This window comes from Lissotriton helveticus, chromosome 5_1 (genome assembly GCF_964261635.1).
Source record: "Lissotriton helveticus chromosome 5_1, aLisHel1.1, whole genome shotgun sequence".
Taxonomy (NCBI): Eukaryota; Metazoa; Chordata; class Amphibia; order Caudata; family Salamandridae; genus Lissotriton; species Lissotriton helveticus.
In genome coordinates, this window is record NC_136065.1 from 1,994,891,956 (window position 1) to 1,995,300,329 (window position 408,374).

The 408,374-nt window shown below is 46.8% G+C and overlaps 1 protein-coding gene across 1 annotated transcript; it reads left to right on the top strand.

Moving 5' to 3' along the window:
* The first annotated feature begins 51,554 nt into the window (after positions 1-51,554).
* On the top strand, positions 51,555-277,117 carry LOC144756146 (E3 ubiquitin-protein ligase TRIM39-like). Its single transcript, XM_078645721.1, has 7 exons — positions 51,555-51,969; positions 75,790-75,885; positions 86,640-86,870; positions 120,047-120,069; positions 139,338-139,447; positions 187,036-187,062; positions 275,705-277,117. Exons 1-7 carry the CDS (start codon positions 51,556-51,558, stop codon positions 276,247-276,249), a joined length of 1,446 nt encoding a protein of 481 aa, XP_078501847.1. The 5' UTR covers position 51,555; the 3' UTR covers positions 276,250-277,117.
* The last annotated feature ends 131,257 nt before the right edge of the window (positions 277,118-408,374 follow it).

Below are 408,374 nucleotides of genomic sequence, written 5' to 3' on the forward strand. Positions count from 1 at the left end.
CTAAAAAGAATTCCAGTTCTTGAATATTAAATCACCAAGGACACCGGTAATATATACATTGCCAAAAGTCCATAAGAATACCGAAAATCCCCCCGGAAGGCCCATAGTTTCGGGTTGGGGTTCGGTTCATGAGCCCCCAGGTCATTATGTAGACCATTTTATAAAGGAATTACAGCCTGATTCATCATTCTCCCGTTTTGCGAGCCCCTAATAGCGATTCATAACGAATCGCTATTAAGGACTTGCAAAACGGGATTCATGTAGAAATTGCATAAAGAAATGCGATTCCTACACGTTCCTTATTTGCGATTAGCAAATTGCTATTCGCAAATAAGGAATTATTCTCCCCATTCATTCCTATGGGCCAAAAGGCCCATAGGAATGAATGGGGAGTATTCCTTATTAGCGATTAGCAATTTGCTAATCAGAAATTAGATAGCGATTTAAAGGGTGCCAGGGGTGTCCAACGGACACCCTGTAGCACCCCTTAAATGCAAATTGAAACAGGTGTTGCGCACACACATGTCCAAAGGACATGTGTGTGTGCAACATGCAACTTAGAAAAATGCTTTTAAAAGCATTTTTCTAAGTTTTCGCTATTTACCACGAGGTTTGACCTTGCGGTAAATAGCGGGCCGAAATTGCGAATTCGCAATTTTTAAATGGATGATGAATTGCATTTAAGGAATCTCAAATAGAGATTCCTTAAATGTAATTCCTCGCAAAATAGCGAAATCGCTATTACCGATTCTTGCATTTGGGATGATGAATCCCAAATGCAAAAATAGCGCTCGCAAAGGGCCAGATTCTCAGATTCTGGCCCTTTGCGAGCCGATTTCGGCTTGATGAATCAGGCTGTTAGTACCAAATACCCAATGTTACATAAGGGACAGTATGGGTATGATCAATCTGATCGAAGATTACCCTTATGATCCCACTTCTGAGGTACTGTGTACCTTAGATGTGGAATCTTTATACCCTAATATCCCCCAAATGGATTCCCTTTTGGTCATAGAGAAAATTTTGGACTCCAGACCACGCCCACATGCAGTACCTACTCTGTTTATCTTACAGCTATGAGAGATTTGCCTTACTAAGAATTTTTTCATATTTGATGATCAATTCTATGGTCAAGTCAGAGGGACATCAATGGGAGCAATTTTTGCTCCCAATCTAGTGATCCTATATATGGATCATCTCGAGTGCCACCGTATCCTTTCGCCTACGAATCCCTTCCACAGTGCTATTGCCCTGTTGAGGAGATACATAGACGATATTTTCCTGATTTGGCGTGAATCTATGGATCTCCTCTCACAATTTCATCATTGGCTTAATAATAACTCCAATGGTTTGCAGTTTACTCTATCAACTAACACACAGGAAATATCCTTCCTAGATCTAAACATTTTTCATAGTGAAGGAAGGCTGATTACAAGCCTTTATAGAATGCCCACTGAGCGAAACACGCTGCTCAGTTATCAGAGTAATCACCCTAGGGCTTTATTGACTCTTTGCCTTTTTCGCAGTTTCTTCGGCTGAGAAGAAATTGTTTTCAAAAAGAAGATTACTTTAGAGAAGCTAACACCCTGTCTAGCAAACTCTTAGCAAGAGGTTATCCAAGAAAACTCATCCGACGATCTCTCAAGAGGGCTTGGTATTGCCCACGAGAAACCTTGCTCGAGCCAAAAGAGAAAGTGACACAGAATCGCATTGTATGCGTTACCACTTTCTCACCCATTTCAAATCCTTGAAAAAAAGTGTTAGTAAACATTGGCACACACTCAATGCAGGTGTTCTCAATTTAGAGCGTCCGCTATTTGCTTTTAAGAAATCCAAAAACATTAAAGAGCATCTAGTGAGGGCAGCATTGCCAGTAGTAAATATTGGAAACACACTGGAAGACTTATGGGGGCTGCCACGACTAACAGGCCATTCAAAATGCGGCTCTTGCAGTGTATGTGAAAACACAATTGAAGGAAAGGATTTTTTGTTTCAACAGGTGGTTTTTCATAGACAAAATTTCACAAATTGCAATAGTTCCAATGTAATTTATCCTATTTTTTGTCCATGTGAACTAATATATATAGGACAAACTACACAAAAGGTCCGCCTTCGAATTGGACAACATAAGAGCCGAATTTGGTGCAAGACACCTAATGCACCCCTTGTGGACCATTTTACTGAGAAAAATCACAGTGAATCTGAATTCAAATGGACAATTATTGATGCAGTCAAAAGCCCCCCAAGAGGAGGTGATGTGGGCACCCTGCTCAATAAGGAGGAATTAAAATGGATTCTGAGGACCAAAAGTATCCACACTGGCTTGAATCGCATGGAGGATTGGACCTCACTGCTCTGATGTCTTTGAGACTTTATTGCCTGATATTAAGCTTTACATGAGTCTGTTCTCTAACTCTGCTACCTTCGAACTAGCTCTCAGTTACACTGCTAGTATGTAACTTATATAAAGAATGATGTATTGTTGAAGTAGTATTCATTAGGATTGTTTTTAACTTATTTAAAAGGTTACGCTCACTGACCCACTGTGATTACTGATTTCTGATACAAAAATAAGGTCCATTTGTAAGCACTAGTCCATTATTATCATTGTGTTTTATTTATTTTCCCTCGAGTTGTAAGCCGTTTATTACAATAATAATACTTTTTTGATAACAGTTAAAAAATTGTTTTCCTTATGGAAGTGTTGCGTGTGATTGTGGAACTGTATTCTCAGTTGGCATGTCATTTGGTTTTTATGACCAACTCACCTCTACAAAATGGCCACCGCACTTGGACACACTATGCTCCCTAGTCACTCGACCTTTAAATAAACAACTTTGTTGTTCAAGCAGTTCATTCTTTCACTCATGGCGCGTGCTCATTGTAAACAGTATCTTTACTTCGGAAGTTATTAGTCTTCATGCGCATCCCACCCTTGTAAAATAGCGATTTTATCCGGATGAATTTTGATCGCTAGCTACTCGACTCCTAAATAAACTAAGGTGTCGTTTTTGGCCCGTATATACATATTTTTATCTTTTTCTACGGAGTGACCAATGTGGTTTATACTAGGAGCCCCATTTATTATTTTTCCATGTTATATTAACCTCCCTTTCAAGATGACGCCCAGATATGCTATGGAATCTCTCCCAATCTGGCCATCACATGACTATGATCATGTGACATTGTTTCGGCGTCCACGGCGTTTTTATGGAAGATACACTTTCCGCCCTGGATAGATCGAGTATTGACTCGGGCGCCCGCCACATTCACCATTTATATCCTCCCAATGGTTATTTGGATACTTTGACCATTATCTCGCACGTCGCGCCAGACTCCTTATTTCGGAACCTCTATGAAGGTCTACTGGTAAGACTCCTGCTATAGCCGTTATTTTTCCCATCTGCACAAATTGTTACTGAGCAATTTCTTGTTCTATCATACAGGAACTGACCCAACAGCGATCAGCAATCGTACTCGCTGGTGAGTCCCTCCTTAAATTTTTCATGTTCATTTTCATTCGAATGGACTGCAACAACTAAAACGTACTAAAAGTGACCCTCTTTTTACCTGTAGGTAGTTATTTACCATCATCAGTTTTACCCTTGATGATCCCTAATTAGTATATGGATCTTATTAGTGGTAAGCGTTTTTTCGGATTCTCTACTTTTTTTCAGGTTCGAGCAATGCACTGGCCCAAATGCCCTACCTCTATATATTTTTTCAGATTATTGCATGCACTGGCCACTCTGCCATGCACTAACAGATGATTCTGTTCCATATTGAGGTACGGCGTCTGTAATTTTACTTAAACCACTTGATCACCATCGTTGCACTGATGTTTACATTTATAATAAGTGCCCTAAGACGATCTTATGTGGCATCCTCTTTTTCGCAGTCCTAACAGCTCACCCTTTAGATCACTTAAATACATTGCATGAGCCCCCGCCACAACGCGCTATAAAATATTGGTCCCTGCTCGGTCACAAATTCTGGGTTGTACACACTGAAGTTCACAGGGAGTGCTTTCTTTCGCTTTAGAATTGTGACAAACATACAATTTCACAATGTAATAAACATGTAATTTCTTTTTTCCTCCTTACCCTCTTTTCTTATTTTGTTTTTCATTTCATAATTGTCTTTGTTTTTTATGTAATTTTGGTGTTATGTATTATGTTTGGCAATTTCTCTAAAATAGTAAAGGCATGAATCAATATGTCCTGATGATGATCCCATATTAAAAAGGGATCGAAACGTCGTCGACAGCTTACACTTGATGATTTGAAAATCTTTTTATTGCGAAATCACATAAAGTGTACCTAAATATTAATTGTCTGTTTTAACTGTGAACAATTTACAGACTACTTTCTCTTGCCTTGCATTTGTATGTTTTTCTGTCTGCACTTATGTGGTAGTTGGACACAGGTTTTGTCCCACTTGGAAATTGAGTCACTCAATGCAGGTGTTCTCAATTTAGTGCGTCCGCTATTTGCTTTTAAGAAATCCAAAAACATTAAAGAGCATCTAGTGAGGGCAGCATTGCCAGTAGTAAATATTGGAAAGCGGCAGATAATTATCTAACGAAAAAGGAAAGAACATACGAATATAGTGAGAGAATAGGGCAAGTACTAGCAATAAGAACTAGGCAGAGAACGGCGGCAGCAACAATAAAGGAGATAAGGGATGAACAGGGGAGTGTGGTAATAGATCCTAACTTAATAAGGGAAGTTTTTAGAAGGTTCTACTCAGATCTATATACCCCAGAGGAGATAGCAAGTCCGGCAAATATTGAAAATTATTTCATGAATATTGTACCTCCGAGCTTGCTCAAAGAAGACTGTGAGATTATGGAGGGCCCTTTCCACCTGGAAGAACTAGAGTCTGCCATCGGTAGTTTACCAGCAGGGAAAGCAGCAGGACCAGACCTAATACCAATTGAATTTTACCAAATATTTAGAGAGGTGTTACTTACAGATATGTTTTATACATTGACAGGGGGCGCTAGAGGGCGCACTGCAGAATGGCCGCCTGAGGGTGAGGCTCCTGCAGCCTGGTTCATAATCCTGCACCTATCCTTGCTGTCCGGTGTCCGAGCCTGCTGAAATTGTACACGTTTGTGCAGGATACAATAATCTGCACTCGTTCGAAGTTTCAGGGAAATCGGCCGTCGGGAACTGGTACTTCGGTGCCACTGAAGTTTCCCCGGGACTGGCGCTGGTGAGCTGGCAGTGACCACTGCTGGGTATTGTGGCTGGGAAACACCGCGGCTGCACACGCGGCGGTGGGCCGTGCCACACTGCAATCGACTTGTGGGAAGCGGAGACTGTCGGCGATTGGGGGCTGCCAGGGGCCCCGGAGCAGCGCTCCTAGCTATACACCTATCCGAAGCTGATGCGATGTGTGCGCTGGGTGGAGGGCGCCCTTGATGCCTGCTGAAATACTGGGGAGGACTCGAAGGTGCCTTTTTGATCCTGAAGCGTGGGTGTGAGCTGACGTGCACGGCGCTGAGAGTCGATCCCAATATAAGGCCACCTGTTGTGAGGCACCTCGGAGATCATTGCGGGGAAGCTTGTGCAGCGGAGAGGTACAGGCTGTGCAGTGTAAGACTGGCAATAGAGGTGGTATACTGGTGGATGTGGCGAGCTGGCCGGAGCACCGATACTCTACATGTTTCTGCACTGCTGCGGGGCTGCACTGCTTTCCACTGACTAGGACAAGGAAGTGGATGGCTGGTCCTCCAAGTGGGTGGCATGATGCTGATATTAATGGCTTGATTACACTAAGCTGAGTGCCATAGTGGAATGTGCAGTGGGGTTTGGTCACTGTGGATTGGTGCACACATCCTCCCAGCCTGAGGTGGGTCATGATCAAGGCGCAGTGGTGAAGACTACACTGATTACTGCATGGGCGCACGCTGATCCTTTGCGTATTTACAACCTAGGTGGCAAATTCGACCTGTGTCACGCTGCGCAGAACTGTGGCCCCGGGATTTACAGCAGACTCGTTTTTTTTTTTTTTTCTTCTTCGCTCTTTCTCCCCTACAGTTGAACTTGCTGGCTCTGACATTGGCAGAACGCGAGTAGGGCTTTGCATCGTGCTGCCTGCTAGCCAGTAGGGGTTCTGAGGTGACTATATTGCACGTTCTGCGCTGATTGCACGAAGAGCCCACTGTGTGCCTATTAAGTGTCAGGTTGCAGACATGGGACGTCCGGACTCCCGTCAACCTAAACTCACATTTGATAATTCTAAAAAGGGTTCGACGTCAAGTCAGGAAAATGCACAATCACAGAGGGTTGACCAAGCACCTGATGGGTCCTCGACTGCGGAGCTGAATAACCAGCAGCTCTTACAGGAAATCAGGCAAGGCTTTCCCACGGTAGTGGACAAGGTGGACAGAATGTCCTCCCGAATGGACGCTATAGTGCATAAAATGGACCAGCATGAAGAACGCATTGTCGAGACGGAGCGTCGGATTTCTGAAAATACTGATGTCACTACAGGACACACGACACAGCTACAGAGGATGGAGAACCTACTGCGGGTCATAGCGGCGAAGAACGAGGATTTGGAGGCTCGCAGTAGGCGCAATAATATACGCATAACGGGTGTGCCGGAGTCCACAAATACTGGGCGTATGGAGGAGTATGTGGAGAAACTACTGAAATCTGCGATTGGTGCTGATGTATTCTCTACTCAATTCATAGTGGAACGAGCCCACCGCTCACTAGGACCGGTGCCGAAGCCTGGCGCGCCGCCTAGGCCGATTATTGCACGCTTACTGAACTATAGAGATCAAGATGTGGCGTTACGGGCGGCCCGCTCTAAACAAACACTGAGCTATGATGGAGTGTCCTTTTCTATATACCCAGATTTCACTCAAATGGTCCAGGAGGAACGGCGCAAATTCCTGGAGGTGAAGAGGAAGCTGAGGACTGCGCAAATTGACTATGCTTTGTTATACCCTGCCAAGCTACGGATTACCCATCAAGGTAAACAGAGGTTCTTCAATAATCCGCAACAGGTGGAGGATTATTTGCGGTCTCTGAAGCAGGCGAAGCGTGGGCCTATGGAGCGAGGTGCAGAGGGTCGAGCGCAGCATCCTGAGGACGGTGATGAATGCTGAGATGTTGCTGACTGACCGGGGGTACCCCCCCCCCACCCCCGCGAAGGGGGCACACAGCTGATGGGCAAGGATATGCCTCTGTTGATAAGAGACAGATATTCGGAAGACTATTCCAGCTTGCAGGCTCCGGTTATGCCGGTGGTAATGTAAACCAGGCCCCCACCTTCCCCTCTCTCATAAGACCTGGGAATATACTGGGTTGTAGGGCTTGGAGAGGGGAGGTGGTTGTGTTGCCAACTAGTTCTGTCCCCCATCGGGTGATCCCCATTACTACGATCAGTTGATTGGGAGGTGCTGAACTGTTGTATGGAGTTGTGGTCTGGGGGGGGGATGCAATCTATTGGAAGGTTGGGGTTGACTGAGTGGGGCGGGTGGGGGAGGGGGCAGGGGAGTTTACAGTATGGTGGGCCTCCACTGAGTTGTGGTTTCTGTTGTTTGATGAATGGAAGAGGGTCGGGGACTTTTGGAATGGGGGGGCGGGCACTGGGGGGGGCGCTCTGACAAGGTTGGGGGTTGTCAGTGGGAGGAGGGGGGGGACGGGGTGGGCAGTTACACAGTTGAGTGGGTGGAAGTGCGGATACATGTCTCTATGAAGAAGTTTGATACTGGAAGCGACTATGTGCTAGGACTTAGGCGAATATTTTGCTTTGATACGATCATTAACGATAATGAATGATGAACATGGGGGGAAGGTATCGGTGATGTCCTGGAATGTGCGAGGATTGAATGACGTCAGAAAATGTAGAAATGTGTTGGCATATTTGGACAGGCATAGTGTGCACATAGCCATGCTACAGGAGACGCATTTACACCCACACTCCAGTCCCACTTTCGCAGCTAGATGGGCCTCGATTAGGAGATTCTCCTCATATTCGTCATATGCCAGAGGTACTGTGGTACTCATTAGGAACTCGGTTCGTTTTCAGGCCCTTGGGGATATGGTAGACCCAGATGGTCGTTATGTGGTATTGTGGGGCAGACTTGGCACCGACACGATTACTATTGTTAATTGCTATGCTCCAAATGTGGATACACCTGATTTTTTCACTACACTGTGGGGAAAGGTTGTCAGCATTGGATCAATGCACGTCCTCTGGGGGGGAGATTTTAATGTGGCATTAAAACCGGGCATGGACAGATCGGATGGAAATGCGCACTATAACAAGAATGCCAGGGAGGTGTTGACTGGAATTATAGACGAGGGTGGATTGATAGATGGCTGGCGGTTTGCGGACCCCATGCGCAAAGAAGGCACACATTTTACGACATATGCCAATACCTGGGCACGTCTTGATTATTTTCTACTGTCTCGAGGATTGGTTGTAGATTTGGGTAAAGTTACACATCTGGCTAGGACTTATTCGGATCACTGTCCGGTGCTGCTTCAGGTTGCTGTGCCCGGATATAGTAGAACACGGCCTCAATGGCGGCTTATACCTACGGCACTCCTGGATCAGGTTTTTAAGACTGAGCTTGGTGAGGAAATTGAGGCATTCTTTCCTAGGAACAAGGGATCCGTTGATAGTGTGGAAGTGATTTGGGAGGCTTTTAAGGTCACGGTGAGGGGGTGCTGTATAGCTAAGAGTTGTGGTGTACTGAGAGACATACAAAATACTATCAGAAAGCTGGAGATGGACCTGAAGGGGCTTGAACTACAGATGGCGCAAGGCGCAGATGCTGACTTACATAAAATGTTTAGGGATAAATTGTCACTGTATGAAGAGGAGGCTGCCAGGGAAGCAAAGCATAAGGGAAGAAACTGGACTGAGAGGCAGTATTGTGAGGGGGTAGGCCGGGTAAGGTTTTGGCAACACTCACGAGACACCCACGATGTAGTACACACATTTTGGAAATACACACTGAAGATGGTGGGATATGTCAGGATACTAGAGGGATACAGGATCTTTTTTTGGAGCACTATGGGCAGTTGTATACCACTCAACAAATAGGAGAGGAGACTTACGGGGATTTCTTAGATGACATAGCACTGTGCTGGCTGAGTGATCACCATAGATCATTCCTCGGTGCCCCACTAGAAGTGGATGCGATAAGGGACGCAATAATGTCCTTAAGTAATGGTAAAGCAACCGGACTCGACGGTCTTCCTGTCGAGTTCTACAAATGCTATATTGACATAATGGCGCCAGTATTGAAAGAAGTCTTTGAGGAATCATTAGAGATGGGCGTGCTGCCTCGCTCAATGCGGGAGGTGGTGATAACTTCGCTTTTGAAACCTGGCAAAGACCCTACAGAGTGCGATTCCTATCGTCCGCTTTCGCTTATTAATTGTGATGCTAAGATATTGGCAAAAGTCCTCGCGACGCGCTTAACCCTTATAATGCAGAAAATTGTTTTGCCGGATCAGGCCGGTTTTGTCCCTGGTAGGTCCACCAACCATAACTTACGCACTCTTTTTTCTTGAATCCACACAATAGCTCCAGAGTTGCCGGTAGCTGCAATATTCCTCGACGCTACTAAAGCGTTTGACTCGGTCGAATGGAACTACCTCTTCGCCATATTGCATAGGATGGGATTCCCTAAGATGTTTATAGCATGGATAAAATTGCTTTATACTGAACCTGTGGCGAGGGTGGTTATTAACGGAGAATTATCTAAGCAGATGTCCATCACAAGGGGCACTAGGCAGGGGTGCCCTCTATCCCCCTTGCTTTTTGCGATAGCGATTGAGCCATTGGCGTGTCGCATTCGGCAATTACATAAGGATAGTGCCTTTAAATGTTTTCAACGACAAATAGGAGTGTCACTATATGCGGATGATGTGACCCTGTACGTCGTGAACCCCCAAGCAAACCTTAACCCTATCTTGCGGGAATTCTTGGTGTTTGGACACCTTTCAGGTATACATATTAATTGGAAAAAAATCGCTGTTCTTTCCACTCACGCCAGCGGTTACACGATTTCCGCTGGATTACCCGATTGAGTGGTGTGACTCAGATCTGCGCTACCTAGGAATTATAGTGACTCTGGAGCGTGAGGAGACTCTCAGATTGAACTATGGAACTGCTATTACCAAAATGGCAGATAATATTACACGTTGGGTGACGATGCCGTTGTCTATGGCGGGTAGAGCATCTCTCATCAAGATGGTCATACTGCCACGTTTTTTATATCTATTTCAGAACATTCCTTATTTCCCGGGTGCATATTTCTTTAAAAGATTGCGTTCAGAACTCCTCCGATTGTTTTGGGGTGGCAAACAACCGCGGTTGAGGTGGTCCGTCATCACACAACCGTATAGCAAAGGAGGGTTTGATGTCCCAGACTTTGAGGTATATTATATGAGTGCACAGGCACAATACGCTTATCACTGGATCCACCCGACGCCTTTCATGCCGCAATTAGCGGTCGAAGATTGGATAGCAAAGCCTCTTCCGCTCCATGGCCTGATTCATGGCTCTATAGATGTACTTGAGACACCGTATACTACGGTGACTTGCACCATTGACGCCTGGAGGAGAGTAGCCAGGGTACTAAATGTTGATCTGTTGTATTCGCCACGCATGCCGCTTGCCTATCACCCTCGGATAGCTCTATTGCAGGAAACGGGCTTCCGCTTGCTGTGCAGGCGCCTTAAGATTGCCACCTGGGGAGACCTGTTTTTCAATGGGCAATTTCGTACACAAGAGCATATGTTTAAAGGGATGCACCCTACACCTTTAGAGGTTTTTTATTACATAAGATTAAGGCAAGCACTGAAAGAGATCTTACCGCACTATCCGGATGAGTCGGGAATAGTGATGCCACTTCATACTATGTTAACGCCGACAGGCGGTAGTCATCTAGTTTCTAGACTGTACAATGCTATCAGACTACAACGCACTAGTGTGGAGAACAATGTATGTCAGTTATGGAGCACTGATTTGGGTAGTGAGATCTCGGACGAGCAATGGACCTACTGTTGTGGCATTACTGCCAACATTTCATCTAGTTGTGGACTTAAGATAATTCATTACAAATTCTTGCAGAGGTTTTATTACACGCCTGCCAGGAAGCTACGATTCCGCCTTTCTGATAATGACAGGTGCGAAAGATGCCACGCAGAGGGGGCAGGTTTCTTTCACTTGGCTTGGGAATGTCCAGGGGTATATGAATACTGGACCCAGGTACACGCTGCACTGCAAGTTATGCTTGAGGGGCACTTGGATAAGAACCCCCTCATTATGCTCCTAGGGTACACACAGCATACTCCCCGGCCCACTAGGAAATTTCTAGATATTGTTTTACTACTGGCGAAACGGAAGATTGCATGTAGATGGGGTAGGGGGAGGGCTCCAAAATGTAAGGACTGGTTGAAAGACGTTATTTACTGTCAAGATCAGAATGCGGTCTATGCTGAGCTGCAACCTGTTAGTAGTAGGTCCAAGGATATTTGGGGCCCACTACAGGTTTATTTACAAAAAAGTGCAGAAAAACAAGCAACTGCTGAGCTTAATAACGTTTAGTGGGGGTTACTTATGTAGATCCACATGTATTAGGCCTGACACTTGGAGGCCCCTTCTACTTAATTGTTGTGTCTTATGTCGGGTACAGTGAGGTTGCCCCGGGGGTATGTACTGAGGATTGGACCCATTCGAGACATGATGCTGTGTACGTTACCGTGCTATTGTTTATCATTTCTATAATATACAATGATTGATGGTCTCTGGACTCATGCGCTACCACCCTTGAAGTATTGCACTACATGTATTATTGTAGACCGGAACATGTCGCTTCCTTCCAGGTGGATGTCATTTATGAGACTGTATTGTACATCTGTATTTGACTGCTGAGAAAATGTACTGTTCATGTTTTTTCTTATGTCATAAAAGCAATAAAAAATAAAAAAATAAATAAAAATGTTTTATACATTGACGCAAGCACAATTAGGGGTATCTATTCCGGAATCCTGGGGTGGTGCTAACATTATCGTTATTTAAAAAAAAGGTAAACCACCAGAAGCACCAGGGTCCTACAGACCCATAACATTGATGAACGCAGACGTAAAAATATATTCAAAAATACTGACAAAAAGATTGGCAAAAAATATTGAACAACTGGTAACCTCCACTCAGCACGGGTTTATACCTGGGAAAGGGACAACCCAACACGTTAGGACTGTAGTTACCATCCTTGATGCCGCAGATGTCCTAGGAGACCCTGTCGCAGTGCTTTTTCATGACGCGGAGAAGGCGTTTGACAGGGTCTCTTGGGATTATCTGTGGTTTGTTATGAAGTGGTGCGGGATAGGGGATAGGTTTATAAAAGCTATACAGGCCTTATATATTAACCCCACTGCTAGAATTAGTGTTAACGGAGGGCTCTCAGCTGCAGTTAGTATTGCTAGGGGGACCAGACAAGGGTGTCCTTCCTCGCCCTTACTGTTCGCATTATACCTAGAGCCATTACTGCGGCGCTTTGAATCTAATGTTGATATACAACCAATAAAAGTAAACAATTGCATAGTGAAGACACTAGCATATGCTGACGATGTAGCAATTTTAACATCAAACCCTACTTTAGCGATAAAAGAGGTAGAAGCAGAGGCCCTCATGTTTGGGCAGATATCTGGGTATAGTTTGAATAGAGCCAAAACGCAAATCATAAAGAATGCATACACTAGGTGCGATGACAACAGAGTGGTTAGCTCGGCAGTCTATCTGGGGGTTTCACTATCGGCGGACTTGAGAGTAATAGTTGAGAGTAATATGGCTCCTTTAATTTTGAAGGTAAAGAATGACTTAGAGAGAATGAACAATCTACATTTCTCCCTGATGGGATGCTCTAATGTAATAAAAATGCTGATAATGCCCAAATTTCTTTATTTTTTTAGAACTATCCCTTTGGTTTTTGAAGTTAAATGATTTACTTTGTTAGAGAACGTACTGAACCGATTTATTTGGGCACATGGGAAGACCCGGCGCGCATATCGGTACATGACCCTTCCAAGAGAGAGAGGGGGGTGGGGGGCCCCTGACTTTAGAATGTACCATATGGCAGCAGCATTACAGTACATGCAGGGGCTAATCGGTGGTGGAGGATTGGATGAAAGAGTTACGATCATGTCCACAGAAGTATATTCTGCAGGCTAGGGGCCGAGACAGAAAATTGCTTATTAAACTGTGTAGAATTTGGATACTACAAAAGGACTAGATTTAAGACCGTAGAAGCAGCAGTTAAGGTGTGGAACGCTTTCTTAAAAAAAGCGCACCTAGGAAGATATAACAGGTATATCAGGCTGTACAAGAACAAATCTTTCCCGGTGGAATTCTTCGCTGACTTAATAATGGCTGAATGGGCGCAAAAAGGGATAATACAGATTGGGGATTTAATGGATGAAGATGGGATCGTCCAATTTGAAGTATTAACCCGAAAATATGATGTTGCAAGTAGGGATTTTTTAAATTTCTACAGATAAGGAGTTTTCTCAGCAATAAGCAGGGTGGGGCAGCGGGTTTTAGTCGAAATGAAATATTGGAGAAAATAGTACTAGGAGGGGATTGTACGATAAGATCTTTCTATGTAAGCCTTGTAAAAGGGAAGGTGGATGATTTGGATAAATTTAGCAATAAATGGGCCGAAAAGTTGGGGGGAGAGGATGGAAACTTTGTCGAATCACTTGATCTGGGGCGTACCATCTTATGCTCGGGTCCCCTCCAATCTCAACACTATAAAACTCTGTTTTCGCTGTATCACACACCGGCCAGAATAGCTAAATGGGGAGGGTCGACTGGCACCACCTGCCCCCGCTGCAATGCTGCAGATGCAGATATTGTCCATATGTTTGCCACCTGTCCACAGCTACACACTTTGATTAAAAACATAGAAGAATTTATGGGTAATACTTTAAGAATACGAGTTCAATTGACACCGCTGTTAATATTGTTGGGAAGGGACAGGGGGGAAGATTATACTTATATAGAATTTATGCTTATTGCCACTGCAGTATTAAGACTGTCAATAGCAAGAGCATGGCTGGATAAGACCCCTCCAGTAATGCAAACCTGGCTTTCCAATTTACTAGGCATGTATAACTTGGAAAAGGCAATATACTCACGTAAGGGGAAAAGGGGAAGAAAGTTAGGATTAAAAATTTGGTAGCCAATTGCGAAATGGAAAGAGACCATGGTACTATAGTTATTTATTTTGATTTGAATATGGTTTAGGAAATACAGATATTTGTAAATCACAAGTCTAGGTGGATATTGAGCAATGTAAAAGTACTTTTGTATTATTCATTTGTATTGTATAGTAGGGGATGTTTCATCAAACCAAATGTGGTTAAGTATTAATTTAAAATTATCAACTGACAAATCTATAATGTATGTATAATATATGTGATACAATGTGTAATGAAAGAAAAATAAAAATATATTTAAAATAAAAAAATAAACCACTTGATCACCATCGTTGCACTGATGTTTACATTTATAATAAGTGCCCTAAGACGATCTTATGTGGCATCCTCTTCTTCGCAGTCCTAACAGCTCACCCGTTAGATCACTTAAATACATTGCATGAGCCCCCGCCACAACGCGCTATAAAATATTGGTCCCTGCTCGGTCACAAATTCTGGGCTGTACACACTGAAGTTCACAGGGAGTGCTTTCTTTCGCTTTGGAATTGTGTCAAACATACAATTTCACAATGTAATAAACATGTAATTTCTTTTTTCCTCCTTACCCTCTTTTCTTATTTTGTTTTTCATTTCATAATTGTCTTTGTTTTTTATGTAATTTTGGTGTTATGTATTATGTTTGGCAATTTCTCTAAAATAGTAAAGGCATGAATCAATATGTCCTGATGATGATCCCATATTAAAAAGGGATCGAAACGTCGTCGACAGCTTACACTTGATGATTTGAAAATCTTTTTATTGCGAAATCACATAAAGTGTACCTAAATATTAATTGTCTGTTTTAACTGTGAACAATTTACAGACTGCTTTCTCTTGCCTTGCATTTGTATGTTTTTCTGTCTGTACTTATGTGGTAGTTGGACACAGGCTTTGTCCCACTTGGAAATTGAGTCACTCAATGCAGGTGTTCTCAATTTAGTGCGTCCGCTATTTGCTTTTAAGAAATCCAAAAACATTAAAGAGCATCTAGTGAGGGCAGCATTGCCAGTAGTAAATATTGGAAACACACTGGAAGACTTATGGGGGCTGCCACGACTAACAGGCCATGCAAAATGCGGCTCTTGCAGTGTATGTGAAAACACAATTGAAGGAAAGGATTTTTTGTTTCAACAGGTGGTTTTTCATAGACAACATTTCACAAATTGCAATAGTTCCAATGTAATTTATGCAATTTTTATCCATGTGAACTAAAATATATAGGACAAACTACACAAAAGGTCCGCCTTCGAATTGGACAACATAAGAGCCGAATTCGGTGCAAGACACCTAATGCACCCCTTGTGGACCATTTTACTGAGAAAAATCACAGTGAATCTGAATTCAAATGGACAATTATTGATGCAGTCAAAAGCCCCCCAAGAGGAGGTGATGTGGGCACCCTGCTCAATAAAGAGGAATTAAAATGGATTCTGAGGACCAAAAGTATCCACACTGGCTTGAATCGCATGGAGGATTGGACCTCACTGCTCTGATGTCTATGGGACTTTATTGCCTGATATTAAGCTTTACATGAGTCTGTTCTCTAACTCTGCTACCTTCGAACTATCTCTCAGTTACACTGCTAGTATGTAACTTATGTAATCTAGAGAATGATGTATTGTTGAAGTAGTATTCATTAGGATTGTTTTTAACTTATTTAAAAGGTTACGCTCACTGACCCACTGTGATTACTGATTTCTGATACCAAAATAATGTCCATTTGTAAGCACTAGTCCTTTACTATCATTGTGTTTTATTTATTTTCCCTCGAGTTGTAAGCCGTTTATTACAATAATAATAATTTTTTGATAACAGGTAAAAAATAGTTTTCCTTATGGAAGTGTTGTGTGTGATTGTGGAACTGTATTCTCAGTTGGCATGTCATTTGGTTTTTATGACCAACTCACCTCTACAAAATGGCCACCGCACTTGGACACACTATGCTCCCTAGTCACTTGACCTTTAAATAAACAACTTTGTTGTTCAAGCAGTTCATTCTTTCACTCATGGCGCGTGCTCATTGTAAACAGTATCTTTACTTCGGAAGTTATTGGTCTTCATGCGCATCCCACCCTTGTAAAATAGCGACTTTATCCGGATGAATTTTGATCGCTAGCTACTCGACTCCTAAATAAACTAAGGTGTCGTTTTTGGCCCGTATATACATATTTTTATCTTTTTCTACCGAGTGACCAATGTGGTTTATACTAGGTGCCCCATTTATTATTTTTCCATGTTATATTAACCTCCCTTTCAAGATGGCCCCCAGATATGTTATGGAATCTCTCCCAATCTGGCCATCACATGACTATGATCATGTGACATTGTTTCGGCGTCCACGGCGTTTTTATGGAAGATACACTTTCCGCCCTGGATAGATCGAGTATTGACTCGGGCGCCCGCCACATTCACCATTTATATCCTCCCAGTGGTTATTTTGATTCTACGAGCATTATCTCGCACGTCGCGCCAGACTCCTTATTTCGGAGCCTCTATGAAGGTCTACTGGTAAGACGCCTGCTATAGCCGTTATTTTTCCCATCTGCACAAATTGTTACTGAGCAATTTCTTGTTCTATCATACAGGAACTGACAGAACAGCGATCAGCAAGCGTACTAGCTGGTGAGTCCCTCCTTAAATTTTTCATGTTAATTTTCATTCGAATGGACTGCAACAACTAAAACTTACTAAAAGTGACCCTCTTTTTACCTGTAGGTAGTTCTTTACCATCATCAGTTTTACCCTTGATGATCCCTAATTAGTATATGGATCTTATTAGTGGTAAGCGTTTTTTCGGATTCTCTACTTTTTTCAGGTTCGAGCAATGCACTGGCCCTAATGCCCTACCTCTATATATTTTTTCAGATTATTGCATGCACTGGCCACTCTGCCATGCACTAACAGATGATTCTGTTCCATATTAAGGTACGGCGTCTGTAATTTTACTTAAACCACTTGATCACCATCGTTGCACTGATGTTTACATTTATAATAAGTGCCCTAAGACCATCTTATGTGGCATACTCTTTTTCGCAGTCCTAACAGCTCACCCGTTAGATCACTTAAATATGTTGCATGAGCCCCCGCCACAACGCGCTATAAAATATTGGTCCCTGCTCGGTCACAAATTCTGGGTTGTACACACTGAAGTTCACAGGGAGTGCTTTCTTTCACTTTAGAATTGTGTCAAACATACAATTTCACAATGTAATAAACATGTAATTTATTTTTTCCTCCTTACCCTCTTTTCTAATTTTGTTTTTCATTTCATAATTGTCTTTGTTTTTTATGTAATTTTGGTGTTATGTATTATGTTTGGCAATTTCTCTAAAATAGTAAAGGCATGAATCAATATGTCCTGATGATGATCCCATATTAAAAAGGGATCGAAACGTCGTCGATAGCTCACACTTGATGATTTGAAAATCTTTTTATTGCGAAATCACATAAAGTGTACCTAAATATTAATTGTTGTTTTAATTGTGAACAATTTACAGACTACTTTCTCTTGCCTTGCATTTGTATGTTTTTCTGTCTGTACTCATGTGGTAATTGGACACAGGCTTTGTCCCACTTTGAAATTGTTGAATAACTTTGCCACATCTGACTGTAATAACTATTAAATCTGTCCGGCTGGACAGTTAACATAGATTTCAATTTTGGTCTATATTTATTTTGGTCTTGATACCTGAATTGAAGTTTGGGACCATTGTCTCTTTAATTAGATTTACAGCACCTCTCATACCAATGTAGGTTGGCAGATTACTTTACATCACGCACATTACACAGACACTCATACATGTGTAAATCACTATAAAGGAAATTTTACATAAGAGAAAGGACTACAAGGTGTAGGAGTCACGTGACAACCATACTAGTAGACAAAATATTTTAATAGTGATTGGTCTGGAGAAGCACACACTCAGAATTTAAATCGTAATATCATGGATGGTGGTTCTCTTTAATAACCAAAATTGATTTCTATCCAAATTAACACTTTTTGCAACATTTGGCTAATCAAAGTCTTGGGGAAAAAAACATAACGCTCTAATTTATACCTTGCAGTGTGCATGCAGTTCTTGAATGACAGTTAATAGCCCAGTGTTCTATGTTAGGATTTTAACTTGTAAACTGCAAGTAACAAAAGGATCTCTCTGACAAAAGCAGTAAACCTATTTACATTATGTGCACTTTATGATCTACATGGCATATATTCGTTGCAGCAGGTACATTAACCCTCTGCGCTACCTTTCCATGAGTTAAAACTTCCACTTTACAAATCTCCCATCTCTCTCTCTAGAAAGAACATTAATCACCTGAGTTATCATGACATTTTTATTGTTGCTGAAAAGTGCTGGAGGCCAGGAAGGAGGCAGCAAGTGCTTTTCAAACTATAATATACTTGCAATCACGACTCCCCTAACCGAAGTCAGAGCTCAGTTTGGTCACACCAGTTGCATCTCCCTAGAGCCGGCCCTTCTCAAGGGTCCTGTGGCCTCAGTAACAGAGTCACTTTTGCTCTAGGGTGTGCTGCTACATAGGTCTGCCCGCAACACTGGAGGTCAACTTCAGAATGGATAGGGTCCACCTGCTGGTGCTAAGACACCAGGGTTTCTCAGGTCTTGCAGGCCTTCTTTGATATTTTTGATATTTATGGGGTTTTATAAAGCGCGAACATTCGCTCCCAGGGGAGCATCTTGGCGCTGAGCTAGCGAACAGTAGGTAGATGAAAAATGAAGTAGGTGAAAACGATGAAACTAAATGGCTGCCAGTACAGAGGTATCTGATTGTTGGTACACCCAAGTCTTAAGGAGTTTTCTGAAAAGACCCTCCTTTTCAGTCAGTCTGAGGTTGGCTGGTAGGTTATTCCATGCCTTGGCTGCCAAGACAGTGAAAGTTTTCCCACCCTTGGTTTTGTATTTAAATCTGGGAATCATGATAAGGTTTGTCCCAGATGATCTCAAACATCGCGGAGGATTATAACGCATAAAGCGATTTTTAAGGTAGTGGGGACCTGTGTTTTGCATGGATTTGAAAACGGTGAGAAGCAATTTAAAAAGAATTCTTTTATGCAATGGTAGCCAATGCAGAGCTCTTAATGCTGCTGAAGCTGATGACCTTCTGGGGAGTTGTAAGACCAATCTCGCAGCTGCATGTTGTATACTCTGCAGCTTCTTAAGGGTGGACTTTTTCACTCCAGCCATTAATCCGTTGCAGTAATCAAGTCGGTAAAGTATTAAAGTTACCGCGACTGATTTTCTAGCTGCAATGGGGAGGAAATCAAAGAATTTTTTCAGTGATTTAATGAGACCAAAACAGCGTCCAGCCGTAATCCTGATGTGGTCATCGAAAGAAAGGAGTGAATCAAATTGCACTCCTAGATTCCGTGCTGATGATACTGCACTGGGGGGGGCCTCCGATCCCAAGGGCCACCAGTCTTTCGGACAGAAAGGTAGGTCTTTACCCAGCGGTATAATTTCTGTCTTAGCACTGTTGCATTTTAAATGGTTTTTGTTCAACCATTGGAAAACATCCGAGAGGCAGTTTTTAAAACGAAGATCTGCATCCGGCCACTTTTTATCGATGGTAACGACAAGTTGTGTATCGTCGGCATAAGACGTGACAAGGATCCCATGAGATTCTATCACAGCGAGAAGGGGGGCCATATAGATGTTAAAAAAAAGAGGGCTTAATATGGACCCCTGTGGCACTCCTGATGAGATGGATTTTTCGCTGGATAGATAGGGACCCAAGGACACAGTCTGGGACCTATTGGATAGAAAAGAAATAACCCATGCCAAGGCTGTGTCTGTCACGCCAATCTCTCGCATTCTGTTAATCAGGATGGCATGCGAGATGGTGTCGAATGCCGCTGTCAAGTCAAGCAGGACGAGGACTGTCTGCCTTCCCTCATCCTGCAGGAACTTGACAGAATCAGCTAGTTCGATCAGGGCTGTTTCGGTGAATGGCCGGAACGAAATCCCGACTGCTGAGGATGCAGGATATTGTGGGCCTCTACAAATGTTTTGAGCTCATCATGTACTAACCGTTCCATGATTTTACTTAGAACAGGTAGCAAGGAAATAGGGCGCATATTGCTAAGATCCGTGGGCGATTTATTCTGCTTCTTCATCAGAGGCTTTACAATGGCCTTCTTCCAATCATTCGGCACTAGCCCAGATTCAAAAGATGCATTGATAAGACTATTTATGTATGGGTTTACTGTCTCTATCAGGTGATGTAAGATGATAGAGATCAGTGGGGGCTCCGGATTTACAAGCCAGAATTGCCTTGCTTGTTTGTTGGAGGGAAACCGGTTTAAAAACGGAGAGCAGAGGGTGGTTGTCAACAACCTCTAAGAGGTTGGTCAGAGGAGGAGGAAAGTGCATCTGAATACTGACTATTTTGTCTTCAAAGAAGTCTGCGATTTCATTACACAGGCTCTCAGAAGGAGGAATTTCGGGCATAGAGGCTTTTGGATGAGTAAAAGATTTGACAATTTTGAAAACAGTTTTTTGGTTATGTTGAGCTTCATTTATAATCCTAGTAAAATAGTCCTTTTTAGCTGTTTTAATATTGGCAAGATATAGTTTCCTCTGTTGGACGTACTGTGCTCTTGCAGCCTCATCGTACGATTTTCGCCATTGCCTTTCTAATCTCCGACAGAGGAGATGACTGTCGGATAAAGTGTGGGTGAACCAAGGAGCATTTGGTTTTCTCTTGTAGCATTTTGCATGGTGGCTTCCAGATTCGGTATTGTCCAAAACAATTTGGTCTAGCCAAGTGCGGAAATTGCAAGAATCAACTACAACATCTCTAGTTATTATTGGGGGGTCTGGGAGAGGTTGAGAGTCCTGCTTGATGCGTTCCACCACTTTCTTCCAGTTGACTGTGAAGATAGCGGGGGGTCGGTTTATACTGGATGAGATAGAAGCAGGTAATGCAATATCAAATGGAATAAAACAATGGTCAGTCCAAATTTGGGATAGTGGGAGGGACGTGATCAAGGGTGTAAAATTAGTGCAAATGCCATCAAGAGTATGTCCAGCACGGTGGGTCGCAGCAGTAACACGTTGGGAAAGTCCAAACATGTTTAAAGAATGTTGAAAGGAGATGGTGTGGGGGTCAACAAGAGATTCCAAGTGTAAGTTCATGTCACCTAAAAGTGTAAAATTGGGATACTGTAGCATAAGTGCTCCAAGAACCTCATCTAGAGAGTCTAGAAAAGAAGTGGCATTTCCAGGAGGACGATATAAAAGTCCCCCTGAAAAGGAGGTAGAGGCATTAAGTTTAATCGAAAAGCCCATGCCCTCACTGTCTTTAAGGTGGCCTAGATCAAAAATGTGGCAGGGAAAGACCTTCTTAATGATAAGTGCTATTCCACCACCACGTCCAGTAGGTCTGTCTCGCCTAAAGATGATGAACTCTGGAGGGAGGACAGTGGCCAGGTCGGGATTGGATGAGTCATTTAGCCAAGTTTCAGTAATAAAAAGAGCTTCTAACTCATGATCTAATATAAGGTCATGTATGTCTTGGCCATGACAAGCTACTGACCTGGCATTAATAAGACCTCCCTTAAAGTGAGTGGGATTACTCTTTGAAGGGCAAGTCAGATAAGGAGCATCTAGAAATATTGTGGGGGGTGTCCATTTGCAATGAGGACATAAAAAGGGGCTAATAATAAGGGGATCGATAGGGGGGCAACGCGAGCAAATAATATCAATTTTCGAACGTAAGGCGAGTAAAACAGTGTTGTCATACCTGATAGTGCGCGGTAGACGAGCAGCATGCCCAGCGCCCCGCGCAGCCCGGTCACGGACGGGTGCAGACGGGCTTGGCTTAGGCGCGGCTTCGGCGCGCATCCGGCGCGCCCGCTGCGCCAGCCCGCTGCGCCGTCTGGTCAGCCTACACATGTTATAGGGAGAAAAGGGGGCGGGAGGACGGCGCGACTAGAGCGCTCTCCCCGCCTCCCTCACTCAATATGGCGCCCACCGTCGCCGAATGTCGGCAAAAGCGGCTGGGCCGAGTGGAAGCAGTTAAAAGATGTTAAGGGTGTCAGTGTGCCTCACAGATTCATTCCCCTTAATTCTTTAAAGCCCCCCAGATAAAAGTGCACCAATACAGTAAAATCAAGATCAGGTTTAAAATACGCTCCAAGTGCTGGTGATAGATCAAGTTTACAGTGAAATCACCGCCTTCTAAAATGCCCGCAGCTCGCAGCCCCAGTTCCCCTCACCGGGGAGAGCTTCTGAAGGGCAGCGAGCGCGAAAGAAAAACCGGTTAAATATTCTAAGGGGGCGGGAGGACGGCGCGACTAGAGCGCTCTCCCCGCCTCCCTCACTCAATATGGCGCCCACCGTCGCCGAATGTCGCCAAAAGCGGCTGGGCCGAGTGGAAGCAGTTAAAAGATGTTAAGGGTGTCAGTGTGCCTCACAGATTCATTCCCCTTCTAAGGTCTAGCATAGGAGTGTGCTCCCTCAGGAGAGTGGTCTGGTAGACTGGTCATGAAGGCTTAACCTGGTTCCCTAGTTCCACATTTTGCAGCTCTGACCATAGTGCCACATCCGATCCCCTACTAAACACCATACTGCCCCACTGAGAGAAACTCACACTGCCTTCAGCTATAACCTAATTGTGTCCCACTATAAACACCTGGATGCGAATTCAAATTACAACTACACAAGAGTAATATGCTGCCTAAAAAAAAAAGTAACCACATCCTGGAAAAAGCAAACACTCATAGGGAATGCAAGCATATGAAATGTAAGCAGGAACAACATGGTTGCCTTAACCCCTTTATACACACAATTCAGATATAAGTGAGTGCTTTTGCCTGAAAAGTTAAGGACATGACTACAGGGCCCATTTCAATGTCCATTTCTTACATCCTTACAAAACGTGAGCAATAGGGTTTTAAAAGACCACATCTGAGAACACAGAGCTGCAGTACGCATTTTGTTTTCCAATCCACCCATTAACCAAGTATTGCAGTACCTCCAAGATTGGTGCACTTCACCACCCAAGGAAAACAATGTTTTTCAAAGAAAGACAAGAAAACAAAAGTAGCGCTTTACTGCCAAACTCTGTAAAGTGGCACTAATGTTTAGGTGTGAATAAAAACAATCTGGCCATTTTGCGACCACTATGTCTTGTTTTATTTAGTTATTTCTCACATTTTGAACCTTTTCCCGAGGATGAACTTTGGAATAGAAAAACGTCAGAAAAGATGACATTTTCAGGAAAAGTGTTTTTCTTTTTTGGATCCATTTCACAAGGGAACAAATAAACGAAAGGAGAAAAGAGGGTGAGAACCCTGTTTGTTTAAGTCACGGTTTTCTTTAAGTGAGGAGGAGCTAGGCAGAAATAGAGGAAAGAAGAGGAAGAAAGAGAGAGAGGGGTAGGGACAGCTGACAGCCGCCGAACAGAAGTAGACACTGTCCTTGTCTTCTCTGGGCAAGAAGGAAAAGACAAAGACCTTTTCCTTCTCTGCCCACCCCCGTCCCCGAACGGCCACAAACGCCATGCCTCATCTGTGGGCCTTGGCTATTTATGCCGTCCTGGGACGCATGTTTAAAACAATCATTTACAATGCAATGGTCTCTGCATTATTAAAGGTAGAGCTAATGGCACTGCTCATCAATCATAAATAAATGGCATTGTCATTTACATTGCCAATAGCTTAATCGTTAAATAAATGTCATTGTCATTTACAATGCCAATAGCTTAATCGCTCGCAAATACATGACCGATTGCATTTACACCCACACAGAGCCACACACACAAAGCCACCCACACACACACATACAGAGCCGCCCCACACACACACACACAGAGCCCCACACACACACAGAGCCACACAGAGCCCCACACACACAGAGCCCCACACACACACACAGAGCCCCACACACACACAGAGCCCCACACACACCCAGAGCCACATACACACCCAGAGGCAAATACACACCCTGAGCCACATACACACCCAGAGCCACATACACACCCAGAGCCACATACACACACAGGATAGCAAGCACAGCAAAGGGGGGAAGGAAAGCAAGCACAGCGAGGGGGCAGGGGAGCAAGCACAGCGAGGGGGCGGGGGAGCAAGCACAGCCAGGGGGCAGGGGAGCAAGCACAGCCAGGGGGCAGGGGAGCAAGCATAGCAAGGGGGCAGGGGAGCAAGCACAACAAGGGTGCAGGGAAGCAAGCACAGCGAGTGGGCAGGGAAGCAAGCACAGCGAGGGGGCAGGGGAACCAGGGGACAGGGGAGCAAGCACAGCCAGGGAGCAGGGGAGCAAGCACAGCCAGGGAGCAGGGGAGCAAGCACAGCCAGGGGGCAGGGGAGCAAGCACAGCCAGGGGGCAGGGGAGAAGTGGGAGGTATGTGGGCTTTGCATTGCAATGCTAATATAGTGCTTTCTACTTCTTTGTGGGGCGCTGAGGCACTTGCCTACACGAGCAGCAGTCGCACCTTGCAGGATCTGTGGCTGGAAGTGTCTTCGCTTTGAGTTGGTGTGAGCATTGTATCCATGTCATGCGCGAGAGGCCCTCTTGGGTGCAGCCCTTGTGTTATGGGTTGCAGCGCTTCGAGGTGCAGGTCTTATGTTCACATTCCAGCAGCTGGGTACTCCCTGGTTCTGTTCATTCGGGGATATTTTGTTTTAAAGTTTATGGCCCTGAGCGGACTGAGGTTAACGGGAGAGATGGCACAGAGCTGCTGGGAGGGGCACAGAGCACCCGGGAGGGGCACAGAGCTGCCGGGAGGGGCACAGAGCTGAGGGGCACAGAGCTGCCGGGACGGTCTGAGAGCTGCCAGTAGGGGCGGAGATCTGCCGGGACGGGTACAGAGCGGCTGGGACGGGCGGAGAGCTACCGGGACGGGCAGGGAGCTGCCAGGACTGGCAGGGAGCTGCCGGAACGGGCAGGGAGCTGCTGGGACGGGCTGTGTTAAACCCTCCCCTCTCTGGTTGTGGCCGTGAGGTGTCTGGAAGTGCTCCTAGTACACAGCTGTTTGGGACCCACAGTGGCGTTGCGTGCCTGGTCAGCTTTGTCTGGGACCGTGCAGCGCGCTGGACTTGAGCCTTCTCTCATCTGTGTCGTCTGTAAGTGACACCCGCAAAAGGGACTTATGATGCAGCCTGTGTGAACTACCATGGACTGCCAACCGCTGAGTGTCACAGTGGTAGTATTATTAGCGTGGGCTTGTATTGTAATTACATTATGTGGCACTCACTAACACTGACGGGGACTTGTAGCACTTCACACCGGGCTCTTCTCCGGATCCGGAACAAGATTAGGGGTTCTCTTGAGATTACGCTAAACTAGGAGGGAGGAGGGAGGGTTGCACCCCGCAGGCACTTATCGCCACAATGACTAAGGCAAACATCATCAAGCGCCGAGCACTAAAGAAAAGTGAACATGGAGCTCCAGAGCTTGGCTGCCTGTCCCCGAATCTCGCAGCAAAGTCTGGCGTGCGCCGATGCCACCTGCCAGGGAGAAGGCCACCGAGCAGGCACGGCGGGGGCTGTCACCGAACAATCTGGTGAAGACCCTGACACCCCAGAGGCATGGATTTTCTCGCAAACTTACCTGAATGGCAGCAGGGCTGTTCCTGACCACAACAATGCCCCAAAAAAATGGCTGCCGCTAAGGTCCGAAATTTTCGGAATAGGGGGCGTGTTTTTTGCTGAGTGACGGATGACGTCACAGATAGAAAGAACGCAAAAAATATGCCCCCGAATCCGAAAAAGACGGGGCTTAAAAGGAGTGACGTCCCTCTCCTTCAATGGCTGGCCTCCATTTAGGAAGCCAGCCAATGGAGAAGAGGGGCGGTTCCAGCCCCCTCTAAGAAACAAAAAATCTTCTATTTAATCTATTTAATTAAAGAAGTAGGAGCACTTCTACCACTGGGCAGCTCCCACCTGTTTGGGTCAATTGAAGACTTGCCAGCTGTGCCTCAAAATAGCCTAAACATTCAAGAAGGGGGTGCAGGTACTACCGTAAGATATCGGATATTGTATTGCAGTATTTCTTGATAAAAGGTAAGCCCAAATCAGGGGAAGGGGGGGGGAGTCACCTGCTTTAGTCATTTGCGACTGGGAGTGCAGAAGGCTTCTTTTTTTTACAGTTAACTGTCGGTTCTTGAAGTGACAAAACAGGCATTGAAATGGGTGAGGCTAGAGGGAAATCAATATTATCAACAGTTCTATAGCAGTTAATGCGGTGATTGGTTGACTGCTGCCCCTCACTAGTACCTAAGCCACCCATTTGTGAATTATGTTTAAAAGGTGGATCGCCGGGTACTGGTCTCTGTTCAATAGACAGTTTGCAATCCGTCAGGGCAGTGTTCTGCGTTATCACCTCCCTGCTCTTTGTAACATAATATCAATCGTGGTTACTCTACGCGGTGCACCGATAGATCCTGCCGACTTATGTGTATCCATGATGGATAAAATGCTAACACTCACTTGGGGGAGCACAGGTCATGAAGTGTTCTAATGCAGGCGAAAGAGATGGGCCTGCCCCAGCCAAGCTTCGTCTAAGCTCGGATGGGTGCAGATGGGCCCCCTCCTGGCCCAGGCTTGTCCCACGTCGCAGGTGTGAAGAAAGCGCTCTACGCGCTAAGGCTGTCTACTGTTCCTCCTTGAAGCCCACCGCCATCAGCAACATCAAGGGACTTCTGGGCCTTGCAGTCCTCCTGGTCCTGTAGTCGCGCATCCCACTATTCAGTTAAAAACGGAGGAATACAAATGTGTTAATCCTTTAAAGCCCACTCACCAACTTTTTTAAACACTAATATTTCAAAAACATTTGAACCGATTTATATATTACATTTAAGGATTTAGACTTTGATATTTCGATTTTCGACTTTGTTTTGGGACCTGATAATGGGTATGCCTCCACAGATGTGGTCACTGCCTTTCCACCACAATACAACATAAGAATGGACAGAAAAAATGAATAGAGGAAGAGGCCTACTCATAGCCACTATCCCCAGCGTGAGTATTACCTCTTTAGAAACCATACGTATTGACAAATTGGAATTATATGTCTTTAAAATGGAAGGTCCTTTTGATGATGTATGGAGTGGAGCACTAGTATACAGACCTCCTGCCCCAAAAACGGCTTTCCACACAAGATACTTGAGACAATCGCTCCACACGTATTGGCCTCCGATCTCTTCCTTTTAATAGGAGATTTTAACTATCATGCTGAACTACTACAGGACCCAGACACAGATCAGCTAATCAAAAGTACGAGCACCTTGGGACTAGCCCAATTGGTAACCTACTGTTTACAAATTCTACAGAGGTTAAGGTTGAGCCACCATTACCATTATTGTGGTCTGACCATGACCTACTAAAATGTGTTAACCCAGTCTACACCATCAAAACCGACCACAGGAAATAACTAATCTGGCAAAGATCATAGTGTAAAGTTACTCTACCTCTTTTTACAACCCACTTCAGCCCCACCCAATTTAGCCAAAATGACAACATTGATCAGGTAGCAATTTCCATTGAGAAAACAATAACCAATGCGCTAGACAAAATTGCCCCTCTCACAAGGGTAAAAATGTAATCCGGAGCCGCTCCCTGGTCCACGGAGCAACTAAAGTCGGCAAAGCTCTCCTGTAGGACAGCGGAAATGGAGAAAAACTAAAGATCTAATAGATCCACAATTATAGGGAAAACATCAGACAAACAAAAAAACGATTTCCCCTAAATTGGAATAAAAAGGTAGCAAACTCCAATAAGGAGCTTTATCAAATCTTAAAAGAATTCACAACACCACCTGTTCTGACACAAGCCACTATTTCACAAGACTGGATTGATTCCCTCTCTAAATTTTTAGACGACAAAATCGCAGTAATCCATAACTTCTTTCCCCCACAAGACATCATTAATGTCTTAGGAAATCCTCCCATGACAGCTTCAGACCCCCCCACATTCTGGACAAATGTATCCAGTGTAATTCAGAAGAAGTGACCAAAGTTATGCTAAAAATAAAATCTGGCTCAGCTACAGACCCCTTGCTACCGGGATTTCTTTCAATTATAGCCCCTGCGTTGTTAGATAGCCTTACCGACCCATTTAATAAGTCATTTTCACAATCTGAAGTCCCTAAGATATGGAAAACCCCCAGAGTTAGGCCAATACTAAAACAATCTAGAGCAGATCCTAAACTTCTTTCTAATTACCATCCAATATCACTGCTCCCCTATTTTGGGAAGATGCTTGAGTCGCTGGTGAATCAACAGCTCGTTGTCCATCTTGAGAGCCAGGGATTGCTAGACCTCTCACGATCAGGTTTCAGGGCAGCCATTAGTACTGAAATAGCTCTGCGGGAGGTAACTGATAACATCAGATTGGCATTGGACAGAGGGCAGTCATCTATTAACGTCCTGTTAGATCTATCAGCAGCATTTGACACCATCTCCTACAGCATTCTTGAACGTCGGCTCTGGGAGATTGTTGTCAGGGGGAAGGCCCTACAGTGGCTCAGGAGTTATTTAACTGACCGAGCTACGACAGTACAGGTGGCAAATACGATATTGTGTAGTAGACCAGTCAGAATGGGAGTGCCACAGGGCTCAATTTTGAGCCTGACACTCTTTAACCTATACGTGACCCCACTGGCCAAGGTGATCAGATCTTATGGTCTTGAGGCTGTGTCATATGCCGACGACACTCTGATCTGGATCACTCTTGGCCCAGAGCCAATAAAAACAAAGTCACGCTTCAAAGACTGCATGCCCCACATTGACAAGTGGATGAGCACAAATCACCTGTAATTAAATGGAGGCAAAACTGAGATCAAGCTCTATGGCAAGGCTCTTGAGCATTGGTCACACGATTGGTGGCCCTCAAATCTCGGCCCCTGCACAACTCCAACACAGGTGGTCCGGAACCTAGGTTTCCAAATGGACAATAAATTATCAATGAAAAACCAGATTAATAAGATAATTATCTCCTGCTTTGGCATCATGCGTAATCAACGCAAAGTCTTTAAATGGATTCTGATGGAGGCGAGAAAACCCCTAGTCCAGGGACTGATTATCAGCCGCATGGACTATGGAAATGCCCTTTTGGCGTCAATAAATAAAGACCTTTTTTCAGGGCTGCAGGTTCTGCAGTACACCGCAGCCAGGTTAGTACTCAATCTTCCACCAAGATCCCCGTCAGCACCCAACCTGAAACTCTTACATTGGCTGCCTGTCAGAAAACAAATACGTTTTAAGATTCTATGCTTAACGCACACAAATATGTTGTTGTTGTTGTAAATAGCTTTATTTCGATATAATTGATATCATAAAAAGCAATACATATACATTAAGAACAGTAAAAAACAACGAACATTACAATTACATAAGCTCTGTGCAACTTTACATGTGTAACTGCAATAAAAAGTCTGAAATACTCTCAGACAAGGTAGGAAAGTCTATTAAATCTAATGTGCCATGCCCAGCCTAAAAACTTAGCCAATCCACTAGCAAACAGGGGGCGAGGGTCCGTTTTAAGAATTCTTAAGGCCTCCTTATGTGACCTAGTCCCAAATTCTCTACAGAGTGGCTTCAGCCATCTGCTACGGGGGACTGCGTAGGCCGGGTATTCAAACAATAAATGGGGAACTGTCTCTGATCTGTTCAAACAACAAGGGTAAAAAGGGGAGGTCTGCGCCGGGACCTTCCAATTGGCAGTCACAGTTCCCACTGGAAGAACGCCTACCCTGAATTTGAAATAGAGGGCCCTATCCCAAGGAACTATGATAAAATCCAAATATGGCTCACGGAAGTGCACATCTTTTACCAAGAGAAATTCTACCGTTGACCTACACAAATTAACATTCCTCTTTCTGCCCTCGACCACCCAGGACCAAAATAGTTTTTTCAGAATTGACTTTGGCGGGGCAGATCTGTTGATCCAGTCGACCTCAAGGCCCAGATCTATTAGAAGGCGTTTAACTTCCTTTAGCCACTGATTCTTAGCCCAGCCAGGCAATGCGAGAATCTCTTTTAGGCCATCTGCATAGCTGGACAATTCAGGGGCTCTCCAGATACGAGCCCATAAAAGGAGCGGGCGCAGCCTCACTTGATCACTAATAGGGCGAGTGCCCATATCTAGGAGAAGAGGAAGAGTTGAGGTGCTGTAAGGAAGGGCCATTAGATCTTTGTGGAATTTGTTTTCAGAGCGGGTCAACTGGTCCACGTTCTGCACACCCCATAGTTCTGCCCCATTGAGAGCTGCACTGACGCCTCGTGCCCTATAGATATCAAGAACCGGTGCAATTGGTTTGTAGGAGGAGCCCCGATGTTCCTTGAGAAGGGCACCCGTCACTCTCTTATGGGACAGCAGCATCTTTTGGAGATGGAATTTCCAACTCATGGAGTCGCAGAGACGAATGCCAAGATAGTCGAACTCCTTAACCCTCTCGAGTGGGACTAAATCAAGGGTAGGTGGTTTGACTGATTTCTTCGGGGGGGTTTAAGACCAGGAACTTCGTCTTCCCCGTGTTTATGGCTAGACCTCTTGAATCGCAGAAGATCTTAAAGCTGTTTAAGAGACTCTGCAGGCCCACTGGTGACTTAGAGATCAGGAGGGTATCGTCTGTAAATAGGAGGGTAGGTATTTTCTTGCCCGCCAGGGATGGTGCGTCTGCTGGATGTTGTAGCAGATGCTCCACCACTCCGTTAACATATAATGAGAACAGAGTGGGGGCCAAAACACAGCCCTGGCGGACACCTCTATTTACAGGAATTCGCGATGTTTTTTGTCCCTGGACACCCCACCTGATCTGTGCAAAGTTGTCTGCGTGGAATCTTATCAGCATATCCAGAAGATAAGGGGGAATGCCTAGCGCATCGAGAACGCTCCAGAGCTGATTGCGTGGGACCAGGTCAAAGGCGGTCCTTAGATCTATAAATGAAGGTACAGGCTGCCTTTGCCCAGTACAACCACTTTCCAGTAAAGCATCAGCAGCCGGAATGCTTGCTCGATCGTCCCCGTGCCAGTTCTAAAACCGGCTTGGAGGACTGACAGAATATTGTTCTCTTCGACCCACTGCGTAATTCTTCCTAGGACGAATTTGCCTGCTACCTTCTGCGAGGAATCCAGGAGGCTAATAGGACGGTAATTGGCAGGGTCGTCCCGACTCTCTTTCTTAAAGATAGGGACGACCTCTGCGCCCCTCCATGAATCTGGTAAGGCCGCACCAGCCAAACCAGCATTCATTACGGAGGCAATAAGTCTCCCCCACTTGACTAGGTTGACACGAAGTAGATCCCCTGGAAGGCCGTCGGGGCCCGCCGCCTTGTTGGGGACCAGGCGCTTAATCGCCCCTTCTACTTCTTTACAAGTGAATAGGAAGTCCTCACTGGGCTCTAATTTACCCGGGGCATACTGACCCACCTCGGTAAGCTCGGGCCCTCGGCCGCTGCATAAAGCTTGGAAAAATGGTCAAACCATACTCCCTCAGTTATATTACATGTTATGAGCGAGTCCGTGGGTTTGTCCTTAGTTCTTATTAGGTCCCAGAAGCCTTTGGAGTCCTTCCTAAGACTAGCTGCCAATAGGTCCTGCCAAAACAAGATCTCATGCTCAGCCCTTGCCTTTACTAAGGTCTTTCTATAGTTACGCCTAGCCAAGCTAATCTGGGCCCCATCCTTAGCTTTTACCGCCCTGATCAGGTCCCTTTTGGCAACACTGTAGGCGTATGAGAACCAACCCACGTTGCGCATGGGTCTACCATTTGCGCTGCCCCTTGAACCTGAAAAGTGAACCACAAATAGTTCACCTAACGCAATAGATGTTTCAGAGAACAAGTTAGGAACCTCAAGATCAATGGCTCCTAAGGAGTCTAACCGCATCGCGGTGTTGAACATTATAGATTTGGCACCACGGATCTTATCCTCATTTGCCGCAAAGGTATTCCATTTTAGGCGTCTGCTGCAATTAAAAGGGATTACTTCATGCGTTGATTTCCAGACATGAGGGGTTGGGGCTGAAGACACACCCGTCCAGGGGGAAGACAAGGACAGGAATAGACGATTATGGTCACTGACAGAAGACTGGAGGACCTCCAGGTCAATTAAGTTTGCCCAGAGGCTGTAGTTCAATAGAATGAAGTCAATTCGCGAGGAATGACCCACTCTATTAAACGTATGAGCTCCTGCCTGATCTGAATTAGATCTACCATTAGTGGCCCTAAGGCCGTGTTCCAGACAGAGGGCATTAAGATCGATGGCATTTTGGGACCAGCTTCCGATAGGGGCCAGTGAGAGGGGTGGAATGCCTCTCCTGGCATCATCCTCCCAGGTGCCCAATATATCTTCGCTAGCCAGGGGTTCAAATGTGCAGTTGAAATCCCCTGCTAGTATAACAAGCGCGTCGGACGCACAAGAACTAAGACCCTCCTCAATACCCATAAGAGACAGTGTGGAGGACCCGCCCCTTGCCCCTCTAACATAGATGTTAAAAATTTCAAGCCTCCTCCCCCCATGTGGCCCTCTAACTGAAATTCTCTGTAGGTCATGTGATTTATTGGCAATATGCCTAATAGAAAGACCCAGCGAGATACTAGCCCAAATTAGTAGGCCGCCGGAGGGACGGCCTTTCCCTCCCGGAGATTGTATCGCAGGAACAAAGTAGGTGGTGAAACCCACCTTATGGTATGGTTCCAGGCACCAGGTTTCCTGGAATAGGCACAACCCGAAGGGTTCAACAAATGAGTTCCAATCGGGTATGTCTATATTCCGCGCAAGGCCTGCTATGTTCCAGCGAAGCACCTTCAGTCCTTCGCCACCCATTCCCTCTGGGCCCCGCACCTGGTCGTTTGTGGGAGGGGCAAAGACAATACTAGGGGCAATACTAGAGGCCTCAGCCGGGGTCAGGGATATAATCTCCCTTCCAGAGACCGCCACGGGGGAGCAGGGAAGCTCCCCCCCGTAATCAACGGCGGCGGTAGAATATAGCTGCTGACCTGAAGTTCCTCACCTCGGATGGCCACTTCGGATGGGGGTAGCTCTGGGGAAATCAATCCCTCTAACAGTAGCCTGCCTGTTCCAAACGACTCCCTGAAGAGGAGATTACCCTTGGCATTATGGTGAACTGAGACTGCCTGGCCTAATTTATCGTCAAGGGACTCAGGGACTATTTCAATTAGTCGAGATTCGACAACTCTACCCTCATTGGGCAAAGCCCTATTTTCCGATAAATTGTGATTTTCAAGGATGCATATGGCTAGCACAGAGACAGGGCACAGTGAAGGGGAAGGTGAGTCCTCAGAAGAAGTTGTGCAAGGTACCTTGCCAGTGAGTCAGTCAACATCCTCAAGACAGCCAAATCTATTATAAGTGGGTGCCCCATTCCACCTGCCTTGAGTGCCCTGCCAACAATCTACTGAACCATCATACATGGTTTCTAGCCGAAGGCCAATTCCCCCCGTTTTTGGAGCATGGAAGCGGGGGATAAAAATAGGTTAGGGGTCTAGCTACTATGGTCGAGTTCCCCCCATAATCGTTCCATGTGCATATATGATGTGCTGTATTGGGGTCATCAAAAGAGATAATTATACAATCACCTGCGATTGATTTGTGCGTGGTGCCTATCCATGGTACCCTTCGCACCATAAGAATTTTACTTCTCAGGTGGATGGGTAACGGCCTGTTTTCATTTAGCCAGTGTGTTACCTTGTTTCTCAGTGACCCGAAGTTTTCCTGCTGGTGATATGCAATTTCCGGAAATCCTGTTAGCACCACTACATAGGGCCTAACATCCGGGGGGAGATCGATATAACCCCCACGCTGTTTCTCCTTAGGTTTTACCCCCTGTGTCTTCGGATAATAGATCTTAGGTTCTTTAGCCCTCGAGGCTGCCGTGACTTTCGGGGCTGAAGCAGGTTGTACAGGCAGTTGATTAGGTAACTCCGCGGTAACATTAATGGTATTACTTATGGCAGCCTTGGATCGGGGTTTGGGAATAGGTTTGGTCGCAGGAACCATGGGTGGGATAGCTGTGGTTGTTGCTGTAGGATGAATTACACCAAGTGTGCTATTCGGTTTATTATCAACTATACTAAGAGTTGCTAGGGTTAAGATGCTCTTTTCTGTCTCAAGCAGCTGGTTTTCTATACGCGATAGTCTGACTTCCAGGGGGGTTAGAAGTTTTTTTTGCGTTTCCCAGACAATCGTTAAAAATTCCACATCTCTTCCCTCTATCACACACACAGGAACCCCATCATTCTCACCTTCTATTACTAGATCGTGCTCCCCCACTGAAGCTGCCCGGCTAGTTTCTGCAGCAATGGGGCTGTTATACCCCGTAGGTGGTGGTACTTGGGGGGATAAATCGAGGGGTATGGCGGCCACCCCCCTACTGTAGGATTAGAACCCGTGAAGATCTGGGCCTTTGCAACCTTCGCCTTCTTCCTAGAGAAGGCAGATGTGGTGTTGCGCTTACGTTTTTGGACGGCACCCTCTTTAATTGTGAAGGGATTCCTCCCACCCTCCCCCTTAGGATTAGGGGATATCTCCATTGGGGCCCCCTTTGCCGGCACCACCCCACCCAAGGAAGGACTATGATTGGAGGTTGATGAAAGGGATAGCCCCACCATAGGGGCTGGGAGTGGGGAGACCGATATCTGGTGGACAACTGCCTGCGTCAGAATAGGAACAGGGCTTACCCAACGCTCGGGAGTTTTGGCTGAGGCAAAATGACCTAGGGATGATTTCCTCGCCAAGGACAGCTCCTGGGATATTCTTCTAGCTGCATCAAGTTCCATAGAGACTCTCTGCTGCATTTTATTGATTTCCACATCAATAGCAGTGTTAGTCCTAGTTATAAAATCATCAAGAGTCCCATTCAGCTTCTTCCCTTTAGCTGCCCTGGTTCTACATTCGCGCACGGACATTGTACCTGTACCGTGGGTTCGTCAAGGGCTAATGGGAACAGGACAAGAATTGTAAATACAATAAAGGAGCCAAGGGGGGTGGCCCGGTCCGGTCTCTACCGTTCTCTAACGGCCTCAAACGGCCCGCCCTTGTCCCGGGCTTCTCCCGGGACGCTCCCGCGCAGCGGGCGTACAGCCTTCTAAAATAGCAAGAGAGGGGAGTGATGGGCGGGGGGGCGGGGCCAGCAGGGAGAGCAGCCCAGGTGGAGCAGATTGGGCTCGCAGGGACTCCTGGGTGATTGAGTCCCTGCTATCGTGCTCGCAGCCCTGCCAGCAACAACACGCCCCAAGCCCTAGCACAGGTGACCGCCCCTCTCCCAGCAGCAGCTCCCGCTGTTCTCAGACGCGCTGCGGGACCCGCGGAGTGGGTCCGGCGAGTTGCTGTGGGTTTCTCCCAAGGGCAGAAGTCGTGAAGGGAAGTAGCAGCAGTCTGGTCCAAGCGAAGGACAGGTAAGCGTCCCACCAACAAATCCTGCAGCCTGGTTTTTACTCCGTGGGCGGCGGGGCGGGGCCAGCAGGGAGAGCAGCCCAGGTGGAGCAGATTGGGCTCGCAGGGACTCCTGGGTGATTGAGTCCCTGCTACCGTGCTCGCAGCCCTGCCAGCAACAACACGCCCCAAGCCCTAGCACAGGTGACCGCCCCTCTCCCAGCAGCAGCTCCCGCTGTTCTCAGATGCGCTGCGGGACCCGCGGAGCTGGTCTGGCGAGTTGCTGTGGGTTTCTCCCAAGGGCAGAAGTCGTGAAGGGAAGTAGCAGCAGTCTGGTCCAAACGAAGGGCAGGTAAGCGTCCCACCAACAAGTCCTGCAGCCTGGTTTTTACTCTGTGGGCGGGGGGGCGGGGCCAGCAGGGAGAGCAGCCCAGGTGGAGCAGATTGGGCTCGCAGGGACTCCTGGGTGATTGAGTCCCTGCTACCGTGCTCGCAGCCCTGCCAGCAACAACACGCCCCAAGCCCTAGCACAGGTGACCGCCCCTCTCCCAGCAGCAGCTCCCGCTGTTCTCAGACGCGCTGCGGGACCCGCGGAGCGGGTCCGGCGAGTTGCTGTGGGTTTCTCCCAAGGGCAGAAGTCGTGAAGGGAAGTAGCAGCAGTCTGGTCCAAACGAAGGGCAGGTAAGCGTCCCACCAACAAGTCCTGCAGCCTGGTTTTTACTCCGTGGGCGGGGGGGCGGGGCCAGCAGGGAGAGCAGCCCAGGTGGAGCAGATTGGACTCGCAGGGACTCCTGGGTGATTGAGTCCCTGCTACCGTGCTCGCAGCCCTACAAGCAACAACACGCCCCAAGCCCTAGCACAGGTGACCGCCCCTCTCCCAGCAGCAGCTCCCGCTGTTCTCAGACGCGCTGCGGGACCCGTGGAGCGGGTCCGGCGAGTTGCTGTGGGTTTCTCCCAAGGGCAGAAGTCGTGAAGGGAAGTAGCAGCAGTCTGGTCCAAACGAAGGGCAGGCAAATATGTACGGAAAAGGCCCGGGCTTTTGGGCCAAAAAGTTACGTTGGTACCAACCCGGCAGAACTCTGAACTCTAGTAACCAATCACTTCTCGCACCTCCCAGAATTCGTACTACCACTATCGGAGGGAGATCTTTCTCCTTCCTTGCTCCAGCTTTTTAGAACAAATTGCCCCCACATCTACGCATCATCAATGACCATAACTGCTTCCGCAGGAAGTTAAAGACATGGCTGTTTGACATCTAATTTCATCAAACCAAGCTGATCTTTAGAGTTGTCAGCTAGCGCCATGAGACTTACGAGTGATATGTGCGCTAAATAAATATTGCATGATTTCCAAAGAATATGAACTCTAACACCGAGCTGGACAGTTTTTCAAGTCTTTTGATGTAAAAAAAAATATATTACAATATACTTATGCAAAGCAGCTTTTCAGCCAGCTTTCTCGATCCATTGGGCTGTTGGTGTGTCATTCAGATTTTGCTTCCATCTGCTACAGCATACAGCATGAGGCAGCGGGCCAGCCCATTTTAGCCACTGGATAACTTCACTTTGAGTTACAGCATTTTGCTCTTTTACAAAGAGCGCTTCCACAAACAAACTAGTTCTTTCTGAGGCAATGTGTTTTTAAATGTTTTACTTTGATGTTGCCTTTGTGTTTAGAGTCTGATGTGACAAGCCAAATTCCATGCTTTATGAGTACCTGTCTCCTGCCAATGTTGTTGTAAACTCATTTTGGAGTGCCCTTTGTTTACTTTTTGACTGCTGGTATTTCACAGCACAACAGATTGTGTCCATTTGAAACTGTTCTGTATTAAGCTATCGAAAGCTTCAATATTGTATGTGAATGCATAAGTGAAAAATACTTTAGAATACATTTACTCTGGTCTAAATTTCACCAACTTTATTGTGTTTAATTTGCAGCACTGGTAAAACTTTTTCTTTATTGCCTGCTTTCTTTACTCCTTTCTTTCTTCCTCAAAGGTAAGAGGATGACAGCCAATGGCACAACAATTGGCTTTTTTAGGTCTGTGTTAGACAAGACATTTTGATTTTACTAAAATTATGTGTATGACATAGTTCCTTATAGGGATTTTCAGACACACTTTATCCATTTGTCTGAGGTTATGTCATTCACAACCCACTCGAACATGCATCAAGAGGCAACGTGTCTTCCCATATAAGCCGTTTGCCTATTGCTATGAGTTACGGCATCTTTTGTCAATGTTTTTTTCCAGATTCACAAACTCCTGGCAGTTTTCCAAACAATGAGGTTTAGCAAAAGCATTGACCATAAAAAAGAATTGCCAGAAGGCTGGTCGATGATGCCAGACCTACTGGCTTTGCCGAAGCTTGTTTAAATGTTTGGTGGATGTCAATCCACGGCACCCACAATCCTTTCTTTGTTGGAGGCTATGGTGAGAACCCCAAGGTCCCCGTCGCCCCAAAGAACTCCCCGGCCTTTACCATACTGGGTGTGTTTGCTTATTGGCAAGTTTGGTATGGAATAGAAATTTGGCTTCTGGGTTCGCGGATACTACGCGCCACCTGACTACGGGAGCAGGATCCCGGAAGGACCCTATCTGGCTTATAATATATATATATAGCGTGATCAAGGGCAAAACTTGCCTGAAACGCGTAGCTGATCTCTGTGAATAAACATTCTATGCTGATTCGTTTGTGGTCCGTCTCCCTTGTTTGCTGGTGTGCGAGTCTGTGGCTTGAGACGCCTAGAGAATCGAGGAGGAGCTACATTGATATATATATATATGTATATATATATATATATATATATATACACAGAAATTCTACTCAAGCCACCTCCGACTCACTCAGACCGGCGAAGCTAGTAACAGGAGACGGACCACAGGGTTTGGCCATAAGATGATTTTATTGGCACAGGTAAACAACCATGACGCGTTTCGGGCTTCTCAATATATATATAATACATGTTTAAATAACAAACCAAACTACTTTCACTGGATGATGTCATCAGTGATATCATCAGTGATGTCATTTCAGATGTCATCAGTCATGTCATCAGTGATGTCACTGACCATGTCATGAATGATGTAATATGTGACATCATCAGCAGTGGATTGCGGGCGCGCAAATTATAGTTAGTACAACTAACTATAATGGGGGAATTTCAATGGTTTTATACGAGTGAAATGTGTAGCTAACTATAACACCCCTAAAACCTATGGGTTTTTTTCAGTGAATTTCTAAGGATTTTTTAAATGCTAATTCCTAACTATAACTTATCTGAAACCTATGGTTTTTTCAGTGAATTTCAAAGGTTTTTTAAATGCTCATTCCTAACTATAACATGTCTGAAACCTATGGTTTTTCAGTGAATTTCAAAGATTTTTAAAATGCTAATTTGTAAATATTTGTATTTTTTTTATATTTTCTAACAACATTTTTTAAATCTTTTTATTTTCATTGTATTTTTTAAATTACATTACACATTTTTTGTTATTACATTTTTTTTACAGAATTTTTTTCTCATTATTTTATATTGTTTATAATATACTAAAATTATTTTTATTATTTTTTTCTTTTTTTTGCAGTTGTGCACCCTACGAACACCCTGCTCATTTAATGCGCGAAACGTGTCCGCCATTTTAGAGTCGCTGTCTAGGATCCGCATAGGGTGTGCGACGGGTACAACTTTTCCCACTCGGTGGCTATGCGACTTGTGCGCGACGCCTTGCGCATACGCGAGATGTACGTATAACGCGACGTGACGGACGTGCGGTAGCGAATGATGTCATATACATATCAGACACGGTGTGTGCGCGACTTCCACGATTTTTTCAATGTTGAAAACTTATTTATATATATTTAATATAAATATTAAGACAAGAGATTATCTGAGATTATTATTTTAATAATTTTCTTTAACTTTCTTAAAAAGTACATCACTGTTATCCTATGGGAGGAAATTCACTTAGCAGGTAAATAGTGTTATCGTTAACTTTTCTTACTCAGTGGTGGATACTGGATCCAGCACTGCTGCATCTCCTCTAAACAGTTGAAAGAATGCAAATGACCAAAGAGGCGCTGAAGCCCACATCTTTTAAAAAAACAAATATATCGCTAGAATGCGCGGATCATACACGCACTCCGCGATTTTTTCCCAAAAAAAGAAAAAAAATAGGGGCCCTGGGAGACCATGTGGGACCCCCTGAGGAGACCTAGAGGATAAGGGTGTGTCTACCATCCCCATTTTCACGTTTTTAAACACACATTTCACACGCTTCTTCAGCCTCCCTTGTACCAACACATAAAATGGCTGCCAACAGTTTCTAGTTTTGAATGTTGACAACCACTTGACAGCCAATTAGCCTTCAGCGCGTGATCGGAAGGGTGCGCTTATGTTACGATGACAATAAGCGGAGTATACGTATTCACTTTTTTTATGGGAAGTGGGCCGCGTGGCCCCCCTCCCGTGCCCAATTCCTTGCACCGGGGTCCCCAGCCCCCGGGGCATGGCTAATTATATATTATTATTTTATGGGGGAGGGCTGCAATATAAATCTGCATTGTGATAGTCTTATAGACGGTTCTTTCTGAAACTCATTTCTCATTTAAATGCTCGTTACACGTTTTCAGCCTGTACTTCAGATACAAAGTAAAAATGTTGTTTTAAATATTTTTTTGTTGAAAACTTGGCTTTCAATTTTCCTTGCTAATTACTTCTGAAGTTTTAGATCATTGAAGTCCAAAAAGGGCTCTATCAGTGAATGAAGTGAGTGACCATTCTCGGCCTAACATTTGTATAATGCAATACTATTTCCTATTTTGCTGTCCAACTATAACCTCTGATGATTACTTTTCATCCCCAATCCTATTGAGAACAATTGTTTTTATGAACATTAAAATTAAGCTTGGACATATGTAGAACATATACATTTTTAACTCTTTTTTCATTTACCACAATGTTACATAAGTCAGCAGCAAGTTACCAACATTGAAGAAAGAATATCCTCCTGTTCCAGTTCATTTCACCGATGTCTCAAATATGGCATGAACTAGTTGTATGAAGCCAGAGAGATTCACAAATTTTTAACGGACAACTTTAAGGTAAATACTCACAATACGACTAGTCGACGAAGTTAAAAAGTAACGGATATAAGTACTTGAGGGGTTTTCGGTGGCAGATAATCTCCAATTCACACTTGTACGGATGAGTCTGATATGAGGTGGATCTCTGTATAACTAATGGATGATTAGATATCAGGATGGCATACAAAGCTCCCAACCTTCTTACTTTTTATCTTAAAGGGTTCCAAATTGGGGATGAATATTAGGCTCTGCAATAGAGGTTGACAGTGTTGCTCCACTGGTACTTGGGCCTTCTCATGAAGCAGACGGTGTCTCTCTCAATCTCCTTAACTCTTCCCTTGCAAAGTTGACCGGATTCTTAGTCTGCAACTGCTTCCGCATACTTGCAGTTCCACACCAGTCCTCTTTATTGGGGTCTCCTCTTGAAAGCAGTCTTGCATATGCGAAAAATAACTTTTCTTGCATTCACCTTTTTTAAGACTTGTGAAAATTAATTTCAAAACATTCAATAAATACAGTGTCACTATGCATTGTGTCAAATGCTTTATTAAAAATATGCAGAAAATGTTCCCTTTAATTGTTGTTAAGGTCTTTACAAGAGAATTTGAAAGGAGAAAGTAGGAGATGAATAACAGAGGTAGGATTTGATATCTCAAACTGCAAAAATTGATAAAAAGGGTGGACCAAAGTCTGCATGTACAATACCAGTGTAAGCGTTTCAGGCACACTGCAAAGATTAAAAAATATATAAATATTGTCAAGTGTTACTTTGACTTGTAATGTTTGACCTCATTTAGTCACATCAATCTAATTTTAAACACTAAGGGGTCGATTAGGATGGCGGACGGATTGCCCCCGCCGGGCTGGCGGAAGCCACCGCCGGCCCAGCGGGGGCAATCCGTCCGCCATGCTCACAGAAATTACCCCCGCCACATTAGGATGGCTGGGGGGTCTGCGGCGGACGGGAAGACCGTCCGCCGCGGTCGCCTTGCGACCGTGGCGGAAGAGGGCTAATATGGTGGCGGTGTCTATCAGACACCGCCAGCCATATTAGGATGTGCTTTGGGGAATGCCAAAGGCATATGGTCTTTGCTTTGGGGGCCCGTTGTGGGCCCCCATGGTGAAAGGGGGTGGAGGGTGCACACCCCTGCGTTTCAAAGTACAACATGGCAGGCACCGCGCGGTAGCTGTCATGTTGTGCTTTGAAACGCACAACATGCATTTTTGGCATTGCGGCAGACGGTGCTTTCAGCACCGTCCGCCGCAATGTTAAAAATGCGGGATGCCTCCGCCACTGTGGCGGGTGCATCCTAATTTGAGGCACGGGACCACCGCCCTTATGGCGGACGGTCCCTGCCCACGACAGGATGGCGGACGGACAAAGTCCGTCTGCCATCCTAATGACCCCCTAATTTTCTTTTTTGTTTTGCAGATTAACTACAATACTTTTTTTAGACTCCATACTATATGTTGTTTATTATATTGTTTTGTTAGTTATATTTCTAGTTATTTATTGTATTGTTATCTTTTAGTTATAGTTCCAGTTATTGTTTTACGTTAATAAGAAAAAATACATACGTCTGTTTTTTTTGGGGGGGTAGCAGTCATCAATAGAAATTATATTTATAATTTGAAATACAATTCTGAGGCTATCTCATTAGCAACACAGTGTGGTGAACTTTTAACCTCTGTGCTCACGTAAGTGTTCCATGAACTGTTACTATAGTAACAGGCAGTTAACCGTTTGGGGGTAGGGTTAAAAGTTACTGGCTGTACAAAATAACGTTATATTTACCCAGGATCTTCTACATCACAGAAAACAAAGCAAAGTAAAACAAAACACTGTGTACCAGATTTATAACCCCCTTGCACCACTTTCGCGTCCAACCCACCCGCTACAACATTACAAGTATGTGGGCTTCTATGACCCCCTCAAGCCCCGGGAACCACCACCTCCTGAAATGTGTGTATTACGGGAGGCAAACTGCGTGGCCTATGTTTATATTTATTCACATGCTACCTTGCGTGATGCACCAGTAGGCCTTCAGCCCCAGGAGCCTCAGCGTCAACCTGACCGAGACCCGGGATAAAAGCTGAAAGATCAGAATCAGAGCCTAACTATCCCGAACCCGCTGTTCGGAGCAAAAAACCCGAAACTGCGCCGTGTCCAGAACCGCGCCGATGAAGAGGAGCTTCTGAGAGGGGCACAAGTGCGACTTCGGCACGTTGATAGACAACCCCAGCAGGTGCAAGAGGTCGACCGTAGTCTGGAGGTGGGAGACGACTGTCTGGGGTGAGCCCGCCTTCAAAAACCAGTCGTTAGGGGATAGGGGAAGACTGGAACACCTGATCTGCACACATAAGTGAATAAACATGTGAATAAATCTTTCTACTTTTTTACGAGACTATAGAATATTGTCCATATACCACAACAATCTGCATTTCAATAAGCATGGCATCTATTAAAGAGATAGTGTACATTTTACAGATGAAGGAAACCGAGTCTTCCTCATGAACTTTAGACTCTGCTTACTTGTAATTACTAAAATCTCTCAATAAACGCAAGGGCTCTTTGTAGAACCACCCAACAACTATACAAATAAGCTTGATATATATATATCTAAAAAATACATGCTTCTGGTTTTTTCAGTGACCAAATGCGCGAATCCTATGCGCATCTCGGGACTTTTTTTTGTAAAAAAATGTTCTTACTTTATTTGCCCTACGGGTCCCTTGTCACTCACGAGCAGGCCTAGGGGGTCAGGGTGTCTCTAACCTGCCCCTGTTCACGTTTAGCCAACATATTTCACAGACTTCTTCACCCTTGCTTCTACCGAGGCACAAAATGGCTGGCAACAGTTCCTGGTTTCGAATATTTACAACCGCTTCACAGCCAATTAGAATTCAGCATGTGATCGCACAATCCGCGGATCCTCCTCGCCCATAGATATATAAATGAATTTAACCGTAATTTTAAAAGAAAACTACTGAACAGATTGACACCAGATATGCCAAAGGCACAAGTCGGAACTGAGGACTACCTCTCTGTCAAATTTGGGGTAATTCCGTTCAGCTGTTCGAGCTGTAGCCGTGGCTAAAGGTCCTATGAGAAATTGCATGGGGAAAACACGTTTTGGGACCTCCCTTTTTTCTCGGCCCCCGCTTCACCAATCACCCCCAAACTTTCAGGGAAGGAGCGTGACTGAGCTGGCCAAAAGTTTGGAAAATTTCAAGAAGATCCATCAATTGACGCCAAAGTTATTGGCAATAGAATGTTGCGGTTTTCCTATGGATAATAGGTCCTAACTATAACTATCTACTGGCGACCGCCAGTAGATTATATATATATATATATATATATATATATATATATATATATCAATCCTCAGAAAAGGCTCCTGCCGAGATACTGGGACCCTAGAGGGGTGGCGTACACTCCGGCGGAGCGTGCCTGTCGTCACAAATCAAATTCCTTTACCAAACATCGATAGTACGCTCTCAGGAAATGAGTCTAACAACACGATTCAATGGAACACAGGTTTATTCCACGCAACGCGCTTCGCCTTGCAGCTTGTTCACGTGTCACACTCATTTCCTGAGAGCGTACTATCGATGTTTGGTAAAGGAATTTGATATATATATATATATATATATCCGAGCAGCGGCTTGCGAACACTCTTGCGCACACCGGCCGGCAATGCAGAGAGAAAAACGGGAAACGGACACCGGAGGTTCGTGGTTTAAAGCAGGTTTTAATTTATTCAAGTCTTTAATCAGACGCGTTTCGAATAACTCAGTATTCTTGTTCACTTAGTGGAATCGCAGTCCGCTTACTATTTATATACTCTGTTTTTTTGTGTGTGATGCTTACACCCCAGTCATGTAACAAATAGATATAAAGGAAACACTTATGGCATAAATGCGGTTATTTCCTAGTATATTTGTTTTTGCACCTTTGTTAAATATGTTGTACATACATTTGTAGGAAATATATACGTCTATATTTTAAGCTTATTGTTGAACACAACAGTTTTAACAAGAATTTGCTTGCTTAAATGAAGGTCAAAGTACTGAATATTCTATAGAATATATATACCCTAGGATATGGTATTTTAGATGATGAAATTCATGAAACCTATTGATATATAAATATATAAATATAAATATAATTAATCTGTATAAAAACCTCAAAAACATCATGGATATTGAAATATAAATTGAATACAGTGCATGTGAACGGTATGCTACATTTTGGAATGAGTTCCTGTAGTGTAAAATCCCTCTAATCGTTGTCAATAGAAATCTAGATGTATGTGCAAACTGGCAATGTGCAAACATGCAAAGTGCAAAGAACTATGCCAGACATAGTGTTTCAGAGATAATAGCTGCCTAGTGAATTTGAGAAATAGTGCAATGTGATTGTGCAAAATGCTATGAGTATACATGGGGTGAAGGGAAAAGGGGGTATGCTATAAAAAATATATATATTAAAAAATCAATGTATACATTAAAATAGATATTAAAAACAGATTTATGGGAATAGGGGGAAACATGAGATTTCATTATAGTAAATCGATAAATGAGGTAGATGTAATAATTTCAAGGCTAAAAAACGATTTAAAGAAAATTATGTAGATCCTCCGTATTGTTAAGTCCTTTAGGATGTTTGCTGTCCAGTTCCAGAATAAACTTGGACTCTAATTGCCTCAAAGTTTTTCACGGTTGCCTCCCCTTGGATATTCAGGAACGGCTGCAATTACAAAGTATTGCAGATGTTTGAGGTCATTGCCATGTACAGCTTTGAAGTGTCTGGCACTAGAAAGATTCCGCAGAAGGGGTTACAACACACCCACTCTCAATAAAGCACTAAGTAAAGTCAACACTAGATCTAGAGAATCATTATTGGATCCTCTACCTGCCACTAGTGAACCAGCAAATGACACTGATGGGGAAGAGGAAGAACGTAATACACCCAGACTCATCCTCATGTTCAATAAACAGCATCGTCAAATTCGATCGATCATTAACCAGAATTGGCCGATTGTTTTAACAGATGCAGTCATGGCCCCTGATGAGATCCCAGGTAGTGCGTAGCAACCCTGAAACCACAAAAACTAGTAAAACTACATGGCTAAAACGTCGTCAGAGTTTCTACAAAAGCACATCTTGTAGGGCTTGCAAATTTGGTATCACAACTACCAAATATAAAACACCTTTCAGCCCACATGAGTCCAAAATACAAGGATGTTTTAACTGTAAAACTGAGTATGCCATATACGTTCTGACATGCACCTGTGGCCTCAGATACATAGGCAGTATGAAATTACAAGTGCATGTCAGAATTCTCCAACATCTTCAGGCTATAGTTAATACCGATACGGCATACCCAGTAGCCAGACACTTCAAAGCTGTACATGGCAATGACCTCAAACATTTGCAATACTTTGTAATTGCAGCCGTTCCTGAATATCCAAGGGAGGCAACCGTGAAAAGGCATTTTTTCATTGACTCCTACATAGCATTTAAGGAATCGCAAAATTGCGATTCCTTAAATGCTTGAGCAAAATAAGGAATCGCAATTTTTACGATTCCTTATTTTGCTAATATGCACCTACATATCAAAACTCCGTTGCGATTCGCAAACGCCGAAATTCACCGAATTTCGGCGTTTGCGAATCACAAACGGCTACCTACATATGCCCCCAGATCCTGAGAAATCAGTGCTTCCAGTTCCTCAATTTCCTTCTGGCACTTTTCTTTAACGCTCCACGCAAATTGTATTAAAATTTTCAGCATTCCTCCGAACACATCTGCGGTATATGCTGTCCACTCAGCGAGCAGTTGTGGGTCCGAATTTTCGTAGGCAGGGATGGTGTAGATACGTAAACCGCGTGGGCTACGTTGTACCTCAATATAGTTCTATGAGAGGTGGCTTTCCACCATTTGCGGATTTCACGTTCAAACAGTCGTTCCAATTTGCCAAATTGAGATTTAAGAGTTCCTTGTACACTGGTCGTAGCGGTGCTCTCAGCGCCATGTTGTGCAGTACCTTTCTTGAGGATATCGGCTGCTTCTTCGCGGCGTGCTTCATCGGCATACATTCCTTATTGTTGTATTATGTCTCCGTCAGTGTTAAATAAAGTTTTGCGAACACCTTCAAAAGCGTTCCAGCCAATTATGCAAGATGCACACTATATAGATATTTAACTGTGAAATCACTCTGAGAGAAAGAAATATATATAATATTTTTGCTAAAAAACTAATTTAACTATAAAGTTATTTTAGCCTTTGTTTTTTCAGTGAATATAATATATCCACATACAAATATATAATTTTACTGCAGAAACAAAGGTTAAAGTGACACTAGTTAGTTGAACATTACAGTTAAAAAGTTACAAACACTATTTTAAACTAAAAGAAAAACACACTGAAATTTACCAATTAAAGTTTACAAGCTGAGGACCTGCCATGTACTGCTGATGAATATATTACATTACTCATCACGCTACTGATGACATGTTTGAAGATATCATTGATGGCATCTCGAATGGCATCAAGGATGTAATTGGTTAACGTAAATTAAGATATTACTAGAATTAACTATGACGTCCCTGTAACCTTTTACCTGTGGAATCCTGGATTCCCTAAGGCTGGTAGACCTTTTGGATTGGATTGGAATCGCTAGGGACTCTGCCTAGATGTGGGATGCTATTAATAGAGGGTTTAAAGCAGCAGATATGAGTACCATACACGGAACAGTTGTTATCCTAGCTCTCATGAGCTCTTATCACACACCCCTTCTCAGAATGACAGAATATTAAACAGCTCTAGATTGTTTGAGAGTCGACAATCCATCTGGATCGTTTACTTTTTATATGCACAGGCAAACAATTTGTGCCTTTTAATAAGAAGTTGTATTTTTTTAATTTTATTGCACAATAATGATTCTTTTCAAATGGCTTTCACATCACTGTTTGCAACATAGCATTTGAGATCATTGTAGAACGACTATTTTAAATTATTCAGTTTGGCACATCAATGATTAATTTAGCCCTACTCGGTTGCCTGCTAATTTTGTCAGATATTAAAGACTTAAAAATAATTTACAGGCTTGTAACTTTTTTATGGACTAAAACTCATACGTCTGCTCAATAGTATAATTTGTAAGGAGAAGATTCAAAGTGTGCACGTCAGCGCTCCTACCAGAATCATCACAGCCATTCTCTAACTCACCCTCAATCGCATGTGGCTTTGGAAATATTCAGGAATCGCACCTGATTGTGAAAACTGGCTTCTCCGAGCAGAGCGCTGTTAGTATTCCTCTAGTGACACTGGAAACACAGGACTATGCATGCTTCTTTGGGCATAGTCTCCCAAGATGGCTGCCTCCTGGTGGATTCTGGATCTTGAGGTGTAAACATAGGCATTCTTCCCCAAGAATGTTCAAGGGGGCACCAAGAAGGTAACGCACAGTCAACAACACAATTCAATATCTGAAGCTCTGAATAAGCAAGAACGTACTCCAACTTTACCATTATGGAGAGAGATACATTGGCTCCCTATTAGGAAAAGAGCAGTTTTCAAAATTCTGAGCCTGGTCTTCAAAGCGCTGTTCGGACTAGGACCTAGATACCTTACAAAGAAACTGGAATGGTATACCTCGGTCTGGCAGCTAAGATCCAGTGGCCAAAAGCTCCTTCAAACTCGGAAAATTAAAAAGATCAAGATGGGAGGCCGTGCTTTCTCCTATCTGGCCCCTAAATACTGGAATGCCTTGCCAGAAGACCTGCGGGCCTGTCCTACCTCCACTGTTTTTAAGAAACATCTGAAAACCTGGTTAATTGAAAATTAATAGAGTACTGCATTATGATGCCTGGTTCATGGGTGCCGAGAGATCCCCTGGGGGATGATTCGTGTGCCATATAAAAAAAAAAAGATATATATATAACAAACATGACAACAATAACAGGCTAGAAAACATGAAACATAACTATAAATCACATCAGCGCTAAACAACACAAACACTACCACAATAATAGCACAGTGAACAACACATGACAACACACAAGATCACAAAACACAATAACTATAAAGGTAACACATCACAGAAGCAACACAATAATAAAACAAAACACACAGCCACCTCAACAACAACCCAACAATACAACATACTTAGTCAACAAACAACACAACAAAATAACAAAATAACAGACCAACAAAGCATTCAAAAGAAGACACTACTATGAAAACAGAAAAGTAAAGCATAACATTAACAACCAATAAATAACACAAGAACAGTAGCACACAACTCAACAGATCAGTGTGTGTTGAGTTAGATTGTGTTTTTTTGGTGTTTGGTTTTGTATTGTTATTGTGATGTGTTGCAGTGTACAGGTCTAATATTGCATCAGACTGGGGCTTCAGTTGAAATGTATTGCACATTTTTAACAAGCATAATAATTTAGGAAGGAAGGAAGGAAGTGCCATCCAATTGAATCATTTTTGGATGTTGAGGAAGGAGGAACAATGACAATGGCAATGCTTATGTCTGTCATGGAAAGTTGATGCTATGGTGGTTTGTAATCAGCGTATGTTCTCTGCATACATGTCTAGCTGAATGTGGCAGGTAAGAGGTGTATGGGTTGCCTATGACAGGTGACATCTGGGAATCTATGACATGATGGTGGGCACCCACAGCAAAATGCAGGCCCTGGAATAATAATGGTAGTTATTTGCCTACTGTGGACACCTAAAGCACGACATTACCCACTTCTGGCATAATGCACCCCTAACAACAGGGTGGCAAGTCATGGCGAAAATAAGGGCTATTTTTGGCACAGTGTGGACCTCAACGGCATGCAAGTGGCCACCACAATCATAATGCTGGCAACACTAATAATTCTTGAAAATCTCTGAACACACATGGCATAATGGAGTCCCTACTGTATATTTTGTTGTACCAGCATAATGGTGGTAATCCTTTAGATATTGTGTGAGTTATTAGCACTGTCATGTCTCGCACAGTGTGATAGTAGCACTTTCATAATACTGGTCACTATAAATAGTTTAATTACATTACTTTTGCCAAGAGGTGCTTGTTTTATAAGATTATTATCTACATCCATTGACACATTCAGTCTCTCACTGATTCATCTAGCCATCATCCAAGCACCCTCTTAAACAATTATTCTATGCGTTCACCCATTTAGCTATTCACCAATGCACTCACCCATTAATTAGCTCTGCATTCACTTTTTCATCCAGCTAATGCACCCAATCATCCATCCAAGCGTGTACGCATTCTTACATTCATCCCATCATCCACAAAAATTGCCTCGCTATGGGAATATGCCTGGTGGTCTACAGGCTTTGGACCCACTACCAGCACACAATCAAAAAGCCCCAGGTTCATCATCAGCAGCATGCTGGACATGTCTCCCCAGGTCAATGCCATCGCGACGGCCTACTTCCACACCCTGAGGAGGTTGTAAAAGATTTTCATATGGCTATCTAACAACACCAGAAAAACCTTCACACATGCCCTCATCACTAGCAGATTGGAGTAGAGGAACACCCCCTGCACGGGAATCACCAGCAAACGCACAAAAAGACCCAGACCATTCGGAGGCAGCAGCTAGACTGGTCCTCAATCTCTCACGCCGGCCTCACATCACCCCACACCTTATAGAGCTACACTGGCTCCCTAATCCCTATACATAAACATGCACAGTTCAAGCGCCTTACCATCACATACAGAGCACTACACAATACAGGACATGCCTACCTGAACAGAAGCATGCAATTCCACCAACCCACACGGCACTGCCGTCCTGCTGGACTCTCACTTGCATATATACCATGCATATGTAAAAGAAGAGCAGGAGGTCGTTCTCCCTAGTACATCACTCCTAAAGCATAGACCGACCTTGGGCATCGCATTAGAGCCTCCTCACCACTGCTTGAATTCCGCAAAAAGCTGAAGAGGTAGCTCTTTGAGTAGGGCCCCTTGAGGACAGCATCACACACCTGCTGAGCGCCACAATAATCGCACAGGTGATTAGGCACTATAAAAAACTTCATAACAAACATAACATAACATAACATCCACACAAACTTGTCAACCTATGAAGAATCAGTTTCACTTAGCAATTGTCCAGACTTATTAGCTTTACCAGTGCTTGTCCTCCATTGGTTTCCCATTTCAGAGGGGAAACACTTCCACTTTAAAGGTGCAGACACTGCCAGGTAAGTTGTTGACGTTGCCAGCTCAGAGGTGAACGCCCCCACGTTAACACCAGTGTCAGACACTCTGAACTTAGAGGGAGACACACACAGCTCATGTTGCAGATACTAGTCTCAGCACAATCCCAGACACAACCAACCGCAAAGGCAAGGCTGACACGTGCTTCATGCCGTGCATGACACCTTCAGATCTGTCCTGTATGTTTAGCCTACAGCGCTGTTTCTGGAACTCGTAATTTTGCTTTGGCCATCCAATCCCAGCGTATGAAATGCGGTTCAGAAAACAGCCTAGACGTTGACACTGCTTGTTCTGTAGCAACGACTCCCACCTCTAGATGCAGCACAGCAGAGACTCGGACACTCCCAGAGGCAGACCCCCAGTACAGACCCAAACATTATTTGCTCATCTGCAGACACAGCACATCATCTGAGGACACTCCCAGCTCAGACGCATTCACTCCCTACTCTGGTGCAGAAACTCCCAGCATCGACATATCTGCATGAACGATAACCAATGAAAACGGAATTCTCAAGGAGGATGTATAAGGAAGTAAAGACAGGCCCTCCCACTTCACAAACCGGGAGAAACGAAACTTAACCTCGTGTATATCAGCAGGAATATGGCTGCGTCCAACCAGCTCCGGAGCCTGAAGGAGGAGGCCACGTGCTCCATATGCCTGGAATATTTCACAGACCCGGTGTCTGTGGAGTGTGGACATGCCTTCTGTCAGTCCTGTATCACTCGGTGCTGGGAGGGGCTACAGACAGACTTCCCCTGTCCTGAGTGCAGGAAAACTTCTCAAAGAAAGCGACTCCGACCGAACAAGAGACTGGGAAACATGGTTGAAATCGCCAAACAGCTTCAGGTACCGAGTGCGACCCCCCAGGAGGTGAACCTTTGCCGAAAACACGAAGAGAAACTGAAACTGTTCTGTGCAGATGACCAGGAGACCATCTGTGTGGTCTGCAGCATGTCACGTGATCACAAGCAGCACAGGGTGCTCCCCATTCGAGAGGCTGCCCAGGAGTACAAGGTATGTGTGCTATAGAGCTGGGGGTGGTGATCGGGGTCTAATTAGAGAGGCTGCACAGGAGCACAAGTTGCATCTGCTGGAGGTGTGGATAAGGGGCGGGTCCAGGCTCGCATTGCTATTCACCATTCCAGAGGCTGCTCCGGGCTACCAGGTAAGAGGTACCTATTAGTTATAGTGTTAGCTAAGACATTTTGATTTTACTAAAGTTATATGTATACTGGACTTTCAACTAGCCCTTTTAATTTACTGGTCTGTTCTTGTGTCATTCACATATCCCATCCGCCCACTACAGCATACAGCATGGGCAAGGGGTCAGCCTGATTCAGTAATTGCGGTGGCAATACGAAACTTTAGGGGGGCCTGCAAAGTTCATGGAGGGACCCTCACGCTATGGGCCCAGCCAGGAAGCCTGGCTCACGTACACAGTCCCAGATAGGGCCAAGCACGCACTGCGAGGCATGCAGGGGCTATTGTTACACCACTGAGCCATTGGCTAACTTCAGTGTGAGTTTCGGCATTCTGCTCTTGCACAACATCAACTCACAGAACCAGGGATATTTTTGCTTTTTAGCCAAATGGCTGGAGGACAATCACAGACTTATTGGCTTTGCCAATACTTGTATATTATGTGTCTCATATTCTCCTTTCCGAAGTGTATAGAATTCATCAGCATTATCATGTGATTGTGGGCTTTTTAACAAAGCACTGTGCATTTGACCTTTTTACTTTATGTATTTGTTATGGGACAGAGATATTAATAAGTCACTATAGCAGACAGTTTTTATCTTGCCTTACAAGTCACGAATAGGGCGAGGTTGGCCTCAGTTTGCTGTTGGAGGAAAGGGGCCCCCACATATTAAAGGGTTTTTACCCATTCTGTGGTTGTGGATAAATGCTATGATACACAAGGACCTGGGTCCTTAGACCAAAACATACAATGTGATCCTGAGCTGCCTTAAGCGTTTTCTGTGGCCAGTCATTCCGAGGGCTCTAATAATGGTGCTAACATTTATTTAGGTTTAGCTGCTGTGGTGCATCAGAGACATTCATGCCAATGTTATTTCACTGAAAAAATGTAAGAACCTCCATGAAATGGGAATCACATGCAATCTTTTCTTTAATGTCTTGTTGGTCCTGTGGAAAAGTCAGCCCATAACGCTCCTGATGCCCAGGCTGCTGGCGCAAGACGCCTCTTAGTTCCCATCTTGAACAACTACCAAATAAAGAGACGGGCGCTGGGAGCAGGAAAACAAGAACAGAGTTTTATTTCTCATGAGGAGAGCCTGTCATTTCGGACACTCTCATAGTGTCTTCAGGAGGTGCTCTAACAAGTTTCTCTGAGGCTTCGTCTTTTATACACATGTTTATGGCACACAAACATCCTTCATTACAATCAAGACATTGTGAAGTATGAAGATATTCCAACACGTGGCTACAGTAGGGGCCCTTACCCTTCATACAATAGGAGGGGGCTGTCACGCAGCTGAGTGTTCTGCTGATTCCTTTGGAATGTGTGCGCCTGATCGAATCTCAGGGGGTGGGGAGGTCATGATCAATAGTAGCTCCCTTTGAAGAGGGGCGAGTGCATACAGTAGTGGGCAATAAACTGTATCCTCAGGCTGAGGGATGACCAGCGGTCCGTGCAGACAATCAGGCTCAGAGGAAGGGGTCATCAAAGGAGGGGTATTCATGGAAGAAAAGGAGGTGTTGGTCAGGCGCGGGGTGTTTTTCCCAGAGACACGAGTCATGCGGGAGGGGAGGGTTCATGACTTGTGCATGTGAGAGCGGGGGCGGTCAGGGTGCATGGGGGATGCTTTCAGGGTCAGGGAAGGGCGCTGATGATCGATCGCGAACAGGGAGACCATGGCACCTAAAATGGCTGTTGTATATATGTGCGCATGGGTCTATGCTGGCGGGATAACACAGTCAGTGTTTTGCAATATCCGTTCTGCTTACGACAAGAGGTACAGTGAACACAAATGAACGCCGCTTATGTGCATATACATTGCTATTTTCAACAGTCGCCGCTTTTTAACGTAAGCTAGTTCTTTTGTGTTTACCCTAACTGACGGAGTGTACATATAGCCATGTGTGGCCAATGAAATAACGTTTGTCAATGCTAGCAGATTGAGTATAACCATATGTAGTCACAACGATTGGCGAAATGTGGTACGTATGAATTTACATTTGTTGGGTTATTCATGCAAGTCTAGAGATCGGCATAATACTTTAGTCGGGGTCAATCAAGGAAAAATGTTCAGACACATTATAAAATCAAGTTCTTATTTTCTCTCCAGTGACATCAACATGCAGTAAAAAGGCCTCCGATACCTTCGGTTCTTGTCAGTGCTATATGAGACTTCTGGCAAACTAAATACATGAGTGACCGATGAAACATTTTTGAAAGCAATACAAAAAAATGGTTGAGGGAGGAATTCAGTTCGATACAAGCAATTTAGTCATGGGGTGGGTAGAAAGTTCAGGAAGGGGGGTCTTCTTCACAATGTCTTTTTAACAGCGAGCCATCACTGGTAAGCTCTGGTAGTCCGTCTTCTTTCGTTGGCGCTGTTGAGCACCGGCGGTGGAGCTATAGGTCCAGCTCAGATTCATCCTTACGCGTTGCAGGGTGCGATCAGTCCTCTGCTGTTAGATCACAGTCCTGTTTCCTAACTGATCTTCTTAGGGGTGCCTCATGCTGGGCACCTGCGTGTCTTTCTTCTTCCGTGGCAAAACCTAATCCTATCTAAGTGCTGCTCTTCTTTTCTGAGTCAAAAGTTATGCGAAAAAGGGTGAGTTTGTTGAATAATCGAGGGAAGAGAGGGCGGAGTGGGGCCAGATCTTTGAACACACCAAGGGACCAAGGGAGCAAAGGACAACGAGCAGGCAGGCCCACCAGTCGGACTCAAAAGGGGACAGGGACTTCAGGCACGAGTGGGTCAGCAAGTCGAGGGCTTCAAGGCAGCCCTTCATTCCTTCATCTGCCGAGTTTGAGAGTTGTGCCTCGTCCCGCGTCTCGTTGCTCTGCGGCTCCACCTTTGGTTGTGGTCACATGTGCTTCATGATCTGTGGCCAGGCTGTGCGTCACGTCCAGCTCCTCTCCTCCGGTGATTGTATCTTTGAATGGGTACAAAACAAGTTTTTAGAAAAACTGGCAGGAGAAGACATTTATACATCTCAATTCCGTCCCCAATCCTAAGTAGGTAGGGAATAAGTTCATCGGTCACAGTCAGAGGTCACCACTTATGGAGTATGTAGGAGGATATTTCCACTGAATTCGTACTTTCTATCTGGCGTTCATTCATGACGTACGCGGAGAGAAGTCGGATTCCCATCGACAGTGTATTCTATCAAACTCAAAATCGAGTCCTTAACCCAAGTACTAACGATCTTACATCTCCCTTCGGGGTCGGCTAACTCTCGCAAGCAGGAGGTGTTATCGTCATGTGGGGGGGGGGGGGGGGGGGAAAGACCAAACATGCTTTTCTTGGGGAGTGACGGTTAATCAATGTTATTAATTGTGCTTCGGGGATAGCTGATATGGAGCTGGGGTCAATCGGGAGAAGCGAGGACGCTTTGGACATCCGCACTTAAGTGCAGAGGGGTGGGACAATCTGGGCATTGGGGATCGCATTTCTAACGAACTGAAAAACAGAAGACCATTGACGTTATAGTCCCCCTGTAGAAGGCCAAATTAGGGGACATCAGTCGTCTCACCTGTCCTTTCTTTTATTACCAACTCGGGTTCTATCGTTTTGCAGAAAGGAGAGGTAGTAATATGGCAACTTACAATCGTTTTAGTTCTTGTCAATTTTACCGAACACCTTTGTGTTCGAAGAGGCCCAATTAGGTTTGTGCCGGCGGGACACAACGTTCTTGCACAAGGGAGGGGGGAACAGGGGGACCCTCAGAGAGAGAGAGAGAGTCGCCCGCACTCTAAACGAACCATTTGGTACACGTATGACGTGGAGAGAGAGAGAGAGAGAGAGAGAGAGAGAGAGAGAGAGAGAGAGAGAGAGAGTGTGTACAATAATGGTCCATTCAGTGCGCACACAACACAGAACAGCGGGGGTTAAGCAATACGGAAACACAGGCAGAGGGATGACGTAGATCTATACATCACGTACACAAACTCAGACGGGGGAGACAGTACATGTATTATATACAAAAATCCAAGACAAAACATAGAACAGTTATTGGCCAAAATTATCTTTTCCTGTATGCTGTGCATCCTTAGCATCCTAAGCTCTTTTTACCTTTTTTTTTTTTTTTTTCTTTTTATCATCGGCTGCCCTCACTGGAGGTTGTGGTTGCACACACTTACACCTCTGCCAATTGGTCATGAACTAACCTGGTCGGGCTAATGCTCACGGTGGTATTTTCGAGTCATTTTAGCAAATGTGTTTCCAGGCTGAGACAACAGTTGGTGTCAGTTGGAGAACAATGGGGCAGCTTTGAGTTACATGTCTATGAGGATGCGAAAAAGGAGGTAGTAGGTTTTTAAATATTGGCAATATTCCTAGTCCTCCCGGCGGAGGATACTTGTGTAAACCTTACCTCGGAATATTCCTTAGACTTTCCCTATTTAGTTAAACGTAGGAAGGTATTCATTATTGTACGTCATTTTTGGTTGCATTATTCGGGGTACCAAGCGAAGTCATATTTTGTAGTTTCCGCGTCAGGCTGTCCTCCCAAGCGCTAAGTTCAGGGAGAAAAAATAGTCATGGTTTGCTTGTCGCGGTTAGGTACCATAATCAAACCCTCTTTCCCGTCTCTTCGTCCGCTAGATCACCATTTTCGTACATTAATCGACATTCCGATGTGACCTGCAGAGAGAGGGAAAAAGAAGGGGGCAGGGGCTACATTGATAGACACATTAGCGCGCATAAACCCAGAAAGGCTTTTACTTACTGCATACTCGGCCTATCTCCACGGGATGCAGTCCCTGCCAACTGGGCGTTCAAGCCCAGGTGGACCGAAAGTGTGACTTTTCTTATACAGGTAGGATATAAAGTATAGGCTAAATACCAGGATCTTTAGCGGTTGCTTTTGGCTGTACAAAAAGGGAAAAATACACAACTAAAACTTGGACCCTTCATATCTGCAATATCTCCATGTATTATACCTTTTAACCCTTAACTAATCGAGCTAAGTCATTTCACCTGTATTTTAGTTATATCGGAAATAGTGATCATTTATTCGAAACTTATCAATCTACGCCTGACAACTACGTTTGCTTTTTTCCAAAAATCTTTAATAAGAATGTCGGTGCACAAATACGGGCCTACAACCCCGTGGGCCGGCCACGGAGCAGGCTGGAACTGTAGATGTCATGAGGCGCCAAAACTTAACAACAATTCATTGTCCGAATGTTCAATCAGTACCCATCTGATGTCAATTCACTGTCTGAACACATAATCAGTACCCATCCTATATCAATTCATTGTCCGAACATATAACCAGTACCCATCCCATATCAATTCATTGTCCGAATTGACAGTACACATCCCATATCAATTTACTGTCCGAACATATAATCAGTACACGTCCTATATCAATCCATGTGTTTTTTTTTGGTTTTTTTAAAAAACTGCATACATATCTCATGACACCAGGGCTGAACAATCGGGGTACAACAAGGAGTTGAAAGTTTCATTTGCATCGGCGCCATTTTGGGTGCAGTCAGGCAGATCCAGGCATAGTCTAAATCTCCGCTAACTCGTGGTTGGCCCAGAGTCTCTTTCGGTAGTCCAAAAGTTCCGTTAAAGGGCAAAAGAAAGGATCGGTGGTCTGAACCATCAGTCAAAAGGGGAGGGGAGGCAACAATTTTTCCTACCGGGTCATACTGGGTTTTCACCGGAACTGATCCGAACTGTAGTCTGCAGGATTCTAGTCATTCTAGTCATTCAAACTGGGGCTGGCGCTAGGATGGGAGCGCCGACGTCTCGCGGCTACATTTTCATCGTTTCATCGTTCCGTGGGCAATCATGGCAGTCATTCCCCATCGGGGGTGTCTGAGGGGGTCGGGGACTCCCGCGGCTCCTATAGAATCTTCAAGGTCGAGGAGAACTTTTATGATGGTGGGACTCGTTTCTTAATCAACAAGCAGCCGGGCCATCTCTTCACCCCGGGCCCGCTCCAGCAGGATCGTCCGCCATTTTACGAGTGGGCGAACCCATGTCGGATGAGTGGAGCGTTGGGGTTGCTGCTGGGGGCCTCCACCTGGGGAGGTGGGAGAGGCCCGTTCGCGCCGTCTCTCCCTCCCAGCGCACCCCACGCCGTTTTCCTCGGCGCTAATATACATGATGGCCGGACCAGGCGATGAGAGAGGGGGGGTCGGAGGCATAGGCAAGACATCCCCCCCCAGGTTGTCGTAGCCATTATTGAAGAAGGGGCGCCCAGTACGTTTCGGGCCGGGCCTCCGGTTGATGGCGGCCGGACGCTCTTCGCCACGGCCCCAGGAACGGGTCCCGCGGTTCATCCCGGGAACAGACCTTGGCGCGTGGTGCCGCCTTCGGGCTATTCGCGTAGTGGCCTCTCCACCCCCAGGCCTCTTATGGAAGCCGGCCCAGGCTGTCTAAGAGAGGGGGGGGTCGGGGGCATGGACATTCCCCCCTCCAACTCTCCAGTGTTGTCGCAGACGGCACCGCGGCCGGATCCCGTCGGCCCCGGCCTCTCCTCAGGCCCACCTCATGTGATGACCTCCGGCCGACGGCTGGCAGCAGGACCCGCCCTACATGTGTTGTAGATCTCGTCTTCCGGCTGGGCGTAGCTGCAAACCTGTTGCACTTTGGGAGTTTCCAGAATGGGGGCGGATGTCTGCTGACTTGTATCTTTCCCAGGTTGCCGTTATTGGGGCGTGGCAGGCGGTGGGACAGACATGTTTGGAGCAGTGAGGGGCGATGAAGCCTCGTTGCCTCGTGGCCGTCGCAATGTCAAGCTTGGCTTCTCTTATCATTTTCATGTTTCTTATTACGGGCTTATTTCTAACGTTTCTTGTTTCTAGGACAATCATATGTTTTATCATTAAGTATTGTTATCGTTTCCTTATTCGTTATTTAATAAAAATTTCATCAGTGGCCTACTGATTTCTTTCTAGTTTGTTTCATGCTAAAGTTTCTGTTAACAGGATACAGTGATCACTTCGTTATTATTGCATATGTCCTTTTCACTAGGGGTGCTCTCTGGTCGGGCCAGATGACCTACCTCTAGTAAATGGTCCGGGTGGAACTGGTTTATCAATCAGTGGGGAGTAGATAGGCATGACAGATTACAACGGGGGACAAAGGTCCGCATTACCCACCCTTCACTACTTGCAAAGACTAGACAGAGTATTTCTTTTCTATGTTATTTGCAAACAGAGAATACCTCCAAAAAGAACAAATTCCAAACAGTCAATGTTCGGACAACCAATCAATCAATGAGGACCGAAATAGGCACGACGGGTTACAACGGGGGCAAAAGCCTGCGTTACCTACCCTTCACTATCTGCAAAGGGAGAGAGAATATTCCTATTCTTCCCCGTTTGTAGGCAGAGAAGATCCTTAAGAGAACCAACTTCGAACAATTCAATGTTCGATCAAACAATCAATCAATGGGGGAGAAAAATAGGTATGACGGATTACAATGGGGGACAAAAGTCCGCTTTACCTATCCTTCACTATTTGCAAAGAGAGAGAGACGTTCCTATCTGTCGCTGTTTGCAAACAGAGAATGTCTCCAAGAGAACCAATACTTCAAGTAGCACCCAAGGCTAAATGAACCAATCAATGAACAATACCAGTATCTAAATACCGTTTCCAATATCAATAATCAATCAATCAATCAGATGGATAAAGCCATCCTACCAATTAGACGTAAAGACGTCCTACTTAACCTTACCCGGACCGGACCGTGTGGGCAATTCTTCGCCTTCCTTTCTCCAGCGCCCGATCGTTCTCTTTCTCCATGTTTTTACCGCAGCATTCCTGTGGGATTCCAGTCAGGACAATAGGTCACTTGAGAGAGGTCCGTTCGGAATCGGTGAAGTTCATTCAATCGGCAGCCGGACGAGGGCCCTCTCAAGGCAGGTATACTCCAATCATTTAGATGTTCACCCCATCGTCTGGACCTCTCTTACCGGACCTTATGTCGCTGATGGGCCCCGCGTTGGGCGCCAATTGTGGAAAAGGCAGCCCATAACGCTCCTGATGCCCAGGCTGCTGGCGCAAGACGCCTCTTAGTTCCCATCTTGAACAATTACCAAATAAAGAGACGGGCACTGGGAGCAGGAAAACAAGAACAGAGTTTTATTTCTCATGAGGAGAGCCTGTCATTTCGGACACTCTCATAGTGTCTTCAGGAGGTGCTCTAACAAGTTTCTCTGAGGCTTCGTCTTTTATACACATGTTTATGGCACACAAACATCCTTCATTACAATCAAGACATTGTGAAGTATGAAGATATTCCAACACGTGGCTACAGTAGGGGCCCTTACCCTTCATACAATAGGAGGGGGCTGTCACGCAGCTGAGTGTTCTGCTGATTCCTTTGGAATGTGTGCGCCTGATCGAATCTCAGGGGGTGGGGAGGTCATGATCAATAGTAGCTCCCTTTGAAGAGGGGCGAGTGCATACAGTAGTGGGCAATAAACTGTATCCTCAGGCTGAGGGATGACCAGCGGTCCGTGCAGACAATCAGGCTCAGAGGAAGGGGTCATCAAAGGAGGGGTATTCATGGAAGAAAAGGAGGTGTATTGTGCTCATTCGGAGCACAATGAGCCGAGACGCCGTCTCTCATGAATCTTAACGAGAATTCACTAAGTAAATCCCTCTGTGTAGATTGGTAACGCGACTCGTATCGACCCCCAGGCTGGGGCGAACACTTTTCAAAAACGGATTCTTCCATCACGGATAACATGATGCCCAGACTTTGTCTACACCTCCATTTTTGAAACTCTGACTTTGCAGGATTTTTAAGAAACTTTCGGTCCTGAGGAGAATCCCATAATAAGGGATTCGAAACGCGTCAACCACTTAGGTCTCTCTGTCACTGATTATGGTGTTTTAAAAAATAGCTGTCTAGATAGGATAGGATTCAAACCTTGACGGATTTGTTTCTCCCAATATTCAAATTCAAACGACTAGACAAACATCATTCATGACTGTATATGATTTAACAAGACAGTGACATAGGGACCATTTTCAAATGACTTTAAAGTTTCTTGTTTGGGTTTGAAAGACGTATGCTTGAAGAGCGAAAGTGATATGTATATGTGTTGTTATAGTGTAAATTTGTAAAAATTTCATGTAACTGTAAAAATTATCGTGTTTTGTATTTTCTGTATATAATGTATATATGCACAAAAAAACTGTCTTGCGAAATAGAATGAAAATAACTCAACTAGAGACTCAAATTGATCAAAATAAATTACTGACGTAAGTAATAAACAGTGTGGTATGCTTTATTCGTACCACTACTTGATATAAAGACTAGTGATTGCAGTCCAGCATTGGCATTGGTTTTGTTGTTCATATTGTATTGACTCAACCTTGCTGGGAAAGAGTCAGGACCCTGTGTTGGTGCTCAGGAATTGAGTATCATGGCCTCTCACACTGCGGAGCACCAGAGATCCCCCCCACTGTTCACGCCCACTCTGGTTCCAGAACATCTTTACCTTCAACCCTTTTTGTAGACAATTAATAACTAGAACTGGATTTGTTTCTGGTCTCAGTCGTCATGGTGCCTGTAATCCCTATATGGTAGGTGGGTTTCAACTGCATATGAACTATCCCATCCGAGAGTTGGCCTTGAACCAGATTCAGATAACCTTCTGGGAACTCTGTAGGCCATGCACCCCTCACTGGACTTATACAGTCATTCAGCTATTCTGCCACGTGTGCGTGACAGTCACGTTTTCCACATCCTAGCTGTAAGTGTCTAAAACAAATAAAGAGGGGATGGGACTTGCAATCAAACAGCACGTCAATGGATCAGCCATTACAACCACAGTGGATTCAGGAGGGGTGGATCCATCCTTCCTCTGGAACAAGAAGACTGCCAGCCTTACATCAGTCCAGGGACGTAACGCAGATCCCTGCTGGACAGTGATTGCGAGACCTGGTTCCTGTGGCCATAGGGCAGTCAGAGGTTCCGGGGCTCCAAGTCTTACAAGCGGAGCCGTTCACTACAGTTGTCCTGATCCCAGATAGACCACCAAATGTTATTGGGGCTTGAGCACTAGTGCTGTTGAAAGGCTTTACGATAGGGCCCTATGGCCATTGCTAGACAATGGAGGTGATCAGGCAGATCTAACAGCTAATAGAGCAGAGAAGAACCTCAGGTCTTCACTTGTTTCACTTCACGCAACCATGAGCTACGGTTACTGCACTTCAAAAGGTAAATGTGTCTGAACTCTCAGGAAAGTGCTACTGTTCAAAGTGTCCTTTCAAGGTATTATATTCATCCGCTAAATGTCTTATGAGCTTTTGGTGTCTTTTCCACGAAGCCCTAAGTGATGCCCACAAACTTACTAAAATCTCTGTAAGCCACCCAATCCATGGCAATCTCAAAACACACTTAAAGGGGTGCATGAGTGCATTTCACATATGTCCAGTAACCCCCTCTCTGGTCGTTGTGTGGGGGAGTATAACTGATTCTGGTGCACGCACACCAGAATTACCACGTGTGGAATACTTCAAAGTCTTACGTATAAGAAAACAATGATCACATTGAAATGTTACAGTGCCTGTGGTGCCCTCAGATCCAAGGGCATGCCTCAGACTCCAGCACAAAGTTAAAGAAGCAGGACTTAGGTGTCAAGTGCAGATCATCTCCAGGACCTCTTGATATAATTAGATGTGGTCAAGAGTTCTGGACTCCAGACAACTTCTATCCGCTACCTCTCAAGCTCACCAGGGCAGGTGTTGAAACTATTGTAATCCTCAAGATGTTTTCAGATAATGAAAAGGCACAAATCGCTTTCTCTGCAGCTTGGTTGGGGTCAGGGATGAAGCAGGTTCACCAACAGATGCTGTAAGGCAATTACTCTTTCTTGGGCCTCAGGTGGTGCACGTAGTGTTGCTAGATTACCTCGTGTCCTAGAGTGGTGCAGACATCACATCGACTACCACAGGTCCTGACAGGCAGCTGTACCTTTGGAACGAACTGACAGGCAGACTCTACTCTGTAATGCACAGTCCGGCATCTTCGTTCCATAGGAAATATTGCTATGTCCTTGCAAGGAAGTCCAGCGGTACTTCATTGTTGAGGCCCCCCACGTCTGATAGAAAGATGGCAGCCAGACAAAACTGTATGTCTGTATCACAGTCCTTCCCAACTGCACCAATGTTTAGTTCTGTCCTTGTTTGATCAATTAGTGGTTGAAGTCATCACCAGTTGTCAGGATGAGGGCTAGCCAATCAGCTCTCCTATATCATTTACTTTCTACGGTGCGCCTCCAATCACAGATTGCATGGAGTTTGTGTCTACTTCAGTCTGTTCTGTGCCATAAAAAGTGTACAGGCCTCATGTGAAATCTTGTACATGTTTGTTGGAGTGACAAGCTCCTGGTTCTAGTGCTGTGGAAGCTCTGGGTGGTAGATGTCTACAGTCGACCATCAGAAGTCCTGAGTGCACCTCCTAGAAGACTAGTACCCCCTTATCTGTGTTCGTTTTACCCCCTCTATAATCTTTTTCATAGGGTCACACAGGTGGCTGCTGCAGGCATGGTCAAAGTATGAATAATCTCAATTGAGACCAATAGACAACTAGTAAATGCAAATAAATAGTGCACTTTATAAATCCAATCTAGGGAGCATGTGCACTAGGCATTTATAGAGTTGGAAATGCTCTCATTCGATGTTTGTGACTGTTAAAATGCTTTTTCAGACGGACCAATCCTGTTTAAGGAGACAGGAATGTTTTTCCGATCTCTAAAACGTGATTTCGAATGGATACAGATTTGGTTTCTGTAAGGGGCCGGGAGCCACGCTAAAGATCCGACCTGAAGCACCCCCCCACCTTCTTCTTTCTTCTTCTTCTTCCTTCTCTCTTTCATACTCGCCGCGAGACCGCCAGGGGCCAACAGACCCGCCGGCGATGAAGTACAGCAAGCAAACCAAATGTCATTGTATACAATGTGTACCCCTTTTACCGTCTGTAAGTGCCCGAATAGTTATTGTACTGTATTGTATTATACCTTTTTCAATAAAATATTTTGAAATTAAAAAAAAAAAGTTCTTGAAGAGTGGAGGCAGTGGTCCGGGGAACTACTGCCAAATCTCAAAGAACCAAAAAAAAGGTGAACTTTTCTGTCAAAATGCAACCTGTTTCCTTTAATGAACATGGCCTGCATTTTTAAAAACAAATGGTTGCCTTATTAAAAAGCAATCAGCAGACCCCAGTAGGCCACCAGCCCTGTGATGGCCTCCAATTGCAGTGAGCTGTAATTTGCGACCTACCTTATTAATATTCATAAAGTAGCTCAGATTTAAATGCAATATGATTCAGAATTTTAAGAACTGACCTATTAGTACATAGGTCAGTTCTTGAAATTCTTTTTCCTGCTTGTACATTGTGACCATTGTTTTGCAACTAACACACCTTCCGACTCCCATGGTGTCACGGTGTGTCACATGATGTGGGAAGCTGGATCTTTATGTGGTATGTCAAAAATCTGATATACTGTGTAGAGTCCAGGGGTTCCCTTATAAGTAAACAGGGGCTGGCTATGCAATCCCAAAGTGCTCTGTTATGGGGTAGTGTGGTCGAGCATCTTAGGATTGAAAAAGAGGAGTGCAAGACATTTGCAAATACATACAGTGATTAATAAATGACACACACAACTTAAGAAGGACATCCACACTAATTAATAACAAGCATTTGCAATGCAATAGGTCTCGCATTTGCGAGAGTTTGAGCTATTGGCATTATAAATGACAATGCCTTTTATTTATGTGTTTGAAAACCTGCAAGCTGTGCCTAAACAAGCACTTTGTACTTGTAGTCCTTGCTTATAAGTAGCAAGGCTGGTAGTCTCCTTTACTGCAAGCTTTGCTTCTCGTAAGCAAGGACTATACGTACAAAGTGTGTGTTTATCAAGGTTTTCAAAACAAATGAATAAAAGGCAGTGTCATGTACAATGCCAATAGCTCCAACTCTCGCAAATGCGAGACCTATTGCATTGCAAATGCTTGTTTTATTATACTTTCGGTAACAACCTCTCCTTGCAGCCTTATCGGTGTGTGCAGTGTGAGTGAGGCCTGTGTGCAGTGTGAGTGAGTGCTGTGTGCACTGATTGGGGGCTGCTTGCACTGAGTAACGCCTGTTAGCAGTGTGAGTGATCCCTGTGTGCAGTGCGAGTGAGTGCTGTGTGCAGTGAGTGAGTGCTGTGTGCAGTGAGTGCGTGCTGTGTGCACTGAGTGAGTGCTGTGTGCACTGTGAGTTAGGGCAGTGTGCACTAAGTGTGTGCAGTATGCAATGAGTGTGTACAGTATGCACTGAGTGCGGACTGTATGCAGTGTGATAGAAGGCTGAGTGCACTGAGTGAGGCCTGTGTGGATTGTGAGTGAGTGCTGTGTGCACTGTGAGTGAGGGCTGTGTGCACTGAGTGAGGGCTGCTTGCACTGAGTAACGCCTGTTTGCAGTGTGAGTGAGGCCTGTGTGCAGGGTGAGTGAGAGCTGTGTGCACTGAGTGAGTGCTGTGTGCACTGTGAGTTATATCTGTGTGCACTGAGTGTGTGCAGTATGCACTGATTGCGGACTGTATTAAGATGTGTTGGGAGGGGGGAGTGTTAAAAGTACGCATGGCAAAAAGCAAGCGCAGGGAACAATTGTGTGTGACCCACGAAAAGAGAATTGAGAGAATTAGTGGACATTGCCTATGAGCGAGTAGACTGCGTTTGACAAATTGGGGATGCTGCTCTGAAACCTAGTAAAAAAAAAAAAATGAACTAAAGCTGTATTTGAAGCACACTCCCTTAAAGCACACTTCCATTTCTGAAATGGCATTGCTCCGTGCACACGTTGCTTACTCAAGCTATGGCACCAGAAAGACGCCACTTTTTATTTTGTCTCTTGACACTTGGTAAAAGAAAACACAAATAAAGCCGTATTTGATGCGCACGCTGTTAAAGCAGACTTTCAAGACTTTTATTTCTTGTCTCTTGACACTTGGTAAAAGAAAACACAAATAAAGCCGTATTTGATGCGCACGCTGTTAAAGCAAACTTTCAAGACTTTGTTAGTAAAAAAAACACAAATAAAGCCGTATTTGATGCGCACGCTGTTAAAGCAGACTTTCAAGACTTTGTTAGTAAATGCTTGTTAGTAAAGGGAGCAAGCGAGAAGATGAGTATTTGATGCGCACGCTGTTAAAGCAAACTTTCAAGACTTTGTTAGTAAAAAACCACAAATAAAGCCGTATTTGATGCGCACACTGTTAAAGCAGACTTTCAAGGCTTTGTTAGTAAATGCTTGTTAGTAAAGGGAGCAAGCGAGAAGATGAGCGGCCGGGAGACTGAAAGTACGGCCGGCCAGCCATGAATAATTAGGGGAGGAGAAGCCGCAGAGCGCACGCTGGGAGAAGCCCTTTGATGTGGTGGCGGCCGTGAAAAAATGCAATTAGGAGGAAGGGAGGGAGGCTGATGCGCATGCTTGTTTGGTCACGTGATTCACGTGAACTCGAAGAAAACCGCACCAAAAAACCCTTGGTTTGACGAGTATTTTGAGCACTTGAATTCTCGCTCCGCTCAATGCGCATGCGCATTGATAGGTCGCGAGACCTAAAAATAACAAGTATCTTTATATATGTTTAGGAATCAGAGAAAAATTGTTCAGGTGAGTAAGTTTTTTAATATCAATTCTTTTCACTTTAAAAAGTGGACACTCTGCAATTTTTGAGTTCTGCTATGTTATCCTATGGAAGGAATAACATGTTCTGCTAACAGGTATAGTACAGCGACTTACAAGGCCGGTCTCCAGGAGTTAAGGAGAGTGGTGGGCAAGGTCCAAGATAGAACCAGCAAGTGGGCTCAGGCTTTGTGATACTCAGAGACGGGGAGACACATTTGGTCCTCTTCTCCAAGGCCCAGGGGCGACAGATGCAGAGGCGCCTTAAGTGTTGGGTTTTTCCTTATCGGAATAGTTGCGGTCGAGGGGGCCTGCATGCAGCAGATGCAGGCTACGTTGGGGAGTTCAGGAGGCGTGAAACCACAATGGACTCGAGCTCTAGAGGGCTGGGTGACCTTGTTGACTGGTGGTCCACTACAACTCTGACCGGAGGCAACGGTGCAGTGGTGGCTTTAGCTGTCGGGTTTAGGTGGTTCCGGAGGCCTCACAGTCTTTTCTTTTAGAGTTTCTACAGGATGCAGGGAACAGGTCACTGTTCTTTGGGAGGTCTTGGTCTTTATTGAAGACAGGCAGTCCTCCCAGGTTTTGGAGGCACACAGCTGCAGCTCCAGTAGTCTTTGGCACAGGTTCGACAGAGAATGGCAGACAGGGCAGCAGGGCTGCTGACAAAGTCATGTGCTTTCTTCAGTCTTCTGCTTCTGTTCAATAAAGATTCCCCATTCGGGATCGTCTAATTTGCTCTTCAAACCTGCAATGTTCCAGGACAAAACCCTTGTTACCTCAGTGTGAGATGAATTCCCATTTTGGGGCACAAGTCCCAACTGATTCGGGAGAACGTTTGCTAATCTAATGACATTCGGGAACTTTGGCTCTAGATCCACTATTTGGTCAGAGTTTTCACAGTAGCCAGACCCGGAGAGGAGGCAGTCTAGGCTTCGGGAGCCGCTCATGCTCCCTCTGGCCCATCCGTCTTCAAACTCCGAATCTGTCACAAAAGGGCTGCCCTGTCTCTCTAAATCAGTTGTTAGTGGGGCTATTCCCTCTTCAGTGGTTGGGTTGTGACCCTTCAGCCAGTCTACTCCCTCAAGGGGACTGAACCTATTACCTGTTGGAATAAATCTAAAACTGAGATATAGCTAATGAAGCCTCAATAGTTTTGATAGGCTCATTTACAGCTTTTTAATCCTATCACAGGGGAGCTTAATAAAGTCTATCGCTCTACCTGTAGGTAGTTTTAGATTCACTCACTTATTCAGCACTGCACTATTTCTACACACACCCCACACTCACATAGGGTTTTTAGGACAACCCATGTGCCACAAAATAAAACATCCTTGAGCTCCCTCATCGTAGAGAGGAGGTTGTAGCCCGTGCCGTGACTAGGTCACGAAACGAGGAGGCACCCCTATGATGAAGCATGACACCTTCGGTGTGTGAGGGAAGTTGTCCTTTAAAAGGGATACTCCCACTTGACTTTCATTAGTTGGGTACCGTGGCTCACATTCTTTTTTGACTGTCTCTTTCTGGACCCGTGTTTTTGTTGTTGTTCTGGGTCTCCAAAGAGCAGAGGCTCTCACACTAGGAGGTCAGAACAGTGTCTCGGGTGCAGGCTGTCAGAAACCAGTCCGCAAGTACACCAGAGGCTGGTAGGTTTTTAGGGGTCACCTCTAAGGTGTCCTCTGGGTGCACGTACTGTAAATCCAACACTGGCGTAAGTGTGGGTTTACCAATACGAGATGTTTGATACCAAACATCCCTTTTTTCAGTGAAGCATCATGTAGCTGGGGAACTCGTTTTCACCAGTGTCCAACACGTCTTAAGATGGCTTCCATTGTCACTTGTACTGGTAGTAATAGAACTCACCAGAACAGAGGTATATCTGCTCATGCAGGTATGTCTTCACATATAATATTCAGCACCCTGCCCTAGGGCTGTTGGGCCTGCTCTTGGGGTGACTTCCAAATATTGCATGCAGTGTTAGGGACATGGCACACAGGGATGTGTGACGTGCTTTCAGTTTTGTCTGGATCAAGACACGCAGCCTGCAATGGCAGTCTTGCATGTGCCTGGTGAGGTGGTCCCTTTGGGTAGCACAATTTGTGCTGCAGCCCTTAGGGATCCTCTTTAGTACCTCAGGCCCTAGGTATCTGGATACCATTTACTTGGGACTTACAGAGGGTGCTAAAGGTTTTGCCAATTGGAGAAAAACTGTACAGTTTTGAGAAAGAGCTCTGTCACTGGGGACCTGGTTAGCAGGAACCCAGTGCACGTTTAGTCAAAATCACATAATTTACCAGGAAAAAAGTGGGGGTGAGTATGTAAAAAAGGGGCACTTTCATACACACGATATTGGCTCGCATCACACAGTCACTTGGTAGGGAGCCATTCTCAAAATGAGTGCGCATAGCTACCTGGAAGCCCCCGCAGAGAGCATGTTTCCAGCTAATTATTTAGAGGTTCTGCTCAGTAGATGTCCTTTACCTGGTTTGAAACCTCCTCCGAACATCGGCGGCAACCTCATAAGCTTTGTTTTTGGTTTTTGCGAGGCAGACTTGTAATAGGTTCGGAGGAGGAGCGATTTGAACCTGTGAATTAAAAGTGTTGCAGGCTGTAATCAGCACCAAGCCCCACCTCCTTTGAGGCCCCTCTCCCCCCCTCACACAGTGAAAAAGTTTTACCAGTTGGCAAGTCTGGACCAATTAATAGTACATCTAGCACTAGATTCTTAGTTTACATGTTTAAAAAAATACATACTTTTACCTATGTTACATTCATAAGTACCATATACTAAGGCTAGGCCATTGGTAGGGAGCTGGAAAGCAGACCTGAGGGAATGGGCATTGGCAGAGGAGGGACACATACGAAGCACAAGGAGGGATGCCAAACTCCCGGAGGTATTACTGGCATGGGGGTTAATGATCCAGGAGATTGGGAGTAGCGCCCTGGATTCTACCCAGACGATATCCTCTTCAGTTAGCCACGGGAGGACCGTATCACCCAGGCGGGAGGAGGAACGGGAGGTCACCCCTTTTTGAAATAGTGTTAGAGGATCCTTTGAGTGGAAGGGCCCGGTAGGGGGGGGATGGTACTGGGAGGGTGGGCGGGGTATTAGTCACACTGTTTGTGTGGTTGAGACAGCCAATGGTTGCATTACTTGCTGGTTTAATGTAAGCCACCACTGCAACTCAACTTAGACTACCTGTTGCTGTATGGGGATTGAAAGACCTACTGCTCAGAAGCTTTCTGTACCATAATACTGTCTTATCCTATGCAGTGGTCTGCAAAAACCGCAATAACGATATTTCAAAGGAAAAAAGAATATATACAATAAGAAAAAAATAAAAATAACTGCTTAAGTTGACGCGGCCGGCCCGGAGTGGTTGTGGGCGGCTTGCTGTGTATTTCTATGCTGACAACAATGCTTTCCTTGGTTTGATTCTTACGCTGCCGGCCTGTAAGTGGTTGTAGGCATCATGCCGTGTTCAAAAGTGCATGCCTTTAATAAAGGTTTTTGAAAACTTAAAAAAAAAAAAAAAGTACCACATACTATTTCTGTTAAAGAAAGTTCTCAAGATGCAGTAGGATTCATGTATTATTGCTAAGGAATCAGCAGTCATGCCAACAAAGGTGTTCTGTTTCAATAGTTTGCACACTAATAGAAGCACGTGGACTCGCCTTCGATGAAAAGGTATATATAAACCAGGTCTTAAAAAATAAATCACAGCTAACACAGTCACTGTCTACATCCTCCTCCAATATCAGATGTATTACTTAAATCACTTTAGGCATTAATCCGTTGTACCACGCAATGTAGTGTAGAAGCAGAAAGAAATATGTAAGCTAGTTTGTAAGACATTAAAAATATTTAAAAAGATCTTAAAGTAGGCAAACTATCAGATGGCACCTGCTCAGGATCGCATTTTCATCATATCCCAGATGTATTTATAGAGTTGTATATCTTCATCCTCCAGACTGCTTCACATACCCCACGCAAGCTGGTAGGATGACCTGCTTCCCATATAAGGTAATGTAATTGGCAAATGAGATGGCAAACCTGCATCAGCTATTCTGCCTGTTACTGCGGCTATAACTACCTGCTTACTCTGACACCATGATAGTGTTGGCACGAGTCATCCTGATCAAATCGTGGGCTCTGCATTCTGTAAAAAGACACAATCACCTCATAGACAACTGCAGCCAGGATTAGTAAAATATGGCTCTCTTGGGATGTGGGCTCTCTGGGCAGGGGAACATTCAGCTTCATACATTGGTGGTGCTCTGAGGATGCGGGGATGCAGGAGTGGGAATAAACAATGACATACACTTGCGGGGGTCTGATGATGTGTGAGAGGGTGTGAACCATGGGCGTAGAAGACACTAAATTTCTAGGGGGGACAGGGACAACCTTGAGGATTTTCCAGTGACCCTATACAAATCGCCCATTGTGCGAGACCGTACGCGCGTTAAACGTATACAATCGCATAGTTATGAAGAGAAATATTGAGAAATGCAGGCAAGTAGTCACAGTCTGCAAGTATGCTTTATTTTTATTTACATTCACAATAAAGACCTCTTCTTATATTTAACGAATTGTTTTAAAAAAAAACGCTTTTCTTCTGGGGAAACATTTTTTGAGTGCAACTTGCTTCAAACAAATAATAGAAAGCCGCCTATTGGATAACTTGTGTTATTCTCCAATGAAGCGGCCTTGGGGTTCCGGTGATATTTACAGATGTATGTCATTACCACGCATGCTTTTACAACGCATGCTTTTACCACGCAACTTTTACAACGCAAGTCGTTACAACGACTTGCGTTGGGGGGTGCTGGATAGTGAATAGTTTAATTTACTATTCCAACTCCAGTCCCCGTGGATAGTAGGGAAGGTTTTGGATAGTAAATGAACTATTCCCTATCCTAGAGCGCACCCCAGCGCAAGTCGTTGTAACAACTTTCGCTGTAAAAGTTGCGTGGTAAAGGTACTGCGTTATAAAAGTTGTGTTGTAAACGCTGTTCCACGATATTTACACCCCTCCACATGGCCTCGATGCAACTGTAATGTTGTAACCTATGGGATTGGAGGGAGGGGGTAGAGGTTATGCTTGTGCATGTCAGTGTGTGGATAGAGTCTATTCATCTCTTAAATCAATAGACCAAATTATATGTAAATGGCACCAGAAACTATGAATCGAATTTTATTGCACAACATCCAGCGCCTGGTGTTCAGTATAGCGACCTCAGAAAGATGAAATGCTGAGTCAGCAGTAATATGTACATCAGCACATACATATCTTAGATTACAGCAGTAAGTCTTTTGTCGTTTATTTTAAGCCCATAATACATGAGTGCGCACCCAGTTAAACAGAATTGAGATTGTGACATGATGAGTACATCTAAGCCGACACAGCTCCTCCTTTCAGCAGCGCACTGGTTGCATTGCATCATTGTGTTATGTTGTGTAATGTCATTGCTGGACAGCTCACTGGAGCCTCCCATACGCCCGCGAAGACCCCATTTCCACCTCTCCCCCCACCCACCTGCGCCCGTAATGCCGGCCGTGACTGCATATTTTTCTAAACTGCATCCCAAGGTCTGATTTAACAAGGCTAAAGATATCCTGAACTCTGAAGGTATTGTCTGCACTGAATATTTTGAAAGCAGGAATACTTAAACAGGCTCGGAGTGATTATTGTGAAAATCACGGTGCTGCTGAACCGGAAGAGAGTGTTGAAGCGGCCCGTGCCGCCAACAATATTTCACCAACCCAGGCACGTGACCACAAAGCCTGCACCAGCCTCAGTGCCCCAATGAGAGGTGGCACGCGGAAGGTACTGCAATGTCTGGAATTACCGTCCTTTATTATGGTTGTCATTATTACTAGTGATAGCTGGTAATTCCCCAATCCCCACCCTTCCCTGCTACCCCTCGTCCCACCCACCCCCATCCCTTGCTAAACGTGTGTTGGAGAGGTGCTTGTAATGTGTGGAATAAATTATTGGCCAGGGATGATTACGGGACATTTTACGATTATCACAATTTTGTATTAACTAATAATTTACACTTGTCGGACCACTGATTAATAAAAATGCAATCGGTCCTAGAATGAATACATATGCAAACACATCCTATTGACGTTCGTTTCTGCGTGTATATGCATGTATCTGTGTGTGCATTTATATGTTTCGAAAGGGCTGTCATGGCTGCCCTAAAATTTGGCAGATGGCAAAGGTTTTCGTGAGGCCTATTTGGAATGGGGGGATCTGATGCAAACAGAGCACTTGCCCCTTTTCTGCCGTTAGCAAAATGATTGTAAGGATATTTACAATCATTGACCCTCTGTGAAATTCAAGGTCACAGCTTTTGACCCATAGGTTGGGCACAGATGTGTGCAAACGGATAGGTACTTTTGAGCTACAGAAGGGCCCGAGGGATCCACATCACCGAGAGAAGCGAGGCAGAGCTGAATAGAGAGACGTAGAGGACCAAGAGAAGGATCTTTGTAGATCAAAGGGCAAGCAGAGTTTGGAGACAGAATTCAAGAGGATGGAAAGGAGTGTGGGGTAGCTGCGTTCAGAAAGAGAAATCACAAGGAGGTGTGAAGAGAACACAACTGGGCTCTGAGGTGAAAAAAAGGACTAGCATGCTGGTGAGGGATCAGGCTTGTGGTACTTTGAAGAGAGTGCCATAAATCAATAGTGCGCTTTCCCTGCCAAATCTCTGTTTCACCTACTCTATATGTAAAGGCAGGCCTCATGAATGCGTACTGAAAAGCATTTCTGTGCATCCTACCAAATTATTGCACTCCGGTTATTACATGAAGATAATTGTGTTTTGACTCTATCCAGCATTAAGCACCCTGTGTGGAAAATGAGCAGTTATTTTTGCATGGTAATGTCATATGCACATTTTGTTATTCCCTTCAGCCATTAGCAGGGCAAGTAAGGTTCGCTTGCTGTGCTCGCTCGCCATAGTGCACTCAGTCACAACTTGTACACCCCACACCCCCACCACTTTCAAATGTCACCAGGCGCCACTGGCAATGCAGTGTAACAGCCCTTGCCCCTACTTACAAGTTAACCGAACGTCAGTCACTTCAATGGGATAGGTACTCACGCAGGAGGTACCTCACACTTCGTGGGAGCGTGCTGCTGCCTGCAGCCCTTCCGTCTTCAAGCCGGCAACAGACACAGGGCGAGGAGTCCGAGGACGAGGTCAGGTCAGCCAGCAAATCAACAGGCAGCTGAGGTGAGAACTAAATAATTCCCGGAGCCTCAGGGGTGCTGCGCCACACAAACAGTTCAGAAGGACAGAGGCAGGGAGGCGAGTGGCCTCTGACGTCACCTTATGCTGTGACTATCGGATCATTGGCGGCTCACAGACAGGTAACTGGAGAGGCGCCAGGTCAAGTGCAGGGCCATTAGGTCATGCAGCACCTCTCGCACTTTTTTTCCCGCGCTAATGGCCTGCCAATCTCCGTCTCAGGAGGGAGAAGGGAAATGTGTTTGACCTCTCGTCCCCCCACCCTTGTCCCCTGTGTCCCCCCAACTCCAAAATCTGGGGGGGATATGTCCCCCGCGTCCCCCACAGTTCCTACGCCCATGGTGTGAACCACTCTCAGGCTAGCGGGGGGAAGTGGCCAGACATGGGGGTCCTGTCATGAGGCCATGGACAACACAAAACGTTCAGGGTAACGAGCTTGGGAGTTAGTGAAGCATGTGCAGGCCAGGGTGGGGCAGCAGAGAAGAGTGCTAGATACCTCCCAGTTACAGGGGGTGTACACCGAGTTGCTGCTTGTGGTGGAACAGATAATGCAGAGATTACTCATATAAGATACTTGTTGCATGAGGATACAGATGTATTAGCAATCTTAGCAAATACAATTTCAGGAAGGTGTTACTTTTTACTTAGTCACCAACTGGAAATCTATAGGAAAACTTTAAACATTCGTGAAATGCCTTCTCCGGCTCACAAATCATAATGGACAACGCAGAAAGCTAATACCTGAAGATCACTCGCCCAAACACCCCAAGAGCTAAAAGGAGCTGACCCAAAGCTCCTTGTTGTATGTTTTGTAGTATGCTGTGATTACAGGACATTTGGAAATGTAGCTGAAGCACTCTACAGTCGTCAAAAGCAGTTTATCCCCTTCCTGGTCTGACAAGGATCATGGATGGAGGTTTAGGGATTCTAACGGGCTAGATCTCTGTTCAAGGTCCTGAGCCTTGCTTAAGGCATGTGGCTGAGCCCTTCCTTATCCATTGTTCTATTTCCCCACCCTTTCCCAAAAGTTGTGGTGCACAACCCTGCAGTCTGAGGTGCCCTCGTCTAGTTCCCCATTCTTAACCAAGAACTGGAAGAGGTATCCTGCAGCCTGATGCGTCTCCACCCTACTGCTGACTAACCTTAATTGGGAAAGGGCCAGGGATATTATTTATGTACCCCTCTTTTCAAAACCTCTAACATTCATCATTCTCATCATATATTCACTGATTGCTAACTAGCCACGAGCAGAGTTTCACAACATGCTCACCATGGTAAAAGCTGGCCAGCTAAGGTGGCAAACCTCAAGATCCCTCTGCTAGAAACCATGCACAGTATCCTCTTCTCTGCGCCATCAAACCTGTGCTTTATACCTCCATGGTAACACACCCTTCATCATAACCTCTTCTCTGAGAACACGCCAGTCCTGCCCCAACGCATATACCTGTCTCTAGTAGCATGCCCTCAGAGTTACTGTCCAGATAGCATACCATTGGGGTTAGTGCCCGTGTAGCCTTCCCTGAGATGTATTGCCCTAATAAAATGCCAGTGCGACCTTTATGGACCTTCGTGGACTTTTGACAGTTTTCTGTGGTCAGTAACAGAGGAAAACAATTGTATTACAATTCAATTTAGACTAGGTAGCTCGACCTCTAAAGGATAGTTGTCTATTGTGCTGTGTTACTGTGAAACAATATCTTTATGACTTTTCAAATATAGACTTTCTTCTTTTAGAAAAAGTTTCAAAGTTATCTTGACTATTTGAAGACAAAGCTGGAGGATATCCTCGAACTGCAACGCAAAGAAGAAATTAAAGGAAAACAACTGGAGGTAAGGCAAGAGTAAATGATATACTATTAGTCTCGAGAGAGGACCTCAAATATTGCCTCAATTTTCCATTTTCCAGCATGACCGCATCATTCTTGCCAGGGTGCAGTAGAGCTTTCAAACCATCACCTATGACATGTGGTTCAAACTCTGTTCTTAGCCGCTGGCTCTTCAAAGGGTGGAGACTTATCTTTAACCTTACAACCACCTCGATATTGCCTGCTGGCTACCTCCACTTGTCTCCCTGCTCGTTGGAGGTTATCACCCTCACTGTGTACTGCGTGGTTTGTCTGGTGCAATCAGAACTCAGAGGACTGACCTGTGCCCAGCTATCTAACCAGCACACCCCCGTTCCCTTTATGCTGCTGATCCAGATAAAATAGCACCTTGTGCAAGCCAGCTAGAAACAACTCACTCAATTCAAGGCGTCACACTGACAATTTAAATAAGGGTGTTTTTAATTAAACAGGACTGTAGTGTATGCTAAATTATTATAATCAGCCCATTCTCATTGATGTATGTATGCTTGTAAATGAAAAAGAACATATTTCATGCCTTGAAATCTACTCAGTTTGTTAGTAGACATATTCTATCAGTGATTTCTACCTGTGCTTATTTTGTAATACAAAGAAAGTGCCAATGCCCTTCTCAGGAGCCCACTACAGCGTGTGCCATCCTTTGCCCCTGCAGCCTCTACCAATGACATTACCAGCATAACTACTAACCATCACACTCCTGCGAGTTTGACAATTCAGACTATTCAAAGCCACCCTAAGCTATAAGAATGGCAAGGGTGGCAGGCATTATCCAATTTTAATGTAAATAGCAATATTAACCACTCGTTTTGTGTGCTTATCAAAATTAGACATATAGCGCTACCATGTGGTGGATTGTCGTTAGTGCCGATGTTCAGAATTAACTGCCGGTGCTGATCACTGGAAACTACTGGCTCAAGTTAAGCACTTATTTATATTCTGTTCTTGCTCCCACATATACATTCAGGAAAATGAACCCTCATCCACCTTGGTAGCATGTTTCATCTTAGGGTTCTGCTCCACGCTAGGCAAGTGCAGCAGTGCCTAGCAGGCCCCCCAGTGTGGAGCTCTTTAGTGGACATCTTTTCACTGCCCATGATGTGAGAGTCAGTGTAGGTAGTGGGTGCAATGGAAGAGGGAGTTCTGGGCAGCTAGCATATACATTTTTAATCTTGTCAAAGATTCCTTGATTTCTTTATTAATATTGCTCTCTTAAAGGGATGTCTAGATAATTGTAATTGCATTTTTCAGTCTATATGACCTACAACCTCTCTTCCATTGCACGCAAGACTCCCAAAACTGCCTCCATAAATTAGACATGATGCACATTTGCTCGCATATATGTCTGCTATCTCTAGACCTGTGTCCACATCTCTTACACTGTCTTCTTCTGGAGTGGATGGTAGGTTTAAGGCTCCATGCAGGGGTCTTCAACCTTTTCTATAATATGAGCTACTTATATTTAATAAAAATCACTCTGAGCTACTAATATTAGTAGTAATGTAATAGTGACCAGATCAGGCAGGATTGCCAGCATTAACTTAAAAAAGTGCTTTGTCAGTTTGAAATGCCTATACATGGATAAGACATAACAGGCATAGCTGCAAAGCCCCTGGAATCAGAGTAATAATATTAGTAACAAGTCTCCTAAAACACCACGTGCTTTATCACTCAAAAATCAGCTATAAATATATTTTGTAAATCCAGCAGTTTTTCTCCAGACATCAGCTTACATGTTCTGAAAATATACAGATTTTCATCTCAAATATACACTCTCAATTTTGTTATACATAAATTATTTCAACCAAGAAAAAAACTTCCAATTTAGTAGGCTGAACAGCACACAGAAGAGCCTCTAACAGGTAGTGGTAGAGCTCCCTTTAGCTCACGAGCTACTTGTACGAGAAGCCTGACCCAATGCATCTCTTACTTTTCTGCAAAATCTCCCCTCATTAGATTCTGTCCACCAGACAACCTACTGCACCCTAAGATCCCTGATCCCTGTCTTGCTATAATTAGAAGGCAACTGAGTGTCTTTTAATCGAGCAAACCCACGGCACAGAATAAAGAATAGTAGCTAGTGATGGTTTAGCTAATTTTTTTTTTTTCACAACAAATGTTATTGATTGAATTAGGCAGAGCAGTCAATGTGGCACCCCACAGTCAGGAGAAACCACCAGGCATCTTGATACAGTTACATCACAGGACTGGAGTCCAATCAAGAATCATAGTAAAACATGAACAATAGGAACTGTCCCCCCCCACCCCTACCCCCAACTTCCCACCACTCATGTCCCCATCCCTCCCAGTTACCCCTCCCTAACCCTGTGCACATGCGTAAAAGGAGCATCAGTGTGTGATCTTGGTGTGGTAGATATGACGCATTTCATAGACCCATTCGCAGGCGTATGTCTAGGGATCTTCCTCAGAATCCACCGGGGGATCAAGTGTCAATTCCCTATAGTCTGCCCACCTCTTCCATATTTTAAAGTGCTTGCGGGGACACCCTCGTGCTTCAAATATTGGTAGTTCCAGACCCATACAAAAGTCCAATCCAGCTCTCCATGCACACAGGGGAGGGGCCTTCTCGTCTTTCCAAGCACGTGCCAGATCTCTCTTGGCCAGCATGAGCCCCAGTAGCAATAAGTGGCGTTTATATGCATTCCCCCCAACCCCTTCAAGGATGTGAAGTAGCCCTAAACGATGGGTGCGCGGAAGTTCCCAATCCAGTACTTCAGACAGACAGTCCCATACACCCCTCCAGAAACCAGCTATTCTCGGGCACAACCAGACAGTGTGGAGCAGTGAACCCACGTCCGCCCCACAACGCAAGCAGTCCGGCGACTCAATCAGCCCTGCCTTCCACAGCCGCTCACGGGTGTAGTACGCCCTATGCAGGATTTTGAATTGGATCAACCTGAGCCGTATTGCTATGGCAGTCCCTCGCGGGGACTCCAGGGCCTCCCGCCAATCATCTTCATCCATAGGGCCAATGTCTACCTCCCAGGCCGTCCATAGGGGAAGGAGGGTAGTGGAGCAGTGGGTGACCATCGTTTGGTATATACGGGACACCTTCTTGTCGCCGAGGTCGCCCATGAACACCTTCGCCTCAATCGGGCTAAATTCGGGAAGTGAGTCTAGATTGGCAATGCTGGGCGCCAGTGCATGTCTAAACTGCAGATATCGAAAAAATTGGGTCTGAGGCATGCGGAATTCTGCACTGAGCTCCTGGAACGATTTGAGCGTGACTCCAGACATCACATGTCCCAGCAGCGAGACCCCAATCGCGTCCCAGCCGTCGAATCCTGGTAGTGACACAAGTTCAGGGAGTCGTCCGTTATGCCACAGCGGTGTTTCTGCAGTTACCCTACCCCACCAGCCCATACGGCGTAACGCTTGTCGCCACACAACAAAGACAGTGTTCGTCACTCTAGGCAATGTCCGCTGCAGGCGGGCCGAGTAGAGAAGCGTGTGGAGCGTATTATCGCCCATCAATGCACGCTCTAGAGCATAGGCCGGATCACTACTGTCACTGTACCACCAGTCATTTAGGATGAGCAAGTGGGAAGCTTGGTAGTAGGACAGAAGGTCCGATGTGGCAAGTCCTCCGCAATACGTAGATAAAAAACATGTACGCAGCGCTACCCTGGCAGCCCCCCCAGCCCATAGGAAACGTCCCAGGACAGAGTTTACCCGCCGAAACCATTGGGGTGCGATGGGGTGAGGATAATTCTGTAGTTGATAAAGAAGGCGTGGAAGCGCAACCATCTTAAAAATCGCGGATCGACCAAAAATATTGAGGGGCATCCGGGACCACGCCTTCACATCCGCCTGGACCCGCTCCCAAACAGGCAGTACGGTGTGTTCCCATGTAAGGCTCACCGATTCCGACAGGAACACCCCCAAATATTTCAAACCGCCGGCTGCTATCTGCAGTTCCGATGTCCAGGGGTCCGTCACCTCACCTCCCCCTAGGACCCACAGGGTAGATTTACGTAGGTTGAGGTAGAGGCCCGAAACCTCCCCAAAGACCCGCATTATTTCCAACACCCTCGGCCCTGAGCGTTGCAGGTCAGTTAGAAAGAAGAGGACATCATCTGCGTACAACGCGATCCTATCAGAAAGGCCCCCTGTCCACACAAAGCCTCGCATCTGTGCATCTATGCGCACCCAGGCGGCCAGAGGCTCCATGGCGAGGGCGAACAGGTACGGGGATAAAGGACACCCCTGCCGGGTTCCTCGTCCAATGCGAAAGGTCTCTGACACCGCCCCTGCGACTCGTACTGCCGCTGTGATATCAGTATAGTTATTTACAACAAGGGGTGGTGATGGACAGAGTCTCTGAATTAAGCAGAATACTCTCACCCAGTCAAGAGATCAGGGCTAGATCCAACACCGTTTTTTAGCTCATTGCACTATCCCAGTTTCTTTTTTTTTTTTTTTGTCTGCCCTGTTCCCATGATGCACTGGGCCAGGGACAGACTAATTTGCATATAGCGAGGTTCTGAGCTGGGATGGGGCAGTGAGATAAATAACGGTGATGGATCAAGCCCTGATCTTTGGACTGGGTAAGAGTGGTCTGCTTAATTCAGACACTCTGTTCATCACCACCCCCTTTTCTGAATCGTGATATCAGTATAGAGCAGCTTGACATATGACAGAAAAATCGGGCCGAGATTGAGGCGGGGCAGGAGTGCAAAGAGGTATGTCCAGCTCACCGAGTCAAAGGCTTTATTAATATCAGCTAGTAGCAAAGCCGCCTGCTCACCTGTGGCCCCAATGGCGTCCACCGCGGCCCACGCGCGCCGAATGTTATAACGTGTTGCCCTGCGAGGCATGAAGCCCGCCTGTCCCGGTGAACTAGGTCCGTTATATGAGGGAGCAACCGATTTGCCAGGGCCTTGGCCAGTATTTTGGCCTCCACGTTAAGTAATGAAATGGGGCGATAGGAGTCATGTTTATCTGGGGGCCTACCTGGTTTCGGAAAAACCACTACTTCGGCATGGCGCCAATCCGGGGGCAGCTTGCCCCACGTGCGCGCCGTCTCAAGCGCGCGTCGATAGTGGGATCCTAGTTGTACGTGGAACTTCTTATAAAATTCACATGGGTAGCCGCTCGGCCCGGGGGCCTTACCTACATTGAGCTGACCCAGGGCCTCCCCCAGTTCTTCCGCCGTAAGGGGAGCATCTAAGGCCCTCCTGGTCTCATCTGATACTGCTTTAGGAGGCAAATCATCAATGAATTTAGCTACCTAATCTACCGATAAGCAGTCACTCGGGGCATATTGGGTCGTGAAGTAGCTAGCAAAACTCCCCGCTAATTCATTCGGGTCAGTAATAACCACCCCGTCGTCCGCCGTAAGGCCTGGCAATGTGATGGGTTGTAGGCTGCGTTGACAAAGCCTATGGAGCAGTGTGCATGATTTATCCCCCCACTGGTAAATTCTACTCCGTGTGGCCAGCCACGCCTGTTTGGCCTCGTCCATCAAGACCGACGCATAGGATTGCTGCGCCTGGAGAAGGAGCCGTACTCCAACTTCGTCTCCCCCCCTCGGCTCAGCTGCTCTAAAGTTTCCACCAGCGCGGCCGCTGCCGTGATTGCCTCTCGACGCCCACGACGGGCCGCGGTGCAACATGCAATATCCACCCCTCGCACAGTGGGCTTCAGGGCCTCCCACACCACAACTGCGTCGACATCCTCCACTAGGTTTTCTCGCCAATAGTGATCTATAACTTCTCGAAGATGTTTGACATAGCCGGGCTGCTGGAGATGCCACGAGGACATCCTCCACCTGAAGGGTTGGCGTTTCTAAGGAGTTCCACCCTAACCGACACTGGGGAATGATCAGACAGCCCTCTCGGTAAGATCTCTGCCGCTCGCACCCTGCACATGCATACTCTGGGCACAAACAAATAATCCAATCGCGAGAAGGAACCATGTACAGCAGATACAAATGTGTACTCACGCGCTGTAGGGTGCATATGTCGCCACGTATCCATCCATCCCATCCCTTCACTCATAGCATGTAGTCTAGTAGGGGGGGGGGGGTGGCCCAAGCATCTCCTGACGCCTCTGTCGGTCCATACATACGTCCATCACCTCATTCCAGTCGCCCCCAACCACCGCCAGGGACTCCGGGATGTCCTCCCACACTGTGAACAGCCTCTCTGCCAGGGCCCACTGTAAAGGGGGGGGGCACATACGCTCCCAAAGACCACGGGCTAAGCACCCACCATGCCCTTGACAAAGAGATAGCGACCCTGTGGGTCCACCCACTGCTTCTCATGCACATAGGCTACCCTACGGTGAATTAAAATGGCCACCCCTCTGGATCCCCTGGAAAATCCGGCATGAAAGACCTGGTGATAACCAAACCGCTGCAGACTGAGCACCTTTGATCCCATCATGTGAGTTTCTTGGAGCAAGAGTACATCAGCGACTTCTCTTTTTCCCCAGCGCAAGACTGCCCCACGTTTAACTTTGTCTAGCATCCCCCTAACATTCCATGTAATCACTCGCAGGGACTCCTCCGGGAGTCCATGTAAAGCACTAGCCATAGTCACATGGGATCCACCAAGTAGGTCTTCTGCGCCAACACCACCCACCGCGTACCAAAATCAGCATTGTTGTAAAAAACACGTGCAGTCCCCCCCATCCATCCCAAGACCCAAACACCCCAAGAAAGGCATCATCTGCTCTCACCCCTATCTCCCAAACCCCCTCTCCCTCAACTGTCCCCTTCCCGGCCACCCACTCCCCACCTCCCCCCCCCCCCTATACCTCACAAAACTATGAAGTACCTGTCGCGGCATGGGCAGCCCCAAGCCCAAAACGGCGGACCTAAGACCAACCATGCCAATGGATCCCAACTCCCCGAAACTCAGTTGACACTACCCCCCTCCCCTAACAACCCCTACCTTAGTAGGAGAGTGGCAGCCCTCAATCAGTCGTCCCCGAGCCACACTTCACCACCCCTCAAGTTCAATAACACAGTCTCGAATTGACGCTGAGACATCATGTATGCATCCAGTTCACCGGGCCTAAACCGCGCTGTCACCAGCCCATGGGAACTACACCACTCAACAGGGAGCACAGAGTACCTGAGACCTTCAGTGGTCCTTCCCAGATTGGTCCGAGTCCTCAGTTCTGCCGCTATCTTGTGTGCCGGAGACGGAGACCGACCGCTTCCGCGATTTGGACCTCCGGTTTCTCCTGCTCTTTGTCGGTCGGTCTCCACGTTCCAACGACGACCCCCTTGAAGAGCCCGGGTTCAGTCCCGGCTGGGCATGCGGCCTGAGTGCCACTGTTTCGTCGGTCCACTTAAACAGTTCCTCCGGAGAATCAAAAAACAGCGTTTTGGACTGGAAAATCAACCTCAGACGGGCCGGGTACAGCAGAGAGTACTGGAGATTCAAACCTCGCAGCTTCGCCTTTGCGTTCATGAAGGATTGACGCTGTTGCTGTACGAGTTTAGTATAGTCCGGAAAAATCATGATCTTTCTGTTCTCAAACAGGATAGCATCTCTGGTTCTAGCCTCCTTCAAAATGACATCTCGGTCGTGATAATTCAACAGTCTTGCTATTACTGCCCTGGGCCGTTCACCCTCCGGCGGCCTCTGGGTTAAAGCACGATGTGCGCGTTCAACGACGAAGCAGTTGGACAGAGCCCCGGGGGCAGCCAGCTCATCAGCCACTGAGCAAGAAACTGTTTGTTCCATGTTCCCCTTCTCACATCGTTCCGGAAAACCGATGAAACGGAGGTTGTTACGACGTGCACGACCTTCTGCGTCTTCCGCCCTGAGTGCCAGGTTCTTTTGCACAGATTCCATCACCGCCATTCTCTTTTTCAGGGAGCCCACGTCGTCTTCCACCACCGATATTCTGGATTCCGCTTCTGTAATCCGCGCTACTGCATTCCGCAAATCCTGGCGGAGCAAGGTAACAGCTCCTACCGCACCTATTTTGGCATCCAGCATATCCCTGGATTGGGTGATGGCTGCCATCAGTGCGTCGTTGTCCGGCCCCCCTCCTGGTTGTTGTTGTTGTTGTTGTCCACCTCCCGAGGGTCCGGGGGCCCCATTGGGTCCCGTAAATTTATCTATGGTCTGCTGCTTGGTGAGGCCGCCACCTCCTCCCCATGTCATGGTGGTAGACTACTGGCGGGCCACTGATAGTCAATGCCGTCACGGCAGCACAGGGTCCTCTATTCCGTCTATTCAGCCCAATGGGGATGCACACAGCGGTTCTCCCCCCACCACTGGGCTCGGGCCCCCGTATCACTGACTCAGTGCCGCCACTCGGGCAGGTCAAGGCAGGTCTCGGGATCCACTCCCCCGACGTCGGCGGCCTGCACGTCCCGCACTCCACTGGCCGGACTGCGTCTTACCTCCTCGTGTTGCAGGCCTGGCTGCCGCTCCTGCAAATGTCCAGGGACCCAGGTATGGGCACCCGCTGTTCGCCGTCCGTCACGGGGAAATGCCAGATCCAGGCTGGCCCACAGGCCACCGTCCAGCCACACTCCGGTCCGCCTTTTAGAGAGGAGCAGCAGGGAGGGCTCCCGCTAGAAGCAGTGCTGAGGCACCGCCAAGGTCCAGATGTGGCTGCGGCCCGCAGCGTGCCCCGGGCGGGGATCGTGAAACTCAAGGCCCCGGCTGCGCTTGATCCACAAGGCCACAGTGTCCAGCCGGGCGGGCCCACGGCCTCCCGGACCTCCACGCCTCCAGCCGGACTCTCAGAGGAAAGTGCTGGCCGTCCCTCGTCCCCGAGGGCAGTCTAGGCCCCGGACATTCGGCAGGTCAGCCGAGCCATGTGGGTACCTCCCGGCCGGGAGGCGCCAAAATCGAGGTCCCTGCTTCGTCGCCGTGCGCTAGGCCGCACTCTTCTCACCGCCGTCCAGCTGCGTCCAACGAATCGGGAGCTCCGCGAACCACACCGGAGAACTCCAGGCACCCCCAGCAACAGTCGCCTCGCTCGGGCTGCGGTGTGTAGGCTCGGGCCAGGATAATCAGCCGGATAAAACGCGGGCCAGCGGGAGCTCTAGGAAGCTGCGACCGCCATTACCGCTCGCAAAGCCACCGGTTTAGCTCATTTTTAACATAATAAGGTGGTCCTAATAGCAGTAGGTCTCACGTTGTTTGGGATCAGGAATTAGGCAACAGGGAGACACATCCTATTGCTTATTTTATCAGTCAATAACAACTCACTGACTAGGGATAGTATTTGCTCACCACACCTCCACACTTTATATATATATAATTTTTTTTTTTTGTCTTGACACTTTTCGGTTTGGTATGGAAGTGCTAATGATGAGAACCAGAGTCCACTGGTGGGAACCTATCAGTGGACTCCCATGGGGTTACTTCCGTGAGGCACTCCATACCTTTGTACACTTTTTCTAGTCTTCTTTTCCTGTATTTCACATGTGTTGAATTTTTTCACAATAGTGTAGAATGATCTATGTCACACTACACATTAAGATGAGTACAGTTAGGGGACATAAGGCATAAAAGAGCGGAGACCAATGTTGGCAAACTTTGGACTTTGACAAATTGCCCGTGTAGCACATTAAGACTTACAGGCACATGTATCAAAGTATTTTGCGATCGCAAACGGTGCAAATTGCAAAAATCGGCCGTTTGCGATCGCAAAATCTGCTTTTGGAATGCATGAAGGGTGAAGGCCATCACAATTTGAGAATTTGCAAATATTTTCGAATTCTCAAATTGCGATTGCATTTAAGGAATCGCATTTTGCGATTCCTTAAATGCAATGCATGAAACTTTAAAAAAATTGCGATTTCGCAATTAGGGGGAGCAAATTACCATGAGTTTAAACCTCATGGTAATTTGCGAAAACTTTACAAAATTCACTTTTGTGCATTTTTTAAAGTTTTCATGTTGTGCACACACATGCCCATAGGGCATGTGTGTGCACAACATATGTGCACAGATTGATTTCAGGGGTGCAACAGGGTGTCCTTTGGACACCCCTGCACCCTTGAAATCGCATTCTCAATTTGCGATTCGCTAATTGCTAATCGCAAATTGAGAATGTCTTCCCATTCATTCCTATGTGCCTCTAGGCCCATAGGAATGAATGGGGAGGTATTCCTTAATTGCGACTCGCAATTTTATTAGCGATTTCTTGATGCATTGCATTTTGCGATTCCTTAATTGCGATTCCTTATTTTTCGCAATTAAGGAATCGCAAAAAGCAATATTGATGCATGTGCCTGTAAGTGAATACATACATACATGAGGTCATAAGTAATCTGCTCCATACACAAGGGTCAGGTCACACATATTGTGTAGTATTAAGTGAGTGGGGGGCTTGACCTGATCCTTATTGAACCCCTCAAGCTCTATGTTGAATATGTTGCCAAAGTGAAGCTCAACACAAGTAGTCAGTGCTGTGAAAAAATCTCAATTTATGCATAAGGATTTCTATTAAAGCTCAAAACAAAGTCATTCCCTTCTCTTCTCAGTCAACAAAATACCACCCTTCCTCCACCAAGACTTAATAATAATAGTGTGGGAATGTCCATGTTATGGAAAATAAAATACCTGATCTGATTTCTGCTGCTGAGCACCCCTTTCTCTGGTATGACATATATCCTGGTGACTAATATGAAATCCAGCATCATAATGGGTCTTCCCCAGAGTCCATTGATAATATTTCTGAAGTGCCAGCAATTTGAGTATGGGGTTTATTTTTATCTTGCAGTCACAGTTCAAGAGCCAGAGAGAGCAAATCCATAAGGAGTTTGAGAAGCTCCAGAAGCTTTTGGAGAATGAAAAATCTTGTCACCTCAGCAGCCTTGAGAAGGAAGAGAAGAAGAGCCTGCAGAACATCAAGGAGAACGTGACCAAATATGAAGAACAGCAATCTGTCCTCAGGAGCCTGATTGCAGAGATTGACTCAAAGTGTCAGCAGCAGGATGTGGAGTTTATGAAGGTAAGAAAAAGTATAATTCCATATGAGAATAAGAGCACCAAACATTTCTTAGTGTCAGAAAGTCAATCTTGTAAACAAGATCTAAATGGAGCAATGTATGATTCCACACCTCTCTGAACCCAATGCGAACTATATATGAAATTATATGTTGGTTGGAAGTAGACTCTGCCATCCCCAGGCTGAACGAATCTCACCCATCCTCGAATAAATACCATTACCCAGCCTCTCTATTACTGATCGTCGTGCATTAGACAAGCAACTCACTCTTGAGATTGGCGATGCAATCCCGGAGACAGCCTCTGGGAAAACACCTGGCCCTGATGGATACCTGATGGAGTTTTACTCCAAATACAAAGAGAGAAGAAATTTAAAAAGGAGCTCCATTCCCAGAGAGCTCGACCAGGCCACAATTGTAGTCATACCAAAGACACACCCGCCATCCCTCTCTTGCTCAGATTATGGGCCTATCTCTCTTATTAACAGAGAGGTGTAGGTACTGGTGATGGTATTGGCCATTCGTCTGCGGTCAGTCATTAATCCACCTTGACCAATGTTGCTTCATGGCCACTAGAAGCACGAGACACTGTCTGACACAGCTGCATGATGCACTGGCCCATCCACATAAGTTACCAGCTCTGTTAGCTTTACTGTTAATTGACTTAGAAAAAGCCTTTGATACAGTAGACTGGACCTATCTGGCAAAAGTCCTGGACGAGGCGGGATTTGGGCCCCATTTGGGTAGGTTGGTGCAAATCCTCTAGTCCAACCCAACGGCCCGAGTGCAGATCTATTGGGTGATGTCAGATGAGTTTCCGATTGGTTGGGGAACTAGGCAGGGATGTCCCCTCTGCTTTTGAACCCTTGGCCCACTTTATACAGTGTGAGGTGCAGCTCACTGGTTGGGAATGGGATATGGGACACGAAGTTCGAATTGCACATTTTTCGGATGATGTGCTGCTATACCTTTCAGACCCAATAGATAGCGGCCTCCGAATTCTAAAACTTTTCTCGAAGTCATCGGGTTTGACACTTAACCCAGCTAAATCGCTTTTTGTGCCACTTACACTCTCTAGAGATTGTATAGCCTGACAGACGGACATTCCAATTCGTAGGCTAAGTTTTTGTTTGTGGATATCCATGTGGCGCTAGACCCAACTTTGACTTGGTCCCTCAACATCACCTCCCTCACTCCCAAAATTACAGCGGAACTCAAGAAATGGCAACCCTTACCGTTGAATGTTATGGGGAGAATAGGAATTTACAAGATGATGGTACTTCCCCCACTGTATTTTTTGGCACTGTTTTAGAGAGATGGATTCACAGGCGATTTCATCCTTATGACAAAATTCTAGACCGCGTCTCACCTTCCCAAAATGTCAACGTGCTCCCTATGACCGAGAGCTGGGCATGACCAACCTATTCTTATACTATCTGGCGTCTTGCCTCCTGATTGTCAATGATTGGCCTAATGGAGGATGGTCAGATCCTGCTTTTAGATATGAGCTCATAACATTGGGCTTCCCCCGAATTTACGGATCCGAGACAAGGCTCTGGATTGGACCACTTCCTTCCTCTCCGGCAGAACCCAGAGCGTCCGCCTCCCCCCATTCCGTTCCAAATCTGTGGCGTACCCCAGGGATTCTCCCTCAGCCCAACGCTGTTCAACATTTACATGGCCCCGCTCTCACACGTAGCCCGACCGCATGACCTCAACATAATCTCCTATGCCGACGACACTCAGCTGATCCTCTTCCTCACCAAGGACCCCATCACCGCCAAAGCCAACCTCCACGAAGGAATGAAGGCCGTTGCCGACTGGATGAAGACCAGCCGTCTGAAGCTAAACTCGGACAAGACGGAGGTCCTCATCCTCGGCTCCAACCCTTCAGCCTGAGATGACTCCTGGTGGCCGACGGCACTGGGGGCAGCCCCGACATCCACTCACGCAACCTGGGAATCATCCTAGGCTCAACGCTCTCAATGACCAAGCAAGTCAACGCCGTCTCCTTTTCCTGCTTCAACACCCTCCGCAAGATCTACAGATAAGACCGACAGATACAAGAAAGACAGTCACCCAGGCTCTACGCCCTCTACGCGGGAGCCCCCACCAAGCTCATCAAACGATTACAACGCATCCAAAACGCCTCGGCACGACTGATCCTCGACATACCACACCACGGCCACATCAGCCCCCACCTGAGAAACCTGCACCGACTCCCCGTCAACAAGAGGATATCCTTCAAGCTCCTCACCCACGCACACAAGGCACTCCACAAGACCAGCCCAGCGTACCTCAACAGACAGCTCTCCTTTTCAATCCCCAACCGCCAGCTATGCTCTGCTGACCTGTCCCTCGCCACCGTCCCACACATCCGAAGAACAACCACCGGTGGGAGATCCTTCTCCCACCTCGCCGGCAAGACATGGAACACCCTCCCACTGAGCCTACGACAGACCCAAGACCTACTGACCTTCAGGAGGATACTCAAGACCTGGCTGTTCAATCAGTAGCGCCCCCCTCCCCAGCGCCTTGAGACCCTCGCCGGTATGTAGTGCACTTTACAAATGATTGATTGATTGATGGTTGTGCTGTCTCCCATACGCTCCCTGAGGTGACTCGGCTAGACTTCACTGGGTGGAGGGTGGCCCTGCGGCATACAGAATGCAGAAAACAATTACTCAACAGACTGCCTTGTGGCATGGCAAGTCGTTGGGGGATGTGGAGGCCCTGGAGTGGTTTGTGCGCTAAGACACCATTGGTATTACCCTACCGGGTGACATTTGGACAGTATCCCACATGGGATAATGCATAGGTCTGTTGCAACTCCTTTCAGGAGTTGCAACAGACCTATGCGTTATCTCAGATAAAAGTCTATAAATGTTTACAACTGCGTCATGCTTTAGAGGGCCATGACCTCCGGGCACAAATGTCCTGCATTTAGCCCCATTGAGACCAAATTGATGATAGGAGCCCTGGGTAAGGTGGGTGTCTCCTAGATTTCCTGCACCTTTGATTATCAATACTCCCAACACACTCCATGGTCTGAGAACCCACTTGGAGACCTGGCTGGGACCCTGTGGATGACGAAGATTGTCGAGAAGCTTTGATGGCCCCCAAGGTCCTGACAGTCTCTTCCTGGCTCTGACTGATGCAAACATACTTTCTGCACTGCACTTTTTTCACCCCCAAATGGTTGTCCTGAGTGGGGTTAAGAACCAATTCCGACTGTGACCACTGTTCTCATTCCTCAGCAGATTTCTTTCACATGGTATGGTCTTGTCCCATTATAGCGTGGTACTGGGAGAAAGTAATAGCTGATCTGATGTTTTAGACCTGTCCGTAGAGCATTCTCCCGTTTTGGCTTTACTGGGAGTGGATTATGGGGTGGGTTGCTCACGAGCAGACAAGGCTTTCCTGGGCACTGCCTTGTTCATTGCTAAAAGGGACATTGCTTCCCACTGGAAGGCAACTAAAGCACCAAAGTTGTTGAAATGGAGATCTGGAGTGGATTCATGTACTCAACAAGAAAAGATTGTTTATGAGGCTCGTGGATGCCTGGCCATGTATGCTAACATTTGGGGCAAATGGCCTGGGGGCTTGGGAGGAGGCACTGAATTGTTGTGATTATGCAGTTTGTAGGATCCTTGGTTTCTCATTGTGTACTGTGTTATCTCCTGCATTGTCTCTCATCCTGATTGTATGTGATGTGGTGGGGGTGTTTTTCAAAACTATTACAGAGACTTGTTTTCTTGCGAAAAAATCAATAAAGTTGTTTATAAAAAAAAAAGAAGCAGTTGTGCCTATGACGAGGACCCAGGCAGAAGAGTCTTCTCCGAACTCTGAGTACTGAAAGGTACTCTGAGGCCTGTGCTGGACCAGATGGAAACTGGAAACCCTTGAATTTAGAGCTGAGGCGTTAGAAGTCATTCTGCATCAGCGGGTGCCCCTGAAAGGCACTTTTGACTATTGAAAGGCTGCGAAAAAGATCCACAAAGTGGCTTCCTCTGACCCCAAGTCAAGCGGGGCAAGATGGCTGACGATAGAATGGAGACTGCTTCTGATGCAGGCGTGAACTTCTAGCTGTGCACTGCCCACTACAGAGGACCCAATGTGTGCCTGGTTTAGGCCCCTTGGCCCTGGAGCAAGGCCAGGTAAGCAGTTATTATCATCAAAAGCTGTTAGAGCAGAGATCACAATACCATAGCCTTGGGTGGGGCTGGAATAGACTGCAAAATAAAGACCAGAAGCTCCAAGATTTGGCTGGAGGATGCAGGAGATGCTATATTGAACAGAAGGAAGGCCCTGTGTACAGATTCTGATCTGACTGGGTTTGTTAAATGTTTTGACCATGAATGGTCCCGTTTGTGAGAAATTGGGTTGCAGGGTGAACCACAAACAGTCACTAAATTAACCTGTGCTTATCCCTGGGTAGCTTGGCACATAAAAGCAGTCAGCTTTAACTTGGAAGCAATGTGTAAAATATTTGTTCAGTACACAAACAGTAATAAAGTGAAAACACAAAGCAAGAAAAACCTTGAATCAATTAAAAAAATAGAGTACATTTTAATAAATTATTTGACAACAAAACGACAAGAATCCAATCAGTAGAACCGAGTTCTGAATTTAAAAAGTTTTTTGTGAAAACTAGAGCCTGAAAGATCATAGCGCCTACTGCAGACATATAGTCGCGCAAGACCAGGTCAAAGTCGAAGGTTAAGGCCGACTACCATGGAGTGCGGTTCGGGTACAAGAAGTGGATTGAACCTGGTTAGCGCTTACCTTCGGACTTAGAAAAATCCCTGTAGAAAAATGCCTGCTGCTCTCTACAAGACTGTTCAACAAGGTAAATTTAGGCAGGGCAAGGCTGCAAGAGGTGTGCGAGGATGGAGGTTTATCGTCAGATGGCTTTAGGTCAAAACTGTAGTGAAGATTCCTATATTTGGACTCAGTCGCTGAAATGGAAGTAAAAAAACTCCAGTATGACGAATTAGAGGGCTGTAGCCGAAGACAATTCCATGAGGTTGAATATCCCTTTGGCAAAGGACCGCTGAAACTGATTTGCTGCTGTGGAGAAGAACATACCGGGAGAAGCCACAAATTCCATTCAACTCGTGATGCACCTCAGGCTGATAGGCGAGCAAGTTGGTCCCGGTCTCCTCCCAGTTCTCAGAGTTCTTTTTGGCCAAATTGTGTCTGTCCTCAGTTTTGGAAATCGGCCATTTGGGCAACTTAAGCACCACAACTAAGGGTCCAGGACTGGTGGGTCACCTCTTGGGGGGATTCAGGAATCTAGCAGGCTTGGTCCTGGTGCAGGTTCAAGATGGTGGGAGCCTGTTATTTGTCTGTGGTTCTGAACAGGAAGCCAGCAAACTAGCCATTAGAGACACTTCCAGTAGTCCTGCGTGCAGGTGTAAATGCAGGGCTCAGCAGCATGACAGGCCTCTGAGGGGTCAAGGCAGGCTCCAGGCAGCAAAGCAGTTACCGGATTTCCTTTATTTTATTTACTGTTTCTAATGTTTAAAATCACTGTTAACTATACTATTGGACTATTGGAGGAATACATTGTACACAAGTATAATGCAGATGCGATATGGTGTATTACATGGAATGCTGACCGAAATTCAATGAACAGATGTTTAAAAGAAAATAAACCAGTCATGATCTCTACAAGACAATAAGCTATTTCCCTGTTCCAGCTAGAAGGAGTACAGCACTTAAGGGAAGACTAGCTATGATCAACCGCGACCAACATGGAGGCAACAATAAGCAAAGAATGCTAGACTACGAGAAGCAACAAGATCCTCTGATCGAGACAATTCTGCTTGGATGATAATCCTCAATCAAGGGACCCTTGAAATGTGAGCTGTTAAAGATAAACGCTCATGACCTATGGGGGTTGTCCTTCAAAGGTGCCTCTGGACTCAAACATTGGGTCTTTTTCCCATCTTCTGTTCCAAAGGATCCCTGAGAACCCTGAAAAAATGATGCCTCTGTAACACAGTACCATAGGGTGGCAGGTTACTTGGAGTAGTTGTTGAATGCTACAGATATCCTTTCAAAATAATGTATTGTTGAAAGGGTCTTCTAAATGTAGTTTGTGTGCTGATTTCACATTGTTTTGGTCGCTCATGGCAGGCTCCGCTTCCTGTCTTCAGAGAAACTGGTCCTACTGATGAGGTTTAGAAGATGTCTTCAGTATGCAGTGGCTGTCCCTGACACACACCAAGGCTCTGTGTAGTCTGACAGAAGAAACACATTGAGAAGGCTCTCCATTAGATAGAGTTTTATTGCTTAGTTCTGTTATTGTTTTTAAGTTTGTCTCTTACAGTTGACGACATCACTGAAGAGAAGGTGGAGGGTCTATTGTGGAGCCTCAGAACTACCCTGCGGATGGATGTTGATATGTCTGTGGCTTTCCTTTTACATCTGCGTTGCAGGACAAGGGACCATCCGTGAATGTTTTGGTTTTAAATGTACAGCGTCTCAATTCCCCAGTTAAGAGGAAGCTGCTGCCCCATATGAAAAAGGCAGACATAGTGCTATTACAAAAGATGCACCTCTTACTCAATAGCTTTGAAAGATGTCAGTCACGATACTACCTGCAGCTGTTTCCCTCTAATGCATTGACAAAAACTAAGGGTGTTACAGTTCTAGTAGGGTCTGTGACATCTTTTTCTGTAGACTCGATCCATTGAGGTATGGAGGTAAGAATTAAACTGATTAATCGGACAATTGTGGACAAAACTAGGACAATAGTGTTGGTTTGAGTCCCAAATGAAAGTCAAGTGCAGTTCTCAATTAATCAATCAATCAATCAGGGTTTTTGTAGAGTGCACTACTCGCCCGTTAGTGTCTCAAGGCACTGGGGGGGGGGTTGTGAACAGCTCCGTTGGGGTCATTCAAAGACCCAGGTCTTGAGGTGTTTCCTGAAATGGTTCAGTGTCAGACTTCGCCGGAGGTGAAGGAGATATCAATCCAGGTCTTGGCTGCGAGATAGGAGAAGGACCTTCCACCCGCTCTGGTCCTGTAGAAGCGTGGGACGGCAGCTAAGGAGAGGTCAGCTGAGCTCTGGAAGGAGAGTCGGCTGTTGAGGTACTGAGGTCATGTGTGGTGGAGGGCCTTATAGGCGTGCGTGAGCAGCTTAAAAGTTATTCTTCTTTCAACGGGGAGCCAGTGGCGGTTGCGGAGGTGTTGGGTGATATGGTTGTGCCGTGTGATATCGAGGATTAGTCTGGCTGCCGCGTTCTGGATGGTCTGGAGTTTGCGGAGGAATTCTTTGTTGATTTTGGCGTAGAGGGCTTTGCCGTAGTCCAGTCTGCTGGTGATGAGGGCGTGAGTGACCATTTTCCTGGAGTCAGAGGGTATCCACTTGAATGTTTTACGTAATATGCGGATGGTGTTGAAGCATGTGGAGGAGACTGCGTTGATCTGTTGATTCATACTGAGCGATGAGTCCAGTATGATGTCAAGGTTACGTGCATGGTCTGTTGGGGTGTGTGGGTTTCTGAGGGCGGGGGCCACCAGATGCCGACCCATGCGAGGGGGGGAGCCGAGAATGAGGACTTCTGTTTTCTCTGAGTTGAGTTTCAGGCAGCTGTTCTTCCTCCAGGTTGCAACGGCTTTCATCCCTTCTTAGAAGTTGCGCTTGGTGATGTTGGGCTCCTTGGTGAGGGAGAGGATGAGCTGGGTGTCATCAGCGCAGGAGACCATGTTGAGCCAGTGGTTTCCGGCGATGGTTGTGTGGGGGGACATGTAGATGTTGAAGAGGGTGAGGCCGAGGGAGGATCCTTGGGGTACTCCACATCTGATCTCTGTTGGTTCTGAGTGGGAGGGCGGGAGTCTTATCCTCTGTGTTCTGACGTGTGGAATGAGTGTATCCAGTCTAGGGTCTTCCTTGGATGCCTTACAAAAGGGGGTGGTTCCGATGCTCTGTCCATCACCACCCCCTTTTGTACCCCCTTTTGTACCGCTTCCTTGGATGCCGGCGTCATGGAGGCTGGTGGATGGTGTTGAATGCTGCTGATAGGTCCAGGAGGATGAGGGCTGCCTTTTGGCCTTGATCAAGGAGGGCGCAGATGTCATCTGTGGCAGTGAGGAGGTAGGTCTCAGTGCTGTGGTTTCCGTGGAATCTGATTGAGAGGTGTCTAGGATGTTGTTGGCTTCGATGAAGTGTGCTAGCTGGGTGTTGATGACCTTTTCGAGGACTTTGGCTGTGAAAGGAAGCAGTGAGATGAGCCTGAAGTTCTTGAGGTCCATTAGGTCTGTGGAGGGTTTCTTTAGGAGAGGGTTGACTTCGGCACCCTTTCAGTTGTTGGGGAATGTGGCGGTCTCGAGGAGACAGTTGATGGTTTGATGTAGCTCGGGTGTGATGGCTGTGGTGGCCCTGTGGAAGATGTTCCAGGGGCAGGAGTTTGAAGGAGCTCCAGAGTGGATGCTCTTCATAGTCTTTAGGGTATCTTCTGTCGTGAGTGGGGTACAGGTAAGTAGGGTCTGTTGGGTGGCGTCGCTGGGCGTGGGGGTTTGGGTGGTGCAGAGGTATTGGTCGTCGAAGTTGTCGTACAGTGTCTTGATCTTGAGGTGAAATAAGGAGCTGAGTGTGTTGCAGAGGTCTTTGCTCTTCCCCTATTTACCCCAGTGTTCATTTGACAACTTGATTGTTAGGGGTCACTTTAATGTAGCTCTTGAACCTAGTATAGATTGATCACACTTACCCTGAAATACGTTAAACTCCCCATTTTCCATGGTCATGGGCTTTGATGACGTGAAATTGGTAGACATCTGTTGCACACGGCCAGCTTATAGGAGAAAGGAGTTACACATTTTACTCCAGAGTTCACAGATCATACGCACAATTTGACTTCATTTTTGTTTCCTAGTCTGGTTACATTTGGGTTGGCGCTTCTGGAATAGGCACACAGGTTTTGTCAGCTCATGCACCAGCGATGGTAACTATACTTATTTCCTCCCCCGAGGTGCCACCCTAAAGTACCTAGGATCTGGAAAATGAATTAAATGGCGTTTTGAGATCCTGTCCTTAGAGAGTGTTAGGATTCCCGCGCAGTCCTCTTTCTCTTGCCATGTTCAGGGAACCCATGTGACAGGCCGGGTGGAGATATAAGTCCATTTCCCCCTGCCCTCGGTGCTTGTTATCTAGTCGTGTGGTTCCTGGTCTTTGGCTAGGGGCTATTATTGTACTTTGGGAATTGCTGTTTTTCACGGGCTCGTGATTTTCCCTTCCTAGTTTCTTGGCTCTTAGGAATTCCCTTCCCTCCTTTGGTTTTTTGGTCGAGTATTTTTGTTACCCTCCTAGGTTTGATCGTGACCCTACCTGTCCTGGTGTCTTCATGTTTTGTTGTGCGTCTGTTCGTTGTCTATTTCGTTTGTTTGGTGTTTTTTGGAGTCAATTTTATCCCGGCTGGGAACAAGGAGTGGCTGGGGCTCCGGCGCTTCTTGTGGGAATCGGTGGTCCGGCTGGATTACCTTAGTGATTCCCTGTTGTTTGCCTTCTTTCCCGCCCCCTGTCCCTTGCCACTCTGTTGACCCATGGTAATATCTACGGTGTGGGTCATAGAGGGGCAGGTTCAGAGGAACGGGATTATCGTCGCTCCTGCATTGCACGGGCATAGTTGGGCAGGAACCAACAGAGAGAATATAAAAGTAGTAGTGGAAAACTACTGTAAAGTTAATGAAACAGAGAGGATTATGTGGATGATGATATGGGATGCCGCCAACGCTGTAGTTAGGGGGTGAACTCATCAAATAAACTAGGTTAAAAAAAAGCTGTAGGAAAACACAAAGGGGCATATGTACAAGCAGCACACATGAAAGTGACAGAATGGCATTTCTAAGATTGTTTTTGTGTTGGAAGGGACACCTTCCTACACATAAACAATCCTCCCCTGCATGCAGACACCCTTGCACTCTGGTGCCTGTGTTGGCGCTAAGTTGCTAAACTTAGCACCATCGCAGGGGGAAACTCAAGGCTGCACTACATTCTGGTAAATATGGTGCAGCCTTGCGTTTCAGAAGTGGAGGAGAGAGGCGTTAAGTCAGGAAGGCTAATGACTGTCTCTTCCACTTCCTTGTACATATCTCCCAAAGAGTCTTACGCAGAGCCAGGCGGAAACTGGAGGTGATAGTAACAAAAGATATGTCCCACAAGTTGTTGGAAATGAAGCAGCTGTATTATGATAAAGGGGTCAGAGCGGATAGGTTGTTGGCCCATAAAATACACATGCACAGAACAAGGATTTATGCCCCTCATAGTGGACAGCGAGAGCCAACTACACATAAATGATTTGGGAATTCTAGAATCATTACTACACAGCCGATTATTACACAGCCCAATATGGGAAAGAGCCATGTAGAGCTCAATTGCAGGATAAGTACCTGCCAAGAATCTGATTTGCCAAGACTCAGAACTAAGAGTTGAGTTGGAACAACAGTAGAAGAGGTGACACAGGCCATTAAAACACTCCCTAACAAGAAAGCCCCAGCCCCCAGTGGAGTTTCTAACTCTTTCTATAAGGCCTTCTCGTTACTCTTTTCAATATACCTGACTAAGGTTTACAGCTCCCTCCTTGACACCAGGCAAGTAACCCCATCGATAGTGGAATCTCTCCTTACCCTAATGGCAAAACTGGGTAAAGACCCAGAGGGTTATGGGTCCTATTGCCAGATAGCCCTCCTAAATAGTGATGTGAAGATCTTCACTAAGACCTTAACCACTAGGCTGAAGGAGGTATAGCCCAACATAGTTTCTCCTTATCGATTGGGTTTCATTAGAGACAGGTGAGACCATTATGTTGACCCTCAATATATTTGACAAGGCATCGAGAAACCAGATGCAGGGAAGACATTTGACGGTGTTGACCGGGAACTCTAAATAAAAACACTCTATAGAATGATTTTAGGACTCAGAATGAAATCTTCCATCTTGCCAAATTATACGGGTCTCTCTGCTATACTTCGAATACAATTGCGTCTTTCACATACGATTAGCCCAGGGAACGAGATGTGTGCCTCTTCTTGCCCTCAGCATTTGCTTTGATGGAGCCACTGTTCCAGCATGTGATGGCCAATCCAAAGTGAAAAGGTTTAGAAACAAGGGATGAACAGGTGAAATTACCTTCTTTGTAAATGATGTTTTCTGACCAATCCTTTCACCTTCCTCTTGGCATTGATGATAGAACTAGACCAATTACAACTTGTAGCAGAGTTCAAAGTTAACCACCAAAAGTCCAAAGCAGCAGGGGTGGGAGAAAATCAAGGGAACAGTGAGACAGTTGCATCCAGTTACGGTATCAATCAATCAATCAAGTTTCTTATAAAACACAACTACTCACCTGTAAGATCTCAAGGCGCTGGGAGGGGAGGGGTGAATCTGCGGTATAGTCGAAGAGCTAGGTCTTGTGGTCGTTCCTTAATTGCGGCAGGAATGGTTATTGCCTGAGGTGCAGAGGCAGGCAGAGTTCCAGGTCTTAGCAGCGAGGTACGAGAAGGATCTTCCTCCAGCTGTGGTCTTATGGATCCATGGCATGGTGGCCAGGGCCAGTTGGGGGGAACGGAGATGTCTAGTGGAAGTGTAGAAGGAGAGGCAGTGGTTGAGGTATGCAGTTCTGGCATTGTGGCAGGCTTTGTAGGCATGCGTGAGGAGCTTGAAGGTAATTCTTTTGTTGATATGCAGCCAGTGAAGGTTTCTCAGGTGGCCAGTGATGTGGTTGTGGCGTTGGATGTTCAGGATGAGTCAGGCGGAGGCGCTCGGGATGTTCTGCAGCTTCTTTAGTAGTTTCTGGGTGGTGCTGGCGTGGAGTGCGTTGCCATAGTTTAGTCTGCTGCTGACAAGCACATTGGTGACCATTTTCCTGGACTCGGTGGGGATCCACTTAAAGATGTTATGAAGCAGGCGGAGCGTGTTGAAGCAGAAGGATGAAACTGCGTAGATTTGGCGGTAAATTGAGAGCGAGGAATCCAGGATGATCCTGAGGCAGGGATGCATTTTGGCTCCTCTACTTTATAATTTGTACCTTGCAGACTTGCCGGAGTGGCTGGCCCGTTCTCAAGCTTTCCCCCCAAGAATTGCATCTGTTAAAATCCAGTCAAAACAATATTCAGATGACACGATTCTCCTTGATCAAACCCAGGTGTGCCTTCAACGACTTTTTGATTCCCTGGCATCGTACTGTGAAACAAATGCCTTGGAGATTAATATTTCTAAAACTAAGGTGATGATAGTCTTGAGGTGTCAAGCAAGACAGCGCCCCTGGTACATTGCTGGGAAACCTATAGGGGTAGTTGCCATATACAAATATCTTGGAGTCTGGATAGACCACAGAGGGAGCCTGGGTCCACAAATCACTGCAATGCAAGGTATGGCTCGCAGCCTGGAGGGGGCCTTCTTAAGAACTAAGAAAGCTCTCCATTCTCCAGACTTCACTCCGTTAATCAGAGTGATAGGTGCCAAATTACTACCCACTATAGCTTTTGGCGCCAGTATTTTTAAATATAAAATGTTCACCTAGTTGTATAGAGTGCAATCAGCTTGTTTTCGCAGAGTGTTTCATTTACCCAACTCGACCTCTCATGCCCAAATCCGTATGGAGTTCTGCCTGTCTTCCCAACATTGGATTATGAAAACAAGATTCATTGCCTATTGTGTAAAAACTAAAATGGATTGTGACTCCACACTAAAGAGCTGTATATGGTCGCTGTTAAACAACTCCAGCACTTCCTGGAATACATTTTTAATATTCTGCTTGGACACACTATAAGCTCATGAATTATGGGCAAGCTCGCTGCCCATAGGGGTGGTCGCTAAAGTTTTGACTAAACAAGCAAAGATCCGCTCAGTGGAACACGATGCATCAACTGTGAAAAATCTATCCCATGGTAGCTGGGCGTCAAAACTTTATGACCTTAAAACCTTACCGCATTATCTGTCATCCTCTATGAAGCCATCAGTGAAACATCCGCTAATGAGTTTCGTTTTGGCCTAATCCCCCAGATGGATTATAAGTATGGACGGAAGTATAAGGCAGATACGCCCTCTCAGTGTCGTTTTTGCAGCAATGGGGAAGAAAATGTAATACACGTTTTGTGCATCTGTAGAATCCTACTCCCCTTTCGAATTTTCTGGTTGCGCCCCATCTGGAGAACTCTCAATGTGCGGACATGCCAAGAAGCCCTAGAGGAGTGTATGAAGCGGGACTCAGCTCAGATGGCCGTCCGATTTGTAAAATTCATGATGAACTCAATTTTACCAGTAGATGTCCCCCATGAACCTCCGCTGTGTTAGCTATGAACTTCTCCTTTTTTTTTTTTTTTACATTAACTTTTTAATTGAAAGTGGAAAGTGCTTTTGATGTCCTTTTTGTATGAATTGCAATGATTTTAATTAATTGTCCAAATTTACATATCCAGGTCTTAGCAGCGAGGTAGAAGGATCTTCTTCCAGCTGTGGTCTTATGGATCCATGGGATGGTGGCCAGTGCCAGTTGGGGGGAACGGAGATATCTAGTGGAAGTGTAGAAGGAGAGGCAGTGGTTGAGGTATGCAGGTCTGGCATTGTGGCTGGCTTTGTAGGCATGCGTGAGGAGCTTGAAGGTAAATCTTTTCTTGATAGGTAGCCAGTGAAGGTCTCTCAGCTGGCCGCTGATGTGGCTGTGGCGTTGGATGTTCAGGATGAGTTAGGCGGAGGCGTTCAGGATGTTCTGCAGTTTCTTTAGTAGTTTCTGGGTGGGGCTGGCGTAGAGTGCGTTGCCGTAGTTGAGTCTGCTGCTGACAAGCACATTGGTGACTATTTTCCTGGACTCGGTGGGGATCGACTTGAAGATGTTATGAAGCAGGTGGAGCGTGTTGAAGCAGAAGGATAAAACTGTGTTGATTTGGCGGTAAATTTAGAGCGAGGAATCCAGCATGATCCTGAGGTTTTGTGCGTGTTCCGTGGGTGTGGGGGGTCCTAAGCCGTGCCCCAGAGCAGAACGCGGTTCTGGCCATAAAACATTCTTGGGACTCAGGATTGCAATTCTATGCCATTCCCCTGGTATAACCTGAAAGTAATGCAGTAGTTACAACTGACTACATCTTCCTGCCACGGAGCCCTGCCAAAGAACCTCGCTTGATAAGGTTTACCAATTCTCTGTACCTTTTGCAAGGTTTTCAAGGAAGACTGTGTGGTCGCATTTGAAATGCGATTAATTAAATAAACAAAACCCCAAGGACGTGCTGTAAAAACGCAGATCCTGTATTTATACCACCAGTGTGGTAGCACCATGTGCACACGCGAAAAACACACCTATGTGACATCATTCGGGTGCCCTTGCAGGGCATTCTGTACTTGCGCACTGCCTCCGCTATCGGAGGATGTTTTTCATTTTTCTTGGATCAGGGGCCATCAGATTTTTAAGGACGTTTGTTAGTAGGTGAGTGGACTGTGAGCATGTGGGGCCAACACAAAAAGGTTAAGAGGTCGCACGGGCCATTACCCCAACTCCAGGGAAGAGGCACTTACACAGAACGACTCTCTTATCTTTAGACTCGAGCTTCGGTGCTGCTGACCTCTGTCTAACTACCGCTCGTACCAGACCCAGTTAAGTGCACAGACTTGGTAGTTTTGGAAGACATGATGTTGCATGAGCGTTTATCAGTTGGGTGGGTTTAAGTTTGCTGCTCGTGCGGTGGGTAAACTGTGGCAGGGGTCATTTCCTTTCAGTTGAGGACATCAGTAAGATGCAGTGTTCTCAACAGCTGAAGTGACCAAGTGCATTGGAGCGTTTCACATAGACACCTAGTACATCACATAGGCACTTAGTACATTACACGGGTCAGATCATGCTTATCGTTTGTATTAATTTATATTGCACTTTTGGTGAGTTAACAAGGCTTTTGCGTGTGTATTTTGGTAGCTAAAAGGAACCGCAGGCTGTTCAACTCTGACAGTCTTGGTTGGTCAAATATGCTGTTTTATCTCACTTGTGCTCTCACTCCAGCGCGAAACGTGCTCCTTGAGCCTTCTGGGGGCCTCCGAGTCTTGTGTGAAATATATAAGTTGGTGAAACTGAAATGTCAATAAAGGTTGTCTCACTCCATCTAACTGACGCATGTTTCTAGACCTGCGCTGTCCCTTTTCCATCCCAGTGCATTATGGGTGCTGTAGTCTGGTGTTGATACCAATTTGCAACAGAAAGGCACAGGTCTGAAACACTGTCCTGGCAGATCGAGTCAACTCTTGGGGAGATAGCGGCAGGAAGGCGGGGACCCAGTCAGTCAAGCAAATAATGAGGGAGCGCACATCTTAGCCAGGCGCTCCCCTAGTTACTGCAGTGTAGTGAGCGACCAAAACAAGAGAATGCCCCGGCCTCCCGAAGGGGCCTCCACTCACAGGGGCACACATGAAAAGGTAAGGTGTTGGGTCGGCACCTGCCCTCCTGGGCATACTCGGGCCTAATGCTCAATCACAGAAAAGGTTTGTACTTTTTGCGTCCTTTTGTTAAAAGTTTATTTCCTCATTAGTTTGTGAGTCTCTCGGTGGGCCCCCACTATTCGCACCAGCCCGAGGGCCTTTAGTGTTAGCATTTTGGTGGATTTTCCCGTTTGTACATCTGTTTGGATCTGCCCTACTGTTTCCATTGTTTGCAGTTGAGATTTCATATTTTGTGTGAATCCTTACAATCTTTCCTGAAGCGAACACGCACAATTTGTGTGTTTGCGTGCTCTACAGTTTGAGAACCCCTAGAAAAATGTGCGCATTGAGCCAGAAGGGTACCATTTTGCTCCAAACATACTCTGGGATCCGTGTAAAACTGCAACTCTCAGCTTCAATTTTCCATAGTCTGCTTGATCTTTGAGTCATAAATATTTAACATGCGCGCTTTAAAAGTTTAACAATAACAACAGGTAGAAGCACAACAGGTAATTCACTTAGGGGGATAATGATTTATTTTTATGTCTGTGGAAAAGGTGCTCGCATAGACTGGGCGCATCTGCACATATTGGCTGAGGATGGGAAACTGTAGTTTGGATCTTTTGAATAAATCCAGGAGATAGTTGAGTAGGTTTCTGTATCTTTTATTCTCCAGAAGTATACAGCATCAACCCAACACGCCAGCCTACATCGTAGGTCTTCCAGCAACTGACAAACCTCAAACCATCATACAAATACATTCTAGGGCTATTTAGAACTAAACAGAGTAACCATAGAAATGGAATACAACACATCTTCCCCTCTAACACATAAAACAAAAAAACAAAACAAACAAAATAAAATTGGCCTGCGAAAGAAAACAAACACCCTTATTGCAGCACGTAATCCTTCAGAAAGTAGGGAGCACGTAATCTTCTTTTACTCTCCCTAGAAGAAATTGCTACCCCACAAGGATTATCATCAGTAGTAACCACATCATTGTCCAGTGAAGAATCTGAATTAGCAAGAGTAACATTTGAATCAGAATAATTTTCATTTAAAATATCATGTGAAACCATGGCGTCACCACCGCCCGATTGTTGAATAGGCAACCCATTAGAATGACTATAAAAAGAACAGTCTGGTAGAGATGAACCAGAAAAATTACAAGGGGTTTCTATTACATTATTTTCATGAACATTGTTCTTCACAAGAACCACATTCCTATTACTCCACCATTAGCCATTTTCAACCAAAATTGCATGCTTGGAAATGTTAATAATACGTGTCATAGGATAACCTTTAGACTTAAGAAACTTATTTCCAACTGGTCTTTTAACCTTGATGAGATCACCAACTGCAAATTGTACAACTTTCACTTTCTTGTTGATATCATATACTTATTTCATTTTAGATTGGGCTCTTCCCACAGAATCACGTATCTGTTTGATATCAGGAATCTTGTCAGAACATTTAGTCTGATCTAAAACCCAAATGGGACTAAGTTCAGAAGAACCAAAACCCCCTTTAAGAAGAACAAAAGGAGGAATACTCGTTAAAGAGTGTGGAGTATTATGGTAACTCCATACCCTTTCTTGGACAGCTTCAAGAACAGACTCCCCCTGAACGGAAGCTAACTGAATAGTTTCTTCCAACATCCTATTTCCTCTCTCCACCATGCCATTTTCCTGGGGGCTATAAAGAGCCACAGTCAAGTATTGGTTAAAAAGTTTTGCATAGAATGAGATTTAAATTGGACACCATTATCTGACACCAGATATTTTGGAACTCCTTCTCTACGAAACAAATCATTAAGCATACTTATCATTGCTGAAGTAGTAGATTTATGTAAAAACTTACACTCTACCCACTTGGAGGAATAGTCAACAATGACTAATGCAAATTTCATGTCATTTTTAGGATTATACATTGGACAAATAAAGTCTATCCCTAACTTTTCCCAAGGGCCCTTGGGGAATTCAACAGGATGAAGGGGAGTGATGCGAACCGTCAATGATTTATCGGCCTCAGAACAGCTAACACATCGTCCCACAAAGTTCTCCACATCAACATCCATGCCTAGCCACCAGTAATAGATTTTTGGTGCCGGTCATACCAAGATGACCTTGGTGAGCAATATGTAACAATCTTAGTTTTAACGTTCCAGGAGGAATTAACAGATTTCCCTTCATAACAAAATCATTTTCAATAGTGAGATCATCTTTTACTTTGTAAACCTTCCTCTAAGTTTCTTTCTTCAGGCCAACCATTAATACTATGACTTTTAATTAAATTCTGTAAATCATCACATTTGGCACAATCTAACCATTCAGAGTTGTTGATTGCTCCATCCAACACCACTAAGCCACCAACCAAGCCAATAACACATTCAGGATCATCGTTAGAAGAAGTGTAAGAATCCTCATGTAAAGGGCACCTGGATAAAAAATTGGCTCGAGCATGTTTCCCACCTGGAATGTGTTTGATTAAAAAATTGAATTCAAACATTCTGGAAAGCAGTCTCACCAATCTAGGACTGACCTTATCATGATCTTCTCTGGATAACAAGAAAACAAGAGGCTTATGGTCAGTGACCAAGACCAATCTTCTGCCCCAAAGAAATGTTTCAAAATGCTTGGTGGCCCAAACACAGGCTAATGCCTCCTTTTCTATAGTCCTATAGTGACATTCTGTATGTGAGAGCGATCTAGAGGCAAAATCCACCGTATGGATTAAAGCTTTCTATTAATTGGGAAAGAACAGCACCTAACCCAACTCCACTAGCATCAACCGTGTCAATTGATTGTACATTATCTCTGAAAGGTTGTAGAGCACGAGCTTTAATAATAAGGTTTTTAAATTGCTAAACGCTGCAGATTCAGTCTCCATCCAGGTAAACTGTTCACCCTTCCTAAGAAGTCTCCTTAAAGGTTCCGTTTGAAGGCAAAGCTATCAATGAAACGTGAATAGTATTCACATAGCCGTAGAAAAGATCTTAATTGATCTTTATTCTCTGAGGACTTCCAACAATGGCTTTAACCAGGTCAGATTTAAGTGTGATGCCAGATTCAGAAATGTGATGACCAAGATAGTCAATCTCTTTAACAAAACACTTGTACTTCTCTTTTTTAACTGTAAAGCTTTTTGGCTCTAAAATCTGTAGCACATTAGACAAATTCTCAAGATGCTCTTCATTATTTTTAGAAAACACTAAATTGTCGTCTTGGTAAGCAAGAACATTACTGCAATCCCCAAACAATTTTTACATTAATTTTTGAAAAACAGAAGCCGCCGATGCCAGAACGAATGGCATTCTTAAAAATCTAAAAGCACCAAAAGGGGTATTAAATTCCGTGAGAGAGCGGGAGTCTTCAGTAAGCTCTAACTGATGGTAAGCGGATTTTAAATCCAGACATGAAAAAACGTTGGCACTGCCCAACTGAGCTAACATCTCTTGAATTTTGGGAAATGGAAAGCAGTCAATTAATATGTTCTTGTTCAATGATCTTAAGTCAATGGAAAGTCTGATATCCGTTGTACCCCTTTTCTTTGCGACGACAATCAGAGAAATCCATTCTGATGAATCGATTGGTTCGATTACCTTATCTGCACATAGATTGTCCAAGTGTTGTTTTAATTGATCTCTAATGCATAGTGGAACATTCCTTACTTTATGGATGATAGGAAGAGCATTTTTGTTCAATTTAATTCTATGTTCAAAATTCTGCAAAAGATCCAATTTGTCTTTGAATAATGAATCATGTTTAACAAGTAGATCTTGCAGAGAAGGAATTTCAGGTATATCCACTGAAGAGATGGGACATGAAGTACCTGGTCTTAATACCATGCCCAACTTCCCTTGATCTTTCCATCCTAGGATGTTATAAACTTTTTTCGCCGCATACACTTTAGTGAAAATTACTCGATCTTTGAATTTAACATTATTGAGAAAGAAACCAAGCATATCAATATTGTGACCTCCAAAAGAAATGTTGCGAATATCTGGTGGAGATAATTGTACAGAATTCCAATGCTTGAAAAAATATCACACAGTGACAAACGAATTTTGACATCACCAATGGTAACATTGCACAACTGACCACCATCATTCACATAAGAGTCAAGTGAGAGTACAATCTATTAAAAACTTTTAACAGTGCAAATATTGTCCTCTGAAAGATCCTCAACATTTTCAAGTGTGCTTACTTTGAGAGGATTCTTATTACACATTCGTGTGAAATGACCATGCTTCTTACAATTAATGCAAAGTTTACCAAGAGCAGGACAATTCTTAGCATTAGCTAAATGTGAAGGAGATCCGCATCTGTAACAAGCATTCTGCTTCTTAGTGTCCTTTGATGTGTCTTTTGACTTGTTATAATTAAATTTAGGTTTAGTGCTTAAAGCATTTCCTGATTCAGTTACGGGATCAGTTTTGGCTTTATTTAATTCTTTCTGTGCTACAACTGATCTTTTGATACCTCTAGCTAATTCAAGAGTTTCACTCAAAGAGGGATTTCTACAACAGAGTAGTCTTTCTTGTACTTTTTTGTTATAGCAATTAACAATTAGTTGGTCTCTGAAATAAGAATCAATGTCGTCGTCAAATTCACACGTAGCAATTAAAACTCACAATTCAGCTAAAAAAGTGTCTATGGATTTAAACTCAAATTGACGTCTGCTGTAAAACTTAAACCTTTGCACTACAACACTAGTTTCATCAATAAAATAGTTAGCAAGTTTGCACACTGCCTCTTTGTAAGCATCCCAATCAGTTTCATCAGATTGGGTGGCTACTGGAAGATGATCAAAAATACGCTGCCCCTCAGAACCAAGATTATTATAAAGGAGAGCCAGTTTCCTAACCGGATCATCCAAGGCTATTATATAACTGGCAAAACCCTTAAACCATTGCTTCCATTTAGTTTTAGGAATACCTGGTTCTGGTAAAAAATGTGGAGGACAAGTAACGTTTTGCATTATGACAGTGAAACTATGCTAAATTTGAGTACATATACAGACCCTAAGGATGTGCTTCCGAATGTGCTGAATGAAGAAAATTGTTAAGGAACAGTCAAATATGGTACAACTAAATTAAAAGTAACACACAGTGTACATTAACGAAAAATGCCAGAAGAATAATGAGTTATAAATGCACAATAAATGATGCGCGTATCTTAACAACAGGTGTGCGCAACAGGTGTTTCACGTGAATATAATAATGAATTGCTAAGTGCTCAGGTGTGCGTGTCACCGATTTAAAATGATAAAGGTGTGCGCATCACTAATTACGGAATAATTACAAGGTGCACGCAATTTTGATTTCATATGAAACAAGTGTGCGCATCACTGCCCTTGACGTAATGAAGGAAGGCGTGCCACCGACCTTGAAAAGAAGAAGGAGCACACAAATTTGATTTCAATAGAAATAATGGGTGTGCGCGTCACCGACTTGAAGAAATAAAGGTGCGCGCTAAGTAGCTTACATTGCGCAAGGAATAAAAAAGTTTTAGTACCAGCTGAAAAGGGTGGCACGTTGCATGACCTTGCGTCACCCTTACGCGAGGACGTGACGACGTGAGCCGAGCTGGAACTTGAGAATGAGGAGAATGGCCGGGAAGCAGCAGAAGGGGGGCTGGGGAGGGCGGCCGACCACCGGGAGGCTCCCCCCCGGGCTGTTTGGAAGGGGCTGGGGGGGCGGAGTTCAGGGACCACGGCAGCCATTTTAGGATTTGGGCTGCTTTTTGGCATAGCCCAAAAGCAGCCCAAAGGCAGCCCAGCGCTTAAAGGCGCTGGGCGCCCACTCCCGGTCACCATTTTGTCATTGGTGACCTGGTGGCTGGGAGTGTAGCGCAGTTAGTTTTAATTTTGGTAGTTAGGCCGTTTGTCTGTAGGTCGCTGGGAGGCAGCGTTTTGGCGAGATCAGGGCAGGTGTTTTTTCCGCGGCTCTCGGGCGGATTGGGCAGGTTCGCAGGTTGTTACAGCAGCGTGGTGGGGGAGAATGTCGGAGGACGACGTGAGGGTCCTTGAGGCGATTCGCCTGCTCAGCGTGGCGGGCAGGCTGGACCTAGTGCTGGGGGACTTGCCCGGGCCATCGCGCCCGGCTCGGCAAGCATCGGCCAGAGTAGCCGCCGCAGTGGCGGCTTGTATGTCGCCGAAGCGACCGAAGCTGGTGGCGGCGGTGGAGCGGGGCTGCCCGCGGGGGCGGAAGACGGCCCCCCTGAGGCGTGGTGCGGCGAGTCGTGGGGCGGCGTTCCCGTCGCTAGCGTTTGTGGAGGTGAGTCGGGGGGGAAGGGGTTGGTGGGCGTGGGAAGGGGGGGGCGGGTGGTCGCTTGACACGGCGGACTTGGCGCCTGGCGAGCGGCGGGTGGGCCCCGGGACCGGTGAGCGGCGTGCCGTTTCAGGGCCTGGGGAGGTGGGGAAGGCGGGCGGGTCCCGGGGAGGGAAGCGCTCGGCCCCGGTGGCGCTGCCGTTGGTTTCGGGAGGTCTGGGAGGGGAGCGAGGGGGAGGGCCTGGGTTGCTGCCGGGGGCTCCGGACTGTGAGGCAGATGTTTTGCCAGAGCGGCAGGGCCCGGGGGCGGTGCAAGTGCGGAGCGAGGCGCAGGGGTGGGGGGGCAGTTTTGGGGGCAGAGGCCCCGGCTTGTTTGGGCGTGGAATGGCAGGGGTGGGGCCTGGGGCGGTGATCACGGATAAGGACAGGGAGGTGATTCAGCAAGTGGGCAGGCGGGCGAGTGGGCCCCTGGAGGCACAGGGAGTGGGACTGGGAGGGGGGGGGCGAAGAGTGGGCAGGGGATGTCGGTGCTTGCTTGGAGGGGGGTGGGAGGCCTCTGGTACAGGCGGAGGGGGCGAGGGTGGACAGGATGGTTGAGGAGGCCTTGGAGGGGAGGGGGGAGGCGGTTAGCCCCCTGTTGTTTTCCTCGCCGTCCCCGCACAGGCAGCAGTGGGGGTCCTTGGGGGGCAGTTTCCTGGGGGAAGGGGAGTGGGCGCAGATGGGGAGGCGGGGGAGGTTTCAGTCCCCGGTGAGGGTGCAGAGCCAGGGTGTGTGCGTTTTGCCTGAGGGGGAGCTGGACCCGGCGGGGGGTGGGCAAGCATGGGAGGGCTTGGATGTGTTCCCAGCGTGGGCGGAGGGGGTGCGGGCGGTGGGGGGGAGGGGGTGGGGTGGGCAGACAGGGGGTGCGGGGGGCACGGCTCAGAGTTGGGGGGATGGGGGTGTGCCGGGTCACGGGAGGGGGGGGTTTGGAGAGGGGCGGGGGGCGGTAGGGGGGGCGGTTGGCTGGCCGCTCAGGGCAGGAGGGCGATGAGGATGAGCAGGGAGGGGTCCCCCTCCCTCCATTCCCACCGCAGGGGCGTTTGGTGCATTTTGGGGGGTGCAGAGGAGGGCCAAGGGGGGTTGCAGGGTGTTAGGGGCAGCAGGTCAGCTAGCGGTGGTCGTACTCCCAGCACTCCAGTCCAATGTTTTTCCTTTCAGGATAGGGTCCGGGGGGCGTCAGCAGACTCGGTAGGGCGGTGTACGGCCCAACAGCGCCGAGGAGAAGGGAGGGCGGAGCCTGGAGCGGCACTACCCGTACCGGCGGGGGATCCCGATGCGGCCAGTGCACGAAAGTCTGGCGGGACTTCACTGGCCCCATCAACCGGCACGGCCCGACGGGCGGCTGGCACCGTGGATGTTTCTTTTCCCTTCAGACAGCGCGAAGGGGAGTATCAGCGAGCACAGCTGGCTCCCCCAGTGGCAGGGTTTTCTGCTGGTTGAAGCAATGTTGGGTTGATAAAGGCCCAGAATGTGAATTATGTGCAGGAGCCTCTAGAGTTGGAGGATGTGGTGGTGTTGGATTACGATGAGGACAGCCCCGAGGAAGGGGAGTGGAGGGGGGATGAGGAGGGGGGGGGCCTTCTCATCTGTCTTCTACTGTGTTACAGGCCACGCAGGTCGGTCGGCCGGCGGCGGCGTTGGGCTCCCGGAGAGAATACGGCCCCGCAGCAGGGGCTCCTCGGACTACGGACCCACCCGGACGGTCGGCTTGGAGAATGGCGCCTGGGCGAGCGCCTGTACTTGAGCCAGGTGAGCGGGCTGTTACGAAGGCCAGGCAAAAGGTGGTGGCAAAAAGGTCTGGAGGGGACTTTGCCGGGGAGGAGCTGGGTGGTAGGCTCCATTGGGACACGGGGTGCACGAGACAGGTGAGCATGCGATCCCACGGGCCAGACCAATGATGGTGTCGGTGGGAACTGGGGGTGATTGTGTTGTTGGGGATGAGCTGGGTGGTAAGCTCCACAAGGGAAAGTATGTCAAGGACCAGGCAGTGGGGACGGGGGATCCGGCATTGCCGGGATCGAAAGTGGAAACCGGGGTGAATACGGACCCGGAGGTGGCAGGCAAAGAGCCGTTGCCGAGTAAGGAGTTGAAGTTTAAAAGGCTTCCGTATATGGGGGTGACTAAACCGCTGGGGGCTCACTTGATGCTGGCCATGAAGGAAAGGATTTGGAAGGGGGAGTATGTGGAGATCTTAAAGTTATTGCACAGGGAGGTAAGGTCCAAGGAGGGGTCAAAGGAGGAAGAGTACAAACTGGCGAAAATACCAAAAGTACCGCTTACTATTGAAAACTGGACGGCAGGCTTCTTAATATATGCTAGTGTGTATTGCGAGAAGTTCCCGGAGCGTAGTGTGTCCATATTTAAATATATGGACGTAATCAGGAAAGCGCAGATCACAGGGGGAGGGTATGCCTGGGCCCAGTATGACGAGGAGTTTAGGGCCAGGATGGCTTGGGAAGAGGAAGCAAAGTGGGGTGAGCTGGATGCGGATTTGTGGCAGCATACCATGGGGGCGTCGGCGGGGGGTAAGACGTTATTCACAGCCAGTGGCTTGCCCTTAGTCTATCGGCCCTTTCCAGGGAAGCCCACCCGGGGAGGGGTGGGGTCTGCAGCTGCCACGCCGGGGGGATCGGGTCCTTGCTGGGAGTTCAATAAGGGAGTGTGCACGCGAGAGTATTGTAGATTCCGGCATGAATGCTCGCAGTGCGGGAGGAAGCACCCCCTGGCCAGATGTTGGGGACTCAGGCCGCAGGGAGGACAGCAGTGGCACCCGGCGGGGGTAATGCAGCAGGACCTCCTCAGCAGGCACAGGGACATAGGGGGGGTAAGGGACCTCCAGGGGCTGGGCCGAAAGGCTCCTACGCCAGTTAATCTGGCATCCTTGAGGGCTGCTTTGCGGGACTATGACGATCTGGAAGCGAAGCAGGTATTGTTGGAGGGGTTTGCAGAAGGTTTCCATTTGGGGTACGAGGGGCCTAGGGAGAGGAGATGGGCCAAAAATTTGAAGTCAGCATTGGAGCACACGGCAGTGGTACAGGACAAGTTGGATAGGGAGGTTCGGGAAGGCAGGATGGCGGGCCCATTCCAGGATTGGCCGTTGCAGGACTTGATTGTCTCACCAATTGGGGTGGTGCCCAAGAAGGAAGTTGGTCAGTACAGGCTCATTCAGCACCTATCGTGGCCTGAGGGGTTTTCTGTCAATGATTTTATTGATGGGGAAGCAGCCTCAGTGTCTTATTCCTTGGTTGACGTTGCAATGTCACTAGTGGTGACTGCGGGCGCAACTGCAGAAATGGCGAAATGCAACATTAAATCAGCATTTCGCTTGCTTCCCGTACATCCGGATGACTGGAGTCTGTTGGGCATACAGTTTGAGGGGCAATGGTACGTGGACAAGGCATTACCGATGGGCTGTTCGATGTCTTGTGCGTTGTTTGAGTGTTTCAGCACCTTTTTACAGTGGCATTTTACGCATCAGACTGGTTTGGGACTGATTACACACTACTTGGACGACTTCTTTTTTGTGGGTTCACCGGGCACGGTGGAATGTCAGTGGGCCTTGGACAAATTTCAGGCATTGATGAAGGAGTTGGGGGTGCCTTTGGCTCCGGAGAAGACGATGGGGCCTTGTACTACAATGTCATTCCTGGGGATTGAGCTTGACTCTGTTGGGATGGAGGCGCGCTTGCCGCCGGAGAAGAAAGAGGCCATGCTACTGTTGCTGGGGGTCATGCTAGCTAAGGACAAGGTGACGGTGAGGGACATCCAGGTCTTGCTAGGTCATCTCAATTTTGCTTGCCAGGTGGTTAGAACAGGAAGGACTTTTTGCAGATGTCTGGGGAGGGCGCTGTCAGGTCACCATTTGCCTCACCACCATGTGTGTTTGACGGCGGGTGTGAAGGAAGACATGCGAATGTGGAGCACATTTTTGAGCTCGTTCAATGGGATTCCACTGGTCAGGGAGGAGGAGTTGCCGTGGGATGTTCAGATTTTCTCGGATGCGGCAGGCAGTGATGGTTTTGGAGTCTATTGGCAGGGGAAGTGGTGCGCGCAGAGTTGGCCGGAGGAATGGAAGAATGGTGGACGGAGCATAGCGTTTTTGGAGTTGTTTCCAGTTTTGGTGGCTTTGACTTTGTGGGGCAAGGATCTGGCACATAAGAGAGTGTTGTTTCGGATTGATAACATGGCGGTGGTGCAAATTATCAACAGGCAGTCGGCCAGGGATGAACAGGTGTTGAAGCTGCTGCGGGTGTTTGTGCTTGGTTGTTTGAGGCATGACGTGGCTTTTAAGGCCCTGCATATTCCTGGTGTGGACAATGACATTGCAGATGCCTTGTCTCGTTCACAGTGGGAGAGATTCCGTGGGCTGGCCAAGGAGGTGGACGAGGCACCAACACCAATGCCGGAACATCTGTGGTATGTAGGCAACGTAGGGTTGTACAACTGGTGGTAGGTTCGTTGTCTGCTTCTACTCGCGCGGCGTATGCTTTGGCGTGGGGGGATTTTTTGGCGTCAGGTGCGCGTAGGAGGGTGGAGGAGTGGAGATGCTCGGAGGACGTGGTGCAGTTTCTGCTGGCATTGATGGACAGGGGCCTTTCATAGGTGACGATTGCAGGGAAGTTAGCGGGTATTTCCTTCATGGGTAAGTTGTGGTGGGGTTATGCCCCGTCGGCGGGAGAACTGGGAAGGAGGATGTTGGAAGGATGGGACAGGGAACGGGACAGGGCGGCTCTGGTGCGCAGGCCGGTGTCGTGGCAGTTGTTGGCACGGTTGCTTTCGGTTCTTCCGGCGGTGGGCAAGGACGGTTTCGAAGTTTGCCTGTATTCCACCCTTATGGTTTGGATGTTCTTTGGGGCGTTCCGGGTGTCGGAATTGTTGGGTGCCAGAGCCAAGGCAGGCTTGTTGTGGCAGGATGTTTTCTTAGCAGAGCAGGGGGTTCACATTTGGCTGACAGGTTCGAAAACCGATCAGAGGTGTCGGGGCAAAGGGATTTGGTTGGAGGCAGTTTCTGCAGGATGCACGTGCCCGTTATGGTGGGCGAGGCGTTGGAAGAAGGTATCTGGGGGTACAGGGAGGGTGCGGGTGTTTTTGCACTTGGATGGTAGCAGGGTGACGGATTACCAGCTTCGGATGGTCATGCGGAAAGCTTTGCGGGAGTTGGGGACCAATTTGGGACTCATTTGTTCAGGATTGGGGCGGCGACGGAAGCAAGTCACCGAGGGTGGTCCAGGGGGGAGATTATGCGGCTGGGGTGATGGTCTTCTAACTGTTTCCAGCGCTACGTTAGGAGCACTGCAAATGACGCGCTGGCGACTTCCTCCTCTTCATGATGTTTACATTGTTTTTCTTTTCAGGTTCGGTTGCGGGCCCCCTTTCCCCGGCATTGAACATATGGACAGATGCTGGGTTTCAACGCTCGCTTTTTTAACATTGTGTGGAGGGGGAAAGGGGGCATGTTGTGAAGGGACCTGATTCAGTCCTTGAATACCTGGTTGGTTGGGGGGCAATGCCCTGATGTCTTGCTATTACACCTGGTCGAGAATGACCTGTGTGGGGTGAAGGGGGTGGTGTTGCTGAGAGCCATAAAGAGGGACCTGGCGTTGTTGAAGGAGCAGTGAGCGGGTTGCCATGTCTTGTGGATGGAATTGGTGCCCCGGAGAGTTTGGAGGGGGGCGCACAATCCTAAAACGATTGATCGGGCGCGCAAGAAGGTCAACTTGGAGGTTTCACGTTGTTGCAGGGAGCTGGGTTTTGGTAGGGTTTGTCACAGGGACATCAAATTCGAGGCGGTGGAATTATTCAGGGGCGATGGGGTCCATCTGTCCTGGTTGGGGATGGAGCTTTACTTGCTCGAGTTGAGAGAGGTGCTGTCTCGGTGCTTGGTGGTGCGGGATCACCACAGGGTGGCCTGAGGTGGGGGTACGGTCCGGTTTGCCATCTGTTAGGCGTTTTCGGGTTGTTTCCGGTTTTGGGGGGCAGAAAGAGGGGGTTAGTTACCTCCCCCCTGTCTTTCTGGGTGGCGGAGTTTGGCTGAAGTTTGGCCAGGGTTGGCTAAGAGTTGGATGGGATGGTTAGCAGGGGGTCTTGGACGGGGATTTTGGAGCGGTTTTATGGTTGGGGCAGTTACAGTTTTTGGGGGTTAGTAAATGATGAAAAGGCAGGCAGGGGTGTTTGCGTTAATAAAGATGTTGGTTTTATAAAGCATATGTATTGTGTTGATATGATATTGTATGTTATTAATGTTGTAATGCTGGGGCGGGGCTCAAATGACCAGTTAGGGGCGGGGGAGGGGGAGCGGGGTTAGTACGAAAAAGTTAGTGAGGTTTAGTTTTGTAAGGCATTGCCGAGGTTTATTTATTGTAATGTGCACCTGTTCCGAATAAAGTGGCCTTTTTCACACCTAGAAGTCGTCGGTGGTCTTCTTCCCCCCCCACCCCTCCCTCCCAAGGGGGGATTGGGGGGGGCGGCCGAACACCGGGAGGCTCCCCCCCCCGGGCTGTTTGGGAGGGGCGGGGGGGCGGAGTTCAGGGACCACGGCGGCCATTTTAGGATTTGGGCTGCTTTTTGGCATAGCCCAAAAGCAGCCCAAAGGCAGCCCAGCGCTTAAAGGCGCTGGGCGCCCACTCCCGGTCACCATTTTGTCATTGGTGACCTGGTGGCTGGGAGTGTAGCGCAGTTAGTTTTAATTTTCCCACCCTCCCTCCCCTTTTTTCCCGTTTTGGGTTACCTCCCCCTGCGGGGGGCGGGGGGGGTTTGCCCTGGTCCCCGGTAAGGGGGGGTTATTCATTCCCTCTGGGTTTTTTTCGTTCGTCCCCTTTCCTCAGGGGCCTTTTTTGTTGGTTCTGGTGCACAGGGGAAGTTTTCTGTCTTGTCGCTGGGAGCAGGTGCATCGTTGTTGGGTATGCGGAGTTTGGCGGAAGTTTGGCCAGGGTTGGCAAAGGCATGGATGGGATGGTTAGCAGGGGGTCTTGGACGGGGATTTTGGAGCGGTTTTATGGTTGGGGCAGTTACAGTTTTTGGGGGTTAGTAAATGATGAAAAGGCAGGCAGGGGTGTTTGCGTTAATAAAGATGTTGGTTTTATAAAGCATATGTATTGTGTTGATATGATATTGTATGTTATTAATGTTGTAATGCTGGGGCGGGGCGGGCTCAAATTACCAGTTAGGGGGGGGGCGGGGTTAGTACGAAAAAGTTAGTGAGGTTTAGTTTTGTAAGGCATTGCCGAGGTTTATTTATTGTAATGTGCACCTGTTCCGAATAAAGCGGCCTTTTTCAGACCCAGAAGTCGTCGGTGGTCTTCTTGCCACCCCCCCACCTCTCCCTCCCAATTTCGGAAGACGAGGATTCAAGCTGCGCGTGCAGGTAGGACAAATGCGCTCGTGAGGTGACGGTTGAGTTGAGGTCAGGCCGAGTAGACTTATAAATAATAGAAAAAAAAATAATACGACCTGCCACTAACACGTCAGTCTTGCGCTAGTGTGTCCACTTCATTTCTGCACAGTTCAGGTAGGGAATCTCATGATACCGCAATCCGGTAGAATCAATGAAGTCCAAAGTGGAGTCAGGTAGAGCTGTAAAAATACTGGCGATCCCATCCTCGTCGCCAATTGTAGTGTGGATCTTTTGAATAAATCCAGGGGATAGTTGAGTAGGTTTCTGTATCTTTTATTCTCCAGAAGTATACAGCATCAACCCAACATGCCAGCCTACATCGGAGGTCTTCCAGCAACTGACAAACCTCGAACCATCAGCTGGAACCCTTAATACATTCTAGTGCTATTTAGAATTAAGTAGAGTAACTACAGAAATGGAATACAACAGAAACTTATAATATGGGACACACGCAAATAATTGATTTGCAGGGCAGCTTCTGGCTTAGTAATTTACTCAGCAGGCCACACATAAGTATTTGGAAATGTTCATCGGAAAACAGCCCATAGGAAGTAGGTGTTGTGCACCGCAGGACATTCGCAGGAGGCTGTGCTCTGCACAGCTGGACACCAGCAGGCTTCTTTCTTGCAAAGTAGATTACATGACGTGAGTTGGGTGGTACTGCAGTCATAGCTGACAAAGCAGAGTTTACTAGGCTCCGGGGGAATGCCCTGTACTAGAGTTTGTGCTGTTCCTGGCTGTCTGGTAGTAGCTTTCTTTACTTTACCCGCGTTATAATATTAGCTAAAATCGGAATCCTTTAATAAATCTTAGATTGTTGGAGTAAAAATGCTTTTAATAAAATTGATATATTCTTCGCAACAAAAATTATTTTCTGCTAACACAGGTCTGAGTTCAAGTGTTCTGAAGCATTTGATGAGCATTAAAATCCTCACAGGCACGGTTCACTGTTCAGAAAGGAGTGGTCTGCCTGCTCCTTTACAATGGTTCTGCTATGCCTGCGTGTGCGCTCACCACCGCTCCCCGACGGGTCTCTTAGAACGACGAGTCTCTTAGAACGACGAGCTTGGCGGGCTCTCCAGGCGGAGGGTGGGATGTTTTCTTCCACGAGTGAGAGTGGGCAAGCACAGACATCAGGAGAGGCCGTGGCGCCAGAGAAAAGGAAGGGCACCTATATCTGTAAATAACCAAAACCCCCTTTTACTCTGTAACATGAAGTTTCCCTGTTGCCATGTTTCGGATGGTTGAATAACTCCTTATGCATCGCTCTGTCGCGGCCTTTTGTGGGGTATGCATGAAAACATCACACACATGCTTTAGTTTATCAACTTGGGGTCTTTTCACACCACTAATTGCTGCAAGTGACACCATACCCACATTAAGACTAAACTTCAAAGACCCCATGTTCAGAAGCAGACAGCCCTAGTGCATAGTTTTTTGGTGTAATTCAGACCTGTACAAAGTTAAGTACCAAAGTTGTAGCACAACTCATATTAAACATATAATGTTCAAATATTGACATTATGATGGCTGTCGAAAGCAAAGGAAAGGGTTACATAAATAGACATAAGCATGCAATATTCCATCCTCACCACAGTGGTGCCTATAACATCTGACTGCAGTGCACTGGTTGTACATGTAACATATCAGAGTGCAGTATGCGATGGCACTTATAACACCACTAACTGCAGTGCACTGGTGGTACATGTAATATCTTAAAGTGCAGTGCATTAGTGCTGATTATGGCATTATGTTACAAAAGATTGTTTTTAAAATGCTGAGCTGATACAGTTATCTTCCTCTCCAGCGGAACTACGTGGCTTTCTAATAATAAGCATACTATGCAAACACCTACAAAAATAGACACACAACGCAGTGCTTTCATTTATTAAGGTGGGGAAGGCTTATCCTTACAAACTGCATTAATGTTTAGCAGTTTACATCATGTATTATGTAGTCCTACAAATAGTATTCATAGGACTTTCTGTACGATGGAAAATAGCCCTCAACAACACTCCACATCATTACACTTCAATACATACCACTCTACAACACAAAATACTATTCCACATAATTGCACCCCAAAACACAAAATCTCACTCCACATAATTCCAAAACACTAAATAAAACATAATTACTATCCATATAATTCCATAACACCATGTCACATAATTCCAAAACACAAATCCACGCCACACAACAAAATTCCACTCCACACAATTACACAACTAACTAATCCAATCAAGCACACATAATTCCATAACACACCATATATATTTATACACCCCATAATACATAAGTATGGTGGAGTGGTGTGGCTCACTGGTTAGAGGCGGCAGACCCGTAAGCAGAGAACGGCCCGGGACCAGGGTTCAATTCCCGACGCGGCAGGGTCGTGGACCAGGGTCAAAACGGACTCGATAATTCTCGCCTCGGTGCCTACTCTAACCAGGGAACACACTCGGCAAATCTGGGCATTAAGCTTACCTCATCTCTACAATGGCCCCCCACAGACGCCGGGGATGCCTGGTTTCACCTTGGAGATACCCAGAAAGGGACCATCTCACAGGGAAAATCAGGACGGGTTCCCCAGCGGTCTTCAGCGCCAGGATACTCCATGGAGTCGCGGTGCGCTTTACAAGTACACCCACATTACATTACATTTACATAAGTACAAAACATTGCCATTTACAATGCCAATAGCTCCCACTAATCCAGCACCTACTGCATAAGTACAAAACATTACCATTTACAATGCCAATAGCTCCAGCTCCAACAAATGCGAGACCTATTGCATTTCCAATGCTTGTTTTACCGAAGCCCACCATAAGGGAGAGGAGGGTATTTGCTGTCTCTCTCTTAATACCTAACATTGTTTTTGTTCTTACAGACCAATACAAGAATCGCACCGAGTAGGGTACAGTATTTTGTGCATGTTTTGTGTGATTTAATTCATAAACCTTGACATTCAAGAGTGGTTTAGGGATCTCTCAAGGTCCCGATGAGAAGCCAGGGGGATGGCTTCGAAATATGCCGACTGAGGAGGTATTAGCCCATTATAGCACAGTACCTCCACTCTTTCCCCACTTTTAACCACACCAGCTAATAGGAACATTAAAGTTTATTTTTCCACATAGCCAGGTATTTTTTATTTTTTTCTACTCACTTCACTTCACTATTTGACCCTTCCACTCCCACTCCTACATCACACATAGTATTTAATAATTAGTGCTCCCACGTCGTTGTTGGTTGCAACACGCCCCGTCCCGTAGAGGGGCGGGAAGAACCTGATGATGAAGCATGCCACCCTTTTGGTGGGTGAGGGTTTTTTAACAAAACTTACTGAGGTGTCATTGGCTCTATGTACATAGTGACTATCGCAATTGATCTGTGTTGCATAGCCTTCATGTCTAAAGTTTTGCTTCCCCTGTATTCCCATTGTTATTGGGTTATTCGTCATGGGGCCACAGCACATGGCATTTAATGGTATTGGTACTGACCGCTGCCGCATGAACTTTGTGTAGTGTGGTGGCAGGCCAGTATAAGATTCTACAGCTGATTACCATGAAAGAACTCACCACATCTGTTGTAGGGTTCATGTAGGGTGACAATCACATAGAGATGCTGCAACATGCACCTCCACACAACAAATGGCATCAGACTTCATGCGATACATAAAGATCCGGCCAACCTTGGTGTGGAACAGCGGCGCCGAAGGATTTAGATACCTCATGCATTTATGACCATAACCTGTGCCTGCTCCTGTTCTCAGAGGAAGAGGTGCCTTAATCTAAACTAATCTTATCTTCTGGAAGGACCATTTATCATTTTTGATATAATAGTGTATTTTAGTATAGTTCTAGAGTCCTTTTAATGCATTCATACGTTAATCAAGGAAATCTGTGCTTGATGCTATATCTGTGGATGTCAGTAAAAAAATATGTGTGTTCATTATTAACATATGTATTTATATTTGTATGAAGTTATTTGTAATTCTTGAGCTTGTGAATAACTTTTCTAAGTATAAATTTTACTTTTTTGTATCTTAATATCTTCATGTTTCTCTCCCCAGGATGGGAAGACCGTGTTGAGCAGGTATGATTACCTTCTTTAACAGCTCATTCTACAAACTCGTAATGAGGAGACATCATAGTTACTTTTATCACACTAACTCTTACATACATATTTTTTGCTCTTTGATGCCCGTTGGATGAGCCAATTTTTTGATAACTCGTCATCTTTTTATTTTCTCCATCTTCCTGTTCAATTTAATTCTCTATTCAATTTGTTTTTTAGGTTTCGCCTCGCTTGGGCGGTCTAAGCGAGACATTTTGTTTACATACACTGGGCTTACAGCTCTGCCCATTGCTCCAGCGTCGCTCTCATTTCCTTCACATACATTTGTCATCGCATGTGTGGATCGTGTTTTTTTCTTGTGTTTGTCTCTCCCCTGGAGCATTGACCAAGTTTTGAGTTCAAGCACTGAATATCAGTGCTTGTGTTTTCAGTCTGTTTCCCATTTCCTGTCCATGTTACTTCCATTCCATCACAACCGCACCTTACATGTTTCTTCTTTACCCTCCCACCGCCCTGCCTAACAATGTAAGCAAAATCAGCTCACCTATAACAGCAAATAGTTCTGTTGTTGTGGCACAGAATACGCATATCGTTGTACTGTAAAACATGACTGTCATTCTGTGTGCCTTCCAATTAAATAACGCTGCAACATTATTTCTTGTCCTCCTAATATCATTTAATGAGTAAAACATTTGTTCTGCTGCGTTCTACTCTTTTCAAAGTTGGCTCCCAGAGGACCTCAGGATTGAAAAGGAATTAATTCCCCAACCTAAAACGTGCCACAGGGCGTGTTTGCACACATGTTACCTCAGGCCCGCCCCCTTCCTTTACTATTGAGCAAAATATTCCTGTAAAATCAGCCGAACTACGAATTCCGATTTACTCACCTGTTATCACAAGAGACGTCGGTGCTGCATCTTTGAGCGCACTACTGATCCTGAAAAGTAATTCTAACCATACTCACAGTAACTTGAATTTCCTTCCATAGGCTAACATTGACTGGTTTCACTTGGAAATTTTTCTAAGTGTGGAGTTTTGGAACTTTAAAAAATTTCTCAAAAATCAGCCGAACTACGAATTCCGATTTACTCACCTGTTATCAGCGGTGACCTCAGTGCTGCATCTTTCAGCTCACTACTATTCCTGAAAAGTAAAATTAACTGTACTTACGAGTAACTTCAATTTCCTTCCATAGAATATCATTGCCTGCTATATAAAATATATATAAATTAAAATAATATTAAATAAAACAAATATATATTACAATTTCAATATTTAAAAAAAAAGATTTTTTTCAATGTATTTTAAAAATATGTAATGCTACAGCCAAAAGGATTGTCAAATTTCTTCTCGGTGGAGCGCGCACACCGGGTCCCAGGTAGCAGACCTAGGCCAGGGGCCCCTCCACGTCCAATCCTGGCGCGCATATTCAACTTCAGGGATCGTGATGCAATCCTGCAGGCAGCTCGACAGGCCCCTCCGATCCTCATTGATAACGCTGCAATCACGATTTTTCCAGATTACATTACACGGTGGCGGTCACGAAGCAGCGCAGTGGTTTTTTTGAGATAAAGAAGGCACTTCGGGAACGAGAACTGAAATACTCCATGTTGTACCCAGCTAAATTGAGAGTCGAGGCAGAGGATAAGAGATGGTTCTTCTCCACGCCTGCGGAGGCACAGGACTGGCTTGAGGGATGGCGCAAGGCGGGGAGGTCGATCCGCGGTGGCCGCCGAGACCCACGCAGGGACGAACAACAGGACAAAATGAGCAGGAGTGAATAATCCTTTCCTGGCGATGTCGGAAGATTCAGCCTTGACTACAGCGGTGGCCAGGACGGACTGCCGGACTCTCGCCTCTTTGGAACTGTATCTGATATGGTGTGGGATCTTCAATAGTGATGAGGCGGAAAGCTATTGGGGGAACAATACTTGCTACTCACAGGTACTTTGTGTTTTAGGCGAAGAAACTGACACGATGTGGAGGTAATGAGACGCTTAGTGCATGACTCCTCCTTATTAATACTTCTTACAGACTCTAATGGAGGGCATTAGATTGATAAAGTTTATGTTGCATCGGCCCGGGGTGAAGCAGGGGCACATTTCTCTTCCCCCCCACACGTTGAAGTATTGGGATGGGTATTAAGCACTCTGCTATGTTGGGGAGGCGGGTAGTTCTGAAACCGTCGAGCAGGGAGGCAGGGAGGGGGGTTGGTAGGGCAAAGTGGGTTTCGATTATTGTTTTTGTTGTGTTGTTTTTGTGTTCAGGACAAGGTGTACTGAGGTATGGGCAGAACGTTGTTTTGAGGACATGTGACATAAGGGTCTCAAAGTATTACTACTACACTCATGGCAGCAGAAACGGAATTGCTTGACACTGGGGCGGTTACTGAGGACCCTTCAAAGTCTTTAGTGTCTCCTCTGACACTGATTACATGGAATGTACATGGCCTAGGGGGTCAAATTAAAAGAGGACTGGCACTGCAGTACTTGCGACGTAAGGCACCAGCGGTTGTATTATTACAAGAAACGCACCTGGTGGGTACAGCATGTAAGGCTATGAACCTCTGGGGTTACAAACTAGCAGTGCACTCGGAGTTCACCTAAGGCTCACGAGGGGTAGGAATCCTGATACGCAAGCAGTTCCCTCTGGTAATACATCAGTCCTGGACAGATGACCAGGGGCGGTTTGCAGCAATAACTTGCCAGTGGGAAGGAAAGCGCCTTAATGTTGTGTCAGTGTATATTCCCTTAGCCCTCCAGGCTCTGGCCTTCCCGGCGCTCAGTGCATTTCTATTGAGGTTACCCGAGGGTGAATTGATTTCCGGAGGCGACTTTCATTCATTCATGGATGGTACTAGGGTCCGCTACCCAGGTAAGGCGAGTGGGGGAGGAGGATCTCAGCTGAAGGGATCCGTGGATGCGCTGGGCCTTTCTGACGCCTGGAAATACAGAAATCCTAATGTGCGGAACTACACCTTTCAGTCAGGGGTACACAATAGCCTCTCACAAATAGAATATTTTTTCCTCACAGCTGGTGGGTTGGCACATTTAGAAGAGGCACAGATACATCTGTGTGGGATCTCGGACCACTCCCCAGTTGCGCGTATGGTGAGCGCATATAGATATATAATTTGCTCAAATTCAATTTTCTCAACAACTACTGGAGGGATTTTCACCAAATACAGAAAAGGCACTACTGCATACCTGTCCCTACCATTTTGCCAAGTTTGGTGTAATTCCGTTCAGCCGTTCGGGCTGTAGCCGTGTCTGAAAGTCCCATAGAAAATGCCATTTGAAAAATTTCAACTTCAATTTTCTCAAGAACTACTGGAGGGATTTTCACCAAACATAGCAAAGGCACATCTGCATACCAGGCCCTACCATTTTGCCAAGTTTGGTGTAATTCCATTCAGCCGTTCGGGCTGTAGCCGTGTCTAAAGGTCCCTATGGAAATTAACATGGGGAAAACACGTTTTGGGACCCCCCTTTCGGCCCCCGCTTGACGAATCCCCCCGAAACTTTCAGGGAAGGAGAGGAGCGGAGCTGGCCTAAATCGTCGTCTCTATTGTTTTAAGTTTCCCATGCCCCCCATATTCCCCACACGATCACTGTCCTGATGAAGACCCCGCTTTAAGGTCGCATTGATACCTACCACATCATTTGGGGTCGAAACGTCGACAACTGTCTTCCCCCCAACCAGCTTGCGCCTTCCAAATATAGAACATTGATTGTAGCGCATGTTGCATGGTTTAGGTCTGAATGTGTTTTGAACATTGTTGGTTCTCATAGCATTTGGCTTCTTTGATGCAAAGAAAGGAATTATAGTGGTGATGTTAATGAACATTCTCCTTGTTTACAATTGCGACAATATTGTACATATTTTTTCTTATATTCATTCTCTCACTCCCTTGGGGCACCTCTTGCACTGTATCTGAAAAGTAATGTGTATAATGAAACCCAGTGTGATTAAATAACAGTGTGTTAATTACAATTCTTTTTCTCTCGCTTAATTGGTTATAAGTGTTTAACATATATACGTTGTTTCTCTCACAAACACTTGCTACTGGGACCCCTTTTCTCTGTACTACATATTGTTTGGGGCATGTGCATTCCAGTATGTACACTGCCAAATCTGTCTTGCAGTTGTACTTTTCCTTGATGGTTACTGTTGAATTTCTCAAAGGCGACTGAATGGTTATTAACATTTTTACCATGTTTATAGGCTTTACACCTGACGCATCTCTGAAAACCTATATTGTATGTTAGCCACTCTGACCCACTGCTTTGTTTAGGTGTACTTTGCACCAATTTGTTTCTCATCGATTTGGCTCTTCTGAATGAAATAAGAGGTACACGGGGTATATCTTCCCCTTTTACAGGATCGCTCTTAATCAACCACCAGTGTCTGTACAGGATATTTCGGAGTCTGGCATGATACGTTGAATAAACTGTAATCAGACGAATCTGACTAGAGTCCGTGACTTTAAGCTTTCTCTTATGTCTCCCAAAGAACAGATCTTCTCTTCTCTTTTTTCCAACCTTGTCTCTCGCTGTGTTCAGTATTTCACTCGCATAACCGCGCTTAGGCAGGCGGTTGGACAGATCTATCTGGACCTCCCTCAATGAGTCTTCACTGCTGCAGTTGCGCTTCATGCGCAGGTTCTGCATATGGAATGCTATATTTAAGTTTGGTGGAGTGAAAACTGCTGGCATACAGAATAGAATTGCCAGCAGTTGGTGTTCTGTATGTTTTCGTGTGCAGTCTGTTCTCTTCTACATACACTACGAGATCCAAAAAGTGAACCTCACTCTTGCTAATATCATATGTGAATGATAGATTCAGATTATTCACATTGAGTTTCTGTGCAAATACTTTAGCTGACTCAGGTGAACCCTTCCATAGTAGTTCATCTAGTACATCTAGTACGTGTAGCAGCTGCATGTCACCTACTGCTAGATTGTCCCCAGTTTCTTCGTCTTGATTCACCGTGTGTGGCATGCTGGATTTGCATTTGAAGAACTTGAGGATCTTTAATTTTCTCACGAACTTGAAAAAATCGACCCTCGTCTGTACATAATCAAAATTGGCAGCAATAAAATTCATCACTCAATTTTAAGTTGGAGAGATTCATAACTGTGTTTGGATTGCCACACTTCATCAATATTTATTTCATGTCTCTTTTGGCTTGATTCTTTAACCCTCCCCTCCACCGTCTGTTTTTTCTGCTCCTCTTCCCCTCCCTCTGACCTCTTTGTCTTTTCTTTGAGGCCGGGATTTGAGGTTGAGGGTCCAGTCTAATCATAAAAAACACAACTCTTCCAGTACAGCAGGAACTTCTTTCCTTGCTACCCCCCCCCCACACTTGAGCCTTCATCAGGATCTGTCTCAACTTCTGAGCTCAGCCCCGAGCTCGTTTCTTTATTTTGAGGTTGTGGAGTCTGAAAGCTGCTGGCACCTCATGTTGTCGAACCTTTTCGAAAATGAATAGATTCTACCCATGGTAATCAAATTTGTCTCATTGGAATTTATATATATATATATATTCACTGATAAAACCTCAGGTTCTAGGAACATTATAGTTAGTTGGACATTTCACTCATATAAAACCAGAGAAATATTGCCATTATAGTTAGTAGAGCTAACTATAACTCGTGCCCCCGCAATGCACTGCTGATGACGTCACATATTACACCACGCATGACATGGTCAGTGACATCACTGATGACATCTCAAATGACATCACTGATGACATCATCCAATGACTGAGTGTTTCTGAAAAGTTTAAGAATGTTATCTATATATACGCCAAGGTGTATTGAAGAATGAGTAGGTGTATGAGTGTCTGTATGGATGACCTTGTGGGTGCGGGACTGAATGTATAAGTGAGTGATTGAACGTGTCTTGGTGAATGCATGGGAGATTGACTAATCTGTGTGAATGTCTGTATCAGTCTGTCAGTTGGTGTGCAAGTATCTGCATAGGTTGGTGAGTAGCTACATGAGTGTCTATATGGGTTTATGATTGGTTGTCTGAGTGTCTGTGTGGGTGCCTGAGTGTCTGGGTGGATGGTTGGGGGTGTGACTACCTGTATGGATTTGTGAGTGGGTGATTCACTGGGTGTATGGGTTCATGAGTGCATCTGTGAGGGGCTTTATGGCTGGGTGAGTGTGTGTGTGTGTGTAGACCTATGAATCAGTGAGTGGGTATGTACTAACTGGCATTGTTGTGTCTATGGTTTCGAGAATGTTAATCTGTATTTTTGAGTAAGTGTATGAAACGTTATATTAGGTTGTGAGGAGGTGCATCAGATATTAAGTGGATGATGTCATCAGTGATGTCATTTGAGATGTCATCAGTAATGTCACTGATCATGTCATGAGTGAAGGAATATGTGACATCATCAGCAGTGCATTGCGGGGGCACAAGTTATAGTTATCTCTACTAACTATAAAGACTGAATTTCTGTGGTTTTATATTAGTGAAATTTCCAAATAACTATAACGTTCCCGAAACCTGTGTTTTTTTCAGTGAATTTCTAAGGTTTTTTTAATGCTAATTGCTAACTATAATGTAGTATTCGTGTTAGCAGAGTGGTGCAGAAAGGGGCCTGGGCCTCCACCCAGCGCTCAGCAATTTCGCTGTGTAGGATTTACAGGAGGTACTAGGAGGGCTACTTGACCCCCAAAGTCCCTCAGGAGTAAAGTGGACTTCATCCCCCAACCAGTAGTGTGCCAGGAGGCCCGTTTGCATACTGGTGGAGAAAGGTGAGCGAGGCCTCCGAAGACTTCTTAGCAATCCTACTGTGTGGGACTTACTGGAGGTAACAGGAGTGGTAGTTGGCCTCCAAAGACAACCTTGTGGGCCAACTACCCCTCCTATTACCTCCGGTAAGTCCCAGACAGCACGTTTGGTAAATTCTCATAGCAGGCCACACCCCCTTTCCCCACCACTCTGCAAACACGCTCTCTGGCACGCTGTTGGATGGGGATTAACGTCCCCTTCACTGCTGGTGGTCCCTAGGGGCCAACTAGCCTACCTGGAACCTTTAGTATGCCCCAGATAGTGGGATTGCTGAGAGGTGGAAACAGGACAGGCCCCCTATCTCCCCGACTCTGCAAGATCACCTCCTGGCACGCTCTTGGTTGGGGGATGAAGTCCCCTTGCCTACTGAGGGTCCCTGGGACCCAACTAGCCCACCTGTTAGCTCTAGTAAGCCCCACACAGCTGAATTGCTGAGAGTGGTCTGAGGCCACACCCCCTTTTACACCACTCTGCAAACGTGCCTCCTGGCGCACTGCTGCTTGGGCGATGAAGTCCTCTTTAGTCCTGAGACCCTCAGGACACAAGAGGACCTCATCGCCCCACCAGTAGTGTGCCAAGATGTGTGTTTGCACAGTGGTGTAAAAAGGGGGGTGGCTAGGAACTACCTCTTAGCAATCCCACTGTGTGGGGTTTTCTGGAGGTATCTGGTGGGTTAGTTGGGCACCAGGGACCCTCAGTAGGCAAAGGGGACTTCATCCCCCAATCAAGAGCGTGCCAGGAGGTGTGATTGCAGAGTGGTGGAGAAAGGGGGCCTGTCCTGTTTCCACCTCTCAGCAATCCCACTATCTGGGGCATAGGATTAAAGGGGACTTAATCCCCCAACCCAGAATGGGCCAGCGTTTGCAGAGTGGAGCAGAGAGGGGGCAGGGCATCCGGCCAGATGCCGGCTACTTTTCCCACTTTTGTTTTTGAAAGGGGGGCTGTGTGGCCCCCCTTCTCTTAATTCTTTTCCTAAGTCACTTTAAAAAAAAAAAAAATTAAAGAAACGGGAAGGAGGCTGTGCGCCGCCCCTCCAGAGGCCGATTTTGGACCCGGGGACCCCATCCCCCGGGGCTTTGTCTCTTTTAAAAAAATGTATTTTATATTTAATGGGAGGAGGGCTCCCCTTCCCTGTTCCAATTTTGGCCCCGGAGACCCCATCCCCCGGGGTGTCTGGCCTCGGGTTTTTTTTGTGAGGGGAGCCCCAATGCTCCCGTGGTCCCAGCCGGCTCCCCGCATCCTGCGGGAGCTGGCATAGCTTTTGGACAAGGGGAGCAGCTGACATGCAGATTCCCTTGTCCAAAAGCAATCTGCTTTGCTTAATGGAAGCAAGAGCAGGTTTCCTAATTAAATAAAACCCCGGGGAGGTGGCGTCCCGGGGGCTTGGGAGGCCTGTGAGGCCCCCCACCCATAATTTAGGAAAGCCCCAGGGAGGTGGCGGTCCCTGGGCTGTGTAGGGGCCACGTGCCCCCTGTGGATTATAATAAAGCCCCGGGGAGGTAGAGTCCCAGGGGCTATGGGGGCCCGCCCGGCCTCCACATATTTTTGTATATTGTCCCTGGGACCTGGCCCACCTGGGGGCTTATTAAAACGAACCACAGAACATCGCACTGCCTTTTTTTCCGGCTGGATTCACAAATACATTTTCATAAAAATGCTTTTTTGGGACCCCGCTGAGCAGGCCTAGGGGGTCAGGCTATTTTTACCCTGACCCCTTATCTTGTCACAAGATGGCTGCCAACACTTGTTTGAAGTATTAGCAGCCAATCAGAAACAAGCTCGTGATCGGGAGGGTTCAGCCAATCAGATCTCACAATTCTCAAATATTGATATCTGTAAATCCTTAAATATCTCAAAAACTACTGAATGGATTTACACCATTTAAATAAAAGCGTGTTTTCCAGACCAAGAGCTATCTCTCTGCCAAATTTGGTGTAATTCCGTTCAGGAATGGCCGTGTCGACATGTCCACATGCCCATAGCCTCAACAATCCTGACATGGACGTTGTTGGTTTCCACACCGGCAGTCACTGGAGCATGGGGGCTGAGATACCGAGCACAATGCAAGCTTTAAATCGTCAAACCCAGATTCATTAATTGAAAACATGCTCCTACTGGAACTTTTTCTGCAAACCCTTATGTGCTCCGTAGCTGAAAAAGGCAGCACCTTTGCTAACTATGAATATTAGCCATGGGAAAAAAATACACTTGTCCTGGGAGAGCCTTTCAAAAATAACTCCTCTGAACTCTGTGCGCCTGCTCCCTTAAGGACAATCCACCTACAGGCGATACTGTTCACATGTCTGTGCAGGTCTACACACTCAATCATTTAACAATAGAAAAGGGGACAAAGAATCCCTTGTACCTGCCACCCAAAACACAGCGCAAGCCCACTCACCACCAGATGGGGTACCCTGCCAGCACCCGGGTGCCACTCACCACACACGAGACCAATATGCCCAGCAGCTAATGGGTATCAGTCCTGGGATGAGGGGTTATGGGCAGGGGGAAGAAATTCAGGGAGCCTGGCTTACAAACATCCAGGGAGGAGAAAAACACACCAGAGGCACTGCTTAAACAAGCATTTGCAATGCAATAGGTCTTGCAGTAGGAAAGTTTGAGCTATTGGCAGTGGAGAAGTGTGGCTCACCGGTTAGAGGAGGCAGACCCGGATGCAGAGATCAGACCCGGGACCAGGGTTCAATTCCCGACGCAGCAGGGTCTTGAGCTCATAATGTCCACGGACTCGATAATTCTCGCCTTGGTGCCTACTCGAATCGTGGGTTCACACTCTGCAACTCTGGGCAATAGCTTGCTTAATCTCCACTACGGCCCCACCACGATGGGATGCCTGGTCTTCACCTTGGGGATGCCTAGTAGGGGTAATCTCGCAGGGAAAGACCAGGACAGGTTCCCAAAGCAAGCGCCTTGAGACCTCACGGTGATAAGGCGCTATACAAGAACGTATGATTACGATTGGCATTGTAAATGACAATATTTTTGTATGTGTTGGTTTTGAAAATGGATAAATTAATAGCATTGTTATTTACAATGCCAATAGCTTAAACTTTCGCAAATGTGACACCTATTGCATTTGTAATGCAATATGTGTCGTGTTGAGAGTGGGAGAGCGGGAGAGTGGGAGAGTCAGTGAGTGGGTGGGTGGGAGAGTCAGTGAGTGGGTGGGTGGGAGAGTCAGTGGGTGGGTGGGAGAGTCAGTGAGTGGGTGGGTGGGAGAGTCAGTGAGTGGGTGGGTGGGAGAGTCAGTGAGTGGGTCGGAGAGTCAGTGAGTGGGTGGGAGAGTCAGTGAGTGGGTGGGAGAGTCAGTGAGTGTGTGGGAGAGTCAGTGAGTGGGAGGGAGAGTCAGTGAATGGGAGGGAGAGTCAGTGAATGGGAGGGAGAGTCAGTGAGTGGGTGGGAGAGTCAGTGAGTGGGTAGGAGAGTCAGTGAGTGGGTGGGAGAGTCAGTGAGTGTGTGGGAGAGTCAGTGAGTGTGTGGGAGAGTCAGTGAGTGGGAGGGGGAGTCAGTGAATGGGAGGGAGAGTCAGTGAATGGGAGGGAGAGTCAATGAGTTGTAGGGCTGCATTAAATTCCATGGCTTCCAATTAAAATTACCATCGGACAATGAATCCAGCAAATAAGGACTTTGGCTAAACAGCTCCCCCATTACCTGTTAAGACATTTTTCATCAAGTATCACTTGGACGCTCACGGACTGTGTGCTTGTGGCAGCTGTATGGGGCATTTGTTATTAGCATGCCTAAGCTACTGCTGAAGGTCTTCGAGCAGTTTCCGGTTTTGCTTTATTATGCCTGAACATTAGTATGCAAACTACTAAAGACATTTAAATGTGATTCTCTCAAGGCTCGTTTGTCCCTTATCACATACCCAAATTCTCCTACAGACTTTAACCTAGAGATTACTCTCCAGGTTAAGAGGGAAAAAAAACCTAAACATACACGGCGTTCCTGGCGATCAGAATCAGGGCAGTAATGGTAACTGCTTTTGCTACTCGAAATGCGAGCCTTAGCGATTTTATTTAGGAGTGGCTATAATTAAACACAATGCATTTTATTTTTCTTGACTGCTGTACTGACCTGTGAACTAAAGAAACTAATTCTGACTGCCAGAAGAGAGTATCATAGTTGCATCCCAGAATCATGCAAGGTCAATAGCCACTGCACAGTATGCTTTTTACAGTAAAATAAAAATGAAGGTGGGTGCGTGGCTGCTGCGCTCGGCGCTCTTCTACTGGGGCCCAGGGGGCTGCATTGTTAATGTTAATATACTCGCGATGCCACTTGCCTTGGCTGTTAGCCCGGGTCAGCTGTGGGTGTGTGTGTGGATGATTCGTCGCTGTAAATACGGCGTTTGCCAAAATGAGCTCGGCAGCAACCCTCGTACAGAAATAGAGTAGCTGAAAAAAGTGCATACCTCTCCCCGTTTTCAAGATCCACCCAAGTAACAGAACTATGCATGCATTTTGTTTTTAAAAACAGCTTTATACAATGCCTTGGATATATATAAAATCACTGATCATATTTTATTGTAATTAAGGGGGGGGCTAAATAAGGTCATGAAAATGGTTAGTGGTAATAATAAATAATCTAGACCAGAATAAGTATTGTTGCACGTATAGAGTTAAGGAGAGGTTGTGATCCATGCAATGAGGTGCAGGCAATTTGTAGAAATACATTAAAAGAGATTAACACTGACAGTCATGTGACTTGGCATAGTCTATACCCAAAGACTGAAGGATGGAGGTAAAAAGAATCATTCAAAAGAATGAACAAGCTCTTGGCATTGCTGTGGGGAGGGGGGAAGGGGAGAGGAGAAACGAGAGACACGGCCTGGCAGCCGTGGAAGTGAAAGTACGGCAAAACACCACAGAGCCAGAAAAGGGAGAGGAGGAGGGAGGTGCTTAACAACGACAACGCGGCAGCAGGCAATTAACAACACGGACAGCATGAGGAAGGGAAGGTGCGAAATGAAAGCCTTTGATGCAGCAGGGGGCGGAGCGGATCCCTTTCAAGTGAAGCTGCTGGCGGCAGATGGCTGGCTTTCATGTGCACACGCTTTTAGGTCAATGCGCTTGCGCATTGAGCTTGCTTTTCACGGGCACAGCATGAAATCGGCTGATAGTTAAGCTCTCGTTAAGGCCCTATATTCTCGCAAGCTCAATGCGCAAGCGCATTGACAGGCGAGACCTAAAAACAAAATACCTCCACAAATTTCAGGCGCTGCGAAGTGCAGGAGACAAGCGAGTCCTGTCATGTTGGAGCTCTTACTGTGTCATATTGCTCATCAGCTGCAGGACAGCACACAGCGAGGCAAATTCAAACATACCCCAGAAGTGGCGGAGGTACACCAGCAGGGTCCCGCAGGGGCTGGGGGTCGGTTGATGGATTATTTCCAGGGCACGTCTGCGGGCCAGGTTAAGTAGGATACAGAAAAAGAACATGTTCTGCTGCTGTCGTGACTGACAAGCCAGGGTGGTGGCCGTGGGTGTGGCCTCTCGGGTCATGGAGTACATATAACATGGTGTGTAGTTGCTGTGGAGTACTCAAGTCACTAACCGAGTGCGGCAAGGAGCACGCTAGTGCAGCCAGCATAGACACCTGCAAACACTCACCATGGACCGCAGCTGTCAGGATCTTCCGACTAATTAAGCACTTTCCCTGCAGTGGCGTCACTAGGGGGGTGCGGACCGCACCGGGTGACACCATCACATGGGGTGACACCGTTGGGCTGCAGCCTCACCTCAACTCTGCTCTGCTTTGCTTTATAATGAACCCTGAGCCAAATGAAACGATGTGCCTCTCTGACAAGCACAGAGGCTGCTCTCCCAGTTCCAGGCTCCTTGACATCATCATCACTGAGTATCAGCCACACCCCTCTCTGTTGGTTGCGTTAATTGATGTTGATGATGGGCTCACTCTGAGCGGGAACGGATCAACAGATTAGCGCAGGCGCAGTCAGTTCCTGCAGCCACCAGCGCGCTGTACGCACTGACACAGGGTCCTAGGAAGTTGCCCTGACTAGGCCTCAGATTCGGTGGGCGCTTTATTACCGCCAAATATTTATACAGGAGGCTCAGTGACAATTCATTAACAACGAGCTCTGAAGTGGACATGAAGTGTTATTTAAGGACACGGCTTGCGGCCATGTTAGCCTCTCTCCCAAGGACCCGTCTCTTTCTTTCTCCTGCTGCTGCCATGCCTGGTTTCCTCTTCGCAGCATCCATCCTATTGCTTCCTCCGCGCCGGAGGTCATTGAGCCCGGTGACACCTTTGTGCGTTTGAAGAAGGCCGCTTTGCCTATGTTACATTTCACGAGTGCCGAGTGGATTTCTTCATGTCAGCCCCGTGACGCCTGCCCACCTTGGACCCGGAGCCCCTCTAGCATGCTTGACAGACAACTAATGTCGCCGCAAAACAAGCTGGCCGTTCCTGAGGTGAGAGCCGAGTGAGCAGTAAGGCAAACGCCTTACTCGGAATTATAATGCGAACTAAGTTTGACTTTTAGTTAATAAGCTTCTCCTGTGTTTATATCCACTGCAAGGCGCATGTTTTCTGGTCAGGTTTTCTCCGTAAAACCCCCATTTTAGACGTTTTCTGCCCCCATCCTGGCGAGCCTCCCCCCCTCCCTGCTGTGCTCGAAGGTGAGGGCGTGTGTCTTCTGTGTCTGTTTAAACTTTTACACTCAGTGTTGTGCGCGCGCATTCAAAGCGCATTTCATGAGTTTATTTCAATCACTTTGAGAAGAGCCAAGAACTGTGAGGGAGAAACCATGGGGAGGGGGAGGGGGTGGGAGAAGGCGACGAGGAAAGGGTTAAAAGAGCAGCAGGCGGGCGAGGGGGGGTGCAGGCGGAGGGGGTGGATGGTGCAGGCAGAGAGGGAGATGGTGCAGGCAGAGGGTGAGATGGTGCAGGCAGAGGGTGAGTTGGTGCAGGCAGGGGGTGAGATGGTGCAGGCGGGGGTGAGATGGTGGTGCAGGCGGAGGGGAGATGGTGCAGGCGGAGGGGAAATGGTGCAGGCGGAGGGGAAATGGTGCAGGCAGAGGGAGAGATGGTGCAGGCAGAGGGAGAGATGGTGCAGGCGGAGGGAGAGATGGTGCAGGCGGAGGGGGAGATGATGCAGGCAGAGGGAGAGATGGTGCAGGCGGAGAGGAAATGGTGCGGGCGGAGGGGAGATGGTGCGGGAAGAGGGGAGATGATGCAGGCAGGGGGTGAGTTGGTGCAGGCAGGGGGTGAGATGGTGCAGGCGGAGGGGAGATGGTGCAGGCGTAGGGGAGATGGTGCAGGCGGAGGGGGAGATGGTGCAGGCGGAGGGGGAGATGGTGCAGGCGGAGGGGGAGATGGTGCAGGCAGAAGGAGAGATGGTGCAGGCAGTGCAGGCAGATGGAGAGATGTAGGCGGAGGGAGAGATGGTGCAGGCAGAGGGGGAGATGGTGCAGGCGGAGGGGGAGATGGTGCAGGCAGAGGGAGAGATGGTGCAGGCAGTGCAGGCAGATGGAGAGATGTTGTAGGTGGAGGGAGAGATGGTACAGGCGGAGGGGAGATGGTGCAGGCAGAGGAGAGATGGTGCAGGCAGAGGGAGAGATGGTGCAGGCAGAGGGAGAGATGGTGCAGGCAGGGGGAGAGATGGTGCAGGCAGAGGGAGAGATGGTGCAGGCGGAGGGAAAGATGGTGCAGGCAGAGGGAGAGATGGTGCAGGCAGAGGGAGAGATGGTGCAGGCGGAGGGGGAGATGGCGGAAGGGAGATGGTGCAGGCAGAGGGGAGATGTCGCAGGCAGAGGGAGAGATGGTGCAGGCGGAGGGCAGATGGTGTGGACAGAAGGAGAGATGGTGCAGGCAAAGGGGATATGGTGCAGGCAGAGGGTAGATGGTGCAGGCAGAGGGTGAGATGGTCCATGCGGTAAGTCGTGAGGGGGTGACACCATGAGTTACCCGCACCGGATGACACCAACCCTAGTGACGCCACTGCCTGAGTGTGCTACGGCCAGTCCAGAGTGCACCTAGAAGGTCGGTTTGCGACCAGAAATAGACCCGGGCAGCCCCAAAAAAGTGGCCCACTTATGAGGAGGGCGACCTTTCACAAAGCACTGATTAGTTAGCATCAGGAAGCTCATTTTTGAAGAAATGTGTGGTACATTAAGCATTTTTAAGCTTGAAGGGTCAGTAGCATTGGTGAAGACTGGAAACACTATAGCTATAAAAGCTGAATACTTATTCCAGTCTCAACATCTTGTACAAGTTTGCATTAATCCTGCTGCCAATCAACTAGGCCCAAGACTATGATTATAACAGCAATCAGAAATTAGTACAAATCCTAGGGGCAAAAGGGGTTAGGTTAGGATCCCTGGGAAAAGAACCTAAGATGACAAGTGGAAGAGAGAACGCAGGGTGTTGGGGGCGGTTTGGAGATAAATCAAGGAATGGGTCCCTACTATTTGCAGCAACAAAAAATGTATTTCGTCCTGTCCTCATTACAACAGGAAGATTTACAAATGAGTCACAAAGGTAGGAAAAAACAGGAAACCTGTCTGTGCAAACTTTGTAACCTTTACAGTTTAACAATAACAGTTTGTCTTCAGCGCCTCTGTGACTCCCACATTTTTCATAACTTTACAATATAAATGTACAATTCACCATCCATTAGCATGAAAGTCTGTCCTTTCTTTGGTCTGCGATTGGCCACGCCATGTATATATGAACTGCATAGCTAAGCACTTAAAAGGTACCAAAAGCGAGGCATATTGGCTATGCCAATGCTTGTTTATAATGCAAGTAGTTAATAATAAACTATTATTCACTAGTATAATAAAAAATATGCCCACCTTGCTGGAGCCTGAGGCAGTAAATCATGGCTGGCGAAGACACACAGAGGCACCTGCAACAGTCATCAGCGAGATTGACCAGGACTAGCAAAGTCCTAGCCTTGGACTTTGGATCCTGCCAGGCCTCAAGACCTCCCCATCAGTGACATGCTGTAGTGTCAATGGTACAGGTATCCCTGGGCGCTTTTGTGGTAATCCCTACCGTGCCCAGGGTTACCCATGCTGTCCGCTCATCTTCTCCCATCTCATCACAGGGAGAGGGGTTGGCAAGAGCCTCATTCACCACACCCTACCTTATGACACGATGTGAAGTGGCCTTTGAGCCATTCGCACCTAGTGGTCAGTGACTGAGTGAGTGAGAATGAAGAAAAGTGAAGGCTGTAATTCTTGCTATATGATGTACCTAGGTAAAATTCAGGCACACAAGCTGTAAATCCTGGCATATGGAACAGCCGTGGCAAAATGCTGACATATTGGGCATAATTCTTGGTAGAAAGTCAACCTGCATCAAAATACAGGCACTGGCATATTGGAGGTAATTCTTGGCATATGGGATGCGGCACCCATGGAAAAATGTTGGTGCTGGCACACTAGGGGTAGTTTGTTGTTTGTGTGACACCAGTGGTAAATTGCTGGCACTGACTTACTGGAGATCATTCTTGGCATATGGGACACCTATAGAAAAAACTGGTGCTGCCATACTCAAGATAATTTTGGGTATTATTGAGGACAACCATGGAATATTATTGGGCATGGGATGCAGGCAACCACAACAAAATTCTGGCCTTGGCATTCTAGTGGTAATTTTGACCTTTAGATCAACCATCAGATATATATGCATGCAGTCAATGGCAACATTGTGCCACTAAGATTTTGTATGTAGGTATTGGCATTAAACGAGTGCCCATGGCATATTGGACCCATCCTCACCAAAATAATTGTAGCCCTGACACATGGAGATAATTATTTACATATAGGGGCACCCGCTGCACATTTTGAATTAAATGGGGTCAAACATTTTCATTGACTTGGCATACCTTTAAAATACTTCAGTATTTAGAAAGTGCACTTTGAGAGACAATGGTTTTTGTGCAAGATTATGTGAAAATTCTGCTTTACAATACACTATTTAACCTCCTTTTAAAAAGTTTTTTTAGGGAAAGACACCCCAGGAACCTTCCTTGAAGTTGGGCATGCTCACTTTGCTTGCTCACAGGAATGCAGAGCAAGTATAACTTTCAAAGCAATTATTTGATTTTGTTCAACCCCTGTATGTAAGGGACAGCCATAAATTATTTGCTTATTTGATTTCTATTATAACGCAATGTGTCCCAGTGTAGGGTGACATAGCAATTTACATCATACTCACATATTGTACACAGAAAATGAATTGTACAAGTGTGTAAATCAATTCATAGGAAATGTTAAAAAAGACAATGATGGTTACAAGGTGTAAAAGTAGCGTATCTTACATATTGGTTGGTATAAAATGTTAAGAGTGCTTGGTCGGGTGAAACACAGACAAGAATTAAAACATAATGCAGTGGTTTGGATTGTCTACACTAATGAGACTTTATTACTACCCAAAATAAAGAAAGATAGATTGATTAAAATGGAATACGTTTCTGTGCTTTGCAGTTTTTTGACACCCCGTGTATGCCACTCTTAACGTTACTCCACTCTACGCCACTGCACTCTACTCTATGCCACTGAACCCCACTCGGCTCCACACAATGCCACTTAACTCTATCGCACTTAACTCTATCCCACTTCACCCTACGCCACTTCACTCTACGCCACTCTACTCAATGCCACTCTAGTCCACTCCACACAATTCTACTCTACACCCTGTATGCCATGCCATTCAATTCTTCTCTACTCTGCTCCACTCCACGCCACTCTAAGCTACTCCACACCACTCGAGTCTACCCAACACCACTCTACTCTATGAAACTCTAATCTGCTCTCCGCCACTCTACTCTATGCCAGAGCACTCTAGTCTATGCCACTCCACTCTACAGTATGCCACTCTATTCTACTCCACTCCACTCTAAGCCACTCTATCACTCCCTTCTATACAACTCTATTCTATTTCACTCCACTCTCAAACACTTCACTCTACGCAACTCCAAGCCACTCTACTCAACTCTAGGCCATACCATTCAACTCCACTCCACTCCACTCTACTCTACTCTACTCCAGTCTGCTGTACAACATGGCTAAAAGACATTGGCAAAGTCAACAGCTCTTGCATAGTGAAACCTATGGCCTTTGACAGTGCTTGTTTGTTTAGTCCTGTTGTATGTTTAACATTTGTTTCCTTTTTTTCATTTTTCTTGGTTTCCTTCATTATATTAGTTTTTATTATGTGTGTGCCCCTTTAGGATCTTTCTTTCTCATTTTGCCTTACCTATTTCTATTTTATAATTTTCTCTTATCTTTCTGCCATTTTTTTCTATTGATTTCTTGTTTAATGTTTTTTCGTTATTTACTTCATTCTTTTACTTAATTTGTTAACACTTTACTCCGCTATTTTCCATGTCTCCTTTGTGTGTCTCCTATTATCTTTGTCTTTTGTTTTTTGTTGTTTCGTATTTGATAGTTTGACCTGATCTACATTTTTTGTTTCTCATTTTTTAGTTTTCTTTCTGCATATTATATTTTTTTAAACTTTCCTTCACTAGTTTCCATTCTATTTATGAGGCGTGCACCTTTTTGCTTGTTTATATTGTTTCTCTTTCTGTCTTTTTTCTTAGCTCTTCATTTTTACATCACATTTTTCTTTGATTCCAGTCTATCTTTTGCCTTTTTCTAACCCGTTGTTTATACGTTATCCTTTTTAAATTTATATCTATATCTTGGTTTTTGTTTTTCATCTTAATTTCCACATTTAATTTTATAAAGCAGTATTTTGATGTTCTTTGGAACAGTATGGCTGACTGTGTTGAATGGGTGCTTTTGAACCATGTTGTGTTCTGGAGGTCACAGGCATGACAGGCTTTGGCATCCACCCTTCAGGCACTGATAAATGGAGTACCTTAAACTTGTGTGTTACAGTGGTATGTTGTTTACAGCATTTAGAAGCATTAGAAGTGTGGTATAATGTGCTATATTAAAAATGTGTATTATGAGGCTTATTAGTTATTTTAATGTACTTATTATTTATAGATTTACTATCAGAGCATATTTACATTATTTACTTGCATGATAGTAAATATGAATATTTAAACCATTACCATATTTTTCCTCACAGTACATGGTCCTTGTCTCATTCTAATCTTTGAGCTTTATCTCATTTCTTTATTTGATGGTCTAGATTTCCAGTCAAGTACTTCCCTTTGGAAAATGCCTCCATTTATTTTTCAGCCTTGTGAACTTCTTGTCTGATCCTTTGCACTCGGAGGTTCTTTACTATGAGAAGTCTCTCATTCCTTGGGTGTCTCATGGTGTTGGCTCAGCCTACTCTTTTGTTCAAAGCCCCATGTTACATTCCTCATATTTACAGCGGTAGAAGCTGCCTGCCCTCTCCCTGCCTGTTTACAATTTGTTATATATCACATTTATCTGACAAATACAAATTCCTTAACTACACTTTCCTTCTGAGCAGATAAGAATATGATACCATCCCCACTTATCTCTTTCCAAGGTATGAAAATATGAAAGCTCAGCAAACAACTTCTGACACCATCAAGGAAAAAGAAGAGACGGACAAGGTGAAGGGAGTTGACCTGCAGTTAAAGATAATTGAATCATTGGGTGAGAAAACACACAGTTGTCATTAATAAGACCATACCAAATGCCTAGTAAATTGTAAATGTCTAGATTTATCAGATCACCAAAATATTCAGTTACTTAATTCCCAACTTATCAATGAGCTTCAAGGCATCAAAGCTGATAATAAAATTAGCGCAGCAATACAACTCAACTTCATAAACTTTGAAGTTCTGTAAAATACCTATATATTTAGTCATCCAATGTTATGGTCCGTAGAGAATCAACCTCGTATGGATAATACTCTGAGTGGTCCCGCTGTGATTTGACCAGTGACAAGTTGAACACAGATAGTTCAGCAACTGACCTAATTCTATTTAGTACATGTTATAGCTATAATAAAAGTTACTGTGTGTCATGCCAGCACACTTTCCCTTCTGAGCCCCCAACATTGCAGACATTACATACACTGCTCCTCAGTCCGACGCGCCATAAACTCCATCACCAAACTCTACCAAGCTGCTAGGGCCGAGAAGCTCCCTCCACATATTAGGAGTTTGGAGAAATGGAACACGTATTTGAATCCACAACTAACGCAGCAGGATTGGGAATACTGTTGTTAGTTGACCAGCGCCCTGACATCTAACGGCAATCTGAGAATAATTCCTTTCAAGTACATTGATCAGGCTTATTATACCCCGCATAAGCTATTCAAATATGGGCTTAGAGATACTGATGCATGCAAACATTACAGAACTATGGGTGCTGACTTCTGGCATCTAGCCTGGATATGTCGGGGGATTGCAGCTTTCTGGACTGATGTGATCTGTAGATTGTCCAACATGCTTAACATTGACCTGCAGTGTTCCACACACGTGTGTTTGTTGGGCTTGGTGCCATTCCTAAAGGGTGTGGTAGGCAAATTTGGGAGAGTGGCTCTACTCCTGGCTAAGAGACGAGTGGCGATGACATGGGAGAGCTCGGCTATGCCTTCAACTGCACAATGTCTCAGCCATCTAGTATATTGCTGTGACAATTTAGTAGTATAGGCGGAGGAACTAAATGCCTCCTCTAGACCTAATGATATTTGGGAGCCACTGTTACAATACCTGCGATCTGTGGAGCAGAACAAGTCCCCCGAAAATGTGGAACAGTAAGCCTGGGTTCGAGGCATATGTGCTGCAATTACATTCACCGACTGTATTGTTTCGATCGCGTGCCTTCGACTTGCACCTCGAAAACTTCCACCACTCTTCGATGCCTGCGAACCTCAGCGCGGGCCGTTGGGCCTACCCGCTGATATATAAACGGATAAAACTTTGGTCCCGAAACAAACTGAAAAACCTTCGGCACCGAAGCACATAGAATAGACTTTGGTACCATCAAAACACAAGGCACCGAAAACTTTGGAACCGAGTTAAGCTGTTGTACCGGACAATGTCGCAAAACACCCAAAATCAGTTCCTAAGGACAATTCTTCGACACCAAGCAAGTCTGTGGAGTCCGAAGAGCTTTTTTCTCAGATCCAAAGCAGACTACTATATTTAGCCACCTAAACACTGGTCATATAGTCACCAAGCTACCTGCAAAGAGGAAACCAGAACATTTACCCCAATTTCCAGTTCCTCCAAAGAAAATTCATATATCTACTAACACTTCTCCTCCACCTTCACCTCTACCACCTGCTAACCCTAACTTATTAATTTCACCACCACACTCTCCAGATTTACAGGATAGTGATGATTCACAGGGACATGGAGATTTTGATGAGGATGTAATGCCATTGAGTCCTGTTAATTCACCACAGGAGCCAGGCCCATGGCATGATTATAACACTGATCCTGATCTAACAAATGATCCAGATTTCTACCACTCGAAGCCATCCCCAGCAGATGATAATGTGGGGTTTGCACAGCGTATTAATAGAGCAGCTGCATATCATAAAGTCTTTTTTTTTTTTTAAAGATTTTTATTAAAGTCATTTGCAGTCTTGGAAATCTTAGAAATCAAATACAAAGAAGAAAAAAAGAAATGCATTTTGTCGCAAGTATACATTTGCATTCTTAATATGATAAAATATGAATAGAATTACTCAAAATACTGTCCCCAGATCTTTTCAACCTTTATTATCCCCCCAACTCGTTTTGCATATAATTGTTCGCATTTCCTGACCCTTTCCATTTTGTCAAACCATTCCTGAACCACCGGAACTTGTAATGACCGCCAGTACTGCAATAAAAGTGATCTAGCAACGGCCATTGCGATATAGACAAATTTTGCCAAATATTCTGAGAGTTGGCAATCAGAATCCACCCCAAACAGTAATAATTTAACGTTGCAAACAATTGGAATTGCGTAATTAATTTGAAGAAAATCAACGATTGCATCCCAGAAAGGCTTAATTTTAGGACAATATTCCATAATATGAGACCAATTAGCTGGATCAATCAATCAATCAATCAGGTCATTTATAGAGCGCACTACTCACCCGTAGGGTCTCAAGGCGCTGGGTAGGGGGGGGGGTGCCGTTACTGCTCGAACAGCCAGGTCTTGAGCTTCTTCCTGAAGGAGAGGTGGTCTTGGGTCAGGCGCAGGTCGGTCGGGAGTGAGTTCCAAGTCTTGGCGGCCAGGTAGGAGAAGGACCTTCCTCCTGTTGTCGCTCTTCGGATGCGGGGGACGGCGGCGAGGGCGTGGTTGGTTGATCTGAGGAGGCGCTTGGGAGTGTAGAAGTTGATCCGGTTGTTGAGGTAGCTTGGGCCTTGGTTGTGTAGGGCTTTGTGCGCGTGGGTGAGGAGACGGAAGGTGATTCTCTTGTTGACCGGGAGCCAGTGCAGATCTCTCAGGTGTCCGGAGATGTGGCTGCGTCGGGGGATGTCGAGGATGAGTCTGGCCGAGGCGTTCTGGATCCGCTGGAGTCTCTTCTGGAGCTTGGCGGTGGTTCCGGCGTAGAGGGCGTTGCCGTAGTCCAGTCGGCTGGTGACGAGGGCCTGGGTGACCGTCTGCCTCGTCTCGGTGGGGATCCACCGGAAGATCTTACGTAGCATGCGCAGGATGTTGAAGCAAGACGAGGAGACGGCGTTAACTTGTCTGGTCATGGAGAGGGAGGAGTCCAGGATGAAGCCCAGGTTGCGTGCGTGGTCCGTCGGTTTGGGTGCGGTGCCCAGGGCGGGGGGCCACCAGGAGTCGTCCCAGGCGGAGGGCGAGGAGCCCAGGATGAGGACCTCCGTCTTGTCCGAGTTCAGTTTCAGGCGGCTGGTCGTCATCCATTCGGCTACATCTCTCATCCCTTCGTGCAGGTTGGCTCTGGCGGTGGCGGGGTCGTTGGTCAGGGAGAGGATCAGCTGGGTGTCGTCGGCGTAGGAGATTATGTTGAGGTTGTGTTGGCGTGCGATGGCCGCGAGGGGGCTCATGTAGACGTTGAAGAGGGTGGGGCTCAGTGAGGATCCTTGAGGGACGCCGCAGATGACTTTGGTGGCCTCTGACTTGTACGGTGGTAGGCGGACTCTCTGTGTTCTTCCGTCGAGGAAGGAGGTGATCCATTCCAGTGCCTTGTCCTGGATTCCGATGTTGCCGAGGCGCTGTACTAGGGTGCGGTGGCAGACAGTGTCGAAAGCCGCGGAGAGGTCCAGGAGGATGAGGGCCGCTGTTTCTCCGTTGTCCATCAGAGTTCGAAGGTCATCGGTGGCAGCGATGAGGGCGGTCTCGGTGCTGTGGTTCGCTCGGAAGCCCGACTGTGAGGGGTCGAGGGATCCATTTGTCTCGAGGAAGGCGGCCAGCTGTTTGTTGACGGTCTTCTCGATGACTTTGGCCGGGAACGGGAGGAGCGAGATGGGACGGTAGTTCTTGAGGTCGGTGGGGTCTGCTGTGGGTTTCTTGAGAAGAGCGCTGAGTTCGGCGTGCTTCCAGCTCTCAGGGAAGGTGGCGGTGTCGAAGGAGGTGTTGATGATGTCCCGCAGGTGGGGTGCGATGACAGCGTCGGCCTTGTTGAAGACGTGGTGAGGGCAGGGGTCCGTCGGAGATCCGGAATGGATGGAGTTCATGGTGCGGATGGTGTCTTCGGTGCTGATCAGGGTCCAGGTGCGGAGGGTGGTGGTGGGTGGCGTTGTTGCGGTTGTGGCTTGCGTTGGTTGGTTGTTGAAGCTGTTGTGTATGTCCGTGATCTTGTTGTGGAAGTAGGACGCGAGGGAGTTGCAGAGGTCTTGCGACGGGGTGATGTCGTTGTTTCCGGCGTTGGGGTTGGAGAGCTCTTTCACGATGTTGAAGAGTTCCTTGCAGTTGTGTGCGTTGTTGTCCAGTCGATCCTTGTATGTATTTTTCTTGGTGGCGCGGATCAGTTGGTGGTGTTTCCGGGTGGCGAGCTTGAGGGTGGTCATGTTGTCCGTAGTTGGTTCCCTTCTCCAGACTTTCTCGAGGGCTCGACAGTTCTTCTTGGAGCTCTTGAGTTCGTCGGTGAACCATGGTGTTTTTCTGCTGCAGGGTCTGCTGGGTGGGGTTCTCAGAGGGGCGAGTTCGTCCGCGCAGTTGTTGATCCACTTCGTGAGGTTGTCGGCGGCCTGGCTGGGGTTCGCTGAGCTGGCGGGAGGGTGCTGGCTCAGGGAAGCGGTGAGCTGGTCGGCTGTGATCTTGTTCCAGCTTCTTCGGGCCACCTGTTGCTGGTGATGGTGGATCGTCGTTCTTCTGAAGGTGAAGTGGACGCAGCTGTGGTCCGTCCAGTGGAGTCCTGTTGCGTGGCTGAAGGTGACGTCTTTGCTGGATGAGAAGACGGCGTCGAGTGTGTGTCCGGCGAGGTGGGTGGGGGTGGACACCAGCTGCTTGAGTCTGAGGTTGGCGAGGTTGTCGAGCAGGCTGATGGTGTTGCGGTCGCTGTTGTCACATTGAAAACATCTAAAACAGTTTGCAGACGTATTATCGTACATTTTTGGCAATAACAGCAGGAGTGCGATACAAAAGCCATTTGCTAAAAAATAACATTCTACGCCAATTGGCGCCCCGTAGTGAACTGAAATTAAATTTATTAATAGTTTTCCACGTATCAATGGGAAGCACTAAATGTTCCTAAATATGCCATTTGCGTATTGCTTTAGAGCACAACTCCTCCTCCCGGCTCTGTGCCAGATAATTTTTCCATTCCCCTGGCTTCTTTATTAAAGCATTTATAAAAAGGTTGTCAAACAAAAGTGACGGATTACTAATTTGACTTAGATCTAATAGAGACCAAGTTTTGAAAATCTCAATATATGACCGAATTAACAGAAAATTGTTGGGAATCCGATGTTGCATAACGTCAACAGTTAGCCAGAACTCATTGGCCACAAAATCAGCTAACGTTCTAAACCCGGCACGCTCCCAATTCTTGGCGATTGTGGGTTCGATATTTAAAAAAGAAAAAACACCAAATAAGGGAGTTGATAAATTAAAGAAAGGGAGGGAGTATCTTTTGAGCATGGCATTACGTGTTTAAAAAAACAGTTCAGGGTATTATATCGAACGAATTTTGGTGATTTGGGTACAAGAAGGGGAGATGGGATCTGAATTTCAGAGCATATTAGCCCGAAAAAAATTTTTTCAAACACATTCGCTCCTGAAGATGCATTTTTAAATCGGTCTAAATAATATACAAAGTATGCATAATAGTATTCTCTTAAATTTGGTAGTGAGAGGCCACCATATTCAGTTCTTTCATATAGAGTACGTATATCGATACAAGGGTTTTTTTTTTCCCAGACAAATGCAGAAAACATAGATTCAACTCTAGAAAAAAAAGAACCAGGCAAAAAAATTGGAGTAGTGGAAATTAAAAAATTAAAGAGGGGAAGTATTGACATTTTGATCAGTGCTATTCTGCCAAGAAGAGATAGCGGTAATGGATCCCACCGTGCAAACATTGAGCGAACCTTTTGAATTAAAGGGACAAAATTAAGTGTATATAAATCCTGGATTGTAGGTGAGAGAAAAATTCCCAGGTATCTTTTAGGTTTTGAGTTGATAAAATCATATAAATCCGGATGTAGGACGGGGTCTGCGCCCCCACAGATAAAAATTTCTGTCTTTTTTTATTAATTCGGTAGCCCCCTACAGCCTCAAATTCTTCAAAAAAATTAATAGCCTGTGTTTGTGATCGAAGATCCGGCTTAATTAATAGCATGATGTCATCTGCGTATAGTTTGATCTTGGCCATAGAGATAACCGGGGGAACAATCTGTGCGCAATTCCTAATAGCTACAGCCAGTGGTTCGATAAAGTAAGCAAAAAAGACAGGAGACAAGGGGCATCCTTGTCTAGTTCCCCGCTGAACTAAAATTGAGCCCGCTACCAGTTTATTGATAATTATATTAGCTGTTGCACCAGTGTATAAATTCTGTATTAAGGTGATAATTTGTTGTGGAATCCCAAAATGTTTCAAAATAACAATAAGTGTGTCCCAGACCACCAAATCAAAAGCTTTTTCTGCATCTAATAATAAAACCAAAGCCTGTATTCCCCGTGACTCAAAAAAATCTAACGCCTCAATCAAAAAATGCGTATTTGTGAATAACTGTCTGCCCACAATAAACCCATTTTGATCAGGATGAATTAAATCTGCCGAAATAATATCAAAGCGAAGTGACAGTAATTTGGTGGCAATTTTATAATCCGAATTTAAAAGTGTAAGAAACTAACAACCGTCCTTTCATGGAAAGAGGCGGGAACTTGCCCGCCTTCAAGCATGGAATTTAATAATAACAGAAACAGATCACCAAATGAACTAAAGAAAAATTTGAAAAACTCTGCAGGAAAGCCGTCAGGGCCACAGGCCTTACCCAATGGAAGGTTCTTTATAATCAAATCAACTTCTGCCCGAGAAAATGGGCGTCTCATATTTAGTTGGTCATCTACGGATAGGGTTGGAACTACAGGTCTCCCCAAAAAGTTGGACAGTTTTGGATGGTCAATGGAATGCTGTGTACTATAGATGTTATGATAGTGGGAGAGCATTATGGAGCTTATCTCTGCCTGATTAGATGTCTCAGTATGAGTGACTAGATCTTTCAAAGAATCATATTTGAGGCAGCTTGTGCTTTCACCTGCCAGGCTAGGAATTTTCTGGTAAAGTTACTATCTTCGTACACTTTTTGGGATTGTTTACGAAAAACCTCTTCACTTTGTGAGTAATAATAAGCATTCAGTTCCCGCTTTGCCTCGTTAAGTTGTTCCTGGGCATTACGAGTTGGGTTAACATGTCGTTGTGTTATTAAATCGTGGATTTTCTGTGAAAGAGAGTTCCTAATATTTTTTACGACAAGCCACTCAGCTGCGTCTTTACTTTGATTATGCCCCGAATAAAGGCCTTCAGAGAATCCCAGATAATATGTATAGGAGCTGATCCTAGATTTCGGGTTATAAAATCTGAAATCTCTGATTTAAGTATCGTCACCCAATTTATCTCTTGTAAGTAGACTTTATTAAAAATCCAGCGTTTAGGTATTTTAGTATTGCTGTTGCCCAAAACAAAATTAATAATCAGCATTGCATGATCGGAGAAACCGTTATGACAGATTTTTTGTGAGGAAAAATTAAGCTGTCTGGATGCCAAGAAAAAATCAATTCGAGAAGATGTTTTAAACCTACCCGACCAGCAAGTAAAATCCCTTTTCTGTGGATTTTTCACACGCCAAGGATCGCATAGACCGAATATTGACATATTGTTTAACATAGTCCGAAGAGTTTTAGGTTTAGACTGTTTTTTAGAGGATGAAGTGGAGTCTAAGTTAGGATTCATAAGTATATTAAAATCGCCACCTATGACAATATCCCCTCCTAGCAGTAACAAGGACTGAAACATTGCATCATAAATCTGGGAGTTATCCTCTATAGGGTCGTAGAAACTAACAAAGGTGATAGGTCTTTGTTGGTTTTTAAAGCGGCATGAAGCCCAGCACCAGCGACCTATACCATCCTGATCCGTCTGAATGATTTCAACTTCGAGATTTTTATTCAACAAGAGGGCAACACCTCGTTGTGAGCTAACAGCGCATGAAAGCCCCCGAAACGAAGCCCATGTTTTGAACATCAAGAAATCCTCCTTTTTAGTAGCAGAAAGATGGGTTTCCTGTAACATTATAACGGCCGGATTCTCAGTCCTAATCCATGATTCTATGGCTCGCATTTTTTTCCTATTATTGAGACCATTGACATTGAAGGAAATTAATTTCATCCCCCATTAACAGACATAGTACAATTTGATTACTGTATTAATCATACATTGCAGCAACAAAAATAACAGTATGCCTGAAAAGAACTTTTTCACAAAAACACCATTCAACTGCAAAAAACTTCACCCGTGGCCGTCCTCCTACTACTCTCACCCACGCCTGCCACTGGGTCTTACCCCCTACCATAGAGGTGTCTTGGAATAACACCCCATAACCTCCCAAACCCCCCCTCCCGCTCCTCCGCCCCTCCACCATAACCACCATGTCCATTATATGACCGTCAACAGAAGAAAAGAAGAGAGAGAGAAAAAAAAAAAGCACAAAAGTAACCAAGCATCTAACCAGGCGACATTTTGCTGAACAAATCATTAGCCTCCTCAACATCTGTCAACAGGTAAAATTTGCCTTTAATCAGCACCTTTGGTTTTGACAGTTGCGCTATGGAGGCTTGTGCCCCTTTGCTTTAAACAGGTGCAAGATTTTCACAAATTCCTTTCTGCGCCGAGCAGCGGCAGCAGACATGTCGGAAAAAATCTGACATTTTGTAGTGGCATTGGCTGCAAATTGACCCTGTTTAATGGCCCTAGACAGGATTGTTTCTTTGATACGAATATCGGCAAAATTTAACAGAATAGTACGGGGGAGAGAGGAATTTGGGAATGGCTGGGCAGGCACCCGATGCGTTCGGGTGATTTTCAAATCTCCTTTAAATTCCGGGATGACTTCGTGCAGCAGAAAAGAGGTGACCCATTGGAGCATATTTGACCCCTCGATTTTCTCCGGAACCCCGACTATTCTGAGATTTGATCGACGATTGAAATTCTCCAATTCATCCAGCTTGACTTCCAGAGCCTTTGACGATTTAGAAACATCCTTGACGTCCTTTTTGAGCTTGGGATCTCATCCTCTAAACTTGAGATTCTGGTTTCAGCTTCCTGAAGTCGTGGAGGGAATGTAGAAACAATGTCCTCAATTTTGTCCAAGCGATTTTGGATTCCGACAAGCTCTGCCCTCTGGAACTGTTTGACTTCTCGAATCTCATCTAAAATTAAATTTAGCATGTCTTTGACTGATAATTGCAGCGTACCTGTACCTGTACTAGCTGTCTGAATAGTCTCAGTTTCCAAGGAAAAAATAGGGCTCAATATGTCCATTTGCTCCGTACCCCCAGGCGCTTTGTAGTATGTAGCTGAGTTCACCTGGTTAGCGACTCCTTCGTTTTGATTAGTGACTACTGCTGATGCTGATGCTGATGCCTACGTTCAATGCATATCATAAAGTCAAACTTCATGCAGGCACTGTAGAGGAAGACTTTTTGTTGGAAACTTTTGCACAACCACAAAAATCTACTCATGTCTTATGTATGCTACAAGGCCTTATCAGACATGCTCCTGAGGTGTTTAAAGACCCAGTCGGAGCTAGGGTTCTTAACCCCAGAGTTTATAAAAAATACATAGCAGCTCCTGTGAGAGCGGAAACGGACAGACTAGGGCAAGCTGGGGCTGTTTGCAACAATGGGCTGGGCCCAAATTTAAGACATAATTCCATCATATGTCTTGACACTAACACACCTAAGCAGAAACAACGCCCCAGTAAGCCCTTGCAAATTGACCTACCGCCTCAATCTAGCCCGCATGTGGTGGTCCTAGCCGGGGTCCCTGAGTTGAAGAATGCGAGCGAGGAGTCCCACACTTCACTCAAGAACAAAGTCACAGACTGGCTAAATAATAATAGACCACTCCCGCCATCTGTAACTAGTGAAATTCTACTTGTTCGCAGGGTGGCATGGGTGGGACAAAGGCCAAAGGATATAATGGGTGATTGTGTTCTGATAAATTTCAGAAACACATGGACAGTACACCATATTTGCCAATGGTCCCACCCCTGTCCCGCAGCAACTATCCAGTCGCTTCCCCTGTCATATTTCTATCCCCCTGGTCAACCGCATACTAATCTGGTTCTGGCCAATCATGGACTCGGGCAGGACGCCCAACAGTGGACGGACCCAGCCGTGGTGAGTCTGGTGATCCTGCAGGCCCTGTGGCAATACCCCTACATAATATATTTAGTGGCCTGGATCTGGTGGATTGACTAGGGTGCACCCCGGGGAGAACAAACAGGGATTCGACTGAAAATGACAGGGTCGGGAGGGTACCGGGAGGAAGGAATAGTGAGAGCTTTAGTGGGGCTAGGATGGTGGGAACTAATAGGTTGATTAAAACAACCCCATCCACATTCAGTAATAGCCAACTTTCTGCTGGTAGTTGTAGAGAGCCTGGAACTCCAGTAACATTGGTCGATAACCTACTGTTGCCCACGGTGTGCCTAGTGACCCAGATTGATGCAGGAAATATGGACCCAGTTAGGGATAAGGATGAGGGTCTTGGGCCAGATTCACTTAAAATATTATCATGGAACCTGGCAGGGCTCCTCAATAAAATGAGTTGCCCTGAATGGGGTTCTTTTGTGGACAACAGTGATGTGTGTCTCTTTCAGGAGACGTGGGTCCGAACCGTGCAACACCGGATAGGTTTTGCTACGTTCTATGTGCCGGCTGTCTGGGGAGGGAAAGGCCGCCCTTCTGGGGGTCTGACTATCTGGGTTGGCACCCATCTTGGCTGTACTGCCAAACCCTTAGATACCCACTCCAGAGACATCCAATGGGTAGTTCTTACCTGGCCCAATGCATTTAAACTTGCATTGATCAATGTTTATTCACGACCTGTAAGCCTAAGTAGTGAGTCTATAACCATTGAGGATTTAGCCCTTTTTATTCCCATAATTTCGAGTGATACTCGTCTGTTGGTCGGCGGCGATTTCAACTGTCATTTTGAATCCCTTAAAGGTTTAAATGATGAAGCACTAACTGCAGAGGACGACCATTGGTCGATACCCTTGACCCAGGCTCCATCAACTAAGGCATGGACGCCGTTGGCTATTCAAATCACGGCACTTACTCTAAACAATTCCCTAAGAGCGTGCAATGGCCGAACCCCTTCGGATATTCCAGCCAAATTTACTTACAATAAATTTGGACAAATGTCTCTCCTCGATTACATTCTGGTTGAGATGAGGTTATGGCCATTAGTCATTGATTTTACTGTTTCTATTAGAGCAGATAGTGATCATAACGCACTAATTTTAGAATTGGGCTCACCATACAACAGTAGAAAGGGCGTCCTGGCATCCAGTGCCAATGATGACAATCTTATTGTTTCCAAGGATAGACGTAGAGTTAAATGGCATAAATTAGTGGAACACCCAGAACAATTAGGGAAACTCTACAGTCTCATAATTCCCCTATTCACGGAGGTTGTGACACTAATTAACCAACCACCATCGCTTGAATATTTTACTAAATTGGGAGTCTCTCCACGAGGATTTACTGAGAAATCTGGGTGAGTTTCTTAATCCACGGGTTTCGGGGAGGGCAAAAAAGGCCCCCCCCACTTCAGCATGCAGGAAGGCTGAAACTGAGCTACTGCAGGCCATTAAAGAGAATGATAGACCAGTAATTAAAATCAGGAGGGCATACTATAAATGTTTGACCAACTGTGCCAAGGTAGAGTGGGACCATGAGAAATGGTCCAACCTATCTTTGGCGCTTGCAACCAAAGACCCTCGCAAATTTTGGTCTATAATCAATAATGGGTGCAGTGAACCAAAGGCAGCCATAGAATCGAATATAGCTCCAGAAGTCTGGGAAGGTCATTATCGGGCCCTATATTCCACGGAGGGACTTTCTGAGAACACTGAGGACTCAGTCGCTCTTCCTGCATTGTCTGCGGATACTGATGTGATTGAGTTCACGGTGCCTGAAGTTTGTAATGTCATCTCTAAACTTGCTTCAGGGAAAGGCCCTGGGTTGGACAAACTACCGGGGGATCTCTTTAAACAAGAGCCTAAAATTTGGGGCCCATAGTTTCAGATATTGTTTATTGCGGTCCTGAGTGGCATGTCGGTCGGATGTATGACGTTACAACGCATACTTTTACTCCGCAGACCATTACAACGCGACTTTTACTCCGCATACCGTTACAACGCATAGCGCTTTGGGGCGCTGGATAGTGGTAAGTATAATTTACTATTCTAACTCCAGTCCCCGTGGACCCTAGGGAAGGTGTTGGATAGTAAATTATACTTATTCCCTATCCTAGAGCGCCCCCCAGCGCAATGCGTTGTAATGGTATGCGGAGTAAAAGTCGCGTTGTAATGGTAGTGCGGAGTAAAAGATGCGTTGAAACGGGTGTATACCTGTCGGTCCCATGTACTTGGTTGGGCGCAGAGATAGTGCCCATATTTAAGAAGGGCTCTCCTCTGCTCCCTTCTAATTACCGACCGATCAGTCTCATTGATGTCCCCCAGAAGATCTTTGCAAGACTTATCTTGGACTAAGTATGGGCGAAATTTGCGAATTTGCGAATTTGCGGTCCGCGAATTCGTGCGAAATTGCAAAAAAAGTCAGCGAGTTCGCGAATTATCCCGCGAACCCGGGGATGGCGCTTGGGAAACTCATGGATGCAAAAATACGTTTGGCACAGGACCCCAGAATCCTTCAGATGTACAAGATAGCTCTGCTGCACGTGTTGGTACAAAGCCATTCTGATCCTGCTCAGTGGGTTCAGGCACATGCAGCTACTGCTGCTGGACAATGACCCATCTCATACTAAACTGCCCCGTACAGGCAAATGCTGGCGCTGGGCAATAGGGTGCAGTGGCATGCGGGTGCTCCACGCCTGGTACATGCGCATACCGGTGCCAGGGGGGGCACGTGTTTATTGGTGCTGTGTAGCAAGTTATGACTTTACATTTTGACTGCACCAGACGGTGGTACCACATACACGGATCAGGAGCATCCAGGCACCAGACTTCATGGTGCAAGAGCATTATGGTGCTGTGCGGTACGGGTATATATGTACTGGGGGCAGGGGGACACTTAGCACAATGTGTGCTCACACCCAGAGGGCTCCCAGGCAATTGAGCACGAATGATTTTCACACTGAGAGGGCTCCGGGGCAGTTCAGCAGCACGGGGGCTCACACCCACTGTGCCCCGGGGCAGTTCAGTAGTGCGTGGGCTCACAACCCCTGGGCAGCTCATCAGCGCAGGGGCTCACACCCACAGGGCCAGAGCAGGGTCAGAGAATAGTTGCAAGGAGGCGCCGCTCAGGAAGCACTTACAGGGTTACAGGAGGTGCCCAAGTTGAAGTTAATTTCTTTGTAACCATTTTGTAAATGGTTACAAAGAAATTAGCTTCAACTTGGGCACCTGCTGTAACCCTGTAAGTGCTTCATGTACTTCAGTTTTTGAAAATCCGTCCCGAATGCGATTTCGCGGATGTTTCTGCAATTTCGCGAGATTCGCGGACAGCGAAATTGCAGAAAATCCGCAAATTCCGCGAACGGAACGGATTTTACGCCCATGCTTATCTTGGACCGGTTGCAGGACTGGATTGATGAGTCAGCAATTCTTAGTCCTTACCAGGCAGGGTTTAGAAAGAACACCTCCACCGTGGACCAAATTTTCCGCCTACAATTACTATATTGGAAAACGGTGAGATTAGAGGGTGGTAGCCCCTACATGGTGTTTGTTGACCTCCGTTTCGCTTTTGATCTCGTACCTCGGGGGAAACTCCGGGCTGTTCTCTTCGACCTTGGTATCCCTACTCATCTTCTGACCATTCTGATAAGGCTGCATGAGGTCAATTTTGGCCAAGTCAGATGTGGGAAAAATGGTATGCTCTCATCCAGATTCCCTTTTGGCAGGGGGGTAAGGCAGGGCTGCGTACTTGCGCCGACCCTGTTTTGCCTCTATTTCAACGGGGTAATCAGGCACCTTAATGGAATTCAGAATAACGACGCGCCAAAGCTGGCAGGTAACAGGGTCCCAGCGATTATTTTCGCCGACGACACCCTTTTGCTTTCCAGATCTCCAATGGGTGTTCAGCGAATTTTGGATGGCTTCCAGGAATTCTGCACCGCTAGAGGCTTGGAGAGCAATACTTCAAAAACAAAATGTATGATCTTCAATCCACCAAGAACTTTACGCCCAAATCCAAGCTTAGGGGCAACGATGCTAGAAAGGGTAAACACTTTCGACTATCTGGGGGTCACAATAAATGAAAATCTGACATGGGGACCCCAGCAGATTAAGTCACAACTCAAACTGGCCCAACTCTCAGGTGGAATTCTTAGGCTATCCAACAAGTCCACTATTAAACCTGTGGGACCACCATTGGAGGGGTTCAAAACACAAGCGAGGGGTGCCATCATGTACGGGGGCGAACTCTGGGGCTTCTGCAACAGGTCTGAAATTAGTAAAACTGAGAAAAAATTTCAAAGAGGGCTACTAGCTCTACCGCTCAGTTCCCCACTGCTTCCTTTAAGGCTAGACCTGGGAATCAGACCTATCGATGAAGAGCTAGCTCTAAAACCCCATAGATTCTGGCATAGGCTCTGGGTTACCCCGGAGCTGATACACTATAGAGAGGAACTAAAGGAAATATTGTTTACTACAGGTTCAGGAAACATTCCCTGGCTCGCCTATATAAAAAAAGAATTTATTAGGTTAGAGATCCCTGATTTATGGTTAGACCCAGAGGAGGGCTGCAAACGACTGTCTCACACCCAATTAACGTATATATTTCGTGCAGACAGACTTAATGCCACACTATCTAACCCCCAAACTGGTTCAGTCACTGCTTCCTTCCTGCAAGATAAAGATTGCTATTTATTTGAGCAGTTTCTTGATGATATATACCCCATGTTAGCAAAAAAACTATATGTTCAGTGGAGGCATGGTGTCCTTCCGTTGCGAGCCTTTACTAGCAGGTGGTCAGCCTCTGCCCCGAAAAATTGTCCGGCTTGTGAATGTGATACTGAAAGCGAATTACATGTGTTGTTTTTTTTGCTCAGGGTATCGTAAGGCTAGGAATTACTGGCTTGTTCCACTATGTAAAAATCTAGCCTTTAAACAATGTATGCAGGCATTTAGAATACCTAAAACCGACACAACTGATCCGACCGTATGTGCTGTCTCAAAATTTTTGGCTGCCATGTGGCATTAGCGCAGACTCCTAATTGCCCGAACTTAAGCTGGGTTTGCCTATGGTCACATATTGTCTTTATCTTGTTCTTAAATGCTAATATGAAACTTATTTCTTTTTTTAACTAATGTATGTTGTAAATTGTGTCGAATTTGTATGAATTGACTAAATCTGTCTGTGGTTCAACATGCTGCTACTATTTTTACTATTCTTTAACCGTCATCTATTTGCACTGTTTTTTATGCACTACTGTTGTCTTCTTTTATGGCATTTTGCCGAAATAAAGATTCTTTGAAATGAAAACAAAGCAGCTCCTAGTGACCCTATCTACATTAAGGGCCAACTTCCCTTAGATTCATTAGTAGTAGCCAATGCACGTGAGAAGGCAAACTCCCAGGGATCAGGTGACACACCACCTCCTGACAAAGAATCTAAGTTGTTAGACGCATCAGGTAAACGTATGGCGTCTCAGGCTGCTAATTCATGGAAAATTGCAAACACACAAGCCCTGCTAGCAAGATACGACAGGGTTCACTACGACGAGCTGGAGAAGCTCATTCAACATCTTTCACCAGAGTATAAGGACAAAGCTAATGACCTTGTACAAGAAGGGAAACTAATTACTAATACCTCAATAAAATGTGCACTAGATGCAGCAGACACCGCGTCACGTGCTATAAATACTAGTGTGCTACTACGTAGACACGCATGGCTTAGAGTGTCTGGTTTTAGCAAGAGGTGCAAAATGCAATTATAAATCAACCATTTGATCAAGAGTACCTTTTTGGACCTGCAGTTGATGCATCTTTAGAAAAAAATTAAAAAAGATACAGAAACAGCAAAGTCTATGGGGGCCTTACAGTCACCATCTGCCAGAGGTTCCTTTTGTCGCTCTTTTTACAGGGCAGGTTCCAAAACTAACATATCAGAACACCCTACATCCTCCTATAAAAGTCCCAACCAAGGCTCCTTTTTTAGGGGATACAATAGAGGAGGTTACAGAGGTAACAACAACAAGGGTAGAGGCAGAGGTAACAACACCCGCAACTCCCATAACAATAAACAGTGACTTCCCTACGCTGCCCCCGATCATCCCACTCCTGTCGGGGGACGCATCTCACAGTTCCTACCTGTCTGAAATTCCATCACAATAGACAGGTGGGTAAGACAAATTATCCAGTATGGTTATTGCCTGGAACTCACTTCTACACCCCCCAACATTCCTCCAAGACAGCGTCCAATGTCATTAGACCATTTAACGCTACTCAAAGAAGTCTTGTCAATGTTACAAAAGGATGCAATAGAGCCAGTTCCTCTAATTCATCAAAGGACAGGAGTTTACTCCCTTTACTTCCTTATCCCAAAAAAGGACGGCTCTCTAAGACCAGTACTGGACCTCAGACCACTTTCACATGGTCACTTTACAACAAGTGCTTCCACTACTGCAGCAAGGCGACTTTCTCTCTACAATAGATCTAAAAGACGCCTACTTCCACATTCCAATACATCCCTCTCACAGGAAATATCTCAGATTTGTGGTAGATGGTCAACACTACCTGTTCAAGGTGCTTCTATTCGGAGTCACCACAGCACCCAGGGTCTTTACCAAATGCCTCGCAGTCCTTGCAGCCCAACTCAGAAGACAACAAATTCATGTCTTCCCCGACCTAGACAATTAGCTTATAAAAGCAAACTCCCAACAGTTGGATCACTTGATCTGCACTAATCAGACTTCCAATACAAGGGGCGTTGCTATATTTATCAAAAAACAAGCAAACCCCGTGTGTTGGATTCTCTGGTTGACCCATATGGCAGGTGAGGCATCCTGAAGGCAATGATTTCGGGCTTCTTGCTTACATTGGTGGGTTACTATGGCCCAAACCAGGATGACCCCTCCTCTCTTAAAACTATTTTCTCGAACCTTTTGCACAATCCAGATCCAGTGATCATGGCTGTGGATTTTAATATTGTCTTGGATCCTAAGCTGGATAAGTCGGCAAGTAGTAGAGCTGGGGTCCCCTCCAAGTCCCGGGCATACCTTCAGTCCATGATGGTGCAGGTCGGACTTTGCGAAATTTGGAGAGAAAGATCTGGTTACCAGTTAGGTGTCTCAGGAGGCTGAGATGAAGGTAGTCGAGTTGGCCCTAAATGTGGTGGTTGGTTCAGAGGGACAGCAGGAAAATCTGCTCGAATTAAGTGAACTAAGAGATCAGCTGCATACCATTCTCCAAATCAGGGTATTCAACAGATGGGAGGCAAGCAAGCTTGCTCATTTTGAGTATGGAGGGGGTGCAGATAAACTCTTGGCATGGAAGGCTAAGTCCGATAGGTTGCGCAACCAGATCAAACAAATTGACATTTCAGAGGGGGCTACTGTTCTGTCCACGGATGAAGAGATAGGAGGTGTTTTGTTTATTTCTTCCAGGACTTGTACCAAGTGGATTGTGCTGTGCATAAAGCCAAAGTGATGGAGTGGCTTTGTGGCAGCATGCTCACTCCTTTAAGATCTAGAGCAGGATATTTTGCAGGAAGAGGTGCCTGCAAAGGTGGGAAAGCTGCAGGACCGGATGGGTTGCTAATAGAACTTTATAGATCTTTGGATGATGCGGTAATCCCCATTTTAACCCAGCTTTTCAATGAGATTCTATCTGGTGGCACCCAGTTACCAGCTTCGTGGGGTGAGGCCATGATTACTTTGATCTTGAAAACTGGGAAGAATCCAGCGAGTTGTGGGTCCTATAGGCCCATCTCGCTGTTTAACCCGGATTATAAAATCTTTGCCAGGATCCTGGCGGCTAGATTAGGTTTGGTTGCAGGCGACTTGCTTCATCTTGACCAAAAGGGTTTTGTTAAGGGGAGGAACCTATTTGATCTCACTTACGATCTTATTGGTGCGATTGATCTTGCCACAACCTATTCGCTTCCTCTCGCAGCTATGGCACTCGATGCCACCAAGGCCTTCGACAGGGTCAACTGAGTCTACCTGTCTGCAGTTTTGGAGAAATTTACCTTGGGGAAGAAGTTCTGTTGAGCTATCCAGCTGATCTATCAGGATCCGTCAGCCAGACTCTTGGTTAATGGTAACTTGACTAGACCTTTAAAATTACCAGAGGCACTAGGCAGGGCTGCCCTCTTTCTCCCTTGCTCCTCGACTTCTACATCGAGCCCTTTGCTCAGCGGTTGAGATAGATAGATATATTTATTTGCACAATTAATTTCAAATCATTGCAAATCAGCAGTTCAAAGAGGAGCTTAGATTCTTGCCATTTAAGAATGGGGCCTGGGAGAGGAAGGTGGCCCAGTACGCAGATGATATTTTGATCATCTTAGCTGATCTCGCTTCAACCTTCTCTGCTGTCATAAGGTTGACGCAGAATTTCTGGCGGGTCTCTGGTTATGAGGTTAACGCGGAAAAAACTGAGGTCATGACTTGGAACCTAGCGGGGTGGCAGCATCAGACCAAGTGCATTATAAGGTATCTGGGAGTCAGAATTCTTCAGTACCTTGCAAAGATTGCAGGGACCAATTTGGAAAATGTCGCAAGGGAGTGCCAGAAACTTATGAAATCTTGGGCCCATATCCCTTTGACTCTTCTTGGTAGGATTAATTTGGTTAAGATGGTGGTGCTCCCAAAGATTACTTTCCTTTTTAAAACCATCCCCTTACACTTTGACAAACGGGCTATTGATAAGCTCCAGCAGGCAATCAATTTGTTTGTTTGGGCATACGGGCCACAATTATAGCCTGGAAAAAGCTGAGGTGTAGGAGAGAGAAGGGAGGGCTTGCATTGCCGTATTTGCAATATGCTTGGGCCTTCCAACTATCACACTCTAGGATGCTCTTAAAAACTTCAGTTAGCTCAGGGGTGGGGGCCATGTTTTCTGCAGTGCTGAAGGGCGCTGGTCTTTTTGAGGAGAGTTTTCTGTTCAAATTTGGTGACCTGAAATTTTTCAAAAAGATTAAACTTAAAGTTTTGCAGGGAATGGCTAGAGTATGGGCCAGTCCGAGCGGCTTGTGGGTCTTAACTATTTTTCTAGTTTGGCTCCTGTATGGGATTCCCCAGGCGCATCGGACTGTCTGAAGGACAGGTTGGCATTACCTCTTAGAGCAGCTGGGCTGAAGGTTTGGGGGATCTGGCTCAGGACGGTACTCTTGAATCATGGTCTGAATTAGGTGATATGGTGGAAGGGGGACTTTCCAGGTTTAAATGAATCCAGCTGCAGAGCTGGTCCCAAAACTTGAATATATCCATTGGCACTAGCAACATTTTGGAGGAGCAGTTGGTAGCAAAACCGTTTGGAGGAAGGAGGTCTCCTTTTGGTACTGGACCATCGAGGAGGTTGCCGATGGTGAATTTAATCTGGCTGAAGAATTATAGGGGGGCCTCCTTACTAGATGAACAGTGTGAGCACTTGTGGCTAACTTTGTTTAACACCCTAATTGCCACTGTAAAACTGGCCTGGTTTAGGAGGAATAATTTATTCATGGTCCATAGGGCCTACCTATTTTCGCTATGGTTGTCGAAAATCTCGAAGGGGCCTCCAGTCAGCTGTAATATGGCTGAGATACCCGCCACCCCCTCTCAACACAATCCCCAAGGATGGGAAACCGAAACGGTTCTGAACTTTTGGAAGGCGGGAGGGAGTGACCCTCCCGGCCGTATTTATTAAAATATGAAACAAAATCAAAAACATTAAAATAACAGTTTCATATTATGTACAATTTCATTTCCACATTACGATGTTTGGCTAACCTTCACAGATCTCTAATACAAAGATTCTCCTAGCCGATCCAACATCCTACAAAACATTTGACTTGAAATTGTACATCCTAACGTTAAGGGCCAACGGCAAGGTCGTAACCGGTGTCAGATCCCTAAACCAGAAATACAACCCTCACTTGTGAGAGGACCAACCGCACAGAGGCGTACCTCAAGTGCATCTACCAATTTCCCTTTGACTTGACGGGGGCCCCAATAAACTCGACGCCATTTAACGGTCGTCCGAGGACTCGTGTGAGGTGTCTAAGAGGTAGCGTAAACCCCCTCCCGAACCCCACACAACCAACTTACCCATCTGCCGTCGCAGATGTCCTGGCCCCGGGAAATTCCCCAGGAGGGCCCGTAGCCCCTCCTATCCAGGAAGGGGCCTTGACCACCTTTCCTTTCCTTCCGGCGGCCTATCCTTAGACGGGACCGCCTCCCCGTTGAGGGGCCAATGGCCACCTCCCCCGAGCGCTCCCATCCGTAATGGGTGACGCCCCCACATAGGGATCTTCCAATTACTGCTCACCGATCATGACCTTACCGCCCGACAATAAATACGACAAATCTACCTAAATTACTAAATCACGAAACAATTATAGCCTATTAAAAGCATGATTACTGATCAACACCACTGCAAAATCCTTTATTTGCACCACATCCTGAAAGTGACCATCTTTATTGCATACTCAAAAATTATCACGACAATCGTCACAACCTGTAAGAAAATAGAGTTACCACATCAAAACTTTATTTCAAAACAACTAGCTGTCCTCAGGGGCTGGTGGGTGGGTCAAAATTGGCTCTTCGTTCCGTCTTGAGCTCACGTGCAGCGGGGAGGTGCAGCTTCAGAGCACAGGAACAAGAGGATGTTTTCTTGGCGTGTTGCTTCTTTTATCCGTCTTCAGGGCGGGCGTCAACCCGCCCCCGCCCGCCCCCGGGGGCGTGGCTGAGTGCGTCAGTGTCTAGGACAACCCACTCCAGGGCGGGAAAAAGGCGCGCCCCGGCTACGCCGCTTTGGGCATACCAGCCGAGACTCGCCTCCCGCCCAAGATGGCTTCCCGGGGGGATCGTGGTACTCCACCATATGTTCGGGGGGACCGAGTGGTCGCCCCTTTCCATATGGCTGAGATACCCGCCACCCCCTCTCAACACAATCCCCAAGGATGGGAAACCGAAACGGTTCTGAACTTTTGGAAGGCGGGAGGGAGTGACCCTCCCGGCCGTATTTATTAAAATATGAAACAAAATCAAAAACATTAAAATAACAGTTTCATATTATGTACAATTTCATTTCCACATTACGATGTTTGGCTAACCTTCACAGATCTCTAATACAAAGATTCTCCTAGCCGATCCAACATCCTACAAAACATTTGACTTGAAATTGTACATCCTAACGTTAAGGGCCAACGGCAAGGTCGTAACCGGTGTCAGATCCCTAAACCAGAAATACAACCCTCACTTGTGAGAGGACCAACCGCACAGAGGCGTACCTCAAGTGCATCTACCAATTTCCCTTTGACTTGACGGGGGCCCCAATAAACTCGACGCCATTTAACGGTCGTCCGAGGACTCGTGTGAGGTGTCTAAGAGGTAGCGTAAACCCCCTCCCGAACCCCACACAACCAACTTACCCATCTGCCGTCGCAGATGTCCTGGCCCCGGGAAATTCCCCAGGAGGGCCCGTAGCCCCTCCTATCCAGGAAGGGGCCTTGACCACCTTTCCTTTCCTTCCGGCGGCCTATCCTTAGACGGGACCGCCTCCCCGTTGAGGGGCCAATGGCCACCTCCCCCGAGCGCTCCCATCCGTAATGGGTGACGCCCCCACATAGGGATCTTCCAATTACTGCTCACCGATCATGACCTTACCGCCACAGGCCGGATAGTTGACCGGCTATCCGGACCCCCCAAAAAAAACTCCTGCCTAAAGGTCATGTTATAAACTCCTTAACCAAGCTATGATGTCTCCTATGAGTAACTCATTCCCCACCCGGGACAAATGAACACCGTCCCCCAAATACATACTGTCCCCTCTGATACAACCATGCGACACAGAATGCAGAGTATTTGAACGAAACAATCTACTCACTTTGTTATTTATTTTCCTTACTGAATGATTCAGAGCCGAAACAGAAATCGCCCCCCGCCACACCTTTCGTGGGATCATGTGGGACCATGCAATTGTGCACCCTGGAACTCTCCTTGCCAACCAACTTACTGTGGAAATCATTGCCTCAAGAAGAAGTCGTCTACCAGTGGCCACCAGATCGTTGCCCCCAAGATGGACTATGATTATAGACGGCGGTGACCTTGTCCGCCCTAACAAACCCTCGAAAAAGGATTGAAACTGGTCAATACAGAGCCCGCCCTTTCCGTAGAAGGACACACTGTACCCGTATTCCCCAGCCACGTGAATCATGTCACCTGCTTTGAATACGTCCGCGGCTCGCCTCACGTATGAGTGGCCCACGACCCACACCTCCTTTTTCACAGCCGGTGATGTCTGACCGCTGGTCCACATGTGTCGGGTCGACTGCACAGTCCGCCCCGCCTCGTAGGCTTGCGCAACTGAAAACCAAACAAAACAAGAAGCGTGAGTACATCATTACAGCTTCATAACATGTGCAACCGCACATACCTTTTATAACAGTTCGAGGACCAACGCCCAACGCGTTTTACTTCCTCCACACTCAGACCCCTGGCTGTAGCCTCTGTAGCAGCCCCTATCCGAAAGGAATGGGTCCCAAACTCACCGGGGTTCAAGCCCGCGGCCGAAATTGACATCGCAAGCACCCGCTGGAACTGAAACCTTGTCAGTGGGGTGGTGTCAGCGTGTCTCAAAAAGGTCCCCCCCCATGATGCCACTCTCAGCGCTAAATATTCCTCTACGCAAACCACAGGGCACATGGAGGACCCGGGAATCCTCTGTATGATTATGCAGTCCCTAAACGCACCCTGATCGGTTTTGGACCTGACAAACGAGACAGTCTCCCCCTTGACCTGAACATGCTCTTGGCACAATCCCCCCATCGTATCCCGCTTGTTCCTCGCCACTAGTTCGCTTACCCGCATAGCCCCATGGAATGCTAGCGCAAAAGCGGCTCGGAATAACACTGTCTCATACTGTGATGAACATGTTGCCGGGAGTACGGAAAATAACAGGGCCAACCTAGCCAGACCTATCGGGCGCCTCTCATCTGTTTTGCGACCCTCCTGGCGTTGCCACCCCCGTAGCGCTTTCCGAACTACGAAAGACGCTGTCGGGTCCTGGATCCCATGAGCCTTTGCCATAAAGGAAATGGCGGCCCGATGCCTCTGGGCCGAAGCTACTGATTTGCCTGCCTGATGTAACGACAGTAAAAATTTAACGACAAGCTCCTCCTGGCCCCAAAGCTCCCCCCTAGCAGAACCCAAAAAGGACCAATAGGAACGGAACGCCCCTTCGTATGCCTTCCTTGTCCTGGGCGCTAAACTCTCTCCCACGAGGTTTTGTAGTTCGGGGCACCGAGAGACCAGAGAGCTTCGGGAAAGGGAGCTGCCACCGGGTCCGCTGTGGGCAGAAAACCCCAGAAAGCCTGCATACGGAAACGAGAAAGCGCATCAGCCGCTTGGTTCAATACCCCCGGTACATGTCTTGCCCTAAAGAGCACATTCAACTGCATGCACCATAACACAATTTCTTTAAGCAGTCTCAGCATCCATTTGCAACGTGCTGCCTGGCTATTGATGCATTCTACCACGGTCATGTTGTCAGACCAAAATACCACAGACTGATCCCGGAACCCCTCAGGCCAAGTTTTCAGGGCCACCAAAATAGGGAAAAGTTCTAGAAAAGCAATGTTCCTTGTCAATCCGCACTCATGCCACCATGGCGGCCATTTTTGAGCCGTCCATTGTGTGCCGAATATGGCGCCAAAACCTATACTCCCCGCCGAATCGGTCCACAGCCCCAGCTCCTCAGAGGATACCGCTGGTTTCATCCAGACAATTCGACCATTGAAATCCGCAAGAAATGCCAACCAAATGCGCATATCCTGGCGAACCTCAGCCGAGAGCCTCGTGCGGTGATGACCCTCCTTCAGGCCGACCATGGCTTGTGCAATCGAGCGGGAAAAGGGGCGGGCCATCGGTATTACTCTCAGGGCAAAATTCAACTGGCCCACCACTTGTTGTAATTGATGCAGTTTTACTTTAGTCGCACTGATACATGTTTCGAGGCATGCCCTGAATTTCAAAACCTTTTCTCTTGGTAGTCGAAAACAACCCTCTACCGAGTCGAGCTCGATCCCCAGAAACTCGAGGGAAGTCGAGGGACCCACGGTCTTACCTGGCGCCAACGGCACACCAAATTGGTTCATCAAGACACAAAATTCATTTAAGGCCTGTCCACATTCTGGATCCCCGGCTGCCCCCAAGAACAAGAAGTCATCGAGATAATGCATCACATGTTGAAAACCCGTCTCCTTTGTGAAGACCCATTGCAAAAAACAACTGAACATTACAAAATAGGCACAAGATATAGAACACCCCATTGGCATACATCTATCCATGTAATAGCGACCCTGAAACCTAAAACCAAGGAAACGCTGATCGTCTGGGTGTACCGGGAGCAACCGGAACGCTGACTCGATATCTGATTTTGCCATCAGCGCCCCGGGCCCCAGGCGATGCAACATGGCGACGGCCTCATCGAAAGATGCGTACCGCACCGAACACACTTCCGGGTCTATCGCGTCATTTACGGAAAGACCACGTGGGGCCGACAAGTTATGTATCAGCCGAAACTCACCCGGGTCCTTCTTGGGGACCACCCCTAGAGGGGAACAAACAAAATTATCAACCGGTGGCAAGTCAAATGGACCGGCTACACGACCTCGAGTCACCTCCTTCCCAATCTTTTCCTGTACCACAGCCGAATGCTGTAAGACCGATAGTTGATTCGTACAGTCAGCTACACCCTGAAAATCCCCCACTGGGATGCGGAAACCATATGAAAACCCGTTCCGCAACACCCCAGCGGAAGCATGATCCGGGTATTCACTGAGCCAAGGAATCATTGCCATGGTATCAATTGGAGTAGGTAAAGCCGCCCCTCGGACTATTTCAGACCTGTTTGGCGCTTCCCTTACCACCGTTATCACCCGTTTTGGCTCTGCACATGGACTCAGGATGGGATGGCTGCCCACACCCCCCACATTCATGTCTGAACTTGCATGACCCCTGGGGCCTCGTACATTTACCTCTGTTAAAATTCCAACAGATCCCCCTTTTACCTGCGTTGCCACTCGTCTTCGAGTGGTACTCGCTACCTGCACCCGTCCGAAAGGGTGTCCCAGAGTATTGGCGGGAAGATTCACCCCCGCTATTCCCCGACAATGGTACTTTTAACATTCCAGTACTCTCCATTTTTTGCCATGACACGGAGTCGTAACAATCCCTAGTCAACACTGGGTCATGTTCCTTAGCTTTCCTAAAAACATTGTCATAGCAGAACCACTGATTGCCCCCATACGCCACGGAGTACTCCATGATACGCGCTTGATAAATAGGCAATTCGGTCAGCAACTCGGGCCTGCGCTCACCCATGATGGAGGTAAAAATGCCCCACGCTCTGCCCCAAGTACCAATGTTCTCGTCAACCTTAAAGGCGGCCATTTTTGCGCGCCAAACACTCGGATGCATGAGCTCCTTTTGGCTCTTAACATGCTCCATCTCGTAATGGTCGGTAAGCAAAGAAAAAATATTAACATACTTATTCGCCCAAATCTTTTCTTTAAGTTCCAGTGGAACATGCTGAGCCACCTTCTCCCTTCGTGAAGGTACAGACCCTTCCCCCGCGATCGGCAATGGCCGCTTACCTGAACTAGAAGCTGCATTTGCCGCCGACACTGGGCCCGTTGCATTCTCCGCCGTCGTAACTGGCGGGGTAACAGAAACTGGTGTCTTCCCAGCCTCCCTAGAGTCACGCAGTTGTCTCATTACTGCCCGGGCGTCATCAGCCGTGGTGCCCTCGTTATCTTTTCCCAACCACGCTGCCAATTGTGCCGCTAACTCGGGAGGCATATCTTCCCTGGTCACGGGGGTGACCACCACGGGGATCGGATTCCCCCCCTTCGGCACCGGGGTTGGCTCCTCAAGTGGGGTATCAGGGACCGGGGTTTCCCCCCCAAGCGCCCCCTTTCTGGACCTCTTGCCTCTCCCACCGGGGACCACTCCCGGCAAAGGCCGTTTCGGTCCTCCCTCCCCATTCTTAGCCGCCATCTGCTTTTTCAAATCGGCTACCTCCTTCATGAGCATGCGGAGCATCTGATCGGTACTGACCCGCTTTTCGACTTTCTTAGGCATTCCCAAACGGGATATCTGTAAGACAAAAAGAAAGATTACAACGCTCAAAATTGGCTCTTCGTTCCGTCTTGAGCTCACGTGCAGCGGGGAGGTGCAGCTTCAGAGCACAGGAACAAGAGGATGTTTTCTTGGCGTGTTGCTTCTTTTATCCGTCTTCAGGGCGGGCGTCAACCCGCCCCCGCCCGCCCCCGGGGGCGTGGCTGAGTGCGTCAGTGTCTAGGACAACCCACTCCAGGGCGGGAAAAAGGCGCGCCCCGGCTACGCCGCTTTGGGCATACCAGCCGAGACTCGCCTCCCGCCCAAGATGGCTTCCCGGGGGGATCGTTGTACTCCACCATACGTTCGGGGGGACCGAGTGGTCGCCCCTTTCCAGAAATGTGATTTGGTGAGAACGTCGGATGTACACATGTTCAAGGAGTGCCCAGTTATTGCATATTTTTGGGAAAGAGTATGGAACACTATTGCGGATATGTTAGGCCTTCCTACCCATATTAACTGGTACTGGCATTGATAATTTTCGGGATTTCTAATTAAATCACAGGCCCCGCCAGGTCCTTTGTTTTTTAGGATATGCTGCTAGCCAGAAGACAAATATTCAGAAGATGGGTGGATTCTTCACCCCCCTTGCACTCTCAGTGGCTGGCCTCATTGTTTGAGAATTTCCTGCTAACATGGCCCAATGCTTAGTCTACCTATGTTTATACTGTCCTCCTTATGTCTTCTTTTATCTGACCTACCTAACTACTTATTTAATCATGTAATCTAAACAGTTTCAGAAGGTTTGGTGGGTCCTATGATTATGCCCCTTTGGTACTCTTCTGAGTGTGTTGGGCATTCCCAGCTTCCAGACAGGCCAATGCCAACAGTCGCCAGGTTTTCCTGGCAGATTGGAAGAGCGACCATCCCCTCTAGTTTGGGGCCAGTGTCATCCGAGCCTGTCATGTTACTGGTAGACAGGGTGTCTCCCTCGGTCCCAACTTCATATCCTACGTTTTTCTTCCTAACATTGAGTTGCGGTATGGACGGCTTGTTTGTTCACTATGGTCGGAGGCGATTGAGGTAAAAAAAAAAAGAAACCCCACTGTCTCTATAGGCATGTCCAGCAGGAAGGTTACTTTGGTCAGTTGGTTCTGAGGAACTTTGTGGTCCACTCCCTTTGGGTGGTACTGCTATATTGCGTATTATGCCGGAGAGGAAACTGCTATTAGAAGCATTCATCAGAAGAATAAGTTACTTACCTTCAATATAGCTCTTTCTGGTGGTTACTCTAACTGCAGATTCCTCATTGACCTCCTTCCTCCCTATTCTATGAAGTGGATTCTTTATTAAAGAAATCTGAAGTTATAAGATCAATACACTGTCTCAACCAATTTGTTCCATTCTCTGCATCGGATCCAGTCTGGCGCTTTAGTATATTCTAAAGATGAAGAATATGTGGATAGATAGAATCTTCACCAGAATGATCATTACTGAAGATAAGTAACTTGTTCGATGTGTTGAATACTGCCATCACATATAAAGCAATTATTACCTTTCTTGTGCACATTTCTGATAGATATTTTTGCCTGTATATTCCTCACCCCATGAATCTTTCCCATGCACTAAGCTAGATGCAGAAACTTTGTAACAACTCTCCTCCACTAAAAGGTTGTGCCATGGCTTCAAGTTGACTCCAGTATCTCCCTGGATGCAACATTATGGCAGCACCAGCACTATGACATCCATCCCGTTTTTCATACCCTTTAAAACACATGTAATATGTTCTCTTCTAAAGTTCTTCTTTTTGATGATCCCTGCTGTGCTGTAGATCTATTTCTGGCCTCTCTTCATCTGGCGCCTTCTCCTTTCATGAGTCAAAGTTCTGGAAAGTGCAGGGCCATGGTTGGTTTAGGTATTCGTATTTACAGGCTCTGGCGGTCACCGGGTGTACCCAAAATGGATCTCACAGGGTGAAAACGTTACAGTTGATCTAAATATTTGCCTGTATTCGATGTGGGGTCACCCTCCATTAGATCCTTCACATTTGTGCAGTGGAGAAGGCTTCCTCTTAACTGGCCTAATTCTCAGCCATGTGGCACAGAGTTCTGCGTTTTACTTAGTCCAACCTCAGCTTCAACTTCGGACTTGGCTCCTGCTTAGTTTGATAGAGACCCGGCCCCGTTGCCTGTCTACACACCAGTGCTGTGTCTGGTGCTGCTAGATCCAGTCCTGACTTTGACTCGTTACAGGAGGTTTGCCATTGTTTTAGCTATGGTGCAACTTTCTTTAATCATATATGCCGGCCAACAGATAGCCCTTTCAGGTGCGCCTTGGAGACAATGGCTACCTTGTTTCTGCTACCGGCTGTTGGATTTTATGTGCAGGCTTTACAAGCTCTACTTGCACACTGAAAATGGCTCGAACCTATGAGGTCTGCTGGATGGTTGAGGATCCAGCAACTCGCATGTATTTTCCTTATTGCTGAGTGGGTCACCCTTTGTGACACTTGCTTTCCTGTCTGGCATACTTTATATTTGGACCTTTGTTCGACCAATGATTCAGATTTCTTTTGTCCTTGGATGGTCAAGATGTCCTCTTGTGAATGATGGTTGCTGTCTTCATTAGCATGACAAGGTACCCTCATTGTAAAATATCATGCCTGTTGCAGATGCCGCTCCTCCTCTAGGGCAGAGGAGCATCACCCCACTGCTCTGCAGTTTAAAAAGGAAAACCAAAATGATAATTACCAATGTTAATATCATTTTAGTTTTCCGTTCCTGCTTAGTTGCGGGTTAGGGCTGGGGCTGGGCTGACCAGGGCAGGGGGAGGAGTGGTAAGCGCACTCTAAAGTGCGCATTATTGTTTGGCCGTCCGTCTAGGGCCGGCCCAACATTCATGCGCAGTTCGCATGTTCCCCACCAGCTCTATTGTACAGACTGGATGGAGAACACGCACAGGCTCCCAGTCCCCGTCTGAGTGCTGAACTATGGTGCTCAGACCAATCACAACACTGCTGTCATGGTGACAGCAGCGTCGTGATCGGCTAAGGGAGTCTGGGAGCCTATGTACTTCCTGGTTCCTGCTGTTGACCAATGAGCCGAACAGGATCAATAGGCGGTGACCGGCTGGCCTGCAGGTAAGTGATTTTTTTTATTAATTTACCCCCCAGGCTTTGCCTCCCCCCCCCTTCAATTAAGTAGTGGCCACCACTGGCGTGTTGGTGGTAATTGTGTTTGGATGGCTTATTTTGTCATTGCTCATTTCATTAAAAGGAACGTTAGGAACTGGAAGGTTCTGCCTTCCTTCACTGTCAGTGACTTTTGCTTTGTTGTTGCTTTACTGATATCAACTGCTTATTTTTCTGCTGACCGTTGCTTCTCTGGTATTGGGCATTACTATGTAGGTGTCTGAGACTCTTTTTTGCGCAGGCTTAGTTACTGTCCCGATGTTTGCAAGGGTTATGTTCTACGAGTTAGCCTTCTGGCTTCTTTTGCTGTTTCTGTTGCTGATTCGGTCACTACTAATCTATCATGTGTCTAGTTGTGACTTTTAGGATGTAGTTTATGTCTGCCAGTACCCAGTGTTGGATAGTTGGCCTCCTTGCTTTCCTCTGGCTCTAGGGAGTATTGCTTGGGTATTGATCAATGAAGTGAGTGATCTTCATGTATCCATCAAAAGAGAAATGTACATATTTTTGGAAGCTTGTTCAAAGCTTGTTCGAAGCTTGTTTACTGTAGTGACACATGCTTTGCATACTCCTGCCATCCAGTGGTCTGGATGTTTGCAAGTTGTTTTTCTTCGACAAAGTCTTTTCCAGTCACGAGGTGACTCCTCCTTTTGGTAATAGTGTGCATGGGCATCAACTCCATTGTTAGATTGTTTTCTTTCCTCCAGTGTGTTCGGACGTGTATTGCAGTGCTCCAATTCGAAACCATCAATCGGGGTCCCTTTGGTGCACAGTTCACTCTACCCTTGTTGGTATTGTTTCAATCGCATTTTCCTAAACTTTTTGTGTCAAAGTTCATGAAAACTCAAACTATCTAATTTAAAAAAAATACCCGTGGCTTTCGGGCGTAGCTCCTTGATGGGCTTCTAATTGGAAAGCCAGCGTCCAGCCTTCCGCTGATAGAATGGATGCAATTTCAATTCTGTCCTCTATGCCATTCCATAAATCTGCGCACCGACTAGTCTGTAACTTCTGTCCCTCCCCGGAACACATAGCGGAAAACTGTGACACATGTTGGTCGTTCCGATCCAAAAAGATTTTGCGGGACCGTTGGGCTGGACAAAAAAACATACAGCGACAAAGTATTGAGGACACCCCTGATATCTTCGGTGATGAGATGGAAGCATCAGCAGCGGAAGAAGAAGAGGCCTTCTCCCTCCAGGACTCTGATTCCGAGTTGGAGATTGAACTAAAGTCCCACGACATTTCAGCTGGACAGGGTGCCGTGAGTACCAGAGCCCCTTTACCAGTGGCGGCTCTCAGAGGGAGTGCTGCGGGGGGAGGAAGGCGCAGGGTGGAGGGGGGGGGGGGGGTAGTGGACTTGGACATATGACGGCCAGGAGTAAACTTTACTCCTGGCCCTCGAATGTCCGAATCCTCTATCCCTTCACCCTGCCCCTCCCCCACCCCACTGCCCTGCAGCACTCCCTCTGCGAGCCGCCACTGCCCTTTACCCACCAAACTGGTGCCCATTAAAAAAAAGGCTATTGGGCTACCACTGCCATCAGGCCATGGTAGGCACCAAGGCTCTGATTACCACGCTCTGCCTTCCGGCTCAGCACCGAAACAGCAAGTCAAGCCTTCCAGCTTAGGCCGGTCAAGATGATATCCCTTCGGATCCAAAACAATCCGGATTGAAAGAGAAAAAAGACAGACCCAGGTCGGCACCCAAAATGTTGGCACCAAAACAAAAAGACGCTCCCTTAAAGTCGACGGAGCAGATTTTGGAATTTTGTTTAGAAAAGTTGGATCCCAAACACAAGAAAATTCTTATAAATACTGATACTGGACACATAACAGCTAACCAGTAATACCTTCAAAAAGAAAGGCAGACACTGTATATAGAATCCCTCTCAAAAAGAAAAAGAACATGGCCCATGCCCTATTAACATTCCTCAAACACCTCCACCTTCTTCACCAATGCCCACTGTACCAGATACAGATCATCTACACATTACACCATTAAGTTCTCCTGGCACAAATCCTGATATAGCAGAGGATGACGACAATTATAATCAGCCACCACCTGATCCATGAGATGACTATAATATAGACCCACCTTAAGATACAGACCTTGAGCTATATCCAGCAAAACCTTCCCCTAATGATGACAATACTGCATCGCTGTAATTAATGGCTAATGCAGCCAATTACCACAAAGTGCCTTTACACAAAGAAGCACTAGACGATTTCTTATTCGAAACCTTGGGAAACACACACACAGCAACACAAATGTTGCCTATGCTAAAAGGTATGATGAGGTATACTAATGATATTTTAAAAGACCTAGTTAGAGCATGTATACTAACACCTAGGGTAGACACAAACTATAAACTCCCCCACCATCTGACCAGTTACCTTTGGATTACTTAGTGGTCTCTTATGCCTGTAAGAGGGCAAATTCACAAACATCAGAGGAGGCACCACCTCCAGATAAAGAATCCAAACTAATAGATGCATCAGGGAAGAGAGTAGGTGTTCCATCAGCCAACTATTGGCGTATAGCTAATACGCAAGGTCTGTGGTCCAGATACGATAGAGCTCACTGGGATGAGATTGAAGAATTATTGCAATATCTCCACGAAGAACACAAAAAGAGGGGACAGAAAATAGTGCTGGAAGGAAAACTTATTTCTAATTCCTCTATCGGTTGTATGTCAATACAACGCAGGCTTTTACCCCGCATGCCATTACAACGCGGGGATTACAACGAAAGTTGTTACAATGACTTTCGCTGGAGGGCGCTGGATAGTGGAATAGATTAATTTTCTATTCCAACTCCAGCTCACGTTGACAGTAGGGAAGGTGTTGGATAGAAAATTAAACTATTCCCTATCCAACAGCGCCCTCCAACGAAAGTTGTTGTAACGACTTTCGTTGTAATCCCGCGCGTTGTAATGGCAGTGCGGGGTAATCCCCGCGTTGTTATGGCTGTTCTCCCCTTTATCAGGTGTGCATTAGATGCTGCAGATACTGCAGTTAGAGGAATCAACACTAGCGTTCTGCTTAGGAGACATGCATGGTTCAGAATTTCTGGTTTCAAAATAGAAGTTCAACAAACCATCCTTTGGTTTTTTTTTATATTTGTTATTGTTTTCATTAATAGCACAATATATAAGTCCAATATAAGTTAGCAGTACATTATACATCATTGGAATACATTCAGACACAATCAGCACTTTTGGTTCATACCCTTGCATTGCATCACAGCTGTTATCTAAACCCCTCTCAATTTCCAACCGATCTTTTTTGTTATTCTGTTTCTGAACCCTCATCGTCCTGGTCTGGCGGTGGATCACAGATGTGCCCCCTAAATTTGTTCCAAGCCCCCCAGATTTTACTCTACTTTCGGGGGCACCCTCGATTGATGAACACCGTTCTCTCGGCTATTATGGCCACATCCATGTCCCAAGACCATGAGGTCAGGGATGGTATCTCTGCCGCTCCCCACTTTTGGGCAATGTTTCGTTTAGCGACCATGATCCCTAGCGTGGCCCAGTTCTGAGCCTGATGAGTAAGATCATTGGGCTCCCACACATTTATTAAACACCTCCTGGGCTCCGGTACTAGTGACACTCCCTCCAATTTTGATATTGTCCTCATCACTTGTGTCCAGTATTCCATAATTTTGGGACATTGCCATATGGTGTGAAAAAAGGTACCTTCATTCCCGCAGCCGCGCAGGAAGAAAGGGTGCAGTGTTCTACCTATCCTGTGTAGGGTGCGCCTGGTGTAGTATGATCGGTGTAGAATTTTTAGCAAATCATTCTTAATGCACCCTTTGATAAGGAACGCCTCTTTGGGCCTCAAATAGACCAACCTCTTGAAAAGATGAAAAAGGATATCTATGTGGCAAAATGTTTGGGAGCCCTTCAATCTTCTTCTACCAGAGGTTCCTTTCGTTGCTCCTTTTACAGAGGAGGCTCTAAAACTAACACCAGAGATGTGGCCACATCTTCACAGAAGACACAAACTACCATCCCCCTCTAGAGGATTCTACAAGAGTGGATATAGAGGGAACAATTTTAAAGGGAGAGGTATAGGTACACCAACATGCACCTCCCAGTCCACTAACAGGCAGTGACTTGCTAGTATACCCCCCAGACCATTCATCACCTGTCAGGGAAGATTGCTACAGTTTCTTCTCATTTGGCAATCAATAACATCAGATAAATGGGTTTTGGATATTACCCAATATGGTTATTGCCTGGAGCTTACCACCAATCCTCCCAATATTCCACCTCACGTTCAAAAACTCTCGCTACAACACCAGAAGCTCCTCAAACAAGAAGTACAAACTCTTCTAACAAAAGGAGCTATAGCACCAGTTCAATTACAACACCAAAGATCAGGAGTTTACTCACTTTACTTCCTTATCCTCAAAAAGGACGGCTCTCTAAGACCAATCTTAGATCTCAGAACTTTAAACCTATACATTCTGTCAGAACACTTCCATACGGTTACTTCAGTAAGTGCTTCCACTTCTACAACAAGGCGACTTTATGTCCACACTAGACTTAAAGGATGCATACTTCCATATTCCTATACACCCAGCACATCACAAATATCTCAGATTTGTGATAACAGTAAATCACTATCAATTCAAAGTACTCCCATTTGGAGTGACTACTAAACCCAGAATATTTACAAAATGTCTAGCAGCAGTAGCAGCGCATCTAAGAAGACACAAATCATGTCTTCCCATAACTGGACGATTGGCTCATCAAAGCCAATACACAGAAAATGTGTTTACAATACACTCAAGCTACCTTAAACCTTCTCCATCAATTGGGATTTACAGTCAATGCACAAAAGTCCCATCTTCAACCCTCATAACTGCAACCATCTCTGGGAGCAACACTAAACACTCTTACAGCTCTAGCCTCTCCCATCTAGCCTCTCTCAGTGCAGCCAGAATCAAAATGTTGAAACTTTATTACTGCAGTTTCAAAACAACCAATACCTACCAGTCAAAACGTTCATGCAACTGTTAGAGATAATGGCATTATGCATTGCGATAGTGCCTCACACAAGATTTTACATGCGCCCTCTACAGGAATGCTTAGCATATCAGTGAAATCAATCACAGGGTCAATTAACAGATCTAGTGTTGGTAGACAGTCGCACTCATCAATCTCTGCAGTGGTGGAACACACAAAACCTCTCAAAAGGGCGGCCATTCATCGGCCCAATTCCACTTGTCATACTAACAGCAGATGCATCTCTCACAGGTTGGGGTGCTCATCTCCAGCATCTATCAATTCAGGGTTTATGGGACACCAAACACAAGAGTCAAAACATCTATTACTTGGAGCTTCTAGCGGTCTTTTTAGCACTAAAAGCTTTTCAGCTTCATCTGCTAGGGAAAGTTGTCCTAGTCCGGACGGACAATTTGACAGCTGTGTACTATGTACAAAAACAGGGGGGAACACACTCTCTACAGTTTTCACACCTCCCTCAGACCATTTGGCGTTGGGCAATACCTCACAAAATTAATCTTCTGGCAGAACACCTCCAGGCATGCACAACCAGTTTGCCGAACTTCTCAGCAGGATGCAGCAACATGTCCATGAATTGGAACTTTATCCCCAGCTTCTCTTTCCATACTTCCAAAAATGGGGTTTCCCACAAATACACCTCTTTGCCACAGCAGAGAACTCAAAATGCCCAAACTTCGCCTCCAGGTTCCCACACCATCTATCTAAAGACAATGCCCTATGGAAGAACTTGTATGGATATTTGCTTACACTTTCCCTCCTCTCCCTCTCCTTACATTTCTGGTTCAGAAACTCAGGCAGGCATCACTCACACTGATTCTAGTGGCTCCGACATGGGCTAGCTAACCATGGTTCCCCATGCTAGACCTGTCAGTGGTTCCACACCAAAAGCTGCACCTCACTTCCAACCTTCTCACACAGAACCATGGAGAAATCAGACTTCCAAACCCCATGGAACTAAACCTAGTGATCTGGCTCCTGAAGTCATAGAATTTGGATACCTGAATCTACCACCAGATTGTATGACAATTCTTAAGGAAGCAAGTACACCTACCACCAGAGTATTTTAAGCTGCAAGGTGGGAAAGGTTTGTAATATATTGTAATGATAACACAATTGATCCGGTAGATGCTTCTATACAAAATATTATTTTTTATCTTTTGCACTTAAAGCAAGTTGGTTTAGCCTACACATCCATTCAACTACACCTTGCGTCAGTAGCCACATATCTTCAAAACAGACAATATTTATCCTTATTCAAAGTTCCTCTAATTAAAGTATTTATGGTAGCCTTAAAAAGATAATACCACCCAGGGTCCGACCTGCACCGATCTGGAACCTTAACATTGTTCTCACAAGGCTCATGGGTCGCCTTTCTAATTGCCATCACTTTACTAAGGCGTGTTGGTGAGCTACAGGCATTAACCTTAAAAGAACCTTTCTTTCAACTTCATAAAGATAGAGTGGTTCTTCGTACAAATCCAAAATTCCTTCCAAAAGTAGTTTCTGCTTTTCATATTAATCAATCAGTTGAGTTACCTGTGTTCTTCCCTCAACCTGATTTGGTAGCAGAAAGGGCTCTAAACACACTTGATGTCAAAAGAGCACTATTTTACTATATCGATAGAACAAAGGATTTTCGTAAAACAAAACAACTTTTTGTTGCATTTGCTCCACCTCATAAAGGAGATCCTATCTCTGAATCAGGTATTTCAAGATGGATTGTCAAACGCATTCAAACTCGCAATGTTAAAGCTAAAAGAACTTTAACTATACCTCCTAGAGCACATTCTACTCGCAAAATAAGTGTCTACACCACACACATTTTTAAAACATTATTGTGTGGGTGTATTAGCACATCAACAAGCTAATGAAGGACAAGCAGTGCTAAAAACACTTTTTCAAACAAGTGCAACACCCACTGGTTAGCCACCACTTGGGAGAATACGGCTATACAATCTAAGCAAAGCATGTGTATCTACAGCACACATGCCTTGAATGGATTACGTTACTTACCCTATAAGCATCTGTTCTCGGCATGTAGAGCTGTAGATTCACATGTGCCCACTCTCCTCCCCTGACACCTGTGGTTGTTGCAGTTCTTAATATTCACATTACATATGTATGGAAATCTCTGTACTACACTTACTTACTCCATTCTCACACTCTTGCGGGAAAACAATCTAACAATAGAATCGATGCACATGCATACTATTACTGAAAGGTGGAGTCACCTTACCTTGTGGCTAGAAAAGACTTCTTCCAAACATCCGGACCCAACACTTGATGGCAAGAGTATGCAAAACATGTGATTCTACAGCCAGCTTTACATGCCAAGAACAGATGCTTACAGGGTAAGTAACATAATCCTTCTCGTAGACACACTACCCGCCTGTACATTTCTTATCAAGCCACTTGCCTTTTCACTCTGAAGAGTGGTTACAGTGCGGGCTAAATGAAATTAAAGCTAGTTTTGCACTTCGGTTTATCAGCTTCCCTCCTCCTCTAAGAGCATGAGGAAAAAAAGACAAGAGCTGATATAAAGCACTGTGTGGCGCCGTAAGGAACATTGTGGCATCACGTTCGAGGCATGTGGGCTGCGGGCTGCTAAATTCATATCTATTGCATAGATCGCCGCCTAGTGTTGGGTCCGGATGATTGCACATTGTTGTCCTGGAAGAGTCTTCGAAGTATCACGAGATAGGTGGCTCCTCCCCTGGACTACAGTGCGCATGGGCATCGACTCCATCCCCAGATTGTTTTTTTCCGCCATTGGGTTCGGATGTGGTTTCGACGTCTCCGTGTCGGAACCGAACAACTTTGTTCTTAAGGCCAAAAGGCCTTCGTTACCTGCGTCGGTATTGTTTGTGTACGGTCTCGAGCATCCTCGGACTCTCTGAGCCGGAATTCTGCGGAGTCGAGTAACTCTTCGGACATCGAGACCCTCTCGTCGCAGCAAGACCCCGACGAACTTAACATGGAGCGGAGCCCGTTCAAATTCTGCCCCGTCTGTGGATCCAAATATCCACATATCGACGTGCATCCGGTCTGTAATAAATGCCTCTCGCCGGACCACAACGAGGAAAACTGCATGGCCTGTTCAAAATTCAGGTCAAAGAAGACGCTCAAGCATCGGCGCGCGGCGCGCGGCGCGCCTCGAGGCCCAGCGAGCGGCCCCGGCACCCGAGGACATATTCGACGACCCCGCAGAAGAAGGCGGTAGCCATCATCTTCAGATTTCTCCACCGTCTACGGAGGTCGAGGCGGAGCCCGAAGACCAAGTCGAAGGACAGGCCCTGGACCTTGAATACGTCGAGGAAGTAGGGGACAACGAAGAAGTTTATGGGGCTGGGGAAGATAGCTCAGAGGAAGAGCTATGCCCCGAAAGCTACATGGCTCAGGCTCAGGTCACGGGATCGCCACTCGGCCTTACCCACGACCCAGCACCGCTATCCCCGGCCCCGCCTTCTGGCCCGGCCACGGACACTCACGCGGAGCCGCCATTACACAGTACAATTTCCCAGTTGACAATGACCCTGATGTTCAACTGGACTCATATGGCGATACTGGGGACCAAGGTGGACATCAGGTGGTACAGGATCCACAGGGGTTTGGGGCACGTACATCACCAACAGAGGATTCGGCAGCGTTTAATGCTTTGATAGAGCGGGCAGCGGCAAATCATGATGTGGACATGCATGCTGACCCGGTAGAGGAGGATTTTTTGTTTGACACTTTCTCTGTCTCAGACAGAACAGTTAAAATACTTCCTATGCTCAAAGGTGTCCTTAAACATGCACCCGAAATCTTTAAGGAACCTACCAGGGCGAGAGTGGTGAACCCACATATCGAAAAGAAATACAGGCCAGCACCTGCAGACCCTGCATATATTCGGAGACAGTTGCCTCTGGATTCGTTGGTGGTCGCCAATGCCCGCAAGAGGGCGAACTCCCAAACAACGGGTGAAGCTCCTCCCCCAGACAAGGAGTCGAAAGTGCTTGAGGCATCCGGCAAAAGGGTGGCTGCGCAAGCTGCCAATATCTGGCGTATAGCAAACACACAGGCACTATTGGCACGATACGATAGGGCGCATTACGACACCCCAGAACAGCTCCTTTAACACCTACCTGATCAGTTTAAGGAAGGGGCCGAGATGCTCATACAAGAGGGAAAGCTCATCTCAAACGCAGCAATAAAGTGTGCACTTGATGTGGCTGATACAGCGGCTAGGGGGATTAACACTAGCGTCATGTTAAGGCGACAAGCTTGGCTTCGCATATCTGGATTTACACCCGATATTCAAACTACAATACTCAACCAGCCCGTCAATCCAGACAGACTGTTTGGTCCAGATGTTGACACCACCCTGGAAAAGATTAAAAATGACAATGAGACTGCTAAGTCCATGGGGGCGCTTCAGTCTCAACAATTCAGGGGAAGCACTTTTCGTCGCTCAGGAGCACGTGGTGTTACCAGAGGACAGTTGGGTCAACAAACACAATTCGCAAAAAGTGGTGCACAATCCTCGTACCCCAAGCAGGGTAGAGGGGGTTACAGAGGTAACAGTGCCAAAGGCAGGGGCAGAGGGAACAACAACTCCCGTTCCTCTGCCGCCAACAAACAGTGACTCTCTGTCACTGCCCCCCGACCATCCAACACCTGTCGAGGGGAGACTCCAGCAGTTCCTGCCAGTCTGGACGTCCATCACCACTGACAGGTGGGTGAGAAAACTTATCCAGTACGGTTATTGTTTGGAGTTAACATCCACTCCTCCCAACATTCCCCCAAGACACCGTCCTATGTCGGCAGAGCACTTGCACTTATTGCAGCAAAAAGTTGTGGTGATGCTGCAAAAAGGCGCAATCGAGCTCGTACCGGTGGAAGAGGAAGGAACAGAAGTCTATTCCCTGTACTTCCTCATCCCAAAAAAGGACGGATCCCTCAGACCCATTCTGGATCTACGCCCTCTCAACATGTATATACTGTCGGAACACTTTCACATGCTGACACTGCAGCAAATTCTTCCACTGCTAAACCAAGGGGACTTCCTAGCAACCTTGGACCTCAAGGATGCTTATTTCCACATCCCACTCCATCCATCCCACAGAAAATACCTCAGGTTCACCATTCAAAAAAGGCACTATCAGTTCAAAGTCCTACCCTTCGGGGTGACTACTGACCCCAGAGTGTTTACGAAGTGTCTGGCGACAGTGGTGGCGCACCTCAGACAGCAGAACATACATGTCTACCCGTACCTAGACGACTGGCTTGTTCAAGCAAAGTCGGAACAACAGTGCGCCACAGACATGTCCCACACTATTCACCTCCTTCACAGTCTGGGGTTCTCGCTAAACTACCCAAAGTCGCACCTTCAGCCAGCCCATGTGCGGCAGTATCTGGGCGCGACAATAAACACCCTGACTGCTATGGCTCAGCCAAACCCAGTCAGGATCGACACGATTCAATCGCTGATCCAGAGGTTCAGACCGCAACACTCCCTACCAGCGAGAGTGTTCATGCAGTTGATAGGCATGATGGCCTCCTGCATCTTCATAGTCCCGCACGCGAGGTTGCACATGCGTCCGCTCCAAGAATGCTTGGCAAATCAGTGGACACAGCCTCGGGGACAACTGACAGACCTAGTGTTGGTAACCGGTCGGGCATACAACTCTCTGCATTGGTGGAATCCACACAACCTTTGCAAGGGACGACCGTTCCAAGAGCCAGTGCCACAGATTATCCTAACGACGGACGCATCTCTCCAAGGGTGGGGAGCCCATGTGCTCCACTACACTGTGCAGGGACTGTGGTCCACCCAGCAACAGAAGTTGCACATCAACTACCTAGAATTGATGGCAATCTTCATGGCGCTAAAGTCCTTCAAAGTACATCTGTGCAACAAAGTCGTGTTGATCCGGACGGACAACATGACAGCCATGTACTACATCCAAAAACAGGGAGGCACTCACTCGCCACAGCTGTCTCATCTGGCTCAGGGCATGTGGAAGTGGGCCATTCAGAGGAACATTTTCCTCATGGCGGAACACCTCCCGGGCAAGGACAATCAGATGGCGGATCTGCTCAGCAGATACAGCCATCAAATGCACGAGTGGGAGATACATCCATCAGTACTCCACCCGTACTTCCAGCAGTGGGGTCATCCAGAGATAGACCTGTTTGCCACAAGGGAAAACGCAAAATGCCAAAGCTTTGCCGCCAGGTTCCCTCACCCGGAATCGCAAGGGAATGCGATATGGATGAACTGGTCAGGCAAATTTGCGTACGCTTTTCCCCCAGCGCCTCTCATTCCGCTGGTGGCAAGAAAGCTAAAGCAACACTCGATGACTCTCATCCTGGTTGCTCCAACATGGGCACGCCAACCATGGTACACCACGTTCCTAGAACTTTCCGTGGTACCGCATCAAAGGCTGCATCTCACATCCAGGCTCCTGACGCAGAACCATGGAGACATTCAGCATCCAGATCCGCAACAGCTCAATCTGGCGATCTGGCTCCTGAGGTCTTAGAATTTGGCTACCTCAACCTGCCTCCAGAATGCATGGACATCATCCGGGAGGCAAGAAAGCCCACTACCAGAGCTTGCTATGCAGCAAAGTGGAAGCGGCTTGTCGTTTACTGTACAGACCACAATATCAACCCGCTAGACGCATCCATTCCTAACATCATCTGCTATTTGTTACATCTTTACAAATGCAATCTAGCGTACGCTTCCATTCGGATACACTTATCCGCCATAGCGGCTTATCTCCAGAATAGGCAGCATCTCTCTGTTTTCAGGGTGCCTGCCATTAAAGCCTTCCTGGAGGGACTGAAGCGAGTCATTCCTCCAAGAACACCACCAGCTCCTGTGTGGAACCTCAATGTGGTCCTCACTAGGCTGATGGGTCCACCTTTCGAGCCACTGCACTCCTGCGAAATTCAATTTCTAACATGGAAAGTGGCTTTTCTCATTGCTATTACATCGCTCAGACGTGTTAGTGAGCTGCAAGCGCTCACGATCCAAGAGCCATTCATCCAAATACATTCAAACAGGGTAGTGCTCCGCACTTACCCCAAATTCCTTCCTAAAGTAGTGTCACAGTTTCATATCAACCAAACTATTGACCTACCCGCATTCTTCCAAAACCCACAAACAGTAGCGGAAAGAATGCTTCATACATTGGACGTTAGGAGGGCGTTGATGTACTACATTGACAGAACGCAACACTTTAGGAAAACGCAACAACTTTTTGTTGCCTTCTCAGCGCAGCACAAAGGCAACCCCATTTCCAAAGCAGGAATAGCCAGATGGATTGTTAAGTGCATTCAAATCTGTTATCAAAAGGCTAAGCGTACTTTAACAATACCCCCAAGGGCGCACTCCACACGCAAGTTGGGGGCCTCCATGGCTTTCCTGGGGAACATTCCTTTAGATGACATTTGTAGAGCAGCCACATGGGCTACACCACACACATTTACCAAACATTACTGTGTTGATGTGCATTCCAAACAGCAAGCAGCTGTAGGACAGGCTGTTCTCAAGACACTTTTTCAAGCTTCTGCAGCTGGCACGGGCAACCGCCCTTAATGGAGGGACTGCTGTGCATTCTATGCAATAGATATGAATTTAGCAGCCCACATGCCTCGAACTGAATATGCTACTTACCAATATGCATCTGTTCTTGGCATGTAGGGCTGCTAACATTCATATCGCCCGCCCTCCTCCCCGGTGCCCGTAGCGGCTGCAGATACTCTCTTGCATTCATCATTAGCATGGACATCCTTTACACTATTTCACTCCATCTCTGCCACAATGGCTAAAAACAATCTGGGGATGGAGTCGATGCCCATGCGCACTGTAGTCCAGGGGAGGAGCCACCTATCTCGTGATACTTCGAAGACTCTTCCAGGACAACAATGTGCAATCATCCGGACCCAACACTAGGCGGCGATCTAGGCAATAGATATGAATGTTAGCAGCCCTACATGCCAAGAACAGATGCATACTGGTAAGTAGCATATTCAATCTGGGGGGTTGGATTAGAGCAATGTAGGTGTGGAAGAGCTGTTGCAAATGTTCCAGAGCCATTGTGGCACCTGGAGAAGATTCATGAGGGGAGAAATCTACAGGTAGATAAAGTATCCACCTGAGAAATCATTACAAAAAGTAAGTAACATTTCCCTCAGGCTCTGAGAGGGTTTAAGGAGCCTGAGCTGAGCCTCCAGTGAAGAATAACAACGGGTGAACGAAGGAAGATGGCCAGTGTTCTGGTGTGCCCTAGTGTCTTATGACATTCTTGCCCCCACACCCGGGTGAATTGTTCTAAAACATTCAGACAGGACCAGGACAGTTGGATAATCTGTTAGCCACAATGACCAGGTGGGCTGAGACACTGTGTAGCTTCGCCTGGCCTCTCAAACACTACCTATGAAATACATTTTCATATTCTTTCTTACTTATCTTACCCAGGACATCAAAAGATTGTATAATATGCAACATGTCCCAGAAGTACATAAAAAGGTACCTTGTTTCATGTATGTTTATTTTGTTTGTGTAGTTCACCTTTCTATGTGCTTTTGGGAGAATCAACATGAGGTATTCAATGTTCTCTGTAATGTAATGCAATGTTCATTTATAAAGCGCTGTAGGACTGATTAGGTGTCCTTGTGCTGTCTTTACTAGAAAATAGGAGTGACTCAATTGAGAAGCAACTAGGTCGTTAGTGCATTCCGAAAAGCAAACATGGAGCCATACTTTCTAAGGTACAAGGTCTGTAAGCTCCATAACTTGGCTGCTGCTGCACCAGATAAGCTCGACCTCATGTATGTGTCCGGTAGAGTTTTGGGAGCCACCAGAAGACGAGCTTCAGCAGATCTCAAGCAGCAGCTGGAACATAATGATAGAACTTGTCCTGTGGATACCGAGGACCAGTCTGATAAAATGCCTTAAACACAATGCACATTGCTTTGAAAGTAGAAGGTCCTTAATACTTGTGAAGCAGAAATCATTTAGGTAAATTCAGTGCCAGATGGGCTGCAGTGTTTTAAATCCAGCTGAAGTTAATGAATGAAGACATCAGGAGAGGACAAAAACAAAAAATAACCACAGTCGCGTCGACTCACAATCATTACTCGCACTACCAAGGGCCTAGTCTGAGCGGCAAGCAGAATCTTCTAGAAGAACAATGTTCCCACAATGGCCACAATATTTCAATACTGATATGAATCCTATTCCTAATCAAATACAGGTGACAGAAACACAACAATCCTTTTTAGTTTTTTCGTAAATATATAAAGCTTTTTATTTTCAATTTATCAGTGCTTTAATATTTTTTATATTTTTATACTTCATAAAAGAGACATTTTACTACATATACATTTCATATATATTTTCATAATTCATACAATAGAAAAGACATAATGTAACAATAACTATATACATGAAAAACAATTTGCCCAAATAGTTATACCCCTGGTGACATACAATCAAACACAATCATACCAACACAATCATACTCTCACTTCATTCAAAACCACAGTAACTGAAAAAGGAGAACTGAAGCTTAATTAGCAGGACTACCCCGCCAATTACTAGGTCTCAAAGCGCAGTATGAGACCCCGCACTTGGTCGACGCTTGTTTCGGTGGCACGAGGCCACCTTCCTCAGGACCTCTTTCAGACAATCGAGCCCAAATATCCAGGGGACCTAGAATACATATAAAAAATATATACTGTCACCATGTATACTCTCAAGGAAAGAGAGAAAGCACCACAACATACATCATTAAGTAACATTGCCCAAAATAACACTGCGACTCATCACATGACCAAACACGAGCGAATCCTCAGTAAGTATACATGGACTACAATTTTGAGGGAGACAGACAAAGAACAGTCAAGTACTAGAAACATGATTAATAATATATATATCTGATAGACGTCTATGATTATCTATAGACTTGTCTAACGATAACGCTGTAATTCACATGTCTAGACACAATCTACAAATGATTCTGATAAGAAGCCTATTACAAATTCATATTAGGTACACATCTACTTACGATTAAAACCAGTTTACTACTCTTAATCCATGGAGATTTTATATAAAAAAAAGAATATATATCCACGTATTGGAATCTACACATATGGTTTACCCGAGTAATAGAATCACGGGCTATGCATATAAAGCCGAATATGACCAAAAGTTTCATACATATTATAAGATGGGGGATCCTTTAAAAACGTCTCCCATCGGATACCGGAGTCACGATGCAGGAGAGAAACTAAATTGCTGATATTAAACTATGAATCCTCGTATGCTCACACAGTACACATACCCATTAATATTAACAGCAACGTCTAGGGAGCAGTGAGAAGATGATTATTTAGCATACAAGATGCATTAGAGGACGAGATATCTCAGATAGTCATGAATCGGTGCCCGAGCAGGTAATGGTCAACAGCAAAACAAAATGGCATGACCGTTGATGAACCCATAGCTCAAAAAGTTGGAATAACAGATAATAGCTACGTGTAATAAAAGGGCATCTATTTCGTGACATACCAGGCTATTTCTTCATTGAGGCCATGTTTTACACTATCAAAGTGATAAATCCAAAAAGTCTCACGTTTCTTACGCGTAATCTCATTTGGTTGGCCTAATCTAGGTTGCACTTTTTCTAGGATTGACCATTTGATGTCCTGCTCATTGTGGTTCATATTCAAACAGTGTTGAACTAGCAGTGCCGTCAGTTTTTTTGTCCTTATGGCAGACTTATGTTCGCTGAAGCGAAGGCGGAATTCCCGACCTGTTTCTCCTACATAAGCCAGCCCACAGTCACAAAACAGGATATAAATGATATTACTACTACGACAGTTTGTTAAATGACGTAGTCTGATCTCTCTGTCATTATATTTAATAACCTCAGATATAATTGCTGAATCACAGGCATGGCAAGAGCCACATCTGTGGTTGCCCAGGATGGCAGGTAAACCTGTGATAGAACGTTGGCCATCTAGGGGAGATCTTTTCACCTGACGAATGTGCACCAACATATCTTTAGGGTTTTTGTTTCGTCTGTAGGCTAACAGGGGTAGTGGCATGGGAGGAGCATTATCGTCTGAATTCAAAATTCTCCAGTTTTTATTAATAATGTTCCTAGTTTTGAAATTTAAAGTTGAATGGTTTATCACACACGTAATCTGATTTTGTTTTTGACGCTTCGACCCTTGTAATAGCGCAGCTCTGTCGTAATATTTCTCTCTTTTATAAGCGTGCCGCACAAGTCGATGGGGGTACCCCCGCTTGAGGAGTCTATCTTTTAACACATCTCCATGCGCATGGAAGGCAGCCATGTCCGTACAGTTACGGCGAATTCGTAAGAATTCCCCAAAGGGAATGGATTCCCTTTGACAATTAGGGTGATAACTGTCAAACTTCAAAATGGTGTTCTTGGCTGTAGTTTTCCGAAAGAGACTCACTTTTAATTGTCCGCTGGTACCCTCAATGCTGATGTCCAAAAAATCGACTTTGTAGCTGTTATAATTTACTGTAAATCTGAGATTTGTGTCACTAGCATTAAGCCAGAGAACAAACGCATGCAACATGTCAACTGGTCCACTCCAAATAAAGAAAATGTCATCTCTAAAACGCTTCCAGATAGTGACATTTTCAAAAAACGGGGCCATGTCATTGTAGATGTTGTGTAGTTCCCACTCTCCCATGAAGGCATTTGCCACACTTGGGGCGCAAGATGCCCCCATTGAGGTTCCCTTGATCTGTTTATAGAAAGAGCCGTTATATTCGAAGAAGCAGAATCTTCACCATGCCCTCATTAGGTTAAAGAACCCTGAGGATAACTTATTAACCTGACAATTGGGTCAGATCTTGGTCAGGCTAAAATCCCAGGTCCGGAACATTGGGAACGGGAAAGGAGGGAGCCCCAGTTTGTCTGGCCAGAACTTAGCTTGGAAGGTTCTTGGAGAATTTTCCCATAGATCATGAAGATTTACGTTTTGGCTGAATTTTATTTTAGTCAATGTAGTATGTATACCAATCATCACCGCCAACATTTGCTCTTTGAAGACTATATCATACACAACACCTTAAGAGGTAAAGGCTCGGAATGCCTACAGATATTGGCCCCATAGTATATCTCAGCCAGAAACCTCCAATTAGCACCTATACGTCCTATCCATCAATGATAATTCAAGAGATGAAACATGGGCCCACAGTTTCAGATTGTAGAATGCCTTCTCCCTTTCCTTGAGAGCTGAACCCAACTCAATTCAGGAAGCTCTTAAATGCAGAACCATCCAGACTTAATTTCTATCGGAACTCATCTCAAACCAACCATTTGTATGGAAGAACATCCCATTGGATTTGAGTATCCCTTGTCTTTTTCCTTATCTGTACACTGTCAGCCGCAAAGAATTAGACATTTGTGTTTTAGGCGTTTGAGGTTGTATTGGCCTTACTCTGTTTAGGAGGATCTTTTTCCAAGGTCTAACACCACAGACGTCACTTATACTGATTGGCAGGATACATCTATTAAACATTTCGAATGAGAATCCTTTGTGGTTGGGATGAGCCCAAGAATTTAAAGAAAACATATATATTTTTTGCTCTGCAGCTCATGAAACTTGGGGAAGAGGCATTTTCCAATGGGAGGCTATTTCTCTGTGACAGTGAAGGGTCTGTCTCCTTTGCTCTTGCACCAGATTCTAGAAACCACTTGGAGGTTTGCTCGGACTGACTGGAGAAGGATGGAGGGTTGAGAGTGAAGTGTTTTGTCTTGATAGAATCTGTGTGCTCCTCCTCAGGCATATGATGCACAGCATCTGCAATGCTTAGTGATAGAGTTAGACTAGATTACGTTTACAGTTTAGTGAGGATTAGGGTTTGACTAAAGGATGGTGAACGGTAGGGGTTGAGGTTGGAGTATGGGTCACAGGTAAGGGAAAATCACTCGTTTTCAGAACATTTCCAATTGAACTGTGCCTTTTTATTTGTACACCCTGATTGTAAATACAGATTTTCTGTTTGTGTTTATACTATTTTTTATTTCCTATCTGTTTCTTCTAGACTGGAGATGGGCCCGCAGATTTGCAGGTAACTAGAGACTGTCCTTGTTGATTCGCCACTTATTAATTTTCTTACATTTGTTCCAGTTGCAGGCGTGCTTGTAATACGCTGCCCTTAAAAGTATCTCTGTGCATTTGTTTGATATCATGTATATCTTAATGTATGATGTCAGATGCTCTCTATTCTAAGAGCGATGGACTCTTGTTTTTTCCTGTTCTGGTATTTTTCCTGCTTTTGGCAATAGAGCCCTTCAGGCTATAGAGCAGCTCTCGGGGAGAAAACAGACAATCAGCCCCACTGCTGGTGCCTGTAGTGCTGCTGTGATCTCTGCCAATGCAGGGAGGCTTCACTGCTGGTGGGATCGGTACCACTGCTGCGGTCTGTAGTGCTGCTGTGGTCTCTGCCACTGCTGGGCCTTCACTGCTGGTGGGATCTGTCTCACTGCTGGAGTCTGTAGTGCTGCTGTGGTCTCTGCCACTTCACTGCCACTGGGATCAGTACCACTGGGGTCTGTAGTGTTGCTGTGGTTTCAGCCACTTAACTGCTGGTGGGATCAGTATCACTGCTGGGGCCTTCACTGCTGGTGGGATCAGTACCACTACTGGAGTCTGTAGTGCTGCTGTGGTCTCTGCCACTGCTGGGCCTTCACTGCTGGCGGGATCTGTCTCACTGCTGGAGTCTGTAGTGCTGCTGTGGTCTCTGCCACTTCACTGCTAGTGGGATCAGTACCACTGACGGGGTCTGTAGTGTTGCTGTGGTCTCAGCCACTTAACTGCTGGTGGGATCAGCATCACTGCTGGGGCCTTCACTGCTGGTAGGATCTGTACCACTGCTGTTGTTTGTAGTGCTGCTGTGATCTCTCCCACTGCTGGGACATGTGCTGCTGGTTGGCTCTGTATCAGTGCTGTGGTCTGCAGCGCTGCTGGGTCTGTGTGGTGATGGTCCATGGAGCTCCTTGGAATACAACGTGTCGACACAGCCATTCACTGCCTCTGAAAGCACAGTTTTCCACTCTAGGCACTCCATGTAGAGCCCCTGAGCTGGTTCATAAAGCCATCATGACTAGTGCTATCCCATGTCCTTGATGGTAAGTTACGGCAGTGCTCCGTTGAAACACATTTTCACACTGTATTATGAAAACAGAGCTGTTCAGCTGGGCTCACTTCAGAGACGGCATTTACTATGTGAAACCTCCTCCACTTTACAGGTACAGTTACACTCTGCTCAGCTGTCCCCGTACAGGCAGCCCTGAAGCACTGAACTCTGCCCAGTTCTTTACAATATCTGCCACTTCATGCATATTCCTCCCCCGCACAGTTATGTACACTCCACGTCGATCTCGCTCAGCACAGCTACACTTTACACAGCTTACCACCTCCAGAACGGGTCACATTCCTCCACTCCCAGTACATTCTTTCCTAATGCATCTACCCTTACCAGTTCTCCGCTCCCAGCACAACCACCCTCTCTGGATGCCATCTGAACAGGGCTCCAGTCTCTGCCCACCCACTCGGGAGTGCTGCACTTTGAGCAGCCCCACTTTCCACACTGTCCTACACTCCCAGAAGAGGTCTACTTTATCTGCGTTCCTCTGGGCATACTCTCTGCACAGTTTACCACTCTCAGTTTACCACTCTCTGCTCAGCCCTCCAAGCTTTGCGCACTCGCTACTATCTGCACAGTCCTTCATTCACTTTACAACCCCCAATCTCTTTTCTGCCTCTAAGCTTTGTACACTCGCTACCAAATGCACAGCCCTTCACTCACAGTACAGCCCCCACTATCTGCTCAGTCATCTGAGCTTGGCACACTCGCTGCCACCAGCACAGCCCTTCACTCATATTACAGCCCACGCTCTCTGCTCAGCCCTCCAAGCTTTGCACACTCCCCTTCCATCTGCACAGTACTTCACTCTCTGCTCAATTATCCAAGCTTTGCACACTCGCTTCCATCGCACAGCCCTTTACTCCCAGTACAGACCCCACTCTCTGCTCAGCCCTCCAAGCTTTGCACACTCGCTTCCATCGCACAGCCCTTTACTCCCAGCACAGCCCCCACTCTCTGCTCAGCCCCCCAAGCTTTGCACACTCGCTTCCATCGCACAGCCCTTTACTCCCAGCACAGACCCCACTCTCTGCTCAGCCCTCCAAGCTTTGCACACTCGCTACCATCTGCACAGCCTTTCACTCACAGTACAGACCTCCACTCTCTTCCCATCACCAGTGGCGCTGGAACTAGGGGCGAAGGAGGTGCTGCAGTCCCACTCATATTAAGCAGATTCAGGAAGACGGACCACAGCAACAACGGTGCATATTTCACCGTCGCTGTGCAAAACAACTGACTGGAGTCTGTAAAGCTTTAAAACAACTGTTTTCCAACAACACTACTGCTGTTTTGTGTTGGTGCTGACCTGTGTTTGTGTGTCTGTGAGTAAAATGTGAGAATGTTGTAACCTGAAACTTATAACACCCTGGCACTGCACAGAAGGGGGAAAGCGGAAAAAGAAAGTTCAAAGATTACTTACAGCACACACAGCAAATATATAAGGAGCAATCCCAGAGGAGGTTCTAGAAGGAAAAGTTGTATTGGAATGTAGTGTCTCTGAAGACGTATAGGAGGAATGTCCAACATAGGTCTAGAAGGTTTGATCCATGACTTATGTTCACCATCCCTAACCCCATTTTACTAATATGACCCCCAAAATAACCTTGCTAGGCTGCTCCCTCCTCTTCCCCTTCTTGCATCATCTCATACCTCTTTAACTACTCAGATCTCCCAAACAAGCCTTTTTAAACCGTTACCTCTGATTCTTCCCCCCCTCCACCTCCCCTTTACTCATCCCAAACCTCCTCCTACTACTATGAGCCTACAAAAAACCTTTCTAGACCCTTCCCTCTTCAATCCCTCCCTTATCCTTTTCAATCAAACTAACATACTAACATGTTCACCGCTCAAATTAATTTCATATCTCCCTATACTAATTCCCCACTAATCCTTTTTGGGTTCTGGAGTCGTATGCTACCTGCCGAAAAACGGGTTGACACCTCATCAGGGGTAATAAGTGCTATATAAATGCAAACCCTTCCTTCATCTATCCCTCCACTATCCTTTTTCAATTCAAATAATAAACTCACATGTCCACCGCTCAAATTAATCTCATACCTCCCTATACTAATTCACCACTGTTAGAACTGGGTGTCTCTAGTTGGCAGAGGTAGCTACCTTTGACCAAATAGGGACCCTTGCTTCTAGTCAGGGTAAAGGGGTACACTTCTAAAATAACCCCTGCTCACCCCTTTGGTAGCTTGGCATGAGCAGACAGGCTTATATTAGAGGCAGTGTGTAAAGCATTTGTGAACAAATACAGTAATGCAGTGAAAACACTGCAAATGGACACCACACCAGTTTAGAAAAATAAGTAATCTTTACTAGACCTAACACAAGACCAAACAACAAAAATCCACAATACTGTAATCAAAAATAGGTTTCAAAATGATAGAAAATAGTTCAGTTCAATGTAGATGGTAAATGCGACACTTTACTCTCAAAGTACCTTGGATGCGTCACGCAATACAAACAAAAGGGTCGCAGGGAAGGTGATGCGTGGGTTCCTTGCTTCGGGAGAGGTGATGCGTCGGTTCCATACTGGAGAGAAGGTGATGCATCGGTTTCTTACTGTGATCCGGTGCGATGCGACAAGATGGCTCCTCGATGCGATACGACGATCCGGTGCGATGCGAGAAAATGGCATCTCGATGCGATGCGACAACGCTGGATGTGATGCGTGCACGCCCGACTGCCCTTTGGCGAACTCGGTAACTTCTGAGCCACGACAGGCCCTGCGACACGCTTCTCCGGTGATGCAACGGCGAACTCTGCGGTGGAGGCGCGCTTCTCTGGTGATGCGACACGCTTCGACGATGATGCGATGGATAACAGCTGCAGTGGCGACACGCTTCTTCGGCGATGCGACGGCAACTGCTGTAGTGGCGACACGCTTCTCTTTGTTGCATTGCGCTTCCAGCTCCCAGCGACTCATAGTCACTTCAGAGGGCCCAAGCAACAGCAGGCACCTATCTGCAGGCAGAATTCCACAGCAAGGGAATTCCGGGGAGCTGGTGGTGAAGTCTTGTATCCCTGAGACTTCAGGCAGGAGGCAAGCTCAGTTCAAGCCCTTGGAGATTCCTCTTCAAGATTGCAAAAGTACACACAAAGTTCCTTTTCTCCTTTCCTTGGCAAATAAAGTAACCACTGCAGGCCAACCCCAACAGCACAGCACAGGGACAGTCTCCTCCTTACAGCTTCCTTGGTTCTTCTCCTTGGCAAACGTTTTTCTTGATTCCCAGAAGTGATCTAAAGTTCTGGGGTCTGGGTCCCCTCTTTTATACACCAAAATCCTTTGTCTCTGAAGTCAGAGAGCGTCTGTAATGAAGTCCAAACCAGTTCTGGTCAGTCCTAGAGCACTTTGTTTACAGGACTCCTTCTTTCCTTTGACAGTGTGGGCCAGGGTCCTCAGACACACCACAGGAGGTGGAGACAGCGTTGTGGAAGGCAGGCACAGCCCTATTCAGGCAGCTCCTCCCACCACCACACATACAGATAGGTCTATTCAGCTCTGTGCTGACTCACTCTGTCTCCTGGAGCCCCCAGCCCCTGTCACTCAAAAACCAGACAAGGAATACACAATCTAGCAGAGGCAGGCTTGGATAGTTAGTCAAGAAAATACCTACTTTCTAAAAGTGGTATTTTCAAACACAGAATGTTAAAAACAACTTCACTAAAATATGTATTTTATCATTCTGAGTTCAGGCATACTAAACTGGAATTTCTACCCAGTTCCCTGAGTCAGGATGATAAGATGTTATAATCAAACTGCCCATTCTGGCCTATGGGGAACAGGTAGCCTTGCAATAGTGAAAAACGAAATTGGCTGTAATTTAGTATTAGGACATGCTACACACATCATGGCATGTCCTACCTTTTACATACAATGCACCCTGCCCTATCTTAGGGGTGACTAATATGCAGAAAGGGGAAGGTTCAGGGACTGGCAAGTGGGTGCACTTGCTCAGTCAACATGGCAGTATCAGACTGTATCAAGTAATATATGATAAAGCAAAGCCAACAACGAAACTCAACGGTGGGAATTATTCCTTCTTTGTTCAACCAGACTTTTATCACTACACGGTGGAGAGACGATGGCGCCTTCGCCAGATGATTAAGCCAGTACAAGATCGGGGGGCAAGCATACCCGCTGCACCCAGCTCGTTTAAAAGTGATCAAGGGAGATCAAACTCGATTCTTCACCTCTGAAAGTAAAGTTAAGGAGTATTTGGAGGGCTGGGACCGCAAGTCTTAGACCAACTTTCAGACTAATCTACAGAATACTCGAACTCTACATTCGGGGCCACAGAACATTTCACTTGGATGCTACTTTAAAAATGTTGGTCTTTCTCCTTTTTACTCCTCTTTTGCCGTCTCTGGAAAGGGAAAGGGGGGGGCGAAGTGGGAGGGGAAAGAAGGGGGTGAAGAGAGAAGGGGAAAAAGAGGCTGTTTTTTCTATTTCTGTGTGTTCTAGCTGGCAGGAAACAAAATATTTGGGTCGGGGAGCAGCAACAATCACAACAGACTATCCAGTCTGGATGCCTTTCTACAGGGGCTGAGGTGGGGAAGGGGTTCAAGGGCACTTGGAGGTGGGGATGGTGGGGATGGAGGGGGGCTTGGTGGGTAGTACACAGGGTGGAGGGTGAGCAAAAAGAAAAAATCGGAGAGGTTATAATAAAAAGAAATGACATAGCAAGTATAAATAAGCAAGAGCAATTAGTTCAGTGAAAATTAAATAACTCAAATGGGTAGAATCACTAACTGCTCAGTCAACATTGGCGGTCTTAATGACAAACAAAAACGTATCAGAGTTGGCAAACTATTAAGAGGCCTAAAAGTCGATATAATATGCCAACAAGAAACACACATCCCCTGGGGAAAAGGGATATGTTAGCTATAAAGAGATATAATCTCCTAGCTTGCGCTACCCAAACTTCAACCATAAGGGGAGTCGCGATTCATGTAAAGAACGGTATCGGTCCAGCTAAACGGGTCCTGGAAGATAAGTGGGGGAGCTGGGCTATTGTACAACTCCACATGGGATGATCTAATGAGGATGACCCACAAATTTTCAACGACTTTGAAGTCGAGCTAGCATCGTGGCCAGGCCCATTACTAATCTGTGGGGATTTAAATATTCTCAAACAAAAAACAGAAGAGGTCCCCTGACTAATCCAATGCGGGACTAGGGGTAAGTAGGCATGAAAAGTAAACAGTCCCAAAGGTACAGAAGTACAAAGAGCAATAGGTCTCACTCTAGCACAAGTGAAATACACAAAGCAATAATACCACTGCCATACTGTTCAATACACCACTGTGAGCAACGATATTTTATATGGAATAAAGAATAAAAATGAAAATAAAAATAGAAATGCTTGTTTCCTATGTCGAAGTGTATTTGTTCATTTCATTCAAAAGCAATACATAGACAATCAATATTTGGCACACAAAAAAAATGTTTGCAATAAAAATACATGATTAAAATCTCATAATAAAATACATCACAAAGATATCACAACAATCAAAAACAGATTTCATAATACAAGTTACGATGTTTGAGAAAGTAGTTGTCGACGCAGCGTTTTGGTATTTTTAAAAAATTCTTACACCTTCTTCAGGACAATTTCTAAATAACAGAGAATAAATAATTACTTCACTGATCATTTATATTTTTTTTATATAAGAACAAACAATTTATCACTCGTGGTCAGCAGGCAGGTATTGTAACAAAAGACATCTATTTTATATGTACCATTTGATACAATATAATTTCTTCAGGTCACAACTATAAATTTACAATGGTATATTCTCGATGAATATTAACAAAAAATATTATATGATGTCATTGCCACTCTATAGGTGGTATCAATTTTGTAAATCATAGAGGAAAGCAAATTGTTCTATAATTTATCTCTCTGCTCCCCATCTCTTATCACCTATAGTGAAGGCATTCTGTCACAGTGTCGAATATAACAGTTTCTATATGAATTCTAGTAGATAAATCAGTTTGTCCAATATTCATAACTGTCACATACCTCAGCCGTAGGCTTTAGACAAGATGATCTATAGGATAGACTCCAAAGGTTTTTTTAAAACATGAACCCTTGGTTTAGGTGCAGTTTAATTCTGCTACTAGCATCCGATTGCTTCTGTCCTTAATGGAACAAGAAGATTACAACTATTAAAATATCAATTCAGACATGAAAGTTTCCTTATATATGGTACAGCTGTAGAGTTAAATTACCTCGGAATGGAGTTATGTTTCCCTTAACATCATCCAGAGGGGCCACCGATATTCATGGGTGAGTTCCAATTAAAATCTAAAGAGAGTGATATTGCCCCGTTATAATAGTCAAACGCCCTTATGGAATTTATAACCAAAGGTCTTTGGGTAGTTACTTACCAAATGAACAGGAGAATAGACATATATATGTTTATTATTGTTTCTATCGCCGCAGCTGTATCTGTTAATGTGTTTATTTTGACGGCAGATATCTCTTTAGTTTGGACTTAAAATATGCGATTGGTTTAATTCAATCTGTAGACAAGAAAATACAAAGATAATCATACAATCTTGTATATTCACCATTGTGAGCAAAAATATTGTTAGCTAATTCATCGTTAAAGCTAATCGTTTTCGCTAAATTTAAAATATTACATATCTAGAGACTATGTACATATTATTTGACCTAGCAGCAATTAAGTGCCTAGTCATTTTACTAGCGTTTGTATTCTCTTCTCAACTCACCAACGCTTAGTAGCTACAATAAGTGGTCTGAGTATCAGTAAACTCATGCGGTTAGCCCTAAGCGACCCTGGCCATCTAATTTTATGTAATACTGTAATCTAAAAGGTAAAATAAAAATAACAAATAAAACGGAGATTGCTCCAGGTGGCCACCAGAGGAAGAAACCACTTAATCTTTGCTAATAGGTATCTTATAGGGCTACTCTACCGCCTTTTCTCTACGAACACGCCTGCTTCCAACTAGTTTGCCAGGCGTTCAAGCGGTGGATGTACCCATTTCGTCATACATCAGAAACTCGCTAGGCCCTCTTTGTCATAACATTTACTAGGCCCTCTTCATCATAACGCTTGCCTGTGGTCAAACTCCTCACAAAAGTTCCAATACAAAAGTGCGTACACGTTTACCGTTTCGCAACAATTATTATATATCAAGCGCTACTGCGGAGATAGATATAGATAAATAGCTTATTTGAGCTTCGTTACATCTCACTATTAATTATACATACAATGTATGCTTTTTCCTTAAGGGCTTTCTAAAAGGGCAAAGCATATCACGTCGGGGAAACTTCTTACAGTGAGTTAGTGAAACGGCCTCCCTGCTCCCTCTGGCGTGTGCGTCAGCATTACGTCAGTGGGTGTTTTCGGGCTGTTTAAAAAGCCAAGAGTCCCTAATTGGCTCCTTGCCGATCAAATGATCGGGAGTAACCTTACATCTTATTCGTCGGTGATGTTTGGTAGCCGTATTATTGTTTGGCTCTCTTTTTTTTATTTTCAATAACTTTATCTGTTCACACATTTGGTACACGGTATATAATCACTGGACCGCTCATGTACTATACGGGTCCATAGCTAAGATAGAATTCTAAACTAAAGGTATAAATTTGGGGACCATAACTTATAGAGACAGTGCCAATCGTATATTCGCAGTGTCTTCCAGTTTAAGCATGTTATCAACTCGCGGTATCAGATCAATTATTTATGAAAAATCAGTCTCCTCTGCCTACCCTATATTTTCTTATTTCTCATAGAGCTGCCTCCTAGAGTGTTTAAGGTCATGCTACAGATGATATTTGTAAGAATAATTATAAATATAAACTATCAAAATGAATTGCCTCATCATGAGTATAATCTTAATGCGTTGGGAGATCCTCAGCCATAGACGCATTACTTGGCAAACTTCGTCTATGTGTATTCAGAACATATTGATTCAATTGATTCAGAAGAGATGTTAAATATCATAGGTACTAGCATCATTTACGAAGTTATCTCTGAAACTTGGTTATTCATAATATTTAGGGCAGATGGTATCAGGAATTCATCTTGTATTGAGCTCATCCAGTGTCACTAGAAAAGGTAAAGGTCTAACTGTCATTTGTCTAGATTGAAAAAACGAAATGTCACACAATTCCTTTCCAATCTTCTTTGCTATTAAGGCCATTTCTAACAGTGTTCAGACGTGACATATAATATTGTTCTCGTTTTTTCCTTTTGCTATTTGTGTCTCCGCCCTGGGTATTCATTTCAATTGCTTCTAAGCCGCACCAAGTTATATCTTCACATTTGCGTCCTGCCTCTTTCCAATGTTCTGTGAGGGGAGCACCTTTCTTGTAGTTTCTGATCGCTGACCTATGTTCATTAAGCCTAACACGTACTTCTCTTGAGGTCTCTCCTATATATGCTAAGTTGCACGGACATTTTATTAGATAAATTAAGTTTTTGGTGCGGCAGTTTATAAAGCTCTTAATTTTAGTCGATACCTCGTTATGCATAATATTGTTACCTTTCAAGATATTATTGCAGTTAAGACACCCATTACATGCAAATGTGCCTGTAGGTAATGGTGCAAGATTAATGCATGGTTGGTTGCTAAATTTATCTTCCCTATAGGTATGAACCAAACTGTTTCTTATTGTTCAATTTCTCCTGAATGACATCATTGGTTTGGGTAATCTTTCTTTCTTATTGTTGGTCAATAGATGCCAATTCCTATTTATTATATTTTTTATTTTATTGCTCATAGGAGTGAAATTGGTGACAAAGATTAGTTGTTGCTCTCTTATCTTGGGTACTTTTGGTGTAAAAAGGCTCTCCCTGTTAAAATATTTAGCTCTCTTGTAGGCATGACGGATCATCCGTTTGGGATAACCTCTATCTAGAAATTTCTTTTTCAGATCATTAGCATGTCTATCAAAATCTTTTATGGTGGTACAGTTCCTTTTTAATCGTAAAAATTGTCCAAATGGAATGTTATCCTTTTAGCATGGGGGTGGTTGCTATCATAATGGAGCATGGTGGTTCTATCTGATGGTTTAGTATAGAGTTCAACATTTAGACTCCCACCCACATGTTTGATGACAACATCCAGAAATGTGCATCTGTCTCTATCAATGTAGGATGTGAACTTGAGGTTACAATCCCCTAGGTTCAGCCAATCAATAAATTCTTTTTTCTATGGTACCTGTCCAAATAAAAAAGACATCACCAGGGTCGCTTAGGGCAAACCGCATGAGTTTACTGATACTCAGATCACTTATTGTAGCTACTAAGCGTTGGTGAGTTGAGAAGAGAATACAAACGCTAGTAAAATGACTAGGCACTTAATTCCTGCTAGGTCAAATAATATGTACATAGTCTCTCTTTAGATATGTAATTTTTTTAATTTAGCGAAAACGATTAGCTTTAACGATGAATTAGCTAACAATATTTTTGCTCACAATGGTGAATATACAAGATTTTATGATTATCTTTGTATTTTCTTGCCTACAGATTGAATTAAACCAATCGCATATTTTAAGTCCAAACTAAAGCGATATCTGCCGTCAAAATAAGCACATTAACAGATACAGCTTCGGCGATAGAACCAGTAATAAACATATATATGTCTATTCTCCTGTTCATTTGGTAAGGAACTACCCAAAGACCTTTCGTTATAAATTCCATAAGGGCGTTTGACTATTATAACGGGGCAATATCACTCTCTTTAGATTTTAATTGGAACTCACCCATGAATATCGGTGGCCCCTCTGGATGATGTTAAGGGAAACATAACTCCATTCCGAAGTAATTTAACTCTACTACCGTCCTGCCTAGATCAGAAGCGGTCACTCCTCACGCTGCTCCCTGCTGAATTAAGTGGTATCGTAGCGCTTCTGCCAGATTGATCATTGCCATTAATTCGAATTGCGCACTGCTCGCTCTGCTTACTGTAATTAATTATTGTGCCTGATGATATCGACATCGTAGCGCTATACTGGTAGACTGCTCTGCATTTATTTTGCAACTGTGCACTGCTCGCTTTGCCTGCTTTAACTATTTGTGCCTGATTGTGCCGGTGCCACTGCGCATTTAATAGTGATTTCAGGTGGTGCCCCAATCTCGTCCTGTTTCGCTTTTGGGCTTGCTGCCATTTTGTTGTTTGTTGTTGTGCCTCCCAGCCCGGCTCTCCACCCCGCTCCCGCCTCCCAGCTGCTCCTCCCTCGCCCCTCCCCCCCTCCACTATCCACTTATGACAGATGCTTTTGCGCACAGCGGACGCGCCCCATGCCAAAGGTAAGCCCATCCGCGCCTGGACCGCGCTCAGCGCCAGACCCCCTGGTCCCCGCAAAATCCACTCCACCCGCATAACGTACGACGCCGCAACCCTCGCAGCACTTAACCCCGGCCGACTCCCAAACTGCTACCAAGCCGCCCCAGGTCACACCCATGGACCCTTCACCTGCCGCTCATGCAAGTTCGACTGCATCAGGACCCACACCAAATCCACTAACTCCAATCAGAGCTCCAACACTAACCACCTGAAATGCATTCTGCTCAACACCCGTTCAGTCCACAGACACGCCATTGACCTTTGGAACCTACTCGACACTACATCGCCGGATGTTGCCTTCCTTACAGAAACCTGGATGAACACCTCATCAGCTCCCGACATCACCATAGCCATCCCGGACGGCTACAAGATCATCCGAAAGGACCGCACCAACCAAACAGGAGGAGGCATCGCCATCGTCCATAAGAACACCATCCGCATCACGACCAGTTCAGACGATAACCTCGCTACCGCCGAACACCTTTACTTCCAGATCCACACCGACCCCAAGACCACACTCAGAGGCACCCTCATCTACAGGCCACCAGGACCCCGCACACAATTCAGCGAAGACATCACTGACTTCATCAGCCCACACGCCCTCCCCTCCGAGGACTACATTCTACTGGGAGACCTCAACTTCCACCTGGAAAAGAAAAACGACAGCAACACCACCACCCTTCTGGACAACCTGGCCAACCTCGGACTCAAACAACTTGTTGACACCCCCACCCACTATGCCGGTCACACGCTCGACCCAATCTTCACCTCCAGCAAACACATCTCCTTCAACCACACCACAGCTCTCCATTGGACGGACCACAGCTGCGTTCACTTCAACTACAAAAAGACCACGACCCACAACCTCCCACAACCAATTCCCCGAAGAAACTGGAACAAAATTACCACCGACCAGCTCTTCACATCGCTTCACCAAAACCCTCCTGCCAAACCATCGGACCCAAACGAAGCAGCCACCAACCTCACACAATTGATCACCCACAGCGCCGACGAACTAGCACCCTTGAAAAACCATCAAATCAAGCAAGGTAGCAAAAAAGCCCCCTGGTTCAACCATGACCTTAAGAAATCCAAGAAGTTCTGTCGCACCCTCGAGAAAGCCTGGAGAAAAAACCCTACCACTGACAACCTGACCACCTTCAAGAACGCCACCCGCAAACACCACCAACTGATCCGATCCACCAAGAAATCAGCAACAACGCCCACAACAGCAAGGAACTATTCAACATCGTCAAAGAATTTACCAACCCCACCGCCGGCACCAACGACATCACTCCCTCCCAAGACCTCAGCGACTCCCTAGCCTCATTTTTCCACAACAAAATCGCCGACATACATAACAGCTTTGAAAACCAGTCCAGAGACCAGTCCACTCCACCCACCTCCGAACCAAAACCCCCCTCTAACAACCTTTGCGCCTGGAACGCAATCACCACTGAAGACACCATCCGCCTGATGAACTCCATCCACTCAGGATCGCCAACCGACCCATGTCCCCACCACATTTTCAACAAAGCAGACTCCATTAACGCACCCCATCTCCGAGACGTCATCAACTGCTCCCTCAACTCCGCTACCTTCCCGGAAAGCTGGAAACATGCCGAACTCAGCGCCCTTCTGAAGAAACCCACAGCAGACCCCACTGAACTTAAGAACTACCGCCCCATCTCGCTCCTCCCATTCCCTGCCAAAGTCATTGAGAAAGCCGTCAACAGTCAGCTTGCCGCCTTCCTCGAATCCAACAAATCCCTCGACCCCTCACAGTCCGGCTTCCGAGCCAAACACAGCACCGAAACCGCCCTCATCGCAGCAACAGATGACATTCGAACATTACTGGACAACGGAGAAACAGTTGCCCTCATCCTACTTGACCTCTCCGCAGCCTTCGACACAGTCTGTCATAGCACCCTCATACAACGCCTCAGCAACGTCGGAATACAAGGAAAAGCATTGGACTGGATCATCTCATTCCTCACCGGAAGAACCCAGAGAGTCCGCCTCCCCCCTTTTAGATCAGAGGCCATCGAAGTCATCTGCGGCGTACCACAAGGATCATCACTCTCTTCAACGTGTACATGACTCCCCTCGCATCCATCGCGCGCCAACACAACCTCAACATCATCTCCTACGCAGATGACACCCAGCTGATCCTCTCCCTCACCAGAGACCCAAACACCGCCAAAACCAACTTACACGAAGGAATGAAAGATGTAGCCGTGTGGATGAAAAATAGCCGTTTAAAACTGAACTCGGACAAAACGGAAGTCCTCATCTTAGGCTCATCGCCCTCTGCTTGGGACGACTCATGGTGGCCACCGGCCCTGGGAACCGCACCCATACCAACGGACCACACACGTAACCTAGGCTTCATCCTGGACTCCTCCCTCTCGATGACCAGACAAGTCAACGCCGTCTCATCATCATGCTTCAACATCCTACGCATGCTCAAAAAAATCTTCCGTTGGATCCCCACCGAAACAAGAAAAACGGTCACCCACGCACTGGTCACAAGCAGACTGGATTACGGAAACACCCTTTACGCCGGAACCACAGCCAAACTACAGAAAAAACTCCAACGCATCCAAAACGCCTCAGCCAGACTCATACTAGACATCCCCGCCAAGCTCACATTTCCGGTCACCTGAAAGACCTCCACTGGCTCAACAAGAGAATAACGTTCCGTCTCCTCACCCACGCACACAAAGCCCTCTATGACCTAGGACCCGAATGCCTCAACATGCGCCTGTCCTTTTACACCCCCACCCGCCAACTACGATCGTCCAATCAAGCCCTCGCCGCAATTCCGCGCATCCATAGATCCACCATGGGGGGAAGATCCTTCTCCTACTTAGCGGCCAAAACCTGGAATTCTCTCTCCACCCACCTCCGCCTTACACAGAACCACCTCTCCTTCAGAAAGCAACTAAAAACTTGGATATTCGATAAGTAAAGTACCCCCCCTCCCTCAAGCGCCTTGAGTCCCTCTGGGTGAGTAGCGCGCTATACAAATTTTTGAACTTGAACTTGAATTGATATTTTAATAGTTGTAATCTTCTTGTTCCATTAAGGACAGAAGCAATCGAATGCCAGTAGCAGAATGAAACTGCACACCTAAACCAAGGGTACATGTTTTTAAAAAACCTTTGGAGTCTATCCTAAAGATCATCTTGTCTAAAGCCTACGGCTGAGGTATGTGACGGTTATGAATATTGGACAAACTAATTTATCTACTAGAATTCATATAGAAACTGTTATATTCGACACTGTGACAGAATGCCTTCACTATAGGTGATAAGAGATGGGGAGCAGAGAGATAAATTATAGAACAATTTGCTTTCCTCTATGATTTACAAAATTGATACCACCTATAGAGTGTCAATGACATCATATAAGATTTTTTGTTAATATTCATCAAGAATATACCATTGTAAATTTATAGTTGTGACCTGAAGAAATGATATTGTATCAAATGGTACATATAAAATAGATGTCTTTTGTTACAATACCTGCCTGCTGACCACGAGTGATAAATTGTTTGTTCTTATATAAAAAAATATAATTGATCAGTGAAGATATTATTTGTTCTCTGTTATTTAGAAATTGAAAAGAAGGTGTAAGAATTTTAAAAAATACCGAACGCTGCGTCGACAACTACTTTCTCAAACATCGTAACTTGTATTATGAAATCTGTTTTTTTGATTGTTGTGATATCTTTGTGATGTATTTTATTATGAGATTTTAATCATGTATTTTTATTGCAAAATTTTTTTGGGGTGTGACAAATATGGATTGTCTATGTATAGCTTTTGAATAAAATGAACAAATACACTTCGACATAAGAAACAAACATTTCTATTTTTATTTTCATTTTTATTCTTTATTCCATATAAAATATCGTTGCTCACAGTGGTGTATTGAACAGTATGGCAGTGGTATTATTGTTTTGTGTATTTCACTTGTGCTAGAGTGAGACATTGCTCTTTGTACTTCTGTACCTTTGGGACTGTTTACTTTTTATATTCAAATATTCTCTACAATACTGGGTATGGTAGAATTCAGAAATACCAGGGCAGGAAACCCCATGTTCATCGAGCCCTTTCGGCCCTGTGGGCTACCAATGACCTGAAGGATGTGTGGGGGGTAAAACATCCTGCCGACCCTGGTTATACATACTTTTCAAATCCCCACAAGAAGTATGTTAGGCTGGATTACTTCTTGGTATCACCCTCTTTGAGTACGACCGTAGGGACAAAGAAACTACCCAGATTACTTTCAGACCACATTCCCCTACTTATAGATTTGGCACTTCAGACTGAAGACCGTCCACAGCCAAAGTGGACGTTCAACAGATATTTATTGTCCAACGACCAATATCTTAAAGATATTAAACAATGGGCCATAGAATGTTATGAAATGAACCAATATATTTGTTCGAGAGGTGTAGTTTGGGATAGTTTCAAAGCAGGCCTCCGGGGAGAAACAATAAGCTTTGTGGGGAAGATGATAAAACAAGAGAAGGAGATAAATGATCTGATTACCCTATTGGGGCAAATTGAAGAAGAACATACTAACATAATCAGACAAAACCAAGAAGTGGAAGAATTATCACTGCAACAAAAAATAATGATTACTAAAGCCGAAATAAGTAGTTATTACATCAGGAAGGGGACAGCCATGTATCATGCACACAAAAGCGAGAGATATGAATATAGCGAGGATGTAGGTAAGATACCTGCTTTGCGGACTAACAAAGAGCAGCCAGAAACAACATAACGGGTATTAGAGGCCAAGATGGTAAACATCATACAGAAATAAAAGACATTGTTAAGATCGTTGAAACGTTTTATCAAGATCTGTATCAGCAGGACAATCTTGATCCCATTCTTTCCAACTAAACTGAGTTAACTTTAGGAAATCATCGTAGGCTCAGTGAAGAATTGCGACAAGAGCTTGAATAAGAAATCACGATCGAAGAGGTTCTATTAGCCCTGAAATCAATGGCCTCAGGAAAAGCGGCAGGTCCTGACAGAATCCCACTAGAACTATATAAAGCAATTCAAGAGGAAATAACTCTGATACTCTTAGACCTGTTTCTCGGAATACAACATAGCAGGACTCCCCCTGAGTGTTGGCAAGGGGCATATATAGTGGTCTTTTAAAAAAAAGGAAAGGCCATTGACAACCCTGCATCATAAAGGCCTCATGAACGCTGATGCCAAACTTTACTCAAAAATCCTTGTGACTCGGCTACGGAAGATCATATCCAATCTAGTCTCACCGTGGCAACATGGCTTTATACCTACAAGAGGCACATCAGATCAGATCAGACATGCTATAGCCTTGTTTGGTATAACGGAGATAACCGGTGAGAGGATGGTTATGATCCTCCTAGATGCTGAGAAGACATTCGATCGTGTCTCATGGCAGTGTCTCTGGGCAACTATGGTGCAGAGAGGATTTGGTCCTGGCTTTATGACAGCTATACAGGCAATGTATCACAGGCCATATGGGAGGTTAAATATAATGGGTCAAGAATCAAAACCTATCGACATTGCAAGAGGGACCAGGCAGGGCTGACCCTGTTCTCCAATATTATTTGCCCTTTATATTGATATTTTTATAGAGCAAATATTCCAAGGTCAAATAATTACACCAGTCTAGTGCAATGGATACAATACAAAGACAATGGCTTATGCCGGCGATTTGCCAGTGGTCACTACTGACCCAGTAAAGGCAATTAGCCAAATTCAGAAATAAGCCTATAAATATCGTTGAAAATCCGGCTACCTGTTAAATATGAGGTAATCCATCTTGGCATTAAAATCAGTAGCAATGTAGAAACCATCTGGAAAATAAACATGTTGCCCATGAATAATAAGATCAGTACGGATTTACGTAGCTTAGATAGATTACACTTAACACTTATAGGACAATGTAATATATTTAAGATGGTCATGTTATCTAAAGTCCTGTATATGTTTAGGTCTATGACATTAAAATTGAAGATTCATTTCTAAAGAAATTAGACAGTAGATTTAGTAATTTTGTTTGGAAGTACTACAATTATGCAACTTTCCTACAGCAAATAGCTTTTGTGACCTTAGCTGGTGTTGGTAATAGACAACACGATGTAAACAAGGATCTCCCATCGATTTATGAGTTAGCAATAGGAAGAGATGCACAGGGAGTACTTTTACGACAGTTAGAGTCCAGCTACTATTAAAAACTAAATTTAAGGTGGTAACTGTAGTCTGGAATATATGGAAAAGAATGGTAGAGTTTACTAAGATATCTAAATACAATAGACATACACCACTGTGGCGATCTCTTCTCTTTCCCACATCAATATATGATAATTTGGCTAGGCAATGGGAAGATAAAGGAATATTGAGGGTGGGGGATATCTATTTAATTGAACAAAGGCTGTCGTTCTCTGAGCTACAGCAAAGTTAGGTATAGCGGCTGGAACATATTTTAAATACAGACAGCCTAACAGTTTTTTAAATCAAATTAACGAAGAGGGACTATCTTTATGTAGAAATGTGTTAATAGAGTCTATGTCTTAGCCTCAGACAAAAATTAAGAACATATATAAAATTTGATAGATACGCTTCCCGATGACCTTGAGGTAGTAGAAATTAAATGGGTTATTAAAGTAGGAGATCCTGACATTGATGTGTACAATTCGTTAGCCTTAGCCAAGGGGACATTCCTTGCAGCCAATTTGAAAGCTCAACACTATTATACAGTATATGACCTTTACTTTACTCCCGCAAAATTACATCGGTGGGGGAAAAGAGAGGACGATAAATATCCGCGATGCGACCAAGGGCCAGCAGATATAATTCACATGTTCTACAGTTGTGAGAAACTGAATCTATTGATAAAACAGACAGAGGAATTTTTGTCAGCAGCAATAGACACTTTTGTTAAAACTAATGCTGCTTGGATATGATGAGAAGGCGCAATGCGATTGTCATAAGGACAAGTTTGTTTTTGTCTCAATAGCTGTAATCCGGCTCCTCATCGCTACACATTGGAAAGATGTGGATCCCCCTCAATTTTAAGCCTGGCTGGGTCGCCTGCTAGCTATATATCATCTGGAGAAAACTTTATATTAATGTAAAGGCCATAGTGCAAGAAGGAGAGGCAGGGCAATTTGGGCTCCTATGAACAACCGGATTATAAAGCAAACTGTCATGTAAGGAGATAGGTTGAATCATGATGTACTTATTCCTGGGTTTAGATCTTCTGAAAAGAAAAGGGGGGATAACATTGCTGTGTAATTAACTATCTCTACCTCTCTTTTGGTCCTTGTTTCCTCTTTTCTCTTTTTTTACTTTTGATTTGTCTGTACAGTAAATATCTATGAAATATTGAAGAATTCGCTCTTGCCCTACTTGATCTTAACTATATGTACATATAAAATTGTTCATGAATGTATATTTTTTCTTACTTGGTATACTCTCTCCAAATAAATTTAAAAAAACAGACAAGGAATACACAACCTAGCAGAGGCAGGCTTAGATAGTTAGGCAAGAAAAAAATACCTACTTTCTAAAAGTGGTATTTTCAAACACAGAATGTTAAAACCAACTTCACTAAAAGATGTATTTTATCATTCCGAGTACAGGCTTACTAAACTCGAATGTCTACCTAGTTCCCTGAGTCAGTTAGGATTATAAGATGTTATAATCAAACTGCCCATTCTGGCCTACGGGGAACAGGTAGCCTTGCAATAGTGAAAAATGAAATTGGCTGTAATTCACTATTAGGACATGCTACACACATCAGGGCATGCCCTACCTTTTACATACAATGCACCCTGCCCATGGGCCTACCTTAGGGATGACTAATATGTAGAAAAGGGAAGGTTCAGGGACCGGCAAGTGGGTGCTCTTGCCCAGTCAACATGGCAGTATCAGACTGCATACAGGCTCTCCAATGGCAGGCCTGAGACACACTTTACAAGCTGCTTCTGTGGGTGGCACAACCAGTGCTGCAAGTCCACCAGCAGCATGTGATTTACAGGCCCTGGGCACACATGGTGAACTGTACTAGGGTCTGACAAGTAAATCAAATTAATCAATCATGGAGTCACTAATCCAATACAATACTTTACAATAGGGCGCACTTGCACTGTGGCACTGAATAGCAGTGGCACAGTGCCCAAAACATTAAAAAAACACACGAGGCAACAGCAAAAAATGGAAGGGAGACCCACGCCAATGGTGCCGGGTCTAACAACCTCTAATCAATTCTCTTTGGATTCCAGAGTAGTATGCTACTTTATTCGCTGAAAAAGCGTTTTGATGCCTCTGGCCTGCTATACTTCTCTTTGCATAAGGACACAACGTCCCATGCCCTGGATCAATTCATGAATACATGGGGCACCGGCGGATCTCCATCTACGCACTATATAGCTATGTGGGATCAAGCAGCCCATACCAAATAAAGTGTAATTTGCTCCAAGTCCTCCCCATGTTTCCAGGACACCCAGTACAGCTATTTCCGGTCTGCCCAGTATGGCCGTTAGTGTGCGTTCAAACGGAACCCAGAATTGTGTGACTCTGGGGTGTGTCCAAGTCTCACGAAGGAGGATTCCTTCAGTATGATAATGTGTACAGACTTCATATCGCCATCTCCCATATATTTCCCAATTTGATATGCCAACACAATCTCAGTTGCTAAACTCTAAGACCTTGATGAAAAAGGGCAGCCAATCACCTAACCAAAGTGGAGTTTCTGGTGTGGGTCGTCTAGACGATCCATGTGTTTCAAGGCCATATTCAAAGAGTTGTTTTTGTTATCTCAGTAAGTGGGTTCTTGAGTCTGGCGATGTTCAGGAAGTGTAGGGTGACCTTTTCAAGAAATAAGTTGAGTTCTAGGTGGTATGCGGGGCATCTCTTTCTCCCTTAGAGCCAATCGTTGATCACCATGAACAGACCGTCCAATAGTACAGCTGACTATCTGTTGCGTCAAGGCCAACCTCGTATGCAGAAAGGGTGCATTTTACAAAGAGATCTGGGGTTGTTATCCCACTCATAAAATCTATAAAAGAGGCTCGGAGCTCCTGGAAGACCTGCACTGGAACCTCAAAGGAGAAGTTCGACAGAGTGTTTAGCCATTGGGGTGATCTCATCTTGTATAAAACAGTTCTTCAAAGTATGGACAGCGGGAGCTTTAATAACTTTACCAGATCTTGATTCTGTCTTGTCATCATAGGTAATATATTGGCTTCCCCGGAAAGTTGTGGGGATAGGGAAACATAGGTCTCCAAATATTTACAATTCTTCCTCCAGACTTGAAGTCGGGAGAGTCTCCCAAAGATGACCGCCTCCCCTCTAGATGGGACCAGGAGTGACTCACAATTAACTGACAGACCAGATGTAGAGCCTTAGGTTTCAAGCATTTTCATTAGATGGTCTCCAGTTACCAATGGGTTTTGCAAAAACAAGACAACAGTGTCTGCGTATAGAAAAATGCGGTCTTCTGTTGTGCCTTTCCATCGACGGTCCTGTGTCAACTCACCTCTTCTGATCCATTAGGCCAGTAGTTCGATAATCAGGGCGAACAGCAAAGGGGAGAGGATGCATCCTTGTCTGGTGCCCTGTATATCAGGAATTGGTCACACAATGCACTCTAAGACAGGCCCAAAACTCTGCATAGCGTCTTGACTCCAGCCAGGAAGCAAGACCCAAAGATCATTTTATGCAGGATTTTGAACAGGAACTCTCAGCAAACATTGACTACCTTCTCAAAATCAAGAAGGATAAAGGCAAGAGGTCAGCAAGTTCCTTATTTCTTTCCAGGACAAGCTGTATGTTTCTAATACAATGTCTAGCTCCTCATCCAGGCGTGAAGCCGTTCTGGTCTCTGTGTACCAACGATCGTATAACTCCCCCCAATCAATTTGACAGGAGTTTGGTTAAGACCTTTGTGTCCACATTCGGCAATTACATTGATAGACGTGAGGAGCAGCAACTTGAATCCCTCCTGGGCTCCAGAGTTGTGACTATAGTGTCCCGTCATAGGTCTCATGTCTTCCAACCGTTCTCAATATCTTCAATAAACAGCACAAGTAAATGTGGGGTTATAATTAATGCGCATTACCCGGAGTCCACGGCTATCATCACTGTCCCAGTTTCTTCCAGTGTTGTTGGAAGCTCCAAGGCCTCCCTTTCTGGGTTGTCTAGTGATCTTGTCGGGAGGTCTGTAAATAAAGGGTTACGGTGTTTTATTTCTGGGGTAGGGCGACGGGAATATAGAATCTGGTAATGCACGGCAAAGGATTCCGCGCTCTCTCTCGCTGTTGGACTTGGGCCTTGTGGCAGGTTCACCCCTGAACTTTTTTGCCTTGAAGTGTAGTGATTTCTGGTCTTTGCGCACTTTGACACTGTGGCGCAGTGTAAAGTGCGTGCTCTCCCTGAGTGCGTGTGTGAGATTGGCCTGCCCTCCCATAGGAATGCATGGGGAATGTCTGTGTCCCTGGTAGTTCCTGATGCGTGAGGTGTGCATGGTCAAGTTTGGTATGTGTGAACTCGGGGGAGTGAATGCTGCGAGATGGTGTATGCAGCATGTATGTGTCTAGAAGGGAAGTGCTACTTCTGGACATTGAGATAGGTGTGCAGTGAGGGTGCTGGAGTGTGATTGGCTGGAGCTGGCTGGCATGCCAGGCTCCAGGAAGTCTGGATGGGTCTGCCCGGTGGTGAGTGTGAGATTAGCATGAGTGATGTGTGGGAGGAGTGTACCTGTGTCCTGGATGGGCTGGGTTTTCCCCACACAATGCTGGCTCCGCCCCCCTGTGGTGTGTCTAACGACCCTAGCCTCCCCAGTGAATGAAATGGGTGGTTGGGCCATCCAGAGTGCTCCAGAACCAGCTGCGACTGGTTTTCCCCCCACCCTGCACCTTGAAACAAAGGGTTGCTCTGTATAAAAGAGGGGCTGTGACCCCATGAAAATGTTCTTGTTCCAACTTGAATCTTGCCAGGGGCGTGCTGCTGCTTGGGCCCAGGGGAAGGCTTGCCCTCCCTGGGCCCTGCCCAGCCCCTGGACTGCTGATGACCACCTCCTGAAGGACTTTGTGGCTTTCTGTGTGCCCTAGCGCTGGAGAGCGCTTTATTTCTAGTCCTGGGCAGAGCGCTGTCGTTTTCCCTCGGAGGACGCGCTCCTGCCCTTTATCTGCCAGAGTGCTTTGTGTGCACTCTCATCTTAATTATGGGTGCTACCCCGGTTATTTAATTATTTAGCGAGTGCCCACCTCGCTTCTATGTTTTAAATGCTTCTCGAGGGTGCCACCCCTCTGAAATGCCCCCGAGATTCACCGCCGCGGCCCGAGCGCCGCAAAACAGGAAGTCAGGCACTACGGTGCCTGATGCGGGGCGGGACTTCCGGTTTGCCAGAGGAAGTCCCGCCGCCGCGCTGTGATTGGTCCTCGTCTGCAGGGACTCCCGACGCGTCATCTTGGGGCCGCGCAGGGATTGGCCCGACCTCGAGGGCTTCCCCGCGCGCACCCGGAAGTACAGAGAGCCCGGCAGGGAGCGGACGGGAGGCCACCCCGCGCTCCTGCCCGGCCAGGGAAGCTGTGTCTGTCCCCAGGGCTCCCCCAGCGAGAGGAGAGCCCCGACGCGGAGGAAGGACGATTGAAAGTGCAGGCGGGGCTCCGGTGTTGAAGAGGAGCCCCGCGCTGCCTGAGAGGGAGCCCCGGCCCAGGAGAAGCAGCCGCCGCAGGAAGAGCCGGTGAGTGCATTGAGGGGAGGGGGGTTTTCGGGGCACTTTGCCGGTGCCCACCCCTCCCCTCCAGAGCGAGTCTCGCTGTGTTCAGAGGCCCGTGAGGCCTCCCCTAATGCCGAGTCCCCCGGGAGGGGCTCCGCCTACCGCCCCCATTGTTCTCGAGCCCCGAGAGGCTCTTGGGCCCCACATTGCTTCTGAGCCCTGAGAGGCTCCTGACTCATCCCTGGCCAGATCGAGTCCCCAGAGGGGGGACTCCAGCAAATGCCCCCACCGTGTTCACGAGCCCAGAGAGGCTCCAACGTGTTGGGACATTGTAAACTACTGTAGAGCCTGAGGGCTCAGTTGGGCACAGTCTTTGTCCTGAGGGGCCAGTGAGGGCCCCTGTCGCAGTTCTGTTTCCAGCTGCCCAGCAATTAGTGGGCAGCTGCACCGTTTAGGTTTTGCTTCTAGGGACATGTTCTGGACTTTAGGAGTGAGGCGCACTCCTTCATCCCTGGCCTTTCCCCAGCTGCGCAGCACTTCGTGCCAGCTGCAGCGTTTAGGCCCCCCCTGTCCTGTCCCTCAGCTGCCCAGCAAGTAGTGGGCAGCTGCTACGTTTAGGTCTTGGCGCAGTGGCGCAACCTGGACCCTGGACTTTGATGTAAGTTCATGTTACTGTGATTTCTGCAAAGTGCTCTTTGCTGCACCTCTGAATGTGTTGTTGATACATTATGTGCCCTGTTCCTTACACCGCTGAACGTGTGTTGATGCGTCATGTGTTCCTTACACCGCTGAATGTAGGTTCTGCATCATGTGTTTTGTCCCCAGGTCTATGCCCCTACTTGTATTGTGATACTGAGGTGGTTGTTCTTGCTAGTGCAGGTGGTGCTAGTAAGGTCCTGGTTCCCTGCGTGACCTGTTCCTAGGGTGGTTAGGATTGCGTAGGGGGGACTTACCAGTTACCAGTGGGTACTGGTTTTGTGCTTTATGTCCTATTTTGTGTTACAGTGATCTTCTGTTATAAGTGATCCCAAGGGCTTGATACTAAGCTTGCCCCCTGACCAGAGTCCCAGGACCAGTGGACTCTATGGTGCCTTCCCTGCCAAATTGATGGGACTTGTCTGATCTCCCTGGGCCCCTGGGGCCTCGCTGAAGTGTGCCTCGCTCGTTCCCCTCGGCAGCTCGTGCCGGCAGCCCGTCCAAGCCTCGAGCCGCGCCGCTCTCCCCTGAGCCGCGCCGCTTCGCTGGGTCGCCCGCATCCTGCCTCCCCCCTCCTCTTCTGAGCCGCCCACATTGGTCGCCCCAGAGAAACGCTTGTACTGTGCCGGCAGCCCGTCCAAGCCTCGAGCAGCGCCGCTCTACCCTGAGCCGCGCCGCTTCGCTGGGTCGCCCGCTCAAGCTTACTAAGGAGGTCACTCGCATTATCCCGTGCAACCAGGACGGAAGGTACTGTCTGATAGGCTATGTTCTAAGTTCTAGGCCTACAAGTATGGTATTGTTACTCCTAAAAGTGCTGATTCCTGACAGTGGTCCAGGTGGCCCTGTCTTGTAAATAATCCCTTGTAAATTCTGCCCGTGCCTCTGGCACATTGTAAAGTGTGTTTTATCTAATGTGTTTTGGTGTAATACAAAGGCTATTTTTATATAACCTTGTGTGGAGTTTCCTTTGTGGTGGGCCTTTGGGTGTTGTTGCTGGGGTGCGTGCGCAAATACTTAACTTACATCGCCTCCAAGTTTAGCCTTGCTGCTCGCGCCACGTTACCTAGAGGGTGAGTAGGGGTTATCTTGGCGTGTAACTCCCTTGCCCTGACTTGGGAGTGGTGGTCTCTGACTGACTTTGGCGAAAGCCCTGGCCAGCCAGGGATCCCATTTCCAACACTCGCCTCTACCACTTTTTTATTTTCTGAAGTGCTCAGATTAGGTGTGAGTTTGGAGGCATAATCTCTGGTTGCAGCTAACAGATCAGCCTACCAGACAGATTTGTGTGATGTAAGCCGTGAAGCCATCCAGATGGGCTGTATCCAAGGTGAGGGTAGCCCATGGAGAGCAAAATGGCTCTGCTTTCTGAAAAGGGGTTGGGCCCCCAGCTGTTTTTAGCTGCATGCAGGGGTGTAACACAAGCCCTCGTAGTGCAGGGGGGGTTCAAGCTACCTATAATGGGGGAGGGGGCGGGGCAGGAGGGTCACTCAGCCATTATCTGTCTTGCTGTAATTGCGCAGCCTGAGTGCAGACACAGTGACACTACAGCTGCTCTGCAAAACGTGAAATTGCAATGGAACTGAATCCTTTTTTAGGTCTCGCCTACGCAGCTTGCATGCGCTGATTAGGCAAAAAGACCTTTTCCGATCACTTTGGCTTTTCAGCCAAGAATGTGCACGCGTTCCATTGCCATCAATGGCAACGCTTGCACGTGTGACGATCAACTTGCCGGAGCGCGCGCCGCCATATGGCAGCAATTATTGCTCCCGCAAGTGAATCGCGCAGGCCCTCCACCTCCCCCCTCCTGCCACGTGAGCTTGTTGTGGAGGGCTGCGGATGTAATTATCAGCTTCCGCCTCGTCTCCGAAGACGTGTTCTTCAGTGGCGTTCACTCCCCTCTCTCGGTGAGTTAACCTGTGACTTCCAGTTATCATTTTCCCTCGCCATACTTTCAATTCCGTCATCCCACGCCATTCAGCACTTCCTTTGCCGCACGCCTAAGTCCTTCTCCGGCATTCAGTGGTATTAGTCAGATTTTCAATTGGTAATTTAAACAATTTTTGTAAATTCCTGTGCGTTGGGTAGGAGATTGCTTAAAACTGCATGAAACGGGGGCGTGGCCAAGATGGCGACGGAGTAGGACGTGCTCCTTGTCCCCTCCGGCGCCGGGCCTTACATAGCCTTGTCTAGCGTTGACCCCAGGAGCTCCTCTGGGCTATAGGTCGCTCCGGAGCCTTCAGTGAGCGGTGGCCGGCGGCGGCGTGAGCTCCGATGCTCCTGGTGCCCGAGATCGTGGGATTGGAGCTGGCGGCGGTCCTCGAGGCCTGAGCGGCGCTGAGAGCTGAAGCGCCGGACGGAGCTGCGAGGATCTCTGGTGGTGCCCGGCGAACGGTGGTGATCGGAGGCGCCTAATCTTTGCTGCGGGGCGCTGCAGGGGCCAAGCGGCGGCGAGGACAGACCCTGTTGGAGCCGTGGCCTTAAGCCCCGGGAGGGGGCGGAGCCTATCGCCCGCGGGCGGCGGGCCCTGCGGCGCGGCCGGCGGACTAATTGAGGCCGGGGACTGAGGCCTGGTCCGCGAGTCGGTCTGCGCTGCTTCTGGGGTCCGTCCCTCCGCGCGGCAGCCTGGACAGTGCACGGCAGCTGGGACGACCCCGAGGGGAGACGATTGGCCCCTACAGTAGTGAGCAGAGGCGGTCACGGGGTGGAACGTTCCGAGGCCCCTGCTTGGTCCAGAGTGTGCCTGATCGGCTTGGCACGGCTGCTGGTGGCTGGGAGGAGGCACAGGGCAGTGCGAGCGCTCGGCCCATCAGCGGTGAGCCCTGCTACAGGACAGAGACGGAGAAGGCTGCAAGTACACAGATCGACCGGGGATCCGGTGACGTAACGCTGTGACAGGCTGGTGAGGCTTTGGGGCCCTTTGAGGGTCTCCCTGGTGGCCGGGACTCCTAGAGAAAGGTTGTGCCCAGAGGGCGGCTTTCCCTCGACCGGGCCTAGCGGCAGACCTGCGTCACGTGGAAGGGGCGCTTCGATCGGCTCACACGCCCAGGGGGCCTGGCTGGCACTGAGGCCTCCGGCAGGACTGCTGTTAACACACCTCCACGCGCCTGCCTTCCTGGGGTGCAATTCCTGTGTGCTGGGGCATCGAGGTCTACAGGCTAGAGACGCCTGATCCATCTTTGACATTGGGGCGCCGGGGGACGGCTGGAGATTGTTGGGCGGTGTCTCCGTCTGGTTCTTGCGGCAGGCTCTGGTGAACTCTGCTCCCCTGCGCACCGCTCTTTCGACCTGCCACCGGTGGTGGACTGCGACAGCGATGGCCACCTCCCTACGCAAGGGGAAGCCTGGCAAGGATGGGTCAGCTAAGGGCTCCCAGCCCCCGGCCTCCCCCGGCCCTAGCGCGTCTCCGGGGAGGTCTGACGATGAGGCCCCGGCTACTAAGGCCTTCATGAAGGAACTCTTCGCCTCCATCAAAGATGATATCTCCGAGCTCCGAACCCAGCTGACTTCGGATCTCCGCGAGGTGCGGAGGGATGTCGACGGTCTTGGGGAGAGAGTGGCCACTCTGGAAGACCATGACCTCAGCATGGCCAATGATGTCCACCTGCTACAACAGGATGTGCTCTGGCTCATGGAACAGAACATAGATCTGCAGGCCCACGCTGAGGATCTGGAGAATCGTTCCCGCCGGAATAACATCCGCATTCGAGCGGTCCCTTGGGATGGCGAAGCGGGAGATCTCAGGGGATATGTGCAGGCGCTCTTTCTTCAGATTTTGGACGAGGAAGACATGCAGGACATCAGAATGGATAGAATCCATAGATTGGGGCTGCCCAGGTGGAATGGGGGCCCTCCCCCTGACATACTTGTATGTGTGCACGATTTCCAACTCAAGGAACGAATCCTTAGGAAGGCGCGGGACATTCCCTCCCTGCAATTCCGGGACCATCGTCCTCAGCTTTATCAGGACTTAGCCGCTTCGACGCTCCAGAAGAGGCGCAAGTTTCGACCGGTCACTGCCTATTTGAGAGAGCACAACATCTCCTACTCGTGGGGCCACCCCTTCCGCATAGTCTTCCGTTGGCAGAATAGACTGGCACAGATTCGATCTCTCCGGGAAGCGAAGGAACTCCTGGGGATTAAGGAGGAGACCCCGGCGCCGGAACATCGCAGTCCTTCACCACGGAGACGACACCGTTCCTCGTCTTGGCACAGAGTGGGACCGGAGGCGAGCCGCAGGAGGCCTGACCACACGACTAGCCTGCAGGAGCGTGGGAGTGCAGTGGCGTCAGTGGCCTCTGCCACGCTGGCGTCGTCGCAGCAGAGCTCTGGGGCGGCCTGATCTTCGGGCAGCTCACCTTGGTGCCGGAGGGACACGCACATTCAGGTACCGAGGTTATGTATGTACTTTTCGAGAAGACACCCCGCCCTTCGGCCTTGGGAGATCCGATGTTTGGTCCCCGTCCACACCCCCAGGGGAGTTTCCGTCAGGGTATGTTTCTTTCAGGACTCTGTTTGTTTTTGTCCTGGGTCTTTGGGGAGTTGGGGGGTTGGGGAGGGGAGGGAGGGGGGGTGAAGGGGTGGTCTGACTGGGGTGGGTGTTTTGGCGGGGCTGTTGGTGGTGACGACGGTTGGCTGCTTATTGTCCAGGAGGATTGGTTGCGGGTTGTGTATTGCAGGTTCTGGACGGCATCTGTCATTCCATATTGTGCTCCAGGGAGACCTCTTAGCCTCTCTGTCTGGAGGACTTGGCCGCTGGAATCTTGGAGCTGGGGAGGGTGGTGGTGTGGGAGGGACTTGCCCCGGGGTGAGCTGGGTGAAACGCCTGTCGTGAGAGAGTGTGGGAGATGCGCGAACTGGGGAATGCAGGGAATTGTGGATCTAGCTGCTGCGGAGCGGGGGGGGCCTGACATATCCTTATGCCTCTTAGCATAGGCACCTGGAACGTAAAAGGTCTTAACTCCCCGCAGAAACAACAAAAACTGTGGAAATATCTGCTGGACCATCACTTAGATGTCGTGGGCCTCCAGGAGACCCATCTAGCCTGTAGGGATGAGCTCCGGCTCCGTCATAAACAGTATCTTCTCATCTATAGGTCCTCTGCCTCCACTAAGCACAGGGGGGTGGCTCTGCTGTTTCGGGCCTCCATTCAATTCCAGCCTATGGGAGTGTGTGGTGACAAAGAAGGCAGGTGGTTGATGGTCAAAGGGATGCTTTGTGGCCGACTGTGTACATTTGTGGTTGTCTATGTGCCCAATGCCCAGCAAAATAACTATGTACAGGGTTTATTAGATAGGATGGGGAGCTTTGTTGAGGGCCATCTGGTTGCCATGGGGGACTTTAATATGGTGTGGGACCACGCTCTAGACAGTAGCCGGGCCCAGAGGACGGAATCTGGTATTTTTTCCACCACGACGACTAAAGACAAGGTGGGGGAGTTGGGACTCATAGATGCCTGGCGCGCTGTCCACACACAGACTAGGGACTAACAGCCTGATTCATGTACAGGCCGTTTTGCGTGGCCCTAATAGCGAATCATAGCGACTCGCTATTGAGGACACGCAAAACGGCATTCATGTAGGAATTGCTAATTAAATAGCGATTCCTACATGTTCTTTATTTGCGAGTAGCAATTTGCTACTCGCAAACACTCCCCATTCATTCCTATGGGCCAAGAGTATCCCTTATTTGCGAGTAGCAATTTGCTACTCGCAAATAAGATAGCGATTTTAAGGGTGCCAGGGGTGTCCAAAGGACGCCCTGTAGCACCCCTAAAATGCACATTTGAACAGGTGTTGCGCACACACATGTCCAAAGGACATGTGTGTGTGCAACATGCAACTTAGAAAAATGCTTTTAAAAGCATTTTTCTGAGTTTTTGCTATTTACCGACAGGTCTGACCTCTCGGTAAATAGCGGCCCCAAAAGTGCAAAATCGCAATTTTTTAATGTGTCATGAATAGCATTTGAGGAATCTCTAATAGAGATTCCTTAAATGCTATTCCTCGCATATTTGCTAATTCTTAAATAGCGATTTTTGCATTTGGGATCATGAATACCAAATGCAAAAATCGCACTCGCAAAGGGCCAGATTCTCAGAATCTGGCCCTTTTGCGAGCGCTAATGGCTACATGAATCAGGCTGTATACCTTTTTCTCCCACGTACATCATACATATTCCCGCATAGATTATGTGTTTTTGAGCCAGGCCCTCAGGGGAGATGTCTGCGATTCTAAGATCTTCCCGCTCTCTGTCTCGGATCATAGCCTGTTGGTACTTCTGCTGCAATGGTCACCGAGGGGGGATGGATATCGGAAGTGGTACTTCCCGGCGGCGCTTGTACGGGATGACGCCTCCTGTAGGGAACTCAGAAAGGCCATTCGGGAGTTCTTGGCGCTTAACCCGAGCTCGGACACCTCTGTGTTCAACACTTGGGACGCCTGTAAGGCCTCCCTGAGGGGCACCTGCATAGGTCCTAATGCGGCCCTTAATCGCTTGCGGAGGGTTGAGCGGGAGAAGCTGGAGGCGGAACTCGAGGGTCTGGAACGGGCTCACAAATTGAACCCTTCCCGCGCGACACTTCGCCCGCTTTCGGCTGTCAGGGGGAAGCTGAAGGCACATTACAACAACCGCTCTGAGCTTGCCCTCCTACGACTACGTCGAGGTTCGTACGCTCAAGGGAACAAAGTAGGCCGACACCTGGCACGCCAACTTCGAGAGAAGAGGGAGAGGGAATATATATAGGGGGGATTCAGGATCCGGGAGGCTCGGTGCATCACCGGAATGGAGATAAGGCGGATATCTTTGGCCGGTTCTATGCGGCACTATATGCTGGTGACTCGCTTGACCCTAGTGCGCAGGACGCCTTTTTGTCGGGCCTCTCCTTACCTCAGGTTTCTGTCAGTAGCAACGAACAACTGACGGCTCCCTTCACTAGGGAGGAGGTCCTTGAGGCAATCAAGGCCTTGAAGCCTAATAAGGCTCCCGGGCCGGATGGATACACCGCCTATTTCTACCAGTCGTTTGCCTCTGAGCTAGTTGATTACCTGGTCTCGCTCTTCAACGAAATGGCGGCCACGGGGGAAACCTCTGGCACTATGGCAGAGGCTATGATCTCCGTGATCCCCAAACAGGGGAAGGATCCCTCCAGATGTGCCTCCTACCGCCCCATAGCCCTGTTGAATGTGGACGCTAAATTGTACTCCTCTATCATCGCCCGCCGGTTGCAAGACCTGATGCCGGCCATTATCCACCCGGACCAGTCAGGTTTTATTAAGGATCGGCAAACCCATGACAACTTGCGGAGGGTGATGCATTTGATAGAGAAGGCCTCCAGATTCCGCATTCCAGCCGTGCTAGTGGGTCTAGATGCCGAAAAGGCTTTCGACCGGGTGGACTGGGGGTTTCTGTTCCGCACCCTATCCGCCTTTGGCTTTTCGCACCACTTCCTCACGATGATTCGTGCGAACTATAATCGTCCTACCTCGAGAGTGCTGGTTAACGGTCATCGATCTGCCAGCTTTCCTCATTCCAGAGGTACGAGAAAGTAATGTCCCCTTTCCCCTCTCCTCTTTGCCTTAAGTATTGAACCCCTGGCCCTGGCGATACGGGAGAATGACCGCATCACGGGACTCCCCTTCACAGGGGAACAGCACAAAATTTCCCTCTTTGCGGACGACGTCCTGCTGTCCCTTGGGGATCCACTCCAGTCTTTACCGCCTATTCAAGAGGAGCTCTCCCGGTTTGAAGCGGTGGCGGGCTTCAGAGTCAACTTTGACAAGTCACACATCCTGAACCTGACCCTGTCCTCTGCGGAGGTCGACCGGGTGCGTTTCCTGACGCCCCTGCCATGGGCTTCCACCTCCCTGATATATCTGGGAGTGCGCCTCACACCTACTATGGGGTCCCTCTTTGCGGCCAACTTTCCCCCCCTGCTGGCTTCGATACGATGTGACCTGGATCGCTGGAAGCCAAAATTCCTTTCATGGCTCGGCAGGATCCATGCTCTTAAAATGGTTCTCCTACCTAAATTTTTATACCTTTTTCAGGCCCTCCCTATACCTATTGATCTGGCCTTCTTCCGCAAATTGAGGACGCTGATGCTGAAATTTGTCTGGCAGGGGGGTCGGGCTCGTATTCCCTTTACGACGCTGCGCCGGCCGAGGGGAGAGGGAGGCGTGGGGCTCCCTAACCTGCTCTTATACTATAAGGCCGCGCAGTTGCGGGTGATAGTGGAATGGTCCCCGCAGCTCTAAGAGAAACACTGGCTGCATATGGACAGGGCCGTGGCGGGGAGGTCCATCTGGGTTTGATCTGGAAGCCCAAAGTGGACCGCCCGAGGAATGCTTACATTAGCACTCCCACTAGCACGGTTCTGAAGGTGTGGGACTCGGTCGCTGGCGACGACCGTTGGACCACATTTCCGTCTCCCTTCACACCCATTCACTTTAACCCTGCCTTTCCACCGGCCTCGCAGGAGGGACCCTTTCGGCAGTGGCGAGAGGGGGGATGTAGGGCGCTTACGCATTTGTTTCACGGGAGGGCCCCCTTCACCTTTCACAACTGCATGCGCGACTATGGACTCCCGGTCACTGAGCGCTATCACCATGCCCAGCTTCTCCATTGGGCGACATCGCCAGGAGTCGGCGAGGCCGCTACGCGTCCTCCTTCTCCTTTCGAGTCCTTTTTACTACGCACGTCTACGATGCGGGGGACGATCTCCTTCCTATACGGCCTGCTTCTGACCACCACGGTCGCCCCGCGCCCTCGGTACATGGGACAGTGGGAGGTGCTCTTGGATCGTGACATCACTGATACAGAATGGAAGTACCTCTGGAGGGATATAGCCACGCACAACCACTCCGTGCGCCTTAGGGAAGCCCATTTGAAGACTATGTATGACTGGTATTTATATCCAGTCAAGGTTCACCGTATATTCCCTGCCTCTTCGGATAGATGCTGGAGAGGGTGTGGCCTACTGGGAGATTTCCACCACATTTGGTGGGACTGTCCAATCATTCGGCCCTTCTGGACGGAGATCCTCGCCCACATCAAGGAGATATTGGGGTATCCGATTTCGGATTCGGTGGCCCATGTACTACTGGGTCTCCGAGACCCACTGCTGGAACATCAAACTAAGGCGGACAAGCGCATTCAATGGCTATGCTTAGGAGCGGCTAAGCTTACGCTGGCGGCGGCATGGAAGAAATCACACGCCCCGGCTATATCACTGTGGGAGCTATTGAGCATGGAGAGAATGGCGGACATCTTCCTGGGCGATTTTAAAAACTTCTTATTCCGTTGGGGGCCTCTTGTCCGTTTCTTGTCCTCTGGGCTGCCCTCTGCGGTGTGCCCACCCACGCTACGTGCCTTACACCTGTTTCAAGTATGACCCGACTGCATGACTATCCAGTTTACTAAGATGTGTGAATGTGGCGTCGTCACCACTGGGGGAGGGTGGGGGGTGGGGAGGGTAACAGTTGGGGTCCGTTTGGTGTTACTTGTTGCGACAATGCTCAGCTCTTGGGGATTCCGAGCTTTTGATTCGCTCTGCACCCCGCTTCTACTGCCCACGGACTACTTATGGGCATGCCCTGCGAACTTTCGAATGGACTCTGGACTTGCAGTTGGGCTAGCTGTTGGTCCTTCCAACCTCCTTAGTTGCTCATTGCTTTCTTTCCCAATACACTTTACGGTTTCCCCTGTGTGGGATTTGTGGCGGAATTGTCGCCTATTTATTTCCTTTTTCTTGTCCCCTTTTCTTTCCTTCCCCTCTCCCCTTTCTGAAAAACTTTGAATAAAAACACGTTTTACAAAAAAAACTGCATGAAACTGGTGGCAAACATGCAGGAGGAAGAGACAGGCACGTCAGGAAGAGTGAGGGAGGCGTGAGAGGGAGCCGTGAGATTACCTGCCACCACCTAGAAGACTCGCAGCCGCCGCCAGCAGAATTTACCTCAATCTTCTCTGTGAGATAAAGAAATGAGCTGCCTTTACCTTGGAGATTAAAGACGAGGAAAGGTGTATGAATCACACTCGCAGTAGGCTCGATCAAAGGGATTAACGGCCCATTCAGTGGTCTACGCCAAGGGGGTTAAGCTGCCGATGGGGGCTCAGTAGCATCGAGTCTGACTGGTTGGCGCCGGTAGGACACCCCGAGGATCCTTAGGTTCAGATACTCTGCTAGAAGGTTACTGGCAAGCTCGTTGACTTCACACTTTGCGAAAGTGCACTAAGTTTTTCCACTTCGGTTAAGTTGTAGTTTCAGCTGCCTATCTTTCCTGTGGCTACAACCATCCAAGAAGGGCAGGGCAACCTGTGGCAGGAGGTCATGTTTTTAAACTTCCAAAATAAAAAAAATATGCAGAGTCCATTCACCACTCCTTTTCCAATCACCTCTACGAATTGTGTAACTCCACAACTGGGCACACCACCAGTCACCAGTTACCTGCAATTGCTTTCCTGGAGCCCCGCCCCGTTTTCCACTGACACGCAGTCTGAGTAGTACAATGAACACTGGTGGAAATTCCTCACTACAATATCATGCATTACGTACATCAACTCACATACACAGGAAGTAAGGAGACACAGTATGCAAATCCTACCTTTTTAGGTCTTGCCTGCAACAGTGCATGCGCTGCAAGAGATATTGTATACAACAAGGGGATTTAGAGCCCATCAATTGCTTAACATTTTTTAGCATCATTGTCACTTATTTGCTGCTTTCTAAGTAGCCACAGCATGCTGACTTCACTTCCTCTTCTTTCGTCTGGAGTATAGACCAAGTGCTGATTGCTTCAGCTTGATTGCTGTTTTTCCATTAAACATACTGTGATTGAGAACAATCAAAGGAAAAGGCAGACTTCTCCTGGACTACAGCTGCCACGCCCATAAGCAAGAGAGCCGAGCACAGAGAGGCACGGGTAGTTCTCTTCAGTTCTTGAGTAGTTATGATCCCGGGCAAAGGAAGCCCAACACTTGCACCGTTTCATTGACCTGGCCTTTGTTCTGTCTAAGCAAAACATAGCCATGGCTTGGAAATCTCCTGCTCCTCCATAGAATCAAGGACAGCTTTGCGTGCTGCTGACACGCACCAGAGCTGATGCGCACACTCTGAGAATACTCTGCATTAGGGGGCGATTACCGCACAGGGTGAATGTTGGGAGACGTTTCTGCTTGCAGTTGAAGCCAAAACTGATGAACGGCCACCTAAAACACACAACACAACACACACACTTACCCGTGGTACACGGACAGGTGACACCATGACGATCATACCATCACTCCTCTCTCCACAATGCTCCTTAACCCTCGCGGCACTCTCCTGCATTCCCTACAACGGCCCACCCCCTGCGCTCGACTGCCACACCATACAGCCCATCCCCAGTGACCCAGTCACCCTGCTCTTCTCTCCCTGTGGCATACTTGGCGACTACCAGACCGGCATATTTGCATCTCCACGTAGTGGCACCTATTCTCATTTTCATGATGTACCGGTCTCCGCCGTGAATATGAAGTGAATGTGTACACTCCCTGAATTTCATAATCTGCTAATCACGGACCCCAGTGCTCTCAAATTATTGGCTTTTTGTTCTTCTCTTTCACCTTTTCTCTTTCTTCCCCCATCTTTCTACCCCTCCCCAGTCTCTTCATAGAGTTGAAGGCCGCACAGTGCATTCTGTATTTATCATCACGAATCGTGTGGTATTTGACATGTCATTGCTAAATATGTACCTTGATGCCTTAATGTAAATCTTATGATGAGCGCTTCATTGACATTCGCTACAATCTGCAATTTGTGCTGTACATAAATTATTTACAAAAAATAAGTAGTGCAGCCAGCAAGGCCTTTTGATACCACCAGGCCCCAAGACACACACTGTCCGTGATCCACCGTGCAGGTTGTTATGTTGTGGGCCTTAGGCCCCCATGGTGTACAAAGGACGACACGGACACTTGTGTACTGTACTGGAAACTAGCCCCGAGCACGTGGGCTCTTTTATTTGTGGGGTCATCTGATTGGTGACACCCGTGTTGGATGGGTGAGGGGGTGTATGTGTGAGCCTGTGGGCCAGCCCTCGGGGGAGTGGCTGGCAGAAACACTAGACTGTGTCCAGTAGGACACACATTTCCTCCCAAATTTTATTAAAACGAAAAACAACAAACAAGTGTCCAACCTATGGGAAGGAATGAGAAAAAATAAACTAAAATAAAGCGAGTCTCGCAGTTCAGAGATGTAGCTCGCAGGACAGCGGTGGACAGGTGCAGCTGGGAGCACCCGGACATCTTGGCACATGTCCATACTTTACCAGGTATATCTGGGAACGAACACTGTGCTGAGGAGATCCAGATCTTTCAGCTTAGCTTCAGTTGAGGGATGGTCCACCTACGTGATGTGCATCGGTCCAGCGTACTCTTGCTGTGAGGCAATTAGTGTCTTATTGTTCAACATGGGTGCATCAGGAGCGTATAGATGAGTCCACTGTAACACACCGGACGATTGTGTTGCTTGATCCGTTGACGACATTCTTGGCATTGTGTGATCTGTTCATTCTCTGTTGCAGGGCCTGGCTGCTACCTGGAAGTCATTGGTGGGGCAAAGTAACGTCCATCTCTCATGCTCTGGGAGGCCCCTTAGATGAGTTGCCCTGGGACTGCATATGGGCTCTGACTCTGGAGCCACCGCCTAGTTACCCGTGCAAACTTCAGGGGTGGATGTGTCCTGGTCAGAATTTGCTCTCGCTGCCAGGGTCAGGGTGCGCGCCAGTTGAAACAGATGGTCAGTGTATCTTCAGATCGTCGCTTCGTATGGTAAATGATGCAGGACTCCAGTTATCGTACTTGATGGTAGTGATGCACATGACAGATGATGGAGTGGTTGCCATGAGACGACTCGTACAACAGGTGGTGATGACTGGCAGTAAATAGGGATGACTGGTGAACCTTTGCAGTCATGATACTCGTCAGACACTTGGTGCAGCTCTTCTGATTTGGCATTTGTGTAAGCAGAACATGGATGCCCTTTTCTTTACGCAGCCGGCGACAGGTGGCTGACGGTCACTGAGAAGAATGGCGTCCCCGCACCCCAGTGGCTGGCGTGTATTAGAAGGTGCACTCTGGTGAATGGCGTCCCTTTGTTGACTTTCACTGCGCACCAGTTGTCGTCTGCTTTCTTGTAATAGGACCGTTACCGTCCTATATTTCTCCACTCCGTAGCTTTTCTGAAAATGTGGCGAGAAGGCCATGCAGATTTGCAGGGATCTCCTGCTCACTCCATCGTGTTCTCTGAGCTTTGCATTTGCTCCCGCCATAGACCTCTCACCGGTCCAGTCCTGTCAGATAGGACGGGGCGTCTTCTCAGGTGCCTTCGCTAATTTCAGGGACGGTAGTGGAATTAGGCTTGCTTTCAGAGATCCCTTTGTTCCGCTGGAAGTTCGTATTGTTGTGGGAGGTAAGTATCTCCCTTTTCTTGCATCAGTAGTGGTGATGCGCCACTCGGAGTGCTGGACTCCCCTCCTGCCTGCAACGGACTGTTTCACACCACAGTCTTAAGGCAGTAATGGGGGCACTCCCTGAATAATCTCTGGCCCACTGCTGGGCGATTTTGATGCAGGTGGGGTGATCACGATCTCTCTCCTTCCTGCGTTTGGGCCTCACGGGCCCTCTCTCCCCTCTGAGAATCTCCTTGGTGTTTTGCAGATGGCGGGTAATCTCCCTCTGTCTCTTTTCTTTGCCTTTGCTCTGGCATACTTGCTTTTCTTGCTGTGGTGGTCACTTGCCACAAATAGTGTATATACTGTCTATCTCTTTTCTGAGAAATATCAGCCAGGCTCTCTTTACTGCGACAGGACCATTCACAGCAAGTTGGCGTGCAATGCTCTCTTTCCTCATCATAGCTTGTCACTGTTGCCTGGCTTCTTCTCTCGGTCCACTGCACTTTCAGCTTTCCAGGGTAGATAATTCTCTGGCTGAAGGCATTGGCAGTGGCATCAGGGTACCTCTGTGTATGGCAGCAGGATGTCTCTCTGTGCTTGGCAACAGGGTGTCGCTTGGTGCTTGGCAGCAGGGTGTATTGTTGTATGGCGTTTTAGATTCCGAATGAATTTTCCCGATTTATGCCCTTATATAAGTACAATTCACGTTGCCCTTATATAGGTATAGAAATCAAGCCCTTATTTAGGCATAGCTCATGCTACCCAAATACAGGCATGGCTACTTCCATCCGTTCATCTAACGCCACAACGATTTCTTGTAAAACCAGACTCTTAAGCTGGAGGGACTTCCCCTAGCCTGAATATTGATTTCTCCAAGAAACTCATTATTATGCTTGAACAACTATTCCTTAGGGGTTCATCCATGATGGTCATATGTCCGACTTTACGTCAAAGCTGGCATTCCTAAACACCTTCAAGGTATAAATATACCTTCACTTGCTATGGCAAAGCACGGTTTGGTTCGGTGCAGTTTGACTACCTACTTGCCCGACTCACAGCTCACTACAGCAAGTGCCGAAGGAAGCCAACTCTCCAGCTGACGCACTGACAAGAAGTTGTCCTTCTCTGCCGAGAAATCCAGCTCCAGTGTTTCTGACTCCCCTTGCGGGGTGTTGGGAAATCGAGTCCGAGACACAGATACCAACCTCCTTCATTCTTCATTCTAAGGTATGGAGCTGATTAGAACCTCGAGAAACCTTATAAACCTATACTCGAATACCTGGGTTAGAATAAAACTAGCCAACGGCGATAGAACAACAGGTAAAATCTTCACCCATGTTGGCCTCAAACAGGGCTGTGTATTGGCACCAACGCTCTTTAATATTTTCACAGCGGACCTGGACAAGTGCATTGCGGAAACAGAAAGTGATCCACCAAAGCTAGCCAACCACAAAATCGGGAGCATACAGTACGCAGATGACATCGTACTCTGCAGTCAGACCCCGTTGGGCCTTCAACGTTCCATCACAAAGCTCAACGATTACATCTGTGCACAAGGGCTCCAAATTAATTATAAAAAAACGAAGATTGTCTGTTTTGCCGCTCGGCCAGGGAGGAAATCCTTTAAATGGCAAATTGCAGGCAACACATTAGAGCAGACCTCCACGTACAAATACTTGGGAGTTGTAGTCGATGCTAGGTGGTCGCTGAAAGATCATCAGTCTTACAGAAAGGCACAGGCTATCAAACTACGCTTCGCCCTAAACTTGTTAAAAAGAAAAATGAATTGTCCATCCAATTCGCATTTGTTGGAAGATAATATCTGCAAAATTTCTCCCATCTCTCACGTATAGATCGGAGTTGTACAAGGGAAAAGATGCTAACTTTTTGAACACACAACAATCAGAGTTGTTCAAATACATCTTTCATATTCCGAGGTTCGTATCTCAATCCCAGATCCGCTTGGAATTCGGTCTACTAAACCAGCACCAAATCAGACAAGCAGCCATATTAAAAACATGCTGGAAACTAAGAGCTGCTGAAGAGGACACTCTTATGGGCCATTGTTGGACTGAGATAAATAACCAGAAAAAGACAAAAAACTCATGGAAAATGGTATGGGAGAACGCCGTCTCGAGCCTTAATATGGAAAAGGCATGGAACACAAATCAATCATTTGTGGCGTTTAAAAAAGAGACTAACGCAGCAGCAAAGCAAATATCATGGACAGCAGATAAAGCTGCCACAGCAAATAAAAAACATGGATGGACTGTGTTGGCCACATATGGGAAGCCGGAGCCACAACCATATTTAGTCAACCATATATCCCCAGCTGCTCAAAAAATACTTTTAAAATTACGGCTGGGAACCACCATATTAAAAAATCACACACCTGCATGGAAGCAAACATGGCCGACACCCTTCTGTAGACTATGTGGGGAAATTGAAGAATCCTTGATGCACATATTGTGTATTTGCCCATCTTTAACAAATTTGAGACGTTATTACCTACTTCATGTTTTTCGTCTTTCTCAAATTAGATCATGCCGCCCGGCCGTCATGCTGGCCCTGAACAGCTACAAACTGCAGACAGCTTGTAGGGCTGCTAGATTTTGCCAAAAGGCACTTCAGCTAACCATGAACACTGAGGTAAAGGACGGCAAAGGTCCGAATCCGACTGTGCGAAGTGCAAGTACAACTGCAAAATCACTATGTACACAGACATTTTAGAAAGTTTCTCTATTTTAATGTATCTCTAGTTTGTACACTTTAATTTTAAAGTACAAGTTGCTTTTTTATATGAACAATATTGTAAAGGTTTTAATTAACTATATACAATAAAAAATTTACTTACTTACTTACCTTTTGGCAATTCTTGGCAAAACTAAACTTAGCTGAAAGACAGCACCTACTTCTTCACTCGTACTAGACTTAGGTTAGGTACATTAGGGTAGGCGTATTTTAGAAGCACCAGTTGAGTATTTTAGCCTGTGTTATTTATGTATGTATTTTTATATATGTCATAGCAACAGACAATGCTATTACAGTATTATTTTATATTACTGTTTACGCTGTACGCATTATACTTTGCATTCTGTCTAACGATTGTTGCCGTTCGCCTCTCTTGCACCAGAAAGAAGACTGTTCAATAAACCCCTTTTGTTGAAACGCCCGTCTCTCTATTTTCTCAGCAACTCTGTAGAAACGAAGCATTAACAATTGACTGAGTAAAATAGTTATCTATTTCCACGACTCCAAAGATACTTGTTTCAGTCCTAGGGAAACAAAGTTGTCATGTTTATGCGGTTGTCAGAAACTAATCCCTTCTTGTTTATTCGAGAACGTTTCTAGTGACCTCTGAGCTAGCTGGCACTCACAATTAAGTTTAGTATATTCAATAGAGACATACTGACCTAAGTCCTATGTCATATCTATCGGGTATATTATTCCAATGCACAGAGCCTATTGGGAATATAGGAACTACACTACAGTATTTAAAGTCTGCCAAAATCGATGACACTAATTCATACCCGTTCTGAGCCGAGCTCTGCACGTTTCTGTAATAAGAAGCAGGCAGTTCTTTTTTTAGATGTTTTCTGTGTACATGTGGCCATGTGTTCCATTTTCGAAAATGTTCCAAGTGGCGTGGATATATATCCACATTCAGACAGCATTAAGCACCTCAAGCAGGAAGGTGTGGTGCAGGAGTTGTCTGCCCTGTCCTATGCATGTCTGCAGCCTAAAAGCTATTTAAGTTGGGCCTTGGGAAGTTAAAAAGGTTTTATTCAGGTGAGCAATGGGTGGGTGAGGATAGACGCACGTTATACTTTTTACGCACTATTTGTTGGGTAGTTTCTTCCGTCATGATCACTTCATGTCAACAAGCATACCCAGGGTTGGGATTAGCTCACCTTTAAAAACAAATGTGCTTCAAGACTCATTTCTAACAACCATAACTCAATCAGAGACTTTCAGCACGTTACTCCTTTTTTCTGTGCAAATGTTAATATGAAGAGGGTTATGTTATTTGTATTTGTATAGCGAGCGAATCACCCGTGAAGGTATCCAGGTTATGTTATGTTATGTTATGTTATGTTATCCTTTTTGTAAAGCGCGCAGATGCCCCAGCAAAGGGGCGTCCCGGTGCTGACCACGGGAGGACACAACAACTATGTGGACCGGCCTAACAAGAGAGAGGGCAAGGAAATAACCTAAGGTAGTGGAAACAGGAAGGTTTTAATAGCCTTCCTGAAAGATGAGAGAGTCAATGGCGCGGATATGCACGGGAAGGGAATTCCATAGTTTGGGGCGAGGTACCGGAAAGCACGGCCGCCCGTCCTGGAGAGTCTAATTCTAGGCACCACCGCCAAATGAGACTCTGCCGAACGGAGAGGGCGGGAAGGAACATAGAGGGAGAACAGGGCGGGACTCGTGCACTTCGTGATTTTAAAAGAGAGACAAAGTGTTTTAAAAAGGATGCGTCTCAATGGGAAGCCAGTGTAGCTTACAGATGGTACTAGAAACTGAGCAGAAACGCGCAAGCCCACCAGTGCTCTGGCAGCAGCATTTTTAATGCGCTGCATTCTCAGTATTTCCGCCTTGTTCGCCCCTAGGAGAAGAGAGCTCGAGTAATCGAGGCGTGAGAGGATGGTAGCTTGTACAATGAGTTGGCGAACAGAGGGAGCAAAGTATTTTAAAATGGGTCTCAGACCACGCAAAGTGCCAAAGCACGAGGCGGCTAACTGTTTAGTGTGAGCCTGAAAGGAAAGAGAAGAGTCCATCATTACCCCAAGGTTCTTAACTACATTTTTTGGGGATGGAATTGCTCCTAGGGCTGATGGCCACCACTGCTCATTCCATAGGTTGACGTTCTTACCCACCAACAGAACCTCCGTTTTTCCGGCATTAAACTGTAGACGATTGGCTGCCATCCAATCGGCCACTGCCGTCATGCCGTTTTTGAATCTGGAGGCCGAAGAACCGTCCGCCAAGGTGACTACTAGCTGCGTGTCGTCAGCGTAAGAGACTATCGTAAGGTCCCATAGCTTGGCGACCGCAGCTACAGGCTGGACGTATAAATTAAAGAGCAGTGGACTCAGAGCCGAGCCCTGAGGCACCCCCTGATCAATAGCGTGAGTCTGAGAGGAGTAAGGGGGTACTGATACTCGAAAAGATCTATTTGTCAGGAATGAGCGAAGCCAGTCTAATGCTGAGCCCTCGATCCCTGCTTCCTCAAGCCTCCGGAGTAGAATCTCATGGGACACCGTATCAAAGGCTGCGCTGAGATCAAGCAAGATCAGCGCTGCACTTTGACCTTTGTCCATGAGAGATCGCATTTGCTCGGTAGTGGCCAAAAGAGCAGTCTCCGTACTATGAACCGGTCAGAACCCATTCTGGGAAGGATCCAAGATGTTATTATCATTCACAAACCGGGTTAGTACGTTATTAACGTGGGCTTCAGTGATTTTTGCTACCCAAGGCAAGAGAGAAATTGGGCGGAAATTCTCCGGTTTAGTGGGGTCTGAGTTGGGCTTTTTCAGAATGGGGGACACCCAGACATGCTTCCAAGATGCCGGAACGGTCCCCGATGAAAGGGAGCTATTGATTATGTTACAAAGGGGCTCCCTGAAGATGGAAAAGGATTCCTTAAACTGTGATGGCTGCAAGGGGTCCAAAGGAGAACCCGACCTAATTTTCCCACTAAGCCGGGTAAATTCGGTTTCTGATAGGGATGGGATAGATAGTAAGGAGGCCCTGGATTCCACCCTAGGTCTATCACAGGCCGACAAGGTGCAAGGATCAGGAAATGATAGGTAGATGTTACGTACTTTGTTAACAAAAAAGGTCGCCAATTCATCACACAAAAATGTGGATGGGACAACCGGGGCACTGACTTTCCTGGTCCTGAGATCTTTGAGGATTTTGAAGATACATTTGGTGGGGTTAGGACTGGAGCTAATTTCCATGGCATAAAAGGCTGCGCGTGTTTTACAAACTGCTCTGTGATAGAGTTTGATTTTGGCCAAATAGTGCCCTTTTTTCTCCGGTGCGTAGTCTTTCCTCCACTCGCGTTCAGCCTGTTCTCAGGCTTTACGCAAGATGGTTAAAGAGTTGTTATACCAAGGATTGGTGGTGGAGGACCGACTTTTAACCCATTTGGTCGGAATAAGGGCGTCTAGACCTCGCAAGATCCAGTCGCAAAACTGGTCGTAATCTAAACCATTATCGAGAGGATTAGCCCTAAGATATTGGTGAAAGTCATCAAGCTTCAGTTTGTGCCAGGGGCGTTTAAAGACCAATTTAGGGGTGCCGTCATTGGGGGTTCAGTAAGCGGGACAAACCATTTGACCAGAAAGTGGTCAGTCCAGCCCATGGGTATGGGACGATCCATGGTTACTGACTGAAGATTGGAAAATAGGGGGTCAAGCAGATGTCCAGCTAAATGCGTGGATCCAAGGACTAATTGATCCAGTTGGAGAGCAGCTAGATCTGCTATGAAGGTGGCATTGTCCTGGATACTGTCCAGGTGGAGATTGAGGTCTCCACAAATACAAAAATTTGCAGATCCTGCGGCAAGCTCACTAACGACCTCAGGGACTGCTTCCTTAAACTTGGTAGATGAGCCAGGAGGATGATATATCATTAAACCTGATAGGGAATACTGTGGGCTCACCGCTACCTGAAAGCGCGCCGCTTCACAGTCTACCACCTGAACTTTGTTAAATAGACAGTCGTAATGAGATTTATAGACGACCGCTATGCCCCCTCCTCTGGAGTCCCTATTTAGAGTACTTATGGAGTATCCAAGGGGTAGGGCCAGGTTCACCGTAGCTACGAAGTCGTCTTTAAGCCAGGTTTCAGATAGAAAAAATATATCTGGTCGTTCTTCCGAAATTAAATCGAGTATTTCGGCGTGATGTTTCGCCAGAGATCTGACGTTGAGCTGTGGCAATTTCAGCTGAATCTGGGGCTGAGTTCGGCGAACGCATGCAGGGAGGGTTGGGGTCGTGATGGTAAAGATCCCACAAGCAGGGCAGTTCCAAGAATAGTCCCCTAGAATCGGAGGATTGGCTGTGCAAGGAGCTAGGCCTGTGTTGAGATTCAAAAGTTCGTCTCTACCACAGCATAGAGGGCCTGGCTGACACTGGCCAGGGGTCCTGGCAAGAGGCGACGTACAGGCGCGGACGAGCACAGACGGGCTTGCCTTTGGCGCGCCTTCGGCGTGTCCGCTGCGCGTCGCCCAACACATCGGTAATGAAGGGAAGGAGCGAGATGGCAACTAGACCGCTCCCCCCTTCTGCCGGAAGTATGAGCCAAGGCAGAACAAGTGATAGTAAGGAACTCCCTCCACAACCACGAGAAAAGCTTGGGGTGGAACGGGGAGTGTGAGGCAGGCGCACGTAGTTACCAAGGTCAGTGCAGTTTCTTAAAATCAACACAACACAGTGCGGGCATCCAAAATCATACCCCCTGTGAAATTACTAACACAAATGTTTTTTAAAACTAGCAGCGTCTAGAACAAAGCAGCGCGGTACATAGATCGTACCTCTGGCGTGTAGACCGCTGCGCGAGTAAAGTCCTGCGTTATGTAGGGAAGGAGCGAGATGGCAACTAGACCGCTCCCCCCTTCCGCCGGAATTATGAGGCCAGGCAGAACAAGTGATAGTAAGGAACTCCCTCCACAACCACGAGAAAAGCTCGGGGTGGAACGGGGAGTGTGAGGCAGGCGCACGTAGTTACCAAGGTCAGTGCAGTTTCTTAAAATCAACACAACACAGTGCGGGCATCCAAAATCATACCCCCTGTGAAATTACTAACACAAATGTTTTTTAAAACAAGCAGCGTCTAGAATAAAGCAGCGCGGTACATAGATCGTACCTCTGGCGTGTAGGTGCTTTGCGGGTGAGAATGACAGCTGCCTCCTTGGAGTGATTATTCAAAAAGCCAGATCCTCAGCTTCTTGTGTTACTCGAGAAGTGAAGAGGAGGCACTGATGTGGTGTCGGTGGTCGTTCCATGGCTTGGGGTTGTGTAGGAGAAAGCGTAGCCTCAGTTTATTTTATGAGGAGCCAGTCTAGTTCCCTGAGATGTGGGGTGATTTAGGTGTGGTGAGCCTTGTTGCAGCATTTTGGTTGTTTGGGAGCCTGTTCTGGAGCTTCTTAGGAATTCCTGTGTAGAGTTCATTGCCATAGTCAATTCTGCTGGTAATCACGGCCTGTATATCTGTCTTCCTGGTGTTTACCGCTAGCCATTTGAAGATCTTTCATAACGTCCTCAGGATGTGGAAGTAAGTGGAGATCTCTATGTTTACTTGGCCCATCATGTGGATCTTATTGTCCAGGATGATTCCAATATTTCTGGTGTGGGTGGTGGGGTTGGGTGTGTAGCAGAGGTCTGTTTGCCACCAATTCTTCCAAGCTGAAGCTTTTCTTCCGAAGATCACCTCTTCAGTTGTGTCTGTTTTAAGCTGGAGTCAGTTGGATTTCATCCAAGTGGCTACCGCAGTCATGCAGGTGGCAAACATTTTTTTTGTTGTGGAGGTCTTGTCCAACAAGGAGAGTATCAGTTGGGTATCATCTGCATAGGAGAGTATGTTGTTATTGTGTGATCTGATGAGGTCATGTAGACGTTGTAAATCATCAGGCTGATGAAAGATCCTTGGGGGGATCCACAAATTTGGTTCTTGGCCTACGACGTGTAGAGTGGCACTTTGACTTTTTGGGTTTTTCCTGTGAGGAAGGAGCAGATCCATTTGAGGGTGGGCCTTTGAATGCCTGTTTCATGTAGTTTACTGATCAGGGTGGAATGGAAGATGGTGTTGGAGGCTGCTTAGAGGTCGAATAGTATGAAGGGCACAGTATCTCCACGGTAGAGGATCAGCCTGATGTCGTCTGTGGCTGCGATGAGGGTGGTCTTGGTACTGTGGTTGGGCCGTAAACCAGATTGCAGGGCGTCTTTGGGCTTGTGTGCAATGAGGTAGTGAGCTGCTTGTCAATGGATTTCTCCATGACATTGGCTGGGTAGGGTAGAAGGGAAATTGGACGGTAGTATGCTATTTGAGTGAAGTCTACCAAAGATTTCTTTAGCAGTGCATTGACACTTGCGTGTTTCCAAGCATTTGGGAACGTATCAAAGGGGATAAACTTTATTCAGAAACAAAGTGAAGCTGATAAGGGAGGCACCCAAATTGTAGATGTGGTGGGGGCAAGGGTCCACTGGAGACCCAGAGTGGATGGTCCTCATTATGTTGGCTCTTCTTTTCTCAGTGAGAGCTCCCAGGCAGTTAGGGATTTTTCCACAGATGTTTATGGGTAGGCTTGTGGTGAGGGAGCATGACATAAAGCACTTAAGGTACAACTCCATCTAATGTAGGTCCAACGACATCTTACTAATGGAGGTCACAATCTTCCCTGATTTATGCAGAATCATTGTCATATCTGCTATTAGATGCAGATGTTGAGGGGGGTTGACAAAGTAGGCAATGTAGTCTGTGAAAGCGGCTTGTTATCCTGGTGACCGGTAGACGAGGGTTCTGCTCCATTTGTAGGATGCTGTGATTCGTACTTTGAAGCATAGATGCTAGATGTAGGGGGTGGCGTTCTCAGTGGGTTTTGTGCAGATTAAGGATTCTTTGAATATTATTGCGATTCCTCCTCCTTGTCTATGTTGGTGGTCCTGACATGCAATCCTGTATCCTATTGGGGGGGGGCGTGGCTTAAGCGCCGACCGGGATGGCTGCGTGAGCGAGTTGCTCCGCGCCAAGCCCCGTACTTTCTCCTGTAAACCCGAGCCCCTGCTCGCCTGACGGCGGACATCGAGGTCCTGGAAGGTCACTGACGTGGTGGGCTGCGTCTGAACCCCGACTGGCCACTGGTCGCCGAGTGTGAGCGGACCTGGAGACTGGCCCGGTCTGGCCGGACCAAGACGGCAAGATGGCGGCGCCGACTAAGTGAAAGCGCCGAGTGCTGCGCTGTGAGGAGGCCCGGACTGCAGGGAGGCACCTAGAGGGCTGCGCCGAGGTGAGGCGGTGAGCCGGGAGGCGGACTACTGGTGCGGGCCGGAGCAGTGGCGGAATCCGTAGCGGCGAGCGGAGGTGGGTGGCGCCCCTCCCCCCCCTGATCTCCCGGCCGGCTGCAGAGCTGGACCCCGGCGTGCGCTGGGCGGGCAGGGCGCGGCTGAACGCAGGGCCGCCGGGCCGTCAAGACAGCCACAGCGGAGACAGAAGAGGCGCAGCGGGAGGCAAGGAGTGACGGAGTGCTGCAGTGGGAGCTTCCTGCGGCGCCTGGGCGTCCCGAGGGGCGGATTGACCGAGTGGCGGCTGGCGGTCTGTTCGCTGATGCAGGGCCCGCCCGGGGGCTGGCGGGGGGGCGCTGGACCTGCGCATTGAAATTTCGGCCCCAACGAGAGCTGGAGCAGCGGTGGCCTGCGTTCTGCGGCCCTGGTCTGGACATTGTGAACGGCTCCGAGTGACTCTATGCTGGGATTCTGGGGGTAAGAACGCTACCCGGCGGGGACTGGAAGGATCTGCAGTGGGGCCTGGGGCGAGCTCCCACGATCAACCCAGGGCTTACCAGGGGAGTGCTCTTTGCGCCAACGACTGCCGGTCCCCACTTGAAGAATCTGGGTGGCGCTGCTCGCTGATCGCGGCCGACCCTCTCCAGACGCGGGAGGTGGGCTGAGGCACGCAGGCTCGGAAGGGGCAGTTGGCTGGGCCTGCCCGGTGACACAGGCTTCTGGCTGCCGCCGTCGCGGGAGGGCGAATCTTCCCTGGCCCTGTGGCGCACTGAGAATTGTGGGGCCTGCACTTCTGGACTGGAGGCTACCGGCTGAGAGTGGTGGAGGGGAAGCTGGCCCAGCGTGGTTGTGTTGGTGCAGGACACTGGGGAGTGCCGCTCCTCCGGATATACCGTTGGACGTCACGGGGTGAGCCTCGGATCGAACTGTCCGGAGGGACTACCACCGTAGGCTGTCTTCAGTGGACACTGCTTGCTCAAGATGGCCGCGCAGGGAAATGGCGTGGTGGCGCTGCCTGAGCGTGGAGGCATGGGATCAGAGGACGTGGATGGCAGTGTCGCGGCAGGGCCGTCGCCACAGGAACAACGTCTGAATCTCCGCCTTGATGCTATCTTGGCCGCGATCACGGCCACAAAGGACGAACTACACCAGGACATAGCACAGGTGGCGACAGGGCTTGGCCTACTGAGGGCGGACCACGCTAAGCTCTCGGACAGAGTGAAAATCAACGAGCAACTGCTCCAGGAGCTGAAGCCGGCAGTGGTTACCGCGGAACATAAACTTGAGGACGTTCTCCGTAGATTGGCGACCTTGGAGCGGCGGGCAGAAGACGCGGAAGGACGTAATCGGCGGAACAACGTGCGGGTGGTGGGGCTTCCGGAGAAGATTGAGAAAGGTGACGCAGTGTCCTACATGGAGGACTGGTTCCGAAAGGTGGTGGCGCCGGAGGGCTTGTCCCCCTTTTTCTCGCTGGAACGGGCGCACCGGGTGCCCGCCAAACCGCCCCTGGAGGGCAGACCGCCCCGACCGATGGTGGTCAAACTGCTGCACTATAAAGACCGGGATCTGCTGATCCAGCGGGCGAGGTCCATGGGGCCCTTCCAGGTGGATAACAGTAAGGTGACGATTTTTCCGGATTACACGCAGGAAGTGCAGAGGGGCAGGGCTTCCTTCCTGTCGGTGAAGAAGGAGCTCAGGGAAGAGGGAATCCAATACTCCTTGCTTTTTCCGGCCAAGCTACGGGTGATAGTTGATGACAGGACTCATTTTTTCCAAACGCCCGATGAGGCATGGTCCTGGCTGGAACTGTATCGTGCAGGGACTGATCGTGCACACAGGCCAACGAGGGATCGTCAGCAGCCGGTCAGGGTCAGGAAATCCCAGCGTATCCGCTCCAGGAACAGGCGCCAACGAGCTGAACGGGAGGCACAGATGCTGGCCGATAGACAGAGTGCGTTGGCAGCCACAGCTAGCATTACGGGGTCACAGCAAGAGGACGCTTCCAGAGGCTCGGAATCCGAAGAAGAAGGAGGGAAATCCGGTGACGAGGACTCAGAAGTGGGGGGAGGGCTGGGACCGGAGGTCACCCCACAGACATCGGATGGTATCTTTAATGGCTGATGCTCATTACTGCTGAACACCTCTGGGTGGCCTGAAGGGGCGATTGTTCCTGACTTTTCTTTGCCTACCAGGTATGGGGCTGCACTAGCAGTGTGGGGCGGAGGGCGCGGGGTGGTTGCTCTGTCGTCCTGGTTAGGGGCTCCATAGCCCTCAATAGACCCTTAAGGTCTTCTGTGGTGACGACCACAGGTTAGTGGGATGTGTTGGGTGTTTTTGGTTTGGAACGGGGCTGAAGCTGGGTTACTAGGCCCTGTCCTGGGGAGGGGGTGGGGGGGAGTTGGGGCGTATGTTTTGAAGGGGGTGCGCCATTGCTGCAATGCGGGCCGCACATGTTGGTGTGCGATACTGTTGAGACTGATGTCCTATGGGGACGTTACCTAACCTGAAATGTATCACATGGAATGTCCGGGGTATTCGAACTATGGTGAAGCGCCACAAGGTACACGCCTACCTGGTGAGGCGGGGTGTTCAAATAGCGATGCTACAGGAAACGCATCTGACGCAGCAGGAATGTGGAGCGTTGCAGAAGAGGTGGAGGGGTCAGGTGTTTGGCACGACTTATTCGGCATTCGCCAGAGGGGTATTGATCTGGATTAGGGCGGGCACACCTTTCCAAGTTACGAGCCAGAAAATAGATCCAGAGGGTCGCTATGTGGTAGTGGAGGGGCGGCTGCATGGAAGGGAGGTGGTGCTGTGTAACATCTATGCCCCCAATGCTGATCAGGCCCGTTTCTTCGAGGGTTTATCGCGATCACTAGCGTCTTATTTGGCAGGCCCCGTACTGTTAGCAGGGGATTTTAATTCCATTACTGATGTGCTGATGGACAGATCACACCCGCCCTTGGTCGATTCCCCTGTGCGCCGCCAAGCGTCCCATAGGCGGGACTGGCAGGATAAGTGGGGCCTGGTGGATGTCTGGAGGGCGCAACACCCCGAAACGCGAGACTACTCCTATTTCTCCGCGCTGCATGACCTGCATGTTAGACTGGACTCAGTGCTGTGTAGCGATTCTTTGGCGAGGGTGGTAACGGGCTCTGAGTACTTGACCAGGACCATCTCGGACCATAACCCCCTGTTGCTCTCTATGCAATGGCAGCTGGCGAGATCGGCGGTCCCTACGTGGCGACTGCGTCCGGAGACGCTGGAGGACCCGGTGTTTTGCGACACGGTCCGCCAGGGCATAGATGGTTATTTTGAGGATAATGCTGGCTGGACAGCGACTAGGGCGATTGAATGGGATGCAATGAAAGTGGTGGTGCGAGGGGTGTGCATGGGGCGGTTTCTGACTGTGAGAGGGGCAGTGCTGAATGACCTTGCGAAGGCGGAGGAAGTGTTGAGAGGGATAGAACAGCAGAGGCCCGAGAGGCCGGAGATGCAGGACCGATTGTTGCAGGCCAAGGAAACTGTGGCGACTGAGACGGAGAGATTGCGGTGCTATGATTACAAATTGTATGCGGTGAAAGTGCATGAGGAGCGGGATAAGGTGGGCACGCTCTTGGCGAAGCTGGCTGATCCGAACCCTAGGGGGTGCCCAGTCCTGAGTGTGCGACAGGAGGATGGGGAGGTGGTGTACTCGCAGTCAGCGGTCCTGGGGCGCTTCCAGGCTTACTATACAGGACTGTATGCCAGCCACCTCGAGGCGACGGTCACGGAAATAGGGGAGTACCTGGAACAGATTCCTTTACCGCTAATGGATGAGGAGGACGCCCGGGACCTAGGGGGGCCAGTCACCCTGGCGGAAATCAGAGGGGCAATTGCCCATATGGCACGGAACAAAACCCCTGGGGTAGATGGCCTGCCGGTCGAGTTCTACGCTAAATTTATGGAGGTATTAGCACCCAGGCTGCAGATTGTGTTTGAGGAAGCGAGACGATTGGGGCGGTTGCCCGACTCGATGAGGGAGGCGCTGGTGGTGCCGCTGCTGAAGCCGGGCAAGGATGCATTGGAGGTCTCGTCTTATCGTCCATTGTCTATGCTGACCGTAGATTACAAGATCCTGAGTCGTATCCTAGCTACCAGGCTCCTACCACTGATGACCTCCCTGGTACACGGGGACCAGGCGGGCTTTATCCCGACTAGGAACACGTCGATGAATGTTCGACGGCTGATCGGGGTTATTGATAGTGCAACGGAGGCGGAACAGGGCCCAGTGGTGTTGACGGTTGATATAGAGAAGGCGTTTGACAGCTTGGAATGGGACTTTCTGGAAGGCGTGCTGCTGAAGTTCGGAGTTGGGGAGGGGTTCCGGCGCTGGACAAGAGTACTTTACTCCTCGGCTAGGGCGCGGGTACGGCTGGGGTCCTTGGTATCTCAGGTTTATCCGGTTGGCAGGGGCACGAGGCAGGGTTGCTCGCTTTCCCCGCTGCTCTTTGCCCTGGCTATGGAACCGCTGGCGGCACAGGCTAGATCGGGCGTTCTTTACGAGGGAATAGCACAGGGCCCTGATTTGCACTATATCTCGCTATATGCCGACGACCTGTTGTTGTACTTAGCGGACTCTGGGAGGGCGTTGGAAGGCGCAGTGGACATGCTGAGCAGGTTCGGGAGGCTCTCGGGCCTCAGGGTGAACTGGACTAAGACCTGTGTGTTTCCGTTGCGGAAGACCGCGCTCTGCCCACCGCTCACGAGGCCGGTAGTGTGGGAACCTTCTTGCTTTGTTTATCTCGGAGTGCGCATCTACCATGACACAGTGGACCTCCTTGAGGGGAATGTGGGGCGCTGCATCCGTGCGTTGAGGGGTAGTATGGAATTCTGGGCGTCCCTTCCGCTGTCAGTGTTGGGTCGTGTTGCGCTGCTGAAAATGGTGGCGCTCCCGCGGTTGCTCTATTATTTTAGGACATTGCCGATATGGATCCCGCAGATGGTCTTCAGGGAACTGAGGACGTTGGTGACAGGCTTTCTCTGGGGCCAGGGTCGCCGGAGAGTGGCGCTGACCACATTGATGAGACCCAAATGTGAAGGGGGGATGGCAGTCCCCGACTTTGAGTTATACTATCTGGCGGCGCAGCTCCAGATCCTGACTCAAAATGTGGCGAGGGAATTTAGGGGGCCTGATAGCGGCCGGGGGATCGGAGTTCAGAGGCATGTCTTATCGGCAGTCGTGATGCAACAGAGACTGGCTGATAGGGATCTTACGATGGAGGAGAGGACGCTTAGACTGTGCTGGATTCGGCATCTGAAGAGGGCTGGGGAGCGCCGGCCGTATGCTCCGGAGATCCCGCTGGGAATGCTGACTGCCTTGCCGCATGGCGGTGATTGTTCCCAACTGCTAACGTGGGAAGACCTGGGTTTGCAGATGGTGGGAGACCTCTATGTGGATGGGACGCTGGCCCCATTTCGGACTCTGCAAGAGCAATTTGGCCTGCCGAATGGTACCTTCCTGTTGCATGCGGCGGTTACCGCTGCGATGCAGCGGCATTGGGGAACTGGACTGGTAGAACCGGAGCTAACGATGGCTTGCCAATACGTAGTGATGGCCGCGGGTACCGTCAAGGCGGTGACCTGCCTCCACAACAGAATGTTGAACGAGGGACTGGTGCCTTTGGCTGAGTTGAAATCACGATGGGAGGCCAGCATAGGTAAACCAATCCCAGACACCGTATGGGCCCAGGTGCTGCACAGGACCTGGAAAGGTACGAGGAACGCGAGGTTTCAACAGGTGCATTTTTTTGTTATTCATCGAGCGTATTTGACTCCGGATAGGTTGCGTCGACACTTTCAGGTGCTTGATGCCGAGTGTCCCAGATGCCTAGTGTCTGCGGTGGATCTGGACCACATGCTGTGGGGGTGCCCGAGATTAGGGTCTTACTGGTCTGAGATAGGGACCGTCCTGCAGGCGGTTACGGATAGGGAGGTGGAATTTGACATGGCCGCATGCCTGCTCCTTTGGTTCCCGCACACTAAAAAGACCAAGATAACGAGCAAATTCATTGGGTTGGGTTTAATACTGGCGCAGCGGGAAATTACTTGGCACTGGAAGACTAGAGAGGGGCCGTCTGTGCGGCGCTGGCAGAATGAGTTGCTGAAATGGTCGGGCTGTGAGAGTGTGCTACGGATGCGTCAGGCAACTAGAACTGGTAATGAGAAGTGTTTGGAACTGGCACGGTCCTGGGAGCTGGTGGTACAAGCCTTACGGGACTACTTGACAGGGGGCGAAGAATCTGATTAGATATGGGACGGGATTCCATGGCACTGTTCGAATGTCAGAACTTCCTGGTGGTTGGTACCCTAGAGCAGGAGAGGAAAGTTGGAGCCCGCATTAGCAGCAGTTGGTGGGGAGGGGGGGACGTAGGGAATGGGTCGTGGGAGGGGTGATTGGCCGGCTCCGCAGCAGCCTCCCGGAACCGGGGGCCCTGGGAAGTATTCATGAAGATTGGGAGACGTACTGGTGGAATGACCTAGCGCGGGCTGGAAAGGGGTGAATAGGTTGTTCTGGGATAAAAGCAGTCACGATGTGTTGCATTCGACCTATGGCCCGACCAGGGCGCACATTGAGGTGCCTCCAGTGAACTGATTCATTGATACGCCGCCCGGCCTCCGGGATGTGGGCTTATCGGCTGTGTGTTGTGGTACTAACTTTTGAATGTTGAGGGCCGTCAATGTACAGGTTGGCCTGTTGCTATTGCTTCTTCATGATTCTGCAATAAAAATATATTTAAAAAAAAAAAAAAAAAAATCCTGTATCCTATTGGGATGGCAGCGTCGATATCTGGAGGTCAGCCAAGTTCCCGTAAGGAAGAGGAGGTTCAAGGCCTTTGTGTCTAGGATGGCCAGATATCTGTGGTGTGTTTGCTAATTGATCGGGTATTGAGGAGCAAGCATAACATTTTGTCCTGGGGTGTGTTTGTTGGTGGGTGTACTGTGTGTGGGTGGTGTAGGCATGGTAGATTTTGTGCCGATGCAAAGTGGCAATGGGTGCAGGTGAATGCTCCCTCTGTGTAGGGGGGTGCGGTATGACAGCAGCAAATGGAAGGGCACCCTGCGTTGAGTGACCAGAGAAGCGCTACTGGGTAGTGTAGGAGGACGGAAGGATCTGGCCACATGGGTGCAGATGACACAGTAAACACATGGAGACATGCCATTTGCACCCCCTCTGCACACGCCCACTGTGCATCTGTAATGCGGCCGCCATTACGTAGGTCCTAGGAGGTGGGAGAAGTGCAGATGGATGCTGGGAAATCCAGTGACGACACTGCCCGGGCAGTTGGCCAATGGGGAAAAGAAGTGCACTTGCATGGCTTCTCCTTTTAACGACTGTTTTGTTTAGAAACCTGCCAGGGGAAGATGGGAAATTCAGCGATGTCACTTCTGCACAGATGGATGCTAAGAAATCCAGTGATGTTACATCCTGTGCAGAGGGGCAATGAGAAATCCTCTCATTCTGGATTGTATGGATTTCATTTGGGGAACTTTTTACCTGTACTTTCCACATGGATGAGACTTTGAATTATGGAAACTATTTACATTATCAATATATTAAAAGCCAATGGGAACTAAACAACTTGTCATAGGGCTATATCTGCAGAGATAAATGCACATTTGTATGTGTGATTATTAAATAAGCTTGTACATGCATGTAGATATGAAGACATACACGAGCTGTAGATAGGTTGGGGGGGTACTTTGAGCAGTGCCAGTTGCAGGAAGTTTAGATTATGGCCTGACCGGCAATAGTAGATAATTCAGATTAGGCAGAATGGGTTGTGTGTGTATTGTATAGTGCTGGGTAACCCTACCAAAGCACCAAGTACATGTATGAGTGAATCTATGTATGTGTGGCTATATGTGGTGTTTTTGTGCGTAGTTACGTCTTTGTGTTGAAGGTAGGGTCATTTTCCTTTTATTTTCCACCCATGAGAATGCATACGAGTGTGATCGAAATCTACCAGGACCCATCCACACGTCTTGATCCAGCTAAACAATAGAAGATGTAAAGGCATCTGAGTTAAACAGTAGTTGTCGTGGGGTCAGCAGTTTGTCAGGAACTCATTTTAGAGCACCAGGAGTAAATTGAAGTGCTGACATTCTTTATTTCTCTCACTGCTGTGGCCAAGCAGATGTACTTTTTAAATAAATGCACCAGTGTGTATGACAGTGAATGCAGTGCTACTGTGGAAAATGGCTTATGGCACCAGAGTTGCTTACTGTTAACCAAGTTCTCTTCAGAGACCCACCATACATCGAAATAGAGAGGATGCATCAGGACAACACTCTCATGTCTGCATACTTACTGAATAATCAGGCAGTGATGTAATAGTGGCCTAGGCCTCACCGCCCACTTACCTTGGACTGGCCCTGCGACTAGGCTAAGGCCCTTTTGGATCCAACCGGCTATCTTGAGGACCCGATTCCATGCACTCCTCCTCTCTCCCTCTCAGTCTGCTCCCTCTCACTTTCACCTGTGCTTTGTCTTTTGTCCCCATTTATGTTTTGTGCTTTGGCTTGTGACCAATCCTGTTGCTCTGCCTTTTGTGCCTGTTTTTGTGCTTTTTCTCGTCTTTGACCTGTGCTTTGTGCTGTTTCTCTTCTTTGACCTGCGCATTGTCTTTTGTGCTATACTTTTGTTGCCATGACTTACTGCTATCTGCTTTTTTCCTTCTTTATCCCCCGCTTTCCTCCTCGGTTCTGGGACTCTTGCCTCCTCCCCCGATTTTTCCACCTCCTTCCTAACCGTTCTCATTACCTGTTTTTTTCCGCATCTTCCTTATGCCTTCTCCCGCTGTGGATTCCCAGCACTCCCTAGCCTCACCTATGCTCTCCCCCTCTCCTATGACCTGCTTAATGGCAGCCCCTGCGCGACTGCGCAGCGGGACGCCACTGATGCTCCAAAGGCAAGTCCATCTGCACCTGTCTCCGCCCAGAGCCACAGACCCTGGTCTATCCGACTGGCACCGCTACACTTCATCTGACTTGCTAGCATTCAACACCAGACACCGACACGACTGCTACCCCCGCTGCACACCGCATTGTGTGGTAGGACCCTTCTCTTGCAGCTTCACTTTTACTCCTCCCACCTGCAAACTTAACACCATATCTCTTACATGCTCCCCAACACCAGATCTCCCTGCAACCACACCTGCACGGTCTAGGGCCTCATCGACATGCACTCCTCGGACATCCTCTTTTTCACCAAAACCTGGCTCAACCCGTCATCCACTCCAACCAACGATGCTGAGGCCATACCTCATGGCTACAAAATCATCCACCGGGACAGGCATCACAAACCTGGAGGAGGTCTCTTGATCATCCACAAAGACACCAACACCTGCATAACTGCAACGGACGTACCCACTGCGCTCATGGAACACATGCATTTCCAACTACATATCAGCCACTCCACGACCATCTCGGGCACCATCGCATATTAACCGCCAGGACGTTGCACCACCTTCAGTAACTTCCTCACTGACTTCATCATGCCCATCGCCATCAGATTCAACAGCTTCTTACTGCTCGGCAACCTCAACATTCATCTCTATTCTAAATTTTCATATAACATGAAATTGCACAATGCGTTGTCTATCTATATGCTTTGCACAATGAATGGTAAGACTACTCAGATAATATCACCATACACTTTTGCTGCTCGTTTGCATATTTGCACATTGCAATTTAGATCCTGTATGAATATTTCTATGAACATCTGCTGCTATTATATTATTATTCTATACTGTTATATATTTATATATTACTTATGGGTTATTGTATTGCTGCTGTTGATTGTATATTTGCAAATTTGCTCACTTGCACATTGCTTGAGTGCCTCGCCCAACATCTCGAGTAAGTTCGCTTGCATATTTGCACATTTAGATTCAGATTCCCTATGAATATTTTTATGAATATTTGCTGCTATTTTCTTATTGGTCTATATTGTTATACATAGATATATATTACTTATTGGTTATATTTGTCGTTGCTGTTGACTGTCCACCGGCAAATTTGCACTTTTGCACATTGCCTGAGGGCAACGACCAACATCTCGAACATGTTCGCTTGCATATTTGCATATTAAAATTCAGATTCTTTATGAATATTTCTGTGAATATCTGCTGCTATTATGCTATTGGTTTAGATTGTTATATATATATATATTATTTATATTATTCATTGGTTATATGTGCTGCTGCTGTTGACTGCGTATTAGCAAATTTTCACACTTGCATATTAGCTGAGGGTTACGTCCAACATCTTGAACATCAAATAATATGGTGAAATTTATTTCTTTAAATGCTAATGGTTTGAATAACGTTCGTAAAAGGAATGCTATTGAGTGCTGGTCAGCCACTCCCCCCTGATCCCATCACTACTTAGGATCCGCCTTGCCCTTGCACCAGCGATAGCTAGTAGCCCGGTGGCAGCGGGTTAACGCGCATCTGCTGGAGCGCGAGCATTTTATTTTAATACTTGACTCACCTTGCTGAATACGAGCATCTTAGCTGCATCTTCACTCCCCTTCCGCCCTGCTGATCACGAGCAGCGGTAACTGCTTTTTTTAATCTTTTCAGTGGCCCTGCTGATTACTAGCCGCCACTCGCTTCCCGATAGCCTCCCTAAAGCCAGCAATCCACCGAGGGCTGGCCGCTTAACGGCGACCCCCGGCGACTGCGGGCGCCATTTTGGGTTGGGCAGTTGGCCTTGAACATCTCAGCCACTCCCCCCTGATCCCATCAATACTTAGGATCCGCCTTGCCCTTGCACCAGCGATAGCTAGTAGCCCGGTGGCAGCGGGTTAACGCGCATCTGCTGGAGCGCGAGCATTTTATTTTAATACTTGACTCACCTTGCTGAATACGAGCATCTTAGCTGCATCTTCACTCCCCTTCCGCCCTGCTGATCACGAGCAGCGGTAAGTGCTTTTTTTAATCTTTTCAGTGGCCCTGCTGATTACTAGCCGCCACTCGCTTCCCGATAGCCTCCCTAAAGCCAGCAATCCACCGAGGGCTGGCCGCTTAACGGCGACCCCCGGCGACTGCGGGCGCCATTTTGGGTTGGGCAGTTGGCCTCGAACATCTCAGCCACTCCCCCCTGATCCCATCACTACTTAGGATCCGCCTTGCCCTTGCACCAGCGATAGCTAGTAGCCCGGTGGCAGCGGGTTAACGCGCATCTGCTGGAGCGCGAGCATTTTATTTTAATACTTGACTCACCTTGCTGAATACGAGCATCTTAGCTGCATCTTCACTCCCCTTCCGCCCTGCTGATCACGAGCAGCGGTAACTGCTTTTTTTAATCTTTTCAGTGGCCCTGCTGATTACTAGCCGCCAATCGCTTCCCGATAGCCTCCCTAAAGCCAGCAATCCACCGAGGGCTGGCCGCTTAACGGCGACCCCCGGCGACTGCGGGCGCCATTTTGGGTTGGGCAGTTGGCCTCGAACATCTCAGCCACTCCCCCCTGATCCCATCACTACTTAGGATCCGCCTTGCCCTTGCACCAGCGATAGCTAGTAGCCCGGTGGCAGCGGGTTAACGCGCATCTGCTGGAGCGCGAGCATTTTATTTTAATACTTGACTCACCTTGCTGAATACGAGCATCTTAGCTGCATCTTCACTCCCCTTCCGCCCTGCTGATCACGAGCAGCGGTAACTGCTTTTTTTAATCTTTTCAGTGGCCCTGCTGATTACTAGCCGCCACTCGCTTCCCGATAGCCTCCCTAAAGCCAGCAATCCACCGAGGGCTGGCCGCCTAACGGCGACCCCCGGCAACTGCGGGCGCCATTTTGGGTTGGGCAGTTGGCCTCGAACATCTAAGCCACTCCCCCCTGATCCCTTCACTACTTAGGATCCGCCTTGCCCTTGCACCAGCGATAGCTAGTAGCCCGGTGGCAGCGGGTTAACGCGCATCTGCTGGAGCGCGAGCATTTTATTTTAATACTTGACTCACCTTGCTGAATACGAGCATCTTAGCTGCATCTTCACTCCCCTTCCGCCCTGCTGATCACGAGCAGCGGTAACTGCTTTTTTTAATCTTTTCAGTGGCCCTGCTGATTACTAGCCGCCACTCGCTTCCCGATAGCCTCCCTAAAGCCAGCAATCCACCGAGGGCTGGCCGCTTAACGGCGACCCCCGGCGACTGCGGGCGCCATTTTGGGTTGGGCAGTTGGCCTCGAACATCTCAGCCACTCCCCCCTGATCCCATCACTACTTAGGATCCGCCTTGCCCTTGCACCAGCGATAGCTAGTAGCCCGGTGGCAGCGGGTTAACGCGCATCTGCTGGAGCGTGAGCATTTTATTTTAATACTTGACTCACCTTGCTGAATACGAGCATCTTAGCTGCATCTTCACTCCCCTTCCGCCCTGCTGATCACGAGCAGCGGTAACTGCTTTTTTTAATCTTTTCAGTGGCCCTGCTGATTACTAGCCGCCACTCGCTTCCCGATAGCCTCCCTAAAGCCAGCAATCCACCGAGGGCTGGCCGCTTAACGGCGACCCCCGGCGACTGCGGGCGCCATTTTGGGTTGGGCAGTTGGCCTCGAACATCTCAGCCACTCCCCCCTGATCCCATCACTACTTAGGATCCGCCTTGCCCTTGCACCAGCGATAGCTAGTAGCCCGGTGGCAGCGGGTTAACGCGCATCTGCTGGAGCGCGAGCATTTTATTTTAATACTTGACTCACCTTGCTGAATACGAGCATCTTAGCTGCATCTTCACTCCCCTTCCGCCCTGCTGATCACGAGCAGCGGTAACTGCTTTTTTTAATCTTTTCAGTGGCCCTGCTGATTACTAGCCGCCAATCGCTTCCCGATAGCCTCCCTAAAGCCAGCAATCCACCGAGGGCTGGCCGCTTAACGGTGACCCCCGGCGACTGCGGGCGCCATTTTGGGTTGGGCAGTTGGCCTCGAACATCTCAGCCACTCCCCCCTGATCCCATCACTACTTAGGATCCGCCTTGCCCTTGCACCAGCGATAGCTAGTAGCCCGGTGGCAGCGGGTTAACGCGCATCTGCTGGAGCGCGAGCATTTTATTTTAATACTTGACTCACCTTGCTGAATACGAGCATCTTAGCTGCATCTTCACTCCCCTTCCGCCCTGCTGATCACGAGCAGCGGTAACTGCTTTTTTTAATCTTTTCAGTGGCCCTGCTGATTACTAGCCGCCACTCGCTTCCCGATAGCCTCCCTAAAGCCAGCAATCCACCGAGGGCTGGCCGCTTACCGGTGACCCCCGGCAACTGCGGGCGCCATTTTGGGTTGGGCAGTTGGCCTCGAACATCTCAGCCACTCCCCCCTGATCCCATCACTACTTAGGATCCGCCTTGCCCTTGCACCAGCGATAGCTAGTAGCCCGGTGGCAGCGGGTTAACGCGCATCTGCTGGAGCGCGAGCATTTTATTTTAATACTTGACTCACCTTGCTGAATACGAGCATCTTAGCTGCATCTTCACTCCCCTTCCGCCCTGCTGATCACGAGCAGCGGTAACTGCTTTTTTTAATCTTTTCAGTGGCCCTGCTGATTACTAGCTGCCACTCGCTTCCCGATAGCCTCCCTAAAGCCAGCAATCCACCGAGGGCTGGCCGCTTAACGGCGACCCCCGGCGACTGCGGGCGCCATTTTGGGTTGGGCAGTTGGCCTCGAACATCTCAGCCACTCCCCCCTGATCCCATCACTACTTAGGATCCGCCTTGCCCTTGCACCAGCGATAGCTAGTAGCCCGGTGGCAGCGGGTTAACGCGCATCTGCTGGAGCGCGAGCATTTTATTTTAATACTTGACTCACCTTGCTGAATACGAGCATCTTAGCTGCATCTTCACTCCCCTTCCGCCCTGCTGATCACGAGCAGCGGTAACTGCTTTTTTAAATCTTTTCAGTGGCCCTGCTGATTACTAGCCGCCACTCGCTTCCCGATAGCCTCCCTAAAGCCAGCAATCCACCGAGGGCTGGCCACTTAACGGCGACCCCCGGCGCCATTTTGGGTTGGGCAGTTGGCCTCGAACATCTCAGCCACTCCCCCCTGATCCCATCACTACTTAAATGGCCACCACGCATCAGCGCAGCGGACGAGCGCAGCGGGCGCGACGTAGGCGCGCCGGAGTCGCGCCAGAGTTAAGCCCGTCTGCGCCCGTCCGCGGCTGGCCGGGGCCCGGGCCCGGTCACCATGCCCATTTTCCCATTAGGTACTCTTCGGCGATGCTTCACTCTCTCTGACATCCCCGCCTCCCGCCTACCCCTGCATTGGTACGCATCGCCTCACTTGGCTTACGTAATTCCGACCCTGTTCCCCCGTGCCCCTGCTCCCCTTCCCCACAGCTTTTTCACTCCCCTTCCACCCTCAGTAGCCCGCCATCCGGCCCTGACAACCCTCAATCCGGCACCTCTGCGATCCTCCTCAACACCAGGTCTGCGGTTGGGCATCAACTCGAGCTATTTCATCTGCTCGACTCACGCCAGCCTGACCTGTTATTCCTCACGGAAACATGGTTCAGGGACGATTCGCTACCCAGCCTGTTGTCCATTCTGCCTCCTACTTACTCGGCCATCAGGAGGGACCGCATAGGGGGGAAGACTGGGGGGGGTGTGGCCCTAATCACCCGCACGGACGTCCTCTTTCAAACCCTACCGTCCCCTGTGATCCCGGCTGTGGACTGCTTAGTAGTCCGCTCTATTTCTTTTGGGGTACCTTTAACTTGTTTACTCCTTTACCGTCCGCCTCAGCCCACCCCTGACTTCTTACCTGCTATTGAAGACCTTTTGGCCACTCTTGTGGTGAACAACTCCGCTATTCTATTACTCGGAGATCTGAACTATTGGCCGAACGACCAAGCTGAAGACTTAAGATCCAAGGAGTTTACGGCTTTGCTCACCAGCCTAAACTTCCTCCCTCAGCTCAGTACGGCCACTCACATCAAAGGTCACCAACTTGACCAAATTTGGTCCTTCAACATTCCCATGGATCTCCCAATCATTTCTCCGTGTTCCTGGTCAGACCACTCCCTCATTTCCTTTACCGCCGACCTCGGACGGCCGCCCAAAACCCTCCTGCCCAAAAACATCTGGGCCAGAAAGTGGGATAAGGCGGTCCTCCCCGCGGTCTGCTCCTCTCTTGCGGCAACCAGTCCGGAGCTAAACGACCTTTCCCTGCCCACTCAGCTCTCTGCCATAAACAACTGGCTGCTTAAGGCGTGCAACTCCACCGTCCCCCTTAAGAGAGTGGCCATTAAACGGGCCCATGCGGCCAATCGATGGTTTACCCCTGCCTTAAGGGACAAAAAGCTCGCCACCCGCAGAGCCGAACGCGCTTGGCGTCGTGCCTACTGTCCCCTTCTCAAAGCAAACTATTGTTTGTCTTTGAAAGAGTATAAACATGACATACTAAAAGCCAAAATGGAGTATTTTTCCGGCAGAATCCTGACAGCAGACAACCAACCAAAGGAGATCTTCGCCACTGTTCATGAGCTTGCCGCTTCCGACAGGGCGACCCCTAAAATTCCCCCATCTCAAACCCTTTGTAACTCCCTCAATTCTTATTTTTTCGAGAAGATTGCCCTTATCAAGGCCAATATCCCCCCCCTTACCTCCGACACCTCCCTTTGCCTCCCCTAATCCCCCTACTCCCGCATTCACTCAGTTCCCCCTCCTCACCCGAGATTCCCTACTCCCCCTCCTGGCCCGGATCAAATCGGGCTCCCCTCAGGACATTGGCCCTGCATTCGCTCTAAAAGAGCTCTTCTCCTACTGTCATTCTCCTCCTCTTACTCTCATTAACCACTCCCTCAGCACTGGCACTGTCCCCCTTGCTCATAAGTCGGCAGTCATCATCCCTATCTTGAAAAAGGCAGGGGCGGACCCCTCCCTGCCCTCCAACTGCCGCCCTATCTCCCTTCTCCCTTTCCTCGCGAAGGTCTCAGAGGCTCATGTCACCAGGTCTCTCAGTTCCTTTGTCGAATCTACGGGCTGCCTCTCCGCCCGTCAGGCGGGCTTTCGCCCGCTGCATTCGACCGAGAAGGTAGTGGTGTCGGTGATGGATCAATTAAGGGAGGGGATTGACACCGGCCGACCACAGGCCCTAGTCCTGTTAGATCTGTCCGCCGCGTTCGACACGGTGGACCACGACATCTTGTTAACCCGTGTCCAAGCGGCGGGCATTGGGGGCATGGCCCTCGACTGGCTCCGCTCCTTTCTGACCGACAGGGAGCAGGCTGTACATCTTGCTAACTTCACGGCCCCTCCAAGGAGGGTGACCTGTGGAGTCCCACAAGGCTCCTCCCTATCCCCTTTACTATTTAATTTATAACATCTCACCCCTCATTTTTTCTTTACAGCAGATGGAGGTCTCGGTGTTCAATTACGCCGACGACCTCAACTCATTTTTAACCTTTCATCTTCCCCTGCCTCGTCTTCCAATTTCCAGAAGGTTATGCTTTTTATCCAAGGGTGGATGAACTGCAACCACCTCAAATTAAACCCGGACAAGACCGAACTGGTCCTGACGGGGGGTGGTTGCAGTCCCTGGTCCCCTTCCTTCTGGCCCCATTCACTTGGTCCTCCCCCCCTCCCAGCCTCCAAAGTCAAAACTCTGGGTATTTTCATCAACCCATTGCTCACCCTCCATACTCAGACCAGTTCTGTTGTGTCTACTTGTTTTTTCTCCCTCCGGATTATCCGGAGGGTTTCACGTTTTTTTTCTGCCTCCGCACTCAAACTCATTCTCATGGCCATGGTGCTCTCGCGCCTTGACTATGGGAACGTTATTTTGAACGGTGCACCGGCTTATCTCATCCGCCGACTCCAACTGATTCAAAATCAGGCGGCCCGCCTGATCTTTGGGCTTTCCAGGTTCAATCGTACGACCCCTTTGCTGCAGTCCCTCCATTGGCTTCCTGTGAGGGAGCGGGCGCTCTTCAAGCTGGGATGCATCACCTACCAGGCTAGAGCTGGGACCGCCCCCGCCTTCTTGTGCGAAGCCATCTCCCCTTATCTCCCGTCCAGAGAACTTCGCTCCTCTCATCTGGCCCTCCTGTCAGTTCCACGCTTCAGGAAACACAAGGCCGGGGGAGCGAGATTTGCAGTGCTGGCTCCATCTTTTTGGAACTCACTCCCACTCGCTCTCAGGATGTCTCCCTCTTATTTGGAATTCCGTAAGCAACTGAAGACCTTGCTGTTCTCCAGATCCGTTGTAGTTTAGCCCGCCCTCACTGACCCTCGGCTATCCAGCGCCATGAAACCGACCCGGTATAAGAGCGCTATATAAATATTTTAAAATTCAAATTCAATTCTGGTTGAAAAGTCTTACACCAGACATCATCTATTTGCAAGAAACCCATCATAAAGACCATGCAGAGTCAGCTAAACTCTTCAAAAGCTGGGCGGGCTATAACATATCTGCCCCTGCCGGGATGGCTCAGAGAGGAGTTTCCATATTAATAGGGAAACATGTAGGTTTCAATCTCGAAGGGACTTGCATGGACCCCACAGGTAGATGGGTAGCTGCACATGGTAAATTAAATAACCTTAGTGTTATTTTCGCTACAATATATGCACCAATTTTGGACGACCCTCAAGTTATCATACAGGTAAAGCAGGCATTAACTGGTCTCTCTGTGCCAATAATTTGGGGGGGAGATTTTACTCTATTACAAAACCCTCGATTGGATTCCACTAAGAAAGACCGTCGACAGAATAAACCCCAAGTCGCCTTAGCAGTTCAAAGTTGTAAAATAGATCTTGATATTATTGACCATTGGCGAAAGTTAAATCCTATCAAGCGTGAGTATTCATGCCACTCAGCAAAATACAATTCTGCGTCAAGGCTAGATTTTTTTTGTCATCCCATGATTTAGTATTATATAACTATGCCCATCTACCTAATGCATTCTCAGACAATGCAGCTGTCTGTATGGAGGTCAATTTGGGGAATTATGAAGCAAGACCTAAAAGTAGATGGTTTTTTAATAAACTTAATCTCCTTGACCAACAATGGTGCACAGATATTAACGAAAGGACGGAGCAATTTTTTACACAGAATAGAGGTTCAGCGCCATTAAATATAATCTGGGACGGTTTTAAAGCTACTCTACGTGGAATAATTACATCGAAAGAAATTCCCAAGCTAAGGGGAAAAAGGGAGGAGAAAACTAAACTCCAAACTGAACTTTCACAGGCAACTCAAGAGCACTATATGGTCAGATCTAAGATTTCTGGTCACAAACTCAACGTGGCAAAATACAAAATGAAGGTTTTTTATTATGATTTAGGCGAGACAAATAGCAACCTACACGCACAAAAGATATATGAGGAGAGTGAATATACAGGAAAGCTGCTGGCCTGGCAATCTAAAGAAAAGCAGGTCCGCAATAGAATAGATCAGTTATTAGACCCCACCACTAAAATACAAGCTAAGACCACCACCTCCATCGGTGAGCTGTTTTTAAAACACTATGAGGGAATATATCAAGCATCTGAGGGGGCTACACCTGACTCTATCATGGAATTTCTACAGCCACTTGAAATACCTAAAATAGATCCTGAGGGTAAGAACTATCTTACACAAGATTTCACACTATTGGAACTAGATGAAGTGATAGAGTCCTTCCCCAATGGCAAGGCCAATGGTGAGGATGGCCTTCCCATTGAATTTTTAAAAAAATTTGGGGGAACATTACGCAAGGAACTTCTGAAATTAGTTAATAACTTACTGCAAGGAGGTTCCCCACCGGATTTCTTTCATACTGCGGTGGTGGTCAGTATTTTAAAAAAGGAAAGGACAAGGAAAATATAAATTTATACCGCCCGTTTAGCGTTTTGAATACAGATTATAAAATGTTTACAAAACTTTTAGCAAACCGATTAAATAAAATAGTAGGATCTCTGGTAGCCCATGATCAGTGCGGTTTCATTGCATGCAGGCACCTTCATTTTAACACTAAATTTTTATTGGAGGCACTAGATTATTTTAAAACTAATAAGGTGAAGGCTCAAATTTGGTTTTTAGACGCGGAGAAAGCCTTCAATCTAGTGTCTTGGGATTGCCTGTTTGCAATTTTACGTAGTTTTAATTTCCCGAATGTTTTTATCTCTCTTGTACGACAACTATATATGAATTCTAGGGCACAAATTATCATTAATAATACAAATATTGGGTCTTGTAAAGTCACTAGAGGCACGCGACAAGGATGCCCCCTGTCGCCAATTTTATTCGCATTATTTATTGAACCCCTCGCGATCGCCATCAGGAATATTAAAGTTGACACAGCCCCAATATTAGGAATGACAAATATAAAATTATATGCAGATGACATCGCCCTTTTCATAGACTCTAAACCCTCTAGTCAACGGAAGATTTGAAAAATCTTCTCTGATGTCCAAAAACTAGGGGGTTATAAAATGAATGTAAACAAAACGGAAATTATCCTAGTTAACTGCACTATAGACACTTTAGCTCCAGAATTCAGGCGGATATATAACAGGGATCCCAAAAGATATCTTGGAATATTTGTATCGGATAGCCTAGATGACCTTTTTACACTTAATTTTTTACCTTTATTAAAAAAGGTGGGCTTACTCTTAGATCGTTGGAATTTACTACCCCTGTCTCTTATAGGGCGGGCATCGCTAATTCGGATGTCGGTATTACCCCTTTTTAATTTCCTTTTTAGTGCAATTCCCTGCGCAATTCAGGCCTCTTATTTTAAAAAAGTAGAAGCTTTGATCTCTTCTTTCTTATGGGCAAAAAAATCTCCCAGACTTGCACTGAGCACTTTATATTTATCATCTACACAAGGAGGGTTGTCCCTTCCAAATATCAGAGAATATTATTTTGCGTCTTTTGCACATTATAGTCACAGATTTTCTGTTTTAGATTCCTACGAGTTAGATGATTTTTTTATAAAAAGGATGTTGTTGGAATTGAAAATTTATGACCCAGTCAGAATCACGAAAGATCCAAACAAAGTACGTTATAAATCCCTGCAGTGGATCTTTAAGGTGAAAACTCAGTTTTTTAAATTTTATGACCTACCTAATTTTAGTAATAAGACAAATTTAATGAATTTTAGCTTGGGAGATGCTGGCTGTATGGACAAAAATATATTAACTATTTGGAAGGAGAATGGTTTTGAGAAAATTGAAGACTTCCTATTGGGTAATAGATGGAAATCTTGGGATGAAATTAATAGTCAGTTAATCCACTCACACTCTACGCTGAACTGGTCTTTTATTAAGATAAATCCAAAACTTAGAGAACTCAATATAGGAAATTTATTTAATAAAGAAAATATTTCCACCATCCTTAATAACAAAATACAAAAGAAAATGAGTATTTGGATTAAAATACTAAGAGAAGGTAAAGACCAGGACTTTTACAGCAAGATTACTGAAAGATGGAAAAAGAGGGAAGATATTACAATTAATCAACAGATATGGGATAAAATAAATAAATTTAATAAAACCATTTTTCGAGGAGCAAATTTTAAACGTATGCAATTTTTAAATAAATAGTTAATATATTGAACTCCGTCCTTTTTACATAATATTTTCCCCCAAGTAGCCGACAAATGCTTCCGATGTGAAGGAAAAGGCACTTGGAAACACATTGTTTGGGAATTTCCAAAAATCCATGTATTATCGAAGGAAATAGAAAAATATCTGTCAATTGTCCTTAAAACTAATATTGTATTTGACGAACTAATTCCCCTCCTAGGCTGCTCTTCTATTCATACCCAACATGATGAGTCCCTTTTTATAGCTTCTCTAATAGCTAAATCCCTTATATTACAGTCCTGGAAAACAGATCTTGTCCCATCCTTCCAAGCATGGAAGGCAAAATTACTTCGTATCCAGGATAGGGAAAGAAAATACGCTTTAAGATCAGGAGCTCTCAAAAAATATGATAAATATTGGAGTGGGTTTGATTCTTAAATTTGCCTGGTTACTACTTAACCAGATTTATATTTTTCTGAAAATATTTATTAGCCTATTAAGATTGTTTTGTATATGCACGATACACTTTACAAATCTAGCTATGAAATATTAACTGAGAAAACGTACAGGGTATTTAAAGGTTACGTATTGTTTTAATTCTAACAAAATCTTTTGAATATCAGTGAAAGATGATTGTTGGTCTGCTCTTACACAATTTTGCACTTTATAATTTAAATGCTATAATGACAAATTGTATGGTTGTTCTTAATAATCTTTGCTTTCGTATTGTATCAATTGGATCTCAAATATGCTCTGTTTCTTGTATTGCACTATTATATTTGAACTCTCAATAAAAAAAAATAAAAAAAACATTCATCTCGATGACCCAATGGACTACAATGCCACCCCGCCCTCCTAGAGACCCTCAAAAACATTTGACACCCACAGCTCATACACGGGCCGACTCATATCGCCAGACACACGCTCGACTCAGCCTTCACAGCAAGCAACAAGATCACCTTCAGCCTAATCAACCCACTCACATGGACGGACCACTCCATCGTACACGTCTACATCAACGCGCTCCATTCCAGAAAACCAAAACCATTTATCAACAGCAGTTGCAACTGGAAAAAAAAGCAGAGGTGGACTGGACCCACACCATCAGATCCAACCAGCCTATGCTCACAGGCAACCTCCAGAATGACCTAACCACTGTCAATAACTGGATCTCAGACTGTGCCAACACGTTGGCTCCATGAAGAAAACCAGACATACAAGAACTCCTGCTGTAGCATGGTGCTACATGGAAGAACTAAGAGGTCTCCAACGCTATTGCAAACAACTAGAAAGAAGATCGAGAACTAGCCGAGATAACACCTCTAGATATGCCTACAAATCCACACTCAGAAGGTACCACACCCAGATCAAAGAAGCAAGGTAAGCTACACTTGTGCTAAGACTGGAATTCTGCTTCAACTCTGGCAAAGTAATTTTCAACATTGTCTTAAAATTCATCAATACAATGTCAGCCACCAACACCTCTCTGCAACGCAGCCCCCTGGCGCATACTGGAGGTTCCTGGTGGGCTACTTGGCCCCTAGGGACCCCCAGTATTCAAGGGGAATTACTTCCTCCGTTTGCAGAGTGGTGCAGGGAGGGGACGTGGCCTCCTCCCCATCCCGGTTTTTTGTAAAAAAAAAAATTTAAGAAGGGGGGCTGTGTAGCTCGCCTTCTTTTTCTTTTTTTTGGGCCCTGTGAACCCCATCCCCCAGGGCCTGACCCCCAAATATTATTTGTTTTATTTTTTTAACTGGACCCCCCACCCGTGGCTAATTCCAGGCCTCGGGGACCCCATCCCCCGGGGCATGGCCACATTTTTATATATATTTTTAAGGAGGATGACTGCATAGCCCTCCTCCTCAGGCCTCTTAAGGCCCTATTGACCCCATCCCCCGGGGCCCGCCTGCCTCCGTTTAAAAAAAAAATGTTTTTTAATTATTTGGGGAGGGGGGCCCCCCTCCCGAGCCACTTCTAGCCCCGGTGACCCCATCCCCCGGGGCTGGCTCCCGCCCTACCATAGCAAACTACAGTGTCCCGGGGTAGGCACCGCGGGACACTGCAGGAGCCGACCCTGGGGGGTGGCGGTCCCCAGTGCCACCACAAGGCTCTAAGAGGGGGGTCGCGCGGCCCCCCTCCCATCATTTAAAAGCCCCGGAGGTGGTGGTCCCCGGGGTGGACCCCCCAATTTAAAAATGTAGTGCCCCGGGGAGGTGGCGGCCCCCCTAATTAAAATTAAAGCGCGGGAGCCTGCGCTTTGTTTTTTTGGGGATAATTTTTTTGGGCCTCGGGGGTCCCTATATTACCTACTGGGACTGCCAGTAGGTAATATATATATATATGTGTCCACAAATGGTGGCGAATCACACCGGGCAGGTCTCCCAGTGCCCATAATCCACACAAACGTCTTCTCAAAGAAGGATCCGCACTCAGAAGTTAAACCAGTGTTTAATGATCAGGTTACGCGTTTCATCAGACAAGCGGACTTGTTCACACAAAAGTGATACCGCAAACTGGAGGCATATACATAGCTGCTGACAATTAAAACAGACTAACATTTGGCAAGTAATTGACAAGTGGTGTCAGTAACCACGGTGGCCATTTTGATGTGTACACATTTCACAGTCGTAAGGGTCAAATGCAACCTGAACCAATACATATTACATTACTAATCCATAAATGTAAATAAAAAGAAACACAAATGAGTGCGCATAAATATTGCTGCCGCCCTAAATATCATGCAAGCGCAAATTCAAATTCATGTATATATTGACGGTGCAAATGGTAAAGCGTCATTAGCAAATAAACAGACCCCTTCTGGAACAGGGGAAACCTTTTAAAATTAATGTATAGCGCTAAACAGTACATGCAGACAAAATGATAGTGGCAATCAAATAAAAGTATGTACCATAGTGGTTAAAAGACACACTTAATAATGCAAATTTCTTGTCGGCAATCGACATTTCAAAATTATACAGTCACCGTAGTGGTGCTATTGTCTACACACTTTCAGGTATAATATGTATCATACGACCAGTATAGACTTGTTGGCCAACTAGCGTTACAGCAGGTAAGAGAAGCCTTCTCAGTGAAAAAGAAAGTGCCCAAAGTTTATCAGTGTTTATAGTAAAAAAATGAATAAAAGGTAAGTCCTAGCTCAAGTAGACCCACAGGACGGGGAAGAAAAGGGTAGGGTAACTGGAACGGATGAGACAGTCCGAAGAAATAGAAAAAGTGAACTTAAAACCAGACATGGTCATACTATTGCTTCTTAGTAGTATCCACTTAATAAAACAAAGTAAAGAGCTTGATACATATACAGTAGAAGTTTCAATGACAGGAACATACTATAAGGAAATACCATCACTCACTACGTAAATGTGTGCTTAATTCCTCATCTAAATTATGACCTTTGGGGTACTTCGTTTCCAGTTCTATTATCCACCTGGATTCTCTTTTTCGAATTAGTAAGGTCCTATTACCACCTCTAGAACCAGTGTGGACTTGTTCTAACACAAAGTAGCTCAACAATGAGCTATTGGATAGATGAAAAAGGTCAAAATGCCAGGCAATAGGATAATGGTTGTCCTTTTTATTTATCGCCTGCATGTGTTCGAGCACCCTCTTTTTTGCCATCAGTGTGGTGCTGCCAGCATACCACATTTTACAGGGACATACTAGCACATATACGCAATACGTCGTGCTGCACGTAAGAAATTGGGTAATAGTTTTAGGCGTACCATATCCCAGAACAGCGACTGATTTAGTCATGTAGCTGTTACGGCAGGCTTTACAGTGGCCGCAGGGATAGAAGCCTTTGAGATTGTGTTCATTTTTCGACAAGTTCGGTGTTATATCATTATGGACAAGAATGTCTCTCAAACTAGTGCCCTTTCTATATGTTATTCTTGGTCTACGTTGGAACGTATGACTTATGATAGGATCGCATGTTAGTATGTCCCATTTGTCAGCCAGTATTTTGCGTATTTGTCCTGAATTCCCACTGTAGGTGAGGATAACCCAGTTAGTCTCCTCAGTGATGGTAATGTCTTTGGTGTTGTTCTCAGGTTCAGTAGTTAGAGGAAGGGCACAGTCGATTTTCCCTACTCTGTCAGTGGCTCTGCGGAGGACCCATTCGGGATAGCCTCTATCCTTAAATCTTTTGATCATACTTTCCTTTTCTAGATGGAATGTTGCATCTGTACTACAATTCCTTCTCGCCCTCAGCAGTTCCCCGTACGGGATACTCCATTTAAGGGTATCCGGGTGGCTGCTGAGGGCGTGAAGGAGAGTATTACCCGCAGTTGCTTTGCGGAAGAGCCTAGTCTCTAAGTGACCATCTATATGATGACCTACCAGAGCCCAGAACAATAGGAGAAACAAATGTACCTGAAACTGAAAATCAAGTAACAGAAGCTAGCAGGTCGCATACTGATATTTCCATTTCCACAGTCAGCTCCATATCTGAAAGACAAGCGCAAGCAAGGACGGCAACATTTTTAGACGAGTTCAGGGTCTTGAGAAAAGCTCGACAAATACCGAGATCAACACCACAGTCACTGCCGAGAAGAGGGAGAGCACCAAGAGGCAGAGGACGTGGAAGAGGAAGAGGGAGGCGAGGAGCAAACAAAGACGAAAAAGAAGAAAACTAAAGTAAATCAAAAAACCAACACAGAAGAGCCCATGGGAAACAAGACGTGTGGCTCCAGGAGCAGAAAATAATGGAACTGGACCCGGTAAATAAAACCATCATTAATTTGAGTAACAGAACATTGACTTTTTCAGAGAAGAGTACTCTCTGCCTGGGTCTTAGCTTCTGCCCCACGGAAATTTTTAACTACGCGGATACACGCATTGACTTGTATATATTTGTAAGTAAAGCAAAACTTAAGAAATGGCACTTCCTTTACAAACGGGATCAGGGGAACCAACTATGTGCTGAAGCTAATGCCAGCCATCCGTTATCCAATCTGAATATTGCTGATGTAGAAACTTTACGCAATATGCATGATCTAGCAATAGGGCAAGAACCTACGACAGATATCCCAACGAAGAATGGGAGCCAGGTATTCCCACAGATTCCACAGCTTCTACAAAATTCAAACCCCGCTCTGTGTTTTACCCCAATTTACCACACGACAACATAGATACTTTTCAAGATGTTGTCACACAAGCTCTTCTTAATCTCAAACACCAAACTACAAAACTAAAAACATCTGGTTTAATTTATCTATACAACAAAAAGAATTTCTGCAAACATTGGCAGCAGATACTGACGTTATAATCCACCCAGCAGACAAAGGGGGGAACATTGTCCTCTGGGACAAACAAATGTATATAGCTGAAGCTCACAAAACAATTGAGCGACCAGAAATTCTACATGAAAACCAATATGTACACGTACAATACAAGTATCTTTGACACTTGGGATAAACTGAAGGAATAGGAAGGGAAAGGTTACATTACATGGGAAGAGTATTGTTTTTTAAAGCGTGATTACCCAAAATTATCCATCTTGTACCTTTTACCCAAGGTTCATAAAAACACCACCAGGGAGACCTATAGTATCATCTATAGGTAGTACTTTAGAAAATGTATTGAAAATACGTTGACCATTTCCTTCGGCAGTACCTTACAGGGCTCCCCTCCCATGTCAAAGACAGCAAAGATTTTTTAACCAAACTCAGAAACATCGAATGGGGACCCACTGATCTTATGATAACACTGGACATCAACTCCCTCTATACAATCATAGAACACAAATAAGGTATAGAGGCATGCCACCATTATCTAAAAGGGAGATCCATTGAGTACCTGGAGCATACTAAAATGCTCCTAGAGATGATGCATCTATGCCTTACTAATAACATTTTTCTATTTGATGGCATTATCTATAAACAGACCCTTGGCACAGCTATGGGCACATGTTTTGCCCCAAGTTTTGCCAACTTTTTTCTCGGCAATTGAATCCTGAGGGTCCCTGAGGCCAACTAACCCACCAGGTACCTCCAGTATGCGCCAGGGAGCTGCGTTGCAGAGAGGTGTTCAGAGGCCACGCTTTTTACACCTCTCTGCAACGCAGCTCTGTGGCGCTTACTGGAGGTAGCTGGTGGGCTAGTTGGCCCCCAGGGACCCTCGGGACTCAAGGGGATTTAATCCCCCAATTTACAATGCTCCAGGGGGCGCGTTTGCACAGTGGTGCAGAGAGGGGGCATGTCCTGATGTGACAAATGTGCAAACGCACCCTGTGGCACGTTTTAAGTTGGGGGATTAAGTCCCCTTGAATCCTGAGGGTCCCTGGGGTCCAACTAGCCCACCAGGTATATCCAGTAAGCACCAAAGAGCTGCGTTGCAGTGTGGTGTAAAAAGGAGCGTGGCCTCGGAACACCTCTCTGCAACGCAACTCTGTGGCGCTTGGTGTAGGTACCTGGTGGGCTAGTTGGCGTCCAGGGACCCTCAGGATTCAAGGGGAATTAATCCCCCAAATTAAAACCCACCAGGGGGCACATTTGCACTGTGGTGAAGGGAGGGGGCAGGGCCTGATATTACATGTGTGTACTTATGCAATCACCCTAACACTTACAAATTCACCATGCACTCTCCTTGCAGCACTCTAATCATCCAGTCACTACCGATGCACTCATGCAATGACTCATGCACTAACTCATGCACTTCTACAATACCCTGAGCAGTACCCATGCATTCCAGCCATCACCCGGTCAGTGCCCATGCACTCTCTCAATCACCCAGCCAGCACCATGTACTTATCCAATCACTCCACCAAAACCCAAGCACTTATAAATTCACCATGCAATCTTCTTGCAGTACTCTAATCTTCCAGTCAGTGCCCATGTACTCCTGGAATGACCCAGGCACTAACACATGCACTGCCACAATCCCCTGTGCACTACCCATGCAGACCTTTAACCACCGACACAGTAGTGATTCACTCCTCCAATTATCCAAGTGGTACCCATGCACTCCAGAAATCCCTCTGTCACTACCCATGCACTCCTCAAATCAGCCATCCAGCATCATGTACTTATCCAATCACTCCACCAAAACCTAAGCAGTTATAACATCACCATGCACTGTCCTTGCAGCACTCTAATCATCCAGTCACTACCCATGTACTCATGCAATGACCCAGGTACTATCTCAAGGCAAATACAGAGGAGGTCATGCTAATTACAGGGATACCCCAACACATAGTGTTCCCCTAGTGTATGTAGGTGTTTTTACTGTATTCTAAGTGTCTTTTAGCATAGCACTGGCTCCGGTCCTGGTTAGTCAGAGTCAGTTACTACCAGTTCCCGTCACTAAAACGTTGGGGGCACAGGAGGACTTTCTGCTCCTCTGTTGGTTCTTTCTGCACATCTCTTGCTTCTTCCTGCAGTTTTCTTTACCTTTCTGGACTTCATTTGCCTCTCTCTGCATTTGTCTTGCCTCTTTCTGCGCTTTTCTTCCTCTTTCTTCACATGTCCTAACTTTGTAGGCATAGTTAGAAATTAGCGAGAGACGCTAGGTGGCGTACTTGCAAGCTGGCCTCATGTAAGTGAGGCTCCTGCCGCCCAGTGATCTTAATCCTACAAATATCCTGTTAATGGATTCATCTGCGTTATTTGGCACCGCTGATCGATAGAGCTGACCCGCCTGCTACAATACAGCGAAAACCAGGAGCATCGGCTGTCCCCTGCCCCCGCAAGACGCTACTGAAGTTAGACCAGGGTGAGGCGATAGAGCTGTGGAGAAGCGGACATCGGCTGCGGTGATCACTACACCCCGTGGCTGCACACGAGGCGCACAGGCCGCGCAGAGCACTCTGGCTGGTGAAAGTGGCGGCGAGACCCCTGGCCCCCTCTGAGCTGTGGCTGGAGGCACTAATCCTGTGTCGGCCACTTCGCGGCAGACATCGCGGCAGAGTTAAAAGCGGAGACGGTGAGTGGAGAAGCTTGCACGGGCCTGTCGCTGCGGGGGCCGGCTGACGCTCGTCCTGTGAGCTGAGGCGGAGGGGTGCAGAGCGCTACAGAGAGGCTGTGCAGCAAAGGGGAATAAAGGCAATTGCCCCCCCCACCCCCTGCATGAAATAAGGGAAGACAGGACCTATTGCATGTTTTGCTGCACTGCAAGTGGTGACGGTGGATGGCATGGAGTCACCGGCTACGGAAGCTGCGACTAACAATACTGGAGAGCTGTACATTAAGTGCTGGCAGGAAAATTTGGCACCAGACCGGGAGGTGAAAAGCAACGAACGGTACCTGCAGATGGTAATGAGCACCGTAATGAGGTGGTGGTACCTGTGGAGTGTATAGAAGAGGATACCACTATATGGGGTGAGCTGTCTGGACGCCATCTGAGGGAAACTTGGAAGACTAAGGAAGCGGGGAACCCGGGGTGCCTGCACATGAGCGGCTGCGAAGGGTGCCCTCGTTGCCCAGAAAGCGCACTGAATGGACAGTTAACCCCTCCCCTGGGGGTTGCGTAGCCCGGGTTGCACAACATTGCTAGGATTACAGAGACGCTACTGCGCTACCACAAGACGCGGGTGGTGCCTGGAGGCCCTGTGGGGAGGCAGCATAGCAAGGAATATCGAGATTGCTGCAGTGCCCGGGCTCAGGAAATAGCAAGTACCATCCGAGCATCTTGGAATAACTGAGAACTGCTAACTAGGCGCCACTGATTATAACTGAGCTGAATGCTACTGCACATAAAGAGGGAGCAGCCGCACCGCTGGTCACAAAGAGGGACAGAGGATTCAGAGCGAAGCAATAGTACGCGAGTCTAGAAACAACATGGGCAAGCCAGACACTAGGCAGCCGAAACTAAATTTTGACGCAGCAAAGAGGAGCAACCGATCTGCGCAAGAAGACCAGGAATAGGCTGGTAGAAATGGGACTTAGGAGGTGTCTGCTGGACAGTCCATCGATGTGCAGGACATCCTTCGGGAGGTCCGACAAGAGTTTGCCACCATAGTGGATAAGGTTGATAGAATGTCGTCGCGGATGGATGCCATTGCGTTCAAACTAGACGGCCATGAAGAGAGGATCAAAGAAAAAGGAAAGACGTATTTCCGACTCGGAAGACGCGACCGCCAGACACACGACGCAGCTCACCCGCATGGATAACCTTTTAAGGATCATTGCTGCGAAGAATGAGGACTTGGAAGCTCGCAGTAGGCGCAATAACATTCGCATTTTAGGTATACCAGAGACAACCAACACTGGACGAATGGAAGAAATGCTTCTAACGGCAATTGGCTCAGAAGGTTTTTCCAACCAATTCATTGTAGGGCGAGCCCATAGATCGCTGGGACCTAGGCCCAAACCTGGTGACACCCCAAGGCCCATGATAGCGAGACCTTTGAAATATAGGGACCGAGATGTGGCCCTGCAAGCTGCGAGAAGCAAACAGACCTTATCATACGATGGCAACTCATTCTCCATTTATCCTGATTTCACGCCTGTAGTCCAGGAAGAGCGACGGAAATTCATAGACATCAAAAATAATCTGAGGAAGGCCCAAATTGACTATGCGCTTTTGTATCCGGCATGTCTGAGGGTTACACACCAGGGCAAACAGAGGTTCTTCACAAAACCGCAGCAAGTGGAGGATTTCCTCAAGCAAATTAAAAAAATGAACAGATCTGAAGGTGGCGCAGAGGACCCCCGATGGCAGGGGCGGAGGACGATACGCAGTGACACAATTCCTGAGAGCTGTCAACAAGGTAACAAATTTCTGTGTTTGAGACATGTGGGTTATGTGCTGGCAAGTAGCTCTGTTAGAAGATGTCTGATCTAGTTGAATGATGAACCATAATGTACTAAACAAATGCTCACCGGGCACCCTCTGCCCATTAGGGCCTGCGGCTTCTGCTGCGGAGCGCTCTATGGGCAAAAGGTCATTGTGATGCCACCTGGAGATGGCCCCCGAAGGGAATTACCCCGGGCTTGTCTGCTGCATATGGTTTGCAGGGCCCACACTGTTGTTTTTGTTGGGGGAGGGATGGGGGTGGGTATACAATGCTGGCATGTTGGGGATGCTTCCGTGGGGGTAGTGGGTGGGAGGGGAAGTTGAAAGGGTGTTGCTTAATTTGGGGAGGATCGAAAGTCTTGACATAGAGATCACAGAATTAACAGATAGACCACGAGTAGAAGGTATGACAGGCAACATTACATTATGCACTGTTCACATATGGTTCCAGGGGCGAAGTGCTACAAAGACGTGGCTTGACCATTACAGGATATGGGCATATGACTAACTTAGACATGACACAACTAAATATTATTACGTGGAACGTCAGGGGACTGGGGGACCCGAGGAAAAAACGGCAAGTCCTAGCTTATCCGGACAGGCACCGGACACATATAGCAATGCTACAGGAGACTCACTTCACACCCCAGAGGGCCTCTGCTTTTGCATCTAGGTGGGCAGCACACAGAATATTCTCCTCTTACTCAAACTACGCAAGGGGGACTGCCATACTGGTTAAGAGACAAGTGCCCTTCCACCTGACTGGAACCTCCAGCGATGACCAGGAGAGGTACTGCCTGGCTTGGGGACTCCTCGGTTCAGAGTCGGTAACTCTGGTGTGCTGTTATGGGCCCAAAAAGACGCTCCAGATTTTTTTATCTCGTTGTGGGTGGTGATCAGGGAGATAGGCTCTAATCAAATTATATGGGGAGGAGACTTCAATGTTTCAAATTGAAATCAAAAACTATTTAGGGACACGAAAATACTTATCGGACCTGATTAGCATATACAGAAGACATGCATGTACCATTAATTTATAAAAAGCTATTTTTTTAAATTATTTTTTATGACATTTTATAAATTGATCACATTGAATTTCATACAAAATATCAAATGGCAATAACTCCAATATCAATTATTGCAAAGAGATTATCAGGAATGGTTGTTCCAATGTTATCTTAACCATTGATGCAATACTTTGTTTTCTATCTTTATATTCATCAAACATTCACTGGACTCATTACTATATACATATTGCTACTCAGAATTGGAGCAAGAATGATCATTAAGAGCATGGCTTTTCTATACATAAATTCCTACGCGTGTTTCGGACGAATCCTTCATCAGGATGCCATGTACATCATATAGTTTAAAACCTTGCTTTCTCATGTGCGATTATTGGGCCTCCTCCTTGTGTGTACAAGCGACAGTTATATTCTCTGAATAAGCTTTGATGGATCAAATGTTTGTGTACTCAAATCGCTTATAGGGACGAAGAGGTAAAATAGTTACAAAGCATGTGCAGATTTTATCTACCACCTCTGTCTTTATCTGGATGAAGGAATTCTGATCTTTGCTGGGCAAATGGCTTGTGAGCAAACATGGAGTGCAAATTGCGCTGTTTATGCGCTTATCCCCACCGGGCTGTATTTAGATGAAAGAGGTGTTCGTATACCCAATTACGGTAAATGGATGTTCGTCACCTCACAGTGCGGGTGTCTGCAGCCCGTGTCTATTAATGTGTTTCGTCCGCAGAGGTGTTTTTAATAATTAAGGATTGACGTTCTTTAAGGTCTCGGAAAACACGCGGCGCCTCGACTGCACGCCATTGCTTTCTGGTTTGTCCTGTCCTGACTTCAATGTTACTTACACTCCGGGCCTAGATAGGTCTCATCCTTCCCCCACCATCGCACCAAGGCAAGCATGGTAATGCAGGATATCATTATTGAAAACCAATTGATAGATGCGTAGAGACACACCAATCCCCTAAAACGTGAAGGGACTCATTGCACAGCACAAGCTGCGTCGTGGGCGAAGCTACATTATTGGATTATATCTCGGGGACTGGGACCGGAGATCTGTGAGGTGCAGCACTTAGCTAGGACATACACAGACCACGCAACAGTTAAACTCATTTCTCCTCAGCAGACTTTAATCCCCGCAAAGTGCTTGGCGGCTTAACGCGCACATGCTTTTAGACACGGTGTTCCAAGAAGAACTGCGCGTAGAAATACAGGATTTTTTTTAACGAAATAAGGGTACGGTACAAAGTGTGGAGACCAGCTGGGAGGCATTTAAAGTGACACTTAGAGGGTTTTGCATATCTAAAGGGGCAGGGGTGTTAAAAGATATCACTAACACACTTCGCAGATTGGATATAGAGCTCAAGGCACTAGAAGCATCATTAGCGCTCAGACCGGATGGGGCTACGCAGCGTGAGTTCAGAGCAAAGCTTACAGAATACATGGGTATGGCACACAGGGAAACACATTTCAGAGGTAAACACTGGATGGCCCGCAGGTACGGGGAGGGAGAAAGACCCGGTAAAGTGTTAGCGGACACGATTAGAAGCCACGCTATTCTAATTACGTGGTAGAATTGGAAAGGTCGGATGGAACACATTGTTGGGACACTGCGATCATACTTGAGGCTTTCACACGCCACTACACAGATCTTTATATCACTACCAGAAGGGATGATCTAGATCTGGAGGCATACCTTGGGGATGTCACTCCGAGCTGGCTGAGCAATGTGCCCCTGTGAATTTCTGTGTGCTCCCTTTGAATTGGACGAGGTTCGAGAAGCCATCATGCACATGCAATCGGGAAAGGCCACTGGTACTGATGGCATTCCGATAGAATTTTACAAAACCTATATAGATCTGATGGCCCCAATTCTACGAGAGGTCTACGAGGAGTCATTGGAAATGGGCTCCCTCCCATCGTCTATGAGGGAAACTCTCATTATTTCACTTTTGAAGCCCGAGAAGCCACCCCACCAGTGCGGGTCCTACTGACCGCTCTCCCTTCTCAATTGTGATGCCAAGATTCTGGCAAAGCTCGTTGCTAATCGACTTAGCTCATTGTTAAAACACCTGATTTTTCCAGATCAGTCTGGTTTTGTCCTCGGAAAGGCCACTTCCCATAACCTAAGGACCCTTTTACAATTTTAAACAACTTTTTCCCAGACTTACCCTTGGCGGCAATCTTTCTAGATGCCACAAAGGCTTTTGATTCTATAGAGTGGGATTACATCTTTGGGATAATGCTCCGCATGGGGTTCCCACCACTTTTTCTGTCTTGGATTCGACTGCTGTATCACCGACCAGGGTGCTCATAAATGGGCATGTGTCTCAAACCTTCTCGATTACTAGGGGTACCCGACAGGGATGCCCACTGTCCCCCTTGCTGTATGCCTTGGCAACAGAACAATTGGCGGCAAGGTTGAGACAGCACCATATTGACAAGGCTCTGCGGTGTAACATGAGGCAAATATTGATCTCCATGTATGCCGATGATATCACCTTATATGTGAGAGACCCCCAACATAATCTGAACCCGCTCCTTCGGGAACTCATTGTATTGGGGAAACTTTCGAAGATCCAGATAAACTGGGGGGAAATCCTGACTCTTTCCACTGACGGACTCAGTACTGCGCTTTCCATTAGATTACCCAGTGGAGTGGTGCGATGATGAGCTGAGATACCTGGGTGTTGGCATCACTAGAAATAAGTAGGAACTTATGAGGCTCAACTATGGGGCTGCGCTGAACCGCATAACAGATAGCGTGACCCGCTTGATAACACTGCCGCTCTCCATGGCAGGGCGAGCATCCCTAATTAAAATGGTGGTACTACCGCAATTGCTTTATCTTCTTTTAAATATTCCGTATTACCCAGGAAGGCATTTTTTTTAAATCTCTTAAAACAGAACTGATAAGATTTGTGTGGGGGGTAAGCAACCTAGGCTGCAGTGGGCTGTCCTAACAAGGCCATATTCATCAGGGGGGTTTGGTATTCCAGACTTTGAACTTTATTATGTAAGTGCGCAAGCCCATTATCTATACTTCTGGATAAAGCAACCCAAATGCATGCCACAACTAGCGGAAGAACACTGGCTTGTGCACCTGATCCTGATAGAAGTAGTCCTGTACGCTGCTTTAATTATCCAAGAGCGGACGCAGAACACTGTCTATGCTACGATCGCAGCATGGAGGCGCATTGAGCACCTACTGGCGGCCCCCATGATTTACTCCCTGCTCCTACCACTTGTATATAACCCGAACATACCCCTCCTCCAAGAAACGCTATTTCATAAATTTCAGGATCAAATGGCTATCAGAACCTGGGGTGACTTAGATGAGGATGGACAGTTTCGGAACTCGGAGAGTATATTTCAGGATGTGCGGCACACCCCGTTGGACGCATTTCTGAATATGCAGCTCAAACAGGAGGTCCGATCTCTAACCTCGGATTTTCCGGCTGAACCCCCGTCACTTGCCCCACTGCACTTGATCCTTCAACAAGCAACGCCCAAACGTCTAGTCTCATTGATCTAGTGTACAGTCCACACACAGCGAGAGGTAACAGCTTCACAGTCCCGCACACGATGGGGAGAGGAACTGGGATTCACACTGACGGACGACCAATGGTAATATTGTTGCTCACAAACCGAGCGGGTCTCTTCCAGAAGCAGGCTGCGTATTATACATTATAAATATTTACATAGATTGTATTACACACCAGTTAAGATGCACAGATATCAGGTACGTAACACAGATAGGTGTGATAGATGCCATGCGCCACAAGCTGATTTTTTTGCACTTGGCCTAGGACTGCCCAGGAGTGAGGGAGTGCAGGGGACGTGTATTTGAAGCCCTGACTCTGATGACCAACACGCATATTGAGCCCACGCCACTACTGGCCTTGTTGAGTTACGTTAAAAAAGTGCCTGGAACGCATTTCCATTACATGGCCCTTGCACTGCTAATGGCCAAGAGACAAATAGCCTGTAGATGGGGCATGGGGAGAGCACCCAAATTTAAGAACTGGCTCAATGATATGATTGATTGTCAGGAACAACTCACCAATTATGCCGAATTGTTGGATGTATGACGTTACAACGCATACTTTTACATCGCATGCCTTTACAACGCGGTATTTACAACGAATACCATTACAACGCATAGTGCTTTTGGGTGTTGGATAGTGATTTATTTAATTTACTATTCCAACTCCAGTCCCCGTGGATAGTAGGGAAGGTGTTGGATAGTAAATTAAATATATTCCCTATCCCAGAGCACCCCCCAGCGCAATGCGTTGTAATGGTTTGCGTTGTAAAAGTTGCGTCGTAAAGGCACTGCGTGGTAAAAGTTGCGTTGTAAAGGTTGTACACCCGAATTGTTACCTAGCGCATCCAGACCCAGGGATATCTAATCACCGCTAACATCCTACTTACTGACACGGCCCCGTGGGTCTCCGGAGAAAACGCCGGCAGGTCTGGCACCACAAAACATTCAGCCGGAAGGGTACAGTGTGGAGGGAGTGTAACCACCTATAGAGACCTACATGTAAAGGTATTCTGTACTGGCTGTAGTAACAGATATACACATGGGTACGTGTCATTGATGGGCCTGTTTAGCCAATACCGTTTAAAGTGCACCGGAATGAGAGACGACTAGGTGGGAGACGGTGAACCCTCTGATGGTTAACAAAATTAGTATTGTCATACGTAACGCACTACAATGTAATAAGTGTTGTGTACTCGCTGAAATGTATACATGAGCCGAATGTACCAATGTGATCGACAATAGAGCCTCTCTGGTTGTTTGTATTAATAGTTTAACAAGAAAACAAGTAAATTCAGGGCCAACTGATTCACTTGATGCGGCCGGCCCGAAGCAGTTGTAGGCGACTTGTATATGTATATGTTGCTATTGACAAGCTTTAACTGAATGATTATTACGCTGCCGGTTGTGAACCGGTTGTAGGCAACAAGCCGTGTATAACACTGTTTGCTACTAATAAAGGTCTTGAAAATAAAAATAATAAAAAATAGTTAGAAATTAGCATTTAAAAAACCATTGAAATTCACTGAAAAAACCATAGGTTTCAGGCACGTTATAGTCAAAAATTAACATTTAAAAAACCATTGAAATTCACTGAAAAAAACATAGGTTTCAGGCACGTTATAGTTGGAAGTTAGCATTTAAAAAACCTTAGAAATTTACTGAAAAAACCATAGGTTTCAGGGGCGTTATAGTTAGTTGGATATTTCACTCGTACAAAACCATAGAAATTCGACTGTTATAGTTAGTTCAGCTAACTATAACTCGTGCCCCCGCAATGCACTGCTGATGACGTCACATATTACATCATTCATGACATGGTCAGTGACATCACTGATGGCATCTCAAATTATATCACTGATGACATCATCCACGGGAAAATCTGATGCACCTCCTCACATTCTTATATAACCTTTGATACACCCACTGTAAAATACAGACTACCATTTTCGAAACCATCGACACACCAATACCAGTTACTACATATGCACTCACTGATTCCTAGTTCTACACACACATCTACTCATTCACCCATACAATCACTCAAACATACAGTCACTCATAAATACAACACTATCATATGCACTTATACACCTATACAGACACTCACACAGCACCAATCATTCATGGAGTTACTCACACACCTAGTCAGTCATGCAAAGAATCAATCACACTTCAATTTACTGACCTATAGAGTTATACACACAACAGATCGCTTATTCAAACAAAACAAACACATAATTACTCTCTTATACAATCACTGATACACGTAAACACTCATCTATACAGCCACTCTCACAATCACTGACTCACATATAGTCATTTATATACTCCAACTCTCACGTAAACTGCCTTTTACATATGTAGTTACTTTAACGTCCCTGAAACCTATGTTTTTTTCAGTGAATTTCTAAGGATTTTTAAATGCTAATTTCTAACTATAACGTGCCTGAAACCTATGTTTTTTTCTGTGAAAAATTCATATTAATATTTAATATATATTTTATATGTATATTTAAATCTATATTTTTTACATCCATATTTTTACATCAATATTTTTGAGTCCATATTTTTGTACTTGTTTAGTTATGGGAGTCGATATTTTTGTAGTCTATATTTTTTAATCAATATTTTTAACATCGATATTTGTGTCATTGTTGTTCTATCAGTGAACCCATTTTTAGGTCTTGCCTAGGCAGCGCTTGCGTTGTCTCTGCGAGACATACTGTATTTAGGATATGGGCTTTTAAAGGACTTCCCCGTTACATGTGTTGTTACTCAGAGCTTGTGAGCACTATTTCTTTCTTTAAGATGGAGCACTGGAGAACAGTGCTCATGATTTACCGAGCTCTGTTGTATACAGGGTTGAAATCTTGCTCTTATCTTGCCCATTTGCTGTGCTTTCAAAGACCAAGGTCTGTTTTGACTGCAGCTGCCTCTTCCTCTTCCTCCTCCCTCCTGCTTTTAAAATGCACGGCCTGGCATCCTATGGCTGCTACCGCCTCCATCTCAGAGCTCAACAAGCATTTGGAATGCAATAGGTCTCACATTTGCGAGTTTGAGCTATTGGCATTGTAAATGACAATGCCTTTTACTTATCTGTTTTTAAAACCTGCAAACGGTGCTTAAACACAGTCTTTTTACTTATAGTTGTTGCTTATGAGAAGCAAGACTGGCAGTAACTGCGCCTCTCTTACTGCTAGCCTTGCTTCTCGTAAGCAAGGAATATAAGTACAAAGTGTGTGCTTATGCACTGCTTGCAAGTTTTAGAAACTATTAATAAAAGGCATTATCATTTACAATGCCAATAGCTCAAACTCTCGCAAATGCAAGACCTATTGCATTGCAAATGCTTGTTTAAAATGAATCTCTGGAGAATCATGCTCAGTCCCCTCCTCGAGGAATATGTTTCTGAACACTGTCCATGCAAGCAGTGGATGGTGTCAGTGGTTAAATGTCCAAGCAAGCAGCGTATGGAATCAGAGATGAAAGGCCCAAGCAAACAGGGGATGGCATTATTGGTGAAAGTGGGCTGCATTAGAGGGGGAAGTGAGTGGTGGACTCCTAAGAAATATTTTGGACACCTGCACTTATTTTTTAAATGTATTTTGTTTTTACATATAAACCACCTGGTCTTTCGAGGTACGCTAGGTGGGCTATGTAGGTGGTTCCATGTTTCAATTATGGGCCTCTACCTGCTTCTTACTTGGAGTTTGAATTTACCATGCATGCCTTTACCATGCATATGCCTTTTCCACGCATGCCTTTAGCACATATATGCCTTTACCCACCAGCCCTTATTTTTGGGGTACAACACTTATTTTTCCTCATCAGACTCGACCCAAACCAAGAGAGAAAAACATTAAAGGAGAAAAGAAGGAGTTAGAGTTAGACGGAAGAGTGACAAAGAGCGAAAGCAAGGTTGAAAAAGAACATGCTGAGTGAGATAGGGGCTGGAATGTCTGATGTCGGATAAAAGAGGCATGAGGTGGAATCAAGACTACACAGCCTTAGCATGACACACCCCCTATATTCGATAGCGCCGGTCGTAATCATCTGAGCAAAACTTTGGGCCCCAGCACTTACTATTATACAATTTATCTCTGACTCCAACCTAACTCTGAGCACAGCACAAGTGTTTACTTCAATTTTGCATCATCATTATCACTAAGAGGTCTCTCCACACAAGGGCTGATGAGGGTGAACCTACAGAACTCATGTGTTTGTTGCATCTGTTCCTTCTGTGAGGGAAGCTTGCATTGCTGCTGCCAATGTGCATTGGTTATGGAGCCACCAAGGATACAATATTTATGTGCCTTCTATCATGTAGGCCCTATAAATACAGCCTAACAGGGTAATAGACAGAAATGCTTTGCGCTGCTCTCCCAGACAAACAGTCCTCCACTCAACAACCCACCACCGTACAGAACCAGAACCTCACTTTGCACAACCCTGCACTCTCTGTAAAACCCATACTCTGCCCTGTACTGAAACCTGTGCACACTTCTTCAGTGCACAGACCGCCACAAGCTTCCACTGTACGCAGCTCTCCACTCTCTGCACAGTCCTTTGCTGCCCTCCACTCTTTCGCAGAGCCCTCTCCACTGTGACACGTTCTTTGCTCCCTGCTGATCTCTGCCATCCCTGCACAGCCTCAATCCCTGCACAGCCTCTTACCTGCACAACTTTACATGGCCCTCTTCATTCAACAATGGTCAGCATCCTATATACATTCCCACCTTTTCCTTTACACACCCATCTCAGGAGTGAGCACAGCTCTGTGCAGTACAACACTCTGCTCAGGCTAATTCTCTTAGGGGCTGATTCAGTGGTCCTCATCCAAGGACCATACCCCACCGCTTGGGACAACACCTTGTGGCCCTCCGCCCGACGGACTACGCCCAGATCCTCTGCATCATCCTAGACTCATCCCTCACCATGACTCGCCAGATCAACCCTGTTGCCTCCATCTGCTTCAACTTCCTCTGCATCCTCCGCAAGAACTTCAAGTGGTCCCCCCGAAGCCAGAAAGGCAGTCACCCACCCACTCATAACCAGCAGACTGAACTAGTATAACACCCTCTATGCTGGAATCAACAAATCCCTGCTACACAAACTCCAGACCTTCCAGAACACTGCAGCCATACCCGTACTCAGAACCCCACGACATGAGCACATGACCCAGCACCTGCGAGACCTCCACTGGCTCCCTGTCGAGAAGAGAGTGACCTTCAATCTACTCACCCCCGCCTACAAATCTCTCCGCAACATCGGACCCAAATACCTCAATGAAAGAGTCTCTTTCCACGTACCCAAAAGAAACCTCTGCTGTGCCAACCTTGCCCTAGCAGAGACACTGCGCATCTGCAGAACCAAAGCAGGTGGAAGAGCCATCTCCTACGTCACTGCCAAGGCCTAGAACCAGCTCCCAGTCAATATCAGATGCTCCGCTGCCCTGCACACCTTCAGGAAGAGCCTCAAGAACTGGCTTTTCAGCTGATCAGGAGCTGCAACTGCCCCCCACCCCCAAGCGCCTTGAGTGAGACCCTCACGAGTGAGTAGCATGCTTTAAAAGCAGCTGAATGATTGATTGTACCCCCAGCACCTTCTGGTTTCTTTATTAAGTCTCAGACGGGCCCCACAAACCAGATTTTTTCATCAGCTGCTGTCTGACAATAAAGCACTCCACTGCTCCTTGGCTACTTCAGATGGGGCCTGCTTCCATTTTGGCCCTACAACTATTTCATATTATGTCATATAATGCAATAAAATATACATTTTTAAACTGGAGGCAGTTTGTGACTTTCGCACACAGATTGTGGCCTCTGTTTCTGAAACAACAGCCTGTTTTGCCCTTAAAAGCTGCATCATTGTCCGCAGAGAGTTCAGCTTAAAGGTAAACTAAAGGTGCTTAAGGCCAAGCGCGTGGCTAGGGGAATTACTATTTCATGGGTAAAGAGGGGATATTGGGTGTAATGTTGTTGTGGTGTGAAGACGGGGTAAAGTGGCAGGCGGGTTTGGGGGTGCTGAGGGGTTCCCATGGTTTTTGAACAGTCCTTATAATTTGCTTCCATAAAACCACATATTTAGCGAAATGTCTTTAAATCAGTTATTTATGGTGATTATATTGAAAACTTGTTCATGTGCATTTCGTATTCTGTAAGTCTTGTATACATTTTTTCCCAGCAGTGTTAGCACTGGCAGTCTAGACCCAGGCACTCAGAGCCGGGTATTTCAGACCCCAGCAGTCACAGAGCCTTGCTCTCCAGCGCTGGATTGTGTGTTTACTTTTTCAATTTCTAGGAAATGTTATTTAATCTGGTTATAGGCAGTTGAGGAGCAGAAGTGAAAGTCACTGTGTATAGGATGAAATGCTTTAAGCAGTAGAAATGGAAAGGGTTACAAGGATGAGCTGTTGTGAGTAGCAGGTTGTCATTGGGTGGCTAGTAGTTGGTCTTGTTATTTTCTGGCTTCTGAGTTCTAACCTCTGCTTTTCTGGTTTGCAGCTGCAGTGACCCTGGATCCTAACACTGCTCATCGGAGGCTCATCCTGTCTGAGGATGGAAGGGGCGTGAGGACAGTAAACAGAGCACAGGATCTGCCTGACACACCCCTGAGATACAATCCTGCCGTCATTGTCCTGGGGAGAGAGAGGCTGAGCTCCGGGAGGCATTATTGGGAGGTGGAGGTAGGGGCCAAGACACGCTGGACCCTGGGAGTGTGTGACGAGGCTACAAGGAGGAAGGGAACGATCACAACATCACCTGAGAAAGGATACTGGACAGTGGGGCTCAGAAGTGGTAAATATGAAGCTGACACCTCCCCTGCCACTCTCCTGACCCTCCGTGTGCCCCCCAGGGCTGTGGGTCTCTTCCTGGACTATGAGGTGGGCAGGCTCTCGGTGTACAATGTGGATGACCGGTCTCTGCTCTTCACCTTCTCCGGGGCCTCCTTCCCCCCCATCCTGCGGCCCTTCTTCAGTCCAGGACTCAATGATGGAGGGAAGAATTCGGGAGGTCTGCGGATCCTGCCGGTGACAGGACAGGAGTGAGAGCTACTCAGACTTTTGCAACATCATGTATGAGGTCTGTGTATAACGTACGATACTGTCACTGACCTCAATAAGGGAACCATTTATCTTGTCATTCACAGAGCAGTTATATAAAAATGACCAGCTCCTGCATGCAGGAAGCTGAAAGCTGCCTCCTTTTAGAAGCTGTGAGGGTGGGAAGCAGGCAGCCAACAAAGCACAGTTTATTTGTGCTGCAGGCAGCAGTTTAGGAAGAAAAAACAAACACAGTCCTGTTGCTGGAGCACAGACAGTGTACCAGTGTCCAAGGGTCCCAGTCACATTCCTTTGTGCACATATGTAGTGAGTCTTCAAATCTACCTGCGCGGGCTGATGCAAAACAATCTAGGGCTGTAACTGTATGCCACTTCTGGAGGAAGGAGGAGGTGACCTGGACGTCAATTGGAGGTCGCCACGCAACTGCGACTCCTATGCCACTTGTTACGAACCCTGCCACTTTGCTTGTGACCCCTGGCTCCCATATAACGTTGTACGGACACAGCAGTTCAGTCATTTATCCCCTAGATTAAAAACCGTAATGCATTCTGATTATGTTTCAAACTTGGGCAATTTGTTTTGTTACAATCTAGCTTTCCTTGTTGTTAACAGCATTGTGTGTTTTTACAATTCCAGATTTCCTGTTGTTAACAGCATTGTGTGAGGTGGCAGTGCTGACAACGCGCTGGCAGCATCAGGCGCACATTTCCACTATATATTTGTCTTCTGCGCATTCACTTCTGAACAGGCGTGGCCAGGCGGGGCACTGCATTTAAGTCAGCGAGCGTGCCCGGGCAGTGTTGCCAGATTGGGCTATTTCCCCGCACAAATGGCCAACATTTTTACCATTAGCGGGTGGCTACTTTTTGGGAGTATATTAGCCCGTTGTGCTCAAGTTTTAAGCTGGGGAGGTGCCGATACTTATCATGCACTGACAGGCTTGGATTGCAGACCACCAGGCAGCGTAGCAAGTCAGGTAGCCATGGAGATCAAGATGACGCATTGTGTTGAAGCCTAGCTATCACTCTTTTAGTGCAGGAATGAGCGTGAAGCTCGCTGCATAGCTGGGGCATGCCTGGAGGATTGGACACATGACAGTCAATGACTATTAGTTACACATGCAGCTGAAGCCAGCAGCATGTGTGTGTAACTGAATGCGCTGCTGCTGTACGTGTTGCGACATTAGCATAGTATTGCGTCGGTGTACAGTTTGTTTGGGGATCACAGAGCTGTCCATCCTGTAGCGCGAAAGCGCTACCAATGACAATAATTTTTGACCAGCTCCATGGTGCTCTTTAAAAGCAGTGATGACGTGCCACGTGGGTCTCAGCGAAGGCTTAGTCTGAAATCGAGATTAGTCATGACATCACTACACTCTCGTCATCACTCTACTAGAGATACAGTGAGTGACCACCAGCGCATCGTCTGCGGCAACAAACTTCGAGACTCCTGATTAAGCATGGGCGTAAAATCCGTTCCGCTCGCGGATTTTGCGGATTTTCGGTAAATTCGCAATCCGCGAACTTACCGAAAATTCGTAAATCCGTGCGAAGCGGATTTTTTTGCTTGGTCGCACTTGCCAACTAGAATACTATACAATTTTGCGGGAGTAAACACTTGCGAAAAGGTAGATGCGGCGGGCAGCGACAATCTCGCAATTGCGAGATTGCAAAATGTGCAATTTCGCACAAGAAATCCACCAGCAGGCAGCATAAACCTTGAAAATTATGATTTTTATCAGAATAACTCCTCAGGTTGACATTTGCCTGCACTTTTTTTTTGCAAGGAGTCCATTTTGGGGGGGGGGTGGGAGGAAGGAAGTGCCCCACAGTCTCCAACTTCCTGTTCCTGTCCAGCAGGCTCCTCTCAGTGCTTTCTTCATGTGCTGGTCACTTTGATTTGGATCTTGACCTGGAAGGATTACTTTTTGTGGATGCTGCTGGATATTTGGATTTTTCCAAAACTGAAAGCACTCAGCAGGTGCAAAAGTTCAATCTTATCATTAGTAACCATTCCCTGTAGTGCTTCCTGAGGGGCCCCTTCAGAGTTCATTTGCCTACTTGCAACTATTCTATGACCCTGCTCTGACCCTCACAGCAGGCTCAGAGAATAGCTACAAGTATACAACAAAGGTCCTGTTAAAAAAATTACACTGCAACAGAAAGCAATTACAGACATAACTGAAAGCACTCAGCAGGTGCAAAAATTCAATCTTATCATTAGTAACCATTCCCTGTAGTGCTTCCTGAGGGGCCCCTTCAGAGTTCAGTTGCCTACTTGCAACTATTCTATGACCCTGCTCTGACCCTCACAGCAGGCTCAGAGAAAGCAATTACAGATAAGGAAGCAGGTTCCAGCCAGGAAGTTCAAATTCAGTAACACATTAATCAGCCCCTAATTCATTTATGTCAGTTGAGGCAGGGCAGGTGTGCTTTTCCACCCATAATCTACAGTGATGAACTAGAGGGTGGCATGGGTGAGCCAGAGGGTGGCATGGGTGAGCCAGAGGGTGGCAGTGGTGAAACAGAGGGTGGCAGTGGTGAAACAGAGGGTGCTGTGATGAACCAGATGTAGAAACAACATGTTTGCGACCGTTGCTACCCGAAAAGTAAGTTCGCATTTGCGAACTGGTACAAAATCCTCGCGAACTGGCAGAAATCCTTGGGAACACAAAAAAAAAAATTCGCGAGAGTTCGCGGATTTTGCGGATTGCGAATCCGTAAATACGCAATTTCGCGGATTGCCAATTCGCAAAATCCGCCCATGCTTACTCCTGATCAGGCTATAACTTCACTGTGTCACTCGGAGTCTTGGATAGTCAGACCCTTGTTTGTGGTGGTGTGGCCCTGTGCTGTGGCCGTCGACTTGTGACAAATGTGGGATCTGCCGCGGCAAACTACCTGTACAAGCAAGCACAAATTCAGTAAGTAATTGTTAACATGTAGGGAGCAGGGACCAGTCTGGCACCTAGCAACATTTATGTACAGTGTGCACCACTGGGAAGGAAACACCTGCTGCGCCTGCTAGAAAATTCATTGATCCTGCCTCACTTTCCCAGGAATATTTCCCTCACACAATGCTGCTTCTCTCTCTCTAACAGTGTGAATAAAGAAAAGGTTGTAATGCGGGCATAAATAGAAATTACATAGTGTACCCTATGAGAACATTAATTAATCACTGGCAATTACTGCATGATTCCTGCAAATTTATTTTATATACATAAATAAAAGCAATATATTCGTCACCTCTTACTGTAGATTCCAGGGTTCAGCAAAGATATCAAACAAAAACAAATATACACAAAACTATACCACCATATTTCACATACATTAACCACATCAACAAAACGAATATATAAAAAGAACAATTAATACAAAATCTTTATCTATATATATAAAAACGAAAGTATGTCTGTCTGTATGTTTGTCCTTTATGCATTACTACACCATTCATCCGATCGCCATGAAACTTTGGGAAATTGTTGAGTACACTAGCACAAGGTTTCTGGCATAACATTTCTTTTAAAATCGGCCCCCCAGGGCCCTCATAATCTTTTGAATACTGATGTACGCACCCGACGGAAAAACAACAAATCGTGTATCCACAAGCACTCGAATAAATAAATAGAATTAAAACACCATTCATCCGATCGCCATGAAACTTTGGGAAGTTGTTGAGTACACTCCCGCGAAGGTTTCTGGCATAACATTTTTTTAAATATCGGCCCCCAGGGCCCTCATAATCTTTTGAATACTGAGGTACGCTCAAGACGGAAAAACAAAAAATTGTGTATCCACAAGCACTCGAATAAATAGATAGAATTAAAACACCATTCATCCGATCGCCATGAAACTTTGGGAAGTTGTTGAGTACACTCCCGCGAAGGTTTCTGGCATAGATTTGTTTGTAAAAAATCGGCCACCAGGGCCCTCATAATCTTTCAAATACTGATGTACGCACCAGACGGAAAAACAACAAATCGTGTATCCACAAGCACTCGAATAAATAAATAGAATTAAAACACCATTCATCCGATCGCCATGAAACTTTGGGAAGTTGTTGAGTACACTCCCGCGAAGGTTTCTGGTATACATTTTTTTTAAACATTGGCCCTCCAGGGCCCTCATAATCTTTCGAATACTGATGTACGCACAAGACGGAAAAACAAAAAATCGTGTATCCACAAGCACTCAAATAAATAAATAGAATTAAAACAGCATTCATCCGATCGCCAGGAAACTTCGGGAAGTTGTTGAATACACTCCCGCGAAGGTTTCTGGCATAAACATTTGTTTAAATATCGGCCCCCCAGGGCCCTCATAATCTTTCGAATACTGATATACGCACCAGATGGAAAAACAAAAAATTGTGTATCCACAAGCACTCGAATAAATAAATAGAATTAAAACAACACTTTGAAATGTTTTCCATATTAAAATTAATAAGTTTCAATAAAAATGACACAATGTAAATTGAATGTTATCATAACGAGTTTCCTTGAATTTCCTTTCTTCGGAGATCGCAGCAAGGCGCGACGGGTATGCTAGTACATACATAAAACACATAGAACAAAGCTTCTACCTCTAATGTGCCAACTAAGAATTTATTTTCTTTTTTTCTCTGTCTTCCTATTATTTTATCGATTAAGGCTGTGTAATATATTTTGCACACAGTGAGTGACACTCACGTTGGAGGAGTCTCTATGTATTTGATCAAACCTGGTTATGGACATTTGGTAATGTGTGTACATTCTACAGACTATCTCCATTTTGGACTGTGTGCAAAATATATTAGTTAGGCAAGGCGAGAAGAAGTTACAATCATGTAGCTACAGTCGATAAAGGACACTTCACACAGGAGAAGGCCTGGGAACCAAGAACAAACTGTTGCAACTGAGGTGCATGGTTGACATCGTGGAAAAATACCTTCTGGGCTGACTCCGAGGTGGATGGGGTGATTCGAATTGCATCAATTGAATTAGGGATAGTGTGCCACTTCTTTCCTGCCTTCCGAGTTGGAGCATCCTAGAACAAGCTCTTTCTTTGCCATGGCAGCTTTATGCCACTTGACCCATTGATCGTGGAGAGACTTCTTAGGAAGACTCCAAGCACTTACACCTTTTAATCTTTCCTTTTGAAAAACCTTATGTAGGGATACCACCTTGGTGTTAGAGTAGGGATGGATTTAATGCTTTCCACTCACCAACCCTCGATGCAGGGAGATTTGAACTCATGCTTCCTGATTTTGGGTATCCTACTTCTTGAACTAATTGAGTTGTTTATGCTGCACCATCTAAACTGGATGCACAGATTTGGCTTCATGCTCATTCCTTTGTATTTCTACACCCTCGTTTTGAGGTGTCTTTATGTTCAGTTGTAGTGTGGATGAGGTCTGGATTGCTCACGTTGCTATGTTAACATGGCTTATTAGATGTTAAACGCCATTGACAGTGAGTGCCGAAGCCTTCAAGGTTATCATAACATGGTAGCTGTTTTTCAAACTGCTCGGCTCACGTTTTTAGACACAACACATGGCAGATGCGAGCCAACTGAAATTCTGGCGCCTTTATTATTGCACTGCAGCCATGATTTCACTCACTTGGAATATTTTACGTTTCCAGTGATGCAGAAAGATTTTGCTGATCCTGATGTTATTCACTCTTGATGAGCTGAGAGGTAATGGGGTCCCCGAACAAGCCTAAGAGACCTTCTATAGTTTATTAAACATACTTCCTAAGTAGGGAGGGTGTTATAACTAGCCGCTATACGACCTGTTTTCACCACCATTGTAATATGCTTTCTCCCTTTGTGTTTCATGGAATTGTAACAATGCTAATCATATTATTTCTAATCATATGTCTGCTTATGTTGGCAAAGATACTGCACCTGAGAGCACGTCGTTAAAATAAATATTTTAACCTTACCCGTGTCTCTTTCTTACTCCTGTTGTGGACTGGTATGAGAGTATAACGAAAGAGTGTTCTCATTTCCCACCATTCCTGAGTATATCCTAAGTCACATGTTCTGGGTTGTCTAATCATTAGTTGCTTTGCTATAGGACGAAGAGCTAATGTGAAACTGATGCTAGCTGGTTTGGGTTTTCTAGGTACTAAGGTGAGTTTTTGGTACACCACAATTCACTGAGGTCCTGGTTCTCTGTGCACAGTTCTGTGTGGGAGCAGAATCCTTGCAACACAGATATTTTTGGCTTTGTAATAAATCTAACTAACCTTAAGGGGCGCTCACAGGATTCCACCCGTGCCACGCTTTCGGGGAAACGCTCACCTCGGCCCCCTCGACCTGCGGACCCCTGCTGCCTGCTGTGTCCCCCCTCCCGCAGCCGCAGCACACCATCTTGCGGCCGCTGAGCGGAGGGAGGACTTCAACTCCCGGGATCCTTTGCTGCCAATTCTGCGACCGGAGTCGCATAAGAGTGAGGAGAGCCCCGACGGAGCGGGCGCTCACAGGATTCCACCCGTGCCACGCTTTGGGGGAAACGCTCACCTCGGCCCCCTCGACCTGCGGACCCCTGCTGCCTGCTGTGTCCCCCCTCCCGCCGCCGCAGCACACCATCTTGCGGCCGCTGAGCGGAGGGAGGGCTTCAACTCCCGGGATCCTTAGCGGCCAATTCTGCGACCGGAGTCGCATAAGAGTGAGGAGAGCCCCGACGGAGCCGGCGCTCACAGGATTCCACCCGTGCCACGCTTTGGGGGAAACGCTCACCTCGGCCCCCTCGACCTGCGGACCCCTGCTGCCTGCTGTGTCCCCCTCCCGCTGCCACAGCACACCATCTTGCGGCCGCTGAGCGGAGGGAGGACTTCAACTCCTGGGATTCTTTGCGGCCAATTCTGCGACCGGAGTCGCATAAGAGTGAGGAGAGCCCTGACGGAGCGGGCGCTCACAGGATTCCACCCATGCCACGCTTTGGGGGAAACGCTCACCTCGTCCCCCTCGACCTGCAGACCCCTGCTGCCTGCTGTGTCCCCCCTCCCGCCGCCGCAGCACACCATCTTGCGGCCGCTGAGCAGAGGGAGGACTTCAACTCCCGGGATCCTTTGCGGCCAATTCTGCGACCGGAGTCGCATAAGAGTGAGGAGAGCCCCGACGGAGCGGGCGCTCACAGGATTCCACCCGTTCCACGCTTTAGGGGAAACGCTCATCTCGGCCCCCTCGACCTGCAGACCCCTGCTGCCTGCCGTGTCCCCCCTCCCGCCGCCGCAGCACACCATCTTGCGGCCGCTGAGCGGAGGGAGGACTTCAACTCCCGGGATTCTTTGCGGCCAATTCTGCGACCGGAGTCGCATAAGAGTGAGGAGAGCCCTGACCGAGCGGGCGCTCACAGGATTCCACCAGTGCCACGCTTTGGGGGAAATGCTCACCTCGGCCCCCTCGACCTGCGGACCCCTGCTGCCTGCTGTGTCCCCCTTCCTGCCACCGCAGCACACCATCTTGCGGCCGCTGAGCGGAGGGAGGACTTCAACTCCTGGGATTCTTTGCGGCCAATTCTTCGACCGGAGTCGCATAAGAGTGAGGAGAGCCCTGACGGAGCGGGCACTCACAGGATTCCACCCGTGCCACGCTTTGGGGGAAACGCTCACCTCGGCCCCCTCGACCTGCGGACCCCTGCCGCCTGCTATGTCCCCCCTCCAGCCGCCGCAGCACACCATCTTGCGGCCGCTGAGCGGAGGGAGGACTTCAACTCCCGGGATCCTTTGCGGCCAATTCTCCAACCGGAGTCGCATAAGAGTGAGGAGTGCCCCCGCGTCGCGGGACCGCGCGCGGGCCAAGCCCGGGCAAAGGGCGGGCCGTCTGTTGCCGTCCGGGGCCGGTCGTGGCTGGGCCACCCCCCTTGGCAGGATATATTTTATGAACACATCCTATAGTCACCAGTATATCAGGTTAGTGACAATAACTGGTTTTCGTACTCTATATCCTAGCAGTAATTTGTGATCTGTAGCCTGCTGGGAGCCATTTGCTGCATACATACACATTATGGGGAAAAGAACACCGGCAGTGCCTGGACCAAAGACCAGGCAGAAAATGTCCATAACCACCAATATTACCCCATTGCCAAGCCTAACGGCCATAGATATAATGTTACAGAAGACTATTGACGTCGTGGCAACGGCCATAGAGAACACAGAAAGACGCTTTTCACTCCCCCCAAGAATGCCCCCATTTATGCATCAAGATAATTCATTTGACTCTTTGCTTCATATGCAGGGCTACCCGGAGCTGACCCTAATGAGAACTGTATAATTCAGGACACGGCACCATCAGAACACCTTTTTATGGGAAGTAGGCTTTCATCGACTCCCACTATGCAGACGTCAAACATGAATATGAGCCAAGACTCTTTACCGCTTTCAGTAAATGACTCGGTACAACTAGAGGACATAGAAGTGTGCCCGAACATTGATATGTCAAACACGGATAAGGAAAAGAGCGACAGCACACCAATACGAACCAGGGGGCAAAAGGCTAAGAGCAAATTAAAACATATAGTCATTGAGCCACTAACAAATAAGCAAAGAGGCAAGGGTGGCCGCAAGCAACGACGGCGGGCACTTGGCTCTGCAGGGCAGAGAGGGGACAAGGGGGAGGCTCAGCCTAATGACATAGATACTCAAACCTCAAGGGCCAGCATAGTGTTGGGGAATGAAGGATTTTGGGGGAGGATGGAGACACTGTTTTCTACTTTATTAGGACCCATCAGCCTACAAATCTCTACCATTGAAAAGAGGCTGAGAGTGATAGATGAACATGTAGCAAAATTGGGCATAGGGCTTAATTCAATAAATAAAACCAACTTAGGGACAATTAGTGGAACTAAGGCCAAAAATAATGCAGTTAACACAAAAATTATCGTCCGTAACAAAGCTCCCCCCCCCAATACCAAGCACGAGTAAAAACTCGGTAACTTCTCAACCTCCAGCCAAACGGGTTCCCGATCCTAAGGCGGCAAAGGTAATTAGCCCAGAAGGTACAATCCCATCCATTGACAAAAGTCATTGGTTAAAATAGGATCTGATACTGTTACACTGTGTGTTACTGGTGCCACCTCTCCCACATGTAAGTTAAATAATGAAGTGAGAGGATTATGGTCACTTTCTATACGTCCCGTAACAGCCATATCTTTAAGACAATGCCACAGTTCTATGTTGACTAGCAAATAATCTATACGTCTGGACCTATGGCCATTATCATATGTGCTGGCACCCTGCCTATCGGATGATGTTCGCCCGTTAGCAGCCCTCAGTCGTTTCCCCAGACACAGTCCCTTCAATTGGATGGCTACCGCTGTCCATTTTTTTATGGGTGTTATCTCTAGGTTGGGGATACTCCATCTGTCGTCTTCCTCCTCCGTGAGACTCTGATCTTCTTGCCCTAATGGCTCGAAGGTTGTGTTAAAATCCACCTCTACAAGCGGCAGAATGTTACTAGGCACAGCATCTATCAGATCGTCTAAAGCTGAGATTACCTCTGATTTTTGCCCCCCCGGATGGCCTCTTGCATAAATGTTATATATGTCTATACCACTACCGGAGGGCAAGCCTCTTCTCACTGCAAGGATATCATTATTCGATACACTAAGTTGCTGAACTTTGCAGCTTAGAGCCTACCAAACCCAGATCACTAATCCCCCTGACGGGCGACCTTTGTCTTTCTTTATCGCAGGGACCTGGAAATTAAGATAGCCCAAACGAAAAACAGGGTCCACCGAACATGTCTCCCGGAAGAGACAAATGTTGTGTTTTTCAATGAAATCAGACCAATCGGGCAAAGCTAATTTGGATCCCAATCCCGCTATATTCCAAGATAACATCGATGTATAGCAGTTATTGAGGTAAGAGCCATCAGCATTACCAATCCTATCAGGTAGATATTGCTGCCTATTTTCCTTACATGGCACTGGAGCTAATATTAGATTTGATTCTCCCAGCAATTGGATTGGTGTTATCCCACAGCCCGGAGAATCCGAATCTGATCTCTCTGAATTTGTCTGGGTTCTGTTTAGCAGAGAATCTAGTGCCCCGTTCTGAGTGTTAACCTTGCCAGCAGTTGAATTCCTACTCCCAGCTAACCTGCCATCATTTGGCACTAATACATTTATCCTCTGCCTAGGTTTGGATAATCGTCAATCACAGTCTTCCAGACCAGACAACACATCATATAGGTTGGTCAACCTAATTCCCCCTATGTCACTCCTAATGTCATCTCCCCCTTCTAGTAATGTATTTCTGGGGGCAGTGTGGGTGATGGGGTAGAAATAAGTTAAGGGTAGGGATTGGATTTGCGTGGCTGAACATACCGGGACCCATTCACAGATGTGTTCAGCAGCCCTTCTATCTTTGAAATTTATTATAACACAGTCTCCCTCGATGGACTTTTTCCGTGATCCAACCAAGTCCACTCGCCTGGCGAACAGAATTTCAGCGGATACCATGGTTGGTAGTGGCCTGTTAGAATTGAGCCAGTGAATACATTTATTCTTAAGCTCCATATACGCCTCCCTTTTACCCTGGCTCAGAGCTGAAACCCCCGCAAGGATCACCACATATGGTATAGACTTAGGAGGGAGATTTATACATGGTAGTCCGTTTGTTGGTAAATCACGGGGTGTGTTACTATTCTCTCGGGGTTGTTGGCTTTCAGGCCTACTGCCATCCCCTGTCTCCACCCTCCTGCTCAAAACAGTGTGAATGGTCACTGCAGTATCATTAGGATGGGATGAAAGAGTATTAATAACTACAGCAGGGGAAGATATATCAGCTCCATTGTTCGTAATCGGCGGGGCATGATGATGATCATCTTCATTAATTTGCCCAGTCAATCTCTTTTGCATTTCCGTTGCCCCATTAACCCGGTTACTACCGGCCGAAGCAACCGATTGTTCAAGGCACGCAAGTCTGTTTTCTATCATGTTAAGTCTATCATAAATAGGGAGGCATGTCTTATTAAAGATGTTTTCCAGTTTGGTCCAGAAGTCCAGTCCCTGCTCAGTAGGTGACACGACACAAGGGCTAATTGTAGGTGTGATCACTTGGGTAATAGGCTGGCAAGTAGCAGGGCTATTTGGAGTTGTTGTTGTTATACTCTCCCCTGTTTTGTTGAGTTTCTGGATTTTTGCTTTTCTTCCCTTCAAGGGGGCGCCCTAATCCTACCACTATGGACCTGTTCATGTACATACAACTCCAGCAAAGTGTGAAAGCTGCCACTCCATCATTCCCCTCGGAAACGAGTACCCTACCACCACCACATGCACTTTTGCAGCCTAGACCTCCCAAACATGTCACGTCCCTACTGTATAAACACGTACAGAACTCGCCACCTCACCATATCCCACTTGCTTGGGCGGAATGGGACAAGGATCTAGAGGTGCCCGTAACGGACGAGCAATGGGAATTTAGTTGCATGCAGACAGAAACAGTTACGGCTAGCAGCCGGCTACGACTCATCCACTATAAATTCCTACATCTGCTATACTACACCCCCGCCAAGCTTCATAAATTCCAATTACGGGAAGATGACAGATGTGCAAGATGTGGAGGAGAGGGGGCGGATTTTCTTCATTTAGCATGGCAATGTCCACAAGTACAGGAATATTGGTTGCAGGTGTTTGAAGGTATATCACACATGATAGGGATTCAATTACGGCCGACCCCATTGGTGGCACTCCTGGGCAGCACCCAAGATATAGTTACAGTACATAAAAAGTACCTTGCATTGGGCCTTCTCATTGCGAAACGCCGAGTTGCCTGTAGGTGGGGAAGGGGCTGCGCTACTAAGTTTAAGGACTGGATACAAGACTTGACCTCTTGGCAGGAGCAATTGACCTGCTACGCGAGCTTCTTCCCCTGAAATCAAGACCGAAGGACATATGGGGTCCTCTGACTACATACCTATTAGCGCAAAAGGTGGATATGGATACGGAACAGGAGGAGGAGGTGGGCAGGGTGCCACCTATGGAGATGGTTGTCGGGCCTCCTCACCCCCCTCCGAACGATATTGAAGCCCCTGAACCCTGATGATTGATAGCCACGAAGCAGTGAGAGAATTGGGTTGGGTGGGAAGAGGAACTGTCTGCGCATAAGGAAGATATGCTAACCCTGCCACTCACGGACTATATGTACGGCCTGGTTAACAATTGCAGTCATAACCCTCGGTCCTCAGAGTTTTGTACTGCCATACTCTACATTTCTCCATACTCCTGGTGGTGTTTTTGCTGAAGCTGTGCATGTTTAGGGGCCTGGGCAGGGGAGGGGATAGTGTTAGGGCTTCTTTGTAATGTATTAATTACTGTTTTTTTTTAGATAAAACTGGATGTTGTAACTCGGTAACTCATTGATTGTTAAATGATCCTGCTATGATGTAACATGCAGACATACATTGAAGGTTTTTGAAAACTTAAAAAAAACAAAAAACTTGTTAGGTGAAAATGTTGCACGTCCATATTTCATCACAGTGTCCATCATTATAAGGTTGTGCAAAATGAAATGAAATAGAGATTTATAGAGTGCTCTATTACCCCAAGATGTCTAGGCGCTGTCAACATACAACATTTGAGTGCACAAAAGACTTGTGAATTTAGCATAAAACAAAAAATTCTAATGTTGTGAATTTCGCTAGCATACTTTCAATTTTGCATGAACTGATCTCTGTACTTCTTGAAGGACACTAAGAGTCAGAAGGGAAGAGGGGTGAGGTGGCAGAAAAAAAGCATAAAACCTATTATCTTGTGATGGCTACAGAAATGACATACCAGTTTGTATAGCAAACGCAATGGCCATAAATCTGCCAAGCTTTGTAAGCATGTGTAAAACCATTAATCATGCCAACAATCAAGAATTTTTTTTTAAAGAGATTGGGGGCAAGGGTTGCAGGGGAGAAAGGGGGTAGGAGGAGGAGGAGGCTGGGATGAAAGGAGAAAAATAGAGCGCAGGTACTATGGAGATAAAGCGAAATATGAGTAACATACAAGGAAAATAAAAAGAAAGGAGGACGGTGGGAAGAAATAAAAGGGGGAGTAGGAGAATGATAGAGAAAGAACCACAGTAACAAGGCACGAAAGCTGTGATGAAAGGGTGGGAGGGAGTGAACAGAGAGGACAGGTTCTCGCATGTGCCTACTGCTATAGAGTTTTTTAAGTGAGTGCTTGCAAATAGGCATCGTGCATTCTTTCAGGAGCTCACACAGGCCTTGAAATGCATAGACTGCCCTAGCATGTTCTGTGGTATTAATCAAACTGTTTATGGCGGATGATCAAGGAAAACAGAACTTTTTAAACAGGTCAAATCCAAATATGCAGCCAGTTGTTCTGCTTTCACACGCCCTGCACAATATATAAGAGCGTGGTGGAGATTATGTTGAACCGATCGCTGGCAATATGGCTCAGTGAGTGAAAGCTCAATGTCAACACTTCCTGTGATCTGCAGATCACGGGCTTGAATTCTCAACAAAGCCAAATCGGTCTTTCATAATTACGTGGTGTGTAAGTTGGGAAGCATTACATAGTCTAATATCTACACTTAATGTATTTAGCGCCATAAAAAAGGGAGTGACTCATAGTTGAGGTATTTAAACGTACCTGACTTTTTTAGTAGGGCTTGATGGAGCCACCATTAACTGTGCATGGTGAGCTTGGGTTCTATACTTGCCTACGTGTATGCTTGAAGTCAGCCATGGCCACTCTCTGCTCACAGCAACAGTGTGTCTTACTTACGACATTTCATCGCAGCCAGAGAAGAGTCTCGGACATGCGGTGACGCTAGATAATTTGTTCCAAGGTGTTGAAGGCAAGAATGCAAAAACAGGGCATCAGAGGCCAGAATGTACAAAAAAAGCGTGCTAGCAGGACAAGCTAAATGGTGTTACGAAGCAGTAAACGCTGTGTAGGCTTGAGCAGAAACAATAAACCCTGTGTGTGCAGCAGGCAAATTAATGAAGTTCTACCCATGAAACCGACAAGTGGCACGTGAGAATGAGTACTTGTGCCACGGGAGACTGATAAGAGAAAGATACATGGAACAACAGGAAATAGAATGCCTACAACCAATGAAAAGGTGGAAATGTAAAGTGACAAGCACACGTACTAATAAGAAAGGAAGGCAGGATGCAAGTCCCTAAGGAGATATATTAAATACAATAGCTTTCAAAAGCACAACGCAAGTTCTGTGCGTGAAAACCTAAAAAGAGAGGAAAAGACAAAGAGAAGCATACAAACATGGAGACAGATGTTGACGTAAGAGAAATATGACCAGAAAAAACAGGGGCAGAGAATGAGAGAGAAAGGTGAGAGAAAGTGCAGGAAGCCAGGCATAAAAGACATGCTGAAACACTGTTGCAGGGATTCTGCTCTAGAACAGAACTATGGTTCAGACCATAGAACATCAGTAAGCAGTGACTAAGTCACCATACCACCTCATCAGTGAGCCAGAGTTTGACTACCTATAGTGACACACTTACCCTCCTAACCATACCAGAGAGACCAGTGAATTGGCACCCCCAGAACACAACATTCTTGACCCTCTCATGGATCGCGGTAACAGGATACACCCTTTTGCTCTCTCACTCGTACTTGTCCACAATGAGATAACTAGGAGACACAAAGAAAGTTTAGAATATTTATTCAAATTATAGTGCTCTGAAATGCAGTATATGTGCCAGAATCAGAAAACCAATAAATAGTAAAAATACTGTTAGGATGGTTAATAATCCATTTGCCATGAATAGCGCTGTTATTGTATTTTTCTAAGACAAATTAGCCAAACCCTTCTAATAGGGCGAAATGATTATATGAAAGATCTCTGGGATTACCAGCAGAATCCGTACTTTTGCATACACGGGTAGATGCTCTTCATTTCGGCAGACACTGTGCTCTTGTCTCAGACCTCTTGAGCATGTGTCTGTGTGTGGCTCACGTACTCATCTATATGATTGGACATGTGTGGACGTAAACAACAGCTGTATTCTTGTGTTATGTCTAGGTGCTAGTGCCTGGCCAGAAAAAATAACAAGGGGCATTGCTGTTTGACCTTGGTGGTGCTCGGACTAAATCCCAGGAAAAGAACAGAACGCAAAAACATATGCAGGTTCCGTGTGAATGAGGCCTACAACGTGTATAGTTAGGCTAACATAGGGAAACATACAATAGACCATGCAGGAAACACACAACAATACAGAGAGAGGGAAACAGAAGAAGTGAAGAGCGAGAAAAAAAATAGTTCATTAGTACAAAGCAGGGAGAAAGAGAGTCAGAGCCAGATAAAGTTCATAGGGATGTACAAAGCAAAGAAAGGAAGATAGTAAAGATGGAAACGAATAGAGAAAAAGAGACAACAAATGAAGCTAAGAGAAGTAACTAGATCTATTGGCTTTGTCAATGTTTTTTTAGCCATGTTGCAAATGTCATAGCGCTTTTACCTTTACTTTAAGCCATGTTGCACAGCAACACAGGCTGTTGTACAACATGACTAGAAGTAAAGGAGAAAAGCACTATGACGCAGCCAGTGCTGGCTGTGTCATAGTGATTTTGTTTTTACTTTAGTGCAGTTATGGTTTAGTTCTCCTAGTATAGTTCAAGTGCATATGTTTATATTTGCTTAAATGTTGCAGAAAGCAGTTTCCTGCAAGGTGCCACTGAAACCTGGTCATACAAAATCATTACACTTTTTTATTAATGAACATCAGTAAAAAACGTTCTACCGTCTATTTGACCCAAACGCTGCACACTTTATATAATTGCTTTAAAGTGTTTTCATAAATTTCATCCGGAGATGACATTGTAAATTATCTAGGTGAGAAATGCAAATGGATATTGTGATTATTACGTTTTATCTGTAGCATTTCTGTTATAATTGATCTATGTCTCTTTTCCCTAGCTGGGATTTCCCTGTGGCTCAGATGGTGTGACTGCTGGAATGCTTGGTGACATCGTGGAATGTTGGGAGCCTGGCCTGTGTGTGGAGTGGCAGTTGATGGCAGGCAGGCTAAGCGACAGGGAGGTCACTCCTGGTGGGGTTTTACATTTCTATGTAACTTATCTTGAAGAACTTAACATGGCGCTTAACTTAATAAACCTATCCTGTTTATACACCTGGCTCAAGGACTTTCTATTTATAACAATTTCACTTGTCACTTCTACAATATGGCGCAATGAGTCAGGAGCACAGTTTGATAACAGATGATCGTTTATGAGCAGCCACACACTTCCGCAGTTATTTTATTGTCCCAATTGGAGGCTTTTACTTTTTTTAGGGAGGGTAGGATTAGGTTTATTTACATGTAGAGAATCTAGAATTAATGGATTTTATTTCACCTCTAACCCCCGATACTCAGAAGTCAGAAACAACATCACCTGCGTCAGGTACACAAAGGGAGCTGCTTCTGAATAATGCGAATTGCTGCCCCTATATTAGATTTGACATTATAAAAGTGTGTAGCTAACTTCATTAAGTCTAACACGATTTCCTGGTTGTTTTTTTCTTATCTTGCATACAGATAAGTTACACTTTAAGTAAGATGGTGTCTGAGTAAGTTGAACGCTCACTGCTGACATCTTCTGCGATGTACCAGTCACTAGGTAATAGCAACACCTGGTAACTTCAGCGCTTAAAAAAGGAAAGACGTGTGCATGCAGCACCACGAAGTAACATGAAGCGCTACATAAAGCATGTTGAAAAGAAATGCAGCCAAAAGAGTCTGTATGTGTTCTCCTATATTAATTTAGATTAACTGGTATTAAGTGCATTCTAACAAATGTGAGGGATAGAATCAACTATTCCTATGTTCTGGGTTTTATTTGAGCCAAACAAACAACTAATGGTCACCACAGATCGTGCAAAAGGAACAGTTTGAAATTTACTCCTTTTGGACGTGGTCAATAAAACAAATGCAAAAGTGCAGAGGGTGCCTTCATCTTTATATAAGCATTAGATAGCCAATAGGTCTTGCCTTTGGGACCTTGTAAGTGTTTAGTCATGCAGCACATTATCTGCTAACTGCCGTCCTCCTTCCTCAATTTTTGCTGGGTAGAAACTGAGAAGGGACTACAGGCTCTGGCAGACTGGGCTTAGGGTAAATAGAGGCAGAGGGAATTTTGCAATAGACAGCAGTAAATAGTGCCAATATCGGCAACACACTCCACCCGCAAACCCAGCAATCTCCCAATAAAGTAAGACACACCAGACACCTTGTTTGTGGAGAAACATTGCTGCAGGTTTATTTGCATAAGAAAATATGTCAACAGGTTGGGTCAACTTATGGGCGATCCAAGGGCAGGCAGCGGAGACACCCCTAAGTTTCCCTGCCCACCTGAAGGGCCAAATTGCACTGTGGCCCTAACCAATCGGTGCTCACCATTTTTGGGGGGGTTACCCCTTATCAACTGTGGACCGCCAGTCAACCCATTTACTCATGCCCCTTGAGGGAGCGAAGCGTTCTAGGCAAGCCGTCAGTTGCTCACGTTTACAACTGCCCGTAGGACTAAAGGGCGCCATCATTCCTCCAGGGTCCCCTATGTACCATTCAGCATGTGGCTCACCCTGTAACTCCACCTGCAACACAAATTCACAAGTTAACAGCCTACCCACACCAACCACCCTCCAGTAGACATGCAGGGTAATTGGTAGGGAAGGAAACAGCATGAAGGCTTGTGTGAAAGAGAGCGCCAGTTGGGGTGGAACAGGTAGATATACCTGGCTCCCCGCCCACTGGCGCAGCGGAAATGATGCGGGATGCGCCACACCCAGAGAGGGTCCAAAACACTAAAATGTATCTAATGTGCCTTCATGTGGCACTAAGGTGGCCGCCTTCCTGTGGGGACCCCCACGTGGGCCCCGGCAGCCACATAGTGCCAATATCTGCAACACGCTCCACCCTCAAACCCAGCAATCTCCCAATAAAATAAAACATACCAGACACCTTGTTTGTGGAGAAACATTGCAACAGGTTTATTTGCATAAGAAAATATGCCAACATGGTGGGTCAACTTATGGGCAATCCAAGGGCAGGCAGTGGAGACACCCCTAAGCTGCCCTCTCCACCTGAATAGCCAAATTGCACTGTGGCCCTAACCAATCGGTGCTCACCATTTTGGAGGGTTACCCCTTACTACTTGTGGAGCGCCAGTCCACCAATTTACTCACGTCCCTTGAGGGGGCGAAGCGTATCCAGGCTAGCCCCAGGTTGCTCAGGTTTACAACCAGCCATAGGACTAACGGAGCGCCGTCGTTCCTCCAGGGTCCTGCCGTAAGGACTTTCTGGGGCTTTTTGGCATTTGCACCCTTGTCGTGCTCCTGAAAAGGGTACCCCTATGTACCATTCAGCCTCTGGATCGCCATTTAACTCCGTCACTCCAAGGCCCCCTACCAAGGCAGGCATTCCTACTTACACCCACAGATTCTAGGGGGTTACACAGGTCCAACAAAAAGAGGTCCATGCCCACTCTAGACAGGTGGACCCCAACATCAAAACACAGGGGCGTAACAAACACCACCCCAGCCCCCGCGGTGCGGGCCCCCCCCCCCTAAATAAAGGGGTCCACCTCAGCTCTTCGGTAGAGAGCTGTGAGAGAGAGGCTTACTCGAAAGAAAGCCCCTCTGTGTCTGAAGCAGCCTCTAAAGCAGCCTGCATGCGCTGACTCAGGACTGAAGAGAAACAAAGTAACAAGTTACATTGTTTCTCTTCAGTCAGAGCCATGAGCCATGTCTGGAACAAGGATGGATGTGGGGGCCCCAGAGACAGCATTCTCCACAGGGCAAACACAGCCTCTGAGAAAGGAGGAAGCAGCACAGAGCCGGCAGGAGAAGGATTGCAGCTCCCTCCAGGAACAGGGTCTGCTGGGAAGCTTTGCAAGGTAAACAAGCATTTGCAATATATGCATTTGCATATATGCAAGTCATATATGGTTTGGATTGGAATAGTTGTGGAATTGTGTTGTGTGGATTGGATCTGTGTAGAGAAATAGTGTGGCATGGTGTGCAGTGTAATTACGTGGATAGTAATTGTGTGCTATTGAGTGTACTGGAATTATGTGGAGTGGGATTGTGTGTCCTGGAGAGAGATTATCTGGAATGGTATTTTGTGTTGTGGAGTGGTATGTGTTGTGGAGTGGTATGTAGTGGAATTTACTTATGTGGTGTGCTGTTAAATATTGCAGCATGGTGTGGAATTCTGTGGTGTAGATTGGCTGTATGTGGTGTGTTGTATAATAGAGTTGTTGGTTTGAATTATGTAGTTTGTTGTTGAATTATGAGGTGTGGAATGGAAATGTGTAGAGTTGAATTTGTGTGACCTGGAAGTGTGCGCTGTTGAGTGAAAATTATGTTGAGGGCTATTATGAGGCATGGTGTGAAGAGTAGGTATGTGGAATGTTGCTACGTGGCATAGCCTGGATTTATGTGGAATTAATTTATGCAACTAGCTTACCCGTCGCGCGTTGCTGCGATCTCCGAAGAAAGGAAATTCAAGGAAACTCGTTATGATAACATTCAATTTACATTGTGTCATTTTTATTGAAACATATTCATTTTAATATGGAAAACATTTCAAAGTGTTGTTTTAATTCTATTTATTTATTTGAGTGTTTGTGGATACATAATTTTTTGTTTTTCCGTCTGGTGCGTACATCAGTATTCGAAAGATTATGGAGTTGAGCATAATGATGTGGAGGTAAATTATATGGTGCTGAGTGGTGTGGTAATTATGTTGTGTAATGAATTGTGGAATTGTGTGATGTGTGGAATTATGTGGTATGGTGTGGTGTATAATTGTGCGGAGTGGAAGTATGCAGCATGTTGCAGAGTTGTATTTGCTGGAGGGTAATTATGTGTTTTGGAGTAGAGTGTAAATATGTTGTGTGAAGTATAATTGTATAGGTTGAAGTGGAATTATGTGTAGTTGAATTGTGTTGAGTGGAGTATAATTATGTGGTTTGGAGTGGTATTAAGTTGTGTGGAATGTTATTATGTGATGTGGAATTATGTGATATGGAGTGAAGTGGAACTATGTGTTTTCTAATTTTTAGGATTGCAATTATGTGGTATGGAATGTTGTCGGGTTAAATTATTTATAGTAGAACTGTGAGGCATGGAGTTATGAGATGTTCAAATGTGCTGAGTGTAGTAGACTTAGCATAGCTGCCAAGGTTTCAGATTGCGATGTGTGACATTTTCATAATTTCAGTGTAATTATGAGTGACATTTCAACAACTATGAGTGACACATTCTCGTGAGCAAAATCAAGCAATGAAGAGGAGGGAAACATATAAATATTATAAATTACGAGTGCCTACAATGACATGATGCTCACCAGAGCCTCCAACGACTCTCGTGAGGGGTCCCTGACAAATTCATTCCTGAAAATGAAAGACACCTATTCCCTCGAAAAAACTCTGGACAATATTTCCCCTGCATTAACAAGGAAATTGTTCCTACAATGGCGCTATGGATGTCTTCCTTTAGCTTCGTTCACAGCGTCCTGGACAGCGTGCACCACCGTACCATCTTGCCCAATGTGTGCTCACCCGAAGGAGGACGACATGCACGTGGTCTTCTTCTGCAAGGGTTATGAGCGTAGCAGAAAATATTGGCTAGTTCCGATGCTCAGGAACCTGGGATTCAGATCTTTTCAAACTGCTTATAGAGTTCTAAAATCTGACCTCTCCCCTTATGTAGTTTTTGCACTCTCAAAATTTTTAACTGCATTGTGGTTTACCCGAACCCGAATGATGAAAAGACTGGTATAATGGACTCCTCCAGCGGTTCTTCCCACTGTTTTATCTAATATTTAAATCAATTTTATCATATTGGATCACATTACGTTTAATACATTTTTAATTTGTATGTTCTTGTTGTATCTTTTATGATCTGTGATCGAAATAAAGATTTTTTGAAATTGAAATTGAAATTATAAATTACGCCCATTTGAGCAACTAGAAACTCTAAGAAAGTCACTGAACTAAAGTGCGCTAACAGCAGGCTACTGAAAACTGAGCAGAGTCAGACTGCGTGAGTGTCACCCATTATTCTAGTTAAATTATGAAAACGTCACACTTACCAATCTGAAACCCTGGTATCTATAAGTGAATCAGTATGAAAATGTGCTCTAATTTAGGTGTAGTCCTCTGCACCCTCATGGTGACCAGCCTAACAGGTGTCCTTGCAAACATGCAAGCGCCAAGCAGTTTTCCATCAGCTATATGTTAATGTAACTCTACAAAATAAATACATAGGATATTCTCTGCAGAAATCAGAGGTTTGCCTGCACCAGATTACACGTAATCCAGCACTTTAAAAGTGGCACTTCATTCAAGGTCCAATCAGGCTTCCCATAATGTCTGCTTACTCTGCACAGAAATGCTGCAAAGTTGTATTTAAATGCTAATCTGTGGTCAGATTAAACCTTCCAAAAAGAGCTGCTTTCATCTATGAGTAATCAGTCAGTTTCTGGGATGCTAAAATCACAGTAAGACCCAGTTACCTACCCTCTAGTGCCTCCTCAGTGATCTTCTACCTGAGGTAGGGTGCCATGGTGATCTAACATGTTTTAGGACTATATGGTCTAGACTGCCCTAGTCTGAAGTGTTTTGACCATTTAGCCAGGAGTGTGAGGAGGGGAGATGGAAGAGCGTTCCTTTCAACAATCCCTACCTGGACTACGAGACTGTCTGCTTGGCGCCACTGGACCCCGAGGAGGGAGACCACGAGCAGGACCTGTCGGCTGGAGACCAGGACATCCCCTTCGACAAAGATGGAAAGACAAACCTGCCTCAGCCACGAGCCCTAACTTCCCAAGACTCACCGGAACCGAACAGGAGAAAATCCAAGCGAGTAGAAGCACTCGTTAATCTTCCCTCACCTGATACTTCTGGGAAGTCAAGTCGACCTGCAGGGGTGCCCATTGTGATGGAGCCTCAAACCGACTCCAGGTTAGCCCGCTCACACTCCACTGGAGTCCCGACGGAGGTCCTCAGCAGAGCTGCACTGTAATTAGAATCCGCTTCAAACTAATCAGCTCGGATTGATGTCCCGGGATTGCTCCGCTCAGCTGCTGCGGTGGACTGACCCTAAGATGGCCGCCCTCGATCGACTACTGCCTACCCTCTCACTGCCGTGAGGGCCTGCTGTTCACCAGATCACTTGTCGGCGAGCCCAGAGAAGCCTCCTCTCGTGAAAGGATTAAAGGAGGCTCAGGTCTGAAAAAAAGGTGCGCCCTTAGGACCGGCGGGGAGTGCAGGTCCCTACCAACACTGCCTGAGCCTAAGATGGCCGACTCGTGATCGGAGTCATCAACTAGAGAATCTGCCCACGGGTAACTACAGTGACTTTCTCCTCTTACATGTGCATGTGGCACCTCGCGCAATACAGTTGCAAGACCCGACAGCCCCAGGTCCTCAATCAGAAATAGGTAAACCGGTCCATTCAGACAGCTGGTCATTACCCTACTTAAAGGAACAAGCCTTCCTGGCCCCAAGGTGGCCAACGCTAGATCGCAATCGATCAAAGGGTATCTGTAGTCTTTTCATGACAAAGTCTTGTCCCTTACAAAACATTACCTGGGATGCTGAACGATTCAAACTCAGGCACCAACAATTGGGTAGGCCTCAGAATCATAAAGTCAAATAGTCCCCCCTCCTCTGCCGGACTGCCTAACCCTTTAATGGTGGCTGCTGGGACTCAGTGAATACAGAGTCAACCGACCTGTTCTGCCCCCTACACAGAAAGCATTGATCTGCACTCTCCCCCTATAATAGAGATTCCATTACACTCTCACCTCCAGCTGAAGCGCCCTTCTCCGCATCTGCCCCCTACTCACCTGTCACGTTGCGCGCTTGGGGCGAGTGCCCCTGCATCTCAGCCCAACACACTGACATCCCTACACCGCAGAACAAGGCAACTTGAACCCTCTGACACCTATCCCCATCTTCCAATGCCACAGCTTTCTTTTAATCCAGCCCCACGGCTCCCATCCGAGCAAGGTCCTCCGCACGCCGTTCTCCCTCCCAGAGTGTCCAGCTTCCCCCAGTCAATACTCCCTGATTAAGGCAGATCCCGCACCAGTGCAGAAGTATGGCCCCACAATCTAGGAAACGCAATAATGTCTCCGGGCACTCAAATTTGCACCAACCCCTCTATTCCAACCCACATGAAACCGCAAGGCACAAACTCCTTTGCAATTATCTTCCCCCTTTACTCTCCCCAAAAGTGAAAATAAACTTTATACACAGACTAATCAGACAATACCCAGATACACTATTTGCAGACACTTACCACTGCGCCTCCAAAGGGCAGATAAAGATGGATCTCATCTTTCACACGGACAGCCCCGATAACTGGAACACCACACTAAGAACGCAACTTCGCATCTCCAAAATGACAACCACCTCACACAGCTGCAAACGGATGACCTCTCTCCCTAACCACTCAACTAGGAATGGGAACACTTCAGTGACCATTTATTCAAATGGCACAATCTTGATACAGGCAAAAAATGAGAATTTAGAGGCCTTTGGCTCCCTCTTCCCTGCACTCCGAACCACCCATCTTCACAAGCTCCGACCTACCTTGTCACAACTCCCTTCCCCGGACAACATGTCCCTCCAGATGGAGCAAACACTCTCTCAAAGTCCCCTTGCTAGATCCTCTAACCTCCCCTCTCGAGCCGGTACTGACTCCTTCACCCCCACGAAGCGCGTGCCCCTTTACTGTGACAAACATCAGACTCAACAGCCCCCCCAGCAGGAACTCTTGAACCCTGCACCGCGGGCTCTGGCCACCAACCTTTATGTCACCCCTACAGAAATCACGTCCCCCGACCACTATGCCACCCCTGCGCAAATCACAAGGTTGAATTCTCGTCACGACCCTTGGCATCCCTTACAGAGGGCTGAAAAGAGAGGCAGCAAAACAACACAAACAGCAAGAGACCCAAACAGCAAAAGACACCCGCCCCACGAGAAGGCCCTAACCCAGACGTCATCTCCCCAGCTACGGAAAACATGGCGCACCGCCTGACCCTCTTAGAAAGCCAGTTAGAAATAATACTACTGGGCCTAAATGACATCCTCGACAAATCCCAAAAACCCCAGCAATCCAGACCCAGGACCCCTATTTTGACCAACCCAAACCTTCCAATTCACCCTACAAGGGTCACAAACACACACGTGAACCGGTTACAGTGTGCCACTAGAACTGACACAGAGACCTTGCCACCGAGTCACACAAGAATCATAGCCCCGGCTGCCCAGATACAGAGTCTCCTAAGAAAGGAAGACGAGACCCAGACACGTAGACTTACTAGAACCATAGCTGCAATGTCTTATGAAGAAGCATCAGTTCTAGCCTCCACATACAATTCTCCTCCCACAGCCTCCTCTAACTTCAAAATTCAAGTGATCACAGGCTTCAGATGAGTCCACCCCCTCACAAAAACACCCAGACCCCCTTCCCTCCTCACCACCATACCTAGGGCCCCACCTGGAAACAATCTCAGCAAAATAGGGTTCTCCACCAACTGCATGCTCATTAATTGCAGATCAGCCATTAAAAATGCAACAGATTTAGCAGAAGCCATCCTCTCTCAAGACATAGACATTGCATTCATCACGGAGACTTGGCTAAATGAGATCTCACCACCATACCTAGACTTGCTCGTGCCCCCAGGTTTTAATATCATCAACAAAGATAGGAAAGACCAACGAGGGGGAGGTGTAGCTATCATTGACAAGGACCACATCGACATCATGGAAACGGACTCATGGAAATACAACTCCTTTGAATGCCTTATTGTCAACATCAAAATTAAGTAACAACAATCCAATACTTTGTCACCTTCTCTACCACCCACCAGGTAACACTCCCACATTCGGGGAACACTTCTCCGACCTGATTGCACATTGTGCACTCGAAGACGCACACAACCTAATCCTGGGTGATCTGAACCTACGATGGAACGATTCGAGCAACACGCTAACTCAAATTTTCTATGTGTCAATAACCTATACCAACATTGTACAGAGGAAACTCACAACAAAGGAGCAACCTTAGATGCTATCACCGCTCATCGAGATGCAATCACAATTGATTACATTCTACCTGTGGACTGGTTGGATCACCACATGATCCTATTCCACATCAACCAAAGAGTGCTATACCGGCCTTCCGCACCAGACCCACCCAAATGGTCTAGAAATCTCACCAAGGTTCTACTGGATGTCATGGAAGAAAGTCTAAGCACGCTCCTCCCCAGCGACAATGAGCATCTCTCTACAACAGACCTCTCCTCGCTCTACAACGCGAATATGGGGGCCTTGCTTGACCAACTAGCACCCTTCGAAGAGAAAGAAAATCAGAGTTATTCCTTCCAGATCAGGGTTTGACTCAGACATAAATGAAGAAAGGAGACAATTAAGAGCCTCAGAAATACGCTGGTGGAACAATCCTACTAGTATCCACCGCGATCAACTCAGATCAGTCAGGAAGAAGTACAACAGCCACATCAAGAACAAAAAATCCACATTCTTCCGCTCCGTACTGGACAATGCAAAGAATAGACCCAAGGAGCTCTTCAATATAATCAGACAACAAACATCCAAACCAGTGACATCCACAGTGCAGGCATCCAAAGAACTTTGCGATGACTTTGCCAACTTCTTCGATGACAAGATCTCCAAGATCGAGCTCTTTCTGGTCCCTAACACCCCTTTCCTTTACAATAGCTGCACGGCTGGTTCACAAGGCTCCCCCATCTAACCCCACACCAAACCCTGGTTACTCTTCCACCCCATTCCTGAAGCCGAGATAGTCAACTTGATCTCCAACTCCAAGCCCTACGCGCACGTCTTAGACCCTCTTCCTGCGCAATTGACTAAAAAACTGAAATGCACCTTAGCCTGACCCTGGTGCAAGATTATAAACAGCTCCCTAAAAAGCAAAATCGTCCCAGACTGCCTCAAAGTGGGTCAAGTCACCCCATTGCTGAAAAAACCTGGTCTAGATACGTCCGATCTGAACAACTACAGGCCCGTCTCCAACCTGCCTCTTCTATCAAAAAATCTTAGAAAGATGTGTTCTTCATCAACTAACTCAACACATGGACAGTATCAACCTTCTTGACCCTCATCAATCGGGCTTCAGGAAAGGCTGCAGCACAGAATCCGTGATCCTCAACATCATTGATGACATCCACAAATCTCTGGACTCAGATCAATGCTGTCTCCTTATTCTCCGCGACCTATCGGCAGCATTCGACATGGTAGATCACAAGTTCCTCATACAGGCTCTTCAAGAAATGGCCGGGCTTGATGAGGTAGTCCTCAAATGGTTCTCCTCCTTCTTACACAATCGCTCCCAGAGAATCAAAATCAAAAGCTTAGAGTCTGACCTTCACCCAGTCAACAGGGGAGTTCCTCAAGGATCAGTGCTCTCCCCTCAACTATTCAACATATACATGCAACCCCTCACTACCCTACTTAAAAAAGCTAACATACCCTTCCACCTGTATGCGGACGATACGCAGATCTACTTGGAAATCTCCTCTGCTAAGGACATTCAAAGACTCAATGGCATACTGAAGGAAGTACAACTCTGGTTGTCAAACAATCACTTAAAATTGAATCCTGACGAAATTGAATTACTCCTCATATTGAACAAAGTAGAGAACCCCCAAATGGTGGATTGGCTAAAAGCTATCGATGAGCCGATGAGCTCAATGGAAACCTCACCCTGGCTGACTCTGTAAAATCACTAGGCATCACGCTAGACCCGCAACTGGACATGACCAAACATATTAAGAACTCAGCTAAGAGCGCCTTCCTCACCCTGAAGTTATTGAATAAATAAAACCTTTCATCCCGCCCAAAGATCTCGAACAAGCCACTCAATCATTGGTGCTATCAAGACTAGATTACAGTAATGCAGTCCTCACAGGAATTCCAAAAGCACATCTTGCTCCACTAAAAACTACTCTCAACGCGGCTGCCGGAATGGTCACTGAACTCAAGAAATATGAGCATAAGTCACCGGCACTCAGAGAACTCAAATGGCTCCCAGTAGAAATGCGGGCTAACTTCAGAACAGCCTACCTCACTCACAAAGCCCTACACACCGGCAATACCTGGCAGCCAAACTCAAAAAAGCAGGACAAAACAGGAACCTAAGAAGCTCAAAAACCCTTCTACTCATACCACGGAAAGCTCGTAAACAAAAAACAGCGGCAAGATCCTTTGCCGGAAACGCGGATGTAAGGAAAAGGTCACCCCAACACCGGCTACCCTTCAATCTCCTAACATAATGAGGCAGCCTTGTTCTGATCAGAGCGTAACCTGGAAAGGGTTAAATCTATCCAGCCCTTCTCGCCCACAGGAGCAGGAACGCCCCCTCCTAGATGCTCACCTATCCCAAGGGGCCGTATGGACTCGAAAGGCGGGAACTTCGATTGAAAAAGCGGAAAACACCAACAGGAGGTGTTCCAGGTCGCGAACAAATGAGGAGAGAGTGCGGATCATCGAGGAAGCAGACGTAGAGGGACGCCGGGAACCAGGAAGAGAAGCAGACGCGCAGGAACGCCAGGAACCAGGAAGAGAAGCAGACGCAGAGGGACGCCGGGAACCAGGAAGAGAAGCAGACGCGGCACAAAGCAGCACCGAACGGGAGAAGTGGTCCGAAGAGTGGTGGACACCCCCCGGAGGACGCTTTCTTGCCGCCGCAGCTCCAGAGAGCTGTGGCCACAGCGGTACGTGGGATTGGGCTAGGGATAATATCGGGACGGGAGGCGGGAGGTGAGTCCACGGGACTCTAGGGGCACGGGTAGTGTAACAAGCACGTTTTGTTTTCCTTTCCCCCCCTCACTGATCCCCTTTTGACATTCCCCACATGCCATTTACTCACTACCTTGCGCACGTTCTATGTAAAAGCCTTCACAATTGTGCCTCACTCGTGTGCCTCACTTGAATGTGTATACTCTTCACGCTAGTACGAGTCTCCTCGATAACGAAGGAGAAAGAGGAAAAACTGACCAGAAGGACGGTCAAGTTTTCAGAATATAGTTTTGCTTTCCTTTCGGTTTTCACGCATACGTTTTCTTCTCCGTTTTCCCACAATTTCCCCCCCTTTTTCCCCTTCCGGTGGTGGAACGTGTGCTTCTTGCGTTATTAAGCATTTTGAAGACCTTTTGCTTTACCGCTTTCTCTTCTTTCTTCCATACTCCGGGGATTGTGTCTCATCGCCACCCCACAAGAAGAAAAGAGCCACCCTCAACACCCAAGAAGCAGAAGACTCCCATACCCCCATCCTACCAGATCCATGGACTTTTGTTTTCCTTTTTGTTGTTTCCAATAAATGACGCCACCATTCAACCTCACATAAGACCTCCTAGCTTTATTTTCTGTCCTTCCCTCTCACAGCGCCCAAAATATGGAACTCTATTCCTTCCCACATCAGAACTATTCCCTCCTTTGCAAATTTCAAAAGCCAACTCAAAACCCTGTTCCTCGATCGATCCCTAGTGAACCAATAGGAGCTGTTGGAGCGCTGGAATTGACTCCTTACTCTGCCTTGACTCTACGCCAGCTAGACCTCTAACCTGATCTCTCTGGCATTGGGACCTATCAGTATCTGTATTTCGGAATTGTATGCATCTTTGTATCTGGGTATAACATGCCCTGTAACTGTTGTAAAGCGCAATATAAAACTCCTATAATAAAATACAAAAATAAGATCCGAGCCTGAAGCAGTGTGTGCAGTGGGGCATCTTATGCTCCCAGACTAGAGTTAGGCCACAGCTCCCTGCGCCAAGGTAGGCCCTTGGCGCAATCAGCTCATCTGCAGAGCAAGGTCTGTAGGTGCATTAATACAACACCTGCTGAACGAACAGGTACCTGAGGCCTCTTCTGTGTGTGTGTAAATTGGGCCTCACAGGCCTGCGACAAGCAGGCAGAGGCCCGAACTTGAGAGGCTGGATGGGGCAATGTAGTAGACTGTTAAAGCATGCCTCTCAATAGACTCTAGTCAAAAGAGGAGCATTGAGGACCACGGGAGGGCCAACAGGCAATGGATGGCTGCGAGGTGACTGACCACAGTAACAGGTGGAACTACGACAGATGACTGGAGGCGCTATTCCTCGGAGGAGCAATAATTCATGGCAGCAAGGGGAGGGGAGGTTATGTCTATGCACTCCTAGAGTGTATTGTGCGGTATCAATACAATGTCACCTGGGTACAGTAACGCTTTCGGAAACCATTGTCACTCATTTAGCAATTACTCAATGTAACACCCGTAATCAGTGCATCTATATATCTATCCTGCATCTGAAGAAATCAATGCTTTGACACAGGTAAGAGTTACCAATACACCTAGGTCACAGACCTTCAGAATTAACGTTTTTGTTTTTCATTCCTGTATTGTCTGCTGCTGAAAGTAGCTATTACCTATTACCGCCATGTGAAAGTTTCAAAGAAAACAAGAAGGAATCAGCCTGGAAACAGTCTCCAGCATCTTATTCCTTTAATACTTACTCGTCCTTATTTCCATTCCCCAACAACAAAAGAGCAATGAAATTGGGCACTCCAGCGCTGTGGTGTCATCGTGTTGGAATCTTGGATCCCGGCTCCGCCAAACAGTGCGGCTGTTTTTGCACATCGCTTCCCGCAGGGAGGCGGAGTTATCCCGGGTCAAATCACCCACTCCAGAGCTCCGGTGCCCTTCTCAAGCCCCTAGCTCCCGTCAGGAAAAAGTCCTTGCATATGTCGCACTTGAAACGGCTGACATTGTAGGGCTGCCGGTGCATGGCGCACGCCTTCAACAAATCCTCGCAAGACCTAACTTTATGGACATTCTACGGAAATACAGCAAAATGTTGTGACCATAGAAAAGGGACATTCATTGCAGGACTACCACATGGGCAGCTGAACTGCATAACAAAATTTACTGCATCACGTTTAGGAGACAGGGGAAGTGTAGGAAAGTGGGTTTCTGTTGCAGTAACCCTCCCACTTTTTGCCAGACTACTGATGCACTTTTACTTGCTGTGTTCTGGGTCCCTGCCAATCAGGTTCCCAGCGCCTGTGTTCTTTCCCCAAAACAAACCCAATTGGCATCTCTGGTCAGCCCCTGGTACATGGTAGCACAGGTACCAGGGCACTGTGACCATAGAAGGCCTCTAAGGGCTGCAGCACTTATTGTGCCACCCTTAGAGGTCTTGTACCACTACACTCACACACTGCCTTTGCAGGCTGCGTGTTATGGTGCAGAACAAAGTGAAGAGTCGACATGGCACACATCCCTGTGTGCCATGCCTACAACCCACTGCCCTGGCATAGATCAGTCAACCCTCTAGTTGGGTACACTATACCAGTGGTGAGGGCACAGGTGCATGAGCCCTGTACCCCTACAGTGTCTATGTCCATTCTTAAACTTAGTAAGTGCCATGCTGACATTAAGAGTATATGGTGTTTGTCATTACGAACTCCACAGCACCATAAGGGCTACACTGAAAACTGAGTAGTTTGGTATCAAACTTCACAGTACATTAAACCCACACTGATGCTAGTGTGGGATTTGATGAAAAATGCACACAGAGGGCATCTCAGAGATGCCTCCTGAAAAACGACCTACCACTAGGGTCCAGGCTGAGTGGCTGCTTTCAGCTGTCACCACCAGACATGTATCTGAACCCCTGGGTCGAAAGCCTGCTGCTCTCGGGGGCCTGAAACAATGCACATCCTGGGACGAGGTGTCAAGCCTCCTCCCCCAGGATGGGCAGTGTTCACGAAGGGGAAGCTTCAAAGGCTTGCCGCCTTTGTGAGCTTCCCTAGACCACTTGCTGCTTTCAGCAGCTTGTCCCTACTGGTTCTGCCCCCCACTTTGGGCAGGAAAACCAGCGGGAAAAACAAGTGAGGAAAAGAGGTGTGCCCACCTCTGCCAACTCCACCCTTTACGTGGCGAAGGTGAGGTGAAGCACAACTCTAAGTCCCCGCCATCTTGAGAGTGGTTGGACCAGGGACAGGCTTGTGCCCTCCTCTCACTGACGGGTGGCACAATATGGGGTGTACTCACCCCAGGGAAGGGACGCATTGGTCCCTGTCGTCAACCTACCTGTAACGCCCCTGGATCTAGTATTTAGGGGGCACCCCGAACCTTGCTTCCTCAGAACCAGAAACGACAAGAAGAAGGACCATGCAGTCAGCTAACAAGAGGAAGATGCCCACTGACTTAGCCCCAGCCCCACAGGCCTGTCTCCCCTCGAACTTGCTTCTGCGAAATCCCGGAGTGTCCTGCAGCCAGCAATCTCAAATCCCCGGTGGACCTGCTTGCCTTCACTCCCAAAGACTGCTTCTCCTGTGAACACCGGATTTGTTCGACTGCAACCTCTGACAGGAGCCGTAGACAGCGAATCCAGCCAATCTGCACCTGCCGAACCCGGCCCGAGCTCAATTCGAAAAACACCACGAGGAGATCACCCCAGCGATCCTGAACCAAGATCCAGCAACCCCTAACTAGCCTCAAGACTTCAGCCAACGCCTACAGTCTAAATCCAGAAGGCCCCCCTACCCACGACCAGGAACTGGTGAGAAGATCCGACCCCAAAAGGCACCCCTGCACACCCCACAGCTTTGTGTGCCCAAACCGACAGTGCCCTACCAACCCTCAACTTCCCAACTTACCTCTCAAAGTGATGGTCGCACCCAGAAGTCCTTCATCTCCCTGCCTGCAGTGCTTTTGCAAACCGGAGGTTCTCCATTGAAAACAACAGGGCGCCCGACGTTGAAACAGCACTGTGCACCCGGCCGCCTCAGTGCCGCTGAGGGTGCACCTTTGTGCTACTTTGGTTCCCCATTTGCCCTCACCTACACCCTAGGAGCTTTGCTCCCACAACCCAGGGGAGCAGTGGGCGGCGGTCACGGGTTCGCAGTGACATCCGAGGGGTGGTTTTAAAGGCAGGTGGAAAGCAGAACTGCAGGTTATGTAGGGGTGAGAGTAGAGTTAATGGATGCGTTAGTAGCAGGCACGAATGCAGTGGTCTGTGTTTGGAGGTGGTTAACTGAGCGGGCTTCGCTTGAAGGTGGAACATCAAGTAGGAGGATGTGTTTGGTGGCCAGCTGGAGGCAGTGTTATGTAACTTTGTTGGAGTGCGCAGCCGCAGTATTTACTGATGAATGTAAATCACCCGATGAAAGGGTGAATGTGACCAATGGAGGAACCAGAATCCTTTTTTGATGGCTGAGGTGAGCCCCTGCAGTATGGGGGGGTCACTGGCCTGTGAGCTCTTGACTGACGCAGAGAATGGGGGGCCCCATCTATGTACTTTGCAGGGGGCCCCCTCAAGTTTCGTTACGCCACTGTCAAAACACCCCGTGGACTTGGCATGCAAAAGCCTGCGCTTGATGAAACCAAAACCCCTTTGTTCCGTGAATTTGCGCTTGGCACTGTTTGCTCTCCTGAGTGAGGTTTCCACGGCCTAACCCGACCGGGCCCCCTGCCAAACTTAACGTGGGGTAATATCTGACCACCATAATTCGCATGCCCCCAACTGGTTGCTTAACTTACACATGGAGGATTTCATCTCTTGCAGCAGGGCCTTCCTACCCAGGAAAGTAAAATCATTGCCTTCCAAGTGTATGACCAGAATGTTGGGAAGGGAGTCGCCTCCCCCTAGTCTGTGCCGCAGCTTCTTCTTCAAGCTGTGCCAGCGCATGCCTGGAAACCCCAACCAGACTATCTCAGTGAAGGAAAACCTATGCCTCCATTTCCTGTTTTCCGCCCATCATGCCACTCTTGAGATGTCAGAATGGCCAATCACCCAGACCTTGGCAAAAATAAAGAAATGCAAGGTTGTAAAACACATTTATAGAAGCTCTGCACACAATTCTATACAACTACTCAAGATTGCACATAGTTTGCACAAAATACACACTGCACCCAACAAAACATGTTGTGTAGCACAACGTTGCCTTTAGTATACTTAAAATTCGCACAGGACACAATTAACTTATAACATCCACAGCCACTCCCCTCTGTGGCTTAGGGACGGATGTACCGTTTGAAACACTGGGATTTCCATCGCCCAACCAGCCTGATGCGATCCGCTGACGTGCCCACCTTAAATGCTGAAGTAGCTGACCCTATCTAGCTGACCCTATCCTGAAAGAGTGACTGCAAAAGCACTTGCCAGGACCCGCATTGCCTGGCATTATTAAGCAAGACTGCATTACCTGCTCAACTTGAAATTTAGTAAGGTGCGTGCTGTCAGCATGGATCACGCATCCTGGGTGCTAAGGAAAGTTTGCCTAGTTCTCTCAGTCGTTGTTCCACCTGAGAAGGAACCAGAGGTGCGGTGGGAAAGGGGTTATCTCCTATCTCGCTCTCGGCCATGCCTTCCAGAAATGGCGCCACTGGAAATGAGAGAGAGCATCAGCTGCTACATTCTGCACCCCCTGTATATGTCTTGCCCTGCATTCCACATTGTTGTTTAACCCCTTCCACGCGGGTTAATTCTCCCGCGGTGCAGGGAGGGGGGACGCGCGCGGCGCCGCGGTACTCATGACGAGTCCAGCTCGTCATGCTGCACAGTGGAGCTGTGCTCATGACGAGCTGGACTCTTCATGACTCCGCCCACTCCTTTAGAACGCCCGCGCAGGTGGGGAATTCGACACCCATGGGAGGCGCTGCGGCAGCATGACGAGACCAGCTCATGAGCACACAACCACCGTGCAGCATGACGCGCTGGACTCGTCATGAGCATGGAAAGGGTTATGCAAGCCAGCACCAGTTCCCTTAACAAGCATAGCACCAAGGGACAGTTCGCCGTTTGTGTATTGATAGCCTGCACCACCGCCAAGTTGTCTGACCAGAAAAGCCCCCTTTTGGCAGACAGCACATTAGGACTGCCCGCCCCGGGGGCTCTCCAGATGACCAATCCATTGAAATTGGCAAAGAACTCCTCCCACATGCTGAGGTCTTCCCTCATTCCTTTGCTCAACTTTACCATGTGGTGCTTCTTCTTGACTTAGGCAGTGGCCCTGGCTAACCTCCTTGCAAAAGCCCTACCAGCTGGTATCACTCTTGCAGCAAAGTTCAATTTCCCCAACAGGCTCTGGGTTGATCCCAATGTGGCCTTATCTTGTACCAGGGCTGCCTGAATGGGCTGATCTAACTTCTGAACCATGTCTGCCGGCAGCCTAGACTCACCCACAATGGTGTCCAATTCTATCCCCAAGAAAGTCAAGATCTGCACCGGGCCCTCAGTCTTCCCTGGTGCAAGTGGGACCCCCAAGTGATTGGATAGCTTTTGAAAAATTCATGAGAAGTAGTGGGGGCACCTCAGAAGGGGGTGCTGGCGTGCATGCAATTACCATAGACTGAGCTAGGAGGGGCATAGGGGTGAGAGCGCTGGTGGGAGCTGGTGCACTGCTTTGCGCTCCTGTAGCTACTGTTGTTAACACTGGCCCAGTTTGCTTGACAACATCCATAGGAACTGCTGGCACTGCAGCTGCTGGGACCACATCCTCAACACCTTCGATCAAGCTCAGAGGGAGATCGGTGCTGGACCTTGTCAGGGGGCACCTTTGTAACACTGACAGCCCCCAACCCCTTTTCAAAACCTGCTGCGCTCTGGGTTTTGTGGCCTCTGAGAGGTGTGGCGCGCAGGCCCTGCTCTCCCATAGGCCCCATTAATGCCGGTCGCCATGCATCCCTCTACCCCACAGGTTTCCAAACTTTTCATGTTGGTGACACACTTTTTCGATATTCCTGATTTAGTGACACGGTAATGCGAGCGAGCGTAGCGAGTGAACCCGAACACCTAAGGGGGATTCGGGGCGATTAAAAAAAAAAAAATAGTGGGCAAATGGTGCATTTTCAAGCAAATTTGAGAAAGCAGTAAGGTTAATAAAGCAATTGTGAATCTGTTCTTAACAAAGACAGTGACTGGCAAAACTGGGTGTAAGGTTAGGTCTGTGCCTGAAAGACGAATATAATCATGCACACATTGACACATGCCCCAGTGATTTACGGCACAAAAAGGGCACCCCCACAGCATGTGGAGTGTTGGTTTTGGCAAACTTTTCTTCCTTCTTAATTACTAAAAAGAAACATGCTTTGGTCTATTGGGGTAGAGTCTACCCCAATAGACCAAAGCATGGGGTGGCAAGGATGCAAACGCCGTCAACGTCGTTATCGCCACACGAGATGCTGTGAGATTGGAAACCCACTAGGCCGCCAAAATAACAAATAGATCTGCAAGGATAGCTGCATCGAACCTTGGGTATTTTAACACCTGTCGGTGTGCAACCCCTCGGCTTTCTTGAGGCAGCTGACTTATTCCCGCCCCGCCTCGTTGACCTGGCTGCTACTCCGCCCAACCTAAGCCTGCCTCAGCCTGAAGCACCTCCTGGTCTGCAGCTCACTCTGCAATGACGGGATGGGGATGCTGCACTACGGACCCGGGGAGCTTTTTAGGCATGTGTGTTTTAAAAACTTTCCAGTTAAAAGTGGCAAAATGCCATGGTGCAGAGAAGCAAACTAGTCTGTAAGTATGACGGCAGATCATATACTATATCTGAATGCACTGAATACCTACCATCCCAAAAAAACCTCACCATGTAATAGGAGGGGACCAGGAGGTGCGGGGCTAGTGGAGGGTTGTGGGAAGTTGAGACCATTGACTACTATTTAAAGAAACCGCGTGTCCCTAATATTAAAGAAGAAGTGATGAAACGCATGGCTCTTTAGTCACAGTGAAGAGGCCAAAGCGCTTTATTATGCATATACCAGGCATGGGGTACACTGCCCTCAAACACTTCTCACCTCTAGCCCAAGCCTTAATAAAATTGCTCATAATCACGGATGTCACAGAAAAACCTTACAAAACTCCAAAGCAATTCTTACAAGCCGTATTCAATGGGAGACCCCAGTTTGGTATGGCATAGCCAGACAGGTACATCTCTGGACTCAAGTAATCACGGCATCCTCCCCACTACCCCAATCGCAACAATCTTGTAATCTGACTGGAAATGCTGCAATGCGCGGTTAATAAAGATTTCCAAAAGCATTCTGCAGAGCTGTGATGCTTCTCGTTAGCAAACAGTGTAGCAGAGTTGGCGCCGTGCCCTCGCATCCTGCTCCCATACTACCTCCGAAGGAAGAATAACACCACTCAATACATGCAGACGGGGAAGTGCTCTAATCCTGAAGTGCTTTCTTCAATGCTTAATTTGGGTAGCTGGCGAACACTGCTTTTACATGACTGGACTTACTTTTTCGAACAGACTCTGACCAAGAGAAAGAAATTGGAATGGGGAGAAAAGAGAAGTGACAAATTGGAAGTACCGATGTTCCCACTTCTTCCTCACATTGCACCAGTGGTAGACAGAAGTAGGCCAAAGAGAACCAACGCAGAGAACCTAGCCAGCTATCGATACTTCAATAACGCTCTCGAGAAAGATTTAAATAAAAGCTGCGGCCATTCAAATTTAGGAGCTGATCAACACCTTTTCGAATTTCGAGCAGCGAGACAGCCATAAAGGCAGCAGATGAAAGAGCTTGTCATCCTAGACCAAAGTAACGATTGCTTTCTCATCTTAGATGGCTATCATCAATAGATGTCCAAGAACCTGTCAGACACTATAAACAAGCAGTATATTTTTCAAGCACACTCTCTATAGATTTTTGGGTTATTTTGCATTTCTTCGAAGTGCATACAGTAGTCTTAAATCATTTGATGTGCTTGCAGGATCATACATTATGCTAGTACAGTGATATCATTTCTGATATGATGTGATCAATTATGTTGTTCTAGATACCATAAATGCTATTGATGCTGCAAGTTCAAACATTATCAGTGATGACTTCAGTTAGGTCCTGAACAGTGCATGGCAGGGCATCAGTTATGGTTTGCGTAGGAAACCATTATGGGCATGTTTTACTGCTGGTTTTGTTTTGTTTCATAACATGAGTTCATTTTGAAGGTGAATTTCTAAGGCATTTTTAAAAGTGTCACTATCCTGTGAGCAAGTGTACCCCTGACTTTTGACAAATACTTTCCATTTAATTTTCATCGATTTTTTGTAATATATTGAATCCTGCCCCACATAGATTCAATGTACTATACCAAGCTTTAAGACATGCACAGGGGGCAGGTGGTCTGCCATGTCTTTGGCATGCCTTGTACTATCCACTTCACTTCTGTACTCCGTGACCAATCATTTTAGGTCAAGCTTGGGCAGCGCATGCGCTACACTAATAATAATCCACATTTGTAAAGCGCACAATCACCCGTTAGGGTCTCTAGGCGCTGGGGGCCGTCGGGAAGATTAAGCAAGCTATTGCCCAGAGTCGCATGGTGCTGGGCTAACCTGCCGCCGGAGCCGGGGATCGAACCGTGATCCCCAGATTCCAGCGTCAGTCGCCCTGGCCGCGGCGCCACACCTCTCCCTCTATGAGCACTGTGAGCCATGCTGTCGTGGAGTATGTACTTGAAGCCCTGCCCACTCTCCGCCCATATTTGTCATTGGCTTGTATCATTGTCCTTCATAAATGCTGGCTTCTGATTCGTTATTAGGCTTACGAGTCCCTCCTTAGTACCACCTTGTCTTCATTTGCAACCTCCCGTGAGGACTGGCCCTTTTACTTAGGTTGTTACACGGTACGTCTTCTTTAGTCTGTAAGCACTATTTTCTTTAATGAGTTTCTCTTACTACAGGAGGCTAGGAGTGTCGCTCATGCGCAGGTGTGACCACTGGTTTGTTCATTTAACTCGTAGCAAATAGGGAGCTCTTCATGGGCCATAGGAGACAAAAGGGGGCAACTCAGTTATGCCTTCAACCATTTTGACTGCAATAGGTCTTGTATTTGCGAGAGTTTAAGCTATTGGCTTTGTAAATGACAATGCCATTTACTTATGTTTTAAGAACCAAAACATAAATACATACAAGGCATTGTCATTACAATGCCAATAGCTTAAAGCCATGTAAATGCGAGACCTATTGCATTGCAGGTGCTTTTTTTTTGGTATTTGCAGTTGTGTCTTGTTATTAGATATTATTTTGTGCAGCTTCCATTTTTGACAAGGATTGAAAAATCTTGCCCGATGCGTGTGTGGAATGTGAAGAATTGATGGAATGCATCTCTGCTCTTGGCAACTGTACTGCCCTGACCAGCTCCTTAGCCAGATAGTTTCTGTGCTCAATTGCTGCTTGGAGTGGCTATAAGGAGGTTTGTTCTTGCCTGTGCCTTACGCAAGCATTCATCATGCAGTACCGCTTCCACTATTCCCCACCTCCGGCGGGTCTGGGGTTACTGCAGAGCACGGTTGTGCAAGTTGAAATGCTTCCAGCAGGAAATGCTTCTTCTGACTGTACAGATGCTTAGGTTGCACATCTGTTTAACTGTTGGTGGGGGAACATAATGCACTGCTGAAGATGTATTAATGGAGTCCAACTCATTCATGCCCGAGCCCCTTTCTCTGGATAAGAGCAGTTTGGTGGCTGCTTATTCTAAAGAATGCTTCTAGAAGTTACCATGCACCTCTCTCACACATTAATATTTGTAGTAAACAGCCTGTCTTGAACAATTGTACATGATTTCTGTTCACAGAATGTGGAAAGTGAAGCTAGAGTAGAAGCTTTACATTAACCAATATGTGAAGTAACTGTGTTTTAAATCCTTTTTAATAAGCACTCAAGATCTGACCAGGAAAAGTGTTTCTTGGTTTAATTTCCCCTTAGATGTTACTGTTATGTTGTTATGTTATGTTATGTTTGATGTTACTCACTCATCTTAAGATGCTTTGTGTACACGATGAACATTTGTGTGGCCAAAAAAATAACCTCAACTTGATTGGCTGTTGTTGTGTATGTGTGTTCATGATGTGTGGATGAATGTCAAGGAAGAATTTTCCCCTGGGTGGGCCAAGGGTGCCTTCTGGTGGACCACAGGGGTCCAATTTCTGGTCCTTCTGGAGGTAGCCTATACGCCCTAGATTACATTATATTTACTTACAAGCAGGCGCCACAATACATTCTAGATTCGGTGTATATACAGAGCATATAGAGGGTAGAGTAGTGGGTAATGGTAAATTGAACTAGAGTTCATTTCAGGGTTTAGGGGTGGGTAGTTGTGCAGGGATGTAAGCATATTGTGCGTTGTAGTCTTTGTTTGCTTCTATCAAATGAATTAGACCAACACAGAACACCAATGATTTGGAAGTCTACAGGGTAGGACTGGAAACAATGCCTGTGATGACATGGAGGAAAGTTGTCATCCTACACACAAAGGTGAATTCTTTCGTGCCTCTAGATTTGCGTGAAAGAAAGCGTCCTAAATGGAATGGAGCCTAGACAGAACTGCTGGTATTGGGATTGACATCACCAGCTATGCAGGTTGTAATCCTCATGTCCTTTGCACAGGAGTTTGGGTACGCCATATCCGTAAGTGTTAAAACTGCATTTCTACCATCTCAGACGACTGAGTAAAAGGAGTAGGGAGGATAAGCAAGAGTAGTTTAACATTACAGAAATTGACAACAACAGGTGGCAGAGACTCAAAAAGTGAAGATGTGTAAAAGAAAATCCTCAAGATCAAACGTTGAGGGTCCATAAGAAGTGAGTGAAGCCAGAGTAACACCGTTCTACCTCCAAGGAGCTCCTATCCTATGAGATTCAGGGTGTAATTTAATCATAATGTCACGATGAAGCCCTTTAACAAAATTCCATCTCTCAACCAAGACAGAATGGAAGCTGGTTGGGGGCAGAGTAGCACACAGCCATCATGGTGGCTCTCTCTGGGATAATATCTAATTTAGTCTATTATCGCAACTACATATAACACTTTGCAATGATGATGGCTGTGGAGTAGTCAACAGAAACTCATCAACACAAGCACCAGACCTGCAACTGGCTTGCAGGTCAACCTAAATCAACTTTAAGGTGTTTACCTCTACTACAAGAGTGAGCTGCCATTTAATGCAGGAGATAAAACCCTTTGCCCCTAAGTATGATATAGTCTCCTCCTACCAAATTATAGCAACCACCCCCCATATACAATTGCGTACAAATGGTGACCACTGATAATGCATTAAATTATCTGTGCATTTCCATCAATGAAAGTCCTGATTAAAACTTGTCTGTTCTACTTACGACCGTATGTTAATTTATTTCATTGATAAACTCTAATTTTCCTTTTGTAGTTTCCATTTGAAAGCTGTGTCCCATATCGCCCTAATTCTGCATATTTCTACACTGGTTATAGCTTAGAAACGAATGCTCAAGTGTGTAACGAGGCCTCTGTAGCATTCCGGTGCAGGGGCACCCCTCAACTCTTCAGAGGGTCCCAGTCATCCCAAGGCCAATGAACATCTGTGATATACGGGCAGCCTAGAGGGGCCCTCGTCACATTCGGCAAGGGGCCTTATCATTTTAGGTTATGCCATTGGAAATTATCTGGCTACATCAGGGTCCAGGCGATCCCACCACGCCACTCTACCGACCCCACCGCGGTCTTTAGAAAGGTGCACTGTCTTCTCACCTCACAAGACCTCCAATAGTTGAAGAAGACGTTTGAGTATTCGGCTATAATATTAAACTCGAAACACAAACCTAAGAAACCTCACCACCAAGAACCTTCATCTCTGGCTGCTGTCAGTAGCACAGCTAGTGTTTCATGGGCCCTAGTCAAAGAAACAAAATGGGTTCCCTGTTTGAACTGTAAAATATAACAATAATCAGGTTTCCATACTCCTCATCCAGCTTCTGGGCCTTGGTGCCAGTACACCTGCTGCGCCCTGGTATCTCTCGTCTTCTGCTGGGTGATGGTAAATAGTGTGAGAGAGCAAGCAGTCTCAGTGGTGGAGGTGGAAAACTGTGCCAATGAGAATGTTGAGTAAGCTGCATGAATGCAATACGAGAGGTCTCATGTGAGTGTCAGATAAGAGGAGTGCGTGAAGAGTGAGAGGAGTAAATGCAGGGTGGGGTGAACGGTGTAAATGCAGGGTGAGTGGTGTGCATGTGTGGGAGTGCAGGTGAGCGGCAAAACTGAAGGGCGAGTTGTGAGAAGGACTAGTGTGTGCTTGGTGAGAGGAGTTAATAAAGGGTGAGTGGTGTGTCCCTGTGAGTTCTGGCAGACTACGGTGCTTGCGTGCAGGTAGGGTGAACAGAGTGCAGGCTGACAGGTGTGTCCGAGAGAAGGGAATGCAGTGTTTGGTGTGACTCCAGGGTGAGAGATGTGCTTGTTTGTATGGTGTGAATGCAGGGTGAGTGGTGAGCCCATGAGAGTGAAGAATTAGCTGTGGGAGTGCTTATGTGAGGGCACAGCACAGTGAGTGATGTGCTTGTTTGAGTGAGATTGTAGGGTGAGCAGTGGAAGTGGCAAATTAGTGAAATGTGACAAGAGTCCAGGGTGAGTAGTGTGCTCATGTGACTGCAGGATGAGTGTAAGGTGAACAGTAGGAGTGCATAGTGAGTTGTGTGAGTGCAGTGTGATCGCTGTGAGTGCAGGGTGAGGGGTGTGCTCATGTGACCGCAGGGTAAGTGGAGGGAAAACAGCATGAGTTAATGGCGAGTGTTGTGAGTGCTGTGTGGTTGCTGTGAGTGCATGGTGACCAGTGTATTTGTGTGAGCAAAGGGTAAGAGAAGGATGAATTGTGTGAGTGTAGGGTAGCAGCATGAGTGCACGGTGAGCTGTGTGATTGCTTTGAGTTCAGGGGAGTGTGAGTGGTGAGAATGAGGAGTGATTTGTCTGAATGCAGACTATATGCCAAGACACTTGGATCATGGTGTTGATGCATGACGAGTAGGGTTTCATATATAAGTTAAACTATTGATATTATGGCATCCATCTAGGATGGAGGGTGAAAGAAATAAATAATTTGCTGATCCTGCAATAAACAGAATCTCGTGATTAGGGTTTCCAGCTGATGTGTTCTACAGCTGTATTAATGACCCAACACTAATAATTAAAGGAAACAAAGACAGAAACGTCATGTTACAAATGAATAAATACACATTTATTTACATCACTATTTAGTATCACAGCCAGGCCTTTGCAGACTCTTTAAACAACAAATGGCTGATATTCTCTCTTGGAAAGATGGCAATCCTACTCCCGATATGCCTTTTTATGAAATGCATCCTCTCACTGTGGAGGTAAACGTATAATACAAATGTAAGGATAGGTGAAGTAGGGACCCAAGGGGTGCTAGAACCAGTGGGGGAAAAAGTCTAGTTAACCAGCTCACAAAGGCGTATAAATGGCGTTCTAAGGACCTGTGAAAAACTTGGGTGCGACTGAGATAGAATTCCAGACACAGCTAAGCCTAGCCCACAGCAGCTCAAGAACACCACAGCATTCGGTCCGATGGCACAAAGAACAAAGTAATTTAACATGTGCATTTGAAATTGGTTTCATGTCATGACTGGAAGGGCCAAAGGTGATGTTTGGGTGGGCCTGGCCCACCCTCTATGACTGAGCCTGTTGCACCTCCTTTATTGCCTGGAGCCCGGCTAGTTCATTGCCGTGAACGGTGAGAATTGTCAGCCCGTCTAGTAGCTCTATCAAAACTGGCATATATTCTCATGTATGTAGAAATTTTCATGTGCAGGGAAAAGTCAGAAATATACAGACAGTTGGTATCCACCTATAGTTTGTGTAGATTTCAATTGTTGTTTTGTTACAGTGCTTCTTCATTGCCTTTCCAGCAACTTTGTGCAGCTGGGGAGATAGGATAACACCAAGCACCTAGCAGTTTTGATGCAGCGGCTCCTGTAAAGTAGATATAAAAAACATTGCCAATTACAATGCCAGTAGCTTTAACTCAAACAAATGCAAGGCCTATTGTATTTCCAATGCTTGTTTATGTGACAGCCTCAGTGAGCTCTGGGAATAGGGCATGTTCTTTTGACAGGGCTGTGGCAACCCCAGACCACGTGTGCATGCTCTTTGCCCCCGGCACAGCAGACCTGGTCCTACATTAACCCTATGCCTTCATGCCCTCTGAGCAAAGTTTTCAGCCATGTGCAGAGGGTTCCAAAAGAGAGCCTGTGCCCGCCCCCATGCCATTCGAGCCTCTCCAACCATCAGCAGTGTCAAAGTCAGTCAGTCAGTCAGTCAAAATATCTTTATTCGATTATTTAAAATCATAAAAGAGCGAGCAATACACAGGAACATTTCATCATGACACATAATAATATAGATCAAAATTTTGTTTAAAAAACCCTAAAAACACGTTATACAGAATAAAATATACAATGATATTTAAAAAGAGTAAAATCAATAAAATATAGAAGGTACACATTAGTCAGGGACAGAGTGCCTAATACTAAAACGATGCTTGTTTATACGTGCACCGGCGACCAAAAAACTAGCAACATGAAATGCCACTTTTAAATTCGATAAAAGTTGCAGGAACAGCATAGCTGGTTTTACCTGTGTAAAACCCATATTGCACAGTATAGGCAGCAAATATTTTTTTCTACTCTCTTTATAATGACCGCAGAACAGGATAAAATGGGTCGTGTCTTGAATAGAAAAATGATCGCAGTCACATGGATCAGCGTTTTCAGGTCTAGTCCACTTTTTAAAATTGCCCAGGATAAAAGGAATCAAATCAAGACGAAATCTTGTTAAAAGGAAACGATGGTATGGTTTATGTACCGAAATGAGATACGGTTCCATACCTGGGACAGATGTTAACATGCAATGTTTCCTGACCGTAGATTTATTTAACTCTGTGGCTTCCCTCTCCGAGACATAACAATCAGTCAAAAGGTTTTTGACTATCTTTATGTCTTCCTGATTTATCAAATGTGGGGAAGAAAAAAGTTCAAATCGGCCAACTAGAGTTAACTGCGTCTTAACATATTTTAACCATGGAATGTTATATGCTTTGTCCAGGGATAAACAATCTTTAAGAATGTGATGGTTTAAAGTAAGCTCCTGGTTGAGCCACACTTTCAACCATCCAATAACTGGGGCTGCCTTCAAAATGTCGGTAATGTAGCCCAAACCAAGCTCTGTGTGTATTATATATGTAGAAGTCGATTGGGGGACAGAAAGCAGAGTTCTCAAGAATTTGTTTTCTACTTTCTGAATTTTGTCATATTCATGATTAGTGTGCCCCCAAATAACAGAGCCGTATTGAGCAACCGACAAACATTTGGATTTATAGACCTTTATAATGCTTTCCATGGGGCGGGCTCCGAGTTTTTTAGCAAAACCAAGCAACCCAGCAGCCGCTCTTGCTACTGCGTTGCCTTTAGCCAAAAGCTGGGGGCCCCACTTGCCTTTTTCGTCAAAGATCACGCCTAGGTAAGGGAAAGATGGAACTCTTCTAACCTCTTTCCCAGCGCAGAAAAAGGTTTTGGTCCTTCTTTTCCTTCCTGCGGCTCCTGCTATCATTACGTGGGATTTTTCTACATTAGTTTTCATGTCCAACGAGGACATGAAATCCCCAAAGGATAAGAGGAGTTTGTTTAATGCCACTCCAGAGCGTGCTAAGAGGACAGCGTCATCCGCGTACAGGAGGACAGGTATCTTTATCTCTCCTGCACGCGGGATGTCAATGTGGGACACTGCCAGAGCTGCCTCAAGGCCATTTATATAAAGTGTAAAGAGAAGGGGGGCAAGGATGCATCCTTGCCTTACCCCTCTCCCTGATTCAAAGTGGCAGGTGCATCTTCCTTCCCTAGTCACTCTGACCGAGGTCTTGAGGTCTCTGTGTAGCTCTGCTAGATACCTTACCAGGGGTGCATCGATGCCCATGGCCAAGAGGACCCCCCACAGCTTAGCTCTGTTAACCAAGTCAAAAGCTGAGGAGAGGTCCATGAAGGCCATGTACAGAGAGCCCCCCTTGGCAATTACATATTTGCTTATGATCAGTTCTAAATTTAAGCACTGATCTAAAGTTCCTCTTTTGGCTCTAAAGCAATATTGTGCATTCGATAAAATACCCTTCCCTTCTAGAAGCTGGGTCAGTCTTCCTAAAAGGACTCTTCCCAAGATCTTAATACTAGAATCAATTAGGGAAATTGGCCTATAACAGGCCGGGTCTGTTCTTTGGCCCTTTTTAGAAATCGGTATAATAGTAGACTTTGACCAGCTAATAGGAAAAACAAAGTCTCTTGTGGCATTAAAGATGTTAGTAAGGATTTTGGCGCTTAATTCAGGAGCACTCACTGTGGAGGTAAACGTATAATACAAATGTAAGGATAGGTGAAGTAGGGACCCAAGGGGTGCTAGAACCAGTGGGGAAAAAAGTCTAGTTAACCAGCTCACAAAGGCGTATAAATGGCGTTCTAAAGACCTGTGAAAAACTTGGGTGCGACTGAGATAGAATTCCAGACACAGCTAAGCCTAGCCCACAGCAGCTCAAGAACACCACAGCATTCGGTCCGATGGCACAAAGAACAAAGTAATTTAACATGTGCATTTGAAATTGGTTTTATGTCATGACTGGAAGGGCCAAAGGTGATGTTTGGGTGGGCCTGGCCCACCCTCTATGACTGAGCCTGTTGCACCTCCTTTATTGCCTGGAGCCCGGCTAGTTCATTGCCGTGAACGGTGAGAATTGTCAGCCCGTCTAGTAGCTCTATCAAAACTGGCATATATTCTCATGTATGTAGAAATTTTCATGTGCAGGGAAAAGTCAGAAATATACAGACAGTTGGTATCCACCTATAGTTTGTGTAGATTTCAATTGTTGTTTTGTTACAGTGCTTCTTCATTGCCTTTCCAGCAACTTTGTGCAGCTGGGGAGATAGGATAACACCAAGCACCTAGCAGTTTTGATGCAGCGGCTCCTGTAAAGTAGATATAAAAAACATTGCCAATTACAATGCCAGTAGCTTTAACTCAAACAAATGCAAGGCCTATTGTATTTCCAATGCTTGTTTATGTGACAGCCTCAGTGATCTCTGGGGATAGGGCATGTTCTTTTGACAGGGCTGTGGCAACCCCAGACCACATGTGCATGCTCTTTGCCCCCGGCACAGCAGACCTGGTCCTACATTAACCCTATGCCTTCATGCCCTCTGAGCAAAGTTTTCAGCCATGTGCAGAGGGTTCCAAAAGAGAGCCTGTGCCCGCCCCCATGCCATTCGAGCCTCTCCAACCATCAGCAGTGTGTATCAGGCTCAGGGCACAAGGCCTGCACCAGTCCAGATGCCACTGTGCCAGTTGAGCACAGCGCTGAGTCGTACTCAGCAAGCACAGATGACAGGGCCTGTCCACAGCCCTCTCGTCACTGGGCCTGCTACCTATGGCCTTTGGCGGTGCACAGTGGGCACTGGGTTCATGGTCTGGTCCGTAGACAGTCATAACACCCACTTGTGAGTCTATTCAAGGTATTGTGTATGCACAATATATGCCTGGAAATCCATTTGTTTTCTGGCTTTATCAATTACTAGCAGCCAATCCCGACGTTGTCTGGGTATGAAGAGTTGAGTGCGTGACAGGTCGCGCTAGAGACGCTGCGCGTGTGGGAAAGTGCTGTCAGTTTGTAGGTTAGTGTGCCAGCAGGGCCGCTTAGTCGCGTCAGCCGCCGCTTGAGGCCGGCTTCAGCCCTGGTTGATGTTGTGCGCCGTGTGTAAATTCGTTTATGCAGAGAGTTGAGTGACAGCGCGCAGGAGACGCTGCAGTTATTGTCCCCGCAGGCACGCTCAGTGGCGTGTACACCCCGCTTGAGGCCCGGCTCCAGCGGCGACCGTATTACAATACAAATTATGTGACCCTTGAAAGTTATTTCCCGGTATTATTATTAACGTAATGGCAATTTAGTAAAGCACCGACAGCATTGGGCCCCAGTCTGTTTGACACGCACCCAGCCCAAGGCACACACTACATTCGGCCCCAGTATGTGTGCCACGCCCCCAGCACAACGTGCAGGCCCACAAGTGAGTAGAGCGAACGGTTACTTACCACGCCTCCAGCTGAACGCAGACGCCCATTGAACGCATACGCCCAGGTGCGCGATTGGCATCATAATTTATGAATGTGGCGCGATTGTTGGCGGCCGATAGCCGCACCCAATGTCCACGGCCCTTGCTCCCGTGCAATTCCGCAATTGGTGCGCCCATTGTCGTTTGTCACGGCCCTTGCTCCCGCGCAATTGCGCAATTGGCGCGCCTCCAGCTGAACTCAGACGGCCATTGAATGCTCTTGCTCCCGTACATTTCCGCGCCCATTGGCCATGCCCCTTGCTCCCGTGCAATTCTGCAATTGCCGCGCCCATTGTCGTTTGTCTTGCCCCTTGCTCTCGCGCAATTGCCGTGCCCATTTTTGTCACGCCCCTAGCACATGCCCCCAGCCTTTGTCACGCCCCCAGCACAACGCACACGTTTAAGGAACGCTTTTTTTTGTCGTCATGCCGCGCCCCGCCCACGCACACAAGAGACTACTTTGCTGGCAAGGTTCTTTTACCTTTCAAATGTATATGGTGGCCATCTGTATAGCCTATGTCCTTCTGCTGCAACTGTCCTTTCCAATGCTGTATTGGATGTTGTGATTGGTGCTGTGGTTACTGAGATTACCCGCATCAAAGGTTAGGGCTCTCTCTTTATAATATTAGTATAGATAGCAATAGGTTGCTTGTGCACTGGAGAGTCACATTTTGTCTTATACGTCTAAACACTGATTTTACAGAACCAAGAAAAGGCACCAAATGATCAAAGGTTTCCATGGCTTAAAATGTTGGTGATCACCTGTTCCACGGTTTCGGTATAATGTGCAGAGAAAAATGCTATATATGACTGGGAGGAGGAGGCCCTCCGAGGGGTAATGAATACATTAGTTATCAGTAAACTTCAGCTTCCCTATTAAGGTCCTCTGCCATAACCGTCATAAACAAATGAGGCGGTCCCGACACCCAGACAGGCTATACACATGCTAGTCCTTTTTCCAATTCTATGGAAAATGTACAGCTCCTCCTCACTTCACTAATCTTGCAAGTGACAACTCAAAACAAGCATTGGCAAAGCCAATAGGTCTCGCCTTTGGGAACTTATAAATGTTTAGCCAGAGCTATTGACTTTACCTATGTCTTTAAGCTGTGCTGTACAGAAGTCTGCAGCATGCTTAAAAGTTATAATAAAGAAGTGTCAGAAGCATTGTTGTTACCTTAGATATGACCAAAAAAGCATTATGTACAACTTAACGACCATATTAAAAAAGTATTAAAAATAATGTCGATTTTTTTTTTACTTTCAATGCTGGCAACTTGTATCTGCCTGTCCCAATGGTTCCTTGTTGTGTTTATTTTTTTTATGGGGCCATAAATAACAGGAGGGTGAAGGTCAGTCAGTCAGTTAGTCGGTCAATGAGAGAGTGAGTGAGTCAGTCAGTCAGTGAGAGAGTGAGTGAGTCAGTCAGTGAGAGAGTGAGTCAGTCAGTCAGTGAGAGAGTGAGTCAGTGAGAGAGTGAGAGTCAGTCAGTGAGAGTGAGAGTCAGTCAGTGAGAGAGTGAGAGTCAGTCAGTGAGAGAGTCAGTCAGTGAGAGTGAGAGTGGCAGTCAGTCAGTGAGAGTGAGAGGGGCAGTCAGTCAGTGAGATGTGAGAGAGTCGGTCAGTCAGTGAGAGTGAGAGAGTCAGTCAGTGAGAGTGAATGAGAGTGAGCGTGAGTCAGTTAGTCAGTGAGTGTGAGATAGTCAGTCAGTGAGAGTGAGTCAGTCTTTCAGCAAGAGTAAGTCAGTCTATTAGCGAGAGTCAGTCAGTCAGTGAGAGAGAGTCAGTCAATGAGAGAGTCAGTCAATGAGAGAGAATCAGTCAGTAAAAGAGTCAGTCAGTGAAAGAGAGTCAGTCAGTGAAAGAGAGTCAGTGAGAGAGAGAGTCAGTGAGAGAGAGCCAGTCAATGAGAGACAGTCACTCAGTGAGAGACAGTCAATCAGTCAGTGAGAGTGAGTGAGTCAGTTAGTGAGAGAGAGTGGGAGAGTATGTCAGTGAGAGCGAGTGAGTCAGTCAGCCATTGAGAGTGAGAGAGTCAGTCAGTCAGTGAGAGTGGGAGAGTCAGTCAGTGAGAGAGTTTGTCAGTGAGTGAGAGAGAGTAAGTCAGTGAGTGAGAGAGTGTGAGTCAGTCAGTGAGAGAGAGTGAGTCAGTCAGTGAGAGTGAGTCAGTCAGTAAGTGAGAGAGTGAGTCAGTGAGAGAGAGTGAGTCAGTCAGTGAGAGAGAGCGTGTCAGTCAGTGAGAGTCAGTGAGGCAGTGAAAGTGAGGCAGTGAGAGTGAATGAGTCAGTCAGTCAGTGAGAGAGAGTGGAAGAGTTAGTCAGTCAGAGAGAGAGAGTGGGAGAGTCAGTCAGTCAGTCAGAGAGAGTGAGAGTCTGTCAGTGAGAGTGAATGAGTCAGTCAATGAGAGAGAGTGGGAGAGTTAGTCAATGAGTGAGAGTGAGTGAGTGAGTCAGTGAGTCAGTGAGAGTGAGTCACTCAGTGAGAGTGAGTGAGTCAGAGAGAGTCAGTCAGTGAGAGTGAATCAGTCCGAGAGAGTAGGTCAGTCAGTGATAGTGAATCAGTCAGTGAGAGAGTGGGAGAGTCAGTCAGTGAGAGTGAGTCAGTGAGAGTGAGAGAGTGAGTCAGTGAGAGTCAGTGAGAGAGAGTCAGTCAGTGAAAGAGAGTCAGTGAGAGAGTCAGAGTCAGTGAGAGAGAGTCAGTCAGTGAGAGTGAGTCAGTTAATGAGAGAGAGTGGGAGAGTATGTCAGTGAGAGCGAGTGAGTCAGTCAGCCATTGAGAGAGAGTGGGAGAGTCAGTCAGTGAGAGTGAATGAGTCAGTGAGAGTGAGTGAGTCAGCCAGTCAGTGAGAGAGAGTGGGAGAGTCAGTCAGTGAGAGTGAATGAGTCAGTCAGTGAGAGAGAGTGGGGGAGTCAGTGAGAGTCTGTCAGAGAGAGTGAGTCAGTGAGAGTGAGTGAGTCAGTCAGAGAGAGTGATTCAGTGAGAGTGAGTGGGTCAGTCAGTGAGAGTGAGTGGGGGAGTCAGTGAGAGTGAGTCAGTCAGGGAGAGTGAGTGAGTCAGCCAGTCAGTGAGAGAGAGTGGGAGAGTCAGTCAGTGAAAGTGAATGAGTCAGTCAGTTAGAGAGAGTGGGGGAGTCAGTGAGAGTCTGTCAGTGAGAGTGAGTCAGTGAGGGTGAGTGAGTCAGTCAGAGAGAGTCATTCAGTGAGAGCGAGTGGGTCAGTCAGTGAGAGTGAGTCAGTCAGTGAGAGTGAGTCAGTCAGTGAGAGTGAGTCAGTAGGTGAGAGTGAGTCAGTCAGTGAGATTGAGTCAGTTAGTGTGCGTGAGCCAGTCAGTCAGTGAGAGTGAGTCAGTCAGTTAGTGAGAGTGAGTGAGTCAGTCAGTGAGAGTGAGTCAGTCAGTGAGAGTGAGTCAGTCAGTGAGAGTGAGTCAGTCAGTGAGAGTGAGTCAGTCAGTGAGACTGAGTCAGTCAGTCAGTGAGAGTGTCAGTCAGTCAGTGAGAGTGAATGAGAGTGAGTCAGTTAGTCAGTGAGTGCAAGAGAGTGAGTCAGTGAGATAGTCAGTCAGTGAGAGTGAGTTAGTCAGTCTTTTAGCGAGGGTGATTCAGTCTTTTAGCGAGAGTCAGTCAGTCAGTGAGAGAGAGTCAGTCAATGAGAGAGAGTCAGTCAGTGAAAGAGAGTCAGTCAGTGAAAGAGAGTCAGCGAGAGAGAGAGAGTCAGTGAGAGAGAGTCAATCAGTCAGTGAGAGTGAGTGAGTCAGTTAGTGAGAGAGAGTAGGTCAGTGAGAGCGAGTGAGTCAGTCAGCCATTGAGAGTGAGAGAGTCAGTCAGTCAGTGAGAGTGGGAAAGTCAGTCAGTGAAAGAGTTTGCCAGAGTGAGTGAGTGAGAGTGAGTGAGAGTGAGAGTGAGTGTGAGGCAGTGAGAGTGAATGAGTCAGTCAGTCAGTGAGAGAGAGTGGGAGAGTTAGTCAGTCAGTGAGAGAGAGAGAGAGTGGGAGAGTCAGTCAGTCAGTGAGGGAGTGTGAGTCAGTCAGTGAGAGAGTCTGTCAGTGAGAGTGTCAGTAAATAGTATGTCAGTGAGAGTGAGTCAGCCAGTCAGTGAGAGAGAGTGGGAGAGTCAGTCAGTGAGAGTGAATGAGTCAGTGAGTGAGAGAGAGTGGGGGAGTCAGTCAGTGAGAGAGTGGGGGAGTCAGTCAGTGAGAGAGTGGGAGAGTCAGTCAGTGAGTGAGAGTGAGTGAGTCAGTGAGTCTGTCAGTGAGAGTGAGTCAGTCAGTCAGAGAGAGTCAGTCAATGTGAGAGAGTCAGTCAGTGATAGTGAGTCAGTTAGTGAGAGAGAGTGGGAGAGTATGTCAGTGAGAGCGAGTGAGTCAGTCAACCATTGCGAGTGAGAGAGTTAGTCAGTCAGTGAGAATGAGTCAGCGAGAGTGAGTCAGTGAGAGTGAGTCAGTGAGAGTGAGTCAGTGAGTGAGAGAGAGTGAGAGAGTGAGTGAGTGAGAGTGAGTCAGTGAGCGAGAGAGTGAGTCAGTCAGTGAGAGAGAGTGGGGGAGTCAGTGAGAGTCTGTCAGTGAGAGTGAGTCAGTCAGTGAGAGTGAGTGAGTCAGTCAGAGAGAGTCAGTCAGTGAGAGTTACTGAGTCAGTGAGAGTGAGTCAGTAGGTGAGAGTGAGTCAGTCAGTGAGAGTGAGTCAGTCAGTGAGAGTGAGTCAGTCAGTGAGAGTGAGTCAGTTAGTGTGAGTCAGTCAGTGAGAGTGAGTCAGCCAGTCAGTGAGAGTGAGTCAGTAAGAGTGAGTCAGTGAGAGTGAGTCAGTCAGAGAGAGTGATTCAGTCAGTGAAAGTGAGTCAGTTAGAGAGACTGAGTCAGTCAGTCAGTGAGAGAGAGTTTGAGAGTCAGTGAGAGTGAAGGAGTCTGTCAGTGAGAGAGAGTGGGAGAGTCAGTCAGTGAGAGTGAGTCAGTTAGTGAGGGTCTGTCAGTGAGAGTGATTCAGGCAGTCAGTCGGTGAGAGAGAGTGGGAGAGTGAGTCAGTGAGAGAGAGTGGGAGAGTCAGTCAGTGAGGGAGAGTGTGAGTGATTCAGTCAGTGAGAGTGAGTCAGTTAGTGAGGGTCTGTCAGTGAGAGTGATTCAGGCAGTCAGTCGGTGAGAGAGAGTGAGCCAGTCAGTGAGAGAGAGGGTCAGTCAGTGAGAGAGAGTCTATCAGTGAGAGTGAGTCAGTGAGAGTGAGTCAGTGAGAGTGAGTCAGTGAGAGAGTATGTCAGTGAGAGTGAGTCAGTCAGTGAGAGTGAGTCAGTCCGAGAGTCAGTCAGAGAGAGTGAGTCAGTCCGAGAGAGTAGGTCAGTCAGTGATAGTGAATCAGTCAGTGAGAGAGTGGGAGAGTCAGTCAGTGAGAGTGAGTCAGTGAGAGAGTGAGTCACTGAGAGTGAGAGAGTGAGTCAGTGAGAGTCAGTGAGAGTCTGTCAGTGTGAGTGAGCCAGTGAGAGTGAGTGAGTCAGTGAGAGTGATTGAGTGAGTCAGTGAGAGTGAGTGAGTCAGTCAGTGAGAGTGAGTGAGTCAGTCAGTGAGAGTGAGTCAGTGAGATTGAGTCAGTCAGTCAGTGAGAGTGAGACAGTCAGTCAGTGAGAGTGAGTCAGTCAGTCAGTGAGAGAGTTAGTCAGTCAGTCAGTGAGAGAGTGAGTCAGTCAGTGAGAGTCAGTCAGTGAGAGTGAGTGAGTCAGTCAGTGAGAGTGAGTGATTCAGTGAGAGTGAGTGAGTCAGTCAGTGAGAGTGAGTGAGTCAGTCAGTGAGAGAGGTAGTCAGTCAGTCAGTGAGAGTGAGTGAGTCAGTCAGTGAGAGAGTGAGTCAGTGAGAGTGGGTGAGTCAGTCAGTGGGTGAGTCAGTCAGTGAGTGAGTCAGTGAAAGTGAGTCAGTCAGTGAGAGTGAGTCAGTGAGAGAGTGGGAGTGTCAGTGAGAGAGAGAGAGTCAGTCAGTTAGTGAGAGTGAGAGAGTCAGTCACTGAGATGTGAGAGAGTCAGTCAGTCAGTGAGAGTGAGAGTCAGTCAGTCAGTGAGAGTGAGTGAGTCAGTTAGTGAGAGTGTCAGTGTGAATGAGTCAGTCAGTCAGTGAGAGCGAGTCAGTGACTCAGTCAGTGAGAGTGAGTCAGTTAGTGAGACTCAGTCAGTCAGTGAGAGAGAGTGGGAGAGTCAGTCAGTGAGAGTGAATGAGTCAGTGAGAGAGAGTGGGAGAGTCAGTGAGAGAGAGTGGTAGAGTCAGTCAGTCAGTGAGAGTGAGTCAGTCTGTCAGTGAGAGAGTCAGTCATTGAGAGAGAGTGTCAGTCAGTGAGAGAGAGAGTCTGTCAGTGAGAGTGAGGCAGTGAGAGTGAGTCAGTGGGAGAGTCAGTGAGAGACTCTGTCAGTGGGAGTGAGTCAGTCAGTGAGAGTGATTCAGTCAGTCAGAGAGAGTGAGCCAGTCAGTGAGAGTCAGTCAGTCAGTGAGAGTCAGTCAGTCAGAGAAAGTGAGTCAGTCAGAGAGAGTGAACCAGTCAGAGAGAGTGAGCCAGTCAGTGAAAGTGAGTCAGTGATAGTCAGTCAGTGAGAGAGTGGAGAGTCAGTCAGTGAGAGTGAGTGAGTCAGTCAGTGAGAGTGAGTCAGTGAGAGAATGAGTCTGACTGAGTCTCACTAACTGACTTACTCTCACGGACTCACTCTCTCACTGACTCACTCTCACTGACTGACTCACTCACTCTCACTGACTGACTCTCCAATTCATTTGAGGAATTGCAAAATTTGCGATTCCTTAAATGCAATGTATGATGCAAAAATAATTGTCCCTAAGGAATCGCAAATTACCACCAACTTCAGATTGGTGGTAATTTGCGAATTTCTTGAAAAATGCCAATTTTGGAATTTTTCAAAGTGCCATGTGATGCACATACATGCCCTTAGGGCATGTATGTGCACCACATGTGCACCCATGCTTATTTCAGGAGTGCAACAGGGTGTCCTTTGGACACCCCTGCACCCTTGAAATTATTCTCAATTTGTGATTAGCAAATTGCGAATCGCAAATTGCGAATAATTTCACATTCATTCCTATGGACCTCCTGGCCCATAGAAATGAATGGGAAAATATTCCTTAATTGCGATTAGCAATTTGCTAATCGCAATTAAGGAATTTTAAGAAATCGCAAAAAAATTGTGAATTTCTACATACATACCATTTTGCAATTCTCAAATAGCGATTCCTTAAAAATCGCTATTTGAGAATCTCAAAAATGTATCTTGATACATGTGGCCCTTTGTGAGTCAGTCTGTGAGAGTGAGTGAGTCAGTCAGTGAGAGTGAGTCGGTCAGTGAGAGTCAGTCAGTGAGAGAGAGAGTCAGTCAGTGAGAGTGAGAGAGTCAGTCAGTCAGTGAAATGTGAGAGAGTCAGTCAGTCAGTGAGTGAGAGTGAGAGTCAGTCAGTCAGTGAGAGTGAGTCAGTCAGTGAGAGTGTCAGTGTGAAAGAGTCAGTCAGTCAGCGAGAGTGCTTCAGTCAGTCAGTGAGAAAGTGAGTCAGTGAGAGTGCGTCAGTCAGTGAGAGTGAGTCAGTTAGTGAGAGAGAGTGGGAGAGTCAGTCAGTGAGAGTGAATGAGTCAGTGAGAGAGAGTGGGAGAGTCAGTCAGTGAGAGAGAGTGGGAGAGTCAGTCAGTGAGTGAGTGAGAGTCTGTCGGTGAGAGTGAGTGAGTCCGTCAGTCAGTGAGAGAGAGTGGGAGAGTCAGTCAGTGAGACTGAGTGGGAGAGTGAGTCAGTGAGACAGAGTGAGAGAGTCAGTCAGTCAGTGAGAGTGAGTCAATCAGTCAACAAGAGTGAGAGTGAGTCAGTGAGAGTGAGAGTGGGACAGTCAGTCAGTCAGAGTGAGTCAGTCAGTGAGAGTGAGTGAGTGAGTCAGTCAGTGAGAGTGAGTCAGTCAGTCAGTGAGAGAGTGAGTCAGTGAGAGTGAGTCCGTTATTGAGAGTGAGTCATTTATTGAGAGTGAGTCAGTTAGTGAGGTTCTGTCACTGAGAGTGAGTCAGGCAGTCAGTCAGTGAGAGAGAGTGGGAGGGTGTCAGTGAGAGAGATTCAGTCAGTGAGAGTGAGTCAGTCAGTGAGTGTGAGTCAGTCAGTGAGAGTCAGTCAGTCAGTGAGTGAGTGAGTCAGTCAGTGAGTGGGAGTGTCAGTCAGTGAGAGTGAGTCAGTCAATAAGAGTCTGTCAATCTGAGTGAGTCAGTCAGTCATTGAGAGTGAGACAGTCAGTCAGTGAGAGAGTGAGTCAGTGAGAGTGAGTCAGTCAGTGAGAGTGAGTCAGTTAGTGAGAACGAGTCAGTCAGTGAGACTGAGTCAGTCAGTCAGTGAGACTGAGTCAGTCAGTGAGAGTGAGTGAGTCCGTTAGTTAGTGGGAGAGCCAGTGAGTGAGAGAGTGGGATAGTCTGTCAGTGAGTGGGAGAGTCTGTCAATGAGAGTGAGTAAGTCAGTTAGAGAGAGTGGGAGTGTCAGTGAGAGAGTCTGTCAGTGAGGGTCTGTCAGTGAGAGTGAGTCAGGCAGTCAGTCAGTGAGAGAGAGTGGGAGAGTGAGTGAGAGAGATTCTGTCAGTCAGTGAGAGTGAGTCAGTCAGTGAGAGTGAATCAGTGGGAGAGTCAGTCAGTGAGAGTGAGTTAGTCAGCCAAGTGAGAGTGAGAGAGTCAGTGAGAGTGAGAGTGGGAGAGTGAGTCAGTGAGGTGGATGTAGCAATGTTTTTGCCTTTATTGACACTTCCACAAGAAACAAAAAGTGAATTTAAAAGCCTAAAATCCTTAGTGTATTGTAGATAAATAAATAAGGGTCTTTTCACATCTAACTTAGAAGGAATCTGGTCACCTTCCTCCTGTAGAACAGGAACACAATCTCCTGCTGTAAATGACATTTTGAATTTACTTTCAGAATGAATTTGGGATCTGTTCCCAAAATCAACCTATCTGGAACCATCTGCAAATATGGAGAAGAGACAACAAGAGCGCCCAGTTCTCATAGACTTCTAACCGATGCAATGGCTAATAAGAGTGATGTTTTGGTGGTTGAGACCCATATCATGTCTACCTTTTCAAGAGGTTCAAATGGAGATTGCTGCTGACCTTTGACAAGTGTAGGTATTTCCCATGAAGGAAAGTTGACTCCTGCAAATGGTGAGCAAAATCTCTTCAGCAAACGAACAACCAATGGAGCTATCTCATCCAAATCACCCCTTGAACTTCAAAATACTTCTTTTGCTGCCCATTGAGTAGCCATGTTGCCCAGGGCTAGTTCCTTCAAAACACCCTCCCGTAAAAAGTCCAGGATCTGGAAGGGATTTTCCTGCACTGGATCTATACCTTTAGGAGCACACCATTTCACACCATTTAACAATTTAACCCCGATGTTTCTTATATGAAGTGAGTGTAGAGGATTTACAAAAGAACTGAATTTCCTTACCTTCCTGGCTAAAATAACCCATATCCTTCAATGCTAGCCTCTCAAGTGCCATCTACTTTAATTGTTGCATCTGTTGCAGTGGTAACTGTAGGAATTGTAGAGGAGATGGATTAAACAAGAGTTTGACAAATCTGCCCCTCGAGAGGCTGAGCAACAACGAGTACCACAGACAGGTGGCCAAAAAGGGGCAACTACAACCATCTCCACCCTTTCCTCCTGCATCCTCTGAAGCACTCTCAGGAAGAGGGGAAAAGGTGGGAAAGCATATAAGAGCCACTGAGGCCTAGGAACCGAGACAGCATCCATTGCCCATGCATGATGGTAACTCCTCTCTGTGCAGAAAACAAGAATTAATGCATTGCAAGGAGAGGGATGAAACACTGGACATAACCGATGGTAAATACAAGACAAATGGACATTATGGCTGAAGCTGTCTGCATGGAAATTGAGATCCCCCTGAATGTAAACCGCTCTCACAGCAATGAGATTGTTCTTTGCATGAGAAGAAATCATCTGTGCCAACATGTTCAAGTGGGGAGTCTTTGTACCTCCCTGGCAAGTCAGGTAGTCTCTTGCTACCTGGTTTCCCGATTACTATGTTTGTACCCTGCAACCGGGATGGAAAAAACAAACCTGAACCGCTTCCCACACAGCAACAATTTCTCTTTAATTGGATGAACAAACCCTGTCCACCTCCGACCACTGACCTTTGGCTTAGTCATCCCAAGGTCGCTCCGCAATCCCTACAGATGAGCATTTGTTGTTAATAACATAGGGGGAGACATCTGAAAAGGAAGTCCCTTCTCCAAATTGGGCCCCTTAAGGGAATTATACTGCTCAACATCCACATTCCCTTCTGCTTCTTGTTTTGAGGATCATCAATAGGAGCAACCACAGTCTGGTTAATAATAGTCAGGAGCTCTGTTTTTAGGTCTCGTCTAGGCAGCGCGCATGCACTGCTCTAGGAGATGACCTTAAGAAATTGGTCAGCTCTTTTCAAGTACTCGTGCTTGAAAAGGCATACACCTTGCGGGAGCGAGCAGCGGCGCACAGGGGCCAAATGTTTGCAATTAGCATGGCCACCCGAGCTTGTTGAAATTCCTCTACTCGCTCCCCTGCCTGTCTCACCCTCGCCCTCCCTTGTTTTTAGTCACTATTACAGAGCCAGGAAATACTAACAATCACCAGACAATGTGTTTTCTAATTGGCTTTCACTTTTGCGCTCGTGCTTTTTCGAGCTACACTGATCTCTTTGATGTTATTTTTTTTTTCTTCAGGTTTAAGTATTGCATACATGCCTACATCACTATGTGTGAAGATATATATTTGTCATTAACTGTTGTAGCCTTGCATGCTCTCTGTGTACACAAATTATTCATTAAGAGGGAGAATTTGTGTAGCCTGACTCATTGATTTCCTATTTGGCTTCCACTCGCAATAACCTGATATGTAATTTTTTCTTGAGCGTACATTTTGTGTGCACACACTCCGCAGCATGTTTCTGCTCCACGCTGTCTGGCATTTAAAAACCAATTGGGCATGTTCTTTTATTGCCCAGTGCATGGCTTGGAACTGAAGAACCGGTTAAACCCACTTACCGGGTCTCGGCGGCGGGGGAACCGCCCTAGTCTTCCATACTTAGTAAATGGAGACACAGGAGCCTTCGTCTGCAGGAGGACCCCAGATTTATTCAATAGCCCGGGCTATGGAACAGAGTCCCAAGCTAGTCCGAGACAAGACAGAGGAGGCCGCTGCTTCACTCTGCAGCTTACAAGCCTTTTATACTTTTTCATCCCAGTCTTTTGGCTGTTAGTTCATTGTTTAATCAGGGCAGTGTTTGCAGTTGATAACCAGATCCAGACGATGTTTGTAGATGGTGACCTGGTCAAGGCTTGATACACAAATCATTGTTCAATCGGCTTTGATCAAGGCTCAGTCTTTCAGGTCATTGTTCACTTGCCTTGATCAAAGCCTCGTCTTTCAAGTCATTGTTTAATCACCGTGATCAAGGGCCAGCAGTCAGACCATTGTCCAGATAACCTGATCACGGTGTCAAGGATGTTTACCAGGCTGGGAGCTGGAGATGGAAAAATAAATCATCTACTCAGGGTGTGAGTGTCTCAGGGCTTTCAGTTGAACTGCAAAGAACCGGGGGGGGGGGGGGGTTGGGTGTGCGACAGTTCCTGGGCAGAAATGCAGGCTGCAAGATGGTTTTTGTCATGTCAGTTAGAATTTTCTCAGGCATCAGCAGAAATGATCAGGTGGGTCGTGTGGAAGTGTTTTACACGAGATGGCAATGAAAAAATAATGGAGTCCCGGTACAAATTATGCTGATCAGAGGAACACTTTTCCTCAGACCCTCCTTTTGCCATTGAGTGGCAAATACTTTAAGAAATGTCAATGTTCATAAGGCCATCACTTTCTTGTTGGAGCATCATCATCATATTGATGTTGTGAATGTTAGAGGATGGAGGCGTGATGGTCTGGACACACATTGTACAGAGCACTGGCAGACACTGAAAGCATAAACAGCAGGAGACAAGGACAGTTACTACCAAGGCAAGGAAGATGAGGATCTTCCACCCCCACTGGGAAAGGAGACCCCAGATCCAGCCTGTGAGGGACCAGTTGCCTTCATCCAGATGAATTTCGGAAGAAAGGTGATGCAGACGTTGGATGGCATCGTACACTGTAGGTGTGTTGTCTGGGATGTACACGCAGCAGCTGGAGCCGATCAATTTACACACACCACCACGATCAGCAAGGATGATGTCTAGGACCATTCTGTTCTGAAGCGTTATGAGGCGGTCCGCCTGTAGCTCTGCAGTGATGTTGCAGAGGGCACCAGCTGTTACTGTGATGGTGGCTTCAAGGCCCCTGGTCAGTCCTCCTACAGCCCGACTGTTTTGGTGTCATTAGAGGCATCAGGCCGGTATTGAAATTTTTTGATGCCCCCACCAGACAGCTTGTGGTTCAGGCCTCAGTGCTATCCAGGATAGATTATGCCAGTGCTCTGCTAGCAGGTACCAACCTGGCGGAACTTAAGCGGCTGCAGCGAGTACAGAACGCCGCTGCAAGAGCGGTGGTCGGCCTGCCTAGGAGATGTTCGGTCTCAAGAACACTGCAGGCGCTCCACTGGCTTCCAGTAGCCAGGAGGATCGAGTTTAAGGTGCTCTGTCTGGCTTTTAAAATTTTAAAAGGTACAGCCCCACCCATACTGGTGAATCTTCTGACCCCATATGTTCCCTCCCGACCCTTGAGATCGATGGGTCAGAATCTGTCTGTGGTCCCACATTTTCTGTTGAGTAGGACTGGCGGCCGCTCCTTCCGAGTGGTAGCCGCAAAACTCTGGAACTCCCTCCCTGCGGAAATTCGAGCACTGGAAGATCTACTCCAGTTCAGACGTGCCATTAAAACAATACTTTTTAATAAAAACTTCTGATTTGGCAGCTATTTGCAATGTTGTGTTTACCTCTCTGGGCGCCAGGACGCCCCTTTGCTGGGGCAGCTGTGCGCGGTACAAAAGTAATTAACATAACATAACATAACATAACTGTTGGCCATGGGGCCCCAGAAAGGAAGAAAACCTTTATAGAAGTCCCCGGTTTCCTGGCCTGCTGTATCCTCGGCTGATATGACACCCCAACGTGAGCGGCGCAGAGCGCCCTTCATTGACAGATGGTAACCTCCATGGGTGGAATAAGTTGCTGAATGCAGACACGGCCCTGCACATTTATGACATTCACAGTGTCTCGTTCATCAGACAGTATCCTTCGTGTGAGAAATCTGGAAAATGTTCGTCGATTAGTTGAGTTGAATACTACCATCTCACCGAGTTCATCTGGTGATAGTAGCGTTGTGGATGAGTTGGTCGGGAAAAAAGGAGCATTGGCATGGCCAGAACTGTTCCGCCAGAAGTCATCCCGAAAAGTTCCAAGGGAGAATTGGCAGTACCATTGACAGTGTAGGCCACCTGCATCAACATCCACCATGCAAGACAAGACCCAGAGATGGAAAAGGGGTAGGGAAAGAATGGGACAGGTTGTATCATGGAATGCGGCATCAGTCCACACACCCAGCAGTTGGAAGTGTTCATGATCAGCTGGTGATGATGCAACATTTGGATGAAGGTTTTGTTGATGAATTCTGTATGGCGGGGTAACTCGTGGGCTGGTAACATGTAATACTGGTGTTCTGCAGGAGTCGGGGTAGGAGTTGGTGCGGTAACAGGATGGTAGATTAGTAACAGCCAACCAAGGATAGACAGGATGAGGGAGACAAACAGTGTCACCACGGTAACCATGAAGCATTTACTATGTCGGAGGCTGACATCTTGTTTCTGGATTCGGGTGTTTTGGACACCGGCCATTGTGCTAAGCCAGGGACCTCTAGTGGCTGTCTGTGATTGGTGGGCACAGGTACCAAGGGCCCTTATGGCTTACCTTAGTCTGACACACCAGCACTACTCTCAGCCGGGGAAGATCACAGCCTTACAGCCTATAGGTACTTGGCGAAGTCAAGGGCAAGCCTTCCCTCAGGGGCGCAAGTTGTATCGGTCGGAAGTAGGGACAGTATGGTCGGGAAACAATTGTTCTTGGGGTTGAGCAGAGTCAAGGGAGGGTTCCACCCTTCCTTTCAGTATGCTGTCCTCACTGCTTCCGTAGATGTAGAATGCACTCTGGCATCGCTGAATGGGACAAACGTCGGGACTGTTTCTGAGTCTCCTAGTCCTTCCCTCACCCACTGATCATAGGGGAGGGGCAGATGCACACGCCTGCAGTGCGATTAATGCACCCAATTCTTCCGATCTTCTACTTTCACGGCGGTGCGGGTGACTAGTAACACCTGACGGGGTTGTGTCCAGCTGGGCTCGAGTCCGTTGAAAATTCCGGATCAGGACCCAGTCACCAGGTTGGATAACGTGTCCTGGGCCCTCGCTTTTGTCAGGTATGGCCTCATACACCTGGTGATAAAGAGTACGAAAGGTATTAGTTAGACGGTACAGATAATCAGTTAATACAGGTATTTAACGTCAGACAGTTTCTTGGGCCGCGGGACACCCCATACATTGGCAGGCCTCCCGAACACAATTTCATGTGGGGACAGCCCTATTCTGATGTGGGCTGTTGTGCTTGTGGACAGTAGGGCTAAGGGCAGAGCATCAACCCAAGTGACACCTGTCTCGGCTACTATGTTGGCCATTTTAGTTTTTAGGATGCCATTGTACACCTCCACTAGACCTGCTGACTGGGGGTGGTTAGTTGCATGAATTATTTGTTTTATACCCAATGCTGTACAGACATATTCCATAATTTGGGCTGTAAAGTGGGTCCCATTGTCACTCCAGACCAAGCGGGGCAAACCGAATCGTGGGAGGTACTCCTTTAATAGTACTTTGGCGGTCGTGATAGCGGTGCAGTCTTTGACGGGGTAGGCCTCCACCCATCGGCTGAAGGTACAAACCACTACCAGGACATATTTCAAATTGTTACATCTGTCCATCTGGATGTAATCCATTTGGAGGACTTCAAAAGGGAAGGTAGGAGGAGAGAATCCTCCCTTAGGAGTAACTGTGCCTTTTCCTGGGTTATACATTAGGCAAATCATGCATGATTTAACCATTTGTCAGCATATGCTGGTATCTTAGAGTTGTACCATGTAGGTTCCAACAATTTACATATCCCTTTTGCACTGATGTGAGCTATCGTAACTACTGGTAGCACGTGGCTGTCAGGTAACACCCATTGTCTTTCCATAGTCGTACGGACCCAACATCCATCAATTCCCTCCTTTGCTAATTGCTCCTTCCACACCCTTAGTTCCTCAGGAGTAGGATGGGACTGAATATCAATCACACTCTGTACTGTGTTTTCAATCATGCCCTCGTCTGCCACCCACCTAGCGGGACCTCCTACATACATTCCTTCCCCTTTTCTAAGAGCTGTTTGTCTGGCCGTCTGGTCAGCCAGGGCATTGCCTTTCCCAACATCATCTTTCACTTTCTTATGGGCCTTACATTTTATGATGGCCACTTTTCTGGGGAGAGTCTGTCGGTGAGAGTGAGTGAGTCCGTCAGTCAGTGAGAGAGAGTGGGAGAGTCAGTCAGTGAGACTGAGTGGGAGAGTGAGTCAGTGAGACAGAGTGAGAGAGTCAGTCAGTCAGTGAGAGTGAGTCAATCAGTCAACAAGAGTGAGAGTGAGTCAGTGAGAGTGAGAGTGGGACAGTCAGTCAGTCAGAGTGAGTCAGTCAGTGAGAGTGAGTGAGTGAGTCAGTCAGTGAGAGTGAGTCAGTCAGTCAGTGAGAGAGTGAGTCAGTGAGAGTGAGTCCGTTATTGAGAGTGAGTCATTTATTGAGAGTGAGTCAGTTAGTGAGGTTCTGTCACTGAGAGTGAGTCAGGCAGTCAGTCAGTGAGAGAGAGTGGGAGGGTGTCAGTGAGAGAGATTCAGTCAGTGAGAGTGAGTCAGTCAGTGAGTGTGAGTCAGTCAGTGAGAGTCAGTCAGTCAGTGAGTGAGTGAGTCAGTCAGTGAGTGGGAGTGTCAGTCAGTGAGAGTGAGTCAGTCAATAAGAGTCTGTCAATCTGAGTGAGTCAGTCAGTCATTGAGAGTGAGACAGTCAGTCAGTGAGAGAGTGAGTCAGTGAGAGTGAGTCAGTCAGTGAGAGTGAGTCAGTTAGTGAGAACGAGTCAGTCAGTGAGACTGAGTCAGTCAGTCAGTGAGACTGAGTCAGTCAGTGAGAGTGAGTGAGTCCGTTAGTTAGTGGGAGAGCCAGTGAGTGAGAGAGTGGGATAGTCTGTCAGTGAGTGGGAGAGTCTGTCAATGAGAGTGAGTAAGTCAGTTAGAGAGAGTGGGAGTGTCAGTGAGAGAGTCTGTCAGTGAGGGTCTGTCAGTGAGAGTGAGTCAGGCAGTCAGTCAGTGAGAGAGAGTGGGAGAGTGAGTGAGAGAGATTCTGTCAGTCAGTGAGAGTGAGTCAGTCAGTGAGAGTGAATCAGTGGGAGAGTCAGTCAGTGAGAGTGAGTTAGTCAGCCAAGTGAGAGTGAGAGAGTCAGTGAGAGTGAGAGTGGGAGAGTGAGTCAGTGAGGTGGATGTAGCAATGTTTTTGCCTTTATTGACACTTCCACAAGAAACAAAAAGTGAATTTAAAAGCCTAAAATCCTTAGTGTATTGTAGATAAATAAATAAGGGTCTTTTCACATCTAACTTAGAAGGAATCTGGTCACCTTCCTCCTGTAGAACAGGAACACAATCTCCTGCTGTAAATGACATTTTGAATTTACTTTCAGAATGAATTTGGGATCTGTTCCCAAAATCAACCTATCTGGAACCATCTGCAAATATGGAGAAGAGACAACAAGAGCGCCCAGTTCTCATAGACTTCTAACCGATGCAATGGCTAATAAGAGTGATGTTTTGGTGGTTGAGACCCATATCATGTCTACCTTTTCAAGAGGTTCAAATGGAGATTGCTGCTGACCTTTGACAAGTGTAGGTATTTCCCATGAAGGAAAGTTGACTCCTGCAAATGGTGAGCAAAATCTCTTCAGCAAACGAACAACCAATGGAGCTATCTCATCCAAATCACCCCTTGAACTTCAAAATACTTCTTTTGCTGCCCATTGAGTAGCCATGTTGCCCAGGGCTAGTTCCTTCAAAACACCCTCCCGTAAAAAGTCCAGGATCTGGAAGGGATTTTCCTGCACTGGATCTATACCTTTAGGAGCACACCATTTCACACCATTTAACAATTTAACCCCGATGTTTCTTATATGAAGTGAGTGTAGAGGATTTACAAAAGAACTGAATTTCCTTACCTTCCTGGCTAAAATAACCCATATCCTTCAATGCTAGCCTCTCAAGTGCCATCTACTTTAATTGTTGCATCTGTTGCAGTGGTAACTGTAGGAATTGTAGAGGAGATGGATTAAACAAGAGTTTGACAAATCTGCCCCTCGAGAGGCTGAGCAACAACGAGTACCACAGACAGGTGGCCAAAAAGGGGCAACTACAACCATCTCCACCCTTTCCTCCTGCATCCTCTGAAGCACTCTCAGGAAGAGGGGAAAAGGTGGGAAAGCATATAAGAGCCACTGAGGCCTAGGAACCGAGACAGCATCCATTGCCCATGCATGATGGTAACTCCTCTCTGTGCAGAAAACAAGAATTAATGCATTGCAAGGAGAGGGATGAAACACTGGACATAACCGATGGTAAATACAAGACAAATGGACATTATGGCTGAAGCTGTCTGCATGGAAATTGAGATCCCCCTGAATGTAAACCGCTCTCACAGCAATGAGATTGTTCTTTGCATGAGAAGAAATCATCTGTGCCAACATGTTCAAGTGGGGAGTCTTTGTACCTCCCTGGCAAGTCAGGTAGTCTCTTGCTACCTGGTTTCCCGATTACTATGTTTGTACCCTGCAACCGGGATGGAAAAAACAAACCTGAACCGCTTCCCACACAGCAACAATTTCTCTTTAATTGGATGAACAAACCCTGTCCACCTCCGACCACTGACCTTTGGCTTAGTCATCCCAAGGTCGCTCCGCAATCCCTACAGATGAGCATTTGTTGTTAATAACATAGGGGGAGACATCTGAAAAGGAAGTCCCTTCTCCAAATTGGGCCCCTTAAGGGAATTATACTGCTCAACATCCACATTCCCTTCTGCTTCTTGTTTTGAGGATCATCAATAGGAGCAACCACAGTCTGGTTAATAATAGTCAGGAGCTCTGTTTTTAGGTCTCGTCTAGGCAGCGCGCATGCACTGCTCTAGGAGATGACCTTAAGAAATTGGTCAGCTCTTTTCAAGTACTCGTGCTTGAAAAGGCATACACCTTGCGGGAGCGAGCAGCGGCGCACAGGGGCCAAATGTTTGCAATTAGCATGGCCACCCGAGCTTGTTGAAATTCCTCTACTCGCTCCCCTGCCTGTCTCACCCTCGCCCTCCCTTGTTTTTAGTCACTATTACAGAGCCAGGAAATACTAACAATCACCAGACAATGTGTTTTCTAATTGGCTTTCACTTTTGCGCTCGTGCTTTTTCGAGCTACACTGATCTCTTTGATGTTATTTTTTTTTTCTTCAGGTTTAAGTATTGCATACATGCCTACATCACTATGTGTGAAGATATATATTTGTCATTAACTGTTGTAGCCTTGCATGCTCTCTGTGTACACAAATTATTCATTAAGAGGGAGAATTTGTGTAGCCTGACTCATTGATTTCCTATTTGGCTTCCACTCGCAATAACCTGATATGTAATTTTTTCTTGAGCGTACATTTTGTGTGCACACACTCCGCAGCATGTTTCTGCTCCACGCTGTCTGGCATTTAAAAACCAATTGGGCATGTTCTTTTATTGCCCAGTGCATGGCTTGGAACTGAAGAACCGGTTAAACCCACTTACCGGGTCTCGGCGGCGGGGGAACCGCCCTAGTCTTCCATACTTAGTAAATGGAGACACAGGAGCCTTCGTCTGCAGGAGGACCCCAGATTTATTCAATAGCCCGGGCTATGGAACAGAGTCCCAAGCTAGTCCGAGACAAGACAGAGGAGGCCGCTGCTTCACTCTGCAGCTTACAAGCCTTTTATACTTTTTCATCCCAGTCTTTTGGCTGTTAGTTCATTGTTTAATCAGGGCAGTGTTTGCAGTTGATAACCAGATCCAGACGATGTTTGTAGATGGTGACCTGGTCAAGGCTTGATACACAAATCATTGTTCAATCGGCTTTGATCAAGGCTCAGTCTTTCAGGTCATTGTTCACTTGCCTTGATCAAAGCCTCGTCTTTCAAGTCATTGTTTAATCACCGTGATCAAGGGCCAGCAGTCAGACCATTGTCCAGATAACCTGATCACGGTGTCAAGGATGTTTACCAGGCTGGGAGCTGGAGATGGAAAAATAAATCATCTACTCAGGGTGTGAGTGTCTCAGGGCTTTCAGTTGAACTGCAAAGAACCGGGGGGGTGGGGGGGGTTGGGTGTGCGACAGTTCCTGGGCAGAAATGCAGGCTGCAAGATGGTTTTTGTCATGTCAGTTAGAATTTTCTCAGGCATCAGCAGAAATGATCAGGTGGGTCGTGTGGAAGTGTTTTACACAAGATGGCAATGAAAAAATAATGGAGTCCCGGTACAAATTATGCTGATCAGAGGAACACTTTTCCTCAGACCCTCCTTTTGCCATTGAGTGGCAAATACTTTAAGAAATGTCAATGTTCATAAGGCCATCACTTTCTTGTTGGAGCATCATCATCATATTGATGTTGTGAATGTTAGAGGATGGAGGCGTGATGGTCTGGACACACATTGTACAGAGCACTGGCAGACACTGAAAGCATAAACAGCAGGAGACAAGGACAGTTACTACCAAGGCAAGGAAGATGAGGATCTTCCACCCCCACTGGGAAAGGAGACCCCAGATCCAGCCTGTGAGGGACCAGTTGCCTTCATCCAGATGAATTTCGGAAGAAAGGTGATGCAGACGTTGGATGGCATCGTACACTGTAGGTGTGTTGTCTGGGATGTACACGCAGCAGCTGGAGCCGATCAATTTACACACACCACCACGATCAGCAAGGATGATGTCTAGGACCATTCTGTTCTGAAGCGTTATGAGGCGGTCCGCCTGTAGCTCTGCAGTGATGTTGCAGAGGGCACCAGCTGTTACTGTGATGGTGGCTTCAAGGCCCCTGGTCAGTCCTCCTACAGCCCGACTGTTTTGGTGTCATTAGAGGCATCAGGCCGGTATTGAAATTTTTTGATGCCCCCACCAGACAGCTTGTGGTTCAGGCCTCAGTGCTATCCAGGATAGATTATGCCAGTGCTCTGCTAGCAGGTACCAACCTGGCGGAACTTAAGCGGCTGCAGCGAGTACAGAACGCCGCTGCAAGAGCGGTGGTCGGCCTGCCTAGGAGATGTTCGGTCTCAAGAACACTGCAGGCGCTCCACTGGCTTCCAGTAGCCAGGAGGATCGAGTTTAAGGTGCTCTGTCTGGCTTTTAAAATTTTAAAAGGTACAGCCCCACCCATACTGGTGAATCTTCTGACCCCATATGTTCCCTCCCGACCCTTGAGATCGATGGGTCAGAATCTGTCTGTGGTCCCACATTTTCTGTTGAGTAGGACTGGCGGCCGCTCCTTCCGAGTGGTAGCCGCAAAACTCTGGAACTCCCTCCCTGCGGAAATTCGAGCACTGGAAGATCTACTCCAGTTCAGACGTGCCATTAAAACAATACTTTTTAATAAAAACTTCTGATTTGGCAGCTATTTGCAATGTTGTGTTTACCTCTCTGGGCGCCAGGACGCCCCTTTGCTGGGGCAGCTGTGCGCGGTACAAAAGTAATTAACATAACATAACATAACATAACTGTTGGCCATGGGGCCCCAGAAAGGAAGAAAACCTTTATAGAAGTCCCCGGTTTCCTGGCCTGCTGTATCCTCGGCTGATATGACACCCCAACGTGAGCGGCGCAGAGCGCCCTTCATTGACAGATGGTAACCTCCATGGGTGGAATAAGTTGCTGAATGCAGACACGGCCCTGCACATTTATGACATTCACAGTGTCTCGTTCATCAGACAGTATCCTTCGTGTGAGAAATCTGGAAAATGTTCGTCGATTAGTTGAGTTGAATACTACCATCTCACCGAGTTCATCTGGTGATAGTAGCGTTGTGGATGAGTTGGTCGGGAAAAAAGGAGCATTGGCATGGCCAGAACTGTTCCGCCAGAAGTCATCCCGAAAAGTTCCAAGGGAGAATTGGCAGTACCATTGACAGTGTAGGCCACCTGCATCAACATCCACCATGCAAGACAAGACCCAGAGATGGAAAAGGGGTAGGGAAAGAATGGGACAGGTTGTATCATGGAATGCGGCATCAGTCCACACACCCAGCAGTTGGAAGTGTTCATGATCAGCTGGTGATGATGCAACATTTGGATGAAGGTTTTGTTGATGAATTCTGTATGGCGGGGTAACTCGTGGGCTGGTAACATGTAATACTGGTGTTCTGCAGGAGTCGGGGTAGGAGTTGGTGCGGTAACAGGATGGTAGATTAGTAACAGCCAACCAAGGATAGACAGGATGAGGGAGACAAACAGTGTCACCACGGTAACCATGAAGCATTTACTATGTCGGAGGCTGACATCTTGTTTCTGGATTCGGGTGTTTTGGACACCGGCCATTGTGCTAAGCCAGGGACCTCTAGTGGCTGTCTGTGATTGGTGGGCACAGGTACCAAGGGCCCTTATGGCTTACCTTAGTCTGACACACCAGCACTACTCTCAGCCGGGGAAGATCACAGCCTTACAGCCTATAGGTACTTGGCGAAGTCAAGGGCAAGCCTTCCCTCAGGGGCGCAAGTTGTATCGGTCGGAAGTAGGGACAGTATGGTCGGGAAACAATTGTTCTTGGGGTTGAGCAGAGTCAAGGGAGGGTTCCACCCTTCCTTTCAGTATGCTGTCCTCACTGCTTCCGTAGATGTAGAATGCACTCTGGCATCGCTGAATGGGACAAACGTCGGGACTGTTTCTGAGTCTCCTAGTCCTTCCCTCACCCACTGATCATAGGGGAGGGGCAGATGCACACGCCTGCAGTGCGATTAATGCACCCAATTCTTCCGATCTTCTACTTTCACGGCGGTGCGGGTGACTAGTAACACCTGACGGGGTTGTGTCCAGCTGGGCTCGAGTCCGTTGAAAATTCCGGATCAGGACCCAGTCACCAGGTTGGATAACGTGTCCTGGGCCCTCGCTTTTGTCAGGTATGGCCTCATACACCTGGTGATAAAGAGTACGAAAGGTATTAGTTAGACGGTACAGATAATCAGTTAATACAGGTATTTAACGTCAGACAGTTTCTTGGGCCGCGGGACACCCCATACATTGGCAGGCCTCCCGAACACAATTTCATGTGGGGACAGCCCTATTCTGATGTGGGCTGTTGTGCTTGTGGACCGTAGGGCTAAGGGCAGAGCATCAACCCAAGTGACACCTGTCTCGGCTACTATGTTGGCCATTTTAGTTTTTAGGATGCCATTGTACACCTCCACTAGACCTGCTGACTGGGGGTGGTTAGTTGCATGAATTATTTGTTTTATACCCAATGCTGTACAGACATATTCCATAATTTGGGCTGTAAAGTGGGTCCCATTGTCACTCCAGACCAAGCGGGGCAAACCGAATCGTGGGAGGTACTCCTTTAATAGTACTTTGGCGGTCGTGATAGCGGTGCAGTCTTTGACGGGGTAGGCCTCCACCCATCGGCTGAAGGTACAAACCACTACCAGGACATATTTCAAATTGTTACATCTGTCCATCTGGATGTAATCCATTTGGAGGACTTCAAAAGGGAAGGTAGGAGGAGAGAATCCTCCCTTAGGAGTAACTGTGCCTTTTCCTGGGTTATACATTAGGCAAATCATGCATGATTTAACCATTTGTCAGCATATGCTGGTATCTTAGAGTTGTACCATGTAGGTTCCAACAATTTACATATCCCTTTTGCACTGATGTGAGCTATCGTAACTACTGGTAGCACGTGGCTGTCAGGTAACACCCATTGTCTTTCCATAGTCGTACGGACCCAACATCCATCAATTCCCTCCTTTGCTAATTGCTCCTTCCACACCCTTAGTTCCTCAGGAGTAGGATGGGACTGAATATCAATCACACTCTGTACTGTGTTTTCAATCATGCCCTCGTCTGCCACCCACCTAGCGGGACCTCCTACATACATTCCTTCCCCTTTTCTAAGAGCTGTTTGTCTGGCCGTCTGGTCAGCCAGGGCATTGCCTTTCCCAACATCATCTTTCACTTTCTTATGGGCCTTACATTTTATGATGGCCACTTTTCTGGGGAGTGTCACGGAGTCTAACAGTCGGTGAATTAGGGGGCCATGTTGAATTTTGGTCCCATGGGAAGTAAGGAAATTCCTTTCTTTCCACAACCTCCAGAAGTTGTGGGCCACCCTGAAGGAATATTGGCTGTCAGTATAAATATTTACCGTCATCCCTTTGCTTAACTCACAAGCCCTAGTGAGGGCCACTAATTCTGCTGCTTGAGCAGAGCACTGCGGAATCTGAGCTGTTTCTACTACTCGCCCTAATGTCGTGAGAGCGGAGACAGCTGAGGTGTTACCATCTGGCCCTCTGAGACATGATCCGTCTACATACAGTGTACCTTCTGGTTCTGCTATCGGGTGTCCTGTAAGTCAACCCGTCCCTTCGTCTCCTCCTCTGTCCTTAATATGCAGTCATGTGGGTCTAAGCGGGCATCATGAGTATCCAGTGGGAGTAATATGGCGGGGTTTAGTACAGTGCATCTTTTGATGTTAATGTGGCTGGCAAAGAGTGTCAGTTCATATCCTGTGAGTTGTGCGCTAGTGAGGTACTGTGTCTTGGTGTTATTAAGGAGGGTATCTACAGAATGGGGGACCATCAGAATCAGGGGGGAGTTCATGACGATCCCCGCACTCTGACGGACCATGAGGGCGGCCGCAGCGGTCGCCCATAGGCATCCTGGGAGAGCCCTTGCAACAGGATCTAAGGTGGCTGAAAAATAGGCACATGGCCGATGGTGACCTCCGAACATCTGGGTCAAGACAGTGCATGCACAGCCATCTGTTTCATGTACAAAAAGAAAAAATTGTTTGTTATAATCAGGAGTACCAAGGACTGGAGCAGTAGACAGAGCCTTTTTTACATCTTGGAAGGCATGTGCATGCTCTCTAGTCCATGGAAAGTAACTGTCTGATGTGTCTTTAGTGGTGAGGGCAAGAAGAGGCTTGACCAAGGCCGAAACATTGGAAATCCACTGCCTACAGTATGAGGTTAGGCCTATGAAGGCTCGCACCTACTTTTGTGTTCATTGGGCCGTCGTAGCATTGATAATGGCTACACGATCAGCGGTGAGCTGCCTTCCCTCCTTTGAGAGGAGATTACCTAAATAGATCACCTTCTCTTGACAAAACTGAAGCTTTTTCAAAGAGACTTTGTGATTATGGAGGGCAAGGTGGCATAACAAACAGAGAGTAGCTTCATGACATGCTGGGGCAGAATTTGCAGCAATGAGGAGATCATCTACATATTGTAATAGTGTGGAATTATCAGGGAGTTCCAAAGAATCTAGTTGACTTTTTAGGGCTTGACTATAGATACTGGGGCTCTTGATAAAACCTTGAGGGGCGCGGCAAAATCTAAAGCTCCGCCCACCAAGGGAGAAACCAAAAAAATGTCTGCTATCAGTATGTATAGGAATGCTGAAAAAAGAATTCTTCACATCTATAACAGAGAAGTGTGTTGCATCAGAAGGGACCATCGTTAAGAGGGCTGTAATGTCGGGGACAACAGGATATTGGGAGATTGTTATTTTGTTAAGGGCTCTAAGGTCAATTATAAATGTGTATATTTTAGGGGAGAGAGCATTTCCATTGGTCTTTTTAAGAACGGGAATAATGGGACTGTTACAGATATTGCCACGTGTCTCCTCCATTACGCCCTTGTCCATGAATTCAGATAATATTGTTAAAAGGGCCATTTCTCCTTCCGCAGGCAGTCGATACTGCCGGAGGCGGGGGAGAAGTGCACCTGGCTGGATGCGTACTACATGAGGGGGATATATTGAAACACCCTACATCAGTGTCTGATGATGCCCAGAGGGAGGAAGGTAAAGACTGCAACTCTGGTGGGAGGGAACCTGATAGATACATATAGGAAGCTGCGGTGGGGGAAATTGTTAGGGATACACCTTGGGGACTACATGATATGGGTGCATACAAAGCTTTCAGTAAATCCATACCTAACAAGTTTTCACTGCAACCTGTAGTAAGGACCAAGGGAGCGTCAACATGTGCAGGGCCAATATCGAGAGGAAGGGGTTCAGAGACAGGGCTGGTCACAGGTGTTCCTGCAAAACCCACGGAGACATTCACATTGCCAGAAAGGGGTGCCCCCGGGACTGACAGACGTGCAATAGAAGACCTGGTGGCCCCAGTATCCAATAGAAAATTCTGATCGTTCCCCACAACTGACATTTGAACATACGGGCCCCTTTGATCCACTGGAATTTGCACTCTGGTAATACCCCTTTCCTGGCTGTCCCATGCTTGGAAGGACCCTGTCTCATCAACTTCATCATAATCATCATTGTAATAAGTGCCTGTTGCTTCGTACCCATCAAACCTATTGGCCAGGCGCTGCCGGATGGGAGCGTCATCCCTGGGCCTGCGTTCTTTATCCTGTGGATGGGGCGGGCCATGGTCCCTAGTCTGCCTCCCCTCCCAGGGAGCGCGAGGCCGAGTCTTCCCTGATCGGATGTTTTCACCTAACACAGGACACTCATCTATCCAATGGCCGTACCCCTTACAACAAGCACAATGATCTGTTTGGAGGGCTCCCGCACATTGAGGGCTGGAGGGGGTAGACTGGCGAGCCCTCAGAGGGGGTTGGGGTTGAGGTATGAAATTCCCGCGGGCATTGGGACCTCGGGGAGGGTAAGTCTGCTGCAGAAGTGCCTTAGTCTTAAGATCCCTAACCTTTTTACTCTCCTTGTCTCTATCATCATTCTCCCTATTCTCGTGATATTGTGCCATAGCCAAGATACCAGTCATAGTTTGGGCAGACCACGTACTTTCAACTTTCTTAAGCCTGGCGGAAATCTCAGGAAGCAGGTTGCTGACAAACTTATCGACAAACACTGGGCCAGAACCTGGGGTCCGGGGATCTAAACCCCTATGTTCCTTGTATTCTGTCTCAAAACGGGTAAAGAAGTCAGCCACATTCTCATCTTTTCGCTGCCTACAGGCGTTTATTTTATCCCAGTTAATGACAGTTTCCGGTAAAAGTGTTTTCATAAACGTCATTATTTTACCGGGCAAAGTCAGGATGGCAGCTTCTGGTTTAGTCCCCCCCTACCCTTGCTTCTTCCATAGCCTCTAGGTCAGCCCATTTACTTACCTTCCAACGCCACTTCATGGTCAGTATGTCGAATTTTGTCTGAAATTTCAGTGGGGACAACTGTACCAAAAAGTAAATCTATATCCTCGAGAACGAGAGTACCTGCAGATATAATCTGACCTAATTCTCTGTGAAAGGCAGCCGGATTCTTCCGGGGATCTGGTAATTGTCCTTTTAACTTCATTACTTCTGACCTTTTCCAAGGAACATGAACCCAAAGCCTGCGCCAGTGTGCCTCAACAGCCCCTCGACCGTTATTTTGGGCATCGGTAAGTGCGTTAACAAAGACAGGGGCCGCCTCTCATTGGCATAGCTGTTTCTAGGGGGGTGTTGGGAAAACCGGTCATATCACGATAAGCCATTAACGCAGACATAGTGCCAAACATCCCCTCTCCCTGAACATCGCCTCTTTTTATTTGTGACCTAAGGTCCATTAATCCAGTTGGTATCTGCATAAGCGCATTCTCAAATCTTTGCATGACCAGGGTACACATGTATTCAGCCCAGGTGGTCTGCTCCATAATCGTCCACTGGGAAAAGGTGGACCATATTTCTTTAACCCCTTTCATGCTGATGACGCCCCCCAGCCATCATGCATCATGGTGGGCGTGTTCTGATGATGGCTGGGGGCCGTCAGGAACCCGCCCACTCATTAAAACGGCCGCACTGGCGCAGAATCGCGCCCGCGCCCAAGGGGTTAAAAATAATAATAATAATAATAAAGCGTTTTGTAAAGCGCATGGCTGCACAACTGTGTATCCCCGCGCTAATTGCTGACAAAACTCCCTACGGCCCACCGGAACAGAGTACAGAAAGATGTTAATGGGGAAAGAGATGATTTTTAAGTTTAACTCTGAAGAGGGTTTCTGATGGTTCCATTCTCAAATGAACTGGGAGGGCATTCCAATGTTTTGCTCCAAGGAATCGAAAGGATTAATCGAAGGGTTAAAGGCATAAATATTCCCGTTATTTATCCAACATTCACACTGTTGCTTCTGTAGGTCATTTTCTCGAAGGGACGAAAAGCTGACTGCAGAGCGCAAGGAGGCTAGTCGGGGGGGAATTCAACAATTTATATAAATCCTGCTTAACTGTAGACCACGAGGAAGCAGATAAAGGGTGTGTAGGGGTAAAGCCGCAGGGGTTCAGTGGATGTAATAAAGTTCAGAGTGAAGTGGCGCACAGCTTGTTAACTTTATTTGCGAAACTAATTCTATCGGATTTTTTTAAAGTTTTTTTTGATGGTCGGGTGCTCCACCAGGTGACGTGTCCGTCCTAGGCACGTCTATTCAACAAGTGTAAGTGGTGTGTCACCATGAGACCATGGTGTCATCCCCGTATGTTGGGCACTCCTTCGGTTCTCGTAAAAACAAGACTCCTGGTATCGTTAGACAAATTGTTTAATCATTCATCTGTATCAACATTATATTCCATGGTGATGAATTTTTGGAACCAAATCAAACTTTTGGCAACATAAATGCAATCGATTTTTTCATTGCTCCAATGCATTTCGGGCAAGGCATGCCCTTCTTCGGGGAGCTTCTGTAATTAAAGCGAAAAAACATAGCACTAAGGATGGACGTCCATCATGTATTCTGAGTGTGGTTATCATAAAAACGGCGTGGAAAGTCAGGGTGTGTTAATTTAACCCAGGTGAAGAAAAACGGATGAAAAAGGCGAGTGAAAAAAGACGAGTGAGAGAAAAAAGTGACACAAAGACGAGTGGGGAAAAATGCGGGTGGAAACAGAATCCTGTGTGACATATCTCAAAGTATTTGCGGCGTGCTTACAAGTCGGTGAAAATTAAAGAAAAGCGTGTAGTTACCCCTGAGGTACTGGGTTTTTAAGAACCGGTACAGAACCGGTAACCCAGCGGTGCCAGGGGATCAACACACCAGAGACCTCGGGTTCTCCTGAGTCAGACCTACAGAAACTTCAGAGTCTTCCAGGTGAAGTCAAAGATTCGTTTATTGGCTGCAACCAAGGTGACAGGGTCCTAGAAGTACGATACAGGTATATTCAGGAGACTGCACACTTTCACAAAGTTAGGCTTCTCTTCTTATACACAATATTCACCCTTTGGCAAAACATTCCTTGGGTGCGTGGTATTTCATTTATGGTTACTGTTTTACAAAAGAAAGCAGAGTCATGATGACATGTACATATTTCACGTCGTGCTGCCCATAACAAATCATCCGGCAAGGCCCAACATTTCATCAGATATCGCTGGACCCCTAATAAAAATGGTCACCTCCCCACCATAAAATAAGTGAGGAAAAGGAGTGGAGAAAGATGTGAGCGAGATATGGCAGGTGTGCGTGCTGAAATGGCTTTATGGCCGGTTGGGCCTAGATACTATCTTGCTCGGCCACTGGGAGGGAACTGACCTAACGAGCTCGGCCTGGGGCAATGGTTCTAACTTGTACTGGGGTCAGGAAGAAGTCGATTAAGGAGTATGTGGAATCAAATTCGACTGGATTAAGGCCTATGTAGAGGGCAACATGCAGCTAAGGGTTTAGAAGGTAAATGACGATTTCGAGGTGAAATCGTCACTCGAATATGCCGAAAATAAATGTACTTGATGTACTTGATGTACTCGTCATTCTCGGTCTTTTGATACCAAATTCGTCCTATTTCGACGAAGTTTTTATTCTCGAGTCCAGTACTATTGCGGATCCACATTTTTCAGAACCACAGCCCCTCCTTTTGCCCTTACATAGGCAATTAATCTATCCTCATGTTAATCTGAGTCCAGATCTATATTCCTAAAGTCATTGAGATGTTGCTGCAACATCATTCTAGTGCTGAGCTCATGTCTTGACACAGGTTTCCTTACACATGATGTAGCACAGAGGCCACATATTGCAGGAGCACACTGTATGCATAGACAGAACAGGAAAAGAATGGCTAAGACCATCCCAATGACCATCAGAATTTTCCATCCCCAGGCAGATATCAGTCCCCAGAACCATCCCATTAATGACCAATCTCCTTTATCCACATGAATAGATTCGGAAATCTTATGTAGTTTGGAGATGGCCCCGTACACTGTTGGAGCATTATCTGGAATAAAAATGCAACAACTGGACTGGATCAATTTGCATACTCCACCCCGGTCCGCAAGTATTATATCCAAAGCGACCCGGTTCTGAAGGGTCATCAGTCGATCCGACTGGAGCTCAGCAGTCAGGTTACTAAGGGCACCAGCAGTTTCGATCACGGTAGATTCAACTACCCTTGTCAATTGCCTTATGTTTCTGCTGTTAACCATGGCTCCCCAGAACGGCAGAACACCCATTGCAAAGTCACCAAATTCTTGACCCGCAGTGTCTTCTTTACTCAAAACACCTCGAACTATCCTTGTCCGATGGTAATCCGCCGCTGCTGTGTAGGTGGGAGGTAACAGGAATGAAACAAAACATGAGCCAGAGAAGTCAGGGGGCAACCATGTATAGGCTCTATCATGGCAGATAAAATAAGTACCCTTTGCGGCTAAAAAGGCAGGGGAAGTCTGAGATCCAAAAACGTACGTTTCTGTACAGACACTCTTCCCTAGCTGAGCTCTGGGATTCCTACCAATACCTTGCAGACACAGGTGACCTTGATGGGGTACGATCCAGATAGGGTACGATCTCTGGGCTTGCTGTTTCTCACTTAATGTAGTGCCATATCCGGTCACATTCCAACCTACATATGCAAGTATCTCATCATCCGGGGTATCTTCGTAAGAAGTTACTACCTTGATCATGTCAACTATACCCTGGACTAGGGCGCTAGTCTTGAGGTTGTCTTTTACAGAAGGTAGGGGTTGGATTTCTCGTGCATATATGAACATTGTCCTATATGCCCATACTGACCCATTGCGACTAAATGGCAGGACCAAATAGGGGATACCTCTATCCGTGGTGTGGGGCATGAGACCACACACCCAACAGTTGGTTGTGTTCATCACAAGTTGTTGTTGGTGTAATAGCTGAACGAAGGAGTTATTAATGAACTCTAATCTCCTACTTGATTCGTAGTCAGGCAAAGAGTGGAAAGAATGAGAGGAAACAGTAGGGGGAGGTATGGGTGATGTAGTGGGCGTAAATGTCACACGAAAAGAGAATAAAACATAGCTTATCAAAAAGACCATTACGCTAAATAGCATAAAAATACACATCATTATAAAAATTTTCTTTCTCATTGCTTTCAAAACTCTCTGCTTAAAGTTCATTTGTTTGGCAGTTCTCTCCACATCAGGAAACTCCATCCTCTCTAAGTTGCTGCCCGCGGCGGTAGGTTGTTTCTGCTAAAGGATGCTTCCGTCAGTCTAGGGTGGCTCCCTTCGACCAACTGGAACCAGCAACCTATTGTTGTCAGCTGCACCCAAAAGTCTTTAATCAACCGCGACCCTAGCAGCGGAACCCGGATGGCGGTTCAAGAGAAAAAAAAAAAAAAAATAAGCAAGTTACCTAGATGGGAGAATCTGCACTTTCAAAAATAGGATTTGGGGCGGAAAAGAATATTTTTTTTATTAGTCCACAGGTTTTTCTCTTTGATCATAAAAATCACTTTTACTTTTAGTCTGTTTTTCTCGGTCGCAAATTATAGCGTCTTTTCCCGGGTACTGTCTGGTCCAGGAATAGTAGTTCAGGTTCCACAGAGTTCAATTGTTCTGATGGCGGCGTAGTTTCTTGAAAAATGTTCTCACTGTCACAATCACGCTTAGCTTCTTTTACACGTTCATCAGTTGTGCGCTCTGAGTCAGTGCCTCCTGTCCGGACCCATTGGTCATGTGGCAAAGGGAAAGGTATTTTCTTACAATGGATCCCGTGGACCCAATTGGCCTTCCCCTCCACTTTAACGGTCGACCTTGTAGACAGGAGGACGAGGTGAGGTCCGGTCCATCTGGGCTGGTCGTTTCTTGTCCTCTGGAAATTCTTGACCAACACCCAGGAGCCAGGGTCAATGGAGTGACCTGGTGTCTCAGAGATCGGAGGCAAGGTGTTGTGGACCTGTTGATATAAAACACGCAATTTAGCCGTCAATTCATACAGATAGTCAAGCAAAATGGGGTGTGGCAGCTCGCTAAACTTCGTGGGCCTAGGCACTCCCCATAGGTTGGCTGGTCGACCAAAGACTATTTCATAGGGGCTGAGTTTCATTCGCGAATGCACAGTCATTCTGGTGGATAGGAGTGCTAAGGGTAGAGCGTCGGGCCATTTAAGACCCGTGCTCGCTTGGATTTTGGCCAATTTAAGTTTAAGCGTGCCATTGTAACATTCCACTAATCCAGCTGATTGGGGGTGATTTGCAGCGTGGAACTTCTGCCTAATGCCTAGCCCTTCACACACTCGTTTCATCACACAACCCACAAATTCACTTCCGTTGTCCGACCAGACCATTCTAGGCATTCCGAACCTGGGGAAGAACTCTTTCACAAGGGCTTTCGCTGTGGACAAGGCAGTATTGTCCCTTAGGGGATAGGCTTCTACCCACCTTGAGAAGGCGCAAACAACCACGAGCACATATTTTAAGTTGTTGCACCTCTCCATGTGTATGAAATCTAGCTGCAAAACCTCGAACGGATACGTAGGAGGTGCAAAATGACCAGCTGGAGTTGGAGTTCCCCTACCAGGATTGTGCTTCAGACATACCATGCAATTCTTGACAACATTCTCTGCACACTTGGGAATCCCTGAATTCTTCCACACTGGGGCCAACAACTCGCAAATCCCTTTCGCGCTGATATGGGCCATCCCATGAGCCATTGTAACCACTGCAGGCACATATGCATCGGGTAACAACCATCTCTGTTGCTCTGTCGATTCAATCCAACAACCATTTGCATCCGTTCTCCCTGTACTTTCTCTCCACATGCTTAACTCTTTCTCCGTGGCCTCAGCTTGGATGGACTTCACACTTTCTATCGTGTCTTCACATATTCCAACATCACCAGTCCATCTTTCTGGGCTCGCAACATACATTCGGCTCATCACATTCTTTGCCGTTTCCTTAGCAGTTTCATCAGCAAATGCATTTCCACGACCAACATCATCAATCACTTTCTTGTGTGCACTACATTTTACGATCGCTATTTTCAGGGGCAACGTCAGTGATTCAAGAAGCTCATTCACCAACTGACCATGCTGAATCTTAGCTCCATGCGAAGTCAGGAACCCACGTTCTCTCCACAGTCGTCCAAAACTGTGAGCCACTCCAAAAGCATACTGACTGTCGGTATAGACAGTCACTTTCATTCCTTTTGATAACACACATGCTCTCGTTAACGCCACGAGTTCGGCGGCTTGAGCTGAACCATGTGGTATTCGCGCAGTTTCAACGATTGTGTGCAGAGTTGTGACAGCATACGCTGTAGTCACGTTACCATTTGGGAGTTTAAAGCATGAACCATCCACCCATAATGTACCATCACATTCAGCGAGAGGAGTATCGAATAGATCAACTCTCCCTTTCGTCTCTTCCTCCGTTCTGAGGAAGCAATCGTGCTGTTCTGAAGCATCCGATTCCTCAGCAATTGGTAACAATGTGGCTATGTTCAGGGTACTGCACCTTTTGATGTGCACATGGCTTGCTAGTAGCGTCAATTCATAACTGGACAGTCGAGCACTAGTTAAGTGCTGTGTCTTGGTCCTATTTAACAATGTGTCTACTGCATGCGGGACCATCACGATTAGTGTATTATTCATTACTAGACCTGCAGACTGTCGAATAGAAACAGCTGCTGCTGCTGTGGCCCTTAGACAACTTGGCAATGCTCGTGCTACCGGATCCAAAGTTGACGAAAAATAGGCGCATGGCCGTTGTCTATCTCCGTATAACTGAGTCAGCACAGACAATGCACAACCCTCCTTCTCGTGGACATATAATGTGAAAGGTTTACTGTAGTTGGGGTTACCTAACACAGGGGCCGAACATAATGCTGTGCGTAATTCGAGAAAACTTTTCTGACACTCATCAGACCAAGGAATGGGATTGGGTGTATTTGTACACGTTAGTGCCAATAAGGGTTTGGCTAATAACGAAAAATTTGGAATCCACTGTCTACAGTACGATGTAATGCCCAAGAAAGCGCGTACTTCTCTCTGCGTTCTTGGCACATTTAATTTTGCTATTGCCTGAATTCTTTCTGGGGTCAGTTTCCTTCCCTCCTTCGATAAGAGATTACCTAAGTAGGTCACTTCTTGTCGGCAATATTGGAGCTTGGAAAGTGACACCTTGTGATGTAGATCACATAGATGACGCAGTAGTGCCAACGTGGCCATTTTACATATTTTCTCAGTATCCGCAGCTATGAGCAAATCATCCACGTACTGTACGAGAGTGGAACCTTCGGGCAAAACCATTGCGTCGAGCTGGCTTTTCAGAGCTTGACTGTATATTGAGGGGCTTTCACAGTAGCCTTGAGGAGCGCGTGTAAAGCGGAAACTGCGACCACCTAAACTAAAGGCAAAAATATCCCTGCTTTCCTCAGCAATCGGGATACTGAAGAAAGCATTCTTCAGGTCAATCACCGAAAACCAGGATGCGGATGCTGGAATCATAGTCAATAATGTTGTAATGTCGGGGACAACTGGGAATTGTGGCACCACTATCTTATTTACTTCCCTAAGATCAATCACAAATCTATACACAGGTGGCTGAGAAGGGTCAGTTCGTTTTAAAACAGGCAGAACAGGACTATTGCAAACATTGCCTCGTGTTTCCTCAATTACGTCTTTCTCAATTAACTCGTAAACAATCGCTAGCAAAGCTTTTTCGCCCTCATTGGATATTCTGTATTGGGGAATTCGTGGCATTTTGACATTCGACTTCAATGTTACAACATATGGTGGGATTTCTAAAAGACCTACATCATTCGGACCAGTAGCCCAAAGAATATCCGGAAGGAGTCCCAATTCTGCTGGAAGCGTATTTCTCGACAAATACATGGGAGATACCACTTTCTTACCTAAAGTCAGTTGTACTCCTGAGGGAGAACAGTACAAAGTCGCATACAATCTTTTTAGCAAATCTAATCCTAGCAAATTTTCACCACAACCTGTTGTCAAAATAAACGGTGCTTCGAATTCACAAGGACCAACAGAAAGAGATAAAGGGTCAGAAATCGGATTTCTAACCGGGGCGCCAGAAAAACCTACGGAAACGTTCATTTCGCCAGACAAAGGTGCGCCAGGGAGTTTGGAGTGCATAATAGAACTCTTTGTAGCACCAGTATCCAACAGAAAAGGTTCTGACACACCCGATGTAATCACCTCAACGTAAGGTCCACTCTGATCTACTGGAACTGAAACAACTCCCTCTCCTTGTCTAAGGCTGTCCTAGCAATCGTTATTCTCCCACTGCTCATTTTCTGTGTAATACTCATCGACGTAGTATTGCGCTGTCCTGTCAGATACGTTATTTTGCTGGTCAAACCTGTTCATAGAGTTTTGTGGTGGAAGGGGACGTGCGTCCTGAGGGGTGTTTCCACGCCCTCTACCTCTGGGCGCTTGCTGACTACCACGACCTCTTACACCAGAAAATGTGTTTGTTCGTTGTGGCAGGGCAGGACAGTCATATTTGTAATGACCCTCTTGTTTGCAGTATAAACACTGGTTGGGACCTACGTGGTTTTGATTGTAATCGAATCTCTGCAAGTTCCTCTGAGGCTGCTGAAAAGTGTTCTGGTAGTGATTCGAACCATTATTATTTTTATTACCACCACCACGTGGCGGATAGGCTTGCTGTAGCAAAACCTTCGTTTTGAGTTCTCTAGTTTTCTTCTCTACTTTATCTTTCTCATCCTTGTCTCTATTCTCATAGTACTGTGCGGTAGCTAATATCTGGGCTGAAGATGATACTGCCCAAGAGCTTTCTGAATCTTTTAATTTCCTACACAAGTCTGGAAGTAGATTGTGCACAAATTTATCGACAAACAATCTCTGACCACCTTCTGTGGTCATATCTTGACCGCTGTGGTCAATGAATGTTTCTTCAAATCTGGTGAAGAAATCTGACACAGTTTCTTCTTTCTTTTGCTTGCATGCAGATAACTTATCCCAATTTACACGTATCGCAGGCATTATTGTCTTCATGTAATCTACTATCCTACCAGGTAGTTCCGCTATCAGGGGTTCAGGCTTGGCACCACCAACTTGTCGTGCATCTGCAACAGTAATATTAGCCCACGTGTCACCTAATTCCTGGTCATGATCTACATGACGAATTTTTCCCCATAAAGGCTGTGGAACAACGTTCCCGAATAACATATCGATATCGGCCAAATTCATAATACATGACCCAGCAGTTTGCGACAATTCTTTATAGTACCCTGCAGGATTTTTACGCGGATCTGGTAGTGTTTGTTTGAGTGCTAAAACTTCGGCTCGCTTCCATGGAACATGTACCCATACTCGGTGAAAGTGGGGCAGGACAGGTGGGACAGCTGTCGCGTCACCCTCTCTCCACTGCGGGGGAACTTCTCTCATAGGGTATTGTCGTGCCTTTTTCCTACTAGATGCACTAGATTCCGATGGTGACCCAGAACTACTTCCCTTACTTCGATATGATAATAGCATTTCAACTGCTTCTTCTACATCGGGACCTACAATCATACCCAGACTAAACTTAAACCTTATACGACATCTCTTGTGGGAGGCAATCCTGATCATTGTCTTCTAAATCTTCGCAAAGAAAAACACACATCTGTTCGAACACATATCTCTGTGTCGCTGTTTCCCATTGATGGAAAACTTCCATGACAGACTGTAAATCATATTTTGCAGTGTCCATGACCCATTTCCGAGCTAAACTATTCAGGGAATCTCTCTCTTGATAATCGGGCAGTTGACTTCGCAACTGTCTTCTTCCTATGTTAGGGGTCGTAGCAGGCGACCCGAAAAGGGGTAAAAGAAGATTAGTAACAGTACTGGCCATTTTCTGCCGAAGGGAAGGTGAAACGGAAGAACAAACAGATGGAAAAACGGGGTGAGATGAGGCGGGTGCAGAGACGGCAGAAGAGGTATGAGGAGTAATAGATGTGGTACTAGGCAAAATCATAGAGGGGGCATTAGGAGATGTAGTAAGCACAGTAGGCAAAATCGTAGAAGACATAGATGAAGCAGAAGTGGTCGGTGGGCCTGGAGGAGGCTGCACCGAAGAAGTAGGAGCCAGCTGAAGAACAGCTGGTGGGTGCTGTGGAAGAGCCAGAGGCGCAGCTTGTGCAACTAAAGGTTGCGGGGGTGCTGTAGCATTCTGCGCATAGGGCGGTGGTGAAGTTAATAATTGCGACATTAATTGGTCTTTTTCACGCTCTTTTTCTGTCCCTTGCTGAAGAGACGGCAAAACTGGATAGCACTTATCTATTGCCATTTTACGTTGCCTGTGCAATTGTTCATTTATCTGCTCTTCCTCATTATCTTTAAACTGCACGGCAGCTTGCATTACTGAAAGTCCCTCTTCTCTCTTATTCTTCTTAGCTAATTTAATTTCTTTTTGTTTGGCTTCTTTGCGCCATATGCGGAAAGAGTCAAACATCGCCGGCCGGGCTTTCTTTTTGAAGAGTTTAACTTCAAGGTTGTCTAAGATCTCAGAATCAAAGCTACCATATTGGGGCCATTTTAAAACACCATCTTTCCTAGTGTATTTAATCCATACCTCGTTGTAAACGATGGGGCCTACCCCATGTTTAACGTACAGCTCGTAAGTCGGAGTTCCAACTGGAGGAACCGGACATGAGTCCTCCAATCGGGAGTCCCTATTATTACTACCAAGACAAAACCAATTCCCGAGTCTAAGACTAGGCATCCTTTCTCTCTAGTCTAGTTCCAAAACTTCAAAGGAGTTATCGATTACGATATTGCTCGTGAAAACACGAGTCCTTCGGTTATGGTGCTTGCAAGAACCAATAAAAACCTTTATGTATCTCTAAGATACCACAAAGTAAGTCCAACTAAGGACTAGGAGACGCTCCACTTATACTTAACTGAAAAATATCGATGGCTTCACCAGAAGACTCGTCTCAGCGTTTCGCTCTCCCGAAAATTTCAAGGGTCCAACATCAGGGCGATAGCCAGGGCAGCAGTCCTTGTAGCCGTCGAGAAGCGGGGAACCTCGCAGTAAAGACCTTCGGACCACGTCGACATGCAGGGGTCGATGAGGTGGTGGGCCCTCCTCCGGAATTTTCACACGAAGCTCCTCACGATCTTCAGGCTGATTGGTACCACTGGAATCGCCCCAACGCTGGGCGCCAAATGAGGTACTGGGTTTTTAAGAACCGGTACAGAACCGGTAACCCAGCGGTGCCAGGGGATCAACACACCAGAGACCTCGGGTTCTCCTGAGTCAGACCTACAGAAACTTCAGAGTCTTCCAGGTGAAGTCAAAGATTCGTTTATTGGCTGCAACCAAGGTGACAGGGTCCTAGAAGTACGATACAGGTATATTCAGGAGACTGCACACTTTCACAAAGTTAGGCTTCTCTTCTTATACACAATATTCACCCTTTGGCAAAACATTCCTTGGGTGCGTGGTATTTCATTTATGGTTACTGTTTTACAAAAGAAAGCAGAGTCATGATGACATGTACATATTTCACGTCGTGCTGCCCATAACAAATCATCCGGCAAGGCCCAACATTTCATCAGATATCGCTGGACCCCTAATAAAAATGGTCACCTCCCCACCATAAAATAAGTGAGGAAAAGGAGTGGAGAAAGATGTGAGCGAGATATGGCAGGTGTGCGTGCTGAAATGGCTTTATGGCCGGTTGGGCCTAGATACCATCTTGCTCGGCCACTGGGAGGGAACTGACCTAACGAGCTCGGCCTGGGGCAATGGTTCTAACTTGTACTGGGGTCAGGAAGAAGTCGATTAAGGAGTATGTGTCCTTGTGGAATCAAATTCGACTGGATTAAGGCCTATGTAGAGGGCAACATGCAGCTAAGGGTTTAGAAGGTAAATGACGATTTCGAGGTGAAATCGTCACTCGAATATGCCGAAAATAAATGTACTTGATGTACTCGTCATTCTCGGTCTTTTGATACCAAATTCGTCCTATTTCGACGAAGTTTTTATTCTCGAGTCCAGTACTATTGCGGATCCACATTTTTCAGAACCACACCCCGGAGAGGGAACATGTTAATTTCGAGCGTGCATTAGTATAAAGATTTCCAGTGCGGGTGAGCTACGTAACCATCATGCAGTAGAACTAAAACTAAAGCTATAGTTTATTAGCGAAAGACTCTTACTTGGTTCGATATGTTCGACAGCTACGGTCGTCGGTGTTGCAATCTCAGTGTGAAGGGTTTGGCCCAGGAAGTGCTGTGTGTTAGTGGGTAGGTGAACATAAACGACGGACTAAAACGCGGATAGTCCGCGGTGCGGCCATCTTTAAAGAGGAAAAGTACTAGTATACAAACAATATTGACACTCAAATCTATGTTGATAATGAACACAATCGCATGTTAACGGAACAATGTAGTAGGTTAAAGAAAACATGAAAATTCCAAACGGTCATTGAGGCCCATGGGTTTCATGGACTGCATGCGGTAGATCCAAGCCATCTCTCTCTGTAGTAGATGTTTGTTGTTGTCCATCCCCTCGATCTTTTGTACCTGTTCCAAGATCATAAACTTGAGTTGGGATACATGGGGTTGGTTTTCATTGAAATGTGTTGCTACATTAGATTTTGAGTTTTTTAATCTGATGTTGGATTTATGCTCGTTGATGCGAGTCTTTATTTTTCTCTCTGTTTTTCCGATGTAGCATTTCCCACATGGACATTTGATTAGGTATACGACATTAGAGGTGTCGCATGTAGCATTAACATATAGTTTCACAGGAGTTCCTTTCATGGGATGGTTCACAACATTTCCAGTGATAATGTTGTTGCAGTTTCCACAGTTCCTGCATGGTCTGGTGCCCTGAGTAGGCGATCTCTCATGATGTTTTTTAGTCAGGATTTCTTTTATGTTAGAGCTGCGGGTGTAGGCAAATAAAGGTGGTTCCTTGAACGTGGTGCCAAAATCCGATTCAATGCTCATAATCGGCCAATGTTTTAGGATTATTCGTTTGTATGAGGTACTCATATTCGAAAATTTGGAGACTAATACCATCCTGTTGGTTTGTTTACGTGGTGTTTTAGAAAGTAGTGTCTCCCTTGGGGTGTCAAGGGCCTTTTTTTTGGCACATTCTATGAGAGGTGTTGGATATCCTCTTGCCTGGAACCTTTCTCCCATCTCTTGTAGTCTGATCTGAATTTGGTTGGGATCAGATGTGATTCTTCTAACTCTTAACATTTGAGATGTGGGTAAAAGAGTTTTCAAGGATCCTTGGTGATGACTAGAAAAATGTAATGCGTTGTTTCGAACAGTTTTTTTGCGGAACAGATCCGTCTCAAAGCCTGTGGTTGTGGTCGTGATCTTAACATCAAGGAAGGTGATAGTTTTGTTGTTGATCTCCCAGGTAAATTGGATACGTTCATCAGCCAAGTTCAGTGAGGTCAGGGCTTGTGATAAGGATTCTTCAGTGTTCTTCCACACAATGAACACGTCGTCTATGTACCTTGCGTACATCTTCATGTTGTTTGTCCAATTAGGATTTTCATAGATGTTGGTCTGTTCAAAGTGCTTCATATAGATGTTGGCATAAGTGGGCGCGGCACAATTCCCCATTGAGGTCCCGGACAGCTGTAGATACCAATCGTTGTCCAGCTGGAAGTAGCTTTGGTACAGTGTGAAAATGGTTAACTCCATGAGTAGTTGTTGCATGTCGGGTTCAAGATTGCTTTCCAGGATTGATTTTTCCATGGCTTCAATGCCCCCAGCGTGGGGGATTGATGTGTAAAGTGAGCAGACATCCGCTGTGCACAGTGTAATGCATTCTTCTTCAGAGATCTTAATACAGGCCAGTTTTTTTAGAAAGTCTGTCGTATCTTGGATGTAGCTATCCATTTGTCTCACAGTTGGCTGTAAGTACCGGTCTATGAATTTCCCCACGGGTTCATGTAATGAACCCCTGGTGGACACGATGGGCCTGAATGGAGGGTCCTCTAAGCTCTTGAGGATTTTTGGTATCAGGTGCATAGTTGGACTCTTAGGAAAAGGCTTTAGTAAATATTTTTTTGTCCTGTCGTCAATGGTTCCACGTTCATATGCTTTTTGGACAATGTTGGCCAGAATCTCTTTGAATTGAGTGGTAGGATTACCAGGGAGTTTCATGTAGGTGAGTTCGTCTTGTATGTGTTTCCAATTTACCTGGGAGATCAACAACAAAACTATCACCTTCCTTGATGTTAAGATCACGACCACAACCACAGGCTTTGAGACGGATCTGTTCCGCAAAAAAACTGATCGAAACAACGCATTACATTTTTCTAGTCATCACCAAGGATCCTTGAAAACTCATTTACCCACATCTCAAATGTTAAGAGTTAGAAGAATCACATCTGATCCCAACCAAATTCAGATCAGACTACAAGAGATGGGAGAAAGGTTCCAGGCAAGAGGATATCCAACACCTCTCATAGAATGTGCCAAAAAAAAGGCCCTTGACACCCCAAGGGAGACACTACTTTCTAAAACACCACGTAAACAAACCAATAGGATGGTATTAGTCTCCAAATTTTCGAATATGAGTACCTCATACAAACGAATAATCCTAAAACATTGGCCGATTATGAGCATTGAATCAGATTTTGGCACCACGTTCAAGGAACCACCTTTATTTGCCTACACCCGCAGCTCTAACATAAAAGAAATCCTGACTAAAAAACATCATGAGAGATCGCCTACTCAGGGCACCAGACCATGCAGGAACTGTGGAAACTGCAACAACATTATTACTGGAAATGTTGTGAACCATCCCATGAAAGGAACTTAGTATACCTAATCAAATGTCCATGTGGGAAATGCTACATCGGAAAAACAGAGAGAAAAATAAAGACTCGCATCAACGAGCATAAATCCAACATCAGATTAAAAAACTCAAAATCTAATGTAGCAACACATTTCAATGAAAACCAACACAACGTATCCCAACTCAAGTTTATGATCTTGGAACAGGTACAAAAGATCGAGGGGATGGACAACAACAAACATCTACTACAGAGAGAGATGGCTTGGATCTACCGCATGCAGTCCATGAAACCCATGGGCCTCAATGACCGTTTGGAATTTTCATGTTTTCTTTAACCTACTACATTGTTCCGTTAACATGCGATTGTGTTCCTTATCAACATAGATTTGAGTGTCAATATTGTTTGTATACTAGTACTTTTCCTCTTTAAAGATGGCCGCACCGCGGACTATCCGCGTTTTAGTCCGTCGTTTATGTTCACCTACCCACTAACACACAGCACTTCCTGGGCCAAACCCTTCACACTGAGATTGCAACACCGACGACCGTAGCTGTCGAACATATCGAACCAAGTAAGAGTCTTTCGCTAATAAACTATAGCTTTAGTTTTAGTTCTACCGCATGATGGTTATGTAGCTCACCCGCACTGGAAATCTTTATACTAATGCACGCTCGAAATTAACATGTTCCCTCTCCGGGGTAACTACACGCTTTTCTTTAATTTTCACCGACTTGTAAGCACGCCGCAAATACTTTGAGATATGTCACACAGGATTCCGTTTCCACCCGCATTTTTCCCCACTCGTCTTTGTGTCACTTTTTTCTCTCACTCGTCTTTTTTCACTCGCCTTTTTCATCCGTTTTTCTTCACCTGGATTAAATTAACACACCCTGACTTTGCACGCCGTTTTTATGATAACCACACTCGGAATACATGATGGACGTCCATCCTTAGCGCTATGTTTTTTCGCTTTAATTACAGAAGCTCCCCGAAGAAGGGCATGCCTTGCCCGAAATGCATTGGAGCAATGAAAAAATCGATTGCATTTATGTTGCCAAACGTTTGATTTGATCAAAAATTCATCACCATGGAATATAATGTTGATACAGATGAATGATTAAACAATTTGTCTAATGATACCAGGAGTCTTGTTTTTACGAGAACCGAAGGAGTGCCCAACATACGGGGATGACACCATGGTCTCATGGTGACACACCACTTACACTTGTTCAGTGGATGTAGACTAGTTTTTTTTTTTTGTCAAACAATTTTTATTGCAGAACAATATACATGCAAAAAGGCATCATCATCATCATTAGAGGGTACAGCAGGAACGATTTCTGAGCAATAGGTAAAATGTGGGAAAACACAGCCATTCAGCCCTCATCCCGGAGGCAGGGCGGCGCTAATGCTCAAAATAGAGTAACACGTAAGATACTGCTAGCATCCCCAACAACGATCAGTGTGCTATGGCGTCTGCTTTTATATTTTGTCCTCCGTAGGTGAAGTAGCCCTGATGTACTAGTATAGTGATATAGAAATCGTGAACGTACCCGTTCTTAAACTATAGCTCCCAACCCCCCCCCCCCCCCACCCCCCCTGGTGTCAGTGCCTGTGTGTGGTGCAACTGTAAGCACTCCTGGACTGGGAATCCGGATCATTCGTGGTAAACTGCGCGTGTGGTATCCCTGGTAGTGTCGAAGGACCGTCTATTGTGGCTGGGGCCGATCCGTACCCCCCTCCTCTATCTCCTCCTCCTCCAATGTGCTATCTCTGAGAGCTTGTACTAGTATTTCCCATGCCATCGCCGCATCCCGTGCCTTATCATCCGAGCTACGGCGGGCCAATTGATAACGGATTGTGCTCTCCGCAGTGGCCCATTTTAAGAATTCGTGTAGCCACCTCCTGTGTGTCGGTCCCACCCTTGATTTCCAGCCTTTAGTCAATTCTCTTTTGGCAAGGAGTAAGCCCATGTCTATGAATTTACTGGATAGCTTGTTTTTTTTGGTGTGGGGGAACCAGTGTAGAATAGTGACTGCATTGTCATAGAGCAGCACCCTGTCTGTGATTGCGTTCAAAGTCTCCCCTATGGTGGTCCAGTAACCTTGGAGCGCGGGACATCCTCTCAGCATATGTACTAAGTCAGCCCCTATGTGGTTGCATCTAGGGCAAGCCGCGTCAGCCACGTGAAAGTATGCAGTGATTTTTTGCGGGGTGAGGTAGGCCCTGTGGAGGATGTATAAGTGTATTAGCTGAAAACGCGCATTCCTGGTGCTCTTTCTAGCTCTACCCACTAGCTGTGCCCATGTCGTGTCCGGGATGTCTAAGTGCAGGTCCTCCTCCCATTTAGTCTTAAACGGCGTAAGAGGCAGCAGTGTTTCGGAGAGCATTCTGCGGTAGAGGCATGTGACAGCCTTAAACGTACCCGCCGCCATCATCGTGTATTGACATGCTAGTGAAGTCGTGGGTTCCGACAGTCCACTTCCCCAGTGCCTCTGCATGGCTCTCACCACCGCGGCATGCAATAAGTAGTCACCCCTGGGGAGGTCGTACCGCTCTTGTAGGGACTGGTATGGGGAGAGCACCCCGTCCTCGTATAAATCGCCCAGCATCTGGAGCCCCGCTTCTTCCCATAGGCGCAACCCCGACCAGTCTCCGCCATGCGGTAGTGCCGTCACCATGCCCAACGGGATTTCAGGGGCGTACGGGCGACCAGGCCCGACCCGCTTCTGTGCACGATTCCAGCATTGTCGGAACGTTCGCTCTTCCTGGGAGAGTCCCCTCAGGAACAACTTCTGCTGTAGAGTGATATACGCCAGGACATGGCGAGGGGTGCCCCTCTCCCTGTCCTGCTCCGGACCCCGATAGACTCTCGCCACCTCCTGCGTAAAGCACTGCAGCTGTCCCGCTAAGTAGTATAACTCGAAATCCGGGACCGCTAGTCCCCCCTCATCTCTAGGGCGGGTTAGCGTCGCCAGCGCAATCCTACGCCTTCCCGTGCCCCAAAGGAAAGACACCAAGATAGTTTTCAGGTGTTTGAAGGTCGACCCCGGTATCCACACGGGGAGGGTCCGGAAAAAATAGAGCAGCCTCGGCAGGACAATCATTTTCAGGAGCGCCACTCGGCCGGCCAGCGATAGGGGTAGAGTGGCCCAGAAGGATATACAACCCTTCAGGGCACGGATACACCGACCAATATTGCCGTCTAGGAGGTCAGCCGGGTCGTGATAAATATGGACTCCTAGATAGCTAAGGCAGCGGGGCTCCCATCGCAGGCGCGAACGGAGTGGTGGGCATTCCGCCCTCTTCCGGAGTGGGAAAAGGCACGTTTTCGTCCAATTTACCCTCAATCCCGAAACATCGCCAAAGCACTCCAAGAGTTTCTCAGCACCCTCTGCCGCATTGTCCAGGAAGAGGAGGAGGTCATCTGCATACAAGGAGATGTGGTGGAGGTCTCCTCTGAAGGTCAGGCCCGTGTAGTATTCCCCGCTTCGCGCCGCCGCCGCGAGCGGTTCCACCGCCAGTGCAAATAGTAGCGGAGATAACGCGCATCCCTGTCGGGTTCCTCGAGTCACCTCGAATTGGTCCGACACCAGCGGTCCGATCCGTACCCTGGCCCTCGCAGTGGAGTAGAGCACTCTAGTCCATTGAATGTACCCCTCTCCCAGACCAAATCGGTGCATTACTTCGCACAAGTAGTTCCATTCCAGGCTATCAAAGGCCTTTCTATGTCCACAGCCAGTACGAGGGGGGAACTCGCCTCCGGCGGCGGGGCATCCACCAGCCGCAACAGCCTACGAATGTTATGTGAAGTATTCCTCGTGGGTATGAAACCCGATTGGTCTTTGTGGATCAGTTCTTGCATATGGGACAACAGCCTGGTAGCCAGCACCGTGCTTAGAATTTTGTAATCAGTCGTTAGCATAGCTAGGGGCCTGTAAGAAGCGGGATCAGTGCTGTCCCTTCGTGGTTTCAAAAGAGGGATCATTATGGCCTCGCTCATCGACAGGGGGAGTCGGCCTGCCTCTTTCGCCCCGTTATAAACTAGTAGTAGTCTCGGGGCCAAGAGGTCCAGATATTTCCCGTAGAACTCAATGGGGATCCCATCCATCCCCGGTGTCTTGTTACGCGCCATCCGCTTCACTGCACTGCGTACGTCAGACAGTGTGATGGGACCCCCCAGCGCTTCAGCCTGCTCCCGTTCTAGGTGCGGTAGCGGTAAGTCGGCCAGGAATGCTTCCAGCATGTCTGAGTTGTCTCCCAACCCAGATTTATACAACCTCTCATAGTACTCTCTAAAGCAGTCCGCTATTGCAGGTTGCGTAGCATGGACATGGCCTTCAGGTCCCCGCAAGGCCAAGATCGATTGGCTGTTCCTGCAGGGATTCGCTAGCCAGGCCAGGAGGGATCCAGTTTTATCACCCTCTGCGAGAGTTTTCGCGAGGTATGTCCTGTAATCAAAGCTGCGGAGGCACTCCACCTCCACAGCCACTGCCTCTCGTGCCGTACACACCGTCTCTTGCAGTTCCGGGCGATTAGGGCGGTTGACCTCCGCCTCCCGCAGCGCGCTCTCAGCCTTCTCTAGGTCCTCTATCAATGATCTGCACGCACCCGCATACTTCCCAATACAGTGGCCCCGCACCACCACCTTAAATGCATCCCACTCCGTTGCTCTGGAGGAGGTGGTGCCCCCGTTGTCCCCAAAGTACTGGTCGATCCGCGCCTCCAGGTCAGCACGGAAGGGCGGATCATCCAGAGTGTCGGGGCGCAGCCGCCACGTCGGGATTTTTGGGGGCACAGTCATCCAGTCCAGGGACAGGAGGAGCGGGTTATGATCCGACAATGTGCGCGCTAGATACTCCGTGCGGAGCACTGCTGCGAGCACTGCAGGGGAGCACAGGAAGGAGTCAAGACGCACATGCAGGTCGTGCAAGCTGGAGTAGAATGAGTAATCTCGCACAGTGGGATGCTGCGTGCGCCAGCAGTCCGATAGGGCCCAGGCAGTTTGCCATTCGCTTCTACATTTCGCTAATCGGTACACCGGGGAGGTGCGCAGCGGAGGGTACGATCTATCCAGAATACCATCCGCAACGGAATTGAAGTCCCCACCCATTAGAGTTGGGCCTGAGATATAACTGGCAAGTACCCTGGAGAGTTTGGTGAAATAAGTAGCCTGATCTACATTTGGCGCATAGACGTTGCAGAGCGCTATGAGTCGGCCTCTGAGCAGGCCCTCCACAGCCACGTATCTCCCCTCTGGGTCCTCAGTGTGCCTAGTGATCTGTAGAGGGGTGCCCGCCCTTATCCAAATCAGTACTCCCCTAGCGAATGCAGAGTAGGTAGTGTAGAATAAGTGACCCCTCCATCTACGCTGAAGCGCAACACCCTCTTGCTTAGTCAGATGTGTTTCCTGCAGGAACGCAATCTGCACTCCGCGACGAATCAGGTATGAGTGAATTTTGTGTCTCTTCGTCATTGTATTTAGGCCCCGCACATTCCAGGTCACACATTTCAACGGGCACATATTAGCCATTATCCCATACAGTGAATGATGAAGGCCCAGTAACCGGCACCCAGACCACATGCACTGACACACACATTCCCACCCCAGCCCCGTTCCCCAACCCACCCCTAGTAGCTACGCCCAGAGAACCCCCAACCGCTCCAGGCCCCCCCTCCCCCAGAATAGGACCCCTCTGCAATAGAGACACTCCCATCCAAACTAGTGAGCAACGGTTCACAGAACCACTATTCCGTAGTCGAGCTACGGTGGCCTTATGGGCCTCGGGGTGCGTACGCTAGTCGCTAACGCCTGTGGGGACTGCCCTCAGGCCTCCGCCCTGTAACACACATCACAGATTGCAATAGTTCAGTCTCACAGCCGCCTGCTCCAGAGTTCGCAGCAGCCGCGGCAATGGCGGTAGCCCCCAGTCTCCCCACCTGGTACCTTGTCGAGGGGTCAGCTCCCGAAGATTCCACCTGATGTCTGCGGCGTGACCCTCGGTCCCTTGGCTCCACCCAGCTCCGATAGTTCAGTGTCCGAGCCCGCACCCTGGCCCTCTGAGCCCGAGCCCCTCTCAGAGTGGGTCAGTGCAGGCCCCGAAACTTCTTTAACCGCCTGCAATGCCGCTCTCCGTTCGTCAGCTGTTTGAGTATTCGTTGGTCTCTTAGGGCCTCGGGCTCGACCCCGGTGACGTCTCGATCGTCTGAGAGATTGTTCCTGGCGTTCCTCTCCTTCCCCGTGCCGAACACCGTCCGTGCCAGCTTTGTAGGTGTCCCACCAGGTCCAGGCCGCATCTGATGTCTGAAAAAACAACGTGTTCTCATCCACTACAACTCGGAGCCTAGCTGGGAACAAGAGCGAGTATTGGAGTCCTTCCGCACGGAGCTCCCGCTTGATAGAGAGGAACGAGGCTCGCTGTTTTTGGGTTTCAAATGTATAGTCCGGAAACAGGGTCACCTTACTGTTGTCCACCTGGAACGGGCCAGCGTCTCTGGCGCGCTGCAGCAGCCAGTCTCGATCTTTGTAGTGCAGGAGCTTTATGATCACTGGGCGAGGTGGAAGGCCCGGTTTCGGGGGCCTCGCCGGCACTCTGTGCGCTCTTTCCAGAGTTGACTATTCATTTGCTTATTTAGATAACGCTAGTAGGTTATACATTCATTTATGATGTACCGCTTATAGTCTATTATTTGTGCTCAGAACAGAAAAATGATGATCATATATACATATATACCACATGTTTGTCATATATCACAGATGTCTCTTGGCTCATTACAAAGATAATATATTATTTAATACAGTGTTGGTCATTGTTTCTTACTTTTCATAAATAGCATTTCTTATATAGAATTTCACATGAGTAGGTGGATTCATTCTGGTGTGGCATTGGAGGCTCAGAGATAAAGGTCATTGATTTTCAAACAAGGATGACCCTAACATATCCGGTGCTGTATAGTAGTCTAAGTGTTGTGCTGGGACAGCAATGGAATTTGTTCGTTGGGACACTGTTACATCTTGATCCTGTAATAGTTTATTCGGCTATATGGGTTTATTTATTATATTTTACAAAGTTTACTGTTGCCAGGGGGAGGAAAAATCAGGCACTGAGAGCCACCTTATGTTCTGCTTTATGCTAGATGGTACGTGTCTATTTGTATTAAACCATCGCGCTGCAATGATGGCGTTTGCCGCATATTATTTTCCTATGTCTCACCTGATAATTAGTGGTTTCAACGATGATGCTGTTATCAAACAAGGAGAACGCACGGTACACAAGATGGAGGGGTAGTGGATGCCTAAAAGTATAAACATCATGTGTCATGATACAGGTTTAAACTAGCCTTTCTTGATCTAAGTAGCAAGGGCACACTTCTGAACCACGGTATTAATTACCTTGATTTGGATCGTGAGAAGCACTCGCACTAAGGTGCTTTCTGTATGATGGTAGTGAATATGTTAGTGGTTTCTCTGACAGATTAAAGATTGTAGCGATTGAGTTCTGTGCTGGCGGAGGGACATGCAGCGCGCAAGTAGGAAGGATAGCCGATACCTAGAAATCAAAACAATGTGTGTCGTGTTGTTAATATAAGTTGACTATTACTCTGAATAATGAGAGCATAGTTAATGACTAGGGTGGTATGTGTTACCTTGGTGTTGGTGTTAGAAAGCAGTCATGGTGTGGCGCTTTCTAAGCAGTATTGCTTGGTAGGATCTCAGCTCACAGAAGATTACAGGCGGAAGGTGTTCTGGGAGATGTAGTTACACCGGATCCTCACAATAAACTGCATACGAAGGCTGCCTGTAGTCAGAAGAATGGCTATTAATAATATGTGTATTTCCCTATAATCCCATGTTTAATAAGGATTTCAATGGATCTTACCTAAAGAGTATGGCAGCTCAGTTCGCTGTGTAAAATGAGTACAGCGTGTAGATATTCAAAGAAGCACCCAACAGTGATCGTGCATCTGTGTTGGAGGAAACGGGGAAAAGGAGGGGATTACATATCCCATATTTTAAGTTTGTTTTCCCTTTCTAATGGTGCTAGTTTGGTGTCTATCTAGGTTCTTACCGGCAAACAAGGCTTCCTCCAGCGTGGACTGTGTGCGACGTCTTCGTTAGTTTAGTAAAGGGGTTGGAATCGGACGATGGCCCGGCTTTTATGTAAGGGATCTCCCTATTGGCTCCGTTTGAAGGGTGTTTCTTAAAGGGAAACAGTATTAATACCGCATATATAGCTAATATAGAGCTGACTGATGTTTCCCCTAAGCCTACATTTACTCGGTTTCGCAGTTCAGTGTCCTAATGTGCCCTAATGTGCGCTTTCTGTATTCGATTTCCACAATGCCACATATGAGTCACGCATATGTGGCATTGCCTCCTTTACTGATTTATTTAAGCAGATTTATACAAAGGAATTGTGGAGTTATATTATCAGTTTATTCCCGGTTTATATTTATATTACAGAATGGCATTGATCCATGGCAGGTCGTTGTTTAAACCGTGGGTGAATGTTTTAAGAGAAAAAATCCAGTAAACTTCTCTCTTTTTCCTTATTTTTTCACCACCGTTGGTATTTGGTGTGTGGATTTTTTCCAAGATGCGCCACCTAATATCAGTTGGGGCATGGCGATGTTCAAGGAAATGAGTCACTAACGGAGATGTTAATTTATGGGTCTTGATGGCTGATTTATGTTCGGGGGCCTCGCCGGCACTCTGTGCGCTCTTTCCAGAGTGAAGAAGGGGGAGAGTCCCTCTGGGGCCACCACAGAACGCAACCAGCCATCGAGATATCCCACCATGTCCGTCCCTTCCGTTTTTTCCGGCAGGCCCACGAGGCGCACGTTGTTCCGGCGGCAGCGGTTTTCGGCATCCTCGGCTCGCCGCTCCAGGGCGCTGATCCGGTCCAGCGCCTCCGTGAGCTTCCCCTCCATCGAGTTCTGCGATGGCGCGACATCCCGTAGGGTGGTCTCCACAATCTTAACTCTGTCTGCCAACTTGACATGGTCGGCCCGCGGTAGCCCCAGGCCCACCGATACCTGAGCGATGTCGCTGTGCAGCGATTCTTTCGTTGCAGCAATAGCGTCCAGTATTCTGTCCTGCATTAGTTGGAGATCCGTCGTCGGGTGCACGGGGCCTTCGGACTCCTCCGAGGGGGGAGTCCCCTCCGTCCTCGCGCCTCTCGTTGTCTTGCCCATTCTGCTCCGCTGTCCGTCGTCCCAACGCACTGGGGGTTCGGGTCGTCTGGCGTGTTCGCCGTCCACACCTCCCGTGGTCCGCGATCTCCGCGATGGGGTCAGCAGAATCCCCTCTCGCAAACCTCGGTGGTGGCGTGTACCCCAGGCGCCCCCTCGGTCAGTCCCCTCTGCGGGCGTCCTCAGGCAGGAAGGTGGTGGGCCAGGTGAGAGCACCGCTGTGAGCCGTCAGGAGGGATAGGGCCATCCAGCCGTTCCTTCAGGGGGCTCCGCTGATGGTCGTTGCGCCAGTGGCCTCGGCGGGAGGGGTCACCTGCGGGCGGCGGGGCTCAGCCACGGGAGGGGCCGCGGTGCCAGGCGACGTTCAGCGCCCTGGGAGAAGGCCCCCAACTCCAAGCCACCCGTGAGGCAGGGGCCAGCGGCCCCCCGCAAGTCGTGGACCGAAGCGCCCCGGAGCGGGGTCGTAAGCAAGTCCGGGCCAGCTCCGCAGCGACGGAGCGCCCCACACCCCTGTTCTCACACTGCTAAGCTGCCAGCTGGGCACCAGGGGCGGCCAGCTCGCATCACCAGAAACTCCAAGGGGGGTGCCCCACACGACAAGACAGGCTCCGGGAGTCTGGAGGAGGGGGAGGGTCCCCGCCACGGGTGCAGGCCATAGCGCCGGGGAGTGAAGTCGGAGTCTGCCCCTGAGAGGCGGGGCCCCGCCGATGCTCAAGTGGCGGGGTGCCGCTCGGGGCTCTCCGGAGGTCGAGGTGGGCACCCTCCAAGTTGTCCCAGGGCACAGGTCGCAGCGCCGGTGCCCGCAGTGCCGGGGAGGGACCCCCGGGGTCTTGTGGCTCACCTCCGTCTGGGAGACCCCGTCGCGCGGTCGGCAGGCCCCGTTCTCCTCAGTGGCCGGTTGCCGCCAATCAGTCGGTCAGGGTCCAGGGGGCCAGCCAGCGCCCGCCGCCCTGAGCCCGACTGGGGAACCACGGGCAGCAGCGCCGACTCCAGTAGCTCAGGGTAGGGGGCAGGCCTCTGTCCAGGGCGCAGGCCTCAAAGCCGGGGAGAAAGTTTAGGACCGTCCCGGAGGGGGCGGGGCCCCGCCGGATTCCCGGCGACGAAGCTCCGGTCAGGATGTGGTGTCGGCTGGGGACGGTCGCCCGCCGGGGCGTTCCAGGGCACGGCGCTCCGGGTCGGTAGTCCCCGCTGCACGGGCGGGCGCTGTTGGGAAGCCCGTAGGGAGTCGCAGCTTTCCTTAGCTAGGGAGACTGGGTGCCGCCATCTTGGGAGCCAGTAGCCCCGTCCCTCGCAGTGTTCTGCCGCCCTTGCGAGCAATTTCTAGGCGTGTAGCTCGCACCGGAGCAGGCTTCAGCGGCAGTACCCGGGATCTACCCGAAGTGCGCGGGGATCCCGGGGCACAAGCAGGATATTAGGCGGATTTACGGGCAGAGGGTCGGGAGCCTCGTTAGGCTGCGACCGTCCTCATCGGCTGCTAGCCACGCCCCCCCCCCAGTGGATGTAGACTAGTTGTCATTCCCTCAGCGAGGACAGGGTTAGCGGGCGTGGTCTGTGTCACAGGAAAAATCGGGAGGGTTGGTGTGACAGGGAGAACAGTAAGAGGGGCAGGGGTGGGCTGTGGCGGCGGGACATGCGGGGTGTGAGGCGTCAGGGCAGGGTACATTGGGGTATATGCAGGAGGGTTTTCTAGCATGGTATCAAGCAAAGAATCACCTTCTTCTCCCCCTTCCATATGGCCCTTTCCTTTCTCCTCACGAGCTGGATAACATTTTTGTACCCGGGCCCCATGTTCCGTATCGGCTATTTCTACTGACTTTGTCATTTGATTTTGGAAATGTTCTCTGGCGTGGTCGGCCATTGACATACGTTCATGTTTTCTTTTTTGAGCCTTCTGCTTTCTAGCTCTCTCCTCTATCTCTTTCCTCCAAAATCGGACAGATTCAAACAGACGGATGCGTTTTTCTATTCATTAATTGTTCCTCTAAGTTGGAGAGAACTTGGGAATTAAAGGAGCCATAAAGTGGCCACTGTAATTCTGCATTACTTTGTTTTGTATATTTCACCCAGAATGAGGAAAACATTATGGCAGAAGGGCCATGTTTATAAAGTTGCCCAGGCATGCACAATATAATACAACTGCTTTCAAGTACAAACTAGGTTTTAATACTTTGATGTTTTTCATAAAAAATCATTTGATAAAAATATTCATTGCAATGTTACATTGGTATACATGATTAAACACTTTAAAATTACATATACAAGCAGATGGTTTCCTGTCGACGCGTTTCGACACGTGAGCTGTGTCTTCTTCAGGACCGTACCATCAGTAGGCTGTGAAATAACATTTATAGACATAATTTTACTATATATCATTTGTTAAAAAAAAAATGAGGCAGTGTATTTAGTTGACTATTCATTTGCTTATTTAGATAACGCTAGTAGGTTATACATTCATTTATGATGTACCGCTTATAGTCTATTATTTGTGCTCAGAACAGAAAAATGATGATCATATATACATATATACCACATGTTTGTCATATATCACAGATGTCTCTTGGCTCATTACAAAGATAATATATTATTTAATACAGTGTTGGTCATTGTTTCTTACTTTTCATAAATAGCATTTCTTATATAGAATTTCACATGAGTAGGTGGATTCATTCTGGTGTGGCATTGGAGGCTCAGAGATAAAGGTCATTGATTTTCAAACAAGGATGACCCTAACATATCCGGTGCTGTATAGTAGTCTAAGTGTTGTGCTGGGACAGCAATGGAATTTGTTCGTTGGGACACTGTTACATCTTGATCCTGTAATAGTTTATTCGGCTATATGGGTTTATTTATTATATTTTACAAAGTTTACTGTTGCCAGGGGGAGGAAAAATCAGGCACTGAGAGCCACCTTATGTTCTGCTTTATGCTAGATGGTACGTGTCTATTTGTATTAAACCATCGCGCTGCAATGATGGCGTTTGCCGCATATTATTTTCCTATGTCTCACCTGATAATTAGTGGTTTCAACGATGATGCTGTTATCAAACAAGGAGAACGCACGGTACACAAGATGGAGGGGTAGTGGATGCCTAAAAGTATAAACATCATGTGTCATGATACAGGTTTAAACTAGCCTTTCTTGATCTAAGTAGCAAGGGCACACTTCTGAACCACGGTATTAATTACCTTGATTTGGATCGTGAGAAGCACTCGCACTAAGGCGCTTTCTGTATGATGGTAGTGAATATGTTAGTGGTTTCTCTGACAGATTAAAGATTGTAGCGATTGAGTTCTGTGCTGGCGGAGGGACATGCAGCGCGCAAGTAGGAAGGATAGCCGATACCTAGAAATCAAAACAATGTGTGTCGTGTTGTTAATATAAGTTGACTATTATTACTCTGAATAATGAGAGCATAGTTAATGACTAGGGTGGTATGTGTTACCTTGGTGTTGGTGTTAGAAAGCAGTCATGGTGTGGCGCTTTCTAAGCAGTATTGCTTGGTAGGATCTCAGCTCACAGAAGATTACAGGCGGAAGGTGTTCTGGGAGATGTAGTTACACCGGATCCTCACAATAAACTGCATACGAAGGCTGCCTGTAGTCAGAAGAATGGCTATTAATAATATGTGTATTTCCCTATAATCCCATGTTTAATAAGGATTTCAATAGATCTTACCTAAAGAGTATGGCAACTCAGTTCGCTGTGTAAAATGAGTACAGCGTGTAGATATTCAAAGAAGCACCCAACAGTGATCGTGCATCTGTGTTGGAGGAAACGGGGAAAAGGAGGGGATTACATATCCCATATTTTAAGTTTGTTTTCCCTTTCTAATGGTGCTAGTTTGGTGTCTATCTAGGTTCTTACCGGCAAACAAGGCTTCCTTCAGCGTGGACTGTGTGCGACGTCTTCGTTAGTTTAGTAAAGGGGTTGGAATCGGACGATGGCCCGGCTTTTATGTAAGGGATCTCCCTATTGGCTCCGTTTGAAGGGTGTTTCTTAAAGGGAAACAGTATTAATACCGCATATATAGCTAATATAGAGCTGACTGATGTTTCCCCTAAGCCTACATTTACTCGGTTTCGCAGTTCAATGTCCTAATGTGCCCTAATGTGCGCTTTCTGTATTCGATTTCCACAATGCCACATATGAGTCACGCATATGTGGCATTGCCTCCTTTACTGATTTATTTAAGCAGATTTATACAAAGGAATTGTGGAGTTATATTATCAGTTTATTCCCGGTTTATATTTATATTACAGAATGGCATTGATCCATGGTAGGTCGTTGTTTAAACCGTGGGTGAATGTTTTAAGAGAAAAAATCCAGTAAACTTCTCTCTTTTTCCTTATTTTTTCACCACCGTTGGTATTTGGTGTGTGGATTTTTTCCAAGATGCGCCACCTAATATCAGTTGGGGCATGGCGATGTTCAAGGAAATGAGTCACTAACGGAGATGTTAATTTATGGGTCTTGATGGCTGATTTATGTTCTGTCAGACGGGTTTTTATCATGCGCCCAGTTAAACCTACGTAGCCCTTATTGCAGGGACATAAGATCAGATAAACGACATTACTAGACTTGCATGTCCAGAGTTCTCTGGCTGTTATCTTAAAGTTGTTATGTATGAGGGTATCTCCTGGAATTATGCCATCACATGATTGGCATGTGCCACATCTGGAGGTGCCTTTGTAGGCATCCGAGCCTGTGATTGATTTCTGTATAAAAGGATTTCTTGCGATGGTACTGACAAAACGTGATCTAACAACTAGGTCTTTTAAGTTTTTATTTCGTCGGTGCGCATACATTGGTTTGGCAAGTTTGGGTTTTGATGCATCTGTATTTAATAGATGCCAATTCGCATTAATCGTTTGCCTGATCATAGCATTTAGTGTGGAGTGTTTGGTAATACACACCAATTTAGGTTCCTGAGTGGGTTTGTTCGAGTTAAGGAGACTGTCTCGGTCGTAAAACCGAGCCCTCTTGTATGCTTCTCGCACAAGGCGGCGTGGGTATCCCCTATCAATGAATTTTTGCTTCATTGTGTTCGATTGATGATCGTAGTCTTTGATGTTGGTACAGTTCCTCCTGACGCGCAGGAACTGGGAGAAGGGAATGCCATCCTTTTGACTTCTGGGGTGGTAGCTAGAGAAGTGGAGGAGAGTGTTCCTCGCGGTGGGCTTAGTGAAAAGGGCCACCTCTAATCTGTTCGATTGGCTTCTAATGTACACATCCAAGAATTCTACCTGTGTTGCGTGGACATGTGCAGTGAAACATAGGTTCCTATCTGCCATGTTAATCCACTCCAAGAATTCATGTAAGGTCTGTTCCCCACTGGTCCAGATGAAAAAAATATCATCTATGAACCGGTACCAGTGGGAAACAGACTCAAAGAATGGGGCCATTTCGTTGTATATATGGTGAGCCTCGAAAAGGGCCATATATATATATTCGCTATGGACGGTGCCATGGCCTTCCCCATGCTCACGCCCTTAGTTTGCTGGTACATATGGTCCCCAAATTGGAAAACATTTTCCTTTAGTACCAGAGTCAGACATTCCAGAATGAATGGTTTATTGCAAGGTATGTTATGTAGATCTATGAACCACATAGTGGCCTCCACTGCTCCAGTCTGGGGGATGTTGCTGTATAAAGCTTCAACATCAAGCGTGACCATGAGATCATTGTCGCTGTTGAAGGGTAGATGCTCTACTTTTGTAATAATGGCTCCAGTGTCTTTTATATATGAGGGGGACAGTGATATGTAAGGTCTCAAGATATTATCTAGGTACTTAGAAACGGCCTCAGTAGGTGTGCCAATGGTGGAAACAATGGGCTGATAAGGTGGGTCTAGTTGGTTTTTGTGCATCTTGGGCACCCCATAGATGCATGCTATCTTATTTTGTGATTTGTTCAGGAAATCATATTCCTTTTTGTTTATTATTTTGTTCTCTAGGGCTGTTGTGGTAATTTGTTGAATTTTACTGATGACTCTATTTGTGGGGTTACTTGTGACTTTTTTTTATAAAATACGGGATCATTCAGCATGTTTAGCATGTTATTTTCATATTTGCTTGAGTCTATGAGGACGATGCCCCCACCCTTGTCACTACTCTTAATTGTGACAGATTTGTTGTTTTTCAAATTATTTAGGGAGTTGTGCTCATCCTTAGAGATATTATACTTTGGTTTGGGTATGTATTTTAGAGCTTGTTCGAGTTTTGTTATGACCACCTTCTCAAAAATTGCCATTTCCGGTCCTAATGGGTCTAAGGTTGGAGTAAAAGTGGAAGGTAAGGCCACGATATTGTTACTTTCAGCGTCTTGATTTGTGTCTGGTTTGTCCTGGAAAAACTTTTTCAATCGGATCTTTCTGAAAAAGGCATGTAAATCTTGGTGAAGTTCAAAAATATCAACATTAGCGTGAGGGACAAATGTTAGTCCTTTGGTCAATAAGGATGTGTCTGACATTTTCAAATTATAATTTGAAAGATTAAAGATAGGTATTAAATCCATTGTTTTTGGTATTGTTTGTTGCGTGTTTCTAGGTAATTCTGATGTTCGGGAGGATGTGGGTGTGTCTGGTAGTGGCCTCGGGATTGTGGTTGGAACCGTACTCGTTGTCGTCCCCGTTTGGCCCCACGATTGCCTAAAAAAGGCTGCCGTGTGTTTCTATTTCGTCCACTTTGTGGGTTACTTGAAAGCAGTTGTATTATATTGTTTGTAGATACGAAGCTTATACTAGTAACTAATGTGCATGCCTGGGCAACTTTGTTTACACATATTCCTTACCCTGACCCAGGATCGCTATTAGCACCAGGGGGTCCTTGTTTTTTCACACAGAGAAGGGCGATGTTTAACATACATCGTATGGCCAGGGGTCCTTTCTGGAGGAAGCGTACAAGCCACCTCCCGCTGGGAGTCCTATGTACACATACAACAACATAATCTCTTGAACTTACTACTGACTGGCATGCTTAAAAACTGATAACAGACACCGGCAGGTTTTAAAACTCACCTCGCTTGCTTGGCTTTTGCAAAAGTCAATAACAGCAGAATCATACAGAACAGACACCAGCGGGTTTTTAAAATGCACCTCGCTTGCTTGGCTTTGGCAAAAGTCAATAATAGCTTGGCTTTTGCGAAAGTCAATAACAGAATCATACAGACTTGGTGGGTGATCAGTCCACCCTAACCTTACAGGGGTAGTTTTCTTCTGCAGACGTAGGGCTGTGTCCTGCTCCAGAACTTATTTGCTAGGGGACTCCAGCGAGAACGCGGTCAAGTGGCCCAGACCGGGTGGGGAGGAACAGCGGGCGAGTCGTTTGGCTTACCGGAATGCAAGAATCCCTCGGGTACGGTACCTCCGTCGGAGTCTCCGTGCACCCACTCACATCCACCGGGCCTGCCCTTCATGCTCATGGAGTCCCTGTTCAGGCGCCATTTGAAGAACCGGTTAAACCCACTTTCTGGGTCTCGGCGGCAAGGGAACCGCCCAAGTCTTCCATACCTTCCATACTTAGTAAAAGGAGACCCAGGAGCCTTTGTCTGCAGGAGGAACCCAGATTTATTCAATAGCCCGGGATATGGAACAGAGTCCCAAGCTAGTCAGAGACAAGACAGTGGAGGCTGCTGCTTCACTCTGCAGCTTACAAGCCTTTTATACTTTTTCATCCCAGTCTTTTGGCTTTTAGTTCATTGTTTAATCAGGGCAGTGTTTGCAGTTGATAACCAGATTCAGACGATGTTTATAGACGGTGACCTGGTCAAGGCTTGGTACACAAATCATTGTTCACTCGGCTTTGATCAAGACTCAGTCTTTTAGGTCATTGTTCAATTGCCTTGATCAAAGCCTGGTCTTTCAAGTCATTGTTTAATCACCCTGATCAAGGGCCAGCAGTCAGACCATTGTCCAGATAACCTGATCACGGTGTCAAGGATGTTTACCAGGCTGGGAGCAGGAGATGGAAAATAAATCATCTACTCAGGGTGTGAGTGTCTCGTGGCTTTCAGTTGAACTGCAAAGAACAGGGGAGGTTGGGTGTGCGACAGTTCCTGGGCAGAAATGCAGGCTGCAAGATGGTTTTTGTTGTGTCAGTTAGAATTTCCTCAGGCATCAGCAGAAATGACCAGGTGGGTCGTGTGAAAGTGTTTGACACGAGATGGCAATGAAAAAACAATGGAGTCCCAGTACAAATGATGTCGATCAGAAGAACACTTTTCCCTAGAACTGAGACTGTGTCTAACACTGGCCCCAAATTATGAGACAAAAAACTGACTACAGTTCACGAATATTTCGAGAACTGGAAATAAAAATCCAGCATAGATTTGGAGAACCAAGTTGCTGAAGACAGATGTTTCTGAGGTTTGTGTTTTGGGGGACAGATGTTTCTGGGGTTTGCGTTTTGGGGAGACAGATGTTTCTGGGGTTTGCATTTTGGGGGGTACCACAGCTTTGAAATGGTTTTGACCCTTGCATTGGTACGGCGTCATTTAATTAATGTTGGGGATTTGAGAGCAGTAGTCACATCTGTTGATGGGTTTACAGCCCACCCCTTTCATCCACATACTATATTCTTTCAGTCGGCGGTGGTTTGCTTGTATTACGTCCACTCTGCTGCTCAGGTAGGATGTCACTCCTTTTGCAGTTTCAAATATGATTTGACGTGGTTGCTGTCTGCAAAGGTGCTGTGACAAGCACAAACTCGTCTGGGTTTGTCTAAACAAGCAGTGTATTTTTGCCTTGGCTGCTTTTAATCAGTGTTTACCAACATGGCTTGCAAATACTACAGTGGCTGGCATTTGGTGTGGTTTGTGAGCTGAAGGGGAGGCATTGATCAGTGCAGAAGGCTCGGTGCTGTTGGCAGTGATTCATGTGGGTGTAGGTGTGCAGCCTTGGCGCTGCAGCAGACACTCATCACACCTAAGCCTTCAACCCGTGACGCCTACTTGCTGCTCCAAATCACACGTGTGTGAACCCATCTCACTTGTTAAAACTATTATTCACAGCCGCCTGTGACTGCCGAATACCTTTAAGCCATATCTGACGTGGGCTCAAAATGGCACGACTAAGGTCATGTGTGTGTTTGACAGGGGGGGGGGTCACCATTCTAAACTTTTGCCTAGTGTTCTGATGTTCATAGATGTTTTAGCACCCAGGATAATGTGTTGCATGGCTAAAAACGTATAAGGTCCCAAAGGCGAAACCTATTGGCTATGTCAATGCTGTTTAAAATTTGCACTAAATCTTGTTATGTTATGTTAATTTATTTTCTATAGCGCTCGACTCACCCTAGGGTATCTCGGCGCTGCCTAGATAATAGTAACCTGAGGATTGAAATGACCAGAGCGAATCACAGGAAGCAATTAGAACAGAAAGGTTTTCAGCTGTTTCCTAAAAATACAATAGCTGGAAATTTTACGCAGGGCCATAGAGAGCTCATTCCAATATCTTGGAGCGAGATATGAAAAGGCTCTGCCCCCTGTGCGAGTCAGGTGAATTCGGGAACCTGAAGGAGGCCTAGTGTGCTGGATCTGAGATTCCTGCAAAAACAACAGTTGATGGACAGAATGCAGAACAATGTCATAGATTCACCCCAGTACAGAGATCTGAGCCTAAATCCATCGTTTTTTTGCTTTTGCTCACCATGCCATTGCAGTTTGAACCCAGCCATATGCAAATCAGTATTGACCCTGTGCCCCATGGGAACAGTCCAGCCTGAACTGCTAAGCCAGGTCCTCCCTGGACTGGAAACAAGCATTCTAGGACTGTTTCGGGCTTTCAGCCCTCTTCAGCCAGTACAGCTTGATTCCAGTGGCATGGAGAGCACGGGACTCACGTCTGAGCATACCCATCCCACTCGGGGTGACAAATGCAAAAACAACAGTTGATGGACAGAATGCAGAACATTGTCATACATTCACCCCAGTACAGAGATCTGGGCCTAAATCCATAGTTTTTTTGCTGACCATGCCATTCCAGTTTGAACCCAGCCATATGCAAATCAGTCTTGACCCTGTGCCCCATGGGAACAGTCCAGCCTGGAAACCACAATATGAAAAGAGGGCCCAAGGGAATTATTTTTAATGACCAAATGAACTCCAAACCCCCATAAAGTGAACAAATAACAAAACTAGGATAACACTGGTCAACAAAATGGTGAGACGGTTAAGCTAGAAAAACCCAATGGACTCAGTTCCACTGTACTGAGACACGTCCCATCAGCCCACCTCACTGGCGGAGCATCGTCATTTGGGACTGAGAAGTACAGATACAGTGAAGTGCACCCCTCAATGAGGGGGACTTCGCTCACACTGCATCTAGAAGACACTAAACTGTCCAAGTTCTCAGTAGAGTGGTGCTGAAAAATGTTGAAAAGTGCAGTGCATGAAAAAGTGCGGGTTAAAAATAGCTACCGGAAAACACCACCATCTTTTATTAAGTGTTTGCCAAGTGCCAAAATTAAAAAGAAGTGAAAAAACCAGATAGTTTGAAATAATAACTATCTCAAGGCAATAGGATCAGGGTCGACATGTTTCAGCCATCATGGTTAATGTTAACCTGGCTTTCTTCAGGACCTAGTTTGAAAAATCCTACTGCAACGAAGAAGAATTTCAGTGTAAATGTAATTAGTAAGAACTGGTACGATAGCCCTACCAAAGACCTGGAGTACAAGTGACTGTTTCAGTATCCGGAAGATGTAGGGTGTTCATCCATTCCCAACTTTATGTGGGAGTAGACCTCACCTCGCCCGGCAACTGCTCGCTGTGGGAGGCCCCGCTCTGTCCGTCGGTACCTCTGTCTTTGACCAAGACTGGTCCGTCGGTACCTCTGTCTTTGACCAAGACTGGTCAAAGACAGAGGTACCGATGGACAGAGCGGGGCCTCCCACACCGAGCAGTTGCCGGGCGAGGTGAGGTCTACTCCCACATAATGCTGGGAATGGATGAACACCCTACATCTTCCGGATACTGAAACAGTCACTTGTACTCCAGGTCTTTGGTAGGGGTATCGTACCAGTTCTTACTAATTACATTTACACTGAAATTCTTCTTAATTGCAGTAGCATTTTTCAAACTAGGTCCTGAAGAAAGCCAGGTTAACATTAACCATGATGGCTGAAACATGTCGACCCTGATCCTATTGCCTTGAGATAGTTATTATTTCAAACTATCTGTTTTTTTCACTTCTTTTTAATCTTGGCACTTGGCAAACACTAAATAAAAGATGGTTGTATTTTCCGGTAGCTATTTTTAACCCGCACTTTTTCATGCACTGCACTTTTCAACATTTTTCAGCACCACTCTACTGAGAACTCGGACAGTTTAGTGTCTTCTAGATGCAGTGTGAGCAAAGTCCCCCTCATTGAGGGGTGCACTTCACTGTATCTGTACTTCTCAGTCCCAAATGACGATGCTCCGCCAGTGAGGTGGGCTGATGGGACGTGTCTCAGTATAGTGGAAGTGAGTCCATTGGGTTTTTCTAGCTTAACAGTCAACAGTCCAGCCTGACCTGCCAAACCAGGTCCTCCCTGGACTGGAAACAAGCATCCTAGGACCGGTTTCGGGCTTTCAGCCCTCTTCCTTTCAAGTCCCACGGTAAGACGATTTCACTTCGGAACCTACCTGAACCTTTCAGAACATACATACGCCCTGACGAAGTTCAATCTCTTTGAACGAAACGCGTTGGCGGAGGCTTGTTGCACATATCTGTTGGAATACCTTATAAAGAAAGTTTTTCAAAAAAGAAAATGACCATTTGTTGTTACTGAAACAGACTACTAGAGTAGGGCACCACTTCACTTGTACATAATCCTTGTATATCTGCCTGGCAGTTTGCATCTCCCAACGGCAGGTGCAGGAGCAGATTGTGCACACCAATTGTGACTACATCAAGAATTACCTAAAACGGGAACGCAGCCAAGAGGTGCGGCCACTGGAGTCTGCCATTGATCCTCGCCCTCCACAGATATGTGGGCAGGCAGGCCCTGTGGCCCGCACCCATGCCTATTGAGTGACAGGTCACAGGTCGGGTCTCTCTTAACCCAAATACAAATGCGCACCCAAGGAAAACCCAGCTCGATCCCAAAGATATATAGTTACACCACAAGCAGGTCTGAGGAAATTTACCCCAATAAAACATGTTTGGCCAAAGGCTTGCATTCCCCAAAAATACCACAGAGCTGGTTACCACATGTAGATAGGAACACTCAGCCAATCAGGACATGACATCCACACCACATGTAGTGATCACACGCTCCTCATGCCGGACATCTCAACACAAACACACTGGGACATGCTAGCTCTCCCCGAGGTTGAGAGCCATCTGTGTCCTTATCTAATGCCCGAGCTTCGTTAATTTATGACTGAGATGCTTTTCAGGAATAACATAACGTGTATTTGTAAAGCATGCGTTCACCCCCAAAGGTGCATCTTGACGCTGAATAACAGATTTTTATTGTTACCCAACTCAATGGTACTCATTTTATCAACCTTAGAAAGGTTAAAAGGATGAGTGGACACGCTGAGAATTGAACCGGTGACCATGAGGTTGAACACAGGCCTTTGCAGTGAATGCATTAGTCCACTAAGCTACCATACCTGCAGAATGCAGAAATTACTTTATTATACCGCTGGAGATGTATATAATGTCAGTTAAAACTTTGTATACTGACAGACTGTCCTCAGACGCATTCTGTTGAGACACTCCCAGCCGCTGCGTTTAATTAAACCTACTTGTTCCTGTCTTGCCAAACACCACTTGTCTTGTCTTTTCATTCCTTTAAGGTAAACAAAAATCCGAGCAACAATACAACATTATACTAAGTCAACAAACAACACAACAAAAATAACAGCAACAAAACAAAGCACCTCTAATACAACACATGATAAAACAGAAAAGCATAACATTAACAACCAAAAAAACAACATAACAACAGTAACACGCAACTCAGTAGATAAAACAACAAAATAAAAACACAAGAAGTCAATTCTGTTGTGTGTTTGTGTTGTCTTAGATTGTGTTGTGTTTTTGTGCTGTTTTGATTTGTACTGCTATTTTGTTGTGCTGTTACAGTGTACCGGTGTAATATTTCATTGCGCTGGTGCTTCCGTTGAAATTTCTTGGACATTTTTAGCAGGCATAATATTTTAGACCATGTGTGCTGAAAGGAAGTGCCATGAGGTTGAATCCTTTTGGGATGTTTAGGAAGGAGAAGCAATGACAATGGGAATGCTTGTGTCTGATATAGAAAGTTGATGTTATGGCGTCTGCAATGGACGTTGTGTTCTTTGCATGGATGCAGTTGAATGTGGCAGAGTAAAGGCATTGTATGAACTACCTTTGACAGGTGTCAATTGGGAATCTACGATATGATGGTGGGCACCCACAGCAGAATGCAGGCCCTGGAATAATAATGGTGGTTCTTTGCCTACTGTGGACACCTAAGGCACGATGGTACCCACTTCTGGCATAATGAGCCCCTAACATTAAGATGGAAAGCCTTAGAAAAAAAGGGGATAATTCTTGGCACAGTGTGGACCTCAATGGCATGTGTGTGCCCACTGTTAGACCTGTCAGCCTTAGGGTGGTCTCCCCTACATTTTTGCCTTTTTTGCTCCCATTTTTACCTTACCTTTTATTGGACTTAGGACTCTGGGTGCCTCACCACTGCTAAACAGTGCTGAGGTGCAGGTGCTCTCCCCTAAAACCTTGTGAGGCTGGCATATCTGCCACAAGCCACTGCTACCGCAGTAAGGCTAATCCTCCATAGGATAATATTGGGAACCTCCCCTTATGGGATAACTTCTGACAGGGACCTAATAAGTCTGTCATGTTTGGTCTTGTTGGACTCGGGGAGGGGAACCCTTTCCAATGATATATAGGGTTTGGGCATTACTACGCTAGGGATCCCACTTTTATAAAGTGGTCCCTTTCCTGCCTACACTTAGATTAGGCTTTGCAGACTCCCCCCTCCCCTCTGCATACTGATAGCCTGCTTGGGTTGGGAGGTGGGAGTGGTGATTCACACCTTCTTCCCTGGGATGATCTGTGATGGGCTGTCCACTGTAGCCTTAACGGCCTGTCTCTTGTCACTGTGACAGCTAGGTCAGGGAAGGCAGGGAACATACCAGAACTCCCTGGACTCTTTCAGAAGCCCCTGCCCCCAGACCCTTCCAGAGACTTCCACCACTTTCTAGCCCCTGGACTGTAGAATATATAAGGGAGGGTCCTGGCCTCACATTCTTGTTACACTGCTGGACCTAGAAGAATCCCTGTTGGAGTGAGGACTGCTGCGCAACAGGATTGCCACTGGGAAGGAGGCTGACTGCTCCAAGGAACTGCTGCCCCACAACCTGCTGAGCTGCCCTACTGTCTGCTGATCCTGCCCTGCATGGGAGACTGCAACATTACCACCAGAGTGTCTCCACAACATCCCAAAGGAACTACTTTTCTTTGAACCACATTTTAAAGAGTCTTCAACCTTTTAAAGATTGCCTTTTTGGGACTGCACCCTTTTAAGCTAAAGGAAACTACCTGTCCTTGGACCACAGCGTTTTAAAGACTGCCCTTTGGAACAGCAACAACACTCTCAAGATTTGCCCTGCAACGCTGTGCCTGCCCTCAGCACTGCTTGCCCCGTGATCCTCCAGAGGGCTCTGTGATTGCCTCTGCTTCTGGCGTAAGCCGACTGAAACTGGCCCTGAGGTCACCACCACTGGGACCGGAGCGCGCTGTGTAGCAATGAGAAGCGAAGCGTTGTGTGGTAGGATGCTCCGTCGGTGACCCGGACTTGGAGGCACTGTTAAGCGCTGTGCTAAAGGGGCGCTGTGTGGCCGTGACCCCCACCCGTGCAGCGCCTGCTGAGCCCGAGGCCCCAGGGGGAGAGGAGCCTCGCACCCGCGCCCGCAACCACCACCCCAGGTAACGCCTCAGTGCAACCAGGCTGCTGCGAGGGGGCGGGTGCGGGTTGGCCGGGTACCTGGAGTGTGAGCTTTGTGCTTGGCTGGGAACCGTCCTTCACTGACCGGCCTACGGGGGCATAATTACTTGGTAATTGACACTGGGGCATTTTTTAGCATTACCAGCAGCGCCTGGGCAGTCGCACTTCCTGCGCTGGGAGCATCATTTCTATGAGAGGCACACTTATTACGCTACAAGGGAACTTTGGCCTAAGAACCTTCCCCCAGTGAATTTTGACCATAAGAACCTACCTCAAGTGAACTTTTGCCATCCAAGGACACTGTGAGAAAGACATTACCAGCAGGAGCCCTTGGCACACCTGGGATTTTGGTGATTTGATCAGGCCTGGGAACTGGATTTATTCTTATTGGTTATTGATCTTGCTTGGAAACTGGAATCCTTTTTATTATTGACCTTTCCTGGAGCTGGATTTACCTGCTATTGGTTCTCGCATATCTTTTAGATAAAGAAATTCTTATTCTTATACAAAACTGGTGTGGTGTTCCTTTTGTGAGTGTTTTTACTGGGTCATCGCCGTTGTGTGTTGCACAAATACTTTACACATTGCCTCTGAAGTTACGCCTTTGCTGCTCTGCGCCAAGCTACCAGGTCGGAAGCGGTGGTCCCTACTTGGACTAGGGTGCATATCCCTGCCAACTAGAGACCCCGGTTCTAACATTGGTGGCAGCGGTGGGATAGGACTTGTGCTTGTGTAACACCACGCAGTGACGCAGTGTACACCACAACCCTACACCTAACTTCACTGAATTTTTGTCTACCCTCTCCAATTGGCATTTTTATTTTTTGTTTAAATTCTCCCTGACTGGCTGCTCTTTTTAAAAGTCCTTTTGCCTAAGTCCCATTTGATTTTCTCTACGAACGTCTGAGGTCCTACCTGGCAAGATGGAATTTGAGCTGGCCAACCTGGAAACATACACGGCGGCGCAGCTCAAGGAATTCTGCGAGGAAAAAAGGGTGCCCTTCAAGCGAGGCGCTAAGAAGACAGAGCTTCAGAAAGCCTTGAGGGCATGGGTAACGGCCCACCCAGAAGGAGAAGGAGAAGGGGACGGGCAGGGAGCGAAGCACGGCGCCACAGGAGAACTTGACCTACTGCCCTTGGTGGAAAATGGCAACTTGTTACCAGGTACAAGGGTACCTTCCAGGGCAGGCAGTAGTGTGTCAGTAAGGACCCTGACCTCAGAGGAATTGGAGGACAGGAGAGAGGAGAGACAGTTTAAATTGGAGCTCGCCAAATTGGAAAGGGAGCGTGAGAAAGAAAGGTGGGCCATGGAGGAGAGGAAACTTTCCCATGAGCTCAACCTGAAGGAACTGGAAATTCGAGCCATACAAGCAGGGACGAACAGCATCAAGAGTGGTGGCAGCATACCTACGGAAAATTCACGTGAGTCCAGGGTCTTTATGCCTAAAGATGCGATGGCCAGTTTTAAGGTGGGGGATAATATTGATAAGTGGTTAGCTGTCTATGAGGTGTCACTAAGAGCCCATGGGGTCCCAGAAAGTCACTGGGGGTGTGGTCTGTACAAGTACATACCTCCGGAAGTTAGGGACACACTCCTTAGCCTAGAAAAGGAAGACCAGACCAACTATTCTGTTATGAAAGAAGCATTGCTTAAGAGGTTCGGTCTTACCCCTGAGAGGTATAGGCAGAGGTTTAGGAATAGCCACAAACTTCCCACACAGAACTGGGTAGATTTCCTGGACTACGCTAGTAAAGCTTTAGAGGGCTGGGTGCGGGGCAGCAATGTGCATGACTATGAAGGATTGTATAACTTGTTTTTAAGAGAGCACCTTCTAGAGAAATGTTTTCCAGAGCTGCGCCAACACCTGGTTGACCGCAAGTTGACCAATCCTAGGAAGCTTGCGGAGGAGGCAGACACCTGGGTCAGTACCAGGGTATCCAATAGTGGTTCTGGGGGGGGACTCCCAAAGGGGTGGTCAGGGTTCCCACCAAAAGAAAGAGGGGGGAGACAAAAAGAAGGGTTCTTCAAAGGCCCCCAAAATAATTCACAAGGGAAAGGGGCTAGGTCCAGCCCCAATCTGGCCACCAGAAGCCCACTTATCCTGACAAAGGTCAGCAGCCCAGAATTGTCCGGTGCTATGAGTGTGGTGAACTTGGACACTACAAGGGGGATCCCAAGTATCGCAAGAGAGCACCACAGGCCACTGGAGGTAAAAACCCCGGGGTGGCTAGTGTAGCGCTTGGGGAGGAGCTGTCCCTAGATGATGAGAGTGAGGGGGCAGGGCTTGTCCTAGTGTCTCTGGGAGAGTGACATGGTTCCTAAGGTCCATGTGCCCTCAAATACTACCAAGTATAGGCAGTGGGTCACCCTCAATGGTCGGGGGGTGGAGGCCCTGAGGGACACAGGTGCCAGCATGACTATGGTATGGAGTCAGCTGGTGTCCCCAGAGCAAATAATTCCCGATGCATTCCACCCAGTTGTGATGGCTGACAACAGGGGGGGTCACTATCCCATAGCCCAGGTTCCATTTGAGTGGGGAGGGGTTTCAGGCCTTTTAAGAGTTGCTGTGAGCCCTGCCATGCCAGTGGACTGTCTGTTAGGGAATGACCTAGCGCATACTGCTGGAAGGAGGTAGAGCTCAAAGCGCATGTAGAGATGCTGGGGTTACCGGAGCGGATTTGTGCTACCACACGGTCTATGGCTGCCCGGAAAGGGAGTCAACCAGGGCTGGAGCCTGGAAAAATGGCCCAGCCAGCTGCTAAGAAGGGAGGAGCCCGAGGGCATGGGAAGCCCGCTCCGGGGCAGTCACCCCGTCAGATGGATGGGGCACCTGAGGAGGTTGCACCGGAGTCCACGGAGGGGGATGTTGCTCCCTTGGGGGACCTACCTATCCCTGCAGAGTGGCAGGTGGAAGGAGGGCCCACCATGGAGGAGTTTTGCCGGGCACAGAAGGCGTGTCCTACCCTCGAGGGCATGAGGCGACAGGCCGAAGCCCAAACAGCAGGCAATGCCTCCGCGAAGTAGCATATTTACTGGGAGGATGGGCTCCTTTACAGTGAGCCCGAGGCTCCTGTGCATGGGTCATCAAGGGCTTTAGTGGTCCCCCAGTGCTACAGGGCCTTTCTTTTGGAATTGGTTCATGAGATCCCATTGGCAAGACACTTGGGCCAAGACAAGACCTTTGCTAGGCTTGTCCCACATTTTTATTGGCCGCAGATGAGGATCTCCTCAGATACATTCTGCAGGACCTGTCTGACCTGCCAAGCCAGTGGGAAAACAGGGGCTAAGCTGAAGGCTCCCCTGGAACCACTACCTGTCGTTAGCACCCCCTTTGAGAGGGTGGGCATCGACATTGTTGGGCCTATGGATCCACCGACTTCTTCTGGCCACAGGTTTATCCTGGTTCTGGAGGACCACGCCACCCGGTACCCAGAGGCTATTTCTCCGAGAACCATCACTGCACCTGCAGCGCACGGGCCCTGATGGGGATTTTTACCAGAGTGGGTTTCACCAAAGAGGTGGTGTCCGACTGGGGCACCAATTTTATGTCTGCCTACATGCAAGCCATGTGGAAGGAGTGTGGGGTTACTTATAAGTTCTTCACCCCGTACCACCCACAGACTAATGGTCTCGTGGAGAGATTTAACAAGACCCTAAAAGGCATGATCAGGAGTCTGCCTGAGGGCCTGAGGAAAAAGTGGGACGTCCTCTTGCCCTGTTTGCTGTTTTCCTACAGGGAGGTCCACAGAAGGGGGTGGGTTTCAGCCCCTTCAAGCTCTTGTACGGTCATCCTGTTAGGGGACCTCTCAGTTTAGAGAACGATGGGTGGGAGAAGACTCCAAGGAGGCTTCCCCAAGATGTAGTGAGCTACATGCTGGCCTTCCGCAGCCAAATGGCTAAGTTGTGGAAGCAAGCTTCTGACAACTTAGAGGCCAGCCAGGCGGTGATGAAGGAATGGTACGACCAGAATTCTTACCCTGTGGAGCTAGAACTTGGACAGAAGGTGTGGGTCTTGGAGCCTGGAGAGCTCAGTGCCCTCCAGGACCGCTGGACAGGCCCTTATGAGATATTGGAGAAGAAGGGTAAGGCCACTTACCTGGTGGACCTTGAGACCCCCAGGCAACCCCACAGGGTACTACCCACCAACCGCCTCAAACCCCACCATGAGAGTTCTGAGCTCACCTTACTGATGGTGACTGATGGGGCAGAGGAAGAGGAAAGTGAACCTCTCCCGGACCTCTTTGCTTCCAAAGAGAAGGATGGATCGGCGGAGGGAGTGGTCCTCTCCCCATCCTTGACTCCTGAGCAACAGAGGGACTGTCGCCAGGTCCTGGGGCAGTTAGCCTCAGTGTTTCCCTTATCCCTGGGATTACCCACCTGTGTACCCATGATGTGGACACATGAGACAGCCCCCCTGTCAAGTCCAAGTCTTACAGGCTGTCAGATAAGGTGAAGGCCAGCATCCAGAGTGAAGTCACTAAGATGCTGGAGTTGGGGGTGATAGAGCCCTCCAACAGCCCTTGGTCCAGTCCGGTGGTTCTGTGATGTATTCCTATAGGTTCTGAATCGATCCCCCTATTCCTGACCCTATTCTGGTTAGCAAACTAACAAGTTAACTAGTAATCAGGCCATGAGGCAGAAAATCCCCATGATGCAGATACCGTTATCTGACGCAGTCACACTACGGCACAGGAACGTGTTATCTGATTAGGTCATAACGCTTGCGATCTAATTAGACAAGCGATATTCCTCCAGCCCCTGATAAGGCATACGGAGTTCTCATAACAAATCAAACCTATGACAACCTGGGCAAAACCCTGCGGCCATTGTTTTGATTTCACCGAGAACTTCAGCAAAAGAATGTGCTAACGAGCAAGTCGTATGACATCCTTATTGACGTATCTATGTCCATCCTTACGTCAATCTCGGCACCTTAAAGGTATAAATATTACCGATCTTGCCCTATGCAAACACACGCGTGGTGACGAGACGGAGCAGCCATACTTGCCGAAGCCCAGAAGCAGAGCAGACCCCGCTGGCAGCAGCCCCGCCTTTCTGACGCGCTGAGAACGAGAAGCTGCTTTCTCCTGCCGAGAAACCAAGCACCGGTGCTTCCGGGTAGCCCTCGCAGGCAGCCTGGAATATCGAGACCAGAGAAAGAGATACCATTCCTCATTCATCCTAACTTCCAGGTACAGAACTGAATAACCCCTCGCAGAGAATTCTTAAGTTAGTCACTTGGCAAAAACAACCTTAACTTAAACTGTAACTTTCTATTCCCGCCCACGTATTAGGCTTAGGTCAGGTACACGGGGTAGGCGTATCTAGAAACACCAGTTGAGTACGTTTAGTCAAATGTATATGTGTATGTAATATAGTTTATTCATTTTAAACATCATATGGCTTAGAAACCATATCAATGTTTTTACAGTATTATTTTATACTTCTACTTTTAATGTATGCACTTTACTGAACTATAAGTATTGCAATAATATCGATCCATTTCTCTTGTATGAGAAAAGAGACTGATCAATAAATACCACCTTTTTATTGAATACGCCCGTCTCTTCCTTTTCTCTACAATCTGATGAGACTAAGAATGCACGTACTGACTGAGTAAAATAAATTGCCTTTTGTTCACACGACTCTCGAGATTTACTCTTGATTAGGGGAGAGCAAAGTTGTCATGTTCTATGGTTGTCAGAAACTAAATCCCTTCTTGTCTAATCAGGGAAGTTAAGTCCTTCCTGAACATTCGTGAAAGTTTCTAGTGAACTCTGAGCTAAGCTGGCAAACCCAAAACTTTAAGTCTAATATCGACAGTAGTAGACCTAGTTAACGTCTGGTCTAGGCCTTTACTATTGTAGGTATTATTCCAATGCGCAGAGCCTATTGGGATGATGGGCGCCATGTAGTGTAGCTCCTAACGCGTTTGGAAAGGGCGATAAAACTAACGTAAGACATTTAGAGTAACTCAGTCGTGCTTTCTCACTCAGACCCCTTTTCCCACAATACTCCAAAGACGTCTGGAGTGGGTGAAAGGTTATATCCGCCAGACCTCGCAGGAGGGAACTCCTATGTATGGTTCTTGGTATAGTCAACGTTGAAGGATACACTGTTCCAAAATATTGTGCATCTAATCTTTGTTTCCATAAGAAACCTGATCTGCAAACAAACAAAATAACCTTTTGGACAGTAAAATGTCAGACAATGAGGATGAAAGAGAGGCAGTTAGATTAGCAACTGAACTCGCAGCAGCTGATGCTACCATGCAGGCAGCAGACGAGGATATAATACTCATCCCGGTCATCAAAAGGAGATCTATAACTCTAAAACTTATAGAAAATGGACTGACACCTAGAGGTGGCACAGTCATATTCGTAATTGAGGCACACGAATATCGGCAGACAGAGGTATACTATTCATGGATACATTTTCCAGCAGCAAATGCTGTAACAAAGTACTTCCACTATTACAAAATAGAGGAACCTCCTAATGAGTACACTCCTTTCGAGGAGGTGGAAGTACCACTCAAATTTCAAGAGCACCTGCTCTTATTTGATGGCGCCCTAAAACATAATAATCACATCACCAGGCTCGGTCCTTTAGGTAGACCAGGAGCAACGTGGCCGGTCCTAGCCGGATACACACCACATCCAGACATCGAAGGGATGTCTACAGCAGAGCTGTTAACACAGCTAAAACAATTAATAAAAATTCATAGACAATTAGTTCAGTATGTGATGCTGACTTCAACAATTCAGCCAGCGATTAAACTTCCACAGCTGACCCCTCACCAGGGGAACACAAATAAAATTACACCACAGAACATCCAATCCTGCCTAGGTAAAGTACCGGCTAAACGGGAACAAATACCATTCTGGTTGGCACAGAAAATCACCCAAATAGAGGCGGTGTTTTCTGACACCACCCCGTTAGAAAAACACAGGATTCTGACTATCTGTCTCCCAATGGGAATCGCACCACACATTGAGGACTGTGACACTTGGGGTACAGTCTTTGCTTCCATCTACACAAAAACGCACGGTGTTCCATCCATTTCGGTAATACCAGATGTGCTAAAACAAATTCAAGACGAATACGGTCCAGAACCCGCTTTAACTCTTGGTATGAAATTACTAAAAGACTTCAAGCAGGTCTCGGCTATATTATTAGCTAACATAAAGGGAGAAGCAGCAAACGTGGCGATCCGCCAGAGGTTAAAAGAGACAGATATAGCAGACCAACCAGCTGAAATTGCCAGAATCATAGAAAAATCCTATGAGGAACTAGGTAGAGATAGTTTAGGTGGAATACCAGTAAAACCGCAACTGACGGAAAGTCCTGAAAAAATATTTTTTAATAATAATTCACCAAAAAAGAACTGGGATGGAAACAAACAATCCAATCCTAAGGAAAAGAAATTCCAGTCCAGGGGAAGGTCTCCTAGGCGAAGAGAAAAATCTCCAAACCAGAGACAAAGGTCACCCCAGAGTGACCCCTCTGGGAAAAGATATAACCTTAGAAATAGGGATAATATAAAAAAGCCTGATAGATATCAAGACATTGATACACGTCCCTCTCAATCTTTTCAGACTTCCTCGCAGAAATCGGAAAGAAGAGGACGATCAGAACAAAGAGAAGAGCACGCCAAGTCCAAAGACAAGGAACCTGCTCAGCTAAAAAAGAAATTACAATTTCCAAAAAAGAAGGTAGCCAGTATCAAGGTAGTTAACAATGCCGAGAATACTGAGGACACAACTGAAAAACTGAGAATGGGCTCAGACAATGCTAGACAGCAGAAGTGAGCATAGTTCGCAAAGTCCTTATGAATCATCTGGAGACAGTGGACACGAATGAATATCTTCAAGTGGAAACTGCGGACACCAGAGTTAGCAAACCTCACAAAATATACGAAATAACATTACGTATAGAGGGAGATAAGACTAGGAAAATAAGGGGACTATTTTGGGATAATCTCTCCGAGGGCTATGACATCCTTCTAGCTGAAAAAGACTGGCCTCCAGAGTTTGTTAGGGAGTGCCCTCATGGCGAAGAAATAATTATGCCTGCCTTCTCAAATCACATCCCAATTCATAAAAAATATACACTTGCTAGAAAGTGGGCAGTAGCTCTTGCTCCTACGTTATATAAAAATCACGTAGGATGGGATGAGGACTCCCCTCCTCACAAAATCCAGTTAAAATCACAGCCTACTGCACAAAGGCAGTACCCAATTAAGCAAGAAGCAAAAAAACAGGTAACAGAAATACTAGATCAGCTAGAATACCAGGGGGTGATTGAAACTTGCACCTCACAAATGAACAACCCTTTGTTTCCGGTCTCCAAACCAGACAATTCATATCGTCTAGTTTTGGATTACCGACACCTTAACACGTTGCAAAACTTTTGCAGTGCAAAACTCACATAGTGCTGCACTAATGAATAACATAGTGCGCAAAAAATACAAAACAACATTAGACATCTCTAATGGATTCTTTTGTCAAAACATAGCACCAGAGAGCAGATATTTGTCTGCATTCTCAATAAATGGCACTCAAAAACAATTCTGTCGGTTAGCCCAGGGGTACAAGAACAGCCCGGGAGTATTCTCAGCGAGAGTAACAGAATTACTACAAATATATGATGATGAAGCATTATCTTATGTCGATGACATTTACTTAACAGATGATGACTTGGAGACTCACTTGAAGAGAGTGAACACCATAATACTTGGGTTCGCGGCAGAGGGTTACAAATTCAACTTTAAAAAGTCTAGAATTGCCCATCTGACAGTCCTATTCTTAGGATATGAGTTATCAAGTGTAGGCAAAAGCCTGGCTGACAATTTCCTAGAGAAATGCGCCGTAATCCAAGCACCTAGAACACTAAAAAACCTACAGTCAATTCTAGGCTTCCTAAATTTCGGAAGAACATACATTGCAAATTACGCAGAAAGGGTCAAACCCCTTTATGATCTGATAAAACCAGATTTTAAAAGATCCAATTGGACTCAAATACACACAGAAATTCTGAGATCCCTACAAACAGACATGCTAATTAAAACAAAATTAGAAACACGTGATAACACACGCAATCTTGTGATTCGAGTCATCCCAGGAAGATGCGGATTCACATACCTGACCTCTAATGAGGGAGAAAAGGTACCAATTGCATTCAAATCACACTTGTACACAGAAACTGAACAGAAATTCAGTAATACAGAAAAAATTGTTCATGCAGTTCAAACCGCAATAGCTAGAGAAAAAGACATAGCTGACGGTAGACATATCACTGTCAGAACAGCAGAATCAGCCTTTGAGGCACTAACAACACCGTGTAATTTACCAACAATAACATTGAACCCGGAATGGATACAATGGGTGAATTCAATCACAACGGACAAAGTATACAACTACTTTGATCCAGAGCTAGAAGAATTAAAAGATCTAGAATATGAAAAAACATTCCCTCTGCCAATCGACATTCTGCCCTTACGACACTACGCTTGTGTAATCTATACAAACGGACATGCTCAACCCTCCGTTTGGGGAGAACAAGCATACAACCCCACATGTGAGATTACAAAAGAAGTGTGGCATGGAGGTAAATTAAAACCTCTATTAACAAAGACACACTCAGTAGAAACTAATTCAGAAAAACAAACTGAAATATTAGCTTTGAAAATGGCACTAGATAATGCGGATCGCGAATTCCCGACACTTATAGTGTCAGATTCATATTACTGCGTCAAATCATATAACAGCGATTTGCAGACATGGATTCAAAACGGTTACAAAGATGACACAGATGCACCAATAAAGCAAAAACTGCTCTGGGAACAAATAGCTCTTTTACAGAAAGAGCTACCAAAGACTCACGTGACACACTCACTGAGTCATCAGCGTGATGGCGTTCACGTTGCAGGGAATTCATTGGCTGAGACAGCCACAGCGGCAGCAACTAAATCGGCTCCCGTAGTTCGAAAAAAGCGTACATTAAAAGACATTGACGGTGAAACAGCGCTGGCGGTGAAAACGTCATCAAAAGGCGACTGCTCAGCGTTACCGATCAACTATCCACTCAATTACACATACATAATCGATGCAAACTCCGTCCCTTTAGCTCAAATCCCTGGAGTGGGGGATAGAGTGATTCCAAACATGGACAGGAGAAACTTGTTAATCGCAGACGCACATATGGGCGAGGGTCTCAGACACCTCAAACTGAAAGATTCTCTGGAAGAATTACAATCAAGGTACTGGTGGCCAGGCATGAGCCTGCATCATACCATGTTTGTAAAAAACTGCCCAAACTGCAACAGAAATCGCAGTGGGGAGAGAAAAAGTGTAATACGGTGGAATCTGACTGCAGATAATATCACCAGTAAAGAGCAATGCTTGCAATTAACATATACAGGCTAGTTTCCACTTATAATGTAGATCCTCAGCACTCGGCTGACGTCTGGACCGTTATACAAAGATTTGCGAGTCTAAATGGCATATACGCTAAGAGCATGCTACGTTTGACCATTGTTTTCACTCTAGCCCTCCAGCCTGAGGGGAAAAAATGACCAAATGAGTATAGCCCAGCGGGAATCTTCTCACTTCCTTCCTGAGGGTACGGGATGGTGTAAAGAAAAAACCAAGGCATAAAGCAATCTATAACGGAAAGGATATTAGGTTCGGGAGCTGGGTGGGTCAAACATCTAATAAGTGTCCAACGTAGTCTAAATAACTTGCCAAGAAATTCTCTGAAGGGATTCAGTGCGTACGAATTATTATTTGGAACTAGGATGATGATCTCTGACATTGATAGTCAGACTTCAGTGGTGAAAGAAAAAAGCTTTGATATCAAAGACCGTTTGGCTATTTTTCAGGACTTAAACAAAACAAGAAAAGACCTGAGCAACATAAAGTTGAAACAACAGCCAACAACCACTGAAGAACCACCACCTGTCCCAGCAAGACCTGTCTGGATTCCAAAAGTCGGGGATCTAGTCAGGGAGAAGATCGCGGTAAAGAAGGAATTTGGGCCTTCTTACAAAAAAGCAGTTCCTGTCTTGTCTGTCAACGGGACAAGATCAGTTGTACTACCGCCACTTGCTGGTAAAAAGGAGAACCGAGTTGTATCCATCGACCTGGTAAAACCACAATCATGTGGCCGATAACAAACAGTAGGCCAAGTGGACTCCCAATAAGTAGCAGAACACCAAGGTTTGCTACCAGTACAGAGGTCCTGTCGAAGAGGCTCATCACATTCGAAACGCCTACAGAAGAACAACAAGGACTATGCAACAATGCAATAGAACTCAGACCTCTGAAAACCCAAATAAAAACATTTAGCAGAGACACACCAATTTATAGTGAAGTACCAAGTGAACATGCAAGAAACAGAAATCCTGAAGCAATTGGAACAATTGACAGAACTGCATCCGGCTACTTCATAAACTTCGATGATTCCTCTGAAGGCTTCAGTGAATCAAAGACACAGCCATCATCAAAAACCTTTAAAGATAAAGCTAAAGAACTTTTGAAACAACTGAAAGAAACATATCTGATTTCTCCATGGATTGAATTTTGGGTGGGTTTTGGTGCATTTATCCTCATACTTTGGCTCATCGTGGTACTTACTTTGGGACGCTTCATTGAGGGAAAATATGCTAAAATGGACACAGCAAGTCAGAAAATCAACTTGATCCTCAAACCACACACATCTTCACACGTCGAGAAAAGAGAACTTTCTTCAGCCAACTTCACAGCCAATCCTATACCGGGTGGGGTAGCATGGGACAACACTGACTATGAAATTTATGGTCCGGTCGAGATCCTGAAATATCCACACCAAATTAAGATCTCCTTGAGTGACTTTGTAAAACCAAACTCATTTGCTGATGATTGGGACTTCGAAAGCATTAATAATATGATGTCTGACTTAGTAATGTCTGCTAAATTTACCAAACATGATTATTTGCAGGGTTCTACAAATTATGATAGTATGTACTGTTATAACCACTATGGTAACCATTTTCTACATAAATCTGCACAACCTAGAAATGTTTTAAATTATAATCAATGGGAACATTGTGCAACACCTCCAAAAGGGAGCTCAAGAACCGTTTACGACAAATATTCATATTTTTCAGGTTTTAACACAAGTAATGCTGAAACATTTTATTTTAAATTGTCAAACAAAACAGGGACCAAGACCATGATAAACTCAAAATTGATATATTCAGATTCCTTTTTTGAACAAATGAATACTTTTGGATTTGATTATTGGGACAAAAATGTTGAATTGAAAAGTGTTTGGGGTACAAAAGATTGGCAAGTACAGGGTATAGAAGCTTTGTTTAGAGCCTGCATGATCCCAGAACAAATGATATTTTTAAATGACACTGTTCAACAAACCACCTGTATTGGCCTAGCCAAAATCAAAGATTTAAATAAACCGTCTATTCCAAAGCCAACAATGTTTAGCAATAGCTCTGATACAGATGAAGAGATAGACGTAAACCATATATTAAACCAAAACAGAACACATCCTGATTGGAAACAATGGTTGATCTGGCCCACAGATACTAATAACTGTCAAGACAGATTCCTGAACAAAACACAGGGGTTCAAGATGACCAGGCCAGACCCTAGATATCCCCAAAGACATCACCCAGGGATAATAACAACCTACAGTGTGGGCAAATTATGCCTTCAATGGCTACAAACTTCCACACTGGCAGAAATTAAGCAACACCTAACTTTACTTACTGATGGTGCTGACTTGCGTGATTTCATTATGGGACCGCGCAAACAGCGTCAAAAACGTTTCATAGCAGCCTCTGTATATGCAGCATACAATGAGGCCTGGAAGGTTACTCAAATTGAGACAGCAGAGAGAATACGGGAAATTGACCGTATTAATTTGGGAAAATCACTTTCTGTAGTGGACAATGGGTTAATGACTCTGTCCTCCAGAATTTTTTCTTTGGACAGCATTGTGTCTTCAGCAATCGACATATTATCGCAGGACTTACTGTTGCTACAACACGGTCAGTCCCAATTGCGTTCTATTGTACAGCTTGGCTGGACGTTACAAAACCTGCGTTCAGGCTATGTGCCTTGGCGTTTAATCAACACAACGTCACTATTCCAAATCTTTAACCTTACTGATAGACAAATCAGTATGGCGCAAAAGGGTGCTGATTATACAATCTTGAGCATTGAAAAACTAGAAAGATTACCAGTGACAATGTCAGAACGACCTGTCAGTGAATGGATAATACATGGGATAATTAATATTCCAATCTCAACCTTCAGGTTTCAATACTGCCAAAAATATATACAGGCTGGCATGTACGAGAAATTGGGAAAGGGGTACATTAAAACAACATGGAACCTGCCCTATTCACATGCATGTGTCAGTAATAAAGGACAGAAAGTGTTTCTTAGTGGCAACAATTGTGCGATGTCACTAAGTGGCACACTTCTGTGTAACGGAATTAGTTTGCATGGAGCCTGTGAAGGGAATTCATACAACCTTTCATGTCACCAGCAAGGCGCACCTGCAACAGAAATAGACCCATTCTTTCAAAGACTCTATAATGGGAGTTACATTCTAATTGTAGATCGCAGATGTTGTAGTCTTATGCCCGGGACTCCTTATCTCGTAACTACGACTGCGAAGGTCAAGTGCTGTGGACGCTCATTGTTCCCCAGCTCCTTTCCAGACAGGGAGGCAAGGGCATGGCCCAATTTGAAAATTACTTCTATTCGAATAGATACTTTAAGCAGAATGAAAACAGTGCTTCTTCAGACGCCTACCAGGCTCTCGTCATCAAAAGAAACATATGATCTCCAAGTCGCAAGGACGACTGCAGAGATACATTCATTGTTATCAACTAATTTCCCCCATACATTTCGCAGAAATCCTGAATGAAATCTTAAATATTTCTGATACCAATGGGGTCTCAAAGGTATTTAAGACAGTATTTTCGATGGCATTAACACCATTCAAAGCCATACTGGGTATTTTTCCAGATTTCGTCCATTCGATTTTTGGCGGACTTCCCCTGATCTTGGGACTAATTGCAGGAATCCTATTCTTAGTCCTTATTTTTCGTTATAGCAACCCATGTCACAGACAAAACTCTTGCGACAAGGGAAGAAACAATCCTAGCCATTGGATACCGGGACCGGATATCAAAAATCCTGGGACTCTCCCGGCTTAGAGACCTGAACATGACTTGGTTTCTATCATTTCGACCAATGTGGCAAAGATGTGTTTTACCTGTATTAAGGTGTCTGCTATGCGGAGAAGAATGCGTGTTAGACACCTGTCTGACGCTACAATCGGATGCGCCAATGGATGCAGAAACATTGTTGAGCCCGATCAAGGTTCATGCTTTGTGCTGCCCTCAAAGGCTACCAATCCTGATGACGGCATTCGTGGAAGCTTCACCACTACGATTGATGGGTAGTGAAGTTCAAGATGAAAGCAGCATCGATCAGGTACGACCTTCTGTCAGCAATGCGAATCAGAATGTCAATGGAGACAATCATGCGCACGAATGCATGATTACACCTATTTCCGAGTTAGTGGAACTTTCCCAGGAAGCTGTTGACAGCTTTTTCGAAAGCCTAAATGATATGATGTTCTCGCCGGAACAGAAATAGAGACTTTTGAGCAAGCTCGCACACGGCGTTCCCTGAATTCGGCCTTCAACCTTAAAAATAAAGTCACATGAACAATTTTCCCTCCAGTTCACGGACAGCAAGTTTTTCAGCAGCCCCAAAATATTTTTGCATATTTTTCGGGACACTATCTTCTGCTTAAAGTAAGAACTATTCTTAAAGAACTAAAATTTCTAATTTTAGATAGCTTATAGACATTAGCTGCCCGCTGGTATGTTCATAAATATTTTATTCTGTGATGGAATGGTCTCGAACTTTTTTTCTGTATTGAGAGACATTTCATGTGTAATTTCTCATATACCAAATAAGCAATAATGTATACAAATGCGTGATTACTTTAGCATTATTCCATAGCTTGAGTGCATACAATACATATGACTGCAATTTTTCCGTATATTTGAAAATTTCAAAATGCATTTATGTATTTTGGGGTGGTAAGGTATACACTATACTCTATAGTATGTTGTACTATGTTATACTATGCATAGATTAGTAAATATGACCATAGTTAGCGTGGAGTGGGTGTGATGTATTCCTATAGGTTCTGAATCGATCCCCCTATTCCTGACCCTATTCTGGTTAGCAAACTAACAAGTTAACTAGTAATCAGCCCATGAGGCAGAAAATCCCCATGATGCAGATACCGTTATCTGACGCAGTCACACTACGGCACAGGAACGTGTTATCTGATTAGGTCATAACGCTTGCGATCTAATTAGACAAGCGATATTCCTCCAGCCCCTGATAAGGCATACGGAGTTCTCATAACAAATCAAACCTATGACAACCTGGGCAAAACCCTGCGGCCATTGTTTTGATTTCACCGAGAACTTCAGCAAAAGAATGTGCTAACGAGCAAGTCGTATGACATCCTTATTGACGTATCTATGTCCATCCTTACGTCAATCTCGGCACCTTAAAGGTATAAATATTACCGATCTTGCCCTATGCAAACACACGCGTGGTGACGAGACGGAGCAGCCATACTTGCCGAAGCCCAGAAGCAGAGCAGACCCCGCTGGCAGCAGCCCCGCCTTTCTGACGCGCTGAGAACGAGAAGCTGCTTTCTCCTGCCGAGAAACCAAGCACCGGCGCTTCCGGGTAGCCCTCGCAGGCAGCCTGGAATATCGAGACCAGAGAAAGAGATACCATTCCTCATTCATCCTAACTTCCAGGTACAGAACTGAATAACCCCTCGCAGAGAATTCTTAAGTTAGTCACTTGGCAAAAACAACCTTAACTTAAACTGTAACTTTCTATTCCCGCCCACGTATTAGGCTTAGGTCAGGTACACGGGGTAGGCGTATCTAGAAACACCAGTTGAGTACGTTTAGTCAAATGTATATGTGTATGTAATATATTTTATTCATTTTAAACATCATATGGCTTAGAAACCATATCAATGTTTTTACAGTATTATTTTAAACTTCTACTTTTAATGTATGCACTTTACTTAACTATAAGTATTGCAATAATATCGATCCATTTCTCTTGTATGAGAAAAGAGACTGATCAATAAATACCACCTTTTTATTGAATACGCCCGTCTCTTCCTTTTCTCTACAATCTGATGAGACTAAGAATGCACGTACTGACTGAGTAAAATAAATTGCCTTTTGTTCACACGACTCTCGAGATTTACTCTTGATTAGGGGAGAGCAAAGTTGTCATGTTCTATGGTTGTCAGAAACTAAATCCCTTCTTGTCTAATCAGGGAAGTTAAGTCCTTCCTGAACATTCGAGAAAGTTTCTAGTGAACTCTGAGCTAAGCTGGCAAACCCAAAACTTTAAGTCTAATATCGACAGTAGTAGACCTAGTTAACGTCTGGTCTAGGCCTTTACTATTGTAGGTATTATTCCAATGCGCAGAGCCTATTGGGATGATAGGAGCTACACTACAGTTCTGGTACCAAAAGCTGCCCCACCGGGCACCACACCAGAACTGAGGTTCTGTGTGGATTACAGGGGACTGAACTCTGTGACCAAGACTGATGCTCACCCTATCCCTAGGGCGGATTATCTCATTGACCGACTAGGGGCTGCCCGATACCTGAGTACTTTTGACCTCACGTCAGGGTACTGGCAGACCGCCCTAACAGGCGGAGCTAAAGAGAGGTCCGCCTTTTCCACCCCAGAGGGCCACTACCAGTTTAGAGTGATGCCCTTTGGACTGAAAAATGCTCCTGCCACCTTCCAGCGGCTGGTGAACCGGGTCCTCTCCGGTTTAGAGGTCTTCTCTGCTGCCTTCCTGGACGACATAGCTGTCTTCAGTAGCAGCTGGGAGGACCATCTGGGTCACCTCAAGGAAGTGCTTCAGGCCCTGCAGCAGGCAGGCCTGACTATCAAAGCCAGCAAGTGCCAGAAAGGGCAGGGGTCGGTAGTCTACTTAGGACACTTGGTGGGTGGGGGCAAGGTGCAGCCCCTACAGGCCAAGATGTAAACCATCCTGGCCTGGGAGCCTCCCAAAACACAGACTGAGGTCAGGGCATTCCTGGGCCTCACAGGATACTACCGCAGATTTGTAAAGGGTTCTGGCACTATTGTGGCCCCCTTGACTGAACTGACCTCGAAGAAACAACCTAGAAAAGTGATCTGAACAGAGGCTTGCCAAAAAGCCTTTGACTCTCTAAAGCAGGCCATGTGCACCGCTCCTGTGCTCAGGGCCCCGGACTTCTCCAAAGAGTTCATTGTCCAAACGGACGCCTCAGAGCATGGCATAGGGGCAGTACTTTCGCAACTCAATGAGGAGGGATGGGACCAACCTTCATCTCCAGGAGGCTGCTCCCCCGAGAACAGTGGTGGAGCGCGATAGAGAGGGAAGCCTTTGCGGTGGTCTGGGCTGTAAAGAAGCAGAGGCCATATTTGTTTGGCTCCCACTTCCTGATTCAGACTGACCACCGGCCCCTCAGATGGCTCATGCAAATGAGAGGCGAGAATCCCAAATTGTTGAGGTGGTCCATTTTCCTACAGGGGATGGACTTCAGGGTGGAACACAGACCCGGAGTAGACCATGCCACTGCTGACGGTCTCTCTAGGTTTTCCGCCTTAGTGATGAGAACTCCCTGGAGGTTGGGTAGTTCTCCCCACTTTCAGCTGGGGGGGGACACGTGTTAGACCTGTCAGCCTTAGGGTGGTCTCCCCTACATTTTTGCCTTTTTAGCTCCCATTTTTACCTTACCTTTTATTGGACTTAGGACTCTGGGCGCCTCACCACTGCTAAACAGTGCTGAGGTGCAGGTGCTCTCCCCTAAAACCTTGTGAGGCTGGCATATCTGCCACAAGCCACTACTACCACAGTAAGGCTAATCCTCCATAGGCTAATATTGGGAACCTCCCCTTATGGGATAACTTCTGACAGGGACCTAATAAGTCTGTCATGTTTGGTCTTGTTGTACTCGGGCGGGGAACCCTTTCCTGTGATATATAGGGTTTGGGCATTACTACGCTAGGGATCCCACTTTTATTAAGTGGACCTTTTCCTGCCTACACTTAGATTAGGCTCTGCAGATTCCCCCCTCCCTTCTGAAAACCGATAGCCTGCCTGGGTTGGGAGGTGGGAGTGGTGATTCACACCTTCTTCCCTGGGATGAGCTGTGATGGGCTGCCCACTGTAGCCTTAACCGCCTGTCTCTCGTCACTGTGACAGCTAGGTCAGGGAAGGTAGGGAACATACCAAAACTCCCTGGACTCTTCCAGAAGCCCCTGCCCCCAGACCCTTCCAGAGACTTCCACCACTTTCTAGCCCCTTGACTGTAGAATATATAAGGGAGGGTCCTGGCCTCACATTCTTGTTACACTGCTAGACCTGGAAGAATCCCTGCTGGAGTGAGGACTGCTGCGCAAGAGGATTGCCACTGGGAAGGAGGCTGACTGCTCCAAGGAACTGCTGCCCCACAACCTGCTGAGCTGCCCTACTGTCTGCTGATCCTGCCCTGCATGGGAGACTGCAACATCACCACCAGAGTGTCTCCACAACATCCCAAAGGAACTACTTTTCTTTGAACCACATTTTAAAGAGTCTTCAACCTTTTAAAGATTGCTTTTTTGGGACTGCACCCTTTTTAAGCTAAAGGAAACGACCTGTCCTTGGACCACAGCGTTTTAAAGACTGCCCTTTGGAACAGCAACAACACTCTCAAGATTTGACCTGCAACGCTGTGCCTGTCCTCAGCACTGCTTGCCCCGTGATCCTCCCGAGGGCTCTGTGATTGCCTCTGCTTCTGGTGCAAGCCGACTGAAACTGGCCCTGAGGTCACCGCCACTGGGACCGGAGCGCGCTGTGTAGCGCTGAGAAGCGAAGCGCTGTGTGGTAGGAGGCTCCGTCGGTGACCCGGACTTGGAGGCACTGTTAAGCGCTGTGCTAAAGGAGCGCTGTGTGGCCGTGACCCCCAACCGTTCAGCGCCTGCAGAGCCCGAGGCCCCAGGGGGAGAGGAGCCTCGCACCCGCAACCACCACCCCAGGTAATGCCTCAGTGCAACCAGGCTGCTGCGAGTTGGCCGGGTACCTGGAGTGTGAGCTTTGTGCTTGGCTGGGAACCGTTTTTCACTGACCGGCCTACGGGGGCATAATTACTTGGTAATTGACACTGGGGCATTTTTTAGCATTACCAGCAGCGCCTGGGCAGCCGCACTTCCTACGCTGGGAGCATCATTTCTATGAGAGTCACACTTATTACGCTACAAGGGAACTTTGGCCTAAGAACCTTCCCCCAGTGAATTTTGACCATAAGAACCTACCTCAAGTGAACTTTTGCCATCCAAGGACACTGTGAGAAAGACATTAGCAGCAGGAGCCCTTGGCACACCTAAGCTTTTGGTGATTTGATCAGGCCTGGGAACTGGATTCATTCTTATTGGTTATTGATCTTGCTTGGAAACTGGAATCCTTTTTATTATTGATCAGGCCTGGGAACTGGATTCATTCTTATTGATCTTGCTTGGAAACTGGAATCCTTTTTACTATTGACCTTGCCTGGAGCTGGATTTACCTGCTTTTGGTTCTCGCATATCTTTTAGATAAAGAAATTCTTATACAAAACTGGTGTGGTGTTCCTTTAGCGAGTGTTTTTACTGTGTCATCGCTGTTGTGTGTTGCACAAATACTTTACACATTGCCTCTGAAGTTACGCCTTTGCTGCTCTGCGCCAAGCTACCATGTC

Excerpts from the sequence above, each read along its gene's own strand:
- LOC144756146 (XM_078645721.1), top strand. The coding sequence starts at position 51,556 with ATGGCTGCGTCCAACCAGCTCCGGAGCCTGAAGGAGGAGGCCACGTGC. Across the intron at positions 75,886-86,639 it reads TTAAAGGAAAACAACTGGAG|TCACAGTTCAAGAGCCAGAG; the intron begins GTAAGGCAAGAG and ends TTTATCTTGCAG. Across the intron at positions 120,070-139,337 it reads GGGAAGACCGTGTTGAGCAG|GTATGAAAATATGAAAGCTC; the intron begins GTATGATTACCT and ends TCTCTTTCCAAG.